The sequence below is a fragment of the Furipterus horrens genome, unplaced genomic scaffold (genome assembly GCF_987537825.1).
Source record: "Furipterus horrens unplaced genomic scaffold, mFurHor1.1.pri manual_scaffold_6, whole genome shotgun sequence".
Lineage (NCBI taxonomy): Eukaryota > Metazoa > Chordata > Mammalia > Chiroptera > Furipteridae > Furipterus > Furipterus horrens.
Window position 1 is genome coordinate 83,254,166 of NW_028327176.1, and position 576,716 is coordinate 83,830,881.

At 42.6% G+C, this 576,716-nt stretch overlaps 10 protein-coding genes, 1 long non-coding RNA gene and 5 pseudogenes across 30 annotated transcripts; 8 read left to right on the plus strand and 8 right to left on the minus strand.

The window, feature by feature from the left end:
- Positions 1-12,992: 12,992 nt before the first annotated feature.
- Positions 12,993-16,728, plus strand: LOC150006654 (uncharacterized). Its single transcript, XR_016511762.1, has 3 exons — positions 12,993-13,072; positions 15,967-16,079; positions 16,664-16,728. It is a non-coding gene; the product is annotated as an uncharacterized LOC150006654 (long non-coding RNA).
- Positions 16,729-19,949: 3,221 nt separating this feature from the next.
- LOC150006655 (tyrosine-protein kinase ABL1-like) lies at positions 19,950-56,090 on the minus strand. Its single transcript, XM_090280770.1, has 4 exons — positions 56,063-56,090; positions 26,646-26,805; positions 25,063-25,501; positions 19,950-22,193 (listed from the first exon to the last, which is right to left on the minus strand). Exons 1-4 carry the CDS (start codon positions 56,088-56,090, stop codon positions 20,562-20,564), a joined length of 2,259 nt encoding a protein of 752 aa, XP_090136896.1. The 3' UTR covers positions 19,950-20,561.
- A 5,109-nt stretch (positions 56,091-61,199) lies between these two features.
- On the minus strand, positions 61,200-61,653 carry LOC150006656 (large ribosomal subunit protein eL29 pseudogene; annotated as a pseudogene).
- A 12,468-nt stretch (positions 61,654-74,121) lies between these two features.
- Positions 74,122-251,932, plus strand: LOC150006657 (focal adhesion kinase 1-like). Its single transcript, XM_090281972.1, has 7 exons — positions 74,122-74,279; positions 218,431-218,518; positions 232,170-232,310; positions 235,274-235,391; positions 245,595-245,675; positions 246,607-246,624; positions 251,826-251,932. Exons 1-7 carry the CDS (start codon positions 74,248-74,250, stop codon positions 251,840-251,842), a joined length of 495 nt encoding a protein of 164 aa, XP_090138098.1. The 5' UTR covers positions 74,122-74,247; the 3' UTR covers positions 251,843-251,932.
- A 195-nt stretch (positions 251,933-252,127) lies between these two features.
- Positions 252,128-252,198, minus strand: LOC150006658 (U6 spliceosomal RNA; annotated as a pseudogene).
- An 11,534-nt stretch (positions 252,199-263,732) lies between these two features.
- Positions 263,733-277,510, minus strand: LOC150006659 (large ribosomal subunit protein uL30m-like). Of its 6 annotated transcripts, none has more exons than XM_090281964.1 (8): positions 277,357-277,510; positions 272,911-273,004; positions 272,010-272,087; positions 270,922-271,002; positions 266,115-266,261; positions 265,550-265,623; positions 265,358-265,475; positions 263,733-264,726 (listed from the first exon to the last, which is right to left on the minus strand). In XM_090281964.1, the coding sequence occupies exons 3-8, from the start codon at positions 272,058-272,060 to the stop codon at positions 264,628-264,630; spliced, it is 570 nt and encodes a 189-aa protein (XP_090138090.1). In that variant the 5' UTR covers positions 272,061-272,087; positions 272,911-273,004; positions 277,357-277,510; the 3' UTR covers positions 263,733-264,627. The 6 variants fall into 6 exon arrangements, with proteins under 6 accessions (XP_090138090.1, XP_090138092.1, XP_090138091.1 ...); XM_090281966.1 differs by lacking the exon at positions 277,357-277,510 and adding an exon at positions 277,034-277,098; XM_090281965.1 differs by lacking the exon at positions 272,911-273,004.
- On the plus strand, positions 266,500-267,003 carry LOC150006660 (large ribosomal subunit protein eL30 pseudogene; annotated as a pseudogene).
- On the plus strand, positions 277,460-308,555 carry LOC150006661 (MIT domain-containing protein 1-like). 10 transcript variants are annotated; one of them, XM_090281957.1, is made up of 9 exons: positions 277,465-277,726; positions 282,087-282,188; positions 283,809-283,945; positions 284,026-284,112; positions 284,836-284,951; positions 285,866-285,926; positions 286,030-286,127; positions 287,977-288,016; positions 290,533-290,666. In XM_090281957.1, the coding sequence occupies exons 1-9, from the start codon at positions 277,576-277,578 to the stop codon at positions 290,563-290,565; spliced, it is 825 nt and encodes a 274-aa protein (XP_090138083.1). In that variant the 5' UTR covers positions 277,465-277,575; the 3' UTR covers positions 290,566-290,666. The 10 variants fall into 10 exon arrangements, 8 of the variants coding, with proteins under 8 accessions (XP_090138081.1, XP_090138083.1, XP_090138082.1 ...); XM_090281956.1 differs by having other exon boundaries at positions 277,467-277,726; positions 285,863-285,926; XM_090281960.1 differs by lacking the exon at positions 286,030-286,127 and having other exon boundaries at positions 277,468-277,726; positions 285,863-285,926.
- LOC150006662 (lipoyl amidotransferase LIPT1, mitochondrial-like) lies at positions 292,375-293,604 on the minus strand (annotated as a pseudogene).
- A 1,087-nt stretch (positions 308,556-309,642) lies between the features above and the next one.
- Positions 309,643-310,750, minus strand: LOC150006663 (uncharacterized protein C2orf15-like). The gene is given in 2 exon segments (XM_090280378.1): positions 309,643-309,985; positions 309,987-310,750. Coding segments are annotated over 2 exon segments (381 nt in total). The 5' UTR covers positions 310,238-310,750; the 3' UTR covers positions 309,643-309,855.
- Positions 310,751-313,818: 3,068 nt separating this feature from the next.
- Positions 313,819-429,092, plus strand: LOC150006664 (testis-specific gene 10 protein). 6 transcript variants are annotated; one of them, XM_090281973.1, is made up of 18 exons: positions 313,820-314,064; positions 320,932-320,997; positions 322,020-322,143; positions 322,727-322,882; positions 329,086-329,256; positions 329,346-329,423; positions 330,331-330,482; positions 350,072-350,187; positions 352,939-353,093; positions 356,981-357,036; positions 358,106-358,274; positions 367,831-367,941; positions 371,507-371,692; positions 394,284-394,493; positions 412,639-412,841; positions 414,765-414,869; positions 415,051-415,200; positions 428,413-429,092. In XM_090281973.1, exons 3-18 carry the CDS (start codon positions 322,093-322,095, stop codon positions 428,435-428,437), a joined length of 2,094 nt encoding a protein of 697 aa, XP_090138099.1. In that variant the 5' UTR covers positions 313,820-314,064; positions 320,932-320,997; positions 322,020-322,092; the 3' UTR covers positions 428,438-429,092. The 6 variants fall into 6 exon arrangements, with proteins under 6 accessions (XP_090138101.1, XP_090138099.1, XP_090138100.1 ...); XM_090281974.1 differs by having other exon boundaries at positions 313,820-313,971; XM_090281975.1 differs by lacking the exon at positions 428,413-429,092 and having other exon boundaries at positions 313,819-314,064; positions 415,051-415,204.
- Positions 429,093-458,375: 29,283 nt separating this feature from the next.
- LOC150006665 (ferritin light chain pseudogene) lies at positions 458,376-458,895 on the minus strand (annotated as a pseudogene).
- Positions 458,896-471,209: 12,314 nt separating this feature from the next.
- LOC150006666 (uncharacterized protein C2orf78-like) lies at positions 471,210-477,835 on the plus strand. Its single transcript, XM_090280771.1, has 4 exons — positions 471,210-471,306; positions 474,108-474,872; positions 475,722-476,291; positions 476,481-477,835. Exons 1-4 carry the CDS (start codon positions 471,210-471,212, stop codon positions 477,833-477,835), a joined length of 2,787 nt encoding a protein of 928 aa, XP_090136897.1.
- A 9,383-nt stretch (positions 477,836-487,218) lies between these two features.
- Positions 487,219-493,844, plus strand: LOC150006667 (uncharacterized protein C2orf78-like). Its single transcript, XM_090280773.1, has 4 exons — positions 487,219-487,315; positions 490,117-490,881; positions 491,731-492,300; positions 492,490-493,844. Exons 1-4 carry the CDS (start codon positions 487,219-487,221, stop codon positions 493,842-493,844), a joined length of 2,787 nt encoding a protein of 928 aa, XP_090136899.1.
- Positions 493,845-503,226: 9,382 nt separating this feature from the next.
- On the plus strand, positions 503,227-509,852 carry LOC150006668 (uncharacterized protein C2orf78-like). The gene is made up of 4 exons (XM_090280774.1): positions 503,227-503,323; positions 506,125-506,889; positions 507,739-508,308; positions 508,498-509,852. The coding sequence occupies exons 1-4, from the start codon at positions 503,227-503,229 to the stop codon at positions 509,850-509,852; spliced, it is 2,787 nt and encodes a 928-aa protein (XP_090136900.1).
- Positions 509,853-568,078: 58,226 nt separating this feature from the next.
- On the minus strand, positions 568,079-570,614 carry LOC150006669 (CMT1A duplicated region transcript 4 protein-like). Its single transcript, XM_090280379.1, is given in 3 exon segments — positions 568,079-568,748; positions 568,751-568,966; positions 570,562-570,614. Coding segments are annotated over 3 exon segments (471 nt in total). The 5' UTR covers positions 570,605-570,614; the 3' UTR covers positions 568,079-568,536.
- Between the last annotated feature and the right edge of the window lie 6,102 nt (positions 570,615-576,716).

Genomic DNA, 576,716 nt, shown 5'->3' on the forward strand with positions numbered 1-576,716 from the left:
TACTTCTTTCCCAAACCAAGGGTCATTTGCTTCTGAGCTCTTGAAATCCTCCCAGCATCTGGGACTGTTGATTTAAAATAAAAACAAAGTGTGTCCTTTTTTACTTTCTTTCTTTTATTCCCATTTATTCTAATGAGTGCTCCTAGAATGAAAATAAGTAGCGAAAACAAAATCAATTCAGCCCAAGGGACTGCGACTTCCTCTTACTTCTCAAAGGATCTGGTCCAGCGCGGTAAATGCAGGTCCGAGAGCACCCACTGCTATCACCGCGGGAATGGTCACGGGAAAGTCAGGGGGCGCGGGTTGGAGATCCACCGGAACGGAGCGGAAGCGGCCAGACCAGCCTGGCGTGAGATCCCGCACCCGGCCAGCGCTCGGCCTCGGAGACTGTCCTGCTTCCGAGGCCAGGCGACGCCCGGTATTGTATGCGATTTGGCTAACGACTAAACGGCGAAAACATAGTTCTGGCCTCAGAAAATGGTCCATGAGCGCGCGTGGCGCGCTAGGCAAGGGTTGCTGGGGCAGCCCCACTAGGTCCTCGGGCTCAGGAAAGGGCCGCGAGGTCTCCGACCCGCGCCCTGGGAGGGACGACAGTGGGAGGGTGCTGCTGACTCGGTCGCCGCCACTCAACAAACCGGAATAAACAACGGTGCGGCGCCCGGGGTCTCCCTGCGCCCCACACCCTGGAGACTGGGCCCTGAGATCCGAGGCTGCACGCGAACCTGGACCGCAGCGCTCTGGCTAGAGAGATCTCAGCTGCGCGCTGCGCAGATCCGACCCTCCTTATTGTAACAAATGTCCCGTTTGCCCAGCGGACTTCATGTTCGCCAAGAATTCATCTGAAATATTGATTTCCTCTCACTTCGCTGGCCCAAATCGATAGCGCTGCGCCCTGGCCCCATAAATCCCTTTCCCCGCGGCCGACCCGGCTCCATTCATCACAGCGGCCGGGCCGCGCCTCTGCCCGCTGTCCACACTTGATGCACACCCATTAGCCTGATCCTAGGGCTCCTTTCCGACGAAGACCCTCACCCTCCACCCCGCCCTGGTCTGGGCAAGGAGATGGAGAGACCAGGTGCCGCGGTCAGGGACTCCGAGCGCCTTTGAAGGCCCTGGGTTAGAGGTTCGGTACCAGGGGCAGCTCAGTCCTTGCAGGCCCGACGCCCCGCGCGCTGCTCCTTGCCTGCCCCGTGCTGGAATAGGAGACGTCCGAACCTCGGAGCTCACTCACGGCCCCGAGGCCGTGGACCACGGGCTCCTTTCCCGCTGGCTTTAGAGGTGCCCCGGGCTCACAGTCCTGCCAGGGGATTTAGGAGCGCTGCGCGCACCGGGACAAGGGCTTAATAGTCGAGGCAAGGGAGCTGGAAGTCCAGCAGCGCGCCGCCCCTCTCACGGGCCATGCCAGCCAGGGTGGGCGTGAGGCATAACTCTCTGACCCCACGGAGAGCTCCTCACCGCTCGGCGTGGTCCACAGGAACCAAGGACTGCAGAGGCAGCTCCGCTGGACCCCGGCAACCTCAGGGCCCGAAAGCGGAGCGGCGGTGGCAGCGGAGAGCCAGGCCCGAGGCGACCCAGCTGCGTCCCCACGCAGAGGGGACCCGCAAGCCCGGCGCGCACGTCCCCAGCCCCGCCGACCTGAGCGCACTGACCGACGCACGGCGACGCGGGGCTCAGGGTCCGGCCACGAGAGTTCTTACCCGGTCTGATGGAGTTGTGAGGCATCTCGGAAGATCGCTCGCGGCCCGCGGCGGGCTCAGGGAGTCCTCACGCAGGTCCCTGCCGCATCCGCTGCACCGCTGCCCTGCAGACCCAGGGGAAGCGGCATGAGAGCATGTTTAATGCCTTAGACCTCCACCCAGGCCCTGTCTCCCTGGCCTTCGTAGCGTGGCTGGATTCGGAGGGTTTAGGCGAAGTGTGAGCAACCTCAGCCTGGCCCAGCACGCACATCTGGATCCGCAGGGCCCGGGGTTGGGGGTCTGCCACGAAAGTCTCAACTCCTGCCCCGGGTGCTCTCTTTCGCTGCTGCCCCAGCCTCATTCAGTTTAACTTGGGAGGGGAAAGGCTTCTTGGGACCCTTCTTCCTTCCCAAATCAACCCTCTCCCCCAGTCAGCTTTCAGCCAGCCCTGCGCAGCATACCTGGCCAGCAGCCTCAGGCCCTCAGTGCCTGGGTCCGCCACGAGGGTGCCCTGGGCCTGCGTCTCTCCTCGGTCCCAAGTTCGTTCCCATCCACCAGGCATAGCCACCGGTTTTATCCCGCCAGAGCCCTGAGACAAGGGTCTGGAGAGGCCCGCTGCTCGTCGATTGGCTGGCTGGGTGCAGGGGGGTGAGGGAAGGGGAGGATTTTGCAAGGGGGACATGGCTGAGTGGACTCAGGAGTTAGAAACATTCTCTGGAGCTTCTGTTTCTATCGGAGAGGAGAGGGAAGCAGCTGAGCCCTAACTCAGTAGACCTGGAAGTATTCAAGGAGTGGGAGATGGCGACCTCAGGGCCTGAAGATGAGGGTCTCTGGGTCCTCCTGGGGTCCCTGACCAGCAGACCTGAGAGGCACAGCTGCTCTACAGCCCCTGTTCTCTTCTTGCTCCTGGTCTGCTCACAGGCAAGCGGCCTATTCTTTCACAGGAGGGAACTATTGTTTTTTCACGCCTGCTTCTTAAAGTAGAGGCTGCTCACCTTCTCGCCACTGGTGTGGACTTCTTCCAGGGCAGAGTCCCAAAGAGCCCCTGAGCCCATTCCCTCCTTTCCACCAGACAGGGTCCACACTCTGGTACTACTAGGTTAAAGACAATGGTCACGTGACCCGTTTCACGGGACCCCCCTCTCTCCCAACACACACAGCGCCAGCCCTCTTTCTTGCTCCTTGAGGATTTTGCACTTGGGAGAAGAGTTCTGAGCACTGGCAGCAAGAGCCTAGATTTCACCTCAAGGTGGAAGGCTGTTACAAAGGGCAGGACAGGGCTGCCCTCAGGTCTTGTCTGCAGAAGTCAGCAGCCTTGAGGAGGTGAGGGCCTGGGTGTAGACAAGAAGGGTCTCTTGTGTGGGACTGAGGAGCCCTTTGTGGCAAAAAGTTGCCTTCCTTCCTCAAGGAGAGAAGTGGGGTACAGGCAACACTGTTGGGGAGGGGGGAGGCAAGGCCTCAATGCTCCCTGAATCTCAGGCCAGGCTCCTGGACTCAGGGTTACAGCTGAGAGGACAGCGTGTCTCTGGTCCTGAGGGGCTCTGTTCCCTGGAGAGGCTGCTCTGGAACAGGGAGACCGGAGGTCCTGGAGTGAGAGGGGAGTGAAGGGGCCCAGGAGAGGGGTTAGTTAGGGTGTGTGTGAATTCAGACAATTTTTCTTAATTAAAAAAAAAAAAAGTTCTATCTTTCAGGCTAATCCACTCCTTCCTCCCACCCAGACTTTCTCATTTCTCAATTTAGCAGAAATTAATCATTTTGTGAAAAGGAAAAGAATACCTATGACCCCAAATGTATCCTCTGCATTTGTGAATGTCTCTAAACAAAACAGTAGGTGCTTTATTGTTTAAAAAAATTCTCTAAAATGGTTATTTACAGTTGCTCTGCAGTTTCCAGATGTGCAGCACTCCACTTCTCTGGTCAGAGTCCAGATGTTGAGATGGAAGTGGACCTAGGCATGGCTCCCACCACTGAGTGGCAACTGGCCCCCTGCTCCATAAGGCAGTATGGATGCTGGAAGCCAGGAAGAGGCTCCCCTCCTGCCCGCCCTCAGCAGGGCTGGGAGGCTGTGCTCCAGGGTGAGCTTGACAAGCCCTCATCCCAAGAGTTCTGCAAACTTCACAGGGGCCACTCACTGAGGAGCTGAGAGGTACCAGCACACTTGAAAGATTTTTAGCAAGACATCTCGAAGGACAAAAAAAAAAAAAAAAAAAGTCATCAAAAACATTCTGTTTCCTGTCCAATGTGTAAGCTCATCTTTAAAAAGTCATTTTAATATGAAAATTTTTGTCAAAGTTCTGATACTGCAGCAGGAGGAACTCAATGAGCCTGTTGCTGCTCCTGCTCCTGTCAACTCCTTGGGGCCAGCCTCCTCTGTAAAATGAGGATATATATATATACCTTTTATCATGATTTTTTTCTCAAATTAAAAAAAAAATCCATGATTCTCTTAGTTAAGAATGAAAATCTCAAGCCTTCCTTTGATGTTACTTAAAATTTCAAAATAAATTTAACATCATGACTAAGAGACTCTCAGGTCAATGGGAAATTTAGACGCACTTTTTAGAACCAACACCTTCTTTAGCCCTTCTCAGATTTGATGCCTGTGAGTCTTTCATGCCGAGATTGTCAACCAGCAACTTGTGGTTTACGTCTAGTTATAATTTTTTTCACCCAGCGTTTTTCCAAGAAAATGTATTTAGTTGTCAATATGAAAATAAATAGAGAAGAGGAAATAACTTTCTTGCCTTTAAAATTTTGACATATCTGGCCACAGATCTGAGTGTTTCTTTGTGGAAATGAATATTCTTTCAAGCTTAACATTCAAAGAGTTTAATATCCATCCCTGCAATGGCCTAGGTCCAGTGAGTAGTCTGTGGTTTTCTAATTTTAGTTTGATCTGCTGCGCCTTCTAAAGATGGCCTTTTTTTTCTGAGGCTCAGTTGAAATCCAGAGAGCTGGTGGTACTGCTTGTCAGGGGGTAGGCGGAGGGCATTTGTTCCCTGGATGTGGGATTTTGGGTGCTGAAACCAACTGTCCCAGGCAAACCAGGATGAGCTGGTCATCTAGCTGATGCAGCAGGGAAGCAGGTGGTTTGGGGTCTTTTCCAAGCAGCTCAACGTTCACACTGACAACTGAGTGGTGTTTAATTGCGCAGCTGGAATCCCACCTCCTGGCTCAGGCTACTTGGCCCCTGGAACTCCAGCGTGGGCCACGGGCCTCTCTCCCTTGCCCCATGTACCCTGGGAGAGGGCAGCCTCGGGGGGAAAGTTTCTGCCCCCAAGAACCCTCCTTGGTTACCTGCCCTGCCACGAGTCATGTGGTGAACACCTCCTGGGACTAAAGTGCACTCTTTGGGAAGGAAACATCCACTCCTGCTTTGAGTTAGGAGGTAAGTGGTTCAGCCCTAGCTCCCTGGGATGGGCCCTTGCCTTGCTCTGAGACTCAGTTTCCTCTTCTTTGGATGTGGGTGCAGGTAGGAAGTGGGGAGGGGAGGCCCTGTTTTAGCTTTGTTGTGAGGTGAATAGAATTATGGATGTAAAAGCCCTTTGAAAGCTGCAGCTCTGCACAAAGTTAATTATTATCATACACTGGTAGGGTAGTACTTCTAAGAGGGCAGAGTTAAAACTGCTCTAAACTTTTGCTGTAGAGGTCGGTTCCTTTAATCCTTTCCGCAAAGCACTGTGAGCCCCAGGTGATGGACAGGTGATTTCCTGTTGGCAGGAAAGGGCCAGTGAGTGAGCTGTAGGTGTTGGGTGGGTGGGTGTGGGGCTGGCTGCATGGGGGTAGGGGTGTCTGTGAGGGGACTTAGAAAGCAGGAGCACAGCCAAAGGGAGGATGGGCCCCCACAGGGGCAGAGACTCCAGCCAGCACGGTTTTGCAGAGGGCAGAAGTGCTCAGGGCAGGCTCTCCCCTCTGGCTTGCCCAGTTGTGCCACAGCCACACAGGATTTCTACCCTGTCCCCACACCTCAGGAAATGGCCACAGCTTGCCCTGAGGCCTCCTGGTGGTGGTGCCAGAGAATCAATCATTAATAATCTCCTGTTCCTCCCCTCCTCCCCCCAGGCTTTCAAAACCCAGAAATAGAAATACATGTCCTGGCAGGTGAAAGGAAAGGGCCACCAGTTGTGGAAGGCACTTTGGAAAAAGCCACTGGTGGCACTTGTCCAGTTGGTTTCGGGTTCGAGAGGTGTCCTGGGCACGTCTCCCTTGAGCTCCTTGCCCACCTGCAGTGCCTTGATGGCTACCACCTGGGCTGCTGGGTTGAGACTGCTGTTTTCAGGCTTGTGTAGGAAGGAGCCTTGTGGGGCAGCCCAGAGGAAGGTGACAAGGAGAGGAAAGGGGCAATGTAGAGAAGGGATAACGCAGGTCCGTAATAGTTTCTTTTTTGTTTTTTAAGTTACAAACAATGAGCTGGGTCCTTTTGCAACCTGTTTTGCAGATGAGAAAACAGAGCCCCAGGAAAATAAGTCCCATGTCCCAGGTTCTTAGCTGGTGGGTAGATGACTCAGAGTCCTAATGGGCACTGGTGACCCAGGCCTTCCCATAAGTGTTAGGCTCTCTGATCTCCCAGCCTAAGTCCTCCCTCCCCAGCACCCATGCCCCTCCCTTCAGGAGGAAGGTTCTGGAACCCGGGGAGTGGCCAGGGATTAGGTCAGATCCTGGTGGCTAGAACACCTCCTGCACCAGGAGAGGGGAGCAGCTCAGAGTGATGGGGGCGGAGAGTGCTTCGCCTCAGCCAGGCCTCTGCCTCCAGCCTGGAGCAGCAGGCTTCAGGGCTTCAGGACTCAGGAGCCCTCCCAGGCCAACGCAGGGCACCTGAGTGGGCTGCCTTCCGGACAGCTGTCCTTGGGGAGGCATCAAGGAAAAATCCCAGGCACAGGGCTCTTCGTCAGACTTGGGGAGGGCTTTGTTCTCCATGCTCTTGGAATGTCAGAGGTTCCTGCTCTTGGCACAAACCCCAGAATAGAGCCTGCCCTCCCCTGACCCTCAGCAGCCCCCAGGGGCCTGAGGAAGGGATCAGGACCCTGGTGGCTGGGAAGTGGGGCTGGCTGGCTTCCCCAGAACGAAGGCTCCACATCTGAGCCCAGCAATTCTGGGCCCAGGCTCTCCTTCCAGTCAGGCATCTTGCATTATGCTGCAGGCAAACAGCCCTACCTCCCCTGCACCTGCAGGAGCCGTCCTGAGTACGTGGGATGTAGCACCCATGTTTTGTCTCTGGGCCCCAGTGCCCAGTGAGGTGGCCATCCTTGGTGTTATACACCTGCATCTGAGGATGGACACGCCCTCACCTTGACGGAACTCTGGGCACAACGCTCACTTCCTTCTAATAACAGCAGCTACCTCCACTAGTATTTAGGAAGTATGGCTAAGTGCCAGGCAGGGACTGTCGAGTGCCTATGTGTAATCCCAGTTATTTTCCATGACACCCAGAGAAGCTGAGTTTTGAGGCCACCAGCACATAGAGTTGCTCCGGGTCACTCCGTTGCCTGCAGAGCCAGGATCTGACCTCGGCTCATCCGAATCCGAATCCTGAGCCAGCATTCTCTCTACACCCCACAGGTATTCCAGGGCCTAGACTAGTAATAGCTTCAAGAAAGCTTTGGAACAAAGTAGAAATCAAACTGGAAAAATGGTCTCCTTTGTTAGTTTCAGAGGGCACCAGTGGCCTGTTGTTGGAGGAGACATAGGTTTCCTAGGCGGTCAGACAAGACAGGAGTGAAAAGAGGAAAGAAACCAAAGCTACTGCCCCAGCTGAATTCTCATGCACTTGGCAAAGCTTAGACACTAGACACATTGGTGGCAAGAGTGAGTGAATTAGACACCCATACATTTTTCTTTTCTTTTTTGCTCTTCAGCTTTATTGAGGTAAATGGACAAAATTGTAAGATATTTGAAGTGTACAACATGGTGACTTGATATATATACACACCGTGAAAGAACTCCCATCTAGTTCACTGACATCTCCATCACCTCACATATTTATCATTTTTTGAATGGTGACAACATTTACGTTTTAATTTCCTAGCAAATTTTAGTATATAATAGTGTCATTAGTGGTGGGCACCATGTTTTACAACAGCTCCTCAGACCTTACACCTCTGCAGACGTTTTCCTAAGCTTTACTTCAGAGCCCTTCATTTTTAGATGTGTCGTCTCTGTGTAGCAGCATTTCCTCTTTCTGTCCCAAACTCCTCTCCGTGAGCCTCATGCAGTGTGCGGTGCCCCGACAGCTTCCGTGTGCTTCATCCACACTTCCTGTCGCTTTGCAGACTTGGATCCCATCTGCTCTGTGACTTCTGCTTCCAAGCAGAATCACGTCCCTCAGGCTCACTGTGGTGGAGAGGGCCCAGGGTCCAGGAGAAGGACCTTTTCCCACTTGAATCTTGGTGCCTCTGTCCTTCCATAATGCAGAGACAGTGTAGGAGTCACAACTGGTAGCTGACTATTGGTTAAGGAGCTGGGAATCTGGCACCAGAGCTGGAACCCTGGCACAGTCCTGTCCTGCTGTGTGACCTTTTTCATGGCCTGCCTTCTCTGAGCTGAACAGTGAGACCAGTAACGGCACTTGCATTGCCCTGGATGACTGAGCAGACAAAGTGCGTGGAGCACATGGGTGCTCAGTAAATGCTGGTGACTGAAGGTAAGACTAGCCCCGATAAAGGGGACAGAATGCTGCTCATAGGCCTATGGATGGTGTCACTGTCACCATACTCAGGACACCAGGAGACAGGGACAGATTCTGAAAATGGCGATGGGGCGAGGAGAGGGAAGAGGAGGAGAACTGAACTTGCAGGTCCTCGCACACCCAGACAGAGCACAGGGTCTCAGGCCTGGGAGCTGCATCCTCACTCCCTCCCCAGCTCTGGCTGTGCACTCACCCCGCTATCCTCTGAGTGCCCACGACAGCACGTGTGGGCCAGAACCTGCCCTCGGTCTGGAGACCTCTCCTCCTGGAGAGTGTTCCTGTGGCTCCAGAGGGTGGGATCAGAATATGACATCCTTCCTAGGAGGGTGGGGTGGGCTCAGCTCCCCGGTGGGTGATGTCTGACCTCACTGCCACTTTCTGATTCATTGAGACGCCAGAGTCTTCTCCAGTTTTCTTTCTGTTTTTGTTTATTAATTTTTAGCTTACGCACATAATATGTCATAAATAATTCACACAGTGTTGATAAATGTCTCCTTCTTCAGCCCTTAGCCTGAGGTAAGCCTCTTATGATTTGATATTTGTCCTTGCAGCCCTTTCCTATTCATATCTCACGTCTGTTCCCCTGGAAGAGAGGACTTTGTTGCAGGGCGTGCGTGGGGCGCACACAGGAGCATGCTGCACATAAGGCTTGCTCTGCGTGCTGCTTTTACTCCCTTGGCAAAGTCTTGAACAGCTTTCCATGTCAGGACATATATCTACCTTGTTCTTCTCAACTTCTCCATCAGAGTTCAAAATGTGGATGTAATATGTTCTAGTATCTGTCCCCCTTCCATGGATATTGATCTCTCATTTTTTCTTATAAAAACTGTTCTGCAATGAACTCTTTGTGCACACATGTGATTACTTTCCTGGAGAAGCTGGAAACGAGAAATGGAATTGTGGGAGCACAGGGTGGTCACCTTTAAAATAGAACAAATGGGCTTCCCACAAGCCTAGTCTGCCTGCTCTTTTCGTTGCTCTTCAATATACCTTTGAATGTTGAAGGTAGGCAGGTTGGGCAGGTAAGAATAGGGATCTGGCGAGGTTCCCCAATCCTTCAGGCAGTGCCTATGGTGCACAGAAGCTCAGGCAGGCATCCTGATGGGGGAATGACCTTCCCCCTGAGATCACCCTTGACTGCCCAGAGGGAACCAAGGGATAGAGAGTGTGACCTCAGCCCTCGATCACCCAATGCCACCTTCACAGGTCAACTAGGGTAGCAGTTCAGCATTATAATCTTTCCGTTAAGATTCAAGAGAGAGCTGGACCCCATGCTTGCAACTCAGTCTCTCTATTCCAGAACCTGAGAAGCTGTGAACTCCAAGTCAGAGACCTGGGTTTGTGACACAGCTCTGCCCTGAGACCTTGTGTGTGACCTTGGGAAAGTCACTCACCCACTCTGATCCTCAGGTTCCTCAGTTTTAAAAACGTCATAATTATTCACATCCTATCAGCAGGGTGGTGTGAAAGTGATTTGTAAACTGTTAAGAAACTGAGAAATGTGAGGAATGATGAATTTGAAGCAATTATGACCGAATATATGCCAGGGTCTCCTCACCAGGACCTAGGAACACAGTGGTGACCAAAACAGGAGTCATATCATCATGAAATAGACAAGTACTTGCAGGGGTGTGCGCGACATGCTGTGATGGGGTTGAAGTGGCCAGCAGGAGGTATGTCCCTTGGACTCACAGAGCAGAGCCACTCACAGTCGTGGCTGCTCAGATGGGACCTCAAAGTGGAGAGCAGAAGGAAGAGATGGAACCAACCAGGCAAATAGAGGGGATGGGAAGAAGTGAAGATAGAATATTCTAGTATGGGGGAAAAGAAGACCACATGTGAAGATCCAGCAACCAGGGGGCACCAAGCACATGTAGGGAACTGAATCCATGGTAGTACAATTACAGGGTGTGTGGGAGTGTATGTGTGTGCACAGGTATGGTGGGGGTGGGGAGATGGGACTAGGGAAGTGTGCAGGGTTAGATCCCAAGTGTTCTAACAGGCAAGTTAAGGAATTTGGGCTTTATCCTAAAGAGCAAAGTAGACTGTGTAAAAGGATTTTATGAGGGAGGGGAAGGAACAGCCAAACTTGTGTTACAGCAAGTTTTCCTGGCTACAGTGTGGAGAACGGGTTGCAGCTGGGAGGCTGTGTTCCCATCACTCCCCGAGGGCTGACGGGAGCATTGGGGGTGGGAGAAGCAGTGATGTCCATGGGTGGTGGGGAGGTTGTCAGAGTCAGCTATGGACTTCCAGTGTCCTCCTGGGTCTGGTATTGAAAGGATGCAACACTGTGAAGACCAGATCCAGTTTAAGCACTGGCCCCATCCTGTCTTCCTGTGTCCTCTGAGGGCTCAGAGCTTGGGCTCCCAAAGTGATGGCCACAGCAGGCAGGACTGACTTTTCTCAAATTGCCCAGGAGAAGCTTCTGTGTGATTGCCATTGGACCTGGCAAAAGAGGGGGGAGGTGCTTGTCCAGGACCGAGACTGAACAGACGGCTGACAGGACGGGGAGGAGGTTGGGCCTAAACTTGCCCAGGGTTTGGATTTAAAATCCCACCCCAGTCTAAACATTGATAGCAGCCCTGAGGCTGAGCATCAGAGAAAAGCTGACCAGGAGGAAGGGGAGTAGGAAGTTACAGAAGACGCATCTGCCTCTGCAGAGGACAGTTAAAAGTCTTGGCTGAGAGTCAGCAGGGTAGGCTCCCATGCTCAGGAGGTCACTCTGCTAACCTGGGCCTTGGTGTTCCCGTCTCTATAAAGGTGGACTGTGTGGAAGGTGGACAGTGTCCTGGCTCTCAAGTCACGGTGCAGAAGAGTAGTTCCCAGAGCTGTGCCCTGAGCAAAAAGCATCATCACCACACCTATGTTTTCTCATTTTCCAAAGTGCTAAAGGACAGCTTCCTTCTTAATCTCCTCGGGTTGGCTCCTGTGAACCCCTGGGTGTGAAAGCACTTTGAAACCCCATAGGCGGAAACAATACTGTAGACTGATACACTTCTTCATAGTGAATGAATGCTATCATAGCCATGATCTCATTTAATGCACTTGTCAGAGCATGTGCGTATTCCCACGTACTGCTATTGTGTCTTCCGTATAATAATGTATAATACTGCATATAATACAATGCATCATTGTATATATGAGGGCAGACATAAAATTCTCATATATTCTAATCCACATTCAGGCTCCCTGGAGCATTCAGGGAGCACAACAGGTTCTTATACTGCCTCCCAAGTTCTGCTCCATTGCGCACACCACCCACTTCCCTGGACTTCTCCTCTCTTCTCCCCTCTTTAGTCTGCTCCGGCCACAATGGCCTCTGCCATCTTCACGTCCACCACTCTGGACCTTCATGCTGCTGCTCCTTCCCCGTTAGCTTGGTGCTTGCTCCTCACCTCCAAGTGCTGATTCAACTCACCTTTTCAGTGAACCTCCAGTCCCACTGTTGCAGCCCTCTCCCCTGCCACTCAGCTCATTTCTCTCTACCACCTGACATGTTATATATGTCACTTACTTGTTTATCCCCTGTCCTACCCCCAGGCAGGTAAAAGGGTCACTTCTGTGTCTTCTGTGCCTAGGCAGAGCCTGGTACACCAGAGGTGCTTAGTAAACCCTTGTGCTGGTGTGGCTGATGTCCGATGAAAAGAATGTGAGCGGCAGGGACAACTTGATGACCTCACTGTGATGGCGTGCATCCAGGCCCTGGGCACACAGCAGTTGACTAGACAAACACCGGGCCATAGTCTCAGCTATGCACACCCCTCATTGTTTTTTGGCAGCTGGTGGTTGAAGCAGAAACTCAGTAGCCTTAACATTTACCCTAGGATGGTGTCTGCCTGTCTCTTCTTTGTTCTGGACAGCTGAGGAGCCTCTGGTAGGATCAGGGTGGGAGGCAGGTGCAGATCCTGACCAGGGTCAGGAAGAGGTGTAGAGGGAGTGGCTCCCCAGATCCTGGGGCAGTGGGAGACAGCCAGACCATCCTTCTCCTCTTTGGCACTCAGACTTGCTATGGAAGTCTCCAGAACTCTGGACAAAGATCACAGCACCTGCTGCCTGGGGGACATGTGACCATTTGAGCACTGCTGAGTTGCAACAAGACACACAATGAGGTCATTGTGCTAAACATGCAGGTTCCCCTGCCAGGCCACGCCCCATTCCATCACTGCCAGACCTTTTTGGAACCTGATTTGTAGGGACCCCAATCTGGGGATGGAGTTGTCCAGTGGCCCTGGGGGAGGAGGGCCTGCTCTGAGACCCAGGGAGAAGTAGATGGGAGAAGGAGGCAATGACCCCTTTTTGGCTTCAGGCCCCATGAAGAGTGGCAGGCTCAGGTAAGACCACTCTTTGACTCTTGGTGACACTTGGGCATTAAGCCTTGTCCTCTAAGATTTGCTTTGGGTGGTGAAGACTGGGTCACAGGACTGTGGGCAGGGGTCAGAGCAAGGTGTCAGGGAGAATGTCCAGCTTTGTCGCCTTAAGATGAGTGGCCCTGGGCCACCTTACCTCTCTGAGCCTTCATGGCCTCATCTATAAAATAGGGATGACGATGTCTGTCATACTGGACGGTAAGTGATCTTACATGAAATAAGGTCCAGTACAACCTGACTGCTTTTGTCACTGTCCTTTCAGGAGTGAAGAGTCACACAGGGCTTTGCATGCTACAGACCCTCAGGCAAAGCTCACTGGTGGGCTTCACTCCACAGGCCATTTGGTGAGTGTAAAGGACCACCCTGCTTGGGTTGCTTATGTCGTCATAGGTGACTAATGGAGATGGCACAGTGAAGTGGCATTCAGCTTGCTGGCCACAGCAATCTTGATTTCAACAGGCAGGCGAGTAAGGAATGTTCCTTTGCTTGGCACACTGCAAGGTTCTTGAGTGTCTGGTGTGTAGTTGAATGCAGAAAGGAGGAGCATCTGAATCAAGGAGCTTAAGGTAAAGCAGGACCACCTGGGCCCTGGGGACCCATTACAGGTTCAGAGACCCTGCTTCTGCTTTGCCACCACTTTTAGTTCACCTTTCCATCAAGAGATAGGGAGGCAGTAAACAGCACTCACCTTTCTCCACCTCCTCTGCGGGAAGGAGGCTGGTCCAGAAGCCAGGACCCAGACACCTAGATGTTCTTGCCTATAAGCCTGGCCCTTGGGGCCCAACAGGTGACTTCTGTGCCCCATGTTCTGTCTTTGCAGAGTCCCCCTCCAGGGGAACCAGCCCCCAGCACCAGCACCACTACCACGTGAAGGACATCTGGGCGGGGGAGGGACATTACAATTACTGAGCACCAGTTACATGTGCTGTCCCAGGGCTGTGTGTGCACCATTCTCACCACGCACCATCCTAGGTGCCCTTTCCCTGAAGAAAAGGCCCTGAGATCTTGAACCGCAGAGTTGGATCCTCTTGGAGGCTCTGCTCTGCACTTAGATTTAGCCTTGCAGCCTCAGTTGCCTCACCTGTGAGAGGGCTGTGTGAGGATTAAATGAGATGAGGTCATTAAAGCACAGGGCACACAGCTTGTTAAGGGCTCTGCAAATTTCAGGGATGATGATGATAAGATGTAGGAGGAGTCTGCTCTAAAAGCCTCTCTAAGATACTACCCTGGTCCTCATTGCTGTTTGGGATGCAGAGCCTGACTCCATTCCTCACGTTCCCCATCCCTTGGAGCCAATCGCTTCCACCAGACTATTCCGAATCCAGGATCTGAGACCTGGGTCCCCCGGGCGCTGGGCCTATCTGCTGTGTCAGAGCTATTCCAAAGCACAGAAGGGCCCTCCTTTCTCCGGGCGCTGGGCTTTGCCTCTCCCCCAACGCGGCGGGTGAGCTGCCCCCTCTTCTGCCGGCAGGTGGGCAGGAAGAGCGGTGCGAATCAGGGTCATGACGAAAGGGTGAACCCTGCGGCCCAGCCGGCTTCCTCCCTCCTAGCAGCGCAGAGTGACCCGCTCCAGTTCCCTCCTCGCACCGGCTGGTCTCCAGGCTCCTTCCTTTAATTAAAAGCGTTTAGTCTTCATTTGCATAAGATCCTTCTCTTTATGCAGCCTCAGTTCAGAACGAGCCGGGAGGTTCACCAAGCGAGGCCGCGCGCCGCGTCCCAGAGCAGCACTGAAGAGCCAGCGCTGCCGTCCAGCGCGGCCCAGTCCCTGCACTGCGGGCGGGCTGCCCCATCTCTAGCCCCTCTACCTCTCGCCGCCCCACCTTCAGGCCCCAGACCCCGTCTACGAAGCGCGTTATAGACACATACATCTCTGTCGATTCTGCAAAGCCAGTGAAGGTCCTCCGTGCGTCTAAATCCATGAGGAAGGAAGGTGCTTTCCAATGACCTGTTTGCCGAGCACTGGGATGAGTTCCTGCGGTATTTCAGGACGACTCACCAGTCCTGCCTAGAAGGAACTAAGGCCTGACAGGTGAAACTGTATTGGCAATAACACAAAGAACTGTGGTGTCTGTGAGAATCCACCTGAAAGAGCTCTGAGGTTCATAGAAGGCAGGATGGGAACTGCCAATCAAGCATACCAGACCCTGCCTTGTTAGTGTTAAAAAGAAGATTCTGATGCTTCGAAAAGTCAGGCAGATTCACAAAGGTCATATGGATGATGATCTAAACGCAGGCCGGCTAGTCCCCGGGGCCCACCTGGTCCCACCCAGGAGGAGAGGAAGGGTGCGCCTTAGCGAGACCAGACTCCCTCCCTTCCAGGAGCTCGTGCTCTAGCTAGAGGACACGACACAGGCCTGGAGACTCTAGATCAGGGCCTTTGCTTCTGACCCCACAGTCACCTCAGTCTTGTGGGTCTGGCTTCCTCAGCAGACTTGGAGTTTTCTCCAGGACTCCCCCCAGCCTGCTCAGTGCCCCACCCACCTATCACCAAGCCAGTATCCACCCCTCCAACTGCCCCAGTGTCTCAACACCAGGGAGACAAGAGCAGAATCAACAGCCTAGCTTATAGATGAGGAGGAAGAGGCGCAGAAAGAGCTTCTTTATTTCTGTTTATGTTATTGTCCCTTTTCCCAGATTGATTCTGAAGACCCACCTCCTGACCTCTGTGAACCCGTTTAACTCTTCCTTTCTGTAAATCCCTTTTCATTTCCTTAGACTGGGAGATGGGCACCACTGTGGGGAGGGATACTAGGATTACTGTGATTTTATCCATGCAGTGTCTGGTGCAGAGTGGACAACCAATAGGAAAGAAAGAATGAATATATGAATGGGCCCAGAGCTAGAGAACTAGACTCACCCTTCCATGTTAAAGACAGAGGAGGAAAGAGATATGGACCCAATATGGAAGGGATTCAGACCTCTTATTCACTGCTGTATTCTGCCCAAGTGTCGACACCAGGGTTATTTGATGTCAGCCCCTCCTGCAAAACTCCAGAGGAAAGCAGGCAACATGTCCTCTCACTTGATTATATCAAGGTCTGAAACAGACCCCTTGGGGCCCAGACAGTCAGTTAACACTGTTGTAGGCCCAAGAGAGGATGATGGTCTCAGGCTTGCATTGAGGTGTGTTTTCAGTAGCTCATGCCCAAATGGAAGACAAAAGCCTTTCGTTAGCATTTTCTCAGCCACAAACCCCAGAGTGGAGTGAGCCCTCCCTTCTCCATCTTCCTTTCTATAGGTGCTCTGCAGAATTGGCGGAGGTCGGGAGAGAGCCATGGACAACGAACAGCACTACCACAGCAGAACACTTCAATAGCATTACCTCTATCATCCTCATGAGCAATTGATGAGGTTAGTGCTGAATTTGCTTCATAGATGAGCAAAGCAAGGTTCTGATGGGCTAAATAACATACCCAAGGTCACCTAACTACTGAGTGCTTGGGTCAGGATTTGGACCCAGACCTTCTAATTCCAGAGACTAGGGGGGTTGGGGAAGGCCATCTGAAAGGTAAGTGGAGCCTGGACAAGACCCCTGAATCTCCAGGCTTCGCTCTCCTGGAGACTGCCCTCCATCAGATTGCCCAGCTTTGCAATTAAGTGATGGGTCTTTGAATGGATATCATACCCTTCCCAAGAGAAATATTTGTTTTAAAATCAGTCTCAGAGTCACAGTGCCTTAATTAGAGGAGAACCTTGATGAACCACTGATCAACAGCATTCATTAGTAATTCTAGTTTTAGTTCTAGTCCATATAGTAGAGCGACAAGTTCCCTTCAGTTCACCACCTAAAATGTAGTTAGCCTCAAAAATGGTCTCCAAATAACCCCTGCTTCCTGACATTCGTGCCCTTGTGTCATCGCCTCCCGCAGTGTATCAGGTTTGATGTATATGACCACTGGAGTACGGCAGAAGTGATATGTCACTTTCCTGGCTAGGTTATAAGACAAGGCTTCTGTTCTGCTGCCTCTTGGGTTACTTGTCTTGGGATAAGCCAGATGCCATGTCTTGAGGACACTCAAGTATCCCCACGGAGAAGTCCACATGACAAAGACCTGAGGCCTCCAGTCAACAAATGTGTGAGGGAGACATTTTGGGTGTGGATTGTCCAGCCTCAGTCAAGCCTTCAGATGAGCACAGGCCTGGCTGACAGTGTGCCTGAAACCTCACGAGAAACCCTGATCCAGAACCACCAGTGACTGGGTCAGATGTCACATGCCTGTTGTTCTAAGTGCTAAGTTTGTGGTAATTTGTCCCATGGTAATAGATAGCTGGTATTAGAGTCAGTCTCCTATCTGCTCTAAGAAATTCTGCTCTTGGTCATTAAAGTGTTTTGTCTGCAGACTGCTCAAAGAAGGTTTTCCTCACTAGAGCAGAAAGTAGAATTTCTTCTTCTTTCTTTTTTATCCTAAACTGACTTCTTCAAGCTTGAAGCCTGCCTCTAACACTGACACCAAGGCTTGGTGAGTGCACACCAATTCATTCTTGGCATTTTAGATGTGACTGTGATCCATTCTTAGAGGGGATCCTCCCAGCAGCTGGTCTGGGGACGACAGGGATGTCCTTTGGAGTCCAGCCAATGCTCTATTCTGCTTTCGCTGACATTTTGGCTGAGACAAGGGGTCATCCTGGGGGAGAGGTCACAGGGAGAGAAAAGCCAGGAAGAATGGCAGTGGGGGTGGGCAGCAATAGGTGAGGTTTGTGAGACTCGCCTCTCAAAGTCAAAGAAAAAGGGAGTCCCTGCATTTCATATCTGTCTGCGTGTAGGGGGGCAGCCCTTCCTCTCAGTGTCTTTGAAGAAGTAGAGACCTGAACTAGTACTGGTCAAGTTTCACAAGTTTTGCTTGTTACTTTTTCCCTAGTTACTGTACTTTTCACAGGAAAAGGAGCTAGGGGCGAGGGGAGGTGGGGAGCACAGAGTGGGGTATGGGGAGGGGAAAGGGCAGCAAACATCCCAGGTCCCTGAGGACTAAGACAAAGAAAAAACAACAATCTGAAAAGCTGGTTTGGGCCTGTGAAGGAGGTATGGGCACTTGCCCTGGAATCCCCAGTGTCCCTGGGTTCTTTCCATTGGCAGGACTCTGCCTGTAATTCAGGTGGGTGCCACCAGGGGGAGAAGTGTCTGCCTCGCACTGCTGACATGATTTCTGGTGGGTGTGGGTAACTAAGATAGGATCCCACCCTCATGCTTACACTGTTCCTAAACACACACACACACACACAAATCACAAAATACTAATTACTGAGAAAGGACTCCTCCACTAGCCAGAGCTGTAAATTTATGGGAGTTGCTCATCCCTCATTTCTCTGCAGACCTCTGTTGCCTCATCTTTACAGTGAAAAGGTCAAGAAAGTGACTTCCAGTATCCGTCTCTGAAATTATTACACTAAAGTCCCATCCTAACTGACTACAATTGTAAATACTCTTTCCAAATAAGGTCACATTCACAGGTAGCAGGGATTAGGACTTCAACATACCTTTTTGGGAACACAATTTAGCTCACAATGCTGTATAAATGTTCTTACTGCCAGCTCATTCCCTGGCTCCTTGTACTCAGGTTTCTGTCCACACCTTGCTGACAAATTCAATAGCTTTTCCCAGTCTTCTCTGTAGCATTTGTCATGTCTCCTTTTCCCTCCTTCCATCTGCTAACCTGACATCCAGGTCATTGTGCACAACTGCGATTCTTCCCTCTTCCACATTGTTCCAGGTGTGCCTTCTGCTCTGATTTTCCTTCTCTCCTCATCTCCAATTTAAGGTGTGTTTGGATGCTGAGGACTTGTTCATGTTCTCTCCTTTCAATACCCTTTACCCTGGTCAACTCCCAACCTCCATACTTCAGTGCTCTCTTCCAAGTAGATAACAAATATCTCTTTCTGGCTTGACTGTCTCCCAAGCTCAAGGCAAGCATTGCCACTTGGAAATCATTGAAGACCCTGGAAGGTAACATATTCCAAGTGTAACATATCCTCTTTAAACACACACACACACACACACACACACACACACACAACTCCCAAGATGTCCAGAAATACTGTGACACTTTGAACATGGACAGGTGTTGCGGAGCAAGTGCGAGAACCAAACGGTCGGAGACAATCAAATTAGAATTTAAAGAGCCATTATTAGCTGGCCAGCGGCTGCCCACCTGTCCACAAGTCGGACTTAGGTAGACAGCCCCAACCTTAGGGATTGGGGGGTTTATAAAGCATTTCAGGTGCATTCTTGTTCCTGCAGGTGTAGAAACTTGGACAGAAATACAGCTTGTATAGACAAAAATTTCCCACTATTCCCAGGTCATTGCTCAAAGGAAAGGGTCACTGCTATTCCTCAAGTCATTGCTCAAAGGAATAGGTCACTGTTCAAAGGAATAACAGTTAGGTCAAGTTCCTTGTTCTGCTTGGTTTAAGCATACAACCATGAGGGTCTGGTTCCCGGGACCCACGTTCAGCTGATTACCCTACTGACTGGACATCTAAGAAATACCCTTTAACATTCCCTACTAAGAAATACCCTTTAAGATTCCCCACTAGTTGTAATGGACAGTTCAAACCTTTGAATCCTGAGCTTCGAGGGGGACATAATGACTTCTAAAAACTAATAGCTTGACAGCTTGGATACATCGCCTAATATAATTAGCGAGGCAGTTAATTATACAGGGACTAATAGCTAGGGCTTGACGTTTGTCCACAGGGGTGCATCCAGCACCGGTTGGGGCTTCGGGGCCCGGTCCCCTCCCTCCTGTTTGCGTGTTGGTGCCGGTGTCCGTACTGGAGGCGGCTGTGTAGAGGGCAGAGCTTTGAAATGCTTCAAGAGCCCCAGAAAACGGAAGACCGGCTTGTCACAAAAGCAGCAGCCCCGCAAGGGTCTACTTTATCTTACGGGGTGCAAGGCTGGGAAGGGGATTGGTCAGAAATTAAGATCAAGTGCCTTTTGCAGGGCACCTGGAAACTCAAACGCAGGGCGACTCTGGGCCCCCCCTGGGCCATCTCGGCACCAGCTGTTCCCACAACGAGTGCCCCCACCCCCTGCCTCCCCGCCCCTGTATGCTGGACAGCGGCCGCTGCCCTTCCCCCCCAGGCCTCCTCCTCAGGACCAGCCGTGCATGTCACCGGAGCACGAGGGCTCTGAGGACCTGCTGCGAAGGCAGATGGGACCTTCTCAGGCACCACGGGCCTCTTCCTGGGACCCGGAGCCTAGCACCCTGTTTCACCCGCCCCCCCACCCCCCGCCACCCAAACAAGAGCCGTCCTTCCCGTGAGGAAACAGCGAGGGCACCAGACCGGCGCCCGCGGAGGGCAGTGACCGGCTGGCCGAGCTCCCCAGGACGCGGGGCCGTATGCGCATCGTAAGCACAGGAGGCACAGGGGGATGCGGGCACAGCCTCCCTCACCGGGGGAGCGGCGGTCACGGTTCCCAAGGCCTGGCGACACGCGTCTGTTCAGGGCCTTTGTTCTTGGGGAAAATGGAGGAGCAGGCACAGCCAGAGGCGGTGCTCCAGGAAGGACAACGGAGAGGCGCGCGTCACCTCCCAGCCGGCCTGGGGAGCCCCACCTTGAAGGGCCCTCCCCCCATCGCCCGGGGAAGGGACTGGCGGGCGGGTGCAGCCCACTGTGTGGCCCTCCACACGCAGCGCTGAGGACAGAGGGCCCCGCGAGTGGGCTGAGAAGGAGGGGCGCACCGGAGGAGCATGGGTCGTGGGGCTGTGATCCACGGGGGCCCTTGGCTCTAGGCCTAGGTCCCCACTCACTGGTCCTGTGTCAGCCACCATCGCGGGCACAGGGGACCCCTCCTGCACGGCAGGCGGCTCCGGCTGGCCTGACACCTGGCTTCTGCTACCTCTGTACGATGTCACTGATCTCTTTCACGGAATTGAGGAGTTTGCTAAAGTCCTGCGTGGCCGCCGGGCCACTCCCCGCTGTCGCCGGGCAGATCTGAAGCTCCCGCAGGTTATTCTCCAGCTTGTTGATGGCCTCGCGGAAGGCGAATTTGTTCCTCATCTGCTGGATGGAGTCCACGTAGTTCACGCAAAATGTGTAGAGGTTTTTGCCGGCTTCTAGCACAGCGCTGTGGCTGGCCATCTGCTCGGAGTTCTTGGAGATGGCCAGGCACAGGGCTTCGGTGCTGTCCAGAACCACACCCTTGGTGATGGTGCCACTGGCGATGCGCTCGGGAGGTTGGCGGGTTTTCCGAAGGGACACGCGGGTCGATATGAGAGGGATGAAGGCAGTGGAGGATGGCTGGTCCCCGGCCAGGACGGAGGATGCTGATGGCAGAGTGGAGGGAGTGGGGGCTGGGTTGGCTGGGGACCCCGCTGGCTTGGTGGAGGACTGAGGCTTTGGTAAGGACGGGAGCACGGGCTTCTTGATGCCCTCTCCCAGCTGGCCGGGTTTGGTGGCGTCACTGTTCACAGCATCCATGACCACAGCCGTGGGTTTTGCTTTCCCACTGGCGCCTGCCTCCCCGGCTGCTTCCTGGCTGGGGCCCTGAGAGGGCTTCCCGGCTTTCCCCACAGAGGCTGGCGGTGGGGGTGGGGGCGCAGGCTTGAGCTTGGACAGCTTCCCCTTGTCTCTCCCTGGGGACTCAGAGGGCGGCTTGTGCCTCCTCACTCTGGATTCCTCGGCAGGGGCCTTGCTGGTCCCTGCAGAAGGGCCTGGCCCTGCTCTGCTGGCGGAGGGTACTGGCTCAGCTGCAGCAGGTGTCCCCAAGGCACTGGGCTTCCCGGCCTCTTCCCTGTGGGGCAGACCAGAGGCTGGAGCCACCGCCTGCCTACGGAGGACTTTTGGCGTCAGACTGGGAGGGCTGGAGCCTGGGCTGGACTCCGCCATGTCTTTGAAGACCTCATCGGCCACTTCCTCCGTCTTTTTCACCAGCCTGGGTGGGGGTGTCACTGTGCCTCTGATCGCCTGGTCAGACCTGTTCTCACTGGCGCGCTTCCGAGGCAGAGCTGGCTTCTCACTTCTGTGCCCTCCAAACGTGGACGAGTCAAACTGCCTTCCCGTGGACTGCAGATCCCGAGGCAGCGTGACCGACCTCCACTCTGTGTCCTTGGCCCCGTGGGGCACACAGGAGGCAGAGCAGGACCGCAGGAAGCGCTTGCTGGAGCTGCTGCCACCCTCCTCTTCGCTGGCTGCCAGTCGGCTGCCAGTCAGCGTGCTGGACTTCTTCCACAGGTGGGGAGACCGGGAGCCTGCGCCCGACTCCCGGAAGGCCCCGTTGGGGACACCAGCTCCACTGCTGGGCTTTGGGGACTTGGCTGGCTCAGCTGTGTCTGAGGGTGTGAGAGCAGGCACCCCGTTGCTGACTTCACGGCCCTCTTCCTCCCCGGCCCCCTTGCGCTCTGGCTGGCCGTCCATCTCCCGGAAGGAGCTGCTGCGTTTGGGAGGCGTTGGGGCCGTTTTCTTCTTCTTCTTGATCAAGGCGCTAAACAGGTTGGTCTTTTTGTCTTTGGGAAGAACCAAACCTGGCTGGTTTGGCTCAGTGGATTGAGCGTCGGCCTGCGAGCTAAGTGTCGCTGGTTCGATCTTCCAGTCAGGGCACATCAGAGAAGGAAAACTCTGACTCCAAAAAACCTCCGCTGCCTTGCGGCATACCTCTTCAGGGGAAAGGCTAAGGGAGTAAACCCCGACAGAAAATCCGGAGCCGGAGTCCCTAAGGCGGTTTGACGTTGTAGTCAACACCGGCAACTCCTGCGGCGCACCTGAAGCCAAGCTGTATTGACTCCGTCTTTCCCTTGGATCCTTCAGCTGCGAAGAGAGGGGGGGTCTGCTGCATGGGCAACAGCAGACCCTCCATATCACCCTGCCCAGGCTCTGTAGCTTCAGCTCCACTGGAGAGGACACTCCAGCGTCATCGCAAGATGTCGATTCAACACGGGAGGAGACAGATACCGTGTCACTCCCGAGTCGGACTGCACAACCATTCTCGGCGGTGCAGATGGACTCTTAAGAAGCTACACCATCGTCTCTCGAGACGGACGGCTGCCGACGAATAGCTAGGGCTAGAAGTAAAAGAAGGAGAGGACCTCTGAGCGCAGTTAGAAGTGTAGTGACCCAAGGGGACATGGAGAAAAACCGTTCATACCAATTTTCTCCTTGTTTTCTGTCTTCCTCCCTATCTTGTAACCGCTTCTGAAGCTGACTAAGACTGTCTCTTATTACTCCGGAATGGTTAGTATAAAAACAACAGGTTTCCCCTAAGGCTAAGCAAAGGCCTCCTTGTTTAAGGAACAATAAATCTAGGCCCCGCCTATTCTGTAGGACTACTTCACCCTGGCTGGTTTGGCTCAGTGGATTGAGCGTTGGCCTGCGAGCTAAGTGTCGCTGGTTCGATCTTCCAGTCAGGGCACATCAGAGAAGGAAAACTCTGACTCCAAAAAACCTCCGCTGCCTTGCGGCATACCTCTTCAGGGGAAAGGCTAAGGGAGTAAACCCCGACAGAAAATCCGGAGCTGGAGTCCCTAAGGCGGTTTGACGTTGTAGTCAACACGGCAACTCCTGCGGCGCACCTGAAGCCAAGCTGTATTGACTCCGTCTTTCCCTTGGATCCTTCAGCTGTGAAGAGGGGGGGGGTCTGCTGCATGGGCAACAGCAGACCCTCCATATCACCCTGCCCAGGCTCTGTAGCTTCAGCTTCACTGGAGAGGACACTCCAGCGTCATCGCAAGATGTCGATTCAACACGGGAGGAGACAGATACCGTGTCACTCCCGAGTCGGACTGCACAGCCATTCTCGGCGGTGCAGATAGACTCTTGGGAAGCTACACCATCGTCTCTCGAGACGGACGGCTGCCGACCGACTTCAGCAAGTGAGCTTAAGGAATCCTCTAGTTTACTTACACTATTTCCTACAGTGGCTAAATCTTGGTCTATTTGGGTGCTAAGGTCTTTGAAGTTTTTATTTCCTGTTATGAGGGCTGATGTTCCTGCGGCAGCTGACCTGGCTATCCCTAAGCCTAGGAGTACTGGGACTAGGACCAGAGCGCGCTTGTACCGACTGAGTCCTTCAAGTCCTAAATGTTTCCTTCCCTGGCTTCCAGAATAGTAATAGACCTGTGGTAAAAGATGTGCTAAAATACACAGTTCAGGGGAGCTAGAGGAGGTCTCAAGCAGGAAGTGAAAGGAAGAAACACACGGCGTTAAAACACTCCAGCAAGCAAACCAGGTGCCTGGGGGAGCAACTAGGACTGCCTCTGTCACGTCGCTAGGGGGCAGTATAGTTCTCTGAGCACAGGAGTCCTGATAAGGGGAAGCGGATAATTTATAGTCTGAGGATAGAAAACAGGCCCCCTGACCTTCAAAAGATCCTAAAGTAAGTCTGGGGGACCGACCCCACGAGCAGTGGCCAGGCTGCTGGCTTAATTGAGGAAGAGTAAGGTTTTTGATGTCTTCCTCTCCTGTCCCTAGACTGCGGTTCACTCCCAACCCGACATAGTAAGGGGGCTCAGGGTTTAAACACAGCCAGCAGTCTCTTGTCATATTAGGGTGGGATTGGTTCAGGAACTGGAAAACAGTGTGTAGTGTTCTGTAAATTTGCTTTTGTCCTCTTTCATTTGACGGGGTAGGAGGGGTCATGGTTTCCTTGGTTGGGGTAGAACCCCCCGCCTTCTCTACCCTCCATCCTAGCATTAGGAATTGGTGGGGGCGTGGGCACTTTCGGCCATGGGGGAAGACCTAGTTTAGCTATGGGCCCCACGGGGAGACTTAGTTGAGGGAGACGGCGCTTCCGAATAGTGAATAACACTCCTGGATCTCGGCTGGATACATAGAGCCACAGGCCCCAGGTTTTTCCCCCTTCCCAGTCATCTTGCCTGGGGGTGTGGGGCCATAGCTTGAAATGGTTGCAAGCCCCCACAGAGCACTCCCTCGGACTACCGGACAATCAAAAGCAAGGGAGGGATCCGTCTTTTTCCAGGGTGCTAAGGTTACACAGTCCCACTTAGGGCAGAAAAATTCCCTTTGTTCTGGCACTGGGGGGACTCTGATAAGGGGCACATATAGACCTGGACTGATTGTAGTTCCTTTTCCCCCTGTAGGGTCCCGCACCCTGGCCCAGTTACCCTGTTAAGGAGTCCAGTGCCGAGGTGGGCGCCCATAGGACTTGGGGGTCTTTTGGGCCATCCTTGCCCCCAACTACCGGGGTAGAAGTTGCTCCCGAGGAGAGTGCAGAGGTCAAAGGAAAATACTGGGGTTCCCGGGGTACTGATTTGGCTTACTAGTGTCCCATCAGTGGTCCTAGACACTTGCCAGGTGTAGTTGTTTAAACGGTAAGAGTTTCCTATGGCAGAGTCAAGGGAGAGGAGGAGGAGGATTAAGGGGAGCACCGCCGCAGCCGCACCCGAAGGGGGTGGTCGGAGCGCTCTACAGTCCATTCTTCTGAAATTTCGCCCACGTCACTGACCGTCTTGACCTGCGAATAGTGAATCCAACACTTCTTTCCTGCTACTTTTACTGCCGTTGGGGTGCTCAGTACCACCTGGTACGGTCCAGCCCACCGTGGCTCTAACGTTCCAGGGTCCCGTCGCTTGACCCACACGAGATCCCCTTGCTCAGCCAGTGGTCCTTCTGGATTCCCTGCGATTGGAATGGGGCAATTCACCCGAAGGAGGGAGTGCAGGTCTCGAGTGCTCTCTGAAAAAGCCTGTAGGGACTTAAGAAGCTTCTGATTAGTGACAGAAGCAGAAATGTCTAGTCCTAATTTAGGCAAGAGTGGTGGTGGATGACCGAACATAATTTCATAGGGCGTGAACTGCTGGAAATAAGGGGTACAGCGAGCCCTTAAGAGGGCAAACGGAAGGAGTCCTAGCCAGTCTCCGCCAGTTTCTAATTTCAACTTGGTTAATGTTTCCTTAAGGGTCCTATTCATTCTTTCTACCTGTCCTGAACTCTGGGGCCTGTAAATACAATGTAACTTCCATTCAATACTTACTGCTTTGCTGAGTTGTGGGGTGATTTAGCTTATGAAAGTCGGGCCATTATCGGACCCCATGGCTAGAGGGAGGCTGAATCGAGGAATTATTTCCTGTATTAACTTTTTAGTCACTACTAAAGCTGACTCTGACTGAGTGGGGTAAGCCTCTACCCAGCCCAAGCAGGTATCTACTAGGACTAGGAGGTATTTGTACCCTCCCCGTGCTGGCGTCATTTCAGTGAAGTCGATCTCCCATTTCTCTCCGGGAGCATCCCCATGCAGACGGTGGCGAGGGGGTTGGGGGTCCTTGGGGGCTGGATTGACTGCAGCGCACTGGGGAAACCGCCCGCTCGCCTCCTTTGTTTCCTGAAACAACCTGGGAATGAAGTAAGCTGATTGGAGGAGTTCAGCAAGCTTCGTCCCCCCCAGCTGAGTGCTCTGGTGAATTTGCCAGATTAGTTCTTGCCCAAGGGCCTCTGGGACTAGAATGCGAGTGTCTGGGAGGCGTTTCCAACCACCGTGAGTGTCCTGGGCCTGCATTCTGACAGGAATTTCCTGATCCCTGGCTGAATATACCGGGGGCCCGGCAAGCACCCGCGGTGGAACCAGGGGCAGGAGTTTTAGAGGCCCCACTGGTTGTAGGGCCGCCTTTCTGGCCTCTGGGTCTGCGAAGGCATTTCCTTGGGCTTCCGGTGTCTGTGCTGCCTGGTGTCCCTTACAATGAATTACAGCAACCTGCTTTGGCAGCCAAATAGCTGCAAGGAGATCAAGGATTTCTTGGGCGTTCCTTATGTTTTCCCTCTGAAGTTAGGAGTCCTCTTTCCTGATATATGCTCCCATGGACGTGTACTGTAGCAAAGGCATATCGGCTGTCTGTGTAGATATTTACCCGCTTTCCCTTTGCCCAGTGAAGCGCTTGTGTTAACGCAATGAGTTCAGCTCTCTGGGCAGATGAGCCAGGCCCCAGAGCTTGGGCCCAGATGACAGTGTCGCTTGTTACAACAGCTGACCCAGCATACTGGACTCCTTCTTGGACGAAGCTGCTGCCGCTGTCAGTGTACAGGACCGCATCAGGATTAGTCAGAGGGAGGTCTGTGAGGTCCTCTCCGTAGTTGGTGAGGGCAGTGAGTACATTAACACAGTCGTGGAGAGGTTGGTGTGGGTCATCATCTGGGAGGAGAGTAGCAGGGTTTAGGGCCATTGACTGTAGGAACTTGACATGGTCTGGATCGAGGAGCAGAACTTGATATTGTACAATGTGTGCATTGGAGAGCCATCTCTCAGGGGGACTTCTCAATAAAGTCTCTACGGCATGTGATGTGATGACCTGTAGCTCCTGTCCAAACGTTAGCTTCGTAGCTTCTTTTACTAGCTGTGCTGTGGCAGCTATAGCTGTAGACAGTTGGGCCACCCAGCGGCTATTGGGTCTAGCCGCTTAGAAAGATAAGCTATGGGTTGCTTCCAAGGTTCTAGGCACTGCGTGAGAATCCCTATTTCGCTATACCCCTATTTTCTGCCACATATAACTGGAAGGGCCTGTCAAGCCTTGGTAGCGCCAGGGCAGGCGTGGTGACGAGCTCTTCCTTTAGCGCCTGAAATGCCCCTTCCTCTGCCTCAGTCCATACTAAGGCCTCTTTTGTTTCCCCTGTGCAGGCATAAAGAGGCTTAGCTAGTTCTGCAAATCCTAAAATCCATAGGCAGCAATAGCCGACGGCCCCGAGAAACTCACGAACTTGGCGCTTGGTAGTGGGGGCCGGGATCTGTAAAATGGCCTGGATTCTTCTAGGGGACAGGGTCCGGCTGCCTTCCTTTAATGTATACCCTAGGTAAGTGACTTCTTTCTGGCATAACTGGGCCTTTTTAGCTGACACCCTGTACCCCAGATGGGCTAGTAATTTTAGTAATGCTTCCGTTGCTTCCAGGCAATTAGCTAGGTCCTCGGCCGCCAATAAGATGTCATCTACATATTGAAGGACTGTAATGTGTGGATTGTCCTCTCGGAAGGGGGCAAGATCCCTGCTGAGCGCTTCATCAAAGAGGGTTGGAAAGTTTTTAAAACCCTGAGGCAAACGAGTCCATGTTAATTGACCTGATTCCCCAGTGTCTGGGTCAGTTCATTCAAATGCAAAGAGGGGCTGACTGACTGGAGCCAGGGGTATAGAGAAAAAAGGCATCCTTTAAGTCTAAAACCAAATATACCATCCGATCCGGAGGCAAAAGGCTGAGAAGAGTATAAGGGTTGGGCACCGTAGGATGGACAGTTTCAACCCGTTTATTGACTTCCCTCAGATCTTGTACTGGGCGGTAGTCCTCAGTGCGTGGCTTCTGAACTGGGAGGAGTGGGGTGTTCCATGCCTATTTGCAGGCCTTTAGGATACCGGCTTCCCACAGGCGCCGAATATGAACCGCAACTCACTGCCGGGCCTTTATTGGCATAGGATATTGCCTCTGCCTGCACGGCACCGCATTCCCTAAAAGAGTTACAACAACTGCTGGGACATGAACTGCCAGGCCAGGGGTCGGGGGTGGGGTTGTTCTCAGCCCAAACTGTTGGTATGTCTTGTTGCCACTGAGCCAGGAGGTCCTTTTCTGCCATATCTAGAATGTTCTTGCCCTCCTTTCTGAGGTAAAGTTTGAAGTCTGACTACTTGATTCTGGGCAGGTTTTTGTTGCTTGATGGCATGGGGGCAAGGAAGAGTTCCCATGGGTTTGTGTCCACCCTTGATCTTGGACCCAAGAGTTGCTTTCCCTCGTCTGTATGTACATAGATTCATACAACATATGGGGGTATGAGAACTACTCTAATAAGAATACCTCTGGGGTTCAGATTATTTCCTCAGAGTCACTGTGGACCTGGGAATCCGTACTTCCACCAGAGAGATACCTCTGACAGTTGTCGACTAGTTTCAACAGTTCTCCTTTCATTGCTCATGTTTGTTTTGTTGAAAAAGAATCAGAGCTAGTCAGTAGTTAAGCAGTAAGGGTGGCTTTTGTTCAGGACTCCGTCGTCGTCGGCAGCCGTCCGTCTCGAGAGACGATGGTGTAGCTTCTTAAGAGTCTATCTGCACCGCCGAGAATGGCTGTGCAGTCCGACTCGGGAGTGACACGGTATCTGTCTCCTCCCGTGTTGAATCGACATCTTGCGATGACGCTGGAGTGTCCTCTCCAGTGAAGCTGAAGCTACAGAGCCTGGGCAGGGTGATATGGAGGGTCTGCTGTTGCCCATGCAGCAGAACCCCCCTCTCTTCGCAGCTGAAGGGTCCAAGGGAAAGACGGAGTCAATACAGCTTGGCTTCAGGTGCGCCGCAGGAGTTGCCGGTGTTGACTACAACGTCAAACCGCCTTAGGGACTCCAGCTCCGGATTTTCTGTCGGGGTTTACTCCCTTAGCCTTTCCCCTGAAGAGGTATGCCGCAAGGCAGCGGAGGTTTTTTGGAGTCAGAGTTTTCCTTCTCTGATGTGCCCTGACTGGAAGATCGAACCAGCGACACTTGTTCAGGACTATTGCAAAGCAGAAAAGACACCTCGGTATATAGCACTAAACTCAGTTCTGAGAACAGGCTGGGCAAATGAGAATTAATAGCCAAGGAACAGCGAGGAGTTGGTGGATGGAAAGTTACTAAGTATCAGAGGTAAGGGTATGAGGAGGACCCTGCTTAAAACATTCTAATACGATTTTTGCTGAAGGCAGCCAGGGTGATCAGACATCACCTGGGGGAAGAGGGGGTGGCGGAAGATGAGGAAACCTATCAGATATTGAGGGCGATTAGATATGAAGGACACAAGACTCTTGCTAAACTGATTAAGCAGGATTCTTGCTAAAACTGGAAAATGCAGAGACAAATGTGGAAGCTAAAAGTCATGGCCTAGTTGAAAAGAGCCAGGGAAGCCTGAGCAGAGTTTGGTCAAGGAGAGAATCTTGGTCAGTTTGTTCCATTTTCCATCAGGTTGGCTGGGGTGAGTGCTGGAGGAGTTGCGGCGGGCAACTTTCATGGAGCTGGTATGTGTTCCCCCAATACTCTATTGAAGAAGCCCATCTTATATATTTTCTAGTTTTTCTTAAGTAGGTAAAACCTTCAGTTACTGCTGAAGACAATTAATGTGTTTTTGCTTGTTCTGTGTACATCTCTCCTTTTTTTAGAATTTATAGACCATGAAATGGCATTACAATTTTTTCAGATTTATAATTTTTCTATTGATATTTTTCTGTTAGCCTTTGACACATGTGTTTTGCATTTTCCCATGAGTCAAACATGGCTATTTTTCCTTTAATAACCTCTGTGTTTCTTATCTTGGTTAGGTGTTCCCTCTACTTTTTGTCTTATGGGTTTTCTAAAATGTGAAGTCATGATCCCCACCAGCTGCCAATTCCCAAGTCAGTTACCTGCCCATTAATCATAACTAAGATGACTTAACAAGAGTACAGACTTCCAGCCAAGATGGAGGCCTAGACAGACATGCTGGGTCTCCCTATACAACTAAGAAGGAATACAAGTACCTCAAAACTAGAAACAACCAGAAGTTCCAGAAAATCAAGCTGCACGGAAGTCCAGCAAAAAAAGGTATAAAGAAGAAACACTCATCCAGAAGGGTAGGAGGGGCAGAGCTGAGATGGAGAGGCTGCAGTGTGCTGGTGGCAGCAGTGGCAGTGGCAGGTCGACAGAAAGCGCAGTTACACATTTTTAAAAGTCAGGAGGGACACCTGGGGAGCGTTCCCAGCTCCTCACCAGACCGTGTAGCTCACGGTCCCAGCGCCAGAGAAAATCAAGCCTCATTGCTTCTGACTGTGCAAACCAGTGGGGGTTGGTGGAGGAAGAAACTGTCAGTCTCTCAGCAGAGTCCGCTTGTTTAAAGGCCCCCCATGGTCCTAGAACATCTGCAGATCCACCCACTGTTGGAACAACAGCCAGGGCAACAGCTAGAGAGGCACCAGCCCCATACAGAAGTGGGAGAAGTGCCTGGAAAAGGGGCGAGTGCTGAGCAAGTGGCACTGTTCCCTCTCAGACCCTTTCTCCACATACAACGCCACAACATGGTGAAACATGTCACCCTGTACTGACGAATACCTGAGGCTCTGCCCCTTAAACGTAACAGGAGCGACAGCTCTACCTAAGACACAGAGGCAAACAAACAGAGGAGCCTGTCAAGATGAGGAGACAGAGAAGTATGGCCCAAAAGTGGGAACGGATCCAGGTTCCAGTGGGAGAACTAAGCGATGAGGAGATAGCCAACCTAACAGATAAGGGGATAGCCAACTGAACAATGCAGAATTCAAAAGACTGATAATAAAGATGCTCACAGGCTTGACAGATATGCTTGAGTATGGCAAATGCATGAGGGAAGAAGTGAAGGCTATGCTAAGTGAAACGAAGGAAAATCCACACAAAACCAATGGGGAAGGGGAGGAAACCGTGATTCAAATCAGTGATTTGGAACATAAGAAAGAAAAAAAAGGGTCAACAAGTACAGAATGAGCAAACAAGAATCGAAAAAAAATGAGGAGAGGCTTAGGAACCTCTGGGACAACTTTAAATGTGCCAACATCTGAATCATAGGGGTGCCGGAAGGAGAAGAGGAAGAGCAAGAAATTGAAAACTTATGTGGAAAAGTAATGGAGGAAAACTCCCCAAATTCGGCGAAGGAATAGACATACTAGTCCAGGAAGCAGAGAGAGTCCCGAGTGAGTTGGACCCAGAGCAGACCACACCAAGACACATCGTGATTAAAATGCCAAAGGTGAAGAAAGATAAAGAGAGAATCTTAAAAGCAGCAAGAAAAAAGCAGAGAGTTTCCTACAAAGGAGTGCCTAAAAGACTATCAGCTGATTTCTCAAAAGAAACTACAGTCAAGAAGGGACTGGCAAGAAGTATACAATGTGATGAAAAGCAAGGACCTACAAACAAGATTACTCTATCCAGCAAAGCTATCATTTAGAATGGAAGGGCAGATGAAGTGCTTCCCAGACAAGGTAAAGCTAAAAGAGTTTATCATCACCAAGCCATTATTATATGAAATGTTAAAGGGACTTATTTAAGAAAAAGAAGATCAAAACTATGAACATTAAAATGACAACATACTCACAACTATCAACAACTGAATTTAAAAAACAAAAACAAAATCCAACTAAGCAAACCAGAATAGGAACAGAATCCTAGGTATAGGGATCGTTTGGAGGGTTATCAGCTGGAAGGGGGAAGGGAGAGAAATTGGGAAATGGTGCAGGGATTAAGAAGCATAATTGACTGGTACAAAATAGACAGGGGGAAGTTAAGAATCATATAGGAAAGGGTGAAAGAACATATATGCATGACCCATGGACATGAACTAAGGGGGGTGGGATTGCTAGAGGGAAGCGGGGTACTGGGCCAAGGGGAGCAAAGGGGAAAAAATTGGAACTACTGTAACAACATAATCAATAAAATATACTTAAAAACAGAAACAAAAAACAAGAGTACGATAGCCCTCCCCACACTGGGCCCCAGTTTACAGGGCCTCCTGTCGGCTGTCAGGGTCCCACCCTCATGCCAACCTACCAGGTAGCCATTTCCCTGAATATAGCCAAGGCAGAGAATCAGGTGATGTGTGCCACTGATTCACAGACCCTGACCAGGATTCCTGAGCCTCTCTCTATGGTCCAGGTGACCATTTCTGCAGCACAAGGAGACCATCACACACATGGCCTCTGGCCCATCATTTGTTGACCTGTCCAAGCAACAACTGCCCCTTCACCCACTAACTAGCAAGAAAGAGAGACTGAAATTGCCCTTTTTTGAGCTTCAGGCAGATGAGAAGTCCACATTTACCTGCTTTCATGAGCAACAAGAGTGGACTTGGAGCTCTGGCTGCTGTGGCTCAGGCCTGCGAGCCAAGTGTCACTGGTTCGATTCCCAGTCAGGGTACATGACTAGGTTGCACGTTAGGTCCCCAGTTGGGGGCGTGTGAGAGGCAACCACACAGGGATCTTTCTTTCCCTCTCTTTCTCCTTTCCCCTCTCTCTAAAAAATACATAAAATAAAATAAATAAACAAATTAATAAATTATTTTTTAAAAAAACAGTAAAAAAAAAAAAAAAAAGGAGTGGACTTGGATGCCAGAAAGTAAGACTAGCCAAGAATAGAGGGCTAGGGGGTGGGATTCTAGTTAGACACTGAGACCCAAGCCTCCCTGTATTGTCGATAGCTCCAAACTTCCTCAGAGTTGCCACCTTTCCACCTCATCCTACTCTATGCATAAGGAGAAACAACCCTGTAACGACCTGTAGACTTTCTCCTTTCACTTTTCTCCTCCTGGGCTCTGTTCACTCTCTTCTTCCTCTTCCTCTTTCTCTTCCTGTTGGGGCAGAGAGAAGGAAATGGATTTCTGTAGTTCACTTCAGTATTCTTTGAGCCTAGCTGTCCAAGGCTTGCTGGGATGGGGAATGAGTAGGAAGGAAGTAGAGTGATTTGCTGTTTGAAATTGTCACTCTATCTCTCTTAGCTATGTTGAGAACCCAGAAAATGTATTGCCTTTGCTCCTGAACTTCCTCAGAGTCCTCTCTTTGTATACAGGGTCTTTGCTGGATTGTTTTCCACTGATGCTCTCTATCCCCCAAGACTCTATGTAAATGTTGTCCTTACCTGTTGGCCAAATGACTTTTGACCAGCTCTCTCTATTTCTCTTTTTGAGCTCTGTGGCATGCTGTATTTTCCTGGAAGGTGGTTTCTCTGTTGTGATCCACATCTGTCCCCAGGTGAGAGGGAAGAGGCATTTACCTCTCCACGGGTATGAGGAGACACATGAATTCCAGAAATAAAGACATCATGATGGGCCAAAGCAGGAAGTTTCCCTCACCTTAGCCCCTGCCCCCTCCCGCAGTAACAAGAGAGATATCAAGCCCAAACGTCACATACTTTATCATTCTACTTATATGCCACTTTTGAAATGACAGATTTATAGAAATAGAGTACAGTATTCCCTCACTTGTCGTGGGTATTACGTTCTAGACACACACACACACACACACACACACACACACACACACACACACCACGATAGGTGAAAATCCACGAAGTAGGAACTTTACATTTATTTTAGTATTTATATATATTTTAAGGCTTTATGAACCCTTCCCACACACTTATAAACCGTTCCCAGTCCCTTATTAACCTTTCCCACTCCCTTATTAGCCTTTTCCACACGTTTATAAACACTAGTTATGTTCTTAAACATATTCTACACTCTTAAACCTATGTAACTTTAACAACATATGTATACAGTACCGCAAAGTCCCACAATATAGGGAAAAATCCGCGATAAATAATTAAATATAATATTTTTAAAAATCCCGCGATACAGTGAGGCCACGATAAGTGAACCGCGATATAGAGAGGGACTACTGTACAAATAACAGATTAATGGTTGCCAAATTTTAAGGTGAATGCAGAACCTAAAGGGAAGTGATTGTGAATATAAAAAGGCAACCCATGCCCTGATCATTGTGGCTCAGTTGGTTGAGCATTCTTCCATGAAGTGAAAGGTCACTGGTTTGATTCTAGTCAGGGCACATGCCTGGGTTGCGAGCATGGATGAAAACTCATCAGTGTTTCTCTCTCATGTTGATGTTTCTCTCCCTCTCTTTCTTTCTCCCTTCCCCTCTCTCTAAAAATAAATACATAAAATCTTTAAAAAGTAAAATAAAAATAAAAAATAAAAAGGCAACCCATTGGATCCTTGTGATGATGGAAATGTGTATCCTGAACTGTATCAAGGTAGTATTCTGGTCTGAATCTAACCCCATTTTGTACTGGGGGAACCTGGATAAAAGGGCACATGGGATCGTTCTGTATTATTTCTTACAGCAGCATGGAAATGTAAAATTATTTTGAAATAAAAAGTTCAATCAAATATTAAAAGGGTGAAAAGGGATATACAGTGTTCAGTATATAGAAAGGCAAACATCAATATCAAATAGGGCTTGTTCCAGGCCCTGAAGGCTGATTCAATATTGAAGAATGAATGTAATTCACTACATTAACATACAAGAACAAAACAATATTGCTATCTCAATAGATTGCGGAAAAGAATAGGACAGAATTCAACATCCAATTGTCCTGTGTACTCTCACTGCAGCAGGAACAGAAGGGAATTTCATAATCTAATCAAGTGCATTTAAATAAAGCTTACAGCTAGCAGCACCTTTCATGGTAAAAGACAGCTTCCCCCTGAGAGCTGGCACTCGACAAGGATGCTCTCTGTACACCAAGCGAAGGATGCTTCTGGTGTGGCCCAGGAGTGCCAGGGGAGAAGATGACCACTAAAAGAACTCTTACAGGGACTGTGAGCTACAGAATTGTCTATAAGGCCGCCATTCAGAGGAAACGCAGGAATCCCAGCCAGGATACAATGCTCAGTGCTCTTGAAGCCATCCTAGAACACTCAGCCAATCAGAATCCTCCCTGACACAAGCGCGGTCACGTGGGCTAACAGCGCACGTGCTTTATTGTCCTGGTGCAGGAGTGCCGGTACAGGCTGTGGGCAGCAGGTCCTAGGGGGCCCCGGAACTTCTGCTCAGTAGGGTGTGGTGGTCCTGCCTTCTGGGGTCCTGCCCCTCTGAGAGCCTGTGGGGATCTTGCCACCTGGAGCTTGCAGTTAACCTGCTTTGGGTGAGTTACTGTTTAGCAGTTGTAGCTTGACCTAGGAGCCTTTCTTCTCATATTCTCTGCTCGTTTTTTGTTTGTTTGTTTGTTTTTGTTTTTGTTTGGGGGGGGTGTCGTTCGATATTTTCTTAAATTGATTTGAAGACTTTAAAAAATTATTTTCTATAAAGTAATAATTTGTAGGCTCGTTTATCTTGTAGATGCATACTTGTTTCCTAGTCCAACCTTGTTTCATTACATTTTCTATTTTGTTCTTGCTCGTTCACAGTAATAATTTGATTTTATATATTGAAATTCATTTATTTACTAATTGCAATAGTTTTGGATTATGGTTGATTTTCCATATATATGGAAGTGTCTTAATAATAATAATAACGATTTTAAAAGTTGATCCTATGCATTTTTACTTCTTTTTTCCTGCTTTATTTCCCTGACTATACCTTCAGTATAGTATTGAATAAAAATAGTAAAAGCTGGCAACCTTTTGTGTCTCCACTTCCAGGGAAACAGCTTTTAAAAATTGTAGATCAGTTACAGTGCTTGTTTTATAGTCATTTTAGAGGAACAGTCAAATGAGGAAGTTGCCTTCTTTTATGACTTTGCTTAGAGTTGTTTTTATGCCTAGGTGTTGAGTTTTATTAAACACGTTTTTACAATTTATTCTAACTGTACATATGATTTCTCTCCTTGTGTTTTCCTGTTAATGGAATGTTTTACATGATTTCTTATTGAATTTTAACTACCCTTGCATGTTTTTGTATGTTCCACTTGGTATTGATCTATTCTGTTTTCCTATATGACTTAATTCATGCAATATTTTGGTTAGAACATCTGTATCTTTGTTATGAAAGCCATGCTCTCCGCTTTGCTTGTTTTCTAATGTCCTGGTGGGAGTGTAGTGTCAGGGTAATAGTGACCTCACTAAAGAAACTTTCAAAGTTCCCTGTTTTTTTCCACATTAGGTAAACCTGGGACATTTAGCTGTTTTTCTTATTTTTAATTGTTTGGGGTATTTCATAATTCCAGGCTTAAAGTTTTGAATGTGGAAAATTTTTTTGTTGTTTTTATTGGTTAGTTGGTTTGACTTTTTAAGAAGTGATTTAACTTATTTAGTAGATACATGAGTTTTCCTTAAATTTTATGTTATTTTTGTCAGTTTGGTACACTAGTTTTTATAACCTGGTGAATTTTGACCTCTATCATCTAATTTTGTCCTAATTATTTTACAAAATTCTGTAAAGGATCTTGTTAAGGTTTACGCACTTTGTAAAGAAAATGTCTTGTGATTTTTGATACTGGTTATTTGTGTTTCTTCTCTTGTTCTTTTCCTGAATCAGTTTTGCTAGTGGCTTATTAGCTTTATTAATAATATAATTTTTAAACTTTTAGCCAAATTTTTTTGTTGTATTTTTTTCCTCTTTCATTTTGCTTATTTTTATTGTTGCCTTTACTCTGTTTTTTTTTCAGTTTTTTTTTTTTTTAAATTCTTGACATGGAAGCTGAGATGATGGATTTTTCTGTGTTTCTTCCATTCTAGTGCATTCATCTAAGGCTCTACATAATTTCCTTCTAAGCACAGAATTAGCTGGCATCTCTTGTCTTTCCTACTGTATTTCTGAACCCTGGACCTGCAAGCCATGTGTGTGCCACAGTGTCTCCGGCCATGTCTCTTTCCATTGCTGTCCAGCCATCTCCATTATTCTCCATCAACATCAACACTGGCCTTCATCTGACTAGATTCAAGCTTCCTTATTTTCATCCCACCCTCACTCTCAGACAAGGCTGAGCTCCTGCTCCTGGTCACCCCCTCCTTCTCTCCTCTCCCTTCCCCTATCATGTCTTCACTCTTTGTTCTGCTTCCAGGTCAATACATGGACACACACCCCTTTCCTGTCAGTCTTCACCCAGCTCCCCTCCATCACCATTTTAGGCACTTTCCATAGCCCCTGCCCTTGCCCTCCCTTAATCTCTCTTTCCACCATTCTCCAATGAAGCTGGGCTCTTCATCACATTGGTCGCCTTCTTCTCTGTCAGCCTCTAACCATTTCTTCAGCTCTCACCACTGTGGTCCATCTCTGCCACTGTCTGCAGCCCAGCTCTTGGGTGCCAGTTACTGTGGGACCTTGGGCGGGGCTCAGCCCTTCCTGATATCTCCACTCTGCCCTGGTGGAGTAGTTTCCACTCTTAGCCCCTCTCCTCACCCTCTCTGCTGTTCTCTCTAGCCACTCCAGTCTTCCAGGGCCTGTCTTTCCCCTGGGACCCGAGCCAGGTACCCAGAGAGGCAGCTCTGGGTACCTGCCAGATGCAGAGGCAGAAAGCTCCTCACCCAGGAGGTGGGCAGTCCGTGCTTTTCTGAGTGAGGGGAGGCCGTTTGGTAGGCCTGAGAGCCCTCATGTTTCCTTTGGGGTTCACAGCATTAGCAGTGTTTTCTGTGAGAAACACTGTGCCTTGTGGTGTGAGTGGCCAGTCTATTTTTCCAGCTCATCTTTTGTCTTTTTCACTTTGATAATGGTGCAGCGTTTGTCTTATGGCTGTTTTTTGTTTGTTTGTTTGTTTTGTTTTTAAAGTAGTCATATTTATTAATGAGTTTTTTTCTGCATGGCCCCTCATTTTATGACATACTTAGAAAGGCCTCTTCTATTCTGATAATATAATATTTTATATTCTTAGATTATTTCTATAATTGTTTTTTAAATGGCCGTTGATCCAGCTGAAGTGTGTGTGTATGAGAGAGAGAGAGAGGGGAGAGGACAGAGAGAGAAAGAGTCCACAAACCTCTAAACCTCTGGGGCACCTAGCACAGGATCAGCTGTTGCTCCCCAGTTCCTGACCCGGCCTCTCCATTGAAGACCTGTGCAGGGACCTGGCTTTTCTTCTCTGGGGGGAGGGTTGACTCGGAAAAAAACAGGCCAGGAGGTGATGGTGCCATCTCCTTCCCCTCCCCTCCAGCCCCTCTGTTGGCCTCAGGCCCTAGACATTGGCCTTTTATACCCACCATGTGCTCCCTGGCTCTAGGCAGGTCACAACAGAGTCCCCAAGATGTCACCCCTAATGACTCCATCCCTGGAGGACACCTCGATATTCCTCTCCTGAGTTGCTGTGCAGAAAGACCTGTCCCATGATTCTCCCTCCCTCCCAGAGCCCCTGCTTCCTTTTCCCCCACCTCAGAGCCTTTGGTTTAACAGATTGAACAATTGAGTGTGGGAACATAGACCTGCTCATGAGAAAACCTGAACTACATAAGGGGCAGCCTCCAGTCTACTCTCAGGAACTTGGGGAAGGGGAGCAAATAAGAGCCCATGATCATTCCTTCTGCTCTCTCTCAAAACTGTAGCTTCCTTTCCTGGCTGAAGCCCTGCCCTGGGTTTCCACAGTGACAGTAAAAATGCCTCAGATCTAGGGATACACCAGCTCCTTTTACTTTAATAGCTTCTCCTGTCTGATAGCTGGTCACCTAGAACCCACAGAGGGAGACCCAGGGATTTGGCCCCACGTGCACACTGACAGGAGCTCGGTTTCCTCAGGACCCACCAGAGAAATGTCACCGAGGGAGGAAATCAGATGCAGTAAAAGCAAGAAAAAGTGGGGAGAAGCTTCTCGTGCATGAACTGCTGGAGGTGATGGCAGGGGGGACAAGAGGTTGTCAGTCTTCAGAGGACACAGTGGAAGAAGGCTTTGATGTGGAATATTGTTGATTTTTAGTTAGTTCTTTGTGTAGTGTCAGATAGTGTCCTGTGTTGTGTGTGTTTGTTTATTTGTTTGATTTTGCATTTGGCCCTCCAGTGTTCCAGCACCGTTTATGCAGATTCATTTCAGGGCCCTGTGCCACTCCATAGATCCGTGTGTCTGTTTTTATGCCAATACTGCACTGTTTTGGTTACTGTAACTTTGTAATATAGTTTGAATTCAGAGAGTATCATGCCTCCAGCATTGTTCTTTCTCAAGATTGCTTTGGCTATTCAAGGCCCTTTGTAATTCCATACAAATGTCAGGATTATTTGGTCCATTTCTGTGAAAATGCCATTAAATTTTGACAGGATTGCATTGAATCTGTGGATTCCTTTGGGTAGAATGGACATTTTAACTATTAATTCTAATCCATGAGCACAGGACCTCTCTCCATTTATTTGTGTCTTCTCTATTTTCTCTTAGCTATGCCTTATAGGTTTATTGCACAGGTCTTTCACCTCCTTGGTTAAATTTATTCCTAATTACTTTGTTCTTTTTTGATACACTTGTAAATGGATTGTTTTCTTAATTTTTCCTTCTGATGGTTCATTATTAGTGTATAGAATCACAACTGATTTTTATATGTTGATTTTGTATCCTGCAAATTTATTGAATTTATTCATTTTGATGCTATTTTGGTGGAGCGATGTGAAACATTGGAATTCGAAAATCCCACTGTATCTACTGCCTCCCAGGTCATTCACAACATCCAGGACATAGTGGCTACTAATATAATCTTCCCGCAGTGCTTTTTAAATAACTTTTGCATTGCTACAAGGACCATTAGCTTCACTACTTTGGGTGAATTGGATCTGAATAGGGCTAGACATCTATAGCAAAATTTGATGTCTTCTCTGCTTTTTCTGGCATGGTATTGACATGGTTGTTTTAAATAGATTTACTTTCTAATCATTTCAAATGCCCAGAAAACTTTTTTTAAAAACAGATTTTATTTTTCAATTACAGTTGATATATAATATTATACTAGTTTCAGGTGCATAAGATAGTGATTAAACATTTATAAAACTTATGAAGTGATCACCTTGATAAATCTATTACCCACCTGTCATAGTTATTACAATATTATTGACTATGATTGGCAGCTGCTGTGTGCTCCCTGGAGATGAAGACTTCAAAGACCGTGACTTACAACCAGGATATTTTTGTCCATTGAAAAATACATTAATTAAAGACTCTCTCCAACATGTTGAAAGGGACCTTACCAGGCGCCTAACTGCAAATGGACATCTGCCCCTGTCTCTGACATTTGCTTCTACTTACAATGGAAATCAAAGACTTCTTGAGGATGAGAAGTAGCAGACATCAGAGGTAGACAGCTACCCCAAGATATCAACAAGACCTGTATACCTACAAATTGATGTTGAATGTATTTATTTATTTGATTGTCTTTACCTGTCTGCTAATACTATTAATAATTATACTTGTTCTTTAGACTTTTCTCAAACCTTGTGTATATAGCCCAACTGTTAATAATTGCTGAAAGTGTATAAAATAACTTGTATTATCAATAATACTCTTTTTATGGTTTCTCTTTCAAAATTTAGAGGAAATGCTATTACAAAAGGAAGGAATGTGTATGTTATTTTTATTTATTTTTAGAGAGAGGGGAGGGAGGACAAAGGAGAGGGAGAGAAACATCGATTGGTTGCCTTTTGCATGCCCCCCAACTGGGGGCCTGGCCTGTAACCCAGGCATGTGCCCCAGAATTCCTCAAAGCCTGCTGTTCTGGGATGGGGGGTGGGGACAGCTTTCAAGATGCCTTTGCATATCTATTCCTGGTAGCAAGTGTCTTAGTTATGCAAATGGTTTGGTTCTTCCAAGGCCCCAAGGAGATGGGAGGGGTTTTGACCATAGAATGGTGAGAAACGAGCATACAGAGCCTGTGCAAGGTTCCGTCAATGGTCAGAACCAGTTACCACGCCCACTGCATCACAGGCCATGGTCAGGGATTTAAAAATAAGGCGGCAGCCATTTTAGAGAGGAGAACCACATGGATTGTAGAGAATAGGGGAGAGATTCATGCAGATTGCAAGGAGATAAGAGTGAAGATCCATGCGGCCTTGAAAGGGCAGAGCGAGAACCGTGTGTGATCCAGTGCAACATGACACATGTTTTCCTGGACTGTTACACAGAGGCTGATGGCGTCATACCCCAGATACTGAAGGAGACAGCTGACAGATAAGGGATGGGGAACTTCTGGGCATGTTTTTGGCCTCTAGCCTTTTGGGGAGCAAGGTAAGTGCTGGGTCCTGTGGGGGAACAAGGCTCTGAGCTGAAGTGCTCACTGCCCTCCCCAGGTTGGAATATTGTAAAGACCTATTTTCCTCAACACTAGTTGTTGGGTTTTACACCAAGGCACCACGTGAAAGAACCCTCTTTCACTCTGTAATACCCTGATTGGAAATCAAACCAATGACCTTTTGGTTAATAGGCTGATGCTCAATCCACTGAGCCACACCAGCCGGGGCACAATGTGTATATTTTAAAGAGAAGTTAAAAGGAAGTAGTTTGTCCTAATAAGTTGGTTACTTCTAAATGAATTTTTTAAAAAAGACTAATAACGGAAGTTGTAGAAAGCTAGTGGAAAAGAAATATGAAATAAGGAATTATATGTATAAACACTAGAACCCAATTATGGGAATGTGCTTACCCCCTAACCCAACAAGGGCAACTAACTATATTAATTCAGATAGAAGCTGAAATAGCTATAAAAACATGGCCTTCTATAACTGCTGCTGAGCCACAGAAGATTTACTTAAGAAACTTTCTCCTTCCGGCCTCTGGAATTTCAGATAATTGTAATTCACAGCATTGTGTGCTTGCACCCTAGACCCTGATTAAAATGTAAAATTACAGCCCTGGCAGGTGTGGCTCAGTGGATTGAGCACTGGCCTGGGAACCAGAGTCACCGGTTCCCAGTCAGGGGTTGTGGGCGGGTTGCATGAGAGACAACAACATGTTGATATTTCTCTCCCTCTCTTTCTCCCTCCCTTCCCCTCTCTCTCAAAAAAAAAAAAAAAAAATATATATATATATATATATTTTTTTTTTTAAACCCTTAAGATTACAGCTTGCAGTTGCACAACTACCAAGAATCAGATTTAAAACAGTACCTGATTTCTTCCAATGGGAAATAGAGGTGCCATAGCAAATAGGAACCCATCTCATGGTCATATTGTGAAAACTGAAAAGGTGTATGGTGTGCCCTCAAATTATAAGTAAATGTTATACTAGATGCAAAATATTAAAAAGTGAGACAGACAACAAAACCTGGATCATGATAACTTATAGGTTAGAAATGATCTGGAGTGTTTTTCTTAATGAAGGCCCCAATACCTGCCTGCCTCCCATTTACTTATTTTCAGTTTTAAGAAAAATTTGGCCTTGGCTTCCATCCAAGGTTACATACAGTCTTGCCCTATACCCAGTGGTCCATTGTTCAGCAAGACAAATGCTGACACTGAGACTTTCTAGGAATGAGCCTTCCCGGCACCACAGGACCTCGTTATCCAACCAGAAGGTTGGTCATCAATGTGTCCTTTGGTTGATTTATGACCAAAAGGGGGACTGTGGACAAAAGGGACCACACACTAAACCTGACAAGCTCAGCGGAGGCCTGATGATGGTCTTACAAACTCAGAGACCTAGAGTAACCTCACAGGACGGTCTGAAATTAAAAATTTTCTACCTAAAAGTAGGTCATGGGAGTCAGTCATGCCTTAGGATAGAACCTTCCCTGAGAAAAGTCAATCTTAACCTTATTGAGCCTATTGTCTTTTTGTATCTACAATGACATACCTTGAGAATGTCAAATTTCCTTTTCCCGAACCCCTCAAAGCACAGGCACTGCACTGGAGGGAGACCATAAATTCCCATGTTCTTATTGTTATCATGTTAATTGTTGATTGTTACCTATCCTGTGTCCCTGGCTGGTTTGGCTCAGTGGATTGAGCGTCGGCCTGCGAGCTAAGTGTCGCTGGTTCGATCTTCCAGTCAGGGCACAGCAGAGAAGGAAAACTCTGACTCCAAAAAACCTCCGCTGCCTTGCGGCATACCTCTTCAGGGGAAAGGCTAAGGGAGTAAACCCCGACAGAAAATCCGGAGCTGGAGTCCCTAAGGCGGTTTGACGTTGTAGTCAACACCGGCAACTCCTGCGGCGCACCTGAAGCCAAGCTGTATTGACTCCGTCTTTCCCTTGGACCCTTCAGCTGCGAAGAGAGGGGGAGTCTGCTGCATGGGCAACAGCAGACCCTCCATATCACCCTGCCCAGGCTCTGTAGCTTCAGCTTCACTGGAGAGGACACTCCAGCGTCATCACAAGATGTCGATTCAACACGGGAGGAGACAGATACCGTGTCACTCCTGAGTTGGACTGCACAGTCATTCTCGGCGGTGCAGATAGACTCTTAAGAAGCTACACCATCGTCTCTCGAGACGGACGGCTGCCTACGACGATTGACTATGTTCCATATCATATACTTTATATCCCCCTGATTATTGTACCAATTTGTACTCTTAATCCCTTCTTTCTTTTCACCCAGCCCCATCCCCAGCCCCCATCCCATCTGGCAACCATCAAAGTGTTCTCTGTACCTATGAGTTTGCTTTATTGTTGTTTACTTTGTTTTTTATATTTCACATATAAGTGAATCATATGGTATTTGTCTTTCTTTGTCTGATTAATTTCTCTTAGCATAATACCCTCCAAGTCCATCCATGTTGTTGCAGGTGGCAAGATTTCATTCTTTTTCTATGGCTGCGTTATATTCCATTGTATATTTGTACCACTTCTTATTTATCCATTTATTTATTGATGGACATTTAGGTTGATTCCATAACTTGACTGTTGAAAATAATGCTGCAATGAACATATAGATTCATATATCTTTTCTAATTAGTGTTTTGGGTTGCTTTGGATAAATACTCAGAAGTGAAATTACTGGGTTCTTCTTTATCTCTTGTTATAGCCTTTGTTTAAAAGTCTACTTTGCCTGATATAAGTATTGCTACCTCAAGTTTTTTTGTTATTTCCATTAGCATGAAATATTTTTTATCCCTTTACCTTCAGTCTGTGTGTCTTTTGATCAAAGTGAGTCTCTTGTAGGCAGCATATATAAGGACCTTTTTTCTTTATACGTTCAGCCACTCTATGTCTTTTGACTGGAGCATTTATCCATTTATTTTTAAAGTAATTGTTGGTAGATATGCAGTTATTGCCATTTTATTATTTATATTTATGTTTTTTCTCTTCTTTCTCCTCCTCCCCGTTCTTCTTCAAGAATTCCCTTTAACATTTCTTGTAATACTGGTTTGGTGGTGATGAATTCTTTTAGAATATTTTTTGTCAGTGAAACTCTTTAACTGTTCTTCAGTTATAAATGACAGCTTTTCTGGCTAGAGTATCTTTGTTGTATGTCCTTGGTTTTCATCACTGTAAATATTTCATGTCAATCCGTTCTAGCCTGAAAAGTTGCTGTTGAGAAATCAGCTGAAAGTCTTATGGGAGCTCCCTGTAGGTAACTGATTGCTTTTCCCTTGTTGCTTTTAAGATTCTCACCTTGTCTTTAACCTTTGCCATTTCAATTATATGTCTTGATGTGGGTTTCTTTGGTTTCATTTTGTTTGGAATTCTGCACTTCCTGGATTTGTGAGTCTTTTCCCTGCACCAGGTTAAGGAAGTTTTCTGTCATTATTTCTTCCAATGGTTTCTCAAATTCCTTGCTCTCTCTCTTCTCCATGCTCATGGATAGGGAGAATTAACATACTACCCAAAATGATCTACAGAATTCCTATGAAAATATCAATGGTATTTTTCACAGAACTAGAACAAATAGTCCTAAAGTTTATACAGAACCACAAAAGACCCTGAATAGCCTCAGCAATTTTGAGAAAGAAGAACAAATTTGGAGGTGTCGTGCTACCTGACATTAAACTGTAGTGCAAGGCTATAGTCATCAAAACAGCATAAAAACAGACACATAGATCAATGTAGCAGAATAGAGAGCCCAGAAGTAAACATACACCTCTACTGGTCAATTAATATATGACAAAAAAAGCAAGAACATACAATGGGGTAAAGACTGTCTATTCAATGAATGGTGTTAGAAAATTGGACAGATGCATACAAAATAAATAAAACTAGACCACCTTCTTACACCATATATAAGAAAAAACTCAAAATGGATTAAAGGTAAGATTTAAAATCATAAAACTCCTAGAAGGAATTATTGGCAGTTAAATCTCTGACATCTTTGTTAGCAATATCTCTGATATATCTCTTTGGACAAGGGAAACAAAAGAAAAAATTAAAAAATGGGACTACATCAAACTAAAAAGTTTTGCACAGCAAAGAATGCCATCAACAAAATGAAAAGGCAACTCACTGAATGGGATCATTTAATAGAGGTTAATATCCAAAATTTATAAAGAACACTTATGTCCACACCAAAAAAAAATCCAATTAAAAAATGGGTAAAGCACCTGACCAGACACTTCTCCCAAGAAAACATACAGATGTCAATAAATATATGAAAAGATATTAAAAATCACAAATCATCAGAGAAATGCAAATTAAAACCACTATGCAATGTCACCTTGCCCCTGTCAGAATGGCTATCTATCTATCAATAAATCAACAAACAACAAGTGCTGATGAGGATGTGGAGAAAAGAGAACCCTAGTGCACCACTGGTGGGAATGCAGACTGGCGCAGCCACTGTGGATAACAGTGTGAAGGGTTCTCAAAAAATTTAAAATGGAACTTCGATATGGCCCAGCAATTCCACTTCTGGGTATATAGCCAAAGAAACCCAGAACACTAATTTGAAAGATTATATGTGTTACTTATAATACAATAGCCAAGCTATAGAAGCAACCCAGGTGCTCATCGATAGACAAGTGGATAAAAAGAAGCACCACATATATACAGTGGAATATTACTCAACCATAAAAAAGAATGAAATTTCCTCATTTGCAAAAGCATAAATGTACCTAAAGAGTATTATGCTAAGTGAAATAAGCCTGACATAGACAAATGCTATATTATCTCACTTATGTGTGAAATCTAAAGAACAAAACAAATGAACAAAATAGAAACAGACTCAGTTGCAGAGAATAGACTGATGGATGCTAGAGGTGAGGGATGTTGGGGGCTGAGTGAAAAGGCTGAAGGGAGTAAGTGGTACAAGTTGATAGTTACAAAATAGACATAGGCATATAAAGTATAGCATAAGGAATACAGTCAATAATATTGTGATAGCTATGTGTAGTGCTGGGGGCGGGGGGTACAGCAGTCCCTCTCTATATTGCGGTTCACTTATTGAGGCCTCACTGTATTGTGGGATTTTAAAAAATATTATATTTAATTATTTATCATGGATTTTTCACTATATCCCAGGATTTTGTGGTACTGTATATGTATGTTGTTAAAGTTACATAGGTTTAAGAGTGTAGAATATATTTAAGAACATAAGTAGTGTTTATAAAAGTGTGGAAAAGGTTAATAAGGGAGTGGGAAGGTTAATAAGGGACTGGAAACAGTTTATAAGTGTGTGGGAAGGGTTTATACCCGCAATAAGTGAAGGAATACTGTACTTGAAATATCTAGGGGACCACTTTGTAAAATATGATTGTCTAATCACTATTCTGTACACCTAAAACTAATGCAAATTAATATTGAATGTAAAAAACATTGTCATATGGGAAAATTTTCTTGTTACATGTGAAAATTTAGATTCTTTGATAAACTCATTTTTTAAAAGTCAATTTGCATAACCCAAATACAATGAAAGGCAATGAAAGAATCCATACGTAACCCATTCTTAAAATTTAAATTTTATTGTTATATATGCTTTATAAAACTTACCATGCTATCCAGAAAGAAGGAAAAAAGAAAGAAAAAAAGAAAGAAAGAAAGAAAGGAAAAGAAAGGAAGGAAGGAAGAAAGAAAAAAAAGAAAGAAAGGAAAAGAAAGGAAGGAAGGAAGAAGGAAGGAAGAAAGAAAGAAAGGAAAAAAAGAGAAGTAGACCCCTTATCTATAGAAGCAAATGCAGGAGCTGGCCTATTTACAAACTGGCCGACTGACAAGCCCTATAAAACACGTAGGGACATTGATAATTGTTAGACAAGAAATATGCCCCACTGGTAACTGTTCTATCATAAACTTCTCAATTCACCAAATCTAGATTTTCAATATCTCACAAGCATTTAATAAACTTTATTGGTCTAGTGTTCTTTTCACATGTGTGACTAATCTCAATTTATAATATTAAAGTTATCTTTTAAAAAAATAAAGAAACATAATGTAAGAAGAGTAGGTACCTGATTTTCTTGGAGCTGACATTATTAAAGTGATTGACATTTACCTTGCCATTCACTCATTTTTATTCCATAAATTATATATAATTACACATAACATAATGTATAATTAAATATATTTCATATGTATTATGCACCTAAAATGTACCATGCACTGGGCCAGACTCTAGACATGAAACAAGACTTCTGCCCTCAGGATCCCATAGTCTGGGAAGAAGAGGAAAACAGACAGACAGACATATCCAGCCTAACAGAGAAGTGTTCTAAGGAAAGCAAGCACAGGCCCGGCTGAGCATAGAGAGAGAGCTGGGTCTCGGGAGACACAGTCAAGACTTCACGGAAGAGGTGGCCCTAGTCCTGCCTAGATGACTCAGTTTGCAGCTATAGGTTGACCTGAAGAGAACTGCTTTTTACTCACTCACACCAGGCAGAAAGTGGGCTGATACAAAGTGTTGAGCTCTGCTCTCTCCCATGTGATACCACCACCAGAGTTCCAAATCTCTGATTTCTAGTTCTGGTATAAACAAGGTGTTTACATTTACTGCCACTAGATGGCAGTATAGGTCAAAAGTGTGGGCTACGGCTGCCTTATGGCAAAGTTAGCCCTAGTTTGGGTTTGGGGTGGGGAGGGGCAGGGCCTGGAAGAACAGGGGGCCGGAGGGTGGCAATACGATTTTTAATATTTTAAATTTTACTTTAACTCATCAAATTACAGCTGACATATATGTTCATATGCCCAAAATGATTAAAATATCAAGCAAATATTAGGTTATCCTGTCCATAGTAGATTAGAAATTACTGCCCAATGTTTTCTAAAAAAATTGGTAAAACTGGAATTTTGCCATGTGAATTATCTTTTCTTATGTGTGTCCCTACATCCTGGCCAAGTACCAGATGTGGGCATTGATGATGTTACACTTAATTTTTTTCATGATCTCCAGTTAGCACCATCTTCTTTTATTTTTACCTGTTCCCCCAGCTTCTCTGTTAAGTGGGTGGTGATTGGAAAGAAGCAATAGTCTAAAATGTTTACAGTATGTCAGAATCATAATGTAGGTTTGACCTTTCCCCATAATTTACAGAGTTGGAAGTTTTATCTCCAAGGTGACTTGGTTCCCTTTCTCAATAATTTCCTTTCGATGGGATTAAAATTCTCATTTCTTATTAACCAAGCTAATACTATCTCTCTCTCTCTCTCTTTTTATTTTTATTACTTTAGGGAAACTATACTCAGAAGAATACCATCTTTTGTAAGGCAAAGATTCAACAAACATGTATTAAGCATTTGCTAGGTGCAAAGCACTTCCATGAAGGTACAAAGTCAAAATTGCGATCTGAGCCCTGTAGACACTGACAGTCAAGTGCGTAAGTGGAAGATATTACACAACCAAATGCCTTAACAGAGGAATGACCTTTTACGAAAGAGAGTACAAATGAAAGAACAACAAATGAACTTCTGATCTATCAACTCCTCATGAGTTGGGGAGATGTTATAGAAGGAAAATAGTGGAGGCAAAGGAATGAAACAGACACTGAGGTAGAGCAGAGAGGTAGCAGGCTTGCAAGTCAGGAGAATGCAAAGATCCCCTCTCTTTCCCACACATTCCTATGAGGAAGGTTTTCTGAGGGATTCTTAGGAGTCTTATGGGCTCAGAGCATCTGCAGAAGGCCCCTGGGAACATGGAGGATGGACAGTGGGCCAGCACCTAGTGCCCTCAGCTGAGAGGGGTTGAACTGGCTGGGAAGGTGGAGTGGAATCCCTCAGTGGCACTGCATGGGCATTTCCTGACAATGGAGATGACAAATACGCCAGCTGGGCACCTGAAAACCACCAAATTAGCCTCATGATCCTAATCTTCTGTGATAGTTAGGCAGTTGATAATATCTAAAGCTTTAAAAAGGCATGAGGGGAGGGAAGAAGAAAAGATCATAAAATTGTGTTATTAAGAAATGTGGGAAACAGTACCAGAAGCAAAGCTAAAAGAGTTGAACATGGACACGCTCTCCCTCTCAGGAGCACGCCGGTGCCTTTCCCTTGCCCAGCGCCCTACTTTTGCCTCTCTTCTAAGCTCCAGTGGCCCTTCTGCCTCTGCAACTTGTTTCTTGAGCCTACACAGCCCAGCTGGCTCACTTCTACTACCTCTGTAACCTTCTAAATAAACTTTCTCTAACAATCTGAAAAAAAGTTGAAAGTGGTTGCAGTCGTCTCATTACTTCACCTTTTATGTAAGTTTTTATCTGTGGTTTTAAACTCTAGGACTAATCCCAGACTCAAACTTCAGTGTGCTCCAGCACATGAGGGAAGCTGACTGAACAGCCGGGCCCACTCTCAGAGCTTCTGACTCCTCAGGTCTGTGATGCGTCCAGACATCTGAATGTTTAACCTGATACAGGAACTAGGAGGACCATTTTTGGGGGGTTTCTGCTCTAGATTTCAAGCAGAGGTAGAGAGTGGGAGGAAGCCAACCCAGAGTTCTGTTTCAGCTCCATTGATTCCTGGCAGTGGGATTTGAAGCCAATCACTTCACTTTTACTGTTTCCTCCTGTTACCAAGGGATCACATTAGATCAGAGCTTCTTGAACTCTTCGGGAGGTGAAAGTTGGGAATCTAATGCAAGCCTTTGCACATAATTTCAGGGTGTTCCTAGACCCTTCAGGGTCCCATAGATTCTTAGTTACAATCTCTTGGAATGAAAGCTCTCAAGAATGTGTCCCTTTCATCTGTGGCATTAAAGACTGATCTGAGTTCTGGATGTTGTGTGCAGGCTGGCTGGGGAGAGAGGGCAGGTCTTGATCTAGACAGCAGCTTTAGAATCCCAGCCCACGGGTGGTCTCCCTACATCCATTGAATGGGCCCCTCATACTTCTTTTTATGGGATCGTGCAGGCCTGTTAGAGAGGCAGCATGGGGGCCTCTGTACTCCTTCCAAGAGGTAGCATAGGGTTTTTTGTGCAGGACTGAGAGACAGGTAGCATGGGACCTTGTGCAGCCTGGTGAGGGGGCAGCGTGAGGTCATGTGAGGGCTTGGCAGAGAGGCAGGAATTGGCCCTGGCTAAGCCTGGCAGAGGCAGCATGGAGCCCTGTGCAGCCCTGGCAGAAAGCAGTGCAGGGTTTTCTGTAGGCCTGGCATAGATGCAGAATAGGGCCCTGTGCAGTGAGGCAGAAAGCCGGCATGGAGTTCTGTGCATGCCTGGCAGAAAGGAAGTTGTAGGGTCCTTTTCTTTCAGGCTGAGAGGCATCATTGGGCCTTGCGCAGTCAGGCAGAGAGGTAACACAAGGACCTGTGCAAGCCAGGCAGGGAGGCACCATGGGGTCCTGTGCAGGCCTAGCAAACCAGAAGTTATAGGGGATTGTGCAGGCCGGCAGAGAGCCAACATGGAACCCTGAGCAGGCCTGGTGAAGATGCAGCATGGGGCCCTGTGCATTTCCAGTAAGGCAGCTACAGGACCCTGGGCAGAGAGGCAGAAAGGTGGCATGAGTTCTCTGCATGCCTGGTGGGTAGGAAGTTGTAGGGCCTTGTGCTTTCATGCCAAGAGCCATTCCTGGGCCTTGTGCAGTCTGGTAGAGAGTCAGCATGAAATCCTATGCAAGCTTGGAAGAGAGGCAGATTTGGGGGACTTTTGTTTTACAGGGGATTTTTTTTTTTTTTCCTGTTGAAAGTCCTCTTTTTATTCCAAATAACTGCATAGGCATGTAATATTAGAAACCCGTATTTTGAGTTAGCATAGCTACTAACCCAGAGTTTACCCCTAACTGTAAGGCCCTAGTGAGTGCTATGAGTTCAGCTTTTTGGACTTCGTTCCCTGAAGTCTGACAATGGCGTACCCAGCCTTTCTGACTGCATTTTGTATAAAACTGCTGCCATCCGTAAACCATTCTGCTTCAGGGTTAGGTAGAGAGGTTCATCTTTTAAGTCAGGCCTGGTTGAATATACTTGTTCAGTAGCTTCTATGCATTGGTGTGTAACCTGGGTTTCTTTGTTTATTGGTGTAAGGGTGGCAGGATGGAGAGTTTGGCAGACTTTCAGGGTTAGTTCAAGAGAGTCAAGGAGGAGAGTCCGATATTTACTTAGCCTTCCCCCTGTGAGCTCTTGATGTCCCTTTATTTCTAACACAGTGTGTACTTGATGGGGAGTTTGTACTTCCAGAGGCTGTCCTAATGTCAGTTTATTTGTCTCTCCTATAAGGAGAGCAGTGGCTGCCACAGCTGTAAACAATGTGGCCAGCTGGATGCTATAGGATCTAATTGCTTTGAAAAGTAAGTTACCGGCCTAGGAGTCAGGCCTAATTTCTGGGTGAGGACTCCAAGTGCTATTCCTTGTTTCTTGCTATATGTAGGGTAAGTGGTTTTTCTAGACTTGGCAGCCCTGAAGTGGGTGCGCTGCTTGGTTTGACATAGTGTTACAGAAACAGGGGAGTCCAAAAACAAACCCCAGAGTTTTTGACTGGGAGATAGGCAGCAGGAAGCAGCTTTCAGGATGCCCTTGCATGCCTGGAGCTAGTGGCTGGATACATTGTTGCAAAGATCCGCTTTACTTCCAAGACTCAGGAAGATGGGAGGGATCTTGGACTGGGGGCTGGTAGGGAAGAAGCAGACAGAGCCTACGTAGGGTTCTATGAATGGTCAGAACTGTTTGCAACACCCACTGTGTGAGAGGACACAGGGGGAGAGAGGAGGCAGGGAGGAAGAGAGAAGAAGCTGTGGACATTTTGGGCTGGCTCTGGCTCTAGGAGGCTCTCTCTCTCAGGCTCTCTCTGGCCCTCACGCCCTCACTCTCTGGCTCTTGTGGGCTCCCTCCATCTGGCTTGGAGAAGGGGTCTCCAGGCTGCTTTAAGAAGAAGCTCTCGCCATGCAGTTTTGAGAAGGAGAGGAGATCCATGCGGTTTGCAGGAAGAAGGCAGTTTGCAAGGAGGCTGAGAATCAAGGCGGTCCTGCATTGAGAGCTGGAGGGCACCACAGCACAGAAAGGACCTCCCCAATCAGAACTGAGTGATTGGCAGCTACTGGTAAAGCTGAACTGTGCCTAGGAAGTAGGGAAACGGTGTTTTCTGACTTTCCTAAAACTGGCCAGGTCTGGGAGGGGGAGGCAGGACTTTGTGTAAATAAACAATTCTTTTCCTTTTCACCAAACTCTGGTATTCAGAGTTATGATTCTGGCGGCGGGCAATCGGACCCCTAACTAAACAGCCCGTGGGTTCTGTTACAATAGTAGCATTCACAGATCCCAGTCTATAGTCCCTTTGCTGTCTCCCTTTAAAGCCTCATATAGAGGTTTAGCAATTAGCCCAAAACCAGGTATCCACGGGTGGCAGAAGCTGGCTATTCTTAAAAATCCTCAAAGCTGTCGTTTACTTTTGTGGGACTCCGAGAGCCAGTATGGCCTGTTTTTTTGGGGGTGACAAGGTCCGGGATCCTGGGGTAAGTAAGTACCCTCAGTATTGGACCTGCTGGGAGGTTATTTGGGTTTTTTTGGAAGAGACTTTATATCTTCTATCTGCCAGAAAATGTAATACCAGAATTGAATTTTTATCTGAGTCTTCTTTGTTAGTACTAGAAATTAATAATTCATCAATATATTGTAGGAGAGTCCTGTTAGTTAATTGGAGTTCTTTTCATTCCTGGCTAAAGCATTTCCAAACCAATGGGGGCTGTCCCTGAAGCCCTGATGGAGCACAGCCCACGTGTATTGGCAAGTGTTCCTAGTTTGGGGGTTAGCCTATTCAAAGGCGAACAAGTGCAGGGATAAGGATGAAGGGGCATGCAGAAGGTGGTGTCCTTTAAATCTAATACAGTATAGTATTTGGCTTCTCCTGGGATTTGAGTTGATATAGTGGAGGGGTTTGAACTACAGGAGGTACCAGAAATATAGCCTCGTTTATTGCCCTTATGTCTTGTACAAAATGGTACGCTCTGTTTGGCTTTTGTACTGGGAGGACAGGGGTATTGTGTGGGGACTGGCAAGGCCTGGGAAGCCGTGCTTTAAATATCTTTCAGTGAGAGATTTGATCCCTTCTGTGGTATTGGGTTTTGGAGGGCATTGTTTTTGTTAGGGTAGGATTAAACCAAGGGGTTTTAGAGATATCTTGACAGGGGGCAAGGGGTACATTGGTTGCCCTGCCCAGTATTCTAGTTTCCCATACCTTGAGACTGACTTGGACAAGGACAGATCCTAGAGTATTGTTAATTTCTGTCTTCACAGTGAGAAGTTAGATTGGCTATCGGGTATAACAATGAGAATTTATTACTTTCTATGGCTAATGCTCCTGGGGTTACTGTAGTTCCTAGACTAGATATCCTTCCCTACTAAGGAAATGGGACACCCCAGAACTATAAGAAAGGGATGACTAAAAGTGATATTTCTGAGGCTGCAGCTGAGGGGGTGAGTGAAATGGTAGCATTGAGCATGCTCATTTACTCCAATGATCAAACAGGTTTTGGAAAAAAGAGGTCCTGGTGAGTGAGAGCAGATATGCAGCCCACATATCTAATAAAAACATAATGGGTTTACTTGCCATGTCCAGGGTCACCCGAGGCTTCTTGGTATGTTGGTCAGATGGTTGGTGGGGTTGGTAGGAGGCCTCAAGCACCATCAATTCTCAGGTGTTTTACCTATCATTGCCTTGAGGTACTAAGGTTCCTTTGGAGCCTAGAACACTCACTTTCCCAATGGCCTTTCCTTCGCAGAGGGGACATGGTCCTGTAGGTAGTTGATCCCAGGTCAGGTATGGGCACTCCTTTTTTCTTTTAAGATTTTATTTATTTATTTTTAGAGAGAGGGGAGGGGAAAGAGAAAGAGAGGGAGAAAGACATCGATGTGTGAGAGAAACATCAAATGGTTGTCTCTTGCACGCCCCCATCCAGAGAGCTGGCCCACAACCCAGGTATGTGCCTGCCCTGACCTGGAATCGAACCAGTGACCTTTCAGTTTGTGGGATGACGTCCAACCCACTGAGCCACACCAGTCAAAGTGGCACTCCTCCTTTACATGTCCTCCTTGTCCACAGGAATAGCATTGCCCTTTTGATGTCCATTGTAGTTTGGGAACTGGGTGACCCTGAGGTGGCATAGGACTTCAGCTGTGGCTAACAAGTGAGCCTTTTGATTCCATCAGGTGGCTCATTGCTCTTCCTCCGCCCTGTCTTAGTTGTTAGTATCACAAAAGCCATCTCTACTAGTTGTTGTGGGGGTAGGGGGGCAGGACCTGGGGTCCCAAGGCTAGTTTTTGTAACTTCTTGGTATCTGGAGCTGCCTACTGGATAACATGCATCCCCCGAAGTGCTCAGCCCTTGGTAGACTTGGGGTTGATGTTTGTGTACTTTAGACTAAGAAATTAATTAATTAATTAATTGGTTCCCCACTGTCAATTGTACATGGAGGTTCTATGGGGAAATAACAATTGGTTTTGAAAAATTAAAGGGAGCTCTGAGGCCTTTTTATTTATCATTAAAATTACCACTCCACCACCTACCTATGTGCCTTGTGCCTTTCCTTTTAATTTCTTTTTTTTTTTTTTCTGTTTCCATTTCCCTTACTGAGTTTAGGATAATCCCTTCTCCAATGTCCCTTCTCCCTGTTACATGTCCCTTTCTTTTATACCCGTCTCACCTTTTTTTTTTTTACTTCCTCAATTCTTTCTCTTTTTGCTTATTCCCTCTTCACAAACTTTCTGAAACTTACATAAACCTGCAACTTAAGCAACTTTTTGCAACTTACACCAACCTTATATGCAACTTTCCTAGTCCCTTTTAGTTGGCTGTTTAAAATTCATTTAGAAATAATTATATAGAGCAACATATTTTCAATTTTTGCAGCTCTTTTCTGACTTAAAATTCTTAATTTTTAGTGGCAATTAAAAGAAAGTAATTAGCATTCTTTAGATTGGCAAATTCATGAATACATTTTATAACTTCTAGAAACAGGTTTTTTTCATTGGCAGACACACTTACATTTTTAAGAGGCATAACAGAGATAACATGAAACTTTTTTTTTGTAAACGCAGGCAAAACAAACATGTATCTTATGTTAATAACTTTAAAAGACATTAAGTTAAACTACCCATTTGGATTCTTGGTGATTATTGCCTTGCTTGTGTGTGCTCAAAAGTGAGCTGTTTAATTATCTAGTGTCCTGACAACTTTTAAGGAGGCTGGAGAAGTGAGGGGGAGGTGTGTCTGGCTTGGGCAACTTCAGCCACTTGAGTTTATAAAAGTAGCATTTTATTTCCTCCAAATTGAGGTGGGGCGGTTGCCCCTGCTGCTCCCAAAGCCTGCACGGGGTTTGGGGGTTGCATTAATCCTCCTAATGTTCCTAGGACCACTGCAGCTCCCAGGCCTCCAGGAGTAGGATTTAGGGTGTTTAAAATATTTACTTTTTAAATTTTCCTTCAATTACCTCAGCCTTGTTTACATTCTAATTACTCAGAAGGAAGACCCTTTGAGACTCTCAGGAAAAGTTTCAAAGGCCATGAATGAGCTGTGAAAACAAAGAAAGTCTCAGCCCCAATTCAAGGAATTACTTATGTGGTATCCCAAAGAGTTGTTTAGACAGGAAAAAGACAAACCTGGCAAGAATGAAGTTGTTAAAAATGGTCTAATAAATGCTTTCGATAGAGGATCAGAAGTTATAGTATGAGTGGAGGAACGCACTGTGGTTGTTTCCACCCCATGCCCTGAGGGTGGCCTTACTGAAGACCAGGGCAGTAGCTAGATGCCTTGAGGGCAGACTTACCCTGCTCAGACAGGGTGCTCAGTTCCATACTGGCAGATAGAGATACAAAGAGAAAGTGCATTACTCCCTCGGACATGTTTGCACACGCCCTGGGGGTCACCTTACAACAACCAGGGCAGTAGTCAGATACCCTGGGGGTGGGTGTACCCAACTCAGACAGGGGACTCAGCTCCATGCCAGCCAGAGGAGGGTGGGAAAGTGAAGAGATCCCTTCGGCTGTCAGGGGGGATCAGGTCCTGACTCAACCCTGTCGTCACCCAGGTGTCACTTGGGGACAGTTGTGTGGGCCGGTAACTCCATGTCCAGAGGGCAGGCTTACTTTCCTTCCATTTCAGCATTGACGAGGTGCATTTTAACAACGGATTTACTTTGCACCTGACAGGTAGGTTTCCCGCACACTGATGAGAAGTGACAGGAAAGATGAATTATGAGAGTAAAGAAGAGAAAACAAGTCTAGTTCCCATATGAGTCACCAGACTATTACTGGATGGGAACTGGGCCCATAGTGAGTCTACCTCAGGCCATCTGGTAGTGAGTGGGTTCTTGACTTCATGCAGGAAAGGTTTCACAAGACAAGTCCTGGTGATTTTGAGAGTATGTTTATTAAAGCTGGGAACAGTGAAACAAAAGAAGGGCTTAAGGTAGAAGAAGCAATAAGAGAGAACCTATGTGGGGCTGCTTTGGTTCTCTAGAAATGTTATAGGAAAGAAGTGAGTGAGGTGGGGCTGCTTTTAGCTTACTGAGAAGTCAGAGAGAAAGAGGGCTTTGGAGACACGTTCAGGGGTACACCTGAGATGAGTTGGTGCTGGCCACTGCTCTCCCGATTGCAAGTCTCACGGGGACCCTTAGAGTTTAGGAAAAAAAGAGCAGACACAAGGCATGGGCGTGGTCTAGCAAGAGTGTACCATGGGTCCTTTGTCTTGAAACTTTTTATCTTTCTTTGGCTGGCAGGAACCCTAGGGGAGATTTTAGGGGAGTGTTTTTTTAAACTGGTCAGCAAACTTTATTGAGCACTTACTAGGTATTGGGTGTTTTCATGTATTGATCATATTTTTTAAATATTCTTTATTGATTATGCTGTTACAATTGTCCCAATTTCTTTTCCCTTTGTTCCCCTCCACCCTGGCTGGTTTGGCTCAGTGGATTGAGCGTCGGCCTGCGAGCTAAGTGTCGCTGGTTCGATCTTCCAGTCAGGGCACATCAGAGAAGGAAAACTCTGATTCCAAAAAACCTCCGCTGCCTTGCGGCATACCTCTTCAGGGGAAAGGCTAAGGGAGTAAACCCCGACAGAAAATCCGGAGCCGGAGTCCCTAAGGCGATTTGACGTTGTAGTCAACACCGGCAACTCCTGCGGCGCACCTGAAGCCAAGCTGTATTGACTCCGTCTTTCCCTTGGACCCTTCAGCTGCGAAGAGAGGGGGGGTCTGCTTCATGGGCAACAGCAGACCCTCCATATCACCCTGCCCAGGCTCTGTAGCTTCAGCTCCACTGGAGAGGACACTCCAGCGTCATCACAAGATGTCGATTCAACACGGGAGGAGACAGATACCGTGTCACTCCCGAGTCGGACTGCACAGCCATTCTTGGCGGTACAGATAGACTCTTAAGAAGCTACACCATCGTCTCTCGAGGCTCTGTAGCTTCAGCTTCACTGGAGAGGACACTCCAGCGTCATCGCAAGATGTCGATTCAACACGGGAGGAGACAGATACCGTGTCACTCCCGAGTCGGACTGCACAACCATTCTCGGCGGTGCAGATAGACTCTTAAGAAGTTACACCATCGTCTCTCGGGACGGACGGCTGCCGACGTTCCCCTCCACCCAGTGACCCCACTCCCTCCAGTTGTCCCCCCCTTAGTCCACGCCCACTGGTTGTGCATATAGTTCTTCTCAACATCTTCCTGTCTACTCCACTCCCTCCTACTATGCTTCTTAATTCCTGTACCATCTCCCTCCCTTTCCCCCCTTCCCCTCCCTGCTGACCTCCCCCCATAATGTTCCCCATACCTATAATTCTTTTCCCACTCTCATGGCCTACTTAGTTTGCCTTTGTTTCAGTTCCCCAGCTTCTGTTGTTGGTTGTTGTGATACAGTTTTCATTTTAATGTTCAGTTTTGGTCCTCTTTCTCCTAAACAAGTCCCTTTAACATTTCATATAACAGTGGTTTGGATCTGATGAACTCCTTCAGTTTTACTTTGTCCTGGAAGCACTTTCTCTGCCCTTCTATTCTGAATGACAGCTTTGCTGGATAGAGTAATCATGGTTTTGGGTTTTTGCTTTTCATTACTTCGAGTATTTCTTGCCAGTCCCTCCTTGCGTGCAGTTTTTTTTGAGAAATCAGCTGGTAGCCTTATGGGGACCCCTTTGTATGTAATTTTTTTCTTCTCTCTTGCTGCTTTTAAGATTCTCTCTTTATCCTTAATTTTTGACATTTTGATTATCATGTATCTTGTAATGGTTCTCCCTGGGTTTAGTTTTTTTGGAACTCTCTGTGCTTCCTGGACCCATAAGTCTATTTCCTTCACCAACTTAGGGAAGTTCTGCTTCATTATTTTTTCACATAATTTTTCAATTTCTATTTCTTCTTCTTCACCTTCTGGCAACCCTGATTTGGACGTTGGCCCGCTTATAGCTGTACCATAGGTTTCTGAGCCTCTCCTCATTTTCCTCACTTTTCATTTCCTTTTTGTGCACTGGTTGACTGACTGTTCCTTCCCTATGTTCCGATTTGTTAATTTGATCCCTGGTTTTCTTTCCCTCACCACCAGTTTTGTATGTTTTTTCATTCATTTCAGCAGGACTAGCCTCCATTCCTTCCTCGTCTTGTTTAAGATCTGCTTTTAGGTCTGTAAGCATTCTTATAACCAAAGCTCTGAACTGTGCCTCAGAAAGATTTCCTATCTGCTGCTTTGTTAGATTAGATATTTGCTGTCTGGTCAACTGCGTCACTGGGATCTCTATCATGATCTGTGCCATCTTGACAGTTTTGTGTTTACCTTTGCTTCCTGGGAATGGCTGTCACACCTCCTACGCTATAGGGGGTGGAGCCTCATGCACTCATCACAACCGGGGGACCCATCTCACCACGCTGTGGCATTTTTTGTGGGGGCGGGGGTCCAAGATGGCTTCCTGCCATTCACTCTCCGCTGAGAGACCGGGAGCTGCCTCCTCTGTCCCCACTCCCTCCGGGCCTCAGAGTCTAAGGCAATGAGGGTCTGCCTTCCCCAGTGTTGAAATTGAAAGCTGACAGGTCTGGTCTGCAGCTGGGGGTGCTCCCCAGGTGCTTCTCACCTCCCCTTAAATACGGGTGTCTGTGCTTAACCACCGTCCGCTGCTACCACCAGCACAGCTTGACCTCTCTGCCCTGGCTTAGCCCCTCCTACCCGTCCGGACAAGCACCACTTCTTTGTAACTTCATACGTTGAACTTCCATTTATTTTCTGCAACTTCTGGTTATTTCTGGTTTTGCGGTAGTTGTTGTCCTTCTTAGTTGTGGAGGGAGACAGAGCATGTCAGTATAGGCCTCCATCTTGGCCGGAAGTCTCTAGGGGAGTGTCTTAACAGAACATTCATTAGCTTTCCGGGTGTGTTCTTCAGTATGTTGACTTGTGTGTATAGATGGGTCAGAGTTAATTTCTGGAAAATTTTGTTTTTAAAGAATGTTACTAAAGAGGGACCAGGATTGAAGCTAATCCCCACAGGGTGGTCTGGAATGTGTAAATCATTTGTTCCTACGTGTCCTTGGTTAGGGAAGATAAAACTTTGTGATTCATTAGCTGGTTGTAAGTTGCTCAAATTGTTTGGCCTTGTTTGCTTATCATGTCTCAGTTTCCCTTATTCCACTTGTCAAGGAATTTCCCTAGCTTCTTACTATCCTGGCTTGCTCTTGTCACAGTAGCCCTCATGTGGCTTCATCCTAACCTCCATGTGACACATCTGGAGTATCTATTGTAAGTTAGGTACTCAGCCAGGTGGGGAGGATCCACAGATAAAGACTCTGGTCTTTTTCCTCAAGCCCAGAATCTTCTTTATTTCTATGCTTCCATCTCCCCATGTACTAGAACATTGGAAAGATTAGAATATTGGCATATAGTTGTTTTAACATCATTACTATCGACCTAGAATGCTGTTTTTTGTCCTCTTCTTTTATGTTAAAATCATATATGTCCTTCAGGATTTGGTTCAAAGGCCATTTTTTCCTTAGCCTCATAAGACAAGGGTAAATTCTCTTTGATTTTGTAGACCTTTATACTTCTTAGGTGCCTAATGTAGATGTCTTGTTCTTAGTCGTCTCTGTATTTGTCTCTCCCAGCCCTGCAAAGGCTAAGCTCCTGGAGAGTAGTTCACCTTCTCTTCATTCAGTGTTGCTCACCATGGGGCCTTCCTAGTAAATGTTCAGTGAACTGTGTGAAGTATGGACATAAATATGGAGGTTGTGGGATTATTAGTGGGTTGACTCTCTGGGGTATAGGTCCAGTTCCCTAGCCCACTTCTGTTCCAATGTGGTAACCACCTCCACATCTGGGTGGATAGAGAACTTGGACAGTTCTCAACTGAATCCTTTGGGTAGCCACCCTGAACTCAGATCTGCCTGTTTCTGGGAGCTTAGTCTCCCAGGAAGGGTTTCCATCAAGGACCCTGCTGGCTCTGCTTGGCTGCTTTTATAAGCTGGGGACACACTGGGCTTGCCTGAAAAGGGGTGCTTTTTGAAAAAGGTGGGTTTTTTGAAAAAGGCAGGCTTGTGGAATTTTCATTTCAGCCTTAGGTGACTTCCTTTTCCCGGTTTGTTGCCTAGTAACTACATTGGCACCTGAGCTGTGGGGGCAAGATGGCTACTCATTACCACCACCCTAGGAAGGTGGAATAGCGGTCAAACCTTGATCAGTTGTGCACACGGGTCAGTAGCTTAAGCAGGCAGTTGGGAGGGGGGTAAAATCAGCTACCTCTATGATTCTGAATAGGGAGTGGAGGGGTGATGACATTTTAGGGTCCTGTGTTTCTTTTGGCCATTTCTTTTTTTTCTTTTTTCCTGCCTCAGGTTTATCTGTACAAATGTACAAGACACCAGCTTCATGCAGAGAGCAGCCCAAGGGTCACACCAGTCCTTCTGTCCTCACATTGGCAAAGAAAGGCTTCTACTGTGGAGTCTTCACAGGGGACTGGGCATCTTTCAGAGCTGCAGCCACAGCTTCATCCTGGGGCTTGGTTTGAGCCTTGGCCTAGGCCTTCAGTGGGCAGAGCCTGAGACCCTTGGTGATACAGCATGAGCATGTTTACCAAGCTTGGGGTGAGCAATGTAGGCAAGCTGACTGAGCTTGCAGCTGCTGCTCTTTGGGATCTTGGACTTGACTTCCTTGGCCTTTACAAGGCCTTGGTAGCCTCTGAATGTGCACTCATGGCCTTGGTGTTGTTGGCCTGCATCTTCTTCCAGCCCTTCTTATTGTGCTTCTTGGCAAAGCACATGTTCTTCAGGAACCTGGGGTCTACCCCCTTAAGAGGTTCACATCTTTGTGATTGGGGGTTCTTGATGCTGTTTCTGTGCCATTTTCAGGAATGGTTGTGCATGGTGTAGTTCTTGGACTTGGCCATATCTGCACAGCCAGGTAGCCAGTCTCCCTGTCCTCCCTGAGACTCACGTCCCACCACTGTCTGGGAGTCACAGATGGCTTCGGATGCTATGAGGTCAAGTATTTCATCCCCATTTCTTTCAACACCTAATATACATGAATTTATTTAAACTCTTCCTGAAATAACATATATCCTCAAACTGGACCCATGGAATACAAATTCCTTCTTATTATTACCTGATGTTTAATGTGAGACTGCCTTTTCTTTATTATAAGGTCCTGAAAAGAGGACAGTTTGGAGCTGAAAAGTATTAGAAGAAATGGCTGAAAAATCCCCAAATCTGGTAGAAGACATAAGCTACAGATTTAAGAAGTTGCACAAATCCCAAACAGAATAAACCCAATAACCTCACACCACGATACATCACAAACTCGTTTTTTAAAAAATATTTTATTTATATTTAGAGAGAGGGGAAGGGAGGGAGAAAGAGAGGAAGAGAAACATTGACGTGAGAGAGAAACATCACTTGGTTGCCTCTCATATATGCCCTGATCAGGGACCAAGCTCGCAACTCAGGCATAAGCCCTAACCAGGAATCAAACTGGTGACCTTCAACTTTGTGGGACAATGCCCAACTAACTGAGCCACACTGGTTAAGGACATCACAAACTTTTGAAAACTAAGCACAAATATCTTGAAAGTGAGAGAGAAACACTAGCTCTATTAACTGATGGGGAAATCATTCTAATGACAGTGGATTCTCATCAGAAACCATGGAGGCGAGAAGAAAGTAGCATGCTATTTGTCGAGTGCCAAAGAGAACCACCAACCCAAATTCCATCTCCAGTGAAAACATCCTTCAGAAATGAGGGGTAGAGACATTCCCAGATAAAGGAAAACTAATAGTCCTCAGCCAGCAGGCGTACCCGAAAAGATAGGTTAAAGGAAGTTCTCTAAACAGGGAGGACTCAATAAAAAAAGAAATCTCTGGCCCTGGCCAGGTAGTTCATTTGGTTAGAGCGTCTTCCCCTACACCAAAAGGTGGTGGGCTCAATTCCCGGTCAGGGCACATACCTGGGTTGCAGGTTTGATCCTCAGTCGAGGCACATACAGGAGGCAACTGATATATCTCTCTCCCTCCCTTCCTCTCTAAAATCAATTAACATCTCTTTGGGTGAGGATTTAAATTAATTAATTAACTAATCATAAAAATGGAATCTCTTAGCATCAGGAAGGAAGGAAGAACAACCAAAAGAGTACAAATAAAAGTACAACAGATATTCTCTTGAGGTTTCTAAATTATGTGTGATCATTGAAGCAAAAGTTATAATATTGTGCGATATGGTTCTCAATGTATGGGAGGGAAATAGTTAAGATGATTATATTAGAAAGGAGAGTAATGACAAGTAAAGGGAGGTGAGGTTTCTATTTGTGACTTAAACTGGAATGTTGACACTAGTAGACTGTGGTGAGTTATGTGTGTACAACACCTGGAGCAACCACTAAAACGCTATCCAAGGAATCCACTCAACAGCATTACAGATAATTCAGAAAAGACTGAAAAAATATGTCCAAGTAACACACACGAAGGCAGGAAAAAGAAACAGATGAAAAAGAGGAAATAAAGAGAGAAAATACCCCTAGCAGACTAATGATTTCAGACTCCTCTCTAGTATCTGCCTTCTTTTAGATGTTTTTGGTGCCTTCAGATAGCTGTTTTTTGTATATCACCCAGAATTTAACAGTTGTCACCACTGAGCAAGTTGTTCTGAGAGGAGCTTACTCAGCCATTAGTAGCAGCAAGCAGTGTCTCATTAATCAGTTTTACAAAAATCTTTTTATTTGTAACTAGCACTCTTTCAAGTCAATAGCATCAGTATTTGTTTTATAACTTCTCAATTTGGAAAGTTGATGTAAATTAATTTCATAAATTCTATTATTTTTATGTAAAATAACTTCTGTTGTTCAGAGTAAAATTCCAATCTTTGTTTCATGTTCTCATGGGTGAGAACAGGGAAAGGGATAGTGAAAAGTAGTGAATCAGATCCAAGGAAAAAGCAAGTCATCTTTTCTTGGTCACTGACGACACCTGCTGGTGCATTTATGGCAGCGGTAGGTGCTGTGCAGTGTGGAAGGAGGCAGGGTTCCTGTAACACGAGTTTGTTTATTTACTCCTGGTCCAGATGAAAGAAAGGATGCCACTTCTGGTGCCATGAGTTAGAACTACACTCAGGGTAAGGAAGCAAAACCCACAAACTCCTCGAGACCTGATCTGCTTTCAGTGTTCCCGAGCTCACTGAATGTCACCACCACATAGACCCCACTGTCCCTCACCTGCCACATTCAATCCATCACCAAAGAGTGCTGGTTTTCCCTCTGTCATCTCTACCTCCACTTCCCTAATCTAAGTCATCATCATTGTCTCTCACATGCCTACTATGACTCACATATTTATGCTAACTCATGAAATGGCCCTCACACAGACCCTAGATGTCCCTTCTGCCCCTGTAATCCAGCTCCAGAGAGGAGCCAGACATCTTCCCAAAACACACATCTAAATCACGTCACTTGCCCTAGTAATCTTCCTGTTTTAGCATCAAGAGAAAACTTGTACACCAGGCCTACAACGTACTACGCAGCACTCCTTCCTGCCGTCTCCCGTTCCAGCCCAGCACTTCTCCTTGCTCTCTCCACTCAGCCACGGTGGCCACCTGCTTCCCAAATCCTTTCCTACCATGATCTTTGCCTGTGCTGCTTCTTTGGCCAGGTACATGCTTCCCTTTTTCTGGGCCTTGTTAAGGCCTGTTCACCCCTCAGATCTCAGCTCAAGCATTGCCTCCTCAGAGTCAGACAGTTCATTTGGGAGTTGTTCTCTAATGTAAACATGCAGTGCTATCAGCCTTTCCTCTAAGCATAGCTTTAGCCAGCATCCCACAGATTATATGCTACATTTTCATGTTTTGGTCAATTCAAAGTACTTTCTAATTTTCCTTGAAATTTCCTTTTAACCCTTTGATCATTTAGAAATCTGTTGTTTTATTTCCAAGTATTTAAGAATTTTTCCAGTCATCTTTCTGTTACTGACTTCTAATTCAATTCGATGGGATCCAAGACCACATGTTGTATGACTTGAATCCTTTTAATTGTTCAGAATCATCTTTCTAGCTGAATGTTCCCTATCACTTAAGAGAATGTGTATTTTACTACTTTGGGGTGAAGGGTTGTGCAAATATTAGTTAGATCCAATTTGTTGATGGTGTTCTTCAGTTCTTTTGTGTCCTTAATAATTTTCTGCCTGCCTGCTCCATAGATTACTGAGAGAGGAGTGTTAAGAGTTTCCCATCGTAACTGTGGTTTCGCTCATTTCTTTTTTCAGTTCTGTCAATTTTTACTTCATGTATTTTCAAGCTCTGATGTTAGGTAAACACACATTTAGGACTGTCATATCTTCCTGGTGAACTGTCCCTTTTATCATACAGTGTACCTCTTTTTTTTTTATTTATTTTGGTTTTTCAATTACAGTTGTCCCCTTTTCCCCTAATTTCTCTCCCCCACCCAACCCACCCCCTCTCCCGCAATCATATCCCTCCCCATTGTCCATGTCCATGAGTCTTTTATACAGGCTCTTTAATTAAACCCTTCCCTTACTTATCCCCCTTCTCTCCCTCCCCCCTCCCCCCTATTGACTGCTATTCTGCTCTTTGTTCTATTTAGTTCCTTTGTTTGTGTTGTTCTTTAGTTTCCTGTATTAGGTGATATCATATTGTATTTACAGTGTACCTCTTTATTCCTGGTAATTGTCTTTGTTTTTAGGAGTCATTCAAATTCTTTGTTTGGTACTGGGTTAAAAAAAAATCTCTTAGGAATCAGGGAGGAACCAAGTAGAAAAGGACACAAGGAAACTTTGTAAAGTGAGGATAATGCTCCACATCCTGATTGGGGTGTTGGCTATTCAGGGATGTACATTTGTACATTAATAATATCTGACATGGCAACTCTGTGCACTTAAGACTTGAGCTACACAATACTAGAAGACAGGCATCAGTATCTTTTGTAGGTCACAAATCTAACTCTCAGAGGAGTTAACTGCAATGTATAAACCTATATCACACACCTAGCAATAGAAAGCTGGGAGTTACGCCTATGTCATCAGAACCCATGTAATGTGTACTCTACCACATATTAGTTTATAAGTATGTACGTAGACACCTGCGCATATACATATAAAGAAAAAGACTGAGAGGAAGCATACAGAGCCTTGTGAGTACATGTTTAACAAAATGTTTTCCATCCTGACGTGAACCGACGTGCTCCTCAGCAAGTTCACCTTATTACCATCAAACAGACAGAGGTGCACGCGTCTGCTGAGGACCTGGATGCTTAGGTGGGGAGCCTGATGTGCCAGAGAAAGTGGCAGCTGAATCCTCTTGTTGGGAGCCAGGCAGAGGAAAGAGGTAGAGGAGGAAAGCTGCTCCACCCATTGCCTCTCCTGACTGGGGTGGGGGTGGGGAGTGCAGGAATGAGGCCCATTCCTTCACTGAGAACACATGAGGTGAAGAAAACCCCACTGGAGTTCCATGTACTACAAATACACCAGTGGAAATAAAAATTAAAATATCATTTTTAAAAGATCCAAACGTAAATTATGTTGAAACTAAAACAATGCTGATGAAAAATATCAAAGCTGTAAATAAATGGAAAAACATATTATGTTCACAGATTGGAAGACTCAATATTGTTTAAATGGCAATATCCCCCTAATTGTCTGATAGATTTAATGCAATCCCAATCAAAATTCCAGCAAAATATTTTGTAGATATAGACAAGCTGATTCTAAAATCTTAGTGAAAAGGCTAAGAAACTAGAATAGCCAATACAATTTTGAAAAGGAATAATAAAGTCTAAAATGTACCTGACTTTAAGTTTTCCTATAAAGTTACAGTAATCAAGATAGTGTGTTACTGGCAGAAATACACCCATATATATACAATGAATTAATTTTTGACAAAGTTGCTGATGCAATTCAATGACAATTCAGCAATTTTTTCAACAAATGATATTGGTACAATTGGACAGCTATATGCAAAAAGTGATTTTCAGCATAAACCTTATACTTTATACAAAAATTAACACACAATAAGTCATAGATATAAATGTAAGAATGCAAAACTATAAAAAATTTAGAAGAAAATTATCATGACCTAGGATGAGGCAAGAAGTTCTTAGACTTGACAACAAAAGCATAATAAAAATAAAAAATTGATCAACTGGACCTCATAAAAATGTAAAACCTGGCTCTGGCTGGGAAGCTCAGCTGGTTAAAGTGTTGTCCCGATATGCCAAGGTTGCAGGTTCGATCCCCAGTCAGGGCATATGCAAAAATCAACCAGTGAATGCACAGATGGGTGGAACAACAAATCAATGTCTCTCTCTCTCTCTCTCCTTTCTTCTTTCTGTAAAACTGAAAAATAAATAAATAAATGTTAAACCTTTGCTCTGGGAAAGATGCTGAGACAAACTACTGACTGGAAGAAAATACCTGCAATTCACATATCTGAAGAAGGACGTGTATTTAGAATACACAAAGAACACTCAAAACTTAATAAGAAAACATTCCGTTTTTAAATTGGGCAGAAGGCATGGAAAGACACTTAACCACTAGACTACCCATATGACAAACAGGCACACAAAAGCTTTCTGAAGTAATTAGTTCTTAGGGAAATGGAAATCAAAGCCACAACGAGGTACCCCTACACAACTATCACAGGGGAACAATTTTTAACATAATTCCTGTTGAGTTCGATTTTTCAGCTGTTTTAGACTTAAATAGGCATGCTGATTTCAAAACTGCAGTTAGTTTTCTTCTGTCACATCAAGATTTTTCTGTACAGCTTATCTTAATGTGACCACTCTAGGCTGGATGAAGCCTGGATCGAGGGAAGCACTAGTGCTCTCCTGTTGGCTGAGAGCAAATCTCCCTCGAGTGGAGAGGGGGAGGGGATGACCTTGGAGATCAGCAACAGGTTCATACTTGTCTAGGCTATTCAGTTACACACGAGACAGTGTGGTGAGAGGTTGTGTGCCACTCTATATGGTGAATCGTATTCCGAAGTATAGTCCGAGTTCTTGTCTGTATACAAGGAGTTAGCAGAATTTATTTTTTTATTTACATATGTACTTATTTCCTTTCCTTCAGATCGTCTGCCTCTGCTATTTCTCATCGTAAGTGCCTAAACAACCCCGATTCGTTTTGTTATTATCTGTGGCAGTTTCACCATTCCCAGTCAAAGGCCAAACATCAGCGCATTTGTCAGGCAAGCCTATTTTGCATATTTTAAAGTAAAACTTGGTGACCAAGATAAGTCTTGGGCCCCTCACAAGGTGTGCAAGCAATGTGTTGAGAGTTTACTGATGTGGACGAAGGGAAGACATGATAAATTGCCTTTATAACTATAAAGATATACACAGCTGGAGGGAACATAAAATGCTACAACAAATGGGGGAGATAGTTTGAGTTTCTTCCAAAGTGAAACAGACATTCACTTATCATATGACTCAATAATCCCACTCCTAAATGTTTATCCAAGAGAAATGAATATTTACAGTCACACAAAGAGCTGCATGGGAGTGTTCATAGCAGCTCTATTCCTCCTCACCCAAAACTGGAAGTGACGCTATAGGTGTCATTCGGTTCAGTGGGGCATGGATCAACAAATGGCAGAGCATCCACACAGTGGAATATTAGTCAGTGATAGTAAAAACAACAAAAACAAAAGCATGCATTCTTGGAACAACATGGAAGAATCTTAAATGCATTGGGCTAAATTTGAAAAGCCAGACCAAAGGCTGTGCACTCTGTGATTCAATTCATATGGCACTGCGGAGAAGACAGACTACAGAGACGAAAAAGAGATCGGCCTGGGGTTGGTGGAACTGTCCTGTATCAGGACGGTGGTGGTGGTTAACACATATAGTCTTGTGGTTAAAATCGTGAGAATGTACACCAAAAACATTTTGTCCCCATTAAACTATAAAAGGCAACATTTCAAATGGGAGGAGGCAACCAGAAGAATAAACCTCTCTCAAATGGTGGAATTTGGAGCCCTGTGACAGCTAATCACAAAAGAAGTTTTGGGGACAAGAAGCCTCTGAAACATCATAGACTCACTCCCACCCCCACCCCAGGCAAAGAGCATGCTGAGACCCTGAACTCTGCTCACCAAGGGCAGAAGGTTGTTAAATGTCCTCTTCTTTAGAGTGAGAAACAGTTTCAAGAAAGGGCCCCCACTCGTGGGACCCCCACACTGCTCAACCTCCCCTTCTTCCCCATGACGACCTGCTCTCCATCAGCAGGTCACCTGCTAAGGGACTCAGGTCAGATGTACTAATAAGAGAGACACTAGTAGAAAGCCATGGAGGACCACAGGAGAGCAAATGAGACTGTCCGTCCCCACGAGATCACTGCTGCAGACCCTTGCAGAAGCAACCTCCCACCACCCTGTAACACACATGTGTGCTCACACACACAGACATATGTGTACACACACACACCCAAGCATTCACACAGACACAAGTACATATGCACACCCAGTCACAGATACATGCACACACACCATATCTCCCTTGGGCTGTCACCTAATACAATAAAGTGGGCACACACTGGGAAACAGTGGCACCCCACACAGGGCTGTGGGCTGCAGTCAGGAGCTCCTATGCCTGTCCCTAGGGGCCCTTGGGTTTTGTGTGCCCTGCCCATTTCCTCTGTGGCAGGAGATGGTCCCAGGGATACAAGTCATTCTTCAAACACTTGCTGAGTCTCCATCACCAAACAGATCCGGCCCATGGCTCATCCTGTGTTCAGATTAGGTGAACTTCAGGTGCACAACCCACCTTAGGGTCCTCTTGAGTCCAATCCTTTGTCCACTCAAGTTCTTCTGCCCTCGGCCCCGTCCTGGGTCTACAGCATTTAACTCTGAAAGCTTGAGTCCCCGTGGGTTTCAGGTACCTACCTGCTTGATTAAAATCACTAGGGACAATTTTTTAAAATACTGATGCCTAATCCCCAACCCAGACCAACTGAGTGAGAATCCCTGGGTGAGGCAGGCATCAGGACTTCTAGAAGATCTCAGGTGACCTGATGTGCAGCCAATATCTGCCCAGAAACTGCCCAGCCTGGTCCTGCTCAGATCAGCACCAGCAGGCCCAAGCTCCATTCATTCCACTAAGCTCCTACTGCGTGCTGGTCCCTGCCCCTATAGTGCGGAAGACAGTAACTTGAAACCTATCACGATGAATCATTATAAACATCATCAGTCATGTGCTGGGGCCCTGCAGAGGCCAATAAGGAAAGCACAAGGGCAGGGAGGGGCCTGTTTAGAGTGGGGTTGGGGAAGCCTCTGTGAAGAAGCACTAATTCTAACAGAGACCTGGAAGATGAGGAGCCAGGTGGAGTGTTCCTGAGGCCTTCTTTATGGTTTACCCCTCAGGCTTCCTCAGCCAGGGGCTGGGAGAGACCTCCAACCACATAGGACTTTGGGTGAAGGGCAGTCTCACTGGAATTTTTAAACCAACTTCCGTGGACAATGTCTTTGTCCCCCTTCCCCCTTGCAAAGCCCAGTGAGTGGGACAGAAGTTCTTGTAGGTAAAGAAACAAAGATTTAGAGGATAAGCACTTTGAGAAAACCTGGAAGTGTCCCGGCGGGGATTGGCCTTAATCTACCAGGAACAGTACCAATCCTCTGAGAACTGCCAAGGTCTCACCTGTTTTCCAGGTAACCTGGAGAGATTTTGAGAGCCCCATAAAATCAGATGATGGCAGACAGTGCTCCCAGCATCTCCTTGCACATCCTGTCCACCTGACCCTTCACTGGCCGTGACTTGAGGACACACCTCCCTGTGCTTCTGGCCTTGGGCTCTGGGCTTGATGTTCTGTTTTGTAATCTGCAGAGTGGATGAGAAATCCCTTGCTCTTCTGGGTGGGTCCACTGTGACCCTACACTAGGTCCCTGCTGCCTAATAGGAATGAGTCAACAAGAGTGGGAGGCTCTTTGAGTCCTTGCAACGATAAAGAATGAAAAGCCACGGGAGGATTCCAAACAAGGGACAACACAGTCAGACTCATCTTCAAATCTCATTCTGGCTACTACGTGGGAATCAAATTGGCCATTAGTCTCGTGTGTTCATTTGCAGGTGAGGGGGGACCCATTTATTACGGTCCTGGCTCAGTGTGTCCATCTGGCAGCATGTTCCTAATTCACAGGAACCTAAAGAGTCACCCTGTCCAGAACCAACTCTGGCTGCTGACTCACTGGCCCTGCTCCTAGGATTATCTGGAAGTTATTTCTAAAAACATGATTGAAAACCTCATTATTCAACACTTTAAGTAAGTGCATCAGAATCATTTTCTAAAAATTATTTATTTGTGATATATGTCCTGCTTACTTCCAGAAAGCATTTGAGGCCATTGTTATAAAGCCAGTAAGCAACAGGACAAATTCAAGTTTTCCCTGGGAAACTGATGGTATATTGTAATGTATGTTACTGCATCCATTGGGGAGCAATACACTAACATTTAAGAGTTTTAAAAGCCCAGTTTGTTCTCAAGGTTGAGTTTAGCTGCGCACAGAGCTCTGTCATGGACCAGGTTCTGGAAATGCCTTCACTGTCACCTACTTTTATATTTCTCCTCTATCCTCTCCCAGCACTCAAAGCCCTCCTTTGCCAGGTTTTTGCTGCTCACTAGCACCCCCATTGGACTGATCAGACAGGACAGGCTGAAATGCCCCTGGGGCAGCAGTCTCACTTCTGCCTGGCCTGCCTGCAGCTTTGAGGGATGGGGTGCGTGGGGGGGGGGGGGGGGGCGGCGGGGGGGGGGGAGTAAGGGTTAATTACTTATCCATTCTTCTACAGGGTAGGCTCTACAAACTGTCCACCAATCTCTCTTGTTCTCTCTCCTGTCTCATAAGCGTACCACTTGGACCCACAGTATGCAATATGAAAAAATCCTAAAACTAGACTGAGAGTTTAAGTTCCATTTATCACCTCTTCACACAGCATTCTCGCTTCTGCTTTAATTCTGCCAGAGAGAACCCCAGTCTTTTTTTCACAAGGTCAGTGCTAATAGTGTCAGACATCTCCCAAGTAAATTCAAGATAAAAAGCAAAAGGTAGAACAAGAAAAATTGGAGACATTTTTCACTTTTCCTGTTGGGTGGATTTTAACCTATCACGTGTATCTGACTAAAGCTGACTGTCAGCTACAAATGTTTATATTATAGGTTTTTTTAACATTTAGAAAAACACTCTTTATTAAATATCTTACTCCAAAACTGTTGTTTCCATTACTCTTCCCACAAGCTCAACACATTCACTACTTCCAAGACTATTTATGATCACCCTGAACTAGTAGAAAAACATCATAACAGATTGGCAGATTATGACAAATGGGTCTGGCAGAAATGCTGAGGCATTTTTGAGGGCTTGGGAGGTGGAGAACAGGCTTGTTTTAGTTGGTTTTGGCTTTTGATGTTTGTTTCAAATTGCTGTGGCGCCCCAAATCATAAATTGCTTCGATGTGCACAAAGAGGCACTGCATAAGAATTTTTCATTTGACCGACTGAGCTTTTAGAGGAAGACTGCAAAAGGAAAAGTTTTAAGTAACTTGCTTAACTGTAACTTGTGCTTAAAAAGCACATTTGACTCTAATAAGTGAAAGCTACTCAGCCATATTCATGGTCAAAAACCCTGCAGGCTGGATGGAAATAGTTTAGCCAAGAATAAAACCTGGTTAGTGTTTATTTAGCATATCTTTCTTGGTCTTTTTGGTTAGTGACTTGTCTTCCTGCTTCCAATAGAAGTGGACCGGTGGCCAGACTTCTAACCTGTTTATCCCTCACAGGGGAACCTGCTATGGGTGAAGAACCAGCCCAGTGACTGGCCTGTGCTTATCCAGCAGCGTCTACACTGCAATAACTTATCAGCACACCTGGCAGAACTAGATGCTTTCCATAGTACTGGACATCCAGTCCGAAAATAACAGGGGTATAGAATGCACCCCCTTTCTCCTGGTCCCGCACTGCCACAGGATATCCTGTGATAATATTGCCCAGTGGGAGCCAGAGGGCCCACTCTCCACACCCAGACAGCCACCTCAACTCTGCAGCCTGCCTGTCTGAGGTTCCATCAGAGCGGGTCCAGCCGTCCAGAGGACTCCAGGGGAGTTTCTCACACATTCCTGCCTCGACCTATGACCACAGTCTTCTCACCGAAAACTTAGGGACTTGCAGCACTCCCATAGAGCCCGAACTCCTCCCCGCAGGAAAGGGGGCCTTCGGGGGCCTCTGCCAGACTCACACCTGATCCACCGTCACATAACCAGGGCCTATACTGGCGACCTGGACTGGTGCACGCCCATCGTTCTGCTCCGGATACCACTCAGAGGGAGCAGGTGCTTGCAAAAATGCCCAGCAGCACAGCGCCTCACCCCCACCTCCTAACTCCTGGTTCTGTGCCCCACCCCCCAGCTCCACCTGGCTCCTCCCCAGGCCCGCGTCACAACGCCCCCTGCCCTGGCCTGATCCCTCCGGACTCCAGGCACAACCCCCGTTACCCCGCTGCCCACACTCTTCCCCAGCCCACGGTGTTCACAGGCGCACTCACCCCCTCTCTGAAGCGTGGGACGGAAAGCAAGGGCAGCTGCAACAGCAGCAATGGCCTCACCTTTCTGGGGTCGTGAGTCTGGAAATTCTTCCCCATCAGCAAGACGGCGTGGACTGCGGAGCCCCTCAGTCCCTCCCTGGGCGCTCAACTGCTGAGCGGCAGAAGCGCTGAGCACCAAAGGGGCGGCCAGGGCGGGCAGGATGCAGGCCCAGGGGCAAGGATGCGGATCCCGTGGCCCCCAAACAGAGAGGGAGGGAGAGCCAGAGGAGCGGAACCTGGGCCCCACAGGCAGGCAAGGAGACAGGGCAGAGAAAGGGGTCTGGCCTCTCGCAGTCCTGACTCCAGCTGAGCAGCGCGGCCAGCCCAGCATTGAAGAGCCAGCGCCCCTTGTGCCCTTGGCGAGGCAAAGCCAGGACGCCAGTGGAGGGTGGAGGAGGGATGTAAGTCAAGGAAAAGCCCAAAGCCATAGTGCAAAGAGGCGACCTGGGTGCCAGGGGTCAGGGGAGCAGCAGGAAAGTTCATTCAAAAAAAAGAAAAAATCTAGGCCCTGGCCCCTGGCCAGGTGCTCAGTTGGTTAGAGCATCGTCAGACTATGCCAAGGTTGTGGTTCCATCAGGGTCAGGACACATATAAGAATCAACCAGAGAATGTATAAATAAGTGAAACCAACCATCTCTCTCTCTCGCTCTCTCTCACTCCCTCCTTCTCTTCCTCCTCCTCCTCCTCTCTCTCTCTCTCTCAAGTCAATGATTTAAAATTTTTTAAAAATGTAAGCCACGGGCGAGGTGGGGCTCCGCGGCACGGGCCAGGGGCAGACGGAAGCCTCCGCCGGTCGCCGCGCACGCGCAGCACGACTCCGAGGGCGCGAGCCCGCCGCCCGGGACGGCTGTGCGCCCGCGGCGTGAGGCGTGGGAGGGAGCGCGGCCCGTCCACCCGCGACGCTGCCCAGTTGTCGTCGATGTTCGGCTCCCGGCGCCAGGCGCGGTCTGAGTGAGTGCGGGGTCGGGGTCGGGGCCGGGGCGCGGGCGGGGGGCCGACACCCGGAGCTGGTGGTTGGCAGGTCCGCGGCCTGAGGGTGCAGGACCGAGCGAGGCGGGGCTGGCGGCGGCGGGAGGCCGGGGCTGTGGGAGACTGGGGGCTGCGGGAGGCCCGGGGACGTAGGGAGGCCTGGGGCTTGGGTTGGCTGGGGGACGTCGGGAGGCCGGGGGTTGGGGGCGGCCTCAGCCGGGCCGGCCAAGTGCCTCAAAAACAGAAGGGGAGAGAGGAAGGAGGAGGAAGGGAAATCCGCAGGGACGCGGGGTCCCGGAACGCAGGCTCCGCGGCCCGAGGGCAGGGAGGGCTGGCCCCCGCCGCCGCTGCCCTCGGCGGGACAGCCCGGACTACCTGCGGCTCACCTTTCGGTTCTCTGCGGGCGGCCCTCTTCGTCGAGGTGTGGGGTGCTCCTTGGTGTTAGTGAGCTGCGGGATATGGCAGCTTCATGCACTACGGGGAGAAAGGAAAAAGAATTTTTTTTTACCGTTCCAGCAGGGTCCCGTTCTCGCCAAGTCGGCCTGCAGCTGGGGCTGGGCAGGGCCGCGGAGGTGGGAGCGGTATTGTGCTCACCGTGGGGCCGCGGCGGCGCGAGCGCCAGAGGGTCTGTGTGTGGGGCGCCCGGCACCGGGGTTTGTTCCCGGGAGGTGAACGTTTCCTGGTGGGAGTACACGGGCCGTGGCCGTTGGGAAGGAAGTGCAGAGCACCCCCCCCCCCCACGTTGTAAAGTGCGTTGTGAGCAGAGTCATTTGCGGACCACACGGCCGCGCCCCGGGCAGCTATGCCGCCTCCGAAGCCCAGGAACCGGGGTGGGGTGGGTCTGGGGGTGAGGTGACCCCGGAGGCGCCCCATAGCCTGCAGTTTGCCTTTGCTGAGGGGCAGCCCGGACGGCACTGTGGCCCCCGATGTGCTCTGACTCCATCCTGAGCCCCGTGCGTGGGCTTTGGACCGGGGAGGAAGTTGTGTTTCAGTGTCGGTAGGAGCACATGGTTTTGTGTCTGTGACTCTCCCCGAGGGGACCCGAGCCGGGCTTATTGTTCGGCCCTGTGGACGCCTGTGGGGGCCAAGGCTGCAGACGCGGCCAGGTCCGCTGTTCTGAGTGCTCCAGGGAACGCGTGGGCGCGACCACGCAGCCCAGCTCCGCGAGGGACCCTGGAGGAGGCTGTAAGCCCACGTGCCCTCTGGGGGCCACAGCCAGGGGACCTCCGAGCCCGGGGACCTCCGTGCTGCGGGGACCTCGGTGCCGCGGGGAACTCGGTGCCACGGCGACCTCCGTGCCGCGGACCCGTGTGACCAGGAGAGCCCAGACACGGAATGCAAAACTCCGCGTGGACGGTGGGGGCAGGTACTGGGACTCCTAGAGGAGACGGGACCTGTGCCTCTTTTGACACCTCATTTTGGGAAAATAATTAAAAATTGTCTTAAGGGCAATAAAAGATTCCATTAGAAGTGTGATATACAGTGTGTCAATCCTTAACTTTAGAAAGGAAACGTTTCCAGGTGAGACAGGTTTTCAGCTAGATTAAACCTTGTTTTAACTTTCAGTAGCCGGCCAGGTACGGGGCGACGGCTGGTGAGTTGACGGTGGGTGCTGTGCACCCAGTGGGGCGGACAGGTCCCTCAACGTGGAGGTGTTCCCTAGGAACCTAGGGACCCAGGTGACCAGTATCCTGCCAATCAGCGTAATTAAAACATCTCAGTAGCATTAAAAGTTCTGTTATTGTCATCATACTTGCGAAATGAGGATTTTTGCTAAAAAATCGGAAGTTTGATTCTGTAGTACTGTGTCTTAAAGCTTGTTGAAGGACATATTCTCATTACGGTTTCCCCTCAAAAAAGTCCCTAAATAACTAGCAAAAATTTGCTATAAAAGTCTTTTAAGACTTTTTAGTGGTGCCTATATAAATTATTTAAAGTATTTGCACAAAATAAATGGCCTTATTTGAGTCAGTGGTAATAAAATTCAGGAAGTTTCTGAATGCAAATGAGCATTCACACATCACGTTGCTTGTCTGCCCTTGGGGGTGCCCTGGAGGCTGCTGGGGGCACCTGTGCTCACTGTCCCGCAGGGTGAGGGATTTTTCCATCTCTTTTGTAAACAGTGTTGAGTCCTAGATAACCGGAGCCCTTTATGGCTCTCTCCCTCTGGGCGCTCTGTGTGTCTGATCGGGAAGCAGCAGAGGAGCCCCCTCTGTTTCCTTCCATAACAATTGTTTTACTAGGCTCTGTGATGAAAATAAATTTAGGTAAGCATATATAATATATCAGTTTAAGTGGGATTTTTAGCAAATACCGTCAGTTATAGTCTATAAATCATGCCATCATTTATAGACAGAAGTAGGAAGTAGATGTTTTTGCCCAAGTGGTACCATTCGCACTTAAAAAAAAATATTTTATTTATTTTTAGACAGAGGGGGAAAAAGGGAGAAAGAGGGAGAGAAACACTGATCAGTTGCTTGTCCCATGCTCGCAACTGCAAGGCCCCTCCAGGAACCTGGCCCGCAACCCAGGCCTGCGCCTTGACGGGGAATCCGGCGACCTTGGGTGTGCGGGATGACGTCCGACCCACCGAGCCATGCCGCCTGGGCACCGGTCGCCGCTCTTCAGCAGTTGGAAGCTTCAGAGAAAAAGCCTGGTCGCATCATGATGAAGTTTTAACTATTTTTAAGAACATGAAGTTGTTTCCTCACAAACTTTTGTATTTAATTAAAGTAATCCTACCTAAGTTTTATGGACGTACATTGCCAGAACAAGAAAAATGACTTAAGTTATACATTTGAATGGTACGCAGTGAAAGGGTGATACATGTGACATTACCGTGTGGGTACACGTGTTGTCGGTAGGCGTCACCGCCTTTTTATAGTACGTAAACCTGGGAGGGGCTCTGCGGGCCAGACCTGAGCCCAGGCCCTGAGGCTGCAAATGCTTCCCTCCTCCCTGGAGCCGGAGCTGTGGCGCTGGTCACACCCGCATGTGGTGCCTGCAACACTGCAGGCTGGAGCAAGGGTCCTCGCCCTGGCTCTCTCAGACCCAGAGCAGCGGGTCCTGGCTGGCAAGGCCGGAGGGACTGACAGGGCCAGCTCCTCGCTGGGAAGGGGCAGCCGGGGCAGTCCCACCCTCAGTCTCCGGAAGGAGCGCGGGTGTGTGCAGGGGCAGCTGCTGAAGTCATTGTGTTCTGTATTTGAATCTGATTCTTTCAGACCTTGAAGCTCTAATCTGGCCCACATAGCATAAGTAAACACTTCAATGAAATAGCAAAATTGTTCAATTATCTTAAGTTAATTAAGAACTAGTTGAATAAAAATGATTAGTGCCTTGTGCTCTAATAAGATGCTTCTTATTTGTCAAAGGACGCACTTCAGTGACTTCTGCATTCACCGTCCTTTCACTGGTGAGATTTTGGGGGTCAGCGTTGTCTATGAGCACAGTTCTGTGGGGAGCAAGGCGTGCGGAAGGGAGAAGTGTGCCTCCCCCAGCTCTAAGCCCCCTGTTGTGAACCTAGTATTTATCAACACGTTGCTGCTCTAAGTTTCTGAAGTGACGGTGCTCGCTGTCACCAGTTTAGAATTCCCCATCCTGCTTTTTCCGGTGGACACACTCTGCTCCCGTATTTGGGGTCGGGACCAACATCAAGGCTTCGAAGAACCTGAAAGTCATGCCTACCTCCGTGCGTGCCCGCTCCCATGTTCTGTACGGAAGGCCCTGCATCTGGTGGCTGGGACCTGGGGGGCTCTCAGGGCTCGCTGCGTCCACTCGTGACCGAAGTGCCATGTGTTTGTCTTTGCCGGACTGGAGAGAAGCGTCATCGGTTTTGTGCATTACGTACTTCTAGTGGGTGGTTTGTCTTCTCATGGTATTTGTGCGCCACGAGGGCAGGCACTTTGGTTTGCGCACCGTGCGTGCCCCGTGTCTGACACAGTGCCCACTTGCTGAACGAAGGGCGCCGAGGCGCTGGGGCTGCAGGGGAGCCGCTGCTGCATTGCCAGCTGGCTGTGGCCGCGTTGGTTGCTGCAGAGGACTTGATACTAGGGAAGAACTTGGACTGTCTGTGATTTCACTGTTTGCTTTATTTTAGGTGACTGGGCCAGGAAAAGACTGCTCTGCCCCTTTACAGTTTGGAAATGGTCTTTTTTTCCCCTTGGAATTGATCTTGTAGGAATTGCTCCGGTGCTTATTTAGGCGTCGTTCTAAGTTCTGAAGACAGAAAACGGCACAAGGTGACACTGAATGAGCAGGACTTAGAACAGGACCTTGGTGATGGGCCCAGACATTCTCACGCACCTGCCGGTGGGCAGCTGTGTTCCTCGGCTGCTTTGCGCGGTGTGCAGCGTGCCCTGGGCCCCCTGCGCAGGTCCATCCTCCTCCTCCTGTGCGTGCCAGCTTCCCCGACCTGCTCGGTGTGTGTTTACTGTCATTCAGATCAGACATTTTGAGAGCAACAGGTGACTTACCTTCACTTTCTGTGAGGAAGGTCAGCGTTTGGGTAGAAAGCAGGTGGTTCTTCCTCAGCCAGTTCCCTCTGAGGCTTGCTCTGCATGGTGCGGGGGCGCACAAATGCGCACACGCACACACCTTCAGTGAGCTCCAGTTGTTGGCTGTGGCTGAAGTGGGGTCCCAGGATGGCGGCATCGCTCTCTGCCCTCCCTGGCACCTAGGATTGCGCAGGCCCCGCCTTGCCGCCCGGTAGGACTCTGGGTGGGGCCAGTAGGCAGAGCAGTGTGGAGGCATGTGGACAGTCTCTTTTGACCCCTTAGATTTGCTAATGAGATTGGCTTCACTTCAGGACTCTTTAATATGTTTTTCAGCATGTTGAGAGTTTTGGGAAGACCTTAACAATTAGTTTTGGTGAGTGATTTCCAATGTTTTATGCTGAGACTACTTAATTCTTTTGAATCCTGATTTCAAAGTGAACAATTTTAAATGAACAATTTTACATTGAAATAGCAGTTTGTGTGGTTCCTGTACTTGTAGCTTTTGGCAAACGGCAGGAGAGTGTGTGTACAAGAGAGTGCTTAAGGCACAGCTCCCTGGTGTTTTTGTTTCGGTGCTGAAAAATGGGCGCGCTTGTACAAGAGTCAGGGTGATTGCCGAGTCTTGGGGTGACTAGTGAAATGGTGTGTGAATTGATTCTCTGCCTAGCATTAAACTCTTATCTAGCTTGAATACATTTTGTTTTGCCTTTTGTCCTGTCTTTTTTTTTTTTTTTTTTTTTTTTTAAGGAGAAAGGCTAAATAAAAGTTTCACAATGTACAAAGCTGGGATTGGTGATGTCTCATATCTTTAGGTCTTACGGAGGGTTCGGTGCACCTGTTGGCAAACGGACTCATGTGCGCTCAGGGACAAGGGTCCTCATGCCGCTGGAGTAGGTGGGCGGTCAGTCTCTCCTCCTGAGGTCCTGAAGGGAGTCGCTTACAAAGACTAGAGTCAATGGCTTTGTTGTGGGGCTTTGTGGGATCGGGTCTTTAAGTGTAGGGAAGTTGTTACAAAGCTGGAGAAGAATTAGGGATAGACGGATGGAATTAAGTGTAATCCCCAAACCGTGAGAGGATGTTTCCACGTGAGGAAACTGGTAGTCAGCCGCTCAGTTTTGTGCAGGCAAAGACAGAGAATGGGCTGGGCACACTTGCTTTCTCCTTAAAGTCGGCCAAGTGAAACTAAGGTCAGAGTTCACGGTCAGTGGTAGGCTGTGAGCCCCATCAGATGTGCTTCGGAGTGCCTGGCCTGAGGAGCCGCTCTGGAGAGGCCAGTCCACAAGTCTCCTGGTGGCCCAGCCGTTGTCCAGCTTCGCTGCTGGCTTCTGCAGCCAGGCTCTGACCTCCTGCCCCGCCCCCACTTCTGGTGGTTTCTATAGTATTACCACTTTGTGGTTTTGAACAGCCTTTTCTTCGTTAGAAGGAGGTTGCATATCTTTTTATACATTTACCGGCCATTTGGCCATTCACTGTTTCACACAGTGCCCCTATTTTCCTACTAGGGTTTTACAAACGGCTTGCACCCCCTTTACGTGTTCAGCAGTCCTTGGCTGGTTATGAGCTTTGCCTCTGTCTCTCCCACTTGGTCACAGGTGCCTTCGCTGGCCCCGTGGTGGGCTTCTGCTGTTGGTGATGAACAGAGTTCTCAAGTTTGGTGCAGTGTATCAGTCTTTTCCTTTATAGTTGACACTTCTCATGTCTTTCTCTACCCTGAGATCATGAATTAATTCCTTTGCTACTTTCTTTTCTATAGATTTTATTTATTTATTTTCTGAGAGAGGGGAAAGGAGAAAGAAAGAGAGGTAGAGAGAAACATCAGTGTGAGAAACACCAATTGGTTGCTTCTTGCACTCACCCAACTGGGGACCTGGCCCTCAACCCAGGCACGAGCCCTGACCAGGAATCGAACTGGCGACCCTTCAGTTTGCAGGCCGGCGCCCAGTCCACTGAGCCTCACCAGCCAGGGCTGCTGTTTTCTAAATGCTTCATAGTTTTGCCTTTCTCCTTTAACTTTGTAATTCAGTTGACTTGGTTTCGGTGTCTAGTATGAAGAAGGGTCCAGTTTCATTAACATGGGGACATCTAGTTGTCCCGACACAGAGCGTCCTTCCCCCAGTGCTCTGCAGTGCCACCTTTGTGGTGAATGAAAGGCCCCCACACATACGCATCTGCTCCTGGACTCTGTTCAGTTCTGCTGGTCCTGAGCTGCCTGAGTTACCGCAGCTTGACAATGTCTTAGCACGCGGTGGCACTCGGCCCACTTGGCTCTCCTTCCAGTGTGCCTTGGCTGCCCTTGCCCTTTACACATTTGTACATGTTTGAGCGTCACTTGTCAACTTCCACAAAAATGTTTCTGCATGTGTTTGGGATGACATTGAATGTATCGATCAATGTGGTGAGAATTGTTTCTTGTTTGGGGGTATTGCAGATAAAGTCTAGGGGTGTTTCTGTGTAAGGCTCCTTGGGAATGGTGGGTGCATGTGTAGCTTTTTAAGAAGGTGCACACTGTTCTAGAGGGGCTGTGCCGTTTCACCTTCCCGGCAGCAGCGGCTGGATTTGCGCTGGGCAGCACTTGAATGGCCAGCCTCAACCTTTCAGCCAGTGCACTAGGTATCTAATGCCGTGGCACTGTGGTTTTAATTGACGTTTCCCAAACTCCCAGTCACGTTGGGTGTCCTTTCATGTGCTCATTTGCTGTCCCTATATCTTTGGTGTTCAAAGATTTTGCCTGTTACACTGTTTTTGTCCCTGATGGAGTCTTTATATATTCTGGATACAAGTCCTTTATCAGGTGCAAACACTGCCTTTGTCCTGTGCTGTGACTTGTGTTTTCATTGTCCTGAAGACAGAAGTTACATATTTTGTTGATGTCCCATTTCTCAGTTTGTTTTATGGATTGTGGTGTTTTGGTGTCATATTTAAGAGATCTTTGCCTAATTTTAGGTCACAAAGGTTTTCTCTCATTTTCCCCCGCTAGAAGCTTTGTAGTTTTAGGTTTTACATTTAGGTCGATGATTCATTTCCAGATAATTTTTATTTATGGTGTGGCGCATGGATCCAAGTTATTTGTAGGACTCTTGAGGCCTGGAGTGGAGGTAGCTGCCTTCAGAGAGCGTTTGTTTTTGTGTCAATCAGACTGGGGTCACCTCAACTCATGTTCAAGATTCGAGGTGCCTTGGACCACCCCCCCCCCCCCGAGCTGTGACCTCCTCCAGGGATGGCTCGCTTCTGTCAGCTCTCACCTGAGCTCTGTGGCCTTGGGGTCATGTGATTGGGTCAAATTAGACACTTGGGGGAACCCGGCCTGTGAGTTCCATCTCCTTCTCTGTGCTGCCGGGAAAAGGAAAGTTGAAAATGTCAGAATTGGCAAATGGCTTCTGTGCTTGTTCATCTCCTCAGGTTCCTGATTCACTTTTATTTTCTCCAGGTGCTTCCTTATTGTCTTGTCAGTCCCTGGTTGCTTTTGAGATTAAGGTACTCTACCCATTTTTTTAACTCTTCTTCAGAGGAGGGTTGGACCAAGTAACAGCAGGAAGCTTTTTCCTTTCTGCTCCGCTGCCTAGTGTCTGGCCTTGGACCTGCCACCTCCTATAATGGCCACTGGAAATTAGATTACAAGTTCTGTCTCACAGTCACACTAGCCTTTGGTCAAGTGCTCAGTTCCCACATGAGGCTAGTGGCTACTGCACTGGACAAAGCAGAGAGAGAACTTTTTTAAAAAAAAGATTTTATTTATTTATTTTTAAAGAGAGGGAAAAAGAGAGGGAGAGAAACATCCATGTGCGGTTTGCCTCTCCTGCACCCCCAACTGGGGTCCCGGCCTGCAACCCAGGCCTGTGCCCTGACTGGGAATTGAACCAGCAACCCTTTGGTTCACAGGCTGGTGCTCAACCCACTGAGCCACACCAGCCAGGGTAGGACATTTTTGTTGTCCCCCCAAGTCCTGCTGGACAACCCTGGCCGGACTGAGCCCCTCCCCGGGCCTTGCCGTGGCGCCCGGTCTGCAGTGGAGCCACTGGCGCAGGTGTCCTTGCTGCTGAAAGTGTGCCCTTCTCTGAGGCCGGCCTGCAGCTGCAGCGGGGGTCAGCTTGTCATGCAGCCTCCCCAGAGCCTGCTGCAGGGCGGGGGGCGGGGGTGGGGCGCTCAGGCGGGGGGGGGGGGGTGCGGCTGGGGCACTGAGGGGAAGCCGACAGCCAGCTCCTGGTTGTCGCCAGTGTAACTGAGCTGCACTGAGAACCCTGACTGACTAGGAGCTGGTGTGGACCCCTGCCCTCTGGGTCATGGTCCCGTTGGCAGGCGCTGCAGCACCGTGTTTCAGTGCTTTGCAAAGCTGCAGGGTCCGGTGGGGGCTGCAGGTTGGCTGCACCCCCTCTCTGGGGGAGTTGGGGGGAGTAGCCTGTGGAAGGGGAAGGGAGGGGAGAGCGTTCCGGGTGGAAGACACGCGCAGCAGATTGGAGGTGGGACATGCGAAGAGGGGGTTCACAGCACCTCAGCTTAGATCCTCGTAGCAAGAGAGGTGGGGGGCAGAGGCCGCAGGTGTGAGCCAAGATCCTGAGGAGAAGACCTGAAAGGATACTCTGTCCATTCCCTCAGTGACTTCTGTTACTCGGTGAGGGTGGTGGTGTTGTTAGGGGTGCGCTGGAGCCTCTTTGCAGCTCACCAAGCTCCAGTCTTTGGGGAGTGTGTTTGCAGTCAGGACAAGACTTTCCCTCTAGGCCAGGTGCCATGCTGTGTGTGGGCCTGGCCGAGAAGGTGCAGGTCCTTCCACTTTCTCAGTCACCGATGGCAGCTTCCTCCTTTTCTGTTAGGGTCACAAGCTGCAATGTGTGTCTTCACGTAGGTTTTTAAATCAGCATCTCGTTTTCAGTTGCCAGTAGTAAGAATGATGGAAAAATGATTTTGTACTAAGGATTTTGAAAGATCCACAGATGGGAATTGTGTGACAATTTCTATTACATGGGTATTCTACTTTAGTTATAATTCAAGTCAAAATGTAATTTCAGTTTTATGGTAAAACTTGGTGTAAGTTTTCAGACATGCAAAACAGAATGTTGTCATGAACTCCCTGTGTGTTTGTTCATCACCACCTTCAACAACTGTTACTTTTTAATTTAATCTCTATTGTATTTTTCCATTACCATTCAGTCCCCTTATACTGCCCCCAAACAATTACTAGTTAATTAATATTAATTGTATTTAGAGGTACCAGTCGATATTTAAAATACGTGGAGGTACTTGCCTTGGAGACATACATGCTACCATTGGGCAGATTTGGGGCCCCTGCTGAAACCTGACGCGATGATTTATGCTGTGTCTTTAAGAGGGAGAAGGAATCAGTAGCTCTGTGGCTTTTCTAAGGCCCTGCACTGAGTTGGTGACGTAGAGATGTGTCCAAGGGTCCTGATGACCTGAGTATTGAGCAAGGTTGTGAGGTCTCTCCATAAACTGGAACCTGGATCCAGAAGGCAGACTTGCGTCCTTCCTTCCTTCCACCTGCCTGTCTGCTTTATACTTGAGTCGAAACGCATGGCAACTGTGCTGTGCTTCGCTGTCCAGGCGTAAGGCTCCTGGGAGCAGTGCAGTACAGACCTGCTGTTTCAACGTGGTCCTTAGCGGGTAGGGGAAGCCATAGCTTTATTAGAGCAAAGTTCATCAGAGAAGTCTGCTTAATGTGTTAGTCTTTTTTGCAGAATGATTTTATGAGATCGTGAAGAGGGATGAAGTAAGATGTGGGTAAGCTACTCGTCTAGGTCAGGAGTGCTGGCCGTGGGTGTGGAGGATGGGTGCCGAGCCTCCCGACATCCCCGCTGGAGGGCTGGCGGACTTGCTCCATAAGGGCCTGACGGTAAACGTTTCAGGGCTCTGGGCCGCCTGTGGCCTCTGTCACAGGGCTCAGTCCTGCCTGGGCCGTGTGAAAGCAGCCAGGGGTGGTGTGGACAGGAACAAGTTAGCTGGGTTCCAATACAGTTTTATTTCTGGTCCCACGTGCAATTCAGTGTAGTTATTCTCTTAACAGTTTCTTTAATCATATGCAAGACGAAGACCAATTTTAGCTCATGAGCGGTACAAAAACAAATGACGGGGCCAGAGGGGCCAAGCCACAGCAGGCCGCTCTGGGCCAGAGGAGGGAAGGGTGCGCACCTGGGCACCTGTGGCGCAGTGTTATGCGGAGCGCGCCTGCCCCTCAGGGCCCCCGGGCGCTCCCCGCTCATCCCCTCAGCCCCCTTGGGTTCCTCTCCTCCCAGCCCTTTCCACCATGTGATATTGTTTGTATTTTACGTGTTTTCATTTTCTTTCTCTGAGGGCAGAAGTGCTGTATCCCTAGCGCTGAAAACATTGGCATTGCCTGAGTATCGGTTTATCATTTCTTATCTTTGTGCCCGTTTTGTCGTCCTTGAACTTGATACTAGGGGAGTCTCACTCTGCGGTTTTATAGGACTCCTGTTTTGCACTCAGCTGATTTGAGACTCCCCTGATGGATGCACTTGTCATGTTCATTCACGTTCCCTGTCGCGTCATCTGGCCTACAGCTGATGGGCGGGTGGGTCGTCTCCAGCCTTGTGCTGTTGCAGACACGGCGGTGCGCGCACGTCCCTTCGCTGCCCACGTGAGCAGATGTCCAGCCTGCCTGCCCAGGAGAGCGTTGCTGGGTGCCCGCTGGCTGGCCTTCAGGGTGACTCCTGGCTGCCAAGTTGCTTTCCAAGTGCTTGTACCAATTTACATCCCCTCTCGTAGAAGGAGGCTGCCTCCTGGCTCCACGTCCTGGCCAGTTGTCTATTTGGTCTGGCTTTTTTTTTTTTTTTTTTTTTTTAGTTTTGCCATTCTGTCGAGTGTGTGATAATATCTATTGTGGCTTTTAAATTGAATTTCCCTTATTACCAATGCTTTTGAGCTTCTTTTAGTCTATTGGCCATCTCTCTTCTCTTTTAGGAAGGACTGGTGAAGTCATTGGCCTAATTTTCTTTTTCTTTTGATTTTCTTATTAGATTTGTAGCTGTTATTTCTACATGTGGATTATAATAGTCCTTTTTCATTTCTTCCAGATGGTGGTTTGTCCTCTTATTTTGGTGTCTTGGAACTAACGTTCTTAATTTTAATACTATCTTTATCAATACTTTCTTTGATGATTAGTTTTGTTTTTTTTGTCTCATTTAAGGAAGCTTTCTTTACTTGAGGGCTAAATTTTGATGTGAGGTATTTTTATTTAGTTCATAAGGCACTTATTGTTCCATTCAATAAATGTTTAATATTTAGATATATTTTCTAATTTCTACTAACATTTCTTTGAAGTGTTTGATAAATTCCAAATGAGTGAATTTGTTTGATGTACCTTGTTGTGACTTATTTCTAAAATTGGATGGTAGTCACGAAATATGTTGTGCATGAAACCAGCTCTTTGGAATGTCGTCTTTAGTAGACTTGTGTCATGGCTCATTGTGGCTGAGATCTTGGTCTGACTTAGAAACTTCTGGGCTCCGAGCTTCTTAAACGCCACCTCTGTGTGATTTATACCCTGGTTATGCAGAACAGATTTGAGTAATAGAGTAGCCTAAGTTTTTAGTTAATAGTTTTTAATATTTTATGTTATTTTCTTATGAAGATTTTATGTTTTTATTTTTAAAGAGAGGGGAGTGGAGAGAGAAAGAGAAGGTAAGAAACATCGATCAGTTGCCTGTGGCACATGCGTCCCGAACCGGAAACCAAACCCTCAACCCAGGCCTGTGCCCTCACCTGGAGTTGAACTGGCAGCCCCTTGCTTTGCAGGACGACGCCTGCCCCGCTGGACCACAGCGTTCAGGGCGAGTTTCCAACATTGAGTTTCTGCCTCTGGAAAGATGTGTGCTGCTCCCTGGCTCAGGGTGAGGTGCTGATGCAGGACCAACCAGCTTGCGCCCAGGCTGAAGCCTGAGGAAGAGCGAGGCATCCACACCAAGGTGCGGGCTCAGTGGGTGTGTGAGGGCTTGTGCTGGGATCGCAGCTGCCCCCTTCCGGTGGCATTCACTAGTTAAGCTGTTTGGTTTTACTCTCTCAGGGACTGATTAAAGACCAGGAAAGGAAAGACAGTTTTAGTTTGTGGTTATTCCGAGGCCATTTAGCCTAGTGCTTATTTTATAAGCCTCTCCTTTTAATTTTTGTTCTGTTTGTTTACCAAAAGTCGCATTAAGTGGAAAATTATAAAAACTAAACAGTGAGCCAGAAATTAAATTCTGCCCCTCCCCTGAAGCCTCAGGTGTTAGGGATTGAAGGCGTCTGTGGAGGGGGGCAGGTCTTCTTCACAGAAAGAACATCTCATCTAGGTAGCAGAAGACCCCGGTGTGAGTGTTGGCTCTGTCTCCGGTCACGCGACGTTGGACAGATGGTTTTGTTTCTGTACTTCCCAGTGTCCTTACCTGTAAAGTCCATGCTCGGGTCTCAGCCTCGGAGGTGACGTACACGGTTACCATGCAAAGTGCAAACGAACGTGACGCACCGGTGTTGGCCCTCTGACCGACTCCATCGCGGTTCACTGCTGAAGGCCTGAGCCCTGGTGCTTCGTGTGCTTCCCAGTCTGTCCCCAAGCTGGTCTGTTCCATTAACGCCTTTGTTCAGCGAGTACTAAGTGCCTGTCTCCTGGTGGGTGCAGGCCTGGTCACAGTTCAGGGGCACGCGGTGTGGTGCCCTCAGTGCTCATGTGGCAGCAGGTGCTCCAAGGACCCAGAGGGCACCGCCCCAGAGCCATTCAAGTTCAGGAGGCACCAGAGAGTGAACTCTTCCAGCTTCTTGGGCCACATGTGACCGTCACTTTTTTTTCAGCCCTTTAACAAGGTAGAAATCATTCTTCACCAGGAACTATACAAAAACTGGTGCGGACTTCTGCAGAGTCTAGCTGCGGGGAAGGAGCTGTAGGAGGTCAGTGGATGGTGGGGGGCAGGAAGCGCCTTCCAGACCGGGACCCAGCTGTGCAAAAGCGCAGAGGTGTGAGAGGCTGGTGTGTGTGGGCCTGGCAGTTTCCACCCGGTTTGGAGAACAGGACGCGGTGGTAGGAGGAGGAGGTGAAGGTGATAGTATAGGGCAGATCAGGGCAGTCTTTCCTGGGTTCTGACACTGCGGGGTCTGTGAGGCGGGAGAACGGCTGAGAGGGAGTGCCAGGGCTCAGTGAGGGAGGTGTTGCCGTAACGCATCTGGGAGGGGAGGTGACGCAAAACCGTGTCATTAGGGATGAGGCTGCCCAGCGTCACCTTGCTAGTCAGGTGACGGGCAGAGTTCAGATGGTCTAGTTTAGCAGCCTGCGTTCTTTCAATTCTGTAATTATGTTGTACAAGTCAATGAAGGAAGCCACACTTAGGGGTGCAGCTGAGGAGCTGGAGCATGGGCGATGGGACGGAAGCCCGTTGTGAGTTCTTGTCCAGGCTCGGAGCCAGGAAACGCAGCGGCAGGGCCAGGGCAGGGCTGGCGTGGCTTCAGGTCTCTCCTCTAGTGACAGGCTCACAAAGCACATACGAGGGACTGAATGATTGCTTTGAGGGGCAAGCGTTCCCTCCCAGGTCCATGAACCCCGGAAACTGTAAGAGACTGGGTGTGCATGTGAGCATTTCCCTGGGGAGAGACTCTGGGCTGTCAGATTATCAGAAGGCGCCCAAGTCCAAAGGGGGCCACTCCTTGTGAGAGGGCGAGCACCTGGGGCTCTGCTCGGGGGGGGGGGGGGTGGAGCGGAAGGTGAGGCCCCTCATTGGTGTCACAGGGATCATGTTGGGGGCGTAACTGATACGTCCCGGCTGCCGAGTCTCCCAGGCACGTGCAGCTTGTCCTCTTAAGTCCAGCCGTGTAAGCCGGCTCTTAACATGTCCTCTCGCCTCCCCAGTCCCCTAAAAGTTAGAACACGGCATGCTTGGTATGCAGAAGCCAGCCAGGTGTTTGGGACTCCAACTGCCATGAAATGTTTTCAGCACACTATTATACACGAGACAGAGCTACAGTTTATATTATTAGGCACGTCTTAACAGTCCCGTGGCTGTGAGAGAGGGACAGGTGTCAATGTCAAGCGTAGGATATGCCGACACCAAAAATGAGTGCAGTTCCCCCTGTCAGGCTGGAAACATGGGAACCCAGGGTGTTCTGTGAGGCCTCAAGGGAACGCTCGCAGGAGCAGTGGGGCCGCTGGTGACTGCATGGCCACGCGGTGTCCTGAATCTGGCGGGACTTGTCATGCTGGACATCAGCATGATTATATGCCATTTAGGAACTAGAGACCACAGGTGATAGCAACCCCCGCGGAGAGAGAGTGAGTCTGGGGAGAGGCGGCTGCCGGGCAGGGCTGGTTGTTAGAGGGCAGGCATTGGAGATGGGTTTATCTCTGAGAAAGCTGCCTTTCCTGTTGAGATAAATTGTGGTCTCCATAAGCACGAAGTATCGCGAGGCCAGCATGTAAGAAATGATGGGATTCAGTGATGGTGTAGAAGTTAGAAGTGAAACACCAGCTTCAGGATTTCAGGCTGGGGGTAGTTGTGACCCAGTGCAGGTGATGTGTTTGCAGCCTCCCTGGGCTTAGGTCACGGCCACATTTAGGTGGCAGTTTGCTTTCTGTTTGGAAGAAATAGTGTTAGTTGTATGCAGGTTGTCTACATTTGAATTAATTCATTTTATGTTTTAATTTTTTGCTTAAAAATGTTTAATCCTCACCTGAGGATATGCTTTTTTTATTGATTTTAGAAAGAGAGGAAGCGGGGAAAGCGGGGAAGAAACATTGATGGGAGAGAGAAACATTGATTGGTTGTGTCCCCACCAGGGAACCTGCAACCTAGGTGTGTGCCTTGGGAATCGAACTGACAAACTTTTGGTGCACAGGGTGATGCTCCAACCAAATGAGCCACCTGGCTAGGACTGTTTTTTACTTTTAAATAATAGTTGACATACAGTATTATGTTAATTTCAGGTATACAGCATAGTGATTCATTGAACTAATTTTTGACAGCTTGTGGTTAATTATTTGGTTGGTAAAGAGTTGATGTCTTTGACTTTCATCTGTCCCGTGAGTCTGCCCTTTTGACCATTTCATTGGAAAGCATTCTAACTTTTCCTTTGGGCTTTGCCCCCTTTCTTTTTATTGCTTTAGATAATCTAGAATTTTAGAGGTTGATCTAAATTCAGGGGTCTGGTCCAGCACACCCACTTCTGAGGTGAGGAAACACCCCAGGCAGGCGAATGGCTGTGTGGCGGGGCATGGGCGAGCTCTCAGGGAAGTCCTCGCCGCTGTGACTCAGCACGGGGCGAGGCGGGCGTGACAACAGCTTACGAGAGCGCGCTGTCTCTTGGCAGAGAGGGACAGAAACCACTGATTGTCTTGACAAAGTGGCGTGAGAGATGGGTCATTGGGCCAAATGCCTGGTTATTCCCAAGTGGCTCTGGTTTCCACTCACTCATATATGTCCACGTTGTCTTGGATGTTTGAGGAACGACAAGACATATATTTATATATTCTAAGTTTTAAAACACGAATAACATTAGTTCTTGTCACCTATCTATTGCACTTACGAGGTTTTCATGAGCTGCTCCTGAGCATCCGCGTGTGGCAGACTGTGCTGGGTGATGGGGAGTCATTGAAAGAGGCACCGTCCCTGCCCGCAGGGCACTCGGAGGGGTGCCAGTGGGTTCAGAAGTCACGCGCACAGGAGCCATCGCAGCGGAAGCATGAGAAATGCAGGTGCCAGGGCCTCCCCAGAGGGGCTGGACGGCCTGTTGCTCCTGGGCTGTGGTGCGGTGAATAGGTGTCGCAGATCATGGGGGCCTGCAGCTCCGGAGTCCCCATGACGACCCAGAAGGGCGGTGGTTCCCCAGGACTCACACGGCTCAGCAAAGCCTTTGCATTCACGGTTGTGGTTTAGGAGAGTAAACAGATACAGATGGAAATGGGCCAAGGAGTGGGCGGGGGGTGGGGGACCAGGCTTGAGCCTGCAGGCATCCTCTTCCTGTGGAGTCATGCTCGTTTCTCTCCGCCACACGTGTGGTGGCACACACTGAGCACTGCCGACCGGGAGGCTCCCCTGGGCCTTGGGGTCCAGGGTGTTTACTGGGGGTCGGTCACGCAGGCATTGCCAGCATGGCTGAACTCAGCTTCCGTCCCCTTCAGAGATCAAGCTGCTTTAGTGTGGCCCAAGGCTCCTTCCACAGTCACAGCGTGATGAAGGCCCTCTGGGGAGACCCGTGGCCCCAGCTAAACAAGCCAACCGTCAACCTTTCGGTTTGTGGGACATGCCCAACCCACCGAGCCAGGGCATGGGCCAGACCTCGCTATGGGAGAGTTGAATCCTCTACTGCATGAAGCCTAAAAACGAAATCATTATTTGTCACTACTAGGGAATTTAAGAAAGTATTGCTTATAGGTAGCAGATACATGTTGCAAGCACATGCAGTATAATTTAACACAAAACTAGAAAATCAGAATTTCTACACAGATATCTCCAGGAGTGTGTCATACTTGACACCTCTCCTAATGTTTTTATCAGGAATGTGAATAAAGAAAAGGCGTCGTGGTGGGAGACACTTCATTTTTAGAATCAGAATTTTACAATATTTTGACAAGTTGTAATGAAGTGCTAAAGTCAATAAGGGAAAATTGATCAGAAAGAAGTGTGTGATGGCAGACCGAAGGTAGAGAGGAAGGCAGCTGAGAGCGTGGGAGCATCCTTGCAGGTTCTTCCTGACACGTGGCTGTGGCGTGTCCTTATGTTACAGGTTGATCCCTTCCAGCTGATGCTTATTTGTGAGCTTCATGTTTCAACAGCATTGCCCACTTCATGTCTCTGCATCACATTTGGCCATTGCAATATTCCAGGCTCCTCTATCACTGTTTTATTTGTCATGGTGCTGTGCTGTGTGGTCAGTGAGCTTTAGTGTTACTGTTGTAGCGGCTTTGGGGTGCCACACATGGTGCCCGGTAAGGCAGTCACTTAACTGATAAATGCTTGCTGTGTGTGTCGTGACTGCTCTTCTGACTGCCGTTCCCCCACCCCCTGTCCCTCACCCTCTCCTTGGGCCTCCCTATTCTGAGACACAACAGTATTGGAAATTAGGCCAGTTAATAGCCCTACAAGGGCCCTAAGTGTTCAAGTGAGAGGGAGCCTCACGTCTGTCACCTGAAAGCTAGAAATGATTAAACTCAGTGAGGAAGCCATGTCAAAAGCCAAGAAAGGCTGGAAGCGAGGCCTCTTGTACCAGTGAGCCAAGTTGTGGGTGCAAAGGGAAAGTTCTTGAAGGAAATGAGAAGTGCTGCTCCAGTGAACACACCAATGATACAGAAGGGAAACAGCCGTCTTGCTGATAGGAAAGAAGTGTCAGTGGTCTAGACAGAAGATCACACCAGCCGCCTCGTTCCCATCAGCAGAACCTAACCCAGAGCAAGGCTCTTGGTCTTCTTCCGTCCTCTGAGGCTGAGAGAGGCGAGGGAGCTGCAGAAGAGAAACCCGAGGCCCGCAGAGTGGGCTCATGAGAGTGAAGGAAGGGTGGCATCTCCATCACGTAAATGCACAGCGGGAGGCAGTGGGGGCTGGGGTAGAAGCTGCACAGGCTCCCCGGGAGGGCAGCTAAGATGCTTCATGCAGGCGGCTGCCATGAACAACAGATCTTCAGTGTAGGCGTCACCGCCTTCTGTTTGAAGAAGGTGCCATCCGGGAGTTTGATGGCTGGAGGGGAAAGTCAGTGCCGGCTACACAGGACAGGCAGACTCTCTCTCGTTAGGGGCTAATGCAGCTGGTGACTTTCAGTTGAAGCCAGTGCTCATTTACCACCTGAAAATCCTAGGGCCCTTAAGAGTGATGCCACCTCTGCTCTGCCTATGCTCCGTACATGGACAGCCACGCCTGGGGACAGCACATTTGTGTATAGCACGGCTTGCTTAATGGTTTAAGGCCACTGTGGAGACCTGCTGCACAGGAAGGAAAAGATTCCCTTCCAGATAGGACTGCGCATTGACGGTGCACCCGGTCACCCACGCGCTCTGGGGGAGGAGGACAGTGAGGGGAGTGGTGTCGCATGCCCGCTGAGGCAGCATCCGCTCTGCGGCACATGGAGCAGGGAGCCATGGCAACGTCGAGGTCTCATGATTTGAGACACACGTTTCATAAGGCTAATGCTGCCGAAGGCCGCGATTCCTCGACGGATCTGGGCAGTTTATTGAAAGCCTTCTGGGAAGGCTTCCCCATCAGGGGTGCCATTGGGAACATTCACGGTGCGTGGGAAGAGGTCAGAACATCAATGCAAACAGTTGTGGAGGAAGCTGATTCCAGCCCTCGTGGATGGCTGAGTGGTTCAAGGCTGCAGCGGAGGCCACAAGGAGACCCGGGTTAGAAGTGGAGGCCTGCAGCGGGACTGAACTGCTTCTGCCGCATGATCACCTGATGGAGGAGAAGCAGACTTTTGCAGGTGAGCAGAGAGCTTTTTCTGGAGGTGGAATCCACGCTAGTGAGATGCTGTGAGGACTGTTGAGGTGACAGCCAGGGATTCAGGATATCGTGTGCAGTGAGCTGGCGGAGCGGCGGCGGGTTCGAGAGGACTCACTCCAGTTTTGAAGGAAGCCCTACTGCAGCTAAAATGCTCTCAAACAGTAAATGGCTCGTGAAAGGAAAAGTCAGTCGATGTGGGAAACGCCATTGTGTTCCTTATATTAAGAAATTGTCACAGCAGCCAACCCTGATCCATCAGCAGCGTCCACATGGAGGCAGGACTCCCGCCCCCAGCAGAAAAGTTAGGACTTGTCGAAGGCTCGGGTGATGGTTAGCATTTTGTAGCACTAAAGTATTTTCAAATTAAGGTATATACATTTAAAAGGCATTATGCTATTGCTCACTCAGTAGGCTGTGGTACAGTGTAAACATAACTTCCACGTGCACTGAAAAGCCAAACAAACACCATGCATGTGACTTGCTTCACTGCAGTATTTGTTTTTTGCGGGGGTCTGGCGCTGAGCCGCAGTATCCACGGTCTACCTGTACAGGAATTAGTGTCTGAGGCCGCTGCGGGGAGGGCTGGTGGAGGTGAAGGTCACGGAAGCAGCTCTACAGTGAGTGGCTCCCTGTGGCGCCCCGGGATCCACAGTGATCTGGTCAGTTCGAGCCTCTGCTGCTGACATCTGGTTGGAGCGGGTGCTTTCTGGGGCCTCCCTCAGGAGTCACTGGGATTCTCCGTGGAAGCTGTTCTAAGTCCTGCTGCCAAAGTTGGCGATTCTTGGTTCCTCCCTACGCGTCTGCCCGCAACTGTGCCTCTGTCCACAGCTGCCTCCAGAGCATCATGGGCTCTTCATTTTACCAGGTGCGTCCTTTTAGTTCCCACCAACCCTGAGTCCTCGAAGGCAGGACTTTAAGAAACGGAGTCCCTGGCCCTTTTCTGTGAGGACAGTGTGGACAGCGGTGGTTGGGATCCAGAATTGACCACAGGCCACTGGTCTAAACAAGAGGCACAGTTTCCACGCTGTTCACACAGAGACGGTGGTTAAAGCGAGGAGAAGGGTGGGCCTTGGGCTCAGAGTGACCTGGTTTGAGAGAAGAAGGGAAGTGCCCCTGAGGCAGGGAGGAGACCAGAGATGGCGTCCTGGAGCCAGGACTGGGTGGGGACCAGCGCTGGTCAGCTGACAGTGCAGGTGGAGCCAGAGTCCTGGCCGTAGGCTGAGGCACCTGGAGATGACTGTAATCTCAGGGAGAAGCTTCGGTGGGTGGCAGGGGCAGAAGCCAGTGGGCCCACAGGTAAAGGGGAGAGAAGAATTTAGGATATGGAGCATGTTGTTGTATGTGTGCTGCTTCACAGGGTGGTGTGTGCGCTGATCTCACATTTGCCTCATCTCAACATCAGCTTCTCTTGAGCTCCCACCTGCCACGTTTAGGGTATTAGTTAAGAGGGTCTGCTGATGGGTGGTGGGCTGAGTTCCATCCCCCTTTCCCCATGCTGTCCCCTCCCCAGAGCCGCCACGGAGCTCCGGTGTCCTCTGCAGGCTCTCTAGTCGGTCTCCCAGAGGATGGCGTGGAGTGGGCTTGTTGCTCCTCTTCCCCAGTCCTGGGGCCCTTCCCTTCCCAGACTCCTCCCACCACACAGGTGACGGGCACATCAATGCCTTGGAGTCCCTGTGATCAGTTCTCTCTCAGTCCCTGTGGGAGATGCCCCTTCTCATTCTTGAGGTTGCTTCCTGAGGCAGAGCTGCCTCCAGCGCCCCGGCTTGGTTGGAAACTCTGTCCAGCAGAGGTTTCAGGGCCACGGCAGAACAGATTTATCCAGGACACTGTGTTTTGTTTGGAGGGATGGGAGGTGGCTAATCTCTCTGGTGGAGAAGAGCACAGAACTTCCGTTTCCCGTGCCTTTTACTGAGGAGGGGATTCGGGAGCTCCAAGGTCAAGACTCATGACTCATTGATAAGCTTTCAGATGCTTGGGTTACAGTTGACAGTTACTGATTACAGATATCAATATAGAGAACACAGTGACCAGTCTGTGTGAGGGTGTGCTAAACATCCTGATGCCACGCTGACAGCAGGTGCAAGGCTTCATGCATTTTTAGCTACAGAGTGTTTACAGTTAACTGAGGGATAAGAAAAGCAGAGTGAGCTCTGAAGCATAATATGCATGCTTTAAACCAATTCCCATGGGAACCCTTTGAGTAGCCTTCGGTCCTGTCTGCCTGACAGCCTTTCAGTTTCTCACTGAGACTTAGAGGCCTCCTCGCGGGGGTCCTGGCTCACGGCTTGGGCTGCAATTCCCAAAACCACAAGGAGCGGTCCCCACAGCTTCCTGGGTCCTTCTTTTGGTGTCTCTCTCAGGGACACAGTCACCCTGTGATAGGCCACGCGAGCTAGTGCTTTGGAATGTGGCTGGAGTGTTGCCTAGTCTTGGCTGTTAACTGTGTCTATTAAATATTATCAGTAGAATAGTGTTCCTTTAATGTTTGAAGACTTGCGCAGTATGGAATTTTCTGGGGCTGTTATTTTCAGTGCAGAATCGACAGGCCTTGACTCTCAGGTCTGACCCTCGTCCCTGTGCAGTGTTGACCAGGTTACGTGAGCTCTGCATCTGTTTCTTCATCTCTTAAGAAGGTTATTCTAGCTCTTCTATAACGTGACCTAACATAGGGCCATATAAATAATTAACATCTTTCTAGGGAAGAAGCACTTGATGTTCAGCAAATACAGTTCCTGACAATGTAGTTATTTCTATTGCGGGAATGTAAAGGCTCACTTTAATCAATCCCTGGTTTACTTTGATTGGATTGTCTAAGAACTGGAAAGCAGTTTATAGTCATCATTTACTCTGCATACATAACAGGAGGGTTATTATTATTGTTAATACTGGTTTTTCAAAATTAAGTAACTTTACCTTTTCCTGTCTCTTAGCCTATTTATGTAGTTGGCTGTTCCGTGCCAGTGGGCTGGCACACCCTGTACTGGGGGTGGGGGCTGGGGACAAGACACAGTCCCCCTGCCAGGGAGCAGCTCCATAGTCTAGTGTTAGTGTTTTGGCTAGAAAATTATTTTGAAACATAAGGAAGATTTTGTTGGCCCAGGCGATTTTTGTAATCATGTTTATGTTCTTCATATATTTTTGGTTTTTCAGAAAGTTACTTCTGACCTATGCTCTTCCAGAATACAGGCTGCAGCCTGCCTACATGCAGAAAGTATTGGTAGACTCAGCTTTCAGGAGGGGAACCTGCGTGAAGTGGTTGTATTTTTCGGACATTGGAGACGTTCACAACTAAATTGTTGGGGTGTTATGGGTTAAGAGGTAGTGGATTGGGGCCTTATTTAGCAGATAGCATCCAACTGACCATTTCTTTGTCAGGGGCTCAGCTTACCTGCTTATTCCCGCCACATGTCTTATCCCTTGTCTGTACGTCACATTGCATGCTGCTCAGCTTTAGGAAGCGTGTTTCTGTCATGCTGGCTTTGGGACGCGCAGGTCATGTTCCGTGTGTCAACAGTACTCGGTTGACTGGGGAAGCCAGAGCAGCATCGTGGTTTGAAGAGTGCTGGTAAGCCAGTGTTGGAATCCCTGATCTCACCCTTGTTTGCTGTGTGACCTCGGAAAGTTTCTTGATTTCTATAAGATACAGTTTTCTTATATGTAAAGCGGGAATCCTAATTGTAACAGGTCAGGAGATGGTGCATGCGAGGCACATAGGAGAACGCCGTGACCTAGAGACGCCCTACCAGTGAGAGGCACCGGCGTCCCCATGCTTGGGGTCGGTGTTGGGTCCCTGGGAGGGATGGGCGGTAGAAGGCTGGCCCAGCTGGGCTGTGCATCGAAATGAGTCCACTGCAGGCAGGTGAGGAAGGGACATATTGCACAGGTGGTGGTGCACAGGTTCAGTGTGTGACGGTGGGATTCCTGGTTTGCTTGTTGGAAGGGAAGGGTTTGAACGGCTCAAGCACCTACTTAGACCCATCATCTCAACAGGCACCCACTCCTGCCCCAAAGGTCGAGCATGCACCTTACAGAGAGCTTCAGGGAGCAGACCGGAGGTTCATTGTATAATGAGCTGAGTTTAATCTTTCTTTATCCATTTGGGACTAAAGATTTTTAAGCATTTTAATTCAACATTTTGGGAGATATCCAGTTCTCTGTCTTATTTGGATTAGTTCAAATGTTTGTGCTCATATTTGATTAATTTCAGAGTTAAAGTATGTAGATTCATATTCTTACTAATGATAGGGCCGAAGGCAGCATTCATGGCCTGCTGCTAGGGTGGCAGGCACGTGCTCGGCCTACTGCTGAGAAAGCGGAATGTTATTACTTGCCTGAATTCTCCTTAAGATACAAAATAAAGGCACCAGAAGCCACTGTGTCCGTTCATTCACTGGTTAAGTCATCTGTGTGTCAAGTGCATGTTTGTGGACTGTGGGCGGTGGTGGTTTGGTAGCGTTCAGGAGGGTTATGGCACTGAGCGCAGCCAGGCCGGGGGTGGGGCTGGGATGTTCAGCCTTTCCACTTAGCAGGAAGAAGAAGGCCAGTTACAAGAGACTTGTAAAAAAAGTTTTTAAGGATGTTATTTATTTATTTTTAGAGAGAGGGGAGGGGAGGGAAAAAGAGTGGGAGAGAAACATCCATGTGTGGTTGCCTCTCCTGTGCCCTCCAACTTGTAACAGAACCCCTGGGCTGCTCCAATTGAAACAGAACCCACGGGCTATTTAGTTAGGGGCCCTATTGCCTGCCACCAGAATTATAACTCAACACCAGAATTTAGTGAAAAGAAAAAATTGTTTATTTAACAGTTATATATATTTAGATTATTTGCAGATTTCTGCTGTTGAGTCTCGTGTTCTTTAAAACACCCACAAACACAGAGTTCTGCCTCCCCTACCAAACCAGGCCAGTCCCAGAAAAGCTAGAAATACTGCTTCCCTACTTCTAGACACAGTTCAGCTTTACCAGTAGCTGCCAATCATTCAATTCTGATTGGGGAGATCTTTCTGTGTTGTGGTGCCCTCCAGCACTCAATGCAGAACCGCGTGGATTCTCAGCCTCCTTGCAAACTGCCTTCTTCCTGCAAAACCGCATGGATCTCCTCTCCTTCTCAAAACCGCATGGCAAGAGCCCCGCTTAAAGCAGCCTGGAGAGCCCCCACTAGAAAGTCCGCAGCTGCTTATATATCCCTGACTGCGTCCTCTGATGCAGTGGCTGTGACAACCAGTTCTGACCGTTCACAGAGCCCTATGCAGGCTCTGTTCACTCTTTTCAGTACCATCCCACAGTCTAAGACCCCTCCCATCCTCCTCCTCCCATCCTCCTGGGCCTTGGAAATTTCAAAGCAGATCTTTGTGCAACGAAGTTTCCAGCCACTGGCCCCAGGCATGCAAAGTCATCCTGAAAGCTGCTTCCTTTTCTCCATCTCAAGAGCCACAAACTCTGGGGTTTGTTTTTAGACTCCCCTGTTTCTGTAACAAACTGGAGACCTGGCCCACCGCCCAGGCCTGTGCCCTAACTGGGGATCGAACCAGTGACCCTTTGGTTCTCAGGCTGGCGCTCAATCCACTGAGCCACACCAGCCAGGGCGAGACTTGTAAGAGTTCAGGCATTTTCAGGTTTATACTTCCAACAGAATGTTATTACATTCCCAGAATTTTTCCTCTTAAAATTGCAAGTTTGTATCTTTTTACCACCTTCACCATTCCACCCCTCCAGCAACCACAAATCTGGTGTTTTCTGACTTTTAAAAAATTCTGGATTTCACGTTAAAAATTTTTAGATTTCACATGATTTCACGTAGTATTTTTCTGTCTCTGTCTGCCTTCCTTTATTTAGCATAATGCCCTCAAAGGCCATCCATGTTGTCGCAAATGACAAGATTCCCTTCTTAACGGCTGAATAATATCTAGGTGTTTTTTAGACAACTGTGATCCTCTGTGGGTGTGTATGCCCATTAGTATCTGTGGGACCTCGATACATCACCTGGACTTAAGCAGAACTGCTTCTAGTATCTGCGAGGGGCCTGGTGTCCACCTAGGTTCTGCGTGTCTGTGTGTCTGTGTGCTGATCTTGGTGTGTGCCCCAGTGCGCCCTCTGTGCACCCCGGGGAGCATGCTTCCGTGAAAGTGCTGCCCCCTGATGGTCACAGCCTCTGAACCTGCATTTTCACTCCTGTCCCAAAACTTCCTGGCTGGCAGTCTGGCGACTTCTGAGCCTCCTCCCTTCCTTCTCAGAGAATGATCCACACTCCTGCCTTTTCCCACTCACACCTGCTCAACTCCACAGCTCACTGCAGTCCCAATTCCATGCCTTCCAATCTTCTAGCTCTCTCTGGGGCTAAAGCCAATGGGCACTTCTCAGTCTCATCTCTATTAGGTACCTCTGACCACAGCCTTCTTGAAATTCATAGTGCCACACGCTCGTCCTTTTCTGTCCACTCCTCCTGGCTCTCCCCCTTCCTGACGTAGCTCATCTTCCTTTCTCTGCCTGATCTTTAAATATGTATTTATTTTATTGATTCCAGAGAGAGAGAGAGAGAGAAACAGAGAAACATCCATTAGTTACTTCATACACACGCCCTGGTTGGGGGTGGAACTGCAACCTTTCAGTCCACAGGAAGATGCTCCAACCAAACCAGCCACACTAGCCAGGGCTCTCTGTCTAATCTTTAAATTCTGTATTCCCAGGGCTCCATCCTTGGTCACTTCCTGCTCTCCCCGCTGGCCCTGGTGATCCCCTCTGCATGTCCTCATAACTTTAGCTATGATATTATATCAGTGGCCCCCAAATCTTTCACAGAAAGACATAAAAACACATACTCTGTACAGCCACACCTGTAGACAATGGCAGCACACTCACAAATAGATGCATAACATGCACACACACGCATACAATTATACACAACCAGCCAGACATATACATAGATGTCCAGAGAACAGCTCACAGAAATTTTTTAAAATTGCCTCCTCTGCTGTGCTCCAGGTTTGATTTCCTCATCTCCAACCACATGCCTTTCCTTGGACAGGCTACAGATGCCTCCTGGATCCCCAGACCCGGGGGTGGAGAGTAGCTATGAGAACTTCAGGAACATCTAGGGCAGTGAAAGCCAGAGGGGACCTCTGAGATCAAACCAATGGCATCAAAGGCAGGGACCCAAAACCACGGAAACAGTTGCTTTAGAGCAAGTAGCAACAGAGGCTTCTGAAAAATCTTAATTTAAAAATACAGCAAGGAGCCCTGACTGGTATGGCTCAGTGGATTGGGCATCATCACGCAAACTGAAAGGTAACGGGTTTGATTCTGGGTCAGGGCACAGGCCTGAGCTGCAGGCCAGGTCCTCAGTTGGGGGTGTGCCAGAGGCAACCAATTGTTGTTTCTCCCCCTGCCTCCATCCCTTTTCCTCAATAAATAAAGTCTTTAAATAAAATATTTTAAAAATAAAAATACAACAGGAATACATATTTCTAACAGTGGCAGGTGAGCTTATTGTAGAAAGACATAAAACACACACTCTATACACCCTATGGCTATGAATCAATTTTCTTCCTTTTTCTTTAGTTCTTACCTTTTGTCCTTTATTCACTCATCAAACTACCAATATTACATTCTCACACAGCGTTGACCTCCTCCCCCACCAGAAAAAAAAAAAAAACACAATGAGAAGCATCTCAAAACTTAAAAGGATTTTTTTCTTACTCATACACTAAGTCTTTCGCATTTATTTATTCAACTTTATTGTTTTAAAATACAAGAACATAGAGAAATTTATATCTCTCTATCTATGGGGAAAAATGCGGTATCCAAATTGGCACCAGAAAGGCTAGCATGTCTTCTTCTGCATAGCTGTAGTATTGAGAAGTTTCCATTTCCTTTTCCCTCTCATTGAAATTCTGCATTCTCCCCACAGGGCATCTGGCAGCCTTCTCACCCTCTGGTTGAGCTTTCCTCTTCATGGGCTCTCGCTCTGCCCTCTGTGCATCTGTAATGGGCTTTGACATGACGGGCCCAGAAATATTGGATTTCTTCCAAGAAATTGGTCGGGGATTGAAATCGTAGAGTAGATAAGGGTTTTGAGTCTTGGGCTGGTACTGGGGCTTTGCCACAAAGGAGCAAATGGGCCCCTGCTGGGAAGAAGTGCAACCTGATGTTTTGTAGGGCACAGGGCTAGAAGCAGCAGACTGACGAATCTTGGTCTGAGGAGGGTTAGGCAAACCTGGTCTCAATGGGTTGTTTGAAATTGACTGAGTTGGGGATGGGTTGTTTGAAATTGCCTCAGCTGGTCTGGCTGAACCTGTTACAGACCAAAGTGTTGGCCTGGAGGAGTTTCCTAGAGTAGGTTGAGCCAAGTTAGAACTGGGTTGGGCAAGGCTGGTGAAATCTGGTTGGGATGGGTTTTCCACAATTGGCTGAGCTGGTCTGGCAGGAGGTGTCAAAGATGCAGGTTTTTTCACAGATGAACTGACTGTATTAGTTTGTGCCGAATTAGAACGAGGCCAGGCAGGGTTGGTCAAACTTGGTCGGAATGGGTAGTTCGCAATTAACTGAGCAAGTGTGCAGGGACCTGTCAAAGATGCAGGATTTTTCCCAGATGAACTGACTGTATTAGTTTGCGCCAAATTAGAACGACGCCAGGCAGGGCTGGTGAAACCTGGTCGGGATGGGCTGTTTGAAATTGGCTCAGCTGGTCTGGCTGAACCTGTTAAAGACCAAAGTGTTGGCCTGGAGGAGTTTCCTAGAGTAGGTTGAGCCGAGTTAGAACTGGGTTGGGCAAGGCTGGTGTAACCTGGTCGGGATGAGTATTTCAAAACTGGCCGAGCTGGTCTGGCAGGAGGTGTCAAAGATGCAGGTTTTTTCTCAGATGAACTGACTGCATTAGTTTGCGCCGAATTAGAACGAGGCCGGGCAGGGCTGGTCATATCTGGTCCGGATGGGCAGTTTGAAATTGACTCAGCTGGTCTGGCTGAACCTGTTACAGACCAAAGTGTTGGCCTGGAGGAGTTTCCTAGAGTAGGTTGAGCCGAGTTAGAACTGGGTTGGGGAAGGCTGGTGTAACCTGGTCGGGATGAGTATTTCAAAACTGGCCGAGCTGGTCTGGCAGGAGGTGTCAAAGATGCAGGTTTTTTCTCAGATGAACTGACTGTATTAGTTTGCGCCGAATTAGAACGAGGCCGGGCAGGGCTGGTCATATCTGGTCCGGATGGGCTGTTTGAAATTGACTCAGCTGGTCTGGCTGAACCTGTTACAGACCAAAGTGTTGGCCTGGAGGAGTTTCCTAGAGTAGGTTGAGCCGAGTTAGAACTGGGTTGGGCAAGGCTGGTGAAACCTGATCGGGATGAGTATTTCAAAACTGGCCGAGCTTGTCTGGCAGGAGGTGTCAAAGATGCAGGTTTTTTCTCAGATGAACTGACTGTATTAGTTTGCGCCGAATTAGAACGAGGCCGGGCAGGGCTCGTCATACCTGGTCGGGATGGGTATTTCACAATTGGCCAGGCTGGTCTGGCAGGAGGTGTCAAATATTCAGGAGTTGGCCGAGTTGAACTGACTGTAGTAGGTTGTGCCGATTTTGAACGATGCCAGGAAGAGCTGATGAAACCTGGTCGGGATGGTTTTTTTGAAATATACCGAGCTGGTCTGGTAGGAGCTGTCAGAGGTGCAGCAGTGGGTCGGAATATTGAATAGACTCCAGCAGGCTGAACTGTGTTACAATGAGGCTGGGTAGGCTTAGCCACAGTAGGCCGATGTGTTGCCACAGGCTGTGGCCTGCCAGGAACTGGTTGAGCCTGAGGCTTATCCAAGTTAAGGAAAAGCCAAGGTACCAACACGACCTTGCCAGGAGGTGGCGAGGCATACTGACATGGTAATGGACACTCTTTTTCAGCACTTCCATGTTTTTTCTGACATTTGACCTGAGTTTTTTCATGTGAGGTATCCAGCCATCGTTTGTGAGCTGGGGGTGGCTGGGGGCCTTTGGGGTTGCTTGTGTTTCCCAGGACCTGGAAGGCAGACGATTCAATTTTCCTATTACTCTTCTTTTGCAGTGCCTCGAAAACCTGGGCAGACTCCGACATATGCATGCCCAGGCAGCTGCGAGGCCTTTGGAAAGTCTCTTGGGTCCACTCAGGTTGAGTTTTCTTCCACTTCATCTGGGGGACGGTTGGCTTCTCTTCTGCCGTGACATTATTCCCTGGCTGGTTACGCTCCTCAGCTTTCCTGGAGTTGTTGTCTTTGTTTCTTTTTGTCTTTTCCTGCCCATGGCTCTTAGTTTTGCCATTCCTGCTGGATGCAGCTTTCTGGGGCTGGCTCTTAACGCACTTGATGCTGTTCTCGGGGACCCTGTCACTGGCTACAACTTTGTGAATACCCACTTCTTCCAAGCACACACAGTCTGGGCTCTTGGGCTTGATTTTAACTTTGGGTGCACCGCTGATGGGCTCAGAGGCTTTATATTTGTTCTTCTTGAATTCATCATAAGGAGCCTTAATGACTGTTGACTTTTTATGCACCTCATTCAACTTGATGGCTCTGGTATCTTTGTTTTTGAGCACCTTGGGACCTTTGGATCGATCAAGGTCATCCAAGGACTTTTCAGCTTGTGAAGGGTGAATGTTCTCCATCAGTGTAGCGATGTCTGCAGAACCATCATTAAAGTCAGTCTCATTTTCAAATGTCCCTTGGTTCTTAAGACTCAGGCTATTCTCTCCGAGACCAGCATTTTCACAACCTGGCTGCTTTTCTGGGCCAAGGGGATCAATGCAGGCCTGGAAATGTTGAATATCAGGGTTTTCTAAGGGGAGCTGTGGAGAATCTTGGTTTCCTATTGAGATCTGGTAGGCATCCAGAGGCTTTGAAAGGTTGACTTTAGTATCGTCCAAATTCTTATTCTCTTTCTCTTTCTGGCTTGGCACTGGAAGTGCTGCCAGGAGATTACTAGAAACCTGAACTGGAGCTAACATTGAAATGGCCCCGAGCTCAGGTGGTAGAGTACTCTTCAGTAAGTGGGTGCGTCTGCTCTTGCAGAACTTGGGCATTCCTGGAGTTTGTGGTCGGCAAAGTGTTGAGCTCGGAGGTTACAATCCCAGGGATGTCTCCATCCCCAGGGAACATTCCATCACTACAAAGGAATTAAGGAGGAGAAGTCAGTCGCTGGTAAGCAAGATGCTCCCGTGTCCCCAATCGTGCACCTTCCTACAATGGGAAAGGGATTTCTACTGGCTATTCTTAGGATCATGGACAGTGCCCTACACTAGGTGCTAGAAGGCAACAGTTCTACTTCCTCATGGTGGTCATTTGATGGCATTGTTCCATGGTTTTCTTTGTATTTCACAGGGATGTTATGAGTCAAAGAAAAAGTAAAAGTGATTTAGAAACTGCGTTAGAAACTTAGCAGTCTTATAGAATATTTTTAATTCTCTCCACTGTTCCGACAGAATAAGAACACCTCACACAACCAACTAGGAGAGGAAATGGAGCCGTTCCTGATGAAATAATATAAACAAGGACAGATTCTTAGCCTGCCTGCGGTGGGCATGATCTTGGAAGACAAGGTCTTAAATTCTGGCATAAACTAAGAAAGTGAGGGAAAGTGAAACTGGCACTGTCACAATAAGAGTTCTGAAATATCTTTACAAATAGAGTAAAGCAAGAAATCAGGCAAGGGAGTGTATTAGAAAGCAGTAGTACAGGGTAGTGAAAGGATGGTATCCCTTGGTATGCTCTTGTGGCTTTCTTAAATAGAGCACACATGGCCTTTACAGTGACCCACCTTCCCAACTCTATTCCATGTTCTCATAATGACTCTGAAAATGCAGAGCACTGGCTGAGGGTAGTAGCTCCTAAATCCACAGGACTTAAATACCACCTGTTGTATTAAATATAGTCGAAGGCACAGAAGTAATTCCAGCAAGGAGAATGAGTCGGTTGGAGGGCTGCCGCACGCTCTGGCAGGTCAGCAATGAGCGGCGCAAAGACCTCTCCTTTTATTGAGTTTTACAAGTATACTAAAAATAGAAATCCGTAGGGAGGGTAAGGAATGGGCTCACAGGCACATTCCAATATTGATTACAATATACAATTACTTACTTGGGGTTACAACAAAAGGAGGTTAATATATAAACTATAAAGACGGTTCCCTGACAGACAAAACTATATATCATCTATAGATTCAAAAACAGAAAAACAGGAATTCAATCATCTATTCTTCTAGGACTACGGGAACGGATACACTGTGCCTTAAACATTAACAGAAAGCACGCAAGGTTAAGCACTACCTGTGCTCGGCTTTGTTTGGTTTCCTTGTCAACATCAGGGAAGATGGAGTACTCGGCAAGATTCCTTTTAAGTCACAGGATGTCTTGAAACCCTGAGGCCTGATCAGTCAAAGGCTGTCGGCGCCAGCGAGTCCAGCTCGCTAGCTCGGGTCATAGAACCCCTGGACCGAGAGACATGAGAACATGCCTCAGTTTAGGAACCTTGATTTCCAGCATCACCGCCTCTCTGTGGACTCACCACTTCCCCACTGCAGATTGGCCCTATTTTTGAATGCTGACCTTATTCCTCTTCCTTCTTGCTCTTTGCACTCACCTTGGAAATGCGTCTCTGCGATGGTGTGAGCAGAAACAGAGGAGGAGATTCCAGAGGTGGAGGCTAGTGGCATCACATTTGTGGGCTGAACATCCTTTAGTACCACGACCACCTCCGGTTCAGGGACAGAGGCCCTTCTCTCTCGTGAAGAAAGAACAGAGCCATAGGATTGGAGGTAGGGGCTGATTCCCCAGAGAGAAGAGGCCCTAGTGTGCCTAGACTACAGTAATATCCCTGTCTTCCTTCTCGATAGGGAAGTGACAGGCTATGTGCCTGATTTGGAATCTGAGATGGTGCCACCTGAACAGGGCGTGCAGAAAGTAATGGCTATAGAGCTGCCGTGTTTATTGGCATCGGGAGTGGTGTCATACTGGGATGCCATAGACATGGAGGAAACAGCTGTATCTTGGTCAGTAACAGTCACAGTGAAGTCTCTGAGTGAGGATGACTTCTTTTTAGAGCCTCCTGTGATAGCCCACTGGAAATACCAGGATTGGAAGCGGCTGAGGTGGAGATCTGGCTCTGGCCAGTACCTCCAGGCAACATAGTTGTGCTAGCATGTTGGTAGAGGTAGGCGATACCCATGAGTGCTTGGAAAGAGGTGTCAGGGGCTGACGGCAGTAGCTTTTCTGAACTGACAGCTAGAGCAGAGGCTCTGGTCCAGTTGCGGACCCCTCCTGTTAGGGAGGCTGCATTGCTCACTACTGAAACAGAGAGCTGCAGTGGATTTGAAGTTCCAAGGAAAGGTGGATTTTGGCAATTGTGGGGAACAAGACAGTGATGAAGAAATCAGTGAGACTGATGAACTCTCACTATGTTTGAAGAATACTATTACCTTCAGATTGTCACTATCAGAAAGCCTCTAATACCAATACTCATTGAGATGTCAAAAATCAAACAGTTCATGATGTGTGTAAGTGCTGGAGCATTTTGCTGCTCTTCTGTCTTATCTGCCCTTGCTCCCAACTTGGCAAAAATATGCAGAAGATCCAAGTGGTTTGGTTCACGTATTGTTCTCCAGGGTAGAAGCATCCTCTCCTTGCCCTGTCTTCTTCTTGAGCTTGCCCTCGTGTGGATTTGCATGCTCTTTCCTAGAACTGAAGCATTTAGAACCAGGAGTCTTTGGAAAACCTCTGTTCTCACATTCTCATTTCATGAGTAAGGTAACTGAGGCTCAGAGAGGTCAGATAGAGTTGTTCAAGTTCTCCCCTTATAGCAGTATTATTCCAGGTTACATAACCTCAGCATTCTGACTGCCCTGCAGGACTGTGCCCGGAGCATTACACAGCCATAAACTGGGAGCAATACAACTCCAATGTAGGTGGGGTTTTGTCCATGAGAAACCCGTACAGCTATTACCATTGTAATCTTCAGTGCCTCACTTGCCCGAAGAATTCACACACTATTCCCTAGAATTCTCAGTCTAGTTTGGTAGGTTTAAAGTGTCAATCTTATTCTCTTGAAGCCTACTTTCTAGTCCTACCTCAAAATGACTGTCTGAGAGTGAGTTTCTCAAAGTGTTTTTTGGAAAAAAAGAAACATCATTTAAACTCTCTGAGGTTTAGGCTTACTCCGCTATAAAGTGGCTGTAATATTAACTGCAGTAATTCATACGTGAATAAGTGGTCATTGAAATATGACCGGGAAGTTCTGGAAAGAGAAAAATCATGAAAAACATACCACAGCACTAAAAAGAAATATATAGATATAAAAATTGGGGCTTGAGGCAAACATCAAAGCATAATAAATTTACTAATAAATGAACTTCTGTTGGATACATGCAATATTATAACAGAGAATATTGCCTATTCTATTTTAGTGAATGGAATTAGCCAAAAAAAAAAGAGAGAGAACCTCAGTCCACAAGAGATATAATTTTGAATGAATTTCTACGCAGTGCATTTGGACAGAGAAGACAAAATTGTATAACAAGCTGCAAAAAGCAATCAGTGTAGAAGTATCAGTAGCCCCAATCTATGCAGACAAATATTTGAGTGAAAACTGGTGGAAAGCAGAGAGCAAAGTAAGTGTAAAGAAATTCCATTGTTGTGCTTGTTCCTGTTCGTCTGAATGTTACACAGCAAGTAACAGTGAGTCCAGTAGAAATAGATATTCCAATTAATATAACCACATAACAAATACAAATGAACACTTAGAAAGTATCATGAAGGTCTTTGTGTTTATCTGCAAACCTTGGTTAGAATCGTCTTCAACATCGAGGAATGTGCCGAACCCAAAGCCTCGAAAACCGTCATTGCTAGAACCCAATTAAATTAAATTTAATGTAGGAATCGCCGAGAGCATCCACAAAATTGTTCCTTGATGAATGTGGAATTGGAGCTGTGGGGCTTGACTTTTTTTATTTTTTTTGTCTTCTTAGGTAGCTGACACTTAAAAAGTGATGATGACTGTTTATCAGTGTGCTCCCTGTGTTAGGCAGAAACTAACTGTAAAGATGAAAATCAGCTCTGACTTGGAGCATACTTACCTCACAGAGGAATTACTCTTTCTGATTCAAATTAGGATATATCATATTTTTAAATCCTACTTTTATTTTTAATAGATAAATCACGGAAAATGTTATTTTCCCCAGCCCCCTACAGAGTTACTTTATTAATTTCTTGTTTATAGGAAACATCATTTCTACAATATAGTTTTTAAATGTTTACATTCAAAACTGTCAGTTGTCATCTGTGTTCAGAGGGGCAATAGAGAAAACACAGAAACTGAATATGGCTTTTGATCAATCTACTTTGCCTCGTGATACCCTGTTTTGCCTTTGTTACCTTCCTACTCTAGTAATGTGAGCATTCACTCAAAAAATCAGAGCGTTTTCTTTTGGCTTTTTTGTTTTTGTTTTTTGTCCTATTCTGAGCAGATTTTACCCTACTGTCTTTCTGCTTTAATTTAAAATGTTGGGTTACCTTTAGCATTTCATTCCAAACTCCCCTTTTTGCTCTTGCAGGCTCCTCCATGCTGTCTTCCTTCTTCATTCTTCTTCTTTTTTTTTTTTTTTTTTTTTTAACTAATTAATTTGTTTCCTTGTTTGTTTATTTATTTTTAGAGAGAGGGGAAAGGAGAAAGAGAGGAAGAGAAACATCACTGTGTGGTTGCTTCTCACTCGCGCCCCCAACTGGGGGCCTGATGTGCAACCTAGTCATGTGCCCTGACTGGAAATCGAACCAGCGACACTTGGCTCTCAGGCCGACACTCTAACCACTGAGCCACAGCAGCCAGGGCTTCCTTCTTCATTCTTATGGTTTCCTCTCCATCGTTCTTATATTTTTCCCTCCCTCTGGGTTTCCCCTGCTGGCCTGTGCTGATCAAAACAATCCTAAACTTCCTTAAATGTAGATACTTGCCCCTCTATAGCCCGGTACTCTCCATCCTCTTGTCCTATGTTCCCTATTGATCTAGTTTGGATAGAAAACTCCCCAAACAGATGAATGTTATTTTTTGAAGAGCGCTAAATTCAAAATACTAAAGTTGAAGTATTATTGGTGGGAGACCATCACACATGAGATATCTTGTATATGTATTGTTAGCTTTGTACATCACTTAGGTTTCTCTCTGCTTCTGTTGAATTACCCTCAAGAAGTCTTGATTTTATTTTTCATATGGGTGTCCTTTAGGACTCGACATGGGAGTGAGAGAATAACCAATGTAACACCTATTGTAACAAATGACGAAAAAACAGATTTTGTGAGAGATTCAATGACTTGTCCAAAATTGAGGTAGTAAATGTCAAAGTGAAAAGCAAAATTAGGTCTCCAGATTTCTAGATCAGTACCTTTCCCTCTTGTTTTATGCTATTTGACTCTACTGCTAAATTTGAGGGCAAAACAGATTTAATTAAAGCCTGTAAAAAGTTTCTTTCCTTACCTGAGATGGTGAGAGGAAAAGAGGAAATATCAACTGTAGATGCAAAGGGTGAGGACACAATATGAGAAGGCTGAGTGGCCGGAGCCAAAGAGCACTTGTGCCCAGTATGAAGGTCACTGGTCACAGTGGTCACTGGTCACTGGTAGGTTGCTATGATCCAAATTCATTCTACTGGGTGGTAGGTTGGTGGGAGAATGATGTCACAAAGCAGGCAGTTGAAAGAGACCAGAGAGTCAATACTGAGCTCAGATTCCCAACAAGACAGGATTCCATAGAGGGATTGGTGGGACAGCTAAGCCAACACCTGAATAGCTGAGTTCTGGGGCAGACGTGGTAGTCCACAAGGCAGATGTGAGAGTCTCACTTTCCCCAGGCTCTTACATTAGGGAAAAAAATCATTTCAGTGTTTCTATAAATGCTCCTTAATGTAATTAAATAGTAGCTAATTCTCTATATTACATTGTATAATGTATACATTTATCATTATATAGAGAGTTAATACTCTCTGGGAGAAAGGAAAGGGACATCCAGGTTGCACAGTTACAGTTGTCCTGAAGTTTTATCAGACCGTGTGATTAATGAACTTATTGCAGCTTTGGGGGAGCAGAGAAAGGGATTAAGGAGCTCTTTGCATGACTAGGTTAAAAAGTAAAATGACGTCTTTTGAGTACATGTTGTGGTGAATGATGTTGCCCAAGGCTCTCCACTTTAGTTCCTTCTCCTTGAATCCTACCTTCTTTGAGCTTGGCTCGGCTGGACCAGTTTGTACTGGCATCTCTCTTCTGCTTTCCTTTTCTTTTTCCTCTTTATTCTCCACATTGTGTCTGAGACAAGCTTTGATCTTGTATTCTACTCTCATGGGTGTTACTTCCTGTCAAATTTGAGCAGCTGGGTCTTCCCTTCAGTGTCTGAGCCTTCCCCAAATGGACTCTGCCCATTAGAAGCAAATACCAAAGAGCGAGGGGTCAGCTCATTGCAGATCTTTCCACTCCCAGCATTTGTCTGCAGTTCTCTTGCCCAGAATTTGCCACCTGTACTTCCTTGACCCATGAAGGAATACTGGAGAGGTATTCACGATAGTCTCCTTTTACCTTCTCACATAAAGATTTTCAGTGTGGCAGTTACTGCAGTCTCCTCCCCCTTGCAACAGCTGCTGTAGAATTTTGGGCCTCTAGGATTCTCTGTCTGCCATGTTTTGGTGCAAGACCAGGCAGAAATGAAGAGGAGGATAGCTGGAGAAAGCCAAGGACGTTCATGGAGAAGAGGGAAGAGGCAAGGTGAAAGTGACCAGGAAAAAGGAGATTCATGTGGCTTTTTATGTTTCCGTGAGAAACAGGTTGACCCATTTTGGCCTCATTTGGTATTAACAGAATATATGTTTAGGTAGTGCAGAAACTGCCAGGAGTTCTGCACAATTGAGAGAATAATCTTCCATGTATTTTCTACTTTGTTTTATGTCATATTACCTCATTCGTATCATTCACTGGTATGTTTGTAGAATATAGACTGCATCCATGCCCTGTTTCAATGCTCTGCTTTGCTCCCATTGTTTGTTTGTTTTTTCCTAGTCAAAAATTCTAAGATTCTGTCATTGTAAGACATATCACTTGTTTTTGTCCTATGACTACATTTAGAAGCATCACGAACCAACCTGACCTGATGGATTTTGTGGAGAAAGTAAAAAAAAAAAAAGGTCGGTGAACGAGGCATTGTGGTGAGTTACACTGTGCACCAAGCAGAAGGGAGAGATGTGTGCAGTCAGCCCGACTTGGCCTGGGTTGCCTCTGCTTTTCTTCCCCTGCTTAGTGCTGCTCACACTCACCATTCTTGTGACTGTAGTGAGGGCTGAGTTGCTAATGACCTAACAGGGTGGGGCCAAAGTAGGTATACTGTTTTTCATATGGAAGATGGTACGAAAAATTAATAAATAATAATACAAGAATAAACTGTTTCACCTGCTCACAACTGTACACCTACTTTGTCCCCACCTCTATATGGAGTAAGCTGCTACAGTTGAGAGTTGAGTAATTGACACAGAGACGGCCTGGCTCACAAAGACTAACATTTTACTGTCTGGCCCTTTATAGAAAATAACTTCTGGCCCTTGATGTTGGTAGAGTCTTACAGGCTATTGTTGGATTGTTGGCTTTGAATTTGAGAAAAATGAGGCTCTCTGGGAGGATTTGAGCTGGAGGAGGACAGGATCTGACCAAAGTTTTAGTGGCTGTGTTGACAAGTTTTAAGAGAGGCAAAGGTGGGAGCAGGTAAGCCAATTAGGACTGTGGTTCCCAGTACACTGGGGTGCCCGCGGAACACCACAGCAAACTCACCCAGGGTGTAGCAGTGTATTTTAAATTTCTGAAGCATTTACAGTGACACTTGACCTCTGTTAGATACAGTGTGTGCTTCTACCTAGTGACTAGTCCACAGTTTCGGCATTAGGTCATGCTATATTCTTTTCAAAGTTGTCTTGTCTTTGTGAAGTTGAGTTTTTAGCAGTACATAATTTGTTACAGTGGCAAGAGGACACTGTTAGAGATTTTGATTCCCCTGGGACTTGTTATTACATAAATGGGTAAAAGGAGGCCGGTGTTGGCTCTTAACAGTGGATTCTGCGTAGGTTTGCTGGGAAAAACACATTGCTAACAATTATTTTTAATAATGGCATCAGGTTCTTTTGCCAGGTTATTGTCAAGAAAGTTTAATCCTTGTAAGAATATAAGCTCCTTGAGGGAAAAGTCTTGCTTTTCTCATTCTTACTGTTTCCCCAACACCAAACAGCGGCAGTATCTGTCCGTGACAGGCACTAGATAAATAGTATTGACTAAAATATATGAATGAATGAATGGATGAATGGCTTATTGTATCCTAAACTTTTATTTCCCTCTTGCTTTAGCAACAACCTTCCATTCGTGGTTAACCTCTAATGACTTTACATCTGAAGTAACAGAGATCCATAATAATTAGTTGCCTAACTTCTTTTCCCTCTACTCCATCCTCCTTACAGGTTAGTCTATGTAAAACAAAGCTCAGATATCTCACTTTCCTGCACAGTAACCTGAAGACCTAATGGTTTACCGATTAATTGGAAAGGAAGATGACATAATACTATACATAGAGAACCCAAAGATTCCAATAAGGAACTACTAGAACTGATAAATGAATTCAGCAAAGTAGCAGGATACAAAATTAATATCCAGAAATCAGTTGCATTTTTTATATGCCACTAATGAGTTAACAAAAAGGAATATTAATAAAACAATACTATTCACATTTGCTTCAAAAAGAATAAAATACCTAGGAATAACCTAACCAAGGATGTAAAAGACCTGTACTTGGAAAATTATAAGACATTGAAGAAAGAAATTGAAGAAGATACAAATAAGTGGAAGCACATACCATGTTCATGGCTAGGAAGAATTAAGATCATTAAAATGTCCATACTCCCCAAAGCAATCTAGAGCTTCAATGCAATTCCCATCAACATTCTAATGACATATTTCACAGAAGTAGAACAAACATTTCAAAATTTCATAAGGAACCACAGAAGGCCCTGCATAGCAACAGTGATCCTGAAAATGAGGAACGAAGTTGGAGGAATCACACTACCTAATATCAAACTATACTACAAGGCCATACTAATCAAAACAGCATGGTAGTGGCATAAAAAACCTACACATAGATCAATGAGACAGAATAGAGAGCCCAGAAATAAACCCACACATTTACAGTGGATATTGGTTTTAAACTCCAAACCCACCATTTTGGAATGGTAAAAAGGCTGGCATCTGAGCACAATGTGTTCCCTCGTTGCTGCCGACCACTATGTCTCATCACAAAATGAGGTGGTCTGAGGTTCATTATAAATTTTTGTCAGTGTTTTTAAATCAGTTATAAAACAGGCTCTGACACAGAAGATTGACAGGTTTATGTATATATGTATGTATGTATTTATGTACTTTAAGATTAATAAATCCCTTTAAAGCCACTGACAATATAGCAGGTAGATTAATGATTTCCTATTAAAATAACTTTGAATGCATAAAGTTGGAGAAAAACCTAGCAGAAATTCAAAATATTATTTCTTTTCTTAAGATAATTTTAAGCCAATTCAGTATTTACTAAGGTTACTTAAAATTAGTAATAAATTATTATACTGAAATTGTAATTACTACAGGGTAATCCAGTACTGATTCAGTATAATAATTTATCAGACAATGCTATATACAAGATTATATGCTTATATATAACAATGTATTTATGGATTTGCAGCTCTCCAACTTTGCGCATGTATTGGAGTTACCAATTTGAAGTGTATAATTATACAAATTACAAGAGTAAAACTGCAGATTATAGTATAATTTCTCTTTCATCATGAGGTTGCATACTAATAGGCCACTTAATCTCTTCTAGACCCAAACTTAGTAGGGAAATTGTTTTGAATTATATATCTAGCAACTGGGTACAGTTAACTGTGCCATTCACTTCTTCCCATCCAGTAGCACTTGTATCTAGAAAGCTGGTTTAACATGATAATCACTGATAATGGAACAGAAGAAATAAAAGACTCACATGAGAATTAAGCTCTCAGTGTGGACCTAAAACCTGAATTTGGTGAATTATATAATTCCTATAGAAACCAACCTCAATACTTGAAAAATAAACTTTTTTAGTTTTCAGTTACAGTTGATATTCAAAATTATATTAGTGTTTAGACATTTATATAACTTAGGACATTATCCGTCATTTAGTCTAGTACCCACCTGGCACCATGTAGTTATTACAATTTATTGACTATCTTTCCTATGCTGTACTTTAAATGCCTGTGACTATTTTGTAACTGCCAATTTGTATTTAATACCTTCACGTTTTTCACACAGCTCCCCAAACCCCTCCCGTCTGACAACCATGAATTTGTTCTCTGTGTCTATGAGTTTCTTTCTGTTTTGTTTGTTTGTTTATTCTGTTTTTTTTAGGCTCACACATAAGTGAAATCATATGGTATTTGTCTTCCTAAAGTCTGAGATTGGAAGCCCGCACGGAAGGAATGGGAGAAAGAGCAGCCAGGCAGAATTTGAACACTTAGGTTAGACGTGGGTCTTGGTGGATCCACACCTCTCCTGTCCCTGCTGTTCCGACACTTCCCACATCATCAACATATATCTCTCTGACCCTGATGTTATACACAGCCTGCAGTGCGTTTAGTTAATTTGACTTAGCTAACCTTTGTTACTTGATCATTGCCTCTGGTGCACTAGACACAATCTAGCAAGTATGGAATCAAGGAGACTAGTTGAGAAGGTATTCCTGTGATCACATGATGGGTGGTTTTGATGGGTATTTGAGTGACAGCCTTAGGGAGCGAAAAAGGTGGAGGGATACAGCACAGATTTTGGAGTTTGAACTGACAGGATTTGCTGAAGAATTTCACACAGGGACCAAAAGAAAGAAAGGAATAAAAAAATGACTTCTAGGTTTTTGTCTTCAGCAACCAGGTAGGCAATAAGATTGAGGGGATGAAAATTAGATGAAGATCAGAAAGGGGATTCTGTCTTGCCAGTGTCAAGTTTGCCATTGTTATTAGAAATCCAAGCAAAGGTTGAATAGGCATTGGGTATACATGTCTACAGCTCAGATAGGCAGAGGCAGACCTGAAATAGAAGTGTTTGAATCTAATACATTGTGGTGATTGAGGCAGGCTCCCACGGTATGAAAGAATAAAAGTAAAGGGGAAACCGGGGGTCACAGGGAGACAGGGTGGCTGCCCAGAGAATGAAAAGACAAGGCAAAACAGAGTCTGGAGCTGGCTCAGCAGAAAATCAGTTCTTGAGAAGAGATTGGAAATACATAGAGGTCTAAAGTCAAGGGAAGGTTGGAGAGAGTAGTGAAGAAGACAAAAGGTTAGACAAAGCGGTGAGTCATAATTCAGTAAATGGAAAGATGGAATACATGTTTCCATGGTCTGACATCATTTCTGCTGTGGCTTCTTTCTTTCTGATGGGTCTGGAGTCATTTCTGGAGCATGGAAAATCCATGGCTCAAAGGTGAAATAAGGAAGCTGAACTAAATTAATGTAGGCATAAATAAGGCTAGATATTGGCAAGAGTCAATGGAAAGATGTGGGCCGATTAGATAGTTCAGATAAATATTTAACTACCTACTTCACAAAATTCTGGAGATTTAGTTAAATTCAGGAATATGGCTGATTTTGCTGACCAATCAAAAAAGGTACTTTTTTTGGAGAAAAAGTGTCTACTAAACCTGGAAATACACACACACACATATGTATATCAGCAAGTACAGTAAAATTAACTTTTTGTGCAGATTGAACTCATTGGCATGTGGTGTCTGCCGTATTTTTCCCAGGATATCCTTTTTATATAACTAAAAAAAGAATAAAGCAGATTATACTGAAAAGTATATTTGTGAGAGTAAAAGGAATAAAAATATTTTATAAAATATATAAAGGAAATCCTTTCAATCTAAGATTTTGCATCATTTCTGGCATGATTTTTTTTATATAATAAAGAAGTCATCTATAGGTATCTTATTGGTTTCTACATTTCTCTTAACAGAAAAAGTCATAAGAACATTTTTTTGTACGTCTTCAGTGTTCTTGCATTATTTTAGTTCTACCCCTTGTCAATTGCATAGAACTTGTTGCATCATCAGAAAATATTCCAAGTGAGAAAATTACTGCCTTTCAAGTTCGTGGAGGACCATAGTTTTGAGGATATATTGGTACTTTTATATGGATCAGTTTAGAGGATAAAATCTTATCTGTTTTTTTGTTTTAATTTTCAGAAAATAAAAATATTGCATTAATGTTCAGTTATTACACAGATAAATAATGGCATTAATTTTAATGTGTCGTTATACTCAAGAAAAGTACAAAAATAAATGTATTCTGGTGTAATGTAAACTCAATTGTCCAGAAAATAAATTATCTATTTTTAAAATAGATAAGCTATTGGTTTCTTACTTCCAGATTTTTGGTGATTATCACTGCCATTATAGGTAAAGAAGAAAGGAGTGAGATATGAAACTCTTACGCAGTTTTCCTTTTACTCACAGTTACAGTTAAACTTGTAAGGGCCAAAAGAAAGCTTATTAAAAACTTCCCATTGAGATTCAAGTTATCTTAGACTTCTCTTAGCATATATCGGGACCAGGTATCTAACAATCCTAGCTTAAATGTGTTGTAAAGTCAAATGTTAACTGTTGTAGCTTCTGGAAAGAAACACAGCTAAGAAGTAAGCAGTGTACCGGAAGGTGGATACCAGGTAGTCACATGTAATCCTGGTTCAGGCTATGACTGGGTGCTCTCTGGATGGTTAAAGAAGGACCTACACAGAAAGGAAGGAGCAAAGGGAAGAAGGGATGCCTATTTCCATCTATTTAAATATTTTGGCTAGATTATCTCCAAATCACTGGGGATTTTATTGTTTCTTCAGTAAGGAGATTTGAGCTGTTATTGTAAACACCATTAGGCACATCCCAGTAGCTGTTACAACCACTACTTCTTTACAACAGAACTGAATTTTGAAGTGAATAGCCCCAGGCAGTGTAATAATAGATCAAAGTCAATTACAACATTGCTCTAACTTTTTGACAAACTGTCAACTTCCCAGGCTCTCTTTCTGCTACCACCAGTCATATGAACCATCTGTAAAATGGGATGTTGAATGATCTCCAGGGATAGGGGTTTCCTTTAAGAAGTTTTACATTCTGGAAAAGAGACAAGTAGGATGGGAGGTGCCTTTTTTTAGTTCCTTGGTGCTTTGATTGTGTAAATGCCTGCATATTCAATAACCATCCTGCACCCACAAGATAACAAACATTAGGCAAGTGGAGCTAAGTCTAACGAAACAGGAAAAAAAGAAAAAAAGCCTAGACAACTAAACCGATGCTTGTAGCATTCTATCTTTAGACTTTTATTATAAGTACTGTATTGTTTAAGCATTGGAAGTTTAATATTATGTCAAATTTGTTATTTTCATTTGTTGAATGAACATAATTTCACTTGTTTACTTTTGCTTTTGTAACTTTTGTTTTTACTGTCAAATCTAAAAATATCATTACCAAGACTGATGTCTCTGTTTTCTGCATTTCTCATCTTTTCTTTGAAAACTTCAACGTGAATTTCGTTTTGCTTACACATTTTTCAGTTCACTTATTCATGCTGAGCTGTGTTTAATCCAGACTTAAACTTATCTAATCAAATTGTAAACTTCTCATTTAATTCTTGTTATAGTTTTTAGTTTTCTACTAAATTTCCCATCCCATTATTATAATTGTGCTAATAACTTCAAAAGACCTTTATGTCCTATGGTTCACATACCGTATAATTCATCTACTTAAAATATGTAATTCAGTGGCTTTAGTATATTCAGAATTGTGCAACTATCGCCACACCTAGTTTTAGAACAATGTTGTCACTAAAAGAAAAGTATCATTAATGGGTGTATATATATTTCTTAACAATACTATTTGTTTTGTTTTATTTCAAGCTAACCATTATCCATGGAAATGTGTATGGACAACCCGAGGCTCTAGATGACATTATCTTCCTCCATAAACATTTGGGTTGAAATGATCTAGTAGTACATTTCCATCATTCTGCGGCTGAAGAAACTCAAGTGTTGTACAAAGATGTAGAGGCCACCCCCAGATTTTAATATAGCTATTCAGAGAAAGAGAATAAAGGGCTGATTTCTTTTCATTCTACTTGCATGGGACCAGATAAAATGTATAGTGTATAAAGAGAGAATAAATATCAGATATAGGATATTAGAAAACATGACTGAGGTGAGGATGTGAAAAATCATTGTTTTGAGGCTATAGAAAGCAGTATATCTATGCATTGTTTCCTCTCTTTCTTTACAATAGTATTATGAACCTTAAAGTAAAGTTTCTTTTTTTACTATATTAAAATTCATTAGCTACAGAATTCCTTTTTTTATAATCACAGAAATTACATACCTGTTTCCACAGGCACAATTGTATTAGGCATGGTTAATCCAAATTTGAGTTGTGATTTAAACTTTGATATTGGTATAAATAAAAAAGGAATAATGATTTACTTTCCCTTACAAATCTAGTTACAGAATATAATATCTTTAATAGAATGACTATACATTTTGATAAAGTAGTAATAATCTTCCAGGCATGAAATAAATGCAGGTGAAATTTTTTACTTAATCAAGAGTTTAATGCACTATCTTCATCTCCATAGAGCAAATACATTCACATACCTTCCTTCATATTAAGATAACATTTGCTTTTCCATTGTATAAAAATTGGTGTGATTAATAGAGAAAATTAAAATGGCAAGCAATAAATGGTACTGGCAAAATTGGACAGATACATGCAGAAAAATGAAACTAGATCACCTTCTTACACCATTCACAAGAATAAACTCAAAATGAATTAAAGACATATGTTAGACTCAAAACCATAAACATCCCAGAAGAAAACATAGGCAGTAAAATCTCAGACTTGTTTGTCGCCATATTTTTTTCTGACATAGGTCCTTAGGCAAGGGAAACAAAAGAAAAAAATAAACAATTGGGACTACATCAAACTAAAAGGTTTTTGCACAACAGAGGAAACTACCAACAAAATGTGAAGGCAACCCACTGAATGGGAGAACATATTAGCTAATATAGCTGATAAGAGGTTTATATCCATAATTTATAAGGAACTTATAAAGCTGAAAACCAAAAAACCATATAACTCAATTAAAAAATGGGCAAAGGACATGAACAGACACTTCTCCAAAAAGGATATGCAGCTGGCCAATAGACATATGAAATGATGCTCAACATCACTAATCATCAGAGAAGTGCAACTTAAAACCACAATGAGCTATCATCATCTCACACCTGTCAGAATGGCCATCATCAATAAACCAACAAACAGCAAATGCTGGTGAGGATGTGGAGAAAGGGGAACCCTTCTGCACTGTTGGTGGGAACGCAGATTTGTGCATCCACTGTGGAAAGCAATGTGGAGTTATTTCAAAAAACTGAAAATGTAACTGCCTTATCATCCAGTGAGTCCACTTCTGGAAATTTATCCAAAGGAACCCAAAACACTAATTGGAAAGAAGATAAGCGCTCCTAGGTTAATTGCAGCGTTATTTACAATACCCAAGAACCGGAAGCAGCCCAAGTGTCCATCACTACATGAGTGGATAAAACAACTAGGGGACATTTACACAAGGTACTACTACCCAGCCACAAAAAAGAGGAGAAGTTTACCCTTTGTGACAGTATGGATCCACCTGAAGAACATTATGCTAAGTGAAATAAACTAGCCAGAGAAAGACAAATACCATGTGATTTCACTTATATATGGAATCTAATGAACGACCTGAACTAACAAGCAAAATAGAGGCAGATTCATAGAAAGCAAGCTGATAGCTGGGGGAGGGAGTGTGTTGGAGGAATCAAGGAAAAAAGAAAAAGATCTCATGGACACAGACAACAGTGTGGTGATTGCGGAGGGAGAGAGTGGGTGGAGGTGGAAGAGGATATATGGACAATCAATGGTAATGGAAAAATACAATAAAAATAAACTATTAAAAAAAGAAATGGACAAACAGTGTTAAATTCATCAAGCATATTATTAAATTAGAGGTAAATAACTATGCTTTAGAAAAGCTGCTATCACAGAGTTTAGAATAATAGAATTATATTTCAAATTGTCTTAAGTTGAGGCCTGATATACTATGTGAATAATTAAGAATCTACAAATGGTAATATTTTCAAAAAGTATATGAGGTTGTAGACTAAAGTATACTAAATATATATCACAGTTTGATATATTTATTACTACCGTGAAAAATTTTTAAATTCAAAAGTTTATGAACATCATGCTTTAACTTAATTCTTTTAACTTCTGTGTTCTTCAGTTAGTGAAGTTTATTTTCTGTGCATATGTATGTCAACAACAAAATTTCTGTGATTTCTGTTTAATTGAGGCTATAATAATTAAGTTAATTAGTGTGTGAGATAGAATTCTAAGGTGATCTCTATTATTGTTTCTTCAAGTTAAGCCCCTGATTATGTTATATTACATGACAAAGGGATCTTGCAGATGTAATTAAGGCTTTTAATCAGTTGACTTTGAGTTAATCAAAAAGGAAATTATCCAGGCAAGCCTAACCTGATCACCTGGGCTCTTCAAAAGCAAATGGTTTCGTTTGGCTGTTTGTTTATAGAAGTCAAACTGATTCAAAGAATGAAGGAGATGCAAGGAAGGTTCTTCAAGGCTGTGATGGAGGGGGTTACAGGGCAAAGACCTGAGAGCAGTAACAGAGGCAAGGGGAATTCTTAGCTGACAACGAGTATGTGCATGAAAATAGAGACATCAGTCCCATGAACACAAAATAATGAATCCTGCCAACAACCTGAAGAATGACCCCGAAAGCAGATTTTTCCCAAAGTTGAAAGATGAAACTCAAACCAGCTGACCCTGGATGTTAATTCTCTGATGATGCCCTGAGCAGAGACCAGTCATATGTGGTCTGGAATTCCGATCTACTGAAACTGGGAGATAGTAAATTGGTGCTTTAAGCTACTAAATTTGTGGTGATTTGTTACGCAGCATTAGAAAAACTAATCCAATCAGTAAATTTTGTTCAATGGCTTGATAAAAATCCGTTGCAGGTTCAAAGTAACAAGTTTGGGAGCACTGCTGTGTAGGCTAGTTCCGAGTACTGGATCGCAGATAATTAGGGTAAGCGAAAAGCTTAGTGTAGATGAAACAGGGCCCAAAGGAGGCTTACCCTGAGTCCTGATTTTGTCTGTATCCCCACATCAATAGAGATAAATTATTTGGAATTGGAGAATCATAGAATTTTCCTGGGAAAATTCCTGGAAGAAAAATGAGCTTTATTACTAGTAAATGATGAGAAGGTGGTATAGGGGAGAAGTGGCTGCTTTTCTCATGGGCAGTAGTTCCTGAGTGAAGAAAGAAAAACTAGGCCAGGTAAGAATTTAAAACATCATAAGTGACAAGTCTGAATCTGGATGAGAAGTGAGAGGCCCAAAGTGAGAGAAATTTGAGAAAGTTGATAGGGAAAAGGAAAACCTTCCAGGAAGAGTTATAGAAAGAACAGTACCTAAGCTATCTAGAAGCCAGGGAAAGATAATTTGAGTTATGCTTTAACAGACACCTGCAGCATATCGATCAAAATAAATGCTTACGGGCATTTTTTTCAGACACTATAGCAAATTCAGGAGTAATATTTTGGGACTCTCTCTGGTTACACCCTGTAGGAGCTGTCTGTAACTCAGATGTGTACTAGCACAATCTCGAGTAGTTCTGTTATTTTGGCAACTGGAAAAATACAATGTATTTATATTTATAATATAACACGAGCAAAATATAGATAATACTTGCGAATATTGTAAAAATCTCAGTCTTTTTAGACATCCTTATTACTTTTTAACTCTATTTTTATTATTTTATTACTTTACGACTGATTCTGTTATTCATTCATTTTCATTCTCACTCTGATTTTTAATTATTGTAGTCAGAAGAATCTACGTATATATCTTACTAGTTTTGTCTTCTGCGTAATAGTCACTATGATCCTTATATTCTTGCTCTACATTTCCTTTGGATTGGTTTTACGGTTCATTTTATAATTTGAATGGTTTGAATAATGTCTAATATTTTTAACTCCATTTCTCTTTAATAATAAAAGGATGTATAAGTCCATGAATTTTCCACAGAAAATGTATACAACAAAGATCAAAATATAACTTTATTATTATTTAGATAATTTCCACTTCCTCTTAGGTAAAACTACTGTCAGGGTCCTAATGTGGGAAGACCTCAGCAGTGTTAGGGACAGAACTAAAGCCGTATGCTTGTGTTCACATTCCCTAAATCCAGCCAGGGATTTTCACCCGCAGACCTCCTTGAAGTACCTTTACCTGAAAAACTGCGCCAATTTCTGTTTCAGATTTGGTGTACTTCTTGAAGGAATGTGAAAAATAAGCTCCAGAAAACAAATCCAATTTCTCATTGAGCAGACAAAGGGAGAAAGATGAGGTCATAGGTACATTTAAGAGAAAATGTGTTCTCTTTTGTTAAGGCACAACCAAATAACAAAAATTCATCTCCCTAGTCATCACAGCTGCTTTAAACAAAATGCCAAAAGCATAAATAAAGTCCTTTTGAGAAGGAGTAATCTGAAAAGGAAAATCCTAATTAATACCTTTTGGCATGAAATATGATTGATTGTTGCCAACTATCCCATGTGAATTTCTCCAATGATTACTCTTAATTACCAGGTTTTAAAAGAAGCTCATCTTGATGTGCCAGACACTATCTTTTACCCCATCAAAAACACAAGTCAAAAATACACTTGTACTTTATTGTGTATTTTGTCCTTTTACTTTCTCAGTAACAAAAGCAAAGGATGATACCTCTTTAGCATACACACTTGGTTCAGTACCTCAATGTGTGAGTTCTAAAGATTTTAGTTGTCTCTTTGACTCTTTATTCACCCTAATTCTGATGAAAAAAACAGTACTTAAATGTGTGACTAATCTCTCAGAACCTGAAAATAAAATTAGGTTTTTCAAGAAAACTCAAGGAGGTTCCATATCTTCTTCAAAGTCATTGTCTCTTGCATTAGTTTTCTAGGCTGCCATAATAAACTGCCTCAAACTGATTTAAAAAAGAAACAAAAAACAGACAGAAATTTATTCTCTCATAGTTCTGGTGGCTAGGCAATGAAATTAAAGTCTCAGAACTGTTTTCCTGAGAGCTCTGAGGGAGAGCCTGTTCCGCGCCTCTCGCCCAGCTCCTCCTGGTGGTTGGCCTCAATCTTTGGAGTTCCTTGGCTTCTAAATGCATGTGTCCAATCTCTGCCTCTGCCATCACATGTCATTATTATTGTGCGCCTGTGTCCAAATTTTTCTCATCATAAGGACTCCAATTATTGGTTTTAGGGACCACCCTAATCCAATATGACCTAATTTTAACTTGATTTCTATCCATGAAGACTCTGTTTTTAAATTAGGTCTCATTCATAGATATCAGGGCTTGAACATATATTTTGGGGGAACACAACTCAACCCAAAATACCTCTTCTTCAACAACTCTCAGCAATTGTATTAGTCAGGCTTCCAGAGAAACAGAACTAACAGGATGTACATGTATATGAAATCAATGTGTGGCTGGAAAAAAGCAGGTTGGGGCTAGCTGTAGGACCTTGTCAGGTTATAGTTTAGGAATTTCTACTTGGTTCTGTAAGCATCAGATATTTATTAACAAGGAGGCTATTTTTATTGCTATCCAATTTTTGAAATTTAGCTGTTTTTACATGTAGAAGACATATTGAGAGCATGAGTGGTGGTGTCAGGGAAAATTATTAGAAAGTTATTGCCATGGTCAGTTAAGAGAAGATGACTCGGCAGGTGTGAGAATGCAGAAAATGAGACATGGGAGAAATCTCTTGTGAGACATTACATTTCATGCAAAGTATTGAATGTCTCTTTAAACCTCAGGTAGTAAATGAAACACCCCAAAAGCTGTTGGTAAAGAAGGTAGATTTATCATTCAATAAATGTTAAGCTTCTTCTCTCTATAAAGCATTTTGTAACAACACGATCTGATATTGTGATAATGTCATAAAAGCACAGACAAAAGATTTTATTTAGGCTTAGTTGTTGGTGGGAGCCAGAGTGGTTCTTGAAAGGTCAAATTAAAATTATTTTTAAAAGATGTCTTCTAGTTGCTATGTAAAATTTTGATAATATACATGAGTTAGTCAACTCAGACAAATACTGTAGTATCACTTAAAAATTCTTTGAAAGAGGCAAATCATAGTTAACTCCAGACAATGTAGCCTTCTAACTTCTGAAATCTGGGACTTGTTGCTAGTTAGCATTGATAACTGCTAAATATACTTCTTATTTCAACAATTCAGTGAGAATTGAGTTTTTTTTTTTTGTTGTTGTTGTTGTTTTGGTAATGATCTCTTAATTTTCTCTTTTCTCTAGATCTTCTTTAGCATGAATTTTCCATGTTAACCTTGAGTTATATTTCCAAATTTTGATTTATATTAAATTGTATGACTTTGTTCTCTGAAAGAGTCTTAACCTCAATATTAGTATGCAATTACATTTCTCTTCGCTGTCTTTTCCAATTAGCCCCTTTATTTAAATTGTAAAGCTAGAACTTCATTCCTATGTTTTAATTAATTAGCTTTAATGTCCACTGCAAAATTCTACCAACTTCCCTTGCATTGTATCGGAAAGAAGTTTTTTATTATATATCACTGCTGAATGTTCTACAAGTTAGTCATTGCCAGTGATACACTACACATTTGATATTTGAAGAGTTTATAAAATATAATAAATCAGTGTAACAAGAAGCTTTCAGTTCACAAATCACATTCAATAGAGGTATTAAAGTTTCCCTAATGTTTGTATAAGACCAGCTGAGGTGTGCTTGAGACTGGCTGAGGGATTTCTTTGTGATACACAACCTGATGTGCCTCTAATTATGCATTTTTAAGTTATGCATGTGACTAATTTTACATTCAGTGTTTAAACATCATTACTACTGATTCATAAAGTTCTTCAGCAGCACTGAGGTCTTCCTTATGATTTAAACATCGGGCAATCTGGTGTTCTCTCCCTTGGCACCCCTCCCCCGACCCCCTCTACCAAGGCTTCCTATCAGCGCATTGTATGTGGTAGTTTGTTACACTAGCCAGAAAACCAATATAGATGTTGGTATTACCTGGAAGTAGGGTGCTGCTATAACAAATACAAAAAAAAAAAAAAAAAAAAAAGCGGAATTAGCTTGAAAACTAGGTAATGAGTAGAAGCTGGAAGAAGCTTGAGGAGCATTCTAGGGAAAGCCTAGCTTTCCTTATATAGGCTGTAATAGAAATAGGAGCATTTAAGGTGCCCAGTGAGGGCTCAGAGGAAGTGAGAAACCAAGTAGAGGACACCTATATTGTCTTGGAGAATACTTAAATCCTCACAAAAAGACTACTCGCATAAACATAGATATTTAAGCCACTGCTGATGAGAGTTCAGGAGGAAACAAAGAAAATTTTACTGAAAACTTAAGAACAGGGTATTCTTGTATACATGGCAGGAAACTTAGTCTTAGAGTTGTGTGGAAAGTAACCACTATGAGTGATGAACTTAGCTATGTAGCTGAAAGATATGGCTTGGTTTCTTCTTGTTACTAATAGTAAAACATAAGAGGAAAGATAAAAATTGTGGAATGAACTGTAAAGCAAAAAAAGAACCAGGACTTGATGATTAGAGAAATTCTCAGATGACCCAGAGTTCAGAAGATGCCAGTACTAGGGATTCATTGTCAGGAGAACATTCTCTACAAAGAAAGCCAAAGTTGTGGCTGGACAACCTTTTGTTAGGGCTGCAGGGCTCAAAAGATGAGAACATTTAACCTCACAGAAGGCTTTTTGAGTAGATCAGGCACATAAATCATGATTTCCCTCAGTCATCTCAGGAGAAAGCAAGTAGTGATTGAATTACCCAGAAAGATCAGTGGAAGAGCCTTTTGTCTAATAGAATAAATTCTCACGCCTTATGAAGGAGGCCATTATGATTCTTGAGTAATACCAGCAGATATGCAACCTGCTTGGACCAAAAGGAACAAGAATGGAAAGAGGGGATGTGGCTACAAGATCAAGGGTTAGAGTATTACAACAAGCCAAGGAATGTTGACAGCCTCTACAAGCTGGAAAAGGCCAAAAAGAAAGAAGAAATCAACACTAGCAACACCTTGACTTTAGCCCAATGAGACTGCTTTTGTGCTTTTGACCTTCAGATAATGTGGAAGATAATGCGTGTGTTTCAGCTACTCACTTTGTTATATGTAGCTGTAATGAGAAGCAAGCACTGTTTGAAAACTGATCTGGAATAGGAAATGAGGCGGGCAGGATCCAATTTGATTTTAAGGTATACCATGTTGTACAGTGCCCAATAATCACATGAGTAATTGTGGTTAAGAGTAAAATAAAAATATTTTTAAAATTCACATGTATTATTTTTCAAATATCCACTTGTTGAAGCATTGTGTCATTGTACAATGTGTAGTTTTATTGTAGCATTGTCCTTGAAGCTGATGTAAAAAGTGACGACACCTGGGTGGCTTTTTAAAAAGCACAAATTTATTGTTCACAGTTCTGAAAGTCAAAAGTCTGAAATGAGCATCACTGGGCCCAATGAAGGTGTCAGCAGGACTACGCCCTCTGTAGGGTGGGGGAGATTTTGTTCCTCACCTCTCGCAGCTTCTGCTGGCTCCAGGCTTGATCTGCTGGCGGCAGCAGCACTCAGTCTTTGCCCCATAGTCACATCACCTTCTTCTCTACTGTCTGTGCCAAATCTCCTTCTGCCTCCCCTTTATAAGGACACAGGGATTGCATTTATGGCTCAGCTCACCCTCTTGATCCAGGATGACCTGCACAACTAAAGATTCTTAGTTTAATCACTCATGCAAAGACCCTTTTCCTGAATACGAGAATAATATTAACAAGTTTCAGGGATTAGTACCCAAGCCCTTTGGGTAGCCATTATCCAATGTACTACGGGCACCAATGCATTTTAAATTGTTGGCATTTACCTATTAGTTTGGCCAAAAAGTCTGCTTAGTTTTTTCCCATAAAATAAAAGACACATTTTTCATCTTCACCATTAACTTCATTCTTTTGAATATTTTGATGAAGTCGACTGTCTTCTGTGTGTTATAACGTTGACTACTTTCAATCAATATCTCAATTTAATTGGCTATCAACTTTAATGTGTCTCCTGACCTTGGAGTATTGTCTAGCAAGAAATTTCCAGCATGAAACTTTGCAACCACTTTTGAACGTGTTACATCAGTCATAGCACCTTCTTCATACTCTGCACAAATCTCTTCTTGGTGTTGCATTTGCATTTTTACCTTTCTTGACATAATAAAGCATACTATGTTGGAAATGTTGCTGATTTTCTCCCATCTTCAATATTAAAATGGCTACACAAAATCTACCAAATTTCATAAGTTTGTTTTTTTTAATGCACACTGATAGGACAGCTGTCAAAACAAATTCTTAACAAAATTGTTTTGAATGAAGTTACAGACAACTAAGCACTACTAGAGCAATCTTACAGAAAAAAAACAAACACACACACGTTTTGGCTAACATAATACCTAATAAATAGGATGATGAAGTCTTTTTCTTCTGAATTTTAAGCCTAGACACCAAGGACTCTGTGAATCTAGACATTTGGAAACCTCTGAGTTCGAACACTCTCCCTGTAATCCAGACTTAAAATGATGGGTACTTCAAACTAGAGTGGACAAGTTGTGAATGCGACGTGAGAGCAAGGCAGGTGGAATTTGCAGTTCTGTTTGTGCAGTAGATAGGAAAAGAAAAGAGCCAAGTGATTCCAAAAATTTCTAGACTGAGCAACTGGAAAAGTGGTTTACCATGAACTCAGATGAAGAACACTGTGCATGGACCAGGTCCTTTTTTATTATTTTCAGGGTTGGGGTTTGGTCGGGGGGTAGGAGGGGGGGGGGCGGCGAGTAGGAAATATAAGGGATTCTGTTTTGTACTTATTTAGAAAAGAAGATACCAAGAGAAGGAAGAAGGATGAAAAAGATAGCCATACCTGTCCAGAGCCTGCCTACAAACTCTCCAATTGCCCCCAGACTTATTCCACATCTCCTGGTGGTCAAATGTCTCTAGATACCTGAGTCCTCAGGTTATTGAGTTTGGCCTTCTTATTCAAAACATGGTGTGAACAAATATAGACATGAGGTGCTGTGTGAGACAGTGGAGACCCAGAAAGCCTTGTAGAACCCGAAGTCCTATGAGGGTAGGGCAAAAGGTGTTCTACTTTGGGGAACCGAAAATAACAGGGCCCTCAAATTTAAATTAATTATGTCAAAGGATGGAGCAGAACTTAAGAAGGATAGGGGCTGTGACAGAGTGTTTGAATTTTGCTAAACCCTGTCCCGGAAACAGATCAACTCAAACCAAACATCCATGGGTAGCTTTCACCACAAACCTAGAAACCCCAAAGTAAGAGCAGGGAGAAGACAACTACCACTAGGCACACCCTGCCTGGTCTCAGCATCTGCACCAGAAGAGGTGACAGACAGGAGGAAGCCTCTGATGAACATGAAGGCAGGAGGCCTTCAAAATACCAGCAGTAATCACTGGAAAGAATGAGGGGCTGTTTGAGAAGAGGACCCGAGACTTACCCTACCCTGAGTTAAGCTTAAGCAAAGCGGCTGGAGATGGAGTGTGGAGGACTGCAGAAATGTAGACCACCTATTCCATGGCACTGAGCAGCAGAACACCTTTCCATGATGTGGACCACACAGAGGAGACAGTGCAGGGAGGAACTGCTGACACAGAGGGAAAATGTCTTGTGGGGAACTAAAAAGTTCCTCAGCTGAAGTCTTACTAACTGGCATCCTAAAGTTCTGCTTGGCATGGCCTCACCATCCCATAATAGTTGTTTACTCCTTACTAGGGCAACGACCCTCTTTCTGTTCCTGGGATTGTTGTCCTGCAGTTTAACTCGTATCTACCAGATAACGCCCAAGCTGCAGCTGCGTTCCCACCGAATGAAAAATTCCTCTTCTCCTGAGCTATAAGAATACTGTTTTGACTAAGAATAAATGAGACTTGATCAGAGCACTGTCTTGTCTCCTCTCCTTGTGTCTCTTGTCCCTTCTTCATCCTCACTCCCCCTCTAGGGTCCTCATTGCTCGACCTGCGGGACGGGTCAATGTCTATATAAAGTTGGGTGGGAAGCTGAGCCAGGAATCTTCAGAGAGTAAACCCCATGTTTCTGAAGACTACATTAAAATAATCACAAAAAAGTTCTGCAAAGTTAGAACTTCCTTTTTTAAGGGTATTAAAACCGATTTCACCTTAAAATGAGTAACAGGAAAGGATTGAGATCAAATCCCGTATAAACATAGTATAAGAAACAGGAATCCACTGCCCTGACTGATGTGGCTCAGTTGGTTGGACTTCGTCCAGCAAAGCAAAAGGTCCCAGGTTTGATTTCTGGTCAGGGCACATGACTGGGTTGAGGGCTCAGTCACCGGTTGGGGCACGGACGAACAGAAATTATTAATCTTTCTCTCCCACATCAATGTTTCTGTCCTCTATTTCTTCTTCCCTTTTTCTCTCTCTAAAAATAAATATTTTTTTTTTTAAAAAGTAGAAGGAGCATGAAGAGCAGAACACCATTTCCCCTGCAAATGAAACAAGTCAGAAAGACAGGTCCACAAAACAGATCACCTGCTATGTCAAAATGAGCCAGAAGACATTCGATAAAACAATGCAGAAGATGAAAGAACATGGGGTGTGGTGGAAACGAAAAGAATATCTGTTTGGAATGGTGTAGAAGTTCTGGAAATAGTAAATGCTGGTCAAAGCTACCTACCCATGGGCGATCAGTTTGTGTTGACCTATTCTCAGACAGGTTTAGAGAAGATTCAAAATCTGTCCTGTTCTCTCCATCTCTCTGAAGTAGTGCTCAACCTTTTGGCATAATTATTTTAAGTTTGGATGGTAGAGATGGCTGCACAATGGCATGAATGTACTTAATGAGACTGCATTGTATAATTAAAAGGAGTTAAAATGGTTAATTGTGTGTTATGCATATTTTATCATAATGCAAAAAGAGGAAAAGACAAGATAAATGTGAATTAGTTCAGATGATAAACCTCTGGACAGAATTAACAATAAAAGGAAAACTTCAGAAATGAAGGCTAAGTTAAATATAACACAGGAGTGAATAAACAAAAAGGATAATGCCTTAATGGAAACAAGTGAGAAAAGAATAAATTTTTTAGAAATCAAAAAGAAGATAACAGGAAATCTAGAGAACCATCAAATATCAAAGGTAGGCAAAAAAACAAAACAAAACAAAACAAAAAAAACAAAAAACCAGGACAGTTATGAAATGTGTAATACAAATGCATATAAAGGTGTGATACATCATAAAAGTGACATTTCAAATTAGAGGGAAAGATCCACCCATAAATTGTGATACATGTCTGCTGGAGTGTAAGTAATTTCTCTGGAAGCATCCACAGCATGGCTAAAGTGTCTCTAAGGGAGGAGGGAAATTAGTGTCTGGGGACCTTTGGGAAGAGGGTGAATTTTCATTAAATACCCTTTTGTACCTTTCTAAATTTCTGTCTTGTGAATCTACTAGCTCTGAAATCTGACTGCTTGACTTCAAATCCCAGCTCATGCAATTGCTAGCTCTTAACCTTGACACTCTCCTAGACTATCTCCATATTTGTTAAGTGGGGTGATTAATGTATCCTGGCGCTGACTGGAACAGAATGAACTCTCAATAACTGCAAATTGCTAGTGGAAACAACTGAGATGCCCATTGATTGATGAAAGGATGAACAAAGTGGTAGATCCATTCAATACACTCAACAGTCATAAAAAGGAATGAAGGACTGACACACGCTACAACATGGATGAACGTTGACAATATGCTTAGACACCTTGGCAGGGGAGAAGCCAGACACAAAGGTTCCATATTGTATTACTCCACATATGAAATCTCTGGAAAAGTGACATTCATCCAGACAGAAAGCACAGTAGTGGTTGCCAGGGGCTGGAGGGACGAGGGAACAAGGAATAACGAACTGTTAATGATGAAGGGGGTTTCTTTTGGGGCTGATAAAAATGTTTTGGGATAGATGATGGTGATGGTTGCACTAAATGTCACTGAATTTACAGGTTAAAACGATGAACTTGTTAGTATGCAAATTATATCTCAATAACAATAATTGTTAAAATGCACATTACCAACCAATTTTCAAATGATGATGATTCCCATATCTGCCCTTCCCCTATTCCACTCCCTTTCTGCTCCCCACTCTATTCCACCGCCACTCCCTGCAGCAGCCCCACGAGGCCTCCCAAGAATCCATTGGAACTGATGCATTCGTAGTAGGGCTGTTCCAGCGGCAGTCCAGTGCGCACGCGCACCTGTTGCTCTGGCCCCCTTGGCAATGGACGCTGATTTTTCTGGTGGGCTTCAGTTGATGGCGGTGATTAGACGAGGTGGCATGTGCAGTCTGAGTCATGGAGGAGGCCCTTGATGGCCCCTCTACTTACTGCTTAGGCTTGACCTGAAGTTTGATGTCATCCACCGGTAACATTGGGAAGCTGTGCCCTGAAAGCCAGGTTTCCACCACGGACCCTGGAAAACACTGAGGCCTTGGGAGATTGCTCCACCACATGCAATGTGACCTTAACCCATTGCTGAACCTCACGAGTAAAGTGGCACAGTGATGCTGGCCTCGAGTGTTGTTGGGAAGGTTGATTGAAGTCGTGTATTAGTGGGCCTGGTGCCCGGGTGTTGAGTAAACGGCCATTTCCGTCCCACATCCTGTTCTGGGTGGAACTAGTACTGCCACAGTTCACTGGCCGGGCCCCAGTGACCAGCTGCCCCCAGGATAACACTAAGCTCTTGCTGGTCATCTGGTAGATACCCCTGTTTTTGTAGTCACCTCCCCCAACTACAATCATACACAGATAAGACAACCCAAACCATCTGGAACTGTGTCCAGAATCTGTTTTCTAATATATGTACTTACGTGGTGCTCATGGGACATAAGACCAACCTCCACGGGAGACATTTTACATTTCTCCTGGCCAACCTAGAGTCACCTTATGCCATCTGCACCTGTATTCAGTTATATATTCTTTTAACCCTAACCTCAGACTCTGCTTCCTCCTGCTTCTTTTGATAAATGCATAACATCTCCTCCATTTTGGCCCTATGGCCATGAGTCAGTTTTCTTCCTTTTCCTTTAGTTCTTACCTTTTGTCCTTTATTCACCCATCAAACTACCAATATTACATTCTCACACAGCCATTGACCTCATCCCCCACCAGAAAAAAAAACAAAAACAAAAACAAAAAAAACAATGAGAAGCATCACAAAACTTAAAAGGATTTTTTTCTTACTCATACACTAAGTCTTTCGCATTTATTTATTCAACTTTATTGTTTTAAAATACAAGCACATAGAGAAATTTATATCTCTCTATCTATGGGGAAAAATGCGGTATCCAAATTGGCACCAGAAAGGCTAGCATGTCTTCTTCTGCATAGCTGTAGTATTGAGAAGTTTCCATTTCCTTTTCCCTCTCATTGAAATTCTGCACTCTCCCCACAGGGCATCTGGCAGCCTTCTCACCCTCTGGTTGAGCTTTCCTCTTCATGGGCTCTCGCTCTGCCCTCTGTGCATCTGTAATGGGCTTTGACATGACGGGCCCAGAAATATTGGATTTCTTCCAAGAAATTGGTCGGGGATTGAAATCGTAGAGTAGATAAGGGTTTTGAGTCTTGGGCTGGTACTGGGGCTTTGCCACAAAGGAGCAAATGGGCCCCTGCTGGGAAGAAGTGCAACCTGATGTTTTGTAGGGCACAGGGCTAGAAGCAGCAGACTGACGAATCTTGGTCTGAGGAGGGTTAGGCAAACCTGGTCTCAATGGGTTGTTTGAAATTGACTGAGTTGGGGATGGGTTGTTTGAAATTGCCTCAGCTGGTCTGGCTGAACCTGTTACAGACCAAAGTGTTGGCCTGGAGGAGTTTCCTAGAGTAGGTTGAGCCAAGTTAGAACTGGCTTGGGCAAGGCTGGTGAAACCTGGTTGGGATGGGTTTTTCACAATTGGCTGAGCTGGTCTGGCAGGAGGTGTCAAAGATGCAGGTTTTTTCTCAGATGAACTGACTGTATTAGTTTGTGCCGAATTAGAACGAGGCCAGGCAGGGTTGGTCAAACTTGGTCGGAATGGGTAGTTCGCAATTAACTGAGCAAGTGTGCAGGGACCTGTCAAAGATGCAGGATTTTTCCCAGATGAACTGACTGTATTAGTTTGCGCCAAATTAGAACGACGCCAGGCAGGGCTGGTGAAACCTGGTCGGGATGGGCTGTTTGAAATTGGCTCAGCTGGTCTGGCTGAACCTGTTACAGACCAAAGTGTTGGCCTGGAGGAGTTTCCTAGAGTAGGTTGAGCCGAGTTAGAACTGGGTTGGGGAAGGCTGGTGTAACCTGGTCGGGATGAGTATTTCAAAACTGGCCGAGCTGGTCTGGCAGGAGGTGTCAAAGATGCAGGTTTTTTCTCAGATGAACTGACTGCATTAGTTTGCGCCGAATTAGAACGAGGCCGGGCAGGGCTGGTCATATCTGGTCCGGATGGGCTGTTTGAAATTGACTCAGCTGGTCTGGCTGAACCTGTTACAGACCAAAGTGTTGGCCTGGAGGAGTTTCCTAGAGTAGGTTGAGCCGAGTTAGAACTGGGTTGGGGAAGGCTGGTGTAACCTGGTCGGGATGAGTATTTCAAAACTGGCCGAGCTGGTCTGGCAGGAGGTGTCAAAGATGCAGGTTTTTTCTCAGATGAACTGACTGTATTAGTTTGCGCCGAATTAGAACGAGGCCGGGCAGGGCTGGTCATATCTGGTCCGGATGGGCTGTTTGAAATTGACTCAGCTGGTCTGGCTGAACCTGTTACAGACCAAAGTGTTGGCCTGGAGGAGTTTCCTAGAGTAGGTTGAGCCGAGTTAGAACTGGGTTGGGCAAGGCTGGTGAAACCTGATCGGGATGAGTATTTCAAAACTGGCCGAGCTTGTCTGGCAGGAGGTGTCAAAGATGCAGGTTTTTTCTCAGATGAACTGACTGTATTAGTTTGCGCCGAATTAGAACGAGGCCGGGCAGGGCTCGTCATACCTGGTCGGGATGGGTATTTCACAATTGGCCAAGCTGGTCTGGCAGGAGGTGTCAAATATTCAGGAGTTGGCCGAGTTGAACTGACTGTAGTAGGTTGTGCCGATTTTGAACGATGCCAGGAAGAGCTGATGAAACCTGGTCGGGATGGTTTTTTTGAAATATACCGAGCTGGTCTGGTAGGAGCTGTCAGAGGTGCAGCAGTGGGTCGGAATATTGAATAGACTCCAGCAGGCTGAACTGTGTTACAATGAGGCTGGGTAGGCTTAGCCACAGTAGGCCGATGTGTTGCCACAGGCTGTGGCCTGCCAGGAACTGGTTGAGCCTGAGGCTTATCCAAGTTAAGGAAAAGCCAAGGTACCAACACGACCTTGCCAGGAGGTGGCGAGGCATACTGACATGGTAATGGACACTCTTTTTCAGCACTTCCATGTTTTTTCTGACATTTGACCTGAGTTTTTTCATGTGAGGTATCCAGCCATCGTTTGTGAGCTGGGGGTGGCTGGGGGCCTTTGGGGTTGCTTGTGTTTCCCAGGACCTGGGAGGCAGACGATTCAATTTTCCTATTACTCTTCTTTTGCACTGCCTCGAAAACCTGGGCAGACTCCGACATATGCATGCCCAGGCAGCTGCGAGGCCTTTGGAAAGTCTCTTGGGTCCACTCAGGTTGAGTTTTCTTCCACTTCATCTGGGGGACGGTTGGCTTCTCTTCTGCCGTGACATTATTCCCTGGCTGGTTACGCTCCTCAGCTTTCCTGGAGTTGTTGTCTTTGTTTCTTTTTGTCTTTTCCTGCCCATGGCTCTTAGTTTTGCCATTCCTGCTGGATGCAGCTTTCTGGGGCTGGCTCTTAACGCACTTGATGCTGTTCTCGGGGACCCTGTCACTGGCTACAACTTTGTGAATACCCACTTCTTCCAAGCACACACAGTCTGGGCTCTTGGGCTTGATTTTAACTTTGGGTGCACCGCTGATGGGCTCAGAGGCTTTATATTTGTTCTTCTTGAATTCATCATAAGGAGCCTTAATGACTGTTGACTTTTTATGCACCTCATTCAACTTGATGGCTCTGGTATCTTTGTTTTTGAGCACCTTGGGACCTTTGGATCGATCAAGGTCATCCAAGGACTTTTCAGCTTGTGAAGGGTGAATGTTCTCCATCAGTGTAGCGATGTCTGCAGAACCATCATTAAAGTCAGTCTCATTTTCAAATGTCCCTTGGTTCTTAAGACTCAGGCTATTCTCTCCGAGACCAGCATTTTCACAACCTGGCTGCTTTTCTGGGCCAAGGGGATCAATGCAGGCCTGGAAATGTTGAATATCAGGGTTTTCTAAGGGGAGCTGTGGAGAATCTTGGTTTCCTATTGAGATCTGGTAGGCATCCAGAGGCTTTGAAAGGTTGACTTTAGTATCGTCCAAATTCTTATTCTCTTTCTCTTTCTGGCTTGGCACTGGAAGTGCTGCCAGGAGATTACTAGAAACCTGAACTGGAGCTAACATTGAAATGGCCCCGAGCTCAGGTGGTAGAGTACTCTTCAGTAAGTGGGTGCGTCTGCTCTTGCAGAACTTGGGCATTCCTGGAGTTTGTGGTCGGCAAAGTGTTGAGCTCGGAGGTTACAATCCCAGGGATGTCTCCATCCCCAGGGAACATTCCATCACTACAAAGGAATTAAGGAGGAGAAGTCAGTCGCTGGTAAGCAAGATGCTCCCGTGTCCCCAATCGTGCACCTTCCTACAATGGGAAAGGGATTTCTACTGGCTATTCTTAGGATCATGGACAGTGCCCTACACTAGGTGCTAGAAGGCAACAGTTCTACTTCCTCATGGTGGTCATTTGATGGCATTGTTCCATGGTTTTCTTTGTATTTCACAGGGATGTTATGAGTCAAAGAAAAAGTAAAAGTGATTTAGAAACTGCGTTAGAAACTTAGCAGTCTTATAGAATATTTTTAATTCTCTCCACTGTTCCGACAGAATAAGAACACCTCACACAACCAACTAGGAGAGGAAATGGAGCCGTTCCTGATGAAATAATATAAACAAGGACAGATTCTTAGCCTGCCTGCGGTGGGCATGATCTTGGAAGACAAGGTCTTAAATTCTGGCATAAACTAAGAAAGTGAGGGAAAGTGAAACTGGCACTGTCACAATAAGAGTTCTGAAATATCTTTACAAATAGAGTAAAGCAAGAAATCAGGCAAGGGAGTGTATTAGAAAGCAGTAGTACAGGGTAGTGAAAGGATGGTATCCCTTGGTATGCTCTTGTGGCTTTCTTAAATAGAGCACACATGGCCTTTACAGTGACCCACCTTCCCAACTCTATTCCATGTTCTCATAATGACTCTGAAAATGCAGAGCACTGGCTGAGGGTAGTAGCTCCTAAATCCACAGGACTTAAATACCACCTGTTGTATTAAATATAGTCGAAGGCACAGAAGTAATTCCAGCAAGGAGAATGAGTCGGTTGGAGGGCTGCCGCACGCTCTGGCAGGTCAGCAATGAGCGGCGCAAAGACCTCTCCTTTTATTGAGTTTTACAAGTATACTAAAAATAGAAATCCGTAGGGAGGGTAAGGAATGGGCTCACAGGCACATTCCAATATTGATTACAATATACAATTACTTACTTGGGGTTACAACAAAAGGAGGTTAATATATAAACTATAAAGACGGTTCCCTGACAGACAAAACTATATATCATCTATAGATTCAAAAACAGAAAAACAGGAATTCAATCATCTATTCTTCTAGGACTACGGGAACGGATACACTGTGCCTTAAACATTAACAGAAAGCACGCAAGGTTAAGCACTACCTGTGCTCAGCTTTGTTTGGTTTCCTTGTCAACATCAGGGAAGATGGAGTACTCGGCAAGATTCCTTTTAAGTCACAGGATGTCTTGAAACCCTGAGGCCTGATCAGTCAAAGGCTGTCGGCGCCAGCGAGTCCAGCTCGCTAGCTCGGGTCATAGAACCCCTGGACCGAGAGACATGAGAACATGCCTCAGTTTAGGAACCTTGATTTCCAGCATCACCGCCTCTCTGTGGACTCACCACTTCCCCACTGCAGATTGGCCCTATTTTTGAATGCTGACCTTATTCCTCTTCCTTCTTGCTCTTTGCACTCACCTTGGAAATGCGTCTCTGCGATGGTGTGAGCAGAAACAGAGGAGGAGATTCCAGAGGTGGAGGCTAGTGGCATCACATTTGTGGGCTGAACATCCTTTAGTACCACGACCACCTCCGGTTGAGGGACAGAGGCCCTTCTCTCTCGTGAAGAAAGAACAGAGCCATAGGATTGGAGGTAGGGGCTGATTCCCCAGAGAGAAGAGGCCCTAGTGTGCCTAGACTACAGTAATATCCCTGTCTTCCTTCTCGATAGGGAAGTGACAGGCTATGTGCCTGATTTGGAATCTGAGATGGTGCCACCTGAACAGGGCGTGCAGAAAGTAATGGCTATAGAGCTGCCGTGTTTATTGGCATCGGGAGTGGTGTCATACTGGGATGCCATAGACATGGAGGAAACAGCTGTATCTTGGTCAGTAACAGTCACAGTGAAGTCTCTGAGTGAGGATGACTTCTTTTTAGAGCCTCCTGTGATAGCCCACTGGAAATACCAGGATTGGAAGCGGCTGAGGTGGAGATCTGGCTCTGGCCAGTACCTCCAGGCAACATAGTTGTGCTAGCATGTTGGTAGAGGTAGGCGATACCCATGAGTGCTTGGAAAGAGGTGTCAGGGGCTGACGGCAGTAGCTTTTCTGAACTGACAGCTAGAGCAGAGGCTCTGGTCCAGTTGCGGACCCCTCCTGTTAGGGAGGCTGCATTGCTCACTACTGAAACAGAGAGCTGCAGTGGATTTGAAGTTCCAAGGAAAGGTGGATTTTGGCAATTGTGGGGAACAAGACAGTGATGAAGAAATCAGTGAGACTGATGAACTCTCACTATGTTTGAAGAATACTATTACCTTCAGATTGTCACTATCAGAAAGCCTCTAATACCAATACTCATTGAGATGTCAAAAATCAAACAGTTCATGATGTGTGTAAGTGCTGGAGCATTTTGCTGCTCTTCTGTCTTATCTGCCCTTGCTCCCAACTTGGCAAAAATATGCAGAAGATCCAAGTGGTTTGGTTCACGTATTGTTCTCCAGGGTAGAAGCATCCTCTCCTTGCCCTGTCTTCTTCTTGAGCTTGCCCTCGTGTGGATTTGCATGCTCTTTCCTAGAACTGAAGCATTTAGAACCAGGAGTCTTTGGAAAACCTCTGTTCTCACATTCTCATTTCATGAGTAAGGTAACTGAGGCTCAGAGAGGTCAGATAGAGTTGTTCAAGTTCTCCCCTTATAGCAGTATTATTCCAGGTTACATAACCTCAGCATTCTGACTGCCCTGCAGGACTGTGCCCGGAGCATTACACAGCCATAAACTGGGAGCAATACAACTCCAATGTAGGTGGGGTTTTGTCCATGAGAAACCCGTACAGCTATTACCATTGTAATCTTCAGTGCCTCACTTGCCCGAAGAATTCACACACTATTCCCTAGAATTCTCAGTCTAGTTTGGTAGGTTTAAAGTGTCAATCTTATTCTCTTGAAGCCTACTTTCTAGTCCTACCTCAAAATGACTGTCTGAGAGTGAGTTTCTCAAAGTGTTTTTTGGAAAAAAAGAAACATCATTTAAACTCTCTGAGGTTTAGGCTTACTCCGCTATAAAGTGGCTGTAATATTAACTGCAGTAATTCATACGTGAATAAGTGGTCATTGAAATATGACCGGGAAGTTCTGGAAAGAGAAAAATCATGAAAAACATACCACAGCACTAAAAAGAAATATATAGATATAAAAATTGGGGCTTGAGGCAAACATCAAAGCATAATAAATTTACTAATAAATGAACTTCTGTTGGATACATGCAATATTATAACAGAGAATATTGCCTATTCTATTTTAGTGAATGGAATTAGCCAAAAAAAAAGAGAGAGAACCTCAGTCCACAAGAGATATAATTTTGAATGAATTTCTACGCAGTGCATTTGGACAGAGAAGACAAAATTGTATAACAAGCTGCAAAAAGCAATCAGTGTAGAAGTATCAGTAGCCCCAATCTATGCAGACAAATATTTGAGTGAAAACTGGTGGAAAGCAGAGAGCAAAGTAAGTGTAAAGAAATTCCATTGTTGTGCTTGTTCCTGTTCGTCTGAATGTTACACAGCAAGTAACAGTGAGTCCAGTAGAAATAGATATTCCAATTAATATAACCACATAACAAATACAAATGAACACTTAGAAAGTATCATGAAGGTCTTTGTGTTTATCTGCAAACCTTGGTTAGAATCGTCTTCAACATCAAGGAATGTGCCGAACCCAAAGCCTCGAAAACCGTCATTGCTAGAACCCAATTAAATTAAATTTAATGTAGGAATCGCCGAGAGCATCCACAAAATTGTTCCTTGATGAATGTGGAATTGGAGCTGTGGGGCTTGACTTTTTTTATTTTTTTTGTCTTCTTAGGTAGCTGACACTTAAAAAGTGATGATGACTGTTTATCAGTGTGCTCCCTGTGTTAGGCAGAAACTAACTGTAAAGATGAAAATCAGCTCTGACTTGGAGCATACTTACCTCACAGAGGAATTACTCTTTCTGATTCAAATTAGGATATATCATATTTTTAAATCCTACTTTTATTTTTAATAGATAAATCACGGAAAATGTTATTTTCCCCAGCCCCCTACAGAGTTACTTTATTAATTTCTTGTTTATAGGAAACATCATTTCTACAATATAGTTTTTAAATGTTTACATTCAAAACTGTCAGTTGTCATCTGTGTTCAGAGGGGCAATAGAGAAAACACAGAAACTGAATATGGCTTTTGATCAATCTACTTTGCCTCGTGATACCCTGTTTTGCCTTTGTTACCTTCCTACTCTAGTAATGTGAGCATTCACTCAAAAAATCAGAGCGTTTTCTTTTGGCTTTTTTGTTTTTGTTTTTTGTCCTATTCTGAGCAGATTTTACCCTACTGTCTTTCTGCTTTAATTTAAAATGTTGGGTTACCTTTAGCATTTCATTCCAAACTCCCCTTTTTGCTCTTGCAGGCTCCTCCATGCTGTCTTCCTTCTTCATTCTTCTTCTTTTTTTTTTTTTTTTTTTTTAACTAATTAATTTGTTTCCTTGTTTGTTTATTTATTTTTAGAGAGAGGGGAAAGGAGAAAGAGAGGAAGAGAAACATCACTGTGTGGTTGCTTCTCACTCGCGCCCCCAACTGGGGGCCTGATGTGCAACCTAGTCATGTGCCCTGACTGGAAATCGAACCAGCGACACTTGGCTCTCAGGCCGACACTCTAACCACTGAGCCACAGCAGCCAGGGCTTCCTTCTTCATTCTTATGGTTTCCTCTCCATCGTTCTTATATTTTTCCCTCCCTCTGGGTTTCCCCTGCTGGCCTGTGCTGATCAAAACAATCCTAAACTTCCTTAAATGTAGATACTTGCCCCTCTATAGCCCGGTACTCTCCATCCTCTTGTCCTATGTTCCCTATTGATCTAGTTTGGATAGAAAACTCCCCAAACAGATGAATGTTATTTTTTGAAGAGCGCTAAATTCAAAATACTAAAGTTGAAGTATTATTGGTGGGAGACCATCACACATGAGATATCTTGTATATGTATTGTTAGCTTTGTACATCACTTAGGTTTCTCTCTGCTTCTGTTGAATTACCCTCAAGAAGTCTTGATTTTATTTTTCATATGGGTGTCCTTTAGGACTCGACATGGGAGTGAGAGAATAACCAATGTAACACCTATTGTAACAAATGACGAAAAAACAGATTTTGTGAGAGATTCAATGACTTGTCCAAAATTGAGGTAGTAAATGTCAAAGTGAAAAGCAAAATTAGGTCTCCAGATTTCTAGATCAGTACCTTTCCCTCTTGTTTTATGCTATTTGACTCTACTGCTAAATTTGAGGGCAAAACAGATTTAATTAAAGCCTGTAAAAAGTTTCTTTCCTTACCTGAGATGGTGAGAGGAAAAGAGGAAATATCAACTGTAGATGCAAAGGGTGAGGACACAATATGAGAAGGCTGAGTGGCCGGAGCCAAAGAGCACTTGTGCCCAGTATGAAGGTCACTGGTCACAGTGGTCACTGGTCACTGGTAGGTTGCTATGATCCAAATTCATTCTACTGGGTGGTAGGTTGGTGGGAGAATGATGTCACAAAGCAGGCAGTTGAAAGAGACCAGAGAGTCAATACTGAGCTCAGATTCCCAACAAGACAGGATTCCATAGAGGGATTGGTGGGACAGCTAAGCCAACACCTGAATAGCTGAGTTCTGGGGCAGACGTGGTAGTCCACAAGGCAGATGTGAGAGTCTCACTTTCCCCAGGCTCTTACATTAGGGAAAAAAATCATTTCAGTGTTTCTATAAATGCTCCTTAATGTAATTAAATAGTAGCTAATTCTCTATATTACATTGTATAATGTATACATTTATCATTATATAGAGAGTTAATACTCTCTGGGAGAAAGGAAAGGGACATCCAGGTTGCACAGTTACAGTTGTCCTGAAGTTTTATCAGACCGTGTGATTAATGAACTTATTGCAGCTTTGGGGGAGCAGAGAAAGGGATTAAGGAGCTCTTTGCATGACTAGGTTAAAAAGTAAAATGACGTCTTTTGAGTACATGTTGTGGTGAATGATGTTGCCCAAGGCTCTCCACTTTAGTTCCTTCTCCTTGAATCCTACCTTCTTTGAGCTTGGCTCGGCTGGACCAGTTTGTACTGGCATCTCTCTTCTGCTTTCCTTTTCTTTTTCCTCTTTATTCTCCACATTGTGTCTGAGACAAGCTTTGATCTTGTATTCTACTCTCATGGGTGTTACTTCCTGTCAAATTTGAGCAGCTGGGTCTTCCCTTCAGTGTCTGAGCCTTCCCCAAATGGACTCTGCCCATTAGAAGCAAATACCAAAGAGCGAGGGGTCAGCTCATTGCAGATCTTTCCACTCCCAGCATTTGTCTGCAGTTCTCTTGCCCAGAATTTGCCACCTGTACTTCCTTGACCCATGAAGGAATACTGGAGAGGTATTCACGATAGTCTCCTTTTACCTTCTCACATAAAGATTTTCAGTGTGGCAGTTACTGCAGTCTCCTCCCCCTTGCAACAGCTGCTGTAGAATTTTGGGCCTCTAGGATTCTCTGTCTGCCATGTTTTGGTGCAAGACCAGGCAGAAATGAAGAGGAGGATAGCTGGAGAAAGCCAAGGACGTTCATGGAGAAGAGGGAAGAGGCAAGGTGAAAGTGACCAGGAAAAAGGAGATTCATGTGGCTTTTTATGTTTCCGTGAGAAACAGGTTGACCCATTTTGGCCTCATTTGGTATTAACAGAATATATGTTTAGGTAGTGCAGAAACTGCCAGGAGTTCTGCACAATTGAGAGAATAATCTTCCATGTATTTTCTACTTTGTTTTATGTCATATTACCTCATTCGTATCATTCACTGGTATGTTTGTAGAATATAGACTGCATCCATGCCCTGTTTCAATGCTCTGCTTTGCTCCCATTGTTTGTTTGTTTTTTCCTAGTCAAAAATTCTAAGATTCTGTCATTGTAAGACATATCACTTGTTTTTGTCCTATGACTACATTTAGAAGCATCACGAACCAACCTGACCTGATGGATTTTGTGGAGAAAGTAAAAAAAAAAAAAGGTCGGTGAACGAGGCATTGTGGTGAGTTACACTGTGCACCAAGCAGAAGGGAGAGATGTGTGCAGTCAGCCCGACTTGGCCTGGGTTGCCTCTGCTTTTCTTCCCCTGCTTAGTGCTGCTCACACTCACCATTCTTGTGACTGTAGTGAGGGCTGAGTTGCTAATGACCTAACAGGGTGGGGCCAAAGTAGGTATACTGTTTTTCATATGGAAGATGGTACGAAAAATTAATAAATAATAATACAAGAATAAACTGTTTCACCTGCTCACAACTGTACACCTACTTTGTCCCCACCTCTATATGGAGTAAGCTGCTACAGTTGAGAGTTGAGTAATTGACACAGAGACGGCCTGGCTCACAAAGACTAACATTTTACTGTCTGGCCCTTTATAGAAAATAACTTCTGGCCCTTGATGTTGGTAGAGTCTTACAGGCTATTGTTGGATTGTTGGCTTTGAATTTGAGAAAAATGAGGCTCTCTGGGAGGATTTGAGCTGGAGGAGGACAGGATCTGACCAAAGTTTTAGTGGCTGTGTTGACAAGTTTTAAGAGAGGCAAAGGTGGGAGCAGGTAAGCCAATTAGGACTGTGGTTCCCAGTACACTGGGGTGCCCGCGGAACACCACAGCAAACTCACCCAGGGTGTAGCAGTGTATTTTAAATTTCTGAAGCATTTACAGTGACACTTGACCTCTGTTAGATACAGTGTGTGCTTCTACCTAGTGACTAGTCCACAGTTTCGGCATTAGGTCATGCTATATTCTTTTCAAAGTTGTCTTGTCTTTGTGAAGTTGAGTTTTTAGCAGTACATAATTTGTTACAGTGGCAAGAGGACACTGTTAGAGATTTTGATTCCCCTGGGACTTGTTATTACATAAATGGGTAAAAGGAGGCCGGTGTTGGCTCTTAACAGTGGATTCTGCGTAGGTTTGCTGGGAAAAACACATTGCTAACAATTATTTTTAATAATGGCATCAGGTTCTTTTGCCAGGTTATTGTCAAGAAAGTTTAATCCTTGTAAGAATATAAGCTCCTTGAGGGAAAAGTCTTGCTTTTCTCATTCTTACTGTTTCCCCAACACCAAACAGCGGCAGTATCTGTCCGTGACAGGCACTAGATAAATAGTATTGACTAAAATATATGAATGAATGAATGGATGAATGGCTTATTGTATCCTAAACTTTTATTTCCCTCTTGCTTTAGCAACAACCTTCCATTCGTGGTTAACCTCTAATGACTTTACATCTGAAGTAACAGAGATCCATAATAATTAGTTGCCTAACTTCTTTTCCCTCTACTCCATCCTCCTTACAGGTTAGTCTATGTAAAACAAAGCTCAGATATCTCACTTTCCTGCACAGTAACCTGAAGACCTAATGGTTTACCGATTAATTGGAAAGGAAGATGACATAATACTATACATAGAGAACCCAAAGATTCCAATAAGGAACTACTAGAACTGATAAATGAATTCAGCAAAGTAGCAGGATACAAAATTAATATCCAGAAATCAGTTGCATTTTTTATATGCCACTAATGAGTTAACAAAAAGGAATATTAATAAAACAATACTATTCACATTTGCTTCAAAAAGAATAAAATACCTAGGAATAACCTAACCAAGGATGTAAAAGACCTGTACTTGGAAAATTATAAGACATTGAAGAAAGAAATTGAAGAAGATACAAATAAGTGGAAGCACATACCATGTTCATGGCTAGGAAGAATTAAGATCATTAAAATGTCCATACTCCCCAAAGCAATCTAGAGCTTCAATGCAATTCCCATCAACATTCTAATGACATATTTCACAGAAGTAGAACAAACATTTCAAAATTTCATAAGGAACCACAGAAGGCCCTGCATAGCAACAGTGATCCTGAAAATGAGGAACGAAGTTGGAGGAATCACACTACCTAATATCAAACTATACTACAAGGCCATACTAATCAAAACAGCATGGTAGTGGCATAAAAAACCTACACATAGATCAATGAGACAGAATAGAGAGCCCAGAAATAAACCCACACATTTACAGTGGATATTGGTTTTAAACTCCAAACCCACCATTTTGGAATGGTAAAAAGGCTGGCATCTGAGCACAATGTGTTCCCTCGTTGCTGCCGACCACTATGTCTCATCACAAAATGAGGTGGTCTGAGGTTCATTATAAATTTTTGTCAGTGTTTTTAAATCAGTTATAAAACAGGCTCTGACACAGAAGATTGACAGGTTTATGTATATATGTATGTATGTATTTATGTACTTTAAGATTAATAAATCCCTTTAAAGCCACTGACAATATAGCAGGTAGATTAATGATTTCCTATTAAAATAACTTTGAATGCATAAAGTTGGAGAAAAACCTAGCAGAAATTCAAAATATTATTTCTTTTCTTAAGATAATTTTAAGCCAATTCAGTATTTACTAAGGTTACTTAAAATTAGTAATAAATTATTATACTGAAATTGTAATTACTACAGGGTAATCCAGTACTGATTCAGTATAATAATTTATCAGACAATGCTATATACAAGATTATATGCTTATATATAACAATGTATTTATGGATTTGCAGCTCTCCAACTTTGCGCATGTATTGGAGTTACCAATTTGAAGTGTATAATTATACAAATTACAAGAGTAAAACTGCAGATTATAGTATAATTTCTCTTTCATCATGAGGTTGCATACTAATAGGCCACTTAATCTCTTCTAGACCCAAACTTAGTAGGGAAATTGTTTTGAATTATATATCTAGCAACTGGGTACAGTTAACTGTGCCATTCACTTCTTCCCATCCAGTAGCACTTGTATCTAGAAAGCTGGTTTAACATGATAATCACTGATAATGGAACAGAAGAAATAAAAGACTCACATGAGAATTAAGCTCTCAGTGTGGACCTAAAACCTGAATTTGGTGAATTATATAATTCCTATAGAAACCAACCTCAATACTTGAAAAATAAACTTTTTTAGTTTTCAGTTACAGTTGATATTCAAAATTATATTAGTGTTTAGACATTTATATAACTTAGGACATTATCCGTCATTTAGTCTAGTACCCACCTGGCACCATGTAGTTATTACAATTTATTGACTATCTTTCCTATGCTGTACTTTAAATGCCTGTGACTATTTTGTAACTGCCAATTTGTATTTAATACCTTCACGTTTTTCACACAGCTCCCCAAACCCCTCCCGTCTGACAACCATGAATTTGTTCTCTGTGTCTATGAGTTTCTTTCTGTTTTGTTTGTTTGTTTATTCTGTTTTTTTTAGGCTCACACATAAGTGAAATCATATGGTATTTGTCTTCCTAAAGTCTGAGATTGGAAGCCCGCACGGAAGGAATGGGAGAAAGAGCAGCCAGGCAGAATTTGAACACTTAGGTTAGACGTGGGTCTTGGTGGATCCACACCTCTCCTGTCCCTGCTGTTCCGACACTTCCCACATCATCAACATATATCTCTCTGACCCTGATGTTATACACAGCCTGCAGTGCGTTTAGTTAATTTGACTTAGCTAACCTTTGTTACTTGATCATTGCCTCTGGTGCACTAGACACAATCTAGCAAGTATGGAATCAAGGAGACTAGTTGAGAAGGTATTCCTGTGATCACATGATGGGTGGTTTTGATGGGTATTTGAGTGACAGCCTTAGGGAGCGAAAAAGGTGGAGGGATACAGCACAGATTTTGGAGTTTGAACTGACAGGATTTGCTGAAGAATTTCACACAGGGACCAAAAGAAAGAAAGGAATAAAAAAATGACTTCTAGGTTTTTGTCTTCAGCAACCAGGTAGGCAATAAGATTGAGGGGATGAAAATTAGATGAAGATCAGAAAGGGGATTCTGTCTTGCCAGTGTCAAGTTTGCCATTGTTATTAGAAATCCAAGCAAAGGTTGAATAGGCATTGGGTATACATGTCTACAGCTCAGATAGGCAGAGGCAGACCTGAAATAGAAGTGTTTGAATCTAATACATTGTGGTGATTGAGGCAGGCTCCCACGGTATGAAAGAATAAAAGTAAAGGGGAAACCGGGGGTCACAGGGAGACAGGGTGGCTGCCCAGAGAATGAAAAGACAAGGCAAAACAGAGTCTGGAGCTGGCTCAGCAGAAAATCAGTTCTTGAGAAGAGATTGGAAATACATAGAGGTCTAAAGTCAAGGGAAGGTTGGAGAGAGTAGTGAAGAAGACAAAAGGTTAGACAAAGCGGTGAGTCATAATTCAGTAAATGGAAAGATGGAATACATGTTTCCATGGTCTGACATCATTTCTGCTGTGGCTTCTTTCTTTCTGATGGGTCTGGAGTCATTTCTGGAGCATGGAAAATCCATGGCTCAAAGGTGAAATAAGGAAGCTGAACTAAATTAATGTAGGCATAAATAAGGCTAGATATTGGCAAGAGTCAATGGAAAGATGTGGGCCGATTAGATAGTTCAGATAAATATTTAACTACCTACTTCACAAAATTCTGGAGATTTAGTTAAATTCAGGAATATGGCTGATTTTGCTGACCAATCAAAAAAGGTACTTTTTTTGGAGAAAAAGTGTCTACTAAACCTGGAAATACACACACACACATATGTATATCAGCAAGTACAGTAAAATTAACTTTTTGTGCAGATTGAACTCATTGGCATGTGGTGTCTGCCGTATTTTTCCCAGGATATCCTTTTTATATAACTAAAAAAAGAATAAAGCAGATTATACTGAAAAGTATATTTGTGAGAGTAAAAGGAATAAAAATATTTTATAAAATATATAAAGGAAATCCTTTCAATCTAAGATTTTGCATCATTTCTGGCATGATTTTTTTTATATAATAAAGAAGTCATCTATAGGTATCTTATTGGTTTCTACATTTCTCTTAACAGAAAAAGTCATAAGAACATTTTTTTGTACGTCTTCAGTGTTCTTGCATTATTTTAGTTCTACCCCTTGTCAATTGCATAGAACTTGTTGCATCATCAGAAAATATTCCAAGTGAGAAAATTACTGCCTTTCAAGTTCGTGGAGGACCATAGTTTTGAGGATATATTGGTACTTTTATATGGATCAGTTTAGAGGATAAAATCTTATCTGTTTTTTTGTTTTAATTTTCAGAAAATAAAAATATTGCATTAATGTTCAGTTATTACACAGATAAATAATGGCATTAATTTTAATGTGTCGTTATACTCAAGAAAAGTACAAAAATAAATGTATTCTGGTGTAATGTAAACTCAATTGTCCAGAAAATAAATTATCTATTTTTAAAATAGATAAGCTATTGGTTTCTTACTTCCAGATTTTTGGTGATTATCACTGCCATTATAGGTAAAGAAGAAAGGAGTGAGATATGAAACTCTTACGCAGTTTTCCTTTTACTCACAGTTACAGTTAAACTTGTAAGGGCCAAAAGAAAGCTTATTAAAAACTTCCCATTGAGATTCAAGTTATCTTAGACTTCTCTTAGCATATATCGGGACCAGGTATCTAACAATCCTAGCTTAAATGTGTTGTAAAGTCAAATGTTAACTGTTGTAGCTTCTGGAAAGAAACACAGCTAAGAAGTAAGCAGTGTACCGGAAGGTGGATACCAGGTAGTCACATGTAATCCTGGTTCAGGCTATGACTGGGTGCTCTCTGGATGGTTAAAGAAGGACCTACACAGAAAGGAAGGAGCAAAGGGAAGAAGGGATGCCTATTTCCATCTATTTAAATATTTTGGCTAGATTATCTCCAAATCACTGGGGATTTTATTGTTTCTTCAGTAAGGAGATTTGAGCTGTTATTGTAAACACCATTAGGCACATCCCAGTAGCTGTTACAACCACTACTTCTTTACAACAGAACTGAATTTTGAAGTGAATAGCCCCAGGCAGTGTAATAATAGATCAAAGTCAATTACAACATTGCTCTAACTTTTTGACAAACTGTCAACTTCCCAGGCTCTCTTTCTGCTACCACCAGTCATATGAACCATCTGTAAAATGGGATGTTGAATGATCTCCAGGGATAGGGGTTTCCTTTAAGAAGTTTTACATTCTGGAAAAGAGACAAGTAGGATGGGAGGTGCCTTTTTTTAGTTCCTTGGTGCTTTGATTGTGTAAATGCCTGCATATTCAATAACCATCCTGCACCCACAAGATAACAAACATTAGGCAAGTGGAGCTAAGTCTAACGAAACAGGAAAAAAAGAAAAAAAGCCTAGACAACTAAACCGATGCTTGTAGCATTCTATCTTTAGACTTTTATTATAAGTACTGTATTGTTTAAGCATTGGAAGTTTAATATTATGTCAAATTTGTTATTTTCATTTGTTGAATGAACATAATTTCACTTGTTTACTTTTGCTTTTGTAACTTTTGTTTTTACTGTCAAATCTAAAAATATCATTACCAAGACTGATGTCTCTGTTTTCTGCATTTCTCATCTTTTCTTTGAAAACTTCAACGTGAATTTCGTTTTGCTTACACATTTTTCAGTTCACTTATTCATGCTGAGCTGTGTTTAATCCAGACTTAAACTTATCTAATCAAATTGTAAACTTCTCATTTAATTCTTGTTATAGTTTTTAGTTTTCTACTAAATTTCCCATCCCATTATTATAATTGTGCTAATAACTTCAAAAGACCTTTATGTCCTATGGTTCACATACCGTATAATTCATCTACTTAAAATATGTAATTCAGTGGCTTTAGTATATTCAGAATTGTGCAACTATCGCCACACCTAGTTTTAGAACAATGTTGTCACTAAAAGAAAAGTATCATTAATGGGTGTATATATATTTCTTAACAATACTATTTGTTTTGTTTTATTTCAAGCTAACCATTATCCATGGAAATGTGTATGGACAACCCGAGGCTCTAGATGACATTATCTTCCTCCATAAACATTTGGGTTGAAATGATCTAGTAGTACATTTCCATCATTCTGCGGCTGAAGAAACTCAAGTGTTGTACAAAGATGTAGAGGCCACCCCCAGATTTTAATATAGCTATTCAGAGAAAGAGAATAAAGGGCTGATTTCTTTTCATTCTACTTGCATGGGACCAGATAAAATGTATAGTGTATAAAGAGAGAATAAATATCAGATATAGGATATTAGAAAACATGACTGAGGTGAGGATGTGAAAAATCATTGTTTTGAGGCTATAGAAAGCAGTATATCTATGCATTGTTTCCTCTCTTTCTTTACAATAGTATTATGAACCTTAAAGTAAAGTTTCTTTTTTTACTATATTAAAATTCATTAGCTACAGAATTCCTTTTTTTATAATCACAGAAATTACATACCTGTTTCCACAGGCACAATTGTATTAGGCATGGTTAATCCAAATTTGAGTTGTGATTTAAACTTTGATATTGGTATAAATAAAAAAGGAATAATGATTTACTTTCCCTTACAAATCTAGTTACAGAATATAATATCTTTAATAGAATGACTATACATTTTGATAAAGTAGTAATAATCTTCCAGGCATGAAATAAATGCAGGTGAAATTTTTTACTTAATCAAGAGTTTAATGCACTATCTTCATCTCCATAGAGCAAATACATTCACATACCTTCCTTCATATTAAGATAACATTTGCTTTTCCATTGTATAAAAATTGGTGTGATTAATAGAGAAAATTAAAATGGCAAGCAATAAATGGTACTGGCAAAATTGGACAGATACATGCAGAAAAATGAAACTAGATCACCTTCTTACACCATTCACAAGAATAAACTCAAAATGAATTAAAGACATATGTTAGACTCAAAACCATAAACATCCCAGAAGAAAACATAGGCAGTAAAATCTCAGACTTGTTTGTCGCCATATTTTTTTCTGACATAGGTCCTTAGGCAAGGGAAACAAAAGAAAAAAAATAAACAATTGGGACTACATCAAACTAAAAGGTTTTTGCACAACAGAGGAAACTACCAACAAAATGTGAAGGCAACCCACTGAATGGGAGAACATATTAGCTAATATAGCTGATAAGAGGTTTATATCCATAATTTATAAGGAACTTATAAAGCTGAAAACCAAAAAACCATATAACTCAATTAAAAAATGGGCAAAGGACATGAACAGACACTTCTCCAAAAAGGATATGCAGCTGGCCAATAGACATATGAAATGATGCTCAACATCACTAATCATCAGAGAAGTGCAACTTAAAACCACAATGAGCTATCATCATCTCACACCTGTCAGAATGGCCATCATCAATAAACCAACAAACAGCAAATGCTGGTGAGGATGTGGAGAAAGGGGAACCCTTCTGCACTGTTGGTGGGAACGCAGATTTGTGCATCCACTGTGGAAAGCAATGTGGAGTTATTTCAAAAAACTGAAAATGTAACTGCCTTATCATCCAGTGAGTCCACTTCTGGAAATTTATCCAAAGGAACCCAAAACACTAATTGGAAAGAAGATAAGCGCTCCTAGGTTAATTGCAGCGTTATTTACAATACCCAAGAACCGGAAGCAGCCCAAGTGTCCATCACTACATGAGTGGATAAAACAACTAGGGGACATTTACACAAGGTACTACTACCCAGCCACAAAAAAGAGGAGAAGTTTACCCTTTGTGACAGTATGGATCCACCTGAAGAACATTATGCTAAGTGAAATAAACTAGCCAGAGAAAGACAAATACCATGTGATTTCACTTATATATGGAATCTAATGAACGACCTGAACTAACAAGCAAAATAGAGGCAGATTCATAGAAAGCAAGCTGATAGCTGGGGGAGGGAGTGTGTTGGAGGAATCAAGGAAAAAAGAAAAAGATCTCATGGACACAGACAACAGTGTGGTGATTGCGGAGGGAGAGAGTGGGTGGAGGTGGAAGAGGATATATGGACAATCAATGGTAATGGAAAAATACAATAAAAATAAACTATTAAAAAAAGAAATGGACAAACAGTGTTAAATTCATCAAGCATATTATTAAATTAGAGGTAAATAACTATGCTTTAGAAAAGCTGCTATCACAGAGTTTAGAATAATAGAATTATATTTCAAATTGTCTTAAGTTGAGGCCTGATATACTATGTGAATAATTAAGAATCTACAAATGGTAATATTTTCAAAAAGTATATGAGGTTGTAGACTAAAGTATACTAAATATATATCACAGTTTGATATATTTATTACTACCGTGAAAAATTTTTAAATTCAAAAGTTTATGAACATCATGCTTTAACTTAATTCTTTTAACTTCTGTGTTCTTCAGTTAGTGAAGTTTATTTTCTGTGCATATGTATGTCAACAACAAAATTTCTGTGATTTCTGTTTAATTGAGGCTATAATAATTAAGTTAATTAGTGTGTGAGATAGAATTCTAAGGTGATCTCTATTATTGTTTCTTCAAGTTAAGCCCCTGATTATGTTATATTACATGACAAAGGGATCTTGCAGATGTAATTAAGGCTTTTAATCAGTTGACTTTGAGTTAATCAAAAAGGAAATTATCCAGGCAAGCCTAACCTGATCACCTGGGCTCTTCAAAAGCAAATGGTTTCGTTTGGCTGTTTGTTTATAGAAGTCAAACTGATTCAAAGAATGAAGGAGATGCAAGGAAGGTTCTTCAAGGCTGTGATGGAGGGGGTTACAGGGCAAAGACCTGAGAGCAGTAACAGAGGCAAGGGGAATTCTTAGCTGACAACGAGTATGTGCATGAAAATAGAGACATCAGTCCCATGAACACAAAATAATGAATCCTGCCAACAACCTGAAGAATGACCCCGAAAGCAGATTTTTCCCAAAGTTGAAAGATGAAACTCAAACCAGCTGACCCTGGATGTTAATTCTCTGATGATGCCCTGAGCAGAGACCAGTCATATGTGGTCTGGAATTCCGATCTACTGAAACTGGGAGATAGTAAATTGGTGCTTTAAGCTACTAAATTTGTGGTGATTTGTTACGCAGCATTAGAAAAACTAATCCAATCAGTAAATTTTGTTCAATGGCTTGATAAAAATCCGTTGCAGGTTCAAAGTAACAAGTTTGGGAGCACTGCTGTGTAGGCTAGTTCCGAGTACTGGATCGCAGATAATTAGGGTAAGCGAAAAGCTTAGTGTAGATGAAACAGGGCCCAAAGGAGGCTTACCCTGAGTCCTGATTTTGTCTGTATCCCCACATCAATAGAGATAAATTATTTGGAATTGGAGAATCATAGAATTTTCCTGGGAAAATTCCTGGAAGAAAAATGAGCTTTATTACTAGTAAATGATGAGAAGGTGGTATAGGGGAGAAGTGGCTGCTTTTCTCATGGGCAGTAGTTCCTGAGTGAAGAAAGAAAAACTAGGCCAGGTAAGAATTTAAAACATCATAAGTGACAAGTCTGAATCTGGATGAGAAGTGAGAGGCCCAAAGTGAGAGAAATTTGAGAAAGTTGATAGGGAAAAGGAAAACCTTCCAGGAAGAGTTATAGAAAGAACAGTACCTAAGCTATCTAGAAGCCAGGGAAAGATAATTTGAGTTATGCTTTAACAGACACCTGCAGCATATCGATCAAAATAAATGCTTACGGGCATTTTTTTCAGACACTATAGCAAATTCAGGAGTAATATTTTGGGACTCTCTCTGGTTACACCCTGTAGGAGCTGTCTGTAACTCAGATGTGTACTAGCACAATCTCGAGTAGTTCTGTTATTTTGGCAACTGGAAAAATACAATGTATTTATATTTATAATATAACACGAGCAAAATATAGATAATACTTGCGAATATTGTAAAAATCTCAGTCTTTTTAGACATCCTTATTACTTTTTAACTCTATTTTTATTATTTTATTACTTTACGACTGATTCTGTTATTCATTCATTTTCATTCTCACTCTGATTTTTAATTATTGTAGTCAGAAGAATCTACGTATATATCTTACTAGTTTTGTCTTCTGCGTAATAGTCACTATGATCCTTATATTCTTGCTCTACATTTCCTTTGGATTGGTTTTACGGTTCATTTTATAATTTGAATGGTTTGAATAATGTCTAATATTTTTAACTCCATTTCTCTTTAATAATAAAAGGATGTATAAGTCCATGAATTTTCCACAGAAAATGTATACAACAAAGATCAAAATATAACTTTATTATTATTTAGATAATTTCCACTTCCTCTTAGGTAAAACTACTGTCAGGGTCCTAATGTGGGAAGACCTCAGCAGTGTTAGGGACAGAACTAAAGCCGTATGCTTGTGTTCACATTCCCTAAATCCAGCCAGGGATTTTCACCCGCAGACCTCCTTGAAGTACCTTTACCTGAAAAACTGCGCCAATTTCTGTTTCAGATTTGGTGTACTTCTTGAAGGAATGTGAAAAATAAGCTCCAGAAAACAAATCCAATTTCTCATTGAGCAGACAAAGGGAGAAAGATGAGGTCATAGGTACATTTAAGAGAAAATGTGTTCTCTTTTGTTAAGGCACAACCAAATAACAAAAATTCATCTCCCTAGTCATCACAGCTGCTTTAAACAAAATGCCAAAAGCATAAATAAAGTCCTTTTGAGAAGGAGTAATCTGAAAAGGAAAATCCTAATTAATACCTTTTGGCATGAAATATGATTGATTGTTGCCAACTATCCCATGTGAATTTCTCCAATGATTACTCTTAATTACCAGGTTTTAAAAGAAGCTCATCTTGATGTGCCAGACACTATCTTTTACCCCATCAAAAACACAAGTCAAAAATACACTTGTACTTTATTGTGTATTTTGTCCTTTTACTTTCTCAGTAACAAAAGCAAAGGATGATACCTCTTTAGCATACACACTTGGTTCAGTACCTCAATGTGTGAGTTCTAAAGATTTTAGTTGTCTCTTTGACTCTTTATTCACCCTAATTCTGATGAAAAAAACAGTACTTAAATGTGTGACTAATCTCTCAGAACCTGAAAATAAAATTAGGTTTTTCAAGAAAACTCAAGGAGGTTCCATATCTTCTTCAAAGTCATTGTCTCTTGCATTAGTTTTCTAGGCTGCCATAATAAACTGCCTCAAACTGATTTAAAAAAGAAACAAAAAACAGACAGAAATTTATTCTCTCATAGTTCTGGTGGCTAGGCAATGAAATTAAAGTCTCAGAACTGTTTTCCTGAGAGCTCTGAGGGAGAGCCTGTTCCGCGCCTCTCGCCCAGCTCCTCCTGGTGGTTGGCCTCAATCTTTGGAGTTCCTTGGCTTCTAAATGCATGTGTCCAATCTCTGCCTCTGCCATCACATGTCATTATTATTGTGCGCCTGTGTCCAAATTTTTCTCATCATAAGGACTCCAATTATTGGTTTTAGGGACCACCCTAATCCAATATGACCTAATTTTAACTTGATTTCTATCCATGAAGACTCTGTTTTTAAATTAGGTCTCATTCATAGATATCAGGGCTTGAACATATATTTTGGGGGAACACAACTCAACCCAAAATACCTCTTCTTCAACAACTCTCAGCAATTGTATTAGTCAGGCTTCCAGAGAAACAGAACTAACAGGATGTACATGTATATGAAATCAATGTGTGGCTGGAAAAAAGCAGGTTGGGGCTAGCTGTAGGACCTTGTCAGGTTATAGTTTAGGAATTTCTACTTGGTTCTGTAAGCATCAGATATTTATTAACAAGGAGGCTATTTTTATTGCTATCCAATTTTTGAAATTTAGCTGTTTTTACATGTAGAAGACATATTGAGAGCATGAGTGGTGGTGTCAGGGAAAATTATTAGAAAGTTATTGCCATGGTCAGTTAAGAGAAGATGACTCGGCAGGTGTGAGAATGCAGAAAATGAGACATGGGAGAAATCTCTTGTGAGACATTACATTTCATGCAAAGTATTGAATGTCTCTTTAAACCTCAGGTAGTAAATGAAACACCCCAAAAGCTGTTGGTAAAGAAGGTAGATTTATCATTCAATAAATGTTAAGCTTCTTCTCTCTATAAAGCATTTTGTAACAACACGATCTGATATTGTGATAATGTCATAAAAGCACAGACAAAAGATTTTATTTAGGCTTAGTTGTTGGTGGGAGCCAGAGTGGTTCTTGAAAGGTCAAATTAAAATTATTTTTAAAAGATGTCTTCTAGTTGCTATGTAAAATTTTGATAATATACATGAGTTAGTCAACTCAGACAAATACTGTAGTATCACTTAAAAATTCTTTGAAAGAGGCAAATCATAGTTAACTCCAGACAATGTAGCCTTCTAACTTCTGAAATCTGGGACTTGTTGCTAGTTAGCATTGATAACTGCTAAATATACTTCTTATTTCAACAATTCAGTGAGAATTGAGTTTTTTTTTTTTGTTGTTGTTGTTGTTTTGGTAATGATCTCTTAATTTTCTCTTTTCTCTAGATCTTCTTTAGCATGAATTTTCCATGTTAACCTTGAGTTATATTTCCAAATTTTGATTTATATTAAATTGTATGACTTTGTTCTCTGAAAGAGTCTTAACCTCAATATTAGTATGCAATTACATTTCTCTTCGCTGTCTTTTCCAATTAGCCCCTTTATTTAAATTGTAAAGCTAGAACTTCATTCCTATGTTTTAATTAATTAGCTTTAATGTCCACTGCAAAATTCTACCAACTTCCCTTGCATTGTATCGGAAAGAAGTTTTTTATTATATATCACTGCTGAATGTTCTACAAGTTAGTCATTGCCAGTGATACACTACACATTTGATATTTGAAGAGTTTATAAAATATAATAAATCAGTGTAACAAGAAGCTTTCAGTTCACAAATCACATTCAATAGAGGTATTAAAGTTTCCCTAATGTTTGTATAAGACCAGCTGAGGTGTGCTTGAGACTGGCTGAGGGATTTCTTTGTGATACACAACCTGATGTGCCTCTAATTATGCATTTTTAAGTTATGCATGTGACTAATTTTACATTCAGTGTTTAAACATCATTACTACTGATTCATAAAGTTCTTCAGCAGCACTGAGGTCTTCCTTATGATTTAAACATCGGGCAATCTGGTGTTCTCTCCCTTGGCACCCCTCCCCCGACCCCCTCTACCAAGGCTTCCTATCAGCGCATTGTATGTGGTAGTTTGTTACACTAGCCAGAAAACCAATATAGATGTTGGTATTACCTGGAAGTAGGGTGCTGCTATAACAAATACAAAAAAAAAAAAAAAAAAAAAGCGGAATTAGCTTGAAAACTAGGTAATGAGTAGAAGCTGGAAGAAGCTTGAGGAGCATTCTAGGGAAAGCCTAGCTTTCCTTATATAGGCTGTAATAGAAATAGGAGCATTTAAGGTGCCCAGTGAGGGCTCAGAGGAAGTGAGAAACCAAGTAGAGGACACCTATATTGTCTTGGAGAATACTTAAATCCTCACAAAAAGACTACTCGCATAAACATAGATATTTAAGCCACTGCTGATGAGAGTTCAGGAGGAAACAAAGAAAATTTTACTGAAAACTTAAGAACAGGGTATTCTTGTATACATGGCAGGAAACTTAGTCTTAGAGTTGTGTGGAAAGTAACCACTATGAGTGATGAACTTAGCTATGTAGCTGAAAGATATGGCTTGGTTTCTTCTTGTTACTAATAGTAAAACATAAGAGGAAAGATAAAAATTGTGGAATGAACTGTAAAGCAAAAAAAGAACCAGGACTTGATGATTAGAGAAATTCTCAGATGACCCAGAGTTCAGAAGATGCCAGTACTAGGGATTCATTGTCAGGAGAACATTCTCTACAAAGAAAGCCAAAGTTGTGGCTGGACAACCTTTTGTTAGGGCTGCAGGGCTCAAAAGATGAGAACATTTAACCTCACAGAAGGCTTTTTGAGTAGATCAGGCACATAAATCATGATTTCCCTCAGTCATCTCAGGAGAAAGCAAGTAGTGATTGAATTACCCAGAAAGATCAGTGGAAGAGCCTTTTGTCTAATAGAATAAATTCTCACGCCTTATGAAGGAGGCCATTATGATTCTTGAGTAATACCAGCAGATATGCAACCTGCTTGGACCAAAAGGAACAAGAATGGAAAGAGGGGATGTGGCTACAAGATCAAGGGTTAGAGTATTACAACAAGCCAAGGAATGTTGACAGCCTCTACAAGCTGGAAAAGGCCAAAAAGAAAGAAGAAATCAACACTAGCAACACCTTGACTTTAGCCCAATGAGACTGCTTTTGTGCTTTTGACCTTCAGATAATGTGGAAGATAATGCGTGTGTTTCAGCTACTCACTTTGTTATATGTAGCTGTAATGAGAAGCAAGCACTGTTTGAAAACTGATCTGGAATAGGAAATGAGGCGGGCAGGATCCAATTTGATTTTAAGGTATACCATGTTGTACAGTGCCCAATAATCACATGAGTAATTGTGGTTAAGAGTAAAATAAAAATATTTTTAAAATTCACATGTATTATTTTTCAAATATCCACTTGTTGAAGCATTGTGTCATTGTACAATGTGTAGTTTTATTGTAGCATTGTCCTTGAAGCTGATGTAAAAAGTGACGACACCTGGGTGGCTTTTTAAAAAGCACAAATTTATTGTTCACAGTTCTGAAAGTCAAAAGTCTGAAATGAGCATCACTGGGCCCAATGAAGGTGTCAGCAGGACTACGCCCTCTGTAGGGTGGGGGAGATTTTGTTCCTCACCTCTCGCAGCTTCTGCTGGCTCCAGGCTTGATCTGCTGGCGGCAGCAGCACTCAGTCTTTGCCCCATAGTCACATCACCTTCTTCTCTACTGTCTGTGCCAAATCTCCTTCTGCCTCCCCTTTATAAGGACACAGGGATTGCATTTATGGCTCAGCTCACCCTCTTGATCCAGGATGACCTGCACAACTAAAGATTCTTAGTTTAATCACTCATGCAAAGACCCTTTTCCTGAATACGAGAATAATATTAACAAGTTTCAGGGATTAGTACCCAAGCCCTTTGGGTAGCCATTATCCAATGTACTACGGGCACCAATGCATTTTAAATTGTTGGCATTTACCTATTAGTTTGGCCAAAAAGTCTGCTTAGTTTTTTCCCATAAAATAAAAGACACATTTTTCATCTTCACCATTAACTTCATTCTTTTGAATATTTTGATGAAGTCGACTGTCTTCTGTGTGTTATAACGTTGACTACTTTCAATCAATATCTCAATTTAATTGGCTATCAACTTTAATGTGTCTCCTGACCTTGGAGTATTGTCTAGCAAGAAATTTCCAGCATGAAACTTTGCAACCACTTTTGAACGTGTTACATCAGTCATAGCACCTTCTTCATACTCTGCACAAATCTCTTCTTGGTGTTGCATTTGCATTTTTACCTTTCTTGACATAATAAAGCATACTATGTTGGAAATGTTGCTGATTTTCTCCCATCTTCAATATTAAAATGGCTACACAAAATCTACCAAATTTCATAAGTTTGTTTTTTTTAATGCACACTGATAGGACAGCTGTCAAAACAAATTCTTAACAAAATTGTTTTGAATGAAGTTACAGACAACTAAGCACTACTAGAGCAATCTTACAGAAAAAAAACAAACACACACACGTTTTGGCTAACATAATACCTAATAAATAGGATGATGAAGTCTTTTTCTTCTGAATTTTAAGCCTAGACACCAAGGACTCTGTGAATCTAGACATTTGGAAACCTCTGAGTTCGAACACTCTCCCTGTAATCCAGACTTAAAATGATGGGTACTTCAAACTAGAGTGGACAAGTTGTGAATGCGACGTGAGAGCAAGGCAGGTGGAATTTGCAGTTCTGTTTGTGCAGTAGATAGGAAAAGAAAAGAGCCAAGTGATTCCAAAAATTTCTAGACTGAGCAACTGGAAAAGTGGTTTACCATGAACTCAGATGAAGAACACTGTGCATGGACCAGGTCCTTTTTTATTATTTTCAGGGTTGGGGTTTGGTCGGGGGGTAGGAGGGGGGGGGGCGGCGAGTAGGAAATATAAGGGATTCTGTTTTGTACTTATTTAGAAAAGAAGATACCAAGAGAAGGAAGAAGGATGAAAAAGATAGCCATACCTGTCCAGAGCCTGCCTACAAACTCTCCAATTGCCCCCAGACTTATTCCACATCTCCTGGTGGTCAAATGTCTCTAGATACCTGAGTCCTCAGGTTATTGAGTTTGGCCTTCTTATTCAAAACATGGTGTGAACAAATATAGACATGAGGTGCTGTGTGAGACAGTGGAGACCCAGAAAGCCTTGTAGAACCCGAAGTCCTATGAGGGTAGGGCAAAAGGTGTTCTACTTTGGGGAACCGAAAATAACAGGGCCCTCAAATTTAAATTAATTATGTCAAAGGATGGAGCAGAACTTAAGAAGGATAGGGGCTGTGACAGAGTGTTTGAATTTTGCTAAACCCTGTCCCGGAAACAGATCAACTCAAACCAAACATCCATGGGTAGCTTTCACCACAAACCTAGAAACCCCAAAGTAAGAGCAGGGAGAAGACAACTACCACTAGGCACACCCTGCCTGGTCTCAGCATCTGCACCAGAAGAGGTGACAGACAGGAGGAAGCCTCTGATGAACATGAAGGCAGGAGGCCTTCAAAATACCAGCAGTAATCACTGGAAAGAATGAGGGGCTGTTTGAGAAGAGGACCCGAGACTTACCCTACCCTGAGTTAAGCTTAAGCAAAGCGGCTGGAGATGGAGTGTGGAGGACTGCAGAAATGTAGACCACCTATTCCATGGCACTGAGCAGCAGAACACCTTTCCATGATGTGGACCACACAGAGGAGACAGTGCAGGGAGGAACTGCTGACACAGAGGGAAAATGTCTTGTGGGGAACTAAAAAGTTCCTCAGCTGAAGTCTTACTAACTGGCATCCTAAAGTTCTGCTTGGCATGGCCTCACCATCCCATAATAGTTGTTTACTCCTTACTAGGGCAACGACCCTCTTTCTGTTCCTGGGATTGTTGTCCTGCAGTTTAACTCGTATCTACCAGATAACGCCCAAGCTGCAGCTGCGTTCCCACCGAATGAAAAATTCCTCTTCTCCTGAGCTATAAGAATACTGTTTTGACTAAGAATAAATGAGACTTGATCAGAGCACTGTCTTGTCTCCTCTCCTTGTGTCTCTTGTCCCTTCTTCATCCTCACTCCCCCTCTAGGGTCCTCATTGCTCGACCTGCGGGACGGGTCAATGTCTATATAAAGTTGGGTGGGAAGCTGAGCCAGGAATCTTCAGAGAGTAAACCCCATGTTTCTGAAGACTACATTAAAATAATCACAAAAAAGTTCTGCAAAGTTAGAACTTCCTTTTTTAAGGGTATTAAAACCGATTTCACCTTAAAATGAGTAACAGGAAAGGATTGAGATCAAATCCCGTATAAACATAGTATAAGAAACAGGAATCCACTGCCCTGACTGATGTGGCTCAGTTGGTTGGACTTCGTCCAGCAAAGCAAAAGGTCCCAGGTTTGATTTCTGGTCAGGGCACATGACTGGGTTGAGGGCTCAGTCACCGGTTGGGGCACGGACGAACAGAAATTATTAATCTTTCTCTCCCACATCAATGTTTCTGTCCTCTATTTCTTCTTCCCTTTTTCTCTCTCTAAAAATAAATATTTTTTTTTTTAAAAAGTAGAAGGAGCATGAAGAGCAGAACACCATTTCCCCTGCAAATGAAACAAGTCAGAAAGACAGGTCCACAAAACAGATCACCTGCTATGTCAAAATGAGCCAGAAGACATTCGATAAAACAATGCAGAAGATGAAAGAACATGGGGTGTGGTGGAAACGAAAAGAATATCTGTTTGGAATGGTGTAGAAGTTCTGGAAATAGTAAATGCTGGTCAAAGCTACCTACCCATGGGCGATCAGTTTGTGTTGACCTATTCTCAGACAGGTTTAGAGAAGATTCAAAATCTGTCCTGTTCTCTCCATCTCTCTGAAGTAGTGCTCAACCTTTTGGCATAATTATTTTAAGTTTGGATGGTAGAGATGGCTGCACAATGGCATGAATGTACTTAATGAGACTGCATTGTATAATTAAAAGGAGTTAAAATGGTTAATTGTGTGTTATGCATATTTTATCATAATGCAAAAAGAGGAAAAGACAAGATAAATGTGAATTAGTTCAGATGATAAACCTCTGGACAGAATTAACAATAAAAGGAAAACTTCAGAAATGAAGGCTAAGTTAAATATAACACAGGAGTGAATAAACAAAAAGGATAATGCCTTAATGGAAACAAGTGAGAAAAGAATAAATTTTTTAGAAATCAAAAAGAAGATAACAGGAAATCTAGAGAACCATCAAATATCAAAGGTAGGCAAAAAAACAAAACAAAACAAAACAAAAAAAACAAAAAACCAGGACAGTTATGAAATGTGTAATACAAATGCATATAAAGGTGTGATACATCATAAAAGTGACATTTCAAATTAGAGGGAAAGATCCACCCATAAATTGTGATACATGTCTGCTGGAGTGTAAGTAATTTCTCTGGAAGCATCCACAGCATGGCTAAAGTGTCTCTAAGGGAGGAGGGAAATTAGTGTCTGGGGACCTTTGGGAAGAGGGTGAATTTTCATTAAATACCCTTTTGTACCTTTCTAAATTTCTGTCTTGTGAATCTACTAGCTCTGAAATCTGACTGCTTGACTTCAAATCCCAGCTCATGCAATTGCTAGCTCTTAACCTTGACACTCTCCTAGACTATCTCCATATTTGTTAAGTGGGGTGATTAATGTATCCTGGCGCTGACTGGAACAGAATGAACTCTCAATAACTGCAAATTGCTAGTGGAAACAACTGAGATGCCCATTGATTGATGAAAGGATGAACAAAGTGGTAGATCCATTCAATACACTCAACAGTCATAAAAAGGAATGAAGGACTGACACACGCTACAACATGGATGAACGTTGACAATATGCTTAGACACCTTGGCAGGGGAGAAGCCAGACACAAAGGTTCCATATTGTATTACTCCACATATGAAATCTCTGGAAAAGTGACATTCATCCAGACAGAAAGCACAGTAGTGGTTGCCAGGGGCTGGAGGGACGAGGGAACAAGGAATAACGAACTGTTAATGATGAAGGGGGTTTCTTTTGGGGCTGATAAAAATGTTTTGGGATAGATGATGGTGATGGTTGCACTAAATGTCACTGAATTTACAGGTTAAAACGATGAACTTGTTAGTATGCAAATTATATCTCAATAACAATAATTGTTAAAATGCACATTACCAACCAATTTTCAAATGATGATGATTCCCATATCTGCCCTTCCCCTATTCCACTCCCTTTCTGCTCCCCACTCTATTCCACCGCCACTCCCTGCAGCAGCCCCACGAGGCCTCCCAAGAATCCATTGGAACTGATGCATTCGTAGTAGGGCTGTTCCAGCGGCAGTCCAGTGCGCACGCGCACCTGTTGCTCTGGCCCCCTTGGCAATGGACGCTGATTTTTCTGGTGGGCTTCAGTTGATGGCGGTGATTAGACGAGGTGGCATGTGCAGTCTGAGTCATGGAGGAGGCCCTTGATGGCCCCTCTACTTACTGCTTAGGCTTGACCTGAAGTTTGATGTCATCCACCGGTAACATTGGGAAGCTGTGCCCTGAAAGCCAGGTTTCCACCACGGACCCTGGAAAACACTGAGGCCTTGGGAGATTGCTCCACCACATGCAATGTGACCTTAACCCATTGCTGAACCTCACGAGTAAAGTGGCACAGTGATGCTGGCCTCGAGTGTTGTTGGGAAGGTTGATTGAAGTCGTGTATTAGTGGGCCTGGTGCCCGGGTGTTGAGTAAACGGCCATTTCCGTCCCACATCCTGTTCTGGGTGGAACTAGTACTGCCACAGTTCACTGGCCGGGCCCCAGTGACCAGCTGCCCCCAGGATAACACTAAGCTCTTGCTGGTCATCTGGTAGATACCCCTGTTTTTGTAGTCACCTCCCCCAACTACAATCATACACAGATAAGACAACCCAAACCATCTGGAACTGTGTCCAGAATCTGTTTTCTAATATATGTACTTACGTGGTGCTCATGGGACATAAGACCAACCTCCACGGGAGACATTTTACATTTCTCCTGGCCAACCTAGAGTCACCTTATGCCATCTGCACCTGTATTCAGTTATATATTCTTTTAACCCTAACCTCAGACTCTGCTTCCTCCTGCTTCTTTTGATAAATGCATAACATCTCCTCCATTTTGGCCCTATGGCCATGAGTCAGTTTTCTTCCTTTTCCTTTAGTTCTTACCTTTTGTCCTTTATTCACCCATCAAACTACCAATATTACATTCTCACACAGCCATTGACCTCATCCCCCACCAGAAAAAAAAACAAAAACAAAAACAAAAAAAACAATGAGAAGCATCACAAAACTTAAAAGGATTTTTTTCTTACTCATACACTAAGTCTTTCGCATTTATTTATTCAACTTTATTGTTTTAAAATACAAGCACATAGAGAAATTTATATCTCTCTATCTATGGGGAAAAATGCGGTATCCAAATTGGCACCAGAAAGGCTAGCATGTCTTCTTCTGCATAGCTGTAGTATTGAGAAGTTTCCATTTCCTTTTCCCTCTCATTGAAATTCTGCACTCTCCCCACAGGGCATCTGGCAGCCTTCTCACCCTCTGGTTGAGCTTTCCTCTTCATGGGCTCTCGCTCTGCCCTCTGTGCATCTGTAATGGGCTTTGACATGACGGGCCCAGAAATATTGGATTTCTTCCAAGAAATTGGTCGGGGATTGAAATCGTAGAGTAGATAAGGGTTTTGAGTCTTGGGCTGGTACTGGGGCTTTGCCACAAAGGAGCAAATGGGCCCCTGCTGGGAAGAAGTGCAACCTGATGTTTTGTAGGGCACAGGGCTAGAAGCAGCAGACTGACGAATCTTGGTCTGAGGAGGGTTAGGCAAACCTGGTCTCAATGGGTTGTTTGAAATTGACTGAGTTGGGGATGGGTTGTTTGAAATTGCCTCAGCTGGTCTGGCTGAACCTGTTACAGACCAAAGTGTTGGCCTGGAGGAGTTTCCTAGAGTAGGTTGAGCCAAGTTAGAACTGGGTTGGGCAAGGCTGGTGAAACCTGGTTGGGATGGGTTTTTCACAATTGGCTGAGCTGGTCTGGCAGGAGGTGTCAAAGATGCAGGTTTTTTCTCAGATGAACTGACTGTATTAGTTTGTGCCGAATTAGAACGAGGCCAGGCAGGGTTGGTCAAACTTGGTCGGAATGGGTAGTTCGCAATTAACTGAGCAAGTGTGCAGGGACCTGTCAAAGATGCAGGATTTTTCCCAGATGAACTGACTGTATTAGTTTGCGCCAAATTAGAACGACGCCAGGCAGGGCTGGTGAAACCTGGTCGGGATGGGCTGTTTGAAATTGGCTCAGCTGGTCTGGCTGAACCTGTTACAGACCAAAGTGTTGGCCTGGAGGAGTTTCCTAGAGTAGGTTGAGCCGAGTTAGAACTGGGTTGGGGAAGGCTGGTGTAACCTGGTCGGGATGAGTATTTCAAAACTGGCCGAGCTGGTCTGGCAGGAGGTGTCAAAGATGCAGGTTTTTTCTCAGATGAACTGACTGCATTAGTTTGCGCCGAATTAGAACGAGGCCGGGCAGGGCTGGTCATATCTGGTCCGGATGGGCTGTTTGAAATTGACTCAGCTGGTCTGGCTGAACCTGTTACAGACCAAAGTGTTGGCCTGGAGGAGTTTCCTAGAGTAGGTTGAGCCGAGTTAGAACTGGGTTGGGCAAGGCTGGTGAAACCTGATCGGGATGAGTATTTCAAAACTGGCCGAGCTTGTCTGGCAGGAGGTGTCAAAGATGCAGGTTTTTTCTCAGATGAACTGACTGTATTAGTTTGCGCCGAATTAGAACGAGGCCGGGCAGGGCTCGTCATACCTGGTCGGGATGGGTATTTCACAATTGGCCAAGCTGGTCTGGCAGGAGGTGTCAAATATTCAGGAGTTGGCCGAGTTGAACTGACTGTAGTAGGTTGTGCCGATTTTGAACGATGCCAGGAAGAGCTGATGAAACCTGGTCGGGATGGTTTTTTTGAAATATACCGAGCTGGTCTGGTAGGAGCTGTCAGAGGTGCAGCAGTGGGTCGGAATATTGAATAGACTCCAGCAGGCTGAACTGTGTTACAATGAGGCTGGGTAGGCTTAGCCACAGTAGGCCGATGTGTTGCCACAGGCTGTGGCCTGCCAGGAACTGGTTGAGCCTGAGGCTTATCCAAGTTAAGGAAAAGCCAAGGTACCAACACGACCTTGCCAGGAGGTGGCGAGGCATACTGACATGGTAATGGACACTCTTTTTCAGCACTTCCATGTTTTTTCTGACATTTGACCTGAGTTTTTTCATGTGAGGTATCCAGCCATCGTTTGTGAGCTGGGGGTGGCTGGGGGCCTTTGGGGTTGCTTGTGTTTCCCAGGACCTGGGAGGCAGACGATTCAATTTTCCTATTACTCTTCTTTTGCACTGCCTCGAAAACCTGGGCAGACTCCGACATATGCATGCCCAGGCAGCTGCGAGGCCTTTGGAAAGTCTCTTGGGTCCACTCAGGTTGAGTTTTCTTCCACTTCATCTGGGGGACGGTTGGCTTCTCTTCTGCCGTGACATTATTCCCTGGCTGGTTACGCTCCTCAGCTTTCCTGGAGTTGTTGTCTTTGTTTCTTTTTGTCTTTTCCTGCCCATGGCTCTTAGTTTTGCCATTCCTGCTGGATGCAGCTTTCTGGGGCTGGCTCTTAACGCACTTGATGCTGTTCTCGGGGACCCTGTCACTGGCTACAACTTTGTGAATACCCACTTCTTCCAAGCACACACAGTCTGGGCTCTTGGGCTTGATTTTAACTTTGGGTGCACCGCTGATGGGCTCAGAGGCTTTATATTTGTTCTTCTTGAATTCATCATAAGGAGCCTTAATGACTGTTGACTTTTTATGCACCTCATTCAACTTGATGGCTCTGGTATCTTTGTTTTTGAGCACCTTGGGACCTTTGGATCGATCAAGGTCATCCAAGGACTTTTCAGCTTGTGAAGGGTGAATGTTCTCCATCAGTGTAGCGATGTCTGCAGAACCATCATTAAAGTCAGTCTCATTTTCAAATGTCCCTTGGTTCTTAAGACTCAGGCTATTCTCTCCGAGACCAGCATTTTCACAACCTGGCTGCTTTTCTGGGCCAAGGGGATCAATGCAGGCCTGGAAATGTTGAATATCAGGGTTTTCTAAGGGGAGCTGTGGAGAATCTTGGTTTCCTATTGAGATCTGGTAGGCATCCAGAGGCTTTGAAAGGTTGACTTTAGTATCGTCCAAATTCTTATTCTCTTTCTCTTTCTGGCTTGGCACTGGAAGTGCTGCCAGGAGATTACTAGAAACCTGAACTGGAGCTAACATTGAAATGGCCCCGAGCTCAGGTGGTAGAGTACTCTTCAGTAAGTGGGTGCGTCTGCTCTTGCAGAACTTGGGCATTCCTGGAGTTTGTGGTCGGCAAAGTGTTGAGCTCGGAGGTTACAATCCCAGGGATGTCTCCATCCCCAGGGAACATTCCATCACTACAAAGGAATTAAGGAGGAGAAGTCAGTCGCTGGTAAGCAAGATGCTCCCGTGTCCCCAATCGTGCACCTTCCTACAATGGGAAAGGGATTTCTACTGGCTATTCTTAGGATCATGGACAGTGCCCTACACTAGGTGCTAGAAGGCAACAGTTCTACTTCCTCATGGTGGTCATTTGATGGCATTGTTCCATGGTTTTCTTTGTATTTCACAGGGATGTTATGAGTCAAAGAAAAAGTAAAAGTGATTTAGAAACTGCGTTAGAAACTTAGCAGTCTTATAGAATATTTTTAATTCTCTCCACTGTTCCGACAGAATAAGAACACCTCACACAACCAACTAGGAGAGGAAATGGAGCCGTTCCTGATGAAATAATATAAACAAGGACAGATTCTTAGCCTGCCTGCGGTGGGCATGATCTTGGAAGACAAGGTCTTAAATTCTGGCATAAACTAAGAAAGTGAGGGAAAGTGAAACTGGCACTGTCACAATAAGAGTTCTGAAATATCTTTACAAATAGAGTAAAGCAAGAAATCAGGCAAGGGAGTGTATTAGAAAGCAGTAGTACAGGGTAGTGAAAGGATGGTATCCCTTGGTATGCTCTTGTGGCTTTCTTAAATAGAGCACACATGGCCTTTACAGTGACCCACCTTCCCAACTCTATTCCATGTTCTCATAATGACTCTGAAAATGCAGAGCACTGGCTGAGGGTAGTAGCTCCTAAATCCACAGGACTTAAATACCACCTGTTGTATTAAATATAGTCGAAGGCACAGAAGTAATTCCAGCAAGGAGAATGAGTCGGTTGGAGGGCTGCCGCACGCTCTGGCAGGTCAGCAATGAGCGGCGCAAAGACCTCTCCTTTTATTGAGTTTTACAAGTATACTAAAAATAGAAATCCGTAGGGAGGGTAAGGAATGGGCTCACAGGCACATTCCAATATTGATTACAATATACAATTACTTACTTGGGGTTACAACAAAAGGAGGTTAATATATAAACTATAAAGACGGTTCCCTGACAGACAAAACTATATATCATCTATAGATTCAAAAACAGAAAAACAGGAATTCAATCATCTATTCTTCTAGGACTACGGGAACGGATACACTGTGCCTTAAACATTAACAGAAAGCACGCAAGGTTAAGCACTACCTGTGCTCGGCTTTGTTTGGTTTCCTTGTCAACATCAGGGAAGATGGAGTACTCGGCAAGATTCCTTTTAAGTCACAGGATGTCTTGAAACCCTGAGGCCTGATCAGTCAAAGGCTGTCGGCGCCAGCGAGTCCAGCTCGCTAGCTCGGGTCATAGAACCCCTGGACCGAGAGGCATGAGAACATGCCTCAGTTTAGGAACCTTGATTTCCAGCATCACCGCCTCTCTGTGGACTCACCACTTCCCCACTGCAGATTGGCCCTATTTTTGAATGCTGACCTTATTCCTCTTCCTTCTTGCTCTTTGCACTCACCTTGGAAATGCGTCTCTGCGATGGTGTGAGCAGAAACAGAGGAGGAGATTCCAGAGGTGGAGGCTAGTGGCATCACATTTGTGGGCTGAACATCCTTTAGTACCACGACCACCTCCGGTTGAGGGACAGAGGCCCTTCTCTCTCGTGAAGAAAGAACAGAGCCATAGGATTGGAGGTAGGGGCTGATTCCCCAGAGAGAAGAGGCCCTAGTGTGCCTAGACTACAGTAATATCCCTGTCTTCCTTCTCGATAGGGAAGTGACAGGCTATGTGCCTGATTTGGAATCTGAGATGGTGCCACCTGAACAGGGCGTGCAGAAAGTAATGGCTATAGAGCTGCCGTGTTTATTGGCATCGGGAGTGGTGTCATACTGGGATGCCATAGACATGGAGGAAACAGCTGTATCTTGGTCAGTAACAGTCACAGTGAAGTCTCTGAGTGAGGATGACTTCTTTTTAGAGCCTCCTGTGATAGCCCACTGGAAATACCAGGATTGGAAGCGGCTGAGGTGGAGATCTGGCTCTGGCCAGTACCTCCAGGCAACATAGTTGTGCTAGCATGTTGGTAGAGGTAGGCGATACCCATGAGTGCTTGGAAAGAGGTGTCAGGGGCTGACGGCAGTAGCTTTTCTGAACTGACAGCTAGAGCAGAGGCTCTGGTCCAGTTGCGGACCCCTCCTGTTAGGGAGGCTGCATTGCTCACTACTGAAACAGAGAGCTGCAGTGGATTTGAAGTTCCAAGGAAAGGTGGATTTTGGCAATTGTGGGGAACAAGACAGTGATGAAGAAATCAGTGAGACTGATGAACTCTCACTATGTTTGAAGAATACTATTACCTTCAGATTGTCACTATCAGAAAGCCTCTAATACCAATACTCATTGAGATGTCAAAAATCAAACAGTTCATGATGTGTGTAAGTGCTGGAGCATTTTGCTGCTCTTCTGTCTTATCTGCCCTTGCTCCCAACTTGGCAAAAATATGCAGAAGATCCAAGTGGTTTGGTTCACGTATTGTTCTCCAGGGTAGAAGCATCCTCTCCTTGCCCTGTCTTCTTCTTGAGCTTGCCCTCGTGTGGATTTGCATGCTCTTTCCTAGAACTGAAGCATTTAGAACCAGGAGTCTTTGGAAAACCTCTGTTCTCACATTCTCATTTCATGAGTAAGGTAACTGAGGCTCAGAGAGGTCAGATAGAGTTGTTCAAGTTCTCCCCTTATAGCAGTATTATTCCAGGTTACATAACCTCAGCATTCTGACTGCCCTGCAGGACTGTGCCCGGAGCATTACACAGCCATAAACTGGGAGCAATACAACTCCAATGTAGGTGGGGTTTTGTCCATGAGAAACCCGTACAGCTATTACCATTGTAATCTTCAGTGCCTCACTTGCCCGAAGAATTCACACACTATTCCCTAGAATTCTCAGTCTAGTTTGGTAGGTTTAAAGTGTCAATCTTATTCTCTTGAAGCCTACTTTCTAGTCCTACCTCAAAATGACTGTCTGAGAGTGAGTTTCTCAAAGTGTTTTTTGGAAAAAAAGAAACATCATTTAAACTCTCTGAGGTTTAGGCTTACTCCGCTATAAAGTGGCTGTAATATTAACTGCAGTAATTCATACGTGAATAAGTGGTCATTGAAATATGACCGGGAAGTTCTGGAAAGAGAAAAATCATGAAAAACATACCACAGCACTAAAAAGAAATATATAGATATAAAAATTGGGGCTTGAGGCAAACATCAAAGCATAATAAATTTACTAATAAATGAACTTCTGTTGGATACATGCAATATTATAACAGAGAATATTGCCTATTCTATTTTAGTGAATGGAATTAGCCAAAAAAAAAAGAGAGAGAACCTCAGTCCACAAGAGATATAATTTTGAATGAATTTCTACGCAGTGCATTTGGACAGAGAAGACAAAATTGTATAACAAGCTGCAAAAAGCAATCAGTGTAGAAGTATCAGTAGCCCCAATCTATGCAGACAAATATTTGAGTGAAAACTGGTGGAAAGCAGAGAGCAAAGTAAGTGTAAAGAAATTCCATTGTTGTGCTTGTTCCTGTTCGTCTGAATGTTACACAGCAAGTAACAGTGAGTCCAGTAGAAATAGATATTCCAATTAATATAACCACATAACAAATACAAATGAACACTTAGAAAGTATCATGAAGGTCTTTGTGTTTATCTGCAAACCTTGGTTAGAATCGTCTTCAACATCGAGGAATGTGCCGAACCCAAAGCCTCGAAAACCGTCATTGCTAGAACCCAATTAAATTAAATTTAATGTAGGAATCGCCGAGAGCATCCACAAAATTGTTCCTTGATGAATGTGGAATTGGAGCTGTGGGGCTTGACTTTTTTTATTTTTTTTGTCTTCTTAGGTAGCTGACACTTAAAAAGTGATGATGACTGTTTATCAGTGTGCTCCCTGTGTTAGGCAGAAACTAACTGTAAAGATGAAAATCAGCTCTGACTTGGAGCATACTTACCTCACAGAGGAATTACTCTTTCTGATTCAAATTAGGATATATCATATTTTTAAATCCTACTTTTATTTTTAATAGATAAATCACGGAAAATGTTATTTTCCCCAGCCCCCTACAGAGTTACTTTATTAATTTCTTGTTTATAGGAAACATCATTTCTACAATATAGTTTTTAAATGTTTACATTCAAAACTGTCAGTTGTCATCTGTGTTCAGAGGGGCAATAGAGAAAACACAGAAACTGAATATGGCTTTTGATCAATCTACTTTGCCTCGTGATACCCTGTTTTGCCTTTGTTACCTTCCTACTCTAGTAATGTGAGCATTCACTCAAAAAATCAGAGCGTTTTCTTTTGGCTTTTTTGTTTTTGTTTTTTGTCCTATTCTGAGCAGATTTTACCCTACTGTCTTTCTGCTTTAATTTAAAATGTTGGGTTACCTTTAGCATTTCATTCCAAACTCCCCTTTTTGCTCTTGCAGGCTCCTCCATGCTGTCTTCCTTCTTCATTCTTCTTCTTTTTTTTTTTTTTTTTTTTTAACTAATTAATTTGTTTCCTTGTTTGTTTATTTATTTTTAGAGAGAGGGGAAAGGAGAAAGAGAGGAAGAGAAACATCACTGTGTGGTTGCTTCTCACTCGCGCCCCCAACTGGGGGCCTGATGTGCAACCTAGTCATGTGCCCTGACTGGAAATCGAACCAGCGACACTTGGCTCTCAGGCCGACACTCTAACCACTGAGCCACAGCAGCCAGGGCTTCCTTCTTCATTCTTATGGTTTCCTCTCCATCGTTCTTATATTTTTCCCTCCCTCTGGGTTTCCCCTGCTGGCCTGTGCTGATCAAAACAATCCTAAACTTCCTTAAATGTAGATACTTGCCCCTCTATAGCCCGGTACTCTCCATCCTCTTGTCCTATGTTCCCTATTGATCTAGTTTGGATAGAAAACTCCCCAAACAGATGAATGTTATTTTTTGAAGAGCGCTAAATTCAAAATACTAAAGTTGAAGTATTATTGGTGGGAGACCATCACACATGAGATATCTTGTATATGTATTGTTAGCTTTGTACATCACTTAGGTTTCTCTCTGCTTCTGTTGAATTACCCTCAAGAAGTCTTGATTTTATTTTTCATATGGGTGTCCTTTAGGACTCGACATGGGAGTGAGAGAATAACCAATGTAACACCTATTGTAACAAATGACGAAAAAACAGATTTTGTGAGAGATTCAATGACTTGTCCAAAATTGAGGTAGTAAATGTCAAAGTGAAAAGCAAAATTAGGTCTCCAGATTTCTAGATCAGTACCTTTCCCTCTTGTTTTATGCTATTTGACTCTACTGCTAAATTTGAGGGCAAAACAGATTTAATTAAAGCCTGTAAAAAGTTTCTTTCCTTACCTGAGATGGTGAGAGGAAAAGAGGAAATATCAACTGTAGATGCAAAGGGTGAGGACACAATATGAGAAGGCTGAGTGGCCGGAGCCAAAGAGCACTTGTGCCCAGTATGAAGGTCACTGGTCACAGTGGTCACTGGTCACTGGTAGGTTGCTATGATCCAAATTCATTCTACTGGGTGGTAGGTTGGTGGGAGAATGATGTCACAAAGCAGGCAGTTGAAAGAGACCGGAGAGTCAATACTGAGCTCAGATTCCCAACAAGACAGGATTCCATAGAGGGATTGGTGGGACAGCTAAGCCAACACCTGAATAGCTGAGTTCTGGGGCAGACGTGGTAGTCCACAAGGCAGATGTGAGAGTCTCACTTTCCCCAGGCTCTTACATTAGGGAAAAAAATCATTTCAGTGTTTCTATAAATGCTCCTTAATGTAATTAAATAGTAGCTAATTCTCTATATTACATTGTATAATGTATACATTTATCATTATATAGAGAGTTAATACTCTCTGGGAGAAAGGAAAGGGACATCCAGGTTGCACAGTTACAGTTGTCCTGAAGTTTTATCAGACCGTGTGATTAATGAACTTATTGCAGCTTTGGGGGAGCAGAGAAAGGGATTAAGGAGCTCTTTGCATGACTAGGTTAAAAAGTAAAATGACGTCTTTTGAGTACATGTTGTGGTGAATGATGTTGCCCAAGGCTCTCCACTTTAGTTCCTTCTCCTTGAATCCTACCTTCTTTGAGCTTGGCTCGGCTGGACCAGTTTGTACTGGCATCTCTCTTCTGCTTTCCTTTTCTTTTTCCTCTTTATTCTCCACATTGTGTCTGAGACAAGCTTTGATCTTGTATTCTACTCTCATGGGTGTTACTTCCTGTCAAATTTGAGCAGCTGGGTCTTCCCTTCAGTGTCTGAGCCTTCCCCAAATGGACTCTGCCCATTAGAAGCAAATACCAAAGAGCGAGGGGTCAGCTCATTGCAGATCTTTCCACTCCCAGCATTTGTCTGCAGTTCTCTTGCCCAGAATTTGCCACCTGTACTTCCTTGACCCATGAAGGAATACTGGAGAGGTATTCACGATAGTCTCCTTTTACCTTCTCACATAAAGATTTTCAGTGTGGCAGTTACTGCAGTCTCCTCCCCCTTGCAACAGCTGCTGTAGAATTTTGGGCCTCTAGGATTCTCTGTCTGCCATGTTTTGGTGCAAGACCAGGCAGAAATGAAGAGGAGGATAGCTGGAGAAAGCCAAGGACGTTCATGGAGAAGAGGGAAGAGGCAAGGTGAAAGTGACCAGGAAAAAGGAGATTCATGTGGCTTTTTATGTTTCCGTGAGAAACAGGTTGACCCATTTTGGCCTCATTTGGTATTAACAGAATATATGTTTAGGTAGTGCAGAAACTGCCAGGAGTTCTGCACAATTGAGAGAATAATCTTCCATGTATTTTCTACTTTGTTTTATGTCATATTACCTCATTCGTATCATTCACTGGTATGTTTGTAGAATATAGACTGCATCCATGCCCTGTTTCAATGCTCTGCTTTGCTCCCATTGTTTGTTTGTTTTTTCCTAGTCAAAAATTCTAAGATTCTGTCATTGTAAGACATATCACTTGTTTTTGTCCTATGACTACATTTAGAAGCATCACGAACCAACCTGACCTGATGGATTTTGTGGAGAAAGTAAAAAAAAAAAAAGGTCGGTGAACGAGGCATTGTGGTGAGTTACACTGTGCACCAAGCAGAAGGGAGAGATGTGTGCAGTCAGCCCGACTTGGCCTGGGTTGCCTCTGCTTTTCTTCCCCTGCTTAGTGCTGCTCACACTCACCATTCTTGTGACTGTAGTGAGGGCTGAGTTGCTAATGACCTAACAGGGTGGGGCCAAAGTAGGTATACTGTTTTTCATATGGAAGATGGTACGAAAAATTAATAAATAATAATACAAGAATAAACTGTTTCACCTGCTCACAACTGTACACCTACTTTGTCCCCACCTCTATATGGAGTAAGCTGCTACAGTTGAGAGTTGAGTAATTGACACAGAGACGGCCTGGCTCACAAAGACTAACATTTTACTGTCTGGCCCTTTATAGAAAATAACTTCTGGCCCTTGATGTTGGTAGAGTCTTACAGGCTATTGTTGGATTGTTGGCTTTGAATTTGAGAAAAATGAGGCTCTCTGGGAGGATTTGAGCTGGAGGAGGACAGGATCTGACCAAAGTTTTAGTGGCTGTGTTGACAAGTTTTAAGAGAGGCAAAGGTGGGAGCAGGTAAGCCAATTAGGACTGTGGTTCCCAGTACACTGGGGTGCCCGCGGAACACCACAGCAAACTCACCCAGGGTGTAGCAGTGTATTTTAAATTTCTGAAGCATTTACAGTGACACTTGACCTCTGTTAGATACAGTGTGTGCTTCTACCTAGTGACTAGTCCACAGTTTCGGCATTAGGTCATGCTATATTCTTTTCAAAGTTGTCTTGTCTTTGTGAAGTTGAGTTTTTAGCAGTACATAATTTGTTACAGTGGCAAGAGGACACTGTTAGAGATTTTGATTCCCCTGGGACTTGTTATTACATAAATGGGTAAAAGGAGGCCGGTGTTGGCTCTTAACAGTGGATTCTGCGTAGGTTTGCTGGGAAAAACACATTGCTAACAATTATTTTTAATAATGGCATCAGGTTCTTTTGCCAGGTTATTGTCAAGAAAGTTTAATCCTTGTAAGAATATAAGCTCCTTGAGGGAAAAGTCTTGCTTTTCTCATTCTTACTGTTTCCCCAACACCAAACAGCGGCAGTATCTGTCCGTGACAGGCACTAGATAAATAGTATTGACTAAAATATATGAATGAATGAATGGATGAATGGCTTATTGTATCCTAAACTTTTATTTCCCTCTTGCTTTAGCAACAACCTTCCATTCGTGGTTAACCTCTAATGACTTTACATCTGAAGTAACAGAGATCCATAATAATTAGTTGCCTAACTTCTTTTCCCTCTACTCCATCCTCCTTACAGGTTAGTCTATGTAAAACAAAGCTCAGATATCTCACTTTCCTGCACAGTAACCTGAAGACCTAATGGTTTACCGATTAATTGGAAAGGAAGATGACATAATACTATACATAGAGAACCCAAAGATTCCAATAAGGAACTACTAGAACTGATAAATGAATTCAGCAAAGTAGCAGGATACAAAATTAATATCCAGAAATCAGTTGCATTTTTTATATGCCACTAATGAGTTAACAAAAAGGAATATTAATAAAACAATACTATTCACATTTGCTTCAAAAAGAATAAAATACCTAGGAATAACCTAACCAAGGATGTAAAAGACCTGTACTTGGAAAATTATAAGACATTGAAGAAAGAAATTGAAGAAGATACAAATAAGTGGAAGCACATACCATGTTCATGGCTAGGAAGAATTAAGATCATTAAAATGTCCATACTCCCCAAAGCAATCTAGAGCTTCAATGCAATTCCCATCAACATTCTAATGACATATTTCACAGAAGTAGAACAAACATTTCAAAATTTCATAAGGAACCACAGAAGGCCCTGCATAGCAACAGTGATCCTGAAAATGAGGAACGAAGTTGGAGGAATCACACTACCTAATATCAAACTATACTACAAGGCCATACTAATCAAAACAGCATGGTAGTGGCATAAAAAACCTACACATAGATCAACGAGACAGAATAGAGAGCCCAGAAATAAACCCACACATTTACAGTGGATATTGGTTTTAAACTCCAAACCCACCATTTTGGAATGGTAAAAAGGCTGGCATCTGAGCACAATGTGTTCCCTCGTTGCTGCCGACCACTATGTCTCATCACAAAATGAGGTGGTCTGAGGTTCATTATAAATTTTTGTCAGTGTTTTTAAATCAGTTATAAAACAGGCTCTGACACAGAAGATTGACAGGTTTATGTATATATGTATGTATGTATGTATTTATGTACTTTAAGATTAATAAATCCCTTTAAAGCCACTGACAATATAGCAGGTAGATTAATGATTTCCTATTAAAATAACTTTGAATGCATAAAGTTGGAGAAAAACCTAGCAGAAATTCAAAATATTATTTCTTTTCTTAAGATAATTTTAAGCCAATTCAGTATTTACTAAGGTTACTTAAAATTAGTAATAAATTATTATACTGAAATTGTAATTACTACAGGGTAATCCAGTACTGATTCAGTATAATAATTTATCAGACAATGCTATATACAAGATTATATGCTTATATATAACAATGTATTTATGGATTTGCAGCTCTCCAACTTTGCGCATGTATTGGAGTTACCAATTTGAAGTGTATAATTATACAAATTACAAGAGTAAAACTGCAGATTATAGTATAATTTCTCTTTCATCATGAGGTTGCATACTAATAGGCCACTTAATCTCTTCTAGACCCAAACTTAGTAGGGAAATTGTTTTGAATTATATATCTAGCAACTGGGTACAGTTAACTGTGCCATTCACTTCTTCCCATCCAGTAGCACTTGTATCTAGAAAGCTGGTTTAACATGATAATCACTGATAATGGAACAGAAGAAATAAAAGACTCACATGAGAATTAAGCTCTCAGTGTGGACCTAAAACCTGAATTTGGTGAATTATATAATTCCTATAGAAACCAACCTCAATACTTGAAAAATAAACTTTTTTAGTTTTCAGTTACAGTTGATATTCAAAATTATATTAGTGTTTAGACATTTATATAACTTAGGACATTATCCGTCATTTAGTCTCGTACCCACCTGGCACCATGTAGTTATTACAATTTATTGACTATCTTTCCTATGCTGTACTTTAAATGCCTGTGACTATTTTGTAACTGCCAATTTGTATTTAATACCTTCACGTTTTTCACACAGCTCCCCAAACCCCTCCCGTCTGACAACCATGAATTTGTTCTCTGTGTCTATGAGTTTCTTTCTGTTTTGTTTGTTTGTTTATTCTGTTTTTTTAGGCTCACACATAAGTGAAATCATATGGTATTTGTCTTCCTAAAGTCTGAGATTGGAAGCCCGCACGGAAGGAATGGGAGAAAGAGCAGCCAGGCAGAATTTGAACACTTAGGTTAGACGTGGGTCTTGGTGGATCCACACCTCTCCTGTCCCTGCTGTTCCGACACTTCCCACATCATCAACATGTATCTCTCTGACCCTGATGTTATACACAGCCTGCAGTGCGTTTAGTTAATTTGACTTAGCTAACCTTTGTTACTTGATCATTGCCTCTGGTGCACTAGACACAATCTAGCAAGTATGGAATCAAGGAGACTAGTTGAGAAGGTATTCCTGTGATCACATGATGGGTGGTTTTGATGGGTATTTGAGTGACAGCCTTAGGGAGCGAAAAAGGTGGAGGGATACAGCACAGATTTTGGAGTTTGAACTGACAGGATTTGCTGAAGAATTTCACACAGGGACCAAAAGAAAGAAAGGAATAAAAAAATGACTTCTAGGTTTTTGTCTTCAACAACCAGGTAGGCAATAAGATTGAGGGGATGAAAATTAGATGAAGATCAGAAAGGGGATTCTGTCTTGCCAGTGTCAAGTTTGCCATTGTTATTAGAAATCCAAGCAAAGGTTGAATAGGCATTGGGTATACATGTCTACAGCTCAGATAGGCAGAGGCAGACCTGAAATAGAAGTGTTTGAATCTAATACATTGTGGTGATTGAGGCAGGCTCCCACGGCATGAAAGAATAAAAGTAAAGGGGAAACCGGGGGTCACAGGGAGACAGGGTGGCTGCCCAGAGAATGAAAAGACAAGGCAAAACAGAGTCTGGAGCTGGCTCAGCAGAAAATCAGTTCTTGAGAAGGGATTGGGAATACATAGAGGTCTAAAATCAAGGGAAGGTTGGAGAGAGTAGTGAAGAAGAAAAAAGGTTAGACAAAGCGGTGAGTCATAATTCAGTAAACGGAAAGATGGAATACGTGTTTCCATGGTCTGACATCATTTCTGCTGTGGCTTCTTTCTTTCTGATGGGTCTGGAGTCATTTCTGGAGCATGGAAAATCCATGGCTCAAAGGTGAAATAAGGAAGCTGAACTAAATTAATGTAGGCATAAATAAGGCTAGATATTGGAAGAGTCAATGGAAAGATGTGGGCCGATTAGATAGTTCAGATAAATATTTAACTACCTACTTCACAAAATTCTGGAGATTTAGTTAAATTCAGGAATATGGCTGATTTTGCTGACCAATCAAAAAGGTACTTTTTTTTGGAGAAAAAGTGTCTACTAAACCTGGAAATACACACACACACATATGTATATCAGCAAATACAGTAAAATTAACTTTTTGTGCAGATTGAACTCATTGGCATGTGGTGTCTGCCGTATTTTTCCCAGGATATCCTTTTTATATAACTAAAAAAAGAATAAAGCAGATTGTACTGAAAAGTATATTTGTGAGAGTAAAAGGAATAAAAATATTTTATAAAAGTAAATATATAAAGGAAATCCTTTCAATCTAAGATTTTGCATCATTTCTGGCATGATTTTTTTTATATAATAAAGAAGTCATCTATAGGTATCTTACTGGTTTCTACATTTCTCTTAACAGAAAAAGTCATAAGAACATTTTTTGTACGTCTTCAGTGTTCTTGCATTATTTTAGTTCTATCCCTTGTCAATTGCATAGAACTTGTTGCATCATCAGAAAATATTCCAAGTGAGAAAATTACTGCCTTTCAAGTTCGTGGAGGACCATAGTTTTGAGGATATATTGGTACTTTTATATGGATCAGTTTAGAGGATAAAAACTTACCTGTTTTTTTGTTTTAATTTTCAGAAAATAAAAATATTTCATTAATGTTCAGTTATTACACAGATAAATAATGGCATTAATTTTAATGTGTCGGTATACTCAAGAAAAGTACAAAAATAAATGTATTCTGGTGTAATGTAAACTCAATTGTCCAGAAAATAAATTATCTATTTTTATTTTTAAAGTAGATAAGCTATTGGTTTCTTACTTCCAGATTTTTGGTGATTATCACTGCCATTATAGGTAAAGAAGAAAGGAGTGAGATATGAAACTCTTACGCAGTTTTCCTTTTACTCACAGTTACAGTTAAACTTGTAAGGGCCAAAAGAAAGCTTATTAAAAACTTCCCATTGAGATTCAAGTTATCTTAGACTTCTCTTAGCATATATCGGGACCAGGTATCTAACAATCCTAGCTTAAATGTGTTGTAAAGTCAAATGTTAACTGTTGTAGCTTCTGGAAAGAAACACAGCTAAGAAGTAAGCAGTGTACCGGAAGGTGGATACCAGGTAGTCACATGTAATCCTGGTTCAGGCTATGACTGGGTGCTCTCTGGATGGTTAAAGAAGGACCTACACAGAAAGGAAGGAGCAAAGGGAAGAAGGGATGCCTGTTTCCATCTATTTAAATATTTTGGCTAGATTATCTCCAAATCACTGGGGATTTTATTGTTTCTTCAGTAAGGAGATTTGAGCTGTTATTGTAAACACCATTAGGCACATCCCAGTAGCTGTTACAACCACTACTTCCTTACAACAGAACTGAATTTTGAAGTGAATAGCCCCAGGCAGTGTAATAATAGATCAAAGTCAATTACAACATTGCTCTAACTTTTTGACAAACTGTCAACTTCCCAGGCTCTCTTTCTGCTACCACCAGTCATATGAACCATCTGTAAAATGGGATGTTGAATGATCTCCAGGGATAGGGGTTTCCTTTAAGAAGTTTTACATTCTGGAAAAGAGACAAGTAGGATGGGAGGTGCCTTTTTTTAGTTCCTTGGTGCTTTGATTGTGTAAATGCCTGCATAGTCAATAACCATCCTGCACCCACAAGATAACAAACATTAGGCAAGTGGAGCTAAGTCTAACGAAACAGGAAAAAAAGAAAAAAAGCCTAGACAACTAAACCGATGCTTGTAGCATTCTATCTTTAGACTTTTATTATAAGTACTGTATTGTTTAAGCATTGGAAGTTTAATATTATGTCAAATTTGTTATTTTCATTTGTTGAATGAACATAATTTCACTTGTTTACTTTTGCTTTTGTAACTTTTGTTTTTACTGTCAAATCTAAAAATATCATTACCAAGACTGATGTCTCTGTTTTCTGCATTTCTCATCCTTTCTTTGAAAACTTCAACGTGAATTTCGTTTTGCTTACACATTTTTCAGTTCACTTATTCATGCTGAGCTGTGTTTAATCCGGACTTAAACTTATCTGATCAAATTGTAAACTTCTCATTTAATTCTTGTTATAGTTTTTAGTTTTCTACTAAATTTCCCATCCCATTATTATAATTGTGCTAATAACTTCAAAAGACCTTTATGTCCTATGGTTCACATACCGTATAATTCATCTACTTAAAATATGTAATTCAGTGGCTTTTAGTATATTCAGAATTGTGCAACTATCGCCACACCTAGTTTTAGAACAATGTTGTCACTAAAAGAAAAGTATCATTAATGGGTGTATATATATTTCTTAACAATACTATTTGTTTTGTTTTATTTCAAGCTAACCATTATCCATGGAAATGTGTATGGACAACCTAAGGCTCTAGATGACATTATCTTCCTCCATAAACATTTGGGTTGAAATGATCTAGTAGTACATTTCCATCATTCTGCGGCTGAAGAAACTCAAGTGTTGTACAAAGATGTAGAGGCCACCCCCAGATTTTAATATAGCTATTCAGAGAAAGAGAATAAAGGGCTGATTTCTTTTCATTCTACTTGCATGGGACCAGATAAAATGTATAGTGTATAAAGAGAGAATAAATATCAGATATAGGATATTAGAAAACGTGACTGAGGTGAGGATGTGAAAAATCATTGTTTTGAGGCTATAGAAATCAGTATATCTATGCATTGTTTCCTCTCTTTCTTTACAATAGTATTATGAACCTTAAAGTAAAGTTTCTTTTTTTACTATATTAAAATTCATTAGCTACAGAATTCCTTTTTTTATAATCACAGAAATTACATACCTGTTTCCACAGGCACAATTGTATTAGGCATGGTTAATCCAAATTTGAGTTGTAATTTAAACTTTGATATTGGTATAAATAAAAAAGGAATAATGATTTACTTTCCCTTACAAATCTAGTTACAGAATATAATATCTTTAATAGAATGACTATGCATTTTGATAAAGTAGTAATAATCTTCCAGGCATGAAATAAATGCAGGTGAAAATTTTTACTTAATCAAGAGTTTAATGCACTATCTTCATCTCCATAGAGCAAATACATTCACATACCTTCCTTCATATTAAGATAACATTTGCTTTTCCATTGTATAAAAATTGGTGTGATTAATAGAGAAAATTAAAATGGCAAGCAATAAATGGTACTGGCAAAATTGGACAGATACATGCAGAAAAACGAAACTAGATCACCTTCTTACACCATTCACAAGAATAAACTCAAAATGAATTAAAGACATATGTTAGACTCAAAACCATAAACATCCCAGAAGAAAACATAGGCAGTAAAATCTCAGACTTGTTTGTCGCCATATTTTTTTCTGACATAGGTCCTTAGGCAAGGGAAACAAAAGAAAAAAAATAAACAATTGGGACTACATCAAACTAAAAGGTTTTTGCACAACAGAGGAAACTACCAACAAAATGTGAAGGCAACCCACTGAATGGGAGAACATATTAGCTAATATAGCTGATAAGAGGTTTATATCCATAATTTATAAGGAACTTATAAAGCTGAAAACCAAAAAACCACATATAACTCAATTAAAAAATGGGCAAAGGACCTGAACAGACACTTCTCCAAAAAGGATATGCAGCTGGCCAATAGACATATGAAATGATGCTCAACATCACTAATCATCAGAGAAGTGCAACTTAAAACCACAATGAGCTATCATCATCTCACACCTGTCAGAATGGCCATCATCAATAAACCAACAAACAGCAAATGCTGGTGAGGATGTGGAGAAAGGGGAACCCTTCTGCACTGTTGGTGGGAACGCAGATTTGTGCATCCACTGTGGAAAGCAATGTGGAGTTATTTCAAAAAACTGAAAATGTAACTGCCTTATCATCCAGTGAGTCCACTTCTGGAAATTTATCCAAAGGAACCCAAAACACTAATTGGAAAGAAGATAAGCGCTCCTAGGTTAATTGCAGCATTATTTACAATACCCAAGAACCGGAAGCAGCCCAAGTGTCCATCACTACATGAGTGGATAAAACAACTAGGGGACATTTACACAAGGTACTACTACTCAGCCACAAAAAAGAGAAGTTTACCCTTTGTGACAGTATGGATCCACCTGAAGAACATTATGCTAAGTGAAATAAACTAGCCAGAGAAAGACAAATACCATGTGATTTCACTTATATATGGAATCTAATGAACGACCTGAACTAACAAGCAAAATAGAGGCAGATTCATAGAAAGCAAGCTGATAGCTGGGGGAGGGAGTGTGTTGGAGGAATCAAGGAAAAAAGAAAAAGATCTCATGGACACAGACAACAGTGTGGTGATTGCGGAGGGAGAGAGTGGGTGGAGGTGGAAGAGGATATATGGACAATCAATGGTAATGGAAAAATACAATAAAAATAAACTATTAAAAAAAGAAATGGACAAACAGTGTTAAATTCATCAAGCATATTATTAAATTAGAGGTAAATAACTATGCTTTAGAAAAGCTGCTATCACAGAGTTTAGAATAATAGAATTATATTTCAAATTGTCTTAAGTTGAGGCCTGATATACTATGTGAATAATTAAGAATCTACAAATGGTAATATTTTCAAAAAGTATATGAGGTTGTAGACTAAAGTATACTAAATATATATCACAGTTTGACATATTTATTACTACCGTGAAAAATTTTTAAATTCAAAAATTTATGAACATCGTGCTTTAATTTAATTCTTTTAACTTCTGTGTTCTTCAGTTAGTGAAGTTTATTTTCTGTGCATATGTATGTCAACAACAAAATTTCTGTGATTTCTGTTTAATTGAGGCTATAATAATTAAGTTAATTAGTGTGTGAGATAGAATTCTAAGGTGATCTCTATGATTCTGTTACTTCAAGTTAAGCCCCTGATTATGTTATATTACATGACAAAGGGATCTTGCAGATGTAATTAAGGCTTTTTAATCAGTTGACTTTGAGTTAATCAAAAAGGAAATTATCCAGGCAAGCCTAACCTGATCACCTGGGCTCTTCAAAAGCAAATGGTTTAGTTTGGCTGTTTGTTTATAGAAGTCAAACTGATTCAAAGAATGAAGGAGATGCAAGGAAGGTTCTTCAAGGCTGTGATGGAGGGGGTTACAGGGCAAAGACCTGAGAGCAGTCACAGAGGCAAGGGGAGTTCTTAGCTGACAACGAGTATGCGCATGAAAATAGAGACATCAGTCCCATGAACACAAAATAATGAATCCTGCCAACAACCTGAAGAATGACCCTGAAAGCAGATTTTTCCCAAAGTTGAAAGATGAAACTCAAACCAGCTGACCCTGGATGTTAATTCTCTGATGATGCCCTGAGCAGAGACCAGTCATATGTGGTCTGGAATTCCGATCTACTGAAACTGGGAGATAGTAAATTGGTGCTTTAAGCTACTAAATTTGTGGTGATTTGTTACGCAGCATTAGAAAAACTAATCCAATCAGTAAATTTTGTTCAATGGCTTGATAAAAATCCGTTGCAGGTTCAAAGTAACAAGTTTGGGAGCACTGCTGTGTAGGCTAGTTCAGAGTACTGGATCGCAGATAATTAGGGTAAGCAAAAAGCTTAGTGTAGATGAAACAGGGCCCAAAGGAGGCTTACCCTGAGTCCTGATTTTGTCTGTATCCCCACATCAATAGAGATAAATTATTTGGAATTGGAGAATCGTAGAATTTTCCTGGGAAAATTCCTGGAAGAAAAATGAGCTTTATTACTAGTAAATGATGAGAAGGTGGTATAGGGGAGAAGTGGCTGCTTTTCTCATGGGCAGTAGTTCCTGAGTGAAGAAAGAAAAACTAGGCCAGGTAAGAATTTAAAACATCATAAGTGACAAGTCTGAATCTGGATGAGAAGTGAGAGGCCCAAAGTGAGAGAAATTTGAGAAAGTTGATAGGGAAAAGGAAAACCTTCCAGGAAGAGTTATAGAAAGAACAGTACCTAAGCTATCTAGAAGCCAGGGAAAGATAATTTGAGTTATGCTTTAACAGACACCTGCAGCACATCGATCAAAATAAATGCTTACGGGCATTTTTTTCAGACACTATAGCAAATTCAGGAGTAATATTTTGGGACTCTCTCTGGTTACACCCTGTAGGAGCTGTCTGTAACTCAGATGTGTACTAGCACAATCTCGAGTAGTTCTGTTATTTTGGCAACTGGAAAAATACAATGTATTTATATTTATAATATAACACGAGCAAAATATAGATAATACTTGTGAATATTGTAAAAATCTCAGTCTTTTTAGACATCCTTATTACTTTTTAACTCTATTTTTATTATTTTATTACTTTACGACTGATTCTGTTATTCATTCATTTTCATTCTCACTCTGATTTTTAATTATTGTAGTCAGAAGAATCTACGTATATATCTTACTAGTTTTATCTTCTGCGTAATAGTCACTATGATCCTTATATTCTTGCTCTACATTTCCTTTGGATTGGTTTTACGGTTCATTTTATAATTTGAATGGTTTGAATAATGTCTAATATTTTTAACTCCATTTCTCTTTAATAATAAAAGGATGTATAAGTCCATGAATTTTCCACAGAAAATGTATACAACAAAGATCAAAATATAACTTTATTATTATTTAGATAATTTCCACTTCCTCTTAGGTAAAACTACTGTCAGGGTCCTAATGTGGGAAGACCTCAGCAGTGTTAGGGACAGAACTAAAGCCGTATGCTTGTGTTCACATTCCCTAAATCCAACCAGGGATTTTCACCCGCAGACCTCCTTGAAGTACCTTTACCTGAAAAACTGTACCAATTTCTGTTTCAGATTTGGTGTACTTCTTGAAGGAATGTGAAAAATAAGCTCCAGAAAACAAATCCAATTTCTCATTGAGCAGACAAAGGGAGAAAGATGAGGTCATAGGTACATTTAAGAGAAAATGTGTTCTCTTTTTGTTAAGGCACAACCAAATAACAAAAATTCATCTCCCTAGTCATCACAGCTGCTTTAAACAAAATGCCAAAAGCATAAATAAAGTCCTTTTGAGAAGGAGTAATCTGAAAAGGAAAATCCTAATTAATACCTTTTGGCATGAAATATGATTGATTGTTGCCAACTATCCCATGTGAATTTCTCCAATGATTACTCTTAATTACCAGGTTTTAAAAGAAACTCATCTTGATGTGCCAGACACTATCTTTTACCCCATCAAAAACACAAGTCAAAAATACACTTGTACTTTATTGTGTATTTTGTCCTTTTACTTTCTCAGTAACAAAAGCAAAGGATGATACCTCTTTAGCATACACACTTGGTTCAGTACCTCAATGTGTGAGTTCTAAAGATTTTAGTTGTCTCTTTGACTCTTTATTCACCCTAATTCTGATGAAAGAAACAGTACTTAAATGTGTGACTAATCTCTCAGAACCTGAAAATAAAATTAGGTTTTTCAAGAAAACTCAAGGAGGTTCCATATCTTCTTCAAAGTCATTGTCTCTTGCATTAGTTTTCTAGGTTGCCATAATAAACTGCCTCAAACTGATTTAAAAAAGAAACAAAAAACAGACAGAAATTTATTCTCTCATAGTTCTGGTGGCTAGGCAATGAAATTAAAGTCTCAGAACTGTTTTCCTGAGAGCTCTGAGGGAGAGCCTGTTCCGCGCCTCTCGCCCAGCTCCTCCTGGTGGTTGGCCTCAATCTTTGGAGTTCCTTGGCTTCTAAATGCATGTGTCCAATCTCTGCCTCTGCCATCACATGTCATTATTATTGTGCGCCTGTGTCCAAATTTTTCTCATCATAAGGACTCCAATTATTGGTTTTAGGGACCACCCTAATCCAATATGACCTAATTTTAACTTGATTTCTATCCATGAAGACTCTGTTTTTAAATTAGGTCTCATTCATAGATATCAGGGCTTGAACATATATTTTGGGGGAACACAACTCAACCCAAAATACCTCTTCTTCAACAACTCTCAGCAATTGTATTAGTCAGGCTTCCAGAGAAACAGAACTAACAGGATGTACATGTATATGAAATCAATGTGTGGCTGGAAAAAAGCAGGTTGGGGCTAGCTGTAGGACCTTGTCAGGTTATAGTTTAGGAATTTCTACTTGGTTCTGTAAGCATCAGATATTTATTAACAAGGAGGCTATTTTTATTGCTATCCAATTTTTGAAATTTAGCTGTTTTTACATGTAGAAGACATATTGAGAGCATGAGTGGTGGTGTCAGGGAAAATTATTAGAAAGTTATTGCCATGGTCAGTTAAGAGAAGATGACTCGGCAGGTGTGAGAATGCAGAAAATGAGACATGGGAGAAATCTCTTGTGAGACATTACATTTCATGCAAAGTATTGAATGTCTCTTTAAACCTCAGGTAGTAAATGAAACACCCCAAAAGCTGTTGGTAAAGAAGGTAGATTTATCATTCAATAAATGTTAAGCTTCTTCTCTCTATAAAGCATTTTATAACAACATGATCTGATATTGTGATAATGTCATAAAAGCACAGACAAAAGATTTTTTTTTTTTTTTTAGATTTAATGTGTTTTATTGATTAAAATATTACATTTGTGCCAATTTCCCTTCCCTCTGCTCCCCTCCACCCGGTGGCCCCCCTCCCTCCAGTTGTCCCCCCCTTTTAGATTATGTTCATTAGTTGTGCATACAGTTCCTCCCAACCTCTCTCCGTCTATTCCATTCCCTCCTACCATGATCCCCAATTCCTATATCATCTCCCTCCCTCTCCCCACTCCCCCTCCCTGTTGACCTCCCCCCAATATGCTTCCCGTACCCACAGTTCCTTTTCCACTCTCGTTGCCTGTTTAGTTTGCCTTTGTTTCATCTCCCTAGCTTCTGTTTTTTAAACCAGTCCCTTTAACATCTCATATAACAGTGGTTTGGATCTAATGAACTCTTTCAGTTTTATTTTGTCCTGGAAACACTTTCTCTGTCCTTCTATTCTGAATGACAATTTCGCTGGATAGAGTATTCGTGGTTGTAGGTTTTGGATTTTCATTACTTTGAATATTTCTTGCCAGTCCCTTCTTGCCTGTAGGGTCTCTCTTGAGAAGTCAGCTGATAGTCTAATTGGGACCCCTTTGTACATAATTCTTTTCTTCTCTCTTGCTGCTTTTAAGATTCTCTCTTTATCTTTAATTTTTGACATTTTGATTATAATGTGTCTTGGAGTGGTTCTCCCTGGGTCCAGTCTCTTGGGAACTCTCCTTGCTTCCTGGACCTGCAAGTCTATTCCCTTCCCCAAGTCTGGGAAGTTCTCCTTTATTATATTTTCACTCAATTTTTCAAGTTCTAGTTCATCTTCCTCGCTCTCTGGCAAACCAATGATTCTTATGTTGGGCCTTTTATAGCTGTCCCAGAGGTTTCTGATCCTCTCATTGTTGCTTCCCATTTCCTCTCTCTGCATTGGTTGACTGCTTGTTCCTTCTCCATATTCCAGTTTGTTGAAATGAACTCTGGATTTTTTTTCCTCACCATCTGTCTCGTATGTGGTTTTGTTCCTTTCGTTATGAATGTTTTTCGCTTCTTTCTTATCTTTTTCCTGCTCTTTTGTGAATTCTGTAAGCCACCTGATAAAAATGGCCCAGAACTGAGCCTCTGACAGGTTTCTTATCTGTTCATCTGTCAGGTTCTCTATCTGTTGCCTGGTGAGCTGTGTCACCGGGATTTCTATAGTTGTCTGCCTCATTTTGACAGATGCGTTTTGTTTTCTTGGGCCGGCTGTTGGGGGCAGTGCCTGCGTACTCGTCACAATTCAGCGACTGGCGCCTGTCTGCGACCTATTTCGCAGCCCTGTGGTGCTTTCTTTGGGGGCGGGGGTCCAAGATGGATTCACACAGTTATTCAGCTAGGAGACCGGGATCCGTCCTCCCGCCCCCCTGGGCCTCACTGTTCAAGGCGATGCGGCGGCCGCTCTCCCCTGCGCCGGGGTCGCGCACCGCCAGGGGCTTGACGGATCCGGGATTCCTCGCCGCCCCGCCGCTCCAGGTGCGACCGCAAACAGCTTTGCCCTCTTTAACTCTTACCTGCCCAAATGGCACCGCTGGTTTATAACTTCATATGTTGGGCTTCCGTGTAGTTTTATTTTCTGGAATTTCTAGTTATCCTTTGTTTTGAAGTAGTTGTATTCCTCTCTAGTTGTAGAGGGAGACCTAGCTTGTCCGTCTAAGCCTCCATCTTGGCCGGAAGTCCCAAAAGATTTTATTTAGGCTTAGTTGTTGGTGGGAGCCAGAGTGGTTCTTGAAAGGTCAAATTAAAATTATTTTTAAAAGATGTCTTCTAGTTGCTATGTAAAATTTTGGTAATATACATGAGTTAGTCAACTCAGACAAATACTGTAGTATCACTTAAAAATTCTTTGAAAGAGGCAAATCATAGTTAACTCCAGACAATGTAGCCTTCTAACTTCTGAAATCTGGGACTTGTTGCTAGTTAGCATTGATAACTGCTAAATATACTTCTTATTTCAACAATTCAGTGAGAATTGAGGTGTTTTTTTTGTTTGTTTGTTTGTTTTGGTAATGATCTCTTAATTTTCTCTTTTCTCTAGATCTTCTTTAGCATGAATTTTCCATGTTAACCTTGAGTTATATTTCCAAATTTTGATTTATATTAAATTGTATGACTTTGTTCTCTGAAAGAGTCTTAACCTCAATATTAGTATGCAATTACATTTCTCTTCGCTGTCTTTTCCAATTAGCCCCTTTATTTAAATTGTAAAGCTAGAACTTCATTCCTATGTTTTAATTAATTAGCTTTAATGTCCACTGCAAAATTCTACCAACTTCCCTTGCATTGTATCGGAAAGAAGTTTTTTATTATATATCACTGCTGAATGTTCTACAAGTTAGTCATTGCCAGTGATACACTACACATTTGATATTTGAAGAGTTTATAAAATATAATAAATCAGTGTAACAAGAAGCTTTCAGTTCACAAATCACATTCAATAGAGGTATTAAAGTTTCCCTAATGTTTGTATAAGACCAGCTGAGGTGTGCTTGAGACTGGCTGAAGGATTTCTTTGTGATACACAACCTGATGTGCCTCTAATTATGCATTTTTAAGTTATGCATGTGACTAATTTTACATTCAGTGTTTAAACATCATTACTACTGATTCATAAAGTTCTTCAGCAGCACTGAGGTCTTCCTTATGATTTAAACATTGGGCAATCTGGTGTTCTCTCCCTTGGCACCCCTCCTCCCACCCCCTCTACCAAGGCTTCCTATCAGCGCATTGTATGTGGTAGTTTGTTACACTAGCCAGAAAACCAATATAGATGTTGGTATTACCTGGAAGTAGGGTGCTGCTATAACAAATACAAAAAAAAAAAAAAAAAAAAAAAGCGGAATTAGCTTGAAAACTAGGTAATGAGTAGAAGCTGGAAGAAGCTTGAGGAGCATTCTAGGGAAAGCCTAGCTTTCCTTATATAGGCTGTAATAGAAATAGGAGCATTTAAGGTGCCCAGTGAGGGCTCAGAGGAAGTGAGAAACCAAGTAGAGGACACCTATATTGTCTTGGAGAATACTTAAATCCTCACAAAAAGACTACTCACATACACATAGATATTTAAGCCACTGCTGATGAGAGTTCAGGAGGAAACAAAGAAAATTTTACTGAAAACTTAAGAACAGGGTATTCTTGTATACATGGCAGGAAACTTAGTCTTAGAGTTGTGTGGAAAGTAACCACTATGAGTGATGAACTTAGCTATGTAGCTGAAAGATATGGCTTGGTTTCTTCTTGTTACTAATAGTAAAACATAAGAGGAAAGATAAAAATTGTGGAATGAACTGTAAAGCAAAAAAAGAACCAGGACTTGATGATTAGAGAAATTCTCAGATGACCCAGAGTTCAGAAGATGCCAGTACTAGGGATTCATTGTCAGGAGAACATTCTCTACAAAGAAAGCCAAAGTTGTGGCTGGACAACCTTTTGTTAGGGCTGCAGGGCTCAAAAGATGAGAACATTTAACCTCACAGAAGGCTTTTTGAGTAGATCAGGCACATAAATCATGATTTCCCTCAGTCATCTCAGGAGAAAGCAAGTAGTGATTGAATTATCCAGAAAGATCAGTGGAAGAGCCTTTTGTCTAATAGAATAAATTCTCACGCTTTATGAAGGAGGCCATTATGATTCTTGAGTAATACCAGCAGATATGCAACCTGCTTGGACCGAAAGGAACAAGAATGGAAAGAGGGGATGTGGCTACAAAATCAAGGGTTAGAGTATTACAACAAGCCAAGGAATGTTGACAGCCTCTACAAGCTGGAAAAGGCCAAAAAGAAAGAAGAAATCAACACTAGCAACACCTTGACTTTAGCCCAATGAGACTGCTTTTGTGCTTTTGACCTTCAGATAATGTGGAAGATAATGCGTGTATTTCAGCTACTCACTTTGTTATATGTAGCTGTAATGAGAAGCAAGCACTGTTTGAAAACTGATCTGGAATAGGAAATGAGGCGGGCAAGGATCCAATTTGATTTTAAGGTATACCATGTTGTACAGTGCCCAATAATCACATGAGTAATTGTGGTTAAGAGTAAAATAAAAATATTTTTAAAATTCACATGTATTATTTTTCAAATATCCACTTGTTGAAGCATTGTGTCATTGTACAATGTGTAGTTTTATTGTAGCATTGTCCTTGAAGCTGATGTAAAAAGTGACGACACCTGGGTGGCTTTTTAAAAAGCACAAATTTATTGTTCACAGTTCTGAAAGTCAAAAGTCTGAAATGAGCATCACTGGGCCCAATGAAGGTGTCAGCAGGACTACGCCCTCTGGAGGGTGGGGGAGATTTTGTTCCTCACCTCTCGCAGCTTCTGCTGGCTCCAGGCTTGATCTGCTGGCGGCGGCAGCACTCAGTCTTTGCCCCCATAGTCACATCACCTTCTTCTCTACTGTTTGCGCCAAATCTCCTTCTGCCTCCCCTTTATAAGGACACAGGGATTGCATTTATGGCTCAGCTCACCCTCTTGATCCAGGATGACCTGTACAACTAAAGATTCTTAGTTTAATCACTCATGCAAAGACCCTTTTCCTGAATACGAGAATAATATTAACAAGTTTCAGGGATTAGTACCCAAGCCCTTCGGGTAGCCATTATCCAATGTACTACGGGCACTAACGCATTTTAAATTGTTGGCATTTACCTATTAGTTTGGCCAAAAAGTCTGCTTAGTTTTTTCCCATAAAATAAAAGACACATTTTTCATCTTCACCATTAACTTCATTCTTTTGAATATTTTGATGAAGTCGACTGTCTTCTGTGTGTGATAACGTTGACTACTTTCAATCAATATCTCAATTTAATTGCTATCAACTTTAATGTGTCTCCTGACCTTGGAGTATTGTCTAGCAAGAAATTTCCAGCATGAAACTTTGCAATCACTTTTGAACGTGTTACATCAGTCATAGCACCTTCTCCATACTCTGCACAAATCTCTTCTTGGTGTTGCATTTGCATTTTTACCTTTCTTGACATAATAAAGCATACTATGTTGGAAATGTTGCTGATTTTCTCCCATCTTCAATATTAAAATGGCTACACAAAATCTACCAAATTTCATAAGTTTGTTTTTTTTAATGCACACTGATAGGACAGCTGTCAAAACAAATTCTTAACAAAATTGTTTTGAATGAAGTCACAGACAACTAAGCACTACTAGAGCAATCTTACAGAAAAAAACAAACACGCACACGTTTTGGCTAACATAACACCTAATAAATAGGATGATGAAGTCTTTTTCTTCTGAATTTTAAGCCTAGACACCAAGGACTCTGTGAATCTAGACATTTGGAAACCTCTGAGTTCGAACACTCTCCCAGTAATCCAGACTTAAAATGATGGGTACTTCAAACTAGAGTGGACAAGTTGTGAATACGACGTGAGAGCAAGGCAGATGGAATTTGCAGTTCTGTTTGTGCAGTAGATAGGAAAAGAAAAGAGCCAAGTGATTCCAAAAATTTCTAGACTGAGCAACTGGAAAAGTGGTTTACCATGAACTCAGATGAAGAACACTGTGCATGGACCAGGTCCTTTTTTATTATTTTCAGGGTTGGGGTTTGGTCGGGGGGTGGGGGGGGAGCGGCGAGTAGGAAATATAAGGGATTCTGTTTTGTACTTATTTAGAAAAGAAGATACCAAGAGAAGGAAGAAGGATGAAAAAGATAGCCATACCTGTCCAGAGCCTGCCTACAAACTCTCCAATTGCCCCCAGACTTATTCCACATCTCCTGGTGGTCAAATGTCTCTAGATACCTGAGTCCTCAGGTTATTGAGTTTGGCCTTCTTATTCAAAACATGGTGTGAACAAATATAGACATGAGGTGCTGTGTGAGACAGTGGAGACCCAGAAAGCCTTGTAGAACCCGAAGTCCTATGAGGGTAGGGCAAAAGGTGTTCTACTTTGGGGAACCGAAAATAACAGGGCCCTCAAATTTAAATTAATTATGTCAAAGGATGGAGCAGAACTTAAGAAGGATAGGGGCTGTGACAGAGCGTTTGAATTTTGCTAAACCCTGTCCCGGAAACAGATCAACCCAAACCAAACATCCATGGGTAGCTTTCACCACAAACCTAGAAACCCCAAAGTAAGAGCAGGGAGGAGACAACTACCACTAGGCACACCCTGCCTGGTCTCAGCATCTGCACCAGAAGAGGTAACAGACAGGAGGAAGCCTCTGATGAACATGAAGGCAGGAGGCCTTCAAAATACCAGCAGTAATCACTGGAAAGAATGAGGGGCTGTTTGAGAAGAGGACCCGAGACTTACCCTACCCTGAGTTAAGCTTAAGCAAAGCGGCTGGAGATGGAGTGTGGAGGACTGCAGAAATGTAGACCACCTATTCCATGGCACTGAGCAGCAGAACACCTTTCCATGATGTGGACCACACAGAGGAGACAGTGCAGGGAGGAACTGCTGACACAGAGGGAAAATGTCTATATAAAGTTGGGTGGGAAGCTGAGCCAGGAATCTTCAGAGAGTAAACCCCATGTTTCTGAAGACTACATTAAAATAATCACAAAAAAGTTCTGCAAAGTTAGAACTTCCTTTTTTAAGGGTATTAAAACTGATTTCACCTTAAAATGAGTAACAGAAAAGGCTTGAGACCAAATCCCGTATAAACATAGTATAAGAAACAGGAATCCACTGCCCTGACTGATGTGGCTCAGTTGGTTGGACTTCGTCCAGCAAAGCAAAAGGTCCCAGGTTTGATTTCTGGTCAGGGCACATGACTGGGTTGAGGGCTCAGTCACCGGTTGGGGCACGGACGAACAGAAGTTATTAATCTTTCTCTCCCACATCAATGTTTCTGTCCTCTATTTCTTCTTCCCTTTTTCTCTCTCTAAAAATAAATAATTTTTTAAAAAAAAAGTAGAAGGAGCATGAAGAGCAGAACACCATTTCCCCTGCAAATGAAACAAGTCAGAAAGACAGGTCCACAAAACAGATCACCTGCTATGTCAAAATGAGCCAGAAGACATTCGATAAAACAATGCGGAAGATGAAAGAACATGGGGTGTGGTGGAAACGAAAAGAATATCTGTTTGGAATGGTGTAGAAGTTCTGGAAATAGTAAATGCTGGTCAAAGCTACCTACCCATGGGCGATCAGTTTGTGTTGACCTATTCTCAGACAGGTTTAGAGAAGATTCAAAATCTGTCCTGTTCCCTCCATCTCTCTGAAGTAGTGCTCAACCTTTTGGCATAATTATTTTAAGTTTGGATGGTAGAGATGGCTGCACAATGGCATGAATGTACTTAATGAGACTGCATTGTATAATTAAAAGGAGTTAAAATGTTTAATTGTTATGTATATTTTATCATAATGCAAAAAGAGGAAAAGACAAGATAAATGTGAATTAGTTCAGATGATAAACCTCTGGACAGAATTAACAATAAAAGGAAAACTTCAGAAATGAAGACTAAGATAAATATAACACAGGAGTGAATAAACAAAAAGGATAATGCCTTAATGGAAACAAGTGAGAAAAGAATAAATTTTTTAGAAATCAAAAAGAAGATAACAGGAAATCTAGAGAACCATCAAATATCAAAGGTAGGCAAAAAAAACAAAACAAAACAAAACAAAAAAACAAAAAACCAGGACAGTTATGAAATGTGTAATACAAATGCATATAAAGGTGTGATACATCATAAAAGTGACATTTCAAATTAGAGGGAAAGATCCACCCATAAATTGTGATACATATCTGCTGGAGTGTAAGTAATTTCTCTGGAAGCATCCACAGCATGGCTAAAGTGTCTCTAAGGGAGGAGGGAAATTAGTGTCTGGGGACCTTTGGGAAGAGGGTGAATTTTCATTAAATACCCTTTTGTACCTTTCTAAATTTCTGTCTTGTGAATCTACTAGCTCTGAAATCTGACTGCTTGACTTCAAATCCCAGCTCATGCAATTGCTAGCTCTTAACCTTGACACTCTCCTAGACTATCTCCATATTTGTTAAGTGGGGTGATTAATGTATCCTGGCGCTGACTGGAACAGAATGAACTCTCAATAACTGCAAATTGCTAGTGGAAACAACTGAGGTGCCCATCGATTGATGAAAGGATGAACAAAGTGGTAGATCCATTCAATACACTCAACAGTCATAAAAAGGAATGAAGGACTGACACACGCTACAACATGGATGAACTTTGACAATATGCTTAGACACCTTGGCAGGGGAGAAGCCAGACACAAAGGTTCCATATTGTATTACTCCACATATGAAATCTCTGGAAAAGTGACTTTCATCCAGACAGAAAGCACAGTAGTGGTTGCCAGGGGCTGGAGGGACGAGGGAACAAGGAATAACGAACTGTTAATGATGAAGGGGGTTTCTTTTGGGGCTGATAAAAATGTTTTGTGATGGATGATGGTGATGGTTGCACGAATTGTGACTGCACTAAATGTCACTGAATTTACAGGTTAAAACGATGAACTTGATAGTATGCAAATTATATCTCAATAACAATAATTGTTAAAATGCACATTACCAACCAATTTTCAAATGATGATGATTCCCATATCTGCCCTTCCCGTAATCCACTCCCTTTCTGCTCCCCACTCTATTCCACCGCCACTCCCTGCAGCAGCCCCACGAGGCCTCCCAAGAATCCATTGGAACTGATGCCTTCGTAGTAGGGCTGTTCCAGCGGCAGTCCAGTGCGCACGCGCGCCTGTTGCTCTGGCCCCCTTGGCAATGGACGCTGATTTTTCTGGTGGGCTTCAGTTGATGGCAGTGATTAGACGAGGTGGCATGTGCAGTCTGAGTCATGGAGGAGGCCCTTGATGGCCCCTCTACTTACTGCTTAGGTAGGCTTCACCTGAAGTTTGATGTCATCCACCGGTAACATTGGGAAGCTGTGCCCTGAAAGCCAGGTTTCCACTACGGACCCTGGAAAACACTGAGGCCTTGGGAGATTGCTCCACCACATGCAATGTGACCTTAACCCATTGCTGAACCTCACGAGTAAAGTGGCACAGTGATGCTGGCCTCGAGTGTTGTTGGGAAGGTTGATTGAAGTCGTGTATTAGTGGGCCTGGTGCCCCGGTGTTGAGTAAACGGCCATTTCCGTCCCACATCCTGTTCTGGGTGGAACTAGTACTGCCACAGTTCACTGGCCGGGCCCCAGTGACCAGCTGCCCCCAGGATAACACTAAGCTCTTGCTGGTCATCTGGTAGATTCCCCTGTTTTTGTAGTCACCTCCCCCAACTACAATCATACACAGATAAGACAACCCAAACCATCTGGAACTGTGTCCAGAATCTGTTTTCTAATATATGTACTTACGTGGTGCTCATGGGACATAAGACCAACCTCCACGGGAGACATTTTACATTTCTCCTGGCCAACCTAGAGTCACCTTATGCCATCTGCACCTGTATTCAGTTATATATTCTTTTAACCCTAACCTCAGACTCTGCTTCCTCCTGCTTCTTTTGATAAACGCATAACATCTCCTCCATTTTGGCCCTATGGCCATGAGTCAATTTTCTTCGTTTTCCTTTAGTTCTTACCTTTTGTCCTTTATTCACCCATCAAACTACCAATATTACATTCTCACACAGCCATTGACCTCATCCCCCACCAGAAAAAAAACAAAACAAAACAATGAGAAGCATCACAAAACTTAAAAGGATTTTTTTCTTACTCATACACTAAGTCTTTCGCATTTATTTATTCAACTTTATTGTTTTAAAATACAAGCACATAGAGAAATTTATATCTCTCTATCTATGGGGAAAAATGCGGTATCCAAATTGGCACCAGAAAGGCTAGCATGTCTTCTTCTGCATAGCTGTAGTATTGAGAAGTTTCCATTTCCTTTTCCCTCTCATTGAAATTCTGCACTCTCCCCACAGGGCATCTGGCAGCCTTCTCACCCTCTGGTTGAGCTTTCCTCTTCATGGGCTCTCGCTCTGCCCTCTGTGCATCTGTAATGGGCTTTGACATGACGGGCCCAGAAATATTGGATTTCTTCCAAGAAATTGGTTGGGGATTGAAATCGTAGAGTAGATAAGGGTTTTGAGTCTTGGGCTGGTACTGGGGCTTTGCCACAGAGGAGCAAATGGGCCCCTGCTGGGAAGAAGTGCAACCTGATGTTTTGTAGGGCACAGGGCTAGAAGCAGCAGACTGACGAATCTTGGTCTGAGGAGGGTTAGGCAAACCTGGTCTCAATGGGTTGTTTGAAATTGACTGAGTTGGGGATGGGTTGTTTGAAATTGCCTCAGCTGGTCTGGCTGAACCTGTTACAGACCAAAGTGTTGGCCTGGAGGAGTTTCCTAGAGTAGGTTGAGCCAAGTTAGAACTGGGTTGGGCAAGCCTGGTGAAACCTGGTTGGGATGGGTTTTTCACAATTGGCTGAGCTGGTCTGGCAGGAGGTGTCAAAGATGCAGGTTTTTTCTCAGATGAACTGACTGTATTAGTTTGTGCCGAATTAGAACGAGGCCAGGCAGGGTTGGTCAAACTTAGTCGGAATGGGTAGTTCGCAATTAACTGAGCAAGTGTGCAGGGACCTGTCAAAGATGCAGGATTTTTCCCAGATGAACTGACTGTATTAGTTTGCGCCGAATTAGAACGAGGCCGGGCAGGGCTGGTCATACCTGGTCCAGATGGGCTGTTTGAAATTGACTCAGCTGGTCTGGCTGAACCTGTTAAAGACCAAAGTGTTGGCCTGGAGGAGTTTCCTAGAGTAGGTTGAGCCGAGTTAGAACTGGGTTGGGGAAGGCTGGTGTAACCTGGTCAGGATGAGTATTTCAAAACTGGCCGAGCTGGTCTGGCAGGAGGTGTCAAAGATGCAGGTTTTTTCTCAGATGAACTGGCTGTATTAGTTTGCGCCGAATTAGAAGGAGGCCGGGCAGGGCTGGTCATATCTGGTCCGGGTGGGCTGTTTGAAATTGACTCATCTGGTCTGGCTGAACCTGTTAAAGACCAAAGTGTTGGCCTGGAGGAGTTTCCTAGAGTAGGTTGAGCCGAGTTAGAACTGGGTTGGGGAAGGCTGGTGTAACCTGGTCGGGATGAGTATTTCAAAACTGGCCGAGCTGGTCTGGCAGGAGGTGTCAAAGATGCAGGTTTTTTCTCAGATGAACTGACTGTATTAGTTTGCGCCGAATTAGAACGAGGCCGGGCAGGGCTCGTCATACCTGGTCGGGATGGGTATTTCACAATTGGCCAAGCTGGTCTGGCAGGAGGTGTCAAATATTCAGGAGTTGGCCGAGTTGAACTGACTGTAGTAGGTTGTGCCGATTTTGAACGATGCCAGGAAGAGCTGATGAAACCTGGTCGGGATGGTTTTTTTGAAATATACCGAGCTGGTCTGGTAGGAGCTGTCAGAGGTGCAGCAGTGGGTCGGAATATTGAATAGACTCCAGCAGGCTGAACTGTGTTACAATGAGGCTGGGTAGGCTTAGCCACAGTAGGCCGATGTGTTGCCACAGGCTGTGGCCTGCCAGGAACTGGTTGAGCCTGAGGCTTATCCAAGTTAAGGAAAAGCCACGGTACCAACACGACCTTGCCAGGAGGTGGCGAGGCATACTGACATGGTAATGGACACTCTTTTTCAGCACTTCCATGTTTTTTCTGACATTTGACCTGAGTTTTTTCATGTGAGGTATCCAGCCATTGTTTGTGAGCTGGGGGTGGCTGGGGGCCTTTGGGGTTGCTTGTGTTTCCCAGAACCTGGGAGGCAGACGATTCAATTTTCCTATTACTCTTCTTTTGCAGTGCCTCGAAAACCTGGGCAGACTCCGACATATGCATGCCCAGGCAGCTGCGAGGCCTTTGGAAAGTCTCTTGGGTCCACTCAGGTTGAGTTTTCTTCCACTTCATCTGGGAGACGGTTGGCTTCTCTTCTGCCGTGACATTATTCCCTGGCTGCTTACGCTCCTCAGCTTTCCTGGAGTTGTTGTCTTTGTTTCTTTTGGTCTTCTCCTGCCCATGGCTCTTAGTTTTGCCATTCCTGCTGGATGCAGCTTTCTGGGGCTGGCTCTTAACGCACTTGATGCTGTTCTCGGGGACCCTGTCACTGGCTACAACTTTGTGAATACCCACTTCTTCCAAGCACACACAGTCTGGGCTCTTGGGCTTGATTTTAACTTTGGGTGCACCGCTGATGGGCTCAGAGGCTTTATATTTGTTCTTCTTGAATTCATCATAAGGAGCCTTAATGACTGTTGACTTTTTATGCACCTCATTCAACTTGATGGCTCTGGTATCTTTGTTTTTGAGCACCTTGGGACCTTTGGATCGATCAAGGTCATCCAAGGACTTTTCAGCTTGTGAAAGGTGAATGTTCTCCATCAGTGTAGTGATGTCTGCAGCACCATCATTAAAGTCAGTCTCATTTTCAAATGTCCCTTGGTTCTTAAGACTCAGGCTATTCTCTCCGAGACCAGCATTTTCACAACCTGGCTGCTTTTCTGGGCCAAGGGGATCAATGCAGGCCTGGAAATGTTGAATATCAGGGTTTTCTAAAGGGAGCTGTGGAGAATCTTGGTTTTCTATTGAGATCTGGTAGGCATCCAGAGGTTTTGAAAGGTTGACTTTAGTATCGTCCAAATTCTTATTCTCTTTCTCTTCCTGGCTTGGCACTGGAGGTGCTGCCAGGAGATTACTAGAAACCTGAACTGGAGCTAACACTGAAATGGCCCCGAGCTCAGGTGGTAGAGTACTCTTCAGTAAGTGGGTGCGTCTGCTCTTGCAGAACTTGGGCATTCCTGGAGTTTGTGGTAGGCAAAATGTTGAGCTCGGAGGTTACAATCCCAGGGATGTCTCCATCCCCAGGGAACATTCCATCACTACAAAGGAATTAAGGAGAAGAAGTCAGTCGCTGGTAAGCAAGATGCTCCCCTGTCCCCAATCGTGCACCTTCCTACAATGGGAAAGGGATTTCTACTGGCTATTCTTAGGATCATGGACAGTGCCCTACACTAGGTGCTAGAAGGCAACAGTTCTACTTCCTCATGGTGGTCATTTGATGGCATTGTTCCATGGTTTTCTTTGTATTTCACAGGGATGTTATGAGTCAAAGAAAAAGTAAAAGTGATTTAGAAACTGCGTTAGAAACTTAGCAGTCTTATAGAATATTTTTAATTCTCTCCACTGTTCCGACAGAATAAGAACACCTCACACAACCAACTAGGAGAGGAAATGGAGCCGTTCCTGATGAAATAATATAAACAAGGACAGATTCTTAGCCTGCCTGCGGTGGGCATGATCTTGGAAGACAAGGTCTTAAATTCTGGCATAAACTAAGAAAGTGAGGGAAAGTGAAACTGGCACTGTCACAATAAGAGTTCTGAAATATCTTTACAAATAGAGTAAAGCAAGAAATCAGGCAAGGGAGTGTATTAGAAAGCAGTAGTACAGGGTAGTGAAAGGATGGTATCCCTTGGTATGCTCTTGTGGCTTTCTTAAATAGAGCACACATGGCCTTTACAGTGACCCACCTTCCCAACTCTATTCCATGTTCTCATAATGACTCTGAAAATGCAGAGCACTGGCTGAGGGTAGTAGCTCCTAAATCCACAGGACTTAAATACCGCCTGTTGTATTAAATATAGTCGAAGGCGCAGAAGTAATTCCAGCAAGGAGAATGAGTCGCAATGAGCGGCGCAAAGACCTCTCCTTTTATTGAGTTTTACAAGTATACTAAAAATAGAAATCCGTAGGGAGGGTAAGGAATGGGCTCACAGGCACATTCCAATATTGATTACAATATACAATTACTTACTTGGGGTTACAACAAAAGGAGGTTAATATATAAACTATGAAGACGGTTCCCTGACAGACAAAACTATATATCATCTATAGATTCAAAAACAGAAAAACAGGAATTCAATCATCTATTCTTCTAGGACTATGGGAACGGATACACTGTGCCTTAAACATTAACAGAAAGCACGCAAGGTTAAGCACTACCTGTGCTTGGCTTTGTCTGGTTTCCTTGTCGACATCAGGGAAGATGGAGTACTCGGCAAGATTCCTTTTAAGTCACAGGATGTCTTGAAACCCTGAGGCCTGATCAGTCAAAGGCTGTCGGCGCCAGCGAGTCCAGCTCGCTAGCTCGGGTCATAGAACCCCTGGACCGAGAGGCATGAGAACATGCCTCAGTTTAGGAACCTTGATTTCCAGCATCACCGCCTCTCTGTGGACTCACCACTTCCCCACTGCAGATTGGCCCTATTTTTGAATGCTGACCTTATTCCTCTTCCTTCTTGCTCTTTGCACTCACCTTGGAAATGCGTCTCTGCGATGGTGTGAGCAGAAACAGAGGAGGAGGTTCCAGAGGTGGAGGCTAGTGGCATCACATTTGTGGGCTGAACATCCTTTAGTACCATGACCACCTCCGGTTGAGGGACAGAGGCCCTTCTCTCTCGTGAAGAAAGAACAGAGCCATAGGATTGGAGGTAGGGGCTGATTCCCCAGAGAGAAGAGGCCCTAGTGTGCCTAGACTACAGTAATATCCCTGTCTTCCTTCTCGATAGGGAAGTGACAGGCTATGTCCCTGATTTGGACTCTGAGATGGTGCCACCTGAACAGGGCGTGCAGAAAGTAATGGCTATAGAGCTGCCGTGTTTATTGGCATCGGGAGTGGTGTCATACTGGGATGCCATAGACATGGAGGAAACAGCTGTATCTTGGTCAGTAACAGTCACAGTGAAGTCTCTGAGTGATGATGACTTCTTTTTAGAGCCTCCTGTGATAGCCCACTGGAAATACCAGGATTGGAAGCGGCTGAGGTGGAGATCTGGCTCTGGCCAGTACCTCCAGGCAACATAGTTGTGCTAGCATGTTGGTAGAGGTAGGCGATACCCATGAGTGCTTGGAAAGAGGTGTCAGGGGCTGACGGCAGTAGCTCTTCTGAACTGACAGCTAGAGCAGAGGCTCTGGTCCAGTTGCGGACCCCTCCTGTTAGGGAGGCTGCATTGCTCACTACTGAAACAGAGAGCTGCAGTGGATTTGAAGTTCCAAGGAAAGGTGGATTTTGGCAATTGTGGGGAACAAGACAGTGATGAAGAAATCAGTGAGACTGATGAACTCTCACTATGTTTGAAGAATACTATTACCTTCAGATTGTCACTATCAGAAAGCCTCTAATACCAATACTCATTGAGATGTCAAAAATCAAACAGTTCATGATGTGTGTAAGTGCTGGAGCATTTTGCTGCTCTTCTGTCTTATCTGCCCTTGCTCCCAACTTGGCAAAAATATGCAGAAGATCCAAGTGGTTTGGTTCACGTATTGTTCTCCAGGGTAGAAGCATCCTCTCCTTGCCCTGTCTTCTTCTTGAGCTTGCCCTCGTGTGGATTTGCATGCTATTTCCTAGAACTGAAGCATTTAGAACCAGGAGTCTTTGGAAAACCTCTGTTCTCACATTCTCATTTCATGAGTAAGGTAACTGAGGCTCAGAGAGGTCAGATAGAGATGTTCAGGTTCTCCCCTTATATCAGTATTATTCCAGGTTACATAACCTCAGCATTCTGACTGCCCTGCAGGACTGTGCTCGGAGCATTACACAGCCATAAACTGGGAGCAATACAACTCCAATGTAGGTGGGGTTTTGTCCATGAGAAACCTGTACAGCTATTACCATTGTAATCTTCAGTGCCTCACTTGCCCGAAGAATTCACACATTATTCCCTAGAATTCTCAGTCTAGTTTGGTAGGTTTAAAGTGTCAATCTTATTCTCTTGAAGCCTACTTTCTAGTCCTACCTCAAAATGACTGTCTGAGAGTGAGTTTCTCAAAGTGTTTTTTGGAAAAAAAGAAACATCATTTAAACTCTCTGAGGTTTAGGCTTACTCCGCTATAAAGTGGCTATAATATTAACTGCAGTAATTCATACGTGAATAAGTGGTCATTGAAATATGACCGGGAAGTTCTGGAAAGAGAAAAATCATGAAAAACATACCACAGCACTAAAAAGAAATATATAGACATAAAAATTGGGGCTTGAGGCAAACATCAAAGCATAATAAATTTACTAATAAATGAACTTCTGTTGGATACATGCAGTATTATAACAGAGAATATTGCCTATTCTATTTTAGTGAATAGAATTAGCCAAAAAAAGAGAGAGAACCTCAGTCCACAAGAGATATAATTTTGAATGAATTTCTACGCAGTGCATTTGGACAGAGAAGACAAAATTGTGTAACAAGCTGCAAAAAGCAATCAGTGTAGAAGTATCAGTAGCCCCAATCTATGCAGACAAATATTTCAGCGAAAACTGGTGGAAAGCAGAGAGCAAAGTAAGTGTAAAGAAATCCCATTGTTGTGCTTGTTCCTGTTCGTCTGAATATTACACAGCAAGTAACAGTGAGTCCAGTAGAAATAGATATTCCAATTAATATAACCACATAACAAATACAAATGAACACTTAGAAAGTATCATGAAGGTCTTTGTGTTTATCTGCAAACCTTGGTTAGAATCGTCTTCAACATCGAGGAATGTGCCGAACCCAAAGCCTCGAAAACCGTCATTGCTAGAACCCAATTAAATTAATTTAATGTAGCAATCGCCGAGAGCATCCACAAAATTGTTCCTTGATGAATGTGGAATTGGAGCTGTGGGGCTTGACTTTTTTTATTTTTTTTGTCTTCTTAGGTAGCTGACACTTAAAAAGTGATGATGACTGTTTATCAGTGTGCTCCCTGTGTTAGGCAGAAACTAACTGTAAAGATGAAAATCAGCTCTGACTTGGAGCATACTTACCTCACAGAGGAATTACTCTTTCTGATTCAAATTAGGATATATCATATTTTTAAATCCTACTTTTATTTTTAATAGATAAATCACGGAAAATGTTATTTTCTCCAGCTCCCTACAGAGTTACTTTATTAATTTCTTGTTTATAGGAAACATCATTTCTACAATATAGTTTTTAAATGTTTACATTCAAAACTGTCAGTTGTCATCTGTGTTCAGAGGGGCAATAGAGAAAACACAGAAACTGAATATGGCTTTTGATCAATCTACTTTGCCTCGTGATACCCTGTTTTGCCTTTGTTACCTTCCTACTCTAGTAATGTGAGCATTCACTCAAATCAGAGCGTTTTCTTTTGGCTTTTTTGTTTTTGTTTTTTGTCCTATTCTGAGTGGATTTTACCCTACTGTCTTTCTGCTTTAATTTAAAATCTTGGGTTACCTTTAGCATTTCATTCCAAACTCCCCTTTTTGTTCTTGCAGGCTCCTCCATGCTGTCATCCTTCTTCATTCTTTTTTTTTTTTTTTTTTTTTAACTAATTAATTTGTTTGCTTGTTTGTTTATTTATTTTTAGAGAGAGGGGAAAGGAGAAAGAGAGGAAGAGAAACATCACTGTGTGGTTGCCTCTCACTCGCGCCCCCAACTGGGGGCCTGATGTGCAACCTAGTCATGTGCCCTGACTGGGAATCGAACCAGCGACACTTGGCTCTCAGGCCGACACTCTAACCACTGAGCCACAGCAGCCAGGGCTTCCTTCTTCGTTCTTATGGTTTCCTCTCCATCGTTCTTATATTTTTCCCTCCCTCTGGGTTTCCCCTGCTGGCCTGTGCTGATCAAAACAATCCTAAACTTCCTTAAATGTAGATACTTGCCCCTCTATAGCCCGGTACTCTCCATCCTCTTGTCCTATGTTCCCTATTGATCTAGTTTGGATAGAAAACTCCCCAAACAGATGAATGTTGTTTTTTGAAGAGCGCTAAATTCAAAATACTAAAGTTGAAGTATTATTGGTGGGAGACCATCACACATGAGATATCTTGTACGCGTATTGTTAGTTTTGTACATCACTTAGGTTTCTCTCTGCTTCTGTTGAATTACCCTCAAGAAGTCTTGATTTTATTTTTCATATGGGTGTCCTTTAGGACTCGACATGGGAGTGAGAGAATAACCAATGTAACACCTATTGTAACAAATGACGAAAAAACAGATTTTGTGAGAGATTCAATGACTTGTCCAAAATTGAGGTAGTAAATGTCAAAATGAAAAGTAAAATTAGGTCTCCAGATTTCTAGATCAGTACCTTTCCCTCTTGTTTTATGCTATTTGACTCTACTGCTAAATTTGAGGGCAAAACAGATTTAATTAAAGCCTGTAAAAAGTTTCTTTCCTTACCTGAGATGGTGAGAGGAAAAGAGGAAATATCAACTGTAGATGCAAAGGGTGAGGACACAATATGAGAAGGCTGAGTGGCCGGAGCCAAAGAGCACTTGTGCCCAGTATGAAGGTCACTGGTCACAGTGGTCACTGGTCGCTGGTAGCTTGCTATGATCCAAATTCATTCTACTGGGTGGTGGTAGGTTGGTGGGAGAATGATGTCACAAAGCAGGCAGTTGAAAGAGACCGGGGAGTCAATAGTGAGCTCAGATTCCCAACAAGACAGGATTCCATAGAGGGATTGGTGGGACAGCTAAGCCAACACCTGAATAGCTGAGTTCTGGGGCAGACGTGGTAGTCCACAAGGCAGATGTGAGAGTCTCACTTTCCCCAGGCTCTTACATTAGGGAAAAAAATCATTTCAGTGTTTCTATAAACGCTCCTTAATGTAATTAAATAGTAGTTAATTCTCTATATTACATTGTATAATGTATACATTTATCATTATATAGAGAGTTAATACTCTCTGGGAGAAAGGAAAGGGACATCCAGGTTGCACAGTTACAGTTGTCCTGAAGTTTTATCAGACCGTGTGATTAATGAACTTATTGCAGCTTTGGAGGAGCAGAGAAAGGGATTAAGGAGCTCTTTGCATGACTAGGTTAAAAAGTAAAATGACGTCTTTTGAGTACATGTTGTGGTGAATGATGTGGTCCAAGGCTCTGCACTTTAGTTCCTTCTCCTTGAATCCTACCTTCTTTGAGCTTGGCTCGGCTGGACCAGTTTGTACTGGCATCTCTCTTCTGCTTTCCTTTTCTTTTTCCTCTTTATTCTCCACATTGTGTCTGAGACAAGCTTTGATCTTGTATTCTACTCTCATGGGTGTTACTTCCTGTCAAATTTGAGCAGCCGGGTCTTCCCTTCAGTGTCTGAGGCTTCCCCAGATGGACTCTGCCCATTAGAAGCAAATACCAAAGAGCGAGGGGTCAGCTCATTGCAGATCTTTCCACTCCCAGCATTTGTCTGCAGTTCTCTTGCCCAGAATTTGCCACCTGTACTTCCTTGACCCATGAAGGAATACTGGAGAGGTATTCACGATAGTCTCCTTTTACCTTCTCACATAAAGATTTTCAGTGTGGCAGTTACTGCAGTCTCCTCCCCCTTGCAACAGCTGCTGTAGAATTTTGGGCCTCTAGGATTCTCTGTCTGCCATGTTTTGGTGCAAGACCAGGCAGAAATGAAGAGGAAGATAGCTGGAGAAAGCCAAGGACGTTCATGGAGAAGAGGGAAGAGGCAAGGTGAAAGTGACCAGGAAAAAGGAGATTCATGTGGCTTTTTATGTTTCCGTGAGAAACAGGTTGACCCATTTTGGCCTCATTTGGTATTAACAGAATATATGTTTAGGTAGTGCAGAAACTGCCAGGAGTTCTGCACAATTGAGAGAGTAATCTTCCATGTATTTTCTACTTTGTTTTATGTCATATTACCTCATTCGTATCATTCACTGGTATGTTTGTAGAATATAGACTGCATCCATGCCCTGTTTCAATGCTCTGCTTTGCTCCCATTGTTTGTTTGTTTTTTCCTAGTCAAAAATTCTAAGATTCTGTCATTGTAAGACATATCACTTGTTTTTGTCCTATGACTATATTTAGAAGCATCACGAACCAACCTGACCTGATGGATTTTGTGGAGAACGTAAAAAAACAAAACAAAAAAGGTCAGTGAACGAGGCATTGTGGTGAGTTACACTGTGCAGCAAGCAGAAGGGAGAGATGTGTGCAGTCAGCCCGACTTGGCCTGGGTTGCCTCTGCTTTTCTTCCCCTGCTTAGTGCTGCTCACACTCACCATTCTTGTGACTGTAGTGAGGGCTGAGTTGCTAATGACCTAACAGGGTGGGGCCAAAGTAGGTATACTGTTTTTCATATGGAAGATGGTACGAAAAATTAGTAAATAATAATACAAGAATAAACTGTTTGACCTGCTCACAACTGTACACCTACTTTGTCCCCACCTCTATATGGAGTAAGCTGCTACAGTTGAGAGTTGAGTAATTGACACAGAGTCGGCCTGGCCCTGGGAGGGAACTGTTCCCGTGAGTCTGCCTCCAGGGCGGAGTGCACCCAATGAACCCGCCTTGGCTCTCTGACCCCATGGCACCTGCAACCTAGCGCATGCTGTGTGGTGTGGCCGCTGCGTCTGAGGCCCTGTGTTAGGGCCGTAGTAGAAAACCAGTGTGGTCCTCGTCACTGCCTAGTCACATCGCCTAAGCCTGTTGTTTTCATGGCTCTGAATATGTCCCGAAACACAACGGTGCTCTCGTTCGCCCCTCTTGTCTCCCAGCCCCTCTCAGCCCCTGAAAGGTGGACTGTGCAGACCCCGCCCCTGAGACCCAGGCCCAGCCAGGGCCACAGAGGAGCTTAGGAGGGCGCACGCTTCTGATATCATGACATTTCATTTGGGTGTTAAAACTGATTCACCCACATAGGCTTCCTCAAACCTCTTCACAACATCTCCAGTACATCAGTGCACCAATGAAAACCACCCTTTGACTCTTTTGTCCCACCTGTGTGTCAACATTTGGTTTAGACACACAGGGGCCGCTCTGTGAGCGGCCTCACGGAGGGAGAGGGTCCTGACCGCTGACCGGTTCCCACCGGGATGGGCCTCCTGTCTCCCGTGCCCATGCGCCAGCCGTGTGGCCTCTGGTGGCCAGTTGACCCTGCTTGCTGTCGCTTCTCGTGGGGCCTAGGGACCTCCACCCCCAGGCCGTGACCGCCCTGGTGGTCTCAGCTCCTCGCGTTTGAGTTTTCGCTCGTTTCTTCCTCTTTGCAGTGTCGGTGGTGGGTGCAGCTCTGGGACGTTGTGTGGCTGGCGGCCTGCGGTGGGGCCGGCGGTGTGGGGGGGCCCTCCTGAATCCCCTTGCTAGCTGTCCCACACCCAGCTACCGCCTCTGGTTCTGTTTGAGGTTCCCGAGGACAGTTTGAGGGACAGAGTGATGTCAGAACCTGACGTCTTCTTCCCATCTCACCGGTGGGGAACCTGAGGCCCCCCGCAGAGGGAGTGCCTGCGCAGGGCACACGGTGTCACGAGGTCCCGGGCAGTCTGGCTCCAAAACCTCACCTGAACCGTCAGCCTGTGTCCAGTGTGAGGCCAGGGGAGGACCCCGAGCAGTGGGACCCTTCGCGCCCCTCCCCCCACAGCCCAGAGGCTCCTCTGCGGTCCCCGCTGCAAAGCGGCCGAGCCCCCTCTGCCCAGGGGCTGTGTCCGTAGGCAGGCCAGTGTGGGAGAGCACCCCGGGGCCCCTCCAGGCCCCTACCTCGGGCTTCCCTGCTTTCAACCAGCCCTGCTGTGGGACAGCTGAGCTCCCCAACCCTGGCCCCCACCTCTTGAGATGGTCCTGGTCAGTTCCCTCCTCTGCCTTCCTGCTAAGCCATGCGCTCTCAGAGACAGGGTTGTTTCCTTCCTTTCTGATCTCTGGCTCAGGCCCTGGTGCACAGTGGGTGCGTCGCTGACCTGACACCCACAGGTTCCCTGAGCAGTGGGGGAGGGTCCGGGCCGGGCCTGGCCGGGCCTGGGGTGTGGGGGTGTGGAAGTGTTTCCAGACCGTGCCACCAGAGGACAGGGGCACAGAGCAGCCCCAGCCAGGGCCCAGGCCCCAGGGAGAAGGGGCCAGGGTGGCTCCCCGGGCGCCCCACCTCCAGGCCTGGGCACAGAGGCAGGCCAGGGGCAGCGGCTGGGCATCTCCTCACTCCTGCTGCCCGCGCCAGCCTGGGCTCCAGGGTCCTCCTTTCCTCTTCCTTCCCTCTTCCCTCCTTCTCTCTCCCCTTCCACAGTCCTGGTCCATCTGGACTTTGTGGACTCTGGGCCAGGCCCCTTTGTTCTCTGTGCCTCAGTTTCCTCATCTGTACAAGGGGAAAAATTGAGGACACCCTGCTTTCGTGCACTCCCCCGAAGCCGGGGCCTGGGGGCCCTCGGTGTGGGGCCAGGCTTCTCTCAGGGGGACGCTTCCCCGCTCTCAGGGCGGTGAGCAGGCTGTGGCCAGAGCAGAAAGCAGGGGTCTGCTCCCCAGGTGTCCCGCTCCAGCCCCAGTGAGCGGTGTCTCAGGGCCATTGCATCTGTGGGGCTGCGTGGGGCTGGCTGGAGCGGCTGGACCAGAACGGCCGCTCCTTCTCTGGCCCGGAGGCTGTGGCAGCCGCTTGTGCTAGAATGCCCACGGGACATCACCTGGGGCCATGCACAGGACAGCGTGGCCGAGTGGGTGGATGGATGAAGGAATCCAAGAAACTCATGCTGAATCAGCACCCCCTCCCCCAGCCCCTTGAGGGCTGAAAGCTGCTCTTTGTTGCTTAGGTGTACCTTTCAGGCAAGAAATTGAGTCTTTCACATAGGAAACATAGGAAACCACTAAAAAGGTGAATGAAAAATAGATTTATTTGTAAAAATAAACCTGTCCTCGGAAATAGAATCAAGGGCACAACGGGACTGCAGGCTGGTGCTCCGGAGCTCTGGCCTCCTCCCGCGGAGCTCTGTGCCCGTTCCAGTCCCAGGACTTTCTCCCTCCAGACTTCGGATTATGCTACCGATGGACATGCGGCCCCGATGCCCTTACTAAACGGGGTTCCACGGTCTGTCTTCCCACCGCCGCGCAGCAGAGGTCGGGAGACCTCCGGTTAAGTCTGTGATGACAGTATCGCAGGTCTGTCTCGGAGTCTGTGCGGATGACCTCAGCACCGGAGTCTGTGCGGATGACCTCAGCACCGGAGTCTGTGCGGGTGACCTCAGCACCGGAGTCTGTGCGGGTGACCTCAGCACCAGCGTGGCGGGGCGCCCACGGTGGCTTCCGGGGTGCACCCCGCGGGGGCCCTGCTCACCCTCAGCGCGTCTTCTCCTGGACTCTCCGCTACCTTCCCCGGTCCTTCAGCTGCAAGCTCTGGTTTCTCTGAGATCTCAGGTTCCTCTCCTCCCGTGTGCTGTGTGGAAGCTTCCCAGAATGGGGTGGTTTTCAGGGCAAAAAAGAGAAAAACTGAGCCGGCTTCCCCCACGTGGTGGAGCACGGGGGTCATTTCCCCCAGGTCCCCGCCAGCCAGAGACGGGTGTTTCCTCCGCAATTCAGGAGCTTACCCACCGGCCATGGCTACAGCGTCAGGGTAGGAGCAGGGTCGAGAGAGGAGCAGGAAGGGGAGAGGAGAGGGAAGGGTCCCCCGAAGCCACCCCTCTGGCTCCGACAGCCCCTCTCCCATCCAGCTCTCTCTGAGCCTGTCCTGTCCTGGCAGTGGAGCCGTGCTGAGACTCACCGCCTTCAGGACAGAGCTGAGATGCACGCAGGAAACCCACCTGCTCGCTGCCGTGCCAGTCACCTGTCCAGTTCTGACTTCCATTCCCAGTCAGCACGCTGCTGCTTCCTTCCCGACTCTGGGGACACCGGCTTCCGTGTTCTGTCCCGAGCTCGTGGTGCTCATCCGTGCAGGGACGGCTGGCCGTGGACCCGCTCCACGTTGGTGGCTCCAGAATGAGGTGCTCTCAGTTGTCAAGAAGAAGAAAAGGGGTGGGGGGGAAGAAAGTGAGTCTGGACAGTGAGCCGACAGTCTCTGGAAACGAGTGGACAGTGTTGTCTTTACTCATGGGCCTTGAAAGGGCTGCGTTGGTTGGCATGACGTACCGTTCTTTCATTCCTCTCCTCGGTCACTCCTCCTGGAGGAGGTGGATGGAATCGGCTGCACGTACCCAGGGACAGGAAGGTGGGCGGCCATCCCGGGTGCACAGACGCACGGGGGGTGGTGCTGTCCTGCATCTCCCAGCCCTCCCGCCCTGCAGTCCAGGTCTGCCCAGAGGCGGGGACTAGAGGGAGTGGCCCTCCCAGGCCTTCCTCCCACTGCCTGTCTGTCGGTCCTGTGTGCTGCTTGTCTGTTGGCCTTGCCAGCTGAGTGTAGAGGGGCAGCAGGTCTCCAGGGCACTCGGTGCAGCTGCAGAGCTGAGAAGCCCCGGGTCCCTGAGTCACTGTGTGGAGAGGATGAGCTGTGGGGGCTCGCTGGCCCGCATCATGGGACACGAGGAGCAGGGAGATTTCACTGGGTTCAGACACTGAAAGCCCATGGTCAAAGCGTGACGTTGTCACCCTCACCGACGGAGCCTTTGATGGGAAGTTAGACTCCCTCTGGCTTGACGGCTGAGTAAGCGTTGGACTTTGGACAAGTCACGTTCTGTCTCTCAGGTTCCTTTAAGCCCTGCCTAATGCGGAGCGTTGATTTCACTCACCGGCGTTCTTTATCCCTTCTCACTGCCGAGTGGAGAGAGGAACTGGAGCATCTCTGGAAGGGGGTCGCGTATGGAGACAAGGCGTTATTACCACAGTTTTGAGCACCATTCTGCCAAGTACACAGAGAAAAGTTATGAACTGTCCCTTACCTCAGACAGAGCGGAAGTGCTGTCTGTGTGGCTGTGACATGCTGGCGGTGCCACTTCCATCGGATGACCGCGAGCCCCGGAGCAGCGTCGCTCATGGGCTCGGTGCCTGGAGCTGCCGGGACCTGACCTTGGCGCCGAGCAGGTCTTCTACGTGCTTGGTGAGGTTTCTTCCTGGGTCTGTAGTTGTCTTTTGATGCAGTTGTCAATGAGGTTGTTCTCTTGGTTTCCCTTTCTGGTAGTTCGTTGTGGGTGCCTAAAGATGCGACCGATTTCCGGCTGTTTGGTTTGTATCCGGCTCCTTGACTTGATGCGTCCGTCAGTTCTGGGAGTGTTGGGAGAGATCTCGAGGCTCTCTGTACAGAATCTGCAGATAGCGACCGCTTCACCTCCTCCTGTCCAATGCGGATGCCTTTAATCTCTTCTCCTCGCCTGGTCGCTGCGGCTAGGATGGCCGGTGCTGTGTCAGGTAAGAGCGGTGAGAGTGCATATTTCCGTCTTGTTCCTGATCTGCAGGGAGACGCTTTGACTTGTTGCCACCGAGTATGTTACTGGTTGTGAGCTTGTCACATCGGGCCTTTATGCTGAGGTATGTTCCCTTTCGTAGCACTTTGCTGAGAGATGTTGTCATCATTGGGCGCTGCATTTTCTTCACCTGTTGATATGATCATGTGATTTAACACTCAATTTTGTTTCTATGGTGTATCACATTTATTGATTTGCAGATACTGTACCAACCTTGTATCCCTGGGATAATGATATAAGAAAGCCCACTATCTGATTATGGTGCATAATCATTTTTATTTATTTATTTATTTATTTATTTTTTGGTTGATAATCTCTTCAAGGTATTGTTGTATGTGGTTTGCTAAAATTTTGCTGAGGATTGTAGCATCTATGTTCATCAGAGATATTGCCTGTAGTCTTCTTTCTTTCTAGTGTCTTTATGTGGTTTGGGAATGAGGATAATGCCTGCCTTGTCAAAGGAGTTTGGGAATCTTCTTTTCTCTTGACTTTTTGGACGAGTTTGAGAAAGATGAGTGTTAGTTTTTGTTTGAATGTTTGGTAAAATTCACTTGTGAGCCACCCGGTTTGGGACTTTGGTTTCTTGGGAGTTTTTGATGGCTGCTTCAATTTCATTCGTTGTGATCGGTTTCTTCAGCATTTCTGCTTCTTTCTGATCAAGTTTGGAAGGTGGCGTGTGTCTAGGAACATATTCGTTGGGTCCAGACTGTCCAGTGTTTCGGCATGTGGCTGTTGGTGATGTGTTCTTGTCATCCTTAGTACTTTCGTGAAGTCCGTTGTTACTTCTCCTCTTGTTTCTGATTTTAATTATTGGGTTCCTGTCTCTTTATTTATTTTCTAGTTGACTTTTAGATGAGAAGGAAGTGGGGGGTGGGGGGAGTGAGCAACATCAATTGATTGTTCCACTTACTTACTCATTCACAGGTTGCCAGTCTTACATGCCCTGACCTGAGACAGAACCCGCGATCTTGGAGTATTGGGATGCCGCTCTCACCGATGGGCTCTCTGGCCTGGGTTCATTTCTTTTCTGGATGAGTCTGGAGAAAGATTTGTCGATTTTGTTTGTTTTTTCAAAGGGACCACCTTTAGGTTTCATGTGCTTTGTATTGTACTTCTTTTTTTTTATACCATTTATTTATTTCTGGCCTGATCTTGATGATTTCCTTTCCTCTACTCCTTTGGGCTTGTTTCTTGTTCCTTTTTTTAGATCCTTTAGGTATAGAGTTAGAATTTTTTTTTGAGATTTTACTTGTTCCTTGAGGTAGGCCTGCTGTGCACATGTCTATTCAAGACCCTCCTCGAGCTCTTTGAGCAAACGCCCTGTCAGTGGGGTCGCTGGAGGATGTAGTGGTTCTTGTTTTTGTTTGTTCGATGGTTTGTTTTCCCGAGGAACTCGCGCACTATTTTTGTCAGCAGCTGTAGCAGCAGTTCTACAAGGGCCCTATACGTGGCTTTCTAGTCAAAGTGAAACTAAAAAGTCCAAACAGACCACATCCCGGGACTTGAGGTGTCCCGGATCCGCAGGCTGAGATGAGCCGTGTGATCTGAACGGCTCCGCAGAGGGCCTGTGGGTTCTCAGAATCCGGGGAGCTGCTTCCTACGTGGGCGATTCACGGGTCCCCGGGAGGCAGCGATGGAACTCTGAGAGCGTGGTGTGGTCACGCGGTGGCCATCGCGCCCCTGTATGGTGAAAAGGTTATTCCCCTCGCGCGTGGCTGATCCTAGCAGAGGCCTCCCTCCGTTTCCTTCTGTGAGAGCTGCAGTTCTGTTCAGACGTGCGACCGGGTGCACGTTCACCGGCCGCTTGGGCAGCACCGTCCTGGCCCTCTGCCCCCAGGGCTGGGTGAGCCAGGCTGGCATGGACGCTGGGGAGGATGGGAGTTGGGGGCGGATGAAGGTTTCTCAGGTGGATTGAAAATGCTACCAGAACCATGAAGGCTTTAAAAAAGAAGATGCGTGAGTGTGTCTTCTCCCATGCGAGAACTAAGCAGCCAAAGCTGACCCTGTCCCTCTTCCTCAGGGCCCTAGTCTGAGTCCCTGCACCGCTGATCCTGGTTTCTAGTTCTGCCTGGTATAGAGCAGGCACCCAGTGAAAATGCTTTAGGGGAAATTGAATCAGTGTTAATAAAATTATAAAATAAACTAACAGAGAAAATTCTGCGGTGGTGCAACCGCTCGTGTCAGCCGGAAGGCAGACGGCGCCAGCTGCCGTTTGCAGCAGGGCTCTTGTGCTGGCACTCACTCCCCGGTGCCAGGCCAGGTGCCAGACGCAGGCCAGTCCCAGACCTGCTCTTCTGTTTGTCCGTTCGCACACTGTGGTCCGTTAGGGAGCGGATCTGGTTTGTCGTGTTAGTTGGGAGATGGCCAAGGCTCAGAGGCTTCAGTGGGGGCAAGGGGGGCTGCATCCCGTCACTCAGCTGTCTCTTCTGTAGTCCTGTGTTCCAGGCATCCCTGCACACAGCAGAATGGGACCACCTCTCCATTCCTGGCAGACCACTCCTCTCAGTTCATAGGCGGGTGTGTGAGGGCAACGAGTTCTGGTTTTCTTCTGAGTAGTCAGGGCTTAACGTTCAAATGAAAGTGCTGGACTCGTAGGATAATTGATACCGTATCTGTAGCTTTTTTACGCTGCTCGTCCTGTAAGTAAACATGTGGTATAAACTCGCTCACGTGAGTCTTCCTTGTCTCAGACGCCTCCGTTAGCTGGCTGGCAGCACGTGCCCGTGGGGAAGGAAGGGCTGGCTTGGTAGACAGCTCTTCTCGTAGGAAGAGGAACCACAAGATTAGATCCCACCCCGAATGATACGCAGCCATGCACTTGAGATGGAGCAGGTGTTGACAAAGAGGAAGTTTAATGGAAGGTACAGGTGAATGACACATTCTGCCTCTGGAGGAGGAAGATTTTCTTAACACCCCAAATGGTCACTGTAAAAGAACAGGACAGCAGATTTGACTTTACAGAGATTAAGAAATTCTGTTTATCAAAAGATATATTATACTTTTAAAAGGGCAAAAACAAGTAAGGTCTTAATAGTCAAATGAAAGTGCCTGGACTCAGAATAATCGGTGTCCATTTCCACTCCTAGGAGGTTTGAACATAGATTTTTATGCTTCCTGCATAAAGTCGCATCCAGGAGAAGCTGCTTGTGACGCGTAACCGACAAAAGGTGGTGCTGGTCAGTGTGAGGTTTGCGAACAACTCTAGACACGGGCAAGAGCTGGGAAGGCATTTTCATAACAGAGAAAAGCAGTTTGGCCAGTGTCCCTAGAAAGACCCCATTGGCTTCATCAGTGATTAAATTGGGGACGTGCAAATGAACGGGTAGGAGGTGCCGGTTTGGACCATGGCAGGATTCGGGCTTACACGCCCCAGGTGACAGAAGGTGAGTGCTGTGACAGTGTCGGGAGCCAGAGAGGCTGTGCCGCAACAGCGTCTTGTCCACGTTCCTGGGAGGACACAAACACTGGTAATCCATGTGGGAGAGCCAATTAGCTTCCCTTTGAAAACCAAGTGATTCAGTTCCCTGCGGTCCTGCGGTGGCACTGTGCATTCTGTCCTTGAGAGACGTGCATTTCTGTGCGATGCTGGAGGTGCAAAATGTTCGTAGACGAAGCAGTGATGGTGCAGTGAGCTGTGGGATGTCACACAGTGGAGTGTCACATGGGTTGGAATGTGTGAGCTGTTGGGACATGCAACAGTGTGGGTGCACCCTAGCCAGGTAACACCGGGTGACAAGCTTAAGTCCCAGGACCATGGACCACTGGGTTGAATACTTTAAAATGGTTCGTTTTTTTTGTTATGTGAACTTTACCTCCCTCTTTTTAAAAAAAAAGTAAGTTCCAGAAGATGACATACAGCGTGAAATACTTTTACTAGGTAAAAACCAGAGGAAACCTGAAAGCGTGGTAGGGAAACGTCAGGTAGGACAACATGGCACATGCTACTGAAGAAAGGGGCGGAGGGGACAGGCAGTCCAGCACCACTGCAGGGGCGGTCAGCCCTCACGCCATGAGGCCTCCACTTCGTTCCCAGCTGGTCCAGACGGGAGCAGGGCTTACCCGCCTATCCCGGGGTTATGGGTGATCCCAGTTAAGCAGGTGGTATGTGGTAGGGCCTGGGTCAGCCAAAAACAGGTTCAGTGCAAGACCATAATGCATCAAAAGGTGTTTTGCAGTTTTGAGAGATTTTCATCAAATAGATTTAAACTTTAAAAGTTTTATACTTTGATAATTCTAGTTAAGTGAATGTTGATAACTTTCATTTATTTGGAATCGCCTCCCTGGAGTGAGTTAATCAGGTACAGATAGACTAGGCGCTTTGGGGGAGGTGGCTGGGCCTGTCAGGCGGTGCGTTGGGGCCTGGGGGTTCAGGCCCCAGAGCAGCATCCCGTGGCGTTTGAGAGGGTGTCTGGGGCTCTCAAAGAGCCGTTGAACAAGACAGTCCTTCTCGTTGTTATCAAGATGGGGGTCACATTGTCCCGCGCAGCGTGACTGTTCATTGCTGCTCAACAGCTCCTCGCGCTGCAAAGGAGGGTGTTTCCTCAGATCTTCATGGGTGGAGAATCTTCTGTGTAGAGGAAAGGTGTCCTTTTTCAAAGACAACAAAAGAAAATGAAAAATGATAGTTTAGGAAGTTTTAGGTTGTATTTTGATACAGTGTTCTATGTTATCTTGAAATGACATTCCATATGTGAGCACCTTAATTGGAAAAGCCAGCCTGCCATTCTAACCCTGAATTCAGCAAGAGACTGAAAAGATTTACAGCCAGGAGACAGTAAATAGTGGAACACTGACAGGCTCGGAAGTGACATCTTGAAACACTCATGACGGACTCGTAAATGTGCTGATTCTCGCCCACGTGCCAGATGCATCTGTCTGGACACTGGCAGTACAAAGATGAGTAAGTTTCTGGTCACCTGCAGCCAGACAGCTGCTGCTGATTAACCAGGCCTGTTAACCCAGCATCGTTACTCATCAGGGAAGTGCCAGGTGAGATCACTGTGTGTCGCTGCACAAGTCAGTGTCTCCGTGACGGAAGTGAAGGGTCAGCAGTGTTGCACCGCGCAGAGGCCAGGAGGTAGAGGACGAGAACACCCTCCGCGCTGCTGGTGGGCTGTGAATTGGCATCACTTCTGGGACCGTCTGGTGACACTGGCAAGAGCTAAGGCGCGTGCTTGTCACCGCCCAGTGCTGCTCCTGGTGGATGCCCGACAGAACGTGTGCGCGGGCACCGGGGGCCTGCACCGGTCTTCATCGTGGGGACACCGATGGAAAGGTGGGTGGGGGAGCATTCTGCTGACATTTGTTTGCTTCCACCATCCTGGAAGCCTGGCTTTATGCTTAGAGGGGGAGCCTTACTCCAGTAGCCAGGAGGAGGAAACGGCTCACATGGCCGTCCGCAGCGTGGGTCTGATTCCGGCTGGCGGGTCAGGCGGCCGCTGCTCACCGGTGACTGAAGGGCACGCGCTGCAGTTCTGCGCAGGCGACCTCAGTGGTACGTCCACGGGGTGTTGGGGGCGCTGCCGGGCAGGGCACGGGAGGGCTGGAGGGGCATCTGGGCTTCGCGTCGCGCGTTCTCCTCACAGAGTGTCTGTGCTGAAAGCGCAAACGTTTATAAATGAGTCGGTTATATTTTACCTTATTCTCAAAGTAATATTTCAGAGTAACTGGCAGTGCCGTACTCCCCATCCTGTTGTAATTGTAGACGATGAACTGAGAAACTTACTGATTTATAATTGTTCTGTTCTGTGCATTATTTTTTAGATATGAATTGAGAATACGTTATTTGCCAAAAGGATTTCTAAACCAGTTTACTGAAGACAAGCCAACTTTGAATTTCTTCAATCAACAGGTATAGGAGGGCAATTTAATATACCTTTTTTGTTTGTTTCTTTGAATCCTATTTATTACATAGCTTCCCTTGAGAATTCGATGAAACCTAACGTTTGGGAGAATATAATTGGTCACTGTGTGGCTCTGATAACCTTTTAACTGAACTTAAGAACTTAAGAACTTCTGATATTCGTCGAATGAACGAAGGTACGCTTGGGTAGCCCTTACAAGACACTGTAAGTAGGGACAGCACATCCTCAGGGACATGACCCTGCGTATGCTTTAATTCACGTGTAACTAACCTGCCTGAATGTCAGCAGACTTGTCCCATGTAGAAGGCATCGTCAGTGCCCCCTGTGCCCATACAATCTCAATAGCAATTTGCATAAGAAAGCCAAAACGGACCTTTTTACACTGGGAGGAGCTTGCTTCTTTCCCCTTAAGACATTAGTTAGGCAATAAATATATGTGACATAAATGGACTCACACAGTTTTATGACCAAATAAATGTTACTTGTTAGTATTAGTGAACAGTGGTCCTCAAGATTGTCGAATGAACATCACAGACGTTTGTACATATGCTTTTGCCACTAAATGTGCTCGGTGATTTCTGATTGAATAAAAATATTTATTAGATGTCTACTCTGGGCCGAGTGCAGAAGTGAGTGGGTCTGCAGCGTCCAGTTCCTCAATCTGGGGGAGGGTTCGGTCCGCTGCCCCGGGTACCCCAGAACGTGGGTGGTATTTTCTGTGTGATTTTTATTGGTGCCCCTGAGAAGCTGCTCTCGTTCTCTCTCTCTCGGCGGATGATCTGCCTTTTCTCTTCATGGCTTTACGCCCCTGTCTCTGTCTGCAGTGCTTCACAGTTTTATCACCAACGGGGTGCGGGTTCCCACATGCTGACTCCTGCATTGTCTGTGTTGTGCGGCTTGTACCTGTGGCTTCGTGTCTCGTTCCTCAGTTCTGGAAGTGGCCTGGGGGACACCACCGCAGACCCTGCCTTCACTCTGCGTGTGTTCGCCCTTCTGGGACCCCAGGGCCAATCCGCAGTAGCGCGCCTCAGTCTGTCTCCATCAGCATCTCTGTCCCGTGTCCTCTCCTGTCTCTGGGACCAGTGATGCAGACGAATCTGTCAGGCCACCAGCTCTACCCAGCTGTGACCAATTTGATGTGCAATACATTTGTTGAGGTTTTATTGATTACTTTTTTATTTTCTAAAGTTTCATCCCCCCATACACACTTTTAAAAATCTTCTAGGCCGTCTTTTATGGCCTTTATACTTACTGATTTCCTGCCCTTTATTTCTTTATCATTTCATTGCACGTTAATGTCTATTGTGAACCTGAATTACAGCGTCTGAATCCTTGGGCTTCCTGCCAGCTGGTGGCGGCTGGCTCTGACTCTTGTTCAGGTGCTTGTTCCCTTGTGTGTTTGTCAGGAGCTGTTACTCCTGGACGTCACCTGTGGGGATCTTGAGGGTCTAGACTGGGAAAGAGTGAATGTCCCTGAGTGTTGTCTCTGTTACTCTTTCTGTTTCAGAAGAATCAGTATTTTCATCGTTCTGACTCTTCTATCAGGTAGAAATGAAAGAATTATGTTTGATTCTGTCTACCACCATTCCCAGAGAAGGAGAAAGAACTTACAATAACCGTCTCAGTGTTATTATTTATTTGCAAGGTCATGTGCCAGGGGGTGGGGTGGCATCAGGAGGAAACCACCTGTCAGTGGATGTGCTGGTGTCAGTGGCTGACTGGTCGGCTGTTGTCCTCTGAATGCTTAAAGGTGTCCCAGATGTGAGATGTTGTAAATGAGTCACTCCATGTTTTTGACCCATTTGAGAATATTCTTAAAGATATTAATCAGCACACTCTGAAAATAAGCAAGAATCTTGTTATAATCCTATTCGCTGTAAAGCCAGAGTCTATAAAAATAAGTTTTGATGCTAAAACTCGTGGCTCATTATAAAGCAAGAAAACTATACTCTGATATCGAACTTTTCCTTTGCTGTGTTGCACTTTATTCCTCTTTACCTCTCTGAGCTTGCACTTGGGAAAGTGTATTTGATTGACAACCTTTTGCAGACAGTGGCGGCCATTGGCTTGAAGGGCTGTGTCAGTGTTAGGTCATGAAGTTGTTCCAGTTACTGAACTTGTACAGAAACCATTCAGCACCGTTGAAGTTGTCAGCTCTTAGGATGCCTGGGTGTGGCATTTTGTCCTACAGATGCTTTAAGGTTTAAATGTGTATGTTTATTCATTGGTGCTTAACATTAAAAGTTTAACTTAACTCTGTGGTATGAACACGACACTACTCTGTAGGTGTATGTGAGGTGCCAGGCATGCTTATTTCTTGTTGGCTTGTCTTATGATCCTTGGGTCTAGTTGATAAATTTGTTAGCAGGCAAAGTATTCAGAAGAGAGCAAACAGCACAATCCCATGTGGTGAGTGCGGCACTGAGCTGGCGGGGCATAGGTAGTGGAGGGCTTGGGTGGGTCCTTCCTGCTCTAGATGTGAGCGGTTTCCTCATTGCAGAGAGAGGGAAAGGCTCATAGGTGCCATACTGCCCCCAGCGGGAAGTCCACATGCATCCTGTTCGTTTAAGTAGGAAAGCGGCCTCAGCACCAACCCAGGTTAGTCTGGAAAAACAGAACCACATTCAGAGCTTTCTCTTGAAAGAGTCATGCAGGTTTGCTGGGCCTGGACAGAGTTCACCAACAGCAGAGCCACAGTCTCGAGGGAGTGCCCAGCGCAGTGACAGTGGTGCCAGGGCCCAGGGGAGGCCTGCAGAGACTGCTGAGACAGGGGTCCCAGGGGGATGAGCTACATCCCAGTGAGCATCCGCCTTCCTTCTGGGAGAGCCTGAGCCTGCGCTGGGGCCCAGCTGTGGGCAGACGTGTGCTGGGTGCCCAGGTCCGTGCACATGTCTCATCTCTGTGCATCAGGTGGGGCTGATAACACGTGTGGAACGCAGCGTGGTGCCTGGCCCTGGTCGGCGCTCTGTTGGTCGTAGGCCGCTGCTCTGCTGCAGTCCTCGTCCTTGCCAGGCTTTTTCTGACACATTGGGGATGGTGGCCACGTCTGGCTCACAGCCATGTGCCGAGAGTGCATGTTATCACCCAGAGGTCTGCCTGAGTGGTGCCCAGTGTGTTTGCTCTAAGAAAACACACACACACAGTCACGTAAGTACTCACTGAGTTGTGTTTATGTCCCAGATGGAGGCAGTGCCTTCTGGGAGTTAAAAGGAGGGGAAGGATAGTCAAGCAAAGTTTTATGGAGGAAACAGACACTGAGTCGACAGGATCCCGAGTCCTGAGTAGCCATCGGGATGGTAGTGTGCAGGGAGCTCGGCCTCAGGGCCCGTCAGCAGGGGAGGCGCTGGGCGCAGGTGGCCGGCGGGGTGGGCCTGCCGCGAGAGCCTGTCCCATCCTGGCTCAGCACACTTAACAGAACACATTGGGCACCTCAGGCCACAAATGGACTTGCGGCCGTGGTCACACAGCTCCCAGGGGCGAGAGGAGTAGGTTGTTGCTGTAGGAAAAACCACTCTCGGGCCCTGACCATTGTGGCTCAGTGGGTCAGGTGTTTGTCCATGAAGTGAAGTCGCTGGTTTGATTCCCGGTCAGGGTACGGGCCTGGGTTGTGGGTTCGGTAGCCACTGAAGCATGTGCAAGAGGCGGTTGATCAGTGTTTCTCTCCTTCTCTTTCTCCTTCCCTTCCCCTTTCTAAAAAATAAATAAATAAAATCTTTATTAAAAGAAAAGAAGGAAAAACAACTCTCAGGACTTCTAGTTGCACTTTTACAAAGGGGATTTCCCATTAGAATTGTTAAATAATAATTTTTTTATTTTTGCAACTAATAGGAATTTGGTTTTGGTGAATGAAATAAAGCAAGTGATTACACTTTCCCACCTGTGAACAGTGTTTAAAAATTACATCATCTCTAATAAGACAGTTTTATGATGGTGCGTTTTCCCCAACACGTCATTGCTGCTGTGCTGCGGTTTGTCGCAGTCGTTCAGTGATTCAGTCAAAACGACTGGTATTTCTCTAACACATACGTAAACGTACCTCCGTTCATCTCTGTGGCTTTATTTTTGCTCAGTAAGAAACCTGCCAGTGATGCAAGAACTTCGTTCTTAAATTTGATTTACTTCCTGCCAGACAGGAGCAAGAGCCGATTGAAGTGTAAACAAAATGAGTTTAGAATTAAAGCTTTTTACTTAAGATAGTGGAAAGAGTAATTCAATTCCATTGTCTCAGTCTTAAATGCTTGCTGTAGGTAAGGAATAGGAATTACTCACGCTGCGTGTCTTCTGTGGAAGAGAGCACTCACACAGAGCAGCACCGGAAGCCCAGTTTTATCGCCGTTCATTCATTCATTCATTCATTCGCTCCCTCGCTTAGTCGGTGGAGAACCTGAAGCAGGTTCTCCGAGGAAGTGGCGTTTAGGTCGGGAACAGCGGGTGGCTACTTCCTGCCAGAGGAGGACGCGCGGGGCGCACAGACGTGCTGTTGGGGCGCGAACTCCTGGTCTGTTAGAGGCCCCTTCCATCGAGAGGCTGGATTGGCTCTTTAAGAGACAGCGGCAGTGGTTGACCGGAGAAAGTCTGAAGCGACACGTGAGTGAACTTCCCAGGGAGCCTGGCTGGACTTCCTGACAGTCTTGGCTGACTCTCTGAGGTCTGTCATCATGAATTTAAGCAGATATCATACCGTAGTTTGTCCCGTTGCTCAGCAGGAACCATGGAGAGCAGGTGTGTGGTTCGTCCCCATGTGTTGGTGTGGCCGGGCAGTGAAGACACCAGGGGCAGAATGGGACATGGGGCAGAGGGGTCTGCAAGGGAGGCTCGTGAGGAGGAGCTGGCCAGCAGAAGGTGGACAAACGAACTCACTGGGCAGCAGAAATCGTTCCAACTGGGGGGCGAGGAGGTCACAGTCGGGGGTTTTCTGTGGCAGAGGGCAACACACCTCTTTCTGTCAAGGGCCCGAGAGTTCATATTGTAGGGTTGAAGACCAAGAGGCAGAATCAGGGTCGTAGCCAGAGCCAGAGCCAGAGCGCCAAGCTGGATGCCCACAGCTCTGCTTGGTGAAATTCATAGTCTGAGCGCAGCGTTGGACAGGGCAGGCCTGCTACCAGGAAGCATGCAGCTCCACTTTTGGGGAGAACACGTCTCTTACTGAGGCTCACACGGGCCTCCCTAGCATCAGCAGCAGTGGCAGCTGCTCACCTACTTCATCCGCGAAGATGTCCTCACGTGGCAGGTCCTCTTGTGCCATACGGTCCATCGGTTGTTAGCTGAGCGTAATCCGTGCTGGAGAGCAGCTGTGCAGTTCTGTTAGCGTCTTCTCTGTATGTTAGACTTCCAGCACGTTTCTTACTTTGCAGGTCAATCACAGTAGGTGGGTGGGTGGGAAGCACCTCAGTTGTAGAGTTAAATGGCTTTTAAAATATGTCAATTTTCCTGGTCTTGCAGTAGCGTCCAAAAATGCTGTTGGAACTAAAGTTTGAGTTAGGAAAATATGTCACCTGGGACTTGGTGTGGGAATGGAGCCCCCCCCTCCCCCCCCCCCCCCCGGTTTCCTTCCAGGCAGCACAGAAAGGGTGGGCAGCTGGTGGCTGCCGCCACTGCAGTTCAGACGCTGTCCATTGTCCCTTAACGGCAGCGGCCCCCAACCTGTCTGGCACCAGGGACTACTTTCCTGCAAGACTGGGGGTTGGGGCACACAGGAGGAGGGGCGGGCGCAGGTGAGCTTCGCTTGAGGAATCAGGCCACAGACCTGGTCTGCTGGGACTGGGGACCCCTGCCTTGTGGTGCTTGCTTCAGTGCTCACAGGTTATACAGGCACCTCTGGGGCGAGGGGGGGGGGCATGTGTTCCTTTCCCTGTTTTTTGATATTACTCATCTCTGCATCCAGCACCAAGCGTGATTATTGACACAGTGTGTATAAAGTTCATAAATCAAACATTCCGTGAATGAATAAGCCTAGAATGTATTCCTTTAAAACAGCGTTGGTTCCCCGTTTCTTTCTGTTGTAGGTGAAGAGCAACTGTATGTCAGAGATTGCTGACTAGGTGGACCAGGACATCACTTTGAAACTGGGTTGTCTGGAGATATGATAAGGTGGCCGCTGTGCAGGGGGGTCATGATTCACGAGTGGCATTCATTGTGTTTGCAAATTACCCAGGCATTTCCCTTGTCCTCATAAAGATTATCAGTAAGATATTGAAGACAACGTGATCGAACATTGGAGAAGGTTCTGAATTAGGTTGGTCATTTCATGACGTGTCTGGTACAGTTACCCTGTGGCATGTCCTCTGCAGGAGAAGGCGCGATACACGCCGGCACAGTGGCCTCCATGTCCCTGTGGCTGCTCAGCATGCACGTGCTGTCCCTGGACAGAGGAGGAGGTTCAAAGGCAGCCAGAGTAGCTGGTCCCTTACAACTGAGCCTGTAGCTCATCTTTCCAGAAAGCCAGGTCTGCTTCACCTTAAAGGGAAAGGGTTGTTCAGTAGAAACAGGTCTGGGTTACCCGACTATACCTTGCTGGGATATGGGAACGTGCTGTGAATCAAATTCATTGTTTATTCAGAGTCTATCAGGTGTTTGTGGCTGAGCCACGGGGTAGTTCAGTACACCCTGCCCGCCCCGCAGTTTTTATCACTGGACAATGCAGACGTTCTTTATACTTATATAAAAATTCGCATCTTTCCTGATTTTAGGCAGGTCATACTGGGAGATGCAGGGCAATGCCCTAGAGAAGAAGTCTAAATATGAAGTGTTGGAGTAAGTATTACATGTCGGAAAAGAATCCTTCCAAAAGCAAATATTCACAACCAAATCCTTCTTCAAATTGTAGTTTTTATTAATCTTCACTTAAAAGCAAATATTATAAAATAACATACCAGGAACTAATGGAGACGTGCCTGGAGTTTGTCGGGTGAGGGCTGTACTGGGCATCTGCAGTGGCTGGCTGTCCGCTCAGTTTGGGGGGAGTGTGGGTGGGGGAGGGGCTGCTGGTCGGGCACCAAGCTGGTCCAGGAGGAGAGGCCAGCTGCTGCGAAAGAGCTGGAGAACTGCCACTTTGTTTTGGATAGAACCCCTTGTTCATGAAGGGACAGCGCTCTCTAGAAATGTGCATGCGTGTGTGTGTGTGTGTGTGTGTGTTTAAAGCCAGCTAAAGAGTTAACCATAACCAATCTTCCCATGTGACTTCAGCCTCGGTAGAACCAGGGTGCCTTTCCTGCAGGTGGGGAAGTACGAGGCAGTGAGTCCTCCAGCCCTGCCTCTGGACCTTCCTGTCCTGAGGGCTCCCACTACCAGGCACAGACCAGGGGGCACACAGATTGGACTTGCATTTACTTCATTTGTAAGTATGAGGTGATGGGCAGGACAGAAGGCACCAGCTACAGATTAGATGTTTTAAGAAATTGTTATCGAGCTTAAAAACTGCATTGCTGCTGATGACGCATTAAACCAAAGTAAGCCAGTAACAGAGTGTCGGGCGGTTCCAGTGTGATGCTGTCAGTGGTGACCCAGCACTTTCTCTGTCTGCCTCTAATGCCGTCGAAGGACAGGGGTGTCGGCAGCTGTGGGTGAGCTGACAGTGGCTGAGCCGACAGCTCTTGTTCTCATACTGAAAAGTCACAGGTGGCCAGTGTTCCTCCTCACCAGGGTGCCGGGCCCTTTGATCTTGTCCTCCCTTGTCCTTCCTTGTCCCTGCTGTGCCGCCTTGTGGCCTGGGTGGCTGCTGGACCTCACTCATCACACTGGCATCCCAGCCCGACACCGATGCGTGCCTAGTGCTTTCCCTTGGAAGGAAAGACATTGGCCAAAACGTAGTCATGGGCCACACCTGGCCGCCAGAGGGAGGCACCACTGTACCTGCCTAATGGACAGCTCTTACCCGGGACGAAGGAGAGAATGCCATTCGGAAGGAAGGGTCAGTCTCTGCTGCAGTTAGAGAATTTTAATATTCATCAGTTTTTAAGAAGCTTCAAGTCTCATTTTAGAATTTAAGTGCCTAAGTGGTATTTTTAAATTAAAGATATTCAATTGTGAACGTTTTGGGGTGAGGATAAGGTAGGAATACGATATGAATATGCACATATCGATATATTTAGTCAATTTTGGTTGCTTTTTGCCTGGGCTTTAAAGCTTTGAGGAATTAAAGCCAGCAGATGTGGTCACTCTTCTCAGAGTTGGTGCCAGAGGGAAAACAGATGTATCCTTGACTTAAGAACTCACTGGAGCCCTGGCCGCGTGGCTCAGTGGGTTGTGCGTCATCCTGCAAAGCGAAAGGTTGCCAGTTCAACTCCCAGTCAGGGCACACGCCTGGGTTGCGGGTTTGGTCCCTGGTTGGGATGCATATGAGAGGTAACTGATCGATGTTCCTCTCACACATGTATGTTTCTCTCCCTCTCCTCCCTCCCTTCCCCTATCTAAAAATAAGTAAGTAAAATCTTTAAAAAAAAGAACTCACTCACAAGAAGCTGAATTACTTTTTAATAGGTAAATAAAGCTTGCTCCTACCTCTGGCTATGGGCACAGGTGCAGGGCAAGGCCACCAGCTGGGACCTGAGCTCGCCCTGGAGCTCACGGTGGCACCTGCGGGGTGGCACCCAGGCCCTCCTGCTTACCCTGACTATCCTGAATGGCAGGCATGGTGTGAAAGGGGGACCGCGAGGAAGTCACTGCGGCAGGTGGGGCTGTGAGGAGGCAGAGCTTGGAGGACGGACATGAGGGAGAGAGGAAGGCCTCACGCATCAGCGGTCTGAATGCTTCGAAGGGTGTTCAGGAAAAAGTCAACATTAATGGAGAAAATTCTGGTTTACAGTCGACCATACATGTAATTTAAGTCCCCGAAACCCTGCGTCTCAACAAGTAAATTAACTGGACTTGGAAGCATTGGGCACCTCCCACTCTCCTGCCGCCAGTCGTTTCTGCCGGCGGCTCCCTGGAGACGGCACGTGCCATGGTTCCTGCCGTGGTCTGGCCTGGGGCCGCGTGTGAGCCAGCGAGGCACACGGCTCACCTGCGTCACCGCTTCGATTCCGAGTGACTGCCGTCCTGGGGCCTGGGTGCTGGAGCCCCAGGGCAGATCTGGCAGTGCTGACATCTATCACCTGTGCCTGGGCTTTAAAAGGTCCCCTTGACCTCGAGGGCGTCCACAACCCGAAGCTTGGGTTCAGGGCCTGGCGTCCAGAGTGCTCTGTTTGTGCAAGCTTGTTTTTTGTCAGATGAGCTTGCGTGTATTTAGGGTCTACCCTTGGACAGTTACCTGCACACTAAAGAACCTCCTCATGGGAAAGGCCGGCAGCTGCCTCTCTTTCATAAGTCCTGTCTATTGTCTTAGTCCCCTGACCTTGCAGACCTGGCGTTTGAGCTCAGATGAGGCTGCGTCACCTACAGTTCAAGCCAAGCCACTTCTGAGTCGAGTACATGGGGTGACCCGGTGCCGACAGCGGCCAGACAGGCGGCCTCCCATCAAGTGGGACAGCCTGCCGCCGCTCCCCCCCACCCCCCACCCCCGGCTTCCCAGGGAGCATTCAGTTTGGGTGTGTGTAACAGCACTCTCCCTGCACAGAACAGAGCGCCCCAGCGCTCCGCCATGAGCCCAGCTAGCCCGCCGTCTGGATTAAGTCAACGGAAATGTGTTAAGGGTGGTGGTGAATTTTTCCAATAGTTTTGTGTGCTTTAGCCTCGTTTTTATTTTCTTACTAGCCAAGTGTTCCATTTAAAAGGGCTCTGACGTATGAACAAATGTGACAAATTTCTTATCACTCAAAAGTCGGTGAAAAAAAGTAAACTGCATGCTTCGTAAGCATTAATTGGCCTTAGCTTTTTCAAATGGAATTGTCTTCACCTGGGAAGTTCAAGTAACACCCAGTAACAGGCATTACTTCCACAAAGAAATACACTCTCTCCTGTTTTTCTTGAAACATAGAACCTCTTGGTCCACTTTTAATTTTCCTGTTTGTGGCAGAAACGAAGATGATAAATTCTTCCCACCTGACTAAGAAAAATGGGAACGTGAGCGGCTTGACGGGCAGCGCTGATGGTGTCGCAGGGGGAAGAGGACACCTCTGGGCAGGAGAGCCCTGCATGTCTGAGGTGGACCTCAGCGCCCGCAGCCATCCCCTCCCAGCACATGGCACCCACGTCCCTGTGGCCACCTTGCCCTCTCCCTCTCGCTGGTTTCGGTCCTGACTCGTCAGATCACAGGACGGGATTAACGTGTTTGTCTATAGGGGACGTGGTTTCTGTGGCTTCCCGAGGGACGCCAGCTAACTTAGAGCTGTAGACGGAGTTCTTCCTGTGTTCTTACCTTGATGATTTATATCCAGTTTATTGTTTCCTTACCTAACTGAGCAGATGCCTGTGTTTCACCCTCTCCCTGGTCCGACATTCCAACCGTGTCCCGGCTTCAGTTCGTCGCCAGCGCAGGACTGCCATCTAGTGGCCGGGAGCCTGGGCCCTGAGCGCTGGAAGGGAGCAGAAGAGGGCTGCTGACGCCTTCCCGCCTGTTTTCTTGGCCAGGGCGCTCTGAGGCTCTTGATGATAATGACTCATTTTGTAGCCCGGTCTGAAGAAAGTCACCGCGGTTTCCAACATTTTTGATGTTAAGCGAATCCCTTCATGTCCTCTTTTGTCTCCCTTGTGAAGCTGAGATGATGGACCTTGACGAGGTGCACATGTCTCTTACTCAAAAAGTTAATTTTGAAAAAGTGTCAACTCTTAGGGTTAATTCAAGGTTTGTTTTTTAAACTTCAGAGTACGTCCCAAGTGTTTTCCAGGTCGGGCTGGTCTGCAAACGCAGCATCGCCAACTGGACACTGAGGTCTGTGGGGCAACCCCTCAGGCAGTGTTCGAAGAAGGACAACTTATGTACACGGTGCAGCGTGCAGAGGGGCAGCGTCTTAAGTGGGTTTTCAGTAAGTGTTACAATAACAGGAGTTTTTCTACGTATGCCAAGTTGTATTGCTGTTTTCTGCGTGTATCAAGAAAATTATTAGTCCCACCCCTTCTGCGACTTTGCTGGTAAATTTGAACTTCGTTCTATGTCCTTCCCGAGCCCCATGTGCAAGGATAACTAACCCACCTTTATGGTCTCACAGCAGTGGCATTGTGTTGCTCAATTCGGTGTCATTACTGTTACGCTTCTTTTCCTATTCAGAAAAGATGTTGGTCTGAAGCGGTTTTTTCCTCGGAGTTTACTGGATTCTGTCAAGGTAATTGGAGTTCCCTTTGTCATAGTCAGATGACCACGCTATTCAGAACCCTCCCTGGGTGTGGTTTTCTCCCTTACGTGTAAAGGTTACAATGTCAAAAGCTGACAGTCATTCTAGTTATATTAATGGCAAGTAGAGTTTTATAGGAACAGCTTCCCGATCCTGACTTAAAAGTGTCAAGGAGCCGTCCCAGAGTGAGGCTGAGGAGCGGTGAGTAAGTCCCTGAGAGACCCTGGCAGTCATAGGGTAGCGGCCAGCGCCCCTGGGGGACAGGCAGTGACATGGAGGGGAGGTGGGCAGTGAGCGAGCGGTGTGGCGCCAGTGCGGGCGTCTTAGTTTCCGCTCTTGGGCCAGGGCTGTGGAAGGCGTCCCGTCCGGCGGGGCTGGGGGCTCCCGGTACAGTCTTCGCAGCTCTCCTGTAAGCCTAGAATTAGGCAGCAGGTCTCAGGCAGCCCCATTCCGATTGGTTTGATACAGCAACGGAAATCTAGTTTCAGAGCTAGAAATGTTGAGAGCTCAATAGTTAGTGGTTTTGAGAAGCATCTCTACAATTCCCAAGAAACAGACTGAAGTGTTTTCTAGAGGACCGTCAGGAACACTTAGTTCCCTTCATAGAGGAAATAGTTGTCATTCTCATGTTGATGATTAGCAGGTGACATTTAGCCAGGCACAGAAATGCCTGGCTTAGTGGTCCCTCAGCTCGCCCTTCCTGGCATCTGCTGCCTGCCAGCGCCGGAGTGGGGTGCTAAGGGGGAGAGAGACCTGGCATCTGCATGGGCAGCTCCCATCTGGCACAGACCCTGAGGGCGGGGTGAGGGAGAAGCCCCCGTGCTCAGGCAGGGAGCAGCCTGAGTGCCCACTGATGGGTGAATGGGCGGAGAAGACGTGCGCCCACCACGGACTGTCACTCGGCTGTAAAGGAGCCAGTCCTGCCGTTCGGGATGATCCGGGCGGCCCTAGAGGCACTGTGCACAGTGACATGAGTCAGACAGAGGGGACAGGGTGTCAGCTACACGTGGGATCTAAAAGCAAACGCAGAAGCAGCAGACCCGGGTTCCTGGGTAGATTGGTGGTTGCCAACGGGCGGGGGTTGGGCAGAGTGGGTGAAGGGAGTCAAAAGAGATGGACTTCCAGGTGCCAAATAAATGTCACAGGGGTGTTGATACTCTACTGCGTACTTGAGAGCTGCAAAGAGAGCAGGTCTTGAAAGTTCTCATCACGAGAATAAAATGATAACTGTGACGTGAGGGGTGTTAACTAGACACTGGGGTGAGCATTTTGCTATATATACAAGTACCGAATCATTATGTTGTATACCTAAAACTAACATAATGTACATCAGTTATATCTCATTTATAAAAAGTAGGCTTTGCATGTACTGTTATTAACATATCTGTATTTAGTGTCTGGTGAATGGGTAGGTACCACATTCCTTAGACTGTTATTCTTTTATTGGAAGTTTCCTTTAGCGCTACATCATCATCTTTTCATCGGGAAAGCCTGAGGGGCCCATTTTACTGGCAGCATCTGATAAATATTCGGTTGACAATTATGAAATAATTTTTATGTTCAAAATGGCTGAGTAGCCATAGTTTCTGATGAGCTGACCTAATTCTGAGTAGTTTCTCTGTGTGTGGGTTGGTGCGTAGGCAGCTGCCTTGGTTTCCCTGCCTCGTTGGCATCATACCTGTGCCCAGCGTGCGCACACTGTCCGCGTGCGGCTCCCACCCCCATGGTGCCCTTCTGAAGCCTCGTGTGTGCAGGTGGTTTGCTCATACTTCTTCCTGTAACTCCGTGACATGGACTGGCACGTCCGTCAGTGAGCCCCATACGCCTTGGGCTGCGTAGAGATGGGTGGACAGACACACCACTGTGTGGGTGACCCGGTGAGATGTTGCTGTGAAGAGCTCTGCAGAACCTCCCTGTTGCTGAATCTTTGCATAGTCTGTCATCGTCCCTAAGGAATAATGTCTGGCATTTTCACCGCTGGGTCAAGAGTTGTGGTTTTCTAAGGCTTCTGACTCAGGTCCAGGTTGCCCTTCAGAAAGGCTGCATTGACTGCCCCTCCCAGCAGAGGGCGTGTGAATGCCCTGACCCTCACCTGTGTGCCAGGTAACTGTCCTGGGCAGGGACCCGTTTTAATGCCTCACTCCTTACCTTTTCCACTGAGCCAGGTATCACCTTACAGACTTCTGTTTAAGATATAAAGCTCAAAACCACTGAACTGTACACTTAAAATGACTAAGATGATATGTTCTATGTTAGGTGTATTTTATTACAAGTTATTTAAAAGAAGATGTGAAGGCCTGCTGAATGTGCCACTGTGTAATAGTGTAAACAAGAGGCCGTCAGCGGGCAGGGAGCGCTCTTTGCTGAAGTTAGTACTGCTGTGGCCTTGACTCCTCCTGACTCTGAAAAGCCTCGTGACTTCATTGTGGAGGCCAAGACATTGAGGAAACTGATCCAGCAGACATTCCGGCAGTTTGCCCACCTTAACAGAGAAGAGAGCATCCTGAAGTTCTTTGAGATCCTCTCCCCGGTGTACAGATTTGATAAGGAGTGCTTCAAGTGCGCGCTCAGGGTAAGTGTGGGCATGGGGTGCATGGGGGACGCGTGGGTTCTTGTCCGTGTGCATCTGAGTGTCTGATAGAGATAGAATTTGTCACATTTGTAACTTGAGCATGTGGGGAAAATGCACAAAATGTGTCCATGTGAGAATAAAATCATATTTTAAAAATAGCATGTCTCTGTTCAAGATTACATTTTTCTGTTCCAGCTGAGCGATGTGTTGATGAACTGTGCATGATGGGCTGGTTTACCCTGTTCAGTTCACCTTCCTAAAGAAGCCACTAGCTTCAGACCCGTGGGAATGAGTGCTGTCTCTCTGTCTGGGCTTAGTGGATGCAGGATTAATGAAGTTATCCATATTTCATAGTATTTGGCTAGATAGATTAATGGCTAGCTAAGCCAGCCCCCTGGGCTCTTTATATAAAATGGTTCTTTTTCCTTCTGTTCTTCTGTCTTCACCTGTGTCACCTTCAAAAGTCAAGCTGGGTGATTTCAGTGGAGCTGGCGATCGGCCCCGAGGAAGGCATCAGCTGCCTTACAGACAAGGGCTGCAGTGGAAGGCTGCTCTGGGGACCCTGCCTACACCCAGGTGGGCTGGCTTGGGACGGGATCAAGCTCAGGGAATGGGGGTTCGCAGGGTCTGTGGCACTTGAACACTTGGAGATTGAGCAGTGGAGCAGCCGTGAGCTGGGAACAAGCCAGGGAGGTGGCTGGAACCCCAGGCAGCAGTCTCTGAGGCTGAGAGCGTGATCTAGGTGGGGCCTGTGGTGGTGGTGGCAGCTGTGTGTAGGGTGGTAGTGGAGGACCGACCAGGGGGTGGAGGACTGGCGGGGGGTGGTGGAGGACTGGCTGGGCAGCACCTCAGGGCTCCTGCCTGAAAGCAAGGCCTGAAGGTGTTTTGCCGGAAGGGAGCTGGGGGCAAGTCCACTGGCTCAGTCCCCACGTTGAGACCTGTGCCGTGACCTGTGCTGAGTGGGCCACTTGGCAGGAGGGGCTGATGCCATGTGATAGTCTATGTGATAGTCTCAGAGCAGGAGGCCTTAAGCAAGGTAATTGTTTTGAATAAATGTGTAAGAATTCATTGCTTGCAAAGTGAGCACCGTCATGAAAGACAGATGGGCGTTCCCTTCTTCCTGAGAAGAAGAGTTTATTCTGCTTGGGAAACGGAACACAGTCTCTCTCGGCCTGTCTGTGCGGGAGGCTCTTTTGTCACCTACGGCCTGCCGAGCTCTGTTCCACTTGTTCAGGCACAGGGTGTGCTGGGAGGGGCCCAGGACCCTCCCCGTGGGAAGGGGAGCAGGACAGTCCCTCCCACCAAGAATTTCACATCATCTCTCTCCCTCTCTCACACACACACAGGCACGTGCACACACTGCTGGCAAGGAGCCAGGTCAGGGACTGCCTTCTCCTTCCTTCCTTCCTTGGTCTGTCCTGTGTTTCCTGCCTCTGGCACTGAGGGGGACTCTCGGCCAGCTCCTGGGATGGAGTGCCCCTCCCTAGCCTTGAAGGGAGCAGCCGTGCTCCTCAGGAGGCCCCAGGGTGCTGCTCAAACAGTCCGCATGCCTGACACTCAGTCTCAGGGAAGGCGCCTTCAGGGGGCCAGGGTGGGATGGAACTGGGAGTATCTCACAGCGTGAGTGAGGCCAGTCTGTTGTCTGTGGTCCAGTCTGTGCCTTTTCTTTCAAAGCCCACACATCTGGCCAACTTCACTCAAGTGCAGACCACCCAGTATTCAAATAGCGAAGACAAGGACCGAAAAGGAATGTTACAGCTGAAAATAGCGGGCGCGCCCGAGGTGCTGATGGCTCAGGGTCTCGGGAGGCGGGGGTGGGGCTGGGCGGGGTGTTTCAGGGGGAGGCTGGTTTCCGTGGGGCCTCAGAAGCACGACTTTCCCTCTTGTGGGAAGTGTTACATCACAAATAATAACGTCGGACGCCCCCGAGAACAGGACAGGGAACACTTTAAAAACCAGTCGAGAGCATTATTGTGAAGATGGTTGAAGATGAGTGTGAATTACCAAAGAAATCAACTTCTTAAAAGTGTACGAGAATAAAAAACACGTATATCCTGTAAACTGTGTGTAGTTTCCCAGACCTCGCCTGGCCCCAGCGCCTGTGTTCTCAGCCGGCACGCGTGCAGTGCACTAGCGACAGGTGTGGCGCGGGTAGCGAGCCCCGACCAGCGCTGCCGGAGGCACCCAGCCGCCCGGGTGGCAAACACGCCGGGGCTTGGCAGGCACGTGGGTGAGGCGCTCGTGCCCCCGTGGCCCTCGGCGGCTCGTGCCCCCGTGGCCCTCGGCGGCTCGCCTGCCCTGCCCCCTGCCTGTCCTCATTCCTGTCCGCCTGGGGTCGTGGCTTCTGAGGCTCTGGGAAGTGCATCTGATTCTTTCTTGCTGCTGAGTGACACCATATTGAAACCTGGTCATAAATGATTGTCCCGGGAATCCTCAAGGACAGGGTGTTTGGAAGTGCAGCGGAAGTGCGTGTTCTTTGCTGGAAAGAGGAATTTCAAAGCTCTTAGGCAGAACGTGCTACATTGTGCTGAAAATAATGAAACGTTCCTGATTTTCTTTCGTGTTAGAGAAATTATGATGGATGGTGGGTAAAAATTTACCCCATGGTAGTCTAGTTTCTAAAAGAACCCGTACTTTGACTGTCTAAATTCTTCCTTTAATTAGACTGTGCCAGAGGACCAGGCATTCTGAAGGAAACTGTTTTCCTCCTCCTTTTGTTCTAGAAAGTGAGCATCAGTTTGAGTGATTTTTCCATTTCTGTCTGGATTTGCCTTCTATCACATGCTCTGGGAACAGCGTCCTTAAATATCAGACTTTCTTTTTTACTCAGAGCTTATGACAAACCTCGTTTCACTGCCACTCACCTGTTTCTGCGGGTATCTAGTGGTCTGATGTCATGTGCAGCTGTCTCTTTGATTATGGGGAAGAACAGTGACGGCCCTTTCTTGTTCTGTTCCCCTCAGCCTCTGACAGTGACAGCACCGTCCCTGACCATTGCTGAGAACATGGCCGACCTGATGGAAGGCTATTGCCGGCTGGTGAACGGGGCCTTGAAGTCCTTCATCATCAGACCCCAGAAAGGTGAGTGTCTGCGTGTATGCACCTCCCCCCAAGCTGCCGACAGCCTGCACCCAACAGCCTGCAGTTCGCATGCTTGTGGTTGTAACAAGGGACTCGCGAGGGGTCCTGCCAGGAGTCTGTGCTCTGTGTCCCGACCGGCTCACCGCCCAGAGCTGGCTTCCAGCTGAACTGAGAGAAAGCACGTGTGTTTTGAGCAGCATGCTTGGACTGTCATTTAGGTGCCATTAGTCCTTTTAAACAAACTTTTGGGATTATGTTCTTGGGTGGTTTTTTAAAAAATCTCTAACTGATATAAATAAAGGCTTTTCTTATTTTTTCTATTTCTTTTTAAATCCTCGCCCAAGAATGTGTTTATTGATTTGAGAGAGAGAGGAATGGGAGGGAGGTGCGCAGAGAGAAACATGGATGTGAGAGAGAAACATCGATCAGTTGCTCCCTGTATGCGCCCCGACTGGGGATCGAACCCACAACCTGGGCATGTGCCCTGACCAGGAATCAAACCTGCAGCCTCCTGGTGTACGGGGTGACGTTCCAACCCCCGGAGCCTCCTGGGCAGGGCCCTATTTTATCCTGCACACTTTGGAAGTTTAGGGCAGCCCAGAACAAAATTAGTTCCTGGTCATGAGGCAAAACCAAGGGTTAGAATGAACAGCCTCACCCTCAAAGCAGGGCTGTGCCACGTCAGAAACAACGCGCAGGTTTGCGAGGCAGCAGGAGGGGGTGCTGCAGAGGACCTAGGCTTCTGAAACAATCCCACGAAAACACTCCTGGCAGGGTCATCGCGCAGTGAGTGGTGGCAGGAAACCTGGGCTTGGCCGTGGTCGACTGTGGGTTCCCACCCGAGCCCTCTGGGAGGCCCTTCCACCCTGTGCCCTGGATCCCTGGTTGGTAGAACCCGGAGGAGCTGCCCATCCTCTAGGGTTGGGCGCGTGGGCGCTGTGACTGTGCCAGGGCCTGGAAAGGAGCCTGGCCCACATGGTGTGCACAGGTGACCGTGAGCCTCATCCCCATCGTGGCCCTGGTGCCCTGTGGTCTGGACGCACTCTGTGAACCTTGACTTTGAGGCTCCGCATGTGGCAGGATGACGCCAACTTTAGAGCTTGGTAGGTGGGTCCACAGTAGTCCCCACAGAACAGCCAGGGGGACACAGGATTCCTCCTGGCATTGACCTGTGTGGCAAGGGGGACACCGGCAGAAGAAGCCTGGAAGGGCTGAGTGGCGTGTGTCCACGTGAGCAGACTGGGTGAGCCATGCGGAGGCGGTGGGAGAGCACAGGGAAGTGGACAACGGAGCACGGAGCTCCTGGTGCCCGCAGCAGAGCACCCAGCCTGCCCAGCAGACCAGGGCGCCGTGCTGACAGCCAGTTGTGGGGGGACTGAGTGAGTGTGCGTGTGAAGCCAAGGAGTCATGGGAACCTTTTAATTTTTAAAAAATATTTTATTTACCTACTTTTAGAGAGATGGAAAGGGAGGGAGAGAGAGGGAGAGGAACATCCGTTGGTTGCCTCTCATGCATGCCCTGGCCGGGGACCAAACATGCAACCCAGGCATGTGCCCTGACCAGGAATTGAACTCTTGGCCTTTTGCTCTATGGGACGACACCCACCCCACTGAGGCACACCGGCCAGGGCTGGGACCTTTGTTTGAAAGTTAGCGTCATGATGTGCTCTGTGAGCCACAGCCCAGAGGCCAGCCAGGGAGTGTCTAGGTTATAGGACGGGGCTGGCCACTGTGATCAGACCAGTGGGTCTTAGTCATTTGTTTTTTTCCTAAAATAGGGTGTGTGTTTGCTGTACAATAGCTTTCTTCACAGGAAGTACAGTAAGGCAGCTGCTTTTAGAAATGTCTGAAGGCTTCTCAGTCAAAGTGTTTGCAGATACAAGATCTTGATTCCTCGTTTTGTACTGTAAGCGGGTAGATACCTTGCAAATATTTAAATGTTTGGGGAGCATGTCTTCACATAAAGATAGCATTTTGTGAAAAATGTTTAATGTGGCATATTGTCTGTCTTTTTAGTAAATAATTTGTAAAAATTTCATTCTAATTTACCAAATGTTCTTGATCAATTTGTTGGTGCACATTAAAGCAGGTAACATTCAGACAATAAGCATCCACAGGATCAGGGAGCAGTGAGGGATGAGCCCGTGAACTGGAGGGTGGAGAACTGATGGGACCAAGTTCAAGGGCAAATGTAGAGAGGAGCTGTGGACAGACGGCACGTGAGACTGCACCAGGGCTGTTACCCAGGAGCTGCCTGGGAGGGGGTCAGAGAAATGGGTGGAAGACAGGCACCTGCCCACACAACCCCCCGCCCCACAGACACCCCTGAAATGGGAGACAGAGCATTGTTCTGTGCTGACGGGAACGGAGCAGTGCTTTGGGGGTAAACTGAGGAGCTTAAGTTGTACCTACACGCCATGGAGAGACGGTGCAACTGTAAACAGGGGAAAGGCTTGATGAATTGGTTTGGGGGGAGGTTATTCTGATAGTGATGTAGCTCAGGGATGGAGTAGAGGACAAGGTCAGTTAGGAGTCTGTCCCCATTACTCGAGACAGAAGAGGTGAAGCCAGGGACCCATGCTCCCAGCTGCCCGGTTGGGGAGGAGGGTCTTCCCAACCAGAGACAGGGCCCTGAGCCTCCCTGCTGTGGTAGGAGGCAACCGCCGGGGGAGGGCTGCTCTGCCCGGGCTCCTTCTGTTCGCCACTCTGTGGGCCACTGGGCCTTGGGCCCCGTGGGGCCTCAGACCTTCCATGAGGGATGTTGTCTTTGACCGAAAGACAGCCTCATCTTTGAGAGCCTCATGGGAAGACACCTTTCATCATTTTGTCACCTTCTCACTTTGTTTTGACCCGGCAGCACCTTTTACATGGTGTTCACCTGCACTCAGTGTATGTTTGTTACAGATACTGAAAATAAGACCCCCAAAGCTTAAGACAGACGGTGTAATACCTTCCTCTAAAGGGCTGTTCCTGTGGAATCTTCCAACGGGAACAGAGGGGTCCCTACTGTTGTCTTTCCTTTTTTCCCCAGAAGGCGAACGGGCTTTGCCGTCAACACCGAAGTAAGGGCTGCTTTGTGCCTGTCTTGTTACTCGAGCTGGAAGCTGTGATGTCACTGCTGTGTGCGGCCCGTTTGTCTGAGCTGTCAGCCTGCCACCCCCACAGGGAGCAAGAGCTGCGCTCCAGGAGGAGATCATGTCCCAGGGTTAGGTGCACTCAGAAACGTAAGATGCGTTTCCCTTCGTCACGTGCAGGACGAGACTCAGGAGTTGTCGTGGTGACGGCCCTGGCGAGGCCTGTGAAACTCACTCTGCGGTCGTCGCCGCTTTTGTGAGAACCTGAAGACAGGTTCTGCTGTGTCACAGCGAGGAGGGTAGGAGTTACAGCAGCAGCATAGGCTCACTTGTTTCTGTCACTCACTTCATAGTCTCTGGGTTGATCTATAAAGTTAAAAACGTTAGTGATGCCTAAAGAACTTACTCCGTAACGTCTCTTTCTCAGTGTGCTACGGCCGGGGCCCAGGCGACAGCCGAGTCTAGGGCTCAGGTCAGTGGACGGTTCCAGCCATGCACTGAGGGCTCAGAGAGAGGCACCTGCAGGGACTCTTCACTGGGAGGCCCTGGGAGGAAGAGGGGAACCCAGGCCTCGTCTTCACTCTGACCCACCCCCACAGTCTCCATGCCAGCCCCTCACCAGTCCCTTCAGCCTGTCCCTGCGCTCAGCAGACCCACCCACTGCACCCCTTCCCACAGCCCCTGCTGATCTTAGCTGCTCCGATCTTCCATCTGGGCTACCCCAGTGGACTCCTGTGCTGGAGTCCCTGCGGCCACGCCTGGTTTTGTGATTCTCTTAAGAAAGGGCTCCTCATGTGGTCGCTCCCATGGCTGTGCTGCACAGCCAGCTTGGGGAGACGCAGGGGGTGGGAGGGGCGTGGGGGGGGGCAGCCAGCTAGCGCATGGAGAAGGCGGGGGTGGGCAGCCAGAAGATGTCAGGCAGGGTCCCGAGAGCCCTCTCCTGGCTGAGGCGGCAAACACTTCATTCCTCTGGCACTGAGTTGTGAGGACGTGTGAGGAGCGGCTGTCTGCCCAGGAAGCTTGTTTTGATGGGGTCCTGGTCACATGCACACTCTTCCTGGCACATTCCAGAATGACAGCTGCTAGGAGGGTCAGTGCCAGTGTCCTGACGCCCGCTGGTAGGGCCTGCGCGGTCCTTCCCCAGCCAAGCTCCTGTGGCCTCGGGTCACCACTACCCGCTCTGTTCTTCTGCTGCGCTGGCTTTAGACCCTGGAGCCCAGTGACCTCTCATTCCCTCCAGCCCCTGTCCTCACCTGGGGACTTGCCCTACGGCATGTCCTCTGGACATCTCCCCTGACCAACCCCTGCCCCATCCCTGGAGCGTCCCTCTGTGTTTTCCCGTAACGTACTCTACTTGACTGCTTATTCCACTCCCAGATTCCCTCTTTGCTCATCCATACCCCCATGGCCTTGTTGAAGGCCAGGGCCATGTGATGTCCTAGGCCTATGTGGGACCTGCACACAGTAGGTACACAGTAGGTGTGCGGGGTGTGGAGGGGTGGGGAAACCAGCTGTCTCACAGCATCAGGCTGTGTCAGAGGTGTTCAGTGATGTCCCTCTGGGGCCAGGAACAGATGTCTGGAGTAGCTTCAGCTGTGGGAAGTCCTTGAGGGGTGACTTTGAGGGTTAAGACATGCAGTAGCCATAAATATAGATGTAAAAAGTGAGTGAAGAAGGCTGTAGGTTGGAATCAGCCACAGATACTAGAAAACCTGGATAAATAAAGCAAATTTTAGGTCGTAGGGCAGCAACCACTGGTATGGCTATTAACCAGGAGCCTGATGAAATCCAGGCAGGTGCGGGACAGGTGACGCACAACAGCAGACAGCAGACAGGTGTGGTGGCGTGGGGACCCTGGGTCTGGGACAGAATGTAAAAGAAAACAGCGAGGCCTTTGAACAGGCCCCTGAGGCTTCGCAGTGCATAAAGCTCCCATTCAGAGGGAGCCGCAGTGCCAGAGAAACATGTGGTTGGTCAGAAACAACTTCAGTTACACTGCTATTCAAAGGCGTTTTAGGTAGAAATTCAGTAAAGGAACTCAGTTCTGTGCCCTTACAATCATTCATTATAAAGGTTCTGCAGTGAAATGTGCACTATTTCTACTTCTCAAAAATGATACAGTTTTACATTTCAGTATTGCCTAGTTTAAATTCTAGGTACTAGGAAGAATTTTTACTGAGTACTTCTATAGTGAATGCTCACATGTCTGGAAGAAGTTTTATGTTTTATTACAAGAGCAAAGTAACTGCTATTTAAAGACTATGGGGTCCTCTATTCTATTTGTTTCCCCAAAATTTCAAACTGCACAATACTTTCATTTTATAAATGTTGCTAAAACCTTTGGCCAAAGTTTTATTATCTGTGGATGACGATGTAAAACACTGACGTTGCTGTGCCGTCTCATGCAACAAGCAGCCAGGCACGTCTTGCTCACCTGGCTAGCCCGCAGGGACACCGTCTGTCAGCATCTCCTGTGCTCCAGGTGGAGCAGGGCCAGCCCACGAGGCATCTCCAGCTGTGTCTGGGGAGCCCGTTGCTGTCCCAGGCGCCTCTTTGTCCTCTGTGACCCTGGGTCACCCCTGGCAGTGCGTTGCCAAGTGAGAGGGTCTGCCGCAGCCGTGACCGCCGCAGGACCGCTGCTGCTGTGTGTGGAGGCACTTCCACAGGATGCTTTCTTGGAGCTGTTCAGCGACCCTTTCGTTGTCTCTTAATTTCTGCTCTTTAGAACAGGAAAGCAGTCTGGTGATGTTAAGGGTTCGGGCAGTAGACTCCAGTTTTATAAAAACTGCGCCCTGTGCATGTGGGTCTCCCCTGGAAACGTTGGCGGTTCGGTCCCGAGCACAGCGCTCACGGCAGTGCCCTCTCTGTTGCAGGCCGGCCAAGGGCAAGAAGCAGGGCGTGCGGACACACGCGGTCTCCATGTCAGGTAAGGGCGCGGGGGGCTCCCCATGGTGGGGGCGGGTCCTTGTGGCGGGCGTCTGCTGTCACGCTTCCATGGCGCTTTCTGAACAGCTTAGAAAAGTGAGACACTCTGGCCATCCAGCTGCATCATTTTACCACCGCTACCTAGGTGTGAGTATGTATGGGCCATAGGCTGCAGAGGTGAGGCACGCACGTATAATTCCAGATGACTCCCGTGGGTATGCAGAATGCCAGGTTGTCGCTCAGTCTTACTGTCATGGTAATGACTTCTACTGGGAAAGGTCTTACTTTTGGAATTGCCATTGTAGTTTATCTTTGCAATTTGGAAGAATTTAACAGAATATACTATGTATATTCCTTGTTTTTTGGAAGTTTGTGATATGTGAAACATTTTTGAATGGTTTTTGTCTTTCACAATTAACATAAAATGGTGCTAGAATATTGCTTTTTAAAAATATAGTTAAGATACTGGTGTAAGCATTATCTTAACTATTTGTTGGCATGATGAATGTGGTGTGCTTTTCTTGGTATGTTTTCAAAATATGTGTCTTTTTCATTGAAAAATGTGGAAACAGGAAAGGAGGGGGAAAAGGAAAAAGCATCTTCTATGGGCCCAAGTTTCATGTCTTAAAATACATGTAATTATATCTACATACTTACAGATATACTCTTGTAGCTGTATACACACACACATAACCGGTTCTCAGATATATGTCCCCTTCCTAATAGCTCTGGTATCTGACAATGTGACTTAGAAGAAACCTGATTCCTGTTAGATTAGTTTGCCTTGAGTTAATTTTTCCTGAAATGTAGTTTTGTGCCTTCGCCTGGTTGATGGGTTCTTTTTGTTCTCGAGCGTACCAGTGGAATTGCTCATTATCACTGCATTGTGCACAAACACCCCCCACACACTCTGAGAAATGTCTGTGCTTGGAGTGATGCGCTTGGCGAAGATGCTCTCGGATGCGCTGTGTGGGACAGATGTGGGTTGGGTCCTGCGGCTTCAGGCGTGTCTCAGCACTTCCTGACGGGGGGAGCCAGGGCTGGGGGACAGCGAAACAAGCCAGTGGGGCTGCAGGGCCACCCCCACGGCCCTGATGTTTTTTCCTGAACCTCTGTGCCTGGTGCTGAGACTGAGAGGCAGGCATCCGGGTGGCGGGCATGGGAGCAAGGCAGGGACACGCAGAACCAGCGGTGACACCGAGAGTCACTGGTCTCCCAGACCTCCCCTGTGGGCTGATCCCTGCAAATTGTTCTGACGCTTTCCGGGAGGTGGTAGGCCTGGGGTGTGGAGACACCCGCTGGACCCAGCTGTCGACGGGTCCCTGCTGGGAAGTAACACGCTGTCCTTGCATTCCGGAGGCAAGCCAGCAGGCCCACGCGTGTCTCTCTGCAGGGAAAGGCTGTTGTCAGTTGTCCCCAGTCAGACGGCACAGCCGAGGCTGACCACGTGCAGAGACGAGGTTCCCCGGTGGAGATGAGGGAGGCGAGCAGACGTACAACAGCACATGACAGAGCAGCGTGCTTCCTTGGGCACACTATTCTGAGGACAGAGGAGGGTTTTTTTTTTAGCCTAATTATTAAGTGTTTTTCCAAAGAAACTCGTGCTTATGATAGAGCTCAGGCAGAACGTAGAACTGAGAGGCCGCGCCTGTAATGCAGGGTGTGTTGGTGTGGTCCCAGGCAGAGAGTGGCTGGGTTGGGACCGTGCTGGAATGAACTTCAGCAATTGTTGAAAACGTATTAATAAAACAGAAGAAGCCTAAGTATCACCTTGCTGAATATAAAAACAAATATTGCTAACATCAAAAGGCCCTGTTATTTATTTTCTTTACAGAGAAAAATTTTACAGGAAGGCTTCAAACTTTGAAAACACAAATGCTAGAATTCGAACTCAAGGCTTCCTCCCCTAGTTTTTGACCTGTTGTGGCTGCATAATAATTACAGAACTTATTACAGTCAGCCTGCAGGAGTTAAGGCAAAAACATATTTGATATTTTTACAAGCAAGAATATGTGCATATTGTTATGCTTTTGAATGTTTAATGTTTTAAACTTTCTCCTGGGAAATTTCAAACATACTCGGAAGCAGAGAGGGTAGAATCGTATACCAATCCCCCACGTCCTTGCCCCCCAGGCTCAACGGCTGTGCACCGGCCAGCTGCACTCTCCTCTGCCTCTACCACGTGCGTGGTCCCGGCGGTGGCGGTTTTCAAGCATCTTAAGGCATGTTTCATCCCTAAGGATCTCTGAAACACAAGGACTCTTTTGAGAATATTACATTGCAAGAAAACTGACAGTGACTTTTTAATACCAGCTCTGTGGCCCGTGTTCAGATTCCTGTGATCATGCATTGCCACGCCCGGTTTTGTCCCGTTGGGAGTCGGACCAGCAGTACTGCTGGAACTAGGCTGGTCGCTCTCCTGTCCTCCTGGCTCTGCCCATGAGGCCTTTTTTTTTCTTTCCCTGATTGCAAGCTACCTGTTGAAGAAATTGTGTCACGCTGTGTACCCATGCTAGGCCTGGCTGACGGCATTCCTGTCATGTGCGGGACGCGTTCCCTCAGGCCCCGCATTGCTGTGTCTCCTCTGAGCTTGGGTCAGGATCGCGGGACATGTGAGGAGTCAGGCTCAGTGATTCTCTTTCACGAGAAGTGTGAGGAGTCGGACTCAGTGGCGTTTCCAAGGCTACATCATAGTGCTGATGTGCTTGGCCCCTGGCTGACTCTCAGTGATGTTCAGGCCAATCGGTAGATTTGGTCAGCCTGTGACATGTCCGTTATAAAGCTCCTGTGAGCACGTCACCTAACGGGTGAGCAGCTGCTGATTTCCCTGCCTAGGTTTCCTTCGGGGCCGTCAGCTTTGTGGGCAATTCAGCTGGGACACTTCTGAGGAACACGTTACCTCACCCGCTGCTCCTGACCCTGAGGAATGGGTCCTCCAGGAAGACTGCCTTCTCCCCTCCCTTTACTGACCAGTTCCTGAAACAGATGGTGATGTTCTGCGGGGCTTTCTCTTCTTGAGCCTCCTTAGGAATTCATGGGTTTTTAACATTGTTGAGGGCCCAAGGTTCCCATGGCCACCCCAGGTTGGATGATGTGCTAGAAGTACTGTTTTCTCAGATCTCGGGGGCTCAGGTCAAGTTCAACATCATCAGCACCAAACAGTAACGTCTGAGGAAAGGAATAGCACCGAGAGGCCTGGTCACAGGGACTGTGCCTTCCTTGTGTGACTGAGGACCAGAGCACAAGTGGTGGTCTGCCTGAACTGACCTCCTTGTGCTCTGATGGTGCCTTAAGTGGCCTCACTTCTCATTTCTGCTCCTAACGCGCTGACGGTGGCCCTGAGTTGTGGCCACCCTGACCCTGACCTGTGCTCTCCCTGGGCCCACACCCTCTGTCCTGATCGTTCTTGAGGGGTCCTGTGGGTCTGCAGTCACATTTCACACCACCTGTGTCCCGTTTGCCACGTGCCTGCCTTCCCTGTGACATTTCTGCTGTTGCCAAACTGTTCCTTCTGCTTTGCACTGTGCTCTGAGCTCCTGAGGGCTGGGATGTGTCTTGTGGGACCAGCAGGTGCCTCCTACAGAGACTGTTGACCCAGATGAGCTTTGACTATGCGAACAAGGGCGGCCACGCAGACGTGGTGCTGGTGGCCAGCGGGCGTTGCAGCCTGGGTGTCCAGACGTCCTCCTCCTGCTGCGCTCCCCGTAGGGGAGTTTGTTCACGTGCGCTCTGTGGGCTGTGAGCCTGTCTGTGCTCACGGTCTGGAGGAAAGTGTTCCTAACGCTCTTGCACAAATCAGTGTCTGCTGTGCTCTCTTCTGCCATTTTTTCTTTATGGGCGAATGCTAGATGTCTGCAAGGGTCTGGAATTATTTATTGGTCGTTGTTTTTTGTCTTGTTTCATATTGTTTGTCTGGTTATTTGTAAAGACATCTGCACCTTCACTGGCTGACTCTGCAGAGCAGTAAGACTTCCCCTTGTGCCCTGCTAAAAGTTTCTGTATCTAATGCTAATCTTTGCTGGAAGAGGAAATTGCATTTTAAAATAATTTTTTAAAACCCAAATCAATCATCATAAGAAATTTTGTGTCAGTGGTCAAATAAAATATTGCAATTTTGTGTTTTTATAGCTATGCCTTAAACTGTAACATGGCTTCTTTTGTATTGAAATAATGTTTCTGTTTTTCTCTTTCCCTTCCTCTGAAAGGAGCCGGTCACGGCCAGCATAAGGTTAAGAAAGCTAGGCGCCTCCTCCCTTTGCTCTTCTGTGCCCACGAACCCGCCACAGGTACTGCGCTCGCATCCGCGCAGGCTCTGGTTAAGCGCACTGCCCAGGCCACGCAGTTAACCATGTGCTTGTAGCGGGCCCTGAGCTGAGCGCACCTGGATGGGCGTCTGTCCACGTGCTGCCTGTGGCCCGGGGCAAGGGGTCGTATGAAGGTCTTTGGGCTGCTCTGTTGATAGGAGGCTCTCTGTCTGCCTGTTGGCTGGTGTGTAGATGCATGTCAGGGTGAGAAGGAGCTTCCCGGTCCCACTCATGGGTGTCATGCTGTAGCGCAGGGCTGGTAGGTGCCCCATGTCTGCGTAGCGGGCTTCCTGAAGGCCAGATGAAGGGCAGTGGCCCATGAGCTGGGGTCCACTTTCTGAGCTCAGGGCAGCTGTTCAGGGCACTGCAGAATAGCGGGGGGCCAGGCCCCTTGGAGAGTTTTCTAGGGAAACGGATTCATAGTAACATCTCTGGAGTCTCCCCAAGCCCGGTGTCCATAGAAATGGAAACTTGTGAGCAGTTTCTAGTGCCCGCCTCCTCACTGGAGGAGCCCGTCGGCTGGCCCCTGCTCACCGTTCAGTACACACACAAATCCCTGTGTGTTTTCGTTGTTCTCTGAAAGGGTCTGAATGCCCCCCGAGGGGGCAGAAGCCATTTTAACGCTTAATTGTGAGAGGCAATGCAATTGACTTCGCTTAGCTGGAAACAGACAGACTCTCAGTGTTGTTGTGTAACTTTGTACAACGTATCCACAGCATAGAACTCGTGGAACTTGCGCTGTGCCTTAAATCAAGGAGAGGCGGTACTGTCACAGCCTTTCTTTTATCTTTGGAAGTAGACCTTGGGGGGTAATTTTTTGTTTTCCTTATGCTTTGATATACTTGTCATTTTAATAGTGTTTTCCCTCTCACCCCCTTCTCCCCCTTTCTTTGCATGCCACCTGGATCTGCAGATGAAATTAATGGGGACGGTAATATTTATTTTCACATTCCTGTTACTAACATGAGATAACCATTTATTGATGTAAATGTAGTTCAGTATTGGATGAACGGCAGAATGTGGTTTTGACGCAACAGAACAAATGTGGAAAATGATGTGAACCCATGATCCCATGAAAGCCGTTTGGGGCTTTGACCTGGAAAAGGTAACTCAGCTTCTTCATCACGTCTCAGTGGTGAATTTGAGGTGCACACAGTCGTAGTGAACTTTCTAGATTTCACGATTCAAACCAGAGTTGTAGGAAAGTGGCCAGAGATGTCCTGCTGAATGTCCACTGTTGGTGAGAGCCACGCGGCCGCTGGTCCCAGCGCTGTGCCCTGGGAGGTCTGATACGGGGTGCGGCAGTGGCAGGGGAGGGGCCTGGTTATCAGGTCACACAGACTGAGGTGCTCAAAAGTATCAGCTGTGGTGAGGCCGGCGCTTCAGCACTTGAGGACGGGCTTCATGAACTAGAAACTTACAGGTCACAGTGTGTGTCTCGTGTCCCCACTGACTGTGTGCGCTATCTGAGGGCGACTTGACACCTGCTACTACAAGAGTCAGCATTCATGAACTAGCAGCAGGGAGGGCCTGTTGCTCCTCACGAGGGAGGGACGGTTGTTCATTGGTGGCCGGACGACCACCTGGGCCTGATGAGCACAGCACTCGCCATGGATGGTCTTCGCTCTGCAACTTTGGAAAAGTGCGCGTCTTCACAGACTTACAGCCAGACAGCTGAGCTCGCCTCTGGGTCAACTGGCTCCTGCGAGAAACAGGTCAGCCACTTCCACTCGCGGTGAGTTTCCTGTGCGCAGTGGCCCAGACATCACTGTGCAGTGTCCTCGCTGCTGTGCGGGTGTGGCCACGCTGGTCCATGGCTGCCAGGGGGTACGCGGGCAGATCTCAGGCCACCCGCCTTCCTCTTTGCCCATCCTGTCTTCAGCTGACCCGAGGTGACCTTGAGCACATGCGTGTCCCCTGGGGCCTCACCTGTGGAAGCCTCCTGGGTCGCTGTGACGGCGACTGTGACAGTGACTGTGACAGTGACAGTCACTGTGAGGTGAGGACATTGTCCTGCACTGTCCCCACGTCTGGTTTCCTGACCCTGTCAGTCCCCTGCCTGACAGACAAATGCGCTGAGCCTTCGGCCGTCACTCGCATAGTCTGGTCAGGGGCCCACGGGCCCACTGCCGCCCAGTGCTCTTCTTAGACGGCCCCTTGAGCAAAGGAGGATTCTTGTTTTTGTGATGGTTGGAAGGGAAAACAAAAGTAGAGTAGCATTTCAGGCATGGAAACTAGATGAACTTCCAGTGTCAGTGCCCCAAGTCACGTTTTGTAGGAGCCCTGCACCCCGCTCGTTCCCACAGTGGTGGTGGCCCTCCCGGGCCGTGCGTGAGCCACGGGTGCTGAGCAGCACGGGCTGGCGCATTGGCTGCCAGCCTTTCCCAGGAAGCTCGCCGCCCGGGGCTGGCTGTGCAGCTAGCAGACAGGAGCGAGCAGGGCCTGTCTGGGTTCCCAGGCCGCATGAGGCTGTGAAATCGGTCCGTGCCCCTGGACGTCCGAAGTGACCCCGTCACTGCACGTGTTCCCATGTGGGACTGAGGATGCGATCACGCTTCCTTAGGGCAGCAGGGAGGCATGTCAGGGGAACAGGGTGTCTGAGTCAACACCACTGCCACCAGGGGGAAGGGCCACCATTCCTGCCAGGCAAGCAGAGGGGCATGGTGACAGGATCCTCTTGTCTGCAGCTTCTCAGGGTGCGGGGTTTGGAGGTTCAGTAGGGGGCCTGCGCTGGAGCAGGGGGTCCTCAAGGCTTTGAGTTGCTCCTTCTCGCATGGGCAGGATGGGTGTGCACGGTCCCCCCGCTGCTACAGCCCCATCCCCACTCCAGATGGGCCTTTCCCGTGGCTCCAGGGGCCTCAGGCTCCGTCTGTGCCGTGGCTTGGCCGGTACTGACTTCCGTGTCCCTCTCCCCGCTTCAAGGTGAAAGCTTGGTGTTCTCTCTACAGACTTCTCAGCTGTTGGCTTCCGTCCTTCGCATCTGTCTTCATGTCATTTTTCTTTTATCACATATTGTGACACCAAGCCTTCCAAATGCTGATGTCATCCAAGGTTTTAGAAGTCCCCAAGTTTTAAATGCTTCTTTTGAAATGGTTAACTCATGGGCCAGGCATCCTGAAATTGTCTCCTGATGCGCCTTCCTGTGAGTAGCCTGGTGCAGAGCTGGAAGCGTAAGGAGCGGAGGGGGGGTTCCGGGATGCCCCTAGAGGACAGTCTCATCTTGGCAGTCACAGGGCCCCTCAGTGGGGCGGTGGCCGTGTGCTAGAGTGCCACTCTGCTACCAGTCTGCTGCTGACTGGCTTGGGGACCCCGAGACACACGTCCTCTGGGCACCTCAGTTTCCTGCCTGTGACAGGGGGACTGAAGGACAGCTTCGTCATTGTGTGTCACCGTGGCTGGTGCCTGTGAGCTCCTGAGAGCGTCACAGCCATCCCCAGTGGAGAGTGCACCCGCCCCTCGCTGTGCCACACCTCTGACCCGCCTTCATCTTTCCATCTGCTGCGCCATTCCTGTGGCAGCCAGACAGCTTCTGGCAGGGCTCCCGTCTCAGGGGTCCTGAGCCTGTGAAAACGCCTCTCCTGTCGGTGCCACACGAGCCTGAACCCCGAAAGCCAGGAAGGAAGCTAGGAGTGGAACCAAGTCAGCATCAAGAATGCCATGCGGAGACACTGGTGGAGAAGGTGACGGTGGAGCCCCAGTTGGCGTGTTCCTGCAGCAGCGTGAATGCCACAAGGGACCCAAGCACCTCCTGGAGAGCCTGGCTCACCCTCAAGGTTTACAGACCACACGGCAGGCAGCCAAGGAGACCTTGCTGGGTGGTTCCTGGTTCCTGGGAGTTAACCCCGCGGTGCGCACGTAGCTCAGTTGTCCCAAGTCAGGTCTGTGCGGGGGCCTGATAGCTAGTAACTATCACTTCTTCAGGATTGGAGCCTCCAACTGGGGGGTTTGTAAAAAGAGGCAGCCCCGGAAGCCCACATGGCAGAAGCGGCGGTGGCAGAGGCGGCGGTCGGAGCTGTTGTCGGAAGTGCGGCGGTGGAACGGTGGCAGCGGCGGTCAGAGCCGCGGGTGAGCGGCAGGCGGAGGCGCCTGCCCCGCCCCGGGCGCCCTCGGAGCCCACCCTAAGGGAGACTCGGCCGCCTGAGCCCGCAAGCAGACGGGGGTGCTGGGCTCCTGAGGGGCGACTAGGGAGAGGCAGGCACACAGCGGGGGAGCAAAGGAGGAAATGATTTTTTTTTCTTGCTTCCAATGTTAGGAATTTGCACCTTTTCCTTAATCAGCAGACACATAGAGGACCACCGATGCCTGTAAAATGAGGGAAAGAAGAGGGCTACGGGAGAGAGCGCAGGACCAGTGGGGTCAGGAGGACGGGGGGAAGGGCGGAGGAAGGGGAAGAGGGGGGAGGAGTGGAGCTAACTCAGGCACAGTCTCTCGTCCGCTGTCCTGAATTCACCACCCCCCGCCCCCAGCCTAGTCCTCCGTCGGTCTAGTGGGGCGAGGGTAAAGAGCTCCTGGTTGGCTTCCTGCCCCGGGGCCCCCGCTCCCCCGCTCCCCGAGCAAACAGGAGGAGCGCGGCGCTGCATCTGAAACGTGGCCTTACAGCCGCGCTGGAGAACAGCCGCGCGCTGCCGGGAGGCTGGAATTGCCCTCCTCCGGCCAGCCCCTCCGCCTCCCAGTCCAAGCTAGAGCTCTTCTCCGTCCTCGGTTTGGCCAACTATTTGCGAGAATGTTTTCCCGATTTCGGTCTTACGGCCAAATGCCTCTCTCGGGCCACCTGTGGAAGTCTTCACGAGCCCCTGGACAGACCGCAGGCCCTTGTCCTTCCATTTCAGCGCTTAAGAGAGGCACTGGGCCCGGCCCCTGCTACTGCCCTACCTAACCCCCTTAATCTTTTCCTTCTCTATACCGACAGTCCGGATGGCTATGCCCTTGGTCTCTTAGCACAGGATACGGTCCTGAGACCAGGGCGGTTGCCTATTTCTCCAAACAAGTAGATTCTCCTTTTCTGGGATGGCCTGCGTGCCTAAGAGCTCTCGCTGCAGTGGCTATTCCTTAAATCTTGTTCCCTATGCTACTGTTGAGGTCTTCTCTTCCCACTCTGTCTCCTCTCTCTGAAGTCCCCAGGCTGTAAGTAATTCATCTCCATCATGCCTTCAGTTCCTGCATGCCTTCCTTTTACAAAGCCCTCAAGTATCCCTTCACAAGTCTCCCCTTTCACTCCATGCGGCATCATTCCTTCCTCTCCTGCTGCCTGTGAACACTTGACTCTCGGCACAGCTGCTTGGATATAGTAGATCATTTTCTTCATCCCTCCCCAGATAGACAGGGCTTTCCCTGTCTCCTCCAGTGCCTAACTGATTCATCAATGGCAGTTCTCTTAAGCATCCCTGCCCAAGAGCAGGATACACCACCATCACGCTTGAGACTACCCTTGAGTCAGGACCCCTGCCCCCAGGTACAACCTTTCAGCAAGCAGAATTAAGAGCATTAACCCCAGGCCCTAGTCCGGGCCAAAGGAATAGAGGTCAGCATCTACACGGATTCCAAATATGCTTATCATGTCATTCATTCCCATACCCCCATCTGGCAAGAACGAAATACCTCACTTCTAAATACCAATTATTAACAAGAATCTAATTCTCAAACTTTTACAGGCTGCCCCGCTACCAAAAAAAAAAAAAAAAAAAAAAGCAGCCATCCTTTATTGTAAGGGTCATCAACAAGATAAGGGACCTATAACACAGGGAAATAATATGGCTGATCACTTGGGTCACTCCATCACTGCTTCCCACTCCCCAGCCCTGGAAAAACCTTTCCTTTCTCTGGTGCCTCAATCGGCATTCTCTGTGCTCTCGGTCTCCCCCAGACTAACAGTGGCCAATGTCTAGGCCGTTCTCCCATCCCTACATGTGGCATGTCAGCAGCAAATTGTGCACCACAACTTGGTTTCATTCCCCCCTTCAAGAAGCAAAGAAGCAAGGTAAAATCTGAGAGAGAGATATTTTAAACACACTCAGAATTCTAATTTAAAATATAAAATAATGATTATATAAATTATTTAAAAAGCTAAGAATCTTGCTCACATTTTTGAGAGCTTATTTTCTTAACCTTGTTATCATTATCTCCATTTTACAGACCAGGAAACCAGATGAGTCACATAGGTAAAGCTGGAACTTGTCTTAGACTCTGCACCCACCGAATCTCAGAGGAGTGGGGTAAAATTCCCAAGGCTGAATAACAAGTGAGTACAGATTGAGAACTACATTTCTTCCTTCCTTTCTTTCGTTTTTTTTTTTTTTTTTGATAATGATTTTTTTCTTATTTTTCTATTACAGTTGTCTCGTTTTATTTTCCCCCCGTGCTCCCCCCATCCCACCACCACAGTCAGTGCCCACCCTGTTGTCCATGTCCATGGGTCATTCATACTAGTTCCTTGACTTGTGCAGGGGCCATGCTAATCTTCTCTGTATTGTTCCCATTTTCGTGTACGTGCTGCCAAAGCCAGCATGAGATTTCTTATCTAGCAGCTTTCCCCACTACATCTCTCCAATTTCATATCGGAATTCTGACTCACTTTAGTATCTGCATAAACCCTCCCCAGGAAATAGAAACATGCTCTCGTCATCTTAAAAACAGTAAGCAAACTCACATTGGGAGAGGGCTTACCGTGCTGCAGGCACTCTGGTGAGTGCTCTGTGTTCTTTATATTATGTCATCATCACAATATATGATCTGGGGGAAGCTATGTCAGTATTTCCACTTTTTAGGTAAGGACTCTGAGACTCTGAGAGGTGAAATGACTTGCCCGAGGTCATGCAGCAAGGTGTGGCCCAGCCTCAGATGGGACCCCGGTCTGTGTGAAGCTCTCAAGCCTTTGCACTGAACCCCTATGCTGAATAGAAATGACTGCTGCTTTTCCTTGACTTTGCTTTACCAGTGTCCCAGGCTGCCTTCATTCATGATAATTAAAACGTGACTGATGTAATGCAGCCTGTTGTACCTGGGAGTTATTTTTAGTAAGTTCCTGCACAAATCCCTCTTCTCCTCTGTTAGGAAGGAGTCTGCTTCCTCGATGCACTTTCTGGTCGGCATGTTGTTTTATGGTCTCCTTGATGTGCTGTGAGGTCAATCAGGAGGCTCTTGGGACCTGTTAAGATGGACGTGGGTCCCTTAATCAGCAGTTTGAAAAACACCTTCTTTGCCTTTCCTAGGCTGCCATTCATTAGGTGATCCGAGGGACAACCAGATTCCTTTCTGACCAAGCAGATGTCTTTGGTTTATCCTCTGTGTTCAATTCAAAAGTAGTTGAAAACTATCTTTTGTTTCTGTACCATGTTTCCAAAGATGTTTTAATTGATGGATAGAGGTTGAGAACTAAATAATGTCTAGAGAATGGAGAGAATGACTCCTAAGCTCATGTTCACATTCTCGACGTTGGTAACTGGCTTCGACAAAGTTAACTTGCTCTCTACCTTAGCAAAAGAAAATGAGTGCACGGGTTCCTTTTGCAAGGATACTTGGATTTTCCATTTGGGACCAATTGAAGTGACTTTTCCATCACAGTGACCTTTGCTGTCATCCATGTGAGACATTACTAAGAGATCATGGCACTGTGGCCTGCTCAGAGCAGTTGTAATCTTAAAATCCTTCCCAGTCGAGGGCACCAGGCAGCCTCTGCCACTGATCAAAATTGGGTTAGAGATGAAATCAATTTGTTGAGTGTGGCAGGGTGCAGTCTTTTTTTTGTCCTGTTTTAGTTTAGGCATCTGTGTTTTCCTACTGCAGAGCCTGGATATGAGCCAAACTGGATTGAATTAAGATACTCATCAGGGCATATGATAGAAAGACAAATTCCTAAACAGTGAGAGTTGAAGGCTTAGGGGGTGATTTGTGGAAGGTCACACAGCCAGTAAGTGAGGCAAGAGATTTAGTAGATTTGGGAGTCAGATAGTCCCAGCTTCATGTCCTGGCTAGGCCATTTCCTCCTTTAGTGATGCTGTACAGATCATTTCAAATCCCTGAGCCTAAAATGCCTCGTCTGTAAATTTGGAATAGAATGCTACCTACCTCACTGAACTATGGTAAGGATTAAAATGAGATACTGCCTATGTAATGCCTAGGAGAGGGCCTGGCAGGTAGAGAAATTGCCTAATAAATGTTAGCCATTATTTGTACTGGTTTAAAAAAAAATCTTATGCACAAAACACTTAATATACATTGTTATGAAATGGGACAACTTTGTGAGGAGCTACCACTACTCCCATTTTACAGATCGTCAGATGGAGACTCAGAAATAAGACGTCTTTCCCAGCATCACACAGAAAGTGAATGGAAGAGGTAAAATTCAAATGGCAGACATGGAAGGCACAAATCCCTGCTTCCTTAAAGTATTATTCAGATACCTCTATCTCAATGAGATGTAACACGACCGTCCTTTAGAAAGTTCAGCCTCTTCCCGCGCATCTGTTTTCCCGCACCCTGCTTCGTGCTTCTCTCCACAGCACTCTTTGCTTTCCCTCTCAATTTCTTGCTATATAATCTATTTATTTACTATGCATATATTTTATTGCCTGTTCCACTCTTACTTGACTATAAGCCTCACAAGAGCAGGGAATTTTATTTTGTTAACTGCTGTATTCACTGGACTGAACACCATGCCTTACACATAGTAAATGCTCAGTAGATACTTGCTGAATAAACGCATGAAATCTACCTTGCTCCAAGGATTGTTTTGTACTGTACCATGTCCTCAGTGTTTTACAATTAGAGCTATCATTGGCTTGTTGTGGACCAAGTGCGAGAACCAAATGGTTGGAGACAACCAAATTAGAATGTAAAGAGCCTTTCTTAGCTGGCCAGCAACTATCCACTCTCACTCCATGCAGGGATTCAAGTGAGTAGCCCCGAGCCTCAGTACAAAGCTGCTTATATAGTATAAACCCATATCCTGGGTTGCTAGCTGGGGTAGTGGCACAACATAACCGTTACCGTGGGCAAGGCAAATAACAAAACTGTACAATAGAACATGCGTTGTGAAGCAGGGTGGGGTAGTTGCTACCTGTGCTTGGCTGATACATGACTTGTTTGGGGGCAGCTGTCCCTATGGGGTTTGCAACCAGAAAACTAACATTCTGTACTTGTTTGGGGGCAGCTGTCACCATGGGGGTTTTGCAAAACTTTTCCACTCTAGTTTAAGCTCCAGCACATTCCCCACTGGTTTTATTTGGGGATTCAAATCCTTGAGTCCTGGGTATTTAAAGGGTGATATTGCGACCTTAGGACCAAAACTTTTCCAGGCCCTTAATGGAATGAAGCCCCTGTATAATTCCCCTTCTTAGACTTAAGACCCATTATTTTATAGAGGACAATGAGCAAAGGTCTCATGCTTTTCTAGCTGCCTCAAGCTGAACATGTAGTCGTCCTACCTTCCTTTGGGTCTAGGAATTTCAATAAGAGTGGGGGTGGAGGGGAGGGTGGCCTTCCCACATGGGGAAGGATTTTGCAGAGTCCAGGTCAGTTAGCTGTCTCGGGTAGGGGCATGCTCAGTTTCTAAGGGCTGGCACTTTCGGACAAGCTGGCATCTGTCGTATTCTGGAGGCAACAGATTTGGCGACAGGGTTAAAAGGCATAATTCAACCCACAACCACTATATGACAAAAGGCAGGGATTAATTTTTCAACATCCTACATTAGGAAAAGAAATGGCTTCTTTGGAGGAAGGTGTGCAGGACATGTCACACCCATCCAAAGCCCTTTTGCCCATTATACTTAGCTTAAGCTGAGGGGAATATTTTAGGATTCCCCCCCCCCTCAGACCTTTGGGCCCTTTTTGTCTAAGCCATTAGGATAGAAAAGGGGGAAATCAGTTTTAAAGTGAAGCCCATAGACTACCCTATATTTGACCAACCCAACTACTTAGTTCAGCCATACCATTGAGTCTTAGGATGCGGCACTGCAGATGGGCTTCTTAAGTGAGGCCTATATGTACAGACAATCACTCAGGTAGTGAGATCATAGGCTTATGCCCTATGAAAACAGAAAGAACACACACGTTAATTTACACAACACAATTTACATACCAGTCTCTAAATCTAAGAGACTGTCTTATTGGGAAGACATTTAGTTGCAAGGCACTTGACATTCTTTTTGCCTGTAAATTAAGTATTTTTGGTAATGTCACAGACTTGGTTTAACTTTTAAATGAAAATAAACTTTATAGACAGTTAGCTGCACTAGTTTATAGTTTACCACTGAATATTGTGATTCTCCTTGAGTCATGATATTTCTCCCCAAGATTACCCTCCTTGTTATTAAAGGGACTGCATTAAGTCCAGTTTTAATTTAGCCTGTTTATTTACATAAACACAACAAGAGTAGTGATTGATCACTACTTTTTAAGTCTGCTTTGCTGGAACTTATATAAGGAACCTTTATGCTATTAGTCTGCCCATTAGGGAACGGAAGCTGAGCCATGCCCCTGCCATTCAGCCTTGCCTGTAAACATTTGCTTTTTCCAAGTCCTTTGGATTTTCTATTGTGCCTTAAGGTTCCTTTTAGCTATTTTTCAGGAAAGCAACTTTCGTTCCTTCCCTGGAAAGACTGCTACGAACCGCACCACCAACCAAGGTGCCAGGCATTTTCCTTATGGGTTTTTCTTAGCTTCAAAAGTCAAGTCCAGTTCCTTAAGGCTTTCTGGTAACAACCAGAGCCTAAGCATGCCTCCTTCAGGCATGTCATTCCAGTCAAAGTCTTGGTTAACAATACTTTTCTACAATACCTTTATTCACAACTGGTCTTCTTAGTTTTATTCAAAGAAACCTAATGTCATTGCTTATTTTTTTTAATTGCCAAATTCTGGAGGGATTAGGTAGGGAGAAAAATATAAAGGCATGAAGGAAAATCCTTTTCTTTTAAAACTGTATTTCTATGCATTATACCTTCTGTTACTAAAATTACACAATTTCTTTTTTAAATTTTTATAAACTTTTAACAAACCTTTTCATTTACATGCCTTACACTTTCCCTGGTTCTTTTTCTTTTATGAGAAGTTTTAAATTTCCCTGGGAAACCTCAATTTTTCCTTTCAGAGCATAAACAGAACAATAATTCAAAACACAGATAGCTAGGCCCTCTCTCTCTAGTATGTGCACTCGCCTCCTAGAGAGACATGCCCTTGGCAGAGACATGTTCACTTGCCCAGGCTGGAGCACTCAGCAGCCCTGAATGACCCTTCCTGGGTCCTGGGTGGCAAAAGGAATTTTTGCCAACTAGTTTACAGACAACCTTTCCTAGATCTTACTGGTCAAAAACAGATACAGAGAATTCCACAGCAGAACAGACGAAGGTACGCTTTTACAAAATTAGAACACAAGCAGCTGAGGTTTCCTTTTCCCAGGTTTAAAACTTATATGACTTTTCTTTTCTTTTTTTTTTTTAAGTATATTTTATTGATTATGTTGTTACAGTAGTTCCAATTTTTTCCCCTTTACTCCCCTCCACCCAGTATCTCCCTCCCCCAGCATCCCCCCCCAAGTCCATACCCATGGTTCGTAAAAAATAACTATCCCTCCCTCTCAGATATTAAGACCCTTTGTAATCTTGTAAAGGACAATGGGCGAAGGTCTCAAGCTCCTCTAGCTGCTTCAAGCTGGACATGGTCGTCGTCCTACCTACCCTTGGGTCCAGAAATCCCTAATAACAGTGGGGGTGTGGAGGGGAGGGTGGCCTTCCCACATGGGGAAGGATTGTGCAGACTCCAGGTCAGTTGGCTGTCTCCGGACAACGGCGTGCTTGGTTTAGCAGGCTGGCATCCTTGTTGTGTTCTGGGGGCAACAGATTTGGCAAAAAGGGTTAAAAAGCATCATTCAATCCATAACTACTAGGTGACAAAAGGCAGGGATTAATTTTTCAATGTTCCACATTAGAAGAAAAAAAAAAAAAAAGGGGGCTTCTTTGGAGGAAGGTGTGCTAGGCACATCTCTCCTGTCCAAAACCCTTTTGCCCATTTTATTTAGTTTGGGCTGAGGGAAATAGTTTATGTTTCCCCCCTCTCAGACCTCTGGGCCCTTTCTGTCCAAGCCATTAGGATAGAAAAGAGAATTCAGTTTTAAAGTGAAGCCCACAGACCACCCCATTCTTCACCAACTCAGCCATTTAGTTCAGCCAAACTGTTGAGTCTCCGGAGGCAGCGCTGCGGAGAGGATTAAGTGAGGCTTATGCGTACAGACAATCACTCAGGTAATGCGGTCATAGGCTTATGCCCTTTGAAAACAGAAAACACATGTTAATTTATGTAACATAACCAACAAAAAAGTCTCTAAATCTGTAAGACTGTCTTATTGGGAAGACATACAGTTGCAAGGCACTTGACATTCTACTTGCCTGCAACTTGAATCTCTTTGGTGATATCACAGATATGGTTTAATTTTCAAGTGAAACCATTTTTTAAATGAGAAGAAACTTTTAAGATGGTTAGCTGCCCTACTTTACAGTCTGCCACTGATCATTGTGATTTTCCTTGAATACTGATTTTTCTCCCTAAGATTACTCTCCTTGTCTTTAAAGGGACTACATTAAGTCCATTTTTAATTTATCCTGTTCATTTGCATAAGCATAACAAGAGCAGCAAATGATCACTTATGATCTTTAGTTCTGTTTTGCTGGAACTTACCCAAGGAACATTTAGGGTGGCCCTCAGTCTGCTCTTCAGTGCACAGAAGCTGGGCCACATACCTGGCATTCATCCTTGCCTGTACACACCTGTCCTTCCCAAGTCTTTCTGGTTTTCCATTGTGCCTTAAGGTCCCTTCTAGCCATCTTTCAGGAAAACAACCTTCGTTCCTTCCCTGGAGAGATTGCTGTGGACCGCACAACCAACCATGGCAGCAGGCCTTTTATTTCGCGGGCTTTTATTACCTTTGAAAGTCATTCCCAGTTCCTTAGGGCTTTTTGGTAACAACATGAGCCCAAGCATGTCTCCTTTAGGCTTGACATTCCAGTCAAAGGCTTGTTCAGAAAAAGGAACCTCTATTAACAACTGGTCTTATTAGGTCTATGCAAAGAAACTTAAGTCATTACTTACTTGTTTAGAATGCCAAACTCTGGAGAGATCAAATAGGGAGAAAAATATACAACGTGAAGGAAAATCTTTGTCCTAATATTCACTGAACTGGCATTTCCATTCTTCATATTTTCATTTTCCCCCACTAAAAAAAATTTTTTTGTTTGTTTTTCCATTACAGTTGTCTCACTTTTTTTTTTCCCCTTATGACTTTTCTTTTTATTGTTACAACTTTTCTTATACTTTTTGTAACATTTACAAACTTTTTAAATACCCTTTACTTCTTTAGATTTAACCATAACATGCTTCCAATTCTTATTCTATTTTTTACACGGTGAAGGACTATACTTAAACCTAGTATTTGGCAGCTAGAAGTGCCTAGATTTGCAGAGATATTCTGCAGCTTTTTGAACTTTTTTTTTTTTTTTTTTTCCTTTTTTAACCTACACCTTTGAGTCTTCCTGAGGAGTTTTTCAGTTGTTCTTTTTGGCCCATTTATTTACCTTTTGCAATTTCTTACAAATATTTGGCCAGATTCTGTTACAACGGTGACTTTTCATTTGAAGAGTCCCCGTCCTACAGCATTCTCTGGATTTAGTCCAGAATACTTTATTTGGTCCCTGAGCTTCCGTAGGAATGCTGATGGAGCTGTATCTCAAATGCCTTGGAGACATTCTGTGCTTGGGGAATGGACTCCTTGATTCCCCTGATGATGAGGCTTCTAAGGTCTCTTATCTGAGCCCTATTCTCCAGCCTGTTATTTCATTCAGGGTCTATCATCATCATCATCATCATCATCGGCAGCCGTCCGTCTCGAGAGACGATGGTGTAGCTTCTTAAGAGTCTATCTGCACCGCCGAGAATGGCTGTGCAGTCCGACTCGGGAGTGACATGGTATCTGTCGCCTCCCGTGTTGAATCAACATCTTGCGATGACGCTGAAGCTACAGAGCCTGGGCAGGGTGATATGGAGGGTCTGCTGTTGCCCATGCAGCAGACCCCCCCTCTCTTCGCAGCTGAAGGGTCCAAGGGAAAGACGGAGTCAATACAGCTTGGCTTCAGGTGCGCCGCAGGAGTTGCCGGTGTTGACTACAACGTCAAACCGCCTTAGGGACTCCGGCTCCGGATTTTCTGTCGGGGTTTACTCCCTTAGCCTTTCCCCTGAAGAGGTATGCCGCAAGGCAGCGGAGGTTTTTTGGAGTCAGAGTTTTCCTTCTCTGATGTGCCCTGACTGGAAGATCGAACCAGCGACACTTAGCTCGCAGGCCGACGCTCAATCCACTGAGCCAAACCAGCCAGGGCACCAGCAGGGAGTATTCAGATGCAAATTGAATTGCTAAAAGTTACTTGGGGTGGAAAGAAATGCTGCAAGCAATTTCTCTGGGGAAATTTTTAAGGGGCCTGATCCCTCTGATCCCCTGTGCCTCTGCCTGGTTGGCCGCAGGCTGGCCAGGGCTACAAGGTGGTGGGAGACAGCACAGAGGCCTAATTTTTCTTTCATGTTCTGTTACCCCACTCCCTGTGCTTGCAGGTGCTTGGGAGATAGTGATATTTTAAGCCGGGAATTAGAAGCCTCCCGTGATTATAGAATATGTTAAAGCAAACCACGTTTGTTTGGCTTTGACCAGCCACCTACAAGATAATACCAAAACACTTTTCCCTTAGAAGTGTGGAACTGGGGCCACTTTCTCACGGCACTGTTCCCTTCTGCCTTGCTACTCCCTTTAATAAACTTCCCCTTTCTGCTGGCTCTATTTTGGCTCCCTGAGTGACACCACTTTTATGCTTATAATATTTATATTTAAAGTAGCCCCAGGGGGGCTACCCGACCCCAAAAGCAGGCCACTTTGACCTACAGAATGTTTCCAGGCTGTCAGAGTGCATGGAGGGGTTTTGTCCCCGGAACTTGGGGAAATTCCGGAGCACACAGTTAAGAACTGTGGGTGCAGGCTTGGACTGGTGTCCCCTTATGTTGGCTAAGGTGATTGCTACAAACATGCACTTAATTTGGATTACAATCAGGGGCGGGGACACAAGGCACAGGAGCAATTCCCCCCTCATGTCACAGACAGACACGGGCTAGGAGCTCCCAAAGGAAGCCAGACAAATGCCCACTCGGCCTCTTCTCTTGCGAAGGTAGAGCTCACTCAGACTCCATAGACAAAAGTCCGTGGAGTCACACAAAAGGAGGAAATAACATTTACTCACACATTCACTCAGAGGTTGAACAATTTCACCCAAACCCCGCTTAGGCCTCTGAGACCGGGCTGTCAGGGCTTCTAGCAGCTCCCGGGTGTCCGCTGAAGGCGCAGGGAATTGCTATGAACTGGAGCTTGCAGCCGCTGTCCTGCCACACGTCAGCTAGACACATGGGACCGCACGAAGCCCCGGGGGCTCACCGAAGGCGGCACTGCTTTACAGAGGCATTGCAGTGGGTGTAGAAGATAGATTCTAACAAAAAAGCCAGTGGGGTTTTGGGAGGAGGGGTTTTGATTTACTCTCAGAGGAGGGGGGAGGACAGGGGACTTTAAAGTAGGCCATGCCAATTCACAGAGAGTGCGGAGTTGGTCTGGGCTCACTGGCATCCCGTAGAATGAAGGCTGCCTCCTAAAATCCTGGAAGTTTTTAAGAAAACATTGCAAAGGCGTACATGTAGCACATGAAGCAGGTTGAACAGACAAGACGACACTTAAGACAGACAAACCTGTGGTCACCGGCCACCGTCGTGGTCCAGGACCGGGTCTTGGAGGTAATGCCGCGTCTGGCCCTCCCTTGAGATCCCCCTGGCGCGCCCTTGTTCCAACCCAAGGACTCCTTTCCCTCAGAATCCAAGTCCTTACTGGTAAGAATCCGAACGGCTCTATGTAGTCAATCAGGATAGGGAGGGCACCCATCTGCCAGTGTCCCACTCGGGGCTGAGGAACCTCTCTCAGAGATCTCCCCCTGAGATGGATCTGGCGGCAGGCCCGTCTCACGACCTGTGCCCAGCCAGGGCTGGGTATCTCGCTGGGGCCTCCAAATGTTGTGGACCAAGTGCAAGTACCAAACGGTCAGAGACAACCAAATTAGAATTTAAGGAGCCTTTATTAGCTGGCCAGTGACTACCCACTCTCACTCCACGCAGGGATTCAAGTGAGTAGCCCCAAGCCTCAGTATAAACCCATATTCTGGGTTGCTAGCCGGGGTAGTGGCACAACATAACTGTTACCGTGGGTAACGCAAATAACTACAGAACATGCGTTGTGAAGCAGGGGTTGGGTAGTTGCTGCCTACACTTGGCTGATACATGACTTGTTTGGGGCAACTGTCCCTAGACTTTTCTTCAAATCTAGGCAATTTCATTTCTAAATATTCAACTTAACATTTAGATTCTTTCCTATCTAGTTGTGGACTGCTTAGGTTAAAAATTCTTTCCCAAACTTCATTAAAATCTTTGGGTAGAAATTAAACTATGTTCTTTTTCCCTGTTTTAAAATTAATATTTCCACAGTCAAAAGGAATGGCAATAAATTAGCAGGGGCCAGCCTTTATGTACACAATCATCCCAGCAAAGTGCAGCAAGGACACCTTTTGTTTCACATACTGGTCTCTCTTCAGTTAAGACTGAGCTCTTTGTAGTTAGCATCCCCTCCAGGCCTTAATGTACTGCATATTCAATAATTATTGAACTCAAAATGTAACTGCCTTTATAAATTAAGAATATCTGTTCTGTCTCTGGCCAGATGGCTCAGTAGGTTGGACCACTGTCCCATACACCAAATAGTTGTAGGTTTGTTTCCCAGTCAGGGCACATGCTTAGGTTGTGGGTTTGAGCCCCAGTCGGGGTGTGTACAGGAGGCCACTTATCACTCTCTCTCCAATCAATAAACAGCCTTTGGTGAGGATAAAAACAAAGAAAAAAAAATGTCTGTTCTGGCTTCATTTCAGGCAGTGCTTGATGCCCCAAAACATATACTTAAGACAGGATGGATACTGGGATCACAAACAATGAATATGCCAATGTTATTGTTGCCTGAGCCAAATTTTACAAGAAAGAAATGAAAACAAAGAGTAGCCAGAATTTGGATTCTTCACCATCATCAAAAGAATTTCCCAGAGACTTCTGGCCAAGATGGTGGCCTAGACAGACTCACTCCGTCTCCCTCCACAACTAAAAAGGAATACAACTACTGCAAAACCAGAAATAACCAGAAGTTCCAGAAAGTAAATGGAAGTACAATGTATGAAGTTATAAAGAAGTGGTGCTCATCCGGATGGGTAGGAGGGGTGAAGCCGCAGCGGAGAGGTCAAGCTGTGCTGGCGGTAGCAGCAGTGGCGACGTTGGCAGGATGGCAGTAAGCACAGACACCCGTATTTAAGGGGAGGCGAGAAGCTCTTGGGGAGCACCCTTGGGTGCAGACCAGACCCATCAGCTTATGATTCCAACGCTGGGGAAGGCAGACCCCCATTGCTTTGGACTGTGAGGCCTGGAGGGGGTGGGGACAGAGCAGGAGGCTCCTGGTCTCTCAGCAGACAGTGAACAGCAGGAATCCCTCTTGGACACCCAACCCCACAGAAAACACCACAGCGTGGTAAGATGGGTCACCCGGTTGTGACAAGTGCATGGGGCTCCGCCCCCTATAGCGTAAGAGGTGTGACAGCCCCACCCTGGAAGCAAAGGTAAACACAAAACTGTCAGGATGGCACAGATCATGATCGAGATCCCGGTGATGCAGCTGACCAGACAGCAAATATCTACTCTGAAAAAGTAGCATATAGGAAATCTTTCTGAGGCATAGTTCAGAGCTTTGGTTATAAGAAAGCTTACAGACCTAATAGCAGATCTTAAACAAGACAGGGAAGAAATGAAGGCTAGTCCTGCTGAAATGAACAAAAACATATACAAAACTAGTGGTGAGGGTAAGAAAACCAGGGACCAAGTCAACAAATTGGAACATAGGGAAGGAACAAACAGTCAACCAGTGCAGAAAGAGGAAACAAGTGAGGAAAATGAGGAGAGGCTCAGAAACCTATGGGACAGCTATAAGCAGGCCAACATCCAAATCAGGGTTGCAAGAAGGCGAAGAACTAGAAATTGAAAAATTATGTGAAAAATAATGAAGCAGAACTTCCCTAACTTGGGGAAGGAAATAGACTTACAAGAACAGGAAGCACAGAGAATTCCAAAACAACTGGACCCAGGGAGAAACATTACAAGACACATTATAATCAAAATGTCAAAAATTAAGGATAAAGAGAGAATCTTAAAAGTAGCAAGAGAGAAGAGAATTACGTACAAAGGGGTCCCAATAAGACTATCAGGTGATTTCTCAAAGGAGACTGCAGGCAAGAAATATTCAAAGTAACGAAAAGCAAAAACCTACAACCACGATTACTCTGTCCAGCGAAGCTGTCATTCAGAATAGAAGGGCAGAGAAAGTGCTTCTAGGACAAAGTAAAACTGAAGAAGTTCATCAGATCCAAACCACTGTTATATGAGATGTTAAAGGGACTTGTCTAGGAGAAAGAAGATCAAAACTATGAACATTAAAATGAAGACTGTATCACAACAACCAACAACAGAAGCTAGGGACCGAAACAAAGGCAAACTACGTAGGCAACGAGAGTGGGATAACAATTATTAGTATGGGGAACATTATTGGGGGAGGTCAGCAGGGAGAAGGAAGGGGAGAAAAGGAGGGAGATGGTATAGGAATTAAGAAGCATAGTAGGAGGGAGTGGAGTAGACAGGAAGATGTTAAGAAATATATGCATAACCAACGGGCATGGACTAAGGGGTGGGGGCAACTGCAGGGGGCGGTCACTGGGTGGAGGAGAACAAAGGGAAAAGAAATTGGGACAACTGTAAGAGCATAATCAATAAAGCATATTAAAAAATTTTAAAAATCAAAAACAAAAAAAGTGGGACACACACACACAAAAAATCCCCGTATTGTACCTCTCCTGAGATTCTTACTTCTTCCCACCCCTCCAGGTATCTAAAATAGAAAAAAAAGAAATGAACCACTTCTAAAAGATTTCTCCCTTTTTTTTTCTTCTTTTAAAAGCCACCTCAGTTGTTGGCTGAGGTTTCTTAGGAACTCAAAAAACACCAGTAAACTTTAGGCCAAGTAGATTAATAATTAGAAAACATTGTTAAATGAAGTAACAAACCTTATCAAATGTTTAACCACTTATAGCCCAAGGTTTAATGACTTGGGCCAACACTCAGTTCTCTGGCAGAACAGGCTGTGAGCTCCTGAAAAGCAGCTCTGGATTTTTCCAATACATAACAAAATGCTCACTCAAAGGGCCACTCACAGAATTCAGTTAAATAAGAAAACATTTTCTTTCCAATTTAATGATTGCTAAGGTGACATATGAGTCTAGATGTTCAACCAATGCCATTCTTACCCATGTTGTAGTGAAACTAACAGGGCCTAAGGGGAGAGAACTAAATCAAATAACAGCACTAAAACCTCCACGCCTATAGTAAGAATCACACCATATTTAGTCAGTAAAAATGACTAGCATTTAAAATATATTTTAATAAAACTTTCTCACCATCTTTAAATAAAAGTGATTTGCACTTTTTAATCTGCAACAGCTTTGGCATTAGGACTTAATTACTTTTTGGTCCACAGGGCTTAGATGCCACCGCAATACTAACTCCCCAGTGCTCTTGAGGCAGGTGTGAGGCATGTCTTCCTCTTTTGGAAGTCCTTGTGGCAACATCAGGGGCTTGATTCTGTGGCATAAGAAAATGATTTTAGAATTATACTAGGCAATAGCTTTTAAAAATTGCTGAAGTAAACAACAAACCTTATCAAATGTTTAACCACTTTTAGTTTCGCATTCACTGAAGGGATGTTCTTGTGAACTTGAGGAGTATGTGCCTACAAACAAAGGGAAACAGTGTTAGAGATCAATTTAAAAAACAGATGGTCCCATGTTTCAGTAAAATGTTAAGGTTAAGGCTTATTCTGTCGAAATCAAACTTTTAACACATTCCTCTAAATAACACATTTAAACAAAAAATAAATGATTAAATACAGACCTTAAACTTTAAAAAGTATAAAATTTAGCCCTGGCTGGTGTGGCTCAGTGGATTGAGCGCTGGCCTGCAAACCAAAAGGTTGCGGGTTCAATTCCCAGTCAGGGCACATGCCTGGGTTACAGGCCACGTCCCTAGTTGGAGGCCCATGAGAGGCAACCACACATTGATGTTTCTCCCCCTCTCTTTCTCCCTCCCTTCCCTTCTTTCTAAAAATAAGTAAAATCTTTAAAAAAAAGAAGATATGACTGTAGAATTGTCTTAACTTAAAAAATTATTTTTAAAAAAATGTAAAATTCAAACAGCGCTAAAGATGATTAAACAGCTGCATACTTTTTCTAATCCAAGCATCTTTATTACATCTTTTTCCCAATATGGACGTCTTTTTATACTTTTTATTCTGGTAACAATATGCAGTTTATGAGGGTGCTGTGGGTCCCCACCATATTTTTCATGATCTTCAGGTGAAGGCTGAAATACCTAGAAAGGAAGAATCATAAATGGTAAATTTTCAACTTACACAATTTAGATGTACCTCCCCTACAAAAGAAAACCCCAAACAACTACATAATGATCTCATTTCTAATCTGCCTATAATCCTCAACCTCAAATTGAACATTTCTAATAGTCTGATTACTTAGACAGAATCTAAGAATTTCATACTCTTAAGAAAATATCGCACAGGCAAGGATTTTTGTTTTTTTGAAGGAGCAACCAGATGACACTAAAGAGCTTGGATGGGCATTGTGGGAATTCCTTCCTTTCTTGCTCGCTGGCCATGCTGGCAGCTGTTTTAGTTGGTGGCTGTCCCGCACTAACGCAGGCAGGTGGTGGTCACACACAAAAAAAGACAAAAAAGTCACTAGAGTAGATCACCACTAGGCTCCACCTTATGAAAAGTGGAAAATATGTGCTGGTGTACAAGCAGACTCTGAAGATGATCATACCAGTCAAAGCACAACTGGTCATCCTTGCCAACAACTGTCCTGCCTTAAGGAAATCAGAAATACAGTACTATGCCATGTTGGTCAAGACTGGTGTCCATCACGACAGTGGCAATAATACTGAATTGGGCACAGTGTGGAAAATACAGCAGAGTGTGGACACTGGCTATCATTGATCCAGGTGATTCTGGTATCATGAGAAGCATGCTAGAACAGACTGGTGAAAAGTACATCATGCAAAATTTTTCTTAAATAAAACTGGTCAGTGCTTGGTTTAAAACAAACAAAAAATTTACAAAAATAAAGAGCTTGGTTGCCAGGAGAATGTATTAGCACTGTATGAACTGAGCACTGGGCTGCATCCCCTAACCATGTTCAAATGGAGGAAAAAACACTTTAAGTCTAAAATGACAATAAAACATGAATATGATTTTTAAAAATGTACAAAGTACAATGAGAGTACAGACAAATGATGCCTATGACAAATCAGAAACAGCTCTACAGAGCTGACAGCTAAACTGGTTCTCTAAGAATTGGAAGTTTCTAGGAAGCTATCCCACAGAAAACCTTCCATACGTACATAAAACTTCCACTAAGTATATCAAAAACTTAAAAGGCCATATCCATGTTCCTCAATAGACTAAATAAACTATGATGCATACATTCTAAATAAAACTAATAAAAAATTTAAAAAATATGATCTAACTAAACAAATTATAATGTGTCCTACTGGACACAATGCTGCCATTAAAACAAGTAAGGTTCACTATCGTAGCAGGTACTAACATTAGGATGACCAGAATACATTCTTGAACAAAAACAAAAAACAAGAACAAAAAAATAACAAACCTTACCACATCACTTTATGTAGTAGAGTCTTGCATTTGTTTCATCTGTACCATATATAATATAATCTATAAGTTCGATTCTAAGACTTGTATATATATGCTTACATATGTCTAAAGGTCACAAAGGAATAGATCAAGAGTCACGCCTCTGGAGCATCCGGCCAAAGAAGGACAAAAAAGATGGTAGTTTAATAAAAAGGATATCATTCACCAATTAAAACTAATACTGTAGAAACTTATTCACTAAGAATGTCACATTATATTACTAAATGAAGAAAGTAGCTAGAGAAGCATTATACAGGGTAGGCAAAAGTAGGTTAATACTAATAATAAATAATGAAACAATGAACTTGGTTTTACATACTCACAACTATGAACCTACTTTTTCCCACTCCTGTATATGAAAAAATTCACATGTTCATACAACAGAAAAGAATGTGAAACGTGTTTATAGTAGCGTAGGATTACAGGTGTTTTTAGTTCTTTTTGCTTGCTTGTGTTTTTCTAGTAATTCTGAAGAGATGTGGGGTATGAAGAATAGTGGCAGGCAGAGGATGGGCAGGTACATCAAAGGAAAGGAGAGAAGATGGAAAAAAGTGTGAAGAATATCAAATATTTGGGAAAACCACGCGGTTCCATGTGGCTAACGTAGGAAAAAAAAAATCATTAAAAGCAATGCAGGGGATGAAGTTAAACTATGTTCAGCTATGCTGAGCCTTCAGAAATTTCCGGAAGGAATACAAAACTATTGAAGGTTTGAAGCTACATGACCGTAATTCCAAAAAAGATTCATAAAGAAAACTTACAAGAGAATAAAATGGGCTGGTGGTGGGAGACTGGTACAAGGAAACCCAGTTAAGAGACACGTAAGGCCATAGTTTAGGAGCCTGAACTACAGTAGTTGTAACAGGAAAGGGACTGATTTGGAGACTTGGGCAGTGAAATAGATGGGTTTGTGGAGGATGATGGAGGAGGAGGGGTTGAGATTGACTCAAGAGGTCTCCAGTGTGGGAAGTCAGGTAGAAGATGGTAGCATTAACTGACATAACTAATACAAGATGAGCACCCTCTTCTTGTTTAATTGACTAGAGGGCAAGTAAGCCAATGAGTTTAATATAGGACATGTTTAAACTTGAAATACCTCTCAGTTATTCAAGCATCAAAGTCTAGAAACCATCTGAGGATACAGGAGTAAGTTCAGAAGATAGGCAAGGGCTAGAGATAAACATCTCGGAGCCATTTCTATGCAGTTTAAAAGTTCACGCATTTACTGCAGCTGGTGATCAAAATAAGTGCCTTACACATACATTTTAAACAAATACTAACATTTGTTATTTATCCTCTTCCTCCAGAAGCTAACAGACTAAGAAACATGGAAAGACAACACAATACAGGATTCCCTCACTTATCGCGGGTATTACATTACAGACACCCCTGCAAAGTAGGAACCTTAAATTTATTCTACACTCTTAAACCTACATAACTTTAACAACATACGTATACAGTACTGCAAAATCCCGTGATACAGCGAAAAATCTGCGATAAATAATTAAATATAATATTTTAAAAAATCCTGCGATACAGTGAGGCCGCGATATAGTGAGGAACTACTGTACAGTTGGGGAAAGGACAGCAGCAGGAAGACCATTACTTGAAATGTGCTTGATAAAAGAACACCAAGTACATTAAACTATCAAAATAACCACTGATAATACTATTTTATCTCTTAAAAACATCAATGGAGAATGGTGGGTGCGGGGGGCTGGGGAACAGAGATGGGGAGTTACTGTTTAATGGACACCAAGTTTCAGTTTTGCAAGATGAAGAGGTCTGGAAATGGAGAGTGGGGATGATAGCACATCCACTTCATACCACTTACAACTGGTTAAGATAGTAAATTTTATGTTATCTGTATTTTACTACAATACAAAAAATGAGGGGAAAAACACACAAAAAAAACTCAGGCTTTACAAAACGAAATATAGCCTTAACCACACATTCTAGCAATTGTATTCGTTTACCTCAAATAAGGAGAAAACTTATGTCAAATAGCTCTATTTACTACTGCCAAAAATTGGAAGCAACCAAGAGGTCCTTCAGAAGGTGAATGGATAAACACACTGTGGCACATCCTGACAAAGGCATATTATCAGTCAATAAAAGGAAATGAACTGCACAGCCATGAAACTCAGGTTATAAATGTAAGTTTTGCCTTGGCCAGTGTGACTCAGTTGGTTGGCGCATCATCCTGTAACTGAATGGTTGCAGGTTGGATTCCTGGTCAGGGCACATACCTAGGTTGTGGTTCAATCCCTGGTCTGGGTTCGTATGGGAGGCAACCAATTGATGCTTCTCTCTCACATCACTGTTCCTCTCCCTTCCTCTCTCTCTAAAAGCAATGAAAAAATGCCTTTGGGGGAGGATTAAGAAAAAAAAAAAAATGTAGTCCTGACTAGTTTGGCTCAGTGGACTGGGCATCATCCTGCAAATTGAAAGGTTGCCGGTTCAATTCCCATCAGGGCACATGCCTGGGTTGTGGGCCAGGTTCCTGGCTGGGGGTGTGCGAGAATAACCAATCAATGTTTCTCTCCTTTTCTTTCTCCCTCCCTTCCCCTCTCTCTAAAAATAAATAAATAAAATCTTTTTTTTTTAATGTAGCTTTCATTACTTCCAAAACCTTTTTTGATTCCTAAGTCCTCAGACCTTTAATGGAAAACAAGTTAATGTTTGTAAACTCATGTTTTTCCTAAGTTCTAGCCAGAGATTTTCTAGTTCACTCATGGTTTATCATTCTTTGGATTAAAATACAGTTAACTTAAAAAAAAAAAAAAAAACTATCAAGTCATGGTTAAGACATCAACGCACCTTAACTTCTTACTGCTAAGTGAACAAAGCCAGTCTGAAAGGGTTACACACTGTATTATCCCAATTATATGATATTCTAGAAAACGCAAAACTACAGACAGTAAAAATGATCAGTGGTTGGCAAGGGTTGGGGATGAGGAGGGATGAATAAGTGTAGGAGAGAATTTTTAGGGCAGTGAAACTGTTCTGTATGATGCTGTAATGGTGGATGCAAGACACTATGTATTTGTCAAAACACACAGTGTATACAACCCAAAGAGTGAACCCTGAGGTAAGATTAAACCCACCACTTAGATGGCAAGTGGCACATGTTTATTATTAATAATCATTTACATAAATCCTCTGATGTTCTTCTAAATTCTGTACTACTACCTCCATCCACAAATGATTTAACATAAAAGTTTTCAATATTACAAAAATAAGAACCTTTTTTAAATAACATGTTTAAAAAAATAGTAACATTAAAAAAAACCTTGTTCTTACTTTATCTGGAATTCTGGACTTGGTAAATTTATGACGAATCCAATCTCTACAAATGAGAGACTCCACACCTTTTGTCACAGTCTAAAATATGATATAAAAATTAGTTTTTTAGAACTCGGTCTAGTGCAAAAATCCATACCCACCAATTTTGAAGTGACAGAAGTCTGTTTTTACCTCAGCTTTAATTCTTTAAACATTTATCTCAGCCCCCAAAATGAATCTTACCACTAACATATAAAATAAAAGCACATAATTATAGACTTCTATGCCAAGCATTGTAAATATCTTTCTGTAGAGGACCTGATAGTAAATATTTCTAGGTTGGAGCTATATGGTTTCTATTGTCAAGTCTCAATTCTGCCAATGTAGGCAAAAATAGCCTAGGCAATATAAAAACAAATGGGCATGAACAACAAAAGAAGCAGCAGGAGAGGATGGGGAAGGAAAAGGAAAAACAGGTTTTGACAGGCTACCAACAAGGGGCTTCCGGGCCTACCAGCTGAGAGAAATGAACACCTTCTCACAGGGTCAGTTTCCTCAGCCATAAAAAGGAAATAACCTGAGGTTAAGGTGATGTATGTAAAGCACCTGACATTACTATTATCTACAGCAGAAGGTCTGTATCTGGACTGTGGCCCTCATTAATAGGTTAGGCTGCACCACCACAGTTTCTAAAAGAAAGACTTGAAGGAAAGATGCGACAGTACGAACATTAATGGTCTCTGGGGGATTGTTTGCCTTCTTTCTGCTTTTCTATATTTTTCTGATTTTTCTAAGATTAAATGTACTCTTTTCATAATTGAAGGGGAAAAATCCCTAAAACTTTAAAAAGATTAAGTCAGACCAAGGGGAATCAATGTTGGCCATTTTTTAACAGCATGTTCTCCAGGAAAAGATCTTTAGTGATTCCAACTGTTTAGGGATAAAACAGCAGATAAACCATAAACAAAACCCTCAACATTAAAAATAAGTTAATATATAAAAATAGTTAAGTTTAAATTGCTCATATGTTGTGTTAATTAGAAAACAGAAAGAAAAATTTTAAAGAGATAGAAAAAAAAAGGTAACTCTTGAAAAGAAACACTTACATGTAGTTTGCCTGGGGACCTCTGAACTATTGAGCGCAAAATCCCGGCCATGAGTGTGGCGACTGTCCTCTGCAGAGGCTGTGAAAAGGAGAAAACAGGTCTGTGGGTCAAATATATCTTGGATATGAACAGATCTCCCCTGTTTAAAAAACTCAGCGAGAATTAAGTTATAGTAAATGTTTTATTCAGAGTGTGAGAAAGGCTCACAATAAAAACTGGGACACAGGACTTGAGCAGCAAAGCGAAGCATTTATTCATGAGTCTGCAGAGTCAGGCGCACCCTCAGCCAGGAGAATGTGCGCACAAAGTAGAAGAAGAAAGCTGGTTTTATAGTAACGCAATTAGCTCCCCCTCCCCTTTCCTTCTCCCCCGTTTCTCCATTACTGGTTACTCTGGAGTTACAATCTAACGTGATTATCTAAATGCCCCTATAGTGATTTGTAAATATGTTACTACTGTCAACTCCCTTCTCCCATTTTCCATTTGTCTGGTGATGACTATCTTTCCCCCTTCAGGATGTCCCTTAAGACCCTCTAATTACATTTGCCCTTTGCTACTAATGATTTTATACAGGTTTGGGAGTCACTATGTCCTTGTTTCTTAAAAGAGTTCCACAAACCCATAAGTAGTAATTATATATTAACCACATCCCATTTTCACCAAATGAGTTAAGAGCCTCTGTTGATTAAACAAAAATGGAGCAATGAAGGTTACTATCATTTAAAAAATCTTCAACGATGTAGGAAAATAAAGGATGCTTTGTTATAGAATCAAAAAAAAAAAAAAAAAAAAAACCCAAAAGTTGAAGGGACTGAAGAAATCCCTACTCCTATCATGAGAATTGACAACCCTCTTAATTTATGTATGAGGAAAACAAATCCCAGAAAGTTCAATCACTCACCCAAGGACGCCCAGCTATTCAGGGAGTGTACGGTCTGGAACTCAGTTCCATTAATACCTAGTCCAGTGCATTTTCACTAAATCATAACACTTTTCTGTAAAAACGGAAAGCAGTATTCTCTTTTTTGCTTATTTGTATTTTTAAACTATTCTTAACAAACAGGTGTTGCTTCTATGGCCTACAAAAATCATGTTTATTTAGACACATAACAATTATAGCCAACTATACTGACATATTCTGAGAGCAGAAAGATAAGGTGCACGACTTCGGACCTCAAACATTATAATATAGCATAACAGTTTCTAGTTTAAGTCATTCACTATTTACTTGGCTGGCTGTTTATATATTTATACTGAGGCTTCCTCAGAAGAGATGCTTAGTCCTCTGGCCCTTCTATCAAATAGGTAATGCTAAATTATTTTCTCTACCGTACCCCTAGCTCCCAAGTTAAACATTATATACAGTACTAACCCAATTCATTTAGCTTCACACTTTGTTAAATCTTTCTCTTATCACTTAGAATTCAACAAAAGCCTTCTACTTGGCCTTCCTGCTTCCATTCCAACTTCCCTAAGATCTTTTTTCCATAGCAGCAATCATCTCATTAAACCCTAAATCATATCATGTCAACTCCTCAGCTCAAAACCTTCCAAAGAGCCAGGTTTGTCACTTTTGGAGAAGGTTACACATAAGAAGGGAAGGCTAGAATGATCCCTATGGTCCAATGACATGGGATTAGAGCTGGACTTCAGCTTCAGCTCAGTATAGATACTTATGGATAAAGACACAATTATAGACATGGATGCAAGATGGGCTAGCTGTTACCTCAGAAGACCTAATAGGAATGGCATCCCAGTAAAAATGACCACGCCCAGTGACCACATCTTAGTTTCTAATAGAATTCTCTAATAAAAGGAACCAGGGTCCCTTGGAGAAATAGCTGAGTAAAGGGCTGCAGCAGGGTATATATAAAGGTAAGTCTGGAACACCTTGTAGTGCTAGAAAGGTACACTCGAAAAATCAAAATAATAAGGGAATGTCAAAGGGATGTAGAAGCCGACTGAAAGAGCTTCCAATGTCTAAAGCTGGAATAATATGAGCAACAAAATAAGTAACGAAGTACTGCCTTATAACCCAAACCATAAAATAACCTTGAGTACATACTGATATAACTAAGTGAATAAATGAAATTAATGAGAACAAATCTCTCTTACTGGAGAATTCTAAATAGTTTATGTAGACATTCCCCCCTAAAAGAGGTTGAGCAAAACCACTCATCCCTGAAGTGTGGGCTGTGCTCAATGACCTGCTCCCAGAGGACAATTTAGCAAGGGGAGAAAATAACACTACACTAGAGAAACCTGACAAACACTACACCAGCCAGGTGATAAAGATTAACATCAACTGTGATAAAGATCAAGTTATTAGCCCTGTGCCCTTGCTATGATTGAATGAGAATGGCACTTCACCTCTGTGGTCTTCTTCCCAAAACCCTATAACACCACTCTTCAGAGAAAAACATCAAACTCCAATTGATGGACATTATACAAAATATTGCCTCAAAATTGTCAAGGTTATGATAAATACAAGTCTGAGAAGTTGTAGTAGGAACCTAAGGAGGTATGATGACTAAATGTAGTAATGTAGTATCTTGTAGGGGACAGGCAGGCATGGTTCAAGACTTTGATGACGGCTGTGTGGAGCCTGGCCCGGAAACGGGAACCTGGGTCTTAACTGGCTGGTTTTTGTCTTTCATGCTTGCTATGAATCCCACCCTCCGGGGAGTTTTAAAGGTAGAATAGAAATGCGAAGTGGCTTTTAAGGAAAAGGGAACCTGCTCTGTTTTTCTCTGAAATGCCCCCAAATTCTTGTCAGTAGAATGTGAAAAACAGAACGATTATATAAGAGGAAATGTTTTTGAACTTGTGTTCAACCCTTTATTGATCTGCATTTTCCTTTGTTATTACTCCCAACCATTTGGTGAAGGGCCGCATGATTTTCTTATGAATTTATGCATGTAGAACGTAGATAAAAAGCCTGGCTAATAAAGAAACAGGGGCGATTTTCCACAGAAAACCCCCCCTCCCTTCCTTCCTCAGATGGTGAGTGTCTGAGTAGTTTCTTCATCCATACCGAGGGACCCAGAATCTCTCTCAGTATCTTGGATGGTATTTTGGAACAGCAAAAGGGCATCAGGTAAAAAACTAAGAAAATCTCAACGAAGTATGAACTTTTGTTAATAATGTATCAAGTAATATTGGTTCATCAATTATACTAATGTAAGATATTATTAAATGGGGGGGTCTGCTGCATGGGCAACAGCAGACCCTCCATATCACCCTGCCCAGGCTCTGTAGCTTCAGCTTCACTGGAGAGGACACTCCAGCGTCATCGCAAGATGTCGATTTAACACGGGAGGAGACAGATACCGTGTCACTCCCAAGTCGGACTGCACAGCCATTCTCGGCGGTGCAGATAGACTCTTAAGAAGCTACACCATCGTCTCTCGAGACAGACGGCTGCCGACGATTAAATGGGGATACTGGGTGTGGGGTAGACCTGTGCTATCTTCACAAGTTCCTAAAATCTAAAACTACTCTAAACTTAAGTTTATGTATTAAAAAATGGAAACCTCCAATGCCTGTCCATTTCAATCAGACTGATAGCCAGTCCTTATCCCACACTTTTTGGACTTCATGGCTAATTATTCTCTTGCTCAGTTGCTAAACACAGTGGTCCCCTTGCTGGTTCTGGAACTTGCCAGCTAGGCATGCTCCCTTGTACTGGCTGTTCCTGCTCCTGATATTCACACAGTTAATTCCCTTACTTCAGTTTCGGGCTCAAATCTCATCTTTTCAATGAGGTCTACTCTGATTCCATCAGTTAACATTTTGACCTACACCATAATCATCATGACTCCCAACCCCTATTCCTCTATTTGATATTCTTTCCATAGCATTTAACTTCTTATATAATTTAATTAAGTTTGTTATTTATTGTCTATCTCGATCCAATAGCATGTTAGTCCCACAAGAGCAACTTTGTTTTGTTTTTGGTCTGTTCTGTCTATTCAGATGTATCCCAAGCATCTACCTAAAGGAGCACCTGCCATGTCGTAGATGCTCAATTAATATTTGCTCAGTGAATGAAATTTAAGTTACAAGACTTTAGAAGGTGTGACAGTCAAAAGTTATAAGTTTTACTAAAGGTCATTCTTAATAATTAGGTATATAAGTCTTGGGCCTTGAAACAATTATACTATCTCCTACTGTACAATAACATTTTTTTATCAAAAGCATTTTTATTTTTTTATTTATTGAATTTATTGGGGTGACACTGGTTAACAAAATTATACACATCATCTGTACACTGCATTGTGTTTCATCATCTCAAGTAATAACTTTTGCACTAATGCAAAAATAGGAAAATACACGCATCATGAGAAGTATAATCTTTCCATTTTTAAAAATGTCTGTTAATGTGTGTGTGTACACGGTAAAACTGTGGAAGGCTATCAGAAAAACGTTAACATGCCCCCCACCTCCCCACCGCCGCACCCCAGGGGTGGGGGTGGGGATGAGGAGGCAGGCTCCCAGCGGAATCTTTCCTTTTCCTCCTGTAATGTCTGGTAAGATTTTTTATTGCTGTTCTTTTACAATACCATGCATGTAATTCATACTTAATAAAACAATTTCCTTTCCTAAAGAGGCATCTATGTAATAATGAGGGGAGCGGGCATTAGTAAAAATGATAAACAAGGGGACTTGTTTTATTGGAAGGGGACTTCCAATAAACCGAAATCTCTGAAGACAAGAAATGTCTCTTATTTGAACCCCTAATGCCGGACAAACACTAGGCAGCCTAAGTGCCTTTTGGCAAAAATACGCAACACAAACAGCTTTGGGTAGGTGACGACCAAGACATGGCTGCAAAAACCACAGCTTTTAGTAAAATGACAAATATTTTAACTGCTAATTTCGATAAGTCCGCCTTCTTAAATGCAGCGACTTAAAAATAATAAGGCAATTTAAAAAATCTTCATTAACAAATTAAATTACGCTGATGCCCAATGGAAAGCCAGCATCATGAATAAAGCAGAAGCATAGAAAAGGCTAAACCAAACCTGAGTTTCCTTTCCCAGGCTGTCCAGGCTAGGCGGCCCAGCCCTTGAGCTTTGAGAATCCGGGCTCACGGCTCGCTCAGCAAGTGTCCCGGAATCCCTCCAACTGGGGAAGAGAATCCGGTCGGCCAGTGGCTTTTTGGGAACCAAAGGGACACTACCGGAAGCAGGCCGATCTAGGTTACTGTGACCCGCAGACTCAAATAGGGAAAATCAACGCGCATGTACATATGGTTCCCAGATATGTACTCCCGGCAAAAATGCAATAGTTTTGGCCATGGATTCCCAACTTCCTAGCGGTTGTTAAATGTTAAGTCTGAACTTACCCGTCGACAGGAAGCTGAACAGAGACCATCAAGCGTTACACTCAAACTCTGCCGTCAAAGCGCGCGCAAAACGCTGCCCTTTTGTTCCGGCCGTGTCCCTCCCACTCAAGGACCAGGAGAAGAGCGAGCCGGCATGTTGTGTCACGTGATCGCTCCCGGAAGTGCGGCAGACCAGTCCAACTCTGGCTGGGTTTGAGGTGGAGATAAGTTTTCAGAATTATGGCAAAATCTGGGCCGGGGCTGGATTCCGAGAGTGTAACTGCAGTCACTGTGTTAAAGCGGGCGGTGGAGCTAGATTCCGAGTCCCGATACCAGCAGGCTCTGGTGTGTTACCAGGAGGGGATTGACCTGCTCTTGCAGGTTCTGAAAGGTGAGCAATGAACCCTGGAGGGGGATTACAGAAAAAGGAGCGGGGGATCCCGCTGCGGGATCGCGCAGTGTAAGAGTTGGTGATCCTTGTGCACCGTGAGAAAGCAAATGCAGAAGGTGACACGTTTTACGGGTATAATGAACTGATTTCTTTTATATCTTTAATAGATTGATGTTATCAGGAAACGGGGGGGTACTACTACAGATTTTGAAGAGACATAACCAAATATATAAATCTTGGTAGGACTCGTGTTTGAAGGAACTATAGAAGACGTTAAAAAAAACCTTTTATTTTTCTTTCACCCACGACATTTTATTTTCACTGCTTTTAGAGAGAGAGGAAGGGAAAGAGAGGATTGGTTTACTTCTGGGGGCCTAGACTGTGGATGTAGTGCCTGGTCAGGGCACCAAACCCGCATCCTAGGCTTGTGCCAGACGGGAATCAAAACCGAAACCTTTCGGTCACAGGTCAGCCCTCCAGCCAACTGAGCCACACTGGCCAGGGCTAGAAGACATTTTTAGATCAATTTGAAATATAGATTTGGTAACATTAAAATTATTAGCCTTGTTAGGCAGTAGGATTTCTTGGAAAATAATTTTAATTTTTAAAAAATTTTAATTTTTAGAGATGCAGACCAAAGTATTTTGGGAAGAAGCATGTACACAAATGTAGGAGAAAAAAAATAATAACTTCAACAAAAACCCTGGCTGCTGTGGCTCGGTGGATTGAGCCTTATCCTGCGAACCAAGTGTCGCTGGTTCGATTCCCAGTCAGGGCACATGACTAGGTTGCGCGTCAGGTCCCCAGTTGGGGGCGCTAGTGAGAGGCAACCACAGAGTGATATTTCTCTTCCTCTCTTTCTCCTTTCCCCTCTCTCTAAAAATAAGTAAATAAATAAATTTTAAAAATGCTAACAATTTTTAAATCTAGGTGCTGGGTAATAAGGATGTTCATTACACTCTTAACCTGTTCTGTTTAAACAGTTTAATTAAAAGTAAACAAAAATAAAACCACATAGTAGAAGAAAAGAATTTTTTCATAAGAAATAGGTTTACTGATACTCGATGTGAGAAATGCTAGATTGTGGGTGGGACAGGGAGACCTTTACGTAATTATTCAGTGTCGTGAAGTAGCCACATAACCCGCAGTAATTGTTTTAAATTGATTAAGACCAGCCTCTGCTTCCCTCACCCAGTCTGGCCTAACATCTCTCCTCCTGTCCTCTGCTCTAGCCTGTGTTATGTAAAGTAAGTGTTAAAGGGGTTTTGAGACAGCAGAGGGCGCTCTTCAACATTCGGTGCTTTCTCTCTACTATAAAACTGCCTTGCGCAGGGCACATTTAATGATGATGAGGATGATAACAATGAGTATTATCATTTATGAGTGCTAAATGCTAGGCACTGGGCAGAAGAACATATTAAAAGCATGATCTCGTTTCATCCTTAAGTTTCCCTATGAAGTAGCAGGTGATGTTACTCTCATAACGTAAAAAAAGTAAAGTTTGCTTTCCAATTTTGCTATAGTTGGTAGACTCACAATCCCAAGTCAAAGCTTTAAAGACTCTGGTATACTGACTACCAAAAAGAGAGATGGTGTACACTGATGGTCAGGTGGAACACTGCTCAAATACTGGCGCTTCAGGAATCTGAAGCAGGAGAATCACAGGAGTGCTGCTCCAGTGTGCTCCACTGATCCTGTAGAGGTTAGAGACAGTGACATGATCTTATAGGTTAAGGTACAGATGGAAAATAACTCTAATACAGGGAATAAGTGCCAGGAGAGAGCTATAGACAGGGGCAATGAGGATTTAAACAGTTAAAAGATCATTTGGGGGTGGGATGATGGATGTGGCTTTTGACAGATGGCTTTTGAAGGAATAACTAGAATTTCAGAAATCAGAAATTCAGCTAATAGTGTTCAAATTCTATCTGTGCTGTTTAACCAAATCAGTGGTTCACTTTAGTTCAGCATATGTCTATAGGGGAAGGGTAAGAAGTAAAGATTAACGGTAGATTTAGATTTTAACTTATTTCATTGACAAGGAGAAGCCATTTAAAGTTTTTAATAAAGCAGTGATGTAATTAAAGTTGCATCTCAGGGCTTGTCTCTCTTAGAAATATGGTCTTCTCCCAAATATTTGCATGGCCTACTCCCTCTCCTCTTCAGTCTTTACACAAATATCACCTTTTTTTGTGAGGCCTTCCCTGACCTCCAGGGTAACATTACAACTCAACTTCAGGACTCCCTCATCCTTCTTCCTTTCTTTATTTTCTTTAATAACACTTACCACCATTAAACATACATGTTTTACCTCCTGAATGATAGGGGAGAATTGTGTCTGTTTTATTAACCTCTACACCCCCAGTGCTTAGAACAATGCCTGCCTAGCATGTAGTAAATTCTCAATAATTATTTCTTGAGTAATATGAATATGGCAAGATCATAGGAGACACATTAAACTGAAAAGACTGAAGTCAAGCAGACCAATTAAGGTGCTCCTGCAGGAACCAAAATGAGAGGTTATAAGGGGCCTGAATGAATCAGGTAGGTGACATCAATATTAGGAAAAGGAGGAGACAGTATGGATATTGAATTACTGACATTAGCATATGACCAAAATACCTGTATGACTCACTTTATTGCGATAATTGCTTTATTGCAGTCGTCTGGAACTGAAGCTGCAATATCTCTGGGGTATGTCTGGATGTATATATTAATAAGCCTACATATACTTTCTAGCTGTGTTGACTGAAAGGGTCTAGATGTAGTGATAGGACTTCCCTAGTAGCAGTGAGACCACTTAGCACCCAGAAGTTGATTTCTTGATACCATTCTAATAAAAGGAACTAGGGATCCTTGGAAAAATGGATGCTTCCAGGGCTGGGGCAGGGAAAATTCAAGATGAATTTAAAACATTTTGTACAGGAAAGTAAGGAAGTGCTCGAAAAATTATGGGGCATGTCGAAAGAACACAGAAACCAACATTAAAGAGCTCTAAACCAAAGCTGATAAAATTTGAGAAAGGAAATAATGACAGTATTGGATTACAACCCATAGAATAAAATAAATACTCATGAATCCATATTGATATAAATTAATAAATGAATAAATAAATAGATGGGGAAAAGGGAAAGTTCTTCCTTACAGTAAAATTCCAACTAATAAACAAGAATGATGGCAATAGAAAATCACCATTTGGCAAACACTAGTGATACTTGTTGCTGGCAAGGACCATTGGTGGATGCTAAAATTAATGGGTAAAAGAGTGGTGAGAAACAGAATGTCTTTCCACAAGATACTTATTAATTACAAAGGAGAAAATAGTGATTTTTACAGTGGAGAGATTTGTGAACTTCACCTTAACCAAGTGGTCAGAATTAACATCACTGGTAATAAGACACATCAACATCATGTACAACTGGGAAGGGCACAACACTTCTGTGATTTTTTTGCCAAAAAAAAGCATAACTTTAATCATGAGAGAACATCAAAATGAGAGAAGTCTACAAAATAACCACTACTCTTCCTAAAGGACAGGGTCATGAAAGGCAGAGAGAGACTAAGGAACTATGACAGATTGGAGGAACAAAAGAGGAGACATAACAACTAAATGCTATGTGGGATCCTTGACTAGAAAACACACTTTTTTTAGTGAAAAAAATTGGGGAAATAGGTGTATAGATGAGTTAATAGTGTTGTATCAATTTTAATTTCCTAACTCTGGTCATTGTGCTATGGTTATGTGATATGTTACTACTAGGGGAATATGGGTGAAAGGAGTCTGCTATTTTTGCAACTTTCCATAAATATACAATTAACTCAAAATAAAATGTCTTAAAAACTGAGCATTTAAAAAAAGAAGGAACCAGAAGTGATTTGGTAACTGATTGGGACTGGGGCAGGGGGCGCTTTGGGGTAAGATTTTATTGATAATTATATTCAAAACTACCTTACATTTTGGGGTGGCTAGGAAAATGATTGAGCATAAGCTATAATGGAGAAGTCTACCAGAGAAGCTGGTTTTGTGGAAGAAAGGTAGATATTGTTATCTTTCTTTTGATTATGTTAAGACTTCAAACCTGTGGGTGATTAGGGCAAAAGAGTGCTCACACTCAGGTATGACATGTACCAGATTTGGTGTACCCTGCAGTGAGACACAGTGTCAGAGTCCCCACTCCTTAAGGGACTGCTTCAGATATTTAGTGCGCCAATGATCAAGTCAAAATTATGTGTTTTGGGGCCAAGGCAAACCAGGCGAAGGGGTAGGAAATGTGTGGAAGACCTGGGAAGCTGGAAATAATGCCTAAATTAAGTAGAAAAACAGTTTTTGAAACTTGGGAATATATTTTTTAATTTGTAGGCACCAAAGATGATACAAAGAAATGTAATCTCAGAAAAAAAATTTCTGGCTACATGGATAGAGCAGAAAACATAAAGAAACACTTGGATCAAGAAAAAGAAGGTAAAGCGGCTGTTTCAGAGAATGTGTTCATACATTATTGACAAAGCTCATTTCACTCAGTGTTCCTGGCTCTGCCTTTCGAGCTGTTTGAGGTCTAGATCATTTATCCCTGGAGCTGACAGGTTTACTCTGCATTTCTGCTCTCCTGTACAGAAGCTATTCTTACCCTTTGTGGGGGCAGGGGGTTGAGTGGGAAGTGAGGTGGTAGTCAGATACCCTCTTGAGAATCTGAAGAAAGCTATAAATACTGCAGATCTTTGTCTGCTGTTTTAAGGAATTCACAGATCCCCATGAAGCTTATGTGTACATCTAGTTTAAGTTAACACTACACAGGAATACTGAATGTGAATTCTGTATTTAATTTCTTTTTTAATAAAATGACCAAAACACTATAGTATCTGAAGAAATTCTTTGGGGTTGTGTTGTGACTCAAAACATTTCAGAAGTATTCCTAATGATTAGAGATGCAGTAATATTGCTCCCTGTTTATTACTAGTTTTCTCCTTATGAGCATTGAGTTTACAGACATAAATATAAGTTGCCACAGTTGCCTGAACTGCAAACTCCACTGCTTTCTGCAGCCAAAGAACTTTTGCCCTAAAAAGCCAGTACCTCCAGCTCCCCAGTTGCTCTTTCTTCCTCTCCTGACTACAGCCCTCTCCCCACCTCTTCCTAGTATTCTGTACCAGCCACACCTTGGTTTCCCCACTGAGTTCCTCTGTTGAGTGAGAATAAAATTGTTTCCTTTACCTCAAACTGAAATCTACAATGAAATTTCTCTAAATAAGACATTGATGAAATACAGAAACATCAGCATTGTGGTTTGAATATATTGGGTTGAATTAACCTGTGTGGCTCTTGGCTTCAGAACAGATGCATAGTTGCTAACAGTGTATCTGCAAAAATATTAGAAACAAAATACAAATTACTGGTTTTTAAACAGTTTAAAATTGAAATCAGCATATAGATTAGAAACTACCCATTAGTTTTTTTAGCCTTTACAATAATTATTTATTTTGAATGAACAAACTGATTGGAACTATCCTACTAATCCTCTGGCACCCTAGTCTTTGGCTTGGGTTATTGAAAAGTACTATCAATTTCTGCTTAAAACACTCCCTGCAAGTTCTAAGAAAGACTTCTAAACTCCATATTATACTGCATTTATGTATTTAATACTCACTTTAGCTATTGAATTGCAGAACATAAAAGATTTAAATATTAAGAGAAGGACCAGAGAGCCACTCAATTATAACTTGTAGTTCTACTCATGGTGACAAGAATATCAGATATTTTTATACGTATAGTCCTCTCTTGAATAAAATGCCTGGTTTCTAGGAATCAGCTCAAGAACCTGTTCCAAGAAATCTCTGGACTTTCCCATTTGCCTGGGCTCGGTAAAGGCAGAAATCACTCACGGAATGGTTTGCCTTGCTTACCTCTGTATGTGTAGCATCTTGCCCTGTGCCTGGTATACAGCAGCCATTCACAAATGTTTACTGAGTGGAGAAGTTAAAAAATTAATTTATACCTGATCCTGATTAATCGCTATATATAAATATAATATGTATAAAAAGTCGGCACTGGATTTTTTTTTTAATTAAAGCTTGTGTTTTGTAGATGGAAAATATCACAAGCAAATTAAAATAGAGGAGAATGCCATAGGTTTCAGTTATGAGACACTTTTTCAAGAATATCTTAATGAGTCAGTTACAGAAGTTTGGATAGAAGATCCTTATATTAGACATATTCATCAGGTAAGTGAAACAAACTAACATGTGATAAAATGTTATTTAAAATATATGAGTTAGTAGTAACCCATCCTAATATCTTTCAGTTATATAACTTCCTTCGATTTTGTGAGATGCTTATTAAGAGACCACGTAAAGTAAAAACAGTTCATCTTCTCACCTCTCTGGATGAAGTAGGTATCTGAAGGCATTTACTCTTTCTCAACTTAATTTTATTCAGTTACAAGATAAAGTTCAAGCAAGGAAAACTGGATGTAATGCTTCAGCTAGAGCTATTTCCTTGGGGTGAACTTATTATCTACCAATAGGCACAAAACACCTTGAGAAAATGCTGTTGATTTTAGTATCTTGTACTTTGAATTTGGCCACTTTGCTAAACTCATTCAAATATTTTGTTAATTTAGTCTCTTGGATGTTCTAGGAGGCAGTCACACTGTCTGCACTATTGACAATTTCATCTCATTTTTTTTTCTACTAGTTATTACCTATATCTCTTTTTCTTGATTGATTGCATTGGCATTCTGGGCGATCATAGCATGATAGCAGGCATCTCTCTCTTGATTTTGACTTACATAGGAATGCTTCTAAATAATTCAAATTTCTAGGATTAATTCAAGAACAAGCAAGCCCCATCTGAATAACTAAACAGCATTACTAAAATGCATTTTAGGAGGTGGGACAGTGGTGTTACGTCTACATTAGAAAAAACAGTTAATCTTTTGATTAAAAACAATTGCTCATAAAGCACTTCATATTCTTTGGTTGCTTCTTTGACATTAATAGACATTGAAACTAATATTCCATTTTAATTCAACTATGATACACATTGCATAGCTCAGGGATAATTTAAAATACTAATAACGGAGGCAGAAAATTGTATTTATTCCTATTAACAGGGCAGTGGGAAACAGCAGCAAATTAGTGGCCTGAAAGAAATAAAAGAATCACTCTGGAATCATGGAGTGCTGTTGGAATTAGAATACTCATCTTCAATACATGACCGAGAAATTAGGTTAGTGTATAGTACTATTTTCACTTCTAAGCAGTTGAAAAATACTTATTTTTATTTTTCTTGTTTTATATAATTGCATATAAATACTCAATTTAAATACTAAAGTTTTTAAATAAAGCTAAATTATAGTATCTTTTCACTTTTGAAGGATAAAAAATTGGCTTATTTTGTCCTGTGAGTTTCATAGTTCCTAATGGAATAAGATTTACATGTTCTATGTCATGTGAAAAGAGGTAGTTCCTTTCTGTCAACTATACATATTGTTTTATAGTATTGGGAGAATTTATTTCCTTTTCTAGTGATACTGGTATTTATTTAATGTGGCTTAACTTCTACAGTTGATAAAATATTCTAGTAGGTCTGACAGTATGCTGTGTCTATGAGGAAATAATATATGCAGTTTTTTTAGGTGATATGTTTCCTCTGTTTAGCATAGTGGCTTTCATGTTCATACCAATAGCACCCTCAGTTTTAGTGAAAACTTAAGAACAACATAAATGCAAAATAGATGAAAATGCAGCTGCTGTGACTGAAGCAGAGGTCAGGATCCAGAGCGATTTCTGTTTATTTCCCCCATTGCTAAGTAGGACAGCCCTGAAACGCCACCACAGGCTACTTTGAAACCACATGTTGGCAGACCAGGAAAGTTGTATCAGCAAGCTGAGGTCCAAGAGTAAGTTTTAATGTAATTGTTAAACTCTTCATGAGCAAATCAAATCAACTCATGGTTTCTTTGGACATTTTGCTTCATGGGGGACACAACCCATGAGTTCCTCCCAAGTTTGGTTCAAATCAGGTTACTGGAGGAAATGATTTTCTGTTAGGGGGGATTTGCTGAAACTTCATACTCTATAGCTTTGATAATCGTCTGACATAAGTGTCTGGAATATAATACTATATACTAATTTCAGTAGGTTCAACAATGGATGGATGATTAAGATTGGAAGGGGACTGGATTATTTTAAGAAACCACAGGTAGGATATAGCCATGAGTGAGTAGCACTCTTTTTGTATCATTTTAACAACATGGCTTTGGTCCTTTTTGTTAAAAACAACAACTCTTTTCTTCTCTTTGTAGAGTCGTTTCTCCCTTGGATATTGTGATCTTGATTTAAGACCATGTCATGAAACAACAGTGGACATTTTCCATAACAAGCACACAAAAAAATATGATAGGTAGTAGCTTAATTTACATTGTATGTTTCTATTTTAAGTGAATATATATGTATTTCTTTTTACTTTGGACAGATCATTCCTATAATGTGTGAATTTAACAATAAACATACATTTTTACTAATTTATGGATCCATTGTTCAGTTGTGTGACCAATCCTAAATATTTTTGTAAATATATTACTTAGGTTTACAGTGTTTTAAGTCATACGGTAAATTTAAAGTTTACCAGCTTTTCTCTTGCTTGGCTGTTGGAGCGTGAATCAACAAATAATGAGCACCTATTATAAAGATGAGTTGGATGTTAATATTGCCCCTGGGGATTTAGAGTCTAGGTGGAAAATTTTTGGATAAGAGTACTCTTAAGGCAGTGGTCCCCAACCTTTTTGGCACCACAGACCGGTCTTGTCTGGGTGGGGGTTTGTGGATGGGACAGGAAGTTGAGCTCAGGTGAGCTTTGCTCCCCCCACTGTGGAATGAGTAGGCTGGGCGGCTGGAGGCAGAGCTTAGGTGAGCTTCAAACCCCCTCCCCTCCTGTGTACAGGTAGGGGGGTGTAGTGACAGGAGGCAGAGCTCAGGTGAGCTTTGCTGGCTCAGCCACTGTGGATGGGCAGGGAGATGGGGAATAGGAGGCAGAGCTCAGGGGAGTTTTGCTTCTTGCTGCCTGGTTCCTAACAGGCCACTGACCGGTCCTTGTACCAGGGCCTGGGGGTGGGGACCCCTGTCTTAAAGAGACAGATTGGCTTGTGTGTCTAATATCCAAGAATAAAAGTACAATGTTAATTTTGTTACAAATCAATGTCTTTAGCAGACATTCATCAATATTCAGTTATCTACTATTACCTAACTCCATAAAGGCAGATCAACCTATTTAGTTATCCAGATGCATTTTGCAGCTCATTCAACCTTGGCTGGCACATTTGTAAAGCTTTATAGTTTAGAATGAACTATTCTGGGTAAGCACATCCATCCAGATGCCAGTTGACTGCATTGGGACAAACACTAGATTTCCGGGAGTTGGACTGGGAGAGTGGATACAGGTAGAAGCAATGGACAGTCCAGAAGCCTAAAGAATAAGCTAAGCCAGAATCTGCAGAAATAAATAGAAGTACTGCTGTTGGAGAGTGCACATATAAACACCACATCAGGGAAAGATTGAAGATTAAATTCAAGATTAAATAATGTGGAAGACTAAAGCCATGTGGAAGGAAGCCAGGGGACTAAGGTTGAGCTGGTAGTCCTGGGTGGCTTTAGACACCAGGTTTATGTTTTGCCTTTGTGGGAAAACAAGAAGGGCTTCCAGAAAAGTTCCTGATGTTTTTCTTTGATGTTTAAAGGTTCAGGTGCTGATAATGCTGAACCTGAAAATACTCAAACTAGTTTTGCCGACCTTTATTATGTGTGTCATAGGTGAAGGTAGAAAGATAGAAATCGAGAGCTGAAATATTCTAAAGAAGAGGTTTACTGAAAACAAGGTGGCAAGAAGGAGGGAACTTAATGCATCAAGGAAGCACATGCTAATGAAGAATATGGCTCCTCGAACTGCGTCTGGAGTATGGCTTATATGGGGCTTGAGTATTCTCCCAGGCGCAGAGCAGTTTTTAGCTTTCCAGTTTCCCAACGTGGGCTGGTAGCGACCAGCACATATGCAGAACAAAGCTCTTGGGGAGTGCCTGAACTTTAAACTCATGTAGGAGAGACTCAAAAAAATAATTGAAGAGCATTTTCATCTGTCTGAGAGGGGCTCAGTCTGTCTTCTGTGGAAATTCGGGGTCTCGGGAGAGCACGTGGAAAAATATTGGACCTGATCCAAAGTCCCTTTCTGCAGTGGATCCTGCCTTTTTTTTTGCCAGGTACCATCATCATGTGGAAGTAGAGTGGCCTTTTATTCAGGTGAGAATATGTGTTAGATCTCCATACTGACATGTTAAAATAACAATTCTGATTTCTAGAGAGAATGGATCTGTCACTAGAGAATCAGCAATCCACAACCCTGTGATAACTTTTATTCAACTCTCATAGAAACCCTAAGAGATAATGATATTGCCATCCATTGTTCTAAATATTTGAAGTTCTATTCCCAGGTCCACTTAGACTACCAGAAGGATACCAGATGCAAGTTTATCTATTAAACATCAAGAAATATGCAAGAACTATATTTAAAAACAGTAAGCTTTATGAAGGGATGTAAAAGAAAACCAAGATAACTGGAAGGACAAATTATATTCCTGAATGGGAAGGCTTAGTAAGATGTCAGTTCTCCTTAAGTTAATGTATAAATTAAATGTGAAAAGAGACTATACTAGGAGACTTGCTTGACAAGCTATAAAGACAATGCTACCAAAAACATTTTAAAATATCTGGGCATAAGAATGGACAAATCAGTGAGATAGAATAAGGAGTCCGGAGACACATCTGGGAAAGCGAATGTGTGTATAGGTACTTAATATATAATGTGTCTTTCATTAGTGGGGAAAGAATATACTATTCAATAAATGGAAAAAATAACATTAGATCTCTACTAGATATAAATGGTTCTAACTGGATTAAAGTGCTAATTAAATGAAAAATCACTTTGAAAAAACTCACTAAATGTACTAAGCACAACACAAACCCCAGGAATTATCAATGAGGCAAAAAGGTTTAATAATTTTGTAAATATTTAAAACAAGTAAAGGAACCATAAAAAAATTAAAAACATGAGTTCAAATTTATAGCATGTAGAAAAGGGTTATTAGTCCTAATATATAAAAAAGCTAGCCACATTTTCAGCAAGTGAACTTGACCTTACCTCCTTTAGCCTCACCAAGGACTTGGTCCTTTGAGCAGTCTCTCCTCTCCACTGCATTGTTCCCTCAGTATACACATCCCATGCAGATAACCACCCAGCCTGCTCTTCATGAACAAACTTCTTGAAGGAGTTCTCTTACACAGTTTATTCCCCATTTCTTCACCACCCTCTCACACTTCAGCTCAGGGTTCCGGTCTGGCAACTGGGGCAGCAGGCTTTACTGGTTAATCATTCAAACATTAAAGCCGGGGGCAGTACTTTAGTCCTGATCAAGGTGGTTTTATCTGTTAGTAATTTCATCTATGGCTTTAATATTCTATTCTTCCTTCTACAGCCCTGCTGCCTGTGGGTTATAGGAGACATGAAACCTCCACTCAGTGTCATGTTCTTTTGTCCAGTCTTGCACATCATGACCATTGAAATATGTCCCCAGTCACTGTCTATTCTATGAGGATCTCCGTACAAGGTGCTCAGCTTCTCTAATCCCCTAATGGTAGCAGTCTGGTTTGTGTGGCGACAAGGGATAAATTGGGTTAAATCAGATGTGCTGTCCACACAAACCAGGACATACTTAGAACCGTTGTAACAGGGAGCCCGTAATAGGCTCTTGAAAACACTATGGGCAAGTGTACCATGCCCACTTGGTGCAGGTCTCAGATAGGTTCTCTCCTATCTCCTTAACCCTGACCCTGGCAATTTATGTTTGACAATTACCATTGTTGATGGCAGCAGACTTACTGGTTCCCAGCTGGCGTTTCCCCTCAGCACTGGTTTGATTACTCTGACCCAGAGGCTGAATTCACCAATAGAGGTTTGCAGAGTTTGACCTGGTAGTATGTCAGTGCCCAATATGTTATGTGGTACTGGAAAGAGAAAAACTTCCTGTTCCTGTGGGGGAATTTGCAGTGTCAAGGGGACCTTCCTGGCCATAAACTTTTACCCTCCATAACCAATGATGGCATAGAGGGGGCCAGAAAACTTCTGAGGGTTACCGTGTATCCAAGTGCATTTGGCTCCAGCATCAACCAGAGCCATCACCTTTTGTTTCTGGGGGACCAGAGAGCTCAAATGCAGTCCCCGATTGCCCCAAATCGCCCCTGGAGGTGATCTTGGCCTGTGTCCTATGCCCAGGGCATTGAAGGCACCCATGCCAAATAGGACTGTATCTCAGGTTGCTGCTGGAGTAGGCAGGGTACTAGAGGTGGTAGAAGCAGGTCTGAACTGTTCAGGTTTTAAGGCTTTCCACAGGCTGGTCTATCTTTTTACGTGGGGTCCCAGCAGCAATGACATCAAACCACATTTGCTTCCAGGTTACTTTTACTAGACCCTTTAGAGTAGATTGGGATAATCATTTGGCTTCTCAGATTTTCTGTCGTGCATCTTTCCCATAGACTTGTCAGTTTTTCCCAGATCATCAATGGACTGCCCAACATTAAAAATGTTACCCTATGACTGGGCTTAGTAGCCCATTCGTGGTGCTGGGGATGGACTGAAGTTATCTTGGCTTTCATTCTTGCAGTCACGGTGGCTCAATTAGGGTCTTCAGACAGGGATAAAGATGGCCTATTTCATTTTTAACTCCCTAAGAATTTACTGTGCCTCCTCTATTTATTTCCAGGGTCCCGTGTGGCCAAGCCTCCCTGCAGGATAGAATATCCCAATCTCTGAGGGAATGAGTACCTTGAACCTCCTGAGCACCAGCAGGCATTACCAGAGGGCAGTGTGGTGATAAATGATTGTTGTTTTAAGCCACCAAGTTGTGAAGTGCTTTGTTTTGTAGCAATAGATAACTGGTAATAACTGGAATACTCTTTGCATGGCTGCTTTCCTCTTAGTCTTCAAGTCTCAGGTTCAAAGTCATCTCCATGGTAGCTCTAGCTAGGTAGCCCCTATAATTGTCTATTTTAAACACCTGGACTTTTCATTCATACTATTCTCATTTTGTAATTATTTCCTGATTTGTTTGTCTATTTTCTCCACTAGGCTTGAATTCTTAAAAGTCAGATCTTGACCTATTAAATGGGTCGTAAATTCCATGTTTAAAAAATAAGATAAAATTGAATATAAAATACCAGATAAGTAAAAAGTGAAGGTAAACATTGTATTATGAACTTGTTAGGTATATAATGTGTGTGTGCTGATGCACAATATAAAATATATTTTTACTCTAGTTTTTAAAAAGTTTGAAAGCCAAAACATTAAATTGTCAATTCCTGAGGTCAGTGACCATGTCTCACTCATCATGAACATCCGACTAGCAAAGCATCTGGCACATAGTAAGCACTCAATAAACACCTAGTAAGTACTCTGGGAATAAGAAGAGTATCTGAATGAACTTCAGAGACAGGAAATAGTTGGCAGTGATGTTACTCTTTAAAGAAGTTTGACAATGAAGATATGGAAAGAATAAAACTTTGAGCAGGAGAGTTTTGGGGAAGGAGGAGACATAAACATGTTCATTTGCTATGGGTAAGGATCCAGTGAAAGTCAAGAGAAAATACAAAAAAAAAAAAAAATTAGATAAATATTTGACAGTATAAGGCCCAAGCAGGCTGGAAAGGAAGAAAGAGTCAAACTAGGGTACAATGAGAGGAGTTAGCTTTAATGAAAAGGAGTTCCTGAGAAATGTTGAAATAGAGAACATGAGAGGCTAAAGGAGTTCATTTCTGAAGGCCTCTCCTCTCAAATTATGAATCAAGGTTTGTGATGAGTGGTGGAATTCTGAGTTGAAGAAGAGTGGAAACATTTAGGAATAATGCCTCTGAAAAATTTGAGGGCGTCAGCAGATGAGTTGAATCTGACACCAACAGGAAGAAGAAAATATAAGTTGAAAGCTGTAAATATGAATTGGGTTAATCTGAGTTATGTGAATTTTCTTCCCACATTGCCTGCCATCTGGGCATAGGAGTAAAAAATCAATTATCGAATTAGAAAAAGTGGCTATGGTAGGTCAAGAGAGAGGCAAATGAGAATGGTGATAAGAAAGGGCAATGGATTTGAAATAATTCAAGCTAGGATAAGGAACGGAAATGAAGCAACAGATTAGGGAAGAGTTCAGGGTTTATAAAAATTACAATAGGCTTGATTTAGTGGGAGAGGATGGGAGGAAAGAAGTTTATAACTAAAAGGGAGAATTTTAGAGATTAAGGTATCAGAAGTGGAAAGAAGCCTGGGCTGTATTTCCTGGAGGTAAGAAAAAGCACTAACTCTAAGGTCAGAGTGTCCCATATGGTAAACATTCCCAAGATGGTAATAAAGGCAGGAGCTGAAATATAAATGAATGCCAGGTATTAAAATCAGTGAAGAAAGAGAGCATCCTAGAGATCAGCAGGAAATATGGACAAAGATAGGTGATAGACAAATGGAAAGAAGTTACTGAAAAAGGCTAGGGGCCCTTTTAATTTTAAGAGACATACAATGTACATTGAAATTTTTTATTTTCTTATTGAAACTGCCAATATTAGTAAATTTACTTGCAATCACATTATTCCCTTAATTTTTTCACAGAGAATATTCCATCTTCTGTATAGTTCATCATTTTCTGGACATGTTCTATGTAATGCATTTGTTAACACAGTAGTTTCAATTGGGCAAAACTTACTGCCAATAAAACTTGAATTTAATTTGTCACATATTTTCAGTGGCAACCAATGATCTGGTGCTTCAGTGTTACAGATTTCAATTCTCCCGTTATTTACATCTATGAATACTTTAATTTACAAGTATGACTGTTTGTGTAACACATTAAAGCAAATATTTTTTTGAATATTAATAACTATATTGAGTTGCCAAAATCCCAGTGTATAAATACATGATATATTTAATTTTGAATCATTTTAAAGGAAGTTTTTACACTGAATTTTGGAGTTTTGCCATAGATCCATTTCCAGGTTTGTAGTTCTTTGACTTTGCTATTTATTCCAGGAAACAGTGTCTCATCTGTTGGGTTTTTCAGGTCGATGTGATTATCAGTCCAATGATAAGCGGCATATTCTTCAGCAATAGCATTTGTCAGTACTTCACAGGTCAGAGTGGGGTCTTTTTCCAACAGATTTTTTACTGAGGAAGGTATGCTAGCAGTGGCATTGCTCCTGATCCCTTGGTAAGGGCTCTTGAGCAAAGACGACAAGAAGGTCCCATCAGTACTACATAACAAAGTGCAGTGGTGATAAGCAATAGTCCAGCCAATCTTAGAAGCTGTTCCTGAGATTTTAAACTGGCCATCAAGTAAAAGGTCAAATCTTTTGGTAGGCTGCACATCCAGCTGGGGTTGGACAGCATTCAGAGCTCTCACAACTAATTTTCCATTTTCCATCCTATCATACTTTTTTTTGGTTGTAAAAGTCAAATTGATATTACCCATATCATGGTAAACTGTTCCTCCTCCACTTCTTCTCCAAGCCAGTTTTACACCTTTTTCTCTCATCAGATTCAGGTTACATTCCTGCCAAGGATTCTGATGCCTACCAATTACAATAGAGGGAGAATTTCTCCAAAAGAACAGGACTGGCTTGCCTTCTAGGTTCATATGGTCATGGATCCAGTCTTCTACAGCCAGATTTTGGTAAACATCATTGGAAATTGACTGTCAAATGAGCCCCCTTTTCACTGTGTTTTTAAAACCAGTTGCTGAGACCTGGAGGTTACAAAGTAACTGGAAGCAATTCTTCTTTGAAAATGGAATCAGCATGCTTTGAAAAATGGAAGAAAAACAAATTATTTGATTGAGAAAAGGAAAATTAAATTGTTTTCTAGTTATCAATTCTCAGTTATCTAATCCAAACTCTATCCAGGACAGCTTCCTTTAGGTTTACCATTCATCTTGAACAATTCTACAACAGAGTACTCAAAGGAAATAAATATAGACAAACTTCAAATAGTTTCAGTTGAAATGGAGTAAGGGCACAGATTATTCAAACAGTAAATCTACAAATATATTATGTAATATATCTCAAAGCCAAACCAGTTATTTTGAATTCACAGGGAATACATATGTTCACTGGGAAAAATTGAGAATATACAGATAAGCAAAAAGAGTACATTAAAAGACTCCATACCACCACCTGGAGATAATCACAATGAATGATTTGGTATGTACCCATTTTTCTCTGTGCAGGTGTAAACACACACACACTTTCCCCCTACAGAAATAGAACCATACTATTATTTCATTCAACATTAAATCTGTTTTTACATTAGCTTTAATGTTGTATATTATTGCATTATTAGATATACTACAGTTTACTCAATCAATCTCTTAGTTTGTATTGGGTCAGCCAGAAAGTTTGTATGGTTTTTATCCATAAAGTAAAAGACACATTTTTCATTTTCACCAATAACTTTATTGATTTGGGTGTTTTGAGTATGTTGGCTATATCCTGCGTGGTATAACATTGATTGTTGTCAGTTAATGTCTTGATTTGATTGCTATCAACTTCAACTAGCCTATCGGACCGTAAAGCATTGTCCAACAACAAATCTCCAGCATGAAACTTTGCAAACTACTTTTGATACGTTTGACCAGCCAGCACCTTCTCCATACAAGGCACAAATCTTTGTGTGTGTGTGTGTGTGTGTGTGTGTGTGTGTGTGTGTTTCAGCTGTTTTTACCTTTCTTGAAATAATAAAGCATAATATGCTGAAAATGTTGTGTATTTTTCATTTTTTATGGTAAAAGATTTTTTTTCTTAATTGGTTATGTTGTTACAATAGTTCCAATTTTTTACACCTTTGCTCCCCTCCACCCAGCACCCCCCTTTCACCAGCAATCCCACCCCACTTAGTTCATGTCCACAGGTTGTGCATATAAGTTCCTTGGCTTCACCCTTTCCTATATTATTTTTTTAATTAATTATATTTTTACAAAAATAAAAAATAACACCCCCCCCCTCAGACTTAAGACCCTTTATAATTTTATAAAGGAGAATGGGAAAAGGTCTCATGCTCCTTTAGCTGCTTCAATCTGGACATGGTCGTCATCCTACCTCCTTTGGGTCCAGAAATCCCTAATAAGAGTGGGGGTGTAGCGGAGAGGGTGGTCTTCCACATGGGGAAGGATCCTGCAGACTCCATGTCAGTTGGCTGTTCCCGAACAATGGCATGCTTAGTTTAACAGGCTGGCATCCTTGTTGTATTAGACAATCACTCAGGTAATGAGATCATAGGCTTATGCCCTCTGGTTCAATTTTGCTCATTTGTTTGTGTTGTTCATTAGCCTCCAGTAATAAATGATATCATATGGTGTTTTTCTTTCATTGCCTGGCTTATTTCACTAAGCATAATTCTCTCTAGTTCCGTTCATGTTGTTGCAAATGGTAGAAGTTCTTTCTTTCTGCTACATAGTACTCCATTCTGTAAATGTACCACAGTTTTTTGATCCACTCATCTACAGATGAGCACTTAGGTTGTTTCCAGCATTTGGCTACTGTAAATAGCGCTGCTATGAACATAGGGGTGCATAGGCTCTTTTGAATTGGTGTTTCAGGATTCTTCGGATATAATCCACTAGCAATGGAACTGCTGGTTCCAAAGACAGTTCCATTTTTAGTTTTCTGAGGAAATTTCATAGTGTTTTCCATAGTTGCTGCACCAGTCTTCATTCCCACCAACAGTACACTAGGGTTCCCTTTCTCCACATCCTCGCCAGCACTTCTTGTTTGTTGATTTGTTGATGATGGTCATTCTGACTGATATGAGATGGTATCTCATTGTGGTTTTTATTTGGATCTCTCTGATGGAAGTGATGTTGAGCATTTTCTCATATGCATTTGGACCCTATTTATGTCCTCTTTGGAGAAGTGTTTGTTCAGGTCCTTTGCCCATTTTTTAATTGAATTGTCTGTCTTCTTGGTGTTGAGTTGTGTAACTTCTTTATATATTGTGGAGATCAATCCCTTGTCTGAGGTATCATTGGCAAATATATTTTCCCATATGGTTGGTTCCCTTTTCATCTTGCTGATGTTTTCTTTTGCTGAGTGGAATCTATTTAGTTTGATGTAGTCCCATTTGTTTATTCTTTCCTTTATTTCCCTTGCCTTAGGAGATATATCAGTGAAAATATTGCTATGTGGGATATCTGAAATTTTCCTGCCTATATTTTCCCCTAGGACCTTTATGCTATCATGGCTTACATTTAAGTCTTTGATCCATCTTGAGTTTATTCTGGTGTACAGTGTAAATTGGTGGTCTAGTTTCATTTTTTTGCATGTCCCTGTCCAGTTCTACCAGCGCCATTTATTGAAGAGGCTCTTCTCACTCCATTTTATGTTCCCCCTTTGTCAAATATTAGTTGACCATATAGACCTGGGTTTGTTTCTGGGCGCTCTATTCTGTTCCATTGATCTATATGTCTGTTCTTATGCCAGTACCAGACTGTTTTGATTACCATGGCCTTGTAGTATAGTTTGGTATCAGGTATTGTGATTTCTCCTACTGTGATCTTCCTCAAGATTGCTGTGGCTATTCGGGGTCTTTTTGGCTCCATATAAATTTTTGAAGTATTTGTCCTAGGTCTGAGAAATATGTCTTTGGTATTTTAATAGGAATTGCATTGAATCTATAAATTGCTTTGGATAGTATGGACATTTTAATGATGTTGATTCTTCCCATCCATGAACATGGTATATGCTTCCATTTATTTGTATCTTCCTTAATTTCTTTCTTCAATGTTATGTAGTTTTTTTTGAGTATAGGTCTTTTACCTCCTTGATTAAGTTAATTCCTAGGTACTTTATTTTTCTTGTTCCTATAGTAAATGGGATTTTTTTTTTCTAGTTTCTTTCTCTATTTTATTGTTGGTGTACAGAAATGCCTTTGATTTCTGAATATTGACTTTGTAGCCTGCTATTTTGCCAAATTCACTTATTATGTTGAGTAGTTTATTAGTGGAGTCTATAGGGTTTTCTGTGTATACTATTATGTCATCTGTAAATAGTGAGTTTTACTTCCTCTTTTCTGATTTTGATGCCTTTTATTTCTTTTTCTTGTCTGCTGTGACTAGAACTTCCAAGACTATGTTGAATAGGAGTGGAGAGAGTGGACATCCTTGTCCTGTTACTGACCTCAGGGGAAATGCTTTCAGTTTTTTCCCATAGTATGATGTTGGCTTCGGGTTTCTCATATATGGCCTTTATTCCCATTTTGCTGTTTTCATCATAAATGGGTGTTGTACTTTATCAAATGCTTTTTCAGCATCTATTGATATGATCATGTGGTTTTTGTCTTTCATTTTGTTTATGTGGTGTATTACATTTACTGATTTGCGAATGTTAAACCATCCTTGCATGCCTAGGATGAATCCCACTTGATTGTGATCTATGATCTTTTTTTTTTTTAATAATTTATTTGTTTGTTTGTTTACTTACTTAATTTTTAGAGAGAGGGGAAAGGAGAAAAAGAGGGAGAGAAACATCTCTGTGTGGTTGCCTCTCACTCGTGCCCCCATCTGGGGACCTGACGTGCAACCTAGTAATGTGCCCTAGCTGGGAATCGAACCAGCGACACTTGGCTCGCAGGCTGACACTCAATTCACTGAGCCACAGCAGCCAGGGCTATGATCTTTTTAATGTGTTGCTGGATCCGGTTTGCCAATATTTTGTTGAGAATTTTAGCATCTATGTTCATCAGCGATATTGGCCTGTAGTTTTCTATCTTTGTTGTGTGTTGACCTGGTTTTGGAATTAGGGTAATACTGGCTTCATAGAAAGAGTTTGGGAGTCTTCCCTCTTCTCAGATTTTTTTGGATAGTCTGAGAAGGATAGGAGTTAGTTCTTTCCTAAATGTTTTGTAAAATTCACCTGTGAAACCATCCGTCCAGGGCTTTTGTGTGCCGGGAGTTTTTTTATTACTGCTTCAATTTCACTAGTTGTTATTGGTCTGTTCAGGCTTTGTGCTCTTTTTGATTCAGTTTTGGAACATTATATGTTTCCAGAAATTTGTCCATTTCCTCTATGTTGTCAAATTTCTTGTGATACAGTTGTTCGTAATAATTTCTTACAATCCTTTGTATTTCTGTCATATCGGTTGTGATTTCTCCTTTTTCATTTCTGATTTTATTTACTTGGATCCTCTCTTTTTTTCCTGATGAGTCTGATTAAAGGCTTGTCAATTTTGTTTATCTTTTCAAAGAACCAGTACATGGTTTTATTGTTCTTTTCAATTGTTTGTTTAACCTCTATGTCATTTAATTCTGCTCTGATCTTGATGATTTCCTTCCTTCTACTCGCATTGGGCTTTGTTTGTTATTCCTCTAGGTCAGCGGTCTCAACCTGTGGGTCATGACCCCTTTGGGGGTCGAACGACCCTTTCACAGGACTCACCTAATACCATCGGAAGACACATATATAATTACATATTTTTTTGTGATTAATCACTATGCTTTAGTTATGGTTGGGGGTCACCACAACATGAGGAACTGTATTAAAGGGTCGCAGCATTAGGAAGGTTTAGAACCACTGCTCTAGGTCTTGTAGCTGTAGGGTTAGATTTTTTATTAGAGATTCTTCTATCCTTTTTAGATAGACCTGTATTGCTATGAACTTTCCTCTCACGACTGCTTTTGCTGTATCCCATAAGTTTTGGGTTGTTTTGTGTTCATTATCATTTGTGTCCTGAAACGTTTTGATTTCTTTCTTGATTTCATTGTTAACCTATTCATTATTTAATAGCATGTTTTTCATTCTTCAAGAGTTTGAATGTCTTTCAGTTTTTTCCCTGAGGCTGATTTCCAGTTTCAAGCCATTGTGATCTGTGAAGATGCTTGGTCTAATTTCAATTTTCTTGAATTTGTTGAGGCTTGTTTTGTGTCCTTCCATGTGGTCTATCTTTGAAAATATTCCATGTGCACTTGAAAAGAATATATATTTTGCTTCTTTGGGGTGAAAAGTTCTATATATATCAACTAAGTCCGTTTGACCTAGAGTGTTGTTCAATGCCTTAATATCCTTGGTGTTTCTTTGCTTCGAAGAGCTGTCCATTGTTGACAATGGGGTGTTGAAGTTCCCTAGTATGGGTGTGTTGCTGTCTATATCCTTCCTGAAGTCTTTCAAAGATTTCCTTACATATTTGGATGCTCCTATTTTGGGTTCATATATGTTTACAGGGTTATATATTTTTGATGGATTTTTCCCTTAAGTATTATGAAATGTCCTTTTTGTCTTTTTATGGATCTGTTTTGTCTGATATGAGTATTGCTACCCCAGCTTTTTTTTCATGTCCATTTGCTTGAAATATTTTTTTCCATCTCTTCACTTTCAGTCTGTGTAGATCTTTTGTTCTGAGGTGGGTCTCTTCTAGACAGCATATATGTGGCTCATGCTTTCTAATCCATTCAGCTACCTGTGTCTTTTGATTGGTGCATTTAATCCATTTACATTTAATGTTATTATCAATAGGTACTTATTTGTTTTCATTTTCCCCCTTTGTGCTTGTGCTCCTCTCTGTCTCTGTTTCTTCATGTTTTTTTAAAATCATTTATTTATTTTTTTATTTTTATTTATTTATTTTTAGAGAGAGGGGAAAGGAGAAAGAGAGGGAGAGAAACATCACTGTGTGGTTGTCTCTCATTCGTGGCCCCAACTGGGGACCTGACGTGCAACCTAGTCTTGTGCCCTGACTGGGAATCAAACCAGTGACACTTGGCTCGCAGGCCAATGCTCAATCCACTTAGCCACAGCATCCAGGGTCTGTTTCTTCATCTTCTTAAAGCATTCCCTTTAGCATGTCTTGCAATGCTGGTTTGGGGGAGATGTATTCTTTTAGTCTTCTTTTGTCTGGGAAACTCCTTATTTCACCTTCCATTTTGAATGTGAGCCTTGCTGGATAGAGTATTCTTGGTTGTACACCTTTGTTTTTCATTGCTTGGAATATTTTTTGCCATTCCCTTCTGGCTTGTAGTGTTTCTATTGAGAAATCTGATGCTAGCTTTATTGGAGCTTCCCCGTATGTTATTAGCTGTTTCTCTCTTGCTGCTTTTAGGATTCTTTGTCTTTCAGTGTTGCCTTTTTAATTATGTGTCTTGAAGTGGGCCTGTAGGGGTTCATGTTCATTGGGACTCTCTGTGCTTCCTGGACTTGCGTGACTCTTTCTCTCAAGTTAGGGAAGTTTTCTGTCATTACTTTTTCAAACAGGTTTTCTGTCCTTTGGTCCTCTTCTCCTTCTGGTATTCCTATGATGTGGATATTATTATATTTCATGTTGTTTCTACGTTGTCCTCCAGCTTCCTCTAATCTCCTTTTAATTCCTCCCACTGTATTCTTCAATTCAGAAATTGTATTTTCATTTCCTCCTGGTTCTTATTGATAGCTTCTATGTCCATTTTCATGCTGGTGTAATTCTCAGTAAGTTCCTTGTAGTTTCCCTGGAGTTCTTTGTAGTTTTCTTTGAGCTCACTGATCTCATTGAGCTTCTCTATAATCCATGTTTTGAAGTCCATGCCTGATAGTTTGCTTTCCTCTATTTCATTCAGCACTCTTTCTGGCGATCCCTCCTTTCCTTTCGATGGGGGGTTGTTTCCCTGTCTCCTCATTTTTGTGACTCTTCTTGTTTGTTACTGCTTCTTAGATTGATCTGCACTTCCTGGATCTGCCCCTGATGGCGTCAGATCGTGTACCAGTCTGGGCCTAGGCAGCCTGTTGGAGATTACCAGAGGTCTACTGCCTTTGTCTGTCTCCTTTAGTTGTTTATCTATTCAATCTGTGATCAGCTGTCAGGCTTAAGCACTGAGGGTGGGGCAGATTAATTCCTGTGGGCGGGGCTTTTGCTTCCCCTCAGGCTGATGCCACTTGGAGGGGAATGGTCTGCCTGCAGGATGGGGAATGAGTCAGCACTGGGACCCGGTCAGCTGCTCCCCCAGTTCTCTCCTCAAAGCCACGGTGCCAAATTCTCCCCAAGTGTCTCTAGTCCTCTCTTTCTTCCCTCTGCTTGAGCCCAGGGTAAGTGGGTGCCAAAGTATTTTTGTACATGATCCACCTAAGAATTCTTTTTCTTTAGCCGTTCCTTTCAGATCAGCAAAAATCCTTGTTGCTTTTTGCTTTTCACAGCTGGATGCTATTTTACTTTCTGCTCTGTTGCTGTAGGCTGGGAAGCCCAGCTGGGGGTTTAGACCCTGCCCTTCTCAGGGAAACTTCTGGCTGCTGAGCTGTTTCTCAGTCCCTTCAGCTGCCACCCATGGGAGCCCACCCAGCCCTTTCGCATCTCTGTACTTCCTACCCATCACGTTGTGATGAAGCGGCCTTTTCTGTCTCTCCATGGTTATAAGATTTCTCTCCACCTAGTGTTCAGTTGGTTATTCCAGATGATTTCTCCACAATTAAGTTACAAGTCCAGACTGGTCCTGGGGGGAGGTTAGTGTAGCTTCCACTTACTCCTCCGCCATCTTAGATACTCCCGTGTATTTTCTTCCATCTTCAATATTCAAATGGTTACACAAAAATTCACCATTTTGATGTTTTGTTTTTTTTAATGCACAGTGATATGACAACTGTCACAATACAATCTTAACAAAATGTTTTGAATGAAGTTAAAGACAACTAAGCATACAAGAGCCACCGTGTGGAAAAAAACCAAATGAAATTTTTGACCAATGCAGTAAATTGAGGTTGTTTCTACATGTTCCATGTTATCAACAATGTATTCATGAACATCTCTGTGGAAAGCTTTAATTATGCCCCTATAATACTTTCAAAACAATGCCTATTTGACATTTAGCTATACGATTTACTGGCAACATAACATTTAGATCAATATTAGACTAGGATGCAATCTGAGTAGCAGGTTATATGGAAAGTCTATGAACAATTTTATTATGTTTGGATGCTTTACACATTTTTTTAAAGCAATGCTTTATGAACTAATAAGTAGCAAAAGGCTGAAAATACTAGCTACAGTAATGAAGTATTTTGACTAGTTATGGTTGTAAAGAAATCATTCTATTCCAATTCTGTTTTTTAGTATGGTCACTATTTTCATTTAGGTTAAAGAACTGGGATAGAATGGATTATTTTATAATTTTTTAAATCCTCTCCTGAGGATATGCTTGTTGATTTAGTGGGGGGGGGGGAGGTGGAAGGGAGGGAGACAGACAGACAGTCAATAAGTTACTTCCCTTATGATCCCTGACCAGGGATGGAACCTGCAACCTAGGTATGTGCCCTCACCAGGAATCAAACCCCTGCAACTGTTTTGGTGTTCATATTAAAGTCCATAACCAGGCTAAATTCTTTTGTAGTTATGTCCTAGAAACACAATTCCAGGTTAAAGAGTCTCACATTTTCATCACACTTGATGTTTTGATAAATTATGCTATGGAAAAGTTGAACCAGTTTACACTCAGTCCAGAAAGGTTAGGAGAGTTTAATAGAGGAAGGGATACTTAAACTGTTTTAAAATCTGATGGTGTTTACCAAGGGCATGGGAGTAGCATAATCCAGGCATATACAAAGACAAACAGTCATCTACTAATAAGGCATGTTTTGGGGACTCCCACTTCAGGGACAGAGTTACACAACTAGTCTTCTATGGCTACACTCCTTTAGGAAGTCTCTGTGGCTAGACTGCACTGCTTTGGTTAATCCCTTTGTTCTTTGTTCTGTTTGACTGAGTTTGATCTAGTCCCTCATTCACTCAACCAGTATTTATGGAATGGTGTACAAGGCACAAGGTAGTAAGGAAATAGAGAAGGGGAGAAGACAAATTCATGTAATTCTAAAACATCTGGACTTTTTCTAAAAGCAGCTGGAATCAATTGAAGTGTTACGCCACGTATTAAACAAAACTACCACTGCCTGCAGGGTTGAGCATGGATTAAAGAAAAGCTAGACTGGGGGCATGGAGACTAGTTAATAGACTAATGCAGTTGTCCAAGCTAGAGATAATGAAGGCCTCGACTTGGGTAGCAGACATAAAGAAGGGGACAGATATGAGAGACATTTAAGGCCACAGACTGGTTCTTGTTTTTGTGGAACTCACAATCTAGTGGGAGATACTAAAAAGCCATTAAGGCAATAATTAAAATATTATCTTAAGTACTGTAATAGGTAAGTACATTAGAGGGCCATCTATTACTCAGATTAGTGGAACTGACATTGAAGCTGAGATATAAAAGGGGTAAAGTATTATAGCAATATATAACAGCTTGGCAGAAAAAAAAAAGACATTCAAAGAATTTAATTCCATTGGTTGACACTTAAAGATACATAAAACCGCTGGTATTTAAAAGTGGAAGAATGGGGAGTTGCAAAATATAAGGAGGCAGGAGAAATAGAGGTCAGATAATGAAGAGATTTAAAAATCCAAATTAAATGTTTAATTTTACTGTGAGGGCCATGCTGAAGTTTTAAGGAAACTCAAAGATCAGATTAATACTTGAGACATCACCTAGAGATTTAAGCATGGAGAAATCTACAATACTTGGTTGAGTGAGGGTGAGAGACACTCAAGGATCTTATCAAGCGGGTATTCAGATCAGGCTCATTTATACTTTTGCTTGGTACATACAGAATCCAAACGAAAGAATTGAGTTATATGACTTCAATGTCTGATGGGATGACCCCTTGGAAACCACTTTCTCAACTCCTGGGCTCTGGACAGATCCTGCTATTAAAACCAGGGTATCCTCTCTCTCCTAGAGGAGGCTTGGATTCATCTGCGGTAAGTGCACCTCTCTTTTATTTCATGCTTCAGTACCATAGAGGTCCTCCACATGAATGATACTCTTTCTTTCGTAGTCAGGATATGGTCAAGTCTTGAAGGCCTGATAAAATTTTGTTTCTTTCAACTAACTTTGCTTATCTCTTCTCACCTTGTAATGATGAATTTTATAGTTTTTCTTCAGAGGACAATCTTATTTCCATGTTCTAGGGGGCACTGCATCGCAAACATGTTTCATCACAGAACAGAAAGTGAAAAATAATAGTCCCACTTATCCACCTAGACAGGCCCAGCTCCTTCAGAAGACTTCCAAGTTATTCTGCCATCTCTGAAAGTGCGTCATTTACCCAGAGACGGTCATGTGCACGTTTTATTTCGCCTTTTCGGCTCTGTGGACAAGAACGCGGTTGGAACCCAACACGTTTTAGTTTTTACTCTCCAGTATCAGCGAGAACCCTTTCCCAGCTGGAGCCGACTACTCCCAAGGGCCGAGCGCAAACTGCTGCACCTCCAGATCAAAGGTGCAGAGCCCGGCCTGGGGATCCCAAGTGCTCGGCCGGCGGCCCGCCCCAGCTCCCTGCACCCGAAAGCCGGGCGGCCAGCATAGCCCACCTGCTGCTTCTGCCCGCGCCCACGGTCGGGCAACCTCGTACTATCTCGGGCCCTGCAGGATGCGCATGCAGTTGCCTCCTCTGTCCTCACCCCGCCCCCGCCCCGGATGTAGCGCGGGAGGCGGGGCCTCGCTCTCCCCTGCGTGGTCCGGGCTCTACAGGGCAACTCGGGGTGCTTCTAAGGGTCCTTGGGAGTGCCCAATGCGGCGCCAAGTCAGATTAGAGGCAGGGTCGTGGTGCACGCCCTAAAGCCATAGATCCCCCAGTTCAAACGGACGGTCCCTGTGTGACAGCGAGAGCTAACGGTACTGGGGCGAAGGTAGGCGCGGCGGCCGTGTCAGGCTGGAGGGGAGTGAGCCTAGGGGAGTACGCCAGCAACCCCGGGCACTCAGGCCACACGCCAGGTCCGGGTGCTAAGTAAGTACTTTTACTGAGAGTTCAGGTATTGCGCCGGGTCCTTAACGGATCTCCCCTTCACAGCCCAAAAGGTAGATAACTCCACTTGGAAGGTGAGGAAACTAAAATCAGTTTTGAAAGACATTGCATTTAAAGGAATAAACGCTTGTATTCCCCATACAGAGATGGTAACAGGTAGGAAGGAGGGGGTGGGAAAACGAACACTGCGAGGCGAATACTTCTTGGGGTGGCCCTCATTGCAGTTGGCAATAAAATCCTTGTGGCTCATCCAGATGGAAAATTACCCCAGCAAGCCAATGTCTCAGTTAACTATTGCTGCCTAATGAGCTATCTCAACAATTGGTGGCTTAAACCAGCGGTTTATTGTTTTCTAAAATGTATATGGGCAAGTTGGGTGATTCCTCCGCTGGTTTCACCTGGGCTTACATGTGTGGCTTCAGTCAGCAAGAGCTGGCTGAGCGGGGCAGGGAGGTCCAGGATAGCCTTATTCACACCCTTGACAATTGGTGTTGGCCAGCCTGGCCTTGGAAGTATCACTTGGGCCACCTCCTTTTGGCCAAAGCAACCGCAAAGCAAGCCCAGAGTCAAAGGATGGAGTAATGGACCCCACCTCTTGATGAGAGGAGCCCAAGTAATTTGTGGTCCTTTTTGTCAATCTTCAACGGAAATCAATTTCTCCGTCAGTTAGGATAGAAACCACCAAGAGTTGCATCTTGCAAAAAGAAGCATCCAGTATTCACAGTTAGGTGGTGCTGATATGATAAATGACCAGGACTCCATATAAAGCTATAGTAAAGACACAATGGCTTCTCATTTATTTATTACCCTTTTGATTGAAGTCACTCTGAGTTAGTCTTTCTTGTACTATACAGATGGGAATGGATTCTCTGGGGAGTTAGCCCCAGTGGGAGTTTTCCTAGTTATCAAAAATAGCCACACAATACTATTGCACTCTGCTTATATTACATCTATCCCATTTCTCTGAAATCTGAGATGGTAGGTTTTTTTCCCCCTAATTTCTTACTGAGGTGGTTTTTTAGAATCGTATTCCCTCCTCCCTACTCTGAAACTCTCTTCTTTGGTTATTCTCTTCTGTTGGAACCTTCTTTTACTGACAAACAGGAATTCCATCTTATCCTCACAATCTTCTGGTGACCTCACTTCTCTTTCCACCTTTTATCCTGTCTACTTCCCTTAGAGCTGAGCTTATTCGAGGAGTTGCTGTACACATCCTGTATCCACTTCCTCACTTCCCATTCATTTTTCAACCTACTCCAACATGGCTTCTATCACTATTATTCTATCAAAAGTGCATTTTTCACGGGAGTGAAATGAGTGAAGGTGGTTAATAGTACACATTTCCAGTTATAACAGAGATATGTCCTAGGGATATAATGTGCAATATGGTGACTATAGTTAACAGTACTGTACTGTATATTTGAAAGTTGCTAAAAGAGTAGATCTTAAAAGTTCTCATCATGAGAAAAAGAACTGGTAACTGTGTGATGATGAATGTTAACTTACTCTAATCATTTTGCAATATATACATATATAAAATCATGTTGACACCTAAAACTAATACAATGTCATGTCAATTATATCTTAATTAAAAATAAAATAAATTATTAAAACAGTATTTATGAAGAAAGCTACTTACTTTCAAATGGCTGGGGTCGGGGACACAGAAAAGTCTTAGTGCTATACTTGCAACCTTTCTGTAAATTTGACTTGTTTCAAAATAAAAAAAATATATATGTTAGGTGTTTGACATTGTAATACAGACTGTTATTGCCCCCACACAGGCCCCCTTTACCTTCCTTAATCCATGCATTCATTCTTCAGCTGCTGTGAGTGTAGGAGCTGTCCTGTCCAGAGACGCCTGAGTGATTCATAACTTTGTGCCCCCTTCCCACTTTGGCATGGTGGTGGACAACCAATGCCCAAATGGTATGAGGGTACAATAGGCCCCTTTCCTCAAAGTGGGACGGTGGAACAACTTTGCAGTGTGAATCCTCCAGAGTACCCTGTGGATCAGGACAAGAATTTATCCAAGTCCTCATCCTTAATTGACTTCTGCTTCCCTATCTTGCTTTCCTTACCCCTTTACAGGCTTTCCCCAGAAGTCATGTGCACCTGAATCCCTGTCTCAGGCAGCTTCTAGGCAATCTCAGCTAAGACAGTCACATACCAGCTCAATAAATTATATATATTAGCATCAATGTGAACACCATTAGTTACAACAAACAATGCATATACCATAGGTCTAGATACCCCTATTTTATGGGTATATTGAATTTAAATTCTCCTACCATCCTTATTTCTGCTGTATTACATTCTTTTTATATGGATAGTTTACTTATTAGAAACAACAAAACTCCAAAAAGTGCTCACTTGAGAATTCCACTTGTAGAATTCTCCCCCAAAGAAATAGACATCTAAGTGAGGCTATTGCTTTGACCAAACTTATTCCATTCCACCCCTTACAGAAAGTGTTTGTGAATTTCCCTTCCCAGGTGTGCTGCCTAATCTATGCCTTGGATGGGATTTGGGGATCCCAAGTTTCTGATGTCTTAGCAGCAGTGGTTCTCAGTGAAGGTAATTAATGATTGCAGTTTTTGTAGTCTCAATAACTGGGGTGTGCCTCAATAACTGGGATATGCCTTTGGTCTGAACGACCAGGATGATGATGAAATCCTAGCATCAGTGCTGGCAGTGTCCCAACAAGAATATGTAAGACAGTATGAAGAAAAACAAAGCGCACAGAGATCCACCCCCAGAAAAGACTTGATCGAGACCCAGAGACCGAAGACCATCTCCCACCCTTCCCACGCCTGCCACCTCACCTTCTTTGGCTTTCTCCCTCTTGCTTTCTTCCTCCTCCCCACCCTTGTGCCCTCTCTCATTGCTGCCACCACCATCATCACCTGTCTCTTCACCAGCTGATGTGCCCTGTTACCCCCTGCACAGCACCATCCCTGCATACCACAGGGGACTTGGGCAAAGGGTGCCAAAGGTACGTGAGTGCCGCACAGAAAAAAACCAACTGGCAGCCAGGCAGCCCCCAAGGACAGACATTCAGGCAGAAGAAAGCTTCCCTGGCCCCCATTCTTTCCAAGTTCAGAAAACCTTGTCACCCCGTCTTCACAACTATGCCAGGGTAGTGGGAGGAAGAAGCAGAGAATTCCTCTTTCCAGTACCCTAAGAATGTCTGATCCTTCAATATTGAACTTATTTATTAAAATGTACTTTTATCTTATAAAATTAACCAATCAAACAACAAAAAGGATCACCCCAAATTCAACATCCAACACAAGTATCAAATGTCCCATTGGACGTATGTGGACATGAAACACCAGTCTGTAATAACCTGAGCCCAAGTACCTATTTTTAAAAAATGTGATTTTGCTAAGGTCACTGGTGACATTCATGTTGTTAGATCCTCATCTAACCTTTCAGGTGACTACCTCCACCTTAAAGGTTCCTGTGGGCAATCTTGACATTATTCCATCTTGGTTTTTCACCAATCTCACTGCCAATTCTCAGTGCCCTTTGTCAGCTCCCCCTGCACTAACCAGCTCCTAAATGTTAGTTTCTTAGGACTTGGTCTCAAACTATACATTCACCTTAAGCAATCTCATTCATTGCCATGGCTTTAAATAGCATTTCTATACATGACTTCAAAATTTATATTTGTAGTTCCATACATAACCACTGTCTACTTGCCTTGGAAACCTGGTATGTCCCAAAACTGTGCACCTGAGCACTCCCTTTTCCCAGGGGAACCTTCATGCATTTAGCTATTTTTGCTAGAAACTTTTTCTTTGCCTCACTTCCCATTTTCAAACCATCAATATGTCCTGCCAAACCTCGCCTGGACTCTACCCCCTTCTTAACACCTCAACTGTCACCCTCATCTCACTTGGACAACCACATCACTGCAAGCGCTATAAATGTGATGCCCTCAGAGAAGCCTAATTCCCATTGTTAAAAATAAAGTTTATGTGTTATGTTTCCTCTTCTGTCATTGGACATTTTACTTTTTCTTCATGGCACATCACAATTTGTATCTTATATAATTACTATCTGGTGTTCTATCTTCCCTGATAACCAGATAGCTAGCACTATAAAGGCAGCAGCTATTTTACTCACCACTCTATCACCAGCACCAAGCACAGTGCCAGGCTAGGTGAACAAATGAATGGTTTGTGTATTTTTTCTCTCCCTCAAAGAATTATGTTCTATAAATCATAAAAACCATCATTTTATTGGCTATGTCCCATTCAACAACTTTTTTAAACTCTTGGCTCAATATTCCCTGCAAATATATTACATTTGTTTAGTACTACTTGAGGTTAAAATATTGCTTCCCCTAAAAGAAGATGTCTTTTCCTCTTTGTTTTTATGAATATGAAGAAAATTACTCAATTGGGTATTAGAGATAGTCATTAAATATTAAAATAAAGGAAAAAAGTTTAAAACATGTATAAGGAGTTACAGCTCACTATATGTCCAGACACAAATGGTTTTAATTATATCTAACATTACTTGAGACAATACTGCCATTTCAAATTAATACATAATAGGAATGGCAAAATGATATATATAATACAAGAATTTTAAGGCTGTTTTCTTATATTAAATATTGATGACATAAAATGGTAGCATCTGTAAGATAACTGTTACATTTCAAAATGAATCCAATGTGGAAGAAAAAAAATAACAGTTTAAAGGATGATTTAAAATATGAAATGCTTTTCAAAGTATGCAATTTTCTGGTCATTTGCAGGGTTTACCTGTAGTGAACTTTTACAGAACAGAAATGCAAAAATGCAGAAAGATAAAGTCCCCTAAAGCAAAGTTCCAAACTGGAAATCTAACATACAAAATTGGTACACCACAAAGTAGTGTGACATAGTGATATCAAGTTGGACACTGTTTTATGTATTTTTTATCACTTGTGAAATAAATATTTTATAATTAAGTTTTGGTGCCATAAATACTGTTAGTCAAAAACTCCAATTATGACAAGGATAGAATGTAATACCAGAGAAATCTGCTTTGAATTTTGGAAAGTTATTTTTCTCCCTAAAGCAACTAGTTTGAATATGCATCATCAAAAAGTGCAGTCTAAGATGATTCATAAACAGAAAAAAGCAATCATCCTCCTTCATTTTGTCAGGTTTTCCTAATAAGGTCAACTTCTTATTAAATATGCCCTCTTAGTCAAAAACAATTTTTGGTTTCTTTGGTACTAGGTACAAATAACTTCATTCCACATCTGTCATTTCTATTCCATCACTTTCTTTAACATAAACCACTGAACCTAAGGCTTTCTCTGAAAGATATCCTGTGCCAGTCTCTTTACTTCTTGTAAAGTTTTCTTGGTTTGTGTCTTCTTATTTTCTTGGTATTTTGCAATAATTGAGTCACTGGTTCCAACTTGCTTTTCTTAGTTCCTTGCATCGAGTGATCATCCACTTTTGAATCCATACACATAGCAGATACCTGAGTAGCAGATTTACTAAGAGAAAATCCCATGGGAACAGCTGAATAAATATAGTAGTGGAAACACTTCTTCAACTTGATTATTTGCTTGAGGGGGGAAAAAATGGAATCAAGTGAATACAGCAGAATTTCAACCAACTTCATAGCAATGTTTGTTTTAATGGAATGTTATGGTGATGAGGCCAAAAATATAAAGTAAAACACTTCTACTTCTCAGTGTTTACATTTTTCCTGTGGGAGAGGTTGCAGGTTCTACAGATTCTTTGAAAGTCTTTTTAAAAATAAATTTACCAGGTTTTATGTTTCATCATCTTTCAGAAAATAATAAAACTCCTCTACTTGGCCCTTTCTATCATTATTGCTATTAATTTTTTAAAATTAATTGTAATAGATTAAGGAAATAATTACTGAAGTCCATATATTCTGCTAGGTGTCCTGGCCAAACAGTTGTAAACATATACCAAGTAATAACACACCATCAAAATATGTGAAACAAAAACTGCCAGAACTGAAGGGAGAAAAACACAGTTCTGCACTAATGGAAGCTTAAATACTCAATTCTCAGTAGTGGATAGAACAACTACACAGAAAGTAAGGAAATAGAAGACTTTAACTAAACAAATTAAAACAACTAGATTTACAAACATATATAGAACATTCCACCCAACAACAACAGCATATACATTCTTCTCAAGTACACATGGGACATTTTCCAGAATAAAGTATGTCTTAGGATACAAATTGACTCAATAGATTTTAAAAGGTAGATATCATACAAAGTAGTATGTCTCCTTTGATCACCATGGGATGCAGTTAGAAATCAATAACAAGTAAAGCAGGAAAATCCACAAATCTGTGGAAATTAAACAATATACCCTTAGATAACCAATGGATCAAATAAACCACAAGGGAAATCAGAAAATACTTAAGAGATGAATGTAAACAAAAACAATATATCAACTTATGGGATGCTGCAAAATCAGTACTAATGGGGAAATTAATAGCTACAAACACATTAAAAAAAAAAAAGACCTCAAATCAACAACCTAACATGGACACTTAAGGAAGTAGAAGAACAAAAATCTATAGGAAGGAAATAATAAAGATTAGAGCAGAGATAAATGAAAAAGATACTAGAAAAACAATAGAGAAAAAAAAGTGTTTTCAAATTACTAAAATCAGAAATGAAAGTGGGGGACATTACTACTGATTCCATACAAATAAGCATTACAGAAAGCGCTATGAATAACTGTATGCCAACAAATTGTATATCCTAGCTCAAATGGACAAAGTCCTAGAAACAAAACCTACCAAGATCAAGTCATGAAGAAACACAAAATCTAAGTAGACCTATGCTTGCTAAAGAGATTGAATTAGTAATGTAAAATTTCTAAACAAAGAAAAGCCCTGGACTCAGGGCTTCACTTGCAAACTCCATTTATGCTATTGTAACATTGAAAGAACTCATACCAATCTTTCTCAAACTGTTTCCAAAAAAATTGAGCGGGGAACACTTCCTAACTCATTCTAGGAGGCCAGCATTACCCTGATACCAAAGCCAGGCAAACACACCACAAGAAAACTATAGACCAATATACCATATGGATATTGATGCAAGGTCCTCAACAAAATAATAGCTCACCAAATTCAGCAGCATCTTAAAAAGATTATACACCATGACCCAGTGGGATTTATTCCTAGAATGAAAGGATACTTCAACATATGAAAATTGATTGATGTAATACACCACATTGTTGATGGGATAAACACAGTCAAAGGAAAGAATAGTGAACTTAAAGCTACATCATAGAAACTATCCAATTAAAAAAAAAAAGAGGATAAAGCAGTTTAACATATGTGCAACTGGAGCCCCAGATTTTTTTTTTTTTTTGAGGGGACCAGGGAGGTACTTAGAATAAAAAGGCAAAATACAGGGTTTTTTTTTTTTTCATAGTGAAGCTTTTAAAATGATGGAAAAACTAAGGGAATAGAAAGCTCAGGCCTAGAATTGCACAGGACTGTGCCACAAGGAAGAGGGCAGAGGTACTATGAAAGGGTTAGCTGGAGCACTGACGGCTGGGTTTTCATTGAGGGAAGAAAATTTTTACTTTCTTGAGCTGGTGGAGGAAATTATTAGTCCTTTATGCGAAAAAAAGGAAAGTTTTTGTGCCCTGGTTCGGCTGTTAAATGATCTTTACATTTCCAAAGAGTCTTCAGTAACATCTAGATGGTGTAAAAAAAATGCTCAATTTTTCCCCCTAAGGGAAGGACTTTCCTACCTCGCATTAATAATCCCCAAGTCTTCAACTCTGAAAGTTTTGAGGTTCATACATTTTTTCCTATTTCTTTTCAATAATGCTACCTAATGAGAACTTTTTATTCAAAACAATCTTAGTATCTGAAAAGGAAATTAGATTATACATTGTTCTCCCTAGAATAATTTTTCAGGTTGGTCTTTGAGAGCTCATGCTTTTTTGTAATTTATTCTATCAATTAGGTATAATCATATTTCAGAGGAAATGTAGTTCTTGGAACCTCTGACTTCTTTATGTAAAATAGCAGCAACACTCAATTTAATTTTTTAGTATGTAGCTATACTTACAAAATATACACCTGAAAATAAACGCTACAAAGTATGAGAAAATGTAACGGCATGCATAATGACAAAATCAGCAGAAAATGAAAAACATGGCGCATATATTTTAAATGTACTTTTTATAAAGAAATTTGTTCTAATGTAAATTTTATTTATGCCTGCCAATAATATATTGTGGGAAAAAATGAATACGTACCTGTCAAAAAAAATTGTGAGATTCCTTTTGAAATGCACAGGCAAATACTAAATCAAGATAATCAGATATCTTTAAAAACATAGTTATCCATTTCCTCTGTGAAAAAGAGACAAAGCCACCATTAAAGGGTCAGAAGCCCTTGAGTTATTTAAGAAAAGTGAGACATGTTAAACATTAAAAAATTAATTAAAGACATTTCTTTTCAAGCCGAGCTCTAAAATTTTAGCAGAGTAAAAGGCGGTTCTAATTCTTTTTCATTGAAAAGTTCATTTTTCCACTTTTAGGCAATGTGGTTAATTTTAACATAGTTGGATGGCCAAAAATATTATACCTAGTTAAGTTAAAATAGGGTTGCCTAATTAAGATGATACAGTTTAAATGGTATCGAACAGGAAAACAATCGATACAGTATTAAATATCAATGACGTAGTATACCTTTGCCTTTTAACCATCACCAGTTTTCTGGAAAGGGGCTAGCATGTGGAGAAGGAATACCAATCAGGAATCTGAGCTTTCATTACTAGTTCTGCCACTGGTCGATTGAACCCTCAGCGGGACTGACGGGGGCTGACTGGGGCCTTAGGGCCGCCGGCGCTCACCCTCTGGGACCCTACCTGGGAGGCTCCCCGAAACCCGGCTGCGGCAGGAGAGCGCACCAACTTTCCAGCGCCCAAGAGCAGCTCTTGGGAAAAACGAGTTCACTTAACGTGGATCCAGAACGGGTGTGCCTGACCTTTGGGAAAACTGGTACAAAGCCGTAGCAGCAAAGCAGCAGGCGTTGCAGACCTTTGGGAAAGCAGCAGCAGGGCGCACAAGCCTGCCCATGCGCGTTCCATCTAGGTGCAGCAGCAGGCGGCAGAGCGGAACTAAATCTTTGAAAACGCGTAGGGGCTGGTTACTGGGAGACAAGACGCTGGGGTGGGAGTCTAGGCACTGCGCCGGCGTGCGCCTGCGCGGCGGGAATAGACCAGAAAGAACCCTTTTTTAGCCGTCTGCTAAGGCTGGCAGGTGGACGTAAGCGTCGCTACGTGGCGTGTGGTGCATGTGCAGGACTTGTGGTCCCCGCGAGAGTGAGGGTCAAGCCAGGTACGGTTGCGCACGGGGACTGTGGACGCGCGGGACTGAACGGAGGCGAAGGCGTCTGGGAGGTGGAGGACTAACTCCCTTCAGTTACAGAACGTGAGTGCGGGGTCTAAGGCGGCACGGCCTGCGCTAATCGCCCCGCCTCCTTCCCGCCGGGTTCCCACTTCTGCTATCTCTGCCGGGGCGGGTCAGGTCGATTTGGAGGTGAAAGGGGAGGGGAAAGCGGCGGGGGATGGAGATGGCGTGGGGCCTGGGTCCCAGGCGGAGATAAAGACCTGGGAATGGTCGGGATGATCTCCAAGGGGGTCGGCGGCCGAGAAGTCCGGGGAGGGACCCGGAGCTCCAAGTAGAAGGAGCGGTGGTGCGCCGGGTTAGGGTACAGCAGCTCCTGGGTGGGAAGGCCCCTGAGAGGACAGCTGCTAGAGGGAGTGTGTGGCGAGGTTTGGCAGCTGTGGGTGACTCCGAGGTAGGTATTCACTGCTTGAGCGCTGTGAGGGACAGTAGCAGGCAGCGTTGCGGTCCCGGAAGCCCCCCAGGAGCCAGCTTTGCTCATGTTACCGTTTCTTAGGAGTTTAGGATTGAGCCCAGTTCCTGTGGTGAGCGCTTCGCTTCTTGCTACAGCTCTCCGCTTGGTTGTTGGGGAGTGTTCTGTTTAGAAACGCTCTTGGAGTGGAGTGGGGAATTTGGAAGTCAGAAATTTGAGAGTTAAACCTAGCTCATCCTGATTCCCAACCTCTCACTTCTAAGCCTCTTTACAGACTTTGGGAAGCCGAGATTACGTAGGCATTTACATGAAAATTTCAGTAATTTCAGTAGGTAAGGCAGGGTAAACTGGCTTTTGTTTGAAAAAGCAACTGAGACAAATCGAATAACCGAGGTGATCATGGAACTAGATACGCATAGGAATCTTTTTTTCTTTCTTTCTTTGAATAAAGTCAAGGATCGCGGCTTCAGGAAAAGTTTGCAAAGACGACGGTGCCCCAGAGTTTTCCTTCTTCCACTGCATGCTCCTGTATCTCAGGATATTCGGTGTTTTAAATTTCCTCTACTGGCATTTCAACTACACTTTTTTGCTGTTTTACCTATAAGGAAATAAGTAGAATAACAATTGGTTTTTAAAAAGTAGAATAGGTTAGTTATAAAAGAAAAGTGTCACATCATAAAACTGGTTTGTCTGTATTTTAATCAATGAACTAAATCAGTCTTAATTAAGTGGAAAATAAGTAGGAAGGTATATTAATGAAATATTTATTTTAAATAATAAACTTTGGCATTATTTAATGACAGTTTCCCAAATGTATTTTATTTTGTTTTATCTTCTGAAAAAATATCACTGCTTTAGCCCAGCGTATAATCAGTTGTAGAGGTTTTCTGGGCTCTCTTTCGGTCTTCTTTTTCAGTTGCTTAGTACGGTTTGTTTTAGGATAATTTGCTTTTAAAGTACTCCAGATGCGGAGGCAGTTAGAGCAGGTGTTATTTATTCCCTTTCCCTGCTACTCCCCAGTTGTAGCCACTATGATAGCCACTTCCTTGTTCTTTTTGATAGTTCTTTCATCTTTGTATGTGAACATGCACATTCTAGTTTGGCTTGTTTTTTAACTTTATATAAATGGAATTTTACTAAGTATTTCTTTTCATTTTGCTTCTTTATTCAACATTGTTTTAAAGATTTATCCTGTTGTTGCTTATAGTTTGTTTAGTGTTCTATTTTAAGAGTATACCACAATTTACTCTTCTCTAGGTGGACATTAAGGACTTTACAGTTTTGGGTAAATGTGAACAACACTGTTGTGAACTTTCTTATGCATGTACCCCATGTTAATCTTTTTTTTTTCCTTGATAATCTTTTGACGTGAGCTAGTTTGTAAGGCAATTCCGTGTCTTAGTTCTGCTACTAACATTAGTTTATATGTTATTAAATTCTTTTACTTAAGAAAAACCTCTTGGAAACAGTTTTTTAACCCCTTATGTTTCCAAGAGGTCCTGATAAGTGGTATCGCTACCAAGGCCATTTATTTACGCTCTTTTAAAAGACAAGTTATTTCTTTACAGTATAATCTTAATTGAAGAGAAGTGAGGACAGGGAGTTTGAATGGACTGACCAGGAGAGAGAACTTTTTCATAAAAAAGGTTAAACATTGTGGCTTTACTGTTTTGTTTGAAGTGAATTCCCAAAGCATTTATTCACTTATTTTTCTTATAAACACAAAAACCTGTCTCAGAATTACTCAAAATTTTGTATGGTTTTCTATATCTTTCTGTTAGTGAGATTGTTCTTACTTCACAGTGTTTATCAGTTTAAATATTTGGGGAAAACTTTATAAACAGGGAAAATTTTATAAACAGAAAACAAGTTGACCTTTTGTGGGACTAGAATTCGGAATCCCATATAAAATATTCCAGTAGTTTCAATTATTCTATCAAAAGGTTCAGTAGACATTTGTTGAGCACTTACTATATTTCTGATATTTTGATCAACACTGATGATACTTTTTAGCACATGATCTGACTTCCATTTTCACTGAAAAATTAAAATTCTACCAGGCAGGGATTTCTTCAGATTTATACCTCTTATCTTAATCTTCCCTTGACCTTACTTTTTTCTTTCTTGTTTCAAAGGAGACAAATTTCTACCCCTTGCCTAACTCTTCACCTGAACTTGCTTTTCTCTTTCTTGTCTCAGAGAACAGTCCACACCTTTTAGCTGGGTTTCCTTTTGTTAGCCCAGTGGCCTTTTCTCCATTAATTAGCATGTCTTCCAATCATTGTGCGTACACTCTAGGGCTTCTTAAACCTGGAGTATAAGAATTTAGGGAGTTCTTGAACCCCCTGAAATTGTAAAGTTTTGTATGTGTTTGCATTTAGAAGAGCACCCAGGGCTTCTGTTTGAATTGGAAGCTTTCCTTAATGTAAAGAGAATTAAGAAACAAGTTTTTCTTCTTTTGTGATGACCTTTCAACTACCTTGGTCTTCTTTTGCTCTACCTCTCTTCTCAGAATGGTACTTCCTAAAAGAAGTCTACATTTTCTATTTCCTTTTTATTACTAATTTATTAATTAGTACTTATCAAGTTTACTTTCACCCCATCTCTACCATTAAAGCTACTTTGTTCCAATCATTAAAACTGATTATTTTGAAAATGTTTTATTAAGTACCGGTTTTGTGGTGAGCACATTTCTAGACATTAGAGATATAACAGTGGTCAGATAAGAAACTAGATCTCTTGGAGCTTGCATTTTAGAAGGGGAATAAACAAGTGAAGAAATAAATGATATAATTTCAAATGGTATAAGTGTAAATAACCTACACTATTCCCTCACTTATCGTGGGTATTACGTTCTAGACCCGCCGCCCGCCCCCTACCCCCTCCCCCCCGCCATAGATGAAAATTCACGAAGTAGGAACCTTACAATTATTTTAGTATTTATATATATTAAGGCATTATAAACCCTTCCCACACCCTTATAAACTGTTCCCAGTCCCTTACTAACCTTTTCCATTCCCTTATTAACCTTTTACCCACATTTATAAACACTACTTATGTTCTTAAACATATTCTACACTCTTAAACCTACGTAATTTTACCAACATAGTATACAGTCCTGCAAAATCCCATGATATAGCGAAAAATCCGCGATAAATAATTAATATTTTTAAAAATCCCGCAATACAGCGAGGCTGCGATTAGTGAACTGCGATATAGAGAGGGACTACTGTAATAAGAGAGTGACAGGGAGAGAGGATACCTTAGGTAAGAGGTCAGGGGAGACCCTCTGACATTTCAGGAGAGATGCTGGGCTGAGGGTTAGATGAAGCCAGCCATGAAAAGGGTTGGGGAGAGTGTTCCTTGCAGAGGCACAGCAAGGGCAGAGGCTTCGAAATGAAATGATACCAGTACAGTAGAGGAACAGAAAGAAAACTTACACAACTGGTGGGTGAACAGAGAGTACTAGGTTTGTTTAGGGAAGTGAAGGCAGGGGCCAAATCACAGAGGACCTTAAAACATTTGGAAATTATACTGATTGCAGTGGGAAGCCATTGGAGTGCTTTGGAGCAGGATCTCATTGTTTTAAAGTGATTGTTTTGATTTCAGTTTGGAAAATAGTTGTATGGAGCAACAGTAAAAGCAGAAAGACGAGTTAGGAAACTGTTGTGGTTATCCATGTGGGAGATCATGGTCACTTGAACCATGGAGGTGGTAATAAAAATGCAGAGAAGTGGATGGATTTGGAGTTAGGATCAGCAGGGTTTGTTGATAGATTTGATGGGGGTCAGGGAAAGAAGAAACAAAGACTCCTTAGTTTTTTTACCTTGGGCACTGCTCAAATGATAGTGCTATTTGACATGGGAAAGACTGGGAAGGAACACAGTGGAGGCAGGGTTGAGAGCAGAACTGCAGGTGGGAGAATTAGAGGTCTTTTTTAGACATGTTCAAGTTGCAATGGCTGTGGACATCCAATAAACACAATATAATGTGTTTATTAGTGCTCCGATAGGTCAATGTTCATAATTTTTGGAAACATAGAAAATATATTCTAAGTCTTTTGGAGTGACTCTAAGTTTTTTTGTTGTCTTTTTCTCTATATTCCGTTAGCATCCACGTGCATTCCTCTGATGTGGCACTAATCATGCTGTACACTAATTTCTGATTTGTTTGTTCTGGACTTCCCTAGGTTTATCGAGGGTTGAAATTATAGCTTTTTATTTGTTTTCCATCTTTCTATCACCAGAATCTAATATTGGCTCGTCATTATTCTGGCTGCTTATAAATTTGTTTGATAATTGAATAAATGTGACTGTTCAGTCTGATAGTATGAACTGAAACAGTGATAGGGATGGGAGAAGTTATTTGAGAGCGATTTTAGTGAAAAGATCAGTGGGACTTGATGGCCAGTTAGTAAGTTGAGTCAGTGAGAGGAATTAGTAATAATAGTAATTGTTAATATTAAAAAAATAGCAGTTATTTTGGCTGTGCACTTTTTAAGTGCTTTACGTATATTAACTCATTTAATCCTCACAGCAGCTCTTTCAGGCAAGTACTCTTATCATTCCTATTTTATAGATGAAGCCATGGCCAGAGAAAGAACTTGCCTATAGTGATGCTGCTAAGAAGCGGCAGAACTAGCATGACGAACATGAGCTGTCTGATGCTAACAAACATGCGCTTGACCACCATGCTTGCTATGTTACTTCCCACTTGAGAATTATTGTGATTCTAGCTTGGGTGTTCATGATAACAATTTGCTACTTGCACAGTACTTTTACTTGCAATCTCTGAGATGTGTACAGAACCGCAAGTTCTATTTAGAGATCACAGGAATGTGGAAGATATTCAGATGGCAGGCTAGATGAGAGCATTTCAGATACATTGATTTCTCTCCATTTTTATTGCCTCCAAAGCGAGTGCAGGGAAAGTAGCAACTTTAATGTGATTGCTCACAATTGTCAGGTAGTCTCTGGGCCTCTTCCTACTTTTAATTTCTAAATCAGTCTGATAGGTAATTTGATAGAATTTCTACTTGACTGTTGAGTTTACCAAAGAGAAGAAGGAAAATTCAATTTTATCTGCTTTAGTACACTGCTTCTTTATCAACTCTAGAAATTTTAGTGACATCTTTCTATTATACAAACAACTATTTACAAGCGCTATTTACAATAGCCAAGTGCTGGAAACAGCCTTAGTGCCCATCAGTGGATAAGTGGATCAAAAAATGTTAGTACATTTACACAATGGAAAAGTATGAAGCAGAAAGAAATAAGGAACTCCTACCTTTGTGATAACATCGATCAAACTGGAGAGTATTATGCTCTGTGAAATAATCCAGGTGGCAAAATTAAAATACCATATAATTTCACCTAATACAGGAAACTAATAAACAAAACAAACAAATGAGCAAAATAGAACCAGAGGCATGGAAACAAGGAACAGATCAACAGTGACTAGAGGGATGGAGAGAGGTGGAGAAGGGGGAAAGAAAGGGAAGGTTCTATCAAAGAACTAGTATAAATGACCCATGGACATGGACAGCAGGGTGGAGATTGACTTTGGGCAAATGGGGGGTGGGTGAGTGAGGCAGGGAGAGCAACATTTTTTTGATCCACTCATCCACTGATGGGCACCTAGGCTGTTTCCAGCACTTGGCTATTGTAAACAGTGCTGCTATGAACACAGGGGTGCATAGGTTCTTCTGAATTGGTGCTTCAGGATTCTTTGGGTATAATCCCAGCAGTGGAATTGCTGGATTAAAGGCAGTTCCATTTTTAGCTTTTTGAGGAAATTCCATAGTTTCCTATAGTGGCTGCACCAGTCTGCATTCCCACCAACAGTGCATTAGGGTTCTCTTTTCTCCACATCCTCACCAGCACTTGTTTGTTGATTTGTTAATGATGGCCATTCTAACTGGTGTGAGGTGATATCTCATTATGGTTTTAATTTGCATCTCTCTGATGGCTAGTGATATTGAGCATCCTTTCATATGCCCAAGGGCCCTCTGTATGTCCTCCTTGGAGACATGTTTGTTCAGGTCCTTTGCCCATTTTAAAATTTTGTGTTGGTCTTCCTGGTGTTCAGTCATATAAGTTCTTTATATATTTTGGAGATCAAACCTTTGTCTGAGCTATCATTGGCAAATATGTCTTCAGAAAACTTTGAAAACCGTATTCATTCTTCTATCTCCTATTATCATCCTCAGTATTGACCTTCTTTTTTTTGCAGTTTGTAGGGTATGCTTTGGTAAAATAAAATCTATATTTCATACAAAACATTAGAAAATTTAAAGCTGATGTTGTATTTCATTCTAGGTTCTTTTACCGTCAAAGGTAGGCAAATATTAAGAGGTAGAGTAGAGTATCTTTTCTTCTGTAAATATTCACTGTCTGCATATTTTATTTTAAGTGGATTACTTTTTTGATGCTTTTAAACATTTAAAAACCAAATCATTTTTTTTCTGGCTTGATTTTCAGATTGAATTCATTTTTCAGCACAATAATATAATAGTATTGAAAGATACAATGAAAAGACTTATATCTGTAAGTACACTTTTCTTAAATATATGTTAAGGAATAATTTTTATTCTGTTAGTATAGTAAAACTACAAAAAATTGTACATATGCTTTGACTCTCATGAACATTTTGATCAATAAAAAATGTGTTCTAAAATCAGCCACCCTACTTCACCAACAGGGATAATCCCATCTGTAAGAACAATGGTATTCGTACTCCGTTTCAACATTACATTTATTTCTCCTAAAGGTGGAAGAACTTTTAGTTAGTTTTATTAATACCCGTAGCTGTTTATTGATTTAAAATAATGACCATGAGTAATTTAGTTCTCAAAATATAAGATGTATTTGTTTACACATTAACTTTTATTCTTCTTAGTAATGAATATCTGTATGTCACATTTTGTTTAATTCTAAGTAATGTTTTCTTTAACAATTTGAAATGCAAACTGCTCTGTTTAGACATTTCAATGTTATTATTTAAAATATTTGAAACATCTTTTCTGTAAGTGTATCTGTCATTTATTCCCAGTAGAGCATTGGTAAAATCAGTGCTGTAAAAGAAATGTTTCTAAATATATTAATGTGAATGGGAATGCACTTGAATGCTCATACAATGGATATCCAGCATTCATTTAATTTATTCATCCTTTGAACAATTACTGAACAAAACTTAGATGCTATACAAGTTATTCTAAGTAAATTAATTTTATTTCTAGAATTTTTGGCTAGATCTATGAACATTTCTAGCCTCTGAAATTTCTTTAACATTTTTTCTTCAACATAATTGAGTAAATTTAGGGTAGTTAAATAAAAATATAGAACATTCAGAAATGCTAGAAAAGAAATATATCTAACTGCTTTTTAAAAGTTTGACTTTTAAAAGTTATTTTTAAAACACCACATTCATTATATTTAAGGATCCTCTTTGTGTTCAGCTTCATGTAGAAAATGATGCTGTAGTTTAGCTTGAAGTAATGGCCTAATTTGTTCCTCCCTTTCAAGATAATTTTAGAGACTGAAAAAGCACAAAATAAATCTCTTTCCAGGCTCTATTTCTTTGTGAAGGATTTAGAAGCAGACAGGGATTACTACCAGAGTGAAGCTCAAAATTTGAGAAGGATGATCAGAAGTAGATCTAAAAGTCCAAGACGCCCATCTCCATCTTCCCTGGTAGGTTTTGAAAAGTTGTAAATTATTGGAGTTGCTCAAACACTGACTTTTATTCTTTGATTTACCTGGAGATAATTCAGGTTGATTTGCATGGATTGATATATGAAAGAGATTGGGAGACAGAGGTCTCTTTGAGAGACAGTGGATCATTGAAATTGGTTCTTTATCCCCAGCACTAGTCATGGTTAGAGGGTCATCAAACAGATGTGGAGTAATTTGGAAAGAAGCTCTTTAAGGAAGAGGTGCTTTTGTCCTGGGCCGGGTTGCTCAGTTGGTTAGAGTGTTGTCCTGATATGCCAAGGTTGTCGGTTTGATCCCCGGTCAGGGCACATCCAAGAATCAACCAATACTGCATTAGTAAGTGGAACAACAAATCATTCTCTCTCTCTCTCTCTCTCTCTCTCTCTCTCTCTCTCTCTCTCTCTCTCTCTCTCTCTCATCAATACATTTTTTTTAAATTTAAAAGAGGATATTTTAAAACCTTTTTACATTTTCTTTCATATGTAATGTACTGCAATCAGTAGCACTTTTCTATTCATGCTACATGTCAAAGAATTTCAAATTTCTTATATAATCACTGTAGGGTACAAGCTGTGATGTAGACCTTTTGAAGACAACGAGAGATCGTGAAGAACTTAAGCGCATGCTGGAAAAATACGAGCGTCATTTGGCAGAAATTCAGGGTAATGTCAAGGTTCTTACAGCTGAGAGAGACAAGACCTTTCTTCTTTATGAACAGGTAACCTTGTTTATAAGGAAACAAAATATGTAAGTAACAACAGTTAATTTTAGAGATTTGTTATTCTTTAGGTATGCTTAAATTTGCCAGTCAGATTAACTTTAGTACCGTTTTGGAGTTACCTTTGTTCTTAAAGCATTTTTAATGAAATGTAATATATTTCCAGTATAGTATGTGTATAGACACACACGTTATCCCCATTCCCATAAAAGATCATATACATGCATAGAAATAGTATGATTTTTGGAATAAGAAATGGGGAAAATGTTAAATGGAAGGGTATGGTGAATTCAAGGTAAAAAGATTTGAGTTTGGGGATTAAAAAATCCTAACGTATCATTTTCATATACTATTAATCACTTTAGAAACTGCCATATAATTTAATTTTAGAGAGTAAAATCAGTTTGTAGTTTATCTTTACTTTTAGCTCAAAATTAATAGCTCTTATTAACCAAATTGTTTCTTTACTCAACAAATATTAAGTCCCATACATTACCAACATAATTTATTTTAAAAATATCAAATTTTATTAAGAATTACAGCAATTTTGTGCAAGTTATGGGCCTGCTACTCTAAGAGAAAAGAAATGATAAGATGTAGACACTGTTTTTTTCATTAAGTTTTAGAATTCATCTTAGTGGATCTTATTTTTAGTTTGAAGTCAAGGTTAATCACGTGTGTTTCAATAACTAAAGTGACTTTGGATCCCATGATTATATGGCTTATTTGCTTCATTTTATATATGAGAAGTCATGTCTAATAAGGTTAACTGATTTGCCCAAGTACAGCAGATTTCAGAGTCTAGATTTTCTGATTCCTATTTGGGTCTCCTCTTTGCCATTTAATTAAACTTGTTGAAGATGAATTGGTCCTTGTGGAAATGGATCAGTCTGGGCATGTTTCTTAACATATAAAACAAATGCCCAGTGTATACTATGTCATAGCATGGAATCCTTTTGGTTAAATCGGAGTACTGTTTTCTTTCACACTCTAATCTCAATGTTGTTAATTTCTTCTCCTCATAAGTTATTTTTAAAGTATATTTTATTGATTATGCTGTTACAGTTGTCCCAATTTCTCTTCCCTTTGCTCCCCTCCATCCAGTACACCCCTTACCTCCAGCAATCCCTCCCACCCCAATTTGTTCATGGCCATGGGTCATGCATGTAAGTTCTTTGGCTTCACACTTTCCTATATTATTCTTAACTTCCCCCTGTCTATTTTGTACCTACCAATTATGCTTCTTAATCCCTGCACCATTTCCTCATTTCTCCCTCTTCCCCCTCCCAGCTGATAACCCTCCAAGTGATCCCCATACCCATGATTCTGTTCCTGTTCTGGTTGTTTGCTTAGTTTGTTTTTGTTTTAATTTTATTTTATTTTTAGGTTCTGTTGTTGATAGTTGTGTTTGTTGTCATTTTAATGTTCATAGTTTTGATCTTTTTTTAAAAAAACCAAGTCCCTTTAATATTTTATGTAATTGTGGTTTGGTGATGATGAACTCCTTTAGCTTTACCTTGTCTGGGAAGCACTTTATCTGCCCTTCCATTCTAAATGATAGCTTTGCTGGATAGAGTAATCTTGGTTGTAGGTCCTTGCTTTTCATCATTTTGAATACTTCTTGCTAGTCCCTTCTTGCCTGTAAAGTTTCTTTTGAGAAATCAGCTGATAGACATATAGGAACCCCTTTATAGGAAACTCTTTTCTCTTGCTGCTTTTAAGATTGTCTCTTCCTCTTGAACCTTTGGCATTTTAATGATGATGTGTCTTGGTATGGTCCTCCTTGGGTCTATCTTGTTTGGGACTGTCTGTGCTTCCTGGACTTGTATGTCTATTTCCTTGCCAAATTAAGGGAGTGTTCTTTCATTGTTTTTTCACATACACTTTCAATTTCTTGCTCTTCATCTTCTTCTAGCACCCCTATGATTTGGATATTGTCCCATTTAAAATTGTCCCAGAGATTCCTAAGCGCCTCCTTGTTTTTTGCAATTCTTATTTCTTCATTCTGTACTGGTTGACTGTTTATTTCTTCCTTATGTTCCAGATCATTGATTAGAACCCCAGTTTCCTTTTCTTTACCATTGGTTTCATGTGGATTTTCCTTCATTTCACTTAGCTTAGACTTCACTTATTCTCTTCTACATTTGCCATATTCAAGCATATCTGTCAAGTGTGTGAGCATCTTTATCACCAGTGTTTTGAACTCTGCATCTGTTAGGTTGGCTATCTCCTCGTTGTTTAGTTCTCCCACTGGAACCTTGATCCGTTCCCCCTTTTGGGCCATACTTCTCTGTCTCCTCAACTTGACAGGCTCCTGTGTTTGTCTCTGTGACTTAGGTACAGCTGTTGCACCTGTTACGTAAGGGGTGGAGCCTTAGATATTTGTCAATGCAGGGCGACCCATTTCACAACGTTGTGGTGCTGTATGTTGGGGAGGGGTGTTAAAGGGAACAATACCACTTGCTCAGCATTTGCCCCCTTTCCAGGCACTTCTTCCACTTCCCATATGGGACTGGCGCCTCTTTAGCTGTTGCCCTGACCCTGGTTCCCAGAATGGGTGGGTTTGCAGATGTTCTGGGATTGTGGAGGCCCTCTAAAGAAACAAACGCTGCTGAGAGACCAGCATTTTCTTCTTCTGCCCCAACCCCCACTGGTTTGCACAGTCAGAAGCAATGGGGCTTTATTTTCCCTGGCACTGGAACTGTGAGCTGTGCAGTCTGGTATGGTCCCTCCCTACTTTTTTAGAAATGTCACCATTTTCCGCGAGGCAGCCACAGCTACTGCCACTGCTATGACACCGCATCCTCTGCCCCAGCTCCACCCCTCCTACCTGTCTGGATGAATATTTCCTTTTTATATCTTTTTTTGTTGAACTTCCATGCATTTTGATTTTCTTTTACTTCTGGTTGGTTTGGGTTTTTTTTTCGCTTGTTTGTTTGTTTTCAGTTTTGAGGTAGCTGTATTTCTTCTTAGTTTTGGAGGGAGATGCAGCATGTCTACCTACATCTCCATCTTGGCCAGAAGTCCCTCCTTATAAGTTTTTCAATGAGATTTTATTATACTTAAAATTTTAACATTACATTAGCTATTTAATGGATGATACATGATACTACTTACTAAAATTAGCTTTCGTATTTTTACTTTGAGCAGTTTAAATAGCAGCTACCACTTCTAAGTTTATGGAATGATTGCTTTGATTAGAATTCTCTGGTGTCTGTGCCATGAAACCTGAGTCAATGTACATAGACTATTATAGGATCATGTCTGCTAAGGGGCAGGAAAGTCCTTTAATAAGAAGTCTGGCCCTGGCTGGTGTGACTCGTGGATTAAGCGCTGGCCTGTGAACCGAAAGGTTGCCAGTTTGATTCCCAGTTGGGCTACATGCTTGTGTTGTGGGCCAGGTCTCCAGTTGGGGGCATGTGAGAGGCAAACGATCAATGTATCTCTCTCACATTGATGTTTTTCTCCCTCTTTTTCCCTCCCTTCCCCTCTCTCTTGAAAAAAAAAAAAAAGAAATTTGTGTATTGTAAGGTATGAGATTATTTTACTGAAACCTCTGCCTTGTAAATCCTATACTTGCATGTAGTGTGTTATGAGTTAGTGATTTTCAAATTTCTGGTATACTCCTTTTCTTCAGACAATTTTATATTGAGATTTGAAGTGTAGAAAGTTCATGAGAAGCTTCTGTGATTCACCCCACTGCTTCATCAAGCTGTGGAATACTGTGGAGCACAGTTAAAAACATTTGCAGACATTGTTTTCTATGCAATCTAGTTGGGGAGATAAAGTATAATGTCTTGTATTTATTTTTTGTTACTTTACGATAAATAGTCTAGAAGATGTTGAATAAGTAAAATAAGTGGATATTTTTATTTATGGTGATCAGGAAAATCTTTGCTAGACCATGTGGAGTTTGAGTCTTGAGGAATGGGTGAATAGGGTTTCTATTATCTTTAAAGAGATAAGAAGAAACATTCTAGACTAAAGAAATGATATGAAGCAAATAGCAAAGGCAAGAAAATCAACTAGATAAGTGGATCAGTTAAAGACTAGAATCAAAGGGATGTATCAGTGGAGGAAGGGAGAGCTAAGGCTTGAGAGGTAGAATGGACTAGAGCAGGAGTCTGCAAACTTTTTCTGTAAAGGCCCAGATAATAAACATCCTGGGCTCTGCAGGCCATGTGATTTCTGTCATAGCTATTCAGCTCTGTTTTTGTGGCATGAAAGCATCCATAGACAATATACCTACTCACTTGAGTAAATTTGCTATGTTACAGTATAACTTTATTTATGGATGCCGAAATTTGACTTTCGTATTATTTTACCTGTTATGAAATCTTTCTTCTTTTGATTTTTTTCCAACTGTTTAGAAATGTAAAAAAAAATTGCTTATAGACCCAAAAAAGCAGGAGACAGGCTGGATTTGGCCTGTGAACTAGATGTAGCTTACAAGCTTCTGGACTATGTGGTAGAGGCTGTTCACTGGGCCTTACAAGGGGCTTATACTTTGCTTTGTAAATAATGGACAGTCTCTTTTTTAAGAAGAAGAAATATGATCAAAACCACATTTTTACAGTTTTAAGCTGGTAACTATTTTATATTATCTTGTACATATCTTTATATGTTATTTTCTTATATAACAATTTCTCCTTCAAGAGAACTGGAGGAGGGAGAAACCATGGACTCTTTAGAAGGCTATTATAGTAGTCCATACATGAGGCTTTAGGGGACTGAGCTAGTGTTCTGTCAAGAAAGACTTGACAACATTTGATTCAAGCGAAAAGACAGAATGATTGGAAATGTCTGAAGTTCTGTTTTGAATGACTGAAGAATGTGGTAATAGAAAAAAGAGAAAGGAAAATCATTGGTGATTTGATGGAAAAGATGTGTTTGGTTTCAGACAGACGGCATATATTCAGGTGGTAATTGCCATCAGGCAGTAAGAAATGTGGAACTGGAGTGAGTGGGAAGAAAAGCAAGAGCTTACTCTCTAGATTTGGAAGTCATCTGCTCAGAGTTGAGTTTTGAGCCTTTAGAGTGGATGAAGTCTCTGAATGAGAAAGCTATAAGTAGAGGAACATGGGAAGCTTTATTTGATTAGTAGAGGAACCTTTGAAAGAGAGAAAGAAGATGGGAAACTAAGGCAGAACAATGTTATAAGACCAAGAGCGGAAGAAATTTCAAGGAGAGTGTTGAAAACAATGTCAAATGTTGCCAAAATATCAAGAACAGGAGCTGAGAAAACACCATTAGATTTGGTGAGGTCATTTGTTGAAATTCTGGGAAGTGGTGGGTTACGCTGGGGTGAGAAAGTGGATAGTAAGGAACAGGTCATGGTACAGACACTTGAAAGAAAAAGAGTCATAGGATGGTAAAAGGGCTGCAACAGGATTAAGTGACAGTTTTTCAAGATATGGGAGCCATGTGTATGGTTGAAGGGAACAGATAGTCAGTGGAAAGAGTGCTAGTCAGAGTGAGAGGAAATAATTATAATTGAGTCAGGGATATCTTAGAAGATACTTCAGGAGATGAGGTCCAGGATTCTGGAGAAGGCTTAGTTATGGAAATTGGGAAGTAACATATATTCCTCTGAGACTTGGAGACTAGCTGAATAGATAGTGATTACAATCGAGAAGAAGAGAGATAAGGTACTTACACCACAAAGTAGGATATGAAATAATCTTACAGGTGTAGAATAGATCGAGAACCGAGGATGGTTGAACTGTATGTAGAAAGTATGTTGGGTTGTCAGTAAGAATTGGTGGTTCTTTCTGTCAGGGTAAGGTAGCTAGGATAATGCTATGGCATATATATTTATATACAGAAAGACTAGAACACTATAATATTTATTAAGCCAGTATTTTACCTGAATTGTGCTGAATTCAAGTTTATATCACAAAATGGGTGGAGTCTACTATATATATTTCTTAGTAAATCATTTTCTCTTGCATTAACTGCCTCCAAATTAATTTAAAAAAATTTTTGGCACAGATATTGTAAATCAAACTTATATTTTTATACATCCATTTGCATTTAGGGGCATCATTTGCATTCATTTGTATAAAGCCAAAATTATACCCCTGTCTTACTGCATGCATATTGATAATAGGTTTGAATTTTAACTGACTGGATATAAGCTACCTATACTTACGTCTGTTCTAAAGCTTGTTAAATAGGAGTGTATCGATGTATTTAAATAATAGGCGCAGGAAGAAATTGCTCGACTTCGACGAGAAATGATGATAAGCTGTAAGTCTCCTAAATCTACAACAGCAGATGCCATCCTCCGGCGGGTGGAGACTGAAAGAGATCTAGCCTTCACTGATTTACGAAGGATGACCACAGAACGAGATAGTCTGAGGGAAAGACTCGAGGTTTGAAAGAATTTTATCTGTCTGAACATATGTGAAACACAATGCAGTGACATTGAAAGTACTTTGTTTTGATTTTGTTTTTTAACCAGATTGCCCAAGAGACAGCATTTAATGAAAAGGCTCACTTGGAACAAAGGGTAGAGGAGCTGGAGTGTACAGTTCATAACGTAAGGAATAATCACTTTTGCCCTTTTGGCTATAAATGTCAATGGCTTTCCCCTTTTCCTTTTTTTCTATGTTCAGAGAAGCTCTTTTAATTTTCTAAGATAGGGTTTGTAATCCTAAAAGACTTCATGTGGTATATGTGATATCAATTGTCATTTCTTCATTGTTTATTTCCTTCTAAAAATGTGGGTAAAATCTTTATGTTAGGTTGCAAAGTGTGTTCTTTAAAAAATAAAACCATTAGGGATACATTCTCGGGGATTTTAGCAAATTTTTCATCTCCCTATTTCATTAAAGATAACATTACAAGATACAGAAAAATTGGATTATTCTACATGAAGAGTAGGTAGGGTAGAGAAAATTATGATAAAACGAAAATTAATGAGAAAAATATATGTAAACTGAATTTAAATATGAAACATTACCTCTTTAACTCATCAGAGGCTTGAGATGCTATGTATATATATTTGAGATGGTATGACTATATAAACAAAATTAAGGGAATTTGACTTTCGTCAATTTTAATTGAATATGTTTATAAATTCATCTGCATTATGTCATTATAACGAGTAAAAAAAGTAGTAGGTAGGGGAAAAACATCTTTTTTTAATTCCACTTTATATCTGTAATTTGTTAATGTTTAGCAACAAATAAGACATTTTTTTGCAAATATGTTCTGTATGCTAGTCAAATTGAACCAGATTGAAAATGTAGGTCAATATACTATTCTTGTTCCTACTCCACAAATACCTTGTCCATTTAGCCTCCCACAAGGTTCAAATCTAATCTGATCATCTCATCATATAAATCTTATCGTATACCAGTTTTTACAAAGAGAGGATGTCTCTTTAGGAAGATCATTAAAACTTTTTTAGTGATGATTATAATCTTGTCATTCTACTTGTATAGCTTGATGATGAACGTGCGGAGCAAATCTCAAACATGACTTTGATGAAGGAAACCATAACTGCTGTGGAAAGGGAAATGAAATCACTCGCAAGAAAGGCAATGGATACTGAAAGTGAACTTGGCAGACAAAAAGCAGAGACTAATTCTCTGAGGTAAACTCAATTCCCTTCAACAACTAATAGTTTATTATAAGTAACTTGACTTTTTGTAGTTTACTTTGTAACAATAATTAAGTTATTTGTTGATTTTAATTTGGGGGAGGATTATGACGATGCAGTTGTAGAAACCTCAGCACACATTAATTGATTTTCCCAAGGTCAATCACAAATTGATAATGCCATACTTAACCAGGGCTCAAACCTCTAGGAATCTCAATCTTACATTTGGAGACAGCCTCACTGTTTAATTAAAATAGCTTTTACAAAGCCATTCTGGGTACAGAGCATGTTTGACTTTGGTATTTGATTGTTAATTTACCTTTATAACTTAAATTATATTCTGGGATCTGAACAGTGTAAGAACACACAAAACATAGGTTTTATAGTAGCTTAGAAAAAGGGTGATTTAGAATATAATGAAAAGCCATAGCAGAGAAATAGGAACATGTTATGGAAATTATTAACTGAATGTCAAGTACTGTGCTTAGCCCTTCCTATGTACAGTATTCCCTCACTTATCGCGGGTATTACGTTTTAGACCCCCCACCCCCCGTGGACGGTGAAAATCTGCGAAGTAGAAACCTTACATTTATTTTAGTATTTATATGTATTTTAAGGCTTTATAAACCCTTCCCACACCCTTATAAACTGTTCCCAGTCCCTTATTAACCTTTCCCACTCCCTTATTAACCTTTTGCCCACTTTTATAAACACTACGTATGTTCTTAAACATATTCTACACTCTTAAACCTACGTAACTTTAACAACATACATATACAATACTGCAAAATCTTGCAATATAGCGAAAAATCCACAATAAATAATTAAATATAATATTTTTAAAAGTCCCGCAGTGCACTGAGGCCGTGATAAGTGAACCATGATATAGAGAGGGACTACTGTACTGGTACCATAGCAGGAGAAATTCCAGTAAAGTGGCCTATTGGCACTAAGTATAGGGGAATAAGTTTTTGAAGATCTCCATGCTAGTGGTTTTAGTTTCCTTTTAGTGTCTATTGATGTGGAAAAAAGAGGTTCTACAGATTCAGTGAGGTTGAAATTCAGTGTATCTATGAACATTTGAAAAACAGTAGTTCAAGTTCATGAGTTCCCAGTGTTCTCTTTGATCTTTCAAGGGTCTTTGGTGCATACATTGGAATCACTTGTCAGGATAGATAATCACTCAAATTCTTCCCTTCATTTAGTTTTTAATTTCCTGCTTAAAAGGATATTGCAATCTCAGATAAATTAAAAATAAAAACTAAATAAAAAAGCCTGCTTTTTATTGATTCTATGTGTTTTTCAGTTCAGAGATTGTATTCTTCATTTCTTCCTGGTTCTTGTTAATAGTTTCTATGTCCTTTTTTATGCTGATGTAGTTCTCCACAAGTTCCCTGTAATTTTCTTGGAGCTGTTGGTAACTTCCTTGGAGGTTGTCGTAGTTGTTTTTGAGGTTGTCGAGTATATTGAGCTTCTTCACCACCATAGTTTTGAATTCCGTGTCTGACATTTGGGCTATGTCTGTTCCATCTACCTCTCTTTCTGGGGATTCCTCTTTTCTTTTCATTGGAAAGTTGTTTCTGTGTCTTACCATGTTGGGTTCTTCTTGTTTATTTTTGTTTTTTTGGACTTCTCTGCTTTGACTTCCCACCTTTGTGGTATGAGTTTCTTTATAAGCGATCTGGGGGTTTCAGTGGTGCAGGCTCTTTGATCTCCTTAGCCTGATGTTCTTGGGGTACCCTTTATGTCTGGTTATATTTCAGATGCTCTTTGGTAGGATCTTCCCTCTGGCTAGTTGATTGATAGTTACTCTGTCCACTTTGTCTTGAGTTCTTTTGTGGAGATGCTGTTAAAAACATAAACACACAGCCCAGGCAGGAAACCCACACCCTCAAAAATATCCCTCACCCTCTATCCCGCTATCGTCAGCAAATGAGCCAGTATTAATATAAATGTAGAGAGGTTAGGGTTTTTATACTATAGGAAGAATAGATAAGAGTTGTTTTTAAAGAGGAAAAATATGATTTTTGAGAGGGGATGATAGATTAATAATAGTAGCAAGTAGTGTTGAGACTATACAAGACAGTAGGTAATGTTTACATTGTATGTTAATAATAATAAAAGAAAAAGAGGGAAGAATGTAGAATATAGTAAGAAAGTGGAATTGTATAGTATTAGATTTATATAGTAGTTATATTCTATTTATTTAGTGTGAAAGGGAGGCTAAACAAAACAGACAAACAAACCAAAATTAAAGAGGAAGGATGAGAAGGAGAGATGGTATGAAACAAATTAAAGAGATAGTTTAAAAAATTTTTTTTAAATAAAAGTAAAAAAATTAAAATTAAAAGTAAGAAATTAAAATAAAATAAAAATGAAATGAAATACAAATAAAGAATAAAATAGAAATAAAAATTTAAAAGAAAATACAAAAGGAAAGTTTTTACTCAGTTCAGTCTTTGTGTGTCGTCTTTTTCTGGATCCACAGCTGGTCTAACGAGGCGGGCCAGAGGTTCCTGATCCTTGCAGCAGCGGTGTTCACCTGAGTGCGGTGTTGGTCAGGTGCCAGGTTATTCCCGCATGCCCGCTGTGGCTGGTGCGTTCATTTGGCACCTGTTGGAGCCAGCCGGGGTGCTTGTGCGCGCACACAGTGGCCTGCATGCTAGCCTCAGGCCTGCCGAGCTGTGCCCTGGGAGTCGGTGTCTTGCCCCTTGGGGTGGGGCCCCGGACCCTTGTGCATGGTGAAAGTGTGCCGTCTGTGAGTTGCCGCCACCCGTTGTTCCTGCGCAGCAGCCACCTGCCATTCCCGCACCCGCCTGGGCGGGCACAAGCAGAGCTAGCACAAGTGGGCTGTGCTCTGGCCTGGCGCCCACTGGGGCTGGCCAGGGGTGTCTGTGCACGGCCTTCCGTGTGCCCAGCAGGCCCTCCCTGCGCCCACTGGGGCACTAATCTTATGTCTGTTGGGGTGTGTCTGAGGGGCACCCAGACATGCAGCTAATGACCTGGCTGCGCACCTGGGCCAGTGGATGAAGGCACTTCCCTCTGCGCGCCCGAGTGACCCAAGGGGAGGGTTGGGGAGTGGGCGAGTGCACTTCTGTGCCTACGCTCCTCAAGAATGTCCTATCACCCCCAACCTTTCCTCCCCTCTCCGCAGTACACAAGAGAAAAATATAAAGGAAAAATCACATTCTCACATGCACAGCAGTACGCTGTTTCTTGTCTTCCAGCGCCAGATACCACGTGGCCCACTCCTGGCTCTGCCAGCGGGCAGAGTTCCGCTCTCCTCGCGATTCCTCTCTGGGGAAGCCTGTGGTCACTAAAAAGTCTTTGTGTCCTTCCAGTTGCAGCTCGGGGAGCCAATCCAGTCAGAAATCCCATCTCGTCCCTTTTTCCTCCCCTATCCTCACCAAACAGGTCGTTCCCAGATGGTTTTCTCTAATCCAGCAGTGCCAAGGCTCGACTCCTGCCAGTGTCCAGCTGCTCACTGAGATGTTCTGTCTGCAATTAGTCCTAACTACAAACGGGTCTTGGGTCCCAGAAAGCACAGCCTCCCCTCACTCCTTCACCATCTTCTTCCGAGGTCTATATGCTTTCTACGTAATTAATATCATCCTATATTAAGTGATATATTTGAGCAATTTCACTTAATTGTATACCATAGCATCTTCCCATGTAATTAGAAGCTCTTTGAAAACATTTTATTAGTTTATTAAAATATTCTAACAGATAGATGTCTAATTGGAGTTTTTTATTGTACATTTGTTTTAATAGTATTATTGAGGTATAATTGACAAATATGTGCAGTAACTACATATGTTTAAAGTGTTCAGTTTGGTCAGCTTTGACATATGTATATACCTATAAAACCATCACCACAATCAGGATAGTGGCCCTAACCATCACTCCCAAAAGTTTCCTCATGCCCTTCTGTAACCTCTTCCCTACCCAGGCAACCTCTGATTTGCTTTCTGTAATAGAAATTTGTATTTTAAAAACTTATATAAATGAAATCATACAGTATATATTCTTTTGTCAAGCTACTTTCACTTACCATAATTATTTTGAGATTTATTCATGTTGTCACATATAATCAAGAGTTTATTTCTGTTTATCACTGAGTAATATTCATTGTATGCTTACACTGCATAGACATTTTGGTTGTTTGCAGTTTGGGGGTTATGAATGTTTTTATATGAGTCTTTGTATCGACATATGTTTTTACTTCTCTTGAATAAATACCTAGGAATATATAGAGTGACTGAGTCATATGATGAATATACAAGGGAGGACCCCCAAAGTAGAATTTATTTATAAAAATTGTGTATTCTTGCATGGTTAAACTACAGTCAACTTAAAGTACTCTCCATTTGATGTAATACACTTGTCGAGACATTTTTCCATTGTTCAGAATAGTTTTTGAACTTGTTGGTTTTGTCACCTTTTACTATTTCTGCCATTTCTTTGTTTCACCTCTTCCACATCTGCAAAATATTTCTCTTTGAGGACTTTTTTCATTGGGGAAAAAAACAAACAAAAAAGTCTCTCTGGCCAAGATCCAGTGAATAGAAAGGTGGGGCATGGGGATCATGCCGTTTTTGGTTAAACACTGCTGAACACTCTGTGCCTTTTGGGCAGGTGCGCTGCAAAATCACCCATCGTGAAATGGGAAAATGTGCTGAGTCATCAAAAAATTCACTGATGCCAAAGGTAGCCTCTCAGAACAACATCAGCTGGTATATTGATACAGATGGGTTCCTAGAACACCAATCTAGTGGGGGAAGCCTGTACTACAAGGGGCCCACCCTACAGAAGCTAATTCTAGTTTTGGGGTCCCCCCTTGTATATTTAACTTCTGAAGAAACCATTAAACTATTTTCCAAAATGGTTATACTATTTTATTTTACATTTGTACCACCAGTGTATGAATGTTTCAGTTGTTCCATATCCTCACCAACACATGGTCTGTGGTATCTTAATTTTAGCTATTCTGATAGGTATGTATTATGGTTTTAATTTGCCTTCCTAATGAGTAATAATTTCAAGCATCTGTTCATGTGCTTATGTGCCATACATATATCTTCCTTAGTGTCTGTTCAAATCTTTTGCACACTTTTATTGAGTTGTTTGTATTATTATGAAGTTGTAAATCTTTTTTCTATTTTAGATATGCCCTTTGTCAAGTATGTGTTTTGTAAATATTTTCTCTGAGTTTGTGGCTTCCCTTTATATGGTCTTAACAATGTCTTTTAAAGAGCATATATTCTTGATTATGATTAAGTGAAATTTATTAATTTTTAAAATTTTATATCCAGCTTTTTGTGTTCTTTTAAAGAAATCATCAAGCCTAAGGTAACTGAGATTTTTCTCTCATGTTTCTTCTAGCAGTTTTTATAATCTTAGTTCTTACATTTAAATCTATGATCCATTTCCATTTAATTTTTGTATATTGTACTAGATATAGATCAAAGTTTACTTTTTTTGCATATGCATGTCCAATTGTTCCAGCACCATTTGTTGAAACGCTAACCTTTCTTTTAAATCTCAAATTAGGAAGTGCTATTTCTCCAACTTTGTTTTCCTCAAAGCTCTTTTAGCTATTCTAGTTTCTCTGCATTTCAATTTTAGAATTAGCTTCACACATACAAGTATACAAAAAAGCTTGTGTGGGAATTTGATTGAAATTGGGGGAATATGACATCTAAAGACTATCAAGTGTTTCTTCTCATGAACATAATATGTTTCTCCTTAGATCGTTAATTTTCCACATAATGTTATAATTTTTAGTATATAGGAGTTATGCTTATTTTGTGAGATTTATCCCTACGTGTTTTCTGTTTTTTGATGCTATTGTAAATGGAATTTTAAAATTTTACTTTGATTGTTTATTGCTTTTATATAAAAAAGTGTTTTTAAAATAAGTTTTGTATTTTAGGACACTTTTAGATTTACAGAAACAAATTATGAAGCTAGTACAGAGTTCCTACATTCCTCATACCCAATTTCCTCTGTTATAAACATCTTATATTAGTATGGTACATTTGTTACAATTAATGAATATTGCTATATTATTATTATACTTCATTCAAATTTGCTTAGTTTTTCCCTAATATACTTTTCCTGCTCCAGAATCCCATCCAGGACACCATATTACATTTAGTTGTCATGTCTCGTTCATCTTCTCCTGGCTTTGACCATCTCAGACTTCTTATTTTTCTTTAAGTATATTTTTACTGATTATGCTGTTACAGTTGTCCCAATTTTTCCCCTTTGCCCTTCCACCTGGTATTCCCCCTTCTCTCCAGCAATCCCTCCCACGCCGATTAGTTTATGTTCATGGGTCATGCCTGTAAGTTATTTGGCTTCACCCTTTCCTATATTATTCTTAACATCCCCCTGCCTATTTTGTACCTACCTATTGTGTTTCTTAATCACTGCACCATTTCCCCCTTTCTTCCCCTTTCCCCTTTTGCTGATAACCCTCCAAATGATTTCCATACCTATGATTCTGTTCCTGTTCTGGTTATTTGCTTAGTTTGTTTTTGTTTTTGTTTTTGTTTTTTAAGATTCAGTCGTTGATAGTTGTGTTTTTGTCATTTTAATGTTCATAGTGTTGATCTTCTTTTTCTTAAATAAGTCCCTTTAATATTTCATACAATAATGGCTTGATGATAATGAACTCCTTTAGCTTGACCTTGTCTGGGAAGCACTTCATCTGCCATTCCAATCTAAATAATAGCTCTGCTGGAAAGAGTAATCTTGGTTGTAGGTCCTTGCTTTTCATCACTTTGAATACTTCTTGCCAGTCCCTTCTTGCCTGCAAAGTTTCCTTTGAGAAATCAGCTGATAGTCTTTTAGGCACCCCTTTGTAGGTTACTCTCTTCTTTTCTCTTGCTGCTTTTAAGATTGTCTCTTCCTCTTGAACCTTTGGCATTTTAATGATGAAGTGTCTTGGTGTGGTCCTCTTTGGGTCCTGCTTGTTTGGGACTCTCTGTGCTTCCTGGACTTGTATGTCTATTTCCTTCACCAAATAGGGAAGTTTTCCTTCATTATTTTTTCACATACGCTTTCAATTTTTTGCTCTTCCTCTTCTGCCTCTGGCACATCTGTGATTCAGATGTTAGCATGTTTAAAGTTGTCACAGAGGTTCCTAAGCCTCTCTTCATTTTTTTCAATTCTTGTTTCCCCATTCTGTACTGGTTGACTTTTTCTCTTCCCTATGTTCTAAATTATTGATTTGAACCCCAGTTTCCTTGTCTTCACCATTGGTTTAGTGTGGATTTCCCTTCATTTCATTTAGCATAGCTTTCACTTCTTCCCTTATGCGTTTGCCGTACTTAAGCATATCTGTCAAATCTGTGAGCATCTATCACCAGTGTTTTGAACTTTGCATCTGTTACGTTGGCTATCTCCTCATTTGTTAGGTTGGCTGTCTGCTCGTTGTTTAGTTCTCCCACTGGAACCTTGATCCGTTCCCTCTTTTGGGTCATACTTCTCTGTTTCCTCGTCTTGACAGGCTCCTGTGTTTATTTGCCTCTGTGTCTTAGGTAGAGATGTTGCACCTGTCATGTTGTGAGGGGCAGATCCTTAGGTATTCATCAGTACTCAGCGACTCGTTTCACCACGTTGTTGCGCTGTATGTGGGGGAGGGGTCTGAGAGGAAACAACGCTGCTTGCTCAGCACTCGCCCCTTTTCCAGGCACTTCTCCCACTTCTATATGGGACTGGTGCCTCTCTAGCTGTTACCCTGGCCATCATTCCTGAGTGGGTGGGTTTGCAGATGTTCTAGGACCATGGGGGCCCTTTAAACAAATGGACTCTGCTGAGAAACTGGCAGTTTCTTCTTCTGCCCCAACCCCCACTGGTTTTCACAGTCAAAAGCAATGAGGCTTTATTTACCCTGGCGCTGGAACCGTGAGCTGCTTGGTCTGACCTGGTGCTGGAAGTGCTCCCCAGGTGTCCCTCCTGACTTTTTAAAACGTGGGGCTGTGCTTTCCACCAGCCTGCCACTGCTGCAGCTGCTGCCGCCACCACACTGCATCTTCTCTGCCTCAGTTCCACCCTTCCTGCCTATCTGAGTATTTCTTCTTTATATTTTTGTTTGTTGGACTTCCATGCAGCTCAATTTTCTGGAATTCCTGGTTTTCTCTAGTTTTGAGGTAGTTGTACTCCTTCTTAGTTGTGGAGGGAAATGCAGCGTGTCTCTCTAGGCCTCCATCTTGGCGGGAAGTCTCAGACTCCTTATTTTTGATGACCTTGGCAGTTTTGAGTACTGATCAGGTATTTTGTAGAATGTCTCTTAGTAGGGGTTTGTCTGATGTTTTTCTCATGATTAGACTGGGTAATATGTTTCTGAGAGAAATACCACAGACATAAAGTACCATTTTAAGTTGCATATATATCCAGGGTATCATAGGTATATACCACACTATCAATATGATTTATCACTGTTGATTTTGATTTTGATAACCTGGCTGAGGTAGTGTTTGCCTTTCTAGGATGTCATATAATTTAAATTGTACATTGTACAGCCTTTTCAGACTGGCTTCTTTCACTTAGCAATGTGCATTTAAGGTTCATTTATGTATTTTCATACCTTGATAGCTCATTTATTCTTAGCATTGAATAATAGTTTATCATATGTTGTACCACTGTGTTTATTCATACACTTATTGAAGGATATCTTGGGTACTTTTTTTTTTGGCAATTGTGAATAAAGCTGCTGTAAACTTTCTTGTAAATATCTTGGAGCACAGTTGCTGAATCATATAGTAAAACTATGTTTAGCTTTATAAGAAATTGCCAACCTCTCTTCCAAAGTGACTGTGCCATTCTGCATTTCCACCAGCAATGAATGAGTTTCTATTGATTCACATCCTTGTTAGCATAGGGTATTGTCAGATTTTTGTGTTTTAGCCATTGCAATAGTTGTATAGTGATAGCGCATTGCTTTAATTTGCAATTCTCCAATGAAAACTGATGTGGAACATCTCTTCATATGTTTATTTGCCATTTGGATGTTTTCTTTGGTGAGGTGTCTATTTCGGTCTTTTGCCCATTTTTTAATTGTTTTTTTTTTATTTATTGCTGAGTTTTAATAAATTTTTTGTGTATTTTGGATACAGCTTCTTATCAGATAGATATGTGTTTTGCAAATATATTCTCCCAGTCTGTGATTTGTACTTTCATACATTTTAGCAGTGTCTTTTGCAGAGCAGACATTTTAAGTTTTGATAAAGTTCAACTTACAAACTTTTTCTTTCATGGATTGTGTTTTTGATATTGTATTTAAAAAGTCACACCACACCCAAGGGCACATATTTTTCTCCTCTGTTTTCTTCTAGAAGTTGTAGCGTTTTTGTGTTTTATTCTTAAGATCAGTGATCTGTGTTGAGTTAATTTTTGTGAAATATGTAAAGTATGTATTTAGGTTCACTTAATTTGCGAATGGACATCCTCAAATAGGTATAGCACCCTCTTTTAGTTTTTTTTTTTAAATTTTAATTGTATTTTTTTCATTACCATTTAACCCCCTTATACTCCCACCCTTCAGTTACCACACTGTTGCCTGTGACCATGAGTCCTTTTTCCTTTTTGACCCATCCTTCCACCCCCTAACCTCCCTCCATCCAATAGTTGTCATCCTGCTCTTTATGAATGTGTCTTTATTTTTCTTGTTAGTTTAATTTGTTCATTATATTCCGTATATAAATGAAATCATATGGTATTTGTCTTTCTCTGACTGGCTTATTTTACTTAGCATAATGTTCTCCAAGTCCATCCATACTGTCGCAAAGGGTAAAATTTTCTTCTTTTTTATGGCCCAGTAGTATTCCATTGTGTAAATGTTCCAAAGTTGTTTTATCCACTCATCTACTGATAGACACTTAGGCTGCTTTCATATCTTGGCGATTATAAATAACGTCCAGCACCATTTATTGAAAGACTACCCTTTCTCTTTGCTCCTTTACCAACGATCAGTTGCCTGTATTTGTGTGAGCCTATTTCTGGGCTCTTCATTCTGTTTCATTGGTCTATTTTGTTTATTCTTTTGTCAAGTCCACTGTTTGAAAGAGCTGCTGTAACTTTACAGTGAACTTGTATTGGCTATTCTGGGTCTCTTGCCTTTCCATGTAAACTTTAGAATCAGTTTATTGCTATCTATAAAAATAGCTTTCTGGGATTTTAATTGGGTTTGCATTGAATTTTAGATCAAGTTGTGAAGAATTGACATCTCATCAATATGATGTTTTTCAGTCTATGAGCATGGAATATTTATTTTCTTAGATCTTTGATTTCTGTCATTATGTTTTGCAGTTCTCTATCTTTAGATACTATGTATTAATTTTGGAGAGTTTTATGCCATTACTTCAAAAATATTTCTTATGAACTTGTTTTCTTCTTTTTTCTTCTTCTGATCTTTCACTTATACCCACAGTTCTTGGATGTTCTGTTCTTTTTTTCTCTCTTCATTCTTTTTATTTCACTTTGGAAACTTTTTATTGACCTGTCTTCAAGCTAAATGTTTTATCCTAGACTGTATCCAGTCTACTGCTGAGCCTATGAAGGACACTCTTTATTTTTGTTGCAGTATTTAGTTTTTTAGCATTTCCTTTTGATTCTCTCAGACTTTCTCTCTCTCTGCTTACATTATACACCTTTTACTGCATGTTGTCTACTTTTTCCGTTAGTGCCCTTCACCAGTTAATCATAGTTATTTAAAATTTTCCATTGGACAATTACCATGTCCATGTAATGTCTGAGTCTGATTCTGACCCTTCAGACTCTGTTTTTGGTCGACCTTTGTCATGTCTTGTGATTTTTTTGTTGAGGGTGAGACATATTATATTGGGTATTAGTTAATTGAGGTAAATAGTCCTTTAATATGAATGTTTATGTTACTCTGGCTATAGGAATTGATCTATTTTCTTTTTTTTTAAATACACTTTATTGATTATGCTATTACAGTTGTCCCCATTTCTTTTCCCTTCATTCCCCTCCACATAGTGACCCCCTCCCTCCAGTTGTCCCCCCCTTAGTCCATGCCCATTGGTTGTGCATATAGTTCTTCTCAACATCTTCCTGTCTACTACACTCCTTCCTACTATGCTTCTTAATTCCTGTACCATCTCCATCCCTTTCCACTTTCCCCCTCCCTGCTGACCTCCCCCAATAATGTTCCTCATACCTATAATTCTCTTCCCACTCTCATTGCCTACTTAGTCTGCCTTTGTTTCGGTTCCCTAGCTTCTGTTGTTGGTTGTTGTGATAGAGTTTTCATTTTAATGTTCATAGTTTTGATCCTCCTTCTCCTAAACAAGTCCCTTTAACATTTCATATAACAGTGGTTTGGATCTGATGAACTCCTTCAGTTTTACTTTGTCCTGGAAGCACTTTCTCTGCCCTTCTGTTTGGAATGACAGCTTTGCTGGATAGAGTAATCGTGGTTGTAGGTTTTTGCTTTTCATTACTTTGAATATTTCTTGCCAGTCCCTTCTTGCCTGCAGAGTTTCTTTTGAGAAATCAGCTGAGTCTTATTGGGACCCCTTTGTATGTAATTCTCTCCTTTTCTCTTGCTGCTTTTCAGATTCTCTCTTTATCATTAATTTTTGACATTTTGATTATAATGTGTCTTGGAGTGGTTCTCCCTGGGTCCAGTTTTTTGGAACTCTCTGTGCTTCCTGGACCTGTAAGTCTTATTTCCTTCCCCAAGTTCGGGAAGTTCTGCTTCATTATTTTTTCACATAATTTTTTCATTTCTAGTTCTTCTTCACCTTCTGGCAGCCCTATGATTCGGATGTTGGTCCGCTTATAGCTGTCCGATAAGTTTCTGAGCTTCTCCTCATTTTCCTCACTTTTTGTTTCCTCTTTCTGCACAGGTTGACTGTTTGTTCCTTCCCTATGTTCCAAATTGTTGATCTGATCCCTGGTTTTCTTTCCCTCACCACTAGTTTCATATGTGTTTTTGCTCATTTCAGCAGGAGTAGCCTTCATTTCTTCCCCATCTTGTTCAAGATCTGCTGTTATGTGTGTAAACATTTTTATAACCAAAGCTCTGAACTGAGCCTCAGAAAGATTTCCTATTTGTTGCTTCATTAGATTAGGTATTTGTTGTCTGGTCAGCTGCATCACCGGGATCTCTATGATGATCTGTGCCACCCTGACCATTTTGTGTTTACTTTGTTTAGGGGTAGAGTTGTCACACTTCCTATGCTATAGGGGATGGAGCCTGTGCACTCGTCACAACCGGGAGGTCCTTCTCACCATGCTGTGGCATTTTCTGTGGGGGTGGGGGTCCAAGGTGGATTCCTGCCGTTCACTCTCTGCTGAGAGACTAGGACCTCCTCCTCCATCCAAAGCAATGAAGGTCTGCCTTCCCCAGCTTTGGGATCACAAGCTGACGGGTCTGGTCTGCAGCTGAGGGTGCTCCCCAAGCACTTCTCGCCTCCCCCTAAATATGGGTGTCTGTGCTTATCACTGTCCTGCCTCTGTTGCTGCTGCCGCCGCCAACAGCACAGCTTGACCTCTTCACCCCAGCTTGGCCCCTCCTACCTGTCTGGACGAGCACCACTTCTTTATAACTTCATACGTTGGACTTCCATTTATTTTCTGGAACTTCTGGTTATTTCTGGTTTTGCGATAGTTGTATTCCTTAGTTGTGGAAGGAGACGAAGCGTGTCAGTCTAGGCCTCCATCTTATCCAGAAGTCTCCTATGTTTGTTTGCTTCCATGTCCCAGGGAGAGCTGTCGCTCCTACTATGTTGTAAGGGGCGGAACCTTAGATATTCATCAGTAACAGGTGACCTGTTTCACCACGTTGTGGCACTGTACTTGGGGGAGGGGTCTGAGAAGGAACAATGCCGCTTGCCCAGCACTCGCCCCTTTTCCAGGCAGTTCTCCCACTTCTGCACTGGACTGGCGCCCCTCTAGCTGCTGCTCTGGCTGTCGTTCCCAGAGGAGGTGTGCCTGCGGATGTTCTAGGTTCGTGGGGGCCCTTTAAACAAGCGGACTCTTCTGAGAGACTGGCAGTTTCTGCCTCCATCCCACCCCCCACTGGTTTGCACAGTCAAAAGCAATGAGGCTTGATTTTCCCCAGTGCTGGGACAGTGAGCTGCTCAGTCTGGTGCATTTCATTGCTTTGAATACTTCTTACTGGTCCCTTTTTTCCTCTAACGTTTCTTCTGAGAAATAGCTGATAGTTTTATGGGAACTCCTTTGTTGGTAACTTTTCTTTTCTCTTACTGCTTTTAAGATTCTCTCTTTATCTTTTAACCTTTGGAATTTTAATTATTATGTGTCTTGGTGTCGTCCCAACTTGTTTGGGACTCTGTGAATAGGGAGGTTTTCTTTCATTATTTTTTCACATAAGTTTTCAATTTCTTGCTCTCCCTCTTCTCCTTGTGACGTGCTTATGATTTGGATATTGGTCCATTTAAAGTTGTCCCCAAGGTTCCTAAACCTCTCCTCATTTTTTCTGCATTCTTGTTTCTTTTTTGTGTTCTGGTTGAATGTTTATTTCTTCCTTTTGTTCCATTGATTTGAATCCTGGCTTCTTTCCCTTTACTGTTGGTTCCTGTGTATTTTTCTTTATTTCACTTTGTGTAAGTTTCATTTCTTTCTTGATTTTTTGCCATGCTCTATGAGTCCTCTGAGCATCCTTATCCCTCGTGTTTTGAACTCTGCTTCTGATAGGTTCACTGTCGTGGACCTCTGACCAGCAGAGTCCACGACGTTGTGGATGAGGAAATAAAAGCACAGTGACTGCAAGAATCCTGTGGAGAAGGGGACAGAACTGGCCACTCTAGAGGAGAAAGCACAGTTTTCCCCTGCCTTAACAGGCTTTTATTGATTTCTTAGGTGGATTACATCCAAGAAAATTGTGAATCATAGTGCCAATCATTGCCTTATATGATTATTACTTTTACATGTCAGAGAAAAGAATGTTACACATGCATGGATGATAAGAATAACTTATCTAGCCATATCCTGTTCTTAGAAATTGGCCCAGCATAGGCTCTAAGAGACTGGTTCAAGGTTACACGCTGAACATCTGTTGTTCTCAGCCCAGGATGAGGGGGTCCTTTAGCAGAAAGCAAGCTTTTTAACTATTATATAAACACAGGCCTGGTTCCCCACGGGAAAACCGGTGTGTGGAGTGGTCCTGTGTGCCACCACGCTCCCAGTGGTTTTCCACTCTGGGGCTGAGCTACATTTGTCACCACCAAGCACCCCGGCTTCCCATAGTTCACTATCTCCATTTCATTTATTTCTTTTTCTGGGTTTTGTTCTGTTCTTTCATTTGGGTCATGTTTCTTTGCCTCTTCAATTTGGCAGCCTCTTTATGTTTGTTTCTGTGTATTAGATACAGCTGCTTTGACCCCCTGTCTTAGTATTGTGGCCTATGTAGAAAAAGCACCTATAAATTGTGTGTGGAGGGGAAGCATAAGGTAATTGCAAGGCAGGGCCACCCACTTTACTGCTTTTTGGCTCTGTTTGTGGTGGGGGGCTAGGAGAGAGGACAGTGTTGCTGCCTGTCTTCTGGCAATTTGCCCAGCACTTGCCCCATTTCCAGTCACTTCACCCACTTTCCATATTAAATTGGGGCCCTTCCAGTTGGTGTCCTGGGTTTGCATACATTCTCAGGCCATATGGGCCCTTTAAGCAGTGAGGTTCCAGCAGTTTATTCTGCCGCCCCAACAGCCACTGGGTTTTACAGCCAGAGATAATGGGGGTTTATCTTCCTGGTGCTTGGAACTGTGGGCTATGTGGTTTGGCCTTGGTCTGGGATTGGTTGCTCCCAGGGTATCCCTCCTAATTTTTGTCCACCACATGTGAATGTGCGACGGTCTATTCTGCCATTGCTGCTGCTTATCTGAGCCACACCACCTCTCTGCCCCATCTCCACAACCCTACCCTTCCTACCCGTGTGGATGAATGTGGCTTCTTTAAATCTTTGGTTGTTGGACTTCCATATGGCTTGATTTTCTTTTGGTTCTAGTTATTTGGTTTGGGGATTTGGTTGTGATTCATTCTATGGTTGTATGAAGAGGTGAAGTGTGTCTACCTATGCCCCCATCTTGACCAGACGTAGGCAGTTGTCCCTTTTCTGAGACCTTCCCCACAGAGCCAACAGGTGGGTGCCATATCTGAGACTCCGTCAACTTGGCTAACACTGTTTGCCCCTCCCTAAGATTCCCTGAGGCTCCATCCCACCCAACTTATGGGCCCACCAAACTGTTAACTGTGACTTTTCCATATGAATGGCTGGTCTTGGCTCATGCTTCACAACTTCCTAACTCCTAATCAAATAAGCAACAGTTGGCCTCAGTGAGCCCTCAGCCCCATACCTCTTGCTAAGTGTCCCTAGTCCCCCACTAGCAGCAGCCAGCCTGGATTTACAGCTTGGTGTTGCCTGAGAATCTCCTAGCTCAGCACAAGTAGTAGCCACTTCATATCGTTTTATAGCTCACACATGGTGGCAAGGAGCAGAACACAAGTGGGAGCTGAACTTCGCCTGCACCACCCAGGAAACCCCAGAGTCTGTGCATCCTGTAGACAGCTACAGACCACATCTGGGCTCTACAACCCTGCCCCTGCACAGCTGATACTCTGCAGAGGGTGGAGGTTGGTGGTCACTGGTCATAGCCAGTCCTTGTAGCTGACTGGCCTGGGTAAACCCCTCCCATTGACCTGCCAACAGCAATCAAGGTGCAACTATTAGAGGGGGATATACTCAGCCACACAAAGGGCACACCTTGAGTACCGAGCTTGGGTGATAGGGGAGGCTGTGGCACTGGACCCTACAGGATCCCTACTACATTTGGCCATGCTACCAAGACAGGGAGTCATAGCAACTCTTATCTAATACAGAGAAACAAACACAGGGATGGATGCTGCCGATATGAGGAGACAAAGAAATGTGGCCCAAGTGAAAGAACAGATCAAAACTCCAGAAAAAGATATATTAAAAAAAAAAAGAAGAAATTGGAGATAAGCCATCTTTCAGATGCAGAGTTCAAAATATTAGTTATAAGGATGCATGGTGAACTTATTGAGGACCTCAACAACATAAAAAAGATCCAGTCAGAAACAAAGGGTTCACTAATTGAAAACAGAACAGTTTACAGGGATACAACAGTAGATTGCATGAAGCCGAGAATCAAATCAATTATTGGAACATAAGGAAGCAAAAAACAAGCAATCAGAACAAGAAGAAAAAATAATCTAAAAAAAACCATGGTAGTGTAAGCGGCCTCTGGGACAACTTCAAGCATTCCAACATTCTAATCATAGTGTTGCTAGAAGAAGAAGAAGAAGAGCAAAAAGTTGAAAACTTATTTGAAAAAACAATGAAAGGAAAATTCCCTTATTTGTTGAAGGAAACAGAAATGTAAGTCCCAAACAAGATGGATGCAAAAGGCCCATTCCATAATTAAAATGCCAAAGTTTAAAGAGTGAATCTTAACAGTAGGAAGAGAAAAGCAGTTATGTAAAAGAGAGTTCCCATAAGACTGTCAGCTGATTTCTCAAAAGATAGTTTGCAGGCTAGAAGAGACTGGCAAGAAATATTCAAAGTCATGAAAAACAGAGACCTATAGCTAAGATTGCTCTACCTAGCAAAGATATTATTTAGAATCAAAAGGCTGATAAATCTTCTCAGACAAAAAAACTGAAGAAATTTATCATCACCAAACCATTATATGAAAAGTTAAAGGGACTTAACATTTGAAAATGAAGATCAAAACTATAAAAAATAAAATGGCAATAAATACATATCTAGCAACAATTGAATCTAAAAATCAAACTAAGCAAACAAAAACAGAGATGGAATAATGGATATGGAGAGCATTTTGATGGTTGCTAGATGGGAGCGGGGAGTGTGGGGGAAGTGGGGGAAGATGTGAGGGGATTAATAACTACAAATGGGTAATTACAGAATAGCCATGGGGATGTAAAGTACTGTATAGGAAATGGAGTAGCCAAAGAACTAATGCATGACCCATGGACATGAAAATAGTGTGGGGATTGCCTGAGGGAGAGGGGGGGTGCTGGGTGGAGGGGAACAAAGAGGGAAAAATTGGGATGACTGTAACAACATGATCAATAAAATGTAATTAAAAATAATAACAAAATAACCCTGGCTGGTATGGCTCAGTGGATTGAGCACTGGCCTACGAACCGAAGAGTCACTGGTTCGATTCTCAGTCAGGGCACATGCCTGGGTTGCAGGCCAGGTCCCCAGTTGGGGATGTGGGAGAGGCAACCACACATTGGTTCTTCTCTCCCTCTCTCTCAAAATAAATAAATAAAAATCTTTAAAAGTAAAAAATAAAGAGAATTTAAAAAATAACAAAACAAAACCTCTATAACATAACATAGAAAAAGTCTAGATCACGTGGGGTATGGTCATGAAAATGTTACAACTTATATGTATAGTTTTATGCTATTTATCGCATGTTCAGGTTCACATAACCACTGCTACATTCAAGATACAAACTATTTCATCAACACAAAGATATCTCTTGATTGTTTCTAGTTTTTGGCTATTACAAATTAGGTGTACCTTATGCATTTAATGTAATTATTGGTATAGTAGAGTTGTATGTTATTTTTTCTTTTTCTTTCCCCCCTTTTTTTCCTGTCTGTTTTCTGATATTTGCCTTTCTGGGATTACTTGAACATTTCTTTTAGAATTCCATTTTAATTTATCTGTAATACTTTTGAGTATCTCTATAGATGTTTTCAGTGGTTTCTCTAGGTATTATATGATACATAATAGAGCTCTTCACAGTCTATTGTTATCACATTTTATCAGTTTAAGTGTAGAAATAGAAAATAGTGCCTTCCTTTAAATCTTTTTGCCCTTCCCCATTTATAATTGTCATTATAGATACAGATTTGTTATTTGTTCTGCCCAGGACTTAAGTTCCTTTATTGTTAGTGCTCAGGTTTTTCACTGATGTTTGCTTACTCTAAGAATTTATATATTATATTAGTTATTATTTCTTTGAATATTGTGTTTAGTCTCTCCTTCTGGAATTTTGATTAGGTGACTATTGGACTTTTCATTCTGTTTTTTATGTCTCTTAACCTCTCTTTTTTATTTTTTTCCTGCACTATATTATAGAGAATTTCTCTGATTTTTTTCCCCAACTTACTAATTGTCTCTCCTGCTGTATCTGTTGTGTTCTTAAAGTCATCTATTGATTTTAAAAAATTATTTTAATTATATTAGTTTAATTTTTTGAAGTTTTCTTTGGTTCTTTTTAAAAATGCTGGTTCTTTTAACTTTTTATTATATAATGTTATTGCTTATTTTATGTCAGTATGTAAACACAACTATTCTTAAGTTTCTGTTGGAAAACACTACAATCTGAAGTTCCTGGGGATCTAATTTAGTGAGTTTTGACTCTCACGAAGTTTGGGTTATTACTTAGTGTTTTTAAAATTTGAATTATGAGCTGATTTTCAACACACCTTTATCTGAGGTTTAGTTCTTTGCCTGGGTTGAGGGTATGTCCCTCCAGAGAAGTTTTGTGTTTATTTCTGCCAAGTGTTCTAGGATATATGATCATCCTAGAATGGGATTTTATTTTGATTTCTTATCTCCAGATTAAGAATTCCCAAGGAAGACTTCTGGTTGTTACTGTTACCCTGAGCCTAGCAATGGTTAGTAGACAAACTGATTTTGTCTAGTCTGACCTTTTCACTTACATTATAGTCCTCAGCGCTTTATGTGGGATTTCTTAGTTCTAATACTTGCATTGCTGACATCTCTATGGACTCATCTTTTGTTTCTGAGTTAGGACACAAGACCCTGGACTACTGAGACAAGCAAACTTCAGCCATATCTAACATAACCTCAGTTCATAGTACATCCCTTACGAATTATTACAAGTTTTGTTATACACTTAAAAGGATGCTTCTTTATATTTTAGGATGCTTCTTTATATTAGAGGACTTCCAGATAATCTAGTTTCCATAATGCCAGAAATTATATTCTGTTTACTTATTGACTGTGAACTCTATGACGGCAGGGCCATCTACTATAGGTTCCTTAACACCTGGTACCTGGTACATACTGGACACTTAATAAATGTAGAATGAATGAAATGCTGTTTATTACAGAATTATTATAGTAGTGAAAAACTGAAATGAACCTAAATTTCTAATAAGTGACTAATGAAGTAAATCTCTTGCTTATATAATATTTTTCAGTTAGAAAATGATGATTTAGAGGGCTGTATTATAGACTGAAAATTATTAAAGATTACGGGTAGGTGAAAAAAATCAGGATTTAATTTTGAATTTATAGTACGGTAACTTTAAAATATGCATAACACTGAATATGAAAACACACAAAAAAATAGTGAACACCAAAATAATAATAATAACTTATGTTAGAGTAGTAGATTGAGGATCCCTTTTTTCCCTTTCTTCTCTAAACTTCCTATAATGTGATTCTATGAAAATACTAAGAAGAAAAAGTGTTTATTAGTGTTCTTAAAGGTTTTTAGATTTGAATACACTAAGGTTGATGAAACATAAAATTTTCAGAATTAATTTTATTATTAAAATGTTTACAGAGTGTTGTATGAAGATACAGAAAAAGATCTTTCTGATACTCAGCGACACCTTGCTAAGAAAAAATATGAGCTACAGCTTACTCAAGAGAAAATTGTATGCTTGGATGAAAAAATTGGTGAGTTATTTTTTTCCTGATGTTACTTTTTTAAAAGTCTGGTAGAAAAATATTTTGTTTTCTTCAATTATAGGTAAACTTGGAGGTAGGCCCTTAAATTAAAAGTTTATGAGTCGATCATGGAAAAATATGTTTTTCATTGATAGTCAACTTTTTAACTTAGATTTAGGACCATAAATACTTAAGACATGGCTTCATATTTTTCAATGAAAAAATATCTAAACAAAGCAGCAAAACTTTATAATTTATGATCATCGCTTTTAAATTTACAAGTTTTTATATGATATTGTGGCTTTTTCATGGCTATTGTAATGAAACTTGGTACACATATATTACTTTTGGTGGAAAGTGTACATATATTTGACTATATCTATGAGATTACTTGGGTTGATAGAGAAAATTATTTTTACAAAGTCTCCTATTTATATTTCTTACCAGTGACCTCTATGAAAATATGGCCATAATTTAATCTTTATAACTGTAAAGTAAAATTTTGGTTAGGACTCTAAAAGAGCCCATTTTAAAACAGAAGAAATATTTTTAACATTTACTATTATGTAGTTCAAACTGTCTGTCATAAATAATTAGGTGGGTAGACATGCTTTTCATTGAGATAGAAAATATTTAAAAATATATATAAAGGGAATATTGAAAAACTCATTTTTAGATATTTTAAGTCTTAAGTAAAAATGTAAAGTAAACCATTAAATAGATAAGTTTTTATCTCTGAAGAGAAACCTAAGCTAAAGATATACATTTGGAACATAGCATATAAATGATATTTTAAAACCATAAAGTCATGTAGAGAAAATATAAATAATGAGAAGAGGATCCAGGACTGAGTAAGAAGGAGCTGAAGAAGTAGGAAGAAAACCCATAAACGTTATTTTGGGAGGCAAGAGAGCAAAATGTTTTAAAAAGGAGGGGAGTAGCATCAATTGTCAGAGACATTCGAGAAACAAAAATAAGATGGAAAAATGTTGATTGGATTTGGCACACTGGAGATTTTGTAACACTGACAGTTTGGATTGAGTGTTGGATGTGGAAGATGGAATAAGTTAAGGAATGACTGGGAAGTGAGGAAGTAGAGACAGGAGAGAATAGAAATCTCTGGAGAAGTTTGGCCACTAAGAGTAGCAGAAAAATGGATGGTAGGTAGCTTGAGGTTCAGGATTTCTTTTAAATCTAAGAACTGTTGGAGCTGTTTCAGAGCTTTCATTTATTTATTTATATTATACCAATGGGAATGAACTCAGATATCAACACCCAAAACATGTGGTTTGCCTCAAAGCTAGTACTTCCCAGAAAAGGGAATTGATGTGTTCTCAAGTACTATAGAGATCATCCTCTTGGCATATGATATTGCTTCTCTTAGTGCTGTACTGGATGGCTGTTGGCAGGGATTACCTAGGGATCTACCAGTGGTTTTCAAACTTCAGGGTGCGTCAGAGTCACCTGGAGAGCTAATAAACATCAATGGAGCCAGGCTCCTTGGGGTAGGATATAGCCAAGGCTTTTGTATCTTTACCAGTTTTCTCAAGAGGTTGTCAAGTTTTGTGGTGCATTAGAATCACGTGGGACGGGTGCTTATTAAAACATAATTGCTCTATCCACTCAGAATTTCTAATTCAGTAGGGCTGGGGTTCCCAAATGATGTTGATGGTGCTGGTTGAGAAACCACACTTTGAAAACTACTATTATATGTATACCTATCATTTAGGCCTTTAGCATTGACATTGGCTTGCCAGTGTTTTTACAAATCAAATCAGATGTCCTGGGATAATTTTTTTCTAGGAATTTTTAGTAAAAATTCAGAAAGTTAAAGAAATTTTGAATATTAGAAGATATTTCACTCTGAAGATTATTCAATATTTTGTTAAGATCTGTTAGTTACCAATTTATATATAACAGTAATTCTAGTCTAGAGCACAGAGAAGGAAAACTCTGACTCCAAAAAACCTCCGCTGCCTTGCGGCATACCTCTTCAGGGGAAAGGCTAAGGGAGTGAACCCCGACAGAAAATCCGGAGCCGGAGTCCCTAAGGCGGTTTGACGTTGTAGTCAACACCGGCAACTCCTGCGGCGCACCTGAAGCCAAGCTGTATTGACTCCGTCTCTCCCTTGGACCCTTCAGCTGCGAAGAGAGGGGGGGTCTGCTGCATGGGCAACAGCAGACCCTCCATATCACCCTGCCCAGGCTCTGTAGCTTCAGCTTCACTGGAGAGGACACTCCAGCGTCATCGCAAGATGTCGATTCAACACGGGAGGAGACAGATACCGTGTCACTCCCGAGTCGGACTGCACAACCATTCTCGGCGGTGCAGATAGACTCTTAAGAAGCTACACCATCGTCTCTCGAGACGGACGGCTGCCGACGACGAGAGTCTAGAGCAAGGGAAAATGAGGGGGGAGAATGGTTGTTTTAGTATTCCCCTCAAGTTCATCTGCCTACATTCTCCTCCCTGCAGCAAATATAAACCTACTTTGAGAACTTGTAATATAGAGCTTTCCTTTGCTATTCTTATTCAACTGTGTTAATTGTGCTTTTACATTTTATGAGTTACTTAGAATTTCATGGTTCACCCTAATTTTCAGTCACTAACAACAAAAACCATGTTTTTATTTGGGGTACAGTACTCACTTTTAGTCACTGAATCTAATACAGGACAACTTAGTTTGAAAAGTATTTCAGTCTGCTTGAACTGGAAAAAAATTATCTTGATTTAAAATGCCTTTATGATTACATACTTAGATAATTTTACAAGGCAAAGTATTGCCCATCGAGAAGAAATCAGCATTCTTGGTACAACCCTCAGTGATATGGCTAAAGAAAAGGAATGCCTGCAAGCATGCTTGGATAAAAAATCTGAGAATATTGCATCCCTTGGAGAGAGTCTGGCAATGAAAGTATGTTCTAAGAACTGTTGTTTAAAAGAAATGTTTGCACTTGCATTGAATAAAATAATAGGATTCTTTCAGATTTATTCTAGAGAGCTGAAACTTTATGATTTTGAAATATCTCAGGATAGTCTTAAGAAATATGTGTTCTTTCATCAATTTATGATTAGCATAAACTGACAATAACTAATTCAAATATCAAAATGTGAAGCATGAAAAAAAAAGTGAAGCATGATAAGATAGCAGTGAGGCTGATTTCTTTTTGAAAGCGCACCAGAACTTATATTTTCAGGTAGCCATATTGGGAGGCAATATATTTATTCTGTTAAAATTGTCTTTGTAATTGTATTCAGAGCTAGATGGACATTTTTATGTCATCCTTAGTCATTGAGACTGGGTGATAATGGAGCTGGTAAATAAAGCTGGATGATATCTCCAGCCCTCAGTTTTTGTTGTTCAAACAAAATAAAAGGTGTTGCCAAAAAAGGCAGGAAGATATTGATACCCTTTTCTAGCTCATAAACTGATTGTGAAGGCAATTCCAACACTGTTTTCCACACATCTTAAACAAAGGCAGCATCTTTGGAATAAGGTCTTTCCTCTCTCTAAGAGAACTAATTTATTCATTTATTCATCCATTCATTCAACAAACATTTATTGACATGTACCAGGTATTATGTTAGAAACAGAGAAGGAGGGAGCATGCCTTCCTAAGATTATAGTATAATTGGGGGAGAGATAAATAAAGATGCTATTATGATAGAATGTGCTAAGTGCCATATGATGTATGCACAATGTGGGGTTGGCGTTTGGCAGAAACACACTTGATTTAAGTTGGGGGTTGGATTAGGTGAGGAGGGAAATCTAGAAAGCTTTCCAGGAGGTGATGGTGCCTGAACTTCCCTGAAAATTAACTAAGAATTAGCCAGGAAAAGATTTTAGAGAAAGGGTACAGTGAGAGAAGTGGTGATTCAGACAGGCAAATACTTTTTACAGAAAGGGAAATCCAAACAGAGCAACTTAAATGAAAGCGCAGTGGCTTTCATAAGAGAATTTCATGGGATTTCTAGATAGTTTAGTATGTCTGGAGAATACATTCCAAAGAGGAAAGTATGGGGTGCGGATAGGGAGCAAAAGGTGAAATGGGATAGATAAACAACAAATTATTAAAATATAATTACTGTTGGGTTTAGATTATCATCATCAATATAGTGAATCAGATAAAATAATTAAACAAAAAATGACAATTAGATCTTCATTTTAAAAGAAATATTCTTGAACTTGCTAATCCATGTAAAAGATGGATTATAGGGAAATGAGAATAGTAACAAGGACACTAGTTAGGAGTAAAATGATAAGAACTGTTAGGATAGTGGCAGTACCTGTGACAGAAACAGATCTGTTAAGTAAGATTGACAAGATGTGTTTTCTCACTTAGGGACCATGTGAATAGTGTCTGTGCATGAAGTGGGAAACAGGCTCAGAGAGGAAGACTATTGATATGCCTTTGGGACATGTAACTGGAATATTCATAGGCTCTTAGATTTTCACGTTTGGGGAGAAAATTTGAGTTAATAAATTTGGGAATCATGAGCCTAACAGAAGCCATCAAAGTACATGAGATAGTAAATTTTGGTTTACTTGTTTAAAAGGCTGACTTGTTACTTTGTAATCTATACCTTAATACTTTTCAAAATTTTATGGTTTTTAGGGGTAGAGTCTTGTTTCTCATATTTAAAACACTTCTTCAATAGTTAAGATGATTTTCTTTAAAAAACTAACACTTAGAAACAAATTATTCAGATCTTTCTGAATATCTTCCCTCTGCTATATATATCTTTTACATTTCTTCCATTCTGCTGATAGTACCAACATTATCTTTTCCTTCACAAGGAATATTGAGTTGCAAGTTCATTTCAAATCGAGAACTTTATATAAGATCACAAACATAAATACATTCCTCCTTGAAGGGAAAAAGATGTTTTAAATCAGGGTTAAACATTCAAAAGAAGAAATGTTTTCTACAATGATATTTCAGAGCTGAATTTACAAATACCGTATGGTGAAAAGCAGTAGTTTTACAGCCTAATCTGGATATTACAGAAATAATTTCTGTGGAAAAGTTTATACTATAATAAATAAGGTGAAGTTTTTTAAAAAAAATCTTATTGGCAATCATCGTTGATAAAGATGTCCTACTACATACTAGTTAAAGTGAGAAAACTCAATAGCAAGTTCACAGATTTTTGAGGGATAAAAGCTAGAATTATTTGTGTAATATTTTAGTGTGTTTTTTTCTCTTAAGTAAATTTTTGACAATCTTGTTCAGAATGAATATGTAACAATTAACTTGAATCTGTGTGTCTGGTTGGACAAACATATTGGGTTGTACAAAAATATTAAATTGATAATGATGGAATAGAGTTCAACAGTTTGAGAAATGGTGAGATATTAGGGCAATATTAAGAGAAAAATAGGACAAATGGGATATATTATTGGATCCTGCCCAGTAATTTTGTTGCCCTTGATACTTTACAATGTTCTTGGATAATCTTACTTTCAAGATGAATTTCTATGGATAAAAAAAAGTCCTTTTAAGGCCTATAAACCACATTTAAGCGTAACCAAGTAATGACTTTTGGAAACACTGAAAGTTCAGTTAGTTTTTCAGAATTCATTTAGAAATGTTTTAAATTATATTTCAAAAGCATGTGTTAATATTCCATTTTAAGCAGTATTTTCTTTTTGAGTTTTTCCTCCATTGGCTATGCTTTGCTAATGGATATGTTAACCATATCCCAGTATCCATTACTGCGAGGTTGGAATCTGCTGCATTCATTCTACCAGAAAGCAGAACGGGAAACTGGAGCTAAAACTACCCTGGAGAGAACCACATGAATAAAGAAAGATAATACCTACACATGTGCGCGCACACACACAACTAAACTGCCTTTCTAATGAACAGGAACAGAACTAATTCAAAAATATAGACTTAGTTTTTCATCTTGTTTACTTGGTTGCCAGTGATTTCAAAATTCAAAGGCAAAGTGAAAACTAGTTATTTAGTGAAAGAACAGTTTTCCTACTTTTTTAAGGCTATTGTCAACCTAAGTGTCTGTGAATAGTATCTATAACTAGTTCACATCAACAAGAATTTTCAAAGGAGGAGGTGTGGGAATGCTATTGATGGCATGAAAATAATCACACCCATTTCAGCCTTGACTGACTCCATTAATCTACTCCCTCACCACACTCTTGAAAAAAGATAATATCAATAGTTTATTTTATTTTATTTTAATTTTTTGCTCTAGACCTAACTTTTACCTTCTTATTAACTCACATCTAAACTTAATAATATACTTCTATAAATAACTTCATTTTAGCAGCTGTTTGAAGATGTTGGTGATGAATATAAATAATATAGTTGATCAAAGTTATTATTCTTAAGGACTAAATTTAGTTTTACATAATTCACTTTCATGGGTTTTATAACGTGAAAAGAGGAAGTGAATCAATTCTATTCCTCATAGAGAACACCCTAATGCAAAACATTGGTTGGCCTCTAAATACAGAGTGCTCATGAGGTTCTTGCATTGCCGGGTGACTGCACTAAATTTTAACAAAATATTTGATATATTGACCTCATATGAAGACACCTAAGTGTAGCCTTTACTTTAATGAGCATAATCTATTATTTTTATCTAGTATGTATAAATATTCACATTGATATATTAGGCTTTAGTTTTAAAGTATAGAAAAGATGAATAGAACATAAATATTTAAACCCAAATGGAAATTAAAAGGGATGGGGTAAGTTTCTTTTTGTTCATTCAGTTTTTAACAGATATAACAGTTTAAGATAATTTTTTCATTTCATACTCATATTAATTTTCAAGGAGAAGACCATTTCAGGCTTGAAGAGTGTTGTTCAGGAAATGGAACAGGCATCAAGGTAAATCACTTGTTCAACAAGAATTTGAGTATTTATTAGGGGCAAAGTACTATGTTAGGTATAAAGGAGGAAGCAAGGGAGTTATTGTTATATATAGGGTTATAACTTTCTAATATTGAAAGAAGGCCAAAGTCTGTGTAGGGAAATAAAAGAGGGTGTGGTATTTGCCAAGGAAAGGAAAGGAACAGGCATTCAAGGTAGAAAGGACAACAAAGAATCACAGATAATGTTGAAGAGCCTCTGGAATGACAAGCAGGTGAGTGTTGGAACCTGAAGTGTGAGAGGAGATGTGAAGGGAGGAAAGGCTAAACACAGGCTGGTGTTAGTCTAAATAAGTCTTGATTTTATCCCTTGGGAAATAAATTATTGAATAATTTTGAGGAGATTTTTGCATTAGAAAGACTTCCCAGGCTGAAGAATGATGATAGGTTGGGGTTGGGGAATCGGGGGAATGGGGTAAGGTACTTGTGAGGAAGATGATCTAGGAAAATGCCAGTTTTTGGCGGGGGATGAATACTGGACATGTAGAGAGTATGGAAAAAGGTGATTCTCCTCTGACTTGGAAGAGCCATTGAGACCTTGTAAATATATCTCGTAAGCAGTTAAATATAAGAGTCTGGAGTATAAAGGAAGAGGTCAGGGCTAGAGATAATGATTTCAGGGTTATTTGGGGTTGGGAGACATGGATATGTCATGCATAGGCATAAAGTAAGAAGAATCAGGGGACTAAAAGTAAAGTTAAAGAGGGCAGAGGAAGAGGAACCTGCAAAGAAGACTAAGCCATGGCAGCTAGAGGTAGGATCAAAGCTTTCTTATGTCAGAAGTTTTGAAATACTTAGCTAATCCATAACTATTATGTGTATTTAGTATCCTTTTTGTCATAGGGAAATGTTGGCAACAGAGAAACTCCAATGCACTATCTTTGCAGTCTTTATTCCTATAAATTTAAATGTGTTTAAAACTTCCTCAAATGTTTTTATGCTAACTGTCCATCTTCTGTCTTGTGAGAATTTGTTATTCTGTTTTGACAAAATGTTTCTTCTTATGTACTGTTTGATTTGTGGAACAGACAGTCTACTGAAGCACTAATTATGTGTGAACAAGACATTTCCAGAATGCATCGGCAATTGGATGAAACAAATGATGAACTGGCTCAAGTTGCCAGGGAAAGAGATATCTTAGCTCATGAGAATGACAGTCTCCAAGAACAGTTTTCTAAAGCTAAACAAGAAAACCAGGTATATTTGTTTTTAGTATCTATTTGTCCAAGAAAATGTATATTTCTTCTGAGGCTCAGGTTTCTTTTCATTTTGTAGAAAAACTCAGGCTTTCGAACCAGCCATTTTTTTTCTTACCTTTATTATGCAATATGCCATGTAATTTCTAAGTGAAATTCTCAGTCATAAAGTGTTAAATATTAAGGAAAAGAGGGAGCAGGGGATATAATAGATTTGTATTAGATCTTAGGAGTACTCAACAAATGAAGATAAAAACCTTCCAAAACATTTTAGAAAATGGTAGATTTATTTGATGGACTATTACTCTGTTTATGAGTGTATGAACTATGCCACATTTTTAGAAAGCATTATAAATTTTTTCAGGAAAATTTGTTTTATAATTACTTCCTCTCTAAGCTAGTGCATTTTATCCACAGTTGTCATTTTCTATATCATTAGTTTAATTTGACTATTAAAAAAATTCTATTTGGTAAGATTTCCGGTCAAGATGGAGGCATAGATAGATATGCTTCACCTCCTTGAACAACCATAGAAAGAATTACAACCAGATCTCAATATTAATAACACCCAGAACTGCAAGAAAATTGAGTTGTATGGAAGTCCAACAACCAAGGATTTAAAGAAGACACATTCATGTAGATGGATAGGAGGGGCAGATTCTTGGAGATGGGCAGCATGGCAGGGTGGCATGGAAAGGCAGCAGGAGCAGCCGCAGCAGCAGCTGAATGAACAAGAGGCATAACTTGGGAGCGAGTGATCCCACTCCCAGGCCAAACCACACAGCCCAGGGTTCCAGCATTGGGACGATAGACCCGTATTACCTCTGGCTGTAAAAACTAGTGGGGGTTGGGGCGGCAGAAGAAACTGCCATATTTTCACTGCTTAAAGGGTGAGCATGGTCTTAGAACATACAAAAACCCACCCACTACAGGATTCAGCACCGGGACAGCCACTGGAAGGGCACCAGGTGCATGCAGGAAAGTGGTGAAGTGACTGGAAATGGGAGGGCTAGGTGAACCACCAGAAGCCAGGTGGCAACATTGTTCCCTCTCCAAGCCCTCACCACACAGCCATAAATCAGTCAAGTGGCTTGCCCCATTCTAGCAATTACCTAATGCTCCACCCCACACAATTTACAGGTGCCTTTTTTACATAGGCCACAATACTAAGACAAGGAGTAAAAGCAGCTTTACCTAATACACAGAAACAAACACAGGGAGGCTGCTAAATCGAGGATACAAAGAAATATGGTCCAACTGAAAGAGCAAAACCCCAGAAAAAGAACTAAACAAAATAGAGATAGCCAAGCTCTTATATGCAGAGTTCAAAACACTGGTGGTAAGGATGCTCAGAGAAATCCTTGAGTATGGCAGAAAAATAAAGAAAGAAATGAAGCTTACACTAAGTGAAATAAAGAATAATCCACAGGAAACCATCAGAGAAAGAAAGGAAGCTGGGATTCAAACCAACAATTTGGAACATAAGAGATAAACATTCAACCAGAACAAAAAGCAGAAATAAGAATTTTAAAAAATGAGGGTAGGCTTATGGACCTCTGGGACATCTCCAAATATGTCAACATCCAAATCATAAAGATGCCAGAAGGAAAAGAGGAAGAGCAAGAAATTGGAAACTTATTTGAAAAAACAATAAAAGAAACTTCCCTAATTTGGCAAAGGAAAGAGACATACAAGTCCAAGAAGCACAGAGTCCCAAACAAGTTCGACCCAAACAGGACCACACCAAGACACATCATAATTAAAATGCCAAATGTGAAAGATAAAGAGAGAATATGAAAAGCAGCAAAAGTAGAGAGTTATCTACAAAGGAGTTCCCATAAGAGTCTTAGGTGATTTCTCAGAAGAAACTTTGCAGGTAAGAAGGAACTGGCAAGAAGTATTCAAAGTGATGAAAAGCAAGGACCTACAAGCAAGATTACTCTATCCAGCAAAGCTATCATCTAAAATGCAAGGGCAGATAAAGTGCTTCCCAGACAAGGTAAAGCTAAAGGAGTTCATCATCACCAAACCATTATTACACGAAATGTTAAAGGAACTTATTTAAGAAAAAGAAGAAGGTCAAAACCATGAATATTAAAAAGGCAACAAATTCACAGCTATCAACAACTGAATCTAAAAGATACAATCTAAACACACAACCAGAACAGGAACAGAATCATAGATATGGAGATCATTTGGAGGGTTATCTGCTGGGAGAGGGAAGGGGGAGAATGGGGAAATGGTGCAGGCATCAAGAAGCATAATTGGTAGGAACAAAATAGACAGGGGGATGTTAAGAATAATAGAGGAAATGGAGAAGCCAGAAAACCTATATGCATGACCCATGGACATGACCTAAGGCAGGGGACTACTGGAGGGAATGGGAGTACCGGTTGGAGGGGGCTAAGTGGGAAAAATTGGGAAAATTGTAACAGCATTATTAATAAAATATACTTAAAAAATAAATATGACAGGAAGAAGATAGTGATAAAGAATGGTAGAGTATTGTAAAAAGAATAAATGAAGGTAAAATAAAATGAAAAAAATCTATTTGGAAGCTTTCTTCCCCACTGAAAATTTGTAAGTTCAAATAATTTTCCCCACTTTGCTGTCACTCTCAATATGTTTAGTTTGCATCATAAAAGCCTGTATTTTTTAAATGTTAAATATTTATTTATATAAAGATATAAAATTGCAGCATTTTGTTAATTATAAAAAACTGCCTGAGTTGTTAAATACTGTGTTCAAAAGTTAATGCAAGAATCCAAGATGGCGGAGGAGTAAGTGGAAGCTACACTAACCTCCTCCCAGGACAAGTCTGGATTTACAACTTAATTTTGGAGAAATCATCTGGAATAACCAACTGAACACTAGCTGGAGAGAAGTCTTATAACCATGGAGAGACAAAAAAATGCCACTACATCACAACCTGACCGGTAGGGAGTCCGGAGATATGGAAGGGCTGGCTGGGCTCCCACCGGTGGCAGTTGAAGAGACTGAGAAACAGCTCAGCAGCTGGGGGTTCCCCCTGAGAAGGGCAGGGTCTAAACCCCCAGCTGGGCTTCCCAGCCTACAGCAACAGAGTGGAAAGTAAAATAGTATCCAGCTGTGAAAAGCGAAAAGCCACAGGTTTTTTGCTAGCCAGAGACAAACAGCTGGAGAAAAAGAGCTCTTAAACGAATCACATACGAAAATATTTTGGCCCCCACTTACCCTGGGCTCAAGCAGAGGGAAGGAAGAGAGGACTAGAGACACTTGGGGAGAGTTTGGCACCGTGGCTTTGAGGGGAGGACTGGGGGAGCCGCCGACCAGGTCCCAGTGCTAACTCATCCCCAGTACTGCAGGCAGACCATTCCCCTCTGAGTGGCATCAGCCTGAGGGGAAGCAAAAGCACTGCCTACAGGAATTAAGCTGCCACACCCTCGGTCCTTAAGCCTGATGGCTAATCACAGATTGAATAGATTAACAACTAAAGGAGACAAAGGCAGTAGATCCGTGGAAGTCTCCAACAGACTGCCTAGGATCAGACTGGTACACAATCTGATGTCACCAGGGGCAGATCCAGGAAGTGCAGATCAATCTAAGAACAGCAACAAACAATAAGAGTCACAAAAATGGGGAGACAGAGAAACAACCCCCTTTCGAAAGGAAAGGTAGAATCCCCAGAAAGAGTGCTAAATGAAATAGAGGGGAGAAAACTATCAGATATGGAATTCAGAACATGGATTATGGAGAAGCTCAATGAGCTCAGCTGAAACTACAAAGAACTCCAGAAAAACTACAAGGAACTTACTGAGAATTACACCAGCATGAAAAAGGATATAGAAGCTGTCAATAAGAGCCAGGAAAAAATGAAGAATACAATCTCTGAATTGAAGAACACAGTGGAAGGAATTAAAAGCAGGCTAGAGGAAGCAGAAGATCGGGTCAGCGAGCTGGAGGACAACGTAAACAAAAACTTCCAGACAGTGCAACAAAATGGAAAAAGACTGAACAAGACTGAAGAGGCTCTAAGACAGCTGCAGGACAACATGAAACGTAATAATATCCGTATCATAGGAATTCCAGAAGGAGAAGAAGAAGAGCAAGGGATAGAAAATCTCTTTGAAAAACTAATGACAGAAAACTTCCCTAACATGAGGAGAGAAAGAGTCATGCAAGCCCAGGAAGCACCGAGGGTCCCAATGAAGAGGAACCCCAACAGGCCCACTTCAAGACACATCATAATTAAAATGGCAACATTCAAAGACAAAGAGAGAATTCTAAAAGCAGCACGAGAGAAACAACTAATAACATACAAGGGAGCTCCAGTAAGGCTCTCATCAGATTTCTCAGCAGAAACACTACAAGCCAGAAGGGAATGGCAAAAAATATTCCAAGCAATGTAAAACAAAGGTCTACAACCAAGAATACTCTACCCAGCAAGGCTCTCATTCAAAATGGAAGGTGAAATAAGGAGTTTCCCAGACAGAAGAAGGCTAAAAGAGCACATCTCCACCAAACCAGCATTGCAAAAGGTGCTAAAAGGTCTGTTTTAAGAAGATGAAGAAACAGAGAGAGACAGAGAGGAACACAAGTACATGAGGAAAATTATGCTTAGCGAAATAAGCCATGCAACGAAATAAAAATACCTTATGCTATCACCTATTACAGGAAACTAATGAACAACACAAACAAATGAGAAAAATTTAACCAGAGGTATGTAAACAAGGAATAAACTAACAGTAACAAAGGGGGAGGCGGGAGGGAGAGAAGAGGGTAAGAAGGGGAATAAAAATCATGATTCAAGGAAAATCACAATGCTCAGTGGTAGACTATAAAGTAGTGCAGCTAACCATCTCTAAAGTTTCTTTTTATTTAAAATTTGTTTTCATTTGAAAGTTAAACTATGTCTGTGGTATCATCCAAGATATTTAATTCACAGGCAAGAAGAATGTAAAATGCCTTGCAACTGGATGTTGTTCCAATAAGACAGTCTTACAGATTTAGAGACTTGTTTATGGGTCATGTTACATAAATTAACATGTATTTTCTGTTTTCAAAGGGCATAAGCCTATGATCTCATTACCTGAGTGATTGTACGTATAGGCCTCACTTAATCCTGGCTGCATCGCTGCCTCATGAGACGTAACGGTTTGGCTGAACTAAGTGGCTGGGTTGGTAAAGAATGGGGTGGTCTGTGGGCTTCACTTTAAAACTGGTTTTTCTATCCTAATGGCTTGGTCAGAAAGAGCCCAGAGGTCTGATAGGGGGGAAACCTAAAATATTTCCCTCAGCCCAAACTAAGTATAATGGGCAAAAGGGTTTTGGACAGGTGAGATATGCCTGGCACACCTTCCTCCAAAGAAGCCCTTTTTCCCCTAATGTGCGGCATTGAAAAATTAATACCTGCCTTTTGTCATCTAGTGGTTATGGATTGAATGATGTCTTTTAACCCTGTTGCCAAATCTGTTGCCCCCAGAATACAAGGATGCCAGCCTGTTAAATAAAGCACACCGTTGTCCAGGGACAGCAAACTGACCTGGAGTCTGCACGATACTTCCCCATGTGGGAAGGCCACCCTCCCCTCCACACCCCCACTCTTATTAGGGATTTTTGGACCCAAGGGTAGGTAGGACGACGACCATGTCCAGCTTGAAGCAGCTAGAGGAGCTCGAGACCTTCGCCCATTGTCCTTTATAAGATTATAAAGGGTCTTAAATCTGAGAGGGAGGGATTATTTTTTATTTGTTAAAATAATTATTAAAAAGAAGAAGAATATATGAAAGGGTGAAGCGGGAGAGCTTGTATGTACGACCCATGGGCATGGACTTGGGGGGGGGATGCTGGGGGAGGGGTGTGCTGGGCGGAGGGGAGCAAAGGGGGAAAATTGGAACTATTGTAACTATAATCAATAAAACATAATATAAAAAGTTAATGCATAATGGGATCCTGTAACAGAAAAGAACAGTACATAAAAGTGAAAGAAATCTGGGTCCTGAATAGGTAGCTCAGTTGCTTAGAATGTCGTTCCTGTACACCAAGGTTGCAGGTTCAGTCTCTGGACAGGGTACATACAAGAATCAACCAATGAATGCATAAATAGAAGGAACAACAAATCCATTTCTTTCTCCCTAAAAAAAAAAAAAAATATATATATATATATATATATATATATAAATCAAAAAATTTTAATGAAAGAAATAAAAAATGGACTTTAGTTAATACTGTATAAATATTGGTTCATTAATTGAGATAAGTATATTAATGTGAGATGTCACTAAAAGAGAACACTGAATATAGGGCATATGGTAACTCTACTATCTTCACAACTTTTCGGTACATCTAAAACTATTCTAAAATAATATTTTTTAAGTTAACAAATAGCTGTAAAAAAAGGTGAATTTATGATTTTATGTACTCTGTAGCTAGAGCAAATAAGCAAAAGATAAATATAATTTATATTCATGAAAACTAGATTAAAAACTCTCATTTTTACCACCGAGTTAGCCACTTTTAACATTTTTTACTGATTTTCAATGTATTTTTTAAAAGTTTATTCTTTTACATGAACTTTTTATGTAGCTGGGATAATACCACATACCCCTTTATATCTTGGTTTTTCTACATAAGAAGGCAGTAGAAGAATGGATTATTTAAAACTCTCATCAGTTTGACTTCCCTGCCTGGCTGTGTGATAATATCACTTAACTTCTCTGAATCTCAGTTCATCATCTGTAAAAATGGAAAGTAAACAAGAATATGCCTAGAAAGCACTTATCAAAGAGTCCAGCATAATCACTCGATATCTTGTAGGCTCTTGTTATCTTACTGTAGCATTATAAGCACTTCCTTGCTTTAAATTTTATAAACATTTTTAATAATCAGAAGAAATGATATAATAACAATTTTTATATGTTCAAGAGTAGTTTTTTTCTTTTGTTTGGGTCATAGGCCCAGGGGTAGAAGATGGATCCCTCTGTGGACCGCAGATTAAGAACTTGTATCACATAAGATTTGGAAAACAGAAACCTTAAAAAATTTTCACTCTCAATACCACAATTTTTAACAAGTTGAGGTATTTTAGATGTTTTATTGTGAATTATTTTTCAATATAGATGAATATTTTCCTCTGTTATTAAAAATTCCAAATATTTTTAATATGTTTTATTGATTATACTGTTACAGTTGTCCCAATTTCTTTTCCCTCTGCTCCCCTCCACCCAGTGACCTCCCTCCCTCCAGTTGTCCCCCCCTTTTAGTCCATGTCCATTGGTTGTGCATATAGTTCTTCTCAACCTCTTCCTGTCTACTCCATTCCCTTCTACTATGCTTCTTAATTCCTGTATCATCTCCCTCCCTTTCCCCTTCCCCCTCTCTGCTGACCTCCCCCCAAAATGTTCCCCATACCTATAATTCTTTATCCACTCTCGTTGCCTACTTAGTTTGCCTTTGTTTCGGTTCCCTGACTTCTGTTGTTGGTTGTTGTGATGCAGTTTTCATTTTAATGTTCATAATTTTGATCCTCCTTCTTCTAAACCAGTCACTTTAACATCTCATATAATAGTGGTTTGGATCTAATGAACTCCTTCTGTTTTATTTTGTCCTGGAAGCACTTTCTCTGCCCTTCTATTCTGAATGACAGCTTCACTAGATAGAGTAATCATGGTTGTAGGTTTTTGATTTTCATTACTTTGAATATTTCTTGCCAGTCCCTTCTTGCCTGCAGGGTCTCCTTTGAGAAATCAGCTGATAGTCTAATTGGGACCCCTTTGTATATAATTCTCTTCTTCTCTCTTGCTGCTTTTCAGATTCTCTATCTTTAATTTTTGACAATTTGATTATAATGTGTCTTGGAGTGGTTCTCCCTGGGTCCAGTTTTTCTGGAACTCTGTGCTTCCTGGACCTGTAAGTCTTATTTCCTTCCCCAAGTTCGGGAAGTTCTGCTTCATTATTTTTTCACATAATTTTTCTATTTCTAGTTCTTCTTCTTTGCCCTCTGGCAATCCTATAATTCGAATGTTTGTTTGCTTATAGCTGTCCCAGCGGTTTCTGAGCCTTTCCTCATATTTTTCACTTTTTGTTTTCTCTTTCTGCACTGGTTGACTGTTCCTTCCCTATGTTCGGATTTGTTGATTTGGTCTCTGATTTTCATTTCCTCACCACTTGTATGTGTTTTCGTTCATTTCAGTATGACTAGCTTTCATTCCTTCCTTGTCTTGTTCCAAATCTTTTGTTAATTCTGTAAGCCACCTTATGACTATAGCTCTGAACTGAGCCCCAGAAAGATTTCCTATTTGCTCATCGGTTAGGTCCCTCATCTGCTGCCTGGCGAGGTGCGTCACCAGGATTTCAATCATGGTCTGCTTCATCCTGACAGTTTTCTGTTTACCTTTGCTTCCTGGGAAGGCTGTAGCAGGTGGAGCCCCATGCACTCTTCATTACCCAGCAACTGACTGGCGACCTTTTTCACTGCTCTGTGGCGCTTTGTTTGGGGGTGGGGGTCCAAGATGGATTCCTGCCGTTACTCTCTGCTGAGAGACCAGGAGTCTCTTCCTCCATCCCCACGCCCTCTGGGCCTCACAGTTGAAGGCAATGGGGTCTGCCGTCTCCAGCGTTGGAATCACGAGCTGACGGGTCTCGACTGCAGCCAGGATTGCTCCCCTGGTGTTTCTCACAGTCCTGCCACTTTCCTCTCTGCTAGCACAGACAGCACCACCCGACTTCCCCGCTCCAGTTGCCCCTCCTACCTGTCCAGACGAGCACCGCTGGTTTATAACTTCATACGTTGGGCTTCCATGTAGTTTTATATTCTGGAATTTCTGGTTATCTTTGGTTTTGAGGTAGTTGTATTCCTTCGTAGTTGTGGAGGGAGACAGAGCATGTCAGTCTAAGCCTCCATCTTGGCCGGAAGTCCAAACATTTCTCATAGAGGCATTATGTAGATGCTTTATTTACTGCATCATTCACTTAATGTGAATAAATATTGTTATTATAATGCTTTAACGAACATTCTTTTTCATTAAATTTTATTAGATTTAATTTAAAATTGAATAAAAGCTTATGGAGTTTTTTTTTTAATTAGGTGGACATTTTCAAATATAGTGAATATGCATAGATCCATCTGACTCTCTTGTTGCTATTATTATTTAAAAATGTCTTTTGATACATTACCAGATAGCAGATCACAGATTTGGCCTTTGCAAATTTATGTTTACTCCAGTGATACATGGAAATGCCCATTCCTTGTCATAACAGAATAGCTTTAAATGTTTGCTAATTTGAAAGGCAAAATAGTATTTCCTTGTCTTAATTAACATTTATTTGATTACTCGTAACCTTTTAAACTTTTTACAGAATTATCCACTTGTGTTTCCTTTATGTGAATTATCTGTTTGGGTTCTTTGCATCTTTACTATTTGGACTCATTTTCTCACTGTTTTTATATGAGCTCTATGTATTAAGCATATTAACTTTTACCTATGTTATAATAAATATTTAAAAATTATTCTATGGTTTTGACATAGAGCAATCTTTTTTAATTTTTGTAGTCAAATCTAGTTATCTTTTTCTCATAGGCACTATCTAAACAATTGAATGATACTCACAATGAATTAAATGATATAAAACAGAAGGTCTCCGATACTAATTTGGAGGTTAACAAGCTGAAGAATATATTAAAGTCTGAAGTATGTATATATTTCTTCCTCTTTGCTCATGATACCTAAGAGTTTTCATTCAAATTATTGATCAGTTACACCCATAGAGAGAGCTGAATCAAGTTTTCCTTTAATACATAGCATAGTGTTAGCAATGATGTGTTAACTATATATTTAGAATATCACCAATGTCCAGAAAAGTGACTCAAGAATATACCTTTTTTAGTTTGCTACTCAGCCATTCTAGATACATACACTCCTAACTGGATAAAGGACAAGGGGTCAGACTCAATTTGGGCTCATTCATATTTGAAAATGGTGGAGGTTTCAAGTACAAACCTTTGACAAAGGAGGCTTCACTTGATTGTGTAGTAGATCAGAATTGATTTCTCTGTTGTGAGGCTATCAGTTTTTTAGGGCCAGAAGAGAGATGGCTGTCCTCTGCACTTCACCGTTAGTAACCATTCGACCAGGTGCATGGGTGTGACATCAGATGACTAAAGTAAATTTAGGTACATGTGTGGCAATCTTAGAATAAACAGAGCCCCTGATCAAGGATGCTAGATATGTCCATTTAGTAAAATATTATCTAAAATAGTGTAGTTGGGTTGATTAAAAAGTATAGTTGGATTACCATAGGTATAGTGTTACATACCACTGAAATCATTAATAGGAACACCCACCTCCTCCCCAAAACTGTTTTCCTTATTTTATTTAAAATATTGCTTAATATCATTGCACAAACATATCTTTAGCATTTATTTGTGCTGTTCATTAGACGGTTTAGGATGGTGAGAAATAGAGATTCTAAGGACTCCTAAATTGCAATCCTTGCTTTCAGACAGTAAAGCAGCAGGCTTACATTGACAAAGCAGACATTTTCCTGCACGTCTTGATTTTTAAGATGCCAGCAATGTAATATCGTGAATGGACAGAAGCTCTGCAGTGAGATAGGTCTGACTCCTCCCTAATGACATGGACTTAGGTAGGCTACTCAACCTCTTTGAGTCACAGTGTCCCCTCTGTCACTGGGAAGAACACCCAAGTAAGTCAGATAGATCTAGCACAGTGAGCCATTTAAGTCTATTTTGAAATAGGGCAGAATGTAAGTAATTAAATATCTGAGCAATATTTAACATAGTAAACTTTCAATTAATGTTAGTTCCCTTTTTCTCCCTAGTCTGTCACATTAACTGAGATTTCACCATTAAGGGTGGGGGCTTTTAGATTCTGTAGTTGTGTTTTCAGACAACACACATCAAGCTTCTCTTGGCTTTTAGCATCCTAGTATGAGTTCTTTCATGAGATTTCATGTCACAAAATAGCTGCATGGATCCAGGCACCCCTTCTCCCTGGGAGAACAAACTACAGGTAGTCCAGTAAGAATTGTCTAGTGCATCTTTCATTCACTCATTCGTCCAGTGTACATTATGCTAGGTGCAGAGGTGCTGGAGATGAAAAACTGAAAGGAAACTGAATGGCACCCCAGGCAATGGGGACAACATAAGCAAAAGGGTTAGGAGGAAATAATAGGTCGTGTAGCTAGAGTGGCATGTATAGGTGGATGATAATAGAAAGGTAAGAAGGACTTGTTTGAACGTTATTATCCAGAAACTTTAGTTACAACATAAGCACAGAAGTTATTTGAAAAGTGTATTTTAGAAAGACTATCCTGGAGATGTTGGGAAGAATAAATCAGAAGGAGAGAGAGCAATTAGAAGCAGTATCCATAATTCAGTCAAGAAGGGCAAAGGATTCCAGCTGAGGCAGCTAGCTTTGCGGTGGTGGTATTATAATGAGCCCAGTAGGCCACCAGAGAGAGCTGTGAGGTACAAGAGTTGGGGATAGCACCAGAGAGCCGTGAAGACATCTTGAAGAGAGAATTGGAGAATACCAAAGATCAGTTTCACTTTTGTTATGTTGTTGCCTATCTTGGGCTCCACACTGCTCTGGCTGCTTTGGACAGATACAAAAAAGGGTAAAATTATGGTTTCTTGGTTGCCAGAAGGAAGGGGCACTAGGTCGTTGGAGGGCAGGAAAGACATTTTATGGGAATTATTTTTCACCACTTAAACCTTGAACCTGTATTATCTAGTCACAGAATAAATTTAACCTTAAAAATGGTTCCTATCTTAGTCAGAAAAACTGAATTTAATATAAAAATGGTTCCTATCTTTGAGGAAACCAAGTGTTTTGGGAGACTGTTCATCCACACCTAATTACATAAAGCTCTAAGGCAGTTTTAAGAGAATGACACCGACAATAAGTGCTACAGAAAGTTAAAGAGCGTAAAGATTGATGTGGGTAAAATTTAGTTGATGTATATTGTACCATGTACCTCCCAAGTACGTACTTTGTACGCAACTGCTATTTTTAGTACAATAATGGAAAACATGTCAGATCCCTACTGGCACATTCAGAGTATCTGAATCTTGAAAGACAGAACAGTAGTTTGGCTTGTTAACTTGTTAACATGAGCTTTGTGAAGAGCTTTCTCGTTAGTCAAGGTACCATCAGGCCACAAAGTGACAATATTAACTGAATTTCAACCAGACTCATGATTGATTATGTTTGTAAGAATTTAAATCTGATTTGAAAGCCTTACAGGGTAAAGTGTTTCTTGCAATTTCATCATTTTATTTAGCCCAATGTTTTTAATAGGGAATGCACTGCTTATTAGCAGGGGGAAGGAGAGAGAGAGACCTAGTGCCTTTTAAATAATTACCAAAGTTATGAATTATTTTTAGAATAACTTGGCCAAACCACACTACTGAGATACGTTTTTAAATATAGCCTCAAAAATGATTACTCAGTATAGTATCTACTTGTGGAGCTGATTGTTTTCCTCTCAAAATAAAATCCCACTTTAGTCAATCTGCATGATAGAACTTTCAAGGTTTAAAAAATGTGGTTCCACATTGTATGTCCAATATATATATGGATGTATTTTTATGAATAGTGTTTTTGTAGGCTTGATATTTTACTTCTGAGCCATTTCAGGCAAGTTATTAGAATAATGAACAAAAGTGGATCAAAGAACAGTCTGTGATGGAGAAAATAAAGGCTGGGGTTCTTGATGAAAAGCAGGAATCAGGAAATGCACCAAGCCAAGAGAATTATCAGAAGTTGATACTTAAGATGCAAGTAGTCAGAGCTCTGTAACCAGTACGATTCACTAAAGTGGTCAGGAGCAAGGGGATAGACAGATATAAGAGGTCAGGCCATAGCAGAATCTCAGAAACCAGGTGGGCCACTAGTCAGTAAGCAGATATATATGGAAAGGAAGAAATGAAGGATTTTGCTTGGAGAAGAGCAAATATAAGAGCATATTCATGCATGTCCTGAAGATAAGAGTAAGCAACTTCACTTAACTAGATGGGTGGGTGTGACTTAGGAGACAGCAGGTCCTGATTCCACTCCCTTTTGTTAATTACAGGACCACCACTTTTCTAAAACTGAGTGTGTAGGTGGGATTCCCCAGCATTATGTTACAAATGATCCTTGGGGCAAGTAAATTCCCAATGACCTGGCAAATATTTAATTACATGTTGAACACGTCACATATTTTAAGTAATATCTAAGATTTGCTTTTCAGGAATCTGAGAACAGGCAAATGATGGACCAACTCCGAAAAGCCAATGAAGATGCTGAAAACTGGGAAAATAAGGCCCGGCAAGCAGAAGCAGATAACAATACCCTCAAATTAGAACTTACCACTGCTGAGGCAGAGGGTAACAGATTAAAAGAAAAGGTAGATGCCCTCAATAGAGAGGTTGAGCGGGTAAGTTTGGGAAAATGTTCTTGTAGTACATCTGCATCATACTTAGGAGTTTTGTTTGGCTTTCCATAAATTAAACACATAAACACATACTTAAATTATTTATATATACTGCGCATTGTAGCCTGATAACTGTTCTCTTTGTACTCGCACTGGTTTTGCTCTAATCTATTACCTGCCCTACAATTAGAATAATTTTTAGCATTTTTAAAAATTAGGAACTATTTCAAACATACCAAAAAAAAGTGCAAAAAACAAGTAATACAGAACACATGTTTATACCCCCCACCCCCAGGTTTAAGGATGCTAACATTTTGCCAGTTTGCTTCGAGTCTCTCTCTCTCTCTCCTTTTTAAGTATATTTTATTGATTATGTTGTTACAATAGTTCCAGTTCTTTTCCCTTTGCTCCCCTCTGCCCAGTACCCCTCTTCCCTCCAGCAATCACACCTTCCTTAGTTCATGTTCATGGGTCACGCATATAAGTTATTTGGCTTCCTCCATTCCTATGTTATTCTTAAGTTCCCCTTGTCTATTTTGTACCAACTAATTATGCGTCTTGATCACTGCACCATTTCCCCATTTCTCCCCCTTCCTCGACCCAGCTGAGAACCCTCCAAATGATCCCCATGCCTATGATTCTGTTCCTATTCTGGTTTGCTTAGTTGGATTTTGTTTTTATTTTTTAGATTCAGTGGTTGATAGTTGTGAGTTTGTTGTCATTTTAGTGTTCATAGTTTTGATCTTCCTTTTCTTAAGTCCCTTTGACATTTCATAGAATGGCTTAGTGATGATAAACTCCTTTAGCTTTATGTTGTCTGGGAAGCACTTTATCTGCCCTTCCATTCTAAATGATAGCTTGGTTGTAGGTCCTTGCTTTTCAGCACATTGAATACTTCTTGCCACTCCCTTCTTGCCTGCAAAGTTTCTTTTGAAAAATCAGCTGATAGTCTTATAGGCACCCCTTTGTAGGTAACTCTCTGCTTTTCTCTTGCTGCTCTTAAAATTCTCTCTTTATCTTGAACCTTTGGCATTTTAATGATGATGTATGTGTCTTGGTGTGGTCCTCCTTGGGTCCAGATTGTCTGGAACTCTCTTTGCTTCCTGTACTTGTGTGTCTATTTCCTTCACCAAATTTGGGAAGTTTTCCTTCATTATTTTTCACATAAGCTTTTGATTTCTTGCTCTTCCTCTTCTCCTTCTGGCACCCCTATGATTCAGATGTTGGCACATTGAAAGTTATCCCAAAGGTTCCTAAGCCTCTCTTTGATTTTTTCAATTCTTGTTTCCACATTCTGTACTGGTTGACTTTTATTTTTTCTTCCTTATGTTCCAAATAATTGATTTGAACTCTGGTTTCCTTCCCTTCACCATTGGTTTAGTGTGGATTTTTCTTTATTTCATTTAGCATAGCCTTCACTTCTTCCCTTATGCATTTGCCATACTTAAGCATATCTGCCAAGTCTGTGAACATCTTTATCACCAGTGTTTTGAATTCTGTGTCTGTTAGGTTGGCTATCCCCATCTGTTAGGTTGGCTATCTCCTCATTGTTTAGTTTTCCCACTGGAACCTTGATTCATTCCCTCTTTTGGGCCATACTTCTCTGTCTCCTCATCTTGACAAGCTCCTGTGTTTGTTAGCCTCTGTGTCTTTGGTAGAGCTGTCGCTCCTGTTACATTGTAAGGGGCAAACCCTTAGGTATTCATCAGTATAGGTAAACTGTTTCATTACATTGTGGCGCTGTATATGGAGGAGGGGTCTGAAAAGGAACAATGCCGCTTGCTCAGCACTCACCCCTTTTCTAGGCATCTCTCCCACTTCCGTATGGGACTGGCACCACTCTAGCTGTTGTCCTGGCCATTGTTCCCAGAGTGGGTGGGTCTGCAGATGTCCTACGGCTGTTGAGGCCCTTTAAACAAGTGGACTCTACTGAGAGACTGGCAGTTTCTTCCTCCACCCCAACCCCCACTGGTTTGCACAGTCAGAAGCAATGAGGCTTGGTTTTTCCTGACGCCGGAACCCTGAGCTGCATGGTCTGGCCTCTGGCTGGGAACACACCCCAGGTGTCCCTCCTGACTTTTTAAAATGTGTGACTGCACTTTCTGCCAGTCTTCTGCTGCCGCCAACATGCCAAGTCCTCTCCGCCCTGACTCCGCTCCTCCTACCTGTCTGGATGAGTATTTGTTCTTTATATCCTTGTTTTTTGGACTTCCATGCAGGTCGATTTTCTGGAACTTCTGGTTGTCCTTAGTTTTGAGATAGTTGTATGCCTTCTTAGTTGTGGTGGGTGACGCAGCGTGTCTGTCTAGGCCTCCACCTTGCAAGTTCCTCTCTATTTAAAGAAATAAAACATTCCAAGATCCGTTTCCTTTTCCCTTCCACTTCTCTCTACCTAATGGTTGGTGTGTATAAGGGTTCTGTCAGTTGTATAACTTTTGCATATGTTTATACTTTAAGTTTTTTAAAAGTAATAATATAGGTACCCATTTGCAACTGGAGTGTTCTGCTAAATATTATAATTTTGAAATTTATTTTGGTATAGTGTACGTCTAAACAGATCTATAGTCATTGCATAAATATTTTTTTAAATGTATTCTTATACTGAAGGAAATTTAATTGTCTTCATTTTTATTTTTCTATTTTTTAATTTTTATTATTTTTTATTGTTTTTCTATTACAGTTGTTCCATTTTTCACACATTGCTCTCCCGTGCCCCACCCACATCCCCCTCTCCCACAGCCACTCCCCACCATGTTGTCCATGTCCATGGGCCAATTATACTAGTTCCTTGACTAGACCCTTCCCCTTTTTCCCCCCTTTAACTCCCTACTCACTCCCCTCAGATCACTGTCAGTCTGTTCCTTGTTTTCATGCCTCTCTTTCTATTTTGCTCATGTGTTTGTTTTGTTCATAGTTTCCTGTATTAGGTGAGATCATATGGTATTTGTTTTTTTCCTGCATGGCGTATTTCACTTAGCATAATACTCTCAAGTTCTATTTATGCTGTCCCAAATGGCAGGAGTGCCTTCTTCTTTTCTGCTGTGTGGTATTCCATTCTATAAATGTACCACAGTTTTTTTACCCACACATTTACTGATGGGCACTTAGGCTGTTTCCAGTACTTGGCTATTGTAAATTGTGCTGCTATGAACATAGCGGTGCATCGGTTCTTCTGAATTGGTGTTTCAGGGTTCTTAGGGTAAAATGTTAGCAGTGGAATCACAAGATCAAAAGGCGGTTCCATTTTTAGTTTTTTGAGGAAATTCCATACTGTTTTTCATAGTGGCTGCACCAGTCTGCATTCCCACCCATAGTGCATCAGGGTTCCCTTTTCTCCATATCCTTGCCAGCACTTGCTGTTTGTTTATTTGTTGATGATGGCCATTATGACCAGTGTCAGGTGGTATCTCATTGTGGTTTTAATCTGCATCTCTCTGATGGCTAGTGATGTTGAGCATTCTTTCATACACCTATGGACCCTCTGTATGTCCTCTTTGGAGAAGTGTTTGTTCAGGTCCTTTCCCCTTTTATTAATTGGGTTGTCTATCATCTTGGTGTTGAGCTGTATTAGTTCTTTATATATTTTGGAGATCAGCCCTTGTCTGAGGTATTATTGGCAAATATGTTATCCCATATCATGGTTCCCTTTTCATCTCGCTGATGTTTTCTTTTGCTGAGCAGAAACTCTTTAGTTTGCTCTAGTCCCATTTGTTTATTTTTCCTTTATTTCCCTTGCCTTAGGAGATGTATCAGTGAAAATATTGTCATATGGGATATCTGAAATTTTTCTGCCTGTTTTCCTCTAGGACTTTTATGGTGTCACGGCTTACATTTAAGTCTTTGATCCATCTTGAGTTTATTCTGGTGTGTGGTGTAAATTGGTGGTCTAGTTTCATTTTTTTGCACATCCCTGTCCAGTTCTCCCAGCACCATTTGTTTAAGAGGCTCTTCTCATTCCATTTTATGTCCCTTCCCACTTTGTAGAATATTAGTTGACCATAGAGACCTGGGTTTATTTCTGGGCTCTCTATTCTGTTCCATTGATCTATATGTCCATTCTTATGCCAGTACCTGGCTGTTTTGATTGAAGTGGCCTTGTAGTATAGTTTGATATCAGATATTGACATCCTCCTATTGCGTTCTTCTGTCTCAAGATTGCTGTGGCTATTTGGGGTCTTTTTTGGTTCCATATAAATTTTTGAAATATTTGTTCTAGGTCTGTGAAATACATCACTGGTATTTTAATGGGGATTGCATTGAATCTATGAATTGCTTTGGGTAGTATGGACATTTTAATGATGTTGATTCTTCCCATCCATGAACATGGTATATGCTTCCATTTATTTGTATCTTCCTTAATTTCTTTCTTTAGTGTTATGTAGTTTTCCGAGTACAGGTCTTTAACCTCTTTGGTTAAGTTTATTCCTAAGTACTTTATTTTTCTTGTTGCTGTAGTAAATGAGATTTTTTTCTAGTTTATATCTCTGATATTTTATTGTTGCTGTACAGAATGTGTTTGATTTCTGAATATTGACTGTACCGTGCTATTTTGGCAAAATCACATATTAGGTTGAGTAGTTTTTTCATGGAGTCTGTAGGGTTTTCTATGTACACTATCATGTCGTCTGCTAATAATGACAGTTTTACATCTTCTTATCCAATTTGGATGCCTTTTATTTCTCTTTCTTGTCTGATTGCTGTGGCTAGAACTTCCAATACTATGTTGAATAGGAGTGGAGAGAGTGGGCAGCCTTGTCTTGTTCCTGATCTCAGGGGGAATGCTTTTAGTTTTTGTCCATTGTGATGTTGGCTTCAAGTTTCTCATATATGGCCTTTATTATGAGGAGGTATGCTTCCTCTATTCCCATTTTGCTGAGTGTTTTCCTCAGAAATGGGTGTTGTATTTTATCAAATGCCTTTTCAGCATCTATTGGTATCATTATGTGACTTTTGTCTTTCATTTTGTTTATGTGGTGTATTACGTTTATTGATTTGCAAATGGTAAGCCGTCCTTGCATCCCTGGGATGAATCCCACTTGATCGTGACGTATGATCTTTTTAATTTGTTGCTGGATCCGGTTTGCCAATATTTTGTTGAGGATTTTAGCATCTATGTTCATCAGTGATATTGGTCTGTAGTTTTCTTTCCTTGTTGTGTCTTTACCTGGTTTTGCAATTAGGGTAATACTGGCTTCATAGAAAGAGTTTGGGAGTCTTCCCTCTTATTAGATTTTTTTGAATAGTTTGAGAAGGATAGGTGTGAGTTCTTCCCTAAATGTTCTGTAAAATTTGCCTGTGAAGCCATCCAGTCCAGGGCTGCTGTGTGCTGGGAGTTTTTTGATTACTGCTTTAATTTCACTCTTTGTTATTGGTCTGTTCAGGCTTTCTGCTTCCTCTTGATTCAGTTTTGGAAGACTATATGTTTCTAGAAATTTGTCCATTTCATCTAGGTTGTCAAGTTTCTTGCCATATACTTGTTTGTAGTAATTTCTTACAATCCTTTGTATTTCTGTGTTATCAGTTGTGATTTCTCCTCTTTTGTTTCTGATTTTGTTTATTTGGGTCCTTTTTTTTTCTTGATGAGCCTGGTTAAAGGCTTGTCAATTTTGCTTATCTTCTCAAAGAACCAGCTTCTACTTTTGTTGATCTTTTGAATTGTTTGTTTAGCCTCTATGTCATTTAATTCTGCTCTGATCTTGATGATTTCCTTTCTTCTACTCACTCAAGGCTTTGTTTGTTGTTGTTGTTCTAGATCTTGTATCTGTAGGGTTATATTTTTTATTTGATATTCTTCTATCTTTTTCAGGTTGGCCTGTATTGCTATGAACTTTCCTCTCAGGACTGCTTTTGCTGTGTCCCATAGGTTTTGGGCTGTTGTGTGCTCATTATCATTTGTTACCAGAAAGTTCTTGATTTCTTCCTTGATGTCATTGTTAACCCATTCATTATTTAATAGCATGTTATTCATTCTCCATGAATTTGAATGTCTTTGAGTTTTTTCCTTGAGGTTGATTTCCAGTTTCAAGGCATTGTGATCTGTGAAGATGTTTGATCTAATTTCAATTTTCTTGAATTTGTTGAGGCTTGTTTTGTGTCCTACCATGTGGTTTGTCTTTGAAAATGTTCCATGTGCATTTGAAAAGAAAGTATATTTTGCTTCTTTGGGGTGAAAACTTCTATCTATATCAACTAAGTCCATTTGATCTAGAGTGTTGTTCAATGCCTCAAAATCCTTGGTGGTTCTTTGCTTTGAAGACCTGTCCATTGTTGACAATGGGGTGTTAAAGTCCCCTACTATGAGTGTATTGTTTTCGATATCCTTCTTGTAGTCTTCCAAGATTTTCCTTATATATTTGGGTGGACCTATGTTGGGTTCATATATGTTTACCAAGGTTATATCTTCTTGATGGGTTGTTCCCTTAAGTATTATGAAATGTCCTTCTTTGTCTCTTTTTATGGCCTTTGCTGTGAAATCTGTTTTGTCTGATATAAGTATTGCTACACCAGCTTTTTTTTCCACGTTCATTTGCTTGGAATAATTTTTTCCATTTCTTCACTTTCAGTCTGTGTAAATCTTTTGTTTTGAGGTGTGTCTCTAGTAGACAGCATATATGTGGGTCATGTTTTTGTATTCATTCCGCTACCCTATATCTTTGATTGGAGCATTTAACCCATTTACATTTAAGGTTATTATTGACAGGTATTTATTCATTTCCTTTTGTACTTGTGTTCCTCTCTCTCTCTCTCTCTCTCTCTTTCTTTTTTTTCTTAAGGCATTCCCTTTAGCATCGCTTGCAATGCTGATTTGGTGGAGATGTATTATTTCAATCTTCCTTTGTCTGGGAAAATCCTTATTTCACCTTCTATTTTGAATGAGAGCCTTGCTGGCTAGAGTATTCTTGGTTGTAGGCCTTTGTTTTTCATTGCTTGAAATATTTTTGACCATTCCCTTCTGGCTTGTAGTGTTTCTGTTGAGAAATAGATCGATAGCTTATCGGAGCTCCTTTGTAAGTTATTTGCTGTTTTTCTCTTGCTGCTTTTAGGATTCTCTCTTTGTCTTTGAATGTTGCCATTTTAATTATGATGCGCCTTGGAGTGGGCCTTTTTGGGTTCATCTTCATTGACACCCTCTGTGTTTCCTGGATTTGCATGACTTTCTCTCATCAAGTTAGGAAAATTTTCTGTCATTAATTTTTCAATCAGGTTTTCTATCCCATGCTTCTCTTCTCCTTCTTTTATCCCTATGATACGGATATTGTTTCATTTCGTGTTGTCCTGCAGTTCTCTAAAACCCTCTTCATTCTTTTTCAGTCTTTTCATTTTGTTGCATTGTTTGGGAATTTCTTTCTACATTGTCCTCTAACTCACTGATCCAATTCTCTGCTTTGTTTAGCCTGCTTTTGATTGATTCTACCCTGTTCTTCAGTTCAGAAATTGTATTCTTCATTTCTTCCTGGTTCTTATTGTTAGTTTCTATGTCCTTTTTTATGCTGGTGTAATTCTCAGTAAGTTCCTTGTAGCTTTCCTGGAGTTCCTTGTAGTTTCCCTGGAGTTCTTTGTAGTTCCCCTGGAGTTTTTTGTAGTTTTCTTTGAGTTTGTCAAGTTCATTGAGCTTCCTCATGATTGTTTCGAATTCCATGTCTGATAGTTTGCTTGCCTCTATTTCATCTATCCCTCCTTCTGGGGATTCCTCCTTTCCTTTGGTGGGTGTTGTTTCTGTTTGGTGGGGTTTTATTCCATCTCCCCGTTTTGGGTATTGGTCTTGTTTCTGCTTCTTAGATTGATCTGCTTTTATTTTCTGCCTTTATGATGTGACCTTCTTGTATACAGTTGTTGAGCTGCTGCCTCGAGCTGACACCACTTGGAGGGGAGCAGTCTGCTTAAGTGATTTCTCCCATAGCACTGGAGAGGATTCTGTACTGGGACCTAGTCCATTGCTCTCCCAGCTCTTTCTCAAGAGCCAGCACCCAAAACTTATTACAAAGTACCTCTAGTTCACTTCACCATCCTTTGGCCTCAGCCAGGGGCGAGTGCACTCCCTCATGCTGCCAGGGGTAGGTTGACCTTTTGCACACTGGGGCAGGCAGGTCCAAGGTGAACTGGTTGCTCACCTGTTCCTGCAGAGGGGGAGGCCTCTGTGCACTGGTAGGTGGGTTTGCTGTGCGCCTGTTGGGGCAGGCTGGCTGCACCTGTGCATGTCAATAGGCAGGTTGGTTGTGAGCCTGAGCGGGCAGACTGTGGCACTTCTGTGTGCATGCTCACATGACCCAGGGGGAGGGTTGGGGAGCAGGTGAGTGCGCTTCTGCGCCTGCGTTCCTCAAGAATCTCATCTCACCCCTAGCCTCTCTTCCCCTTTCCACAAAAATGCAAAAGAGAAAAAGGAAAAACACATTCATACACACATAACCATATGCTGTTTCTTACCTCTCAAAGCCAGATGCCACCTGGCCTACTGCTGGCTCTGCCAGTGGGCAGAGCCTCACTCTCCTCCTGACTCCTCTCTGGGGAAACCTAGGGTCACTAAAAAATCTTTGCACACTGCCAGTCGCAGCTCAGGGAGCCAAGCCAGTCAGAAATCCCATCTCATCCCTTTTTCCTCCACTATCCTCACCAGACAGGTTGCTCCCAGATGGTCTTTTCTGATCCAGCAGCGCCAAGTCTTTTTTTTTTTTTCTTGATGATTCTGGTTAAAGGCTTGTTGATTTTGTTTATCTTTTCCAAGAAGCAGCTCCTGGTTTTATTGGTCCTTTGAGTTGTTTGTTTAGTTTCTATATCATTTAATTCTGCTCTGATCTTGATTATTTCTTTCCTTCTACTCGCTCTGAGCTTTGTTTATTGCTGTTCCTCTCATTCCTATAACTGTAGGGTTAGGAACACACAACCCAGGCAAGACACCCACACCCTCCAAAATATCCCCCACCCACTATCACACTAGCAATAGCAAATGAGCCCGTATTAATATAGTTTTAAAGAGATTAAGGCTATTATACTAAAGGAAAAACAGATAAGAGTTGACTAGCTGAAAGAAAAATGGTTTTTGAGATGGGATCGGGAAGAGCAATAATAGTAGTGAAAAGGGAAAAGGCAATGAAAGACATTAAGTAAAATTTACATTGTATGTTAAAAAATGGAGGGAAGGAGGCAGAATAAAGTAAGAGAGGGGAAGTGTATAGTATTGGGTTTAAACAGAAGTTATAGAATATATATTTAGTGTGAGAGAGAACATAAACAAAAAACAAGAAGAGGAAGAAAAAGTAGGAACCAAATTAGAGAAAATGTTTCTCAGTACTATTGACAACCATTGAGCTATGATTGAAATAGGTGGGATGGGAATAAGTAGGAACAAAGAAAGAAAGAAAAGCTTAAGACATGTCTAGAGGAAAGGGAAGTGAATTTGGGACGACAGAGGGAATAGGTAAATTAAGAATGAGGAATGAAAACCAGGCTAAGAGAGGGAAAAACATTCAAATTTAAGATGAAAGAAGGAAAGGGCTGGAGGAAGGTATTAATGGAATAGGAGAGGGGGACTGTTAGGACTTGAGATTTGAAATACTGAAACAATGAAGATCTATGAATAAAATTGCAGTAATGCCACAACTACCACCAGATCCATAACCAATGCACAAATATTGATCAAGGTGTAGAGAGACTGAGTTTGTGTTATGAACAGGAAAAGTAATGTGAGATGACTAATGACAGGAAGAATGGTTTTGAGAGGCTGTAATGGAGAAAAATAGTAAGAGTATGGAATGGATACTAGTCATAGTAAGAGAGAAGATAGAATTTAAAACAAAAGTAAGAAGAGAATATCAGATATTAAAGTGGAGTAATAGAAGGGAAGAGCAAAATATGATATTTGGAATAAGCTATAATATAAAAACTAGTATAAACTAGTATAAATGTATAAACTGGGAGGATAAGAAAATAACTCATGAAAAAAACCTCAGTAGTAATTCATCCCAGTAGTATCTGGTTTTTACCACTTTCTTCTCTTTCTGGATCCACTCCTGGTCAAAGTTCCATGGGTTTCATAACTTCCTTTCTGGCTGTCTGGCTGTGAGGAGATGTAGCTGGACACTGAGGTTGCTCTTCTCTTGCTTGTGGGTCTGCTGACCTTTCCCCATTATGAGCTACACTGGGTTGCCCCCCCCCCCCTCTGCCACTGAGTTGGTGTGCATGCCCAGAGTCCTTGCCAGGTCTCGCGTCTTGCTTGAGCTCTTCTTCCATAAAAGTGTCTGCGTGGCTTCCAGACTGCAGCACCGGTCTGCTCTTTTGTTTAGCAGAACTATTTTGACCGTGCAGGCTTGCAAGCCCCAGAGTCCCTACTGAGTCTCTGTCCCACCTCAGCTTTCCTCTGTGTGGGCCCTTCCCTGCAGCATTCATCTGCATTTTTGTTTAACTAAGGTGCGTGCCCAGGGTCTTTACCAAATCTCGGGTCTTGCCTCAGCTCTCCTTCCAGTAGAGTTTCAGTGTGGCTCCAATGCTTCAGCACCAGTCCCTGTGCAAACCGCACCCCCCCCTCGCCCCCATCTCCGTGCTCTCCCCCTCTCCAAAAATCATAGTCTCTCACTGTCAGGGCTAGCCTCTGTCTTCCCACACCTCCACCTCCGACAGTTTCATCCAAACCTTCTCACTGAATCCCTCTCAAACTTGGCTGGGAAGGGCGCCTATGGCAGGAGCGCAATTTCCGTGCCTCTGCATCACCCTGGTCTTCTCTCTTCACCTAGATATATCCCAGCTAATGAGCCAGTCCGCAGCTGTCTCTACCAGGTGCAGCCAGAGGCGCTGGGCTTGTGAGCCCAGCGACTCCACTTAGAAAGTGCAGGCCGCAGTTTTTGCCCTCTCCCGCGCAGTTCCCAGGCTCCCATCCCTGTTTGCCCTGTCTGAAAGCTGCTCTCACTCACTCTGCACTCAGTGCTTGTACTCCAAGTCTGTTCCACAACGGTAGCAAGCAGACAAGGCTGCTAGCTACTCTGCCACCATCTTTCCCTCCCTCCTAATTGTCTTCATTTTTTAATAATAAAATGCACAAACATCCTTTTTTGTTTCTCTTTGGATATATATTTTTCTAGGCTTATGCCTGAAGTGGAATAACTATATCCAAGATATGTACAATTTTAATTCTTATGCATATTTTCTGATTACTCTCTAGTTTTACATTTCCACCAGAAATCACGGAGTTATCATTTTCTCAAATACTAATCAATACTTGGTATTACCAGACTTTCTGTTTTGTGTTCCCTTGATTACAAGTGAAATTGAGAATCTTTTCATACTTATTAGCCATTCAGGATTCTATTTTTATGAATTTTCTCTCAATTTTCTGGAATGACTTTTCTTAAACTCTCCTATTATTCTAGAGTTATCTTTTTTCATGTTGACTTAAAGGAATTATCTATGTATTCTTGATAATAATCCTTTTAAAGATATTAACATTTATCTTCTCCTTACCTGTTGCTCATCTTTTATCTGTGCTTGCTTAATATAAACAGAAGTTTTAAATTCTTGTGCTGCTGGAATCAGTCAACATTTTACCATACGGTTTATGCTTTTTTGTCTTCTTTAAGAAATCCTTTACTGTCCCCAGTAACTTTTCATTTTAAAAGTTCTTTCCCCTTCACACTTAGAGCTTTAATTTACTTGAGATAGACTTTGTATATCATTTAAAATAGAGATATAATTTTATATTTCTGTGGGTATTATCCTTTCTTCACTGAGTTATAAGTCTATTTTGTCATAAAAATAAGTTTCCATACATTCTGCTCCATTGGTCAATTTGTCTGTCTCCTTGACAACAGTATACTCTTGGAGCTTCTATAGGTTGGTTAAGTCTTGATATCTGGCAGGATTCATGTTCCCCCAAATTATTTTGGCTGTACTTTGCCCTTATTAAACTCTCAAATAAATTTTAGAATAAATTTACATTTCATGATTTAACATATTTCTTCTTTTATACGCATTTAAGACTGGAAATTTCTCTCTAAATATTTCTTTGGCTGTATCCCACAAGTTTTGAGGTAATGCCGCTATTACCATTCAGTTTTAAATATCACCTAATTCAATTATGATTTATTTGTGATCCCTAAAGCTATTTTTAAAATATTTTAATGTACAGGGAACTTGAGATTATTATTCTATTTTTTATTTTAATTTTGTTGTGTATTATGATCAGATAAAATAACATATTAATCCTTTGGTATCTATAAAGACTTGCTTGGTGGCAGGGTACACAATATTTGATCATAGTCCAAATGAGCTTGAAAAGCATATGTGTTCACTTATTGTTGGGTAAGTGTGTGTGTGTGTTATATTAGTCTGTCTAGAAAAAGTCCAGCCATTGTTAATATAATGAGAACAGTTTGTGTGACATCGATGTAAACTGTCAGCCAAGGAGAGTGGACTGGAATGCACATGTGTGAACAATGATGACAGCACTGTACTGGTCAGTGGGCATGGAAGATGCTGTTGAGTGAGCATGTGTACTGTGTGGCAGTCACATTCAAAATGACTGAGTGAGTATAATGAATCCACATCAAATTTTGCATTAAGCTTGAACATTCCTCCATGGAAACTATTAGATCATTCAGAAGGTTGCAGCTATGGGCAACTGGTGATTGGTAGCTTCATCACGACAATGCACCCCCTCATGTATCATGTCTCGTGCAGTTTGTTAGAAAGCATCAAATCACTGCGGTGACTCAGGCCCCCTACAGCCCAGATTTGGTGCCCTTGACTTCTAGCTTTTCCCCAAACTAAAATCACCTTTGAAAAGGAAGAGATTTCAGACTGTTGATGAGATACAGGAAAAAATCAACTGAAGAAGATTGGGAGAACTGTGTGAGGTCCCAAGGTGCCTACTTTGAAGGCAACTGAGGTGTCATTGTCCTATGTACAAAGTTTCTTGTATCTTGTATCTTCTTCAATAAATGTCTCTTTTTCATCTTTCATGGCTGGCTACTTTCTTGACACACACACACACACACACACACACGATTATACTTATTAATGGTGTCATTTAATTTTTTAATTTATTGATTTTTTAGATAGAGACAAGAAGGGAGACCCAGAGAGAGAGAGAGAGAAATATTGACTTGTTGTTCAACTTATTTATGGATTCATTGGTTCCTTCTTGTATGTGCCATGACCAGGAATCAAACCCACAACCTTGGCATCTAGGACAATGCTCTACCAAATTGAGCTATCCAGCCAGGCTTGATGTCATTCAATTCTTGTGCATCCTTAATAAGATTGTATTTTTCATCTTTCAGTTACTGAAAGTAATATGTTAAGATCCTCCTCTATAATTATGGATTTGTCTGTTTTACTCTGAATGATTTTCTCAGTTTTTCATTTATTTTTGAGACTATCATTGGCTTCATACCAGCTTAGTATTTTATATATCTCTAATAAAAATGTTCTTTGTGTAATAACTTACTTGAATAACTAACACTTTTACTAGAAGTGTGTTTTATATATTAATGTAGCTATCTAGTTTATTGTTTATGAACTACTGGTGTATCTAATTTTCACTCAACTGTATTGAAATGTAATTTACATGAAATAAAACACTTTAAGAGTGTGATTTGATGAGTTTTGACAAATGAACACAATCCCCAATCATCACTACAATTAAGTTATATGTTATTTTATCACTTCCCTAATTCCCTCAGACCCTTCTGCTATCAATCCATCCCTACCCCTAGGCAACTACTAATTTGCTTTCTGTCACTTTGGATTAGATTTGGTTTTCCTAGAATTTTAGATAGATGGAATCACACAGTAGATACTCATGGTGTCTTGGCTCCTTTCACTTAGCAGAATGATTTTGAAGTTCATATTGTCACAATATCCCATTGTCTATAGCTATATCACAATTTGTTTATTCACCTGTTGATGGACAGTTAATTTGTATAGAGCTGCCATAAAAAAATACCATAGATTGCGTGGCTTAAACAATAGAGATTTATTTTCTCACAGGTCTAGAGGCTGGAAGTTCAAGAACAAGGTGCCTCAGGTGTGGTTTATTCTGAGGCCTCTCAACTTGGTGGACAGTTGCATGCCTTATTACTGTGTCCTTACACATTCCTCTGTGCATGCGTACCCCTGCTGTCTCTCTCTTCTTATAAGGACACCAGTCATATTGGATTAGGGCACCCTCCTTATTATCTCACATAACCCTAATTACTTCCTTAAAGATCCTATCTCTAAATATAGTCACATTTAGGGTTAGGCTTCAACATGATTTTTTTTTTTTTTTTGCTTCTTTAAAAAAAATTTTTTTAATGTGTTTTATTGATTATAGTGTTACATTTGTCCCAATTTCCCTTCCCTCTTCTCCCCTCCACCCGGTGGCCCCCCTTCCTCCAGTTGTCCCCCCATTTTAGTCCATATCCATTGGTTGTGCATATAGTTCTTCTCAACCTCTCTCAGTCTATTCCATTCCCTCCTACTATGCTTCTTAATTCCTATACCATCTCCCTCCCTCTCCCCCTTCACCCTCCCTGCTGACCTCCCCCCAATATGTTCCCCATACCTATAGTTCTTTTTCCACTCTCGTTGCCTACTTAGTCTGCCTTTGTTTCAATTCCCTAGCTTCTGTTGTTGGTTGTTGTGATACAGTTTTCACTTTAATGTTCATAGTTTTGATCCTCCTTTTTCTAAACCAGTCCCTCTAACATCTCATATAATAGTGGTTTGGATCTAATGAACTCTTTCAGTTTTATTTTGTCCTGAAAACACTTTCTCTGCCCTTCTATTCTGAATGACAATTTCGCTGGATAGAGTATTCGTGGTTGTAGGTTTTTGATTTTCATTACTTTGAATATTTCTTGCCAGTCCCTTCTTGCCTGCAGGGTCTCCCTTGAGAAGTCAGCTGATAGTCTAATTGGGACCCCTTTGTACATGATTCTTTTCTTCTCTCTTGCTGCTTTTAGGATTCTCTCTTTATCTTTAATTTTTGACATTTTGATTATAATGTGTCTTGGAGTGGTTCTCCCTGGGTCCAGTTTTTCTGAAACTCTCTGTGCTTCCTGGACCTGTAAGTCTATTTCCTTCCCCAAGTTTGGAAAGTTCTGCTTTATTATATTTTCACTTAATTTTTCAATTTCTAGTTCATCTTCTTCACCCTCTGGCAAACAAATGATTCTTATATTGGGTCTCTTATAGCTGTCCCAGAGGTTTCTGATCCTCTCATCATTTTCCTTGCTTACTGTTTCCTCTCTCTGCACTGGTTGACTGTTCCTTCTCTATGTTCTGGTTTGTTGATTTGAACTCTGGATTTTATTTCCTCACCATCTGTCTTGTATGTGGTTTTGTTCCTTTCAGTATGAGTGTTTTTCAATTCTTTCTCATCTTTTTTCAGATCTTTTGTTAATTCTGTAAGCCACCTGATAACAACGGCCCTGAACTGAGCCTCTGACAGGTTTCTTATTTGTTCATCTGTCAGATTCTTCATCTGTTGCCTGGTGAGCTGCGCCACCAGGATTTCTATAGTTGTCTGCCTCATTTTGACAGATGCGTTTTGTTTTCTTGGGCCGGCTATAGGAGGCAGTGCCTGTGTACTCATCACAACCCAGTGACCGGCGGTGATCCGCAACCTTTCTTACAGCACTGTGGTCCTTTGTCACTACTACCCAGCAACCGGCGGCGGTCCAGCAACCTTTCTTGCTGCGCTGTGGCGCTTTGTCATCACTGCCCAGTGACCAGTGGCGATCCGCAACCTATTTCTCAGTGCTGTGGTGCTTTGTGTGGGGGCGGGGGTCCAAGATGGATTCCTGCAGTTATTCCGCTAGGAGACTGGGATCTGTCCTCCCGCCCTCTGGGCCTCACCATTCGAGGCAATGTGGTGGCTGCTTTTCCAAGCGTTGGGGTTGCAAGCTGCCACAGTTCAACTGCAGCCGGGATTGTTCTCCCTGCCACTGTCCCTGGTGCTACCGCAAACAGCACTGCCCCCTTTCGCTCTTCTTACCTGCCCAAAAAGCGCTGCTGGTTTATAACTTTGGATGTTGGGCTTCCGTGTAGTTTTATTTTCTGGAATTTCTAGTTATTTTTGTTTTGAAGTAGTTGTATTCCTCTCTAGTTGTAGAGGGAGACCGAGCGTGTCTGTCTAAGCCTCCATCTTAGCCAGAAGTCCACCATATGAATTTTGAGGGGACAGAACTCGGTTTAGAACAGGTTCTTTCTATTTGGCCATTATGAATAAAATTGCTGTGAATGGTGTATGTAAGTCCTTGTGTGCACATAAGTTTTTTGTTTTTGTTTTTTTCTTGGATAAATAACTAGGAGTGGAATTGCTGGATTATATGGTAATTGTTCTCAACTTTGTAAGAAACCCACTGAGTGTTTTCTAAACTGGTTGTACCACTTTACACTCCCATTTGCATTATATGAGAGTTTCAGTTGCTCTACATATCTCCCAACACATGGTTTGTTAATAGATGTGTGCAGTTATAGAGGTGTAGCTTTAGTTTGCATTTCCTTCATGACTAATGACGTTGAGCAGCTTTCCACATTCTATGATCATATATATATGATTACTAATATATGTTCTTTTCAGAAGTTTCCAAATATGTTGCCCATATTTTTATTAGGGTTCTTGTTATTAAGTTGTAAGAATTTGATTGTTCTAGATGTTCCTTTGTCAGATATGTGTATTTTAAAATATTCTCTAGTCATTGACTTGCCTTTTTATTTTCTTAATGAAGTATTTTTAAGAGAAGTTTGAAATTTTTGATAAAGTTCAGTTTATCAGTTTTCTTTTATACTTTGTACTCCTTTGTCCCATCTATTAAATCTCTGCATACACCAAGCTGCATAAATTTTCTTCTGTTCCTTCTAGAAATATGGTACTTCTTACATTTAGATCTATGATACTTTTTTTTTAATTTTATTTTTTGGTTATTGAATTACAGTTGTCCCATTTTTCCCCCATTGCTCCCCCCTCCCAGCCCATCCCTTCTCCCACAATTATATCCCTCCCCGTTGTCCATGTCCATGAGTCATTTATATACGTTCCTTGACTAGACCCTTTCCTTACTTATCCCCCTTCTCTCCCTCCCCCCTCCCCCCTACTGACTACTATTCTAGTCTTTGCCTATTTAGTTTGTTTGTGTTGCTCTTTAGTTTCCTGTATTGGGTGATATCATATGGTATTTTGCTTTCTTTGCCTGGCTTATTTCACTAAGCATAATTCTCTTTAGTTCCATCTATGTTGTCGCAAATGGCAGGAGTTCCTTCTTTCTTTTTGCTACATAGTATTCAATTGTGTAGATGTACCACAGTTTTTTGATCCACTCATCCACAGACGGGCACCTAGGCTGTTTCCAGCACTTAGCTATTGTAAACAGTGCTGCTATGAACATAGGGGTGCATAAGTTCTCTTGAATTAGGGTTTCAGGATTTTTCGGGTATAATCCTAGCAGTGGAATCACTGGTTCAAATGGCAGTTCCATTTTTATTTTTTTGAGGTAATTCCATACTGTTTTCCACAGTGGCTGCACCAGTCTGCATTCCCACCAACAGTGCAGTAGGGTTCCTGTTTCTCCACATCCTCGCCAGCATTTGTTGTTTGTTGATTTGTTGATGATGGCCATTCTGACAGGTGTAAGGTGGTATCTCATTGTGGTTTTTACTTGCATCTCTCTGATGGCCAATGATGTTGAGCATTTTTTCATGTGCCTATGGACCTTCTGTATGTCCTCTTCGGAGAAGAGTTTGTTCAGGTCCTTTGCCCATTTTTTAATTGGGTTGTTTGTTTTCTTGATGTTGAGTTGTTTAAGCTCTTTATATATTTTGGAGATAAGTCCCCTGTCTGTGATGTCATTGGCAAATATGTTTTCCCATATGGTTGGTTTCCTTTTCATCTTGCTGATGTTTTCTTTTGATGAGCAGAAACTTTTTAGTTTGATGTAGTCCCATTTGTTTATTTTTTCCTTTATTTCTCTTGCCTCGGGAGATGTATCCATAAAGATATTGTTACGTGTGATATCTGAAATTTTCCTGCCTATGTTTTCCTCTAGGACTTTTATGCTATCACGGCTTACATTTAAGTCTTTAATCCACCTTGAGTTTATTCTCGTGTGTGGTGTAAGTTGGTGGTCTAGCTTCATTTTTTTGCACGTCCCTGTCCAGTTCTCCCAGCACCATTTGTTAAAGAGGCTCTTCTCACTCCATTTTATGTTCCTTCCTCCTTTATCAAAGATTAGTTGACCATAGAGGCCTGGGTTTATTTCTGGGCTCTCTATTCTGTTCCACTGATCTATATGTCTGTTCTTATGCCAGTACCAGACTGTTTTGATCACAGTGGCTTTGTAGTATTGTTTGATGTCTGGTATCGTGATTCCTCCTGCTGTGTTCTTCTGTTTCAAGATTGCTTTTGCTATTCGGGGTCTTTTTTGGTTCCATATGAATTTTTGGAGGATTTGTTCTAGGTCAGTCAAATATGTCATTGGTATTTTAATAGGGATTGCATTGAATCTGTAAATTGCTTTGGGTAGTATGGCCATTTTGATGATGTTGGTTTCTTCCCATCCAAGAACATGGTATTTGCTTCCATTTATTTGTATCGTCCTTAATTTCTTTCTTCAATGTTGCATAATTTTTTAGAAACATATAACCTTCCAAAACTGAATCAAGAAGAAGTAGAAAGTCTCAACAGACCAATAACAAGAAAGGAAATTGAAACAGTAATCAAAAATCTCCCTGCACACAAAGTCCTGGACCGGATGGCTTCACAGGCGAATTTTACAAAACATTTAGGGAAGAACTAACTCCTACCCTCCTCAAACTATTCCAAAAAATCCAAGAAGAGGGAAAAATCCCAAACTCTTTCTATGAAGCCACTATTACCCTAATCCCAAAACCAGGTCAAGACACAGCAAAGAAAGAAAACTACAGGCCAATATCACTGATGAACATAGATGCTAAAATCCTCAATAAAATTTTGGCAAACAGGATCCAACAATACATCAAAAAGATCATACACCATGATCAAGTGGGATTCATCCCAGGGATGCAAGGATGGTTTAATATTCACAAATCAATAAATATAATACATTACCTAAACAAAATGAAAGACAAAAATCACATGATCATATCTATAGATGCAGAAAAAGCATTTGATAAAGTACAACACCCATTTATGTTGAAAACACTCAGCAAAATGGGAATAGAGGGAGCATACCTTAACATCAGTAAGGCTATATATGAGAAAACTGAAGCCAACATCATACTCAATGGACAAAAACTGAAAGCATTCCCCCTGAAATCAGGAACAAGACAAGGCTGTCCACTCTCCCCACTTCTATTCAACATAGTGTTGGAAGTCCTAGCCACAGCAATCAGACAAGACAAAGAAATAAAAGGCATCCAAATTGGGAAAGAAGAAGTAAAACTATCACTATTTGCAGACGACATGATAGTATACCTAGAAAACCCTATAAAATCCACTAAAAGACTACTTGATATAATAAGTGGATTTGGCAAAATAGCAGGGTACAAAATAAATATACAGAAATCTAAGGCATTTCTGGACACCAACAATAAAATATCAGAGACAGAGGCAAAAAAAGAAAATACAATTTACTATAGCAACAAGAAAAATAAAGTACCTAGGAATAAACTTAACCAAAGAGATAAAAGACCTGTACACTGAAAATTATGCAACATTGAAGAAAGAAATTAAGGACGATACAAATAAATGGAGGCAAATACCATGTTCTTGGATGGGAAGAATCAACATCATCAAAATGGCCATACTACCCAAACCAATTTACAAATTCAATGCAATCCCTATTAAAATACCAATGACATATTTGACTGACCTAGAACAAATCCTCCAAAAATTCATATGGAACCAAAAAAGACCCCGAATAGCAAAAGCAATCTTGAAACAGAAGAACACAGCAGGAGGAATCACGATACCAGACATCAAACAATACTACAAAGCCACTGTGATCAAAACAGTCTGGTACTGGCATAAGAACAGACATATAGATCAGTGGAACAGAATAGAGAGCCCAGAAATAAACCCAGGCCTCTATGGTCAACTTATCTTTGATAAAGGAGGAAGGAACATAAAATGGAGTGAGAAGAGCCTCTTTAACAAATGGTGCTGGGAGAACTGGACAGGGACGTGCAAAAAAATGAAACTAGACCATCAACTTAACACCACACACGAGAATAAACTCAAGATGGATTAAAGACTTAAATGTAAGCCGTGATACCATAAAAGTCCTAGAGGAAAACATAGGCAGGAAAATTTCAGATATCACACGTAACAATATCTTCACGGATACATCTCCTAAGGCAAGAGAAATAAAGGAAAAAATAAACAAATGGGACTACATCAAACTAAAAAGTTTCTGCTCATCAAAAGAAAACATCAGCAAGATGAAAAGGAAACCAACCATATGGGAAAACATATTTGCCAATGACATCACAGACAGGGGACTGATCTCCAAAATATATAAAGAGCTTAAACAACTCAACATCAAGAAAACAACCCAATTAAAAAATGGGCAAAGGACCTGAACAAACTCTTCTCTGAAGAGGACATACAGAAGGTCCATAGGCACATGAAAAAATGCTCAATATCATTGGCCATCAGAGAGATGCAAGTAAAAACCACAATGAGATACCACCTTACACCTGTCAGAATGGCCATCATCAACAAATCAACAAACAACAAATGCTGGCGAGGATGTGGAGAAACACGAACCCTACTGCACTGTTGGTGGGAATGCAGACTGGTGCAGCCATTATGGAAAACAGTATAGAATTACCTCAAAAGATTAAAAATGGAACTGCCTTTTGAACCAGCAATTCCACTGCTAGGATTATACCCGAAAAATCCTAAAACCCTAATTCAAAAAAACCTATGCACCCCTATGTTCATAGCAGCCCTGTTTACAATAGCTAAGTGCTGGAAACAGCCTAAGTGCCCATCTGTAGATGAGTCGATCAAAAAACTGTGGTACATCTACACAATGGAATACTACGTAGCAAAAAGAAAGAAGGAACTCCTGCCATTTGCGACAACATGGATGGAACTAAAGAGAATTATGCTTAGTGAAATAAGCCAGGCAAAGAAAGCAAAATACCATATGATATCACCCAATACAGGAAACTAAAGAGCAACACAAACAAACTAACTAAATAGGCAAAGACTAGAATCGTAGTCGGTAGGGGGGAGGGGGGAGGGAGAGAAGAGGGATAAGTAAGGGAAGGGTCTAGTGAAGGAACGTATATGAATGACTCATGGACATGGACAACGGGGAGGGATATAATTGTGGGAGAAGGGATGGGCTGGGAGGGGGGAGCAAAAAGGGAAAAATGGGACAACTGTAATTGAATAACCAAATAATAAAAAATAAAAAATAAAAAAAAACAAAAGAAAAGATATTCTCCCCGATACACACTGTATATATCTTTTCACCTTTCAAATCTCGTCAGCTCAACTGTCATTTGCTCAGGAAAGCCTTTCCCGACTTCCCTGACTCTCAATTTAGGTCACTTTTCATTTTAATACACTTTGTTTTTCTCTTGATATATTTGCTAAATATATATTAATATACTCATCTGTATGATTATTTGATTGGTGTATGACTCACCCACAGTTGAAAGTTTTATGAGAGCAGAGACCATTTTCCATACCATTGGATATGCCTCTAGGCACATTGACTGGAACATAGAATATACTCAGTAAGTATAGACTGGATGGTTAGATGGGTAGGTGGGTAAAACTCTGGATAACAGATTATTTAAAGAACAAGTGAGAAACAGAGTGAGGAAGAAGGGAAGGAGAAACGTAAGAGTGAATTGTGGCCAAATAATTTCTCCCAGTAGCAATTTTTTTGTGTGTGTGCTTTGTACTTGTAAAGGGAGTTGTAAAAGCAGAAAAAGTCTTTACTTGCCTCTCAGTTCTGTTATCTTCACATAATAGCAAATATTTCTCTGTAGGTGGCAGTGTACTGACATAAAACAACTTTTTTTCTGAAAAAAGAAAAGGATTATCTTGAAGGTTTGAAAATGTTTATAACTTGAATCTCATATTACCATTTTTAAAACATACTCTTATTACTCATAAAGTGGATGTATTAATTTATACTTGCCCAAAGTATTTCTCCCTTGGGTATAGTAAGTGCTAGAGAGTTATCAGTCCTCATTTTACGATATTATGGCTGATATCAACATGGCTTTCAAGGATTGGAAAATAGGTATCATGGGTGAAATAGTGGCTTATGTTGTGTTTTTCACTTTGTTGTTAAAGACAGTGATAATATTTATACTGTAGAATAATTGAAACTGTGGCAAATACAGACCAAACATGTATATCTCAACCAGCTTTGGTGCTGAGACTATTAAGCGGGAAAAGTTGTTTTTCAAATATGACCACTTGAGCACCTTACTCGTGGATTTTATGTATAGAAATTTGATACCCAAATTTATGTTTCCCAGAGTGTGTTGTACAAATATTACTACCTATATCATCTAAATTTCCTTATAATGTAAGTCTATCTTTGTTTAAAAATTTGCCCCATTTTGTGTTCAATGTTGTAATTTTTTCCAAGTTACAAAAACTATTTTATTTTTGCAGCACTTAAATGCAGAAAGGTCTTACAAGTCCCAGATTTGTACCTTAAATAAATCTCTTGTAAAGATGGAAGCAGAGCTTCAGAAGGTTCAGTTTGAAAAAGTGTCTGCCCTTGCAGACTTGTCTTCCACAAGGGAACTTTGTATTAAACTTGACTCAAAGAAGGAACTTCTTAATCGACAGCTGATTGCTAAAGATCAAGAAATTGAAATGGTATGTAATGCATTTAAAATGATTTTTTATATTTCTATTACCATACAATTACTACAAGTTTAGAAAAAGAAGTTTTTTTTTTAAATAATATATTACATTGAGCCCTGTCTTTCACCTTTAGTTTTGTTTTTTAAGTCCAAGAGATTAATTTGACAACTATATTTCAACAATTCAAGTGTGTAACAGATATCTTCCTTTGAGTATTAAATTTATATTTACTTTTGGCAGGAAGAATTATAAAACACATTTATATACCAATCGGCAAAGAACCATGGGTTGAGGTTTATCCAGCTAAATTATAACTTTAATGACATTCTTTTAAGCTAAATTTATTTACTAATTGGGTTCTTTTAAACTAATTCAGTTGATTATATCTGCCTAGTTCCTGACATCACACTTGCCACTGTAAATATAATGTTCAAAAGATACAGGTTTCTGCCCTCAAAGACCTTTAAGTATTGACATACAAATAATTTAGGATGAATGTTTTACAAATAAGAAATACTCAAGGTTTTAGAGAGAAAATTTCTATTCAGCCTGTGAGTGTCAAGGAGGAGTTCACAAGGATGTACTAATGAGCACAGAAAGATGAGGCCAGTTCATTCAGTGGGAACAATAACATAGGGCATTCCCCATGGAGGTAAAAATGAATTATTGAGTGAATAGTAAGTAACTTTCAATGGCCAGTGTAGCATACATGGGTGAAAATGGCTGGAGATGCATCTAGAGACATAGATGGAGCCCAGATCCTAAAAGGATATGTATACAAGTTGCATAGTATAATTGTATCAACAAATTTTGGTCATGTTTACCTTTCTATTATTATCAGATCCTATTAAAATTTTAGTTTTGTTAGCCTACTGTTTGTTAGGAGGATATGTTGCATTTGAGAACCACGTATCCAGCTGGTTTCTATAAGAACCCATTATTAATATTTAATTCATGAAGTATATGCCAGTATTGCCAGACTCTTCCTTAAATTGTTTTTTAATTCAGCAAGAACATTTTAATGATGAAAGTAACTCATGAATGGATACTGTAAAAATTCAAATATGTCCTTAATTTTTTCTTTAAAAACAATTTTTACTGTTTACAAATTAGAAAAGCAATACATGTGATAACTGAAACACTTGTTATTTTTTAGTTTTAGGTTTTTTTTTTAAATAATAGCTATTCTAATGGGTGTTAAGTGGTCAGGCTAATTCTCATTGTATCTTAAAACACTCGACATAAATTTTTTTTGCCTTGAAATTTAGTTATTTATGTATACATGTTTATGCCCATAATAAGCTATGATTTCAAGGGGAAAGGACTTTGTATTTCATTAGCTGTACTATGCACATAAGGGGCACAAATACTTTTTAAAAATTTATTGGAGTGACATTGGTTAATAAAATTATACAAGTTTCAAGTGTATACTTCTGATATGGTAATTATATATTGCATTGTGTGCCCATTACCCAAAGTCAGACCTTCCTGTGTTACAATATATTTGACCCCCTTTGCCCTTTACTATTCCCCCAACCACCTCCCTCTGGTAGCCACCATACTGTTTTCTGTGTCTTACGAGTTTTTGTTTGTTTTTCTTGTTTGTTCATTTGTTGCTTTCAGTTTTATATCCCACAAATGAGTGAAATTATATGATTCTTGACTTTTTCTGTCTGAATTATTTAACTTAGCATGATATTCTCAAAGTTCATTCATGTTGTTGCAAATGACAGTACTACATCTTTTCTTACGGCTGAGTAGTATTCTATTGTTTATATGTACCACATCTTCTTTATCCAGTTATGTATCTGAGGATACTTCAATTGTTTCCATGTCTTGGCCACCATGAATGATAATACTGCACTGAACATAGGAGTGCATATACCTTTGTGAATGAATGTTCCTAAATTTTGGGGGTAGATGCTCAGGAAAGGGGTTGCTGGATCATATGCTAATTCTATTCTTAATTTTTTGAGGAGCCTCCATACAGTTTTCCATAGTGGCTGTACCAGTTTACACTCCCACCAGCAATGAATAAAGGTTTCTTTTTCTCCACACTACTTTTTTTAAATTAAACTTTTGATTTTGAGATAAGTGTAGATTCACATACAATTGTAAGACATAATACAAAGAAATCCTGTGTATCCTTTACTTGGTCTCCCCAATGGTAATGGTAACATCTTGCAAAACTATAGTGTAATATTACAACCAGGATGTTGGCTTTGATTAAGACAACATAGGGAAATTTTCCATCATAGGATCCATCATATTGACTTTTTGTAGTCCTATCTACTTTCTTCCTGTCCCCAACCTCTCTTTAAAATCTGTTCTCCATTTTTATAATTTTGTCACTTCAAGAATTTATATAAATAGAATCATGCAGTATAGAACTTCCTTGGATTGGTGTTTTGTTTTGTTTTACTGAGCATAATTTTCTGGAGATTAATCCAATTTGTTGAATGGATTAAGTTCATTTCTTTTTATTGCTGAGTAGTATTCCATGCCATTGGTTTAAACAGTTTATTTAACCATTCACTCATTGAAGGACATCTGGGTTATTTCTTGTTTTTAGATCTTACAAATAAAGCTATTGTAAACATTTGTGTACAGGTTTTGTGTGAACATAGGTCTTCATTTCTCTGTAAATGCCCAGAAATGCAATTTTTGTATCATATGATAGTTGCATGATTTGTTGTTTAGGAAAGTGCTGAACTATTTTCCCAAATTTCTGTACCCTTTTGCATTCCCACCAACAATATGTGAGTAATCCAGTTTTTCCACTTCCTTGCTGGCATTTGGTGCTGTCACTATTTTTTATTTTAGCCATTCTGATGTGTGTAGTGCTATATTGAAGTTCAACGTTTTATGTGTTTGTTTATCTTCTTCAGTGAAATCTTTGCTTTTTTAATGTTGAGTATTGAGAGTTCTTTATATATTATAGATTTAGTCCTTTTTTTTAAATATGAGAAATAATCTCTAATTTATTTTTTAAATATATACATTAAATGTTGTACACCAAATATAGTGATTTGCTCTTTCTTAAAAATATATTTTACTGATTGTTACAGTAGTCCTAATTTTTCCCCCTTTGCTTCCCTCTGCCAGTACACCCCCCTCCCAGTAACCCCATCCCCCCTTACTTCATGTCTGTGGGTCATGTATAAAAGTTCTTTGGCTTCACTCTTTTCTATATTATTCTTAACTTCCCCTGTGTATTTTTTACCAACCAATTATGCTTCTTAATCCCGGCACCATTTTCCCATTTTTCCCCCTTCTCCCTCCCAGCTGATAACCCTCCAAATGATCCCTATACCTATGATTCTCTTCCTATTCTGGTTTGCTTAGTTGGATTTTGTTTTCATTTTTTAGATTCAGTGGTTGATAATTGTGAGTTTGTTGTCATTTTAGTGTTCATAGTTTTGATATTCTTTTTCTTAAATAAGTCCCCTTAATATTTCATATAATAATGACTTGGTGATGATGGACCCCTTTAGCTTTACCTTGTCTGGGTAGCACTTCATCTGCACTTCCATTCTAAATGATAGCTTTGCTGGATAGAGTAATCTTGGTTGTAGGTCCTTGCTTTTCATCACATTGAATATTTCTTGCCAGTCCTTTCTTGCCTGTCATGTTTCTTTTGAGAAATCAACTGGTAATTTTATAGGCACTCCCCCTTTGTAGGTAACTCTCTGCTTTTCTCTTGCTGCTTTTAAGATTCTCTCTTTATCTTGAACCTTTGGCATTTTAATGATGATGTGTCTTGGTGTGGTCCTCCTTGGGTCTATCTTGTTTGCGTCTGTCTGTGCTTCCTGGACTTGTGTGTCTATTTCCTTCACCAAACTTGGGAAGTTTTCCTTCATTATTTTTTCACATAAGCTTTCAATTTCTTTCCTTTTCTCTTCTCCTGTTGGCACCCCTATGATTTGGATGTTGGCACGTTTAAAGTTGTCCCAGAGATTCCTAAGCCTCTCCTCATTTTTTTCAATTCATGTTTCCTCATTCTGTAGTGGTTGACTGCTTTTTCCTTCCTTGTGTTCCAAATCATTGATTTGAACCCTGGTTTCCTTCCCTTCACCATTGATATTATGTGGGTTTTCCTTCATTTCATTTAGCATAACCTTCACTTCTTCCCTTATGTGTTCGCCATACTCAAGCCTACCGGTCAAGCCTGTGAGCATCTTTATGACCAATGTTTTGAACTCTGCATCTGTTAGGTTGGCTATTTCCTCGTTGTTTAGTTCTCCCACTGGAACCTTGATTCGTTCCCCCTTTTGGGCCATAGTTCTCTGTCTCATCTTGAAAGGCTCCTCTGTTTGTTTGCCTCTGTGTCTTAGGTGGACCTGTCACTCCTCTTACATTGTAAAGGGCGGAGCCTTAGGTATTCGTCAGTATAGGGAGACCTGTTTCACCGTGTTGTGGCACTGTGTGTGTGGGAGGTGTCAGAGCGGGAACAATGCCGCTTGCTCAGCACTTGCCCCTTTCCAGGCACTTTCACTTTTGTATGGGACTGGCACCTCTCTAGCTATTACCCTGGCCATCGTTCCCAGAGTGGATGGGTATGTGGATGTTCTAGGACCATGGGGGCCCTTTAAGCAAGCAGACTCCCTGAGAGACTGGCAGTCTCTTCCTCCACCCCAACCCCTCTGGTTTTCACAGTCAGAAGCAATGAGGTTGTATTTTCCCTGGCGCTGGGACCATGAGCTGCGCAGTCTGGTCAGGAGCTGGGAATGCTCCCCAGGCATCCCTCCCCACTTTTTAAAATGTGTGGATGGACTTCTGGCCAAGATGGAGGCATAGGCAGACACGCTGCATCTCCCTCCACAACTAAGAAGGAATACAGCTACCTCAAAACTAGAAACAACCAGAAGTTCCAGAAATCAAACTGCATGAAAGTCCAGCAAACAAAGATATAAAGAAGAAATACTCATCCAGACAAGTTGGAGGGGCAGAGCCGGGGCGGAGAGGACGCGGTGTAGTGGCAGCAGCAGTGGCGGCTGGGAGAAAGCACAGTCAAACATTTTAAAAAGCCAGGAGGGACACCTGGGGAGCATTCCCACCTCCTCACCGGACCTCGCAGCCCATAGTTCCAGCACCGGGAAAAATCAAGCCTAATTGCTTCTGATTGTGCAGACCAGTGGAGGTTGGGGTGGAGGCAGAAACTGTGGGTCTCTCAGAGAGTTTGCTTGTTTAAAAGGCCCCCATGGTCCTAGAATGTTCGCGGACCAACCCATCTGGGAAGGACGGCCAGGGCAGCAGCTGGAGGGGCGCCAGTCTGATGTGGAAGTGGAAGAAGTGCCTGGAAAAGGGGCGAGTGCTGGGCAGGCAGCATTGTTCTCTCTCCCTTACATACAGCACCACAACGTGGTGAAACAGCTCACCCTGTACTGACGAATCCCTAAGGCTTCACCCCTTACAACATAACAAGAATGACAGCTCTACCTGGGACACAGAGGCAACAAACACAGGAGCCTGTAAGAATGAGGAGACAGAGAAGTATGGCCCAAAAGGGGAAATGGATCAAGGTTCCAGTGGGAGAACTAAGCGACCAGGAGATATCGAATGTAACAGATGAGAAGATAGATAATCTAACAGACTCAGAATTCAAAACACTGGTGATAAAGATGCTCACAGGCTTGAGTATGGCATACACATAAGAGAAGAAGTGAAGGCTATGCTAAGTGAAACGAAGGAAAATCTACACAAAACCAATGGTGACGGGAAGGAAACCGGTGTTCAAATCAATGACTTGGAACACAAGAAAGAAAAAAACAGTCAACCAGTGCAGAATGAGGAAGCAAGAATTGAAAAAAATGAGGAAAACTTCCCAAATTTTGCGAAGGAGATGGACATAGAGGTCCAGAAAGCATGGAGGGTCCCAGACAAGCTGGACCTAGAGGGGACCACACATCATGACTGAGATGCCAAAGGTGAAAGATAAAGAGAGAGTCCTGGGGGCAGCAAGAGAGAGGCAGAGTGTTGCCTAAAGGGGGGTACCTATAGGACTATCAGTTGATTTCTCAGAGGACACTTTGCAGGCAGGAAGGGACTGGCAAGCAGTATTCGATGTGATGAAAAGCAACCTACAACCAAGATTACTCTATCCAGCAAAGCTATCATTTGGAATGGAAGGGCAGATGAAGTGCTTCCCAGACAAGGTGAAGCTAAAGGAGTTCATCATCACCAAGCCATTATTATACGAAACGTCAAAGGGACTTGAGTAAAAGAAGGTCAAAACTATGAACACTAAAATGACAACAAACTCACAACTATCAACAACTGAATCTAAAAAATAAAAACAAAATGCAACTAAGCAAGCCAGAATAGGAACAGAATAATAGGTATGGGGGTCTTTTGGAGGGTTATTAGCTTGGAAGGGGGAGGGGGAGAAATGGGGAAATGTTATAGGGATTAATAAGCATAATCGGTTGGTACAAAATAGCGGAAGTTAAGAATAATATAAAAAAGGGTGAAGTCAAAGAACTTATAAGCACAACCCATGGACATGAACTAAGGGGGGGGGGTTGCCAGAGGGAAGGGGGGTACTGGGCAGAGGGGAGCAAAGGGGAAAAAATTGGAACTACTGTAACAACATAATCAATAAAATATACTGAAAAATAAAACCTGTGGCTACACTTTGTTGTCTGCTCCTGCCACTGCCACTACCGCCACCACACCACATCCTCTCCTCCCCTCCTACCTGTCTGGATGAGTATTTCTTCTTTATATCTTTGTTTGTTGGACTTCCATGCAGCTTGATATTCTGGAACTTCTGGTTGTCTCTAGTTTTGAGGTAGCTGTATTTTTTCATAGTTGTGGAGGAAGACCCAGTGTGTCTCTCTAGGCCTCCATCTTGGCCGGAATTCTAGATTCTAGTCCTTTATCAAATATGTAGTTTGCAAATATTTTCTCCCACTATATAACTTGTGTTTTCATTCTCTTAGCAAAATTTTTCTCAGAGCAAAAGTTTTAAATTTTCATGAAATGCAATTTATCAGTTTTCCTTTTATGGATTGTGGTTTTGTTTTTAAGCATAAGAATTCTTTGCATAGCTTTATGTCCCAAAGATTTTTGCTAGGTTTTACTCTTAAATTTTTATACTTATGATTCATTTTGAGTTGATTTTGGCATATGGTATGAGGTTTGAGTCTAAGTTCTTTTAATGACTAAGGTTGTCTAATTACTCTAGTACCATCTGTTGAAAAAGCTACCTCTCCTTCATTAAATTGATTTTGTACCTTTGTGAAAAATAAGTGGGATATATTTGAGTGGTCCTATTTCTGGGTTTTTTATTCTTTTGCATTAAGCAATCTGTCTATCTTTCCACTAGTACCACACAGTCTTGATTAATGTGTAGCTAATAATAAATCTTTAAATGAGATAGACAGATCTCATCCACTTTATTCTGCTTCTTCAGAATTGTCTTAGCTCTTCTAGTCTCTGCTTTTCCATATAAATTTTAGAATAACCTATTTCTTCAAAAACTCGTGCTGGGATTCTGATAAAAATTGCATTAAATCTGTATATCAGTTCGAGATGAACTGACATCTTTACTATGTTGAGGATTGTATTCCGTGAACACAGTGTGTCTTATTTAGATTTGATTTGATTTCTTTTATTACCTTCGTGTAGTTTTCAGCATGTAAGTTCTATACATATTTTGTTAGATTTACACCTACAAAGTGCATAGTGTTTTTTCTTTTTTTGAGCTACTGTAAATGGTATCCTAGTCTAAGTTTTGCTATCAATGTGTTCATTGCCAGTATATAGAAGCACAGTTGATTTTGAATGCTTATCTATTATTCTGTAACCTTGCCAAAACTTACTTATTAATTGTAGGACTTTTTCTGCAGATTCGTTGGAATTTTATATGTAGAAATTATGTTTTTTAACAAAAAATATTTCTTTGAACTTCCATTATTTTGGTTTTTTTGTTATGTACAAATGCAGCGAAGTCTAACTGATCACTTATTTTGTCAGGAGTAAACTCTTAGACTAATCACAAGGCGATTTCTACTTTGGGATCTTGCCCTATCATGGGTTTAATTGGGAATGGAGCACAATTTCACTCTTCTCTCAAACTCCCTCTAAACATATATTGATTTTCTTATGTAGACAATTATGTTATCTGAAAATAAAGTTTTATTTTCCTTTGTTCCTTTTCTTGCCTTTTTGCAATGGTTAGTACTTTAATGCTAATTGAATAATAGTGGTAAAAGTAGACATACCCTTGCCTTCTTTAAATATTAGGGGGAAAGCATCCAGTCTTTTACCATTATCTGTAGAATTTTGTAGATGATTTTTATAAGGTCTGGAAGTGCTTCTATATTTCTTAGAGTATTTGTAATAAATGGATATTGAATTTTTGTCAAATGCTTCTTCTGCATCAGCTAATATACTCATAAGATTTTTCTCATTTAATCTGTTGATATGATATTGATTTATTTTTGAATATTGAACCAGACTTGCTTCCCTGCAATTATTCAGATAATTTTGTGTGTTTTTTTAAATAAAATTTATTGGGATAATATTGGTTAATAAGGTCATATAGGTTTGAAATGTACACTTTTATGATACCAAATCTGTATATTGCACTGGGGGCGGAGGGGAGCCTAATATATGGTGACGGAAGATAGTTTGACTTTAGGTAGAGGGCACTCAGATAATTTTAAATGAGGAACTAGATGTTAAAGGCAAAAGATATATCTTCACTTTCATTTCTAAGAAAATGATTTTAAATGCTAGAATAAGGAGCTTTAGAACCTTATAATCCTAGTCTTGATTTTCTTTCATTTATTATTATTATTTTTATTGAATTTATTGAGCTGAGGCTGGTTATAAAACTACAGATTTCAGGTCCATACTCCACCACACATAAGCTGTATACTCTACTGTGTGTTCACCACCCCAAGTCAAGTCTCCATCCATCACCATTTATTCCCCTTATACACTCTCCCCACTCCCTACACCCCTGGCAGTCACAACACTGTTGTTCATATCTGTGAGTTTTTTTCTCCCACCCCCTTTTTTAAATCCCTCCATCCCACTCACACCCAGACCCCCACCTGCACCCAGATCCCCACCCTCACCCTGACAGCTGTCAGCCTGCTATCTATGAATCTGTCTCTCTTTTATTTGTTAGTTTATTTTGTTCATTAGTTTTCACATATGAGTGAAATCATATATTTTTGTCTTTCTCCAAGTGGCTTATATCAGTTAGCATAGTGCTCTCCAGGTCAATCCAAACTGTTGTAAAAGGTAAGATTTCCCTCTTTTTTTACTGCCAAGTAGTATTACATTGTGTAAATGTATCACAGCTTTTTTATCCACTCATCCATTTATTTTGTTTTTTGTTTTAAATTTATTTATATTTTCCATTTCAGTTGTCCCACTTTTTCAGCCATTGCTTCCCCCCACTCCGCCCACCCCTTCTCCCACAGTCAATCCCTACCCCATTGACTATGTTCATGGGTCATTTACACTAGTTCCTTGACTAGACCCTTCCCCTTCTTACCCCCTTTCTCTCCCCCCACTCCCCCGGTCACGTTCAGTCTGCTCCTTGTTTGCATGCCGTTGGTTCAATTTTGCTAATTTGTTTGTGGTGTTCATTAGTTTCCTGTATTACATGATATCATATGGTATTTGTCTTTCATTGCCTGGCTTATTTCGCTAAGCATAAATCTCCAGTTTCATCCATCTTGTCGCAAATGGTAGTTTTTTCATCCTGCTGCATAGTATTCCATTGTGTAAATGTACCACAGTTTTTTGATCCGCTCATCTACAGATGGGCACTTAGGCTGTTTCCAGCACTTGGCTATTGTAAATCATGCTTCTATGAACATAGGGGTATATAGGTTCTTTTGAATTGGTGTTTCAGGATTCTTCAGGTATAATCCTAGCAATGAAATTGTTAGAGCAAAAGGCAGTTCCATCTTTACTTTTTGAGGAAATTCCATACTGTTTTCCATAGAGGCTGCACCAGTCTGCATTCCCACCAACAGTGCACCAGGATTCCCTTTCCCCACATCCTCACCAGCGCTTATTGTTCGTTGATTTGTTGATGATGGCCATTCTGACCGGTGTCAGATGGTATCTCATTGTGGTTTTAATCTGCATCTCTCAGATGGCTAGTGATGTTGAGCATTCTTTCATATGCCTGCGGACCCTCTGTACATCCTCTTTGGAGAAGTGTTTGTTCAGGTCCTTTGCCTTTTTCTAAATTGGATTCTCTGTCTTCTTGGTGTTGAGTCATATGAGTTCTTTATATATTTTGGAGATTAATCCCTTGTCTGGGGTATCATTGGCAAATATATTTTCCCATATTCTTGGTTCCCTTTTCATCTCACTGATGATTTCTTTTGCTGAGCAGGAACTCTTTAGTTTGATGTAGTCCTATTTGTTTATTCTTTCCTTTATTTCCCTTGCCTTAGGAGATATATCAGTGAAAATAGTGCTCCATGGGATATCTGAAATTTTCCTATGTTTTCCTCTAGGAGTTTTATGGTGTCCCAGTTTACATTTAAGTCTTTAACCCACCTTGAGTTTATTCTGGTGTGTGGTGTAAGTTGGTGATCTAGTTTCTTTTTTTTGCATGTCCCTGTCCAGTTCTCCCAACACCATTTGTTGAAGAGGCTCTTTTCACTCCATTGTATGTTTCCTCCCACTTTGTCAAATATCAGTTGTCCATATAGGCCTGCATTTACTTCTGAGCTTTCTATTCTGTTCCATTGATCTATATGTCTGTTTTTATACCAGTACCAGACTGTTTTGACTAAAATGGCCTTGTGGTATAGTCTGATATCAGGTATTGTGATTCCGCTTTCTGTGTTCTTTTTCCTCAAGATTTCTGCAAATATTCAGGATTTTTTTTAAATTTTTTTGTTTCCATATAAATTTTTGAAGTATTTTTTCTAGGTCTGTGAAATATCCCATTGCTATTTTAATAGGGATTATGTTGAATCTATGATATAAATTACTTTGGGTAGTATGGACATTTTAATGATGTTGATTCTTCCCATCCATGAACATGGTATATGCTTCCATTTATCTGTATCTTCCTTAATGTCTTCAGTGTTCTGTAGTTTTCTAAGTACAGGTCTTTTACCTCCTTGGTTAAGTTTATTCCCAAGTACTTTATTTTTCATGTCGCTATAGTAAATGGGATTTTTTTTTCTAGTTTCTATCTCTGATATTTTATTGTTGGTGTACAGAAATGCCTTTGATTTATGACTATTGACTTTGTACCCTGCTATTTTGCCAAATTCACTTATTAGATTGAGTAGTTTTTTAGTGGAGTCTATAGGGCTTTCTATGTACACTATCCTGTCATCTGCAAATAATGACAGTTTTACTTCCTCCTTTCCAATTTGGATGCCTTTTATTTCTTTTTCTTGTCTGATTGGTGTCACTAGGATTTCCAAAACTATGTTGAATAGGAGTGGAGAGAGTGAACATCTTTGTCTTTTTCCTGATCTCGGGGGGAATGCTTTCAGTTTTTGCCCATTGAGTATGATGTTGGCTTCAGGTTTCTTGTATATGGCCTTTAATATATATATATATATATATGACCTTGAGGTATGCTCCCTCTATTCCCATTTTGCTGAGTGCTTTCATCATAAGTGGATGTTGTACTTTATCAAATGCTTTTTCAGCATCTATTAATATGATCATGTGATTTTTGTCTTTCATTTTGTTTATGTGGTGTATTGCATTATTGATTTGTAAATATTGTACCAGCCATGCATCCCTGGGATGAATGCCACTTGATCATGGTCTATGATATTTTAAATGTATTGCTGGATCTGGTTTGCCAGTATTTTGTTGTGGACCTTAGCATCTATGTTCATCATAAATATACTGATAAATGCATTTATCAAATATTGGCCTGTAGTTTTCTTTGTTGTGTCTTGACCTGGTTTTGCAATTAGGATAATACTGGCCTCATAAAAAGAGCTTGGAGTCTTCCCTCTTCTTGAATTTTTTGGAATAGTTTGAAAAGGATAGACGTTAGCTCTTCCCTAAATTTTGATAAAATTCACCTGTGAAGCTATCTGACCCAGGGCTTTTGTGTGCTGGGAGTTTTTTGATTACTGCTTCAATTTTACTGGCTGTTATCAGTCTATTCAGGCCTTATTCTTCTTCTTGATTGTTTTTGGAAGATTATATGTTTCCAGAAATTTTTTTCATTTCAGCCAGGTTATCAAATTTCTTGGCATATAGTTGTTTGTAGTAATTTCTTAAAATCGTTTGTATTTCTGTGGTATTGGTTTTAATTTCTCCTCTTTCCTTTCTGGTTTTATTTATTTGGGTCCTCTCTTTTTTTCTTGATGAGTCTGGTTTGTTGATTTTGTTTCTCTTTTCAAAAAACCAGCTCCTGAATTTATTTATCCTTTGAATTGTCTTTTAGTCTCTATGTCATTTAATTCTGCTCTGATCTTGATTATTCCCTTCCTTCTTCCCATTCTAGGCTTTTTTTTAAATGTGTTCTATTGATTATAATGTTACAGATGTCCCAATTTCCCTTCCCTCTGCTCCCTTCCACCCGGTGGCCCCCCTCCGTCCAGTTGTCCCCCCCTTTTAGACCATGTCCATTAGTTGTGCATATAGTTCTTCTCAACCTCTCTCTGTCTATTCCATTCCATCCTACCATGATCCTTAATTCCTATATCATCTCCCTCCCTCTCCCTGTTCCCCCTCCCTGCTGACCTCCCTCCAATATGCTCCCCATACCTATAATTCTTTTTCCACTCTCGTTGCCTGTTTAGTTTGCCTTTGTTTCAATTCCCTAGCTTCTGTTGTTTCTTGTGATGCAGTTTTCATTTTAGTGTTCATAGTTTTGATCCTCCTTTTTCTAAACCAGTCCCTTTAACATCTCATATAACAGTGGTTTGAATCTAATGAACTCTTTCAGTTTTGTTTTGTCCTGGAAACACTTTCTCTGCCCTTCTATTCTGAATGACAATTTTGCTGGATAGAGTATTTGTGGTTGTAGGTTTTTGATTTTCATTACTTTGAATATTTCTTGCCAGTCCCTTTTTGCCTGCAGGGTCTCCCTTGAGAAGTCAGCTGATAGTCTAATTGGGACCCCTTTGTACATGATTCTTTTCTTCTCTCTTGCTGCTTTTAAGATTCTCTCTTTATCTTTAACTTCCATTCTAGGCTTTATTTGTTGTTCTTCCTCTAGTTCTTGTAGATATAGTGTTAGGTTGTTTATTTGAGATTTTTCTATCTTTTTTAGGTAGACCTGTATTGCTATGAACTTCCCTCTCAGGACTGCTTTTCCTCTGTCCCATTTTAAAATGATATCCTTTTAGGTTGATTATTCTAGGATGCAAATTTGTGTTTTCATCTCAAGAAAATATTAGGAAGTGGAATCCAGCAACATATGAAATGAATTTTATACCATGATCAAGTTGATTTATCCCAGGAATGCAAGGTTGGTTCAACCAAAAAATCAATTAATGAAATATATCAATACCTAAGGAACAAACACCAATGACCATTTCAATAGGTGCAGAAAAAGCATTTCACAAAATTCAACACCATTTTATTATTTAAAAATATATAAAGTGGGAATAGAAGAGAATTTAACCTAATATAAAACATCTTCAAAAACTTAAAACTAACATTATACTCAATAGTGACAAAGTAAATTCTCTTCCAGTTTCTTGTCAGTAACAAGACAAAAACGTCCTCCTCACCTCTTCTAGTCAATATTGTACTGAAGTTTCTAGCCTGCAAAATAGGGAAAGAAAAAGAAATAAAAGGCACCCAGATTGGTAAAGAAGTAAGACTAGCTCTGTTTACAGAATATGTGACTTTGGTTGTAGAAAAATTTTTAATTACTAGAAAACCATTGTACTGATAAATGCATTTATCAGGTTTGCAGGATGGAAGATCAATCGATATACAATAATCAATTACATTTCTATATTAGCAATGAACAACTGAAAATAAGAAAGCAAATTTATCAAATGGAATTATACAAAAAGGGATAGCATTAAGAGAGAATAAAATACTTAGGAATAAATTTAACAAAAGAAGTGTAAAACTTGTACTTTACGAAACTGAAAATCATTGTTAAAAGAAATTAAAGAAGACCTGAATAAATGGAAAGACTCCCATATTCATTGATCAGAACTTACCAGTGTTAAAATGGCAACACCACCCTAAACTGATTTACAAATTTAATGCAATGTCTATTGGAATCTCAGTTGGCTTCCTTGTAGAAATTGACAGGACAACATAAAGTTAATATGGAAGTGCAAGTGACTTAGAAAAATCAAAACAATCTTGAAAAAGAAGGACAAAGTCAGAGGACCAACACTTTTCAATTTCAAAACTCACTAACAAAACTATGGTATCAAGACAGTAACATAAGAAAAAAGATATAGGTCAATGGAACAGAATTGAGAGTCCAGAAGTAAACTCATATTTATGGACAAATGATTTTCAAAAAATTGGTGCCAGTACAATTTAGTGGGGAAAGAGCAGTTTTTTCAACAAATGGTATTGGGACAACTGAACATCTACATGGAAAAGAATGAAGTTAAATTCCTATCACATACTGTATGCAAATATTAACTTAAAATAGATTATAGGCCAGTATGTAAGAGCTAAAATTATAAATCTCTTAAGAAGAAAACAAGTAAATTTGTGTGACTTTGGGTTATGTAGTGCTTTCTTAGATACATACAGCAAGCATAAGCAACAGAAGGATAAAAAACAACTTCATCAAAATAAAAAACTTTTGTGCTGCAAATGTTATCAACAATATAGTAAAAAGGCATTGCACAGAATGGAAAAAAATTTTTCAATTATATATTCTAGAAGAGGATTGTGTCCAGAGTATGTATAAAGAACTCTTACAACTTAATAATAACCCAGCTGAAAAAAGGGCACAAGATCTCGAGACATTTCTATATAGAAGATACATAAATGGCCAATAAGCACATGAAAAAATGCTCAACATTATTAACAATCAGAGAAATTCAAATCAAAACTATACCATTTCATAAGCACCAGGATGTCTACAATAAAAAAACAAGGCAGTAACAAGTGTTGGCAAAGATGTAGGGATTTGGAACCCTCATATGTTGCTGGTGGAAATGTGAGATAGTGAGGCCACTTCAGAAAACATTTTGGCATTTCTTTAAAATGTTTAAAATAGAATTATGGTAGAGGCAAACAAACACAGGAGCCTGTCAGAATGAGGAGACAGAGAACTACCTCCAAAAAGGGGAAACAGATCAAGGTTCCAGTGGGAGAACTAAGTGACGAGGAGATAACCAACCTAACAGATGAGGAGATAGACAATCTAACCAATGAAGAATTCAAAACACTGGTGATAAAGATGCTCACGGTCTTGACAGATATGCTTGAGTATGGCAAACAGAAGAAGTGAAGGCTATGTTAAGTGAAACGAAGGAAAATCCATACAAAACCAATGGTGAAGGGAAGGAAACCAGGGTTCAAATCAATGATTTGAAACATAAGGAAGAAAAACACAATCAACCAGTGCAGAATGAGGAAGCAAGAATTGAAAAAAATGAGGAAAACTTCCCAAATTTTGTGAAGGAGATGGACATACAGGTCTTGGAACCATGGAGGGTCCCGGATGAGCTGGACCCAGAGGGGACCACACCAGGATGAATCATGACTGAGATGCCAAAGGTGAAAGATAGAGACAGAATCCTGAGGGCAGCAAGAGAGAGGCAGAGAGTTGCCTACTGGGCGGTGCCTATAGAACTATCAGCTGATTACTCAGAGGACACTTTGCAGGCAGGAAGGGGCTGGCAAGCAGTATTCAATGTGATGAAAGGCAACCTGCAACCAGGACTACTCTATCCAGCAAGGCTATCATTTGGAATGGAAGGGCAGATGAATTGCTTCCCAGAGAAGGCAAAGCTAAAGGAGTTCATCATCATCAAGCTATTACTATATGAAATGTCAAAGAAACTTACTTAAGGAAAAGAAGATCAAAACTATGAACACTGAAATGACAACAAACTCACAACTATCAACAACCGAATCTAAAAAATAAAAACAAAATCCAACTAAGCAAACCGGAATAGGAACAAAACCATAGGTGTGGGGATCATTTGGAGTGTTATCGGCTGGGAGGGGAAAGGGGGAGAAATGGAGAAACGGTGCAGAGACTAAGAAGCATAATTGGTTGGTACAAAATAGACTAGGGAAAGTTAAGAACAATATAGGAAATGGTGAGGCCAAAGAACTTATGTGCATAACCCATGGATATGAACTAAGGGGGGTGGGATTGCTGGATGAAAGGGGTTACTGAGAAGAGGTGAGCAAAGGGAAAAGAAATTGGGGACAAAAAAAAAATAGAATTACCACAAATCCCAGAAATTCCACTGCAATCTATTGAAGAGGAATGAAAACATAGGTCCATGCAAAAACTTGTACACAGATTTTCTTAGCATTATTTATAATAGCCAGAAAGTGTAACTAACTGAAATATCCCTACATCTATGTAAGGGAACGTTATTTGGCAATAAAGGTAATGGAGTACTAATACCTGCTGAAATGTGGATGACTGTTGAAAACATTAGGCTAAGTGAAGGAAGCCAGTCACAATAGACCACACAAACATTATATTGTTCATTTACATGAAATGTCCAGAATAAGGCAGATCACACTAATAGAAGATAGATTAGGGATTGCTTTGGGTTAATTTGGGGGGCAGCAGGCAGAGGGGGCATGGGGAAATTGCTGATGGTTTTATTTGGGGTTAATGAAAAATTCTACCACTAGATTGTGAGATTGTGTTATGATTGCACAACTCTTTTAATATACTAAAAAAATTGAATTGTACCTTTTAAATGGGTGAGCTGTATGGTATGTGAATTATATTCCAGTAAAACTGTTATAAAAAATAGTGATGCTCCATTTTGTATTCCTGCCATCAGTGTACAAAATTACCATTATCCTGTTTAATGTTAGTTAAAACAAGCTAAGAAATGTTCCAATTTGTTAAACTCAAACAGTAGTTCAACTGAAAGAGATTTTTCTCCCCAGTGGGCATTTAGCAATGTCTGGAAACATTTTTGATTGTCACTTCTGTGGTGGGGGGATGCTACTGGCCTCCAGTGAGTAGAGGCCAGGGATGTTGCTAAGCATACATACATAGGGTATGTATGTATGCATACATACATAATACATAGGGTAGTTCCCTATACCAAATAATTATTTAACCCAAAAGGTCAGTATTTTCAAGGTTAAGAAACTCTGGACTAGAAATAGCATCTTGTTTTAATTTATATTTCTTTGATTATTCATAAGGGTACATTTTTTTCATATGTTTACTAATTAGTTATATTTTGTAAATTTTCTGTTCATATTTCACATCAATTTGTATGAGTTTCTTATATTAGTAAGATATTAACTATTTATTTTATTTACTGCTTATTTTCTTCCAGTTGTTTTCTTGTAAATTTTAAGTTTATATTGACAATCAATATGTTTTTGTATGGTCAGACATCATTTGTTAATTATATCTCATCTAGCAAGTTCTTCCCTTATCTGCCTACCCCTCCTCCAATAATTTCATTTTTATGAAATTATTTTTTCTTAGTTTTATCTCTTCACATTTAATGTTTTAAAATGCATATATAATGTATTATGAGATAATTTTATGGATTCTTTTTTTCTAAATAGTAATGTCTGGTTTTCTTCCTTTTGGAGAAACATTTGGCTAACAGTGTATCCCAGGTTCAAGATAACCTTCAAAAAAGGTTAATGCAAGAGAGGGAATGTGTAATGACTCCTCATGTTCCTTAACAATGGAGTGCAATGTAGTTAGGTGTTTCTAATTCACCTAATTCAGTACAAAGCATAGTTACAGATATCACTATATCAGTCTTGCAGAAATATATAAATAAATATCAAAGCTGGAATTGGACATTGTTTGCAGTTTGGGATTAATAACTCATTACGTATTAACAAATTTTCTGATATAATCAAAGAGTTGGGGAAAGTGATACTGTGTGTGTGTACTTGGTAAGAAGGACAATATTTCTAATTAAGAAATTAAAAAGGGTCATTAGTTTATAACAATACAGACATTTTATGTGTCTCTGATGATCTATTGGTAAAGTGAATGAATGGGAATAAGTATAGATATCTTTCTATTATCGTACAGATGAAGAATGAATTAGATTCTGCTCATTCTGAAACAGAACTCCTCAGGAGTCAGATGACAAGTGAGAGAATCTCCATGCAGAGCCTAGAAGCTCTGGTGGTGGCCAGTGGAGACAAAGAATATCAGTCTCAGATAGCACTTCAAGAAAAAGAATCTGAAATTCAGCTTCTTAAAGAACACCTTTGTCTGGCAGAAAATAAAATGTGAGTTGGTTAGTAATATAAGAAAGCCGTATTTCTTATATTTTTGGTACTTTATAGGTTAGTAGAATTTTAAAACTCTAATTTATATAATTTAAGCATCCATAATTTGCCATTAATTAAACCGATGACCAGAAAGATTGTAATTTGCCTAAGATTTAGTACTTATCTCTATTATCTGCTTAGCTAAATTGACTTAACATTTAAGTTTAACCTTCTCTGTTGATTGTTTCCAATAGAGCTTTGGATAGAATAGAATGTCTGATCTAAAATATTGTCTTTAGGAAATATTATAACCAGATTAGAAAAAAAGCACTTCTGAAACCAGAAGAATTTTTCTGTTTATGTACCTGTGTGGTATTGCTACCTAATCTTTCCATTTGTCGCACAGTTATTTCCTTATGTACCTATAATTGTACGTACGAGGTACCTGGAAGAACTCCTGCACCCACAGACTACTAAAGACTTCCCTTAGATCATTGACTTTTGCTTCTTCTCTTGTTACTTATCTATTTTATTCATTCATTCATTTTATTTATTTTTAATGACTTTATTGGGGTGACACCGGTTAACAAAATTATACAGGGTTCAGGTGCACAATTCTACAACACATTGTCTGTACTTACTCTATTGTGTGTTCACCACCCCAAGTCAAGTCTCCGTATATCACCATTCATCTCCCCTATACCCTCTTACACCACCACCACCCCTCCTCCCCCCAGCAATCATCACCCTGTTGTCTATGTCCATGAGGACTTCTTCTTTTAGAATCCCTAGCACTATTGCAGCTTATTACATGACCTTAGCTGGAAGGTTGGGTAAGAAATGCCTACCTGAATAATGAATGTTCTATTATTAAACTTGGTCACCTCTCACAAAAAAACTGATGGGGACCCTTAGCCTCTGTTCTTATCTGCCTCATCTATAACACTTTTTCATCCAGCCTCAACTCTGCCCTCCTGGCTGAGCTTGGGACCTGGGGAATGATAGGAATCATGATCTCAGGAATCAGTCACTCATAGGGGCCTCTTACTAAGCCAAGTCTGCAAAGCCAAAGCCAGTTTCCTTCAGACACTTTTTTCAGGTTATGTCAGCTGTCACTGAGTCATTCTTTTTAGTCACCACAACTGGGCTTTTGTGATACCTTCAACCAGTTCTGCAAGATCACTTTCTCAAGCTCATAGGTGGAAATCTGCCTTAGTGAAGTATAACAAGACTCCCACCTTAAAAGGGTACATTATGTTTTAGACCAGCTAATAAGTGCTATCGTTTAGAACTGGTAAACATGATAAACTTTTGTGTTCTTAGTCTCTAAGTTTAGATTTCAGCAGTATATATAATGCAGTCCTGGAAACAAGCAAAGAGGATAGAATGTTCTATACAAGCAGCATTAATCTCCATCATTATCTTCCTTATGGTAGTATGCCTTAGTACAGGGTTTTTGTGGCATTGTTTAGCCCTAAAGAAGATCCTGTTAAAATAGTGTGTACAGGTATATCAAATTTAATTGTAAGTATACATAAAGCACTTGCTTGATTTAATATGTATAACAGGCCATATTAATCATGGTGCTAGTGAATTCCAGTTTTGATTATTTGGTTATACTATTACTTTGCATATAGTGCTTCAAAGTACTTTTACAAAAATTATTTGCAGTAAATAGATAATATAGATAGATAATATTACTTGGTGTAAACACAGGGAAACTGACACAGAGAAAGTCTAAGTAATTGAATGTGACTGGCACAGCTTAAGCTTTTCAAGTAGGCTACTTTGTACATTTACTACATCTAAAATTGGCATATACATCCATAAAAATCACAATTTGGCTAGGGTCAAGCTGAGAAAACATTACCAACATGGTTCAGTGTACCCTAGGAGTCCTAGACATATTTTAATTAACTGTCACTCATATTCTTTACACAGGGCCATCCAGAGTAGAGATGTGGCCCGGTTCAGGAATGTTGTAACGCAACTGGAAGCTGATTTAGACATTACCAAAAGACAACTAGGGATGGAGCGCTTTGAAAGGTAAGTTGGTCTCTAAGTAGTATTTAGTCTGGGAAGCATTGCTTCTTAAATAACAACAGATTTTGATTATTCATGATGGTTGAGTTTTAAAGTATGAATTGAACTTCAGTTTTACCATAGTGTTGATAATGTCACTGGATATAAAGTTTAAAAACATCTATTTTAAACGTTTTTGCTTTAGGGAGAGGGCTGTGCAAGAACTTCGCCGCCAGAACTACTCAAGTAATGCTTATCATTTGAGCTCTACAATAAAGAAAAATGCAAAATGTCATTTACCAGAACGTGATCACCATCGATCTCCTGACCGAGGCCTGGATCGATCACTAGAAGAGTGAGTGGTTTAAGGATCCTTCTATGGAACCATATAGCAATATATACAGTGAATATTTGAGGGTGTAAGGAAACTCAGTGACAGTCTGTCATTAATAGTGCTATGTAAACATGATTAGATATGTAGATATGCTCACATAAAATAAAGCATTTGATTAGTTTCACATAAATATTCTAAAGTGAAAGATCTCTGTTTACATAAATTATATTTTAAAAATCTGATTTTTTTATTTCTACATCAATTCTTAAGTTTAATTAACTTTGATTAATAAAATATTGGTTAATTTTTATAGCACCAGAAAATATCTATGCTCTAGGAAAGCTAGTTTTTCAGAGGCAATATTTTAGATATATTCCTATACATCACAAATTTTATAAAAGTATTTTTATTTGGAAATAATTTCAAACTTACAAGAAGTAACAAATATAAAAATAAAATAATACAAAGGACATTTGTATACCTTTTACCCATACACACTACTGTTAAAATTTTACACCATTTACTTTTTGTGTGTTTATAGCACAATACATGTGCTGTCTCACATACTCACATTCTTGCACATGCTCCCTCTCTACATTTTTACAAAATAATCAGTAATTCCAGTTTCAGACCATCCTTGCAGACTTCTTCCGTGCCTTCTTTCTTCTATTCTGTATTTGAATGTCCTTTCTTCTACAGTGGGAACCTGACTCAACATCAGCACAGTTACTCATTTACTCAATCCCAGAACACCTCAAAAATATTTCAAATTTTCTCACCTATGTCACTACAATAAACAGACCAACTTTTAAAAAAGGTTCAGGATCTGTTTGCAACTTTCCTTCCTATCCCTATATAATGCCTTTAGGCTCAAGTCTTGCAGGCATATACTTAAATATTGTGTTCGTAAGTTACTTGGATTAATTTTTTCTTTCTCTGTGGTCATTGTATGTATGTATTTGAGATAACATTAGATTTGTTTGTTTCAATTTGCTTTCATATTTTCACTTCTCCCCTTCCTAGTTTTTTCCTTGATTGAATTTAACTTTTGAGTATGTAAATTAATATGCTTTCAAAAGTCAATATTATGCAAAAGTAATAATCAAAGTCACTCTCTCTTATACACTTTCTATCCCACCTCTCCACTGAGAAGGGCTATTTTTGTGTTTTGGTTTCATTTTAAATTTCTAGTGTTATGGCATTGTGATTAGAGAATATTGTTTATAATATTTCTATTTTATGGAAACTGCTGATGTGTTCTTCATACTTCATTACATGATCAATTTTTGTGCACTTTAGAAGATATAGTCTCTCTTCTCCGAGTATAGAGTATACATATTTAAAAGATTTACTTTTTAATTTTTATTTAGCTCTTTTATTTTTTTGCTTAATTTTTGTCCACTTGGTCTGTTTTGCTAAGAATGTTTTTCAAATCTATTATTAGCATGTTTTTGTTTCTTCTTGTATCCTATAAATGTTATTTTATATAGGTGGTTTGTAATTTTATTTGTTACAAAGATATTGTGCACTATCATATCTTCATTGTGGAATGTGCTCCTCTTATGAAGTCCTTTTTTACACATTTGATTTTTTGGAGGGATAGGGGCTTGGCATCTACTTTGTCTGTTATAATAGTTAAAACTCTCTTTCCTTTATTGTCTTCATTGCTTGGTAAATCTTTGTCCAACTCTTTACTTTTTAGCTTTTTTGAATCACTGCATTTTAAGTATCCTCATGTATAGTATGGATTTGAGTTTTGCTTTATGAACCATTTGAAATTCTTTTCTGAAATAATAGGTAAGTTAAGCTCCTTCACAATATTGAGATGACTGGGGATAAGTAAGGGAAGGGTTTAGTCAAAGAATCTGCATAAAAGACTCATGGACATGGACAACGGGGAGGGATATGATTGCGGGAGAAGGGGTGGGTTGGGTGGGGGGGAGCAATGGGGGAAAAATGGGACAACTGTAATTGAAAAACCAAAAAATAAAGAAAAAAAAATTTGGTCTCAACTCTGTCATATCATCTGATGATACTTGTGTTTATTATGTCATTTACTGTATTTCTTTCTCAATATGTTTATTCTTCTTAGCTGTTGAACATTTCTTTTGATATTCAGGAAGGTGTGTGTTTGTTATAGTGGTTACTATTAATTAGTATTAATACTTCCAATGGTGCCCTTAACCCTCTTTTTTTTCTTTTATTGAATTTATTTGGTGACATTGGTTAATAAAATTATATAGTTTTCAGGTGCACAGTTCTATATCACATCACCTGTACATTGAATTGTGTATTCACCACCCCAAGATAACTCTCCTCCCATCACTATTAATCCCCCCATACCCTCTTATGCATCCCCCAACCCCTTTCTCTCTCATAATCACCATACTCTTATCTGTGTCTATGAGGGTTTCTTTCATTGTTGTTTTTGGCTTAATCCCTTCACCTTTTTCACCCAGCATGGCAACTCCACTCCCTTCTGACAGCTGTCAGTATGTTCTCTATCTATGAATTCGTTTCCATTTTGTTAGTTTATTTTGCTCATTAGATTCCACATATGAGTGAAATCATATGTCACTGGTCTTTCTCTGACCGGCTTATTTCACTTAGCATAATGTTTTCTGGATCTTTTCATGTTGTCACAAAGAGTAGTAATATTCCATTGTGTAAATTTACCACACCTTTTTTTTTATCTACTCATTCTCTGATGGACATTTGGGCTGCTTCCAAATCTTGGATATTGTAATTAACACTGCAATGAATACGGGGGTGCATATATTTTTCTGAATTAGTGTTTTGGGTTTCTTTGGGTGTATTTCCAGAAGTGGAATCATTAGGTCATAGGCAGATCCATTTTTATTTTGGGGGGAAATTCCATACTGTTTCCAACAGTGGTTGCACTAATCTGCATTCACACCAGTAGTGCATAGGGTTCCCTTTTCTCCACATCCTCACCAACGCTTTTGTTTGTTAACTTATTGATGATAGCCATTCTGACAGGTATCAGGTAATATCTCATTGTGGTTTCAATTTGCAGTTCTCTGATGATTAGTGACATTGAGCATCTTTTTATATGTTTATTTTCTGCTTCAGAGAAGAGTCTATTCAGATTCTTTGCCCATTTCTTAATTCAATTGTACTTTTGGTGTTGTCTGAGTTCCTTATAAATTTTGGATATTAATCCCTTATCAAATGTATCATTGTGAAAATGTTCTCCCATTTAATGCATTATATTTTCATTTTGTTGATGGCTTTCTTTGTTGTGCAAAACTTTTCAGTTTGATGGTCCCGTTTGTTTACTTTTTCTATTGTTAGCCTTGCTGGGATGAGCTATATCAGAAAAAAATATTGCTACAAGAAATGTCTGAGGTTTTACTGCCTATGTTTTCTTCTAGGATTTTTATGATTTCAAGTCTTACATTTAAGCCTTTAATCCATTTTGAGTTTATACTTGTCCATGGTACAAGAAGGTGGTCTATTTTCTTTTGTCACATGTATCTGTCCAGTTTTTCCAACATCATCTATTGAATAAACTGTCTTTACTTCATTGTATATTCTTCTCTTTGTGGTCAAACATTAACTGACCATAAAGGTGTAGCTCTTTATTTCTGGGCTCTTTATTCTTTTCCATTGATTTGTAAGTCTATTTTTGTGCCAATACCATGCTGTTTTCAGTACTATGGCCTTGTAGTATAGTTTGATATCAGGTATTGTGATACCTACAACTTTGTTCTTTCTCAAGATTGCTGTGGCTAATCAAGGTCTTCTGTAGACCCATTTAAACATTTGGAATATTTGTTCTAGTTCTGTGAGATACACCATTGGTAGCTTGATCGAAATTGCACTGAATCTATAGATTGCTTTGGATGGTATGGACATTTTAATGATGTTAATTATTCCTATCCATGAACATGGTATATGCTTCCATGCATTTGTATCTTCTTCAATTTATTTCTTCAGTGTCTTATAATTTCCCAAGTACAGGTCTTTTACAGTCTTGCTTACATTTATTTCTAGGTATTTTAATTTTTTTTAAGTATATTTTATTGATTTTATTGTTACAATAGTTCCAAACTTTTCCCCTTTGCTCCCCTCTGCCCAGCACCCTGCCTCCCCCAGCAATTCCCCCCACCTCGAGTCCGTGCCCATGGGTCGTGCATACAAGTTCTCTGGCTTCACCCTTTCCTATATTATTCTTTTTTTAAAAAAATGCTTAACCAATTAATTAATTTTTATAACAGTACCCCCTCTCTCAGACTTAAGACCCTTTATAATCTTATAAAGGACAATGGACAAAGGTCTCATGCTCCTCTAGCTGCTTCAAGCTGGACATGGTCGTCATCCTACCTACCCGTTGGGTCCAGAAATTGCTAATCAGAGTTGGGGTTTGGAGGGGAGGGTGGCCTTCCCACATGAGGAAGGATCTTGCAGGCTCCAGGTCAGTTGGCTGTCCCCGGACAATGGCATGCTTGGTTTAACAGGCTGGCATCCTTGTTGTATTCTGGGGGCAACAGATTTGGCAACAGGGTTAAAAGGCATCATTCAATCCATAACCACTAGATGACAAAAGGCAGGGATTAATTTTTCAATGTCCCACATTAGGGAAAAAAGGGGCTTCTTTGGAGGAAGGTGTGCAAGGCACGTCACACTTGTCCAAAACTCTTTCCCATTATACTTAGTTTGGGCTGAGGGGAATATTTTAGGTTCCCTCTGTCTCAGACCTCTGGGCCCTTTCTGTCCAAGCCATTATGATAGAAAAGAGAAATCAGTTTTAAAGAGAAGCCCACAGACCACCCCATTCTTCACCAACCCAGCCACTTAGTCAGCCAAACAGTTGAGTCTCAGAAGGCATTGCTACAGACAGGATTAAGTGAGGCTTATAAGTACAATCACTCAGGTAATGAGATCATAGGCTTATGCCCTTTGAAAACAGAAAATACGTGTTAATTTATGCAACATAACCCACAAACCAGTCTCTAAATCTGTAAAACTGTCTTATTGGAAAGACATCCAGTTGCAAGGCATTTGACATTCTTCTTGCCTGCAAATTAAGCATCTTTAATTTTTTGATGCTATTGTAAATGGAATTGTTTTCTTAGTTTCCCTTTCTGATAATCCATTATTAGTGTAAAAAAATGCAACTGATTTCTGGATATTTATTTTGTATTCTGCTACTTTACTGAATTTGTTTATCAGTTCTAGTAGTTTCTTGGTGGAATCTTTAGGTTCTTTATAAACAGTATCATGTCATCTGCAAAGAGTGACAGTTTTACTTCTTCCTTTCCAATTTGGTTGCATTTTATTTCTTCTTGTGTAATTGCTGTGGGTAGGACTTCCAGTACCATGTTGAATAAGAGAAGTGAAAGTGGACATCCCCATCTTGTTCCTGATCTTAAGGGAAACACTTGTAATTTATGGACATTGAATATGATGTTGGTTATAGATGTGCCCTGGCTGGTTTAGCTCAGTGGATTGAGCGTCGGCCTGCGAGCTAAGTGTCGCTGGTTCGATCTTCCAGTCAGGGTACATCAGAGAAGGAAAACTCTGACTCCAAAAAACCTCCGCTGCCTTGCGGCATACCTCTTCAGGGGAAAGGCTAAGGGAGTAAACCCCGACAGAAAATCCGGAGCCGGAGTCCCTAAGGCGGTTTGACGTTGTAGTCAACACCGGCAACTCCTGCGGCGCACCTGAACCCAAGCTGTATCGACTCCGTCTTTCCCTTGGACCCTTCAGCTGCGAAGAGAGGGGGGGTCTGCTGCATGGGCAACAGCAGACCCTCCATATTACCCTGCCCAGGCTCTGTAGCTTCAGCGTCATCACAAGATGTCGATTCAACACGGGAGGAGACAGATACCATGTCACTCCCGAGTCGGACTGCACAGCCATTCTCGGCGGTGCAGATAGACTCTTAAGAAGCTACACCATCGTCTCTCGAGACGGACGGCTGCCGACGATAGATGTGTCTTATATGACCCTTATTATGTTGAGGTATGATCGCTCCATTCCCACTTTGCTGAGAGTTTTTGTTATAAATTGGTGCTGGGTTTTATCAAGTGCTTTTTCCACATGTATTCATATGATTATGTGATTTTTATCTTTCATTTTGTCTATGTGGTGTATCACATTTATTGATGTGGATATTGTACCAACCCTCCATCACCTGAATAAATCCTACTTGATCATGGTGTATGATCTTCCTAATGTATTACTGGATTTGGTTTGCTAATATTTTATTGAGGATTTTAGCATATGTTCATCATTCTCAGTAGTGTCTTTATCTGGTTTTGGATTTAGGATAATGCTGGGCTCATAAAATGAGCTTGGCCATCTTCCTTCTTCTTGAATTTTGTGGAATAGTTTGAGAAGGATAGTTATTAATTCTTTGAATGTTTGGTAAAATTCACCCATGAAGCCATCTGGGCCAGGACTTTTCTTTGTTGAGAGTTTTTTGGTTACTGCTTCAATTTTCACTACTTGTGATCCAGAATCGGATTATCTGATTATTCCTGATTCACTTTTAGAAGATTGCATGTTTCTAGGAATTTATTCATTTCATCCAGATTGTCCAACTTGTTGGCCTATATTTGTTTGTAATATTTCCTTACAATCCTTTATCTTTCTTTGGTGTTAGTTGTTGCTTCTCTTCATTTCTGGTTTTATTTATTTGGGTCCTCTCTCTTTTTTTTCTTGATGACTCTGGGTGAAGGTTTTCCAATCGTGATTGTCATTGATCTTTTCTATTGTTTGTTTGTTTGACTTTATTTCTGCTCTGATCTTTTTTTTTTAAGTATATTTTATTGATTATGTTTTTACAGTAGTCTGAATTTCTTTTCCCTTTGCTCCCCTCTTCCCAGTACCCCATTCCCTCCAGCAATCCTATCCCCTTATTTCATGTCCATGGGTCATGCATATAAGTTCTTTGGCTTCACCCTTTTCTATATTATTCTTAACTTCCCCCTATTTTGTACCAACCACTTATGCTTCTTAATCCCAGCACCATTTCCCCATTTCTCCCCCTTCCCCTTCCCAGCTGATAACCCTGCAAAAGATCCCCACACCTATGATTCTGTTCCTGTTCTGTTTGTTTGCTAAGTTGGATTTTGTTTTTATTTTTTTAGATCCAGTTGTTGATAGTTGTCAGTTCATTGTCATTTTAATGTTCATAATGTAGACCTTCTTTTTCTAAATAAGTCCCTTTAGCATTTCATATAATGGCTTGGTTATGATGAACTACTTTAGCTTTGCCTTCTCTGGGAAGAACTTTATCTGCCCCTCCATTCTAAATGATAGCTTTGCTGGATAGAGTAATCTTGGTTGTGGGTCCTTGCTTTTCATCACATTGAATACTTCTTGCCAGTCCTTTCTTGCCTGCCAAGTTTCTTTTGAGAAAGCAACTGGTGATTTTATAGGCACTCCTCCTTTGTAGGTAACTCTCTGCTTTTCTCTTGCTGCTTTTAAGATTCTCTCTTTATCTTGAACCTTTGACATTTTAATGATGATGTGTCTTCGTGTGGTCCTCTTCAGGTCTAACTTGTTTGGGACTCTGTGCTTCCTATACTTGTATATCTATTTCCTTCACCAAAGTTGGGAAGTTTTTCTTCATTATTTTTTCACATGATCTTTCGATTTCTTGCTCTTCCTCTTTTCCTTCTAGCACCCCTATGATTCGAATGTTGGCACATTTAAAGTTGTCCAGAGGTTCCTGAGCCTCTCAATTCTTCTTTCCTCATTCTGTGCTGGTTGACTCTTTGTTTCTTCCTGATATTCAAAATCATTGATTTGAACCCCAGTTTCCTTGTCTTCACCATTGGTTTTGTGTGGATTTTCCTTTGTTTCATTTAGGACAGCCTTCACTTCTTCCGTTATGCGTTTGCCATACTTAAACATATCTGTCAAGTCAGTGAGCATCTTTATCACCAGTGTTTTGAACTCTGCATCTGTTAGGTTGGCTATCTCCTTTTTTGATAGGTTGGCTATCTCCTCATTGCTAAGTTCTCCCACTGGAACCTTGATCCGTTCCCTCTTTTGGGTCATACTTCTTTGTCTCCTCATCTTGATAGGCTCCTGTGTTTGTTTGCCTCTGTGTCTTAAGTAGAGCTGTTGCAAGTGTTACATTGTAAGGGGCGGAGCCTTAGGTATTCGTCAGTACAGAGCAACTCATTTCACCACATTGTGGCGCTGTGTGGGGGGGAGGGGTCTGAGAGGGAACAATGCCGCTTGCTCAGCACTTGCCCCTTTTCCAGACACTTCTTCCACTTCTGTATGGGATTGGCGCCTCTCTAGCTGTTACCCAGACTGTTGTTCCCAGAGGGAGTGGGTCTGTGGATGTTCTAGGACCTTGGGGGCCCTTTAAATAAGCGGACTCTGCTGAGAGACTGGCAGTTTCTTCCTCCGCCCCATCCCCCACTGGTCTGCACAGTCAAAAGCAATGAGGCTTTATGGTCCCCGGTGCTGAAACTGTGAACTCTGGCATCTGGTCTGGTGCTGGGAATGCTCCCCAGGTCACCCTCTCAAATTTTAAAATGTTTGACTGCGATTTCTGCTTGCGTGCTGCTGCTGCCGCTGCTGCCACCACCTCACCACCTCCTTTCGCCTCGACTCCACCCCTCCTACCTGTCTGGATGAGTATTCTTTATATCTTTTTTGTAAAATAATTTATTTTATTTATTTGTTTTTGTTTATGTATTTATTTAGAGAGAGGGGGAAAAGAGAAAGAGAGGGAGAGAAACATCACTGTGTGGTTGCCTCTCACTTGCACCCCCAACTGGAGACCTGACATGCAACCTAGTCATGTGCCCTGACTGGGAATTGAACCAGCGACACTTAGCTCGCAAGTCGATGCTCAATCCACTGAGCCACAGCAGCCAGGGTATATCTTTTTTGTTGAACTTCCATGCAACTTGATTTTCTGGACCTTATGGTTGTCTTTAGTTTTGAGGTAGTTGTATTCCTTCTCAGTTGTGGAGGGAGATGCATTGTGTCTGTCTAGGCCTCCATCTTGGCCGGAAGTCCTCGTCATTGTATTCTTTATGACTGTATTCCTTTGTTTTTTGTTGTACCTCCTCCTCCCCCTCCCCCTCCTCCTCCTCCCCCTCCTCCTCCTCTCCACTCCTCCTCCCCCTCCTCCTCCTCTCCCCTCCTCCCCCCTCCTCCTTCCCCTCCTCCTCCTCCTCCCCCCTCCTCCTCCTCCCCGTCCTCCTCCTCCCCCATCCTCCTCCTCCTCCCCTTCCCCCTCCTCCTCCCCCTCCTCCCACTCCTCCTCCTCCTCCCCCGTCTTCCTCCTCCCGTCCCCCTCCTCCCCCTCCCCCTCCTCCCCTTCTCCTCCTCCTCCCCCTCCTCCCCCTCCTCCTCCCCTCCTCCTCCCCCTCCACCCCCTCCTCCTCCTCCCCTCCTCCTCCCCCTCCACCCCCTCCTCCTCCTCCCCTCCTCCTCCCCCTCCACCCCCTCCTCCTCCTCCCCTCCTCCTCCCCCTCCTCCCCCCCTTCTCCCGCTCCTCCCCTCCTCCTCCTCCTCCTCCTCCTTCCATTTTAAATGATAGCCTAGCTGTGTAAAGAATTAATCTTTGGGGGAGGTCCTTGCTTTTCATCACTTTGAATATGTCATGCCAATCCCTCTGGCCTAAAAAGGTTCTGTTGAGAAATGAGCTGACCATCTTTTGTGAGCTTCCTTGTAGGTAACTGTCTTTTTCTTGCTGCTTTTAAGATTCTCTCTTTGTTTTTAACCATTGCCATTTTAATTATGACATTTCTTGGTGTTGGTCCCTATGAGTTCACCTTGTTTGGGACTTTCTGTGCTTCTGGGACCTGTGTGTCTTTTTCCTTCACCAGGTTAGGAAATTTTTCATCTTTTTTTCCTTTCCAATTATTTTTTTAAAAATGTTCTTTATCCCCTGCCCTCTCTCTTCTCTGGTACCCCTGTGATGTGGATGTTGTTATGCTTTATGTTGTCCCAAAGGCCCCTTAAATTATCCTCATTTTTTTAAATTATTTTTTTCTTTTGGCTGCTCTGACTAGTTGTTTCCTGTTATGTTTTATTTCAGATTGCTAATGAAATCCTCTGATTCATCCAATCTACTGTTTATTTTTTCCTTTTTAAATGGTTTCTTTATCCATTTTGTGCTTGTTTCTCTTTTTGAAGTTCTCACTAAATTCTTTGAACATCTTTGTAACCATTTTTTTTGAACTCTGTGTCTGGTAAATTGCTTGCCTCTGTTTTATTTAGCTTTTTTTTTTCTGTCAGTTTCTCCTTTTCTTTCATTTGGGGCATGTTTCTTTGTATCCTCATTTTGGCTGCCTCTTCGTGTTTGTTTCTATGTATTAGGCAGATCTGCTATGACTCCCAGTCTTGGTAGGGTGACCTTATGTAGTGGGTGTCCTGTGGGACTCACTGGCACATTCTCCTGATCACCTGAGCTAGGTGTTCCAGAAATGACCTTTGTGTGAGGTATGTGAGCCCTCCTGTTGCAACTGAGTATTGCGTTTGCTGTTGGCCCATTCATGAGTGGGTTCAACTTTCATGCTGGCTGGCCGTGCATATTGACCCCCAACCACAGTGTACATGCTGCTATGTAGGTGCTGATCACAAGATGTGGAATTTACCTCAGCAGGGTCAGGTGCCTGCCAAGATCTACGTGTGGATATGCCACTTGCGAAGCTTATTGCATCCTGCTCTGGTGTTACCTGAAGCTGACCACTGGTTGCATCTGCTCTGGGGCCTTCTGGGAAGGACTCTGATTCAGACCAATGTCAGATGCTGCCTGTGACTGGTCCTGGGCAACCTGTTTGGAGCTACAAAGCAATCCTCAGTTTGTGGCTGCCTTTGTGAGTCTTGGTGTGTGTGGGAAGGACAAAACTGTGTACCAAGGCCAGCTTCCACCAGGACTGAGTCTGGGGACAGGTCAGCAAAAGGCACAAGGTACCCAGAGATCTGCCTCTGCCTTTCTCCCCCTGCTGGCTGCCTGTTAGGCTAAGTTACTAAAAGAGCTGCTGGTGGTACTTGAGTTGCATGAGGTAGGTTCTCAGTGAGTCATCAGGAAGGGGTGTATGGTGTTCAGTAGACTGATACAAGCTCAGACTCCTCGCGCCAGTGCTGTGTTTGAGGCCACTCAGAAAAGTCCCAGGGTATACCAAGTCTAGCTATCCCGCACTGGGTTCCCACAGACCTTTGTTGTGGGGTGGGGTCTCAGAAAGTCATCAGGGTGAGTTCAGCAGAGTTTATCAGGCCCAAACAGACCAAGATTTAGCTGTGTGAAGGGAGGGCTGTGCATCATTTGGGAATGCAAGGGAAAAATGGTCACCATCCTTCTGCCACACAACCCAGTCTGTCCTAGATTCTGTCTAGACCTCCTTGGCATGGTGGGACTACCAGGAGTCAGAAGGATGGGGCTTCTAGGAGCCCAGACAGTGGGATTAGCATATTTCCTATGAGGGTAGGCACCACTCAGGTCCACAGGATAGAGTGTGGAATGGCCCTGCTCCAAAGCCACACAGCTCAGTTACTGACATCCCCTGAGTCTACTCAGAACTCTACACCCCAGCTCAGGAAACTGACTCCTTAGCAGGACATGAGCTCTGCAGGATGGGGCAACAGGGAATCCAGATATTGGGGCTATTGCATTCCCCCTTACTGATGCTGTAAGGAGGGAAGTACCCCACCCAAGAAAGATGGCTTCTGTAGTGGGTGAAAGGGTCTCAACATGAGGATCCTGGTATCTGTCTCCAGCTCTCTCCCCAGTCTCTTTTCACAGGACTCTACTCTGTTTTGTTCTCCCTCTGCCAGAGCACAAGGCGAGTGGCTGAGAACAAGGTTTTGTGCATTGGCCCTATAAGAGGGCACCTGGATCTTTCACAGACTCCTGTATCTCCCTGGAGGACAGAACCCTGTTGATTTTCACAGCTAGATGTTACATGGGCTCCTCTTCTTGGCTCTGGTGCCTGGGCTGGGAGCCTGGGGTTGAGACCCCATACTCCTCAGGGGGAACCTTTGCAGGTGAGCTATCATTCCAGAATCTTAGCAGGTGTCTGTGGTAGTAGGGCCAGCCCTTTTCATGTCTCCGCCTTTCTTGCCAGTCTCAGTGTGGCTTCTCCTGTAAATCCTTGGCTATAAGACTTCTGTTCAGCTAGTCTTCAGTTGGTTATTCAGGTTGATTGTTCTATATTTTAGTTATAATTCCAGCTTGGTCCTGGGAGGAGGTGAGTGTAGCTTCCACCTATTCCACCGCCTTCTCGGATCTCCTCACTTAACTTCTGCTGTTAGTTTTAAATGGTATTCTTTGACAGCCTCCTATTATCTAGAAACAGTAAATGTGCTTCATTTACTTTTCTCCTGTCACTGGTCTGTTTCCTGTCTCTATAGTTTTGCATTTCCCAGGTTGTCATATAATTGAAATCATATCATATGTATCCTCTAGTGGCTGACTTTCACTCAGCATAATATACTTGAGATTTTCCCAGGTTGTTGTATACATCAGATGTTGTTGCATGTTTCTTTTAGTTGTGGAATAGTATTCCAATGTATGGGTGTACCAGTTTTGTCTTATTTTACATTTTATTTGGAAAGGATTACAGTCTTGCAGGCAGTTGTAAAAATAAGAGTTTCAGATATCCTTTCCCCAGGCTACCATTGGCAATATCTTACAAACCACAAGGTTAACATTGGTGTAATAAAGTTAATCTATAGACTTTATTCATTTTTCTCTAGTTTTTACATGTAGTCATTTGTGTGTGTGTGCAGGGTATTTTTACACACCACACATAATTCACCACCACAGTCAAGACACTGAAGTGTTCCAACAACACCAAGAAACTTTACTCCCTGGTGATAACCCTTTTAGTCACAGCACCGCCAACACCACCCTCATCCCCCAGCAAATGCTAATTTTTTCTCCAGCTCTATAATTCTGTCATTTTGAGAATGTTATATAAATGGAATCACAAACACTATGAAACTTCCTGAGATTGACATTTTTTCATGTAGCAAATGTCCATGAGATACCTTTAAGTTGTATGTAATAACAATCTATTCCTTTTAATGTTGAATATTATTCCAAGGCATGGGTGCATCACAGTTTGTAAAAACTGAGCAAAAAATATACATTGTATCTATTTTTCTTCACAGAAGCTGGGAAAAATCAAATCTGAAGTATTGCCTCAGTAATGTTAGAATATACTTTTTATACTAGGTGAAATTGCTGAGTTAAAAATATTAATCGGCACAATTTTTTTTCCCTTACAGGAATCTTTACTCTAGAGATTTTTGACACATGAAAAGATACTTCACATCCTTGGGAAAGGTCAAAATTACAAATTTTTTTTTTTTTTTTTTTTTTTTGCTATGTGATTGCATTTATCTTTTGAATGCTTGACAGTATTAAATGTATTTATTAACTTTGTGCCTCTGAATCTCTGTTCTCATGTGCCATATTGCAGTGATTGGAGATGACTTTTAAAAACAAAAATTCATATGGCTCCTCTATCCATACAGTAATAGTGTGTGTAAAATCTGCTTACCTCGCTATTGAACACTGTTTTGTAAACTATCCAGAGTAAATAAAGAAGCTTATAAAAAGAGGGAAAAGTGTTTTTTAAAAAACTGATTTCCTTTCCTTTCTTGGTATCTCAAATAATTGGTTGGTTAAATTTTTCTTTGGGATTTATACTTTCTTGGGTGGTAAGCTGTGCCAAAATAGGCACAGTTTACCGATACTGGTCTGGAGCCCAATATTTCATTTTGGAATCAACCTGACATAAATTCCAGGCCATAATCTGAGTTGAAAGCAGTGGATAGTAGCAGTGTGTCCAGAGTTTTAGATCTGTAGTATTGTACCACTAATTAACATACATTTTCTACAATTGTGTTTACCGCTACAATTTTTAGAAAGGTAGGTGATGCTATATCTGTCAAGAATGTAAGTTTTTTTTAATCTGTTTTTTAATAAGTTTTCTTTAGAACATTAAAGTACTACAATCAACCTTATTGCCATTTTATTTATTTATTTATTTTGCCCGTGGCAGCTGTTTGTTCTATAGAGTAACAAGTTCAGTGACATTTCCTTATTTCCCCTAAAATCTAAATCTCTTACCTTTTCTGTCCATTGGCTTTGAATGAAAAACCTGAACACTACTCTATTTTACTGATATTAGCTATTCATATTCTTGCCATTTTAATTTTAAAAAAACAACAAGTTCTGTCATCAGTAGTATTCATATGATGGAAACAAATTCTCATTTTATTGGGTTGGCCAAAAAGTCCATTCAGTATTTTCTGTAAACTAAAAAACACATTTTTCATTTTCACCAAGAACTTTATTGATTTGGATATTTTTAGTATGTTGGTTATCTCCCTCTATTGGCTTCTAGTGGGTAGAGGCCAGGGGAGCTGCTAAACATCTTCCAATGCATAAGACAGCCCCACAGCAAAGAATTATTTAGCCAAAATGTCAATAGTACTAAGCAACTTCACAAACCACTTTTGATACATTTGATCAGTCACAGCACCTTCTCCGTACACTGCACAAATCTTTTTTTGTGTTTCAGTTGCATTTTTATCTTTCTTGAAATAATAAAGCATAATATGCCAAAAATGTTGCATAGTTTATTCCATCTTCAATATTAAAATGGCTGCACGAAAATTCACCAATTTTTATGTTTTCTTTTTAAATGCACACTGATACAAAAGCTGTCACAATACAATCTAACAAAAAATTTTTGAATGAAGTTAAAGACAACTAAGCACTACTAGGGCCATCGTATGGAAAAAACTAAATGAATTTTTTGGCCAACCTAATATAGTCACTATTCAGTAAGACTACAGTAATGTAAGGTAGTGCCCTGATTTAGGTCTTGTTTAATTATTAGCATTCTGATATTTTACCATAAGTTCACTTTAGTTTGATTTTTAAAAACCTTAATGTTACATATTCAGTTTAGTTTGATTTTTAAAGACCTTGAGGTTTATTCATGTAGTTCAAGACACTCATTACAGATTACTTTAAAAATTGAATAATTAAAATATGTCCTTTTATAAATATTTTATTTGCTAATATTAAATAATATATTAATAAGTATGCATAGTTAATGTTTGCTAGGTGATGCAGTGAATCTATCCACCTCCTAGATAAGCTGACAAGGAGCTGAGTGTCACCTGCCATATGCACTTAATGTATGTTATTTGTCAAGGGTAGTATGTTAGGAGAGGTGCATGAGAGAAATAGGAATGAAGTATGTAAGCAAATATTTCCATACTTGATTAAAAGTTTACTGTACTTGTTCTATTAATTACAGAATACTTAAAAAGAAAATTATTTGGTAAGTATAAATGGGCCAATGTTATTCAAAGGTAGGAAACCTCAACTGTATTCTATGTTAAAACTCAAAGAAAAGATTTTTTTATTATGGTAATATTTAAGAACAATTCATTGTTTTAAATCACACTCTAATCACTTGATGTAAATATATGAGTATATTAGCCTATTGATATGGTAGAGATCACCTTATGCAATGAAGTGCACAATACAAAAACTGTATCAAACACATTCTTTCTTTGATGGCAAAGAAGTCTATAAAAGAGCTCACATCTTTGAACTGTTTAATACAAAACATCCACTCTTGTTGAAGCAAGGGTGTTTTGAAAGAGAATTGTTAACCCACTGAGTTAATATCTCAGGCACTCTGATTTAAATACGTCTGAACTTAATTAAACATCTCAATACATCTAAACTGAATTAAACAATGCCTCCTTCTTGCACTCTCTGTCCTTGTTTCCCACCATAAAGTATCACTAGCCACCATGTCAGACGCCTGAACCCTTAGCCCAGATGTCATCAGAGGTCCATCCCTTCCCTTCTCACTGACAATTTAGTCAACCTAAATGTCACTTCCTTCTATGTATTGAAAAAATTAAAGAAGACCTAAATAAGTGGAAAGACAGCCTGTGTTCATGGATTGGAAAGCTAATATTGTTAAGATAGCAATATTCCCCCAAACTATCTTCAGATTAAATAAAATCCTTATTGAAATCCCAACGGAGTTTGTTTATATTATTTTATTTTTACAGAAATGGAAAAGCCAATCCTAACATTCATATGGAATTGAAAGGGACCCAGAATAGCTCTAACAATCTTGAAACAGAAGAACAAAGTTGGAAGATCCACTTTTCCCAGTTTCATAAACTTAATATTAAGCTACAGTAACCAAAATAGTGTAGTACTGCCATAAGAACAGACAGGGATAAATTGAATAGAATTGAAAGTCCAGAAATAGATTTATACATCTGTGGTCAATTGATTTCAACAAGGGTGCCTCTTTAACATGTGGTGCTGGAACAACTGGAAAACCACAGCAAAAGAATGAAGTTGAACCCTTGACAAACACCACATACAAAAGTCAACCCAAAACAGAGTATATACCTAGATTTAAGTTCTAAAACTATAAAAGTCTTTAAAGAAAGCATAGAGGCACATCTTCATGACCTTGGATTTCACAATTGTTTTTTAAACAAGACTTAAATGACAAGCAACAACAAAAATAGATAAATTAAAAATTAAAAACTTGTACATCAAAGGGCACTATCAAGAAAGTGAAGGACAACCCAAATAATGGAAGAAAATATTTGCAAATCATATATCTGGTAATGGTATAGTATCCATAATATATAAGGGATTTTTACAACCTAACCATAAAAAATACTCAATTTAATAATGAGTAAAGGACTTTGATAGACATTCTCCATAGAAGATATACCAATTGTTGATAAGCACATGAAAAGATATTCAATGTCATTGCCATTGGGTAATGGAGATCAAAGCTATAATAACATACCACCTCACACACACTAAGATGGCTATAATAGAAAAGATGGCGATAACAAGTACCAATGAGGAAGTGGAGAAATCAGAACCCTCACACATTGCTGCTGGAAATATAAAATGATTCAGCCACTGTGGAAAATAGTTGGGCAGTTCCTCAATAAGTTAAAAATAGAGTTAGCACATGACCCAACATTATTCAGCTCCTAGGTATATACCCAAAAGCACTGAAATGTGTTCAAACAAAAACTTGTACATGAATGTCCATATTAGCTCTAACTGGAAACAACTCCAATGTCCAAGAACTGATGAATGGATAAACAAAATGTAGTACATCCCAACCATGGAATGTTTTATTCAGTCATAAGTGTGAATGAAGTACTGGTACATGGTACAACGTGGATAGCCCTTGAACACATGTGCTAAGTGAAAGACTCCAGACACAACGCCCATATATTTTGTGATTCCACTCGTATGACATCTTCAGAATAGGCAAATCCATAGAGACAATGCAGATTACTGGTCGCCAGGGGACAATGGGGAGGGACTGCAGAGTGGCCACACGGTTTCTGTTTAATGTGATGAGTAAGTTCTGGAACTAGATGATGGTAATGGTTGTACAACATTGTAAATATATTTAATGCTACTGAATTGCATGATTTTAAATGATTAAAATGGTAAATAATTATTTGTGTAATTATTTGTCTAATATATGTCTTTCTCCTGTAGTATAAAATCCATCAGGGCAAGGGATCATTTCTGTCTTCACCATTGTATCTCCTAAGGTGTAGCACAATGCTTGACACATACTATGTATTCTATAAATACTTATGTAACAAATAAAGGAATAAAGTACCCCCAATTCCTGACAATTCTATCTCCTAAATATCTTTTAAATAGTCCACTTTTCTCTATTCTCACTTTAATCTAGACCACAGTAGCCTCTTAATCTGGAATAAAGTGACAGGCTCTTATTTGGTTTTTCAATCATATTTCCATCTAATTCATTCTCCACACAGAAATCAAAGAAATAGTTTTAAATCACTAATATGATCACATCCCTCTCTGCACACATACCCTGTGCGTACCAAATTTACCATTAGATTAAGTCTATAACTTTAACATTACCTTCACAGACCTCATCCTTTCTACTCCATACCTCATGTCTCCCACTTTACAATTATGTGTTACAGTTATTCTGAATTGCTTTCAGTACCTGGAACAGTTTATACTCTTGCATCTCTTGACCCTTGCACATGCTCTTTCCTCTGCCCGTATCACTCCCTTTTCTGTCCCCCATTCTCCCTCCCAATCTGGAAAATTCTTGTTTGGCTTAACATGTGTCATCACCACCTAGCATAGTGCCTGGCATATAGTATGTGCTCAATAAATATTATTTGTTCTTTAAAAATGGAAGTGTTCTTATTTCTTTTCTAATTTTTATTTATTTGTTATTAAATTCCCTTAGCCTATGTGCTTCATTGCATTGTCAATATATGGTCTTGTTTGTGAGTCATACCTGCTAGATCGTGAGCTCCATGAAGGCAAGGAGAATAGTCTGATCATTTATCATTGTACAGACCATGCCAGACTCATGATGGCTTCCAGTTGATATATATTCGTTGAAAGAATATAGACTATAGGTGGTTAAGATCATAGGCCATAGAGTCCCACTGCTTGACTTTACATGTTGTCTTTGTACTTACTAACTGTGTACTTGGGCAAGTTAGCACATAAGCTTTCTAAACATGTTCTCATCTTTTTTAAAAAATTGTTTTTCTATTACAGTTGTTCCATATTTTCCCCCATTGCTTCCCCCCACCCTGCCCACCCCTTCTCCCACAGTCAGTCCCACCCCTTTGTCCATATCCATGGGTCATTTATACTAGTTCCTTGACTAGACCCTCCCCCTTCTTACCCCCTTCTCTCCCACCCCCCTCCCCCCAGTCACTGTTAGTCTCTCCTTGTTTACATATCTCTGGTTCTATTTTGCTCATTTGTTTGTGTTGTTCATTAGTGTCCTGCATTAGGTGATATCATATGGTATTTGACTTTCGTTGCCTGGCTTATTTCGCTAAGCATAATTCTCTCTAGTTCCATCCATGTTGTCACAAGTAGTAGGAGTTCCTTCTTTCTCTCTGCTGCATGGTATTCCAATTTTCTCATCTTTTAAAGGTATATTTGTAACAGTACCCAACTTAAAATATCATGCGGGTTAACTGAGTTAATATATCTATAGTACTTAGTCTCAGTACAATACCAGATATATATACTAAGTAGTCAATAGATGTTTTATTATTTGTGAAATTAGTACAGAAATCTATAGGCTTGAGACTAAAGAAGGAAAACTTGGCTGGAGAAAAAGTTTGGTAGTCCTCAGAAAGTATGGGATAGGAAATTAATCAAATGAAAAACAAGATAGGGAAAACAAAAAGCAGTTCAGGAAGGGTTTACCAAATGGCTCAATTGTAAATAGTACTTTAGAGTCTTAATAAAGTAAGCACTGAATATACATCAAAGCAAAATTACAAAATTAATTAATTAATGAGAGGGTGAAGGAATGGGAAACAATGTGTTATAAAAGCCTGGGAGGGAAATAAAGCTAAATCCTCTTCTTTCATAGTGGAAGTCAACAGATAATGCTTAAAATTAGAAATTCAAGAAATAGCCCTGGCTGGAGTGGCTCAGTGGATTGAGCGCCAGCCTGCAAACCGAAGTGTTGCGGGTTTGATTCCCAGTGAGAGCACATGCCTGGGTTGCGGGCCAGGTCCCCAGTTGGGGGTGTGCAAGAGGCAACCACACATTGATGTTTCTCTCCCTTTCTCTAAAAATAAATAAGTAAAATCTTTTTAAAAAAATTTTTTCAAGAAATAGTGATATAAGTATGTTATTTAGAGAAAAGGGTACCAAAACAATAAGGAACAGAGATACAACTGCCTGCCTTGGGAGGGGAAAATACATGGTTGGGAATGAGGCCATTTGTAAACAATTGTCTTACTATGTCAAACAATTTGAATCTTTTGTAATTTTGATAAAAATTAAAACTGCAGAAATATTGTTTTTATTTTAAGAGAGAATGTGAGAAACAGGTCAATAGCTAGAAAGCTTTTGTGTCTTTTATCCCATCAATCCTAGATTTTACCCTTCTCTGACTTTCCATTAAAATATTTACAGTTTTAGGCATTTATCACATAATACCTTGTATCACACCTACTTATGCATGTGCTTTCATTTTCTAATAGACTGAATGTTTTGAGGTAAAGGAACATAGTTTTACCCATTAAAATATTTTAAATAAGTTTATTGATTTTAGAGAGAGCAGAAGAAAGAGAGAGAGACATCAGTTGGTTGCCTCCCATATGTGCCCCAACCAGGGATTGAACCTGCAGCCTTGGTATGTGCCCTGACTGGGAATCAAACACCCAACTTTTTGGTGTACAGGACAATACTCCAAACAAATGAGCCACCCGTACAGGACAGTTTTACCCATTTTTATTGTTATCCCCAGGGTTCTCAAAACAGTGCTTTGTACATGACAGGTAGTCTTTAAGTATATGTTGCATGGGTGACAGTGTATTTAACTTGGTCCCCACTTCATGTGTTTTTGCTTTGTTTCATCAGATATAATACATGGAGCCAGTTTTTAAGTTCTTTCATCTCTTGCAATGCCTAAAATATAAGTAGGTGCTTAGTAAATGGCTAGGGTGATTCAGAGGTGCAATATCAGATCTCTAAATTTTGAACTAGATAACCAGATTCATCAGTATGCCAAACTAATTTTCAAAAACAACCTACAGTGTTCCAATGTTCTAGAACTATAAAGTGGAACACATTTACACCTTTTATACCTTTACAGCAGTCTACTTAATTATGCTTATTTACTTAATAAATGTTCTTTCTCTTATTTGTACACATCAGTGTCTATTTGTCTGGTGTTCTCTGGTACTAGAAATATACAAACTTTATTCCTGTCCCTCAAAACATTTCCTTTGAATCAAGACTCTAGTTCCTCTCTCCTTTCCCCCTTCCTAATGGCTTTACTAAGATATAATTCACATACCAATCACCTATATAAACTATATAATTCAATGGTTTTTAGTATACTCACAGAGTTGTGCAAACAACACCACAACCTAATTTTAGAACATTTTGTCACCCAAAAAGTAACACTATACCCATTAATAATCATTCACTCCCATTCTTCTCCACATGCTTAACACCATGCCCTAGGCAAGCACTAATCAACTATCTGTTTCTGTGATTTGCCTGTTCTGGACATTTCACATAAAAGAAACTGCCCAGCATGTGGTCTTTTGTGACTGGCTTATTTCATGTAGCTTAATGTTTTGAGGGCTTTCTATATTATAGCAGGTATTGGTGCTTCATTCATTTTTATTGCTAAATTAAATGCCATTGTGTGGTCATACTGTGTCTCGTTTACCTATTCATGAGTTGTTAAGCATTTGGTTTGCTTTTACCTTCTGGCTATTATGAATAATATGCTGAACATTCATATACAAGTCTTTGTGTGGACGTATTTTCTACCCTCATGGGTATGTATGTACCTAGGAGTGAACTTCCTGGGTTACACAGTAATATCGGAACTTCCAATTAGTTTTCTAAGCAGCCGTACTACTTGATATCAGCGATGAATGGGGGTTCAAATTTCTCCACATCTTCCCCAGCACTTCTTATCTTTTTAAAATACTTATCTAGTGAGTGTAAGTGGTATTGTTTTGATTTGCATTTTTTTCTACCAGGTATTGATATTGAATATCTTTTCATGTGCTTATTTGTCATTTGCATATCTTCTTTGGAGAACTGTCTATTCAGATCACTGCCCATTATTCATTAATTGGGGTAACTTTTTCTAATGCAAAGAAGTTTATTTAGCAAGTAAAGCAAAAGTACATTCAGAAGGAAGAATTGAGTGGGCTGCTTAGAGGGATGCCTTGGCCTCTTAGAAAGAAAGTCACAGAGGCAGAAGTGAGCCAGCTGGGCTGCGTGGACTCAGGAAACAAGTTACAGAGACAGAAGCAGGGCCTGGGGAGACAGGTTTGGGGGTCAACCTGGGATGAGCCGCTCCCCTGGTTGTAAGTTTTCTGGGAACCTTTAGAGCTTAGGAGAAAGAAAGCAAAGCTATGCACCTGAAGGAAGAAGATGGGGGAAGGCTTGTGTTCTCCAGAGAGAGTGAGAATGAGAGCATGAGAGAGAGAGAGAGAGAGAGAGAGAGAGAGAGAGAGAGAGAGAGAGAGAGAGAGAGAGAGAGAGAGCACATGCACACTAGGTCCTTTGTCTTAAGGATTTTATCTTTTTTTGTTTTTAATTTAATTTAATTTGGGGGGGACCCCCACTCTATAACAATTCCTCCCTCTCATACCTAAGACCCTTTATAATCTTATAAAGGACAATGGGCAAAGGTCTTGTGCTCCTCTAGCTGCTTCAAGTTGGACATGGTTGTTGTCCTACCTACACTTGGGTCCAGAAATCCCTAATCAGAGTGGGGTGTGGAGGGGAGGGTGGCCTTTCCACACGGGGAAGGATCTTGCAGACTCCAGGTCAGTTGGCTGTTCCTGGGCAACAGCAAACTCGGTTTAACAAGCTGGCATCCTTGTTGTATTCTGGGGACAACAGATTTGGCAACAGGGTTAAAAAGCATCATTAAAACCATTACCACTAGATGACAAAAGGCAGGGATTAATTTTGCAATGTCCCACATTAGGAGGAAAAAAGGCTTATTTGGAGGAAGGTGTGCAAGGCACATCACACCTGTCCAAAGCCCTTTTGCCCGCTACACTTAGTTTGGGCTGAGGGTAATATTTTAGTTTTCCCCCCTCTCAGACCTCTGGGCCCTTTCTATTCAAGCCATTAGGACAGAAAAGAGACACCAGTTTTAAAGTGAAACTCAGACAACCCCATACTTCACCAACTAATTGGGTTAATTTTTTACTGTTGAATTGTAATTTTCTTTATATATTCTGGATACTAGACCTTTTTCAGATATATGATTTGAAAAATTTTATCTCATTCTGTATGTTGTCTCTTCACTTTCTTGATGGTATCACTTATAATACAGGGAGTATTGCCATCTTAACTATATTAAGTCTTCAGACCCATGAATATGTGATATGGGATACCTTTCTATTTGTTTAGGGCTTCTTTAATTTCTTTTGACAATATTTTGTACTTTTTTTTATAATTTATTTGTTTGTTTATTTTTATTTTTAGAGGGAGGGGAAAGGAGAAAGAGAGGGAGAGAAACATCACTGTATGGTTGCCTCTCACTTGCGCCCCCAACTGGGGACCTGACGTGCAACCTAGTCATGTGCCCTGCCTGGGAATCGAACCTGCAACACTTGGCTTGCAGGCCGACGCTCAATCCACTGAGCCACAGCAGCAAGGGCTATTTTGTAGTTTTTAGTGCACCTCCTTTGATAGATTTATTCCAAAGTGTTTTATTCTTTTTGATGCTATTGTACAATTATTTCTTCACTTTACTTTTAGATTATTCATTGCTATTATAATGAAATGCAATTGATATTTTAATAATAATTCTAAATCCTGCAATATCACTGAGCTTTTGTTATGAGGCTGGTAGGAATAAATTCAAGAGATAGTAAAGAGATAGAGGGATCAGGACTTAGAGAGAATGGTTTCATTATTCATTGATTCATCCATTCAATAAATATGTGTTGAGAGTAAAAAAAAAAAAAACGCAAAATAAAAAGTTATAAAAAATAAAAACTGTTAGACTCTAGAAACAAAGATGCTTATGCGGTTTCTTTCCTTTATTTTATTAATATGGTATATTATAATAATTTATTTTTGGATGTTTTACCATTTCTGGAATAAATTCATGTCCACTTGGTCATGGTATGTAATCCTCTTCATAATCTTTTTAAATGTTGCTGAATTTGGTTTGCTACTTTTTTGTTGAAGATTTTTCCATATCTTCATAAAAACATTAGTCTATTGTTTTTATTTTATTGTGATATATTTTTCTGGTTTGGGTATCAAAGTAACGTTAATTTCATAAAATTAGTTGGTCAGGGTTTCTTACTCCTTTATTTTCTGAATGAGTTCATTAAGGATTGATGTTAATTCTTTTTTTTTTTTTTTTTTTTTTTTTGGTTTTTCAATTTGTCGTTGGCGGCGGCGGCGGCAGCCATCCGTCTCGAGAGACGATGGTGTAGCTTCTTAAGAGTCTATCTGCACCGCCGAGAATGGCTGTGCAGTCCGACTCGGGAGTGACATGGTATCTGTCTCCTCCCGTGTTGAATCGACATCTTGCGATGACGCTGAAGCTACAGAGCCTGGGCAGGGTGATATGGAGGGTCTGCTGTTGCCCATGCAGCAGACCCCCCCCTCTCTTCGCAGCTGAAGGGTCCAAGGGAAAGACGGAGTCGATACAGCTTGGCTTCAGGTGCGCCGCAGGAGTTGCCGGTGTTGACTACAACGTCAAACCGCCTTAGGGACTCCGGCTCCAGATTTTCTGTCGGGGTTTACTCCCTTAGCCTTTCCCCTGAAGAGGTATGCCGCAAGGCAGCGGAGGTTTTTTGGAGTCAGAGTTTTCCTTCTCTGATGTACCCTGACTGGAAGATCGAACCAGCGACACTTAGCTCGCAGGCCGACGCTCAATCCACTGAGCCAAACCAGCCAGGGACAGTTGTCCCATTTTTCCCCCATTGTTCCCCCCCACCCAGCCCACCCCTTCTCCCGCAATCATATCCCTCCCCGTTGTCCATGTCCATGAGTCATTTATACACGTTCCTTGACTAGACTCTTCCCTTACTTACCCCCTTCTCTCCCTCCCCCCTCCCCCGTATTGACTACTATTCTACTCTTTGTCCTATTTAGTTTGTTTGTTTGTGTTGTTCTTTAGTTTCCTGTATTAGGTGATGTTATATGGTATTTTGCTTTCTTTGCCTGGCTTATTTCACTAAGCATAATTCTCTCTAGTTCCATCCATGTTGTCGCAAATGGCAGGAGTTCCTTCTTTTTTTCTGCTACATAGTATTCCATTGTGTAAATGTACCACAGTTTTTTGATCCACTCATCTACAGATGGGCACTTAGGCTGTTTCCAGCACTTACCTATTGTAAACAGGACTGCTATGAACATAGGGGTGCATAAGTTTTTTTGAATTAGGGTTTTAGGATTTTTCGGGTGTAATCCTAGCAGTGGAATCGCTGGTTCAAAAGGCAGTTCCATTTTTAGTTTTTTGAGGTAATTTTATACTGTTTTCCATAGTGGCTGCACTAGTCTGCATTCCCACCAACAGTGCAGTAGGGTTCCCATTTCTCCACATCCTCGCCAGCATTTGTTGTTTGTTGATTTGTTGATGATGGCCATTCTGACTGGTGTAAAGTGGTATCTCATTGTGGTTTTTATTTGCATTTCTCTGATGGCCAATGATGTTGAGCATTTTTTCATGTGTCTATGGACCTTCCGTATGTCCTCTTCGGAGAAGTGTTTGTTCAGGTCTTTTGCCCATTTTTTAATTGGGTTGTTTGTTTCCTTGATGTTGAGTCGTATAAGCTCTTTATATATTTTGGAGATCAGTCCCCTGTCTGAGATATCATTGGCAAATATGTTTTCCCATATGGTTGGTTTCCTTTTCATCTTGCTGATGTTTTCTTTCGCTGAGCAGAAACTCTTTAGTTTGATGTAGTCCCATTTGTTTATTTTTTCCTTTATTTCTCTTGCCTTAAGAGATGTATCCATGAAGATATTGTTACGTGGGATATCTGAACTTTTTCTGCCTATGTTTTCCTCTAGGACTTTTATGGTGTCATGGCTTACATTTAAGTCTTTAATCCATCTTGAGTTTATCCTCGTGTGTGGTGTATGTTGGTGGTCTAGTTTCATTTTTTTTGCAGGTCCCTGTCCAGTTCTCCCAGCACCATTTGTTAAAGAGGCTCTTCTCATTCCATTTTATGTCCCTTCCCACTTTGTAGAATATTAGTTGACCATAGAGGCCTGGGTTTATTTCTGGGCTCTCTATTCTGTTCCACTGATCTATATGTCTGTTCTTATGCCAGTACCAGACTGTTTTGGCAACCACTAGATATTTTTTTTGGTGAAGGAGTATGTTTCATAGGATAGAGTCATTTGGAGCCCAAGAGCAATTGTTATTTCTTAGGGTACTCTTTTTTTTTAAATTAACTTTGAGAGAGACAGCAAAGGGAGTATGGGGGGTGGGGAGGAGCATTGTTGTTATGATTCTTGTATGTGTCCTGACTGGAGATGGAACCTGCAACCTTGGCATATTGGAATGATGCTCTAACTGGATGAGCTACCTGGCCAGGGCTTAGATTATTTCCTAGGGTACTATTAATCCAAGGTGATAATAAAAAGAGCTTTGCATAATTGTCCTATAAATTAGAATTATTGGGTCATGCTCAAGAGGAAAGTTTAAAAAAAAACTCTATAGAAAATTAACTTATTGAGCTATACTAAGAAATATGAATATAAAATTAATCATTATATTATCATTGCAATGATTATTTTTATATCAATAATCCTTCAATAATAATGATTTATAATATAAAGATGATAATAAATCAAGTAAGAAAGATTGAGATATTTTTTAAAAACCTGTATGTTAAATAAGAAAAATGTATTTTAGACTCTAAATGAATTAAATTTCTTTCTTTTTATCCCCTCTTTTGTTTGGATTAAGTATGTTGGAAAGCTCATTTGAAAAAATTTCTTTTGAAGGGAGATCCTGGATAAGACCTTTTATAGAATTTATTGTTGAAAGTAAATCTTCAATTTAACTCAGCTTACTCTGTGTCAGTAGTGACACAACGCTGACAAAGGCAAATCATCATAAGGAAGATAGAGACATACAAGATGGGGTAAAAGTAGGTTTATAGTTGTTCATATGGAAAGTAATACAATAAATAATAAGTAGTAATACAAGAATAAGCTCTATGTTTTGTGTATTCAAAACAGTAAACCTACTTTTTCCCCAACCTGTAGATAGATAAATGTTAGGTGATAGCTTAGATAAAAATAGATTCACAGATACATAGATATAAAGATGTATATATATATATATATGTACATATATAATATTTATATGTAAATTATATGATGGGCACTAAATGAGATGAGATGAAGGTGATCCCAAATAAGTCAGAGGTGAGATTTTGTTATAAAATTTGACATCTACCAGAGATATTCCCAACCTTTTCTTTTTCCCCTCTCATGGGGATATGGAGACTCACAGCAAGAATCTCACGATTCGTCACAATCTTCAGTCACATGTAGAGATATAGAGGTCTGCAATGGAGCATTTATTTTGGTGAGAGACAGAAGGGATTCCCTGGGACAGGATTTGCCCCAATGTTTCATGGAAATTGCAGTAAAGTACAAAATTGACAGCAGCAGTGACACTCTTATGTGTCTCAACCTTACTGGCCTTATGGTAAACACTCATGGAGTAACTGAGTTACAGTTAACCTAGAAAATTTGGGGCTTTGTAAGCTAAGCATCGATGATGGGCACAACTTTGAGAAGTGGGTCTTGCTTCTCCACTCTGGCCTGAGAGAGATGGGAAGGAACCATAAAGGCATACTGGCTAGAGAGGGGAATATATGACCCACAGCGCTGTAGGCAGATGACAACATTTTTTCCCAGAAGAAGGCACTGCATGACACAGGCAATAGGGCCCAGATAAAATTCCAGAGACAAATTGAAGAGGCTGAAGATATTCCCAGGCATACAGATGGGAAAGAACTTCAGAGAGATTATCTGAAGTACAACCGTCTTAGACATGGCCGTTAATGGAACTAGCAGACTTCTTCTGTAAATGTTTATGTGACTTTATTTGCTAACTGCTTAACTTTATAATTCTTACACTTTTGCTACCATAGTAAGGAGGAAATGTTAGAAGAAAATAAATCCTGTGAATAGACACAGTGAATTACAAAGCTGTGCAAGTACTATTATCATTATTATGTATTATTAAGAGTAGTCTAGATAGTTTGCAAATGCAGAACCAGTGCTGGATAGGGAGAGTGAATTTTGTCTTACTTAGTGGTTAGAGAGGAAAGTAAGCCAACTTTCTTACTACTTATAATAGTTTTAAAAGATATTCAAAAATTATTTTAAATGGCTGAAGATAAAGGTAGTTGATAATATCAAGTATTGGGCAGGCATGAGAATGACTGCCAAGATTCTGAAAGCTTCTTATTTAGATGTCACTGTTCAGTCACGCCACTAATAGTTACTTTTCACCTGCAATGTGTCAGGCACAGTGTTGTGTGCACTGATCATACAGCCACAAGCAAAACTGACAACAATCTCTGCCCTCGTGGAGTTTGTACCTTTTGTACTTGAAAACACCTTGGAGGAACATTATCAATGCCCCTTCAATGAAATAAACTGCAGCATTTGTGAAACCCAATAAAATAAATTGAACATGTTTCAAAACTAAAGGTGGCAACAAGATTGGAAAAGATCTGTTATCCACAACTATCTAATTTTACCAGTTGTGGGAAATTAAAATTCTTTTTTGGATTTTAGTGGGAACAATAGAATAAAAGTAAGGCTTTGTTTTATTATTGTTCATGAACCCCACAACTCCCAAATTAGGACTCTCTTTTAAAACCGAGTGTATGGCTTACCCTTCAGGCTTGAGCAGACCACTACCTCCTTCCCAACCAAATTTAAATTGTGGAAATCCTATTCTCAAGAAGAGAAGGGGCCTGGAAAGAATGCATTCCAAAGATGAAAGGAGAGAGAAAAAGACTCAAAACCATGAGCGTATTTAGTAGTAACTGCTTTCTACTATTACGCATTCTGAGATATAGGGAAAGGGATATAGAGATCAGGAGTTAGGTCCCGTCCAAAATAGCCACTCATTTAAGGTCAAAGAAGTAGAAAAATGCAAAACCTGTCCCATTCTTTTCAGTAGACAGTCCCATTGTGGGGGGGTCTCCTGGAAGGAATAATCATCTCCTCTGGGATGAAAATGTGGCCAATGAACATCCTGAGCTTTGTTCGATAAAACAAACTGTTATCTGTCCTGTGGGACTAGGGTGTTTCTTAAGTGGCGGGCTGAGGATCCAGAAGTTGGAAGACAGAGTAAGAGAGTCCCCAGCCTCATTTGCTGATATTTGATAAATGAATAGTTGTTCCCATCCCAAGAGCCAAATCATTTGGGAAGTTTAAACAAATACAGAGGCTCCAAGTACACCCCAGTAGTGGAGAATGAAAATACCAAAAAGTGAAGTCTTCACATCTGTATTTTCAAGTAGCTCATGGGGAGATTCTGTGCCACAGGTTTGTGAAGCACTACTCTGGACAGTTTGTGAAAAATTAGTCTTCACTTTCAAACCTCCTTGTTGGTTTGCCTCACAGAGGGAAGTGTAAGGCTGAGGCCTGAGTGAGGTCATCCTATGCTATAAACCCTTGGAGACGAGGTAGGCACAGGAGAGGCACGTCAACAGATGCCGAGGCTTAGGTACCTCCATGGTCCAGGTCCTGTGACAGCAGTTGCTGACACCCCTGCCCCCAGTGCCTTATTAGCACACTGATCCATGCTTTGAGGTGGTTAAAAAACAAACTACACAAAACAGAGAACAAAGAAAAAGATCTTTACTTTTTACTAACAGAACTCAACCCCGTTGGAAGATTTAGTACCTTAGAGCTAATAAGGCTTTCAAGAAAAATTATCTCCATATGCTGACTTCATTCTCTCAACTTTTGTTCGCGTTTATTATTGAAATATTTTATTAATGCACACCTCCGTAAGTACTGATTTTAAATTAAATCTACTGAGCATGACGTGGTTTTATTAGCTTAAAACTATAATCACTTAATTACGCTTTAAGTCTTTTATTTTATAAATCAGGTTAACCAAACCAACTTTACAGTTAACATTTATTAAATGATACTGTCTAAAATGTACCTTGTTTTTACAGAGAGAACCAAACTTGAAGTTAGGGAATCTCAAACTTTCCCAAATTGTTTTTTCCTCTATGAAGACCTATAAGCATAGGAAAGCCATTTCATCTCTCCATATCATAGTTTTGTCACCTGTGAAAGGCAATCATATACACACCAGCTTGACTCAAGCTTGTATGGAAAATGCAAATTTATTAAGTACAATATAATTATAAGCTACCTGGTTGTTATCATTTAAAATAATTACGCTGAATGTAGGATAAGGTTGAAACAAATTTGGGAATCAATTAGTGATGAAATGAGCAAATGGATAATGTCGTGATGACCTGTATTTTTCTAGTAAGAGTAGCGATAGAGTTATTGATAGCACCCCTTTCATGACATGAGTTTTCTATGTGTTCCTATTGTACCTACATAAGTGTAGTTTACAATAAAAGCAAACATGTCTACCAGGGTTATACTTTGCTCTCTAATGTCTGGGATTGAGGTTGGAGCAGTATTTCTTGTTCAGATGTTGCAAAGACTCTCTCTGTCTCTCCTTGTCAAGTCCTTTGCCTTCTCTTTGAAAGACTATGAAAGCAAATACCACCTCATTTCTTTCATCCTGCAGGTAGAATTTTTTCTTTGAATTGTGATGGAAATGTCTTCCTAAGAGACAGATCCCAATTTGTACAGTTTTTCATTCACATTCCACTAAAAGCCAATGGTCAGAAATGAGTTTTTACATATGCTGAAACAAAATATCTTAATAAGCTTTCTTCAATTAATGGATTGCACTTTTTTAAAGAAACTGTTAATAATTCAAATTCACGTTTATTGCCCTTGACAAAGTAATCAACTGTGCTTTTAAATTTTGTGATCTTGTCTCATCTTCCTGTATATCCTTTTCCTGTTTATATAGAATTATCTTCCTATTTATCCTTGAAAACTTCTAAGTCATTTGAATCTTAGCTCTCTTTTTTATTTTTCTCTTTGTTTTTCTCACTTTATATCTGGTTTGGATATTACAGTCTTTATTTTTAGTAATTAAAATTGCAAAATATATATATTTAACTATGTATTTGCAGCATCATTCAAAGTGTTTCACCCAGGACATTATGCTTAACTACTCTTAAAACATTTCAGCTGCTATCTTGCAAATCGTTGTTGTCTGGAAATTTAATTCCAGCATTTAAAGACACCTATAAAATGAGCCACGTATTACAGTCGATAATAAGCATTATTCCCAAAGGACTTTACTGATTTATTTGCTTTCCATTGCTTCTTATATTTCACTTCTTTTCAATGATTTTAATTTTGGTGATGAATGTATCCTTGAGTAGTCCTTTCAGAACTCACAGAACTCTACCTCACATTCTTATCTGGCTCACGTACCTACCGTTAGCGACGCCAGTCTCGCCCTCAGTCCCCATGGAGTCCCAGTGATTCTGTGTGCTCACTTACTGCCTTGTCCATTGTCCCCTTACTCATTTATCATCCATGATGTAAGGGAGTGTTTTTTAAGTGAGTTAGGTACTTCCTCTTGCCCTTAAAAATCAATTTTCACCTAATAGCCAGTACAAATTTTTAAAAAATTCGTTCCTAAAAAATATAAATTGCATTCAATGTTTTAAATATATAAATTGCATCCTGTTAGATATGTAAACTGCATAAAAATTTAAAAATATAAACTAAAATTGAATTTTAAAAATATAAATTACATTCTTATATAAATATAAAATATAAATATAAATTGCAATCTCTGTTAAAATATGTAAGTTATTATTATTACTCTTGAGATAAATATAAAATCCTTGACATGGCCAATAATTGCCCTCATTAACTTCTTCCCTGAGGTTTTTCAACATGCTTTATTCTCTACCTGGAATTTTCCCCCTGTGTTCCTGTCCTGACTAGCTGCTATGCTTCAGGGCTGTGGTTAAATGATGAAATGACTTTTTGTCATTCAATCATGTATTCATCACTCAACAAATATTTTCCGACTTTCTACTATTGACATGCCTGTCCTAGGCACTGAGATAAAGTAGTGGCCGAACTAGGAGGGGAGAAATGAGTTCATGTATGTTTATCTTTATCTCTATCAATATATATTAAGTGCTGTGAAGTAATTCCTAAGCAAAGCCTTGGCCGATACCAACCTAAATTGGATTTTCCTTCATAAGAATCTAATTTGAAATTTTTATTTTTTACTGTTTATAAGAATATATAATAGTGAATTTATCTGTGTGATTTTGCTCAGTGAATGTCTTTTGGCTACCTTATAGACCCCATTTGTTAGGGAATATGCTTCTTTTAGCTCTACTCTATCTTTGGTCTTAATACTGTGCCTAGAATATAATAGATGCTTAATAGAGGTTTGTCAAAAACTGACTAATGTAGACATTTTAAAGTATTTATCTTTATTAATTTTATTCTAAATGCTCACAGGGAATATTCTGGCTTAAAGACAGATTTCCCATTACCTCACAGTAAAAAATAGACATAGACTCTTCTTCCCCTCTCTTCAGGCAGCAGGAAGAGAGCTGATAGAATTTTTCCCTATGCAAGTGGCCCAATCCTCCACAGTTGAAAGATAATGTAAGGAGTCCCTTGGACACTCCCCAACGGACATAAGATCAGTGCCCCAACGGGCACAGGGAGGGCCCACTGAACACGCAGAGGACCATGCGCAGATACCCCTAGCCAGCTCCCATGGGCGCCGGACCCCAGGCTGGAAAGCAGACCACTAGCGCAGGCTCTGTTCGTGCCGGCCCAGACAGGTGAGGGAAGGCAGGCAGCTGCGGCGCCGGAACAGTGGGCGGCAGCAACTCACAGACGCTCACTTCCACTGAGCACAAGTGTCCGCAGCTCCACCCTAAGAGGCGAGAGACCAACTCCTGGAACTCGGCTCAGCGGGACTAAGGGCACTGCAGGCGAGCGCGAAAACACCTCAGCCCGGGGACAATAGGCGCCAATCGCGGGGCAAGCTCTCGGCCGCCCCGCCCGTGCAGGGGCTCGCGCGCAAGGACACCTCAACTGGCTCTGGCAGGCAGCAAGGGAGTGTGCCGTTCCGGCAACCATGGGTGCGCACCATTGTGGCAACCGCGGGCGCACGCCATTGCTGCAAGAAACAAGAACCTCTGAACCACCACACTAGACCAGCTGTAGACGCAGAAAAAGAAGGCGACACACCAAGGCTAAAATGGACATCTCCACAAAAGAATTCAAGATAAAGTGGATAGAGTGACTCTCAATCAACAAGCCAGAAGGAATATCCTAACAAAAAAATCTGAAATATAACCAGACAGCATAAACAAAGGATATAAAAGGTACCCCGAGAACATCAGGCTCAGGAGATCAAAGAGACTGCACCACTGAAACCCCCAGATCTACTATAAAAAATCCCATACCACAAAGGTGGGAAGGCAAAGCAGACAAATCCAAATAACAAAAACAAACAAGAAGAATCCAACATGGTAAGATGCAGAAACAACCTCTCAATGAAAAGAAAAGAGGAATCCCCAGAAAGAGAGGTAGATGGAATAGACATAGCCAAAATGTCAGACATGGAATTCAAAACTATGGTGGTGAAGAAGCTCAATATGCTCGAAAACCTCAAAAACAACTATGACAACCTCCAAGGAAGTTACCAACAGCTCCAAGAAAATTGCAGGGAATTTGCAGAGAACTACACCAGCATAAAAAAAGACATAGAAACGATCAACAAGAACCAGGAAGAAATGAAGAATGCAATCTCTGAACTGAAAAACACAGTAGAATCAGTCAAAAGCAGACTAAACGAAGCAGAGGATCAGATTAGTGAGCTAGAGGATAATGTAGGTAATAATTCTCAAATGATACAGCAAAATGAAAAAAGACTGAAAAATATGAACAAGATGTAAGGGAATTACAGGATAGCATTAAAAAAATAATATCAGGATCATAGGAATAAGAGAGGGAGAAGAAAAGGAGCAGGGAATTGAAAAACTGATAGGAATAGTGACAGAAAATTTTCTGAACCTGATGAGAGAAAAAGTTATGCAAGTCCAAGAAGCACTGAGAGTTCCAATAAAGAGGAACCCCCAAAAACCCACTCCAAGGCACATCATAGTTAAAATGGCAACATTCCAAGACAAAGAGAGAATCTTCAAAGCAGCAAGAGAAAACGAGCAAATAACTTACAAAGGAGCTCCAATAAGGCTATCGACCGATTTCTCAACAGAAACATTACAAGCCAGAAGGGAATGGTCAAAAATATTTCAAGCAATGGAAAACAAAGGCCTACAACCAAGAATACTCTACCCAGCAAGGCTCTCATTCAAAATAGAAGGTGAAATAAGGAGTTTCTCAGACAAAGGAAGACTAAAAGAATACATCTCCACCAAACCAGCATTGCAAGAGATGCTAAAGGGAATATTCTAAGAAAAAGGAAGAGAAAAAACAAAAAAAGAGTAGAGGAACAGAGATACAAAAGGGAAATGAATAAGTACATGTCAATAATAACCTTAAATGTAAATGGATTAAATGCTCCCATTAAAAGACATAGGGTAACGGAATGGATAAGAAAACAGGACCCACATATTTGCTGTCTACAAGAAACACACCTCAAAACAAAAGATTTACACAGACTGAAAGTACAGGGATATAAAAAAATCTTCCAAGCAAATGGACCTGAATAAAAAGCTTGGGTAGCAGTCCTCATATCAGACAAAACGGATTTCAAAGCAATGGCAATAAAAAGAGACAAAGAAGGACATTTCATAATACTTAAAGGAACAATTCATCAAGAAGATATAACACTGATAAACATATATGCACCCAACATAGGAGCACCCAAATACATAAAGCAAATACTAAAAGACCACAAGAAGGATATTAACAACAACACACTCATAGTAGGGGACTTCAACACTCCATTATCAACAATAGACAGATCATCGAAGCAAAGAAACACCAAGGATATACAGGCATTGAACAACACACTAAACCACATGGACTTAATTGATATATATAGAACTTTTCACCCCAAAGAAGCAAAATATACATTCTTTTCAAAGGCACATGGGACATTTTCAAAGATAGACCACATAATAGGACACAAAACAAGCCTCAACAAATTCAAGAAAATTGAAATTATATCAAGCATCTTTTCATACCACAATGCCTTGAAACTAAAAACCAACCTCAGGGAAAAAAATCAAAGACACCCAAACTCATGGAGAATGAATAACACGCTCTTAAATAACAAATGGGTTAACAATGACATCAAAGAGGAAATCAAGAAATTCCTAGAAACTAATGACAATGAACACACAACAGCCCAAAACCTATGGGACACAGCAAAAGCAGTCCTAAGAGGGAAGTTCATAACAATACAGGCATATCTGAAAAGGCTAGAAGACTCTCAAATAAAAAACCTAACCATAAAGCTACAAGAACTAGAACAGCAACAACAAACAAAGCCTAGGGCAAAAAGAAGAAAGGAAATCATCAAGATCAAAGCAGAATTAAATGACATAGAAACTAAACGAACAATCCAAAAGATCAACAAAACTAGGAGCTGGTTCTTTGAAAAAATAAACAAAATTGACAAGCCTCTAGCCAGGCTCATTAAGAAAAAAAGAGAGAAGACCCAAATAAACAAAATCAGAAATGAAAGAGGAGAAATCATGACTGATACCTCAGAAATACAAACAATTATAAGAAATTACTACAAACAACTATATGGCAAGAAATTTGACAACCTAGTAGAAATGGACAGATTTCTAGAAACATATAACCTTCCAAAACTGAATCAAGAAGAAGTAGAAAGTCTCAACAGACCAATAACAAAGAAGGAAATTGAAACAGTAATCCAAAATCTCCCTCCACACAAAAGCCCTGGACGGGATGGCTTCACAGGTGAATTTTACAAAACATTTAGGGAAGAACTAACTCCTACCCTCCTCAAACTATTCCAAAAAATCGAAGAAGAGGGGAAAATCCCAAACTCTTTCTATGAAGCCACTATTACCCTAATCCCAAAACCAGGTCAAGACACAGCAAAGAAAGAAAACTACAGGCCAATATCACTGATGAACATAGATGCTAAAATCCTCAATAAAATTTTGGCAAACAGGATCCAACAATACATCAAAAAGATCATACACCATGATCAGGTGGGATTCATTCCAGGGATGCAAGGATGGTTTAATATTCACAAATCAATAAATATAATACATCACCTAAACAAAATGAAAGACAAAAATCACATGATCATATCTATAGATGCAGAAAAAGCATTTGATAAAGTACAACACCCATTTATGTTGAAAACACTCAGCAAAATGGGAATAGAGGGAGCATACCTTAACATCAGTAAGGCTATATATGAGAAGCCTGAAGCCAACATCATACTCAATGGACAAAAACTGAAAGCATTCCCCCTGAAATCAGGAACTAGACAAGGCTGTCCACTCTCCCCACTTCTATTCAACATAGTGTTGGAAGTCCTAGCCACAGCAATCAGACAAGACAAAGAAATAAAAGGCATCCAAATTGGGAAAGAAGAAGTAAAACTATCACTATTTGTAGACGACATGATAGTAAACCTAGAAAACCCTATAAACTCCACTAAAAGACTACTTGATATAATAAGTGAATTTGGCAAAATAGCAGGGTACAAAATAAATATACAGAAATCTAAGGCATTTCTGGACACCAACAATAAAATATCAGCGACAGAAGCAAAAAAGAAAATACCATTTACTATAGCAACAAGAAAAATAAAGTACCTAGGAGTATACTTAACCAAAGAGATAAAAGACCAGTACACTAAAAATTATGCAACATTGAAGAAAGAAATTAAGGACGATACAAATAAATGGAGGGAAATACCATGTTCTTGGATGGGAAGAATCAACATCATCAAAATGGCCATACTACCCAAACCAATTTACAAATTCAATGCAATCCCTATTAAAATACCAATGACATATTTCACTGACCTAGAACAAATCCTCCAAAAATTCATATGGAACCAAAAAAGACCCCGAATAGCAAAAGCAATCTGGAAACAAAAGAACACAGCAGGAAGAATCATGATACCAGACAGCAAACAATACTACAAAGGCACTGTGATCAAAACAGTCTGGTACTGGCATAAAAACAGACATATAGATCAGTGGAACAGACTTGAAAGCCCAGAAATAAACCCGGGCCTCTATGGTCAACTAATCTTTGATAAAGGAGGAAGGAACATAAAATGGAGTGAGAAGAGCCTCTTTAACAAATGGTGCTGGGAGAACTGGACAGGGACGTGCAAAAAAATGAAGCTAGACCACCAACTTACACCACACACGAGAATAAACTCAAGATGGATCAAAGACTTAAATGTAAGTAAGCCGTGACACCATAAAAGTCCTAGAGGAAAACATAGGCAGGAAAATATCAGATATCTCACGTAACAATTTCTTCACGGATACATCTCCTAAAGCAAGAGAAATAAAGGAAAAAATAAATAAATGGGATTACATCAAACTAAAGAGTTTCTGCTCATCAAAAGAAAACATCAGCAAGATGAAAAGGAAACCAACCATATGGGAAAACATATTTGCCAATGACATCACAGACAGGGGACTTATCTCCAAAATATATAAAGAGCTTAAACAACTCAACATCAAGAAAACAAACAACCCAATTAAAAAATGGGCAAAGGACCTGAACAAACTCTTCTCCGAAGAGGACATACAGAAGGTCCATAGGCACATGAAAAAATGCTCAACATCATTGGCCATCAGAGAGATGCAAGTAAAAACCACAATGAGATACCACCTTACACCTGTCAGAATGGCCATCATCAACAAATCAACAAACAACAAATGCTGGCGAGGATGTGGAGAAACAGGAACCCTACTGCACTGTTGGTGGGAATGCAGACTGGTGCAGCCACTATGGAAAACACTATGGAATTACCTCAAAAAAATAAAAATGGAACTGCCATTTGAACCAGTGATTCCACTGCTAGGATTATACCCGAAAAATCCTAAAACCCTAATTCAAAAAAACTTATGCACCCCTATGTTCATAGCAGCCCTGTTTACAATAGCTAAGTGCCGGAAACAGCCTAAGTGCCCATCTGTTGATGAGTGGATCAAAAAACTGGTACATTTACACAATGGAGTACCATGCAGCAGAAAGAAAGAACTCCTGCCATTTGCGACAACATGGATGGAACTAGAGAGAATTATGCTTAGTGAAATAAGCCAGGCAAAGAAAGCAAAATACCATATGATATCACCCAATACAGGAAACTAAAGAGCAACACAAACAAACTAAATAGGCAAAGACTAGAATAGTAGTCAATAGGGGGGAGAGGGGAAGGAGAGAAGGGGGATAAGTAAGGGAAGGGTCTAGTCAAGGAACGTATATGAATGACTCATGGAAATGGACAACAGGATATAATTGTGGGAGAAGGGATGGGCTGGGAGGGGGGAGCAATGGGGGAAAAATGGGACAACTGTAATTGAATAACCAAAAAATAAAATTAAAAAAAAATTGTCCATATGACCTAAAGCAATCTATAGATTTAATGCAATTCCTATTAAAATACCAATGACATATTTCACAGATCTAGAACAAATATTTTAAAAATGTATATGGAACAAAAAGTGATCCCAAATAGCCTCAGCAATCTTGAGAAAGAGGAACAAAGTATGAGGGATCACAATACCTGATATCAAACTATATTACAAAGCCACTGTAATCAAAAGTGTGGTACTGGCATAAGAACAGATGCATAGATCAATGGAACAGAATAGAGAGCCCAGAAATAAACCCAGGTCTCTGTGGTCAATTAATATTTGACAAAGGGGACATGCACATACAATGAAGTAAAGATAGCCTCTTCACTAAATGGTGTTGGGAGAACTGGACTGGTACATGCAAAAAAAAAAAAAAATACTAGATCACCAACTTACACCATACACCAGAATAAACTCAAAATGGATAGAAGACTTAAATGTAAGTCATGACACCATAAAAGTCCTAGAGGAAAACAGGAAGGAAAATTTCACATATCCCACATAGCAATATATTTGCCACTATATCTCCTAAGGCAAGGGAAATAAAGGGAAAAAAATAACAAATGGGGCTACATCAAACTAAAAAGCCTCTGTACAGCTAAAGAAACCATCATCAAAATGAAAAGAGAACCGACTGTATGGGAGAACATATTTGCCAATGATACATGAGATAAGGGTTTGAGCTCCAAAATATATAAAGAACTCATGTAACTCAACACCAGGAAGACAAACAAACAAACAAACAAACAAAAAAGAAAGATAATGTAAGAGGCTTTTCTCTGCTTGTAAAGGAAAAGGGGGCAGTCTCCCTCCCTTCTTGAAAGGGTCTTTTTAAGAAGCCTCCAGTCCTTTGGAATGTAAGTAAAAATATCTCCAAAAACCAAATAGCCCTGTGTCTGGGATTTATTCCTTTGAAGTGTCAATAATCATAATGTAATCATAATAATATGACCATAACTATTTAATATTTTATGATGCAATAGTTTCTTCATGTTAACACTTCCATAATTATCTTAATCTGTTTTTATATTAGGTTAGTTAGAATCTCAAAGTGTTGGTAGGTAATCATGCTAGTAAGTATTCCTGTCATGCTTCTGTTTTCAAAGGTTTGGCTTTGTGGACAAATAAGGGGCCACCTCCTAAACCTGACAAGCTCAGGGAAGGCCTGCATGGTGGCCTTACAAACTCAGAGACCTAATGCAACCACATGGAGTCGTCTGAACTTGAACCTTTCTAACCAAAAGCGAGTCATGGTGGGTAGTCATGTGCTAGGCCAGTATCTTCCTTGGCAAAGGTCAATCTTCACCTTAACTGAGCCTGTCTGTTGTCTTTTTGCATCTAGGATAACATACCTTTGGACTGTCAGGATAATTTCCTTCCCACCCCCTCAACCCCTCACTGCAGCAGAGCAGAGACCACAAAACCCCTCATTGTTATTGTTATGGTTATTGTTAATTGCTGACTATCCTATACCCGCTGATATAAAAGAAATATCTCTCTATTCCTTTTACATTTTATCCAATCACAGAGATTTCCTTGCTTTTCGTTCTCCTGTCTCACTAATCTATCACCAGTGAATGTTATGTAACCCCCTTACGTCTCCTTCTTTAATTGTAATGTATAACATAAGGTGCAAAACTGCCGTTCTCTGGAGCATTTTCTCAATCCATTGTGATTTTGCTTCCCAGCGATTGTTGTCAGTTTGGCTCAGATAAACTCATAAAAATTCTCTATGGCTTTAAACTTTTCTTGCATTGACAGCTTTAGCATTTTGTGTTTATGATGTTATTTGCTGTTGGTTTTAATTATATACTTTTGCATGGGAGGATAATTAAATGAGGGAATTCCCCTTTCTTTACAGCAGCGGGTATTTGGGTAAGAGATTCCTTGGCAGACTTACACTTTCTGAATCTGTTGGGAGTAGTTTTCCCTTCCTGATGCACATATATTTACAGACGTTGCTGTTTAAGTTACCTAGACTTATCCATCAGCAACACATTAGGTGAATATAAAAAGGAGGTATTATATAACCATCACCATTTTTTTGTCTTCTAGTTAGAAGATTAAAAATATGCAGTCCTACCTAACAGGTATTAAATATCCAGCAATCCCAGGTATTATAGACAATCCATAAAATTAGATTAACACCATTAAACTTTGTTACAAACTGAGGTTTACAGATGATAGTAACAGCTAGTGAAGCCAATTTTAAGTTGCAGAAAAATTTTAATAGGACAGAATTAACTCAACAATTTGAAAAAAACATTGCCTTAAAAAATTTATTTATTTATTTTTTAATTCAATCTTTTTTGTATTTTTTCATTACCCTTTAGTCCCCTTATATCCTCTTCCCCCAGCAATCACCACACTGTTGTCCATGCCCATGAGTCCTTTTTCCTTTTTGCTCAGTCCCTCCACTCCTAACTTCCCTCCCTCCACCAGCTGTCATTCTGCCCTACATCTATGAGTCTGCCTTAACCATTTTATAGTTTCCAAAGCACATTAGTTTCTTCTTTAAAAAGTGAAATCCAAGTAACTGGAGGAAAGAGAGATTAAGTTTATAAAATTTTATTATTTTCCCACAGTAAAGGCCTGGATAAGAAGCTCATGATTAATTTAATACCCATTATAATTCACAAAATCTATGATAAAAATTTGAATTTAACAGCTCTGGCTTTTGTTCTTTATTAATACTTTAGTGGATCAAGTTATATCTTAAAATTTAGCTCTTTAATGTACGAATAGCGATTAATGGTTTTACTTATCAAATAATAAAAACAAATTAATTTTGTAGTAATTAGAACTGCCTAGGAGTCGTTAAAGAGGAACATTCATGCAAAAAAAAATTTACAAAGAGGAAAGTTACTGCAATATGACTTATAATAAGGAAAATCTGAAGGAAGCAAAATCCAGTGCCAGATAATATGACTCATTTAAATATATGTTGGCACAGGATTATTAATATATTGGGATTATTCTAAAAATTACACAGAGTTGTCCAGAATACTTATTGATCTAATAAGTTGTTCACATAACATTAAATTTTTAAAAGCTCTCTTAAAACTACACATATACATATGAATATATATACACATATGTACACCCATATACATATACATAAATGTGTAATGCTGAGGGATAAAATTGAGATAAGTAGTTTTTAAAACAGGCACATGTATATTCCACAATAGGATTCTAGTCTCCTCTGAGCTCCCTGAGCTCTCTGATCCCTGTGTTGCAGGTTGGACTGTTCTCCAGGGAAGCAGAATTTCAGGCAGAGTTGAAAGTCTGGGATGATTATTAGGGTCAAAGGAGATATGTGTTACAATGTAGACACTATGGCTTCAGTAAACCTCATAGGGAGCCGTGGAGCTAAACTGATCCATCAGAAATGCCTTACACTGGGCCAAAACGACAAAGACTTTATGCTTCTGATTCCAGCAGTTACCGGTTTGGCCTGCTCTTAGAAGGGTATGAACTTGGGCAAGACAGCTAGCTCTCTGAAGCTGAGGCAATTTCAGAAGAGAATGCTAGCTCTCACAGCTACTGGAACATCTGGGCATCACATCTCTTTCTTCACTACTCTCTTAAAGTTGAACCTAGAATACTGTATATTTACTACACATTATTATTATATTATTACACAGATTGGATAGCGTGCATAAAATCAAATCACACTATTACATCCAAAATCCAATTCCTTGCCTACCCAGGTTTTTTAAAGCATATTTTCTGTAAGAAAAATACCAATAACATATGTTACTTGTAAGAAACTCACTGCTATAGCAAATGTATTTCTTTATTCATTTAGGGAAAATATCTTGCAGATAGCAAGATATGGAAAGCTGTCTGTTATAGGTAGGATATGCTACCAGGTAGACATTTCCCCAAAGCAAAGTAAAACTTCTCTCCCACTATAAACTTACTGCTCAACAACCACCCTTGTCCATAAAGGGGGTAGGGAGTCTTGAGACTTTTTTGACAGAATCTTAAAATTGTTTTATTATTTTTAAAGTTGTCACTAATATATATATACATGCTTTAAAATCTTAGATCAAAAAACAAACCGAAGATCTTCACTGTATGCCAAATTAAGAATCAATCCACTGGTTACTCAAACATCAGTTTGGTTATCTGGGACTTTAGTAATTAAGAGTAAGCAAATAGTAATCATGTAGGTCAATTGCCCATTTACCATGGTACTTCAGTTTGAAATAAGAGTAATTTGTGCTTTTCTTTCTTTCTTTTTTTATCAGCAGATGCCTGTTGTCCACATGGAATACAAACACACACATTCACATACAAACATGAAAAAAATAATATTGATGGGCTCCATAGAAGTAAGCAAATAAAACAGTTTTGAAGACTTACTAATACAAAAAATTAGGAAACCTCTCATGTGGAATATACATTTTAAAGTTGTAAATGCTGAGTATCAGTTTAACACACAGCATATTTACTATAACAAAATAAAAATGTTTCCTCCCAATCTCAGAGCAAGTGTCACACCCAAAAAGGAAATTCACTATTTAAAAAAAAAAAAACAATGATAAATCTAAGAAAAGCAATAGTAAAATAATCTTTCCTAGGCTAATGATTCTTTTATTTATATGTTTTGTTTAACTATACCAATTTTTTAGTTAGTTAGATGGTAATAGGAAACATTGAAGCGCAAATATTATGAATTTATCAGTACTCTATCAAGCATATGTTTCCTCTTCTATCTAAAAAAATCAGTTCTAATTACGTGTTAAAGTGTTTTGTTTCCCTTACAAGAAAAAAAAAAGCTTCATTGTTTCCATTTGGTCCAATGCATGGGAGAAGGTTCTAGGGAAGTTGAAAGGCTGCTCACCGGGGGCAGGTAGAGGCTCAGGCTGAAGCCAGACACCAGGGGAACACAGAGGGGCCCCTCAAAGGCCTCTGGGTTCTGAACGCTCCTAGTTGTGCCTGAGGGTGAGGCTTTCGAAGTGATCCCTGCCCAGCCCAGCCTGGGGGCCCACCAGGCTTTGGAGGTTGGTCAGGACTCACCCATCTTCTCGATGACTTTCACCTCTTCGTCTAGAAAGTGGTTCTCCAAGCGGTCACAGAGATGAGGGTCTGTGCGGGCAGAACCCAGGGCAGGCAGCTCCAAAAGGGCCTGGTTTGGGTTCTTCTCCAGGACCATGGCAGTATCCATGGCGTCCTGAGTGTCACCCCACTCATCCTGGTAAGGCTTCAGCACCTCTTGGAAGCACCACCACCACGCTGGTCTTGCATCTTTAAGAGATGCTCTCTCCCTCCACTCTTCTCCTCCGCCCACTGTAGGAAATGGCCGAGGCCTTGCAGAGCCACCTCCTCACCATGGAACTAAAAGCCCAGAGAGAGGTAGGTGTAGGAGGCCCGCAGATGCAAGGTGACCAGGTGGTTGATTGCAGCACCCACCTCAGTGAAATAATTCTGACGAATTTGAGAGCTCATGCTTATTTGGAAATAGAGTTAAGGTTCTGAAGCTGGGGACTGGAAAGGAGGCTGGAAGAAGGGGCATCCCTGGGTCTGTTCTCTCTGTCCAAATACTGTTGGAGCAAGAGACAGATCCGGAGGATAATCAAGGGCCCTGCCAAAGTGTGTGTGTATATTTTAACATTAGTAAACAATTTCTTAAAATGAGTGGGCAAATAACAGAACATCCAATTTTGCATAATTAATTAAACTAATAAACGAAAGAGATAGTTATAGTCTCACTTGTGATCACTGACTAGCATCAAAGAGAAGAATACAATTTCTCAGAGTCGTGGACTCCTTGAAAAATTGGAAAAAGAATAATTGATTTTTGTAGGTGCATCTTACATTTTCCAGCAGGTAAATCACTCAAGGTGGCAATGTTTTCTCAAATTTCAGTCTGAGAAAGAAGTAATATTTTAAAACATGAGACAATGGAAACTTTATTACAAAATGGAAAGATTTATTACATAAAGTGCTGAAGAGACGCAGAATAAGTCTGTCTCTTTAATAAAATGCTTCATCCATCATCCAAAGCATACAATATTTTACTTTCTTTTATGCAAATACATTTCTTAGGCACTGTCATAACACAGTGACAAAAGCATGGACATTGAACCAGACAGACTTCCTACTTACTAGCTGAGTGATATAAACAATTCATTGAGGTTTTCCCAAACCTAAGTTTTCAGTGGTCAAATAGAAATAATAAGACATCCTAATCCATACAGGGTCATTGCCTATAGAACATGTACAATCTCATATGGCCCTTTCCACTTACTGTTATTTTTATTGCATTCATATCACAAAGAAATGCCAGTCGTTTGTTTTTTGTTTTATTTCATTGATTATGCTGTTACAGTTGTCCCAATTTCTTTTCCCTCTGCTCCCCTCCACCCTGTGACCCCCCTCCCTCCAGTTGTCCCCCTCCTTAGGCCATGCCCATTGGTTGTGCATATAGTTCTTCTCAACATCTTCCTGTCTACTCCCACTCTCTCCTACTATGCTTCTTAATTCATGCATCATCTCCCTCCCTTTTCCCCCTTTCTCCTCCCCACTGACCTCCCCCCTATATGTTCCCCATACCTATTTTTTTCCCTCTCATTGCCTACTTAGTTTGCTTAGTTTGCCTTTGTTTCAATTCCCTAGCTTCTGCTGTTGTTTGTTGTGACACAGTTTTCATTTTAATGTTCATAGTTTTGATTCTCCATCTGCTAAACAAGTCCCTTTAACATCTCATATAACAATGGTTTGGATCTTATGAACTCCTTCAGTTTTTCTTTGTCCTGGAAGCACTTTCTCTGCCCTTCTATCCTGAATGACAGCTTCGCTGGATAGAATAATCGTGGTTGTAGGTTTTTGATTTTCATTACTTTGAATCTTTCTAACAGTGGGACTTAATCAAGACAGGGAAGGAATGAAAGCTAGTCCTGCTGAAATGAACAAAAATACACACAAGACAAGTAGTGAGGAAGGGAAAGCCAGGGACCAAATCAACAAATCGGAACATAGGGAAGGAACAAACAGCCAACCAGTGCAGAAAGAGGAAACAAAAAGTGAGGAATATAAGGAGAGGCTCCGAAACCTCTGCGACAGCTATAAGCAAAAGAACATTCGAATTATAGGATTGCCAGAGGGTGAAGAAGAAGAACTAGAAATTGAAAAATTATGTGAAAAAATAATGAAGCAGAACTTCCCTAACTTGGAGAAGAAAATGGACTTATAAGTCCAAGAAGTACAGAGAGTTCCAGATAAACTGGACCCAGGAAGAACCACGCATGATAATCAAAATGTCAAAAATTAAAGATAAAGAGAGAAGCAAGAGAGAAGAAAAGAATTACGTACAAAGGGGTCCCAATTAGACTATCAGCCGATTTCTCAAAGGAGAATTTATAGGCAAGAAGGGACTGCCAGTCGTTTCTGAAGGAATATGTTGTTAACACAATGAAAAAGTAGGTGTTTATTAGTCACCTGGCTTGCTGTATAATTTCCCTATATGGTATATCCAGTCATATCACAGCATCTTATTTTTTTGTATTTTCCATCTGTCTTGCTGCTGGACTAAAACACAGCAAAGTAACTACAAATGATTTGGAGTTTTTTTCTACTATAATTTATTTCAAAGGGAAGTTAGCTATACCCAGGACAGTCGTCGGCAGCCGTCCGTCTCGAGAGACGATGGCGTAGCTTCTTGAGAGTCTATCTGCACCGCCGAGAATGGCTGTGCAGTCCGACTCGGGAGTGACAATCCCTGCCGCACTTGTTACTGTTACAGGACAGTATAAATATTTAAAGATACAGAATCTGCATGCAGTTTCTGATTAGTAATACTAGAATCCAGGAAAGCTCCAAACAATTGTACTGTAAGTTGTGCAACTACATATCTCTATGAAAATAGATGTTATACAGATGTGAAAAGTGAGCTCAGATAAATAAAGGGATTTTACGAAGGTCAAGGAGCTTTCAAGGGGCTAATTAGACATAAACAAAGGCTGTCTCATATAAACTACCTGCAGAAAAGCTGTTTACAAAATCATATATCCAGGAGTGTCCTAAATAAGATAAAACTCACAGCTGTTATAATAACTTGACAGTTTAAATTTGTCAGAATATTGAACAATGTGTGTATGTGATTTATTGTTCTGGAGCCTCCTCCTATGAGAGAAATAGAAAGAATCATCACTCACAGTGCTGTCAGACCTGACAGTCCACTTGCAGTTTCCGACTCTGAGGCCCTGTACATTTCCTCTCTTATTCTGTGTGGTTGAAAACAAATTAATATATCAAATGTCTTCTTCTCTTTTTACCTTAGATTTCTATAGTTTCTTTTTTAACAGCTTTTTTTCGGGGTTACAAAAGATTGATACACTGACTAAATTGATCTGGATTTCAAATTATTTGATAAGACCTGAAGTAATAAAAATTTACTTTAATAGATATTGGGATAATTATTTTATTATTATGAACCTGTGTTCACTATTATTTATAGGGTCTTTGATAAATATGCTTTGAGACAAGCTAACAGTAAAATACTGTATATTTTACTTATAAAATGAGGTCAAATTTAATTATGTTTAAAAAATACTTCTATATATAAAGTCATGCTTTTTAATAAATTGCTCTCTTAAGAAGTCAATATTTGTAGAATAGTCTTACAAATGGCTATGCTAACACATTTTGAGAAAGAAAGAACAAACTGCACATTGCAATATTTGTGTGGCATTCAATTTTCTTACTCTGTGAGTCACCACATGAACAAAATAGATTTGATATCAGCTGAATATGACTTCTTAAATTTCAAATAAAAACCCCTAGAGTTCGCCAAAATCATATACCTAAATTATTCAGTGTCCGGAGTTCCAACCAATAGCACTAAAATTCCCAGTTTGCACTATTTTTTAAATAAGTTTCAATCCAATCTCTCAAAGTATAAAGGGTACAGAGATTGTCTTTCTTTGTATGAAGATTCTCCAATGTAATATCTCACATTATGACTTTGGATGAGATACTTGATATCTTATTAGTTCTAGAACTGTCACCATGAAATGTGACACGATGGCTCAACATCTGGCTCACCACAAAACTAGGTCCAGAATTTCTAAAATGTTTGAAGTTCATTTTGATAAAAGAGTAGCATGAAATGGACATTATCACTTCACCAAATGTTAATCCAAGCTTTAAAAAATTAAGCTCTCAATTATTCCCAGATTTACTTTTTCTTCAATAGCCTCTCCCCTCCCTCTACCCCAACTATACACAGATGGGAAAATAAAGGTAAGTACCGACAGGCTAATTTAGAATCTGAGAAATTGGCAGAAATTAGTCTCCTGAAATATGTGAGTGTGCCAGGATTAAACTTTAAAAAAAGAAAACTATCTTTAAATTTTTTCAAATATCGACACTGTTACCAGATGTGGGTCCTCTTCTTAAGGAGCTTATCAGTTAGCGGGGGGTAATGACACACAAATTATTAAAGGTACAAAAAGTGCTCCGGAAGTCCAAAGAAAAGAAAGGTGTCTATTGAGGTGATTAAGAAAAGCAGCTTAAAGGAAGCATGTGCACACTTAATTGCTGCTTGAACAGCCCTACTACAAAGGGATCAGTTCAAAGGCGCTCCTTGGGAGGCCTCCTGGGGCTGCTGGGAGAAGTGGTGGGGGGGGAGCGTGGGGAACAGGAAAGAGAGTGGAATAGGGGAAGGGCAGAGATGGGACTCATCATCATTTGAAAATTGGTAATGTGTATTTCAACAATTATTTTTATTGAGGTATAATTTGCATACTATCAAGTTCATCGTTTTAAACTGTAAATGCAGTGATGTTTAGTGCATTCAAAACTCGTGCAACCATCACCATCCTCTACCCCCAAACATTTTCACCAGCCCCAAAAGAAACCCCCTTCATCATTGGCAGTTAGTTATTTCTTGTTACCTCGTCCCTCCAGCCCCTGGCACCACTACTGTGCTTTGTATCTGGATGAAAGTCACTTTTCCAGAGATTTCATATGTGGAGAAATACAATATGTGATGTTTTTGTCTGGCTTCTCTCACTAGCATGTTGTCAATGTTCATTCGTGTTGTAGCATGTGTCAGTCCTTCATTCCTTTTTATGACTGTATAGTGTATTGAATGGATTTACCACTTTGTTCATCCTCTCATCAGTTGATGGGCATCTGCATTGTTTCCATAAGCATTTTACATTTATTGAGAGTTCATTCTGTGCCAGGCGGCAACAGGCTACCTTAATCACTCCGTTTCACAGATGAGGAGATTGGCTTGGAGCTTGTCAAGTATTTACCCTAGATTAAGAGCTGGCAGTTGGATGAGCTGGGATTTGAACTCAAGCAGTCAGACTTCTGAGGCAGTAGATTCACATGATAGAAATTTAGAAAAGCACAAAAGGGTTTTCAGTGAAAATCCTCCCTTTTTTCATAGTTCCCCAGACACTACTTTCCCTCCTCCATTAGAGACATTATTTTGCCATGCTGTGGATTCTTCCAGAGAAATTACCTACACTCCAACATATATGTATCACGATTTATAGATGAATCTGTCTCATTAATTTGAAATATCACTTTTATGCAACAGTAAATCCTTATGTGTACTTTTGTATCACTCTCTTAGAACTGTCCATGCTTTTTTCCCTGTCTTTTATATTTGACATTTCTCTAGAGCCCTTTTATCTTATTTTTGATTTCTAAAACTTTCATTGTTTTCTCATTTGTTTCCCTTAAGGCATTATCCATTTTGTTCATTCGCTCTTGTATTACATTTAATTAGTCTTCATTTCTGAAATTTTTAAATTTATTTTTAATTCTGTACTGAGTTCCATCATCTCACTTTATTCTGATTTATGCTCCCTTTCATTATTTTTAAATTATGGTAAAATATACATAACACACAATTTTCCATTTTAACCCTTTTTAAGTATACAATTCAGTCATAGTAAGTACATTCATGATATCACGCAACCATCACTACCATCTAAATTTAAGTAATTACATCAAAAGACTGAGCAGCACTTCAGAAAGGTAGATGGAGCAGGATATGGTTTTAAAATTTCCAAACCCTGTCACGAAAATAGACGAACCCATACTAAACATTCATGGGTAGCTTCTACAGGCATTTATCATTTCCGGAACATTTTCTTCATTCCAAACAGAAATTCTACGCCCTTTATATTATAATGTCCCACCATGTTCTTTCAACTTCTGCTTTGTTTTACTGAATGTCTTTTAGCTCATTTTGAAATAGCAGGTTACTGTTTTGTGGGCCCATCTATTCTGACTTGTTTCTTTTGCAGATGAGATACTATTCTGCTCTTTATTCTTCTTTTTCCATACTACCTTTGTATGGGATTTTCTCTCAATCCTTTCCTGTTATTTATATGTTAGGTAAACTTAGTTTTAATGTCCTTAGAAAAGGTGAGGTTGAAGACCTCTTTTTTAACTTACAAAATTTTTCTGTATTTATTTTAATGCAGTCTTCAGAAACATGGGGCTTGCTATCTGAGGTTTACTGGCTCTGTTTCCCCTCCCCAACTTCATCAGGACATCTTCCCTCTGTGTCTATAGTTCCTCTGTGCACTGTCTCCTCCGTGTGGGCTACATCCAGGAAAGACACCCTGGTGCTCAGTGTCAACATATATAGGGTCTAGACCGCTCTAGTCCTTCAAACTCTTTCGCCAGCCCCTTGTACTTGCTCACTTTGGGCTTGGGCAAAAGCCCTCTCGGTCTCAGCTGCTCTTCTCACACAGGCCTTCAGTGCTTTCTGGTGGCTACTGTTGGTGCTTGGAAGGCCTCCTGCCATCACGTCCCACAGATGCTTCCTACTGTCTGTCACTTCTCTTGGTGCAGATGCTGAGACCTGGCAGGTGTGTGTATCCTGCACCCTCTTATGTTGGGGTTTCTAGTTTTGTGGTAAATGCTACCCATGGGTATCTTGTTTGGCCTGACCTATTTCCAGGAAAGGGTTTGAGGATATCCAATCACTGTGTTGCAGAGCCTATTTTTCTTAAATTCTGCTCCATCCTTTTACATATATTTTTAATTTGGGGACCCTGTAATTTTCAGTTCCCCAAAACAGAGTCCCATTTGCCCTGCCCTCATAGGACTTTGGGTCAGACAGGTATTTCTGTCTCCCCTCTCTTATTGCATAGCACCTCATGTCTACATTTGTTCACACCACATTTTGAATAAGAAGGCAAAACACAACGACCTGAAGGCCTCCTGAGTAGAGCTACGTTTGTCCACCAGGAGACGTGGAATAAGCCTGTGGGCTGGTGGAGAGTCTGTAGGCAGTCTCTAGTCATGATCCTGTATCTTTTGCTTCCCTTTTTCCTTCCCTTCTAATCTTCTTTTCTAAAAGTGTAGTAAACAGAATGCCCCACCTGCCCTACTTGTAAGAGACAATAGCAACAACAATAACACACACACAAAAAACCCCTACTTCCGGCCATAGACAGACACGCTGAGTCTCCCTCCACAACTAAGAAGGAATACAACTACCTCAAAACTAGAAACGACCAGAAGTTCGAGGAAATCAAACTACATGGAAGTCCAGCAAACAAAGATATAAAGAAGAAATACTCATGCAGACAGGTAGCGGGGCGGAGCCAGGGCCGAAAGGACGCAGTGTGGTAGCGGCAGCAGGGGCGGCAGCGGCAGAAAGTGCAGTCACATGTTTTAAAAAGTCAGGAGCGTTCCCAACCCCTCACCGGACCTCTCATCTCACAGTCCCAGCACTGGGGAAAATCAAGCCTCATTGCTTCTGACTGTGCACAGCAGTTGGGGTTGGGGCAGAGGAAGAAACTGCAAGTCTCTCAGCAGAGTCCGCTTGTGTAAAGGGCCCCCACAGTCCTAGAACGTCCGCAGACCCACCCACTCTGGGAACGACGGCCAGGGCAGCAGCTAGAGGGGTGCCAGTCGGGTGCAGTAGTGAGAGAGGTGACTGGAAAAGGGGCGAGTACTGGGAAGGTGGCATTGTTCCCCCTCGGACCCCATACAGCACCACAACATGGTGAAACAGGTCGCCCTGTACTGACAAATCCCTAAGGCTCCGCCCTTTACAACGTAACAGGAGTGACAGCTCTACCTGGGACACAGAGGCAAACAAACACAGGAGCCTGTCAGAATGAGGAGACAGAGAAGTATGGCCCAAAATGGGGAACAGATCAAGGTTCCAGTGGGAGAACTAAGCGACGAGGAGATAGCCAACCTAACAGATGAGGAGATAAACCACCTAGGAGATGAAGAATTCAAAACACTGGTGATAAAGATGCTCACAGGAATGACAGATATGCTTGAGTATGGCAAACACAGAAGAGAAGAAATGAAGGCTATGCTAAGTGAAACGAAGGAAAATCCACACAAACCCAACGGTGAAGGGAAGGAAACTGGGGTTCAAATCAACGATTTGGACCATAAGGAAGAACAAAACAGTCAACGAGTGCAGAATGAGGAAGCAAGAATTGAAAAAAAAATGAGGATAACTTCCCAAATTTTGCAAAGGAGATGGATATACAGGTCTGGGAAGCACGGAGAGTCCCAGGCGAGCTGGACCCAGAGGGCATCACACCAGGACACATCATGATCGAGATGCCAAAGGTGAAAGATAAAGAGAGGGTCCTGGGGGCAGCAAGAGAGAGGCGGGGAATTGCCTACAGTGGGGTGCCTATAGGACTATCAGCTAATTTCTCAGAGGACACTCTGCAGGCAGGAAGGGACTGGCAAGCGGTAGTTAATGTGATGAAAGGCAACCTGCACAGGACTCCTCTATCCAGCAAAGCTGTCATTTGGAATGGAAGGGCAGAAGAAGTGCTTCCCAGACAAGGTAAAGCTAAAGGAGTTCATCATCACCAAGCCATTATTATATGAAATGTCAAAGGGACTTACTTAAGAAAAATAAGTTCAAAACTATGAACACTAAAATGACAACAAACTCACAAGCATCAACAACTGAATCTAAAATATAAAAACAAAATCCAACGAAGCAAACCAGAATAGGATAGAATCACAGGTATGGGGATTATTTGGAGGGCTATAAGCTGGGAGGGGGGAGGGGGGAAATGGGGAAATGGTGCAGAAATTAAGAAGCATGATCGGTTGGTACAAAATAAACAGGGGGAAGTTAAGAATAATATAGGAAAGGGTGAAGCCAAAGAACTTATATGCACGACCCATGAATATGAACTAAGGGGGATGGGATTGCTGGAGGAAGGGGGTACTGGGCAGAGGGGAGCAAAGAGGGGAAAGACTGGAACTACTGTAACAATATAATCAATAAAATATACTTAAAAAGAAAAAAAAAAACCTGGTCCCTGCACCTGCACAGTTTTCTTCATCTCACTTCATGGTAAAGCAATTTCCCAGTTGCTCATTCCAACCACCCACCAGAACATCAGAAAATTTCATCTGCCTTAGTCTCAAATTGTATCACCAACAGTTCACAATTGAGCACTTTCCTCCACACCCACTCTAGTCCAAGTCTCCGTCATTTCTTGCCTGGATTAGTAGGAGAGTCTTCTATCTTAGAATTTCCCAAAGTTTCTAGATTCACAGAGCCCTTGGTTTCTAACCTCTAGGCTTAAAATAAAAAATAAAAGTTTTACCAGTTCCATTTATCAAAGTAGTTAGTTCCCAAAAACTTAAAAAGCATTTGTGCCTGTAGTAGGCTGGATAATGACCACCCAAACAGATCAGGTGCTATTTTATTTATGAAAAGTGTCTTTGCATGAGTGATTAAATTAAGGATCTTTAAATGCAGAGGTCTTCCTGGATTATCAGGGTGAGCTGAGCCATAAATGCAACCCCTGCGTCCTTATAAAGGGGAGGCAGAAGGAGATTCGGTGCAGACAGAAGAGAAGAAGGTGATGTGACGATGGGGCAAAGACTGAGTGTTGCCGCCACCAGCAGATCAAGCCTGCAGCCAGCAGAAGCTGTGGGAGGCGAGGAACAAGATCTCCCCCAACAGCCTCCAGAGGGTGTAGTCCTGCTGACACCTTCATTGGGCCCAGTGATACTGATTTCAGACTTCTGACTTTCAGAACTGTGCACAATACATTTCTGCTTTTTTCAAAGCCACCCAGGTGTGGTCATTTGTTACATCAGCTTCAGGGAAAATGCTACAATGAAACTACACATTGTACTGATACAATCGTTCAACAGCTAAGTAGATATTTGGAAAATAATACATGCGAATTTTAAAAATATTTTTATTTTTCCCTTAACCACAATTACTCATGTGATTATTAGGCACTGTACAACACGTCATACCTTAAAATCAAATTGGATCCTGCCAGCCTCATTTCCTATTCCAGATCAGTTTTCTAATAGTGCTTGCTTCTTGTTCCAGCTACTGCCAAAAACTCAACTTCACAAAGACAAGATAACATTGAAAAGAATATAGCGTGACCTAATGCTGAAACTGTCAACTAGTCACTGGGTAGAAGCACACACGGTATCTAACAGCTGTCAAGTATCACTGCAAATGCTTCAGAAATTTAAAATACACTGCTACACCCTGATGAGTTTGCTGTGGTGTTCCGGGGGAACCCCAGTGTACTGGGAACCGCAGTCCTAATCGGCTTACCTGCTCCAACCTTTGCCTCTAAAACTTGTCAACACAGTCACCAAAACTTCAGTCAGATCCTGTCCTCCTCCTGCTCAAACCCTCCCAGAGATCCTTATTTTTCTCAGAATCAAAGCCAACATTCCAACAGTAGCCTGTAAGACCCTACCAACAACAAGGGCCAGAAGTCATTTTCTTTAAAAAGCCAGACAGTACATATATTAGTCTTTGTTTGCGGGGTTGTCTCTGTGTCAACTACTCAACTCTCAACTGTAGCAGCTTACTCCATATACGGGTGGGGCCAAAGAGGATCTACGGTGTGAGTAGGTAAAACAGTTTATTCCAGTAGCATTATTTATTAATTTTTGTATTACTTTCCATATGAAAAACTGTATACCTACTTTGGCCCCACCCTGTTAGGTCATTAGCAACTCAGCCCTCACTCACAGTCACAAGAGTGGTGAGTGTGAGCAGCACTAAGCAGGGGAAGAAAAGCAGAGGCAACCCAGGCCAAGTCGGGCTGACTGCACACATCTCTCCCTTTGCTTGGTGCACAGTGTAACTCACCACAGTGCCTTGCTCACAGACCTCTTTTTAAGTTTCTCCACAAAATCCATCAGGTCAAGGTGGTTCATGATGCTTCTAAAAAAAGTCATCAGGTCAAAAACATGTGATATGTCTTACAATGATAGAATCTTTAAAATTTTGACAAGGAAAAGAACATCTGGACAAAAGCAGAGCGCTGGTACACAGCATGATCTTCAAACATACCAGTGAATGATATAAGTGAGGTAATAATACATAAAACAAAGTAGGAAATACATGGAAGATTCTTCTCTCTTCTGAACAGAATTCCTGGGGGTTTCTGCATTACTTAGCACATATATTCTGTTAATAAAAAATGAGGCCAAAATGTGTCAACCTATTTCTCACAGAAACTGAAAAAGTCCACATCAGACTCCTTCTTCCTGTACACTTTCACCTTCCCTCTTCCCTCTTCTCCATGAATGTCCTTGACTTTCTCTAACTATTATCCTCTTCATTTCTGCCTGGTCTTGCACCCAAGCGTGGCAGACAGAGAATCCTAGAGGCCCAAAATTCCACAGCGGCTGTTTGCAAGGGGGAGGAGACTACAGTAACTGCCACACCGGATACACTTTATGTGAGAAGGAAATGGAGAATATTGTGAATGCCTCTTCCATGTAAAAGAACAGGATGGCAGCATTCCTTCATGGGCCAAAGAAGCAGAGGAGGCAAATTCTGGTCAAGAGAACCGCAACCAAAGGCTGGGAGTGGAAAGGTTTGCAATGAGCTGACCCCTCTCGCTCTTTGGTATTTGCTTCTAAAGGGCAGAGTCCATTTGGGGAAGCCAAAGACACTGAAGAGAAGTCCCGGCTGCTCAAAGTTGACAGGAAGTAACATCCATGAGAGTAAGAATTCAACATCAAATCTGTTCTCAGAAACAACACGGACAATGAAGAAGAAAAAGAAAAGGAGAGCAGAAGAGAGATGCAAGTACAAACAGGCCCACCTTAGTGCAGCCCAGCCCAGCCCAGCCCAAGGAAGGTAGGATTCAAGGAGAAGGAACTATAAGTGGGGAGCCTTAGACCACATCATTCACCACAACATGCACTCAACAAACTCCATTTTATTCTTTAACCTAGTCACACAAAGAGCTCCTTAATCCCTTTCTCTGCTCCTCCAAAGCTGCAGTATATTCCCTAATGAGATGGCCTGATATAATTTCATTGGGAACATTGTAATTATACAACCTGGATGTCCCTTTCCCTTCTACCTAAGGATATTAACAATATCCTATTATACAACATAATATAGAGAATTAACTAATATTTAATTATATTAATGAGCATCTATAGAAACATTGAGATGATTCTTTTTTTAACATAAGAGCCCGAGGAAAGTGAGATTATCACATCTGCCTTGTAAACTATGACAATGGTCCCCAAAACTCAGCCATTTAGTTGTTGACTTAGCTCCCTCCATCCAATCCTGTCATCTTGTTGGGAATTTGAGCTCCCTATTGGCTCCCTGGTGACTTTAAACTGCGTGTTTTTGTGACATCATTCTCCCACCAAACCTACCACAACCTGGTAGAATCTTGGGGTTTCCATGGAGCTGTCTGTAAATAAATTCGTATCATCACAACTGACCAATGACCAGTAACCAGTGGCCAGTGACCAGTGTGACCAGTGACTTTCGCACTGGGCACATGTGCTCTTTGGCTCCAGCCACTCAGCCTTCTCATATTGTCTCCTCGTCCTTTGCATCTACAGTTGATAGTTCCTCTTCTCCTCTGACCATGTCAGGTAATGAGAGAATCTTTTCTAAAGTTATTCCTTAGATATTTTTGGGCCCTACATTTAGCACTAGAGCCAAAATACTATATTATAAGGGGAGAAAGTGTGATCTGAAAATCTGGAGACTTAATTTTAGTTTTGATTTTGACATTCCCTAGCTATGTCACTTTGGACATGTAATTCAATCTCTCACATAATCTGCTTTTTCCTCATCTATTACATTAAAACATTAGTTTGGTTGTTATTTCTAATCCCTTTCTTTTCTAATAATGAGCCTTAAAGGACACCCATATAAAAGTGAAATCAAGACTTCCCGAGACCATTACAACAGAAACAGATAGAAAACCTAGGTGACAGAGAAAACTATATATATATAAAACCATGTGTAATGGTCTCCCACCACTGACATTTCTACCTCAGAGTTTTAAATTTAGTGCTGTTTAAAAAGTAATTTATACCAGTTTTTTGAGTTTTCTATCCAAACTAAGTGAAAAAATATTGAAAGGTAGGTATTATTTTTATCAGCATAGGCCAACAGGAGGAACCGAGAGGGAGGGGAAAGTATAAGAACGAAGGAGGGAAAACCATAGGAATGAAAGAAGACAGCATGGAGGAGCCCTCAAGAGCAAAAGTGGTAGTTAGGAATGGAATGTTGAAGGAATCCAAATATTTTAAATTAAAGCAGCAATAGCACAGGGTAAAATCTGCTCAGAGTAGGGCAAAATAAAGGTGACTTTTAGCAAATGCTTCCATTAGTAGAGTAGAAAGAAAAGTAAGACCAGAATAGAGTATCACTAGGCAAAGAAAGTTGTCCAGAAGTCATGTGTTTGTGTTTAAAACCACCTCTCTGAACACAGATGGCAATTGACAACTGAATATGAATATTTAAAAGCTATATTTTAGAGCAGAGGTTTTCTATAAATGTGAAACTATAAAATTGGTTATCTGGGGGGCTGGAGGAAACAGCACTTTCAGTGTTTCACTTCATTCTGATTTTTAAACTTTGTAGATGTTTAGTCTATCAAAAATAAATATTTTTAAATGCTATATCCTTATTTGAACCAGAAAGACTAATTCTTTTGTGTGATGACTATGTTCTGAGACAAAGTGGGTTTTCATCTTTACAGTTAGTTTCTCCCTAACACAGACAGCACACTGATAAACAGCCATCATCTCTTTTTAGATCTTAGCTACCTAAGAAAAAGAGAAAAGTCACACCCCATACTCTAATTTCACATTTATCAAGAAACAATTTTGTGGAGTTTCTTGGGTATTCTTACTTAAAATTTTTGAAAATTAAATCTATGATGAAGGTTTTTAAGGCTTTGGGTATAACACATTCCTGGATGTTGAAGGCCATTATAATCCAGGTTTTAAGATAAATATAAAAACTACATGATACTTTTAAGTGTCCTTTTGTGTTTTATTAATTGGAATATATATTTCTACTGGACTCACTGTTATATAGCTGTTATATATCTGTACTTGCTGGGTAATATTCAAATGAATGTGAATGAGCACAATAATGGAATTCCTTTACACTTACTTTACTCTCTGCTTTATAGCTGGCTTTACTAAAATATTTGTCTATATTGGGGCTACCTGTACATACACATTTATTGCATCTTGCTACTTGTTAGGCAATTTTTACTGATATGTATTCTCTGTCTGTGTGTACCAGCTGGGAATTCCTTCAAAATCACCTTTCATTCTGGGCTACACTTTGCTTATAGTACTCACTGAAATAAAATAGGCAACATTCAGTTTTACACTATTGCATGTATAAAACAGAACTTCACGTACTACCAAATTTATTATGCTTTGATCCTTGCTGCATGCCCTAAATTTTATATACATATACACATATATATGTATTTATTTATATATATGTACATATATATATATATTTAGTTCTGAAATATGATTTTCATTTCATTTGTAATATATCACTTGTCATATATGAATTACTGCTGTTGTTGTCATAAGCACTTTATGGATGAGTAGCCTAAAGCTCAGAGAGTTTAAATAATGTCTTTCTTTCAAAAAATACTTCTTGAGAAACACACTCTCAAATAGTCATTTTGAGAAAGGATCAGAAGTCAGGCTTCAAGAATGTAAGAATGACCCTTCATTTTTACCAGCCAGACTGAGTTATATGTGATTTCTAAGAATAACATGTGAACTGTGCAGGCAAAATGAGACGCTGAAGGTTATGATGATAATAGCTGTACTGGTTTCTCATGGACAAAACTCTGCCTACATAAGAGTTGTATCGTTCCCAGTTTATGGCTGTGTAATGCTCAGAGCACAGTCCTGCAGGGCAGTCAGGATGCTGAGGTTATGTAACCTGAGAATAATACTGATATAAAGGGAGAACTTAAACAACTCTATCTGACCTCTCTGAGCCTCACTTACCTCACAAATAAAATGAGAATGCTAGAACAGAGGTTTTCTAAAGACTCCTGGTTCTAAGCGCTTCAATTCTAGGAAATAGCATGCAAATCAACACAAGTGCAGGCTCAAGAGATGACAGGGCAAGGAGAGGTTGATTCTAATCTCGAGAACAATATACAAACCACACTTGTTGGTCTTCTGAACATTTTTCCTTAGTTGGGAGCAAAGGCACTTAATACAGGGAGTAGTAAACTGCTCTAGCACGTACAACCATCGTAAACTGTTTTATTTTTGATATCTCAATGAGTACTGGTATTAGAGGCTTTCTGATAGCAACAATCTAATTATATTCTTCAAACATAGTGAGAGTTCATCAGTCTCACTGACTTTTTTCAGCACCCTCTTGTTCCCCACAGAAAATTTCCAAAATCCACATTTCCTTGGAAATTCAGATTCTACACAGCCCTCTCTTCCTGCAGTGAGCAATGCAGCCTCCCTAACAGGAAGGGTCTGCAACTTCTCCAGTAACTCTACTCCAGCTGTCAGTTCACAATGGCTACTGCCATCAGCCTCTGGCACCTCTTTCCAAGCACGCGTGGGTAGTGCCTGCCTCTACCAACATGCTAGCACAACTATGTGGCCTGGAGGCATTGGCCAGAGCCAGATCTCCACCTCAGCCGCTTCCAATCCTGGGGTTTTTCAGTGGGCTATCACAGGAGGCTCTGAAAAGAAGTCATCATCACTCAGAGCCTTCACTGTGCCTGTCATTGGCCAAAACACAGCTGTTTCTTCCATGTCTATGGTATCCCAGTATAATACCACTTCAGTTGCTAATCACATGGCCCCTGTGTATCCATCACTTTCTGCCCGCCTTGTTCAGGTGGCACCATCTCAGATTCCAAATCAGGGATATAGCCTGTCACTTCCCTACCAGGAGGGAGGTCAGGTATACTACTATAATCCAGGCACACAAGGGCCTCTTCTCTCTGGAGAACTTGGTCCCTACCTCCAATCCTATGGCTCTGTTGTTTCTTACATGGAAAGCAGAGCCTCTGTCCCTCAACCAGAGATGGTCATGGTACTAAAGGACAATCAGCCCACAAATGTGATTCCACTGGCCTCCACCTCTGGAATCTACTACTCTGTGCCCGCTCAACCCATCGCAGATACAAGTTTTCAAGGTGAGTACAAAGAGCAAAAAGGAAGAGGAATAAAGTCAGCATTCAAAAATAGGGCCAATCTGCAGCCGGGAAGTGGTGAGTCCACAGACAGGTGGAATTTATGTCCTGTGACTTTAGAGACTACTACCCTCAGTCAGAACTCTGCATTTTCAGAGTCAGTACGAGAACACATAATAGAGGTGGGAAGGTTGGACATCTAAAGGCCATGTACGCTCTATGTAGGAGAACCACAAGAGCATACCAAGGGATATCACCCCTTCACTGCCCTGTACTACCACACTGAAATGAACTCCCTTCCCTGATTTCTTGATTTAGTCTATTTGTAGAGGTATTTCAGAACTCTTACTGTGACAGTGCCAATTTCACTTTCTCTCTCTTGGTTTATACCAAGACTTAAAAGAGCTGTTTCTCAATACTTTGTTAAAGAAAAAATAATAGGCTAAAAATCTGTCTGTGCTTATTCATTTCATTAGGAAGATTTCCATTCCCTCTCCTAGTGTGTGGTATGAAGTGTTCTTATTAACTCAGGAAAGTTGAAAGAATTAAAAGGATTATATGTGAAAACGCTAGGCTTGTAAAATATTTTTTAAATCACTTTTACTTCTTATTTGATGCATAACAATCCTGTGAAATTCAAAGATAACCATGGAACAATGACATTAAATGACCACCAGTAACAACTAGAACAGTGGCCTCCAACTCTCTAGCACAGGGTGCGGTCCATGAGCCTTAAAAAGAGCTCATAGAAATACCTTTCCCATTGTTGGAAGGAGCAAGGTTGCTGCATTTGTGATAAGGAAGAATTTTATTTACCAGGAACTAACTAAGTTCTCCTTGATTCCTTTGTAGTGATGGAGCATTCCCTGAGGATGGAGACTTCCCTGGGATTGCAACCTCCAGGCCAAACATTTTGTCTGCCACAAACTCCAGAACTCCCTCAGTCCTGTAATAGCAGAAATACCCAGATATTTGAGAGTAATCCACCACCTGGGAATGGGGACATTTCAGTGGTAGCTCCTGTCCAAAGTTCTAGTAATCTACTGTCACTGCCTCCAGTGCCAAGCCAGGAACAGAGAGAAAATAAGAATTCAGACAATATTAAAGCTCCCCTTTCGAAGCCTCTGGATGCCTACCAGATTCCAATAGAAAACCAAGATCTTCCTCTGTTCCCTTTAAAAATCTCTAATATTTATGAGTTCCTGGACAGTACTGACTCTCTTGTCCCAGAAAAACAGCCCGATTGTGAAAAGGATGATCTCAGAAAGAACAGCTTGAGACTTAATAACAGTCTTAAAAACCAAGACACACTTGAATATGGGACTGAACCTTATGATGGTTTTGTAGACATCGCTACACTGGTGAAGGATATTCAACTTCCCCCACCCATAGAGCCCTTGGATGATCTTGATCAATCCATAGGTCCCAAGGATACTCAACTTCCCCCACTCTTAGAGCCCTTGGATGATCTTGATCAATCCATAGGTCCCAAGGATACTCAACTTCCCCCACTCTTAGAGCCCTTGGATGATCTTGATCAATCCATAGGTCCCAAGGATATTCAACTTCCTCCACTCTTAGAGCCCTTGGAAGATCTTGATCAATCCAAAGGTCCTGTGGAGATCAAAACCAAAGGTACCAGAGGCAACAAGTTGAACAAGGTGCAGGAGAACTCAAGTGTCATTAAGGCTTCTGATAAAGCCAGGAAGAACAAACGTAAAGCCTCCGAGCCCATCAGCGTTGCTCCCAATGCCAAAGCCAAGCCTGAGAGCCCAGATTGCGTGTGCTTGGGAGAAGTAGGTATTTGCAAAGTTGCAGCCAGTGGCATGGCTCCCACAAACACAGCCAGGCATTCTAACAGCAAGCCTCACAAATCTGCATCCAGCAGAAACAGCAAAACCAAGAGCCACGGGCAGGGTAAAAACAAAAGAAAAAAAGACAACAACTCCAAGAAAGCTGAAAAGAATAAGCAGGCAGGGAACAAAGTTAAGGCAGAAGAAAAGCCAACCATTTCCAAGAAGCAGCAGAAGAGAAGCCAAACTGAGCTGACTCAAGAGACCTTCAAAAAGCCTCGAAGCTGCCTAGCTATGCACATGCTGGAATCAGTGCAAGTGTTTCACGCACTGGGGAAGAAGCCTGATAAGAACACTGAACTGTTTTCATCCCGGGCCCTGGGAAACTCAAGCAACCCTAAAGGCCCCCAGCCACCTCCTCCTACCGAACGAAGGCTGGATACCTCGGGTGAGGGCAAAGGTCCTGAGAAAACTCAAGTCAAACACCAGAAAACAGATGGCAGTGCTGAAAAAGAGTGTTCTTCTCCGACTCAGATTGAGCTGCCACCTCCTGGCCAGGTCAAGTTGATATCTTTGCCTTTTTTTAAACTGGACAAACCTCAAGCTCGACCAGTTCCTCGCAGGCCACAGCCTGTGGCATCACATCGGCCTGCTGTGGCTAACCCTGCCCGGCCTGGTTCTACCTCAGTGCAGCCTGCTGCAGTCCACTCATCCCGGCCCACTGCTGCACCTTTGACAGGTCCTGCCAGACCACCTTGCTCAGTTTCAACCAACCCATCTAGACCAGGTTTGACCAACACTACCTGCCCCAGTGTCCCTCCGTCTGCTGCTCCCAGGCCTGTGCCGTACAAAACATCAGGTTGCAGTTCTTTCCAACGGGAGCCCTTTCACAGTACTGTGACCAAGCCCCACTTCCCACCCAAGCCTCAAAACCAGTATCTACTCCAGGATTTCGCCCTCCAGCCAAGGCCATGGAAGAAACCCAGCATTTCTGGGCCCATCGTATCAAATCCCATCACAAATGAGCAGAGGCCAGAGCGGGAGGCCATGAAGAGGAAGGCTCAACTAGAGCGTGAGAATGCTGCCAAATACACCTCTGTGGGGAAAGTGCAGTATTTCATTGAAAGGGAAAAAGAAATGGAAATCTCTCAATACCATGGCTACGCACGGTAAGAGAGGCTAGCATGGTTGGTGCCACTTTGAATGCCAACTTTTTCCCATAGATAGATATACATTTCTCTATTCTGGTATATTTTAAAACTTAATAAAATTGAATAAATAAATAAATGTAATAGACTTAGTAGATGAGAAATAAAGAAGCCTTCTGAATTTGGAGATGCTGTTAACTGTGGTTTTTCTGTGGTGACGGTTGGGATCAAAGGCTGCCTGAGAATGAAATATTGGAAGTTGGATGAGCAAATCAGGGACAAGGGGTAAGAAGTGAGGAAAAGGCAGGAACTTAGTCCATGGTCGTAATGACCATGGGATTCTCCCATAGGGGAGAGGTGTTACCAGTTTATAAAAAGAAACAGAGGAGGGAAAAAGGTCTAAAATTAAGATAATAGAAGAAAATTGGATTAGAGTTGAAGATGGCAGAAGATGACTCTTGGTTGGCCAGAAGAAATATAAAAAGTCTCCTGTGGTGGCTGGCCGAATGCCTCATGATCACCAAAGAAGTATATATATTAGAAAACAGGTTCTGGAGACATTTCCAGCCGGTTTGGGTTGCCTTACCCAAATCTGATTGTAGTTGGAGGAGGTGAGTACAAAACAGGGGAATCTACCAGATGAGTGGCACTGGATTACTGTTATCCTGGGGGCAGCTGGTCACTAGGGCCTGGACAACTGGTGAACTGTTGCAGTAGGAGGGATACCCAGAACAGGCCATGTAACGTAAACGACCATTTACGCAATGCCTGAGCGCCATGCCCACTAAGACACTACTTCAGTCAACTTTCCCAACAACACTCGAGGCCAGCATCCCTGTGCCACTTTACTCCTGATGTTCAGTCATGGGCTGAGGTCACATTGCATGTGGTGGAGCAAAGCCTCCATTTCAGGCTTGTCTCCAAAGGCCTCAGTATTTACAAGGGCCCGTGGGTGGAAACCTGACTTTCAGAGCACAGTATCCCGATGTTACTGGTAGATGACATCAAACTTCAGGTGAAGCCTAAGCATTTAAGTAGAGGGGCCATCAAGGGCCTCCTCTGTGACCCAGGCTGCATGTGCTGCCTCGTCTAATCACCGCCTCAACCAAAGTCCATGAGAAAAATCTGATGGAAACGTCCATTGCCATGGGGGCCAGAGCCACAAGCGCATGTGCACACTTAATTGCTGCTTGAACAGCCCTACTACAAAGGGATCAGTTCAAAGGCGCTCCTTGGGAGGCCTCCTGGGGCTGCTGGGAGAAGTGGTGGTGGGGGAGCATGGGGAACAGGAAAGAGAGTGGAATAGGGGAAGGGCAGAGATGGGACTCATCATCATTTGAAAATTGGTAATGTGTATTTCAACAATTATTTTTATTGAGGTATAATTTGCATACTATCAAGTTCATCGTTTTAAACTGTAAATGCAGTGATGTTTAGTGCATTCAAAACTCGTGCAACCATCACCATCCTCTACCCCCAAACATTTTCACCAGCCCCAAAAGAAACCCCCTTCATCATTGGCAGTTAGTTATTTCTTGTTACCTCGTCCCTCCAGCCCCTGGCACCACTACTGTGCTTTGTATCTGGATGAAAGTCACTTTTCCAGAGATTTCATATGTGGAGAAATACAATATGTGATGTTTTTGTCTGGCTTCTCTCACTAGCATGTTGTCAATGTTCATTCGTGTTGTAGCATGTGTCAGTCCTTCATTCCTTTTTATGACTGTATAGTGTATTGAATGGATTTACCACTTTGTTCATCCTCTCATCAGTTGATGGGCATCTGCATTGTTTCCATAAGCATTTTACATTTATTGAGAGTTCATTCTGTGCCAGGCGGCAACAGGCTACCTTAATCACTCCGTTTCACAGATGAGGAGATTGGCTTGGAGCTTGTCAAGTATTTACCCTAGATTAAGAGCTGGCAGTTGGATGAGCTGGGATTTGAACTCAAGCAGTCAGACTTCTGAGGCAGTAGATTCACATGATAGAAATTTAGAAAAGCACAAAAGGGTTTTCAGTGAAAATCCTCCCTTTTTTCATAGTTCCCCAGACACTACTTTCCCTCCTCCATTAGAGACATTATTTTGCCATGCTGTGGATTCTTCCAGAGAAATTACCTACACTCCAACATATATGTATCACGATTTATAGATGAATCTGTCTCATTAATTTGAAATATCACTTTTATGCAACAGTAAATCCTTATGTGTACTTTTGTATCACTCTCTTAGAACTGTCCATGCTTTTTTCCCTGTCTTTTATATTTGACATTTCTCTAGAGCCCTTTTATCTTATTTTTGATTTCTAAAACTTTCATTGTTTTCTCATTTGTTTCCCTTAAGGCATTATCCATTTTGTTCATTCGCTCTTGTATTACATTTAATTAGTCTTCATTTCTGAAATTTTTAAATTTATTTTTAATTCTGTACTGAGTTCCATCATCTCACTTTATTCTGATTTATGCTCCCTTTCATTATTTTTAAATTATGGTAAAATATACATAACACACAATTTTCCATTTTAACCCTTTTTAAGTATACAATTCAGTCACAGTAAGTACATTCATGATATCACGCAACCATCACTACCATCTAAATTTAAGTAATTACATCAAAAGACTGAGCAGCACTTCAGAAAGGTAGATGGAGCAGGATATGGTTTTAAAATTTCCAAACCCTGTCACGAAAATAGACGAACCCATACTAAACATTCATGGGTAGCTTCTACAGGCATTTATCATTTCCGGAACATTTTCTTCATTCCAAACAGAAATTCTACGCCCTTTATATTATAATGTCCCACCATGTTCTTTCAACTTCTGCTTTGTTTTACTGAATGTCTTTTAGCTCATTTTGAAATAGCAGGTTACTGTTTTGTGGGCCCATCTATTCTGACTTGTTTCTTTTGCAGATGAGATACTATTCTGCTCTTTATTCTTCTTTTTCCATACTACCTTTGTATGGGATTTTCTCTCAATCCTTTCCTGTTATTTATATGTTAGGTAAACTTAGTTTTAATGTCCTTAGAAAAGGTGAGGTTGAAGACCTCTTTTTTAACTTACAAAATTTTTCTGTATTTATTTTAATGCAGTCTTCAGAAACATGGGGCTTGCTATCTGAGGTTTACTGGCTCTGTTTCCCCTCCCCAACTTCATCAGGACATCTTCCCTCTGTGTCTATAGTTCCTCTGTGCACTGTCTCCTCCGTGTGGGCTACATCCAGGAAAGACACCCTGGTGCTCAGTGTCAACATATATAGGGTCTAGACCGCTCTAGTCCTTCAAACTCTTTCGCCAGCCCCTTGTACTTGCTCACTTTGGGCTTGGGCAAAAGCCCTCTCGGTCTCAGCTGCTCTTCTCACACAGGCCTTCAGTGCTTTCTGGTGGCTACTGTTGGTGCTTGGAAGGCCTCCTGCCATCACGTCCCACAGATGCTTCCTACTGTCTGTCACTTCTCTTGGTGCAGATGCTGAGACCTGGCAGGTGTGTGTATCCTGCACCCTCTTATGTTGGGGTTTCTAGTTTTGTGGTAAATGCTACCCATGGGTATCTTGTTTGGGCTGACCTATTTCCAGGAAAGGGTTTGAGGATATCCAATCACTGTGTTGCAGAGCCTATTTTTCTTAAATTCTGCTCCATCCTTTTACATATATTTTTAATTTGGGGACCCTGTAATTTTCAGTTCCCCAAAACAGAGTCCCATTTGCCCTGCCCTCATAGGACTTTGGGTCAGACAGGTATTTCTGTCTCCCCTCTCTTATTGCATAGCACCTCATGTCTACATTTGTTCACACCACATTTTGAATAAGAAGGCAAAACACAACGACCTGAAGGCCTCCTGAGTAGAGCTACGTTTGTCCACCAGGAGACGTGGAATAAGCCTGTGGGCTGGTGGAGAGTCTGTAGGCAGTCTCTAGTCATGATCCTGTATCTTTTGCTTCCCTTTTTCCTTCCCTTCTAATCTTCTTTTCTAAAAGTGTAGTAAACAGAATGCCCCACCTGCCCTACTTGTAAGAGACAATAGCAACAACAATAACACACACACAAAAAACCCCTACTTCCGGCCATAGACAGACACGCTGAGTCTCCCTCCACAACTAAGAAGGAATACAACTACCTCAAAACTAGAAACGACCAGAAGTTCGAGGAAATCAAACTACATGGAAGTCCAGCAAACAAAGATATAAAGAAGAAATACTCATGCAGACAGGTAGCGGGGCGGAGCCAGGGCCGAAAGGACGCAGTGTGGTAGCGGCAGCAGGGGCGGCAGCGGCAGAAAGTGCAGTCACATGTTTTAAAAAGTCAGGAGCGTTCCCAACCCCTCACCGGACCTCTCATCTCACAGTCCCAGCACTGGGGAAAATCAAGCCTCATTGCTTCTGACTGTGCACAGCAGTTGGGGTTGGGGCAGAGGAAGAAACTGCAAGTCTCTCAGCAGAGTCCGCTTGTGTAAAGGGCCCCCACAGTCCTAGAACGTCCGCAGACCCACCCACTCTGGGAACGACGGCCAGGGCAGCAGCTAGAGGGGTGCCAGTCGGGTGCAGTAGTGAGAGAGGTGACTGGAAAAGGGGCGAGTGCTGGGAAGGTGGCATTGTTCCCCCTCGGACCCCATACAGCACCACAACATGGTGAAACAGGTCGCCCTGTACTGACAAATCCCTAAGGCTCCGCCCTTTACAACGTAACAGGAGTGACAGCTCTACCTGGGACACAGAGGCAAACAAACACAGGAGCCTGTCAGAATGAGGAGACAGAGAAGTATGGCCCAAAATGGGGAACAGATCAAGGTTCCAGTGGGAGAACTAAGCGACGAGGAGATAGCCAACCTAACAGATGAGGAGATAAACCACCTAAGAGATGAAGAATTCAAAACACTGGTGATAAAGATGCTCACAGGAATGACAGATATGCTTGAGTATGGCAAACACAGAAGAGAAGAAATGAAGGCTATGCTAAGTGAAACGAAGGAAAATCCACACAAACCCAACGGTGAAGGGAAGGAAACTGGGGTTCAAATCAACGATTTGGACCATAAGGAAGAACAAAACAGTCAACGAGTGCAGAATGAGGAAGCAAGAATTGAAAAAAAAATGAGGATAACTTCCCAAATTTTGCAAAGGAGATGGATATACAGGTCTGGGAAGCACGGAGAGTCCCAGGCGAGCTGGACCCAGAGGGCATCACACCAGGACACATCATGATCGAGATGCCAAAGGTGAAAGATAAAGAGAGGGTCCTGGGGGCAGCAAGAGAGAGGCGGGGAATTGCCTACAGTGGGGTGCCTATAGGACTATCAGCTAATTTCTCAGAGGACACTCTGCAGGCAGGAAGGGACTGGCAAGCGGTAGTTAATGTGATGAAAGGCAACCTGCACAGGACTCCTCTATCCAGCAAAGCTGTCATTTGGAATGGAAGGGCAGAAGAAGTGCTTCCCGGACAAGGTAAAGCTAAAGGAGTTCATCATCACCAAGCCATTATTATATGAAATGTCAAAGGGACTTACTTAAGAAAAATAAGTTCAAAACTATGAACACTAAAATGACAACAAACTCACAAGCATCAACAACTGAATCTAAAATATAAAAACAAAATCCAACGAAGCAAACCAGAATAGGATAGAATCACAGGTATGGGGATTATTTGGAGGGCTATAAGCTGGGAGGGGGGAGGGGGGAAATGGGGAAATGGTGCAGAAATTAAGAAGCATGATCGGTTGGTACAAAATAAACAGGGGGAAGTTAAGAATAATATAGGAAAGGGTGAAGCCAAAGAACTTATATGCACGACCCATGAATATGAACTAAGGGGGATGGGATTGCTGGAGGAAGGGGGTACTGGGCAGAGGGGAGCAAAGAGGGGAAAGACTGGAACTACTGTAACAATATAATCAATAAAATATACTTAAAAAGAAAAAAAAAAACCTGGTCCCTGCACCTGCACAGTTTTCTTCATCTCACTTCATGGTAAAGCAATTTCCCAGTTGCTCATTCCAACCACCCACCAGAACATCAGAAAATTTCATCTGCCTTAGTCTCAAATTGTATCACCAACAGTTCACAATTGAGCACTTTCCTCCACACCCACTCTAGTCCAAGTCTCCGTCATTTCTTGCCTGGATTAGTAGGAGAGTCTTCTATCTTAGAATTTCCCAAAGTTTCTAGATTCACAGAGCCCTTGGTTTCTAACCTCTAGGCTTAAAATAAAAAATAAAAGTTTTACCAGTTCCATTTATCAAAGTAGTTAGTTCCCAAAAACTTAAAAAGCATTTGTGCCTGTAGTAGGCTGGATAATGACCACCCAAACAGATCAGGTGCTATTTTATTTATGAAAAGTGTCTTTGCATGAGTGATTAAATTAAGGATCTTTAAATGCAGAGGTCTTCCTGGATTATCAGGGTGAGCTGAGCCATAAATGCAACCCCTGCGTCCTTATAAAGGGGAGGCAGAAGGAGATTCGGTGCAGACAGAAGAGAAGAAGGTGATGTAACGATGGGGCAAAGACTGAGTGTTGCCGCCACCAGCAGATCAAGCCTGCAGCCAGCAGAAGCTGTGGGAGGCGAGGAACAAGATCTCCCCCAACAGCCTCCAGAGGGTGTAGTCCTGCTGACACCTTCATTGGGCCCAGTGATACTGATTTCAGACTTCTGACTTTCAGAACTGTGCACAATACATTTCTGCTTTTTTCAAAGCCACCCAGGTGTGGTCATTTGTTACATCAGCTTCAGGGAAAATGCTACAATGAAACTACACATTGTACTGATACAATCGTTCAACAGCTAAGTAGATATTTGGAAAATAATACATGCGAATTTTAAAAATATTTTTATTTTTCCCTTAACCACAATTACTCATGTGATTATTAGGCACTGTACAACACGTCATACCTTAAAATCAAATTGGATCCTGCCAGCCTCATTTCCTATTCCAGATCAGTTTTCTAATAGTGCTTGCTTCTTGTTCCAGCTACTGCCAAAAACTCAACTTCACAAAGACAAGATAACATTGAAAAGAATATAGCGTGACCTAATGCTGAAACTGTCAACTAGTCACTGGGTAGAAGCACACACGGTATCTAACAGCTGTCAAGTATCACTGCAAATGCTTCAGAAATTTAAAATACACTGCTACACCCTGATGAGTTTGCTGTGGTGTTCCGGGGGAACCCCAGTGTACTGGGAACCGCAGTCCTAATCGGCTTACCTGCTCCAACCTTTGCCTCTAAAACTTGTCAACACAGTCACCAAAACTTCAGTCAGATCCTGTCCTCCTCCTGCTCAAACCCTCCCAGAGATCCTTATTTTTCTCAGAATCAAAGCCAACATTCCAACAGTAGCCTGTAAGACCCTACCAACAACAAGGGCCAGAAGTCATTTTCTTTAAAAAGCCAGACAGTACATACATTAGTCTTTGTTTGCGGGGTTGTCTCTGTGTCAACTACTCAACTCTCAACTGTAGCAGCTTACTCCATATACGGGTGGGGCCAAAGAGGATCTACGGTGTGAGTAGGTAAAACAGTTTATTCCAGTAGCATTATTTATTAATTTTTGTATTACTTTCCATATGAAAAACTGTATACCTACTTTGGCCCCACCCTGTTAGGTCATTAGCAACTCAGCCCTCACTCACAGTCACAAGAGTGGTGAGTGTGAGCAGCACTAAGCAGGGGAAGAAAAGCAGAGGCAACCCAGGCCAAGTCGGGCTGACTGCACACATCTCTCCCTTTGCTTGGTGCACAGTGTAACTCACCACAGTGCCTTGCTCACAGACCTCTTTTTAAGTTTCTCCACAAAATCCATCAGGTCAAGGTGGTTCATGATGCTTCTAAAAAAAGTCATCAGGTCAAAAACATGTGATATGTCTTACAATGATAGAATCTTTAAAATTTTGACAAGGAAAAGAACATCTGGACAAAAGCAGAGCGCTGGTACACAGCATGATCTTCAAACATACCAGTGAATGATATAAGTGAGGTAATAATACATAAAACAAAGTAGGAAATACATGGAAGATTCTTCTCTCTTCTGAACAGAATTCCTGGGGGTTTCTGCATTACTTAGCACATATATTCTGTTAATAAAAAATGAGGCCAAAATGTGTCAACCTATTTCTCACAGAAACTGAAAAAGTCCACATCAGACTCCTTCTTCCTGTACACTTTCACCTTCCCTCTTCCCTCTTCTCCATGAATGTCCTTGACTTTCTCTAACTATTATCCTCTTCATTTCTGCCTGGTCTTGCACCCAAGCGTGGCAGACAGAGAATCCTAGAGGCCCAAAATTCCACAGCGGCTGTTTGCAAGGGGGAGGAGACTACAGTAACTGCCACACCGGATACACTTTATGTGAGAAGGAAATGGAGAATATTGTGAATGCCTCTTCCATGTAAAAGAACAGGATGGCAGCATTCCTTCATGGGCCAAAGAAGCAGAGGAGGCAAATTCTGGTCAAGAGAACCGCAACCAAAGGCTGGGAGTGGAAAGGTTTGCAATGAGCTGACCCCTCTCGCTCTTTGGTATTTGCTTCTAAAGGGCAGAGTCCATTTGGGGAAGCCAAAGACACTGAAGAGAAGTCCCGGCTGCTCAAAGTTGACAGGAAGTAACATCCATGAGAGTAAGAATTCAACATCAAATCTGTTCTCAGAAACAACACGGACAATGAAGAAGAAAAAGAAAAGGAGAGCAGAAGAGAGATGCAAGTACAAACAGGCCCACCTTAGTGCAGCCCAGCCCAGCCCAGCCCAAGGAAGGTAGGATTCAAGGAGAAGGAACTATAAGTGGGGAGCCTTAGACCACATCATTCACCACAACATGCACTCAACAAACTCCATTTTATTCTTTAACCTAGTCACACAAAGAGCTCCTTAATCCCTTTCTCTGCTCCTCCAAAGCTGCAGTATATTCCCTAATGAGATGGCCTGATATAATTTCATTGGGAACATTGTAATTATACAACCTGGATGTCCCTTTCCCTTCTACCTAAGGATATTAACAATATCCTATTATACAACATAATATAGAGAATTAACTAATATTTAATTATATTAATGAGCATCTATAGAAACATTGAGATGATTCTTTTTTTAACATAAGAGCCCGAGGAAAGTGAGATTATCACATCTGCCTTGTAAACTATGACAATGGTCCCCAAAACTCAGCCATTTAGTTGTTGACTTAGCTCCCTCCATCCAATCCTGTCATCTTGTTGGGAATTTGAGCTCCCTATTGGCTCCCTGGTGACTTTAAACTGCGTGTTTTTGTGACATCATTCTCCCACCAAACCTACCACAACCTGGTAGAATCTTGGGGTTTCCATGGAGCTGTCTGTAAATAAATTCGTATCATCACAACTGACCAATGACCAGTAACCAGTGGCCAGTGACCAGTGTGACCAGTGACTTTCGCACTGGGCACATGTGCTCTTTGGCTCCAGCCACTCAGCCTTCTCATATTGTCTCCTCGTCCTTTGCATCTACAGTTGATAGTTCCTCTTCTCCTCTGACCATGTCAGGTAATGAGAGAATCTTTTCTAAAGTTATTCCTTAGATATTTTTGGGCCCTACATTTAGCACTAGAGCCAAAATACTATATTATAAGGGGAGAAAGTGTGATCTGAAAATCTGGAGACTTAATTTTAGTTTTGATTTTGACATTCCCTAGCTATGTCACTTTGGACATGTAATTCAATCTCTCACATAATCTGCTTTTTCCTCATCTATTACATTAAAACATTAGTTTGGTTGTTATTTCTAATCCCTTTCTTTTCTAATAATGAGCCTTAAAGGACACCCATATAAAAGTGAAATCAAGACTTCCCGAGACCATTACAACAGAAACAGATAGAAAACCTAGGTGACAGAGAAAACTATATATATATAAAACCATGTGTAATGGTCTCCCACCACTGACATTTCTACCTCAGAGTTTTAAATTTAGTGCTGTTTAAAAAGTAATTTATACCAGTTTTTTGAGTTTTCTATCCAAACTAAGTGAAAAAATATTGAAAGGTAGGTATTATTTTTATCAGCATAGGCCAACAGGAGGAACCGAGAGGGAGGGGAAAGTATAAGAACGAAGGAGGGAAAACCATAGGAATGAAAGAAGACAGCATGGAGGAGCCCTCAAGAGCAAAAGTGGTAGTTAGGAATGGAATGTTGAAGGAATCCAAATATTTTAAATTAAAGCAGCAATAGCACAGGGTAAAATCTGCTCAGAGTAGGGCAAAATAAAGGTGACTTTTAGCAAATGCTTCCATTAGTAGAGTAGAAAGAAAAGTAAGACCAGAATAGAGTATCACTAGGCAAAGAAAGTTGTCCAGAAGTCATGTGTTTGTGTTTAAAACCACCTCTCTGAACACAGATGGCAATTGACAACTGAATATGAATATTTAAAAGCTATATTTTAGAGCAGAGGTTTTCTATAAATGTGAAACTATAAAATTGGTTATCTGGGGGGCTGGAGGAAACAGCACTTTCAGTGTTTCACTTCATTCTGATTTTTAAACTTTGTAGATGTTTAGTCTATCAAAAATAAATATTTTTAAATGCTATATCCTTATTTGAACCAGAAAGACTAATTCTTTTGTGTGATGACTATGTTCTGAGACAAAGTGGGTTTTCATCTTTACAGTTAGTTTCTCCCTAACACAGACAGCACACTGATAAACAGCCATCATCTCTTTTTAGATCTTAGCTACCTAAGAAAAAGAGAAAAGTCACACCCCATACTCTAATTTCACATTTATCAAGAAACAATTTTGTGGAGTTTCTTGGGTATTCTTACTTAAAATTTTTGAAAATTAAATCTATGATGAAGGTTTTTAAGGCTTTGGGTATAACACATTCCTGGATGTTGAAGGCCATTATAATCCAGGTTTTAAGATAAATATAAAAACTACATGATACTTTTAAGTGTCCTTTTGTGTTTTATTAATTGGAATATATATTTCTACTGGACTCACTGTTATATAGCTGTTATATATCTGTACTTGCTGGGTAATATTCAAATGAATGTGAATGAGCACAATAATGGAATTCCTTTACACTTACTTTACTCTCTGCTTTATAGCTGGCTTTACTAAAATATTTGTCTATATTGGGGCTACCTGTACATACACATTTATTGCATCTTGCTACTTGTTAGGCAATTTTTACTGATATGTATTCTCTGTCTGTGTGTACCAGCTGGGAATTCCTTCAAAATCACCTTTCATTCTGGGCTACACTTTGCTTATAGTACTCACTGAAATAAAATAGGCAACATTCAGTTTTACACTATTGCATGTATAAAACAGAACTTCACGTACTACCAAATTTATTATGCTTTGATCCTTGCTGCATGCCCTAAATTTTATATACATATACACATATATATGTATTTATTTATATATATGTACATATATATATATATTTAGTTCTGAAATATGATTTTCATTTCATTTGTAATATATCACTTGTCATATATGAATTACTGCTGTTGTTGTCATAAGCACTTTATGGATGAGTAGCCTAAAGCTCAGAGAGTTTAAATAATGTCTTTCTTTCAAAAAATACTTCTTGAGAAACACACTCTCAAATAGTCATTTTGAGAAAGGATCAGAAGTCAGGCTTCAAGAATGTAAGAATGACCCTTCATTTTTACCAGCCAGACTGAGTTATATGTGATTTCTAAGAATAACATGTGAACTGTGCAGGCAAAATGAGACGCTGAAGGTTATGATGATAATAGCTGTACTGGTTTCTCATGGACAAAACTCTGCCTACATAAGAGTTGTATCGTTCCCAGTTTATGGCTGTGTAATGCTCAGAGCACAGTCCTGCAGGGCAGTCAGGATGCTGAGGTTATGTAACCTGAGAATAATACTGATATAAAGGGAGAACTTAAACAACTCTATCTGACCTCTCTGAGCCTCACTTACCTCACAAATAAAATGAGAATGCTAGAACAGAGGTTTTCTAAAGACTCCTGGTTCTAAGCGCTTCAATTCTAGGAAATAGCATGCAAATCAACACAAGTGCAGGCTCAAGAGATGACAGGGCAAGGAGAGGTTGATTCTAATCTCGAGAACAATATACAAACCACACTTGTTGGTCTTCTGAACATTTTTCCTTAGTTGGGAGCAAAGGCACTTAATACAGGGAGTAGTAAACTGCTCTAGCACGTACAACCATCGTAAACTGTTTTATTTTTGATATCTCAATGAGTACTGGTATTAGAGGCTTTCTGATAGCAACAATCTAATTATATTCTTCAAACATAGTGAGAGTTCATCAGTCTCACTGACTTTTTTCAGCACCCTCTTGTTCCCCACAGAAAATTTCCAAAATCCACATTTCCTTGGAAATTCAGATTCTACACAGCCCTCTCTTCCTGCAGTGAGCAATGCAGCCTCCCTAACAGGAAGGGTCTGCAACTTCTCCAGTAACTCTACTCCAGCTGTCAGTTCACAATGGCTACTGCCATCAGCCTCTGGCACCTCTTTCCAAGCACGCGTGGGTAGTGCCTGCCTCTACCAACATGCTAGCACAACTATGTGGCCTGGAGGCATTGGCCAGAGCCAGATCTCCACCTCAGCCGCTTCCAATCCTGGGGTTTTTCAGTGGGCTATCACAGGAGGCTCTGAAAAGAAGTCATCATCACTCAGAGCCTTCACTGTGCCTGTCATTGGCCAAAACACAGCTGTTTCTTCCATGTCTATGGTATCCCAGTATAATACCACTTCAGTTGCTAATCACATGGCCCCTGTGTATCCATCACTTTCTGCCCGCCTTGTTCAGGTGGCACCATCTCAGATTCCAAATCAGGGATATAGCCTGTCACTTCCCTACCAGGAGGGAGGTCAGGTATACTACTATAATCCAGGCACACAAGGGCCTCTTCTCTCTGGAGAACTTGGTCCCTACCTCCAATCCTATGGCTCTGTTGTTTCTTACATGGAAAGCAGAGCCTCTGTCCCTCAACCAGAGATGGTCATGGTACTAAAGGACAATCAGCCCACAAATGTGATTCCACTGGCCTCCACCTCTGGAATCTACTACTCTGTGCCCGCTCAACCCATCGCAGATACAAGTTTTCAAGGTGAGTACAAAGAGCAAAAAGGAAGAGGAATAAAGTCAGCATTCAAAAATAGGGCCAATCTGCAGCCGGGAAGTGGTGAGTCCACAGACAGGTGGAATTTATGTCCTGTGACTTTAGAGACTACTACCCTCAGTCAGAACTCTGCATTTTCAGAGTCAGTACGAGAACACATAATAGAGGTGGGAAGGTTGGACATCTAAAGGCCATGTACGCTCTATGTAGGAGAACCACAAGAGCATACCAAGGGATATCACCCCTTCACTGCCCTGTACTACCACACTGAAATGAACTCCCTTCCCTGATTTCTTGATTTAGTCTATTTGTAGAGGTATTTCAGAACTCTTACTGTGACAGTGCCAATTTCACTTTCTCTCTCTTGGTTTATACCAAGACTTAAAAGAGCTGTTTCTCAATACTTTGTTAAAGAAAAAATAATAGGCTAAAAATCTGTCTGTGCTTATTCATTTCATTAGGAAGATTTCCATTCCCTCTCCTAGTGTGTGGTATGAAGTGTTCTTATTAACTCAGGAAAGTTGAAAGAATTAAAAGGATTATATGTGAAAACGCTAGGCTTGTAAAATATTTTTTAAATCACTTTTACTTCTTATTTGACGCATAACAATCCTGTGAAATTCAAAGATAACCATGGAACAATGACATTAAATGACCACCAGTAACAACTAGAACAGTGGCCTCCAACTCTCTAGCACAGGGTGCGGTCCATGAGCCTTAAAAAGAGCTCATAGAAATACCTTTCCCATTGTTGGAAGGAGCAAGGTTGCTGCATTTGTGATAAGGAAGAATTTTATTTACCAGGAACTAACTAAGTTCTCCTTGATTCCTTTGTAGTGATGGAGCATTCCCTGAGGATGGAGACTTCCCTGGGATTGCAACCTCCAGGCCAAACATTTTGTCTGCCACAAACTCCAGAACTCCCTCAGTCCTGTAATAGCAGAAATACCCAGATATTTGAGAGTAATCCACCACCTGGGAATGGGGACATTTCAGTGGTAGCTCCTGTCCAAAGTTCTAGTAATCTACTGTCACTGCCTCCAGTGCCAAGCCAGGAACAGAGAGAAAATAAGAATTCAGACAATATTAAAGCTCCCCTTTCGAAGCCTCTGGATGCCTACCAGATTCCAATAGAAAACCAAGATCTTCCTCTGTTCCCTTTAAAAATCTCTAATATTTATGAGTTCCTGGACAGTACTGACTCTCTTGTCCCAGAAAAACAGCCCGATTGTGAAAAGGATGATCTCAGAAAGAACAGCTTGAGACTTAATAACAGTCTTAAAAACCAAGACACACTTGAATATGGGACTGAACCTTATGATGGTTTTGTAGACATCGCTACACTGGTGAAGGATATTCAACTTCCCCCACCCATAGAGCCCTTGGATGATCTTGATCAATCCATAGGTCCCAAGGATACTCAACTTCCCCCACTCTTAGAGCCCTTGGATGATCTTGATCAATCCATAGGTCCCAAGGATACTCAACTTCCCCCACTCTTAGAGCCCTTGGATGATCTTGATCAATCCATAGGTCCCAAGGATATTCAACTTCCTCCACTCTTAGAGCCCTTGGAAGATCTTGATCAATCCAAAGGTCCTGTGGAGATCAAAACCAAAGGTACCAGAGGCAACAAGTTGAACAAGGTGCAGGAGAACTCAAGTGTCATTAAGGCTTCTGATAAAGCCAGGAAGAACAAACGTAAAGCCTCCGAGCCCATCAGCGTTGCTCCCAATGCCAAAGCCAAGCCTGAGAGCCCAGATTGCGTGTGCTTGGGAGAAGTAGGTATTTGCAAAGTTGCAGCCAGTGGCATGGCTCCCACAAACACAGCCAGGCATTCTAACAGCAAGCCTCACAAATCTGCATCCAGCAGAAACAGCAAAACCAAGAGCCACGGGCAGGGTAAAAACAAAAGAAAAAAAGACAACAACTCCAAGAAAGCTGAAAAGAATAAGCAGGCAGGGAACAAAGTTAAGGCAGAAGAAAAGCCAACCATTTCCAAGAAGCAGCAGAAGAGAAGCCAAACTGAGCTGACTCAAGAGACCTTCAAAAAGCCTCGAAGCTGCCTAGCTATGCACATGCTGGAATCAGTGCAAGTGTTTCACGCACTGGGGAAGAAGCCTGATAAGAACACTGAACTGTTTTCATCCCGGGCCCTGGGAAACTCAAGCAACCCTAAAGGCCCCCAGCCACCTCCTCCTACCGAACGAAGGCTGGATACCTCGGGTGAGGGCAAAGGTCCTGAGAAAACTCAAGTCAAACACCAGAAAACAGATGGCAGTGCTGAAAAAGAGTGTTCTTCTCCGACTCAGATTGAGCTGCCACCTCCTGGCCAGGTCAAGTTGATATCTTTGCCTTTTTTTAAACTGGACAAACCTCAAGCTCGACCAGTTCCTCGCAGGCCACAGCCTGTGGCATCACATCGGCCTGCTGTGGCTAACCCTGCCCGGCCTGGTTCTACCTCAGTGCAGCCTGCTGCAGTCCACTCATCCCGGCCCACTGCTGCACCTTTGACAGGTCCTGCCAGACCACCTTGCTCAGTTTCAACCAACCCATCTAGACCAGGTTTGACCAACACTACCTGCCCCAGTGTCCCTCCGTCTGCTGCTCCCAGGCCTGTGCCGTACAAAACATCAGGTTGCAGTTCTTTCCAACGGGAGCCCTTTCACAGTACTGTGACCAAGCCCCACTTCCCACCCAAGCCTCAAAACCAGTATCTACTCCAGGATTTCGCCCTCCAGCCAAGGCCATGGAAGAAACCCAGCATTTCTGGGCCCATCGTATCAAATCCCATCACAAATGAGCAGAGGCCAGAGCGGGAGGCCATGAAGAGGAAGGCTCAACTAGAGCGTGAGAATGCTGCCAAATACACCTCTGTGGGGAAAGTGCAGTATTTCATTGAAAGGGAAAAAGAAATGGAAATCTCTCAATACCATGGCTACGCACGGTAAGAGAGGCTAGCATGGTTGGTGCCACTTTGAATGCCAACTTTTTCCCATAGATAGATATACATTTCTCTATTCTGGTATATTTTAAAACTTAATAAAATTGAATAAATAAATAAATGTAATAGACTTAGTAGATGAGAAATAAAGAAGCCTTCTGAATTTGGAGATGCTGTTAACTGTGGTTTTTCTGTGGTGACGGTTGGGATCAAAGGCTGCCTGAGAATGAAATATTGGAAGTTGGATGAGCAAATCAGGGACAAGGGGTAAGAAGTGAGGAAAAGGCAGGAACTTAGTCCATGGTCGTAATGACCATGGGATTCTCCCATAGGGGAGAGGTGTTACCAGTTTATAAAAAGAAACAGAGGAGGGAAAAAGGTCTAAAATTAAGATAATAGAAGAAAATTGGATTAGAGTTGAAGATGGCAGAAGATGACTCTTGGTTGGCCAGAAGAAATATAAAAAGTCTCCTGTGGTGGCTGGCCGAATGCCTCATGATCACCAAAGAAGTATATATATTAGAAAACAGGTTCTGGAGACATTTCCAGCCGGTTTGGGTTGCCTTACCCAAATCTGATTGTAGTTGGAGGAGGTGAGTACAAAACAGGGGAATCTACCAGATGAGTGGCACTGGATTACTGTTATCCTGGGGGCAGCTGGTCACTAGGGCCTGGACAACTGGTGAACTGTTGCAGTAGGAGGGATACCCAGAACAGGCCATGTAACGTAAACGACCATTTACGCAATGCCTGAGCGCCATGCCCACTAAGACACTACTTCAGTCAACTTTCCCAACAACACTCGAGGCCAGCATCCCTGTGCCACTTTACTCCTGATGTTCAGTCATGGGCTGAGGTCACATTGCATGTGGTGGAGCAAAGCCTCCATTTCAGGCTTGTCTCCAAAGGCCTCAGTATTTACAAGGGCCCGTGGGTGGAAACCTGACTTTCAGAGCACAGTATCCCGATGTTACTGGTAGATGACATCAAACTTCAGGTGAAGCCTAAGCATTTAAGTAGAGGGGCCATCAAGGGCCTCCTCTGTGACCCAGGCTGCATGTGCTGCCTCGTCTAATCACCGCCTCAACCAAAGTCCATGAGAAAAATCTGATGGAAACGTCCATTGCCATGGGGGCCAGAGCCACAAGCGCATGTGCACACTTAATTGCTGCTTGAACAGCCCTACTACAAAGGGATCAGTTCAAAGGCGCTCCTTGGGAGGCCTCCTGGGGCTGCTGGGAGAAGTGGTGGTGGGGGAGCATGGGGAACAGGAAAGAGAGTGGAATAGGGGAAGGGCAGAGATGGGACTCATCATCATTTGAAAATTGGTAATGTGTATTTCAACAATTATTTTTATTGAGGTATAATTTGCATACTATCAAGTTCATCGTTTTAAACTGTAAATGCAGTGATGTTTAGTGCATTCAAAACTCGTGCAACCATCACCATCCTCTACCCCCAAACATTTTCACCAGCCCCAAAAGAAACCCCCTTCATCATTGGCAGTTAGTTATTTCTTGTTACCTCGTCCCTCCAGCCCCTGGCACCACTACTGTGCTTTGTATCTGGATGAAAGTCACTTTTCCAGAGATTTCATATGTGGAGAAATACAATATGTGATGTTTTTGTCTGGCTTCTCTCACTAGCATGTTGTCAATGTTCATTCGTGTTGTAGCATGTGTCAGTCCTTCATTCCTTTTTATGACTGTATAGTGTATTGAATGGATTTACCACTTTGTTCATCCTCTCATCAGTTGATGGGCATCTGCATTGTTTCCATAAGCATTTTACATTTATTGAGAGTTCATTCTGTGCCAGGCGGCAACAGGCTACCTTAATCACTCCGTTTCACAGATGAGGAGATTGGCTTGGAGCTTGTCAAGTATTTACCCTAGATTAAGAGCTGGCAGTTGGATGAGCTGGGATTTGAACTCAAGCAGTCAGACTTCTGAGGCAGTAGATTCACATGATAGAAATTTAGAAAAGCACAAAAGGGTTTTCAGTGAAAATCCTCCCTTTTTTCATAGTTCCCCAGACACTACTTTCCCTCCTCCATTAGAGACATTATTTTGCCATGCTGTGGATTCTTCCAGAGAAATTACCTACACTCCAACATATATGTATCACGATTTATAGATGAATCTGTCTCATTAATTTGAAATATCACTTTTATGCAACAGTAAATCCTTATGTGTACTTTTGTATCACTCTCTTAGAACTGTCCATGCTTTTTTCCCTGTCTTTTATATTTGACATTTCTCTAGAGCCCTTTTATCTTATTTTTGATTTCTAAAACTTTCATTGTTTTCTCATTTGTTTCCCTTAAGGCATTATCCATTTTGTTCATTCGCTCTTGTATTACATTTAATTAGTCTTCATTTCTGAAATTTTTAAATTTATTTTTAATTCTGTACTGAGTTCCATCATCTCACTTTATTCTGATTTATGCTCCCTTTCATTATTTTTAAATTATGGTAAAATATACATAACACACAATTTTCCATTTTAACCCTTTTTAAGTATACAATTCAGTCACAGTAAGTACATTCATGATATCACGCAACCATCACTACCATCTAAATTTAAGTAATTACATCAAAAGACTGAGCAGCACTTCAGAAAGGTAGATGGAGCAGGATATGGTTTTAAAATTTCCAAACCCTGTCACGAAAATAGACGAACCCATACTAAACATTCATGGGTAGCTTCTACAGGCATTTATCATTTCCGGAACATTTTCTTCATTCCAAACAGAAATTCTACGCCCTTTATATTATAATGTCCCACCATGTTCTTTCAACTTCTGCTTTGTTTTACTGAATGTCTTTTAGCTCATTTTGAAATAGCAGGTTACTGTTTTGTGGGCCCATCTATTCTGACTTGTTTCTTTTGCAGATGAGATACTATTCTGCTCTTTATTCTTCTTTTTCCATACTACCTTTGTATGGGATTTTCTCTCAATCCTTTCCTGTTATTTATATGTTAGGTAAACTTAGTTTTAATGTCCTTAGAAAAGGTGAGGTTGAAGACCTCTTTTTTAACTTACAAAATTTTTCTGTATTTATTTTAATGCAGTCTTCAGAAACATGGGGCTTGCTATCTGAGGTTTACTGGCTCTGTTTCCCCTCCCCAACTTCATCAGGACATCTTCCCTCTGTGTCTATAGTTCCTCTGTGCACTGTCTCCTCCGTGTGGGCTACATCCAGGAAAGACACCCTGGTGCTCAGTGTCAACATATATAGGGTCTAGACCGCTCTAGTCCTTCAAACTCTTTCGCCAGCCCCTTGTACTTGCTCACTTTGGGCTTGGGCAAAAGCCCTCTCGGTCTCAGCTGCTCTTCTCACACAGGCCTTCAGTGCTTTCTGGTGGCTACTGTTGGTGCTTGGAAGGCCTCCTGCCATCACGTCCCACAGATGCTTCCTACTGTCTGTCACTTCTCTTGGTGCAGATGCTGAGACCTGGCAGGTGTGTGTATCCTGCACCCTCTTATGTTGGGGTTTCTAGTTTTGTGGTAAATGCTACCCATGGGTATCTTGTTTGGGCTGACCTATTTCCAGGAAAGGGTTTGAGGATATCCAATCACTGTGTTGCAGAGCCTATTTTTCTTAAATTCTGCTCCATCCTTTTACATATATTTTTAATTTGGGGACCCTGTAATTTTCAGTTCCCCAAAACAGAGTCCCATTTGCCCTGCCCTCATAGGACTTTGGGTCAGACAGGTATTTCTGTCTCCCCTCTCTTATTGCATAGCACCTCATGTCTACATTTGTTCACACCACATTTTGAATAAGAAGGCAAAACACAACGACCTGAAGGCCTCCTGAGTAGAGCTACGTTTGTCCACCAGGAGACGTGGAATAAGCCTGTGGGCTGGTGGAGAGTCTGTAGGCAGTCTCTAGTCATGATCCTGTATCTTTTGCTTCCCTTTTTCCTTCCTTTCTAATCTTCTTTTCTAAAAGTGTAGTAAACAGAATGCCCCACCTGCCCTACTTGTAAGAGACAATAGCAACAACAATAACACACACACAAAAAACCCCTACTTCCGGCCATAGACAGACACGCTGAGTCTCCCTCCACAACTAAGAAGGAATACAACTACCTCAAAACTAGAAACGACCAGAAGTTCGAGGAAATCAAACTACATGGAAGTCCAGCAAACAAAGATATAAAGAAGAAATACTCATGCAGACAGGTAGCGGGGCGGAGCCAGGGCCGAAAGGACGCAGTGTGGTAGCGGCAGCAGGGGCGGCAGCGGCAGAAAGTGCAGTCACATGTTTTAAAAAGTCAGGAGCGTTCCCAACCCCTCACCGGACCTCTCATCTCACAGTCCCAGCACTGGGGAAAATCAAGCCTCATTGCTTCTGACTGTGCACAGCAGTTGGGGTTGGGGCAGAGGAAGAAACTGCAAGTCTCTCAGCAGAGTCCGCTTGTGTAAAGGGCCCCCACAGTCCTAGAACGTCCGCAGACCCACCCACTCTGGGAACGACGGCCAGGGCAGCAGCTAGAGGGGTGCCAGTCGGGTGCAGTAGTGAGAGAGGTGACTGGAAAAGGGGCGAGTGCTGGGAAGGTGGCATTGTTCCCCCTCGGACCCCATACAGCACCACAACATGGTGAAACAGGTCGCCCTGTACTGACAAATCCCTAAGGCTCCGCCCTTTACAACGTAACAGGAGTGACAGCTCTACCTGGGACACAGAGGCAAACAAACACAGGAGCCTGTCAGAATGAGGAGACAGAGAAGTATGGCCCAAAATGGGGAACAGATCAAGGTTCCAGTGGGAGAACTAAGCGACGAGGAGATAGCCAACCTAACAGATGAGGAGATAAACCACCTAAGAGATGAAGAATTCAAAACACTGGTGATAAAGATGCTCACAGGAATGACAGATATGCTTGAGTATGGCAAACACAGAAGAGAAGAAATGAAGGCTATGCTAAGTGAAACGAAGGAAAATCCACACAAACCCAACGGTGAAGGGAAGGAAACTGGGGTTCAAATCAACGATTTGGACCATAAGGAAGAACAAAACAGTCAACGAGTGCAGAATGAGGAAGCAAGAATTGAAAAAAAATGAGGATAACTTCCCAAATTTTGCAAAGGAGATGGATATACAGGTCTGGGAAGCACGGAGAGTCCCAGGCGAGCTGGACCCAGAGGGCATCACACCAGGACACATCATGATCGAGATGCCAAAGGTGAAAGATAAAGAGAGGGTCCTGGGGGCAGCAAGAGAGAGGCGGGGAATTGCCTACAGTGGGGTGCCTATAGGACTATCAGCTAATTTCTCAGAGGACACTCTGCAGGCAGGAAGGGACTGGCAAGCGGTAGTTAATGTGATGAAAGGCAACCTGCACAGGACTCCTCTATCCAGCAAAGCTGTCATTTGGAATGGAAGGGCAGAAGAAGTGCTTCCCGGACAAGGTAAAGCTAAAGGAGTTCATCATCACCAAGCCATTATTATATGAAATGTCAAAGGGACTTACTTAAGAAAAATAAGTTCAAAACTATGAACACTAAAATGACAACAAACTCACAAGCATCAACAACTGAATCTAAAATATAAAAACAAAATCCAACGAAGCAAACCAGAATAGGATAGAATCACAGGTATGGGGATTATTTGGAGGGCTATAAGCTGGGAGGGGGGAGGGGGGAAATGGGGAAATGGTGCAGAAATTAAGAAGCATGATCGGTTGGTACAAAATAAACAGGGGGAAGTTAAGAATAACATAGGAAAGGGTGAAGCCAAAGAACTTATATGCACGACCCATGAATATGAACTAAGGGGGATGGGATTGCTGGAGGAAGGGGGTACTGGGCAGAGGGGAGCAAAGAGGGGAAAGACTGGAACTACTGTAACAATATAATCAATAAAATATACTTAAAAAGAAAAAAAAAAACCTGGTCCCTGCACCTGCACAGTTTTCTTCATCTCACTTCATGGTAAAGCAATTTCCCAGTTGCTCATTCCAACCACCCACCAGAACATCAGAAAATTTCATCTGCCTTAGTCTCAAATTGTATCACCAACAGTTCACAATTGAGCACTTTCCTCCACACCCACTCTAGTCCAAGTCTCCGTCATTTCTTGCCTGGATTAGTAGGAGAGTCTTCTATCTTAGAATTTCCCAAAGTTTCTAGATTCACAGAGCCCTTGGTTTCTAACCTCTAGGCTTAAAATAAAAAATAAAAGTTTTACCAGTTCCATTTATCAAAGTAGTTAGTTCCCAAAAACTTAAAAAGCATTTGTGCCTGTAGTAGGCTGGATAATGACCACCCAAACAGATCAGGTGCTATTTTATTTATGAAAAGTGTCTTTGCATGAGTGATTAAATTAAGGATCTTTAAATGCAGAGGTCTTCCTGGATTATCAGGGTGAGCTGAGCCATAAATGCAACCCCTGCGTCCTTATAAAGGGGAGGCAGAAGGAGATTCGGTGCAGACAGAAGAGAAGAAGGTGATGTGACGATGGGGCAAAGACTGAGTGTTGCCGCCACCAGCAGATCAAGCCTGCAGCCAGCAGAAGCTGTGGGAGGCGAGGAACAAGATCTCCCCCAACAGCCTCCAGAGGGTGTAGTCCTGCTGACACCTTCATTGGGCCCAGTGATACTGATTTCAGACTTCTGACTTTCAGAACTGTGCACAATACATTTCTGCTTTTTTCAAAGCCACCCAGGTGTGGTCATTTGTTACATCAGCTTCAGGGAAAATGCTACAATGAAACTACACATTGTACTGATACAATCGTTCAACAGCTAAGTAGATATTTGGAAAATAATACATGCGAATTTTAAAAATATTTTTATTTTTCCCTTAACCACAATTACTCATGTGATTATTAGGCACTGTACAACACGTCATACCTTAAAATCAAATTGGATCCTGCCAGCCTCATTTCCTATTCCAGATCAGTTTTCTAATAGTGCTTGCTTCTTGTTCCAGCTACTGCCAAAAACTCAACTTCACAAAGACAAGATAACATTGAAAAGAATATAGCGTGACCTAATGCTGAAACTGTCAACTAGTCACTGGGTAGAAGCACACACGGTATCTAACAGCTGTCAAGTATCACTGCAAATGCTTCAGAAATTTAAAATACACTGCTACACCCTGATGAGTTTGCTGTGGTGTTCCGGGGGAACCCCAGTGTACTGGGAACCGCAGTCCTAATCGGCTTACCTGCTCCAACCTTTGCCTCTAAAACTTGTCAACACAGTCACCAAAACTTCAGTCAGATCCTGTCCTCCTCCTGCTCAAACCCTCCCAGAGATCCTTATTTTTCTCAGAATCAAAGCCAACATTCCAACAGTAGCCTGTAAGACCCTACCAACAACAAGGGCCAGAAGTCATTTTCTTTAAAAAGCCAGACAGTACATACATTAGTCTTTGTTTGCGGGGTTGTCTCTGTGTCAACTACTCAACTCTCAACTGTAGCAGCTTACTCCATATACGGGTGGGGCCAAAGAGGATCTACGGTGTGAGTAGGTAAAACAGTTTATTCCAGTAGCATTATTTATTAATTTTTGTATTACTTTCCATATGAAAAACTGTATACCTACTTTGGCCCCACCCTGTTAGGTCATTAGCAACTCAGCCCTCACTCACAGTCACAAGAGTGGTGAGTGTGAGCAGCACTAAGCAGGGGAAGAAAAGCAGAGGCAACCCAGGCCAAGTCGGGCTGACTGCACACATCTCTCCCTTTGCTTGGTGCACAGTGTAACTCACCACAGTGCCTTGCTCACAGACCTCTTTTTAAGTTTCTCCACAAAATCCATCAGGTCAAGGTGGTTCATGATGCTTCTAAAAAAAGTCATCAGGTCAAAAACATGTGATATGTCTTACAATGATAGAATCTTTAAAATTTTGACAAGGAAAAGAACATCTGGACAAAAGCAGAGCGCTGGTACACAGCATGATCTTCAAACATACCAGTGAATGATATAAGTGAGGTAATAATACATAAAACAAAGTAGGAAATACATGGAAGATTCTTCTCTCTTCTGAACAGAATTCCTGGGGGTTTCTGCATTACTTAGCACATATATTCTGTTAATAAAAAATGAGGCCAAAATGTGTCAACCTATTTCTCACAGAAACTGAAAAAGTCCACATCAGACTCCTTCTTCCTGTACACTTTCACCTTCCCTCTTCCCTCTTCTCCATGAATGTCCTTGACTTTCTCTAACTATTATCCTCTTCATTTCTGCCTGGTCTTGCACCCAAGCGTGGCAGACAGAGAATCCTAGAGGCCCAAAATTCCACAGCGGCTGTTTGCAAGGGGGAGGAGACTACAGTAACTGCCACACCGGATACACTTTATGTGAGAAGGAAATGGAGAATATTGTGAATGCCTCTTCCATGTAAAAGAACAGGATGGCAGCATTCCTTCATGGGCCAAAGAAGCAGAGGAGGCAAATTCTGGTCAAGAGAACCGCAACCAAAGGCTGGGAGTGGAAAGGTTTGCAATGAGCTGACCCCTCTCGCTCTTTGGTATTTGCTTCTAAAGGGCAGAGTCCATTTGGGGAAGCCAAAGACACTGAAGAGAAGTCCCGGCTGCTCAAAGTTGACAGGAAGTAACATCCATGAGAGTAAGAATTCAACATCAAATCTGTTCTCAGAAACAACACGGACAATGAAGAAGAAAAAGAAAAGGAGAGCAGAAGAGAGATGCAAGTACAAACAGGCCCACCTTAGTGCAGCCCAGCCCAGCCCAGCCCAAGGAAGGTAGGATTCAAGGAGAAGGAACTATAAGTGGGGAGCCTTAGACCACATCATTCACCACAACATGCACTCAACAAACTCCATTTTATTCTTTAACCTAGTCACACAAAGAGCTCCTTAATCCCTTTCTCTGCTCCTCCAAAGCTGCAGTATATTCCCTAATGAGATGGCCTGATATAATTTCATTGGGAACATTGTAATTATACAACCTGGATGTCCCTTTCCCTTCTACCTAAGGATATTAACAATATCCTATTATACAACATAATATAGAGAATTAACTAATATTTAATTATATTAATGAGCATCTATAGAAACATTGAGATGATTCTTTTTTTAACATAAGAGCCCGAGGAAAGTGAGATTATCACATCTGCCTTGTAAACTATGACAATGGTCCCCAAAACTCAGCCATTTAGTTGTTGACTTAGCTCCCTCCATCCAATCCTGTCATCTTGTTGGGAATTTGAGCTCCCTATTGGCTCCCTGGTGACTTTAAACTGCGTGTTTTTGTGACATCATTCTCCCACCAAACCTACCACAACCTGGTAGAATCTTGGGGTTTCCATGGAGCTGTCTGTAAATAAATTCGTATCATCACAACTGACCAATGACCAGTAACCAGTGGCCAGTGACCAGTGTGACCAGTGACTTTCGCACTGGGCACATGTGCTCTTTGGCTCCAGCCACTCAGCCTTCTCATATTGTCTCCTCGTCCTTTGCATCTACAGTTGATAGTTCCTCTTCTCCTCTGACCATGTCAGGTAATGAGAGAATCTTTTCTAAAGTTATTCCTTAGATATTTTTGGGCCCTACATTTAGCACTAGAGCCAAAATACTATATTATAAGGGGAGAAAGTGTGATCTGAAAATCTGGAGACTTAATTTTAGTTTTGATTTTGACATTCCCTAGCTATGTCACTTTGGACATGTAATTCAATCTCTCACATAATCTGCTTTTTCCTCATCTATTACATTAAAACATTAGTTTGGTTGTTATTTCTAATCCCTTTCTTTTCTAATAATGAGCCTTAAAGGACACCCATATAAAAGTGAAATCAAGACTTCCCGAGACCATTACAACAGAAACAGATAGAAAACCTAGGTGACAGAGAAAACTATATATATATAAAACCATGTGTAATGGTCTCCCACCACTGACATTTCTACCTCAGAGTTTTAAATTTAGTGCTGTTTAAAAAGTAATTTATACCAGTTTTTCGAGTTTTCTATCCAAACTAAGTGAAAAAATATTGAAAGGTAGGTATTATTTTTATCAGCATAGGCCAACAGGAGGAACCGAGAGGGAGGGGAAAGTATAAGAACGAAGGAGGGAAAACCATAGGAATGAAAGAAGACAGCATGGAGGAGCCCTCAAGAGCAAAAGTGGTAGTTAGGAATGGAATGTTGAAGGAATCCAAATATTTTAAATTAAAGCAGCAATAGCACAGGGTAAAATCTGCTCAGAGTAGGGCAAAATAAAGGTGACTTTTAGCAAATGCTTCCATTAGTAGAGTAGAAAGAAAAGTAAGACCAGAATAGAGTATCACTAGGCAAAGAAAGTTGTCCAGAAGTCATGTGTTTGTGTTTAAAACCACCTCTCTGAACACAGATGGCAATTGACAACTGAATATGAATATTTAAAAGCTATATTTTAGAGCAGAGGTTTTCTATAAATGTGAAACTATAAAATTGGTTATCTGGGGGGCTGGAGGAAACAGCACTTTCAGTGTTTCACTTCATTCTGATTTTTAAACTTTGTAGATGTTTAGTCTATCAAAAATAAATATTTTTAAATGCTATATCCTTATTTGAACCAGAAAGACTAATTCTTTTGTGTGATGACTATGTTCTGAGACAAAGTGGGTTTTCATCTTTACAGTTAGTTTCTCCCTAACACAGACAGCACACTGATAAACAGCCATCATCTCTTTTTAGATCTTAGCTACCTAAGAAAAAGAGAAAAGTCACACCCCATACTCTAATTTCACATTTATCAAGAAACAATTTTGTGGAGTTTCTTGGGTATTCTTACTTAAAATTTTTGAAAATTAAATCTATGATGAAGGTTTTTAAGGCTTTGGGTATAACACATTCCTGGATGTTGAAGGCCATTATAATCCAGGTTTTAAGATAAATATAAAAACTACATGATACTTTTAAGTGTCCTTTTGTGTTTTATTAATTGGAATATATATTTCTACTGGACTCACTGTTATATAGCTGTTATATATCTGTACTTGCTGGGTAATATTCAAATGAATGTGAATGAGCACAATAATGGAATTCCTTTACACTTACTTTACTCTCTGCTTTATAGCTGGCTTTACTAAAATATTTGTCTATATTGGGGCTACCTGTACATACACATTTATTGCATCTTGCTACTTGTTAGGCAATTTTTACTGATATGTATTCTCTGTCTGTGTGTACCAGCTGGGAATTCCTTCAAAATCACCTTTCATTCTGGGCTACACTTTGCTTATAGTACTCACTGAAATAAAATAGGCAACATTCAGTTTTACACTATTGCATGTATAAAACAGAACTTCACGTACTACCAAATTTATTATGCTTTGATCCTTGCTGCATGCCCTAAATTTTATATACATATACACATATATATGTATTTATTTATATATATGTACATATATATATATATTTAGTTCTGAAATATGATTTTCATTTCATTTGTAATATATCACTTGTCATATATGAATTACTGCTGTTGTTGTCATAAGCACTTTATGGATGAGTAGCCTAAAGCTCAGAGAGTTTAAATAATGTCTTTCTTTCAAAAAATACTTCTTGAGAAACACACTCTCAAATAGTCATTTTGAGAAAGGATCAGAAGTCAGGCTTCAAGAATGTAAGAATGACCCTTCATTTTTACCAGCCAGACTGAGTTATATGTGATTTCTAAGAATAACATGTGAACTGTGCAGGCAAAATGAGACGCTGAAGGTTATGATGATAATAGCTGTACTGGTTTCTCATGGACAAAACTCTGCCTACATAAGAGTTGTATCGTTCCCAGTTTATGGCTGTGTAATGCTCAGAGCACAGTCCTGCAGGGCAGTCAGGATGCTGAGGTTATGTAACCTGAGAATAATACTGATATAAAGGGAGAACTTAAACAACTCTATCTGACCTCTCTGAGCCTCACTTACCTCACAAATAAAATGAGAATGCTAGAACAGAGGTTTTCTAAAGACTCCTGGTTCTAAGCGCTTCAATTCTAGGAAATAGCATGCAAATCAACACAAGTGCAGGCTCAAGAGATGACAGGGCAAGGAGAGGTTGATTCTAATCTCGAGAACAATATACAAACCACACTTGTTGGTCTTCTGAACATTTTTCCTTAGTTGGGAGCAAAGGCACTTAATACAGGGAGTAGTAAACTGCTCTAGCACGTACAACCATCGTAAACTGTTTTATTTTTGATATCTCAATGAGTACTGGTATTAGAGGCTTTCTGATAGCAACAATCTAATTATATTCTTCAAACATAGTGAGAGTTCATCAGTCTCACTGACTTTTTTCAGCACCCTCTTGTTCCCCACAGAAAATTTCCAAAATCCACATTTCCTTGGAAATTCAGATTCTACACAGCCCTCTCTTCCTGCAGTGAGCAATGCAGCCTCCCTAACAGGAAGGGTCTGCAACTTCTCCAGTAACTCTACTCCAGCTGTCAGTTCACAATGGCTACTGCCATCAGCCTCTGGCACCTCTTTCCAAGCACGCGTGGGTAGTGCCTGCCTCTACCAACATGCTAGCACAACTATGTGGCCTGGAGGCATTGGCCAGAGCCAGATCTCCACCTCAGCCGCTTCCAATCCTGGGGTTTTTCAGTGGGCTATCACAGGAGGCTCTGAAAAGAAGTCATCATCACTCAGAGCCTTCACTGTGCCTGTCATTGGCCAAAACACAGCTGTTTCTTCCATGTCTATGGTATCCCAGTATAATACCACTTCAGTTGCTAATCACATGGCCCCTGTGTATCCATCACTTTCTGCCCGCCTTGTTCAGGTGGCACCATCTCAGATTCCAAATCAGGGATATAGCCTGTCACTTCCCTACCAGGAGGGAGGTCAGGTATACTACTATAATCCAGGCACACAAGGGCCTCTTCTCTCTGGAGAACTTGGTCCCTACCTCCAATCCTATGGCTCTGTTGTTTCTTACATGGAAAGCAGAGCCTCTGTCCCTCAACCAGAGATGGTCATGGTACTAAAGGACAATCAGCCCACAAATGTGATTCCACTGGCCTCCACCTCTGGAATCTACTACTCTGTGCCCGCTCAACCCATCGCAGATACAAGTTTTCAAGGTGAGTACAAAGAGCAAAAAGGAAGAGGAATAAAGTCAGCATTCAAAAATAGGGCCAATCTGCAGCCGGGAAGTGGTGAGTCCACAGACAGGTGGAATTTATGTCCTGTGACTTTAGAGACTACTACCCTCAGTCAGAACTCTGCATTTTCAGAGTCAGTACGAGAACACATAATAGAGGTGGGAAGGTTGGACATCTAAAGGCCATGTACGCTCTATGTAGGAGAACCACAAGAGCATACCAAGGGATATCACCCCTTCACTGCCCTGTACTACCACACTGAAATGAACTCCCTTCCCTGATTTCTTGATTTAGTCTATTTGTAGAGGTATTTCAGAACTCTTACTGTGACAGTGCCAATTTCACTTTCTCTCTCTTGGTTTATACCAAGACTTAAAAGAGCTGTTTCTCAATACTTTGTTAAAGAAAAAATAATAGGCTAAAAATCTGTCTGTGCTTATTCATTTCATTAGGAAGATTTCCATTCCCTCTCCTAGTGTGTGGTATGAAGTGTTCTTATTAACTCAGGAAAGTTGAAAGAATTAAAAGGATTATATGTGAAAACGCTAGGCTTGTAAAATATTTTTTAAATCACTTTTACTTCTTATTTGACGCATAACAATCCTGTGAAATTCAAAGATAACCATGGAACAATGACATTAAATGACCACCAGTAACAACTAGAACAGTGGCCTCCAACTCTCTAGCACAGGGTGCGGTCCATGAGCCTTAAAAAGAGCTCATAGAAATACCTTTCCCATTGTTGGAAGGAGCAAGGTTGCTGCATTTGTGATAAGGAAGAATTTTATTTACCAGGAACTAACTAAGTTCTCCTTGATTCCTTTGTAGTGATGGAGCATTCCCTGAGGATGGAGACTTCCCTGGGATTGCAACCTCCAGGCCAAACATTTTGTCTGCCACAAACTCCAGAACTCCCTCAGTCCTGTAATAGCAGAAATACCCAGATATTTGAGAGTAATCCACCACCTGGGAATGGGGACATTTCAGTGGTAGCTCCTGTCCAAAGTTCTAGTAATCTACTGTCACTGCCTCCAGTGCCAAGCCAGGAACAGAGAGAAAATAAGAATTCAGACAATATTAAAGCTCCCCTTTCGAAGCCTCTGGATGCCTACCAGATTCCAATAGAAAACCAAGATCTTCCTCTGTTCCCTTTAAAAATCTCTAATATTTATGAGTTCCTGGACAGTACTGACTCTCTTGTCCCAGAAAAACAGCCCGATTGTGAAAAGGATGATCTCAGAAAGAACAGCTTGAGACTTAATAACAGTCTTAAAAACCAAGACACACTTGAATATGGGACTGAACCTTATGATGGTTTTGTAGACATCGCTACACTGGTGAAGGATATTCAACTTCCCCCACCCATAGAGCCCTTGGATGATCTTGATCAATCCATAGGTCCCAAGGATACTCAACTTCCCCCACTCTTAGAGCCCTTGGATGATCTTGATCAATCCATAGGTCCCAAGGATACTCAACTTCCCCCACTCTTAGAGCCCTTGGATGATCTTGATCAATCCATAGGTCCCAAGGATATTCAACTTCCTCCACTCTTAGAGCCCTTGGAAGATCTTGATCAATCCAAAGGTCCTGTGGAGATCAAAACCAAAGGTACCAGAGGCAACAAGTTGAACAAGGTGCAGGAGAACTCAAGTGTCATTAAGGCTTCTGATAAAGCCAGGAAGAACAAACGTAAAGCCTCCGAGCCCATCAGCGTTGCTCCCAATGCCAAAGCCAAGCCTGAGAGCCCAGATTGCGTGTGCTTGGGAGAAGTAGGTATTTGCAAAGTTGCAGCCAGTGGCATGGCTCCCACAAACACAGCCAGGCATTCTAACAGCAAGCCTCACAAATCTGCATCCAGCAGAAACAGCAAAACCAAGAGCCACGGGCAGGGTAAAAACAAAAGAAAAAAAGACAACAACTCCAAGAAAGCTGAAAAGAATAAGCAGGCAGGGAACAAAGTTAAGGCAGAAGAAAAGCCAACCATTTCCAAGAAGCAGCAGAAGAGAAGCCAAACTGAGCTGACTCAAGAGACCTTCAAAAAGCCTCGAAGCTGCCTAGCTATGCACATGCTGGAATCAGTGCAAGTGTTTCACGCACTGGGGAAGAAGCCTGATAAGAACACTGAACTGTTTTCATCCCGGGCCCTGGGAAACTCAAGCAACCCTAAAGGCCCCCAGCCACCTCCTCCTACCGAACGAAGGCTGGATACCTCGGGTGAGGGCAAAGGTCCTGAGAAAACTCAAGTCAAACACCAGAAAACAGATGGCAGTGCTGAAAAAGAGTGTTCTTCTCCGACTCAGATTGAGCTGCCACCTCCTGGCCAGGTCAAGTTGATATCTTTGCCTTTTTTTAAACTGGACAAACCTCAAGCTCGACCAGTTCCTCGCAGGCCACAGCCTGTGGCATCACATCGGCCTGCTGTGGCTAACCCTGCCCGGCCTGGTTCTACCTCAGTGCAGCCTGCTGCAGTCCACTCATCCCGGCCCACTGCTGCACCTTTGACAGGTCCTGCCAGACCACCTTGCTCAGTTTCAACCAACCCATCTAGACCAGGTTTGACCAACACTACCTGCCCCAGTGTCCCTCCGTCTGCTGCTCCCAGGCCTGTGCCGTACAAAACATCAGGTTGCAGTTCTTTCCAACGGGAGCCCTTTCACAGTACTGTGACCAAGCCCCACTTCCCACCCAAGCCTCAAAACCAGTATCTACTCCAGGATTTCGCCCTCCAGCCAAGGCCATGGAAGAAACCCAGCATTTCTGGGCCCATCGTATCAAATCCCATCACAAATGAGCAGAGGCCAGAGCGGGAGGCCATGAAGAGGAAGGCTCAACTAGAGCGTGAGAATGCTGCCAAATACACCTCTGTGGGGAAAGTGCAGTATTTCATTGAAAGGGAAAAAGAAATGGAAATCTCTCAATACCATGGCTACGCACGGTAAGAGAGGCTAGCATGGTTGGTGCCACTTTGAATGCCAACTTTTTCCCATAGATAGATATACATTTCTCTATTCTGGTATATTTTAAAACTTAATAAAATTGAATAAATAAATAAATGTAATAGACTTAGTAGATGAGAAATAAAGAAGCCTTCTGAATTTGGAGATGCTGTTAACTGTGGTTTTTCTGTGGTGACGGTTGGGATCAAAGGCTGCCTGAGAATGAAATATTGGAAGTTGGATGAGCAAATCAGGGACAAGGGGTAAGAAGTGAGGAAAAGGCAGGAACTTAGTCCATGGTCGTAATGACCATGGGATTCTCCCATAGGGGAGAGGTGTTACCAGTTTATAAAAAGAAACAGAGGAGGGAAAAAGGTCTAAAATTAAGATAATAGAAGAAAATTGGATTAGAGTTGAAGATGGCAGAAGATGACTCTTGGTTGGCCAGAAGAAATATAAAAAGTCTCCTGTGGTGGCTGGCCGAATGCCTCATGATCACCAAAGAAGTATATATATTAGAAAACAGGTTCTGGAGACATTTCCAGCCGGTTTGGGTTGCCTTACCCAAATCTGATTGTAGTTGGAGGAGGTGAGTACAAAACAGGGGAATCTACCAGATGAGTGGCACTGGATTACTGTTATCCTGGGGGCAGCTGGTCACTAGGGCCTGGACAACTGGTGAACTGTTGCAGTAGGAGGGATACCCAGAACAGGCCATGTAACGTAAACGACCATTTACGCAATGCCTGAGCGCCATGCCCACTAAGACACTACTTCAGTCAACTTTCCCAACAACACTCGAGGCCAGCATCCCTGTGCCACTTTACTCCTGATGTTCAGTCATGGGCTGAGGTCACATTGCATGTGGTGGAGCAAAGCCTCCATTTCAGGCTTGTCTCCAAAGGCCTCAGTATTTACAAGGGCCCGTGGGTGGAAACCTGACTTTCAGAGCACAGTATCCCGATGTTACTGGTAGATGACATCAAACTTCAGGTGAAGCCTAAGCATTTAAGTAGAGGGGCCATCAAGGGCCTCCTCTGTGACCCAGGCTGCATGTGCTGCCTCGTCTAATCACCGCCTCAACCAAAGTCCATGAGAAAAATCTGATGGAAACGTCCATTGCCATGGGGGCCAGAGCCACAAGCGCATGTGCACACTTAATTGCTGCTTGAACAGCCCTACTACAAAGGGATCAGTTCAAAGGCGCTCCTTGGGAGGCCTCCTGGGGCTGCTGGGAGAAGTGGTGGTGGGGGAGCATGGGGAACAGGAAAGAGAGTGGAATAGGGGAAGGGCAGAGATGGGACTCATCATCATTTGAAAATTGGTAATGTGTATTTCAACAATTATTTTTATTGAGGTATAATTTGCATACTATCAAGTTCATCGTTTTAAACTGTAAATGCAGTGATGTTTAGTGCATTCAAAACTCGTGCAACCATCACCATCCTCTACCCCCAAACATTTTCACCAGCCCCAAAAGAAACCCCCTTCATCATTGGCAGTTAGTTATTTCTTGTTACCTCGTCCCTCCAGCCCCTGGCACCACTACTGTGCTTTGTATCTGGATGAAAGTCACTTTTCCAGAGATTTCATATGTGGAGAAATACAATATGTGATGTTTTTGTCTGGCTTCTCTCACTAGCATGTTGTCAATGTTCATTCGTGTTGTAGCATGTGTCAGTCCTTCATTCCTTTTTATGACTGTATAGTGTATTGAATGGATTTACCACTTTGTTCATCCTCTCATCAGTTGATGGGCATCTGCATTGTTTCCATAAGCATTTTACATTTATTGAGAGTTCATTCTGTGCCAGGCGGCAACAGGCTACCTTAATCACTCCATTTCACAGATGAGGAGATTGGCTTGGAGCTTGTCAAGTATTTACCCTAGATTAAGAGCTGGCAGTTGGATGAGCTGGGATTTGAACTCAAGCAGTCAGACTTCTGAGGCAGTAGATTCACATGATAGAAATTTAGAAAAGCACAAAAGGGTTTTCAGTGAAAATCCTCCCTTTTTTCATAGTTCCCCAGACACTACTTTCCCTCCTCCATTAGAGACATTATTTTGCCATGCTGTGGATTCTTCCAGAGAAATTACCTACACTCCAACATATATGTATCACGATTTATAGATGAATCTGTCTCATTAATTTGAAATATCACTTTTATGCAACAGTAAATCCTTATGTGTACTTTTGTATCACTCTCTTAGAACTGTCCATGCTTTTTTCCCTGTCTTTTATATTTGACATTTCTCTAGAGCCCTTTTATCTTATTTTTGATTTCTAAAACTTTCATTGTTTTCTCATTTGTTTCCCTTAAGGCATTATCCATTTTGTTCATTCGCTCTTGTATTACATTTAATTAGTCTTCATTTCTGAAATTTTTAAATTTATTTTTAATTCTGTACTGAGTTCCATCATCTCACTTTATTCTGATTTATGCTCCCTTTCATTATTTTTAAATTATGGTAAAATATACATAACACACAATTTTCCATTTTAACCCTTTTTAAGTATACAATTCAGTCACAGTAAGTACATTCATGATATCACGCAACCATCACTACCATCTAAATTTAAGTAATTACATCAAAAGACTGAGCAGCACTTCAGAAAGGTAGATGGAGCAGGATATGGTTTTAAAATTTCCAAACCCTGTCACGAAAATAGACGAACCCATACTAAACATTCATGGGTAGCTTCTACAGGCATTTATCATTTCCGGAACATTTTCTTCATTCCAAACAGAAATTCTACGCCCTTTATATTATAATGTCCCACCATGTTCTTTCAACTTCTGCTTTGTTTTACTGAATGTCTTTTAGCTCATTTTGAAATAGCAGGTTACTGTTTTGTGGGCCCATCTATTCTGACTTGTTTCTTTTGCAGATGAGATACTATTCTGCTCTTTATTCTTCTTTTTCCATACTACCTTTGTATGGGATTTTCTCTCAATCCTTTCCTGTTATTTATATGTTAGGTAAACTTAGTTTTAATGTCCTTAGAAAAGGTGAGGTTGAAGACCTCTTTTTTAACTTACAAAATTTTTCTGTATTTATTTTAATGCAGTCTTCAGAAACATGGGGCTTGCTATCTGAGGTTTACTGGCTCTGTTTCCCCTCCCCAACTTCATCAGGACATCTTCCCTCTGTGTCTATAGTTCCTCTGTGCACTGTCTCCTCCGTGTGGGCTACATCCAGGAAAGACACCCTGGTGCTCAGTGTCAACATATATAGGGTCTAGACCGCTCTAGTCCTTCAAACTCTTTCGCCAGCCCCTTGTACTTGCTCACTTTGGGCTTGGGCAAAAGCCCTCTCGGTCTCAGCTGCTCTTCTCACACAGGCCTTCAGTGCTTTCTGGTGGCTACTGTTGGTGCTTGGAAGGCCTCCTGCCATCACGTCCCACAGATGCTTCCTACTGTCTGTCACTTCTCTTGGTGCAGATGCTGAGACCTGGCAGGTGTGTGTATCCTGCACCCTCTTATGTTGGGGTTTCTAGTTTTGTGGTAAATGCTACCCATGGGTATCTTGTTTGGGCTGACCTATTTCCAGGAAAGGGTTTGAGGATATCCAATCACTGTGTTGCAGAGCCTATTTTTCTTAAATTCTGCTCCATCCTTTTACATATATTTTTAATTTGGGGACCCTGTAATTTTCAGTTCCCCAAAACAGAGTCCCATTTGCCCTGCCCTCATAGGACTTTGGGTCAGACAGGTATTTCTGTCTCCCCTCTCTTATTGCATAGCACCTCATGTCTACATTTGTTCACACCACATTTTGAATAAGAAGGCAAAACACAACGACCTGAAGGCCTCCTGAGTAGAGCTACGTTTGTCCACCAGGAGACGTGGAATAAGCCTGTGGGCTGGTGGAGAGTCTGTAGGCAGTCTCTAGTCATGATCCTGTATCTTTTGCTTCCCTTTTTCCTTCCTTTCTAATCTTCTTTTCTAAAAGTGTAGTAAACAGAATGCCCCACCTGCCCTACTTGTAAGAGACAATAGCAACAACAATAACACACACACAAAAAACCCCTACTTCCGGCCATAGACAGACACGCTGAGTCTCCCTCCACAACTAAGAAGGAATACAACTACCTCAAAACTAGAAACGACCAGAAGTTCGAGGAAATCAAACTACATGGAAGTCCAGCAAACAAAGATATAAAGAAGAAATACTCATGCAGACAGGTAGCGGGGCGGAGCCAGGGCCGAAAGGACGCAGTGTGGTAGCGGCAGCAGGGGCGGCAGCGGCAGAAAGTGCAGTCACATGTTTTAAAAAGTCAGGAGCGTTCCCAACCCCTCACCGGACCTCTCATCTCACAGTCCCAGCACTGGGGAAAATCAAGCCTCATTGCTTCTGACTGTGCACAGCAGTTGGGGTTGGGGCAGAGGAAGAAACTGCAAGTCTCTCAGCAGAGTCCGCTTGTGTAAAGGGCCCCCACAGTCCTAGAACGTCCGCAGACCCACCCACTCTGGGAACGACGGCCAGGGCAGCAGCTAGAGGGGTGCCAGTCGGGTGCAGTAGTGAGAGAGGTGACTGGAAAAGGGGCGAGTGCTGGGAAGGTGGCATTGTTCCCCCTCGGACCCCATACAGCACCACAACATGGTGAAACAGGTCGCCCTGTACTGACAAATCCCTAAGGCTCCGCCCTTTACAACGTAACAGGAGTGACAGCTCTACCTGGGACACAGAGGCAAACAAACACAGGAGCCTGTCAGAATGAGGAGACAGAGAAGTATGGCCCAAAATGGGGAACAGATCAAGGTTCCAGTGGGAGAACTAAGCGACGAGGAGATAGCCAACCTAACAGATGAGGAGATAAACCACCTAAGAGATGAAGAATTCAAAACACTGGTGATAAAGATGCTCACAGGAATGACAGATATGCTTGAGTATGGCAAACACAGAAGAGAAGAAATGAAGGCTATGCTAAGTGAAACGAAGGAAAATCCACACAAACCCAACGGTGAAGGGAAGGAAACTGGGGTTCAAATCAACGATTTGGACCATAAGGAAGAACAAAACAGTCAACGAGTGCAGAATGAGGAAGCAAGAATTGAAAAAAAATGAGGATAACTTCCCAAATTTTGCAAAGGAGATGGATATACAGGTCTGGGAAGCACGGAGAGTCCCAGGCGAGCTGGACCCAGAGGGCATCACACCAGGACACATCATGATCGAGATGCCAAAGGTGAAAGATAAAGAGAGGGTCCTGGGGGCAGCAAGAGAGAGGCGGGGAATTGCCTACAGTGGGGTGCCTATAGGACTATCAGCTAATTTCTCAGAGGACACTCTGCAGGCAGGAAGGGACTGGCAAGCGGTAGTTAATGTGATGAAAGGCAACCTGCACAGGACTCCTCTATCCAGCAAAGCTGTCATTTGGAATGGAAGGGCAGAAGAAGTGCTTCCCGGACAAGGTAAAGCTAAAGGAGTTCATCATCACCAAGCCATTATTATATGAAATGTCAAAGGGACTTACTTAAGAAAAATAAGTTCAAAACTATGAACACTAAAATGACAACAAACTCACAAGCATCAACAACTGAATCTAAAATATAAAAACAAAATCCAACGAAGCAAACCAGAATAGGATAGAATCACAGGTATGGGGATTATTTGGAGGGCTATAAGCTGGGAGGGGGGAGGGGGGAAATGGGGAAATGGTGCAGAAATTAAGAAGCATGATCGGTTGGTACAAAATAAACAGGGGGAAGTTAAGAATAACATAGGAAAGGGTGAAGCCAAAGAACTTATATGCACGACCCATGAATATGAACTAAGGGGGATGGGATTGCTGGAGGAAGGGGGTACTGGGCAGAGGGGAGCAAAGAGGGGAAAGACTGGAACTACTGTAACAATATAATCAATAAAATATACTTAAAAAGAAAAAAAAAAACCTGGTCCCTGCACCTGCACAGTTTTCTTCATCTCACTTCATGGTAAAGCAATTTCCCAGTTGCCCTTCCAAGAGCAGCTCTCCGATCGGTGCCCCTGAAGAAAGCCCAGGTCCTACCTGTGCCGTGTCCCCTCTGAAGACTCTGGTGTGGGGCTTCCACAGACCACTGCATCTGCGATCGGCCTTTCCCAGAGGAGGCCTCTGACTGGCCTTTCCCCCATCTTCAAAACTCCATCCTTATTATAGTACACAATCTTACTTTTTTTTTGCTGTTATGGACTTAATATTTTTAAAAAAGTTTTATATAGCTGCTCAGTCTACCCCTTAGTCCTGTCCTTCATTTCTTTTTAAACACCTCTCTAGGTGGGGCCTTGTTTCTCCTGAGCTCAACACTCGGCTGGCGGATTTAATACCTTTGTGTGGTGTTGAATAGCTCTCCACACTTGGGCTGGATCCAGAGTCAGTCTCAGCTACACATGCCCAGACAGACAGAGAGGACCCTTATGACCAGTCAAAGGTGCATTTCTGCACAAGCTGCTAGGTACGTGGAGCCTGTCATTCCATGCATACCACAGCCACACAAGCACTTCCCTGGCAGTGCAGGGAGACCGGGGCGCAATGTTCTGTCGCTCGGAGAAGACTTCGAAAGGAAATGCTGGCGGTTTGAATACCAACACCATAAAGAATCAATGCAAGGCCGTGGATAGAGAGGGACATAAGGCGTCCTTTTGTTCAGCAGCAATTAGTACATTCCAGTAGAGCCAGTTCTGGGCAGGGAGCAGAGGCAGTAGCCACAAAATGGCCTTTGTCCGCACAGCCATAAAAAATGCCAGTCAGTGGGAGTGAACGCAGACATATAGTCCAGAGAGTCGATTGTAGATATCCTGATCTTGGCTTTTACAGTGAAACTATTCTAGGAATTCATGGACCATGGTCTGTGGAGGGAGAAGGAAAGCAAATACCTCCTTCAGAAAAGGTGCCACTTTCTAAAGAGCTCGTTTTAGGGTGGAGGGCTTTTGCTTACTAAGAATGTTGGCTGTGTTATTTTGTTAATAGCATATAGATCCAGCCAAAAAAAGACATCTCTCCATCTTCACTCACCCCACCCCGCCCACTCCCCCAGTTCCCTCATGCACACACAGAAATACGTGTTTAGCCATTTTGACTCACAGCTAAATAATCTTAAAACTGTGTTACACCTTTGTGATTGTAAACATGCATAGTAAAACTTGCTCATTAGGTAGGTAGATATTATTATCTCCATTTTAGAACTGGGAAAAATGAAGATCCAAGAAGTTTAGTAGCTAGATGAAGGTCAACTGGCAGAACTCAAATTTTAGTCCAGATCTGTCCCCCTGCATTACCTGGGTATCTGATCTACCCCTCAGGAGCCCTTCTCCTGTGAGGACACATTGGCCCAGTGTTAAGACTGCCTGAGTCCTCATCCTTCCATAGCTATAAGATGAGCACAGCTCTGTGCTTTGTTTTCCTGTACTTCACAAGGGGCATGATTTTGGTGCCTCTGCCATAGAATTCCGGGAGCATGGGAAATGTGGAGTGATTAGAATAGTACCTGGCAGTTAGTCAACAGTAAATGGGCCTATTTCCATTATCTCAAGAACTATAGAAAAATAAGACTTATCCAGAATCAGTGGGCTAGGCTTTGAAAGTCTTTTCCAGCTTGAAGGTTTTCACACGGAGGCACACATTTTTTATCTCATCTGGGGCTAATCATATACATCCAGGAGGTGGTTGGACACATTAATGGTGCACATTTTGATTTTTTTTTCCCTCGAGAAGATAAGATTTGTTCCATTGACTCAAGGGAGAGAGAATGCTTAGAAGAACCTGAATGGAAGTCATGGGGACTATAACTGAGGCTGCCTCATTCAGTAATGGGGCGGGGGGCAGGGTTTAATTTTTTAATTGGCACACACACACACGAATAAGAGTAAATAAATTCCATCTAGTTTTTTCCCACAACTCTAAAAAATATATAATTTTTCAGCTTTATTTCTTTGTGGAAATTAACCGTGGTTTTTTACAAGGCCAGATGCTAGCCAGCCACCATGGTAATCTCAGTTGAACTGAACCAACTCTGAACTATCAAATATGAAATAGTAAAAGCAAACCCTTTGCAGAGTAATAATAATAAATTATAAACTAAGACATACTGAGCCTTTATTGGGTGATAAGTTCACTTTCTTGCCTCATATATAATGTTTTTTGAGAGTTTCACCTCTAATGAAATATTTTCACTGGACTTTGGCACATAATTTAATTTCCGAAGTTTGAACTTTTTATTAGTGGAAGGGTGGGAACAAGGTGCGAGTGTATAATGCCTGCCCTACAGATCATCCCAACCCTCCTGAAATGATTCAGAATATTGTCATCGTCATCATCACCATTGTCCTTCACTGGTCACTGTGTCCCAGGAGCTTGCAGCATCTTACACAACACACAACTCAGCAAGAAGCGGGCTCTGAGTTGGTTCTAACTGAGGAGCCACGTTCCTATCTTGCTGTAGGGACTTCACTCCAATGCAACACTTTAATACTGTAGAATGGGCCTATTTCCATTATCTCAAGAACTATAGAAAAATAACACTTATCCAGAATCAGTAGGCTATGCTTTGAAAGTCTTTTTCAGCTTGGAGGGTTTCACACAGAGGCACACATTTTTTTTTATCTCATTTGGGGCTAATCATATACATCCAGGAGGATGTATAGATATATAGATAATGTAAGTACAGTATTCTTCTTGTTCACGGTAGTTTTGGTCTGTAAAGTCACTGAGAACACTGAATTAGTAAATGCTGAACTACTGCTCCTGGGAGAAACAGAGTTAGGTTCCTGTGAACCTTTGGTCCCAACACTTTCATCAGCCCATCCGTGCATAACCTTATTGTGTGTGTGTTTCCGATACTGCCGACTCACTGCTGTTGAATGCATGGCCAGCACCACTGTAACTCACACTAGACGAAGCACACAGGCACAACACTACAGCAAGTGACTTCTGCACAGAGCACGTCACGGGCTGCCTGCACTGAGGAACTCTAGACAGCATTCCAGCTCTGTACTTAGAAGCCGTTTTCAACAGCAAAGTCACCAACAAAAAGGCACAAAAATGTGAAAAATGTGGCACTAACTATACTGCAACCAGAGCTACAAACCAGCAAGGCAGACGTGGCCCCGTTCTCGTGCCTCTCATTTGTGCCGCCTTGCCTGCGCGTGTCTGAGAAGGCCCAGGGCAGCAGGGAGCCCTGATCTGGGAGGTACAAATCAATGTCAGTGAATAGACAGAGTCACAAACAGTGAGCATCCAGAAATGCAGAATCCACAAATAATAAAAATTGACTATTGCTTAAAACCCAGGGTTGCTGACTAGGAGATGGAATAATACGCAGGTTAAGAGCCAGATTTTAGAATTAGACCATGTGTGTTCAAATCCTGTCTCCATACATGTGAAGTGGGCAAATTCTCCTTTGCATCTTAGCTTCATCATCTGTGAAATCTGACAGATAAAAGTACTTATTACATGAGGTTGGTGTGAGGACAAAAACAGTTAAAATATACAAAGTTCTCAAGACAGTGCCTGACAGATAATAAGTGCTTGGAAAATGATAGCTAATCTTTCTCATTCCTCTCTCTCTGCCCCACTCTCTTTCAGGGAAGTAGAGAAAGGTGAGGAACGCCAAACTAAGAGGACTTCATGATGAGCTTCCATACTTGAAAAAGCAGAAGCAATTCTACCATTTCCCATCTAACAAGGAAAAATTGAATATAACACTGTTGTATTTATTAGGATAATAAATCCATCTACTTGTGGATTTCTAGACATTTCTGAGATATTGTTATCCTTTACTTTCATATAAATGAATTTCCCTGAATTTTGACATACAGCTTTCTTTTTATGAAGCTTAGTATTCTAACTTTTGGATGAGTAAGAAATGGGAATAAGAATAATGTGTACACAACATGTGGTGATACACGTTTGGCCCAGAGCCAAAAGGCATGATTCACTGTGTCTTAGACAGCATTTAATTTCTAGATAAATCTTACAGTCTGTGTCATGCAGCCGAATAATCGCCCTCAGATGACAGCTCATCCACATCACAATTCCGTATTCTTAGAGAGTAAATAAACTGTTTAAGATTGAATTTGCAAACTAAATGTATGGAGAAAAAACGATAATAAGTGGGGTGCATGGTTAATAATACTGTACCTCAGCACAAAAAGCAACTTATAACTATGAAATGTATGGGAAGGTAGCAGTTGAGAAAGAGGAGGTAAGAAAAAATACAAATGCTATCATGAGCAGTAATTTCAAGTGTTATCAGTAAAAATTCATTATATTAATTTTAACTGTACCTTAACATAGAAGACAGGATTATTGAAAGTATTAAAACATCATTATCTTTATTGACATCTGAACTGTCCCTGAGGAAGGAAGAGGGAATGACAGCTGAAAGTTTGCACAAGGATTACTCACACAAGAATGTGAGAGAATAGCCATGGACAACCAGAGGTTGAATTTTTATTATTTGAAATGACATTGTCAGAATATCTAGAAAATGATAGCCCAGAGACAGTTTTATGCAAATCTGCTCTGTCAGCTCTGTTTTACTGGGGTTGTCCCTTGGGACCCTGTTAGAAAGGGTTTGGGGACGGAGCTCAGTAGGAAACATGCCAAAACATATCTACAAAAAACATGTACATATACAATGGGGGGGGGGACAAAGAAACCCTGGAATTATCTTCTGGAGGGCAGGCCCCTTGTGGTTCAGTCTTCCCCTGCTAGGTGGGTGTTCTAGGAACCCATCTCTGTCAGTGCACCAGCTGGTGTTGTTGTGAGAGGCTGTGTTCCACTGCAGTGAATATTTGTTTGAAGACTGTCAACACATCTGCCCATTTCATGGTGGGCGATTTATGGGCACACCTGCCCACACCGTGCTGAGTGTTCAGCAGTTTCTGACCAAAATTGACATGACCCCCATGCCCCACCCTCCTTATTCACTCGATCTCACCCCGAGCAACTTTATTTTTGTTTCGCCAGATGAAAATAGTCCTCAAAGGGAAACATTTTGCTGATGTGGAGGAGGTGAAACAAAAAATAGCAGAAGCACTAAAGGCATCAAAATCAATGAGTTCAAAAACTGTTTTTGAGCAGTGGAAAATGTCTTGATAGGTGTATTGAATTAAATGGAGAGTATTTTGACGGTAATTGAAGTTTAAACATGTTAAGAATAAATTCAGTGTTTTATAAATAAATTCCGGGTTTGGGGGGCATCCCCCCTGGTGTAACTAAACCGTTGCTTCATCTGTGTTCTGTGACGAGTGCTTCCTGTGCACTAGTCATGGATTCTCACAATGAGTGCCATGAGCGTTGCTGTTTCACTGACGAAGCAATTTGTACGAGACAACATTGACCACCGGAGCTGGCTGCTAGTAATGTTCTTGGGTCTTGTCAAAGTGGCTCACTGGTCGGAGCCCTTCAGCTGGGAGACAATTCGTTTGAATATAGTAGGTCCTGGTTATAGCTCTTAGTAGCCACAAGAGCTTTGGCATTTTTTAAACCTCTGTACACCCCCATCTCCTAATCCACATGCTAAAAGTAATAACAGTTCTGCATGTATTATAGGGTTGTTACGACAGGGACATGCATGGAAAGCGCTCAGCACAGTGGCTGGAAGACAATGAGAGCTCAATAAAGTGTGAGTTGTTATTATTGCCACAGTAACCTCCAGGACACACTGTGGGCAGTGGCCCTGTGCTATGTTCCCAGCCCTGCCCAAGGGGTTAGTATCCAAAATCCCCTGGTGGGAAAATAAAGGAGATTCATCCAAGAGGAATGGAGCTCTTACCAGATAAACTTTGATCAGCTTAAATAAAACTGCCCATCAGACACTGTGTCTTTATGGAAAGTCATCAGTCTATACCAAACAATGCAAACATCCTTTTCCAACCACCCTAGAAATTATACCATATGTATAACTCGAATGTGTTTTCATTGCAGAAGTGATCCATGTTACATAGTAGAAAACAGAAAATGCAAATGAACCACAAAAAGATCTAAAAGCCATCCACACCACCCCTTCTGAGACGACCACCACCACCATGTGTACATACGTCCTTTCAGACTTTTTCTATGCATATCTCCCTGTGTGCGTATTTATTTTTCACAGAAACGTGAACCCAGGGCGGCTCAGCTGACGTGACTTCATCTGCGGTGGGCCCCGTCCCCGAGTGCGTGTCTCATTCCTGCCTGTCGGGGGCCTTGGCAACCTGCCAGCGGCTGTCCTGCGCGCTTGTCAGCTTCCTCCTGACCCAGTGAGGGCGAGTCATTCTAACCATTCCGCAAATGGGGGAATTAATGTTTTGAGAGCTTAAGTAAACTTGCCGAAGTCCGCAGAACTAGCCAGCGGCAGTTCCAGACTTACTCGCAGGCGGCACGGCCTGTTCCGTAAACCGAACGTTGCGACGCTTCCACATTGGGGGGGGCGATGGGGCCCCAGGGACGCCGAACCTCGCTTTCTCGGGCCGACGCCCCATTAGTGCTGTTGTTGTTTTTACTGCTATAAACACCGTGGCATCAGATATCTTTATGTATTTTCCATGTGGTTATTTTCTTCGGAAAAAATTTGCTAGATTAAAAGGCTCGTATATTCTACGGCTGCTGAGGAGTAGCACTAGATTCGCCTCCCAAAATACGGTGCCATTTAAAGCCCCATGAACAATCCATGGGAGTGCTCATTTCCCTCTCAACAGCGCCCATTCCTTTACTCAAAAAAAATATTTATTAAGCACCAATTACAGGCAAGCACTTATTAAGCATAGTGTGTTTCCGTTTCTTAGATATTATTCGTATAATAGGTGGAAAAGTATATGTTTGTTTAGTATTGATTATCACAATAATGCAGGAGAAAAGCAAGTAAGAAAATTCTATGGAAGAGAAATGGAGAGCCGATGATTTTTAAGCCCATCCAAGGTCCTGTGGCCAAACCCATGGGGCTCCAAAGCAGCGCCCTGGCCTCTCTGCCCCTCGGCCAGCCCCAGACACCAGGATCATCTGAGGGCGTTTGTGCAATTTCCTGTCCCTTCCCCACAAACTGCATATTTTAAGCTGAGACCATTTAAGGGAAGCATGCAGAAGAGCTGACTGAAGAGAAAGTTGAAAATGGGGTGATACTTCCCAAGCGTCAAGATTGACTTGAGTGTCACGGATAACTTGGTGGTGTCTGTCCCAAGAAACCCAGCAGCAGCCACAGGTCCCAGTCATGGCGATACAGTGCAGTTGTAAATAGCGTTGAAACTGGAAGAGGCTCTGGGAACCACCTGGGCCAAACCTTTGTTCTAACGCAGTCAAAGCAGAGACCCCAGGGAATGTCAGGGTGCCGAGTGATGGCAGCAGCATCAGGGTTAGAATTGAGGGTACTGGATGGTCAGGCCTGCTCTGGTTACATAAATCTTTTCTGAAGGCGTCCCGATGCTTCTTGATCCTTTTCCCTAATATCCAGAACCTCTTCCCATCTCTTCACAGCAGGGCTGAAGGAAAGGTGTGGTCCCCGTCAAGTATCTGAAATCTTTATCTAAACAGAAACTCTTCTATGAAAAAAAAAATCATCGACAAAATAAAAAAACAATCTGGCACAAAAATATGTGCAAGTCATATGCAAATATTTATACAAATATTAATTAATACACAATTATACAAATCAACAACAACAAAAAAGGCAAACAATCACATAGATAAATGGCAAATGGAGATGAACAGGCATTTTAGAGAAAAAGAAATACGAATGGTTAATCCACTTAAAAGATGTTAAATCTCAGTTATAATCAAAGGCAAATAAGAATAACAGAATTATCCAAAGATTTAAATAACAAAAAGGCAATGGAAAATAAAACAATGCTATCTCATTTCAAATGAAATTAGAAAATGTGTGAAAAACATTTATGTCTTGGCTTCTCCTTGCTTACCTTTGCTGTCATTCCAGTAAGATGGAAGGCAATGTTCCATTATATGCTATACTTATTGAACAATTTAATCTTCTTAGTATTAATTCTAGTCAAATGAATAGAATATTTTACTTTTTCCCTGAAAAATTAAAGTAAGTTAAGTTCAGTTTTCTCATAGGGAAAAGATGTTAGGAGAAAATATTTGCAAAACATATACCTAACAAATTATTTATATTAAGGTATATAAAGAACTCTTACAGCTTAATAAGAAGAGGACAAACCAGCTAATAATGCTGGCAAAATATTTGGACAAGTAGTTAACAAAAAATATATACAGATAATAAATAAACAAGTGAAAAGATGTTCAACATCACTAGCCATTAGGGAAATGCTAATTTAAACTATAACAGTCCTCTGCCCATTTTTTAATTGAATTGTTTTTTGGTATTGAATTGTATGAGTTCTTTATATATTTTGGATAGTAACCCCTTGTCTGAGCTGTTAATAACCATGTGGTTTCACTCATATGTGGGATATAAAACTGAAAACAACAAATGAACAAACACAAAAAACAGACAAACAAACACTCACAGGCACAGACAACAGGGAAAGGGGTTGGGGGTAGTAAAGGTGAAAGAGAGTCAAATATATTTTAATGGAGGAAGATTTGACTTTGGGAGGTGGGCACACAATACACTATACAGATCATATATCATAGAATTGTGCATTTGAAACCTATATAATTTTTTAACCATTATCACCCAGATACATTTAATTAACAGCTATGATGAGATGTCACTACACATCCACTGTAATATCTACAATTAAAAGCAATGACTATACCAAGTGTTGACAAAGATGTAGAAAATTGGAACTCTCATCCACTACTGGAAAGAATGTTAAATTATACAACCACTTCAGCACTTTAAAGGTTAAATGTATGTTAAGAAGATGAAAAGACAAGCTAGAGATTGGGAGACAATATTTGCGAACTACATATCTGACAAAAGACTACTATCTAGAGTATATATGAGGTCTGTTCAGAAAAAGTCTAGCCATTGTTAATATAGCAAAAATGGTTTGCGCAACAGCTATATAACCTGGCAGCCAAGGAGAGTGAACTGGAATGCTCATGTGTGAACAATGATGCCTTCACTGTACTAGTCAGTGGGGGTGATAGACGCCACTGAGTAAGCATGTGTATTCTGTGGCCGTCGCATTCAAAATGACTGAGCGAGGTGAGCAATGAATCTGCATCAAATTTTATGTTAAGTCTAAACACTCCTCCTACTGGATGATTCAGAAGGCCACAGCTATGGGCAGCTGGTGATTGGCAGCTTCATCATGCAACACACTTGCTCATGCATCATGTCTTGTGCAGAATTTTTTGGTGAAAAATCAAATCACCCAGATGACTCAACTGCCCTATAACCCAGATTTGGTGCCCTGTGACTTCTGGCTTTCCCCAAAACTAAAATCACCGTTGAAAGGGAAGAGATTTCAAACTGTTGATGAGATTCGGAAAAACACAAAGGGGCAGCTGATGGTGATTGCAAGAACTGTGTGAGGTCCCAAGGTGCCTACTTTGAAGGGGACTGAGGTGTCATTGTCCTATGTACAGTGTTTCTTGTATCTTTTGTCTTCTTCAATAAATGGCTCTATTTTTCATATCACATGGCTGGATACCTTCTGGACAGACCTCGTATTTTAAAAATTTTCAAAACCAAAATTAAGAAAACAAACAATCCAAATAGAAAATAGGTAAAAAACATAAACAGACATTTCACTGAGGAGGATATACAGATGGCAAATAAGCAAATGAATATTTGTTCAAAATCATTAGCCATTAGAGAAATGCAAGTTAAAACCACAATGAAATATCACCAAGCACCTATCAGAATAGCGAAAATAAAAAATAAGCTCAACACCCAAAGCTGGCCAGAACATGGAAAAACTAGATTACTTATGCATTGCTGGCATGAATGGAAAATGGTACAGTCATTCTGGGAAACAGTTTGGCAGTTTCTTAAAAAATTAAATATACAGCTACCATACAACCCTTAGGTGCTTGTCTCTGAAAAATGAAAACTTACATTTACACAAAAACCTGAGTACAAATGTTAATTGCAACTCAGTTAATAATAGACAGAAAACTGGGAACAATCAAAATGCCCCTCAACAGGAGACTGGTTAAACAGACTGCAGGACGTGCGTACCATGGAGCGCTACTCAGCAATGAATCTCAGGAGAATTGTGCTGAGTGAAAAAGTCAGTCCCCAAATGTTACATACTGCATGACTCCTATTATATAACATTCTTGAAGTAACAAAAATATAGATATGGAGAACAGATTAATGGTTGCAGGGACTAGGGACAGGGGTGGGATGGGGAGAAGGGAAGTGAGTGTGGATATAAACGGGCAACACAAGGGATCGTTGTAGTGATGAAACTAGTTTGTATCTTGACTGAAGTGGTGGAAACATGAATATACACATCTGATAGAATGGCATAGAACTAAATACACATGAACATACACAAATAAAAACAAATAAAACCAGGAAAATTTGAACCAGATCAATGAATTACATCAACATCAATATTCTGTTTGTGAAACTATACTATAGTTTTGCAAAATGGCACCACTGGAGAAAACTGAGTAAGGATATTACTTCTTACAACTGCATATAAATATCCTGTTTTCTCAAAATTAAAAATTCTATTTTTAAAAAGTTAAACATAATTTAGCATATGGCATGGCCATTTCGTGCATAGGTATTTATCCTATAACAATGCAAGCATATGTCTATACAAAAACTTGTTCCTAAATGTCTATAACAGCTTTATTTCTAATATCTAAAGACTGAAAGCAAACCAAAAGTCCATCAACAGGTGAATGACAAACAAAACATGGTGTATCCATATAGTGGAATACTACTTAGCAATAAAAAGGAATGAACTATTTCTATATACAAAAACACAGATGAATCTTAAAGTAATTATGGTAAATGAAAATATACTATAGACTATACTGTATCATTCCCTTCATATAAAATTCTAGATAATGCAAACAAATCTATAGTGACCAAAAAAAAAAAAAAAAAAACAGATCAGTAGTTACCCAGGGATAGGGTAACAGCAGGGAGGAGTGAGAGAAAATGATAACAAAAATGGGACAAGTACATTTTAGTGGATGATAATATGTTCATTTTCTTGATTGTGGTTATTGTTTCATATATATATGTATATATAGAAACAAAATTATTTATTATGTGTTAATTTTACCTCATAAAGCTGTTAACAACATAAATTGCCTTGATGTTCTTCCTGACACAGCAATCTACTTCACATTACCCTGTTATTTCTAGTATCCTCTACCTTAATTTGATGGCCTTCCATTTTTTAATATGTTTGGGTTTCTATTTTTTCTTAAATATTCACTGCATTAATTCTCTTCATGTTCCTATCAAGTTCTCTTTCTTAGGAATTTGAATTTTTTAAAAAACTGGAAAAAATAGCAAGATCCCAACAAACTCCAGGCAGGGAGAGCAGAAGCTACTATCACCTGTCACCAAGAAGGAAGCTTAAGTCCAGAGCAACTTGATGATCTGCCTAAGATCCTGGTCCAGGGCCACAAGCATGCCCTCCATCCACCCTCTTACTCAGTTAGATGCTGGGACTAAGGGAACATACTCTTCTCTTTGTCCCCATGCTTCAGCCTCAGCCCACAGATCAAGGAATTATTGACACTTCCAGTTCCTCAAGGGAAGAGGAATGGATCCTCTGATTGGTGAGAGTCTGAAAATTCCCTGGGTCGAGTCGGATGAACGAGGAGGATCGCGCCTGAAAGGAGGGGTTATTCATACCCAGGCTCTCACAGTTCCCAGTCCCGTACATCTCAGGCTGGAAGAGAGTCTGGTCTCATCTGCGTCTGCTCTGCCCTGACCACCCCTAATTCCAAGGGACAGGAGTCCATGAGGCCTCCTGACAAAGCCATGTTTGCCCATTCCATTTTACCAGGGAGCTCTGCCTGGGGAGCAGGCCATATAGGGCACACTCTTGTGTGTTTCTCTCTGTCGCGCAGAGGGCAGAGAATATATATCAGAATCCAAGCACAAAACCAGTGCGCAGATTCCCAACTGCATGCCTCTGCCACCCTGCCATGGCCCCCCTCTTCCAAAGCCCAGTCTTGGCATCTGCAGCTCAGGCACTCTTTCCTGTATGAGGCAGGTACAGAGAATCCTAAGCAATATTGCTTTTATGATTCAGATACACTCCCAGAACCCCTCAGACAGGGTTAGAGTGACAAAAACTGCTGGGTGACCATATGACCATCCGTCTCCCCTTCTCTTCTTGGTAGTAGAACCTCAACTTTTTATATATATTTCTTTCTTTTATTCGTTCCAGAGAGAGAGGAAGAGAGAGAGAAAGAGAGGGGGAGACACACCAAAGTGAGAAACATAGACCGGTTGCCTCTTGCTCCAGATGGGGACCGAACTCACAACCCAGGCTTATGACCTGACTGAGAATCGAATGCATGACATTTGGTTTGGAGGACAGTGCCCAACCAACTGAACCACACTGTCCAGGGTGAACCCCAACTTTTCATTGAGAAAATTGGTGAACAAAAAAAAATTCCAGCCACCCTTACAGTTAGGTATGGCCAGGAGACTAAGTTCTGGCTGCTGAGACAGGAGCAGGAACGTTATGTGGGGTTTTCTGGAAGGAAAGCTGCTTAAAAGAGGTGCTGGGGATGGGAGGGGCCTGCCTTTCTGCTTGGAATGCAGTTTCTTGGCTGATGCCCCGCTAGCCTGGAGGAAAGACGATGAGAAAATATCACACTGAAGGTAGCGGGGCAGAGACAGAAGTGTAGGATCTTGATCCCCATGACCCGCTATACCAGCCCAGAACTGCCCACTTCTGGACGCTTTTATGTGCAAGAAAAATAAACTCCCATCTTATGTAAGCCACTGTTATTTTAAGAGCTCCTGTTTTACAGCTGGTCCTGGTTTTAAAGAATGTAGTCAGTCTTCTCTGTTTTTGTTCCCATAGCACTTCAGTGACTAATTACGTTCTGTTAGGGTAATCTCTCTAAATTGACATTTTCCACAGGACTATGAATTTGACAAGAGTGGCGACCACATTTCAGCAGTCTACAGAGGCCTAGTACCTTCCTTCTTGGCACATGGCAGGTACCTGTTGAATATTTGTAAATATTTGAAAAAAATAAATTTTCAAGATAATATTCAAAAGCTGTCTGGCCTTGGAATGTCCTATATTTACCCCAGGGTAAACTTTGCTTCTCTGTAGATGAATCATGATGTCTGGTGTCAGAACTTCTCTCCACAGCAAACTCAGCCAGCCGGGGACTAGAAATACAAGTGTAAAAAGCAACTGTTGGCTCCCCTCACCCTCACCCTCACCCAGAATTCCCCACACACACACACACTCACAGGTGAGCGAACTGAGGCTTTGTTTAGGCCAAGTGCAATGCTACAATTCTGACCTCTCAGACCACAAAACTCTAGGAGTGGAGAAAATAGCAGGTCCTCATTTTACCATTATTCCTCATGTATCTCGTCGTCGTCGGCAGCCGTCCGTCTCGAGAGACGATGGTGTAGCTTCTTAAGAGTCTATCTGCACCGCCGAGAATGGCTGTGCAGTCCGACTCGGGAGTGACACGGTATCTGTCTCCTCCCGTGTTGAATCGACATCTTGCGATGACGCTGAAGCTACAGAGCCTGGGTAGGGTGATATGGAGGGTCTGCTGTTGCCCATGCAGCAGACCCCCCCTCTCTTCGCAGCTGAAGGGTCCAAGGGAAAGACGGAGTCGATACAGCTTGGCTTCAGGTGCGCCGCAGGAGTTGCCGGTGTTGACTACAACGTCAAACCGCCTTAGGGACTCCGGCTCCGGATTTTCTGTCGGGGTTTACTCCCTTAGCCTTTCCCCTGAAGAGGTATGCCGCAAGGCAGCGGAGGTTTTTTGGAGTCAGAGTTTTCCTTCTCTGATGTACCCTGACTGGAAGATCGAACCAGTGACACTTAGCTCGCAGGCCGACGCTCAATCCACTGAGCTAAACCAGCCAGGGCCATCATGTATCTAACCCAACATTTATTTAAAATATCCAAACACTGTTTCAGCGTTTTTTTATCTCTCAGATTTCTACCTGTTATTGATCCATCATCTACCCTCTATCAGTGGTACATCCAACATTTACACCTTTTTATTTATGACCTCTTTTTTTCTGAAAAAGGAAAATAATTTTTAAAAAATATTTATTGGGCACCCAATATATGCTGAACACTAGGCAAGGTGCCAGAAATATGAAGCTAGAAAGGGATGGCAGGTTGGGTTTCTCCGTTGTGTTTATACCAGTGGCAGCTGTTGTAGCAGAAGTATCTACCAGGCACGGTGGTGACCCTGAGGAAGCACCACCTGACCTCGGGAGGGGCTGCACTCAGGCTATGGTATCTGGGCAGATCCCTGAAGAACAAGCAGGACTTCAGCAGGAGAACAGCGGAGGGAGCACATGTCTCCTGCAAGCAGTCTGGGGCTCACGGGGATGAGGCAGATGGAGCCAGCAGCGAGGTCCAGAGCAGGCAGAGGTGTGGTGCTCTGCGTGAGATGGGTGAACGCATAGGGACGGGAGAGGACAGGTGTGAGAGATGTAAGGCCTTGGAAATGACAGGACTCCGCCCACTGAATGGGGGGGTGATAGTTTTGACTTCATCAAAGAGTACAGGATTGATAAATTTGAGATGGAAAACACCCCATTACTTCTACTTTTCTCCAATGTCATCTTGCCTGATGGAAGGGGTTATGGTAGATGGCGTGTCCTCCCTCAGCACAGGCTCCACTCAGCAGAGGCTGGCCCTTCGTTCCCCGTGGCCCAGCTTGACCTCTGCCGCTCCCAACATTATGCCGACCCGTATTGATCTCCATGACCCTTAACTCTTGTGCCTTTGTTGCCCATTGCATCCTGACCTTTCATTTCCCATAGCTCGCACTTCTAGATGAGAACACACAGCAGACAACATGTCATCTCTGTCATATGAGCACCTCTGAAGCAGGGGCATAGGCACTTACTTCTTTACTGGCAGATGGCCCAACACACACACACTGGTGAGCACACTGAATACCAGAGAAGGTCCCAGCTAGTCTGAGCACCTACTCATGAGAAGAAGGCATGAGAAATACACCACCCTGGTGAGCTGAAGGGACACAGGGAAGTGGCCTACTGGACAGAGACAAGAGATGGGGAACAGAGATGGGGAAAACATATGCCGTGGGGCAACCACAGGCCTTGGGGATTGGGGATTGGGGTTAGGTAACAAAGGAAGTTGCCTGGCCCAAGCCCATGCTTCAACCACCCCAGTCTCTGCACAATCTCTTCCAAGATGTTCCAGGACTGAGAGGAATCAATGGTACCACCTTGGGAAGAGTTGCATTCCTCTTAGTCAGCAGAGAATTGAAAAAACACATTTTCATACTCACATAAGTTGGACATTCATATCTTTCTCCATGAAGATGTGGCAAGGAGTCCAGGTGTATAATGTCTACGGCTGCTTTCAGCCTCTTTTTTCCCACCCATTTATGGAAAAAGTTCAAGTCAAAAGAGCCTCATCAGGAGCCAGCAGGGCCTCCAAGTTCAGCAGACTGGTTTAATTATCCAAAGTCAAGCTGAATAGGAGTGAAGAGAAAGACTGCTGTGGCTAAAACAGTCACAGCGCTCAGGAGCTGTCAAAGCGACCCCTGCCAAGGATGTAGCCCAGCTGCCGTGTCCTCAAGCTCCAGCGAGAAGGGGGGGAGGGGGCGGGGTGGACGTCATGCTTTTTACCATGATGTCCTCAGGGTTGTAAGTAAGATGTGTTCACAGCATCCTGGAGAGTTGGAGCTGGAGTCGATTGGCTTCATTGTGACATGTCCTTCACTTTATAGAAGAGGAAGCTACAGCTCAGACAGGTGATGTGACTCAGGGCTAAGAACCGTGCCTGGCCAGGTAATACTGCCGTGGCCAAAGATGGGTCGTCCAAACTTCTAGAAAGTGTCCATCCAGCCCTGTGCTGTGGAAGGAGGCAGGGAGTAGGTGCATCCAACAAATGCAAGTGCCCCAAACTCTACACTGGGACAGCCCATGGGACAGCCCCCTAGCCACTGCCAGGCAACCTCTGAGACTAATTTCCATTGCTCTGAGCTCAGATTCACAATATTGTTTGTCAATAAATCCCAATAAAGCTGCCTAGATATAGCACTGAAGTTCCTTGGAAGAAAATAGGAATACCCAGAAGCAGGTCTCCTGTGATAACCTTGCACTCAAGGGTACATAAGGCACTTAGGAGTTCAGCAGTATCGCTTTTCCCAGGGTGTAATGACCCCTGTTTCCATTTTTCTGCAAAGTCAACACCACAGGCTCTCCCTGGAGCACCAGTTAGATCTCCTTCCTCTACTATTTCTTGATGACAATAGGCAGCAACTCGCTTCTCTCACCTGATGAAGGTTAGATTATTACAATTAATGTTTTCTCAAACTTTTTGAAGTATGAGTGGGTATTTATGTCTTATGGACACCAAAAATGAAGGCTGACCATAATAAGGAGTCTGATAATGGAATCCCATTGTTTATACAGTAGGTTGTCTTCAGATGCCCCCGACTCCCTGTTCTGTGCCCTGTCTTTTTCCAAGTGACGTCCCCTTCACCCCTCCTTCCTGTGCTCCGGGTTCCCAAATGTTGGCTTTGTTTCCCTTTCCTAATAAAATTCTTCTCAGGGAGAATCTCCTGAAGACTGTTTTGGGGGCAATAGCTGATGATTTTACCTCTCCTCTCCATTCCTTCTGCCACTGCCACTACTCAGGCCCACCTCGTCTCCTGCCCAGATATTATAACACCCTTGGTTTCATGGTCTTCAGTGCTGTCTGATTCATCTTCCTAAGCGTCTATCTTTATCAGAACACTTCCTCACCCATTACACACAGACTAAGACCCAGTCTTCTTCATCTGTCATTCCAAGTCTTACACAACCTGGACACAGTAATTTTTTTCCCAATCATATCTCTTTCTCCTCTCCTTCATTGGCCTTCACTCATAGTTTTTTCCAGACTTTGCTTACACACGCCTCAATTTAATTTATTGTCTTCATGCCATCACTCTGCCTAGACATTTCTTCCCCAGTTCCCTTTTCCATTTATCTCAATCTTATGCATCATTATAAGTTAGAATTAGTTAGGAACAACTGAGATAAAAAATATCAGGCTTAAAAAGGACCAGAGTTCATTTCTCCTCATACAGAAGTTTAGAGACCCAGGCTCATTTCAGCTCATTGTTCCATCATTCAAATGGTCTGAGGAAGATCCTAGAGCTCCATCCATCATATTGATATCCCACCAATCACATCATAAAGGAGAATGAAAAAGAGAGGAAAAGGTGCCTGATGGGTGGCTTTTAGAAACTACTGCTGGAAACTGCCACATGGCAGTATGGCTTACCTATCTTTGAACTTAACCACATTCAGCTCTAAGGGAGGCTGGGAAATGTGGGTGACCATATTCCCGATTAAAAATCGGGAGTCCAGGTATTATAGAAAGTGAGGAAAGCCCTGGCGGGTGTGGCTCAGTGGATTGGGTGCCGGCCTGGGGACCAAAATGTTTCAATTCCCTGTCAGGACACATACCTGGGTTGAGGGCCAGGTCCCCAGTGGGGGGCATGTGAGAGGCAGTCCATTGACCAATGTTCCTCTGACACATGGATGTTTCTCTCCCTCCCTTTCTCCCTTCCCCCTCTCTAAAAATAAATAAATTAAATATTAGAAAAACAAATAGTATTAAAAAAAGAAAGTGGGGAAAACTTATATTGAAAGGCAAATATCAGTCAGCCATGCCATTGATCAGAGCTACCTATTCTATCCAACTCCTACCTCCTCCACAAGCCAACTCTCCATCCCCTACAGTAGTTTATCTGACCTTCTCTCCTAATGCATGACACTTCTTACCCACTGATGGCCACTTAGGTTCTTTTATTATAACCCCTGTTGGACTTGGTCACCCCTAGGACAGTATTCTGCATTGAATGTATTTAAACTTCTCCTGTCCTCGGCACCAAGAGGCACATTCACCTGTTTCCTGGCCAGCCCCCTCATCCTGACCCCCTGTCTATGAGCATTCCTAATAGCACAGCTCCAACTTTAGTTTCAGGTTCCCTCTTTTTTGTTAAACTCAGATACATGCACACACTGTACTGGGATAGATTTGAGTGACACCTACACAGAATCGCCCTCCTTTGCCATGATTGGAAAGAGCCTCATCCTGCCTGGCTCCTTGCGCCCTAGGATGCATATCCTCTCAGGATGCCCTGCAGCCTCTCATGGAAACACACTTGCCAAGGTCCACCCCGTCCCTCTATCACAGACATGTCTGGATTCCATCTCAGGCTCGTAAGCAGTTATATAATCATAAGCTGTTACACAAATAATCATATACTGTTATATAAACAATACCCAAAGCCCTTAGTTCTGTGTAAATACACAGTGTTATAAACAGTTGATGGGTGGCTGATTGTTATTTACTGGCTCTCTGGACCGGTTAGTCAGACTTAAGAGCAGACCAGTTTTTGAAGTGCAAATGGATAGCCATGGGATTGCAACAGAACGTGCACATACCAAGTGGAGGGGACCAATTACAAATAAATAGAAAGCTTGTCCCATGGGGGGACGTGCGGGCTCCTGGTGCTGTACAGTTGGAGAGGTCTGTTCTGTCATTAAACAAGTGATTTCCAGGTGGTATGATGTGCTTCTTGTGTAGTATTTCTTAGCCACACAACAACTAGGGGGTAGAATCTTCATTTTACAGAGAAGGAAACTGAGGCTCAGAGAACATAACTGATTATCCTCAGGGCAGCAGATTTTAGATTTGAACCCAGATCTGACTGCTGAGCCAGTGGGGTCTCTTGCTACTGCATGAACAAAGAAGAGCCTTATGGGATGTGTTCAAGTGGGCTGAGCAGGGGCCTGTGGGCAAGATACAGAGAGGCCATTGGGGCTGGGCAGCACACAAGGACCCAGAAGGGAAGTGGCAGAGCTCGCTGAGTGGTGACCTTCCCATCAGGGGCAGGTCAGAGCAAAAGTCCAGAGACCAGGTGTCAGGAGGCTACAGAGAGGGCTACGTCTGTTTGCAGGCCGGACAACATGATTTCTAAGTCTCTGCTGACTCCAAGACTGAACGTGGGTTCTTCCGCAGGGAGCATGAAGAATGCGGGTGGGAGATTGGGTTTAAAACATCAGACGAAGGTTGCACAACAGTGTAAATGTTCTTAATGCCACTGAACTGTACATTAAAAAATGGTTAAAATGCTAAATTTTACACTGTGTATATTTTTTGAGTGTCTGAAAGTCAGTAGAAGGAAAAAAATGACAGATCCACATCTAGATCAAACAATGTTATTGCAGGGAAGAGCATTTGATTTCACCCTAGACTTCTGGCAAAAGACACATCTCTGCCACAGGACAGGTCATGTCTTGGAATCTGAATAAAGAAGGATGACATGAACTCAGCCACGAGCATTCTGTGCCCATTCACTGTGTGATGCAGCCGTATGATGTCAAGTCACCCTGAGTCCCACTCACCTTGTAGGTCAAAGGATGAGCCCACAGAGCTGTGGGAAGGATCAATGAGGTTTCGCTGTGATGATTGGAAACAGCAGCTGGCTTCACTGAGCACTTTCTACCTTCAGGGAGCCTGGGTCCCATTACTCTAAGGTATGGGCTCAGCAGTAGAAAGGGCCCAGGAGGCAGGATGGGCGCAGGAGGGTGGAGCACAGCAGACCTGGGGGGAAACTCAGCAGATGACCTGTCAGTGGGCGGAGCCTTCCAGCCCTTCTGGATGCCTCCTCCCCTCCACTGCCACCCTGAAGGGCACATCCAGTACTCTGTGGGTGGTGGCCAAGGATTGATAACAGAGAAATCTCTTAAGAGAATGTGTTTTTCTGTTTAAAGTTAAATTCATTTCTTGGCTAGGATTCCTTCAAATACTTCAATAAACTGGGATTTTCATAAATCCAGGGTTCTTGCCTACCCAAAATGCATTTTTGAAGAGCGACAGTGGCCCAGGAAAGCACGTGAGCAGGGCTGCAGGAATGGACAGCATTTGCCTTGGCCGAGAAAGGGCTGTTTGCCTTGTGGTTTTTCCCGCTTGCATCTCTCCCCTGCCTTAGCCCCCACTCTCCTACCCCCTGAATATGGGCAGAGACTTTTCTCTGGGCTCCCTGAACTAGACCCCAATCTAGATGTTCAGCTTGCAGAAAAGCCCTCCTGAAATCCTGTTCCCATCATTCATGCCCTTGCTTACGACCTCAGCGAGCATGCTTCTTCCTGACTCTGAGCCCCCGGTTTGGCATCGCCATGGTCCTCAGAGCCCACTTCACCTCCTTCTGCACTCCTGTCTACTTGGCACCGTGCCCATGAGCCCCAGCCAAGCTCTTCTTATTAGCAGCTGGCTCGTTCTGGCCTCTGTGCTCTGTCGTGAGTCATCCTCTCACCATAAAACCTCCTCCCCCCTCACCAATTCAGGGCCATTACCTCCTGCAGGACCCAACTCACCACTTTTAGGAAGCATTCCAAAATGGCCATTTGAGTATTGCTTCACTGTGCCCAGCGGCCTCCTGTTCAGAGACTTTCACTTTAGACACCTTCAGAGGATACAATTTAAGATTTTTTTCTCAGCCTACCTGACTGTGCAGAGCAGAGGAGGACAGAGGGAAGGGGGACCCCAACTTCTTTCTGAACAGCTTCCAAGGATACTCTTCTGGACCTCCCCTTCTGGAGGCATGTGGTGCTGCCCTTCCTGAGCCTTTGGAGGCTTCTGGGGAATACGTGGTGCCACTTTTCATCTTTCCTCACTCAGTATCAGCAATGAGCTTTCCATATCTGCTGACTCATCTATCAGTTATCCATAATCTTGACACCTTCCAGAATGTTGCTGCAACAGCAGAGCCCTGCCTCATTTTCTGTACCCTTGCAGTCTTCTGCCCTTTTTTCAACCCCTCTATGGTAATGTTGATGGAGTTTCATGAACATGTATCCAACCTGTCGTCTTTAAGTACTCGTCCAAAGTGGTCACATGTCCTTGTCACTAAGTTCTTTCTGTCCTGACTGCCTCTGGCCTCCCAGCCACAGGACAGCCCCCAGCACTGTGGCTGCCACCGTGGAACGCAGTTCTCTGGACAGACACAAAGCTGGTCATAACTGACGACTCGAGTAGCCTTTGTTGATTTGGGGATGTGGAGTTGGTCCCATGTGAGCTGTCCCTTGTCCTGTGAGTCACCAAATTGCCTCCGCCACCTAATTCCAGGTGGTCATGCTGGCCGAAGCCCTGTGGAGGGCCCAGTGCACCTTCACCATCCGCCACCCAGCAAGTCCCGGAGGCAGTCGGGCGCATGAGCTGTCATGTCATGGGTTTGCCATTGGGTCTGAAGGCCCCTATCAGGAGATCAAAGCACAGTGTCAATAAGGCACGTGCAGCCTTCAGCTTGCATGTTCTCATTTCCCCAGGGGAGTGGGGCAGAAGGTGCCTCAGGTTATAGCAGACACACAATAAAAATACCCACCATGTCCCTGGACTTACCCTGACCACTAACACCCTGGTACAGGAGCTACTTGTGGACAACAGAGACCTGCCAAGCTCCACCTCCGTCTGGCCTCCATCCGTCTCGCATGCTCACATGCCACACAGTGCTCTCATCGGCAGGCGCCCAGAGAGAGAAGGAGGACCCGACCCAGGTTGATGGGTATTCCTTCCCTCCTGCCTGCATTGTTGCACTTACTTATATTGGTGGAACGTTTGGGCCTCAATCAAATAATCAGAACTTCTGACGCCAACTTGAATGAGGTCCATCAGGGAAAGGGCAGCATCTTAGAAGTCAGGCCTGTAAAAGCAGAAACAGGGTGACCGGTCTCACACAGGACTAATTCGTGACCTGCTCACACAGTTGATAAGTATACACTGGTCCCACTCTGTGCCAACCCTGTGTTAGACCTTGGGGGTTCGAAGAAAACAAGAGACACAGTTCTGTTCTAGAAGAGCCTAGACTCTGTGGAAGAGGCAGCCTGGTAAGTAGGTGCCCTCCGCATGCGTGTTGTGGCAGGGGCTGCAGAGAGCAGGGTGTGGTCTCCACTAGGAATCAAAGATGACTCCTGTGAAAGGTGGCAGCTGACAGGAATGATGAGCAAGATTTAATCTAGCAAAAAGGCAGGAAGAGGCGTGAGCTGAGGGCAGAACTCTGCCAACATTCTCTGTGGCCCCCTGGAGGGTTATGGTGGAACAGTGGGAGGAGAGGGGCCTGGGGCTTGTACAGGCTTGGAGGTCACATGAAGAGTTTGGACTTAACCCAAAGAACAGCGAAGTGCCAACGGAAAGTTCCGAGCAGGGCAGCAATTCACATTTTGGAAAATGTGTCTGATGGCTGAGTGCAACATGAATTGCAGGGGTCCAGGCTGTAGCCAGAAGCCCAGCCCCCAGCAGTGGTCCCAGGGAAAGGCTGGTGGCTTCCACATGATAGTGCGGGGGAGCTGGACTCCTGAGGTCTTTGGGAGGTAGCCTCTCTGGGATTTGGAGATGGATTCATTCAGGAGGGTGAGGTTTAAGAAAAAGTCTGGGTGGGGGTATGTGTCGGGCTTAGTCATCTGTATGGTGACATTTACTAAGACAGGGAACCCTGGTGGTAGTTCAGCAGAATTTGTTGTATCTCTCTTACTGGAAAAAAAAAAAAAGGCACTGAAGATGCCCCTTCCCAGAAACTCCACCAATCGGAAGAAGGGGCCAGGTATACCCTGAGCTCATCAGTCTTTTCTCAGACTTTGTGTGCAATCAGGAGCCAAAAACAAAAAGAACCTGTTTCCTTGGGCTGACTTCCGTAGCACCCTCAAGCCAACCCCAGCTCTACACGGCGACCTCAGCCGTCACTCTCTGGCCCCTCCCTCCCTGCCCCGTGCTCACACACAGGTATATCCCAGGCATAGTAGCGGCCTGCAAACCCACCCGCCCCCTTCACTTTTGATACCTAAGTGTATACTGTCTCTTCCACCTGGGGCTCAGCCTCCAGACCACCCTCTCCCAAACCTCAGGACCACACCAGATCCCCAGGCCTCCTAAGATCCCTTCTAGCTGGAGGCAGAGCCGCTGACTCTGTTCCTCTGTTCCTCATGCAAACAAAACATTCGAGGAAGCAAAACGACATCGCTCCTCCGCCCCTTACACACAGATGACCACCTGACCATCTCGGCCCTTGAGGTCCAGGTTTGCTCCCAAGTGAAAATGTCTCCTATAAAGTGCTAAGCTGGCTTTGGCACTGAGAAGGACAAAGGGCCGGATCAGACACCGCCTCTGTATCCCAGAGGGAAAATGGGCACTCACCTAACCCACTACAGTCTAAAGGTGGCTGCGATCAGTGCTGCTGGGGGCTGAATTGTGTCTCCCAAAATTATATGTCGAAGTCTTAACCCCCAGAACCTCAGAATATGACTGTTTGGAGACAGGGTCTTTAAAGAGGCAATTAAATTAAAATGGGGTCATCTGAGTGGACACTAATCCAATCTGATTGATGTCCTTACAGGGAGAGGAGATTAGGACACATATCCAAGTCAGAGGGAGGGCCACATGGTGACAGAAGGAGAAGACAGCCATCTGTAAGCCAAGGAGAGAGGCCTCATGAGAAACCAACACTGTTGATACCTTGATCTCGAGCTTCCAGCCTCCAGACTCTGAGACAATGGATCTCTCTTTTTTTTTTAATATGCTTTATTGATTACGCTGTTACAGTTGTTCCGATTTCTTTTCACTCTGCTCCCCTCCACCCAGTGACACCCCTCCCTCCAGTTGTCCCCCCACTTAGTCCATGTCCATTGGCTGTGCATATAGTTCTTCTCAACATCTTCCTATTTACTCCACTCCCTCCTACTATGCTTCTTAATTCCTGTACCATCTTCCTCCCTTTACCCCCTTCCCCCTCCCTGCTGACCCCCCCCAAATGTTCCTCATACCTATAATTATTTTCACACTCTCATTGCCTACTTAGTTTGCCTTGGTTTCAATTCCCTAGCTTCTGTTGTTGGTTCTTGTGATACAGTTTTCATTTTAATGTTCATAGTTTTGATCCTCTTTCTCCTAAACAAGTCCCTTTAACATCTCATATAATAGTGGTTTGGATCTGATGAACTCCTTCAGTTTTACTTTGTCCTGGAAGCACTTTCTCTGCCCTTCTATTCTGAATGACAGCTTCGCTGGATAGAGTAATCGTGGCTGTAGGTTTTTGCTTTTCATTGCTTTGAATATTTCTTGCCAGTCTCTTTTTGCCTGCAGAGTTTCTTTTGAGAATCAGCTGATAGTCTTATTGGGACCCCTTTGTACATAATTCTTTTCTTCTCTCTTGCTGCTTTTAAGATTCTCTCTTTATCCTTAATTTTTGACATTTTGCTTATAATGTTTCTTGGTGTGGTTCTCCCTGGGTCCAGTGTTTTTGGAACTCTCTGTGCTTCCTGGACCTGGAAGTCTATTTCCTTCCCCAAGTTAGGGAAGTTCTGCTTCATTATTTTTTCACATAATTTTTCAATTTCTAGATCTTCTTCTTCACCTTCTGGTAACCCTATGATTCGGATGTTGGCCCGCTTATAGCTGTCCCATAGGTTTCTGAGCCTCTCTTCATTTTCCTCACTTTTCATTTCCTCTTTCTGCACTGGTTGACTGTTTGTTCCTTCCCTATGTTCCAATTTGTTGATTTGATCTCTGGTTTTCTTGCCCTCACCACTAGTTTCGTATGTGTTTTTGTTCATTTCAGCAGGACTAGCCTTCATTCCTTCCCCATCTTGTTTAAGATCTACTGTTAGGTCTGTAAGCATTTTTATAACCAAAGCTCTAAACTGTGTTTCAGGAAGATTTCCTATCTGCTGAGCCGTTATATCAGATATTTGCTGTCTGGTCAGCAGTGTCACCGGGATCTCTATCATGATCTGTGCCATCCTGACAGTTTTGTGTTTACCTTTGCTTCCTGGGCGGGGCTGTCACACATTCTACATCATAGGGGCGGAGCTCCGTGCACTCATGACTACCAGGCGACCCGTCTCACCACACTGTGGTGTTTCCTGTGGGCCTGGGGGTCCAAGATGGATTTCTGCCATTCACTCTCTGCTGAGAAACCAGGAGCCTCCTCCTCCATCCCTACAGCTTCTGTCCCCCACAGTCTGAGGCAATGGGGTCTGCCTTCCCCGGCGTTGGACTCGTGAGCTCATGGGTCTGTTCTGCAGCCGGGGATGCTCTCTAGGCACTTCTTGCCTCCCCTTAAATACAGGTGTCTGTGCTTACTGCTGTCCCACCACCATTGCTGCAGCTGCCGCCACCAGCACAGCTTGACCTTTTTGTCCCGGCTTCACCCCTCCTACCCATCTGGATGAGCACCACTTCTTTATAACTTCATACGTTGGACTTCCACGTAGCTTTATTTTCTGGAACTTCTGGCTATTTCTGGTTTTGTGGTAGTTGTATTCCTTCTTAGTTGTGGAGGGAGATGGAGCGTGTCAGTCTAGGCCTTCATCTTGGCTGGAAGTCCAATGAATTTCTGTTTTTAAGACTCCCCTACGCCACCCCTAGTCTGTGGAACCTTGTAATGGCAGCTGAATGTGCTTGTACAATTGCTATGATAGAGAAAAAAAATGTCTTGCAGGAATGCCAAGGAAGGAGCCAGCATCAGGTGACTCGTGTCGGTTCCAGAGCGGACTGGTTGAGGTCACCTATCTCAATCTGCCGTTCCCTGGGTGACCGTGCCTGCAGGCATGAGTGTTGGAGGATGGAATGAGGTAAGACAGGCGCAGTGGAGGTCACAGAGTAAGCCCACAGTGAAGGGTAGCCTGTGCTTCATTAGCTATTATGGAGGAGGCCTGCATCCTGTCAGCTGATGGTGCACAGCACAAAGTGGTATAAACAGAGAGAGGCTCTGACTGGCGGAAAGAGCCTTTGCAGCCAAGCGGATCCCAGGAGCCAGGGCTGGGAGTTGGGCTGGACTGACTTGGGAAATGGAGAGTGACCTGGAAGAGTGGGAGAGGGGAGCCTGGGCAGGGGAATCCGCAGGGGGCAAGAGCAAGGAGACACTAGAATACCAGACTTTGTCCCCAAGAAAGAGAAAACTGTCTAAGACTTGTAAGGCAAGGAAGTGACAAGCAAGAAAGGGAACGCTGGCCAGCTGCAGAGGAAGGCAGAACAGAGGGACCCATTGTGGGCTTCTGTGATGCAGAAGAGAGGCCCGTGAGTAATTTTGGCTCTTCTATCTGTTGGTCTTAAATATTTATTTCTATGTTTACACGCATAAACAATGCTAGAGCCCAGACGCAGCCACCCCCTCCAGCTCTTAAAAGATTTCTGTAGAAGAGTTCCTGGAAGAGGCAGTTAATGCCTTTGCTCATTTGCCCTGGGATGCATTTCTGAGCAGCAGGGCCCTGCATTTGTGGCCGCTGCAAGGAAGTTTTCTCAGGCTCGGACCTCCCGGGCAGAGCTGCAATGAGACTCGGGAGCTCAGGTTTCCAAAGAGGGAGGATTCCTCAGGGAATTCGGGGAGATGGCTAATAAATAATGAAAAGATTGCCCACAGTGCCCTGTCCATTTACCAATACTCTGCTGTTTAACTTTTTTATCACAACAGGGTGACTGTGAGCCTCATCTTTCTGCAGCAATGGAGAAATGTTGTGCCAAACCATCATTTCTTTCTCATTTACCCACATTATTTGGGTAACAGAGAAGTTGAAAGTTGTAGGTGATTTGGATCGTATCTAGTTCAACTGTCCTATTTCACAGATCAGGAAACTGAGGCTCAGATGAGGAATGTGTTCAAAGTCTTAAGGATGGTTAGTGGGACACATAGCATTGAAATGTGGATGGCATGACTCCCAGTCCAGGGTGTCACAGTGTCCAGCACCCATGGGAGAAGAGCTGCTCAACAGAAACACAATGCAAACTACAGCGGTCACTTTCCACTTTCAAGTAGCCAAATTAACAAAGTAAAATGAAATGGGTGAAATTAACCATAACAATATATTTCATCCCATAGGCAACATATACAGACCCCCTCTGGACACACTTTTTATTCCAGGATCTCAGAATGTGCTATTTGCATGCTTGGGCGTGGAGGGGCTGAGGACCGGGGGTGGGGTCGGTGCTGAATAGCAGCCTTTCCAAGAAGAGCAGTCAGTGTGCAAGCCCAGTAAGCCATACATTTTGCAGGAAATCTGCACTTCTCTCCAGGAGCATTAAGCGTAGAGAAAAATCCCCATAATGAAGGAGTAGGCCGTGATAGACATTGTCCCAGCCTGCAACACACAGAGGACTTTTTATCCAACCACCCATGTCCATGGTGCTTTTAGCTGACAAAAGATGCCTGTAGGGTGCTGGCATTCCAGCTATCTCCTGAGGTGGTTGGAAGTGGGTGGCAATGCCAAGTCCTAGGAGGAAGGCTGGGACAGGCATGCCTAGGGAGAGAGAGGGGCTGTCCTCATGCTGGAGGCCTTGTGAGGTTAACTCAGGTGACTAACGTGGAACCCCAATCCCCTTGGGTCCAGGGAACTAGATCAACTTCCAGAGTCCCACCTGTAACTGTACCAAGTTGCAGAGTTCCACTCCTTTTCAGGAGTCTGGAATCCCAGTGCAATTCCCTTGAAAGCTATCACCAGCTAGCTTGGCCTCCACCCTGTCCCAAGGTGACAATGTGCATGCCTTGGCCAAGTCTTTCTTCTCTGGTCCTCTAGACAGGTTCTGATGCTGGGGCCACTGAACAGGTAGAGCCACTGAAGCTGCCAATAAGCGACAGGTTCCTGAGGTAACAAACCCTAAGAGCAAGCCTGGTATATCCCCCACTACCAGCCGGCCCGATGCGTGGCTTACCTGAGCACTGATCCCAGCAGATGCCCACATCAGTGGGATAAACAAGCCTCTCAGACAATGAGCAGTCACAGAGCTTGATTGCCCAAAATTTGCTTCTAAATCTATCCTGTCCAACACACCTAGCCATCAAGCCCCTGAAATGCGACTAGTCCAAACTGAGATGCGCTATACATGCAAAATATGCACCAGGTATCAGAGACTTGGTATGAGAAAAAGGATGTAAGTAACACATTGAAAATGTTTACACTGATTTCGTGTTAAAATGATAAAATTTTGCATATATTGGATTAAATGCAATGTATTATTAAAATTAACATCAAGCATTTCCTTTTACTTTCAGTGCGATTAATTTAAAATTTAAAACGCCACATGTGCCCCCCGTTTTATTCCTGTTGGACAGCACAGTCCCAGTGAAGTGTCTTGTTTCTGAGGCCACTTTGTCGGGGTTTGACTAGCAGCGTGGTGACCGGTGGCGTAAGCATGGTGGTTGTCGAGCAGGACAGGGGGTGAAGTGAGAGCACTGGCTGAGGTGCCCTGTCCCTCGCCCCACTCATCGCTCCGGAGGCCAGAGCTTACTCCAGTGTGTGGTGAGGAACCATCGCCCTGACCCAGGTCTCTCGGGGGCTCCACCTGCGGTGTCGGTGCGAGACCTGGGGCGGGACATCGCCAGGTGGGGACTCAGCTATGTGATTGCTTCTCACCCTTTAGAAATGGACCGGGAAGTCTGGAGCTGAATCTCGGGGTCTGCCAGCACAGGGGATCCTTGTGATAATGGAACTGGCTGGTATCTTGAGTTTGGTGGCAGAAGGTGATAAAATTACAGACACCTGCACCTGTATAATTTCTTACAACTGCATGTGGTTTGACAGCTACCTCGAAGTAAAAATGTTGAATAACAAGAATCAGAGCCGTATCTGTACACCTGTGTTCATAGCAGCATTACTTGCAACAGCCAAAAGATGGAAGAAACACAAGGGTGCATGAGTGGGTGAATAGATAAAAAAATTATGGAATATACATACAGTGGAATATTATTCAGCCATAAAACCAAAGAAATGTCTGACACATGCTACCACATGGATGAACCTGGAAGACACCAAGTGAAATAAACCAGCCAGAAAAGGACAAATATCATATGACTCCACTTATATGAGGTACCTAGCGTCATCAAATACACAGAGGCAGAAGGAGACCGGTGGTTGCCGGCAACTGGCGAGAATGAGGGGTTACTTAACAGGCCCGGTGTGCAGTTACGTGAGACGAAAAGCATTCCAGAGGTGGGTAGTAGTAATGGTTGCGCAACAATGTGACTGTGCTTAACGCCACTGAGCTGCACACTTTAAAATGACTAAGATGGTAAATTTTATATTGTGTATTTTATTACAATTTTAGAAAATTTAAAAATTAGGGTCTTTTGACTTAAAGATCAAGGACGCTCTTCTACAGTCCGCCCTGTTAGAGGAGGTAAACCGACAAGCTGCTGAGCGTATTAGTGGGAACCGGACTTCCAGTTCCTGGGTGATTAACCTGTAGAAGAAGCAGCAGAGCATGCCCTTGCCAGGCAGGTTGGGTGTTAGAAGGTGGGGACCAGAGGAACCCACATCTCACCTCAAGATCATCATACACCCAGACAGGTCTCTCACACCACCCAAAGGTGGAACTAAACCTGTTAGTGCAGTGTTAGCCATGACCAAAAATATTAATCACTGTGGAGGTCAGGGAGGTGAAAATCTAGATGGAAATGTTAATGCCTAGAGTGCAAGGGGGTCAGGGAAGGCAAAGACTGATCCCAGGATCCGCAAACCAAATCTGCTTTGATGTGTGACACGGTACTGGCATTTGAGGATGCATTTCGCAATACCTCTCACTAAAGTTATGACATTTCCCATACTAATTAAGGAGGATTGACTTTATGGGTCACCCTAATTGTACAGCGGAAGCAGCCCTGCCTGCGTTTGCTATTTGACAGGAAGGGTGTGAAAGAACCCACTGAGTGGGCAGGGCAGGGGCCTCCCTACACCACAGGAAATCAGCCACCCAAAGGGGAGGACTTCCGTGTACCTCCGAGAGTCACGCTGAGACAGGGATGGGTGGGAGGAAGGAGCTGCTGCTCTGCGAGTGCCCCCTTCTCCAATCACGGAGAACAGGGGTCCAGTTTCAGTTATAGGGCATTTCAGAAGATAATTACATCTTTTCCCTTAAATTCCCGTAGGCTCATCAGAAGCCCCTGAACTGCCTGGAATGTTTAAGAATGCCAGATATATCCTGGCCACAATTTTCAGCCCCCAGGGCATTTATTAAGATGTGCAGTGCCTGCACCACCCCACTCTTCACCTCTCCCACAGCCATCACGCAGACAGACCTGTGTCAGGCAGTAGCCCTGGCGGGCTGTCTCTGAGTTTGATGAGGACGCGTGGACACCTATATGATTCTGCTCTATTCATAATGTTTTCTCAGCCACGGCTCCCTGAGCCAAGAGATTCAACTGTTTATGAAAAACAATATTCTTTTCCCTCTTGGTCATCTAAGTCAAGGGAAATTTTTGTGTGGTGATGCATAAATCCCAACGTTTGGTTTGAAAAGTTCCCTAAAGTGTGGGTGTGTCCAAAAAACAAGCCTGAAGACATCACTGGAACTCCCCTGGGAGGCCCTCTGGACTCACAGACGCCCTCATTAGCAACCTTGGGCAGCTCACTGTGGGACTTAGAGTTTTCAACTCAAAAATGAGTCTACAAGCCGGAGTTATTAGACTTGCTGGAGAACATCATGTTTCAACTCAGTTAAGGACAACTCTCTCATGATCCGAATCCCTCTGATAAAGTCATTATAATGTGTCCCAAATGACTTAGCTCTTCTCTTCGAGAATTTTTTTTTTTTATGTTTTACCTAATCCATAAATAATTATCTCTTTTTTGTGAAAGGTTTTGTTTGTTTGTTTGTTTGTTTAATACATCTGAAAAGAATGCATATACAAAGAGTTGAGACATGAGAAAGCATTGGTTCAACACCAATGAATCTACAAGCATTAGAATTTGGAGAAGATGGAGAAGATTACTTAAACATTTTTAAAAATTGAAAACTGCAACCAAAATAAACTGATAAAATCACTATTAAAACTTATGAAGAGTTTTCCTAAGACTCTGTCCATAATTTTTATTAAACTAGAGAGCCTCAACTGCCTGCTCTAGGGGATTCCCCTGACTGGTCCCAGGTCATTAAATGTTCTCCCCTCCCCCACTCAGCCCCGGCTTCTTAATGAAGCAGGTCTCCATCCTCATACCTTGAAAGAGAATGTGCAACATTCTACAGACATCTGTCTTCTAGCATCACCCCTCATATACATACCAGGCCTTCCGCTGTGTTCTAGAACACCATATCATATACCATTAAGCTGCACAACAATGCTAAGCATATAAGACCTTGACTGACAAGGAAAAAGTGTATTTTTTTTTAAATTATGTACTCAATCCACGTGGTATTTTTCAAAAGTCACAATACTTTTCTTAATTTATCAGTGAAAGTAGTTAGAAATTAACTTTAAAAATCAGCAAACGGCTAACAAATTTCCTTGAAAGTCGTGTATATAGTGCCTGCTAGGAAAGAGGAGGGGCAAGCCAGGTTCCACCCACTTTCATGGGTTTCATCCAATGCTGAACCTACTCAAGGGTGGAGAGTAAAGGCAACTTTCAAAACGGAGTATGTTATTAAGTGAGGCATTGACTATACTCCTTGCTAAGAACACCTGATGGGGAAGATGTTTTCTAAACTAGGTCTAGGAAGTGGAATGAGGAATCACGCCATCCCCCTCCCCTAAAGCACTGTCCAATGGTTAATTTTTTGAAGATGATAAATAAAAACAAACCCCTGCACACTTCCCACTCAAAAATAAAGAAAGGGGGGAAAAAAAAACGAGATGTCCCAGATCACTCTCCATAATGGAACTTGGGAGCAGCTTCAACAACCCGAATTATTCTGTTACGGGTCATCACAATTATGTTTGGCTTTTCAACAAAAGAAAAAAAAATATTTAAACAACAAAACAAAAACTAGTATTGATCACTTTTCTGATGATACATACACAATTACTCAAAATTAACTAGTATTGAGAGGCAGAAGGGGACCATACCGAATGGGCTTGGTTCACACGAGTGCTGTGGGTAAGTGCAGGGCATTTGTTACTATTGCAAAAACGAATTGTAATTTTTAATCTTTAGTTGGTTTGAAACGTTGCTTTTAGTATGATGGACACCAGCTGTGCAGAAAGGGCTCTGCAGAGATGTTCAAGCAGCTCACACCTGCGGCTCTTCTTCATTCCAGAGGCTCCAGGACAGCCGATATCGCTTCGTCAAATACATTCCTGAGGCTTTCCGTGTGAGTACAGAACACCCACAAACTCGGCAGCCTCCAGATCGCGGGTCAGCATTTTCACAGCCTCTGGAGTGACAGGCATCTGTTTGTTCTTGGCAAGTTTCTCAAAGTTGAGGGGTCAGCTCTGAGATCAACTTGGTTCCAAAAAGGCAAGAAAGGAGTCTTTGGACAGCGCTGAGTTATCTCAGGCACCCATGTTTCTTTCACATTTTCAGATGAGGATGGAGAGACTACTGAAAAAAGGACTAGAAATACATGTTTGTGGACAACTCAGCAGTAGTAACTGGTCATAATCCTCTTGTTCTGCAGCATCAAGAAGTACAAGAGTATATAGTTCTCCAGCATAGTTGTCAAACACAGTCCACACATATTCAGATGGAAATTTGCTCTTTGTGCAGGATATCAGGAGACCTGTTTTATCAAAGGCATCATCACCCACAACAACACACTTAATTGTCTGCATTGCTGAAACAGTTTTCTATCCACTTTAAATATTTCAAATCCGATGATGGCCTCAGCTTCTCCACCCGGGGTGTGGGCAGCACTCAATAACCATTTCATGAGTGCCTGTATATCAGAGTGTGCAATGCCACTGACTCTAATTCCTCCTCCTCATGAAGAAAATTACTTGCCTAGACCCTTCCACAACCATCGAAGTAGCCATTGAAAATGATGCTACAGACAGCATACTGAGATGGAAAAATGGAAGGGATTACAAAATCGTATGCGCTTAATGCCATTTTTGTAAATACATAGTATATGTTTAATCCTACTTGTGTTAATGTATATTTATAGACAAAAAATAGGTAAGTATATAGACAGATAGATATTCATGTGTATATTTGAATACAACAAATTTGAAAGGATATGTACAAAAATATTCATAGTGCTCTCCAAATAGTAGAATTATTTTTTTCTTTTAGCTTCTCTGCATATTTTTCTAGGGTAACATACTATATGGGAAATCAAGAAACAAAAGTGTGTTTTGAAGGAAACCTTGGCACTGCAAGTAGCTGGTGGCAGAGGTTGTGGGCACCGACAGGAATTGATGTGTGTGTAGTTCGGGAAGCGCAGAGTCCTGGGTGACATTGTGGCTACCTCTGTGCAAATGGTTCAGGCCTACACACAGAAAAATGTAAAGTTCATATTTTCCCTAAGCGACTGGGATTAAAAGTATATATAGTTGACCCTTCAACAGCATGGATTTGAACTGAGCAGGTTTGCTTTACACATAAGTTGTTTTTAGATAAATACTATAAATGTATTTTTCTTCCTTAGGATTTTCTTAATAATGTTTTCTCTAGCTTGCTTCATTATAAGAATGCAGAATATAATACATATAACATACAAAGTATGTGTTAATCAACTGTTTATGTTATTGGTAAGGCTTCCAGTCAACAGGAGGCTGTTAGTAGTTAATTTGGGGGGAAGTCAAAAGTTATACATGGATTTTTGACTGCATGAGAGGTCAATTTCCCTAGCCCCATGTTGTTCCAGGATCAACTGTATATCTGTGTGTGTGTGTGTGTGTGCACTTATTATATATGCGACTACCAAGGAGCCTTTATGACCACTAGAACTGTCAATGTTTATATTAATATTTATTAGTGCATCACTTTAGCCCTTACACTGGCCTTACCGATATGAATCCCATTACCTCTATCATATCCACTAATCAACATAAACTCAGATGTATTTTTATACTAGCCACATCAAGCCTAGCTGTATATCCTATTTTCTGATTAAGATGAGCTTCAAATTCAAAATATGCCTGAATCAGTGCACTCTGAGCAGCAAGCAGCATGAGTAATTTCATAGGAAGTAACTTTAGTAACTATTCTGTTATCAGTACTGTCACTCACATATATACTAAATGATATCTTTGCCACCTCCTCTTGGAAAATGAGGAAGGAAACTCTCTGGCCTTGTTTTTGTTGTTCTGTTTGCATCAATGGCCAGAAGAGAGAATAGGAAAAAGCTAATTTGATCTAATAAGAAAAAGCGTAACTTTAGCAACACTGGAAGGCAGGGTGAGAAGAAGCAAAATGGGGAGGGAAGTTGAAAGATCATGACGAGGTGGGAGGGAGATGCAGCTGGGATGTTTTTAGGGGGAAAAAAATGAGAGGAGAGATTTGAGCAGCTGCTGTGCCATGAGGGACTTTGGGAGAGGAGGGAAGTGGAGAGATGGGCAGATGACATTAATGAAAAGAAACTGCAACCTAACACATCTTGTTTCTCCCTCAAGAAAACCTTCAGTAAAGAACTGTACTAACATCTTGGTCTGGGGAGCCAGTGTGTGTTTGGCATGTACTGGCTGTCAGATCAGGAATCCCGCTGTCTTGCCGGATTGGGAACCCAACCAGCTGGGAAAATAAGGGGAGGCCCTGAGAAGGTAGGGGAGCAGCCCCCTGTCTGTGCTAGGCTGCACAGGCAGCGCCATCAGCTGCACACACCCCGCCCCCCGCAGTAGCCACCATCTCAGCATCGCTCCGTGCTGGCCACGGGCTGCTGTGGCCACGTCCCGCAAACCGGGCGCCTTTAATAGGAGAAATTCCCCGCTGCACAGCTCTGGGGGCTGAAGTCCACAGTCACGGTGTCATCATGGCTGGCACCTCCTGAGGGCTGCAAGGGAGAGCCTGCCCCATACCCTCCCTTCCCCCCAGACAGACGGCTGTCTCCATCTTCACGTGGTCTTCTCCTTCCGTGTGTGTCCTGGGTCCAGACGTGCCCTTCTTATCAGGGCCTCAGTCGTATTGAAGAAGGGCCTACCCTGAGGGCCTTATTTTATCTTGGTCACCTCTGTAAAGGTCCTATATACAAATAAGGTGCCATTCTGAGGTGCCAGGACTTACTTAGGACCTCAGTGCTCAAGTTTGGGACTTGGGGGGACACAATTCAACCTCTAACACCCACTGACAGCCCCAGGCCCATGCAGGCCCCCATCCTGAAGCTCACTCTGGAGACAGAAGTCCTTCCCCTTTCCCTCCACACTCATTGCAAACCTGTCCCTTCCTTCTGTCCTTATAGATCTTGCAGAAATTCCTCAGAACTCTTCCTTGGTGGTCTCACCTTTCCCCATCCTCAGCCAGGACACAAGATTTTTTCCTATGCTTCTGTCTCTCTGGTGAATTCAGTGGCAATTAAGGAGAGAGGCAAACCTCACAATCAGACTCAAACCCCCTCGTGGAGAAAGAGCTGCCCCCATGTTTTGAGGCTCACTGATTACAGCTTCATCCAAGGTAGGGGGAGGCATGGGGAATGTCTGAGGAAGGGCTGGACAGACAGCTCTCTGCTTCCGCCCGAGCCATTGCCTGGAACACACTTGGGACTTGGACTCATTTCCAGGGGCTCCTTGAGCCCTTATGGGGGTAGATCTGCTCCTCAGAACCTGGATTCTCTACCGCAGATGCCAGGGAGGGCCTGGAGCTGGAGAGACTGGGGAGCAAAGGGCATGTTCAGGCCATACAGAGTCACCTGAGAAAAGTGGGGGTATGGTGGGCAACTGGACAACCCAGCTTAGCCTGCGCACTGAGCTTTGCTTAGACGTGCCACTCACCTTGCTTTGGGGAGTTCTACCCCACTCACGGCTTTTCACTCTGCCATGGCCCAGGGTTCCAGTCCCCACTTCCAAAGGCACCAGAAGTTCTTGTGTGCATAGGAGCCCTGTCTCTACTGGGCTTCTTCCTGTAAAGTCATATTATCCATATTGTGGTCCCCTTCCGTCCCAAGTCACCCTGAATGTATTTTCAACCTCCCTGCTTCCTACTGACCCCACCTTTTCTCAACTTCAATGGTACTTTCAGCCTGCGACTCACCAGGGGGTACAGTCCACCATACCCTGCCTCCTGGTAGCTCCCACACTTTCCTCTCTGCCCCCTCCTCCCAGTAAGTGCCCCCGCTGAAGAATTTTGTCTCACCTGTCTCTGATCTCCTTTGAAGAACATAGTAGAATTCAGTGAAGAAATGAAATTTAAGCCCAACCCTCAAAAAAAATCTCATAATCAATCTCATAATCTATGGGGGGAGGGACACTCAGGGAAATGATTACAAATCTTTGCCAAAACAGGAGTATGTGCAAGAGACAGAGGCAGCCAGAGTTGATAACCACAGCTCCTCAGGAAGCACTGGATAGCTGGATAACGGAGAGGTGCGCCCCCACGGCTTCCTCTTCCTCTGCTTGTCAGCCATTACACCCAAACACCAACTCACTTTCTTTCCCTACAACACTACCTCTTGGTTTTACGCTCAAGTTAGGAGACATGTTACCATGAAATCATGGCAATTGCATTGGTGCAATCAATGATTTATAGTCTTCAGAGCGTCCTGTGAACAAAGCATTTGTATAGGCCAGTCATGGGCTGGATGGCTTCTGCAGCTCTTTCTAGATTAAACCCTATGTTTTACGGAAAGATCAGAGATCCCAAATGAGTTTCCTGAGTTCCCACAGGGGGGTGGACATGGAACTGGAACTACATGTTGCCCCGTACCAAAGCCACTCTGCCCAGTTAAGTCTCCTTTCTCACCCTCTCCTGGAATTACCCTCTCTGTACAGCTCCCTTCAAACGGTCTATTGGTCAGCATCCTCACTTTCAAAAAAGCTAGAGGCAGGTCACAGTGAGACCCAACTTACCTAGCGGCGATAGATTGCCTATCAAGAAGTCTTTATGACCGTGAACATTGTCTTGCCAACTGGGGCCTGGAGGTTCTCCAATCATTTACCCCTGATCACCAGTGCCCTGTACGGTTTTCTCTTGCTCCCACAGGTAAAGCCCACGGGAGTTAAACTCTTTCCTGATTAGGTTTAATTAGCACTCTAGTGAAGATGTTTCCTCCACTTAAGAAACCTGGGAGGGCCCATTTTTGGGTGTATTGATTTCTGTAGGGGCCAATTCTAAGATTATTTGTATGTCATTCAGAATATAATATTAGTATTCATGCTGGAGAAACGGGGGTTCTTTAGAAAAGAAATATCCTGATTTGTAGTGTTTACTGATATCTGTAGGGTGTAAATACTCCCACCATGATCAATTTCAAGCTGCCAACACAATGTCATGGACCTAGCAAGCTGCCAACTGCACGTGGTGTTGCAAAGTGATGTGCAGATGAAGTACATGTCCGTCAGACAGTGGGCAGGAGCCCCTCTTGGTGAGCGTGTGTGTGGTTAGAGCTGAGAATTTTGTGTACAACCTGCTGGTCTACCGGGAAGGCAGTGCTAGTACACATTCATCTTCTGACTCCAACCCCTGATTTACCAGACTTCTCTGAGGATGAATATGGTGGTTACTTTTGTGTGTCCATTTGGCTGGGCTGAGGGATGCCAGGCAGCTGGTAAGCATTATTTCTGGATGTGTCCCTGAGGGTGTTTCTGGAAGAGATTAGCATTTGAATCAGTGGACTGAGTACAGAGATACTCAGGTGTGGGTGGGCCTCATTTACACATGAAGGGCCTGAATACAACAAAAAGGAGAAGGGAGGGCTAATTTTCTCTCTCCCTGCTTTAGCTGGGACATATATTTTCTCTTGGCCTCAGACATTAATGCTCCTGGTTCTCTGGTTTTTGGACTCAGACCAGGACTTAGACCATCCATCTCCTGACTCTCATCTGAATTATACCACCGCCTTCCCAATGTTTCAGCTTGCAGAGGACAGATTGTGGGTCTTCTTGGTCTCTGCAATGGCATGAGCCAATTCCTATAACAAATATCCTCTTCTAAATCTCTATATATACCCTACAGGTCCTGTTTCTCTGGAAACCCTGACTAATACAATGACAAAGTGGGGAACTCTGGGAAGAAGAGGCACATATGGGGAACTTTTGCAACAGAGAAGGGCAAAGAACAACTCTGAAAAGAACAACACAGAGTAAGAGACAGGCAGAAGTAACCTCAGATGGTTAGCTAGAGCCAACTAGGTGGTCAGCTGGAGCCCCCTGGGGTGGCTTCAGCATCAGCACCTACACATCAAGCCACTTACAGGTACATCGGCCCATCTTGCCCCACCACTGGGGCAAGTCCTGCAAAACACCTGTCAGGTGAATTAGACACCGAACTGCCCAGGAAGGCTCAGAGGTTGCTTGGAAAGCAGGTGACTTCCTTCTCACCTGGACGGTACTTATTCATTCCAATTGAAACACCCCCTTTCTCCTCACCCGCCCTTCTCCATTTCAGATACATACGTACATGGTTTTTGAGAAAGGGATGCCAGGGTGCCCAGCTCTAAGTGATTTTACTTGGCATGTGTGTAAAGATGAGGTGGGCTCTTCTTGGCTTCTAAGTGCCAAGTTCTGGGCACCTTCATTTCCTGTTGGTATAGTGTGAATGATTCTGCTACAGTAGGGACTCGAGGGAGGGGGACCCTAAGGCGCCCAGCTGAGTGCTCATGACTGCTGGTGCCAGGTCAGGGTTGGGCTGGGCTGGAGTGAGCCTGGGGCTGTCTTAGGGCTGCTTCTCTGAGGAACGGAGCTCTGCAACCTGGGCTCCCCACATGCTCAGAGACACACAAGGCTGCAGACGGCACCCTCGCCAAGATGCCCAGGGCAGGGGTGTATAATGGGGCTTTTTCCCCAGAGAAGCCAGGAATATTCCATGAGAAAGAAGCCAAGAAGAAAAAAAATGTCTAAATATCTGTTTTTGCTTCCTACGCCTCACCCACTCAAAACATTAACTTCATACCAAGCTCCCACTGAGTCTGTGTCCCGCGACTTGAGGCAGCAGCCCCCCATGCATCGGGAAGAGGGGAGGGAAGCTGAGGCCACACTAGCTCGGGCTGCACGGCAGCCACACTGTCTCAGCCCTGGCTTCATGCTTTCGGTTTTTCTTAAATATTTGATGGAATCGTTCACACCGTCATTTCCAAGGGTTTCAAGGGTGGAAATGTTTTTCCTGACTTGTATTTTCTTTGTATTTTGCTATTTTGGGGTAAGTAGAAAGAGTATGCCTTTAGACTGCTACATTAATTGGCAATTTCAAGTTTCTACCCTTCCTCTCACATCTGTACAGGTAAATCAAGCCACAGCACAATTTCAACAGTTTCAGCTGTAGGCAGGTTTATAACTTTGGGGAAGTGAAGAAATACAAGCAGCTTTTGTCTTACTATCACCCTGTTATAATGGTTGGCCTTCCAGCAGGAAAATGAGGCTTGTTCCTTAACAGGATCAAGGAGCCTATGTTCCACTAACAATTCTGATCACCGAAGAGAAAAGATGGCAACTTTGCTACCTAGAAGTCACTTTCATTCCAGCCAAGAGGTTCAGAGGCAATCAAGACAAATTTCAGAAAGACCCTCTGGACTTACTCTTATCAGATAGCAGAGGAGATTTTAAAGCTACATTAATTAAAACAATTTGATTCTGGTGCATAAACAGACAGATCAATGAGCCAAAATAAAGAGTCCCATACTCTGGTTTCTCTTCAGATTGTATAAATCTTTCACCTTTTACGAAATAAAGAGTCCCAAAAGAGAATAATTTAACATATAAGAAAGGTAAATTTCCAGTCATTGAAGGAAAGATAGATAAACATTGGTGAAAAAACTGGCTAACCATAAGGAGAAAAGTTAAACTGAATCCTCATATCCTTATAAATTAATTACAGGTAAAAAATTATATTTAAAAAATAAAAAAGCTGTAAAAACACCAGAAAGGAACATGAGGTAATTATTTTCACATAATCTTAGGAGAGGAAAAGCACTTCTAGTTAAGAAAATACTCAGAAGCTATAAATAAAAATATTGATGAGGTTGACTATATAAATAGTTAAAATGTCATCCATATCAAAAATATTAAAATGATGTTAAAATACAGATGAAAGTGTGGATAAAATATTTGAAAGACACGTTATGGACAAATCACTAACATATAAAAGGCTTAATATAAAAATAGGACTTGTTCGTTCGGCAGCCGTCCGTCTCGAGAGACGATGGTGTAGCTTCTTAAGAGTCTATCTGCACCGCTGAGAATGGCTGTGCAGTCCGACTCGGGAGTGACACGGTATCTGTCTCCTCCCGTGTTGAATCGACATCTTGTGATGACGCTGGAGTGTCCTCTCCAGTGAAGCTGAAGCTACAGAGCCTGGGTAGGGTGATATGGAGGGTCTGCTGTTGCCCATGCAGCAGACCCCCCCTCTCTTCGCAGCTGAAGGGTCCAAGGGAAAGACGGAGTCAATACAGCTTGGCTTCAGGTGCGCCGCAGGAGTTGCCGGTGTTGACTACAACGTCAAACCGCCTTAGGGACTCCGGCTCCGGATTTTCTGTCGGGGTTTACTCCCTTAGCCTTTCCCCTGAAGAGGTATGCCGCAAGGCAGCGGAGGTTTTTTGGAGTCAGAGTTTTCCTTCTCTGATGTGCCCTGACTGGAAGATCGAACCAGCGACACTTAGCTCGCAGGCCGATGCTCAATCCACTGAGCCAAACCAGCCAGGGTGTAAATAGGACTTGTAAACCACAGTAAAAGGACAACTCAATTTTTTTTAATGAGCAAAACGCATAAACAAGTAGTTTGCAGAGAGCGGGGAGCCAGAGAGCAAGGGAAAGAAATAAAAATGGTACATAAAATGCAAAGGAAAAAGAAAAATCTAATTAAAATCTATAAAATGTATTACCAATTAGGTTGATAAAGATTAAAAAGTCTGATCATGCGTGGCATTGAATAAGAACGTGGGGAAACAACTATGGGGAGCAGCATAAAAAGGAGCGACCTTTTCCAAGGTGAGTCGGGTGGTATCGGTCCAGACAAGAATGCACATATGTAGCCCCTGCATGTGCAGGAACTCGTCTTGCAGGTGCACTGCCTCACATGAGCAAAGGCATCAGGCACTCTGTGGCATCATTTGCAATGGCTAAAGACAGGAAACCATTGAAATGCTCACCAGCAAGAGCCTGGAGAAATCCTTTAGGAACATTCACACAACAGCATACCCTGAGAGGATGCAGGGATTCCATATGTTCTACGATGAATCATCGCCAAGATCGCTAAGTGGAAAAAACAAGGGGCACAGTAACACGGCTGTCATACAACATGAGTGTGTGTGCATGCACACGCTTGTACATTCATTCAGCAAAGCTGGACCGAGCAGCTACCATGTGCCAGGAACAGTTCTAAGCCCTGGGGTCACAGCAGGGCCTGGGGCCACTTACTGAGAGGTACAGGACTCACTGAGACCAGATGTTGCTTGTTCGAGAGATTTTACAGAAGTCTAAAGCGTGAGCCAATACGGACAATTTATATGGGAATGCCACTGGACAGCTTGGGTGGGCCCGCAAATTGGGTGGGGTGGGGTCTCAGGGAATCACCAGGGCAGGGCAAACAATGTGAGCCAGGTTGATGGGGACTTATACATGGTAACCGCCTGTTGCTCTGTATGGAGAGGGCTCATCAAAAGAACAATGGCCTCTACCAACACTTCTACTTGGGACAAAGTTGTCCTTCCAGCTCTCACCTGGATGCCAGACAATTCAGTTCCTTTCCATCTTTCTGGAACCTTTCGAGCTACTGCCCTTGTGCTAGAGCTCAGAGGTAATGAGTCCAAGTAAGTCCGTGTGTGGGCCCTTTATGAGGAACTCCCTAGGACTCCAGTAGCCTTCTGTCTCACTCAGCCACAATCCCTGCTGGTTTTTACAGCCAGAATTTATGGGGACTTCTCTTTCTGGCCCTGGAACCCTGGGGTGGGGGACATGGTGTGGGGCTGGGACCCCTCACTCCTCACAGGGGACCTCCACAGCTGAGATATCACTCCTGATTTTTATCTGCCACACATGGGTGTGGGACCAGCCCATTCCGCATCTCTGGAAGTCTTGATGTGGCTTCTTCTTGAAATCTTTACTTGTAGGATGTCTATTTAGCTAGATTTCAGGCAGTTCTAAATGATGATAGTTCTGTAGTTTAGTTGTAATTTTAGTGTGGTTGTGAGAGGATGCAAGTACCACATTTACCTATGCTGCAGTCTTCACTGTAACTCCACAAGTCTCTTCTTTTTTAATATTTTAAAAAAATGTAAGTAGAGTTGGCATACAATCTTACATTAGTTTGAGGTGTATAACATAGTAGTTTGACATTCCTATACCTTACAATATGATCGCCCCACTCGTTCTAGTAGCTATCTGTCACTGTACAAACTTATGACAATATTATAGACTATATTTCCCTTTACCTTTGTTACCCACCCCCATCTGCATTTTTCTTACATCTTTCTACCCTGTGGCTGTGAATGCTGAGAAAGAATATATCTTGTAGGCAGAACTCCTGGTGGGTAACTGGACTCAAATTTTAAAAAACAGCCTAGCAGTCATTACTACAGAGTGGTCTCTAACACAAACTACACTTCCAGGGAGAAGCCACACTGAACTGCCCGCCTGCTGTGTGTTTCTACCATTAGAGCCAGCCTTTATAAAGGAGTTCCTGGAATCCTATTTCAACCAATAGGACGGAAGCTTCCCCCATATAATCAGAGCTGCACATTCTGACCAATCAGGACAGCGTCTTTTGGACCAAACTGCAAGGATTTGGAGTCCTCATTGCATAAGGATAAATGAGTCAGGGACCAGGGGTAAGGACTTTTGTCAATATAAACCAGGTTTCCTCCAGTTCTGAGAACGCACTTTCTATTTTCACCAAGACTGCAGGCTGTGTCTCCTGGCTGCACTGAAACACTGAAGATGTCTCGTCAGAGCAGAGCAGAGCAGAGCTGTCTAGCCAGAGAGGGGCCTGGCCCTGGCCACCTCACAGTGAGCTTGTTCTCCGAGCCGTGCTATATCTCAATTGAGCTGTTTTGCACTGAATTAAATTTCCTTCTTCATTGCACCCCAATCTGGGGACTCCTGTTGCTGTTGGGGTAATTTATTCATTTATACCTACGTGGGAAGTGTTGCCATGTTCCATTGCTGCAGGGAGTTTGGTGTCTACCAGTCTGCGTGAGATTGTGTCCCTCCTCCATCACCCTGAAGCTGCATGGTTCACAGCATGTGTAACTGTGCAGGGTCCCTGTAACATGACACTGTGCAGGGACCTGGAGGACATAAAAAGCAGGGCAAGGTAGTCACTGTCCTTGCTTTGTTTCAAAACGTGTCTGTTTCCAGGTCACTTGTGCACCAGGATCTCGGCCCATCCTATCTGAGCATCCTAGAAACCAGACTCCTAGTTTTCTCAAGAAACTACAAGAAAAGAAGCTCAAGTAGGGGTTCCCAGGCCCCACGCGGTAGCCTATTCCCCTTAATTTCCTCGGAAACAGGCCTTACAAAGTGGCTGACACTGCAGGATATGGCATGAGGAGGTGAGCAGAGGGGCCCTCGGGAATGGCATCGAGATGCACTGCAGCCATAGTGGTAATAAGGAAAATTGGATCCAACCAGGACATCCTTCGGGGGAGGAATGGAGAAGTGAGTTCTGGCACCTGACAGCAATCCAAACTGAGCAGGCAATTTATATACACCCACAAGGAGAGATGTTAGCGAAAAAAGCAGGTTGCAAAATGTGTGTTCCATTAAAAGAAACTGTGTGCATTATGCATGTATCGTGTGTATACGTACATTCAGTACATCTATGTTTGCATTGAAAAAAAAGGGACTGAGACGATACACGCCCAACTGTACGCAGTGGTCGCACGCAGGGATGGATGTCCTGGGAGAGCGGCTCCGCTATTTACTTCAAATGCTCAAAAGAAGCAAGATGTGAAAAGCATTGAAGTTATGACAGCTGACCATAGGCCAAGAGCTCTTAACATTTTTTTAAATAAAATACACAAGACACAAAATGGAAAACAATTATTTTGAAACTAAATAATCAAAGTATTTTTACAAGAGAAGCTTGCTAAGTGTGCTGTGGATTTTTTTAAATGTCTTCAATTGCAAGATGTAGCAGCTAATCTAATGAGTTCCATAATTTCAAAGAAGCGGTGAACATACACAATATTTCAAGATAGCCACAACCTTCATGTGCCATGACAATACATGTGATTTTCACTGGTGACAAAGTCATGGGTACTGCAAACACTTCACTGAAGGGAACACTAAAGCTAAGTGAGAGGCTAGTGAAAATGAAGATGTAAAAATTTTTTCATCCAAATTCATGGGTTTCTGAATTCTATTTGTGGAACCCTTGAGGGTCCATGGAACTCAGGTGTAGAGCCCTCATGGTTTCTGAATTCTAGAAAGTCGGCACTGGCCTCTTCTTCTGAGAGGGACTGCACTGGGGAGTTTATTTGTGCAGGTAGATGTAGGGGTGCTTAGGGTGTCCAAAGTCAGTAAAATAAGCCAAAGGCAGATGCCTCTGATGGAGATGTTAAATGTCAGTTAGCTGATATAAAATATAACACAGGTCTTTTCTTCCCAGCTTTACTGAGACATAATTGACATATAACATTGTGCGAGTTTGGATATATTTATAAATTGCAAAATGATTGCCATCATAGTAGTAAGGAACGTCTCCATCAAGCCACATAATTACCATTTCTTGTGTGTGTTGAGAATGTTTACGATGTACTCTCTTAGCAACTTTCGAGTACATGATACCGTGTTGCTAGCTCCAAGCACAGCGCTGTACATTAGGTCCCCAAACCTGTTCGTCGTAGCTGGGAGCTGGGGGCTTTGACCAACATCTCTCCACTTCCCCACCCTCAGCACCTGGCAGCCACCTATTCTCTGTCTGTCTGAGTTTGTCCTTTTTTGGATTCCACATATAAGTGAGATCATAGAGTATTTGTCTTTCTTTGTCTGACTTATAAAACTGGTCCGTTACTGAGACTGTGCTTTTGCTGGTTTAGAGAATAATTTTTAATGAGCGAAGGCCTCACTTTCATGAAGTTGTTCAGTGGTGAGGTGGTGGGGAAGGCGACAGTGACGGGGCCGCAGCTGGGGGAGGTGAAGGTGGAGGTGGAGGCGGTCATGGGGACAGGGCTGGTGGTCGCGATGGAGCTGCGGGTGGAGACAGTGGGGCTGCTGCTGCTGCATGTGCTCCATTCAAGGGCTAGTCGCTCTTGTCCATCAGAAGGCATGAGCTCCCCACATTCTGGTGGTGGGACCCTAAAGGGGGCCCCAAAGCCCTTGGCTCTGCTATCCTGTTGAATACTGTGATGATCTCTTCCAGGCTGGGAGAACTAACCCATATTCTGTAGCTGAGGGGGCGGCACCTCGGGCTGTGATGAGGAAGAGGGGGAGGTTGCTCACAGGGCACCGTGAGGCAGAGCTGGAGCTCCCACAGCTCCAGGACCCAGCAGCACATAAGCCTGAATTCTGAGCGAGCGGGGAGGCACTGAGGTGCGTGTCAGAGGCGGAGCGGGCCGTCATCAGGGAAGGGAACTCAGAGTTAGGGGCGCGGGCCTCCAAAGCGGGCACTACGGTGGCCGTTGTAGTGAACCCTCCCGTGCTGCTGCTCTCTCCCCGCCGTCGGGCAGACCCCTGGACTGTCGCCACACTGGCCAGGCTACACTTTGGAAAGGCTCAGGGGACCCAATGGCTAGGTTTAGGAGAAGTGAGACAGACAGCAGGGACCTGGGACCTTGAAGCAACTGTTTTCAAAGTGGCACGACGGCCAGGTTGACAGGTGACCACAAGGATGGTTTTGTGGAATACGCAAGCATTCCTCAGAGCTTTCCGGAAAGTAGGTGGGACCTCCCCGTTGTCCCCAGGGTAGAGGCTCAGACTCAGTGTCTGAGTATGAAAGGGACGTGTTCTCACGTTTGCACCGTCGGGGTCATCTTCGTCACTTATACTTTAGGGGTCCCCAGTCTCTTTAAAAAAGCATCATTCACCTGGCAGCTGTGGCTCAGGGAACTAAGTGTCGGCCTGCAAGCCAAGTGTCGCTGGTTCGATTCCCAGTCAGGGCACATGACTAGGTTGCACGTCAGGTCCCCAGTTGGGGGCGCGAGTGAGAGGCAACCACACAGGGATGTTTCCTCTCTCTCTTTCTCCTTTCCCCTCTCTCTAAAAATAAATAAATAAACAAACAAATAAATAAATTATTTTTTTTTAAAAGCATCGTTCAATTTTGTAATGACAAAAAATAAATACCAAGAGAGATGAATAGGAAGGGAAGGAGGAAAAGAAGGAGGAAAGCAGGCTGGAGAGAGGGAGGAGCTCTCTGCACGTAATCAGAGGGAGGGAGGCGTCCACCAAGGGCCAGTCAAGCCCGAGGCTCAGGAAAGAGCGTGATGCTTCCTCCCTGGGCTGAAATGCACCCATGCCCCAGGCTACAGAGGGGCCCATAAAAACCTGGAAAGGCTGGCAGGAAGCGGGACTATCTGTCATCCAGGAGAAATGCAAAGTCAGAACAAGTTTTTTTGCTCTGGAGACCTGGGCAGCTTGAGGTGAGGCTGGTGGGTCACACCAGGGCTGAGGACTTGGACCTGGCCCTTGCCCAAAGTCTGGCGGGAGCAGCAAAGGTGCCTGTGGTCTCCTTGAGGCAGCCCAGCCCACCCCTGCAGAGCAGACAGGCAGGCAGGAAATGAGTGTGCTGGAGCGAGCAGTGTGTGATCGCAGGCGCCGCCTCTGCTGCTGCATGGGGCTGGGGAGAGGCCCCGCTCTCCAGCCGCTGAGCCAGGCGGCAGCTCCGTGGTGCTCCAGAAACAAACACGGAAGCCGGGCCGAGCATCAGCTGCGGGCAGCTTTGCAACATTTGAAAACCTTACCAGGCCACTAATATTCAACTTGGCCAAAAAGTCACCATGACCTCACTCCTTTTTATGAGCAGCTGTCCTGATTCTAATCCTGCCTCCTTCCATAATCCCTTGTTCATGAGCCTGGAGAGAACCTGTTGTGAGCCCAAAGCAAATACCCTCTCCCAGAACCCTGTGCTTCTCTGTAATGTGCGTCACAATTGTCATTGCATAATGTGACTGTCCGGTGTCCCCACTGCCAGCTATAGACCTGAGCATGTCTGTCTGGCCTGCAGGGCCCAAGCCTGGAGCCAGGCCCGAGCAAGCCCTCAGTGCGTTTGTCGGGGCTCATCCGCTTGGTTGCAAACATGGGTATGAGAGAACAAGTTGAGTTTGTGAAATTATGTCCCTTCTGATAATGGCCAGAGCAAAAAATAAAACTGAGTTGGAGTTCCATCAGCTAGGCAAGGATTGGTGGTTTAAAGAAACACAAGAACGAGACGTTAAGTTTTAAAAGACAAACACCTCTCCTCCCAGTACCCTCTAAGGAAGGGCACATCTAGGGTATCTACTGATCCTTTATTTGAATCATACTATCAGGACTGGAAGGAATTTATAGCAAAGTTGCCTACCTACTAAGGGCCTCACACTTTCTAAAAATCTTGGCCAAATGGTTTCTCCAGCCTCTGGTCATTAGGAAAGAAACCACCTCTCCCCAAGCCATTTCGTTTTAAGGGTTAGGCCTTGCTGTTGTAAATAATTGTCTCCATAAATAGTTCAACACCAGCTATGCGCCAGATCAGGGACAGGACCCTGGGGATGACAGCGAACAGGATTGACTTTGTCTGGGTCTCAGGCACTTTTCAAACTCACCAACCATCCTTGCTCTGCTGGTCCGGCAGCACATGGCGAATTGGCTCTGGGTGACTGTGCCCCACAGGGGAGACTTCTCTCAAAGCCGGGTTGCAACACAAAGTGCTGAAGCCGGACCTGTGGGTCAGCAGCCACAGGCTGAGCACATCAGCCCAACTTGAGGCTATGCCAGGACGGTGGCCACTGAAGAAATGGAGGAAGAGGGGGCAGAGGACCTGGGTCAGGGAAAGCAGCCTGGCCTTGGATTAGAGAGCCTGGTTCTGGTCCTCAGGGGCGCGCTGATTTCACTGAGTTGGCCAGTCCAACTCAGCAGGCAAGAGCGCAGCCCGGGCACGAGCTCGGCACACAGAGGTGTGGGCGGCAGTCTGGTGGCCTCGGGGCGAGCTTCCTTCTGCTGCAGCTTTCTCTCGTACTCATTGTGCTCCCGCAAAATCCTCCCCACAGGCAAACACCCAGAAATGGTTCTAGAGAGTCGGGGTGCAGACTTGCTTGAAATCTGTGGCTTCTCACATCTCTTGTCATCAAAAATAATGAAATGTTCTGTGTAGGTGAACAACTGAATCTAGAGAGCTAGTGAATTCGTGCCATGGGCCTGGCTGGGCCCCAGCAATGTTTTCTAGGAAGGCCTCAGGTGGACTGGGAGTTTTTATTTGCCCTGAAATATAGAACCTGGGAGAAGAGATAGAAGTCCTTACACCAAGTTCAATGTCCTTTTACTGACATTGTTTGTCCTGCCTTGTTCCATATAGAAATCAAATTATGGTCAGGATCAAGGTACAGAATATGGAGTAGCAGTGGGCCCCACCTAAACTTGAGGTGTTTCTGCATCCCCGCTGGCCCTGCCTGCCCGGCTAGGCCTCAGTGCCCCAGAGGAAGACATGCATGATCAGTGCTGGGGACAGGCCTGGCCCAGCCATGCCCTACAGGTTTAAGATATTGTTGTGGGATTTCCAAGTACCTAAGTAGCATCTGAGGCTTTGGGTCCCTGGTTAGAGATGGGGCATAGGGGAGAGAGCAGTGAAGGTAGAAGAGAGAGAATTTCCTGGTTATGTGACAAACATAAACCCAGGTCTGAGCTTCACCCTGGGCTCCAAAGATATTGGAGCAACAGATCTCAGGTCCCTGTTTACTCCCCTCCCCAGTCTCTCACTCCGTCTTATCCAGCACTGATAAAGTACAGGCTCTGAAGATGAGCCCACCCCCACAGAAGGGTCGGGATTCCTAAACCTTCTAAGAATGAATGACTCAGCCACAGCTGGAAAGATCCTCACTATCCAGATGTGGACATCTGCCCGCACACATCCCCCAAAGCACATTCTACGGTCTTTTTTATCACCTCTGTGACACAGCTGGGATTCCTGCTCCTGGTTTTATCTCTGGGGACACTCTGTGGTCCCTGCTTGGGATTCCTGGGCAGCACCCCCTGTCCCTTGAGCCTTCTCGGCTACCTCTGAGGACCCTACTCAAGGCCCAAGGGTCAAAATTCCCAGCTCAGGACACCCATGTTGTCCTTCTGTCCTGAAGACACAGCCTGGGGGTCCATCTACACGGCATTCCCGTTTCCTGTGTGCGGGCTGGGCTCACACGCACGGAGCAACGCGGCACTTGCCGAACATGCCACTCGGGTCGCGTGCTCTCGCAGGCCGGTGTTTAGGTCCTACCCCAGCCTCCCACTCCAGGTAGGGGTCCCAGGCCACCCCAGGCATTGGCTGCACAAACCTGAAGCAGCACCTGGGTGTTGCAGTTTCCTCCTCGAGTATTTCCTACAGCCTCTCACCTGTCAAACAGCTTAATCTCCAGGACGTGCTCCCAGGCTGTGGCTGGGACGTGGCAGAATGGGGAACTGTTTGATGTCCTGACGGCCCTGCCAGCAGACTCAGGCATGTTACTGAGATTAAACATCAACTGGTTAAACACCAAGTGTGGAATTTGCAAATGGGTAAATACCCTATTGTGCACAGGAGCCAGGGAATTTATTCAAAGACAGCTACCCGGTATGTCTCAGGATGGGGGTTTAGTTACAGAGCCACCCAGGAGGCCAACAAAATATTCTGCTCTTCCATAGACCTACTACAGCAGGGAGACTCATAGAAGCCACTCTCCTGCCAAACAGAAAATTCCAGATGCCGAGCAGACAAATAAGAAGAGGCTGCAGCTGAGGAACATCACAGAAAGCTAGTTTCCTCTTAGAGTTGGAAGTTCAATCTATTCAGAGTAACCGGAGACCGCCCAGGCCGCTCCAGCTGGGACAGGCAGATGAGGTTGCCCTGGGAATAACCCACGTTCCATTTCGTGTCCTGCGGCTGGAGCTGGACGGGCCTCGGGCCCTGGAAGGGCTGGCTCCATGCCTGCCCCAGAAGCCCCAGGGAGGCCTCTTGGGTTCTCAATAAAAAGCTGGTGTTGCTGTGTGTCCCCTGGGCTCCGCCAGCCCCGGTGGCTGCATGTCCACGCCCAGGGCAGTGGGCCCCTGCCTGCTGGTGCGTCGCTCCGAGAAGAAGCTCCCTTCCCAACTTTTCATTTGTAAGCCTGGGCCTTCAGAATTTCAGCCAAAGAACCCTTTAAGAATGGAACCCACAGGGCCCCATCCAGAGGCGGATTTAACGGCGGACGCACCAGGCCCACAGGGCACTCGCCCTGGGCCCCAACTTCTGAAGAGCCCTGCAAAACCCCAACTTTACACTTTTTTCTAATGACACCAGATTTGGTTTCATATGTGCAATTTTAATTACATACAAGTTGTAAACTTGCGGGGCCCTTCAGAAGTCGGGGCCCAGGGTGCGGGCCCGGTGCGCCCACCATTAAATCTGCCTCTGGCCCCACCTCCAAGAAGCTCAAAGAAGTCTGGACCAGGGGACAAACCTCAGCCACAGATACCACTGGTTACTCAGGGTTCTCCCCTATTGTCCCCAGGGACCAAGGCTTCATTACTGGGTTCAGCTGGTTGGATCCAGCATCTTCTTCCCTGGGGGAAGGATTTCCCAGCAGCCTCCTCAGCCCTCACGCAAATGTGGCCAGACCTGGGAAGGCCACCTTGGGCTTGAGCAGACTACCACATTTTTAAAAAATCAGACTTTTTTTTTTTGTTCAAATTGCCTCAGGAGGCAACGAGCCTGAGCTGCAGCCACAGATACAAGCAACTCTCATCAGGACACATCTGTGTTCTTCGAATAGGCTGAGAACTAAGTTAATCAAAGCAACATTATTTATAAAACACTCATTTAAATATAGAGTTTATATTTTTATTAAAACTAATAAGCACTTAGAAATTTAATTTTTTTAAAACTATAACTGCAATGCCTCCAAAGAGATTGGAAGACATCATTCTAAATTTCTACAAACTCTAATACTTAATGGGGCTCTATAATCATAAGTCTACTCTGGCTATAAACTTTCATGAATGGACAGAAGAGATAAAAATTCTTATTGGAGGGATTTATCAACTGTCTCCCTGTCTATAAATGGTCAATGCACACAAAATAAAGTCACTTTGATTAGCTGGAAACTATCTATATTCTTTGAGGAATTTGTTCTGGCCAAAAGCTGAGGACTCAGGAATGGGTGTGGAGCTCCTGATCTGCGAGGCTGTCCCAACACAACTCCTGGCAGCCAGAGTCAAGTGTGAACATTTCCACCAGACTCTGGGATGGAGAGAATGCATCTGTGGGACCAGTTCAACTTTTCAAATGGCCTTATTAGCCTCTAGCACATTTCAGCCTCTGCGTCTGTGGGAGGGAAGCCTGAGGACTGCTTCCGAACTGTAAACACAGGTGTGCCGGTGAGGTTAAAGACAAGAAAAGCCACCCATGGAGCTAGGCTCAGCAGACAGACCCAAACCTGAGACCAGCTGGGCCTGCCCATCATAACCAGATCCCCTTATGTCCAAAGACAAAGCCTGTTTGCCTTGCCACTGAGTTGTTTAGCCACTTGCTTTGCAACCCACTAGGAACCACTCCAAACCTGAGTGGACAAGCTCTAGCTGTGGTCTGAACCAGCTGAGGTCCAGCTACAAACTTCTGCCCTCCTAACTTGGCTGCACAAGACAAGCCTCAAAGGACAGGGGGTAAAACCCTCTGTTTCTAAACAGGGGACACTCAGGCCCCCACTGCCTCTTTGTAGACCCTCTAAGGCAAAAACACTTCAATACCAGGTTCAGGGGCCTAGTGGAGCAGCAGGATGGGATCACTAACGAGGAACCCCGCCATGCTGGCTCTTAAGCTGATTTTCTCTTGGCTTCAAGTCCATCCTTTTCTACTACTCTTGGACATGCTGGGTTTGGGGTTCCTGCTTGCCTCCCTGGCAGGCTCTGCCCACAGCAGGTGCCGGGGGAGCCTATGTGGCTGGGGGAGAAGGAGGAGGAAGGAACCCATTTTTGGTTTACTTCCTGTTTATCTCTGTCGGCTTCCCATCCTTGTCTGTTTCCCCTAGTGACAACTTCTTGTTCACTCAGGTAGTGTCAGTTCCTTCCAGAAAAATCTGAATTTAGGTTTAGGTTTTCGCAACACTCACAGAATCACCTTCAGCCCAAAGAGCAGCCCCCTCCTCAGAGGAAAGGCTACAACACCACAGGGCTCTACTCGGAGAAGCTCAGACACACAGTCCCAGCCAGGAGCATCCCCGCTCCCCCCCCCCCCCAGAAACCTGAGGCTCGGCCCACACACCCTTCCCCAAGTGCCTCACTTTAGGAAGCTTATTGCTCCTCGCCCCACCTTGGAGGGGATAACTGCTTCCTTCAGGCAGTACTTCCATTGCTAACTTTGTGCCCTCTTCTGCCTTTTCAGTACCCTGGTTAGTCATTCTTTATGTGAAATTATTTCTGAAGATCTAACTGGTGTGACTTCTGTTTCCTGTCTGGACCCAGGCTCGTTTACCCATAGTTAGGTCCTGAGTATCTAGAGTGGGAACTAGAGCTTGGTGCTTCCCAGCCCCTCTGACTGCGATGCCAGAGGTGCTGCACCCACCCATGGTGCACGTTCTGATCTGGCGCATCTCAGCCCACCTCTGCGTGAGCAGGGCAGGTCCAGATGTAAAGGACGTGGTGAACTTCGTGGCAAATGAAGCTGAACTGCTGTGCACTCTTGGCGGGGGGGTGGCTGCGGGGGCTCCTTGCTAAACATTGGAGTGTTTTTCCTTGCTGGCCAGAGGGGAGCTATATGGAAGCTTCCTCGTCATAGGTTTTCGAGAGAAGATGATCTTGTTACGATTTTCAGTGAGACTTTCTCTGGCATCCGTATGAAAGTGTATGGGTTCTGGGACAGCCGCAGGACCTGTGGCCGATACAGAAAAAGTGCCCCACACCGATTCCATGGTGTCTGACTTCAGTCCTTGTACACCATTTTGCCAGAGATCTTCGATGACTTTTTCTTATTCAGCTTCGGAGTTCGCTGTCTTTCCTCAAGAGCTTGCATGCATTCCAGTTCCCTACCTTTGCTTCTCTCAATGAGCCTTTTCACTGTCGGGGAGGTGTATGTGACATAGGCTGGCCAAGGGTCACATTTTTCAAGCAGTTCCGGGGGAAGCCCAATGTTTGCCAAGTTGTCTACCAGTAAAGAGAAATGAGGCAATTTAGAGGCTCTCGCAGACAATAATTCAATTCTTCAAAGAAATAGAGGATATTGGAACCACATTTTTAATTTCTCCTAATCATATATAATAGCCATCCTGCATCTGTATTCAATGGGAATAAAGCCTTATCCAAAACTTGGAAACAGAATGACATTCCATGGAGCATATTGATTATAGCATGATAGTAAAGAGTAGGGAACTTGGAATCAAGCTGGGTTGGTTTCAGATCTTTATATAGTATCAAATGGTTTAGCTCTGAAGTTCTATTTTTCACCAGTAAAAGTGGTTACCGTACAGCTATTGTAAGAATTAAATAAAGTAATATATTTTAAGGACCAAAACCAGTGTAGCTCAGGGTTTGAACACATAGGCTTTGCACTTAGACTTGAGTTCAAATCCCTGCTCTACTCACTCTGACAGCCGTGAACCCTGAGCAAGTGTCTTAACCATTCTAAATCCTAGCTACCTCGTGTGTAGACTGGTGATTAAAATAAGATCAACTTACTAGGGCTTGCTTGTGGATTAAAGGAAAGAATTTACGTAAAGTTTTTGGGACAGGACCTGGCATACAGTGATCAGTCAATGGCAACTGAACATTCTGCACTTTCATTTAGTCCTTGTTACACCTCAGAATGAGTATGATCCCCGTTTAACAAAAGATGAGACGGACACTGACGAGCTTGCACAGCCAGCAAGTGGCAGGTGTGAACTCAAGGCTATTGGGCTCAAAAAGCCGTAAGCTTTTACTGCAGCTGCTGGCCAGACGTTTTGGATGTTTGGGGGTTGGGGGGCTTTATTGGAAATTCTACCTATTAGTTTACCAAACAACCTGTTTCTACGCAGATACTAAATCAATGTCAGGGCAGGCCTGCTGCCTTCCCTTTGCAATTTCATTCTGTCCAGCAGCAAATGCCTCAACATTTCTCTCCTGCAGCCTTTGCAGTCCTCTGTTTACTCAACTAGGGCATACATCCCTTGATTTTATATTTCTTTGGTCGTTTCAACAGAGGTTGAGAGGCAGCAGAATTAAAAGGCTCATTATGCCATCTCCAACCTGAGGTCAGTGAAAAGCTCTGTCAGTGAGGATAATCAAGGGAAGATATAGATGACAGTTATTTCCGGGGGCCTCCTGGTGCTCACTTGGGCGCTGGAGCTCAGCTGGGGACAGAGCTGGCGGGAAGGGGCAGGCTGTGGAAGGTCCCATCCCCCTGCAAGGGTGTCCTCTGTCCCAGGAATGCAAGATGGGTGACAGCACCACATCTCTCATTGGAAAATGCACATCAGAGCTTCCAGGCACAGACGTGACTCTCTGTCTCTCTCTTCAGAGCAGGTGCAGATGCGCATACCTTGAAGGCCAGGGCACCTGCCCACATCTGGCAGAGGCGAGACTAAAACTGTCTGGGACAAAATGAGCAGCACCCTTTCTCATTTCCCAACATGCTGTATTCTCTCAACCAGGGAAATGTGAGGGGCCACCCCCTGCGCCCTACCTTTGTCCTTCCATCCCAAATCCTCAGATTTCAGCCAGCCCCACAGCAGAATCCCCCTCCTTAAGGCTGCAAGCCTTACCTTCACGTTTCTTCACCCTTCTTGCATTAGTCCTCTTGTTCATTTTTAGAGAGTTCTTCACACCAGGGATCCAAATACCTTTGGGAAAATATGCTCATTAGCTAGAGCCCACCCCCACCCATACCCCTCACAGAGTGACCAGAAGAGAAAGTGTTAGCAGCTATCCTGGGATCCCAAGTGAAAAGGCCTCTGCCTAAGGCTCGATGAGGACGAGCCTACCCTCAGAGGGGCGGGCACGCCTTCCGGGGAGCAGGAGAGAGGCTCCATGAGCAAGCACAGGAGACCCAGGACCCATCAGTCTCTGGGCTCCTGCTCTCTGGCCTCTGAGCTAAAGTTCAAGGACTTGGTGCTGGGCAGGCCTGGGGGCTGCATGGAAGCTGGAACGTGGAAAAAGTGAAGGCAAGGAAGGTCCACTTCCAAACTGTGCCATCTTCTCTCCCAGGGTCCAAGTGCAGTCATGTTACTGCAATGAGCCAAGATCCTGCCCTTCAGGCCGCACCTCTCAGCCTGCGCCAGCAGAGACGGGCAGCGGCCGAGTCGGCCTCAGGGCCCCCAAGCCCAAGCGGGTGGGCACAGGCAAGTCTTCCTCTCTGCATGGCGGAGCATGCAGGCAGCGGGATGGGGAGGGTAGTCTCGCAGCTCTCCACCGTGAGGGCACATCTCCCGGTGGGCCTTGTTACAGCGCCGACCGCCGGGCCCCCCTCCAGAGCTGCTGACTCAGTAGCCAGCGGGCCAAACCGAAAGGGGAAGGAACGTTGAAGATTTGTAAGGTTTTATTATTAATTACCCAGTGATAGAAAACAGATCCAGATCTTTTTCAGTTCCTTTCCAGAAAGGGCACATCTGAGAATTCTTATCCAAGAATTCTATATTCTATATGCTCAGTTTTGCCATCTCTGTGGCCTGTGAACATTGAAAAGCACCACGGAGCATTTCTGTTATCACCTGCCAATGCCCAGGGAAAGAGGCTTGGGCGGTTTTTAGCAAGTTTCCAGGTGATGCTAATGGTGTTGGTCAGGAGACCGCACTTTGAGAAGCATCACTAGGAGAATGCTTCTCAAACCAGGGAGCCTAGGATTCCTGGGAAGCGAGTTAGAACCCAGAGGCCTGCGGCCCCGGCCAATGAGTCTGACTCAGTAGGTCTGTTCTGGGGGTGTGAGAATTTGCGTTTCTAACTAAGTCCCAGGTCATTCAGTGGGTCTGAGGACCACACTCTGAGTACCTCTAGTTTAGAGTGAAAAATGGTTCTAAATCTTCCCTCCAGCTGACCTGCTCATGAGTGAAACACTCTCCTGACATAAGCAATTCCCAGGTTTTCCACCCCTTTTTTTTCCTTCTACTCAAGGGAACTTTCTGGAATATAAGTGAGTGTGTTCTTGACAGACAACCTTAAATTCCCTGTATTTATAAATTAAATTATTCACAAATGTCAGCATTTTATTATAATACACCTAACAAAAGCTAACATTTTAGAGATTAATCCATACTCTTAAAAAAAAAATGTTAGTTTTTGTCAAACCTACTCTGATACAGCCCTTACAAGAGTCTCTACTATTATCTCAGGGGAAATCTTTCATGACAATACATTTTTAGGAGAATTCACAATATCATTTTTCTGAGGCTAGGGAAGAAATCATGCTCAAATCACCCTCTAACCCTAAGAGACTTATACATAATTAAAAAAGTGGAAGTGGAAGCATCTTACTTCTTCTTCTAAGATCTACCATGAGATCTCAGAATCCTAGGCCATCCATCCAAGTTCCCCATCACCTACAGTAGGTCACCTGGTGTTCCCAGCCCCCACCTGCCTACCTGCAATGAAAGAGAATACGTGGCTCATCTCCCAGATTGTAGAGCTGTGAGGAATGTGTCCGAACTTCACCTCATATGGACAACAGAGTTACTCAATCATGTCAGACAGTGGAAAGAAAAATGTTTTCAGTTGTGGTATTCTGGCAGTTGTGGATAATTCCTTTTATCCTTGCTTCTGAGGTTCTATTTAATGAACTCTGAAGCCTCAGAGAAGCCTAGTTACCACTAAATGGTTTGTTTTAACACAAGCCTGAGATTGTGTAAGCCACCATGATGCTCCAAAGCGCTCATCTGTGCTGCTGGACGCGTGCAACAGCCCTCTGTGGCCGACAGGACAGTTTTAGACAGTGGCCGGTTCGTCTCACACCTGCCGATGCAGGAACAAGGAAACTATAAAACCAGGGGAGCGAATGTTTGAAACAGCCTCAACACTCACGCAGGGACTTGTTTGTCTGAAAATAAAAGGAGACAAATAGTTGACATTAAGTCTGAAGACAAGCTGTAGGCTTTTATAATTTCCTTCAGCTCAGCACAAAGGTCCCACTTTGTCTCTGTAAGTGAAATGCAAACCAGCAGTCTACGGACAGAAGTGGCATTGACGGAGAGGCAGGAGGCGTGACATTGATGGGTTTTCTTGTTTCTTCTGACTGCACAAGGCCATGTTCAATCCACTGGGCTTTCTACCCCAGCTTCCCCCCTCCCCCAATCTCTTATCCCACCATTTCCAGAATCTAGTCTGATAGGCTGAGTTTAACCTAAATAAATTCAAAGAAGGGACACTTGCCTGGAACCTGACACAAATGGGTGACCTTGATCATGATCCTTAGGGTTTCTGTTATCAAACAAGATGGGGATGAGGATGAATTTCTGTCCTGCGTCTCTCACAGAGGCACAGCTGTTATAATTAAATGTCTGGAGATAAAAGTGCTTCTAAACCAGCGATCTATCAACTCAGCTGCACATTGGAATTACTGGGGATCATTCAAAAATTCAAATACCTGACTTGCACCCATAACATATGATTTAATTGGAATGGGATGCAACACAGGCATCAGAATTAAAAGTCTGCTTCTAATGTGCAACAAAACTTGGAAACTGCTGTTTTAGAATCTCATCTAAAACCACTGAAGATGTACAGGGTATTAGCTAGTTAAGGGATGGCAGTTCTAAGACACATATTTTCATTCAAGCTTTCTTTATTACATATACTCAGTACTGCATATCAGTGACCTTTAAACATTTAAGAGGACTGTGGAGCTTTCCGACACCACCTGTTTATTCTGGAATTGACTTCAATAAGAAACCAATGTCTTAAAGTACTGAACTAAAACAAAAACAAAAACAAACTGTGGCTGTGAATGACATTCTCCTGCAAAGCTAATCTCACCCTCTGTCCGTAGCCACAAGCTGCATCCTTAGCTCGGGAAACCATCTTGCAGAAGGACTGATGGATGAATACACTGGCACAAGTCAACCTCACTCAGATTTTAGCCCCAATGATGCTGTGAAAATAGTGCCATTTGCAATCTCAAAACAGGCAAGACATTATCCTAACCAGTATTTCCCAGGCTGTGTCCCATAGAATGCAGGAATCTCTCAAGATGTTAACAGGTGTTATCTAGAGGGGAAAAACGGTCCAGGGCAAGGATCACCTTAAATGGCCAAATAAACTGTTTAATCCAGGGACATTATTTACATAGTCTGTGGTGTTGTGGACTGTAAATTTAGCAGGCCTGTCCTCAGTCAGGTAAGTTTTTAAAATGACATGTTAAACAAATCCTTTTGGTGCAGAGCTTCTCAGAACCTGTGCTATGTTAACCTGACCTCTAACTCTCCAAAAGGTAGATTGGTTTTCAGCATCCCCTAATCTCCTTTACAGCATTGCTAATCTCATTTGACCATTGAATTGTTCATTCAGTCATTTGTTTATTCATTCATCGAGTAGGGCAGCTCATGGAACAGGTAACCAGGACAACATTTGTGTGGATTCTGAAATCTTTCTCCATCCCTTGTTTTGGAAATGTGAGCATCAAAGAATTTTATGACATAAGAGGATGGAAGGATGAACTTGCTAAGGCTACACCTGCGTCTTCAATGGCTCACTTCCTATGAAATCGGTCTCAGAAGGCTGGTCCCACAGAAGTGTCCATACTCAGAAGGCCAAGCCAACATGAAGGCCTGATGCTCCATTGGAAACTAGACTTTTCCCTCTGTTCAGCCTCTTTCCTCTCTTCTTTGCTCCCCTCTGTAGGCATCTTGTCCTGCTGTATCTCATCTCTCACTTCTCTCCCTCAGCCATACCTAAGAGTCTCATCTTGCCCCAGAAGGAGAACCACATTTTCCAAAACAGGAAGCTGAAGCAGGTCTTGTTTCACCCCTGCAGGTTATCCTCCTCAACCTCTCATTTCCTCCCCTGCCCTCTTTCCTTGTCTGTCCTCTGGCTGCTCCTTGTTTATTTTTGGCTGAAGAGGAAGCTGCCACTTAGGCCAGAAGTGTCTTGGAAAGGTTTTTCTCTAAGACCCGGAGGAACGTTCCTGGGCATGGATCAAGCTGGTGCAGTGTGTCAGTGCATGGTTGGTGTGGTGTTGTCTGCCTGAGCGGCCCCCGTGTGTGCTCTGACCCCTGCATTTCGGACCTGGGAAAACACAGTGCACACCCACCGGCTTCCCCTGAGTCCCGCCTTATCATGATTCTCTCCACCTCTTTATCCTGCCCCCAACCCCACTGAACCTATGCAAACCCTTGCCATAGTTCCCCTCTACCTGATGGGCCCTAGGGGGTACACACAGATAATGACTTATGTGCCTTTAGCAACACTGATGCTGGGCAGCCCTGGGGATCCTGGAACTGTTAAGACAGAGGGAAACGGAGGTAAAGAGAGTTAAGTTGACTTTCAGGAAAAAAGAGGAGTTCTCTGGCCCCCCCTTATGCTGCCCATTTTTTCTTCCTCTGCACTGCCCCTCCCCAGACACAGGCACACTCCAAGGCAAGGAGAAACAAGTCCATTGTTGCGCACTGTTAGCGTCGGGCTGCCTGTGGAGGGCAGTTGTGGAGGTTGTCAGCATGTCCCTGAGGTAGACTGTGCCTCTCTCTGAGGGAAGCACTTATCTCTAACCACCTCTGGGGCAGGGAGGTGGGAGTCTACCCAGAAGTGCCCATCACCTTATAGAGAGATCTGGCATCATCAATTTGCCACGTACTGAGGGTGAGAGGGGGGTACCCTGCGCATTGACAATGCTCCTGTACTCTGTTTTCTCTAAGAATTATGTGCATACCTTGAGAGACAGCACAGTGGAAATAGAGTTCAAGCATCTATGGCCACACAGCATCCATCCATTCATCCATTCACACACGCATTCAACAGATGTGTACTCATGCGGGGCCTGCGCCCATCCAAAGCGTGTCATGAGTTCTCCACACTCGCCCCTTGCTTTGGCGCCTACGCCCTTCTCAGTGTCAAAGTCCACAAAGCAGGCTTGTTTCCCACACCAGTGACAGCTCAGAGAAGAACGATCCATGTCGCCTTTGTCATCAGAAAAAAAGGAGGACATCTTTGTACATAGGCCAAACCGAGTCATGTCAGTCGCTCTGCAGACACGTGTTAGATGTGCCCATGTGCTAGGCGTCGCAACAGGTGCTGGGGACACAGAGCCCTGGTCCAAGGGGCTCACGTCCCTGTGAAGGGACAGACCGTAAACTTGCCCGGTGCCTGAGTGGGAAGGGATGTCAAGAAATGGGTTCAAGAAGGGAAGATGATTGTGCTGAATCTTGAAGGACAGGAAAATGCTGGGCAGTGGGTGCGATTTAAAGGCCAGCTTCAGTGTGTTCAAATCCTGAGCGAAGGTCTTCTCTGCTCAGGGCCCACATTTGTCTTCCAGTATGCAGATCATATGGGCTGTGTCCAAATGGCATGTGTTCTGCATAGGAACTAAAATGTTGAGTTGGCTGAATAAATGCTCTACCAATTCACTACAGGAAAAATCACCAGGCATTGTATACCCATTAGGTACAACTAACTACAAATATTTTGTATACTTATCCAAGGAATTTTAAATCATAAGTACGAAAATTCCCATTTTAAGATGTAATATAAGACCCATTAGGCACAAAGTATATGTGGCCATATTATTTACAGATCAAGTTCAAAATTTTAAAATATGATTTTCAGAACAAGCCCAATAGGCATAATCAGAGTAGGGCTTTTCAACCTTTCTTTCTGTAGACAGTTTAGGGTAGATGTTTTGTACTAATAGGCAGACAACTAGGAAAGGTACAGAGAAACAGGCAGCAAGGAATAGCCCTGCAGTCTCCCATTCAGAAAACTGAACATGGAAGACTTCAGG

Bases quoted from the DNA above. Each gene is read 5' to 3' on its own strand.
- LOC150006655 (XM_090280770.1), bottom strand. From the start codon at position 56,090: ATGGAACTGAGCACCCTGTCTGAGCAGG. The intron at 25,502-26,645 runs GTCAGCTGTTGT...TGCCCTCTTAAG, and splicing joins GAAGGAGTCCAGTATGCTGG to GGCTCGCTGTACCCCTTATT. The intron at 22,194-25,062 runs GTGCGGCTGCGG...GAGCCAAACCAG, and splicing joins GCTCCGACCACCCCCTTCGG to CCAGGTTTGGTTCTTCCCAA.
- LOC150006657 (XM_090281972.1), top strand. From the start codon at position 74,248: ATGTTCGGCTCCCGGCGCCAGGCGCGGTCTGA. The intron at 232,311-235,273 runs GTAAGTGTGGGC...TGTTCCCCTCAG, and splicing joins GCTTCAAGTGCGCGCTCAGG to CCTCTGACAGTGACAGCACC. The intron at 235,392-245,594 runs GTGAGTGTCTGC...TTCCTCTGAAAG, and splicing joins CATCATCAGACCCCAGAAAG to GAGCCGGTCACGGCCAGCAT.
- LOC150006659 (XM_090281965.1), bottom strand. From the start codon at position 272,060: ATGGCCGGGATTTTGCGCTCAATAGTTCAGAGGTCCCCAGGCAAACTA. The intron at 271,003-272,009 runs GTAAGTGTTTCT...ATCATATTTTAG, and splicing joins GGTCCCCAGGCAAACTACAT to ACTGTGACAAAAGGTGTGGA. The intron at 264,727-265,357 runs GTAATTAAGTCC...TTTCTATTTTAG, and splicing joins TAAGCCCTGTGGACCAAAAA to ATACCTGGAGGGGTGGGAAG.
- LOC150006661 (XM_090281955.1), top strand. From the start codon at position 277,576: ATGGCAAAATCTGGGCCGGGGCTGGATTCCGAGAGTGTAACTGCAGTC. The intron at 277,727-282,086 runs GTGAGCAATGAA...TTTAATTTGTAG, and splicing joins GCTCTTGCAGGTTCTGAAAG to GCACCAAAGATGATACAAAG. The intron at 284,952-303,409 runs GTTAGTGTATAG...TGGTACATACAG, and splicing joins ATACATGACCGAGAAATTAG to AATCCAAACGAAAGAATTGA.
- LOC150006664 (XM_090281973.1), top strand. From the start codon at position 322,093: ATGATCAGAAGTAGATCTAAAAGTCCAAGACGCCCATCTCCATCTTCC. The intron at 367,942-371,506 runs GTATGTATATAT...TTTGCTTTTCAG, and splicing joins AGAATATATTAAAGTCTGAA to GAATCTGAGAACAGGCAAAT. The intron at 415,201-428,412 runs GTGAGTGGTTTA...TTTCCCTTACAG, and splicing joins CTGGATCGATCACTAGAAGA to GAATCTTTACTCTAGAGATT.
- LOC150006666 (XM_090280771.1), top strand. From the start codon at position 471,210: ATGTGCTCTTTGGCTCCAGCCACTCAGCCTTCTCATATTGTCTCCTCG. The intron at 474,873-475,721 runs GTGAGTACAAAG...ATTCCTTTGTAG, and splicing joins CGCAGATACAAGTTTTCAAG to TGATGGAGCATTCCCTGAGG. The intron at 476,292-476,480 runs GTCCCAAGGATA...ATCAATCCAAAG, and splicing joins TGATCTTGATCAATCCATAG to GTCCTGTGGAGATCAAAACC.
- LOC150006667 (XM_090280773.1), top strand. From the start codon at position 487,219: ATGTGCTCTTTGGCTCCAGCCACTCAGCCTTCTCATATTGTCTCCTCG. The intron at 490,882-491,730 runs GTGAGTACAAAG...ATTCCTTTGTAG, and splicing joins CGCAGATACAAGTTTTCAAG to TGATGGAGCATTCCCTGAGG. The intron at 492,301-492,489 runs GTCCCAAGGATA...ATCAATCCAAAG, and splicing joins TGATCTTGATCAATCCATAG to GTCCTGTGGAGATCAAAACC.
- LOC150006668 (XM_090280774.1), top strand. From the start codon at position 503,227: ATGTGCTCTTTGGCTCCAGCCACTCAGCCTTCTCATATTGTCTCCTCG. The intron at 503,324-506,124 runs GTAATGAGAGAA...TGTTCCCCACAG, and splicing joins TTCTCCTCTGACCATGTCAG to AAAATTTCCAAAATCCACAT. The intron at 508,309-508,497 runs GTCCCAAGGATA...ATCAATCCAAAG, and splicing joins TGATCTTGATCAATCCATAG to GTCCTGTGGAGATCAAAACC.